Below are 488,058 nucleotides of genomic sequence, written 5' to 3'. Positions count from 1 at the left end.
TCTCCAGGCAAGAACACTGGAGTGGGTTGCCGTTTCCTTCTCCAATGCATGAAAGTGAAAAGTGAAAGTGAAGTCGCTCAGTTGTGTCTGACTCCTAGCGACCCCATGGACTGCAGCCTACCAGGCTCCTCTGTCCATGGGATTCTGCAGGCAAGAGTACTGGACTGGGGTACCATTGCCTTCTCCGAAGAATCTGCCTACAATGCAGGAAATGCAGGTTTGATCCCTGGGTGGGGAAGATCCCGTGAAGGAGGGAATGGCAACCCACTTCAGGATTCTTGCCTGGAGAATCACATGGACAGAGGGGCCTGGCAGCCTTCAGTCCATAGGGTTGCAAAGAGTCAGACATTACTGAAGTGACTGAGCGTGCATGCATACAGAGGTTGTGATGATATTGTTAAAGGGCAGTTTTGAAGGAGGAAGGGGACTTGAGTGATCCTAGAGGAGAGAACTTTGGGTTGTCTGAGTATAGAGCAAGGTTATTGCCTACTAGGACAGACATGGCAGGGATTCTGGGTTAGAGGTGAGGGAGAAGTTATTTGTGAGGCTGTCATCGAATTCCTATCCAGTTCCTCAAACTCTTCCCCCTCCCTTTTTCTACTTCAGTGGAGTAGAAGGATAAGCCCAGCTCCTTCAGTATAGGATTGAAACGTCATGCTGGCCCTATCGTCTCTGTCCATCATCCCTGCACAAGGCATCATGGTGCGCTGTCCTCCTCACTTTGGCAGCTGGCCCTTTGCTGAAATCATAGTTGGTTCAATTTAACAGCTAGGAAGCTGGGAATGCTTTCTATGAAAGCATCTTAGCTCAGACTGAAATACCATGAGAGAGTGTATAGTAGGGATGGTTAAAGCCATTTTGGTGGCTCAGCAGGCACTGTGGGTAGTCAACTGTCTAGCTGACTACAGAGTGAAATTTAGGAGTGTTTTTTCCTGACCACTCAATGGACAGATAAGAAAATGGAGACCCATGGAAAGAAAATGCTTTGCTCAATGTTATGTGTCTATTGGTGGCAGCACTGAAGTAGAAAATGATCTGGTCAGAGCCTTTTGTTCACATTTGAGTCTGGTTAAGACAAAGGCTGGGGAATGTAAGTGCGGCTGTGTCCACATGAGAAGCAGGAGCCGGAAAGCCTGAATTTTATCTTGTGGCCATGTGTTGTGATGTATTGCAGGTTGGGTTACTGAGAAACAGGTGCTGATAGGAGTTATTAGGGTTCAATGCTTATGAAAGGAAGGAGGATGAAGCAGAACTGGCCAAAGGAAAACAATTAAGTTGTGATGCAGGCTTGACAAATCCTTGGCCAACCTGTAGGGTATTGCTGAGAAAGCATTTTCTTCTCAAGTGTTCCCCATCAGGGCAGAGCTGCCCCATACTTTATATCTAACCTCACTCAATCTCCTGAAGGGTCCTGCCTCAGAAAGGGAATCATCTTGGGCAATGAGCTTCCTTGCAGCTGGAGGTCACAGCAGGAGGCTGATGACTGCCCTTCTTGTAACAAGTAACAAGCTGGGCAACAAGTTCTTTGAAGGGAGATCTAGGTGGTGGCTCTCCATGGCTACCACAGTGTGAATGTGTATTTGCCTTGGTGGTCATGGGCCTTTTGTCATTGAATTTGCTTGGTTCTTCTTTCTTAAAATGGAGATAGGTATGCCTATTTCACAGAGCTATTTCGAGAATTAAATGAGAAAATGTATGTGAGCTTTTGAACAGTAAAAGCCATTATAGCTATTATTTTCCTCATTCTACTAGTAATTTTGAAAGCTTCCAATAGTGACAGCTTACTTGTTTTCTCAGCCTGGAGGACAAAGCTGAGATAATCACATTCACTAGTTCTTGGCATGTTCTCACCATATGCGACAACCCTCTCTGTTTTCACCATTTGTACGTCACCACTATCATTACCCTTCCCCTCACTCTCGTGTTTGATATGATTCTTTACATAAACACATGTCTTTGTGAAGTACATAGTATTGTTTTATAGTGTGCTATTTTTTAACAACTTCATTGAGATATGCATGTGTGTGCTCAGTCATGTCCAACTTTTTGTAGCACCATGGATTGTAGCCCACCAGGCTCATCTGTCCATAGAATTTTCCAGGCAAGAATATTGGAGTGGGTTGCCATTTCCTTCTCCAGGGGATCTTCCCAACCCACGTCTCCTGCATTGGCAGGAGGATTTTTTTACCACTGCGCCACCTGGGAAGCCCCTTGTTGAAGTATAGTTTACATAAAAATATACCTGTTAAAAAATACACCCACAATAAACTTACAGTTCAGTAACTTTACATTTATAGAGTTGTCCAATCACCACTATCCAGTTTTAGAACATTTCTATCTTCTCCTTAAATTCCTTTGTTTCTGTTTGCAGTCAATCCCTGTTCCTAGGCCTAGCCCCAGGCAACCATTGATCTGCTTTCTATCTCTCGAGATTTTCCTTTTTTGGAAGTTTCATGTGAAATCACATAATACATGATCTTTTGAGTTTGGCTTCTTTTATTTAGCATAAAGTTTTTGAGGCTTATCTATGTTGTAGCATGTGTCAGTAGTTTGTTCCTTTTTATTGCTGAATAATATTCCATTGTATCGATATATCACATTTTGTTCATTCCTTTACTAGTTGATGGACATTTGGATTATTTCCATATTTGGTATTTATTATCAATGATTTTGCTTCCAGATTCACATATAAATCTTTGTGTATACATATATTTTCACTTCCCTTTAGTGGATAGGTACCTGGGAGTGGAATTTCTGGGCCGTGTGTAAAGTTTGTGTTTAATTTTTAAAGAAATGGTCAAAGTGTTTCCTAAAGAGGCTATGCCATTTTACATTTCCAGTAATAATGTATTGGGGTTCTAGTTTCTCTACATCCTTACTAAAATTTGGTATGGTCAGTCTTTTTGACTATGGATATGTAGGGGCTACTCAGGTGGCTTAGTGGTAAAGAATTCTCCTGCCAGTGCAAGAGACACAGGTTTGATCCCTGTGTTGGAAAGATCCCCTGGAGAAGGAAATGGTAACCTAAATTGGTGTTCTTACCTGGAAAATTCTATGAACTGAGGAGCCTGGTGGGCTGCAGTCCGTGGGCTTGCAAAAGAGTCAGACACGACTGAGCATGCATGGCATATGTAGTAATATCTCATTGTGAATTTCATTTGCATTTTCTTAATCACTAGTAATGATATTGAGTATCTTTTCATGTGCTTACTGGTCATTTGTGTGTGAAATGTTTACTAGTGAAACGTTTATTCAGATCTTTTGCCTATTTTTTAATGTTATTTTTTATTTTTCAAATTAAAATTTTAATACAATTTTAAAAAGCTACTTTCCATTTAGTTATTATTACAAAGTATTGGCTGTATTACCTGTGTTGTATGATGTGCTTGAGCTTACCTCACAGTCAATAGTTGGTACCTCTCACTCCCCTGCTCTTGTCTTGCCCTGCCCCCTGCATCCTCACTGGATACCAGTAGTTTGTTCTCCGTCTGTGAGTCTGATTTATTTTGTTATTATGTGTTAGTGGTAGGGACAGTGTGCACTGGTAGGGCTAGTGGTAGGGCTTCCCAGGTGGTGCTAGTGGTAAGGTGGTATACTGCCTGCCAATGCAGGAGGTCTAAGAATCGTGAGTTCTATCCCTGGGTCAGGAAGATCCCTTAGAGAGGGCATGGCAGCTCACTCCAGTGTTCTTGCTTAGAGAATCCCATGGACAGAGGAGCCTGGAGGGCTACAGTCCATGGGGTCCAAAGGAGTTGGACTCAACTGAAGTGACTTAGCATACAGTATGCAGCCATTAGCCTGAGACCATTAGGGCCTAACCATTAGCACTTGTGGGTTATAAGTACCACTCCACCAGTAGTCTGCTGTCAGTCATTCTCGGGGCAGAGAGTGAGGTAAGAAGCTAATCTTCTCCCCAGGGCCCTCCAGGCCCTCTGACCTTGGGCTGGTGAATGAGCTGGGGGTGGGGGTGGGACAGGCTGAGGGCTGTGTCCTGCAAAGCTCCAGAGCCCTCACCATGGCTGCCCACTGTCCAGACCCGGGCCTTAAGCAGCAGCAGTCCTTTTCCCTTTCCCTACCTCTGTGACCTATTGTGGCAGCAGTATCCATGGGTTGAGTCCGGGAAACTTGGCACCCATTTGGGTGGCCTGAGGAATCTGAGGGCCAGCTGAGTCCTGGGTTCCTGGTTCCCTCAGTGATGACAGCTGGGCAGGGTCTAGGAACCTCACCCTGAGGGCACTGCCAGCTGGGATCTGCCTCTTTAGCTGGGCCTGGGCATTGGCAAGAGGATCCAGACTGGGTACTGGAAGAAGGCTCTAGGGCAGGGTAACCAGTCCTTACAGGGATCTCCCCCTCTTTTTATCCAGGGCCTGAACCTCTGAGGGCAAAAATTGAGCCTTGGAACTTGTCTTTCCTTGTCAGAACAGAGAATACATTTCTTTCAGTGGAGGTTTACAGGAATGTCATGACCTGACCTCACTTTAGGAACAAAGAATCTGACACCAAGAAGTTTGCAACAGCTAATCATGCCCCTTCCTCACCTTTCCTATAAAAGGCTATGCTGAAATTCTTCAGCTAGTTTGAGGTTTTTAAGGCATGAGTAACCATCTCCTTGCATGGTGCTTCACTAAACCTTCTCTGCTCCAGACTCTGATTGTTTGTATTATTTGGTCTCGCTTTGTGTTGGGCGCATGGATTTGTATTCATTCGGTAACATTTATATTCACTAGTCTGTTGTATTTTCTAGATTTCACATATAAATGGTATCATACATTATCTGTTTGACTTATTTTGCTTAGCATAATGCCCTCCAGATTCCTACAGATGGCAAAATTTTGTTCTTTTCATGGCTGAGTAGTATTCCATCATATAGACATACCACATCTTCTTTATTTATCTGCTGAGGAACACTTAAGTTGCTTTCATGTCTTGGTGATTGTAAATAATGCTGCTATTAACATTGAGGTGCATGCATCTTTTCAAATTGTTTTTGTTTTCTTCAGATATATCCCTAGGAATCGAATTGGCATTCTATTTTTAGTTATATTTGTAGTGTTTTTGAGAAAACTCTGTACTGTTTTCTATAGTGACTTCACTAGTTTACATTCCCATCAACTGTGTAGCCTGTGTACACAGGCTGCTTTGTTTTTGTTGTTGTTTTGAATTGCTCAGTTTTAATTGAATGAATTTAGAATTGGGAGAATTTTTCTAAGAAAGATATGAAACTTATGCCTAAAATTCAAGGCTTGTTAGAGTCTTAGTGTTATGGTTTTTCTTTTCTCATTCTCAATTGGTCTCTCTCTCTGGATTTTTTTACTTAATCATAAAGTACTAATGCATAAAGTTTTGAGCCAGGAGAAGGTAAAAACACTGAAATTCTTGCAGTTTCTTGAAATGCTATGGGTTACCAGAGTTGAGAGTGCTGCTGCTGCTAAGTCACTTGAGTCGTGTCCAACTCGATGCGACACCATAGACGGCAGCCCAACAGGCTCCCCCGTCCCTGGGATTCTCCAGGCAAGAGTTCAGAGTAGTTTTTTTCTAATGAAATAAAGTGAGACTTTGTCTTTTGGCTTATTAGGAGAATGTGCATTATGTTACCATAGTGTATTAAAACTACTTATTTTTATATATATTGGACATGGAACAACAGACTGCTTCCAAATAGGAAAAGGAGTCAAGGCTGTATATTGTCACCGTTTATTTAACTTATATGCAGAGTACATCATGAGAAACGCTGGACTGGAAGAAACACAAGCTGGAATCAAGATTGCTGGGAGAAATATCAATGACCTCAGATATGCAGATGACACCACCCTTAAGGCAGAAAGTGAAGAGGAACTAAAAAGCCTCTTGATGAAGGTGAAAGTGGAGAGAGAAAAAGTTGGCTTAAAGCTCAACATTCAGAAAACGAAGATCATGGCATCCGGTCCCATCACTTCATGGGAAATAGATGGGGAAACAGTGGAAACAATGTCAGACTATTTTTCTGGGCTCCAAAATCAGTGCAGATGGTGACTGCAGCCATGAAATTAAAAGACACTTACTCCTTGGAAGGAAAGTTATGACCAACCTAGATAGCATATTGAAAAGCAGAGACATTACTTTGCCAACAAAGGTTCATCTAGTCAAGGCTATGGTTTTTCCTGTGGTCATGTATGGATGTGAGAGTTGGACTCTGAAGAAGGCTGAGTGCCAAAGAATTGATGCTTTTGAAGTGTGGTGTTGGAGAAGACTCTTGAGAGTCCCTTGGACTGCAAGGAGATCCAACCAGTCCATTCTGAAGGAGATCAGCTCTGGGATTTCTTTGGAAGGAATGATGCTAAAGCTGAAACTCCAGTACTTTGGCCACCTCATGTGAAGAGTTGACTCATTGGAAAAGACTCTGATGCTGGGAGGGATTGGGAGCAGGAGGAGAAGGGGACGACAGAGGATGAGATGGCTGGATGGCATCACGGACTCGATGAACGTGAGTCTCAGTGAACTCTGGGAGTTGGTGATGGACAGGGAGGCCTGGCGTGCTGCGATTTATGGGGTCGCAAAGAGTCGGACACGACTGAGCGACTGATCTGATCTGATCTGATCCAAATGAATATTACCCTTCTAAGTAGTCACCTAGGGATTGCATATACTTACTTTTCTTGATGCTATTGTTTAAAAATGGGTTTTATAAATTTTTTTCTTAGATTTATCTTCTGGAATACTTTGAATCAAGCTAAAGTTTGTTTCACATATTGTTTTTTTTCTTTTTAAAAAATATTTTTATTGGAGTATAGTTGATGTACAATGTTGTGTTTCAGGTGTACAGCAAAATGATTCAGTTATACATATATATTGTTTTTCAGATTCTTTTCCCATGTACATTATTAGAGAATATTGAGTAGAGTTCCCTGTACTATACACTAGGACTTTGTAGAGTATCAATTTTATATATAATAAAAAAATTATATATAAAATATAAAATGTATATATTTAAAATTAAAATGTATATATTTAATTTATGTTATATATATAAAATATAAATGTTTAATATAATACATATATAATTATATATATATAGTATATATATATGTTAATCTAGAATTCCTAATTTATCCCTTCTCCTACCATTCCCCTTTGGTAAATAGAAGTTTTCTATGACTGTGAGTCTGTGTTGTGTAATTAAGTTATTTCATATCATTTTTTTTGATTCTATATATAAGTGATATTATATGATATTTGTCTTTGTCTGATTTATATCACTTAGTATGATAATCTCTAGGTCCATCCATGTTGCTGCAAATGGTATTTCATTCTTTTTAATGGCTGAGCAATATTCCATTGTATATATGTACCACATATTTATCCATTCATGTGCTGATGTACATTTAGGTTGCTTCCATGTCTTTTCTACTGTAAATAGTGCTGCAATGAATACTGGGGTGCATATATTTTTCTTTGTCGTTTTCTTCAAATATATGCCCCCAAGTGGTATTGGTGGATTGTACGGTACGGTAGCTCTATTTTTAGTTTTGTAAGGAACCTGAACTGTTCTCCATAGTGGTTGTACCAGTTTACATTTCTCCCAACAGTGTGAGAGAGTTCCCTTTTCTCCACACCCTGTCCAGCTTTTAATGCTTATAGACTTTTTGATGGTGACCATTCTAACTGCTGTGAGGTGATACTGCATTGTAGTTTTGATTTGCATTTCTCTAATTATTAGTTGCTCAGTCATGTCTAACTCTTTGTGACCCCATGCACTGTAGACCACCAGACTTCTCTGTCCATGGGATTCTCCAGGCAAGAAACTGGAGTGGGTTGCCATTTCCTTCTCCAGGGAATTTTCCTGACCCAGGGATCAAACCCAGGTCTCCTGCATTGCAGAGAGATTCTTTACCATCTGACGTTGAGCATCTTTTCATATATTTTTGGCCATCTGTATGTCTTCTTTGGACAAATAGCTATTTAGATCTTCTACTCATTTTTCAGTTGGGTTGTTTGGTATTTTTTTTTTTTTTATATATTGAGCTGCATGAACTATTTGTAGATTTTGGAGATTAATTGCTTGACAGTCACTTTGTTTGCAAATATTATCTCCCATTCTGTGAGTTGCCTTTTTGTTTTATGATTTCCTTTGGCGTGCCAAAGCTCTGAAGGTTAATTAGGTCCCATTTGTTTATCTTTGTTTTTATTTTCATTACTCTAGCAGGTGGGTCCCAAAAGATATTATTGCAATTTATCACTGATTTATGCAGAGTGTCCTGCCTATGTTTTCCTCAAAGAGATTTATAGTATCCAGCCTTCCATTTAGTTCTTTGCTTCCTTTTTGAGTTTATTTTGGGGTATGGTATTACAGGGAGAAGGCAATGGCAACCCACTCCAGTACTCTTGCTTGGAAAATCCCATGGACGGAGGAGCCTGGTGGGCTGCAGTCCATGGGGTCTCGAAGAGTCGGACACGACTGAACGACTTCACTTTCATTTCTCACTTTCATGCATTGGAGAAGGAAATGTCAGCCCACTCCAGTGTTCTTGCCTGAAGAATCCCAGGGACGGGGAGCCTGGTGGGCTGCCGTCTATGGGTTTGCACAGAGTCGGACACGACTGAAGTGACTTAGCAGCAGCAGCAGATTGCTTTGCCTGTTTGGGCTCTTTTGTGTTTGCATATACATTTTAAGATTTTTTTCTTCTAGATCTGCAAAAAATGCCATCAGTAATTTGATAGAGATTGCACTGAATCTGTAGATTGCCTTGAATCTGTAGATTGCCTTGGGTGGTGTAGTCATTCGGACAATATGGATTCTTCCAGTCCAGGAACAAGATATATCTTTCCATGTGTTCATCTCATCTTTAGTTTCTTTCATCACTGTCTATAGTTTTATGAGTATAGATCTTTTGCCTCTGCAGGTAGGTTTATTCCTAGTTATTTTATTCTTTTTGATATGATAGTAAAAGGAATTTTTCCCCTTCCTTGTTATAGAAATGTAACAGAATTCTGTGTATTTTGTAACCTGCAAATTTACTGAATTCATTGAGCTCTAGTAGTTTTCTGGTAGAATCTTTAGGATTTTTATATAAAGTATCATGTTATCTGGAAACACTAACAGCTTTGTTTCTCCTTTTCCAGTTTGGATTCATTTAATTTAATTTCCTTCTGATTGCTCTGGCTAGGATTTCCAAAACTGTGTTGAATAAAATTGGCAAGAACCAACATCCTTGTCTTACTTCTGATCTTAGAGGAAATATTTTCAGCTTTTCACCATTCAGTTCAGTCACTCAGTCATGTCCGACTCTTTGCAACCCCATGGACTGTAGCATACCAGGCCTCCCTGTCCATCACCAACTCCCAGAACTTGCTCAAACTCATGTCCATCGAGTCGGTGATGCCATCTCACCCTCTGTCGACCCGTTTTCCTCCCACCTTCAATCTTTCCCAGCATTAGGGTCTTTTCCAGTGAGTCAGTTCTTCACATCAGGTGGCCAAAGTATTGGAGTTTCAGCTTCAGCATCCGTCCTTCCAATGAATATTCAGGTCTGATTTATTTTAGAATGGACTGGTTGGATCTCCTTGCAGTCCAAGGGACTCTCAAGAGTCTTCTCCAACACCACAGTTCAAAAGCATCAATTCTTTGGTGCTCAGCTTCCTTTATAGTCCAATTCTCACATCCATACATGACTACTGGAAAAACCATAGCTTTGACTATGTGGACCTTTGTTGGCAAAGTAATGTTTCTGCTTTTTAATATGCTGTCTAGGTTGGTCATAGCTTTTCTTGCAAGGAGCAAGCATCTTTTAATTTCATGGGAGTAGTCACCATCTGCAGTGATTTTGGAGCCCAAGAAAATTAAGTCTGTCACTGTTTTGATAGTTTCCCCATCTATTTGCCATGAAGTGATGGGACCAGATGCCATCATCTTAGTTTTTTGAATGTTGAATTTTAAGCCAGCCTTTTCACTCTCCTCTTTCACTTTCATTAAGAGGCTCTTTAGTTCCTCTTCATTTTTTGCCATAAGGGAGGCATCATCTGAGTGTCTGAGGTTATTGATATTTCTCCTGGCAGTCTTGATTCCAGCTTGTGCTTTATCCAGACTGGCATTTCACATAACATACTCTGCATATAAGTTAAATGAGCAGGGTGATGATATACAGCCTTGACGTACTCCTTTCCCAATTTGGAACCAGTCTGTTGTTCCATATCTAGTTCTAACTGTTGCTTCTTGACCCATACAGATTTTTCAGGAGACAGGTAAGATGGTCTGGTATTCCCATCTCTTGAAGAATTTTCCACAGTTTGTTGTGATCTCTACAGTCAAAAGCTTTTGCATAATCAATAAAGCAAAAGTAGATGTTTTTCTGGAATTCTCTTGCTTTTTGTATGATCCAACGGATGTTGACAATTTGATCTAGTTCCTTTGCTGTTTTTAAATCCAGCTTGAACATCTGGAAGTTCATGGTTCACGTACTGTTGAGCCTGGCTTGAGAATTTTCACCATTTGTATGATAGCTGAGTATGATGTTAGCTGTAGGACATATATGGCCTTTTTCATGTTGAGGTAGGTTCATTCCCTGTATGCCTGCTTTATTGAGTTTTTATCATGAATGGGTGTTGAATTTTGTCAAAAGGTTTTTCTCCATTTATTGAGATGATCATATGGTGTTTATTCCTTGGTTTGTTGATGTGGTGTGTCATACTGATTGATTTGAGGATATTGAAAAATCCTTGAATCCTTAGGATAAATCCCACTTGATAATGGTGTATGATCATTTTAATGTATTTTTGATTCAGTTTTCTAGTATTTTGTTGAGGATTTTTGCATCTGTTCATCAGTGATATTAGCCTATAATTTTGTGTGTGTGTGTGTGCAGGCGGGGTAGGGAGGACTGTCTTTGATGTTGGTATCAGAATGATAGTGGCCTCGTAGAATGAGTTTGGGAGTTCTTCCTCTGCAATTTTTGGGAATATTTTCAGAAGGATAGGTGTTCATTCTTCTCTAAATGTTTGATAGAATTCATCTGTGAAGCCATCTGGTCCTGGACTTCTGTTGTAAGTTTTCAAATCACAGTTTCAATTTCAGTATGTGATTAGTCTGTTCATATTTTCTAGTTTCTTCCTGGTTTAGTCTTGGAAGATTGTACCTTTCTAAGAATTTGTCCATTACTTCTAGGTTGTCCCATTTTATTAGCATATAGTTCCTTGTAGTAGTTTCTCATGATCCTTTGTATTTCTGTGATGCCTGTAGTAACTTCTCTTTTATTCACTTCTAATTTTATTGACACCTCTCCCTTTTTTTCCTGATGAGTCTGGCCAAAAGTTTAGCAATTTTATCTTTTCAAAGAACCAGCTTTTAGTTTCATTGATCTTTTCTATTGTTATCTTTGTCTTTATTTCATTTATTTCTGCTCTGATATTTATGACTTCTTTCCTTGTATACTAACTTTGGATTTTGTTTGGTCTTCTTTCTCTGGTTGCTTTAGGTCTGAGGTTAGGTTGTTTATTTGAAATTTTTCTTATTTCATGAAGTAAGATTTTGTTGTTATAAACGTCCTTCTTAGAACTGCTTTTATTGTATCCCATAGATTTTGGATCATTTTTCATTTTCATTTGTCTCTAGGTACTTTTTGATTTCCTCTTTGATTTCTTCAGTGTTCCATTGATTTAGCATATTGTTTAGCCTCCACACATTTGTGTTTCTTATGTTTTTTCTGCCTTGTAGTTGATTTCTAATCTCGTAAAAGATGCTTGATATGATTTCAATTTTCTCAAATTCACGAAAGCTTACTTTCTGGCTCAGCATGTGATCTATCCTGGAGAATGTTCCATCTGCACTTGAAAAGAATGTGTACTCTACTGCTTTTGCATGGAATGCTCTATAAATATCAATTAATTCCATCTTATCTAATGTGTTATTTAAGGTCTTTGTTTCCCTATTGATTTTCTGTCTGGATCATCTGTCCATTGATATAAATGGAATGTTGACATCCCCCCACTATTAATGTGTTACTGATAATTTCTCCTTTTATGGCTGTTAGCATTTGCCTTATATGTTGGGTGCATATATATTTACCATTACTATATTTTATTCCTGAATTGGTCCGTTGATCATTATGTAGTGTCCATCTTTGTCTCTTGTAACAGTCTTTAAAGTCAATTTTGTCTGATGTATGTGTTGTTATCCCAGCTTTCTTTTAATTTTCATTTGCATAGAATACCTTTATCCACCACTTCACTTTGAATCTGTGTGTGTCCCTATATCTGAAGTGGATCTCTTGTAGAAAGAATATATATGGATCTTGTTTTTGTGTTCATTTAGCCACTATTTGTCTTTTGGTTGGAGCATTTAATCCATTTACATTGAAGGTGATTACTGGTATGTATGTTCTTATTGCCATTTTGTTAACTGTTTTGAATTTGTTTTTGTAGGCCCTTTTCCTTCCCTTCCTCTTTTGTTCTGTTGTGCTTTGACACACTTCAGTGTTGTGTTTGGATTCCTATTTATTTTTTGTCTGTATCTCTATTGTAGATTTTTGGTTTGTGGTTATCATGAAGTTTTGATCTAGCAGTCCATGTTTATAAAGATTGTCTTCAACTTGTTGGTCTCTTAGTTTCAGATGTATTCCCAGTGTCCTGCATTTGTACCCTCCTCTTTGGAGAAGGCAATGGCACCCCACTCCAGTACTGTTGCCTGGCAAATCCCATGGACGGAAGAGCCTGGTAGGCTGCAGTCCATGGGGTCGCTAGGAGTTGGACACGACTGAGCGACTTCACTTTCACTGTTCACTTTCATACACTGGAGAAGGAAATGGCAACCCACTCCAGTGTTCCTGCCTGGAGAATTCCAGGGATGGTGGAGCCTGGTGGGCTTCCGTCTATGGGGTCGCACAGAGTCGGACATGACTGAAGTGACTTAGCAGCAGCTTCTCATGATTGCTGGTTTTGATATATTTGCATGAGGATGATTTCCTGCCTTTACTGTGTGTACTTAGTCACTCAGTCATGTTTGACTTTTTGTGACTCCATGGATTTTAGCCCACCAGGCTTCTCTGTCCATAGGATTTCTCGGGCAAGAATACTGGAGTGGGTTGCTATTTCCTACTCCAGGGGATCTTCCCGACTCAGGGATCAAACACAGGTCTTCTGCCATTCTCCTGCATTACAGGGGGATTCTTTACCCACTGACCCATCAGGAAAGCCCATACCTTTACTATATGTTTGCCTTTATTAATGAACTTTCCCATTTGTAATTTTCTTGCTCCTAGTTGTAGGCTTTTCTTTTTTTTTCCACCTAGAGAAGTTCCTTTAGCATTTGTTGTAAAACTGGCTGGTGGTGATGAATTGTCTTAGCTTTTGCTTGCCTGTAAAGCTTTTGATTTCTCTGTTGAATCTGAATGAGAGCCTTTCTGGGTACAGTATTCTTCGTTGTAGGTTTTTCTCTTATCACTTTAAATATATTGTGCCACTCCCTTCTGGCCTGCAGAGTTTCTGCTGAAAAATTAATAACGCTATAGGTAATTTCTTGTATGTTATTTGTTGCTTTTAATATTGCCTCTGTTTTTAGTTGTTATCAATTTGATTAACGTGTGTCTCAGCATCTTCCTCCTTGGGTTTACCCTATATGGCACTTGCTGTGATTCCTGGACTTGGGTGACTATTTCCTTGTCTATCTTAGGTAAGTTTTCAGCTATTCTCTCTTCAAATATTTTCTCAGGCTCTTTCTTTCTTCTCTTTCTGGGACCTCCTAGAGTGCAAATGTTGGTGTATTTAATGTTGTCTTAGAGGGCTCTTAAAATTGTCCTCATTTCTTGTCATTATTTTTTCTTTATTCTGTTCTATAGCAGTGATTTTCACTATTCTCTCTTCCAGGTTACTTACCAGTTTTTCTGCATCAGTTATTCTGCTACTGATTCCTTCTAGTGTATATTTTATTTCAGTTATAGTCCAACTCTGTTTATTCTTTAAATCTTCTAGCTCCTTGGTAAACATTTCTTATATCTTCTCAGTCTTTACCTCCATTATTTTTCAGAGATTTGGATCATCTTTACTATCATTACTCTGAATTCTGTATTCAATAGGTTGCCTGTCTCTACTTCACTTAATTATTTTTTTCTTGGGCTTTATCTTGTCACTTCTTCTGGAACATATTCCTGTGTCATCTCATTTTGTCTTTCTTTTCAGTCTCTGTTCTGCAGGTTGCAGGATTGTAGTTCATCTTGCTTCTGGTGTCTGCCCCCTCATGGGTGAGGCTGGTCTAGAGGCTTGTAAAGGTTTCTGGTTGGGAGGGAATGGTACCTGCCCACTGATGGATGGAGCTGGGTCTTGTTCTTCTTGTGGGCAGGGCCATGTCAAGGGGTGTTTGGAGGTGTCTCTAGGCTGAGGAAGACGTTAAGCATTCTGTCTGCTGATGAGTAGAAATGCATTCCCACCTTGTTGGTTGGTTGGCCTGAGGTGTCCCTAGGTATGGCCAAGTCTTTTCTTTTTTTCTAATTGGAGTATAGTTGCTTTATAATGTTGTGTTAGTTTCTGCTGTACAACAAAGTGAATCAGTTATATATATATATATACATATATCCCATCATTTTTGGATTTCCTTCTCATTTAGGTCGCCACAGAGCACTGAGTAGAGTTCCCTGTGCTATATAATAGGTTCTTACTAGGTATCTGAGAAGGCAATGGCAACCCACTCCAGTACTCTTGCCTGGAAAATCCCATGGACGGAGGAGCCTGGTAGGCTGCAGTCCATGGGGTCGCTAAGAGTTGGACACGACTGAAGTGACTTAACAGCAGTAGCAGCAGCATTAGGTATCTATTTTATATTTAGTACTCTTTATGTCAGTCACAATCTCCTAATTCATCCCACACCCCCTTTCCTCCTTGGTATATATATCTTTGTTCTCTGCATCTGTGTATCTATTTCTGTTCTGCACATAATTTCATCTGTATCATTTTTTCTAAATGCCACATATAAGTGACATTATATAATACTTGTTTTTCTGTTTCTGACTTACTTCACTCTATATGACAGCCTCTAGGTCCATCCACAACTCTGTGAAGGGCACACTTTTGTTCCTTTTCAATGGCTGACTAATAGTCCATTGTAGAGATGTACCATATCTTCTTTCATCTATTCTTCTGTTGATGGATATCTAGGTTGTTTCCATGTTTTGGCTGTTGCAAATAGTGCTGCAGTGAACATTGGGATGCATGTATCTTTTGGAATTATGACTTTCTCTGGGTATATACTCAGGAGTGAGATAACTGGATCATGCTGCTACTGCTGCTAAGTCACTTCAGTCGTGTCCAACTCTGTGTGTCCCCATATATGGCAGGCCACCAGGCTCCCCTGTCCTTGGGATTCTCCAGGCAAGAACACTGGAGTGGGTTGCCATTTCCTTCTGCAATGCATGAAAGTGAAAAGTGAAAGTGAAGTCGCTCAGTTGTGTCCAACTCTTAGCAACCCCATGGACTGCAGCCCACCATGCTCCTCCATCCATGGGATTTGCCAGGCAAGAGTACTGGAGTGGGTTGCCATTGCCTTCTCCCAACTGGGTCAAATAATAGTTCTATTTTGAGTTTTTTAGAGAACCTCCATACTGTTCTCCATAGTGGCTATATCAATTTACTCCTACCAACAGTTTAAAAGAATTTCCTTTTCTCTACACCCTCTCTAGCATTTATTGCTGTAGATTTAAAAAATTTTAATTGGAGGATAATTGCTTTATAATGTTGTATTGGTTTCTGCCATACAACAATGTGAATCAGCCATAAGTATACATGTCTCCCTCCCTCTTGAACATCCTTTACACCCCCACCACATCCTACCCCTCTCGGTTGTCACAGAGCACCAGGTTGAGCTTACTGCATTATACAGCCACTTCCAACTAGCTATCTTTTTTACATATAGTAATGTATATGTTTCAGTGATACTCTTAATTCATCCCACCCTCTCCTTCCCCCATTGTGTCCACAAGTCTGTTCTCTATGTCTGAGTCTCTATTCTTACCCTACACATAGGTTCATCAGTACCATTTTCTAGATTCTCTATATATATACACACACATACATATTTGTTTTTCTCTTTCTGACTTACTTCACTCTGTATAACAAGCTCTAGGTTCATCCACCTCAGTTAGAACTGACTCAAATTTGTTTCTTTTTCCGGCTAAGTAATACTCCATTGTATATATGTATAATACCACAACTTCTTTATCCATTCATCTTTTGATGGATATCTAGATTGCTTCCATGTCCTGGCTGCTTAAATAGAGCTGCAGTGAACATTGGGGAACATGTGTCTTTTTGAATTATGTTTTTTTATGGTTATGTTCCAAGTAGTGGGGTTGCTGGGTCATATGGTAGTTTTATTCCTGTTTTGTTTTTTTTTTTAAGGAATCTCCATACTGTTCTCCATAGTGACTGTATCAATGTACATTCCCACCAGAAGTTCTAAAGGATTCCTTTTTTCCACATCATCTCCAGAGTTTATTGTTCATAGAGTTTTAAAATTTAAGTTTTTTAATTGGAGGATAATTGCTTTACAGTATTGTGTTGGTTTCTGCCTTTATTATTGTTCAGTTGCTCAGTTGCCACATCTGACTCTTTGTGACACCATGGGTGGTAGTACGCCAGACTTCTCTGTCCTTCACTGTCTGCCAGAGTTCACTCAAATTCAAGCCCATTGGGTCAATGATGCCATCCAATCATCTCATCTTCTGTCACCCCTTTCGCCTGCTACACTCAATTGTTCCCAGCATCAGGGTCTTTTCCAATGATTGGACTCCACATCAGGTGGCCAAAGTATTGGAACTTCAGCATCAGTCCTTCCAATGAATATTCAGGGTTGATTTCCTGAAGTGTTATGAACCTCTGTCCTGTACAATGAATTATACAGAGTTGATCTCCTGTATGTTACGAACCTCTGTTCTCAGGCATTCTGTCTACCAGATCTAATACCTTTAATCTGTCCCTTCCACTGTATAATTATAAGGGATTTGATTTAGGTCATAGCTGAGTGGCCTAGTAGTTTTCCCTACTTTCTTCAATTTAAGTCTGCATTTTGCAATAAGAAGCTCATAATCTGAGCCATAGTCACCTCCAAATCTTTTTTTTGCTGACTGTATAGAACTTCTCAATCTTTGGCTACAAAGAATATGACAAATCTGATTTTGGTATTGACCATTTGGTGATGTCCATATGTAGAGTTTTCCACAGTTTATTGTGATCCACACAGTCAAAGGCTTTGGCATAGTCAATAAAGCAGAAATAGATGTTTTTCTGGAACTCTCTTGCTTTTTGTATGATCCAGTGGATGTTGGCAATTTGCTCTCTGGTTCCTCTGCCTTTTCTAAAACCAGCTTGAACATCAGGAAGTTCACGGTTCACATATTGCTGAAGCCTGGCTTGGAGAATTTTGAGCATTACTTTACTAGCATGTGAGATGAGTGCAATTGTGCAGTGGTTTGAGCATTCTTTGGCATTGCCTTTCTTTGGGATTGGAATGAAAACTGACCTTTTCCAGTCCTGTGGCCACTGCTGAGTTTTCCAAATTTGCTGGTACATTGAGTGCAGCACTTTCACAGCATCATCTTTCAGGATTTGGAATAGCTCAACTGGAATTCCATCACCTCCACTAGCTTTGTTCGTAGTGATGCTTTCTAAGGCCCGCTTGACTTCACATTCCAGGATGTCTGGCTCTAGGTCAGTGATCACACCATCGTGATTATCTGGGTCGTGAAGATCTTTTTTGTACAGTTCTTCTGTGTATTCTTGCCATCTCTTCTAAATATCTTCTGCTTCTGTTAGGTCCATACCATTTCTGTCCTTTATCGAGCTCATCTTTGCATGAAATGTTCCTTTGGTATCTCTGATTTTCTTGAAGAGATCCCTAGTCTTTCCCATTCTGTTGTTTTCCTCTATTTCTTTGCATTGATCGCTGAGGAAGGCTTTCTTATCTCTTCTTGCTATTCTTTGGAACTCTGCATTCAGATGTTTATATCTTTCTTTTTCTCCTTTGCTTTTCACTTCTCTTCTTTTCACAGCTATTTGTAAGGCCTCCCCAGACAGCCATTTTGCTTTTTTGCATTTCTTTTCTATTGGAATGGTCTTGGAAAATTCTTCAGGAGATGGGAATACCAGACCACCTGATCTGCCTCTTGAGAAATTTGTATGCAGGTCAGGAAGCAACAGTTAGAACTGGACATGGAACAACAGACTGGTTCCAAATAGGAAAAGGAGTACGTCAAGGCTGTATATTGTCATCCTGCTTATTTAACTTATATGCAGAGTCCATCATGAGAAACGCTGGACTGGAAGAAACACAAGCTGGAATCAAGATTGCTGGGAGAAATATCAATAACCTCAGATATGCAGATGACACCACCCTTATGGCAGAAATGAAGAGGAACTCAAAAGCCTCTTGATGAAAGTGAAAGTGGAGAGTGAAAAAGTTGGCTTAAAGCTCGACATTCAGAAAACAAAGATCGTGGTATCCGGTCCCACTACTTCATGGGAAATAAATGGGGAAACAGTGGAAACAGTGTCAGACTTTATTTTTCTGGGCTCCAAAATCAGTGCAGATGGTGACTGCAGCCATGAAATTAAAAGACGCTTACTCCTTGGAAGGAAAGTTATGACCAACCTAGATAGCATATTCAAAAGCAGAGACATTACTTTGCCAACAAAGGTCCGTCTAGTCAAGGCTATGGTTTTTCCTGTGGTCATGTATGGATGTGAGAGTTGGACTGTGAAGAAGACTGAGTGCCGAAGAATTGATGCTTTTGAACTGTAATGTTGGAGAAGACTCTTGAGAGTCCCTTGGACTGCTAGGAGATCCAACCAGTCCATTCTGCAGGAGATCAGCCCTGGGATTTCTTTGGAAGGAATGATGCTAAAGCTGAAACTCCAGTACTCTGGCCACCTCATGCGAAGAGTTGACTCATTGGAAAAGACTCTGATGCTGGGAGGGATTGGGGGCAGGAGGAGAAGGGGACGACAGAGGATGAGATGGCTGGATGGCATCACTGACTCGATGGACGTGAGTCTCAGTGAACTCTGGGAGTTGGTGATGGACAGGGAGGCCTGGCATGCTGCGATTCATGGGGTCGCAAAGAGTCGGACACGACTGAGCGACTGATCTGATCTGATCTGACATGTAGAGTTGTCTCTTGTGCTGTTAGAAAAAGGTGTTTGCTATGATCAGTGCATTCTCTTGACAAAACTCTGTTAGCCTTTGCCCTGCTGCATTTGTACTATAAAGCCAAACTTACCTGTTACTCCAGATATCTCTTGACTTTTGCATTCCAGTCCCCTGGAAAAAGATGTCTTTTTGTGTGTGTGTTAGTTCTAAAAGGTCTTATAGGTCTTCAGAGAACCAGTCAAATTCAGCTTCTTCATCATAAGTGGTTGGGACATAGACTTCCTGTTGAATGGCTTGCCTTGGAAATGAATTGAGATGATTCTGTTTTTAAGATTGCACCCAAGTACTGCATTTTGGACTCTTGTTGACTATGAGGGCTACTCCATTTCTTCTAAAGGATTCTTGCCCACAGTAGTAGATATAATGGTCATCTGAATGAAAATTCACCCATTCCTGTCCATTTTAGTTTACTGATTTCTAAAATGTCGATGTTCACTTTGCCATTTCTGGTTTTGTTGTTCAGGTTCTCAGTTGTGTCTGACTCTTTGCAACCCCATGGGACTGCAGCATGCCAGGCTTCCCTTTCCTTCACTGTCTCTTGGGGCTTGCTCAGACTCATGTCCATCAAGTTGGTGATGCCATCCAAATGTCTTGTCCTCTTCTCCTGCCTTCAGTCTTTCCAAACATCAAGAGCCCCCGTGAGTCGGCTCTTCACATCAGGTGGCCAAAGTATTGAAGCTTCAGTTTCAGTGTCAGTCCTTCTAATGAACATTCAGGGCTGATTTCCTTTAGGATTGACTAGTTTGATCTCCTTGCTGTCCAAGGGACTCTCAAGAATCTTCTCCAAAAAAAAAAAAAAGAATAATAAAAAAAAGAATAATAAAAAAAAAGAATAGAAAAAAAAAAAAAAAAAGAATCTTCTCCAACACATTTCTCCAACACCACAGTTCAGAAGCATCAATTCTTTGGTGCTCAGGCCTCTTTATGGTCCAACTCTCACATCCATACCTGACTACTGAAAAAACCATAGCTTTGACTATATGAACCTTTGGTGGCAAAGTAATGTTTCTGCTTTTTAATATTCTGTCTGGGTTTGTCATAGCTTTTCTTCCAAGGAGGAAGTGTCTTTTAATTTCATGGCTGCAGCCACCATCTTCAGTGATTTTGGAGCCCAAGAAAATAAAGTCTGTCACTGTTTCCATTGTTTCCCAATCTATTTGCCATGAAGTGATGGGACCGGGTGCCATGATCTTAGTTTTTTGAATGTTGAATTTTAAGTCAGTTTTTTCACTCTCCTGTTTTACTTTCATCAAGAGGGTCTTTTGTTCCTCTTCATTTTCTGCCATTTGAGTGGTATCATCTGCATTTCTGAGGTTCTTGATATTTCTCATGGAATCTTAACTCCAGCTTGTGCTTCATCCAGCCTGGCATTTCTCATGATGTACTCTACATATAAGTTAAATAAGCAGTGTGACAATATACAGCCTTCATGTACTCCTTTCCCAATTTTGAACCAGTCTGATGTTTTATGTCCACTTCTAACTGTTGCTTCTTGACCACATACAGGTTTCTCAGGAGGCAGGTAAGTTGGTTAGGTATTCTCATCTCTTTAAGAATTTTCTACAGTTTGTTGTGATCCACACAGTCAAAGGGTTTAGCATAGTCAATAAACAGAAGTAGGTTACCTTCATTCATGAACCTAACTTTCCAGGTTCCTATGCAGTACTGTTCTTTATAGCATCAGACTTTACTTTTATCACCACAGACCCACAGCTGGGTGTCATTTCCACTATGGCTCAGCCTCTTTATTCCTTCTGTATCTATTTCTCTACTCTTCTCCAGTAGCGTATTGGACACCTATCAACCTGGAGAGGATCATCTTTCAGTGTTATACCTTTTTGCCTTTTCATATGTTTATGGGATTCTCAAGGCAAGAATTCTGAAGTAGTTTGCCATGCCCTTTTCCAGTGGAAATCATTTTGTCGGAAATCTACCCAACACCCATCTGTCTTGGGAAGCATGTCAGGGCATGGCTCATAGTTTCATTGAGTTACACAAGACTGTCATCCATGTGATCATTTTGGTTAGTTCTCTATTATTGTGATTTTCATTCTGTCTGCCCTCTGATGGATGAGGAAAAGAGGCTTGTGCAAGCTTCCTGATGGGAGAACTGCCTGTGTGTTTCTGCCATATATCAACATAAATCAGTCATGAATATATGTATCTCCCCTTCCTCTTGGGCCTCCCTCCCACATCCCACCCCATCCCACCCTTCTAGGTTGTCCTAGAGCACTGGATTTGAGCTCCCTGTGTCATACAACAAATTTCCACTGGATATATAATTTTACATATGGTAATATATATATTCTCATGCTATTCTCTGAATTATTCCCACCATTCCCTTCCCCCACTATGTCCATAAGTCTGTTCTCTAAGTCTGTGCCTCCATTGCTTCCCTGCAGATAGATTCATCAGCACCTTCTTTCTAGATTACTTATAGACTACTTACAGGCTTCTATAAAGTTACTGCTTTTTCTGTGGATCTTTGTACACAGAAGACCCTGTGTGTGCTCTCTGTGGTATTTGTTTTTCTCTTTCTGAGTTATTTCACTTTGTATAATAGGCTCTGTGTTCATCCGCCTTGTTAGAACTGAGTCAAATGTGTTCCTTTTTATGGATGAGTAATATTCATTGTTCCAAATCAGGAAGGGAGTATGTCAAGGCTGTATATTGTCACCTGCTTATTTAAATTATATGCCGAGTACATCATGTGAAACACTGGGCTGGAAGAAGCACAAGCTAGAATCAAGATTGCTGGGAGAAATATCAATAACCTCAAATATGCAGATTACACCACCCTTATGGCAGAAAGTGAAGAAGAACTACAAAGCCTCTTGATGAAAGTGAAAGAGGAGAGTGAAAAAGTTGGCTTAAAGCTCAGTGTTCAGAAAACTAAGATCATGGCATCAGGTCCCATCACTTCATGGCAAATAGATGGGGAAACAGTAGAAACAGTGGCTGACATTATTTTGGGGGGCTCCAAAATCACTGCAGATGATGATTGCACCCATGAAATTAAAAGACGCTTACTCCTTGGAAGGAAAGTTATGACCAACCTAGACAGAATATTAAAAAGCAGAGGCATTACTTTGTCAACAAAGGTCTGTCTAGTCAAGGCTATGGTTTTTCCAGTGGTCATGTATGGATGTGAGAGTTGGACTCCAAAGAAAGCTGAGCACCGAAAAATTGATGCTTTTGAACTGTGGTGTTGGAGAAGACTCTTGAGAGTCCCTTGGACTGCAAGGACATCCAACCAGTCCATCTTAAAGGAGATCAGTCCTGAGTGTTCATTGGAAGGACTGATGTTGAAGCTAAAACTGATGCAAAGAGCTGAATCATTTGAAAAGACCCTGATGCTGGAAAAGATTGAGGACAGGAGGAGAAGGGGTCGACAGAGGATGAGATGGTTGGATGGCATCACCAACTCAATGGACATAGGTTTGGGTGGATTCTGGGAGTTGATGATGGACAGGGAGGCCTGGCGTGCTGCGGTTCATGGGGTCACAAAAAGTCAAACACAACTGAGCGACTGAACTGACTGATCTTATTGTTTTAGCATCATTTGTTAAAATTATTATTCTTCCCTTTTGAATTGCCTTGACATTTTATAAAGAACCAAGTGACCACAAATGTAAGAATTTATTACTGGACTTTCTATCCCCTTTCATTGATCTGTAAGTCTGTCTTTGCACCAATACCATACTCTCTTGATTTGTTATTGTTCAGTTGCTCAGTCATGTCCAACTCTCTGTGACCCTATGGACTGCAGCGTGCCAGACTTCCCTGTCCTTCACCATCTCCCAGAGCTTGCTCAAACTCAGGTCCATTGAGTCAGTGATGCCATCCAACCATCTCATCCTCTGTTTTCCCTTTCTCTCCCTGCCTTCTATCTTTCCCAGCATCAGGGAAACTCACTCATCTTTTCCAGTGAGTCAGCTCTTCATATCACGTGGCCAAAGTATTGAAGCTTCCATTTCAGCATCAGTCCTTCCAGTGAATATCCAGAGTTGATTTCCTTTAGGATTGACTGGTTTGATCTCACTGCAGTCCAAGGGGCTCTCAAGAGTCTTCCCCAACACCACAATTCAAAAGCATCAATGCATTGGCACTCAGCCTTCTTTATAGTCCAACTCTCACAACGGTACGTGACTACTGGAAAAACCACAGCTTTGACTATACAGACCTTTGTCAGCAAAGTAATGTCTCTGCTTTTTAATACACTGTCTAGGTTTTTCTCTTGATTACCATAACTTTAAGTTTTAAAATCAAATAGTTAAGTCCTTCTAATTTTTTAAATAATAAACTGTGGAAAATTCTGAAAGAGATGGGAATACCAGACCACCTGACCTGCCTCTTGAGAAACCTATATGCAGGTCAGGAAGCAACAGTTAGAACTGGACATGGAACAACAGACTGGTCCCAAATAGGAAAAGGAGTACATCAAGGCTGTATATTGTCACCCTGCTTATTTAACTTATATGCAGAGTACATCATGAGAAACACTGAGCTGGAAGAAGCACAAGCTGGAATCAAGATTTCTGAGCGACTGAACTGAACTGAATTTTGTAAAAATATCTTGGCTATTCTAGGTCTTTTGCATATTCATATAAATTTTAGGATCAGTTTATCAGTTTCTACAAAAGAGCTTGCTGGTATTTTGCAAAGATTGTGTAGAACTGATAAATCATTTGGGAGAGAACCGGCACCTTTATGGTAATGTTTTTATTGTGGTTGTTTAGTCTCCAAGTTGTGTCTGGCTCTTTTGCAACCCCGTGTACTGTAGCCTGCCAGGCTCTTCTGGTGTGTTTTATTACAGTCCATGAAAATGGAATGTTACTCATTTATTTAGATTATCTTTTAGTTTCATTTAACAATGCTTTGTAGTTTTTAGTGTAAAATTTTTTGCATGTCTTTTGTTAAATGTATTCCTAAGTGTTCTTTTTAATGTGATTTTGAAAGGGATTAGTTTAAGTTTTGGATATATCATTGCTAACATATAGATATACAATTGATTTTTTATGTTGATTTCATATTCTCAAACCTTTCTAAATTTATTTATTACACATGTTATATATAATGTATATCTGATTGAATTTGCTGTATTCTGTTTCTATGTTTCCATATATGTTAATGAGGGATATTTGTCTATAGCTCTTTTTTCTTGAAGTGTGATCAAGTTTTGTCTTCAGGGTTTTCTTCTTATCTCTTAAATTTTATGTTTCCCATCTTTTCATTCCTTCTAGATACATTTCTGGCAGAGATCCCCAACTAATTTCTACCTTACTAATTTGTTATTTTATGGTATCTAATCTTCAGTAATCTATCTGCTCAGTTTGTTTCAATGACTGTATTTTTCATAACCAGTGAAATAACTGGAAGCCAGAAGCTTATTAGTGCTTCATATTGCTAATATTCTCCCTTATCTTTTTGGGAGAATATTATCTTTTTGGTGGCATTTCTTTTACTCATTTAAGATTTCTCACTAGTTTTGGCCTAGTAATTCTGCTCCTCTAGGACAAATTGTCCAGTTTCTTTTTTTAAATTTTCTTTTGTGAATTTATACTCCTCAACTGTAATATTTTCCCTATGATCTCATATTCTCTTGGGAGTATCAGCAGCTTCAGCTGTAATTCATACTTGAAAGGGAGGATCAAAAACCTGAGACTTGGTCTGTGATTCCTCTGATGAGATTTTCTTTCTTTCTTTGTTTTTTTGAGATGGTACAGGAAAGAGGAACCTCAGGGTGAAAAGCCATTTGTGTTACAATCTGGACTCTGCTAGTTCCATTCTACCTTTCCTTGAAGAGAACATGCCCCTAGGTTTCCCCCCAGTATCCCTGCATTTGCTATCCCTTCTCCATTAGCTGCTGTATTGTGTGGCATCATTTAGACCCCAGGGTGGAGGGAAGTAGAGGAGAGAACTATTCCACGCCTACCTGTATGTGTAATTATCAGCTTCCCTATGTAACTCTGCCTGCTTGGATAGGTGCTGGACTGGACCTTCTGTTTCCATGCCCACTTTGAGTTGGGGTGTGCTGTGATACTCCAGGGTGATATGATTAGAAAAGGGCATAATCAGAGAGCCCATCTCTCCATTATACTCCTTACCTAAACCAGTGTCCAGCTGTGATGCCAGGCTTTCCTTTTTCCACTACAATGATATCCAACTCCCTTTCATCTCCCAGGGGTTTCTTTTTTTTTTTGACTTTCACTTTATTTTATTTTTTCTTTTTTTAATTTTATTTTATTTTTAAACTTTACAATATTGTATTAGTTTTGCCAAACATCAAAATGAATCTGCCACAGGTATACCCGTGCTCCCCATCCTGAACCCTCCTCCCTCCTCCCTCCCCATACCCTCCCTCTGGGTCGTCCCAGTGCACCAGCCCCAAGCATCCAGTATCGTGCATCGAACCTGGACTGGCGACTCGTTTCATACATGATATTATACATGTTTCAATGCCATTCTCCCAAATCTCCCCACCCTCTTCTTCTCCCTCTCCCACAGAGTCCCAGGGGTTTCTTAGAGTTTCTGAGTTATTCTCCAAAATCCATCATCACCCCCTCACTTACATGACATCTCAAGGATTAGATTTGGGTCCCCCAGGAAGGCAGTAGTGTTGTTAATTTCATTTCTTTTCAGGAACTGAATTCTACAGATTGAACTTTTAGGAGGTAGTCATGAATTTCTGAAATTACTTTAAAGGTAAGTCAAAGATCCTTCCTACTGGGCTTCCTGTGACATTGCTCCAATTTTCCAAGGATGCAAAACATTTCATTGTATTCCCAAAGGTTCCTTGATATTCCCAACTTTGAGGCACTGCAGAAATTCCCGTATGTTTGTTCATGGACTGTTGCATCACTGTCACTTTGTGTACTTGATCAAAAATAGATTTCTGGGCCTCTTCCTAGAGATAGTTAATCAAAATGGAGAGATCTATTAGGAAATCTTTTTAACAGGTGTCTTTGTGCATACTTCTGATGTATAATCAGATTTGGAAAAACCACTTGGGGAAGGCATTACAGCTGCCACTGTCCAGTATGGTACCACTGGCCACAGTGGCTATTGACCATTTGAAATGTACTGATCTAAGTTGAGATGTAGTATAAGTGTGAAATATTTACATTGGATTATATGTAGTATAAATGTGAAATACATTGGATTACAAAGATTTAGTATAAAATTTAATAACTTTCATATTGAGTACATGTTGAAATAGTATTTTAGATACAGTGGGCTATGTATAATACATTATTAAAATTATTTTCACTTGTTTCATTTTACTTTTTAAAATGTAGGTACTTGAAAATTTTAGATTATGTATGTGGCTCACATTAAATTTTCATTGGACAATGCTGGACCAATGGACCAAGCAGATACTATTAAAATTTAAATTCTAATTAGATGGGCCTAGTATTCTTGCCTAGAGAATCGCGTGGACAGAGGAGCCTGGTGGGCTGCTGTCCATGGGGTCGCACAGAGTTGGACGTGACTGAAGCGACTTAGCATGCATGCATGCATTGGAGAAGGAACTGGCAACCCACTCCAGTATTCTTGCCTGGAGAATCCCAGGGATGGAGGAGCCTGGTGGGCTGCCATCTATGGGGTCACACAGAGTTGGACATGACGGAAGCAACTTAGCAGCAGCAGCAGCAACATAATGTGAATGATCAAGAATTAGCTAAGTGTTAGTTCACTTATTAATTTGTTAATTCAGTCAATAAATATTTGTTTCTTCTGTGTACTTTCCAGACTGCTGCCTGAGCATCTGTGCAAAACACAAGTCTGATAATGTCAGGCAAGGCCTTAAAACTCTTGAATGCCTAATGTTGCTCTAATTACAAAAGAGCTAAATCCTCATTATGGGCTTGCAAAGACCCCCTTATATTCTGGCCCATAGCTTCTCCTCAGCCTCATCTCTAATTACTCATCCTCTAGATGGCCAGTAAGCACTACTTTCCTAGGGGAGCCTTCCTTAGCTATTCCTCCTCCTTTTGCTCCAGCCTCAGTAGAATTTCTATGTGTTTCTTTCAAATTGTAATAACATATTCATGAATATTATCATTTTATTAACACTAGTTTCTCTCCAGATAGTGAGCTCATTAAGCACAGGGACCTTGCCGTTTTGCTCATTTTAAATTGCCAACTTGGGTCACCGTGTCTAGTTTGCAACACACAAGAAGACTTGAAGGACTTGAGCATCTGTTTGCATCACGCACCACGCTGTTCTGTGTGATTATCAACATTAAAATCTGTCTTCAGGGGAGTCACAGTTAAGTGAAGGAAGACAAACATGTGAAAAGCAGTAACAATAAAGTGAAGCAAGTGTAGAGGATAAAATGTGATATAAAGAGGAGGCAGCGTGCATTTCTTTGTAGGGAAAGTTGGGAGAGCTTTCCTAAGGAGCTGACTTGAAGAATGAGCAGTACTGGTCAGGAGGTCAAGGTGGGAAAGCTTTATAGACAGAGGAATGAAAAAGTGTACCATGTTTAGGGAACAGCAGATAAGTTAGGTGTGAACTGCTGCTGCTGCTGCTAAGTCACTTCAGTCATGTCCGACTCTGTGCAACCCCAGAGACGGCAGCCCACCAGGCTCCCCGTCCCTAGGATTCTCCAGGCAAGAACACTGGAGTGGGTTGCCAGACTACTGGAGTATAATGACTCTGATTAGAAAGGAAGGAGAGAAGATTGACAAGTGATGAGAGGCCAGGTCTTCAAGGCCTAATAGGCCTTGGAGAGAAGCTTGCATGTCTTCATTTCCTGTGCAGTCAGAAGCCAGATTGATTTCCTGAGCCTGTGTTCTTAGGTTGGGACACAGAAGCAAGTGGTCAGGGAAGGAACCACTGGTTGGTTCTGGGTTTGATTATTCTTCAGCAGGGGAACATGACGTTCTGTGATTTGGATGGGCTTGTTATTAAAATACAAGTAACAGTTCCCAAAGAATTGGCTGGATCTGTTATTGGCAAAAGCATGATAAGGATCTAATAAATAAATAATGATTCAGGAGGGTTTAGTCATAATTGATGAGCCTTTAGAAGGATCCAGTAATCGGGTCATTGCTATTAGAGGACTCTGGGACCTAATACACAAGGCATTGAGTTTGCTGCAAAGAAGTATGTGGAATAGGTTCCTAAAACAATTTTAAAGTTTTCTGAAAAAAAAATCTAAAATTTTTATTTTTATCTTTTTAATACCTAAAGCCTAAAAACAGCAATTTTTACTAGCCAGAATAATTCTTAGTTTTGAAACCAAACTAAACAAATTCTGTTTGTTTTAATTTCTCACTTCCAACTGTTAAACCAAAAACTTGTTTGGGTTTACTAATTACATTTTGTACAAAGTTTTAAAATTTTTAATTGTAGGAAAACTTGGAAGTTTTTCTGTGGTATTTTGAATTATATAGGAAATAGTAAGGGACAATTAAATATTAACTGAATATTTTGTATAGCATCTCAGCATTTGTATTGGTTGTTAAAGAGCTTAATCTCTTTTATAAATCCAAAACATGTCACTGAGAAAAACTAAATATAAAATCCATAAAGTTTTCCTTTTTAAATGAATTACTCTTTTTAATGAAAATATTAGTATTAATATTTTGAAATAGGTGTCATTAACACCAATTACATGGCAGCAAATGGAAACAGAAAAAATAGGGCTATTATCTGGGTTTTTTAACTAATGCAAGCTATTTATAGAATAATAATGGAACATACATGGATGAAATAAGTTATCCTGGTTACAGAGGAGGGGCAGTGAAATCACAGAGAGCTAGGTAATTATATCTCTGCAAGTTTTCTGCCATTTGACCTTGGGCAAAATCTCAGTTCTTCATATGTCAATTTATTTTAGGATTAAATGCATGAAAGCTTTTAGTACAGTTCCTCACAGGACGAAAATACCTAACATAATATAAATAAATCATTAATGATTGTTATTGTTTTTTTTTAATTTTTGGTTCCCTTTATTTTGTTTTAATTGTACTGAAGAAGGCAATGGCACCCCACTCCAGTACTCTTGCCTGGAAAATCCCATGGACGGAGGAGCCTGGTGGGCTGCAGTCCATGGGGTCGTTAAGAGTCAGACACGACTGAGCGACTTCACTTTCACTTTTCACTTTCATGCATTGGAGAAGGAAATGGCAACCCACTCCAGTGTTCTTGCCTGGAGAATCCCAGGGACAGGGGAGCCTGGTGGGCTTCCGTCTATGGGGTCGCACAGAGTTGGACACGACTGAAGCGACTTAGCAGCAGCAGCAGCAGCATAGTTGGTTTACAATGTAGTGTTAATTTCTGCTGTACAGCAAGTGACTCAGTTATACATACGTAATTTTTTTGTATATGTAAAAGAATATATTTATATACTCCTTCATATTCTTATTCATTGTGGTTTATCACAGGATATATAATATAGCTCCCGATATTATAGAGTAGTAGGACCTTGTTGTCTATCCATTCTATGTATAATAGTTTGTATCTGCTAATCCCAAACTCCCAATCCTTCTCTTCCCTACTCCTCTCACCCTTGGAGCCACAAATCTGTTCTCTGTATCTGTGGGTCTGTTTTTGTTTCATAGATACGCTGTGTTGTATTTTAGATTCCACACGTAAGTGATATTATATGGTATTTATCTTTCTCTTTGACGTATTTCAGTTTGTATGATAATATAAACTGGTTGCACCCGTGTTGCTGCAAATGGCATTATTTTGTTCTTTTTTATAGCTAATATTCCATTGTATAAATGTACCATATCTTCTTTATCCATGCATCTGTCGATGGACATGTAAGTTGTTTCCATGTCTTGACTATTGTGTATAGTGCTGCTATGAACACAGGAATGCATGTATCTTTTTGAATTATGGTTTTGTCTGGTTATATGCTGAGGAGTGGGCTTGCCAGATTATATGGCAACTCTATTTTTAGTTTTTTTGAGAAACCACCGTACAGTTTTCCATCATGGTTATACCAATTGACGTTCCTATCAACAGTGTAAGAAGTGTAAGAGGGTTCCCTTTTTTTAAACATCTTCTCCAGCATTTGTTACTTGTAGACTTTTTAAAAATTAATTTATCTGTTTTAATTGGAGGCTAATTACTTTACAGTGTTGTGGTGGTTTTTGCCATACATCAACATGAATCAGCCATGGATGTACATGTGTCCCCCCATCCTGAATACCCCTCCTGCCTCCCTCCCCACCCCATCCCTCTCAGTTGTCCCAGAGCACTGGCTTTGAGTGCCCTGCTTCATGCATCGAACTTGCACTAGTCATCTATTTTACATATGCTGCTGCTGCTGCTGCTAAGTCACTTCAGTCGTGTCCAACTCTGTGCAACCCCATAGATGGCAGCCCACCAGGTTCCTCTGTCCCTGGGATTCTCCAGGCAAAAATACTGGAGTGGGTTGCCATTTCCTTCTCCAATGCATGCATGCATACTAAGTCACTTCAGTCATGTCGGTCTCTGTGCAGCTGCATAGATGGCAGCCCACCAGGCTCCTCTGACCACAGGATTCTCTAGGCAAGAACACTGGAATGGGTTGCCATTTCCTTCTCCATTTACATATGCACTGGTCATCTATTTTATGTACATATTTCAATGCTGTGCTCTCAAATCATCCCACCCTTGCCTTCTCCCACATAGTCCAAAAGTCTGTTCTTTACATCTGTGTCTCTTTTGCTGTCTTGCATATAGGGTCGTCAGTACTGTCTTTCTAAATTCCATATATATGCATTAGTATACTATATTGGTATTTCTCTTTCTGACTTACTTCACTCTATAATAGGCTCCAGTTTCATCCATCTCATTAGAATTGACTCAAATGTGTTCTTTTTTATAGCTAAGTAATATTCTGTTGTGTATATGCACCACAACTTCCTTATCTATTCATCTGCCGTTGGACATCTAGCTTGCTTCCATGTTGTAGCTATTGTAAACAGTGCTGCGATGAACATTGGGGTCCACGTGTCTCTTTCAGTTCTCGTTTCCTCAGTGTGTATGCCCAGCAGTGGGATTGCTGGGTCATATGGCAGTTCTAGTTTCAGTTTTTTTAGGAATCTCCACACTGTTCTCCATAGTGGCTGTACATTCCCACCAACAGTGTAAGGGGGTTCCCTTTTCTCCACACCCTCTCCAGCATTTATTGTTTGTAGACTTTTTGATGGCAGTCATTCTGACTGGTGTGAGATGGTACCTTGTGGTTTTGATTTGCATTTCTCTGATAATGAATGATGTTGAGCATCTTTTCGTGTGTTTGTTAGTCATCTATATGTCTTCTTTGGAAAAATGTCTGTTTAGTTCTTTGGCCCACTTTTTTATTGGGTCGTTTATTTTTCTGGTATTGAGCTGCATGAGCTGCTTGTATATTTGAGGTTAATTCTTTGTCACTTGTTTCATTTGCTATTATTTCTTCCCATTCTGAAGGCCGCCTTTTCACCTTGCTCTGTTGTGCAAAAGCTTTTACGTTTAATTATGTCCCAATTGTTTATTTATTTTTTTTATTTCCATTACTCTGGGAGGTGGGTCATAGAGGATCTTGCTGTGATTTATGTCAAGAGTGTTCTGCCTAGGTTTTCCTCTAAGAGTTTTATAGTATCTGGTCTTAAATTTAAGTCTTTAATCCATTTTGAGTTTATTTTTGTGTGTGGTGTTAGAAAGTGTTAGAGTTTCATTCCTTTACAACTTGTAGACTTTTTAATGATGGCCATTCTGACTGGTGTGAGGTGATAGCTTGTTGCAGTTTCATTTCTCTAGTAATTAGTGATGATGAATATCTTTTCATGTGCTTACAGGCCATCTGTATGTCTCCTTTGAAGAAATGTCTATTTAGGTCTTTTGCCCATTTTATGACTGGGGTGTTTGTTTTTGTTATCGAATTATGAAAGTTGTCTGTATATTTTAGAAATTAAGGGCATTGTTGATAGCATCATTTGCAATATTTTCTCCCAATATGTAAGTTGGCTTTTTGTTTTATGTCTTCCTTTGCTGTGCCAAAGCTGATAATTTTGATTATTTCCCATTTGTTTATTTTTGCTTTATTTCTGTTGCCTTGAGAGACTGACTTAAGAAAATACTGGTATGATTTATGTCAGAGAAAGTTTGCCTGTGTTCTCATCTAGGATTTAATGGTGTCTTATATTTAAATCTTCAAGTGATTTTGAGTTTATTTTTGTGCAGTGTCAGGTTGTGTTCTGAGTTCATTGATTGACATGCAGCTTTCTAACTTCCAGCACCACTAGATGAAGAGACTGTCTCCTCGCCATTAATTGTTCATAGGTGTTGGGTTTATTTCTGGGCTCTCTGTTCTGTTGATCCGTATGTTTTGTTGTTGTTCAGTCATTAAGTTGTGTCCAACTCTTTGAGACCCCCGAATTGCGAATATCTGTTGGATCATAGAAAAAGCAAGAGAATTCCAGAAACACATCTGCTTCATTGATCATGCTAAAGCCTTTGACTGTGTGGATCACAACAAACTGTGGAAAATTCTTAAAGAAATTGAAATACCAGACCACTTTACCTGCCTCCTGAGAAATCTATATGTAGGTCAAGAAACAACAGTTAGGATGGAACATGGAACAGTGGACTGGTTCCAAATTGGGAAAGGAATACGTCAAGGCTGTGTATTGTCACCCTGCTTATTTAACATATATGCAGGGTACATCATGCGAAATGCTGGACTGGATGAAGCACAAGCTGGAATCAAGATCAGGGAAAAATATCAATAACTTCAGACATGCAGATGATACCACCATTATTGCAGAAAGTGAAGAAGAACTAAAGAGCCTTGATGAAAGTGAAAGAGGAGAGTGAAAAAGGTGGCTTAAATCTCAACATTGAAAAAACTAAGATCATGGCATCCGGTCCTATCACTTCATGGCAAGTGGATGGGGAAACAGTGGAAACTGTGATAGACTTTGTTTTCTTTCTTTGTTTTAAAATAACCCTGGTATTTTCAAGTGCAATGTGACATTTACAAGGAGAGATCTTTGACTTAGCCATTGAAAGCCTCATTAAGGTTAGAATACTGAGAAAACATAGAGGTTGATTGCAGAGAAGCATTTAAATGAGAAGTTAATATATAAAAAAACTTAAAAAACCCCATGTGTTTGAAATTAAATGTTGACTTTTAAATGATACATGTATCTAAGAAGCCATAGCAAGGAAATTTAGAAAAAAATATATATATTTTAATTTTTTTTAGTTACTTTTTTTTAAAATTTTATTTTATTTTTAAACTTTACAATATTGTATTGGTTCTGCCATATATCGAAATGAATCCACCACAGGCATACATATGTTCCCCATCCTGAACCCTCCTCCCTCCTCCCTCCCCACACCCTCCCTCTGGGTCGTCCCAGTGCACCAGCCCCAAGCATCCAGTATTGTGCATCAAATCTGGACTGGCGACTCGTTTCATATATGATATTATACATATTTCAATGCCATTCTCCCAAATCATCCCACCCTCTCCCTCTCCAACAGAGTCCAAAAGACTGTTCTATACATCAGTGTCTCTTTTGCTGTCTCGTATACAGGGTTGTTGTTACCATCTTTCTAAATTCCATATATATGTGTTAGTATATTGTATTGGTGTTTTTCTTTCTGGCTTACTTCTCCAAAGAAGACATACAGATGGCTAGAAAATATCTTTAACCAAATAAAAATGAACAGAATGAATGAGAATTTGTTGCATGCATCTGAAGATGCTCAGAATGCAATTTTATACAATGTGGAATCTTGAAAAAGGTATGAAAACAAATAATGGACACTAACATAAAATTTTGTGTAATTTGAACAAAGTCTGTGTTTATTAATAATACTATATTACATGTTTTAATAATACTATAATACTTTAATATATATAATACTATAATACTTTAATAATACTATATCACATATTTTCTATTTTAAAAATTTTTTACTACCTATTATTTCTTTATACTCTGAAAATTGGATTAGAAATTTCAAGCCTCTTCAAAAAAATTTTTTAATCACTTAAGTAATAAACTTTCTAGACTTTTACAAATAATACTAGATACTGAAATACATGGAACTATATCAAACTTCTGAGTGAATATAAATTTAAATTAGCATTCTATTCATACTAAGTCAAACAGTGGAAGAAAAATGTCATACATTTTTTAGCTATTCAAAAATTCATACGTTTTATAAAAATATGTACATTATACATACTATTTATATTTATATATGTGTACAGAAGCTTTTCTCTTACACTTGATAAAGCCTTGAGAAGCAGCAAGAACAAAAAGAGGGAGAAATTGGAATACAGAAACTAAATGAAATGGGAGCATTGAAAATGAAATAGATAAAGTGAAACAAGCTAGATAAAGGTCAAAGATCATCATGTACTCCAGTTTCACTCTTTGTGACCCCATGGACTATAGCCCACTGGGCTTCTCTGTCCACGAGATTCTGCAGGGAAGACTACGGGAGTTGTTAACTGTTCCCTTCTCCAGGTGATCTTTCTGACCCAGGGGTCAAACTCAGGTGTCCTGCATTGAAGGAAGGTTCTTTACCACCTGAGCCACCAGGGAAGCAATTCCAAAAATATTCTGATATGCATCTGGATTTTAAAAAGTGATTGCATGTTTTTCTATTGAATGGTACTTTCAGTGATATGGAATTCCATTATTTTCTGTTGACCAATCATGATACAATGATATTAAGTGAATAATAATCACAATAGGAAAAGATGTTTATCAGTTTTCACAATCAACAGCTAGACAAAATATAAAAGATAATTACAATTGAAAGCCATAATGGAAACATGATTAACCTAACAATATAAAATAATTACATAGGTTAAATAAAATGTGGTAAGTGGAAGTGCATACATGCACATGTTTTTATCCATCTAGCCAGTCTGTGTCTTTTGATTGGTGTAGTTAAACCATTTACTTTATTTTCTGTAGGACTTTTCCTTCTCTTGTGTTTCCTGCCTAGAAAAGTTCCTTTAGCATTTGTTGTGCAGCTGGATTGCTGATACCAAATTCTCTTTAACTTTTGCTTGTCTGGAAAGCTTTTGATTTCTCTGTCAAGTCTGAACAAGAGTCTTTCTGAGTAGAGTATTCTTGGTGGTAGGATCTTCCCGTTCATCACTTTAAATATATAGTGCCATTCCCTTCTGACTTGTAGAGTTTCTGTTGAGAAATCGGCTGATAACCTTATGGGAGTTCTCTTGTATGTTATTTGTCATTTTCCCCTTGTTGCTTTTAATAATTTATCTTTGTCTTTAATTTTCATCAGCTTGACGACAATGTGTGTCAGTGTATCGGTGCTTGGGTTTATCCTGCCTGGGACTCTGCACTTCTGGACTTGGTTGGCTATATCCTTTCCCATGTTAGGAAGCTTTTCATCTATTATCTCTCCAAATATTTTCTCAGGTCCTTTCTCTCTCTCTTCTCCTTCTGGAGTCCCTATAATGTGAATTTTGGTGCATTTAATGTTGTCCTAGAGGTCTCTTAGGCTGTCCTCATTGATTTTCAGTCTTTTTTCTATTCTATTCTGTGACAGTGAGGTCCACTATTCTGTCTTCCAGGTAACTTGTCTGTTCTTCTACCTCAGTTATTCTGCTGTTGATTCCTTCTAGTATTTTGTTCGTCTGTTTGTTCTTTAGTTCTTGTAGGTCTTTGATAAACATTTATTGCATCTTCTCCATTCTTTCTCCAAGATCCTGGATCATCTTCACTATCATTATTTTGAATTCTTTTTCTGGAAGATTGCGTATCTCCACTTCATTTTGTTGTTTTTCTGGGATTTTTGTTTTTTTTCTTCATCTGGGACACAACCCTCTGCATTTTCATTTTGATTAACTGTCTTTGATGAGATTTTCATTATAGCCCTCTACAGGATTGTGGTTCTTCTTGCTTTTTCTGTCTGCCCTCTGGTGAATGAGGCTATGGAGCTTGTGTAAGCTTCCTGATAGAAGGGACTGGTGGTGGGAAAACCTGGGTCTTGCTGTGCTCAATAAAATTCGAATCCAGTTATCTGCTGATTGCTTGTGGTTGCGTTCCTTCCCTGTTAGTTGTTTGGCCTGAGGTGACCCAGCCCTGGGGGTCTATGGGCTCAATGGTAGAGTTAATGGTGACCTCCAAGAGGACTTATGTCAAAGGGGACCTTCCAGGATTGCTTCTGCCAGGACCTCATCCCTGTGGTAAGCCACTGCTGACACATGCCTCCACAGGAGACCCTCCAACACTAGCAGGTAGGTCTGGTTCAGTCTCCTGCAGGTTCACTGCTCTTTTCCTCTGGGTCATGGTACACACAAGGTTATGTGTTTTCTAAGAGTAGAGTCTCTGTTTCCCCTAGTCCTGTGGAAGTCCTATAATCCAATCCTGCTGGTCTTCAAAGTCAGATTCCCTGGGATTCCCAGTTCCTTTGCCAGATCCCATGCTGGGAAGTGTGACCTAGGGCTCAGAACCTTCACAACAGTGGGAGAACTTCTTTGGTATTATTGTTTCCCAGTTTGTGGATCACCCAGCTGGTGAGTGTTGGATTTGATATTATGGTTTGCACCTCTCCAACCATCTCACTGTGTCGGCTCATTTGTCTTTGGATTTGGGGTATCTTTTTTTGGTGGGTTCCAGCATCCTCCTGGTGATGGTCATTCACCAGCTAATTGTGATTCTTGTGCTCTCGCAAGAGTAGATAAGCACACGTCCTTCTACTCCACCATCTTATACCAATCTCAACCTCTGCTTCCTTATTTTATTTCTCTTACTGTGTAAGTTTAGGCAAACCATTATCTACTGTATTCTTGGAAGCCTGTGTATATGTGGGAACTGGTATAAGTTTAATATTTTTGGCACAAGGGCTGCTTTTAGTATGGATACTTGCTGCCTCTTCACTGTGGTGACCATTATCCCCTTGAAAAGGGGTGTGCAGGTGCCAGGGCCTCGTGTCAATGGGGGCTACTCCATTTCTTCTAAGGGATTCTTTCCCACAGTAGTAGGTATAATGGTCATCTGAGTTAAATTCACCCATTCTAATCCATTTTAGTTCACTGATTCCTAAAATGTCGATGTTCACTCTTGCCATCTCCTGTTTGACCACTTCCAATTTACCTTGATTCACAGACCTAACACCCAGGTTCCTATGTAATATTGCTCTTTACAGTATCAGATTTTTCTTGTATCACCAGTCACATCCACAACTGGGTGTTGTTTTTGCTTTGGCTCCGTCATCAATCTTTCTGGAGTTATTTCTCCACTCTTCTCCAGTAGCGTATTGGGCAACTACCAACATGGGGAGTTCATCTTTCAGTGTCCTATCTTTTTGCCTTTTCATACTGTTCATGGGATTCTCAAGGCAAGAATACTGAAGTGGTTTTCCATTCCCTTTTCCAGTGAACCACATTTTGTCAGAACTCTCTCCCATGACCTGTTTTGGGTGGCCCTACAAGGCATGGCTCATAGTTTCATTGAGTTAGACAAGGCTGTGGTCCATGTGATTAGATTGGTTAGTTTTCTGTGATTGTGGTTTTCAGTCTGTCTGCCCTCTGATGGATGGGGATAAGAGGCTTAGGGAAGCTCCTGAAGGGAGAAACTGACTGAGGGGGAAACTGGGTCTTGTTCTGATGGTGGGGCCATGCTCAGTAAATCTTTAATTTTCTATTGACGGGCGGAGCTGTGTTCCCTCCCCGCTATTTACCTGGGGCCAAACTATGGTGGAGGTAATGAAGATAATGGTGACCTCCTTCAGAGGATCCCATGCATGTACTTGTACCCTCAGTACCCCCAACCCATCAGCAGGCCACCACTGACCCACGCCTCCACTGGAGACTCCTACTAGACATTCCTGGGCAAGTTGGGTCAGTCTCTTGTGGGGTCACTGATCTTTTGTCCTGGGTCGTGCTATACACAAGGTTCTGTTTGTGCCCTCCAAGAGTCTATTTCCCAGTCCTGTGTAAGATCTGGCAGCTGTATGCTGGGGTTAATGGTGACATCCTTTGTTACTTGGGAGGTTTCTAAGAACAGTTTCAATTTCAGAACTTGTGATCGGTCTGTTCAAATTTTCTATTTCTTCATGGTTCCTTTCTAAGAATTTTGTCCATTTCCTCCACGTTTACACTTTATTGGCATACAATTGTTCATAGTAGTCTCTTAACAATCCTTGGTATGCCTGTGGAGTCAATGGTAGCTTCTCCATTTTCATTTCTAATCTTATTCATTTGAGTCCTCCCCCTCTTTTTCTATTTTGTTTATCTTTTCAAAGAGCTGGCTTTTAGTTTCATTGATCTTTGCAATTGTTTTCTTTGTCTCTGTTTTATTTCTGCTCTGATCTTTATGATTTATTTCCTTCTACTAACTTTAGGTTTTCTTTGTCCTTCTTTATTTAGTTGTTTTAGGTGTAAGGTTAGGTTATTTATTGGAGATTTTTCTTGTTTCTTGAGGTAAGGTTGTAAAAGTATTTCTTGAGGTATTGCTGTAAACTCCCATCTTAAAACTGCTTTTGCTGCATCCCACTGTGCTTTGATTTTCATTTGTCTTCAGGTATTTTTAAGTTTCCCCTTTGATTTCTTCAGGGATCCATTAGTTGTTAGGTAGCATATTCTTTAGCTGCCATGTGTTTGTGTTTTTTAGAGTTTTTTTCTTGTCATTTATTTTTTATTTCAGTGTTGTGGTCAGAAAAGATGCTTGCTAAGTTTTCAGTTTTCCTAGATTTACCAAGGCTCACCTTGTGGTGCAGCATGTGGTCAATCCTGGAGAATGTTCCATGTGCACTTGATTAAGAATGTGTAGTCTGCTGCTTTTGGATGGAATGCTCTATAAATATTAAGTCCAACTTGTCTAAAGTGTCATTTAAGGCCTGTGTTTTCTTATTAATTTCTGTCCAAATCATCTGTCCACTGAGGAAAGGCGGGTATTGCTGCTGCTGCTGCTAAGTCGCTTCAGTTGTGTCCGACTCTGTGCGACCCTATAGACACCAGCCCACCAGGCTCCCCTGTCACTGGGATTCTCCAGGCAAGAACACTGGAGTGGGTTGCCATTTCCTTCTCCAATGCAGGAAAGTGAAAAGTGAAAGTGAAGTCGCTCTGTCGTGCCCGACTGTTAGCGACCCCATGGACTGCAGCCTACCAGGCTCTTCCGTCAATGGGATTTTCCAGGCAAGAGTACTGGAGTGGGGTGCCATTGCCTTCTCCGAAGAGCGGTATTAAAAGTCCCCCACTACTTTAATACCGTTACTGTCATTTTCTCCCTTTATGGTTGTTAGTATTTACCTGACATATTGAGGGGCTCCTGTGTTGGATGCATATATAATTGTTATATCTTCTTTTTGGATTGAACCTTTGATCATTAGGAAGTGGCCTTGTCTCTTAAAGCAGTCTTTGTTTCAACATTTTTGTCTGATGTGAGTATTGTTATTCCAGCTTTCTTATGATTTCCATTTGCATGGAATACCTTCTCCCATCCCCTTACTTTCAGTCTGTAAGTGTCCCTAGGTTTGAAGTGAGTCTCTTGTAGACAACATATGTACAGGTCTTATTTTTGTATCCACCCAGCCAGTCTGTGTCTTTTGGTTGCTGCATTTAATCCATTTACAGTTAGGGTAATTTGTGACCCCATGGATTGTAGCCTACCAGGCTGCTCTGTCCATGGGATTTCCCAAGCAAGAATACTGGAGTGGGTTGCTATTTCCTTTTCCAGTGATCTTCCAGACCCAGTGATCAAAACCATGTCTCCTGCATTGGCAGGTGGGTTCTTTACTGGTGAGTCACTAGGAAAGCCCTATGTATATTAAATATATATATTTATATCTTTCTAGTCATCTATCTGGAGAAGGAAATGGCAACCCACTCCAGTGTTCTTGCCCGGAGAATCCCAGGGACGGGGGAGCCTGGTGGGCTGCCATCCATGGGGTCGCACAGAGTCGGACACGACTGAAGCCACTTAGGAGGAGTAGTCATCTATTATCAATTTATCTGTTGCCTTTCATCTGTCTATCTCTCCTATTATCTGTTTCTCTGGAAAACCCTAATACTGATTTTTACTTTTATAATCCCCATTTTATAGTGAAGAAACTGGGACAATGAAGAATAAATAATATACCCAAAGTCACATCCTCAGAGTATTCTTAACTACCAGACTATACCACCTATAATTGATTAAAATTTGCTTTAATATTTCAGGAACAAAACATGAACACAAAGTAAGCTATTTCTATTTTATATATATTTCAGAAATGGAATCTAGGAAAATCATTTATGCCTCTGATACAAAGTTTTTTTGTGTGTAGGGGGAAACAGAAGGTATAGGACATAAACTGAAACCAGAGTATAAACTGTGGGTTTATATTTAGAATCAGTCTTGAAAGCGAAACTGAAAGTGAAGTCGCTCAGTCCTGACTCTTTGCAACCCTATGGATTGTCCTCCCTCCATAAGATTTTCCAGGCAAGGATACTGGAGTGGGTTGCCATTTCCTTCTCCAGGGAAACATCCCAACCCAGGGACTGAACATAGGTCTCCTGCATTACAGGCAGACTCTTTACCGTCTGAGCCACCTGAGAAGCAGTCTTGGCTCCTTTTAAAAACATTTCTATTTCTCAAGCAGGAAATCTGACATCTTTGCCATAACCCTATTTTGAAAAATTGTGGTAAAATATACAACATAAAATGATTAAAATGACCAATTTTAAGTGTATAATTCAGTTGCATTAAGTATATTCATATTGTTGTACAGCTGTCATTACCACCCATCTCCAGAAATTTGTCATTATTTCAAACAGAAACTCTATTCTTTAAAAAATAATTTATTTTTACCCAATTTAGCCTCTGATAAACCTCTGTTATATTTTCTGTTTAGGCATTTGTCTATTCTTGGTAATTCATATGAATGGAATCATACAATATTTACCCTTCTTTGTCTGCCTTTTTTCATGTAGCATGTTTTCAAGGTACGTCAATGTTTGAGCATACGTCAGAATTTCATTTTCAAGGCTTAATAATAGGCCAATGTATGTACATACCGGAGAAGGCGATGGCACCCCGCTCCAGTACTCTTGCCTGGAAAATCCCATGGATGGAGGAGCCTGGTGAGCTGCATTCCATGGGGTCGAGAAGAGTCGGACACGACTGAGCAATTTACCTTTCATTTTTCACTTTCAGGCATCGGAGAAGGAAATGGCAACCCACTCCAGTGTTCTTGCCTGGAGAATCCCAGGGACAGGGGAGCCTGATGGGCTGCCGTCTATGGGGTCACACAGAGTCAGACACGACTGAAGTGACTTAGCAGCAGCATGTACATACCACATTTTGTTCATCAGTTCCTCTCTTGACACACTGGGGTTATTTCCATCTTTTGGCTCTTCTATATGATATTTCTATGAACACTGGTGTAAAAATATGTTTCCTTCTTTCAGTTCTCTTGGGTATATATGTGAAGTAGAATTACTGTATCATATATGGTAGTTCTACATGTAACTTTTGAGGAACTGCCAAGTTATTTTCCACAGCAGTTGTACCATTTTGCATTCCCATCAGTAATTTATAAGGGTTACAGTTTCTTCATATCTTCACCAACACTTGTTATTTTCCTATTTTGGAGGGACAGAAATAACCATCTTAATTTGTACAAAATAGTATTTAACTATGGTTTTGATTTGCACCTAATGACTAGTGATGTTGAGTATCTTTTCATTTGTTGGCCATTTGTGTATCTTCAGAGAAATGTCTGTTAAGTCTTTTGCTCATTTTTACTTTGGGTTTCTTGAGGGTTTTTTGTTGTTTTTGGTTTCGGGTTTTAAGGGTTCTTCATATACTTTGGATAGTAATCCTTTATCGAACATATAATGCCCAGTTATTTTCTCCCATTCAGTGGGATGTCTTTTTACTATTTTGATAGTGTCCCTTGCACAGAAATTTTAAGTTTTGCTATAGTCCAGTTTATTGTTAAAGCAACTGTGCTTTTGGTGCCCTATCCAGGAAATAATTGCGAAATCTAATGTCATGAAGCCTTTCACCTAAGTTTTAAGAGTTTTGTAGTTTTAGCTCTTACATTTAGGACTTTGATACATTTTATGTTATTTTTAAAATTTCTGATATTATCCCAAATGTTGTTTACAGTAATAGTTTTCATCATTTTGAGTCAATTTTTGTATATCATGTAAGATAAAGGTCCAACTTCATTCTTTTGCATATGGATATCCAGTTTTCCCAAAACTATTTGTCGAAAAAACTGTCCTTCTTCCATTGAATGGTCTTGGCACCCTTGTTAGAAATCAGTTGACCATATGTGAGAGACTTTCTATGCCATGACCTTATTTTAAGTAGGAAATAGGCCCTATAATCCTTTTATAGGTATGTAATAGATACTTTCTAGTAGTGCAATGTACCCAGTACAGAAGGTCTAAGAGAAAGAGGCTGTCCTACATAATGAAAGGGTATGGTTAAAAAAAAGCACCAAAAAAGATATTAAAGCACATTTTTATTAAAGATAGGTAAGTGTGGTTTGATGGTATGTTTATAATGGATGTACATGCTTTTCAATATACCAAAAGGTATAATATTTTTAATGTTTAACATTTCTCTGACAAGGAAAGTCTGAACTTAGCCTATTTTAAATGGCAAAAGACTGTATTTGTTTTCTTGAATGTTGCTTTAACGACTGGTAAATTGAATTCTTTTAGGTCCCAACACATTATATTTAAGAATGGTGAAAGAAAATCAATGAATTATTAAAAAACATGTAATTTCTATGAAACAGAAACAAAGTTTTTATAATTTAAAACAGCAGCAATTTCAAAAGATTTGCTGAATTACAACTTTACAAAATATATATACACAAAATATCATTCCAGATGATCATGGATTTTTTAAAATAGTATATCACAACCCCTAAACTCTAACCCAAACCTACTACTGGATGTAGCTGGCCTATAATATTTTTTACAGCAATTTAAAACAAACAATAAAACCCCCTCCCAATTCTCTTGTGCTTAAGCACAGGTTACAATGTGCTGGCTTTGATTTTATACCCACAAAGAGAATTTTAAAATAACTTCACATAAATAATGTTTTACTTGTTATTAAGTATATGACCAAACAAATTAAAATAAGTACTAACAACCAAAACATATATTGATGTAACCAGTACATACACTCTTAAAGAATGACAAAGACGAATAAAGAAATAAAATAGTTTATGAAAGCCACAAGCACCTTGTTTTAGAAAGAGCACCAAGCAACACAAAAAGGCAACACGTAAGAGGTAGTGTACCACCGGCTAAGATGTATATGCCCACTGGGGACCTGAATACAGCTTAGTATTTGGGAAAAGAAGACGTATTAGACTGTGGCTTGCAGTTTTTAGACAGAAGCATTGCACATTTGGGAGCATTAGCCAGTATTGCTCCATAGTGCTTTGCATCTCCAGCTGTCTAATGGGTACTTTGCTCTCAGACAGTCAAAAAATATAGAATACCCTGAAGAATTCCATGTTTATAAATGTTCAGTTCTAGGGAATTCTCTAAGAAAGCTCAGATCAATATAATTTTTTAAAGAATTAAATACTTTATCAGTTATAGTCCTTTAAAAAATGCCTTGTCTCCTTCTTAGGAGGAAGTCTTTTCTTCCTGAGATTCTTTAAAATTTAGCCAATGCTTTATTCCATGTATTTCATGATATCCAATAGTACCTTTCTGTCTATATTTTCCCCTCTGCAACAATTACCTGGCCAACAGCATGCATTCTGAACTAATTCAGAGACCTTAGAGAAAGCATACGGAACTGCTTTCAATGTAGTACTTCCGTTCGGTTTTGAGATGAGGAAGTTTTTGTACTTCTATTACTGGAAGTTGACTAGGGTCCTGGGTGTGAAAAAGGAATTTTGCCTTATGCCAGCTGCCATCTTGAATCTGAAAAATAAGAACAAAATGCTTCGATCTGTAATTTTTCCGTTAGCAGTAGACAATGTCTTTTCATAGATAGTGTAGATTTAAGGATTAGAAATAATGAATAGAAAGTGCCTAGAATAATGCCAGGCACAGAGTAAGTGCTCAATGAATGGGTAACAGTTACTATGAATAACTGAAAATATATGCTTATTCCATTTTCTAGATGGCATTGTATATTCTGATTTTTCTTGAGGCTTCCTGTTTCTGTTGTCTGTGGATCATTGGACCAGATATGCCTGCGTCTAATGTGAGTAATAACCATTTTGTTTTCCTTTATTTGGGACTGATGCTTCAGGATGGAAACTTGTCTTGGATGAGAGGGAATGAGCCTGCTTACTGTCTCTGTACTCTAGGCAGGAAATATGCAGAATCCCTTCAGTACAAGTAAATTATAATTATGTTGAATTATCTGTTAGGTTTCTTTTTTTCTATTCTGTGGTTACTGTTTATATAGTTTCATTCCTCCTTTCCTTTCTTTCTAGGCCTTTCTGTTTCCTTTTATTACTGTATGCTCTTTTTTTGGAGGGTAAATTCTATTATAAAATAAAAACTATGCTCTGATTAAGTTTCAGGAAGACAAAATAGAGAAACAGTTAACTAGCTTTGTGAAGATTTTTATACAGAGGTTTATTCATTTACTCATTCACAGAATTATCATGGTATAAATTTTAGAATTTGAAGGAACTTTGGAGATTATTGAAGCTATCAATTCCATTTTAAGTTAAGGCAATAGAAGCTCTCAGAAAATAAATGGCCAAAGTCATAACCTTGGGGTAATAACTAGGCTGGAATTCTCTGTAACTTCATTAAGTCTCAAACAATATTTGTTGAAGACTAGGTATTTTTGGCACAGTTGAATAAAATGTAATCCTCCAGTTTCTTACAGTTCTTGAGAAATACGAAGATGAGTAAATTCTGGCTTCTGAGTTCTTGCAGCTTATAAATTTAGTCAGGGAGAGGCGAAACAAACAGCTGTAATATAAGGCCATGTATGACATGCATCATAACGAATATAAAGAGTGAATGCTGAGTTCCTCATTTCCAACTAGAAGAGTCAGGGTAAAGCCTTGTATATTCAGAATTGAAGATAGGCCTTGAAGTATGCCTACAATTTCCACTTGGTTAGAGGAGTAGAGAACAGCATTTCAGAGAAGGGGAATGACATGAATAGAAAAAAGCAAAACAGTTGCAAAGGTAGAAGGTGGTTGTGAAAATAAGCCTAGCATGGGGTTTAAGTGCACAGATTTTGATAGACACCCAGGTATAGGTATTCCCACATAGAAAATGTGAATTAGTGAGGATTAAGTGAGCTTTCAGTTAAAAGTCCCTGGTAATATAGTGTGGCATTGCCTTTGGAACTGTACACACTTAGGGTTGATTTCTTGCTCTGCTGTACCTTGAACAAGTTACTTAACCTCTGTGCCTTCAGTTTTTCTTACCTATAAAATGATACTAATAGTAACTTCTTTATAGAGCTGTTATAATTAAATAATGTATGTAATACATAGTAACTGTCATCTAATAAGTCCCCAATAATTAGAAGTAGGAATTGTTGTTGATATTATTATAAATAGATCAGTTTGACCAGAGTTCAGGGTACACAGTCAGTGAAAGCCCAAGCTTGAAAAATAGATTGGAGCCTGACTATTCTAACTGCTGCTGCTGCTGCTAAGTCGCTTCAGTCATGTCTGACTCTGTGCGACCCATAGACGGCAGCCCACCAGGCTCCCCCGTCCCTGGGATTCTCCAGGCAAGAACACTGGAGTGGGTTGCCATTTCCTTCTCCAATGCATGAAAGTGAAAAGTGAAAGTGAAGTCGCTCAGTCGTGTCCGACCCTCAGCGACCCCATGGACTACAGCCCACCAGGCTCCTCCGTCCATGGGACTTTCCAGGCAAGAGTACTGGAGTGGGGTGCCATTGCCTTCTCCTTCTAACTGCTGGTAAGTTTTGATTGTGTCTCAGAAATAGTAATGAGTCACCAAAAGTTTCTGGACAAAATTGTGAAAGTTAATTTTGTTGGTAATGCTGATTTCTTCACCTACAGAGAGTGAGCCATATATTTCTGACTATTTGTTTTATGATTTTTCAAATATGCAAGTGTAGTTTATCTGAAAGTGAAATGTGAAAAAGTAAAGCACTCTAGTTGTAAAAAACTAAAACACTCTAAATATAAGACATTTTAAATCATGGGCTTCAAAAAAAAAAAAAAATCATGGGCTTCATGATACACAAGAGCAGGAGACTAAGCTCCTTAAAGAAGTTAATGATATGTAAGTGGATAACTATAATAGGGGTCAGCAAACTCCAGGTTTTGTGGGTCATATATACTTGACTCTGCCATATACACTTGACTCTTGACTCATATACTGGACTCAGTGTGATAACAGCCCTAGATAATAAAGAGATGAATGAGTGTGGCTGTGTTTCAGTAACATATATTTAGTAAAGTGAATGCTGGGCTAGATTTATTCTGTGGATTGTAGTTTGCCAACACCTGCTCTACAATACAATGTTTTAATATTATAAACTCTTCATTAGTATTTAATTTTAATAGGAAAAATGGGCTATGATTCAGATATTGATTTGTAGAGTCAAACTGCCATTTTGCCCATTATTTGGCATCAGGTATGGGGACTGACAAAATATGAAATAAACCTGACTGGCCTCTATAACCTGTTTTTCATCAAGTAATGAGATGCAGAATCACAGTGGTAAAAATATACAAAAGAAAACATTTGTCTATAGGCCCTTATGCTCCGTCTGCTATCATCTATAATTATTTCATATGGGGAATAAAAATTAATACATTAATGACACCTGTTTTGCATATAAAACTTCATTGATGATCAATGGGTGTGACAAAAATTGATATAAATGAATAATTGATTATGAAAAATGTATGGTTATTACACATTAGGCACATTAAAACTTATTCTTCTGTAGCTGCAATTTACAATGTCTTACTCTCATATTAATTATACAGTTTTACTCATGTTAATTATATATAGTCTTATCAATTTTAAGTTAGTTATATTGAATAATTCTAAACATGCCATTCCCTTACCTTGCAGTCATTTGAAAGCACTTTAGGTTCAAGTAGAGTGTTTTCTTCAAAAATCTGACCATTCCATCCCTTGAAACCAAGAGTCAATCCTGAGCCACTTGTCTGAGGACTTGTCCACACTGGAGTGTTTAGACAATGAATGGTGATGATATGGGTGGCTTCTGAGCTCAGTAAATGAAGGAAGTTCATCTGGACTTTCCCGATTCCAAACTCCAACTAATGTCATTGAAACAATATGCAAGTTATAAGATATGGCAACTGAAAAATTTATAGTTTGGAGAAACTTGAAGAAAGCCCTCAAAAGGCAGTCTTGAGAAAGCTACTTTTTAGGACATTTAAGTGCCAGTCAGTGGTGTACTGGTAAATGCTTAACCACTGGCCCTTGCAGGGGTGGGGCAGGAGGGCACCCCCGATTTATAGCAATTTCTGAATTTCCATAGTTGTAAATACTTCTACCATGGCTGGTTTTAGGCTATCAAGGTGGTGTCACTTAATATGAAATTCACAAGAGATCTTAACAATAAATAGGCTCTCCTGAGCAGTATGAGCTGGCTTTAGCATATCACTAGGCAACTGCTGCTGCTGCTAAGTCTCTTCAGTCGTGTCCAACTCTGTGTGACCCCACAGACAGCAGCCCATCAGGCTCCTCTGTCCCTGGGATTCTCCAGGCAAGAACACTGGAGTGGGTTACCATTTCCTTCTCCAATGCATGAAAGTGAAAAGTGAAAGTGAAGTCGCTCAGTCATGTCCGACTCTTAGCGACCCCATGGACTGCAGCCTACCAGGCTCCTCCACCCATGGGATTTTCCAGGCAAGAGTACTGGAGTGGGGTGCCATTGCCTTCTCCCACTAGGCAACTAAATATGACTAAAAAAAAAATAGTTTGCATAATGTCATTTAAGGTGCATTAATAATTTGTTGTGGATTATTGCTTAAAATTTCTTTCATAAAAATCTGAAATTCTGTCTGTGCTTTCATTTGAAGATTTATTTTTTTAGTTTCCAATGATAAATTAAAAGTTGTGATAATTAATTGGTTGAATTATTTTAATTATGGAGCCTTTAAAGACAAAGAATCTTAATCTTTGTGTTAGCCAACCCCTGCAATGGCACCCCACTCCAGTACTCTTGCCTGGAAAATCCCATGGATGGAGGAGCCTGGTGGGCTGCAGTCCATGGGGTTGCTAAGAGTTGGACACTACTGGGTGACTTCACTTTCACTTTTCACTTTCATGCCTTGGAGAAGGAAATGGCAACCCACTCCAATGTCCTTGCCTGGAGAATCCCAGGGACAGGGGAGCCTGGTGGGCTGCTGTCTATGGGGTCGCACAGAGTCAGACACAACTGAAGTGACTTAGTAGCAGCAGTGCAGTTTTGGTCATACAGTTAGTTGTTGATAGCTGTTTATTGCATGAATGAATGCATGAACAAATACTAACTAATAAAGTGAACAATGTAGGGTAGTACTGGAGCAAGAAGTGTCTAGATTTGGACAAGGAAGCAGATTTTTCTGTAGCTTTAGATATCATCATCATTTTAGCATTATTTAAACAGAGGTATGGTCATAACAAATGAATAGAAGTGGTTCCTACTGAGGAGTTTATACTAATCTCCAGTCACCAAATCAGAATATCAGTTATAAGGTAATAGAACAGCAGCAAAAAACTGTAGGGAATGAGAAGAAAGGCAAAGGTTGGGGGGTGAGGCATAAGGATGAAAACATGGAAGGATCATCATGAGGAGCATTAGAGCGGAAGCAGTTCACATTCTTTGATTTTGCAAATAAGAACTACAAACCTGTGAAATACGGAGCCTTTCTAAGCCCAGTTTCCTTATTGGCAAGTTTGGGTGTAACCCCAATACAGGATTGTTACAAGGGTGTGAGTTGTCAAGTGTCATTTAGTGAGCACAGTGCCTGGCAAGGAGTGGGCTTTCTGGTGGTTCACAGTATCATTTCCCAGGTTTTCAGAGGAACAGAAATTAGAATCCAGGTCCCTGATTCCAAGTCTACTATTCTTTCCATTACCCGTGCAGTCTTTCTCAGGTTCAATTTATGGATGGGAGAAATGGGGGAAGTGATTCAGCCAAGGAAAGAACTGGAATATGGCTCCTTCACTGATTCTTCTTTGAAACCCAGGGGCATGAGGGTGAATATGTGGGTTGTTTGGAAGCAAGGCGATCTTACTGCTCCTCATTAGCATTACACAGACTCCACAGGAATAGAAGAGTCCTCCCCTGTTCTGCTTTGGGCAACAGTGGTGAATGCCTAATGAGATGAGTGGATGAAACACCCCGGTTAATGAGGGGGAGCATTTCAGGAGAAGACGACAGTCTAGTTCTAAGCAGTTGGAGAGACTGACACACTGTACTTTTTAGCTTCTGCCTTCTTATGGTGGAAAAAACACACAGTAGGTCCATGTATCAGTTCTTTGTCAACGAAAAATTAGTTCTTGGGAAAACCAGAAAAAGAAAAAAATGCAGTTTTGTTTTTTTTGATATATGTTATGGGTAGAACTAAGCTTTAGGATTGAGAAATGCTTGTTACAATACCCAGTGTTATACCAAACTAACTTTTGTTCATTCTAAACATTTAGTTTATATAATTATACGTATAAGATGTTTTAAATACTACCCAGTGGATATTTCAGGGAGGTTATTTTTGTTCCCAATCACCAAAAATAGCAAGTTTTGTGGCAGAATTCTTCTTTTAATGATGATGATGTCATTTTCAGTAAAAACTTTAGGTAACTGATTACTGAATACAAGCACTGCAGCTGTTTGGGAATTTTCTAATGAATGCATGAGCATAAAAACATATGTTTTACATTTTTAAAAGGGATTTAAAAAGCATAGTCAGTAGAGTAAGCCAAACTAAGCCAGTCATAAAAATACGTAATCAAAATGTCAAGAATTAACAGGATTAGTTTTAAAAACCAAAAAGTTTCTTTCTCATATATGGTAGAGAATATCTTGCTTCTACTCATAAAATCATAATTATTTAAAGTGGAAGATTTTTTAAAAAATCACTATTTACTGATAGTGGGCAAGTACCAGTATATATGCCAAATTCAGAATTTACCTTTGTCACAGAGATAGGAGATAAACATGTCTGACCACCAGCACTGAAATTGCAGAAAACCTCAATGGCATCTGAAGGGCATCCAAGATTTGGATCAATCCAGTATTTTCCTGTTTATTGTGAAACAAAAACATTTAAATGACATGCTAAAATATTTCTGAACAGTCCTTAAAAAGTATCATACTTAAAAAACTTAGAAGTTTATGAAGATCATACATTTAAATCAATACATTTAGTGAAAAAGTAAAAGCTGCAAGCATTATGTTAAACTGATAGTGAAAATACTATATTTTTCACATACCTATCAATTTAAGGCCATTTCATAATTTTAATAAAAAATAATTGAATGGCTATATCTGTTACTTCATGCTATAGATAAGATGAACTCAGCAACTTAAGTGAATTGTCTACAAAGTTAATAGAGAAGCTGAAATTAATGTAGGATAGGTGTGTATTTTTGTTCTATGTCCTTACAGAGCTTAAAAATGAATATATATATTTTAAAAATAGAAACCTCTTTAGTCTCCCTGAGGAAAAATATATCTTTGTTTAATTGATAATTAAAAAGAATAACCATTTTTGTTTCCAGAAGAAAAGTGTACAATTAAATGGTTATTTTTGTGCTTTCTTTTCAGATTTGTGAGTGGAAAAGACTGAAGTCTCTATAGCTAGTGTAAGCCTGCCAACCTTTGCATCCATTGAGTGGCCAGGAGAATCAAATGGGGCATAAAGTTGGACTTTAGGACATATTCAAACTGAAAAGTACTGGGGTAGCATCTTAATTCTGGAATAACAGGCTCAGAATATTCAAACAGCACCTTATTCTAAATGCAAAGAGTAGGAATTTTTGAATGAGATGGCCCTGCCTTCTTGCATTAAAAAGGCAAGACAAAACACATAGTGTTTGTTAAAGGCCATTTTCTATAATAGGTAGAAAACCCTTGTTTGTTTCATTTTTTTTCCCATAGCAAAGATTTCCTCTTGCTCATTCTGGGCTTGCCCTGGTCTGTCATTGTAGATTTACACACATCCTCGACCATTCCCCCTCTACTATTCTTCTAATCCTACAAAATGAAAACTTGAATTGTTGCTTCCAAGAGTAGGGGACTATCTCTATTGCAGTGGTTTTCAGACTGGTGACGCTGTTAAAAGAGCTGGGCCCCACCCCTAGAGTTACTAAATCATTACATTTGGGATGGGGCTTGAGAATCTGCATCTAATTCTGGTTCATGGATGATATTTGGAGAATCACTGATCTATATTGAAATATGGAAGAAAAGGGTGAAAAAGTCCTAATATCACCTCTGTATCCCATTTCCCACCCCGCCCCGATTTCCTCAGAATGTTGGACATTTTGTAGTTTGTAGAAATTACAGCTGGCTTTTTAAAAACCAGGATCTGATGCAGGCTTACAGTCTTAACTAGTGAGGCAGACATATATCTTGACTCATCATCTCCTCTCATTCAAGAAATAGTTTCCTCTACTATGTGGGCGAACATATAAGCTTTATAAAAGGTTTTCCATCAAGCAAGAGCTCATTCTTATATGGGTTGGAGTGCTTTGAACTCAGGCATTGTTGTTTACCGGTGAATTGGTAGGGGGCTTCATTTTTTTTTTTTTGGATATAAGCATTAGACCATAATACATCTTTTGTAGGCCTAAATGCTTGAACTCAAAATTGGCTGTCTCCCGAGAACACTGCTTCCATGCGAGCCCTTTCTGCCACAGCCTCTATAGCATTGTGCCTGAGTCAGGAAGGGGCCTTTCTTGCTCCTTGTTGCCACTTACAGACCATTATCCCTGCTTTCAGTCTGAGAACACTCCGTGGTAAAATTGTTGTCATCTCACTCTATCGCCTGTCACCTGTTCCTGTTGCCATCATCAGCTTTATTTCTTTGATTTTAGCTTTTGGCTAGCTCTTTATGACCTAATTCGTGGTGATTTTACATCCATGTGGTTGATATCTGTAATATTCTGACCTCTACTCAGTTCCTCCAACTCTTTCCCACCAATATTTTTGTGCCCTTCTCCTGTTCTGTTTCCTTTCATCATTAACTCCCAAGGCCATGCCCTAGTCTTTTTTTAGGTTTATTACCTACAGCTAGATCTCCTCCATGATTTCACCTCTCTTCTCATTTTGGCTCATTCCCTCTAGTGTCCTGACTCCAGTAATTCTTTGATCCCATCATTTTTACTCCCAGAGAATAGCCCTTTGAAAGCCTGAATCCCCACTATCTGTGGGCTTCGGATTCCAGCCTTTGATCTCCTATTTGCACTACTCCATTGCTGGATGCACCCAGGGCAAAAGCAGCTGTAAGTGTGTGCCCATTTGTGCTGTGTTCTTCAAAATCCTTACTACTTTGTCAGTATTTTATGTTTTTTAACTTTTTAAAAATTTAGTTAGGCAAATTGAATTACCTGCTTCATAACTGAGAGTGGAAACTCTCCAGCTCCACCATTTTCTCTTAAAACCTGATACAGTTTTAACTGCTACCATTCCTCTAAACTGCTCTTGCAAAGAGCATCAAAGAACTTCCCATTACTAAATCTAGTAGCCTTTTTCAGTCCTCACCTAACTTGACATTGGCCAAGTAGATCCCTGCCTCTTCAGGCAAACATTTTCTTCACATTCATCTACTTTTTCTCCTATCTCAGTGATACCTTCTTCTTAGCTTTCTTTGCTAGTTCCTCCTCAACTCCCTGATCTCTAAACATGGAAGAGTTCTAAGGCACAGCTTTTAGAACTTTTAAAAAATCTACTCTTTAGGTAGTCCTAGAGAGTTTCAGGGCACCAGATGCTATTTATATGCAAATTACTTTATATATTTTATCCATAACCAGGGCCTCTCTCCTAACCTCTCTCCTGAATAGCCAACTATTTACTTGACATACTTCCTTGAATGTCTAACAGACATCTCAAACACATCCAAAACTGAACTCATCTTAATTCCAAACTTGCCTCTCTATCTGTATAGACAGCAATTCCACTCTTCTAGTCCTTTAGTCAAAACTCTTAGCGTCATTCTTTACCATTCTGTTTCTCTCAAAATCTATATCTGAATTATCAACAAAAAAACCTGTTGGCTCTACCTTAAAGCTTATCCAAAGATTTAACCATTTCTTACCACTTTCCCACCACTAACTCTAGTCCAAAACATCATCATCCCTTATTGGATTAATTTTGTAGCTTTCTCAATGGCTCCTTCTACCCTGCCCTCATTATATTTGCAATACATCACCAAGAGTAACATTTTCAAAATTTAAGTCAAGTCTTGTCATTCCTTTGCTCTAACTCTTCTAAATCTTTCCATTCTATTCAGAGTAAGAGCAGGAGTCTTTTGATTAGCCTATAATATCCTATATAATCTGGTTTCTTGACATCTTTCTGACTTCATTTCCTACCATTCTTCTCCTTATGAACCTCTTCCAGTCACCTGAACCTTCTTGCTAATAGGACATGCTAAACACAGGTTCAGGGTCTTTGCATTTGTTCTTTCTTCCTGGAAAGCTCTTTCCCCCAGATTTCCGGTGGCTTCTTCCCTTACCTCCTCCTGATATTGCTCAAAGATCACTTTCTCAGGGATGATTTATCTACCTACTCTATTTAAAACTTCACCCTCAACCCTACTTTCTATCATATCCCCCCTTCCCTGTTGTTTTGTGTTTTTCTACTGCACTTACAATCTCCTAGTGATGAAAGTATTTTTGGGCATAAATACTTTCCTGATACCTTGCAAGCCACACAACTTAGCTATTTCTCCTATGAGGAAGGCAGACCTTGAATTAGATTTTAGTAATTGGTATGCCCTATAATGTCTTTGTTCCTTTCAGTTCTATAGAATTACATTTTTATACCCTCAAATATAGGAAAGAGTCAAATTTGATTATGATGGGCAGCTATAACTAGAAATATTATTTGTTTTTGTGATAATCTAAGGCAGGAAACATCTATAGAGGTTAGCATTTTATTAATATAAATAAAACAAATATGTTTGCTATACTTCTAGAATGGAAGATGCTTTTGGAAAAATATGTATTTATACATGTATATTTGTATGTAAACACATGTGTATAAAAAATAAAATATGCACTACTGTCCATCCTACAGAATTAAGTAACTTATTTTCAAATCAGCATATATATCATTGTATGTTAGGACTAGAGTTTTTACCGAAAATAACTACTCATATTGATTGTATAGCTGACTATATAGACCCCATCAAAATTAAAATTAAATGACATATTGTAGCAGACAGGGTTTCTCTGTTGATCATCAGATAGTAATGGCTCCTCCATTTGCTTTAAACCTTTTGCTTGATGACTCTATTTTTGCAACTCTGGCTAATGGATTTTGAGGTATCAATGTGAGGACGAGACGATTCCAAGCATGACAAGCCTCCATCTTTACAGTCAGATTCCAAAATGAGGCATTTAAATCCCATTTTATGTAAAAATTAATTTTAGGGAGTGTAGTAGAGGGGGGAACTATGATCTCTTTCTTCATGTTGCCAACTCTGGTGGTCCTGACAGATAATATTGTCTGTTAGTTCAAAAGTTAACCTTTCCTATTTTTTATTTTTAACATGTATTCCAAGCACAGAGTATACGCGAGTGACATAGATGGGGTAAGAAAATCTGGGGATATGTCAGATTTTGTAGTAGAAGATCTTTATAAAGCAAACCCTTAAAAAAAGGATACTTTGATATCAGAAATCACATTTACCTTAAGAAGTACGTATTTGGTTCTTGATGACCTTAAAATGCCTCTGCCAGGGTTTTATCAAAAATCATAAGATTTGGCATAAACACGCTCGAAATCTCAAACACACTGAAATGATGAAATGAAATATCACAGTTTAACGAAACCAATAACTTACCGTCTGATACTTTGTGTTCACAGTTAAGCAAATCTTTGCAGATTTGTGCTGGATTATCTCGTGTGCCAAGAGGATGCTTGATGGTGTGTAGTAAATTGCCAAGATAGTTCAAGGTTTTGAAGATCTGTGCACTGTGGTCAATTAAAGTCACTTCAGTATTCTGGTAGCTCTGCCAAGTCATCATGAAAATCATATTAGCAAAGAAGCATAGAGTAGTCATTACCAGTAGGTAACCCAAGTGATCAACAAAGATCAAGACAGAAGAAAAGTGTACTCCTATTGTGTGCAGTGAGTTGAGAGTAGGATATAAAGAACAGTTTATATTTAACTATAAGCATATTTGTGTTTTGTTAATCTTGATCCCAACAAGAGGTTAAATTCACACTCAAAAGTCTACTTTTCAAGCTGACATAAAACTTAACAATTACTATCCCTATAGCATAATTTAAAAAAAAAAAACCTATATACAAGGAATAAATAGAGCTTAAAAAAATGAATAGTGATGATAGATAGACGCCGTTTTAAGAAATGACTAACTTCATTTAACTATTTTCTTCCGTAATACCAAATTCTTATTTTGAAAATCCTTTGACAATATTTTTGTTTTAAATGTTTTCCTTAAAAATCTTATGGATGTATTTCTATTTATTAAAATTGTTTTCTTTGTCCTTAAAAATGGTTTCATTACTTTTAATCTCTTGTAAATACAGGCCTTGAGATAAAGTCACATTTTGGCCTTTGAAAAAATATTTCTGTTTACTTTGTAGATTGAGTGTGCCAATGTAAATAAAGGCAGATATATTACCTCCATCTGTAGGGCAGTATGTGATTCAATCAAGGCTTGAATAGCAGCATTGATATCCATTTGTTTCTGTGTAAAACAAAACCATTTGAGATTAGCAATAAGATCAACACTGAGTGCTCTAAAGGCTATAAATTCTGAAAGCACTGCTGTTAAAGCATACTAGACTTATTATCTGAAAGGGGTTTGTAACTCTTATGGTTAGACTGATCTCACAAATATTGCCTAGCTATCTGAAAGGACAATATGCTGCCTTCATCCAAATTTCAAGTCTCCTAATTAAAACAGGACCAAAGTCCAGAGTTCGCAAATGAAAAACTACTTGTCTCTACTGCCTGAAAACACACACAAAAGTTAATTACATGGAAGAAGAATGAAATATGATCCCCTCCGTTAATAAATTGTAAAGTGAAGAATAAATAACTGTAGTAATTTTTAACAGTTACATTCTTGGAAGAAAAATAGAATAAAATATTACTATCCTGAGGTAGTCACCACATTAGTTTAATCTGATACTTCTGCGGTCTTAAAAACAATTTCTGAAGTTGGAAAATGTGTCATTAGTCCCAAAAGAAATAATACAACATGAATATAATCTCCTCCAGAATTTATTAAAAGATATTTTTAGAGAAAGACCCAGAATAACCATTAGTAAAAAGTCTTTTTGTATTTTAATTTTTAAAAAGCTTGGAAACTAAGAAGCATAAGTTGGGAGAAAATTCTATGAAATGGCATATGTGTGAGCAAATCAAGCATCTGATTTCTTTCAGAATGATTGTACTGCTGAGCTATCTTTTTACTTGCAAGTCCATATAATAGAAACTCTTTTCAACATCTCCCATAACTCATGGTTGATAATTTGGAAACTATTTAAAATGATGGGACAATCAACAAAATATACTCATCCTTGCCTCAACATGTGGTTTTCATGTTGGAAAATATTTGACTCATTCTGCATATGTATGCTGCCAAACACATCTTGAGGATAAAATGGTAAGCAAATAATACAAAACAAAACAACCTTGCCCTTGTAGAGCTAAAGTTTAGAAGTCAATAAAGGCACCAATCACATAATCTAAAAAATAACACATTTACAAATTGGGATATGTGCTATTAAAGAAAAGTGCATGGACCTATAAGAGAAATAATGGAGTCTTATTTAATCAAATTTGGAGGGTATAAGAGACTTGGAAGGAATAGATCTGCATAGGCTTCCTGGAGGTAGTGATATTTGAACTGAGATCTGAAGAATAAATATGAATTGTTAGGAGATTGGGTGGGAGAGTTTTCTAGGCAGAGGTGCCAGCACAAAGGCCTGGAGATAGAGAAGCATGGCCTACTCAAGAAGAAAGGCTTTAGCATTAAAAATTCTGTGCAAGTTAATTCTGACCATGTTTGTGAGAATTGGCAGATTTTGGACATGGGTCACAACAAAATATTGGCACTAAATATGGGCAATTGAATTAAGTAGGAAACAACAGCCACCTTTATTTGTCATTAGAGCTTTGATCATAGAAAAACTAGCAATAAGCAGTTCTCAGGGTCTTCTGACTCAGGACCCTGTTGTACTTTTAAATAAATAAATATAAAGGGCTTTAAAGAACTTTTATTTATGTGAATTATAACTTTTATATTATAACTTATAATATTATATAACTTATAATTATAACTTATAATATTTACCATAGTATGAATTAAAATATAAAATTTAAAACTGTGTTAATTACCTTTAAATAAAGCTACTACATGTTAATATAAATATTTTTAATGAAAAATTAACTTTTGAAAACTAAAAAATTTGTAAGAAGAGTGGCACTGTTTTATAACTTATGTATTCTCTTTAATGTCTGAATTAACAGGAAATAGCTAGATTCTCACATTTGCTTCTATTTTCAATCTATTAAAATGTTATTTTAGCTGAACTATATGAAGAACTATATGAACTATATGAAGAAAATCTGGCCTTAAAGAAGATATGCAGTTGGCAAGAAAATATTTTAGTAGCCTTTTCAAATAATTGTGGATATTCTTCTTTGATATTATACCACAACTTGACAAGTGGGAGTTAATTAAGTGTGAAATGTGTGAAATGTGAAGTCTGAAAACTTACCTATAAATTTTATACTGTATTAAAATCTATTAATCTATCAAACTTAAAAGATGGATTTAAAAAAAAATCACTTACCTACTTTGTTAAAAATCATGATTTTTAAAAAAATTCATGATTCAATTATTTGGAAAATGGTTAATGAAATAATGCAGTCCTTCCAAATACAAGTTTCATTATGTTGCATCAAAAGATTACATTCATTAACATCATCACCAATCCCATCAGAAAAACACAACTATTGGGAAGTTGTCAAACTTGTAATAGATACAAGCTTTCACTTGTTACTGTTGCTTGAAAGCTTGAAATTTACTATTGGTATCAAGTTGTCAGTTGTTCTCCTTAAAATGACAGGCTCACTTAATTCATTTTCAAGAAAATATCTGCCAAATACTCATGTTTAAACAACTGTCATTCTGACAAGTAAAAATGGTGTTCCATGAAAAAAGCAGCTACTTCAGCTTGCAACTGAATTCCACAAGCACTTTTGAGTCAACCACTGTACTTCAATGCAACAGAACTGATCTATATGCTCTTCCATTTCATCACACAGAATATTTTAAAAATGTGTGCTAAAGATCAGAGACTTAGGAGACAGGAAAAATGGTGGAATAATGACCTCCCAGAATTCTCTCTTCTATAAAAGTAATGAGAAAACTGGAAAAAAGAATGTCAGAATGAAGTATTTCAGAATTACAGAAATTAACAAAATGCTTGCTGTAAATCTGGGGAGCATTCACTTCAGAAAAATAGCTGAATTTTAGGAAGGGCAGTGAGCTCTGTAAAGCTTTAATTTGCCCTATTCCCATGCCTCTCTTTCCAGCTCTGTGGTAGCTTTAAAAACCAACAGCCTGCAATTGCAGTGAAAACAAGAAGCCTGGAAACCACAGGAGGGAGCAGAATGGGGCTGAGAGTTGCTTCAAAGCCTCCTTTCCAGTGAAATGTTGTTATTTGACCTGTCTGGTGGGTTCCCTTAAAGATACCACTTGCAAGGCTGTCTTTATTTTACCTGACTCAGAGCTCACTCAGTGCAGAAAGTCTCTCCTGAGGAACATTTTAAAAAATTTAGATGGAATAGTTTAACTTTGTGGCTGCTAGAAACATTAGAAAACAGTTGGGGCAAACAGGCAAAAATCAGGGAGTAAGATGTCCTTAGAAATTCTGAAATGCTCTGGTGTGACATATTCCTGGAAATGCATAGGGCTGGGCACATGATCAGAAAAACACAAGAAGGTCTTAAGCTGTCTCCTCTGGCTCATCTTCAGGCTCTGTGAAAATATGCAGTTAAGACTTGGGTACAGTTGTCAGTTGCCTGGCTGAGAACTGAAGGGATGCTCCAACATGCTCACAGAGACCCTTGGCCCAAACTGGGAAACATTAGTTCTGGCATTTAAGGAAACCTCTCTTCAACCCTTAGTTGACCACTAAACTAACTGAGTAGAGACTTTAGTGTTCCCATATGTCAAAGAACACAGACTTTATTAGGAAAAGTCACTAAATAACAAAAACAACAAATAACAACACTAAACACTAAGGTTGGGGTGAATAATTTGACTTTCAGAGATGCCACTCTATATTATTTAAAATGTTCAGTTTTCAAAAAAAATTGACAAGCCATGCTAAGTAACATTAAAGTGTGACTCCTATACATGGGAAAAAATCAAGCAATCAATGGAAATTGTCCCTGTGGAAGCGCACATGTTGAATGTAGTAGACAAAACTTTGATTAGCTATTTTAGATATATTCAAAGAACTAAGGGAAATCATGTCTACAGAACTAAAGCATGAAAAAGTGTCTTACCAAATAAAAAATGTAAAGAGAAATTATAGAAAAGAACCAAGTATAAATTTTGCAGTTGAAAATTAAAATTCAGTACCTGAAATCAAAATTTACTTGAGAGGCTCAACTGTAGATTTCAGTACACAACAAAGAATCAGTGAGCTTGAAAACAGTTTATTGAGATTATCCAGTCAGAGGAGTAAAAAGAAGAATTAACTCAGAAAATGAATAGACTCATAGACCTACAGACACCATAAAACATACCAATGTATGCATGATAGGAGTCTCAGAAAAAAGGGGGCAGAAAGAATATTTCCAGAAATAATCGCTGAAAATGTCCCAAATTTGATGAAAAATATTAATCTCTGCATCAAAGAAGCTCAATGAATTCCCTTAGATATCTCATAATCAAACTGTTGAAAGTTAAAAATAGGGAATCTTAAATGCAGTGAGAAGAGACTCATCATATCCAAGGGATGGGATTTTTCATCAAAAACCATAAAGGTGAGAAAGCAGTAGGATGACATTTTTGGAGTGCTGAAAGAAAAGACTGTTAACCAAGAATTCTATATCCAGTAAAACTATCCTTCATGAAGAAGGAAAAATTAAGACATGCCCATATAAACAAAAGCTGAGGTAACTTATCACTAGCAAACCCTTCCTAGAAAAACAATAAAGGGAGTTCTTTGGACAGAAATAAAGGATACAAGACAGAAGTTTGAATCCACATGAAGAAATAAATATCACTGGTAAAGATAACTGTACTAGTAACTATGAAAGAGAGTATATATCCCAAACAATTTTGAAGAAGGACAACAAAGTTGGAGGTTTCATACTTCAATTTCAAAACTTACTACAAATTTAACAATAATCAAAGCAGTGTGGTACTGGCATACACATAGACACATAGACCAATGAAATAGAGTGCAGGAATAAACCCTTACACATATGGTTAAATAGTTTTTGAGAAAGGTGTCAAGGCCATTCCCTATAAAGAACAGTCTGTCAACAAATCGTACTGGGAAAATTTGATATCCACATGAAACCCAATGAGGTTAGACTCTTACTTATAAACAAAAATTAACTCAAAATGAGTCAGATAATTAAAGGTAAGAGCTAAAACTCTGAAACTCTTAGAAAAAAATATATGGGAAATGCTTCATGATATTGGATTTGGCACTGATTTCTTGGAGATAAAATCAAAGCTAAGGTAACAACACAGTATATAGCACACACAGTATTTTTTCATTCAATACTCTTACTAATTCCTCAAAGTTACATATTTTTATCCACATTTTTCTCAGAGCAAAAATCTCTCATGAGTCCTAATTCATTTTGGCTGTATAGGAACACATATATTTTCCAAGTGAGAGAGGGAAATGGTGACCCCAAATCTGGCACTTTAATGTAAACATTTTCACAAAACACATTTAATTTACCAATGATGTATGATCTTTCTACAACTTGTTCTTTATTAGGAAGGTGCCTATGATATATCAAAGTCATTATAAAGTGAGAAGGCAACTGATCAGGGTTTTTCTAACCCATGCATTGTGATGATTGAGGAGTCAAGGAAGAACAGAGAAGTGGAGAGTAAAGATTTTTTTTAAAAAGTCATGCCAGGGAAGGTTTCAATCCCCATCAGACAGAAAGGGGGAATAATTTAAAAAAAAAATCTTAGAGAAATAGATCTCTTGTTTCCAAGGAGACAATCTTCCTCTGGCACTTTGCTTGAAAGTTTTTCCTTGACCTGATGAAAAGCTGAAGGGAATGAAGAGTTCCTGACCCACCAGGAGTGGATTGCAATGATCCACCAGCCTGAAATTTCAAAGATCCAAAGCAGAGAAGCATGTAAGCAAGACTTGGAAGGCATGGGACTGGCCATTTGTCTGAACTGTGTAGCCATTAGTGAATCTTGGTTAGGCAGGAAATCAGACCAAAGACTGCTGCATTTGACCAGAATTCTGTAGAAATGGGGCATGGGTGAGGTTAAAGATAGGAGACCTCTTGTAAGAAGTGGGAAAACAAGATATTACCAAGTAGGACAGTGGATACAACACATAACAGAAATCAATCTGAAACACTGAGGCCAGGAGATGATAGCTGATAATGAAGCAATAGAAGTGTTGCCTCAAAGATAGGAGTAGTGAGTTTGGGGTTATAATAAATCACGAGCAAATACTGATACACGAGAAGTCCAAGGGCTTCCACAGCCACCAACCGCTGAGAAGGATTCATGTAAAGCTTAAAAACATGGAGAACTCTGGTTGGCAAAAAAGCACATTTGAAGAAGGAGACCTAGGATTCTGAAACAGGAAAAAATAGAGGGAGTTCTTATTTTGTGAGTACTAATTATGTCAGACATTCTGCTGAGCACTTTACTTATTTAAAACGCAAATCCATCCAAAAAAGTAGGAGAGACCATCCTATTTTATAGACAAAAAGTCTGAAGCCCATATTTAAAGTTCTATTAGAGTTGTGAAGACCCTATATCAGATTAACAAAAAGAACAGAGGTAGGCAAAAGGGATACCTTTAACAGAGAGTTAATAGAAGAAGCTTAAAAAAATTATACTAAGGTAAAATGAACAAAATCAAGAAGACTTACTCTTGGGCCTGGTGCTCCAGGTGGACCCTATAATACAAAAAAAAAAAAAATTAAGTACTTAGTAGATATCTCAAACCAAGCAGGCACATAAGCACCAATGGTAAACAGATATAAATGTAAATAAACTCACTGGAGGCCCTGGTTGACCTCTTGGTCCTTGTGGACCCTAGGAGAAATGGAGACAAAGCACAGTATGTATACATTATAATTTTGATTTGGTATAAACAAAACTACTAAGATTCAGCTGCTATCATTGCCTTTTTGTACAAGGCAAGTGATAAGATTCAAAGTTATTTTCGTATTTTGAGGCTGTCTTGGGATTTCTTTGGAAGCAATGATGCTAAAGCTGAAACTCCAGTACTTTGGCCACCTCATGCGAAGAGTTGACTCATTGGAAAAGACTCTGATGATGGGAGGGATTGGGGGCAGGAGAAGGGGAACGACAGAGGATGAAATGGCTGGATGGCATCACTGACTCGATGGACATGAGTTTGGGTGAACTCCGGGAGTTGGTGATGGACAGGGAGGCCTGGCGTGCTGTGATTCATGGGGTCACAAAGAGTCAGACACGACTGAGCAACTTAACTGAACTGAACTGATGTTCTTGAATTCAGCTATCACCCACATTCATGAACAAGCTGTATATATAATCTCATGTTTTGTTGATATTACTAGAAACCAAATTTATTAATTTTAAACTGAAAAATGTAAAATTTAAAAATGTTAATTATAAGTATGTTTTCCCTGTTATTCCTATCTACCATTCACCTAATTGTAAAAGAAAGGAAACTTCAAGTCGTTTAGTCATGTCTGACTCTTTGCAACCCCATGGACTGTAGCCCACCAGGCTCATCTGTCAATGGAATTCTCCAGACAAGAATCCTGGAGTGCGTAGTCATTCCCTTCTCCAGGGGATCTTCCCAACCCAGGAATTGAACCTGGGTCTCCTGCATTGTAGGCAGATTCTTTACTGTCTGAGTCACGAGGGAAGTCCAGTATCCTTAGACATCTTTTCCTTCAACATCTAACTATAATTTGGTTACCCACTACTCTTGATTTGACCTCCAAATCTTTCCCAAATACTACTACTCCATCCTTATAGTAAATGTCTTAGTTTAGTGTTGATCACACTATGGACTATGTTTGTGTCCCCTCCTACATTCATATACTGAAGCCCTAGTCTCCAATGTGATGATATTTAAAGATAGGGGTCTTTTGGAGCTAGTTAAATCATGTGGAGCCTCTATGAATTGCAGTGCCCTTATAAAGAGAGAAAATGGAGAGATGATCTTTCTCTACCTGTGAGGTTGTAGTAAGAAGGCAACTATCTGCAAACCAGGTGGAGAACCCTCACTAGACATTGAATCTGTTAGCACCTTGATCTTGGATTCCCAGTCTCCAGAACAATAAAAAATAATGTTTGTTGTTTAAGCCATCTAGCACTCTTGCCTGGAAAATCCCATGGATGGAGGAGCCTGGTAGGCTGCAGTCCATGGGGTCGCTAAGAGTCGGACATGACTGAGCGACTTCACTTTCACTTTTCACTTTCATGCACTGGAGAAGGAAATGGCAACACACTCCAGTATTTTTGCCTGGAGAATCCCAGGGACGGGGAGCCTGGTGGGCTGCTGTCTATGGGGTTGCACAGAGTCGGACACAACTGAAGTGATTCAGCAGCAGCAGCCCATGGCAATTAGTTATAGAAGCCCTAGCTAAGATCATGTGACTAGTTTGACTTCTTGACTTTTGCCTTTCTACTATGCTAACTACATTCTACTTATAAAATAGAAATCTAAATATATCATCGTTTAATTAAAATCATCCCATTTTTTTTGCTGCTTAGTGAATGAGTATAAATTTCTTATCAGTTAAATACAAAAGTATATGTTCTTAGTCAGTGTGCACCCCTGCCTTTTCAAGAACTTATTTTTTCTGGAGCTTATTTCCACTTACTCTTCTCAACACATCGTACACTCCATCTATAACCAACTACTTGTGGATCTCTGAATCATCCAAGTTCTATCACACATGCATTCTTTTGCATGTACTATTTCAGGAATGCTCCTCCTTCCCTTTTCTATTTAATCCCCATTCCTCTTCCAATACTTGTTTAAAACTCTCTACCCACCTTGACACCTTCCTCCTCTTCAACTAACCACTTATGCATTCCTGTGGATCTTTAGAAGTGTCTTCAGTTCAGTTCAGTTGCTGAGTCATATTCAACTCTTTGCAACCCCGTGAACCGCAGCACACTATGCCTCCCTGTCTATCACCAACTCCTGGAGTTTACCCAAACTCATGTCCATTGAGTCGGTAATGCCATCCAACCATCTTATCCTCTGTTGTCCCCTTCTCCTCCTTCCCTCAATCTTTCCCAACATCAGGGTCTTTTCAAATGAGTCAGTTCTTCGCATTAGGTGGCCAAAAAGATTGGATTTTCAGCTTCAACATCAGTTCTTCCAACGGACACCCAGGACTGATTTCCTGTAGGATAGACTCGTTGGATTTCCTTGCAGTTCAAGGGATTCTCAAGAGTCTTCTCCAACACCACAGTTCAAAAGCATCAATTCTGTGCTCAGTTTTCTTCACAGTCCAACTCTCACATCCATACATGACTACTGGAAAAACCATAGCCTTGACTAGATGAACCTTTGTTGACAAAGTAATGTCTCTGCTTTTTAATATGCTGTCTAGGTTGGTCAGAACTTTCCTTCCAAGGAGTAAGTGTCTTTTAATTTCATGGCGGCAATCACCATCTGCAGTGATTTTAAAAGTGTCTTAGCCACCCTTTAATTTTCTAGAACAGGAACAGTGCCTGATACACAGTAGGTGTTCAAAGATTGTTAACAAATGAATGATGTTAAAATTAACTAGTATTAGTTTAGAAATTAAAAATAGCTAAACATTTAACTATTCTATTTTCTAAACTAATATAGTTTGGTATATAGTAAAATATGAAAAGTTATGCCGACATTTTTTAAAATGAACAATAGTAATCACTGTTAAGAATGCTCAAAATTTAACTTACTCAATGGTCAACTGAATGTTAAAACTACATTGATTCAAATTCAGATTATGGTTAAAAGGTGACAAAGCAAAATTTATCCTCAGCTGAGTTTTGGATAATCTTGATGCTATGCTTGGTTAAGTATGTTTTATGCCAAAGCTGTTGATTCTAAATATACTGTGACAAGAAGAACAAATAACACATAGTAACTTATAAAGGATAGAGTACTCCAACACCACATCTATTGGACATTCCTTAGTTTGCATGGTTTATGATTATAATGTAAAGCAGAAAATGCATAAAACTTTTGCCCCAGAAGCTGCATGATAAGTTAGAGAAATTTCATGTTGGACATAGCCTTTTAAATATACAAAGGCTCAGAGTGAAACTGGCTGTGTAAGTTTCTCCATTTTGGATCAACATTGTAGAAATAAACTTTTTACCCTCCTTAGCGTATTTTTGGGAAAATTGCACTGAAGGTTTAGTACAAAATATCTATCTTATCTTTGAAAAAGCTTTTTGTCATAGAAAGAAGAAACTATTTTTACTGAGCTTGTTATCCAGAACGAGTCAGATCACCACAAATATGACAAAATGAAATAAATTCAAACTAAACAAGACAGGGCAGGACAACCCCAGTGAAATAAGTGCATAGAATAAGGCCAAGTAAAACAAATTATTATTCCAACAATAAAATATTTATTAGTTTTTTTCATTCTTTTACCAAACCCACTACTAAGGAAAAGTGACTCACTTTTTCTAGATATTATATAAACAAGCATGTAAAGAGGGTTATCATACAGTTTATAATAAAACTACAATTGTCTATGTTAATTTCCTATGGACAGAGGAGCCTAGTGGGCTACTGTCTGTGGAGTTGCAAAAGAGTTGGACAGGACTTAGCGACTAAACAACAACAACTATTAGACAGCAATGTAATTAAGATGGAATGAGTGAATAATAATACACAGCAGAAAAACTGCATATCAGGAATCCATTCATATGGAATCTGTATGTGGGTGGCCAGGCTACTCTTAATGTAGGTGGGAAGTGTGTACATACCATTTTCCTTACGCAAGCTGCCCCTGACCCTTATTTTCTGAGAGGTACTATGATTAATAGAAAAGCATGGGATTTGGGAGAACTGAGCTCTGGTCTTATCTCCGTACCTAATTAACTGTATGCTCTTGAGGGAGTGGTTGTACATTTGGATCTAGAATATCTCAACTGTAACATAACAGGTTTGGTAAAGATAATTTCCAAGATTCACTTTAGAATTGTGATTTTTCAAGCCTTTTATCAATTTTATTCTTAATGTTTTGTATCTGGAGAAAGAAGGTCACATATGTATACAAGTTGGGAACTTTAATTTTGACATCTGTATGAATGTAAGGAGAGTGTGTACTTGAATTAAAAGAGTTTGATAATTTTTCATTTGATTAAATTATACATTCCATGAATTTTAATAAGAATCATATACATATATGCTTCAAATATCAGGCAGGTTTGGCCTTGGAGTACAAAATGAAGCAGGACAAAGGCTAACAGAGTTTTGCCAAGAGAACGCACTGGTCATGGCAAACATCTTCTTCCAACAACACAAGAGAAGATTATACACATGGACATCAAAAGATGGTCAATACAGAAATCAGACTGTATTATGTTCTTTGCAGCCGAAGATGGAGAAATCTATATAGTCAACCAAAACAAGACCAGGAGCTGACTGTGGCTCAGACCATGAACTCCTTATTGCCAAATTCAGACTTAAATTGAAAAAAGTAGGGAAAACCACTAGAACATTCAGGTATGACCTAAATCAAATCCCTTATGACTATACAGTGGAAGTAACAGATTCAAGGGATTAGATCTGATACAGAGTGCCTGAAGAACTATGGATGGAGGTTTGTAACACTGTACAGTAAGCAGTGATCGCAGCCATCCCCAAGAAGAAGTAATGCAAAAGGGAAAACGGTTATCTGAGGAGGCCTTACAAATAGCTGAGAAGAGAAGCAAAAGGCAAAGAAAAAAAATGAAAGATATAGTGATTGGAATGCAGAATTGCAAAGAACAGGAGAGATAAGAAAACTTTCCTTAGTGATCAATGCAAAGAAATAGAGGAAAACAATAGGACAGAAAAGACTAGGGATCTCTTCAAGAAAATTAGAGATACCAAGGAAATACTTCATGCAAAGACGGGCACAATAAAGGACAGAAATGGTATGGACTTAACATAAGCAGAAGATATTAAGAAGAGGTGGCAAGAATACACAGAGAATATACAAAAGAGATCCTAATGACCCAGGTAACTACGATGGTGTGGTCACTCACCTAGAGCCAGACATCCTGAAGTGTGAAGTCAAGTGGGCCTTAGGAAGCATCATTGCAGAAAAAAGCTAGTGGAGGTGATGGAATTCCAGCTGAGCTACTTCAAATCCTAAAATATGATGCTGTAAAAGTGCTGTACTCAATATGCCAGCAAATATGGGAAACTCAGCAGTGGCCACCAGACTGGAAAAAGTCAGTTTTCATACCAATCCCAAAGAAAGACAACACCAAAGAATGCTCAAACTACTGCACAGTTGCACTCATCTCCCACTCTAGCAAAGTAATGCTCAAAATCCTCCAAGTTAGGCTTCAACAGTATGTGAACCCTGAACTGAGAACTTGCAGATGTTCAAGCTGGATTTAGGAAAGGCAGAGGAACCAGAGATCAAATTGCCAATATCTGTTGGATCACAGAAAAAGCAAGACAATTCCAGAAAAACATCTCACTTCTGCTTCATTGACTATGCTAAAGTCTTTGACTGTGTGGATCACAACAAACTGGAAGAGATGAGAATACCAGACCACTTTATCTGCCTCCTGAGAAGCCTGTATGCAGGTCAAAAAGCAACAGTTAAAAACAGACATGGAACAATGGACTGGTTCCAAATTGGGAAAGGAATATGTCAAGGCTGTATATTGTCACCCTGCTTATTTAACTTATATGCAGAGTACATCATGCGAAATGCTGGGCTGGATGAAGCACAAGCTAAAATCAAGAGTGCCGGGAGAAACAGCAAGAACATCAGATATGCAGGTAACTCCACTCTTACAGCAGAAAGTGATGAGAAATTAAAGAGCCTCTTGATGAAGGTGAAAGAGGAGAGTGAAAAAGCTGGCTTAAAACTCAACATTCAAAAAACGAAGATCATGGCATCTGGTCCCATTACTTCATGGCAAATAGATGGGGAAACAATGGAAATAGTGACAGACTTTATTTTTTGGGGCTCCAAAATCACTACAGATGTTGACTGCAGCCATAAAATTAAAAGATGCTTGCTCCTTGGAAGAAAAGGTATGAAAAACCTAGACAACATATTAAAAATCAGACATTACTTTGCCAAAAAAGGTCTGTACAGTCAAAGCTATGATTTTTCCAGTTGTCACGTATGGATGTGAGATTGGACCATAAAGAAGGCTGAGTGCTGAAGAACTGATGCTTTTGAACTGTGGTGTTGGAGAAGATTCTTGAGAGTCCATGGACTGCAAGGAGATCAAACCAGCCAGTCCTGAAGGAAATCAATGCTGAATATTCATTGGAAGGACTGAACTGAAGCTTCAATACTTTGGCCACTTAATGTGAAGAGCCGACTTATTAGAAAAGACCCTGAGGCTGGAAAAGATTGAAGGCAGGAGGAGAACAGGGCAACAGATGAAGAGATAGTTGGATGGCATCACTGACTCAACGGACATAAGTTTGAGCAAGCCCTGGGATCTGGTGATGGATGGGAAAGCATGGCATACTGCAGTCCACGGGGTCAAAAAGAGTTGGATACCACTGTGCAACTGAAGTTCAACAATGCTCAAATTCTTAATTTTTTAATATTTAGGACATATTTCCCCCTAACTTATTTTTTTCCTAATAATGCTTAAAACATCCTCTTGTCTTTCAAACTGGGGGTAAGATAATTCTGCTAATCAAGAATTGTGAAACATTTAGATGTAATATTTGAAAAAGTGTTAATGAAACTCTCCAACATTTTACTAATTTTCATTAAACAATACAATATGAAAATGAAGCAGCTAATCTAAAAATTCATGCTGGATGCTTTTCATTTTTTTCTACTTCTGTGGCTTTAAGTCAAATGTTTCAGATTGTGATATTTCATCAAAATTGTTTTCAGATGACTGACACTAGTATATTATTTCTAGTATGAGTTAAACTTTTAAAATAATTTATCCCAATATTTTCAGCAATCCTCTTTGCATTACTTACTTATCAAATATTACTCAATCATGTTCTAAATGTGCTTGAGGCTCTCATGAAAACCAAGAGATTTTTGTAAGCTTTCAAGATTAATTTGCTATTAACATGATAGTTCTGAAGTAGAGGGAGAGGAGGGAATTGTAGTGCTACCCACTAGGGAGTTTTCTCAGGATGTCATCAAACTCTGACTCAGTTTAGCATGTATTTATGAATCCAGGGACTTATTTTTAAAACAGTCCACAGGGAAACAGACATGGGACAAATATAGAATAGAAAAGTAAGTCTTTCATGTAAAGTGAAGTCGCTCAGTTGTGTCCGACTCTTTACGACCCCATGGACTGTAGCCTACCAGGCTCCTCCATCCATGGGATTCTCCAGGAAGAATACTGGAGTGGGCTGCCATTTCCTTCTCCAGGGGATCTTCCCGACCCAGGGATTGAACCTGGGTCTCCCACATCGCAAGCAGACGCTTTAACCTCTGAGCCACCAGGGAAGCCCCTAAATACAGTATTTCTGTATTCATGTAAAGGAATACAGAAATACTGATTTGGGATCATTACTATAGTTATAAATGTTAAACTGTAGAAGATATAAAGCTTCCTAACCAGGAAATCCAAAATTCACACTAACAGGCATACTTTTCATATGTTGTGTAATGAGCTCCCCACCTCTCTTTTAAGGCACTGAATCATGGTTTGGTCTTGGTACAAGACTTGGTAAGAACAGCATAGCTTTATAAATTCTTATACAAGCTTAACTAAAAATAAGATTTATAAAACCAATAGACTGTTGTGATTCTGATCTTTGTACAAAACGTGTCATATTTGTCCCAATAAAATAGGTCTTGGTTAATGAAATTCATTCCCCAAATGCTCCATGTACTAGTATTATTTCAGGCTGACCCCCTTGATGGTATTACATTCTGAAACACAGTAGCTCATTAGGAATCTTTAGAAAGTCAATTATTTAAACCATTCCCTTTAAGAAAACAAACCTATAGCATATACTGAAAAAGTCCTAAGGAGAGTATAAGAAATGTAACTAAGCCTTTCCATAGGATGAAAGCAGAAAAGGGTTTAATTAAAGGTTTTATATATTAAGTTAATTGCAGATGGTCTCTAGGAATTAAAAGATTACTTCTATAAAGCTCCTTAAACCATAATGGAATCAAAGGAAAAGGGGTGATGAAAAGATACTTAATACCAGTTTATTCAACAATGAAAACAGAATAAACTAATTCTAATGTGCCAATTAACCCTATTTTTCAGCAGCTGATTTTACTACCTACACTGTGTCACTGTGTCCCCCACTTTGGGACTGAGTTTATACTGTTTCTGAAGAGAACTATGGTAACCACAGGCTTGCCAGGTGGTGCTAGTGGTAAAGAATCTGCCTGCCAATGCAGGAGATGTGGTTCAATTCCTGGGTTGGGAAGATCCCCTGGAAGAGGAAATGGCAACCCACTCCAGTATTCTTGCCTGGAGAATCCCACGGACAGAGGAGCCTGCCGGGCTACGGTCCATAGGATCGAAAAGAGTTGGACATGACTGAAGCGACTTAGCACAGACACACGCATGGTAACCCACAGAGCAAAAGATATAAGAAGTATGTTAATTCAGGAAATGTTACTTTAACCAGCTAGACCTGGAAGTACTTATTAACTTTTTAATTTTAGGGAATAGCATTTGTTTATTTATCAGTTCATTTCTCAAATGCTATCTACTATGTGGTAGGTTTTATTCTGGACACTGATAACCAGTGTATCAAAGTTCTCTGCTCTCAAGAAGTTTATATTCTAGCAGAGGAGATAGAAAATGAATACTTTCAAATAGCACTAACTGCTATCAATAAAACAAAACAGGAAAATTGGGAAAGAGAATGACCAGGAGTAACAAGACCACACAGCCATGGAAGGCTTCCCTAAGATGATATTTGAGCACAGACCTGAATAGTGAGATAAGAACCAGTCATTTAAAGAGCAGGTCAAAGAATTCTCTAGATAAAAAGCAAGCATGTTCCAAAGAACAGAGATTAGGTCAGTGGAATTGGTAAGGAGAAAGTGGTGCATCTTGAGCTGGGAGAGGCAAGTAGGGTCTAGTCCATGCAGGGCACTGTAAGCCACAGTAAGGAATTTAGATTTATTCTAGTACAAGGAAGAGTAACAAGGAGGTTTTAAAGAGGGGACTGATATAGTCTGATTTATGCTTTAATGATATCACTCTAACTGCTATGTAGAGAATGTATTATAGTGAAGAAAAGTGGAGGGAGTGGACTCCCAGGAGTCCAGGGGAGACACTATGGAGATGTGGACAAGGGTGCCAGTGATGAAAATAAACTCAAAATGGATCAAAGATCTAAACGTAAGACCAAAAACTATACAACTCCTAGAGGAGAACATAGTCAGAACCCTCTCTGACATAAATCACAGCAGGATCCTCTATGACCCACCTCCCAGAATATTGGAAATAAAAGCAAAAATAAACAAATGGGACCTAATTAAAATTAAAAGCTTATGCACAACAAAGGAAACTATAAGCAAGGTGAAAAGACAGCCTTCAGAATGGGAGAAAATAATAGCAAATGAAGCAACTGACAAAGAATTAATCTAAAAAATATACAAGCAACTCCTGCAGCTCAATTCCAGAAAAATAAACGACCCATTCTTAATCAAAAAATGGGCCAAAGAATTAAATAGACATTTCTCCAAAGAAGACATACAGATGGCTAACACACACATGAAAAGATGCTCAACATCACTCATTATCAGAGAAATGCAAATCAAAATCACAATGAGGTACCATTTCACGCCAGTCAGAATGGCTGAGATCCAAAAGTCTACAAGCAATAAATGCTGGAGAGGATGTGGAGAAAAGGGAACCCTCTTACACTGTTGGTGGGAATGCAAACTAGTACAGCCACTATGGAGAACAGTGTGGAGATTCCTTAAAAAACTGGAATTAGAACTGCCTTATGACCCAGCAATCCCACTGCTGGGCATACACACCAAGGAAACCAGAATTGAAAGAGACATGTGTACCCCAGTGTTCATCGCAGCACTGTTTACAATAGCCAGGACATGGAAGCAACCTAGATGTCCATCAGCAGATGAATGGATAAGAAAGCTGTGGTACATATACACAATGGAGTATTACTCAGCCATTAAAAAGAATACATTTGAATCAGTTTTAATGAGGTGGATGAAACTGGAGCCTATTATACAGAGTGAAGTAAGCCAGAAAGAAAAACACCAGTAAGTATACTAACGTATACATATGGAATTTAGAAATATTGTAATGATAACTCTGTATGCGAGACTCTGTGGGAGAGGGAGAGGGTAGGATGATTTTGGAGAATGGCGTTGAAACATGTACAATATCATATATGAAATGAAACAAAAAAAAAAAGGGTGCCAATGATGAAGAATGAAGTGAAAGGATTCTGAATAGAACTCTGATCTGACTGGAACTAACATGTGCTGTATGAGGGGCTTATTAATTTTCTTTTTGTTAGAATTGTAGACTGAGAGCTGGGAGTTTAAAGGTATGTATTCTAATTCCCTACCCAGTACAGGAATACCAGTGCAGGAAACTCTGAGAGTCATTAGACTGCTTGTGACATACTCACTATTTCACAAAACTATCTTGTTTTAAAGCAGCTCAATATTATACTGAGCTGAAATTCACTCCAGCATTCCATTCATTTAGTCAATCTATATCTATCTTGTGATAATTACGTGCTGGGTATTATGACACACTAGGAATTAGATGGTATCAAATACACTTCATGCCCTCAGGGAACTCACTGTCTCTGAGAGAGCTAAACACAGACATTGAAAATTCAATAAATAAATAATTTAAATTTTATCCTCTAGGGTTACTCATTATACATATTCTTTCTTCCTTTCAAATATTTAAAATTCAAATATTGTATCTCCCCTCATCATTCTAGGGAGGGGAAATGTAATAAGCAGAAAATGAAATAGATATTCCTGGTGGCTCAGATGGTAAAGCGTCTGCCTGCAATACAGGAGACCCAGGTTCTATCCCTGGGTTGGGAAGATCTCCTGGAGAAGGAAATGGCAACCCACTCCAGTATTCCTGCCTGGAGAATCCCAGGGACGGAGGAGCCTGGTAGGCTACAGTCCGTGGGATCGCAAAGAGTCGGACACGACTGAGCAACTTCACTTCACTTCACTTCATGTTAGGTTTTAAGGCAACAGGTTAAGGAAAGATAAGGAATCTTAGGCAGGTACAGGCATTGCTGTTTTACATAGGGTTGGTCTGGAAGAGTCTCTCTGATAAGAGAACATTTAAGTAAGGACTGACGAACAGTTGCCAGGCATTGCACTAGGTCCTGGGGACTAGCTTTATGTCCATGGATGGCAACTGGGTGAGGCTAAAATCAGCAAATCTACCTTCAGCAAATTAAATTGCAACCTGAAAATGAGTAGGAACTACAGGGATAAAGAATTGGGCAAGACAAAGCAGGTGCAAAACTCAGGAAGTGAAGAGAGAGCACAAAGAACAAGGAGAGGGAATGACTGGGCTCCTAGTTACATCGCTGATCTGAGAAAATCCTTCTCTGAATGTGCTTTAATTTTGTCCATGTTCCCCTTTGGGAATGACTGGTATCATTATCTGCTTTATTCTAGATGCCATATCTCTATTAGTGCAATCAGCGATTTCAGGCATAGTCCACTGAATTTGGACTATATATATAGGGTAATCCATCAGAGCCACTGAATTTTTTTGCACACGAAATGCCTATGACAATGACTGTCATAGGTACTCGAGGCATCCTACTCTTGACAGAGCTTATGCTCTAACCACAGTGATAGGAGAGAATAGATCAGGGAGGCAGTTGGAGACAGGTATGGAAAATGGTCTCTCTGTCAAGCCTCCTTGCTTTTTCTTTCTCCTTTCCACTGCTCCTGGGGTATATAGCTTCACTGTGTACGAACACCCTTGCTTCCTGCTACAGTAAGTCTGCTGAGAAAATATAAGGGACAAATTAAATACATCTATTTTAATGCTCTTTGAGAATTCTTCAGCTATCTAAAAATCACATAAATTCCATTTTCCAGCAAACTAATATAACTACCGTTTATTAGTCTGAGCCCCAAGCATACCCCTATCTCAGCTGTCACTACATAATCTCATTACCTTATAAGCAAGGCTTTACTGCTATCTTCCAGTTTATTCCTATGTGCCTTCTGTACTTGGTTTCAATACCCCTTACTTCACTCCATGCCTGTCCTCTGTTTATGCTGCTGCTTTAATAAGTTCTGCTGTAAAAGTGGCCCCTTTACAAAGTATCTTCTTTAACTTGGAAGAACTGACATCCTAGAAAGTAGGAAACAGTGCCAGTATAAGTTACTTAGTGTGAAAATGCTGTGTACCTTTTGCTCTCACCATTGTTTCCAGGTGGCTGAAATATATTGGGTTGAACAAAAAGTTCGTTTGGGTTTTCCTGTCAGTTATGGAATTTCAGTACAATACAACTGATAAGCTGCTTCTGCTTTGCAGCCCTCTAGGGTTCTGACTGAATCTAGCGGCATATATCTAAAATCACTCAACAGTCCTCCTGTTCTGGCACCAATGTAGAAAGCTTACACCTCCTCTCCTGATGTGTGACAAGGCATATATTCCATTTCACACAGTGATTTGGAAAGAATGTGACTGGCAGGTTCTTAAACATTGAAAGTGAAAGTGAAGTTGCTCAGTCGTGTCCGACTCTTTGTGACCCCATGGACTGTGGCCTATCAGGCTCCTCTGTCCATGGGATGTTCCAGGCAAGAGTGCTGGAGTGGATTGCCATTTCCTTCTCCAGGGGATCTTCCCGGCCCAGGAATCGAACCTGGGTCTCCTGCATTGTAGGCAGACGCTTTACCGTCTGAGGCACCAGGTGGGGGTATCTTAAACATTAGGGCTTACCAAGTGTCACTGCAATACACGATATAGGTTAGCTCTACTTCCTGAAAATTATAATTTTATTTTCACTCCACAAGTATCAGAGACATAATAATGAAAAAGTCAAAAGAAGTCCTTGGTTTCATGGAGCTTAAAACTTGGTGACAAGTCATACTATAACCACAAATTTAGATAAACTTACAGTTTCGCCTCTAAAGCCTTTTTCACCTCTGGGTCCCTGAAAGACAAAAGAAAATGTAAGTTTATTTTTTATCAAATGTACTTGAGGCTGTATACAGAAACATGATAATTAATAGGCTTTTTTCCCCCCCTATCTAGCAAGACTTGTTTAGCTAAATTTACACAAATTCTAGTTTTCTTTTATGTTAAGCGAAGCAAAACAAAAACAAATACACTGTATTGATTCCATCATATCTGTTTTGCTATTCCTAGTTTTACCTTAAAGTGAGATAATGTCATGCTACTTACTCATTCAATTAAGTCAAAGCAGCTGATCTGATAATCAAATGCAAAATAATTTAGAAAGGAAATTAACAGATTAAATTCTTCTAATATCTGTTTCCCTCAGCCTTTTAAAACCTTGCTTCCAGAGTGGTTTCCTTCTTCGCTTTTATCCTCTTTTTTTAAAATCCTCCTTCTGAGCTACATCCTACAAATTTTGAAATGTTGTATATACTTTCATTCAGTTCAAAATATTTTCTAACTTTCTTTGAGACGCTCGGATCCATGAATTGTTTATAAGTGTGAGGCTTAATTTTCAAGTGTTTGGCGCTTTTCCTGTTATCTTTCTAGTTTACTAATTCTTAATTTAATTCCATTATGGCCAGAGAACATACCTTATATGGCTTCTATTAAGTGTAATAAAATTTGTTTTATGATCTAAAATATGGTTTATTTCAGTAAATGTTCTATGTGCACATGAGTGCTGTTGCTGGAACTACTGTTATTTCTGTTATTATTTTCATGTTCATCCTTGTGGAAATTGTGTATTTTTTTAATTAAAAAATGAAATAATACTATTCATCTTTTCTGTAACATGAATATGCACCCTCAAAATATTAATGCTTTTCTGTATCAACCCACAATTCCCACATAACTATAATGTTTGCTGCTGCTACTGCTAAGTCGCTTCAGTCGTGTCCGACTCTGTGAGACCCCACAGACGGCAGCCCACCAGGCTCCCCCGTCCCTGGGATTCTCCAGGCAAGAACACTGGAGTGGGTTGCCATTTCCTTCTCCAGTGCATGAAAGTGAAAAGTGAAAGTGAAGTCGCTCAGTCGTGTCCGACCCTCAGCGACCCCATGGACTACAGCCCTCCAGGCTCCTCCATCCATGGGATTTTCCAGGCAGGAGTACTGGAGTGGGGTGCCATTGCCTTCTCTGGAACTATAATGTTTACCAGTATTTAAAAACATATAATAATATTTTAAATAAATTGCCTATTATATATTTCTTTTTCTAATTTTTGTCATGATAGACAACACTGTGATGAATATCCTGGTACTCTTAAAATTTTTTTTTTTTTAATGAAAATTATCCTCCAGAAAGTTTGTTTGAAATTGCCTTATACTTGCAATATACAGGAGTATATGTACTTTTTTTTTTTCCTGACACATGTTCTAATGTACTATCACTTTTTGTTAATCCTGCAGGCTAAAAATACCATCTCATTATCTAATCAAAATTTATATTACTGATTTTGTGTTTCCTATCTTGTATTTAATTCATTTTAAACTAGGTATTAAATTTTAAAAGGGGCTTCCCTGGTGGCTCAGTGGTAAAGAATCTGCTTGCCAAGCAGGTGAACCAGGTTCAGTCCTTGGGTCAAGAAGATCCTCTGGAGAAGGAAATGGCAACAAAACCACTCCAGTATTCTTGCCTGGAGAATTCCATGGACAGAGGAGTCTGGTGGGCTACAGTTCACAGGGTCACAAAGAGTTGGACATGACTTAGCGACTAAACAAGAGCAACTTTAAAAAGCTGATTTTTAAGGTAGCTTTACAGATGTTCTTTTTACACTCTCTCCCACCTCTAATCCAGCATTGACATGGTATATATCTATGTATTTTTTCTAATCAAATATTGACAAATATGTTTATATGTGGATGGGGTGATTGGTCATATTTTATAATGCTGATATCATATACTCTTTTATGCATGATACATTTCATGTTAAATAATACATCATGAAACAACAGTCAGCCAAACTAGATATAAATTCTTTCTAATAGTTTCATAATATTCCACAAAGTGGCCAGATCACAGTTTACTCAACCATTCTTCTACAGATGAGCATTCATGTTATTTCATACTTTTTCCCCCCCAATACAAATGGTGCTGTGAAAAAAAAAAATCTTTGTTAAATTTCGTTAGTGTATTGAGTACTTTTATTTCTATGGGACAAATTCCTCAAAGTGGAACTTCTTGGTCATAGCATATATGTACATTTATTTTAACAAATATCTTTTAATAAAGGCTGTAATTCACATTTCTAACAAAAATATTACTCTTCCTGCAACCTTTTCTGAGAGGTAGATGCAATATCTCATTATTACTTCAATTTATGTTTCTCTGACTAAAAGTTAGGAGAGTACCTTTTCGGATAGTTACTGACCTTTTGATTTGTTCATGTCTCTGTTTTCTTTTTCATACCAATTTACAAAGCTCATATATTAACCTATTATACGTTGTTTGCTTTGCAATTATTTTTTCCCAATTGTAGTAGTTTTATTTATGGAATCTTTTCCCATACAAAATTCAAGTATGTTTTCTGTTCTTTCATAGTTTTCAGATGAAGTGGCAGAGGTTGAGAAGGTTAGATAGCACCACTGACTCAGTGGATATGAGTTTGAGCAAACTCCAGGAGATAGTGAAGGACAGGGAAGCCTTTTGTGCTGCAGTTCATGGGGTCACAAGAGTGGGACACAACTTAGTCACTGAACAACAAATAAAGGTCTCCCCAAACCTTAAGCTATACTTTAGCTTCCTACTTTTTCTAAGATTTTTAATTGTTTCTTTTCTTTCTTTCCTTTTTTTAAAAAGTTCATCAGAGATTTTTTAAAAATTGGGTGAAATAGGGTTCCAATTTCTTACAGCGGTAGGAAGACTGAAAGGAATTTTGTCCTCCTTCCCTACCACTCCAGTACTTTGCCTGGAAAATCCCAGGGATGGAGGAGCCTGGTAGGCTGCAGTCCATGGGGTCGCTAAGAGTTGGACACGACTGAGCGACTTCACTTCACTTCACTTCCCCTATCACTGGGGTAGGAATGGGTGTGTGGCTGATCAAAAGACATGAAAAAAAAAAAAAAAGGGAGACTTCTAGAAAAGTTTTATTTTTCCCAAGACAGGGATATAGGTCACTTTTTCACTTTGGATAATTATATCTAGATGTGATAACTGAGATATTGTAGTCATTTGCCCTAAACCTAATTATGAAGATAACATTTAGGATGGCAGAATAGAGATATGGAAATAGTCTCGGATAACAAGATTAAGTCACCAAATACTGAAGCCCTCCTAACTCTGAGAGTCCCATGGTAAGATGTAAGTTTCCTTATTGTTAAAGGCAGTTTGATTCAGGGTTCCTATTACTTGCAGCCCAAATCATACTGATATACCATTTTCCTTATAATTAAATTCCCATGTAGTCTGAGATCTAATTCTGGGCTCTAAACTGCTACAATGATCTATTGTTTGTACTACCACATAGTTTCACTTACAAAGACTTTGAAATAATGTTTTCTTATTTGGAAGAGCAAGCCCTCCATCCCCCACCACTATTTTTTTCCACAATGCATTTTGACCATTCTCAAATGCTTATTCTTTCATAATGAACTCTCCTTATAAGTTTCTTTTGAGAATAGAAAAAAATAGAAGATGGAAAAAATTTGATGTGCATGCTGAACATTGTAAGGGCCTTTAAGAACTATCTATAAACAAAAACAGTAAGATATTTTAATTGAGCCACTTCTTTATCATATTTTCCTTGACCAATTAATACTTCACATTTTTGATGGAAGAGAACAATCATTCCATAATCAGAACAGTATGTGTTCCTTAGCTTGCAGAAGAACCACCCACTGAAATATGAGAATTCTCCCACTTACAACCTCCCACTTAGACTATATAGCTCTGAGTGGTAAATGCTGCGAATCTAGAGTTACATATTTCATTTTTTTAAAAATCAAAAAGCCAATAACTTTGGTGATGAATTTTTCTCTAAATTTATCAATGAGAATACTAACAATATTTGAAGGATACTGTTTTATATTTTTAAACTCTGGTCTCTATATATATCACACTTTCAAATGATTCAAAATATTGATTCCTTGCAGAGAATGAATATTTCCTTTCCAAGTCTCAATTTTCCTCTTGTATATTTACACTATTTAGTATTATAAACCCCTCCCATGACTATCTCACCATTCACTGTCTTATTTTCCTATTTTATTTCATAGCAAGATTCCCTAAGGCACTGGCATATATTAACTGTCTCAATTTCCTCTCCAGACGTTGCTTGAATGGAGTAGAAAGAGCACTGCTCTTGAAGTAGGAAATATTATCTATGTTATTCACTACCTGTGTCATCTGAAATAACTAAGTGAACTTTCATAAACTTCATCTGTTTACTCCTGTCTTGAATGCAAATAACCATACATGCTCCAAAGTCTGCTTAAGAATTTGAGAAAAGTTATTATTACATATTTTTATTTACTTCCTTCCTCAGTGCAAGCTGTACTCCATCTTCTACTGCAATTTATCTTCTTAAAGATCACTGTTAGCTACTCCTTTCTGGAAACTGACCTTAGTCTTGTGCTTTTCTGGGTTTTCTGTTATTTCCACCCTATTTCTTTCTAAGACTGAGTACTTTTAAAGACTCAAATCTTGGCTGTCTGTCTATCTTTTCTTATGCTCTCTCTTTCAGAAAATAGATTCTTTTGCTTTCCTGATTATGATGCTCAACCCCTCCTCCCCTACCCAGTTCTATTTTCCTTTCTCAATTTGTTTTAAGTACCTATCACGCTCTATGTATCTTCTTCATTACATTTGATCTCTAAATTCTCACGAATAACTTTCTAGATGAAAATGTACATTTTTGCCCTTGCTTCTCAAATACCCAGAGTGATTCCTTGTGGATTACTCTAGAATAGGATTAAATTAAAGAAAAAAAAAAAAAGAAAATGGAAAAAAAAAAAAGATCTGTATTGCAACGAACTTACAGTTCTACCTGTTGGACCTATTATACCTTCTCTGCCAAAGGGGCCAGTGTTTCCCTGTTGAGGTTAAAAAAAAAAAAAAAAGAAAACAAGTCAGTTTCATTGCCCGTATTTCAGAAAAGTTCTAGAAAATGTCTTGCACGATAGCAAAATAGTCCATGTCCACATAATTCCAGTTTTTATTACAAAATCTTATGGTGTTAGCAGAAATCACAGTAATTTTGATCTGACTAAATTCTGTATATAATTATAATTTTCCATGAGGAGAATTAACCTATAATTTCTAACAAACTGGTAAATCAGTATTACAATTTTTATTTGGTTATAGTTTCAATGATGCCATTTTATATGTATGTCATTGCATAACAAATGCAATTACTTTAAAAAAGGAGTACAGAGGGTCATGTATATAATTTTAAATAAATTTATTTACAGATGTTGAAGGAGCAATTGTTTGAGTGGCATGCAGCCTGGAATTGACAGAAATTATGGGAAAGGACCATAGGGCATCCTTATGCCCAACTAAACTTCTGATTCCTTGGTCAGAAATAAGACTGCCTAATTCACAGGGCCATTGTAAGAATTAAACGTGAAAAGCAAGTTATTCAGTCAATCAGATGTGGATTCAAATAATGACTCCTTTACATACTAGCTATATATGGCTTTCAGTGAATTATCTTGTGGAGATTTAGTTTCCTTATTAGAAAAGTAGAGATAATAGCTTCTCTCATGGGATTTTTATAAGGAATAAATGATATAAGGACATAAACGAACATCAGTATTTTGTACATAATAGTTTTTTGCTAAATATTAATCTAGCAAAGCTTTTCACTTGTCTCTATAATGACTTAATAAAGGAATATTTACAATTATAATTTATTTGTGAGCTAGTTACCAAAACTTTATTATTTTAAAGCTGACAAAATTTCTGGAGCTGCAAAGCAGTATAGGCTTAGATCCTGGCTTATAGAGACACAGTGCTTAGGACAGAGGCTAGGCAAGCAGCCAGCTTCTCTTTGACAATATCAATAAAATATTTAATTACCTGAGAACTTATTTGCACCTGGAGAAATGTTGAGAGGGGTCTGTAAATAAACATTTCCCATGACAACACTGCTCTTTGTATTATGGAAAACAATTTATTGGAACAATTAGGGAAGGGGTGTAGGGTTTCTAAAAATTGACTTTTCATTTAATATTTGCATAAGACTGGTTTTCAGTTGTTAAATTCTTCAAGATTCAGTCCTCCTATGTCTGAACTGCTCACCTTCCTCTCTCTCAACTCTGTCCATCCCTGCTTTAGGAGCTGCTATTAGTCATAGAGGGGCTTCCCTGGTGGCTCAGACGGTAAAGAAGCTACCTGCATTAGTCATAGAGGAGCTACTACTACATTCAAACCAATGCTTCATTTTTTTAAAATCTTTTTTTCTCTATAGTTTTATAGATCATCTCATCAATTAGGAGAGTGTGGTTAATAAAAACAAAACTAAGAAAGCAATCAAACAAAACAATAACCAATAACTGCTGGTGACTTATCTATGCTCTTAATATTTATGTTCTTTACAGTTTACAATTTCAGGCACTAAACAGCTAATTGGAGTTCTTCTGAGCCCTGATCTTTCTAACTCTTTAATTAATTTCTCATCACTCTCTAGGGATACCCACCCCTGAGCAGAGCGATTGGGAAACATTTTTCAAAGTGTTGTCTGAGGAATTCAGGTCATAGACAAGTTCTCTTCCAGGTGGTACACGAGGGTGGTCTCTAGTTCCTGGTCATATTAATGTTTATAACATGAAACCACTTTATGTTTTTGTTTCTGGTGTAAGTTAATAAATACATTATCCAGTAGTCATATTAATTCCTTTTTTTTTAAGTAAGAACCAAGAAGCATGGGTGGCCTGCAGGGTCTTTTGCTCAGACTAATATATGAACTAACAGAGGTTGAGAACCTCTCTGCATGTGCTCTAATGAATTTCTATTTTAAAAGTAATTTTATTAAGTTATTAATTTGAAGTATATTATTTGTAGACTTTGTAACCCTAATTCCTGCAATGAACAAAGAAACACAATATATGGGAAGGCAGAATGACTTTATATTTACCCTCTGTCCAACAGGGCCTTTAGGACCTGATATTCCAACAATGCCAGCATCTCCCTGGGGACCCTAGAAGCATGATTTAAAAAAAGCCAAAATATGAACATTTTACATTTGAAATAACCTTGTACCAATCTATTAAGAACTAGCCCTTAAAAAATGGAACATGATAGCTAATGATGTACAAGCTGAAGTATTTTGGAGGAATTGTCCTGAGGTCTACAACTGACTTTGAAATACATCAAAAGTGGACTGAGATAGAGGGAAATAGGAACAGATGATTGGATGGGTACATAATAAAGTGAGTAAAATGTTATTGTAGAATCTAAGTAATAGGTATATGCATGTTAACTCATTCTCTCAACTTTATGGTATGTTGAAATTTTATTTTGAAATGTTTGGAAATTTTATTTTGAAATGTTTGGAAAAACAGATGAGAAGATGCAGAAGCAAATTATTCAATAAAACTGCTAGGAAAATATATAGTTACATAAGTTTTAAAATTAACATTCAGAACTCAATTATATAATTCTACACCAACTGAAATTTTGCCGATTAAAAAAAACAGAAGCTCAAGTCAGAGATTAAATATTGGTGTTTCAACACCTTTTTTTTTTTTTTCTAGACAACTAGTTGCTGCTGCTGCTAAGTTGCTTCAGTAGTGTCCGACTCTGTGCGACCCCAGAGACGGCAGCCCACCAGGCTCCCCCATCCCTGGGATTCTCAGAGACCAGTAGAAAATATGTAAACATACTTTGGGACCTGGGAATCCTTGGAAACCCATCAAACCTTGAATACCATGTTCTCCCTGTAATGTGAATAGAAATGATTATCATTATTGTACGATGGTGGCCTGGTATGTAGAATAATAAGTGCTCATTGAATTTCTGAGTTGGCACCTACAGGTTGCCCTTTGATGCCAGACTCTCCACATGGGCCTTGATCACCCTGTGCTCCTTGGTGACCTCTTTTACCTGGAATTCCAGGTTGACCAGGTAGCCCTTGCTCACCCTATGGATAAAAAAAAAAGAAAGGTAATCTTGACTTTAGAACCTTTGAACATATTATTTTAAAATGAAACCTAAATTCTGGCCCATCCTCAAACATAGTACAAGGCACTGGGGAAGTCAAAATCTGCATGATCATTCTGCCCACCAATATTCTCCACATACATAATATTTGATTACAATGAACAAGAAATGTGGCAGTAGGGAAAGGGAATTCCAGAGATTGTGGTCATGACTATGGAAAAAGGAGGGGAGAGAGGGGCCTGCAAGTGTGGGAGGAGGATAGTGGGGCTACAGAGAGGGTGTGGTATGTGTGGGGGTGTTTGTATGTGATGGAGCTTGTGTTTTATTTGAATGGAAATTATTTTGCTGTGTTTTCTTTACCATACAGAGATGATTCAGCTGATACCACAAACAGAGCAGAATCTCTTAAAATGTGAACCCTGATTTTTGCCATGATTATTTTTTTCAATTCCATCATTAAGAAATTTCCATTATCTGTTTCCCAAGATTCCTTTTTTTTTTTTTTAAATCTTTATTTTATAGAAATATAGTCGGTTTACAATATTACATTAGTTTCAGATGTACTACATAGTGATTCAATATTTTTCTAGGTTATACTCTATTCAAAGCTATTATAAAATGTTGGCTACATTCCGTGTGCTGTACATTACATTCTTGTATCTTCTTTGTTTTATATTTAGTAGTCTGTACCTCTTAATCCTCTATGCCTATCTTGCTCCCCTGCCCCCAGCCCTCCCCCTACTGGTAACTAGTTTGTTCTCTATATCTTTAAGTCTGTTTCTATTTCATTATTTTCAGTTTTTAGATTCTACATATAAATGGTAACATATAGTTTTTGTCTTTCTCTGTCTGACTTATTGCAGTAAGCTTAATATCCTCTAGGTCCATCCGTGTTGCAAATGGCAAGATTTCACTTTTTTGGCTAAGTAATATTCTGTGTGTGTGTGTGTTGTGTATACCACATCTCCTTTATTCACCTGTTGGCTAGAAGGTTGCTTCCATATCTTGGCTATTGTAAATAATGTCACTATGGGAGTTCCCTGGTAGTCTAGTGGTTAGGATTTGGCATTGTCACTGCAAAGGCCTGGTTGGGAAACTGATATCTGACAAGCCACACAGTGCAGCCAAAAAAAAAAAAATTTTTTTATCTTTTTGAATTAGTGTTTTCATTTTCTTTGGATATATACCCAGGAGTGGAATTGCTGGATCATATAGTAGTTCTAGTTTTAGACACTGAAATTTTTAAAGCCCTGTATATAATTTAGCAGGAACACCATCACAGGCAATCAGTTTTTGTTCTGTTGCTAAAGCTATTGGATATATGCTAAAGTGATTCTGTTTTTTTTTTGGTCTGAGTGACAAGAAAATAATGTTTAATGTTTAATCAATATGCAAATCAAACAGTCTCCACTGGCATTATTAATCTAGAAAGAAATAATTGCATAGTTACTAGTAAGAGGAAGAACATTTAGTCTATACTTTCAAATGGGACAATCATTCTAAAGAGCTGTTCACTGGCAAAATTTCTCCCCAAGTTAGTATAGATTATATGCTATGTCATAAAAGATAACAATCATGAAGTATTTTTTTTCAGTATTTGCTTTTAGAGAAAAATCCTAAAACTTGTAGAGACTTCTGATGTCAGAAAATTATGAAATGTAAGAGTGTATTTAGCAATCAGGGTGACTTAGCTCATGGTAATTGGCATATGTATAATTATAATTTGCATTCCAGTTATTTAAACTGAGATATCCTTGATCAGGTTGAACATACTGTGAATAGAAGATCTCTTTTTCCAAGAAATAAGGTGCAGACAGTCTTTGGAGAATGGCCTCACTGAACTGGTAAATTAGCTTTCTCTGGATTTTGATGATTTCCCCAGTTCTTCCATAATTCCTCAGTGCTCTGGCCATTTTCTGATAAGTCATGGTCTTCCGGTTGCCTTTTTCTTTTCCCCAGAGTTGGGCAAGTTTTTCTTTGTTTTTTGATACAAACTGAAAGATGCCTTCGGTTTGATCTATCCACTGAATACAAGATGCCATCTCTGGATTACATAGGGATTCATGAAGGTATTCAAACAGTCGGAGCTTCTTCCTGCCTTTTCCTCCCTTTTGCTGGAGAAGAGCAGGTTGTACCAGCTGGTTTTCAGGGATGTTCTGCAGAGATTGATGAATATTTCCTTCAAAATAGAGGTCCGTAGCACTGTTTATTACTGTTTTCCAATTATAGATGGGTTCCTCTGCAGGCTGCACACCATAGCTGTTGGAATTTCCTCTGATATGAGAACGGTGGTTGATAAAAGCCAGGTAATTTTTGTAATCTGAGGAGTACTGAAAGTCTCCAGTTGAATGCTGCCTCAGTACTTCAAAAGCATCTTCAAACGCTTGACCCAGCTTGTCTTGTTCAGCACAAGCCATGCTTCATTAAAAAACTGACAATTCTGTCCATCAGAGGCCAATCCAATATTTACAAGTGCTCCAGGTGGAAACAACTTTCCCCTCTGAAGCACAGATCTGCAACACTCTCCCCAAGATTCCTTTGATACAAAGCCTCTTTATCCCATAAAAGTTCCTTTTAAAGATATAATTATTTTGTTTTTAAAAGTCAAGTATTTTAAAATATATTTTTATTTTGTTTTTGAAATAAGAGTTGCAATAGCTTTTACAATTTCTAAAAATAAGCTTAGAAATCATGTTCAATTTTTAGATAAGGTAATGAAAAATGGTGCTTGGTAAACTCTGACTAAAGCTTTCAGATTAGCAAATTATCCTTCACTGTCTTGAGATAAAGATATAGCTTTGGGACTTGACAAATTGGATCCTTTTTTTCCCCTCCCCCAGATTCACACAAAAGAGGCAGGGATCTTATTTCTTTTCCCAATTTTAGCATTTGCTCAGCTATATTTTTTTAGTGGAAAGGGATATTCATGGTAAAAACATTAACAGGCTCAAACTGTAAACAATAAGTTGCTGAGTCATCATTTTCAGAATATCTCAAAATTCTTTAGAAGCTAAGTCTTGAAAATCAAATTAAGAGATAATAATGATGAGGGTGCCAATGTCTTAATCCTGGTCTTTTATGAAACTGCATTAGATATTGGTCTAATCTTTTGGTTGTCTGGGTCAAATCTACAGTACATTGAGATATTTCTAAGAGAGGTTTTATATAGAAAGCCTATTAACATGTGACAACACTCCTTGCAATGAAGATTAATGCAAGACAATTACTATCACTTTAAGAAATAATCTGTGTGCTTATCATATTTGTTAATTAGTTGGTTAGGTTCAGACTTAGTGGAACAGGAAGTATACCTGAGAAAGTATGTAACTGGAAGTAAATAAAAATTTTCTGTTTTGGAGGAGAAGGTAGATGACAGAAAAGGAAGGAGAGACAAAATGAGTAAAAGAACATTTTTATAACACATCACTAGTCCTGGGTTAATAAATTGTTCCAGCAAATTACATGCAGTGTGGCTATCATGGGACATGGCTATGTCAAGGCCATGCACTCTCCTTTTTTCCCTCATGTGTTTTTTATTATTGGCCAAATTTAATTACAAGCTATCAATCTTACCATCCTGTGATCTAGTCAATAAACTCAGGGCCAGGAAAGATGGTCAATACTGCTCATCCATCTGAAGAAACATGCAAGTACCTTTGGGCCTTGAACTCCTGGGCTTCCTGGTGGGCCTGACGAACCCTTTGCTCCTTGAGGACCTAGAGATCCAGTCAGTCCTATTCTTCCTGGGCTGCCTCTGATGCCCTAAAAAACAGATAAGAAATGAGGACTGGAGTAGTTCTTAGGATATCCATCCAGAGACTCAATAAGTAAGGGAAGGGTTGATGTGCTGAAAGGCTGCTATTGATACACTGCCCGGGTTTGGGAGTTACCCTGGGCTTCTTTCGCAAATAAACGAAATGCTTACATGATGTTTTGGCTTACCTGAAATCTCTAATTATAGTTAATGTAATGGTCTTGGGTTTTTAAAATAAAAATACCTAGGCAGTACAAAGTCCACCAGTATCTCCTGACTAAAGAGCCTAGATATTAAGCATGTTTGTTGTATTCTAACTTTTTGTATTATACTCTGGTGTGCATGACAAATCTAATAACTGATTAATGTATCCTTAAGAAGGATTTTCTTCTTATTGTGGTCATTATTTCTCAATACATAAAAATACCAAATCACTACATTGTACACTTGAAACTTATATAACATTATATTAACATTTCATTAAAAAATAATATTCTTTTCAATCACATTATTCCAGAAAATTTGCTTCAAATAGCTTAATTAGAAATAAAGTTAAGTAAGTAAACAATATTTCCTCAAAGCCAAATCCTAAAACAAGGATTTTTGTAGAGCTTGTGAGTGAAGGATAGTTATTACATTTTCATATGTTTAAAAAATCAAAAGAAGAATAATATTTCAAGACACAGAAATTATATGAAATTATAGTTTCCGTATCTATAAACAAAGCTCATTCATTTGTATATTGTCTGTGACTGTTTTGTGCTAAATGGTAGAGTTCAGTAGTTGTAGCAGAGGCTCAAAGGCACGTATTGCTTCCCACCTCTGACTGTTGTGCTGAAAATTCCTGTGACGCAATTATAAATGGACAAGTGCTTCAAGCAGAACATATATTGACTTGCTGTGAGATTTTATTATCACTGCATATCCATTGTATCAAAACAAAAAAAGAAGAAAAAAGTCGACTTTGAATGTTGTATTTTTAAGGTACAGTGGAATGTGGATTATTTTGTGGTCAAGCTAGATGTCAAAGTTTTGTGTTTATTATGTGATGACACGACAGCTGTGCTTAAAAAAATACTATATACATCAACACTATTATACCAAGCACTTGACACAATATTCCCACTTCACAGAAATGTAACAGAAAAATTAGGAAAACTAAAATGGAGTATCTCATCACAATAAAAAATTCTTCACAAAAATTTGAAATGGAGTTGCAACTAAAGCGAAGTTTATAAGTGGTTCATTTGTTAGTCCAACAATGAAAGTCGCTTATTGATAGACAATTAAATCATGCAGCAAAAATAAACTTGTTTGTTAGCCTTTTGGCAAGAACAGTTGCTTGAAATGTCAAGGACATTGGAGTACTATCAATAGTCAATTAAAAAACCAAGGCAAATATTTCCAAGTGGTTTTACTTGCCTCTTGATCAATCAATAGATGTTAGTAATACTACTATTTATTTGAGGAATCAATGCTGAGTTTGAAGTGCCTCCAAAGTTAACCCCTATGAATAGTTGGTGGAGTAATTATAGGTAAGAGTAACTTCAAGTAAGTTAAAAAACTAAATCAGTACAGACTGATGTGGAATCTGCTAAAATGTGATAAAATTGATAGCAACAGATCAGAAAAAGATGAACTAGACAAATTAACAAAACTTGTGAAAAAGTTAAGATATTTAGAGCTATGATTATTCATTGTATTTTATTCACCAGGTACTCTGAGGAAAATACTTGAATCTACAATACGTTATTGAGCCAGTACTATCAAGAGTGAACTCCATTGACTCTTGTAAATTTAACTTTCAATGGTTCTGTGAATTTTTTTGTCAAAATAGAAACTGAATTTCCTGACTCTAACATGCAGCAGTTTGATGGCTTTGCAGGAATAAAGCTTCACTGGGCTTTTTGAGGTTAAGACTCAAGGTTTTCTTTGTATAAGAACTGCCGTCAACCTCTATTACTAATGTGGTTTTAGAAATTAAATTTTGCTGCAGATTTATTTAATGTTTATCTGTGAATTCAACCCCAAACTGCAAGGCAAAATAATGCTTACATGTGAAACATAGTGTGATAAAATCATTTTGATGACAACTAATATTTGAATCACAAGTAGTTCAAACAGCTTTATACACTTCCTCTGAAAAATTGAAATAAGTGAGATCTCCATTTCCACAAAAAGTTTTGGTGGGTAGATATTCTGAGCGCAAACACTTTGAGTAGGATTTTTCAGATCTAGATGCAAGAAATTTCTCTATTTCAAAATGAATTTAACTATCTGAGGAGTTTCAACTGAAACTTCAACTGGAAATAACTAATGTACAACATAATGACATGCTTAAAAGGCAACTATCAAGAGAAGAACCTAGCAGAATTTTACAAATTCTTTCCAAGCAATGAATATGCTAGATTAAAATCATATGCTCATGAACTGCAATATTTGGCAGTACATGTCTATGTGAAAAGAATGTTCAAAGATGAAATATGTAAGACATGCAAAATATCATTATGTCAGCATTAACAAATGAAATATTAATGACAAGAAACTGTAATAAGCTAAAGGTTATCTCCCATGCAAAAGAATTCCGTTTTTCTCATTAGTAGACTTGTATCACAAAAATTATACTAAATCAATACTTAAAATCCATAAAAATTTATTTTCTTTCTTGTTACATAAGTTCTTAAGCAATACTCCTGATTTTGCTTTTTGCCTTGCAAACTCAAAAACAGTTATTAATATTTACAGAAAAATTTTTCTGACCCCTATTTTAGGAGATTATTGTTACTTTCTGAGTTGATTCCTGGGATACTAAATTGGGTTGCACAATAGTTGTTCTATGCATTGAACAACATTTGCTGAATATCATCTATGTATAAGGAAAGTACCATGGGGAAGCCCTGTGAAAAACATAAACAAGATGTGGTTTTTATTTTTAAGAAGCCTAAAATTAAGTGAGAAAGACTGTAATATATAAATAGTTCTAATAAAGGCATAAATTAAAAAAAAAACATGAGATAAGAGATATAAAGTAAATACTAGAGAGGTTCTGAAGAGGGGAAGTTACCTCTGGCACTAATCAGAAAAGGAATTACTGAGAAGGTAGCCTTAACTGGAATATAAGGTAAAGATATTTCCCTAAAAGTTATAAAAGTGGTAGGAGAGATGACTGGCTCAAGATAGGCTAGAGTCATTTCTGTGGGGAGCCTGGCTGGCAGAATAGGATTTAAAAAGTAAAGCCAATTTTGAGTTTAATGCTAAAGCATTTTTCCTTAAAAAAAAAAAAAAAAAAATCTCCAAATCATCATGTATCTTTCTATCCTCTTACTAATGGCAAAAAATAGTTCCAATATACTTAAAAATTTACCTTTTCAAAGTAGATTTTCCTCATGATCATAAAACACTAAAGTAAGAATAAAATTGTATTTTACATCACTAGGTGCCATGTACTACGCTTGGTGCTTAAGGATATAGACTCTCATTCCTTAGCTTGACCTTTACATCTTTCTTTGTCCCAATCTACATCAAACATTTTCTTTCTCACCACTTATCTATATTGGTGGCTCAATATTTGTGAGGAACCTTTATGAGGGTAAAATCTTGATAGAGAGAAGGGGAATGAGGGTGGGAAGTAGGGAGGGAGAGAGATCCACATTGTGGATTTAGGATTCATGTGGTGGGGTTCTTCAAGTTTGCTTGCACCTTATCCTAAGCTAGTCAATGAGCCTAAGCTCTTTCCCTTTGTTTTTTTGTTGTTGTTGTTGTTGTTTTTTTGGCCTTTTGGCTGAGGCATGTGCAATCTTGGTTCTGGATCAGGGATCTAACCCATGTCTCCTGCACTGGGAATTGGAAGCACAGAATCTTAACCACCGTTACCTCCATGGAAATCCCTCCTTTTTCTTCTTACAATGTATTTTACATTGATTTAATTTGGTCTGTGAGCCTTTTGGGTCCATACCTCTGGGGTAGATTATCTGGTAGTGTACTTTCCATACGAATGATGAGAACCGTGGAGATAGGAGATAATGTCATTTAAGAGCTCATCATTACAAATGAACCCAAATCTATTCATAGTCATTTGAAATTCTAGGATACAGAATTTCAGAAATGTTTAGGAAAGACCTAAGTCTTATACCAATGGCCAGGATTCTGATGAGAATATGACTACAGGAAAATCCAGTTTTAAAAACAAAGTTTGGGTAAACAATGCTTCTCCCAATAACAAGAGGTTAAAAAACAGGAAGAAACCAATGGCCTGAAGAGAAAGCTGATTTTACAAAGTCATAAACAAAAGACAAATGAAGAAAACAACTACAGCAGACCAACAAAGTAGCTTCAGAATTAAACTAGCTGAAAAGTTGTAAACTATGGATCAGTATAATTTTTTTTTTTTTCTAAATGGTGGGTTGTCTTTCAAGACTGTGTGTATCCTATGTCTGGATGTATTAGGGAAGTAATGGATTCCAGATGGAGAGAACACAGAACATGTGAGAGACCACTCTAGATGATTTTAGGACACCACAACATTCTACAGTTCTAAAATAGTACCACTTCACCTCACTTTATTTGTAATTTAGGTATTGAAAAAAAAAATCTTTATGCTCAAACAGAAAAAAAAATGTATCTTTTGGATGACACATGAACAATGGACAGTCAGAGACTTGCCAAACACTCCTGACGTCAATAAGTATTTTTAGCGAGAATAATAAAGGCCATATGCCTAGTCCGCAGGGTTAACTGTACGCTAGGAACTTAATTTTACTTGCAGTACTATCAGATATTTCACACAGCACAAAAAATGTGTTCCAAATCATTTACTGTTCACATTGGTTTCTTAGAGAAAAATCTGAGGAAAGTAGCAGAGTGTTCTGTACAGAGTTCCAAGCAATGTTTCATACAAGTAGAGAACAAACATTTCTTATTATGAATACACAGATGGATGAGTGATTTTGTGTTCAAGAGAAACAGACGCTAATCCCTAGGAATTCTTTCCAGTGTCTTCTAAATGATTTGTCTAAAACCAATTAGCAAAGGATAAGTCACTCTGAGCAAATTTTAAAAAGCAAATAAAATCAAAATTACCATTAATTTGTTCAGAGATGCTGAGACCAATCAACAGTTTACCCAAGTCTTAGAAATGTTAATAAAATGGTAAAAGTACATGATGTCTCATGGCCAGAAACCTCCATTACCCTCAGATAGAAGCTAGCCTCCCTGCTGAGAAGGGTTTTGACTCTGTAGGAAAGTGTCAGTTTTGACAGGACTGAAGCTGATGGCCCCTTAAGACTTGCATCTCCAAGGAAGCAAGTACTTGGATCAATAATGACCATATCAACCACCTCCACAAGAGTTACTTCTGTGGAGAGTCGTCTACGTATTGGTAATGGCAATATGGTTGTGTTGTTTTATCTAATCTGATGTCAGTTATGAAAAGAAAATGAAGTTGCTTTTCACTTTGACTTCTCCGCAGGGAAAGGAAGGAGTAGCTTAAGTATAAATATGCCGTCATCCTGGAACTAAATGTAAAGATCTGGTAACAAAAATGGGGCTATTGTACATATCAGAGGATAGGCACAGAGAAATATTTTGGAACAATGATGACTACTTTGGATTTAATAGTGAAATATACCACTGCTGTTTGAATGCCCTTTGGTTTAGCTGTCTTATTCTCATTAGAATGGAAACAAACATATTAAGAAAAAGAATGTGTTAAGTAAACTTTGGGCTTCCCTTGTGGCTCAGCTGCCTGCAGAGTGTGGGAGACGTGGGTTTGATCCTAGGGTTGGGAAGATGCCCTGGAGAAGGGAAAGGCTACCCACTCCAGCATTCTGGCCTAGAGAATTCCATGAACTGTATAGTCCATGGGGTTGCAAAGAGTCAGACATGACTGAATGACTTTCATATAAAACCCCACATTTTAAAGAGGATTAGCAAATGAATACTATGTTTAAAAGTTTGAGTAAGATGAGAAATTTTTGATGTTAATTTCATTGATTTTTCAATAGTAGATTGATAAATTTTAAACTACACAGAACTTCAAATTGGTTTTGATGTTTTTATCTAAAGTAAAATTACTAGGAGAAGAGTTTTATCTTTTCCCTACTGCCAAGAACACTCCTTTGTGCTCAATCATATGTTTATATAGTTACTTGTTGTATGAGAAAACAGTAATTAAAACTAATGTAATTTCTATAGTACAAAAAAATAAATATGATGACCTAATTTTTTTTTTTTTTGGTATAATATTAGGCAACATAAATGGGTTTTCCAAAGTGGCTCAGTGGTAAAGAATCCACCTGTAATGCAGGAGCCACAGGAGATGCTGATTCAATCCCTGGGTTAGGAAGATCCCCTGGAGGAGGACATGGCAACCCACTCCAATATTTTTGCCTGAAGAATCCTATGGACTGAGAGGAGCCTGGCAGGCTACAGTCCATGGGGCTGCAAAGTTGGACACAACTGAGTGACTGAGCACAATAGTATATACATATATATATATTGTGTGTGTGTGTGTGTGTATATATATATATATAATATACACTATATATACACACACACATATATATATACACAATAGTATATACATATATATATGTGTATACACACACACACACACATGCATACAACATAACGTACCATATTTTTAAAGTCAGCAAACCAATGGGTTACAAAAATAATACTTTGTTTCCTTTAATCCAAGCAACTGAAAACACTTCTGTTTAAGTAGGAATTTCTCATTTTATTTGGCTTACTAAATATATCCCTCTTCGGAAAAAACTGGCTGTTTAAAAATACGTGGGATAGCAATTATTAGGTGATTATGTGCAGGGCTATATTACACATAAATATTGCAGCATTTATAACATTTTCTTGCAGGGGCAATCATAAATAATGTGGCCAAATGTTATAAATAAGATTTATGAACGAGCTATATACTAAAATTAGGAGGTAACTTTAGTTTTGAATTGCTAAACCTGTTAAAATCTATGGAATTCAGAGTGGGACTGAACTGAGGCATGTCTTAAGGTAGTGGAGACAAGTCTGCCTGACTAGGTCTGTTCTCAAGAGCATATACAACTGACTCTTGTTCAGTTTTAATAGATACAGGCATTTCAACATTGTATTACCTCACAGAAATGAATTACTCATTCATAGAACAATTGATGGTTTATCATTCTTGCAAAACAGTGTTTCAAATGCCACTATAATATTGGACAACATTACTGTATGCTATGAAATCTCCTTTACCCAGGCCTCAGCCTATAATCACGAGACTAATGGGGGGGGGCATGAAGGAGGATATTTCACCTATGTCTTTCACTTTTAGCATGACTAGGCAGTCATACCACTATGAAGAAATGAAAATCCATCGTTTATTTAAAAAATAATAAGTCTATATCCATACTACCTTACTTGATCCTCAGGTAATCCTGTTAACATGCCAAACTTTATCCTGACTAGAGGTCTTTTCATTTGGGTCTTTCATATGGCAAGTTCTTCCCTCATTCTTTAAATATTTGGTTTACTCTTCCCTTCAGTCCTTAGCTCAAGTGTAAGCCTTCTCAGTGAGTCCTCTATAGTCTACAATCTTTCTTAAAATCTATTTACCATTATGCTTTCTTTCTTGCATAACTCTTCCAACCATTTAGAATTACTTGATTTGTTTATAGACTACTACTCAATCATTAAGTTGTTTCATATTAAATTGTGACTTTTTTTTTTTAAGGTAAAAAATGGTTAAATGTCAGCAGTTTCTTGCTGTTCCACATATGTTCCAAGAGGGCAGTTCTTTGCCCATCGTGTTCACTGAGATCTTTCCTAACTCCAGGCTCATACTGTAACTGAGCAGGACCCTATGGGGTCTTCCCTAGGACAGTCCTATCCCCCCATATCCTCTGCTTTAGCTCCCCTCTGAAGTATCTACACTATAATATCTAATGAACATTTCTTGAGTTGTTTCACACACAGTTGAAGAAGTGAAAGTCACTCACTCATGTCCGACTCTTTGCAATCCCAAGGTCTGTATCCCACCAGGCTCCTCTGTCCATGGAATTCTCCAGGCAAGAATACTGGAGTGGGTTGCCATTCCATTCTTCAGAGGATCTTCTTGACCATGGATTGAACCCAGGTCTCCCAAATTGCAGGCGGATTCTTTACTGTCTGAACCACTAAAACCCTCACCAAATGGAAGAAATTAACTACCTGATAGCTATGGGTATGTGGCCCCCAGTCCCACTGGCAGCTAAGGATTGACAATGTTAACCCTTCTGACCACCCTGTAACCTCACAATGAATTGTTTATGAGTCAAACACACATCCTGTGATAGCCCTCCTTAACTGTGCCTTTCAAAATGCTTTGCTGAAACTCATCTGAGAGTTTGGGGCATTTTGAGCACTAGCTGTCTAGGACTCCTTGTATGGTGACTTACAGTAAACACTGCACTTTCCTTCACCGCAGCTTGGTGTCAGTGAATTGGCTTTACTGTGTAGGCGAGTGGACCCAAGTTTGGTTCAATAACACTCTTAAGTACTAAACAAATATTTGGTTACTGAATGTCAGCCTAGCCACGAAAATTATTATGGAAAAACAATAACGCAATAAGTGCATGCAGCCTACCAAGCACGTCACATACAACATCTCATTTGATCCTCATAAAGACCATATGAATTAGATATTACTGTATCCATTTTATAGATGATTCTTGAGTAGCAAGCACATCTTAATTTTAAATTCCGTCTCTAAAGTCATAATTATTATGCAAAGAACATTTGTTCTTCAAATATTTATTGAGTTTCTTCTAAATGGACCTGACACTATGCTAAATACTAGCGATACAAAAACAAAACAGAACACCAGTTCTATAGCAGTTTACAAATGCCTGAGGGAGAAAGACATTAAGATCATTAATTAGTGCGCAAATGATCCATGCTCTGATGGAATCAGTGTACAGAGTGTACAGAAGTTCAGAGCAGGCATGCTTAGCTTTGACTGAATAGTCCAAGGAAGGGTGCCTGAAAGAAATAACTGTTCAATTAAGTTCAATTCTGAAAGATTAAGAAGTTTTTCTTCCTAAGGTTAAAGATGGAAGAGTCTTCAAAGCAGAGGGAATATATTACATGTACAAAGGCATGAAAGTGGGGGAAATATACAGAATTTGGAGGAATGTCTAACAAATTAAGCATGATTGAAAAAGCATAGCACAATGGTTAAGAATACAGGCTCTGAATCTAGACTGTGTGATTTTGAATCCTGGCTCTATTATTTATTGTGTGTGTGATCTTGAGCAATTTACTTAGTCTGAGTCTCAGCTTCCTTTTTTGTAAACTGAAGATAATAGCTATACTTACTTCATGGAGTTTTGGTGAGAATAAACTTCACATATACTCAGCACCTTGCACATAGCATTTAATAATTGTTAGACTAAAAAAGAAAGGTAGAATACAAGACTGAGGCCAGATCATAAAGAAACAATATTCCACAAAGAGTACAGACTTTACTGGATTTGGAGTCATTGAAGAGTCAACTAAGAAAGTTACATTCTCTAGCAAATCTTTCATTTTGTTGCTAATAAGCAGCCCAATAGGCTGAGTTCTATCTGTTTTGGAAGAGTTCCTAATGAGCAGTAAATGGGCCAAAACAAGCAGAAGGGTGGAGAAGAGGGATAAAGTAGCAATCAGGCTAAAGCCTAACTGGATACTCAACCCCTTAATAATCAAGAGGTGACAGGATTTGATGAATGCAGATCTGGCCCCTGCTGGTATGTTTCTTCCTCCAAAATACTAAGAAAAAAGAAATATATCTTCTTAGAAACAGAAGTTTCTTTGGGGTGACCAGCTCATAAACTAGGGAATACACCACCCAGAGGGGTGCCAGGACTGCTGGTGTTCCTAACAGAGGCTTCCATGGTGGTCCTGCTACGCTATGCTTGGATTATGAGTGGCTGATGAAGTGTGTTTTTCCTTCTTAGACTTAGACTAGGTGGACCCAGTCCACAGGTGGAAAAATGCAAGACTTTCAACGTTCTTCAAAGACAATCATCTCATTTTCGACAACACTTAAGCCTGTGTTTACCTGAGGAAGTTCAAAGTCAAGACTGAAAGGCTTGGATTTGTCCCAAGTTGTTAGTTTGTTTCTTCCCCTCTTTTTCAATAGCCAGTGTTATTAGTTGCAGCAATGAAAAATAAAGACGGGTAAGCCTTCATTTTGATGACAAATAGATTTATGGTCTTTTCAGGGAAAAGGTTGTTTTCCTTTTTCATAAATGACTCAGGTATTATGCTAATACAGAAGTCCAGCTCAATGAAAACAGCATGGTAGACTCATTTACTGCAGATGTGCTAAGTTGACTACCCTCAAAACACTCATTTATACAGAAGAAAATTCGCACAGTCAACTGTGAGCTTCCCCAATACCATCCTTCAGTTGCAGTCACATGACCTTGAAGAAACATTGAAACTGCAGTGTGAGTATGCCAAAAATTCTTTAACTCCTTTGGCCACATCAAAAAGAGAAAGAACATTGTTTAGGAAAATCAGGCACTTGCATAATCCTAGAAATCCCAGGATAAATATTTTTCTCAGTGGAAAAATCCAGCAGTCTTTAACGGCGAGCCAAAAAACACCATGGTGCCATGATTTGAAAAAAAGAAAATAAAAAAAGGAGAAACACACACACACAAAAGACCAACAGAATGATGTCCTTATTCTTTGTTGAAAATATTCCAGGTAACTTGCTAGTATTTAGAAATTATACTGCTTTCTCTTAAGTAGTTTTTCTATCGCCATAGTAGCTTTTAGAAATAATTCCCTTAGAAATCACATTTCCTAATGACTAGTTTAGCCACTGTACTTAGTTTCACAGAACAGACTAGTCCCTTATTAAGCATTATAATTCTAGTTTCATTATGAATATTCTATGGGGAGCAGAGACATTTGTAAAAAATATTTCTATATCCATAAATAGCAATAGCATGTGTAAACCTTGGGGTTAAAAGGGGACTCCTTAAGGGAAAGTTATTTTGCTTTTATTTCAAAGGTTACAAAATGCTTCAATACTTTTAACCTCCTGATATTCTAAGTATGCATGTAATTTTTTCCCTAACATTTTTTGAAAACACTAAAAAGTAGGAGACAATGAGTTATGATCTGATACCTAATTGCTTACTAATAGAAATACCAGATGCCGCTCAATTTCATGGCCCTGGGAGGTATATTGTACAATATTCAATATTATTGTAATTCATTTCATCTTTTCATCACAAAATTCAATGAGTTTTTTATACTCAAATATAAAGGGATATGTGGCTCAATCTATTTTTTAAATGATCCTCAATTAGAAGTAGGATAACCTTCTAAGTGGAGCTAGAATATGCACGTTTTGTTGTCTGACTAATCTCTTGATTTCAAGTATTCAGCATCTCCATCTATACTAAGTTCATCTAGCATTTAAATATGGTTAAGGTTCTCTAAGAATAACTTTTGACCTTAGACTCAGTTTCTTCTCTAGTTATTTTCCTACCTTCCCCTTTAGAGCTGAATTTCTTCATTTAACTGTCTGTATATTTTGATTTCCTCACTACTCAGGCGTTTACTCTCACTCTCAAGCACTCGAGTCCTGTTTCTGCCTCCACTAATCAAATAACTATTTACTTGCTCAAGTTACCAATAATTTCCATGTACTAATAGGCAACAATTATAATGATATCTTATTAGATTTCTATATTAGTCAGGGGGAAGTCCTTATTTGCAAACATCAGAAAACAATTAAGCAAAAAGTTTACTGTAAAGACATCGAGTAGCTCATATAATCACAGATAAATCTAGAAAACCAGGTTTGGAAAATGGATAAAATTAAAAGACTAGGCAGCCAGAATTTGGGCACTATAGTGAGCACCACCCTAGCTCTTGAATGTTGACGCCAGTCATCCCTGGAGGCTGAGTGCCATTGAAAGTTATTGCTGCTGCCACCAGAAGAGAGTCCTGTTATCCCTGGTTCTGTGTATTATTAGCTTCTCAATTGAAAGTGTTGATTGCTTAGGCCTGGGTCATGGGCCAGCATCCCTGTTTCAAAGAGGGACTACAAGGTGAAGGTCTGAAATTTTTAACTTCTGTAGTAAAAGGTGGCTTCCCGTTAAGACTCAAAAAGAGAGAAAACACAAAAATTTCTGAACATTAAAATGGGATTGAGACACTGAGTAGCCAAAAAACCAGACCAAAAACAGAATAAAACATGTCCAACACAGTCTCTCATTATTATTAGATGCAGCTGATGAATCTGTCCCTTGAAATATTTTTAAGTTTGCAAGATAAGGCATTCTTTTTCTATTATGACCACTCTATCTCAGACTTCTTTGTAGTCCCCTCTTTTTCTTTACATGACTTACAAATGATAGGATTCATCACCACTTGGTTCTAGACCTTCTTTCTACTGTTAACCTAATATTTGTGCTTTTTCTTCATTTGCTCCCCATATCCACCCACTGCCTATCCTCCATGTTGTTAATTTTCCTAGGAGTCTCACCTTTATGGACTGCTTCCTCTGATTCTCTTGTGCTCTGACTTCCAGTTGTGGTTGGCCAATGGGATGAACCAGTAGGACACCAAAAGTTACCAGAAGAGAGAGGTAATATATGTTTTTCTTCCATCTCCTCCCAACTTGGGCATTCTGTAAGTGACTGGGTTACTTTCAACTATAGCTCCTGTAAGAGTCTCCTTTTCTAATAGCTCTGGGTCTCAACTTGACTCTCAACCTGACATTCTTTCTTTCCTTTAACCTTTCAGCTCTCAGGGTGGTTAATTGCTTCCTACTGTTGATAGGCTCTGAGTTTACCCAACATCATTTAGTGACTGACTTAACCCTGACCACCCTTCTATAATTAGTCTCTTCAAAATTCCAGCTGAGTATTCCATCTACTTCAAAACAGGACTCTGATTAGTACATTTTACTAGGTTGATACTTTAAATTTATATTTGACTTCCTCTCTGAGCCCTAGCCCCAAATATCTAATTGCTCACTTACCACCTCTGCTCTAATGTCAGAACCTCTCCCACAAAATTTGGGCCTCCTTCAGCATTTGCTTTTTTAGTGATGGGCACTACAATGCATTGAATTAGAAACTTGAACAAGTTGGAAATTATAAGTTATCCTTGACATCTCCCTTCCTCCTGCACCTTCCATATTCAAGCATTGAAGTCACATTAAAGCTATTTCTTAAATACTGCCTAAATCCATCCATTTCTTTCCATTTCCACTTCATCAGTCTACTACAAACCATGCATATATATAGCCTGGAATATTGCAGTAAATAGTCTTCTTTTTAGTCTTCTGCATCTACTCCTGCCCCTTCCCATCCATTTTCCACACTGGAGCCAGAATAATATTCCTCCTGTATTTAATACTCAATGGGATCCTACTGTCTAGATAATGCTCAGTATCCCTGATAATTCTTTCATTATCCACCATGATGCTGCTCTTGCTTACCTCAACAGCACCAAACTGTATCGTTCTACACTTTGCTCACTAAACTTTAGCCACAACTGACCTTCTTCCTCTCCTTCTTCAATCATACTGTTCTTCCTAGCATCGTATATGCTATTGTTTCTGCCTAGAATATTTCTTTTTTGCTTTCTCCACTCACCATTATGATTCCTAATTTACTCCTGGTTGTAGTTCAATGTCATCTCTCTCTCTCTCTTCCTATATCTTCATATAAAACCACTTTCCTGAGGTATAGTTGACATAAACTTCAAAATCTAGAACCTGATAAATTGACATAAAGAATACATCTGTGAAAAAGTGCATTAAAATGAAGGTAACATATCTACCACTCCCAAAATGTTCCCCTCTCCCTCTCTAAGTTGTCCTCACACACACTTTCCTCTCCAGGAAAACAATGACTTACTTTCTGTCTCTACAGATTAGTTTCCAGTGTCTAGATTTTATATAGGTGGCAGTCTACAGTATGTCCTTTTTGCTGTACCTTTTTCCCCACTCAGAATAATTATTTTGAGATATATTCATATTGTAGTATGTATCAATTGCTCATTCTTTTTATTCTTTTTATGTATATTTCATTATACATATGTACCACAATTTGTTTAGTCATTTACCTTTTGATGGACACATGGATTGTTTCCAATTTGGGGCTATTACAAAGAAAACTGCAACAAATATTCATATGCAAGTTTTTGTGTGGACATACGCTTTTATTTCTCTAGGCCAGTTCAGAGTGGCTGGTTCATAAGCCAGGTGTACCTTTAAAGTTTTAAGGTAAGGCCAGTGTATTGGATAATTGACATCTTAATAGTACTGAATCCTTTGATTCGTGAACATAGTGCATACATCATTTATTTGAGTCTTCTTTAATTTCTGTCAGCAATGTCATATGGTTTTCAGTATCAAGTTGCATATTTTAGGGGGGTCAGATTATCTGATTTTAACACGACAGTAAATATTGCTTTTTAAATGTCAATTTCCGATTGCTCAGGAATGCAGTACATAGAAATACATTTCATTTTCGCATATTGATATTGCACCCTGCAGCCTTGCTAAATTAATACTTGTTTTTTTTTGTAGATTCTGAAGGATTTTCTATATAGATGATCATGTTATCTGTGAATAAAGACAGTTTTATTTCTTTCAGTCCAATCTGGTGGCTTTTCCTTTTTCTTTTACTGACTAGAACCACATTCAGTGCTGAATGTCTCATGTAAATGTATGAGAATAATAAACATATCTGTTGGCATATGAGGCCTCAGGTTTGTCTCACAAACACCTACACAAAAAATACTTCTTGGAGGAAGTATTCAAATAATAATAGAAACAAATTCAGAAGATTCTACAAGAAATGCTGAAAAGTAATAGTGACTAAATAGTTGCGTTTACTACTCTGTTAAAAAAGAAACTAAGGGTAAAGAGAAGTAAATGAGGATTAAGTCAAAATTCAACCTTATATTAAAAAATGATGAAGGGTTAAGGATGGTATATGGAAACAAAAGGGCATGAGAGCAAATAAAAGTATTTGTTTTGTTAGAGGGAAGATACAATTAGTGACATATTAAACAAATAACTAGAGTTAAATAAATACACATTTGGTTCTTAAATTCAGGGCAACTGCTAACAGAACACCAGCTGAAAGAGAATAGGTAACTTTTAAACCAGCAGAAGAGAATTCAATTGATACAATGAAAATTAGAAAAGAAGAAAAAGAGAAACACACATCCCAAAAGATAGTACAGGACAAAGAAACTAAAGAATAAAGATGGCAAAATATTCTTAATAGAGGAATTTTAGACGAAGTCTCTCTAAGACTAATAGTAGGATGTAATAGGATTTCTGCTATTATTAGCAGTGGTGAACGTGAACATGAAGTCGCTCAGTTGCGTCCAACTCTTTACGACCCATGGACTGTAGCCTACCAGGCTCCTCTGTCCATGGGATTTTCCATACAATAGTACTGGAATGGATTGCCATTTCCTTCTCCAAGGGATCTTCCCTACCCGGGGATTGAACCTGGGTCTCCCGCATCATAGACAGACACTTTACCGTGTCTGTCTATGGACTTCCCTGGTGGCTCAGACAGTAGCAGTGGTAGGATGTCTACTATTGCTGCTACATTTTCAAATAGTAGTGGGAGTCCCTATCAGCCTGTGTTGAAAGAAGAAAAAAAATTGAGTTTAAGAGTTAAAGTTGCCAATGTTTGAAAATATTACCACCTAAAACCCCAATAGGATCACAATAGTAAATTATTAGAAATAAAAAATCCAATTGTATAGAATATAACATAAATCAGTAAAGGAAAGATACATCCATCTGAATGCAGAGTTTCCAGGGTAGCAAGGAGAGATAAGAAAGCCTTCCTAAGTGATCAATGCAAAGAAATAGAGGAAAACAAAAGAATTGGAAAGACTAGAGATCTCTTCAAGAAAATCAGAGATACCAAGGGAACATTTCATGCAAAGATGGGCACAATAAACGACAGAAATAGTATGGACCTAATAGAAGCAGTAAAAATTAAAAAGAGGTGGCAAGAATACATAGAAGAACTATATAAAAAAGATCTTAATGACCCAGATAACCATGATGGTATAATCACTTACTCTCCTAGAGCCAGACATCCTGGAGTGGGAAGTCAAGAGGGCCTTAGGAAGCATCACTACAAACAAAGCTCGTGGAGGTGATGGAATTCCAGCTGAGCTATTTCAAATCCTAAAATGATGATGCTGTGAAAGTGCTGTACTCGATATGCCACCAAATTTGGAAAACTCAGCAGTGGCCACAGGACTGGAAAAGGTCAGTTTTCATTCCAATCCCAAAGAAAGGCAATGCCAAAGAATGCTCAAACTACCGCACAGTTGCACTAATCTCACACTTTAGCAAGGTAATGCTCAAAATTCTCCAAGTTAGGCTTCAACAATATGTGAACTGAAACTTGAAGATGTTCAAGCTGGATTTAGAAAAGGCAGAAGAATCAGAGATCAAATTGCCAATATCTGTTGGATCATAGAAAAAGCAAGAGAGTTCCAGAAAAACATCTGCTTCATTGGCTATGCCAAAGGCTATAACTGTGTGTATCACAACAAACTGGAAAATTATGAAAGAGATGAGAATACCAGACCACCTTACTGGCCTCCTGAGAAACCTGTATTCAGGTCAAGAAGCAACAGTTAAAACCGGACATGGAACAAAAGACAAGTTCCAAATTGGGAAAGGAGTATATTGGGATACAAGGTATACAAGGCTGTATATTGTCATCTTGCTTATTTAACTTTTATGCAGAGTACATCATGCAAAATGCCAGGCTGGATGAAGCACAAGCTGGAATCAAGATTGCCAGGAGAAATATCAATAACCTCAGATATGCAGATGACATCACCCTTATGGCAGAAAGTGAAGAGGAAGTAAAGAGTCTGTTGATGAAAGTGAAAGAGGAGAGTGAAAAAGCTGACTTAAAACTCAAGATTCAAAAAATGAAGATCATGGCATCCAGTCCCATCACTTCATGGCAGATAGATGGGGAAACAATGGAAACAGTGACAGACTTTATTTTCTTGGGCTTCGAAATCACTACAGATGGTGAGTGCAGCCATGAAATTAAAAGACACTTGCTCCTTGGAAGAAAAGCTATGACAAACCTAGATAGCATATTAAAAAGCAGAAACATTACTTTACTGACAAAGGTCCGTCTAGTTAAAGTGATAGTTTTTCCAGTAGTCATGTATGGATGTGAGAGTTGGACTACAAAGAAAGCTGAGTGCAGAAGAATTGATGCTTTTAAACTGTGGTATTGGATAAGATTCTTGAGAGTCCCTTGGACTGTAGGGAGATCCAATTAGTCCATACTAAAGGAAATTAGTCCTGATTATTTGTTGGATGGGCTGATAAAGCTGAAACTCCAAAACTTTGGCCACCTGATGCGAAGAACTGACTCATTTGAAAAGACCCTGATGCTGGGAAAGATTGAGGGCAGGAGGGGAAGGATGAGATGGTTGGATGGCATCACCGACTCAATGGATGAGTTTGAGTAAGCTCTGGAAGTTGGTGATGGACAGGGAAGCCTGGTATGCTGCAGTCCATGGGGTTGCAAAGAGTCGGACATGACTGAGCGACTGAACTGAACTGAACTTAGAGCTAAATCAGAGTACTGGGTAGAGAAAGAGTAGAACTCTAGGACAAGGGATGGGGATATCTGACCAGACATGGGCAAGGCCAACAGACATGGGCAAGACCAAGAACTGTGAACCTTAAATCTCTCTTAGTCTTCCTTGCCTGTGGAGATAGCCACCCTGCTCAAGCATCTGGAAGCACCATTAACAGCCTGAAGGACTGGCAATTTGAAGCCTTGACTCAACTGTGGCCTACGGTCAATGAGGTTGAAGTGCTATAACTTCCCTAGCATACTGCATAGGAAGGGTCCAAAGGCTCAGGAAGATAGAAATGTGGAGGTAGATTTATCATGTGCGATCTGATCAATCACCCTCTAATGATGGCCCCTGAAAGGGATCAAAGGACACTCTTTACCAAGGTGTTAAGAAATCTTAGTATTAGGTTCCCTTATTTAAATAGGGGCCTTCCCTGGTTGCTCAGAGGGTAAAGCGTCTGACTGCAATGTGGGAGACCTCAGTTCAATCCCTGGGTTGGGAAGATCCTGTGGAGAAGGAAATGGCAACACACTCCAGTATTTTTGCCTGGAGAATCCCATGGACAGAGGAGCCTGGTACGCTACAGTCCACGGGGTTGCAAAGAGTCAGACACGACTGAGTGACTTCACTTCACTTCACTTCACTGGACTCTTGAGTGGTAGAGTCTAGGTGACAGGGCTTTACTATCAGAGAAAAGGTAGAAGCAGTTATTACAATAAGCCACAGGATAGAGCAGAACCAAATGTTCTGACCACAGAGATCTGTAGTAATTGTTAGTTGATCAAAGAGCCAAGAAATTAAACATACATTATGCCAATATACTGACATATAGGTAGGTCTGCATAATCCTAATTTAAGTCACTATACTTGGGATTCAGGACCTCTCACTAAGTTCCCAGTCTCCAGCCAGTTCCTAGCCCAGAACCTTTTGACTGAAGGGGAGGCAGGTTCTCTTTGAGGAAGAACCTGCAATGTGGTCATAGGTGTACACAGTGACTCTTGCCCTAAGTCATCTTCAGAGGGACTTGTGTTCATTTACCAGGTGACTGAACACTGGGAAAAGGGAAAGTCTCAACCTTTCTGGGGCTGTTAGATATTGGATTTGAACTGATAATAAACCCTGGAAATTCAAAATATCGTCATGGCACTCTGGTCAGACTGGAAAGTTTATGAAGGCTAAGTGATAAATAGTGATAAATGCAGTTTTGGCCTGATATCTTTTCCAAGTAGTTTCAGCAGGGTTATGAACCCAGTTGTCATTTTTGTATTTTTTTTCCTCCAATCTCAGAGAACAGTGAAAATTCCTAACTCATAAAGTAAAGGCTACTGTAGTAGAAAGGGAAGAGACACATGGAAGCCCTTGCTTCCCACCCCTTCCTATCTCTTGCTGCCCCTTTCCCCACAGTAGTATACCTAAGGTAACAGCACATCCGTGCAGAAAACTGTGCACATTAACCACCATGTCCCTGTGGAAAATTGTAAATCCTATTGCCAAAAGATGCAGGAGCAGTGATTCTACCACATTTCGCATCTGTTTTACTCGACTGTTTGATGCAAACACCAGATAACTCCAACACTTAAACTTACAAAATTAATTGTGTGTTGATGTCAGTCACCGCTGCAGTTTCTGAATGGTGTCTTTACTAAACAGGATAGCCATTAGCAACAGGAGTTACTGGCCCAGTGAAATATTTCTTACCAATGTTTCTATCTGTAAAGATAATCAGAAGCAGTTTGCTTGCTTTCACAAGGCAGAGAGAGCTGTATCCCTTCAATGCCTTATCTCAGTGTTATGTCAGCTCAGTTTCCTCTAATAAAACAGACCAGTGGGTATCTTAACAGTCTTGATAGCTCACAAAATATCATGCAGGTCCATTAAACTGAGGACACTGTGCAACTTGGACTGAATAAGTGCCCTAAAGATACGCTGGAAAAGTGAAAGTTGCTCAGGCATGTCTGACTCTTTGCAACCCCATGGACTATACAGTCCATGGAATTCTCTAGGCCAGAATACTGGAGTGGGCAGGCTTTACCTTCTCCAGGGGATCTTTCCAACCCAGGGATCAAACCCAGGTCTCCTGTGTTGCAGGCGGATTCTTTACCAGCTGAGCCACAAGGGAAGCCCAGAGATATGTCAGAGGATAGAATTAAAAAGTTCATGACACTTGGTAGATGGAAGAAGTTCCTAGGTTTGGGGGTATATCAGGATACCCTCTCTAAGAGACAAGTACTTTGCATTGCTCAAAACAATAAAAGAGGCATAATGCTTGGTGAACCTCTCCAGACTTTGGAGTCAATCTTTACCACCTTTGGGTATGCTGCTAAAACCCATTTACTCACTTTATTGTGGCAAAATATATATAGCATATATTTACCATTTTAACCAGTTTTAGATATGTAGTTCAGAGGCATTTAGTACATTCACAGTGGTGTGTAACCATCACCATTATCCATCTGCAGAACCTTTTCTGTTCCCAAAATGAAACTCTGTACCCATTAAACAGTAACTTCTCCATTTCCTTCTCCTCCCAGTCCTTCTATTCTACTTTCTATGAATTTGACCACTTTATGTACCTTATATAAATGGAATCGTATAATATGTTTACGTTTGTGTCTGGCTTAGGATAATGTCTTCAAGGTTTATCCATGTTGTAGCATGTGTCAGAATTTCCTTCCTTTTTAAGACAATAATATTCCACTGTATTAATATGTATATAACACGTTTATCTGTTTCACTGTTGACTCTCATATGGGGTTGTTTCCATCAATTGATGACTGTGAGTAGTGCTATTATGAACATTGGGAAAATTTCTGTTCAAGTTTCTGCTTTCAGTTCTTTGGGGTATACACCCAGGAGAGGAACTGTTGGATCATATGGTAATCCAATGTTTAATTTTTCAGGACCTGCCATACTGTTTTCCACAGTGGCTACATCATTTTACATTCCGATTAGCAGTGCACAAGGGTTCCAATTTCTTTACAAACTTACCAACAACTTTTTTTTATTTTTTTAAAATTTTATTTAATTTTTAAACTTTACAATATTGTATTCGTTTTGCCAAATATCGAAATGAATCCGCCACAGGTATACATGTGTTCCCCATCCTGAACCCTCCTCCCTCCTCCCTCCCCATACCATCCCTCTGGGTCGTCCCAGTGCACCAGCCCCAAGCATCCAGTATCGTGCATTGAACCTGGACTGGCGACTCGTTTCATACATGATATTATACATGTTTCAATGCCATTCTCCCAAATCTTCTCACCCTCTCCCTCTCCCACAGAGTCCATAAGACTGTTCTATACATCAGTGTCTCTTTTGCTGCCTCGTACACAGGGTTATTGTTACCATCTTTCTAAATTCCATATATATGCATTAGTATACTGTACTGGTGTTTTTCTTTATGGCTTACTTCACTCTGTATAATAGGCTCCAGTTTCATCCACCTTATTAGAACTGATTCAAATGTATTCTTTTTAATGGCTGAGTAATACTCCGTTGTGTATATGTACCACAGCTTTCTTATCCATTCATCTGCTGATGGACATCTAGGTTGCTTCCATGTCCTGCCTATTATAAACAGTGCTGCGATGAACATTGGGGTACACGTGTCTCTTTCCCTTCTGGTTTCCTCAGTGTGTATGCCCAGCAGTGGGATTGCTGGATCATAAGGCAGTTCTATTTCCAGTTTCTTAAGGAATCTCCACACTGTTCTCCATAGTGGCTGTACTAGTTTCTTTCTTTTTTTGGGGGGGGGTGGTAGGGAATAGCTATCTTAGTGGTAGTAATTTGTTGTTGTTCTTGTTGTTTAGTTGCTAAGTCATGTCTGAGTCTTTGAGATTCCATGGACTATAGCCCACCAAGCTCCTCTGTCCATGGGATTTCCCAAGCAGGAATCCTGGAGTGGGTTGCCATTTCCTCCTCCAGGGGATCTTCTCAACCCAGAGGTCAAACTCACATTTCCTGTACTAGCAGGTGGTTTCTTTACTGCTGAGCCACCAGGGAAGCCCAAAGTGGTGTCTAATAGTGGTTTTGATTTTCGTTTTCCCTAATGATTAGTGATGCTGAGCACCTTTCCTTGTGATTACAGGTCATTTGTGTATCTTATTTGAAGAAATATCCTTCGAATCCTTTGCCAACTTGCTAGTTTTTGTGGGCCCCGAGGAAAGACTCTGCAGCAGATTCAAGATGCCATGTAAGATACCTTGCTATCTGAATGGATGACTGAGCAGATCCAATAATATGAGAAGGGTCTTTAGCTGATAGAGATGCTATATGCACCCTTTGGTAATCCCAATAAGAGAATCAGAGCTTATATCCATAAGGCTTTGTAGGTAAGTCATGCCTTCTTTGCCAAATGTAATCTCCCATTTGGAAAGCAGTTCTGGACTTTGTCTGGTTGAAACTGAATTATCAAATAACTATGTGTCCTGAACTGCTCATTATGATAAGAGTGATAGCTGATCCACTGAATCATAAAACTAGCTGTGTACAGCAGCATTCACATCTAAATAGAAATAGTATTGGGCCCTGCTGCTGCTGCTAAGTCACTTCAGTTGTGTCCGACTCTGTGCAACCCCATAGACAGCAGCCCATCAGGCTCCACCGTCCCTGGGATTCTCCAGGCAAGAACATTGGAGTGGGTTGCCATTTCCTTCTCCAATGCATGAAAGTGGAAAGTAAAAATTGAAAGTGAAGTCGCTTAGTCGTGTCCGACTCTTCACGACCCCATAGACTGCAGCCCACCAGGCTCCTCCGTCCATGGGATTTTCCAGGCAAGAGTACTGGAGTGGGGTGCCATTGCCTTCTCCGGTATTGGGCCCTAGTAGTCCAAAAATCACAAATGAAATATGCGATCATGCAATTGAGATGTCCATGATGCTTGTTCTACTGCTCCTTCAGCCTTCCTAGAGAATTCTCTTAACCATTTAGTAAGGGAGAAGAAAGCTCCAGCTTGTTTTAGAGCTAAATGTGCACTGAATTTCACCATCATTTACAAGGGATTGCTGCTGCATTGAACTGTGAAAGACATCACTGAAAGAAACTCTTCCCAGCGGGCAGAGCTTGGGCAAACCCATATATATGGGCAATCCATATAGCCATGCTTGGTGTTTGTAAGTAAAGAAGCCCTGCCAATATGCTCTGGAGTTCTGAGTTTTGCAATAGCCCTGAGTGTGGCCTCAGCATCTGGCTTTAAGTCCCCTTCATTTTGGTCTATCCTATATTGAGCTAGTGATTTGGTTTCATGCCTTAGCCTTCACCCACACTGTCAATAAAAGCAGTGTGCCAGATTCTAGAATATAACTTAGAATTAAAATGAAATCACTATCTTATTTGCATCGATTGTTTTCTATATTAGCTTCTCTCAGTCATTATATTACTGTCCTTGAAGTATTATCCTATTGAAGAAGAATGTAATTAGAAAATGTCTGTTTTTGTTCTAGAAACTAGCAGCAGATAATAGTCACGTGCCATATTGCTGTTTTTATGCAAGAGAAAATGGTTCATATTTTTCTAAGTCCAAATCAGTGTATTCATTCCATTTCCCAATTTTCAATCCTTTCCAGGGGGACCTGCAGGTGTCACATATTACCAGAAAGAAGTTTTCACAATGAAGTGACCTGATATAAAAAGTAATGCATGACTTTGACCTGTCACTAGTGTCTGATAGATATCTTATATGCTGAATATCTGAAATTCCTATTGAACACATATACATAGGATACTGATCTGTATTATCCATATCTGGAATAAGTATCTGGGTTAGTGGTATTTTAGTCAGAAAACAAATGAGTTCCTCTTCCTGTAATTAAATCAGTCTATTTGCTATTATTAGTACTTACAACTCAGTTATTAGCCTTATAGATTACTGGGCACATCCACATACATACCACCTCCATGATTAAACTTGTGTTCACAGCAAAATATATGACATATTTTGAAATGTGGTTTTCCTTGTTTCAACCCTCAAAATCTTATTCAAAGCAATAAAATAAGATTCATTATAACCTTTTTAAGTAAAACTTAAACAGAGACTCAGACCAACTCTTAAGCTTTTGATATTGTATTTTTTAAAATCCACAACCTCATTTTAAGACTATTACATGGTGAGCCTAGAATGTAGCATCTAAATGAAGGCCCAGGGCATGAGCTCTCTTTAAGACTAAGATCTCAAATCAAAGTCCTCTTTTAACCAGACTGATATTAATAGTAGAAGTTTATGAAGTACATATTTTAATTAAAAACATCAGCTTGACTTTCAAAGTTTTCTAGGCCTTAACCTGATGGTCTGATGTTCAGATATACTGTCTCCAAAACAAATAGAAACCAAGCTAAGCCTCCTTAAAAATATTCACCTTTCCAGATAGAATCTGGTTAGATATTTATTTCTTAAATAATTAGATTTGCTGGTCATAATTCAATAGATTTTTTTTAAACAAATGAGATAATTAATTACAGTGAAAGAAGAATATTAATTTGGGTTTGATTTTGGTACAGTCCCACGGTTCATATGAATAAACAACTAGGACTGATTTATTTAAGAAAAGAAAAACAGATTAATATATAACCATATCCAAATAGTAGAAAAGTAAAAGGATAAATTTTACTGGATTTACTGGATTACTGAAATGTGATTAATTATTCTCATATTTCAAGTGGAAACACAACATGGGATAACAATAAATATCCAGATTATAATGACCTTAGGAAGGAAAAAGGGAAAGTAGATAAATGAAGACAAAAGTATCATTTTAAGTTTCTGATCAAATAAATAAGATAGAAATTTGCATAAAAATAAGAATCTATGTCATTGCTCATTGCATCACCAATGGATGAACACAGAAAATATTGACATAATTCTTATAAAATAGTGTGGCTATAAAAGTAAAGGGAAAATGATTTTGGCAGAGCTTACCTTGAGTTATTGCTAAGCCTGAAATGTTCCAAAGGTGGCTTAAGACATTTGATGAACTCAAAACAGTCAGCTTGTGTAACCTTTAAAATATTACTTCTTTATGGTTCCTAGTTACCAGTTTTTATATGTACTAAGAATGATATAAATTATTAATAATATGGGTTATTATATATAAAATATCCAACAGAATGTACTCACTGACATTCCCTGAAAATCATAAACACAATTCCAAAATAATTATTATAGTAATGATTGGCTTAATCTGAGCGAATGTCAAAGCTAAGAAAGATAGCCAAAATATCTATGATCTTGTAAAGAGACACTTATGCATAAGAAATAAAGTGCAAAGAACATTCAATCTACTCACAGGAAGTCCGTGTTTTCCTGGTAGCCCAATTTTTCCAGGGTTTCCTGAAATGCCTTCTGCTCCATGGTATCCTTGCATGCCTTTTGGCCCAGGTAGTCCTGGAAGTCCCTTGATAATTAAAAATTACTTGGATTATAGAGAGATGCTGTACAGATATTTAAATGACAAATACTTTTATACTTATTAAGATAGGGGGTTACATTTTTAATACTCTGTCCCAGGATAAATTTTTCTATTTCCTGGATTCCTTAATAATTTACTATTTGGATACAACAGATCAGTCAACTGTCCCCTAAACAAAATGCCAAGCTAATCAGTAATTCACTTGGTAATCTTTTCTGCTCTAATGTACTTTCCTAGTATTTCTCATTGTGCCAGCCCATGGTTTATCCAGCTGTGGAGAAAAGATCAGCCATGTGCACTTGTCAGCATAGAATACAGGCTGACATTCATCATCTCGAAAACTTCATACTGTATTATTTCCCCAAGAAATAAATTAAGGCTCTTTAATTGCTGCTTTGAATTAGATAAATATACAACTGAATAAAGGTCTGAACATTTTTGTTTCTATTCTTGAGGAACAAGATTTAATCTACAGGGATCTCTGATCTCAACGTGCTTATAATTTATATTCACTTCTTTACTTTTCTTGAACCAACACAGGCCACTCAAATCAGGCCCTTGGCTAGGGGAGACCAGCAGGAAGCCTTTGCTAATAAGCTAGTCAACACATACTTGCCTGGCCAAAGAGGAAATGAATGGCTAAGGTAAAATTAAACTTTGTTTTATGATGAAAGGATTTGAAGTGTTTTTTTTTTTTCCCTAAGACTTTCTGTTCTATTTCCCAGGAAAATGAGAGGTCAAGTTCTCTCACTAAAATCCAGGTTACATCCTTTTAATCATGCTTGGAAATTTCTGACCTTTGTCACCATTCATTTAGTCAAGACTCCAAGTTCCCTGTTTTTCAGTGGCTTATCATCAGACAGTAGTAGCATGGATTCACAGACAGGTCTCCATACACTGGAAAATAACATCCTTCAACTGCAGTGACTTCTATTTCAACACCAAGCTTGGTTTTGAGCTAATGGTCATATTTTGTTCCCTCTGTGTTCCAGCACGGGTTTAAACATTTTTTAAAGACAATGTGATTTATCCAACACTTGTCATAATTGGCTCCAAACTATTCTGCTTGCTAAAGTTGCCAATTCTATTTAGAAAAATAATAAAGATGAAGACAGCCTGTTACTTACAGGAATCCCAGGTTTCCCGGAAGGACCAGGAGCTCCTTTTTTCCCTTTAGGACCCTAAAAATGTGAAGCACTGCTGTCAATTGATTGCAATAAACAGAAGGCATAGAAAAGAACTCTAAGACCTGGATGCTACAAGCAAGTCCTTACACTCACTAGTTGGTTATCCTTGGGATTACCATTTAACTTTCCTGGGAATCATTTTTTTCATGTGTAAATGAGAGAATTTGACCAGATAATCGATGAATTTCCACCTGGCCTCCAAAAAGAGCTATCCTTGGTGGCTCAGGATGGTGAAGAATCTGCCTGCAATGCAGGAGGACCTGGGTTCGATCCCTGGGTCAGGAAGATCCCCTGGAGAAAGAAATGGCACCTCACTCCAGTATTCTTGCCTGGAAAATTCCATGGACGGAGGAGCCTGGTGGTCTACAGTCCATGGTGTCGCAGAGTCAGACAGGACTAAGCAATTAACTGTCAAAGATTTATAAAACGTGAAAGTGAAGTTGCTCAGTCATGTTTGACTCTTTGCGACTCCATGGACTGTAGCCCACCAAGCTCCTCCGTCCATGGAATTTTCCAGGCAAGAATACTGGAGTGGGTTGCCATTTCCTTCTCCAGGGAATTTTTCTGACCCAGGGATTGAATCCGGGTCTCCCGCACTGCAGGCAGACGCTTTACCGCCTGAGCCATGGGGAAACCCCCATAGTTCTAAAAAGAAACTGATTATTTAAACAAAAGTCCCCACTTGCAGGCAAGGCCTTTGTCTCCCTATTGAAATTGGTTAAGTACCTATTTAATTAATTCAGTGAACATTCATTGGGGCTTCCCCAGTGGCTTAGCAGTAAAGGATCCACTGCAACACAGGGGATGCGGGCTCTATCCCTGGGCTGGGAAGATCCTCTGGAGAAGGAAATGCAACCCACTCCAGTATTCTTGCCTGGAGAATCCCATGGACAGAGGAGTCTGGTGGACTACAGTGGATGGTGTTACAAAATAGTCAGACACGACTTTGCTATTTAGTGACAAAATAACAGCAATAAACATTCATTGACTATGAGGTATCAGGGACTCTGTTATGTGTTGGAGATGCAAAATTAAAGCTCCTGTTTCCAAGGCACGTAAAGTAGTGAGGGATACGAAACACTAACTTAAAATGTGCTCTCTGGAAGTATAGAGAAGAACATACTTGTGAAACAAAGAAAAGATATTTATTTCTCACAGAGCTGCTTGTTTTTCAATGTGTGAGATGTTTTAAATTATAATTGATTCAGCTGTAATGGTCTGCCAGGATAGTTAGAAATTTGCCCTTGCAAACCATGCCATTATTCTCATGCTATCCTAAAATTATCTTAAGAAGAAAAATGTGGAAAAGAGTGACCTAGTTCACAAATTAAAAAAAAGAAGCATATTGCCATTACCAGACACATTTTTCAGAAGTCAGAAGTTCTCAGAATCAAGATAATTTCACCAAAATGGGATGTTAAGTTATGAAAATCTGAAGGTAGTTGTGCTAAAAAGTCAATTTGACAATAATAACAAGATAAAAAATTTCAAAAGATGTTACATACTCTGAAAATGAGCTTAAATGTTTTAAGAAGAGATAGTGTATGTAGTAACAGAGAAAAAGGGCATTTTCTGTAAGAAATAAAAATCCCATTTTGTTAGAATTTGATGAAAGGGAACTATATTAATGAAGGGGGTTATACCTCCAGGTTCAAAAGCTATTTTACTTGCTTCAAAAAGTCATTACTGTAAATTCCTCCTAAAGGTAAGAAAATGGGATAGTTGGTGAACTGGGTTTACTTGAAGTAAATACAATTTCTGGAACATATGACCCCTATAATAACATGTGTCTTATAGATCGCAATGAAGAAATGAAATAGGCAAGTAAGTACTATTTTAAATATTGAAAACAATTTTGTTTTTGGTTGTTTTGAATAGCACAAAATAGTATATGAATTGTGATAATATTCAAATATGTTAACCGGTGTGCTTTTTTCCTCACAGTATTTCTTTTTGTAAAGTGAAAGATCTGTTCTAGACTTTTGATTTTGATTTTGATTTATTTATTTTTTTTAATGTAAAAAAACATTTTTTTATTTTTTTATTTTTTAATTTTGTGTTCCCCATCCTGAACCCTCCTCCCTCCTCCCTCCCCATACCATCCCTCTGGGTCGTCCCAGTGCACCAGCCCCAAGCATCCAGCATCGTGCATTGAACCTGGACTGGCATCTCGTTTCATACATGACATTTCACATGTTTCAATGCCATTCTCCCAAATCTTCCCACCCTCTCCCTCTCCCACAGAGTCCAACTTTTTTTAGCTTATGAATTTCAAAATAGTCCCCTGAAACTCATGGTGGGGTAATAGTTTGAAAAGAATGTATTTCCTTAACACAAAAATGCAACCCACTCCAGTATGTGGTGCAACCCACACAAAAACCTGATTTTTGAATATTAAAAGTCTCAAAAATCAAGGTAATAAAGGATTCAAGTCATAAAATTTATGACACAAAGAACATATTTAGAAGAATTATAATAATGTAAGAGAAAGTTTTTCCTATCTAAGGGGATATAAAAAAATCTTCACTTTGGAGAAAGGTAAAAAGAGAATCAAGACTGTGAAGACACTGACGGGTATCTCTGAGAAGAGACCCTGATACTGCCCTCAAGTCCCACGGTGGGTGGAAACAATAGTAATGCAGACAGATGTGGGGACTTGGGTACAGTGACGATGGCTAGGGAGACTAAAGCCTCATGAGATGTCCACTAAACTGCACTGAGTTTCAGCAACAAGAGTAGAAATTTCTGCATGAGATGTCAGGCCAGGGGTCTTGAGAAAGTCTAAATCCCTCAAGTACAGAGCATGGTGTGGGGAACAGCAGAATGTTATTTCCATGTGGCCAAGAACACATGGCCCTTAGGGCCCTATCTGAGGAGATCTTTGAGTTGAGAAAACAGCTGTACAAATCAATAGGAATCAAAGAACTTCTGCTAGGAGGGCCAATGTAGACACCAAAATAGTGGAACGATGGCCGATGGGGCTCCAAAGGGATGATGCACATTTCAGTGGATGCTAGCATGAACAGATGATGGCTGAGACTCAATCTCACCGCCTATTCCTCTTCCCACCATTGCCACCCCGAGTGTAACTGTATATTTGAAAAGCAAATTAATGGGAAAAACTCTCTAAATCAAATACAAGACATCTGAGTGGACAGAGTTAAAGGCAATCAATTGACTAAATTTCCATCAATTAGGTTTCTACCACAGGCCAGGAAGGGCACTCAGAACAGAAATTAAGTTCCGTTAAAAAGAACATAAAGTTATACTTTTAGTGTACCTGAGTTTATGGCTTAAGGTTCAGATATGCTATACATATATATAAGTGCTTTATTCCAAACATTCAAATAACAAAATAAAAACAAAGACATTCATGTACCATCACAAATCAATTATGTTTTGGGGTAACTATTATGTTGGGAATTATTTCAGAACAGGTAAAAACTGTACTCTAAAACCTACATTTATCATTGTGAAAATTAGAATTAGAATATTAGTTATTAATACTTGGATAGGTATGAGGAAGTAGCTCCCAACAGAATAACACTAAAGGAAAATTACGGCTGTGCAGATTATTTTTAAAGAATACTTTTGCTACTTTTAATGGTAAAATTGCGGCAGAAACCTACCTACTGAACATAAAGTTATAAAAAATAACAAAATAGTCTCTGCTGTTTTTAGAGGCTCAATTCATGGACAATTTCCTTATGACAATTATTGTCATCATAACTAAAATGAAGTAGGCCAGTTAGAGAAACCACAGACTTCCAATGGAGGTTTAAAATACATAAAGGTCAACAAAGTATAAAAGACTGGTATTTTTTTGAATTTGTGCATTAAAAAAAAGCCTTGAATTTTGAATTGCTAGGTATTCTTATAACTAAATTAAGAGCCAAATATTACTAAATATTAATCCTACACAGAGGTGGTCTGTTCAGTAGGAAATTAAAGACTGGGCCAAAGACAAAGAAAAAACAGAAGGTGTTAGCAGGTGATTGATTGAGTTGGTGTCATAAAAAGGGAGGGAAATGTCACTCTTCTACCAATGCCCAAAATTCAAATGTAATAAAGCTAGAAGCATTCTACACTCTTTTCAAAAAACTTACTCATATTATTTTATTTAAATTTAAGTATCTCATAAATCAAACAGACTTTCCTGTTCCCATAATAGGAAAGGTGAATGAATTCATATATAGTCTTTAGAGTATATGCAGAATTGTGCTCTTTTGTCTGCTTAGCTTTGAAAAACAGAATGACCCTCTTGAAATCAGATCCATTTAAAACAGCTTTCAATTCATTGGAATTGTACCACTTTACAGACTATAAAAGTAAGTAATCTAATTCTTTAGACAACAGAAAATTTTAAATGTGCCCTTACTATCCAAACACTCATTTGTTTTTTATTTAAATGAAGCTGAAGAATAGTCATCTCAATACTTTGCTAGTTCTAACTTTGTTAAAGAGGGTAGCTTTAAAATACAAACACAGACTTAGAAAGGTAAGTAAGACTCATACTCTTTTTAACCAAGAAATTTCAACTCACTAAAATCTGGAATTTTGTTTTGGGAAGAAAATAAAATTTTGGCTTGAGTCTCTGTATTTGAAAGCCATTATGGGACAGTTCACTACATTTGCATTATGAAAGTCTCTAAAAAATGTAGTGGTTTGCAATTGGTTTTGACTTGACTTGCTCCAATTTTTTTTTAATAGTTGTCCACAGTTTCATATCTGAGAGACTAATAAATGAATCAGTTGGTTAAGTAAAATTAATATTTAATTTAATCTATAAAAGAAGGCTTCTGTGTAATAATGGGAGTCAAGAAATAAAGTTTCTAATGTTGGTTTTGTTGTAACCAGTTTTGTGATCTTAGTAACTCATAATCTCTTTGGGACCTGAACTACTTCATTTGAAAGATGAGAGGGCTGTCCAAATGATTTTAAAGGGCCTTTTCCAAATCTAAAAAACACATTTAAAGCTTTACAGAAATAAGATGACGGCTATTCCACAGGATCCATCTGGCTATTCAAACTGACCCTTAAAAAACGGTCCTGGTAACAACCGTTCCTATCTGAAATTGTATAAGGGTTTTTAGTGGAACCTCGGACTGTGTGCCAGCATCGCCCATAGTGGGAAAAGAACTAGTTCTCATGGATTATACAGAATTTAAACCACAGCTCCTCAGTACTTTCCAGTTCTAATACCTGGGAAGAGCTGACTATATAGGCTGGAGGTGCAGTGACCTAGTAGGAATATTTTATTTTCATTGGTATAATTTTAACAGATATGAAAAAACAGCAAAAAAAAATTCTTTTTTCTGAGATATGTCAAAAAGCAAAAACAAAACACCAAGAAAATGAAAGCACTATGAAGGATTAGAAATTTTAGGATCAAACCTTGGGAGAGCATTTTCATCCTTAGCCTCATGAGCAAGTCACATGAAAGCATTAGTAGTGTTCTAGGTTCACAGATTTTTCCACTGCTTTTTTCAATTTGGGTATTACAAATTCTAAGTGAATGAGACAGCTGTATTCTTCTCATTTTTTTTTTAATAAGGCTGAATGAAAAATTGGGTAGCAATGAACTGATGCTACAAATTACAAATCCAGTTGTTATGTAAGGCTGTGTGTGTGTGCTCAGTTGCTCAGTCGTGTCCAACTCTTACGACTCCATGAACTGGAACCTGCCAGGCTGCTCTGTCCATGGGATTTTCTAGGCAAGAATATTGGAGTGGGTTGCCATTTCCTTCTCCATATGTACGGTTGAAGCAACATCTATTCTGATACAGGGAAGGAGATGGCTAAATTCAGTAATAATATATTTTTAGTTTGTTGATAACAAATAACTGACTTTTGCTATGGGAAAAAAAAGAATCTTTTAAGCCAATTTTGACTCTGTGTCATATAGTCCAACGATTTATACCCCTACTTTACTACAGCAACTATATAAGCATGACTGCTAAATTTTCTCTTGGTGATACTGGTTTTAAGGCTAGTTGTTATTTCTACCTGAAACCCCAAAGAAGGACAATTAGTTTGGGATAAGTCTAGGCAATTTTCTAAAAGCCAGAGTAGTCTGCTGGTAAAGGGAAATTTGGAGGGCAGTCAAAACACATAAATTAATCAATAATGATGCTTTAGCACAATTATTGACAAACACATTGTTTAGAGGCCCATGGTGATTCTTATTCTGAAAGGGTAAGTGATCATTTAAGTTATAATGAACAGCAACGCCCTGTGTCCTTGCTTTCTCAAACCAGCAATACATTTCAAATTGTCTTAAAAGATTTCAACTTACTTCAGATCCTCTCTCTCCTTTTAGTCCTTGTTCACCCTGGTCACCTGGCTCACCCTTTAACAGGAATCAAAACAGAAATCACAGATAAAGCAGAGACCAAATAAGATATGTTAACATTAATGTTTTTAAATGCCAGAGTTATAAAGAATGTTTTCAAAACATACTGGGGGCCCTTGCTGTCCAGTGGCACCTCTTGGTCCTGGTATACCTACATGGCCCTATGAAGAGAAAAGGATATATTATTAGAATACATTAAGACATACAACTTAGAGGATAGAGTAGTATCACTTAAAGTGGAAGTGAAGTCGCTCAGTCGTGTCTGACCCTTCGCGACCCCATGGACTGTAAACCCACTACACTGCTCTGTCCATGGGATTTTCCAGGCAAGAATACTGGAGTGGGTTGCCATTTCCTTTGCCAAGTATCACTAAAAGTGGTAGCAGAATGTTGCAAATTTCAATTTAAATATTATAATGATTCTCTCTTAGAAAACATAACAGCCACTTGCATATAATGATGACTGAGAAAAAGTATAGAGGTTTTCCCCATATGGGTTAATACAGGTCTGCCAAAAGATGTCTATGCCCTAATCCTCAAAACCTGTGAATGTGATCTTATTTGGAGAAAAGTGTTTTTGCAGATATCATCAAGTTAAGTATTTTAGAAGGAGATTATCCTGGACTCTTTGTGACCCTCTGGATTGTAGTCCTCCAGGCTCTTCTGTCCATGGGATTATCCAAGCAAGAATCCTGGAGTGGGTTGCCATTTCCTCCTCTAGGAGATCTTCCCAACCCAGGGATCGAACCCGTGTCTCTCATGTCTCCTGCATTAGCAGGTGGGTTCTTTACCATAGCACCACCTGGGAAGTTCTCTGGATTATCCATGTGGGCCCCAAATCCACTGACAGGTGTCCTTGTAAGACACACAGAGAAAGAGAAGGATACAAAGGAGGTCATGTGAAGATGAGCAGAGGATGGAGTAATGCAGCCACAAGGGATGTTGTTAGCTACCAGAAGCTGGAAGAAGCAAGAAAGTTTCTTTCTTAGAGCCAGCGATGGGAGCACTGCCCTGTTCATATCTTGCTTTTGGATTTTTGGCTTCCAGGATTATGAGAGAATAAATTTCTGTTGTTTTAAGCCATCTGGTTTGTGATAATTTATTATGGCAGGCTCAGGAAACTAACATAGTAAATAACTAGTAAATAAAGAGTTTGAAAGCAAATGTCTTTTTTCAATCTTTTTCCCAGTGTTCTATGGTCTCCACTTTTACAAATTAAGGTCACAGCCATTTAGATAGTAGATTTACTGAGTTAAAGACTGGTAGTCATTACTGCATATGCCAAGACATCAAGTGACTCTGACTCTAGCAATCTGTCATCAGCCCAGTTCTCCTAGAAAGGAATGCTGACCTGCCACATTTTTCAAGTGTGCAAACAGAAACTAACAACAACCTAGGGGCATGTCAGGTAACAGTTATGCAGAAAGAATTCCACATGTAATCTCTTTTATCCCCTTCCCCACTGTCCACTTCAGATTCCTGTCTTCCTGTATATTACAGAAAGGATGCCATAGGAAGGACAGTTATCAGGCTCATCTCCTTTCTGGGCTAGGAGAAGAAGGGATTACTTAAAGCTAATGATTTATTCTCCTGCAAGATCATTTGAAGTCTTTTTTTTGTTTGCATTCTGCAGCATAAATGTTTATGGTTTTAAGATTCAACTTCCTGATAAAGTAAACAAATCCTGTTTAAGGGAGAGAACAGTTGCAAGAGATAAAGGGTAATTTGGAAAGCTTTCTATAACTAGCACACAGTCATAACTAAAGAGAAAAGGATGACTACCCACAAACAACATGACTCTTACCAACAAAACATGACTAGGATCAGCAAGTAACAGAATCAGGTCAACCATGAGGGAGCTTCATTCAAGTAAATACAACTATTGTAGGTCACTTATAAAGCCAGCTCAGGAGAGAAGCAGTTGGTGAAAAGTTGGGGTTACAAAGTGAACTAAGTGAGAGTAACCATACTGAGTCAACTACAAAGCTCCAAACCATCATGGTCTATTATGGTTTTGTCAGCATTCTAGCTGCAGTTTTACAGAGACCTTTTAGAATGATCATAGAAAAGCCAACTTCCTCTTAGAGGTTTGTGATGTTTGGATGCAAACCTTAGGAAAAACTAACTTGTTTACTAGGAGCTCTGCTATAGTTCCTTTGGCTCTTTCCATCCCAATAAAAACTGACAAATTATTTTCTACAGAGTAAGAATTAAATATGCTGCAGTAAATATTATTATGAAGTTATGTGGGCAAGATTACGGGAAGTGACTGATTTTTTTTCTGGTGATGTTAGTAGTGGGAGGGGTTGGATGATCAAAGGGAGTCTGGAGAGGATTTTATATGGAAAGTGATGATTATATATGATGATGATTATAAAATCATAAGTGATGATTTTATATGGGAAGCTGAAGTTTAAAGGATGAGTTTTCCAGGTGGTAAAGAAAAAGGAAGGCATTCTGCAGAGGCATAGCATGTGAGAATGGATGGAGATTCATCTAACACAACATGTTAAGTGGAGACTGGATTTAAAAGGGCTGTGACTGTTGATAGTGAGTCTAGTTAGTGAGCTATTAAAAGAATTCAGGCAAAAAAGGATGAGACCCTAAAGTAGGGTGAAGTGGATAGATTCAAGAGATACATAAAAGGTCAAAAGAAGTGGCCAATTGAAGTTGGGAGATGAGAGGACAGAGAAAGGGGAGAATGAGGAGGGAGAGGTGAGAGACAAGAGAAAGCAAGACAGACAGAGGGCGAAAAGAGACAGAGAGAGAGAAAGAGGGAAGATTAGTTTACTAGACACCTGGATGTCTGCTGGTACTATTCACTGAATTAAAGACGTAAAACGAGGAGGATCAGATTTGGACTGGGACATGCTGAGTCTGAGGTACCTGTGATGATGTCTAGTAGCTATTTGGATGTGTATATCTAATGCTAAGGACTGAAGGCCAAGTGAGGATAGGATTAGTAGTTATTTTATTTTATGCAAAAAATTCTATGGCCTTTGACAAACCAAAGTAAAAAGGAGTTTAAGGTAGAACATAATTTATTCAACTTATTTCTAGGGCTTTGTCTCATATAAGTTTAGGTTGACTTAATCTTAGGTATTTATATGTTTCTGCTCACACTTTTAAAAAGTGAATATTAACAGTATAGTGTTCTTATTCATACCATGTCCTCTGGCTCTCTGTCAAACCTCAAATGAATTTATCTTGACATACATGATGTGTAGTTTTCTGGATGGCAAATATTTTACTACATCTGCTTTTATATTGATTAAATATTCTTGTTTTTTATATGTGATGTCTAGGGAGTCAAAGACGTGCTCGCTTCGGCAGCACATATACTAAAATAGGGAGTCAAAGACTGTGTGTCGAGTGCTCCGTGTTACATTCAGGGCTCCTTCCTGGTCCATGGAAGACATTAAAATAAATGCTGAATGAGAAGAGATTTAATTATATGTAACACATAAAACACATCACATATAGCGATGACTAGTATATATTTACTGCTGATAATGAACAAGATACTTGACTTTTGTGATTCTCAGTTTCTTCAAGAGGAAAAAAAGAACAAAGGATGGTGATAAGGGTTTCAAAATGTCTTTCAGTTGTTCATAGCCAGATGAAAGCAAAATATTCACTATCCATTCTATATTTTTTCTCCAACAGGAAAATCATGAGTTTATCAGAACTTTAAGAATATTTGTGAATATAAAAGTATTTTTAAAAGCTTGGTGATTATTCAACCATAAAAAGGAATGAAGTACTGACATATTTTACAATATGGATGAATCTTAAAAATACTGTGTAAAGTGAAAGGAGCCAGACACAAAAGGCTATATATTGTATGATCCCAATTATATGAAAGATACAAAATAGATAATTTGGTAGAGATAGAAAGCAGAGTATTGGTTTCCAGAGGTTGGGAGAAGTAGAATGACTGTTTAACAAGCACAGGGCTTCTTTTTTGGGGTGATGAAAATGTTCTAAAACTAGGCAGTGTGTGATGATTGTACAATATTGCCAATATATTAAATGTCTCTAAATTGTACCATTTTAAAATGGCTGAAATGGTAAATTTTATGCTATGTGCATTTGAGCACAATTTAAAAAAGCTTATAATAATTCTGACCATCTGTTTACTAGAGTGACATGGTCATGTCTACAATGCCCATATAGAAAAGCAATCATTTAAAAGCATCACGTAAGGGTATAACATAATAATCTAACTCTGAATAAAGCATGGTTCCACTGTTTGAATCAAACGTGTATTTGGAAAAAATGTGGCAGGGTACATGTGTGGGTATTTCATGACTTTGAGACGTCTAAGCAATGAAGTTATTGTGACTGTCTGGCACTAAATGGCTTTTTCAAATAGATCCATCAACAAATGATAAAATGACTCTTAAAACCTAAGAAACAAGATGGAATAAGACAAAGCAGAAAATGTATATCACATTACATATTCAGGTGGTAAAATATCCATGACTGAAGACTTCATCAGCACTATATGGACTAAAGGAGAATCAGATTCTACAGCCATCCTAGTGAAAAACTTTCCTCTGATGAAGGATTTCTGAAGAATGTAGGGACTATCCAGAAAAGCAGGGGCAGGATTTTTCTTCTCCCAGCCAGGTGAAGAAGAGATTCTTTCCCTTCTAACAGAATAATTAGCTGTTCGTTTGCCATGCTGATATAGTTACTAGTTATAGCTCAGTTTGGTTCAGTTAAGTTCAGTCGCTCAGTCATGTCCGACTCTTTGCAACTCCATGACTTGCAGCATGCCAGGCCTCCCTGTCTATCACCATCTCCCGGAGTTCACTCAAACTCACGTCCATCGAGTCAGTGATGCCATCCAGCCATCTCATCCTCTGTCGTCCCCTTCTCCTCCTGCCCCCAATCCCTCCCAGCATCAGAGTCTTTTCCAATGAGTCAGCTCTTCGCACGAGGTGGCCAAAGTACTGGAGTTTCAGCTTTAGCATCATTCCTTCCAAAGAACACCCAGGGCTGATCTCCTTTAGAATGGACTAGTTGGATCTCTTTGTAGTCCAAGGGACTCTCAAGAGTCTTCTCCAACACCACAGTTCAAAAGCATCAATTCTTCGGTGTTCAGCTTTCTTCACAGTCCAACTCTCACATCCATACATGACCACTGAAAAAACCATAGCCTTGACTAAACGGACCTTTGTTGGCAAAGTTATGTCTCTGCTTTTGAATATGCTATCTAGGTTGGTCATAACTTTCCTTCCAAGGAGTAAGCGTCTTTTAATTTCATGGCTGCAATCACCATCTGCAGTGATTTTGGAGCCCCCCAAAAATAAAGTCTGACACTGTTTCCACTGTTTCCCCATCTATTTCCCATGAAGTGATGGGACCAGATGCCATGGTAGAAGTCAAAAGAAGACATTATAAGAAGCTTCTCAAATTATGCTGAAAGCCGTGAGTTGGCAAAGAAAAGTTAATTTCAAGTAAAGGAGAAGGGGGCGACAGAGGATGAGATGGTTGGATGGCATGGTTAACTCAATGGACATGAGTTTGAGCAAACTCTGGGAGATAGTGAAGGACAGGGAAGCCTGGTGTGCTGCAGTCCATGGGGGTCTCAGACAGTTGGACACGATTTATGACTGAACAACAACATATTATATACTATTATGTACAGGGCTTAAAACAGACATTGTACAAGAAAGAAAGAAGTCATATTCAAATTGAGGAGTTAAGATATCTACACATTAAAAACAATTAGCAAAATGATAGTAGCAGAAGATTGTAAAATATTTGTATTGAATGACTTCTATAACCAATAAATAGTATAGGACTAGATTAGAGGGAAAGCTTGCTGCTGGACAGTAGAAAAGGGGGTATGAATTAGATTATAAAGGGTAAACAGGATTTACGTAAGTAAAGATTATATAATTTTGTGAGCAAGCAGATAATGTTGTGAGCAAAGAAAAAAGATAGGAGGTATAGGGAGAGTTAACAAATGACCATTTTATTTAGTATATGACATTATAAACAGAAATGGAAGAGATATGGGGCAGAAATACAGAACATCCTCAACACAAATATGCTAATAAATAATGACACTGAATAAATTCTCTCCATAGTCTAATATAATTTGAGCAATACAGCTTGTCTCTAAAAATCCTTTTAAGAATAGAAGAGGATAAGAATTGACATAAGAATATAATGGTGTTTATCCATTTGACAAGTCTTTAATGAATTTATACTATATTGTAGGAAATTTGTGTTCTAGAAGTTGGGGATATAATGATGAAAAACATGACAGTCTTATTCTCATGGATATTATATTTTCTCAGGGGATGTAGACAATAAATAAAAAAATGAGTGTATAAAAAGGTGGTAAGATAATTTGGATAACATTAAATGTCATAAAATAGAGTAATAAGATATAAAGTGGTGGATAGAAAGGGCAGTTAGAGAAGCCCTCTCAAGAGTAACATTTCAGTTGAGATCTGAATGATGAGACAAAGCAGCAATGGAAGGAGATGAAGATAATTTTAGAAAGAAGGAATAGAAAATACAAAGAGCTTCTTCTAGGATCAAAAACATAAGATATTCCTAATTATCTCAATGATGCTTATTTTCATTTGCAACTGAGAAGAACCACAGAGAAACCTATTCAAATTTAGAAGAAAGGTGTGAAAGTTATAGGAATTACCTTATATCCCTCTGCTCCAGGCTCTCCTCTCTCTCCTTGTTCTCCCATTGGGCCCTAAAGAGACCACAGGCAGAAACAATCAGTGCATCTAAGTATTTGAGAACACAGGTGAAATAGTTAATACGGAATATTTTTTCTGTAAAAATATGAAATCAAATGTACAATAATTTGTTTAGTTCCACTCTCAGACAGTAAAGAATCTGCCTGCAATGTGGGAGACCCAAGTTCAATCTCTGGGTTGGGAAGATCTCCTGGAGAAGGGAATGGCTTCCCACTTCAGTATTCTTGCCTGGAGAATTCCATGGACAGAGGAGCCTGGAGGGCTACAGTCCATGGGATCACAAAGAGTCAGACATGACTGAGCGACTAACACCTTTCACTTTCACCTTCAGATAATTTCAAAGGATTGAATTTCAACAACACTAAGAACACCATAAACATTGATTATTTAAAGACAATCTTATAATTATTCTGCTAGAAAAAATACTGACAAAATGAAGTCCAAGTAAACAATGTGAATTTTCAGGTGAGTAAAGTATGTTATAAAAGATATCAAAATAACTTGCATTTGTACTGAATGTTAAAATGATTGAAAACAATTTAAGCAGGACCACTCAGCCATTAAGTAAGTGATTAATGGACTTAATCAATTGCATTAATTAGAAAGTATTATATTTAATACTTTTTAAAAGTATCTAAGAGCTAATTCTACATTATCATTCTTTATTAGAAATTATATTGTCTATTCTTTAATCTGCAAAATCTTAAATATTAAGATATAAATTGACCTAAAGAAATTACACTTACTCATTTTAATTCTTGAGGCAGAAACGAATAAACTTGTGAAAGTCACTCAGTTGTGTCTGACTGTTTGTGACCCCATGGACTATACAGTCCATGGAATTCTCCAGGCCAGAATACTGGAGTGGGTAGCTGGACCCTTCTCCAGGGGATCATCCCAACCCAGGGATTGAACCCAGCTCTCCCACATTGCAGGCAGATTCTTTACCAGCTAAGCCACAAGGGAAGCCCAATAATACTGGAGTCAGTAGCCTACCCCTTCTCCAGTGGATCTTCCTGACTCAGGAATAGAACCGGGGTCTCCTGCATTGCAGGTGGATTCTTTACCAACTGAGCTATCAGGGAATCCCTACTTTTAATTTTTTCTAAACATTTCTAATATAAAATCCTTTGATATGATAAGCAGTTCAAACTACTTATTCTAAAATGCACTTGAAAAACCAGTTATCACATATTAGGACCAACTATCCCAAAAGAAGCTCAAAAGAAATTATCATCAGAACCATAAAATTTATTATGGATAAATAGCTTACTTCTATGTGAATAAAGGTGTTAGACATAATGCAAAGACAAAAATCTCTGACTTTGATTTAATTATTTAGAATATTCTTGGTCTAATGTTCACACCTGTCTCGTCTATTAATAAAATGACCATTATTATGCTAGCTGTGTAATACATTTATTATTTTTCAGTGACATTCTTTGAACATGGAATACGTGAATGTGGGGAAAAGGAGCACTACTCTATTCTTCTTGCGCATATTTTTCTTTGTACTTTTAAATTTCTGTACTGTTTCCATATTTTTGTCTTTCAGAGGTTTAGAGACATTTAGAATGCATTTGATACAGAATTTTTAAAGATATCATTCTGTCTGTTAATGATTTACTTCTTAAATTTATATAAGGTATGGGGTAACTTGGATTCCTTTTTTTCACCTGAGGTATAGTTTATGCACAATATTATGTAAGTTTTTCGGTGCACAACATAGTGATTCACAATTTTTAAAGGTTGTACTTTATTTACAGTTAAAACACTGACTATATTCCCTGTGTTGTACAATATATCTTTGTAGCTTATTTAATACACAGTAGTTTGTATCTTTTATCAACCAGGAGATCTTTGCAGAAACTAATACCTGTGAATACTGAAACATATCAGGTCAATAATGTTCAGGTAACAAAAGATGATTAAAGGTTTACTGAGCATGGCCCTACCAATCAAACAAGACCCAGTTTCCCCCTCAGTCAGTCTCTTCCATCAGGAGCCTCCATAAGCCTCTTATCCTTCTCCATCAGAGGGCAGACAGATTGAAAACTACAATCACAGAAAACTAACCAATCTGATCACACATACCACAGCCTTGTCTAACTCGATGAAACCATGAGCCAGGTCATGTAGGGCCACCCAAGACAGATGGGTGATGGTGGAGAGTTCTGACAAAATGTGGCCCACTGGAAAAGGGAATGGCAAACCACTTCAGTATTCCTGCCTTGAGCACCCCATGAACAGTATGAAAAGGCAAAAAGATAGGACACTGAAAGATGAACTCCCCAGGTCGGTAGGGGCCCAATATGCTACAGGACATCAGTGGAGAAAAAATTCCAGAAAGAATGAGGAGACAGAGCCAAAGCAAAAACAACACCCAGTTGTGGATGATGGAAGTAAAGTCTGATGCTGTAAAGAGCAATATTGCATAGGAACCGGGAATGTTAGGTCCATGAATCAAGGCAAGTTGGAAGTGGTCAAACAGGAGATGGCAAAAGTGAACATCGACATTTTAGAAATCAGCAAACTAAAATGGACTGGATGGGTGACTTTAACTCAGATGATCATTATATATACTATTGTGGGCAAGAATCCCTTAGAAGAAATGGAGTAGCCATCATAGTCAACAAAAGAATCCAAAATGCAGTACTTGGATGCAGTCTCAAAAATGACAGAATGGTCTCTGTTCGTTTCTAAGGCAAACCATTCAATATCACGGTAATCCAAGTCTATGCCCCGAAGAGTAATGCTGAAGAAGCTGAATATGAATGGTTCTATGAAGACCTACAAGACTTTCTAGAATTAACACCCCCAAAGATGTCCTTTTCATTATAGGGCACTGGAATGGGCAAAAGTAAGGCAAAAAATGTAAGGGCAAAAGTTAGAAGTCAAGAAATACCTGGAGTAACAGGCAAATTGGCCTTGGAGTACAGAGTGAAGCAGGGCAAAGGCTAATAGCGTTTTGCCAAAAGAACGCACTGGTCATAGCAAACACCTTCTTCCAACAATACAAGAGAAGATGCTACACATGGACATCACCAGATGGTCAATACTGAAGTCAGATTGATTATATTCTTTGCAGCCAAAGATGGAGAAGCTCTACACAGTCAGCAAAAACAAGACTGGGAGCTGACTGTGGCTCAGATCATGAACTCCTTATTGCCAAATTCAGACTTAAATTGAAGAAAGTAGGGAAAACCACTAGACCATTCAGGTATGACCTAAATCAAATCCCTTATGATTATACAGTGGGAATGATGAATAGATTCAAGGGATTAGATCTGATAGACAGAGTACCTGAAGAACTATGGAAGGAGGTTCATGACATTGTACAGGAGGCAGTGATCAACACCATCCCCTAGAAAAAGAAATATAAAAAGGCAAAAAGGTTGTCTGAGGAGGCCTTACAAATACCTGCAAAAAGAAGAGAAGCAAAAGGCAAAGGAGAAAAGGAAAGATATACCCATTTGAATGCAGAGTTCCAAAGAATAGCAAGGAGAAATAAGAAAGCCTTCCTCAGTGATCAGCACAATGAAAGAGAGAAAACAATAGGATGAAAGACTAGAGATCTCTTCCAGAAAATTAGAGATACCAAGAAAACTTTTCATGCAAAGATGGGCACAATAAAGGACAGAAATGTTATGGACCTAACAGAAGCAGAAGATATTAAGAAGAGGTGGCAAGAATACACAGAAGAACTATACAAAAAAATTTTCACAGCCCAGATAATCACAATTGTTTGATCACTCACCTAGAGCCAGACATCCTGGAATGTGAAGTCAAATGGGCCTTAGGAAGCATCACTACAAATAAAGCTAGTGGAGGTGATGCATATTCAGTTGAGCTATTTCAAATCCTAAAAGACGATGCTGTAAAAGTGCTATACTCAGTATGCCAGCAAATTTGGAAAACTCAGCAGTGGCCACAGGACTGGAAAAGGTCAGTTTTCATTCTAATCCCAAAGAAAGGCAATGCCAAAGAATGTTCAAACTACTGCCCAACTGCACTCATCTCACACGCTAGCAAAGCAATGCTCAAATTCTCCAAGCTAGGCTTCAACAGTAGATGAACTGTGAACTTCCAGATGTTCAAGCTGGATTTAGAAAAGGCAGAGGAACTGGAGATCAAATTGCCAACGTCCACTGGATCATGGAAAAAGCAAGTGAGTTCCAGAAAAACATCTATTTCTGCTTTATTGTCTATGCCAAAGCCTTTGACTATGTGGATCACAACAAACTGGAAAATTCTGAAAGAGATGGGAATACCAGACCACTTGACCTGCCTCATGAGAAATCTGTATGCAGGTCAAGAAGCAACAGTTAGAACTGGACATGGAACAGACTGGTTCCAAATCCAGAAAGGAGTATGTCAAGGCTGTATATTGTCACCCTGCTTATTTAATTTATATGCAGAGTACATCAATGAGAAATGCCAGACTGAATGAAGTGCAAGCTGGAATCAAGACTGACAGGAGGAATATCAATAACCACAGATTCGCAGATGACACCACCCTTATGGCAGAAAGCAAAGAAGAACTAAAGAGCCTCTTGATGAAAGTGAAAGTGGAGATTGAAAAAGTTGGCTTAAAGCTCAACATTCAGAAAACAGATCATGGCAGCTGATCCCATCACTTCATGGCAAACAGATGGGGAAACAGTGGAAACAGTGACAGACTTTATTTTGGGGGGCTCTAAAATCACTGCAGATGACTACTGCAGCCATGAAATTAAAAGACACTTACTCCTTGGAAGGAAAGTTATGACCAACCTAGACACATATTAAAAAGCAGAGATATTACTTTGCCAACAAAGGTCCGTCTAGTCAAGGCTATGGTTTTTCCAGTGGTCATGTATGGATGTGAGAGTTGAACTGTGAAGAAAGCTGAGCACCGAAGAATTGATCCTTTTGAACTGTGGTGTTGGAGAAGACTCTTGAGAGTCCCTTGGACTTCCAAGAGATCCAACTAGTCCGTCCTAAAGGAAATTAGTCCTGAATATTCATTGGAAGGACTGATGTTGAAGCTGAAACTCCAATACTTTGGCCACCTGATCTGAACAACTGACTCATTAGAAAAGACTCTGATGCTGGGAAAGATTGAGGGCAGGAAGAGAAGGGGATCACAGAGGATGAGATGGTTAGATGGCATCACTGACTCAATGGACATGAGTTTGAGTAAACTGCGGGAGTTGGTGATGGACAGGGAGGCCTGATGTGTTGCAGTCCATGGGATTGCAAAGAATCGGACAGGACTGAGCAACTGAACTGAACTGACCTGAACGAAAGATGTATTAGTATGTCGGAGAAGGCAGTGGCAACCCACTCCAGTACTCTTGCCTGGAAAATCCCATGGACGGAGGAGCCTGGTGGGCTTCAGTCCATGGGGTCGCTAAGAGTTGGACACGACTGAGCGACTTCACTTTCACTTTTCACTTTCATGCATTGGAGAAGGAAATGGCAACCCACTCCAGTATTCTTGCCTGGAGAATTCCAGGGACCGGGGAGCCTTGTGGGCTGCCGTCTATGGGGTCGCACAGAGTCGGACATGACTGAAGCGACTTAGCAGCAGCAGTAGCAGCAGCCATCAGTAAATTGTTAATCCTTTAACCTTATCTTGCCTCTCCCTCATTCTCCTCTGCACTATTAACCACTAGTTTGTTCTCTGTATCTGTGAGTCTGCTTCTCTTTTGTTATATTTACTACTGCTTCATTTTTTAGATTCCATATATATGTGATAGCACATAGTATTTTTATTTCTCTGTCATTTATTTCACTTCGCAAAATTATCTCTAAATCTACCCACATTGTGGTAAATGAGTAGTATTGTATATATTTTTTGGTATATGTGTGTATATATATATATATATATGCATATATATATGACTACATCTTCTTCCTTCATTCATCTGTGGATGGACATTTAAGCTTATTTCATATCTTGGTGATTGTAAACATTGCTACTATGGAATTGGGGTGCATATATCTTTCCTGATTACTGTTTTTGTCTTTTGAATATGTACCCAGGAATGGAATTGATGGGTAAATATGGCAGTTCTATTTTTCATTGTTTGAAAAACCTCATAGTGTCTTGCATATAGAAGCACCAATTTATATTTCCACCAACAGTGCACAGGGTTCCCTTTTCTCCATCACCTCGTCAACATTTGTAATTTGTGGTCTTTTTGATGACAACCATCTAGGTGTGAGGTGATTATCTCATTGTGGTTTTAATTTGCATTTCTCTGTTGATTAACAATGTCAAGTATCTTCATGTGCCTGGCTGGCCATCTGTATGTTTTCTTTGGAAAAATGTCTATACAGTTCTTCTGCCCATTTTTTAAATTGGACTTTTTTTTGCTATTGAAATGTTTATGAAATGTATGAAATGTTTATATATTTTGGATATTAGCCCCTTTAGTGGTCATATCATTTGCAAGAATTTTCTTCCATTCAGTAGGTGTCTTTTCATTTTTTGTTGATTTCTGATAAAGAATTTTATATATTCTTATAGATGAGTTTGCCTCTGTGTGAGATTGGTTTGATCTACTCAGAAAAACTCTAGAATTTTTCCTATTTCTAAAACACAGTATACTGTTCAATCATTTCCAGAGTCAGGTCAAAATATTGGGAGCGACTATATATTCTGATTCTTCTGTTTTAGGATTTTTTTATCTTATATGATATGTGAAATATGGAAAATTTAACCAATTATATTTATTTCTGTGAACCAGGTATTTTTTCACTATTCATTTAATTTACATATATCCTGCATACTGTTTTAATTAAGTATGAACATAGAGACAGTTATTCAGATAATCAAAGATAGAAGAGCTACTTTTAAAAAATCATGGTTACAGCTAGTCTTTAAAGTGCTTAATTAGAAGGTTACAGATTAGTAATCTTTAAAAAATATTGGCTCTAATAAGTAGTTAGATGAATTTTCAAATCATTTGGTAACCGTGTATAAACTACTATAAACAAGGATACAGATCAGATTTTTAAACATACTTTAGAAATAAATCTGAATTTGATGTATAAATATCTGCCCTAAATGCCTAGAGTACATAATATTTTGATTATCTTTGTAAAAAGTTGTTATCATGAATTTAATGCTGGAAGTTAGATTTGAAAGTTCCTATGTTAAACTTCTATATAATGCTAAGGATCTTGACCTTTATATAAACAGTTTTTCTGTTTAGATTATGTGACTGCAAGTACTGCTGTCATATAAAACCATGTTATAAAACTAAAAACAAAAAAAAAGTTCTTAAAAAGATGTAATTGGTATTATGAATCTATTGTACTAACTGCATTTTATCTTAAAACATCAAAATAATTTTAGAAAAAAACTTACTGGTTCACCCCGAGGCCCAGGTGGTCCTAGGATTGTATTATCTTCTCCTGGATAACCCTACAATGAAGATGATTTATAAATAAAGTTAAATTAATGAAATAAATTAAAAAATTTAAGCCTATTATTTCTAATAGGTTATAAAATATGCAATCTGGTTTTATCTTTTTTAAATGAAAAAGTCTTATCTACAAAACAGCATATGATACTTTATACACAATTGTAATTCATATATGGTTCTCTTTGGAAGTGTCAATCTCCTTTAGTTACATAAAAAGCAGCTTACTAATTTTCTCAGTGTCAGTTTTCCAACAATACTACAAATCAAGAGGAGTACTATTGTAGTTATTCTTAATTCATAAAAATTTTACCATAAACGTACTATAGTTAGTCATTTAATCTAGAGTCTCACAATCTCTTTCAATAAGCAAATTAACATTAGTTTTCACCTCAATCTGAAACTATCAAAGACTTCTTAATTATTTTAAATATTTCTCCCTTTATATTTATTTTTCTTCTAGAATCTACAATACTTCCCAAGTTGAAAAGTACTTATTTTATTCTTTGAAAATGTTTCCAGCATACTTTCAGAAAGAACACATGAATTCTGTGTTTACTTTTAGGATTAAAAAGTCAATATAAGCATACACACCTTTTCTCCTTTAGGTCCTGGCAACCCAGAAAGTCCCGGTTGACCTTCATGGCCCTAAGAGAAGGACAAGTAAGTAGACAATCTCCATATCATTAGTATGTGCTCTACATAATACTATCATGGCTATGCCATTAGGTATTACACTAATTCTGAAAGAAAATATGATTCACTGTATAGTAGCCTGATGTCTAAATATGCTAGAAAGCATTATCAGGAGATTTCACCTGAATTTGTATATTTGGGATGACATCTTTATGTAATGTTTTTATGCAAATAAACAGTTCTTATTTCCAATTATAAATGCTTACCCTATATCCTAGAATTCCAGGTTCTCCAGCAGGTCCCATCAATCCTAAATGTCCCTAAAAAACAAAGCAAACATTAGAAAGAAAACAGACAATTGTTTAAATTGTTAAACCTGCATTTTTTGTTATTTAAAACTTAGATTTTTAAAGATACAAAATTCTACCTAGTCTGAAACAGGAAAACAAAAAGTAATTCTCCAACTTGCATCTTATTTTACTTTTGAACCATGTTAGTCCCACAAAAATATGTTTCTTTGGTTTATTTCTGGTATGAACATCTTTAATCATATTAAAAGAAATACTTTCAGTTGCCAGAATGCTGTAAATTTCCAGCAAATTCTTGGAAATGTAGTTTGCGTTTGTCAAAGTTTGTGGTATTTGCACATCATTAAATATTAGGGAGTGAATTCTGATAGTTTTTAATATTGTCATGATAGTATCGAGAACTCTGTACTCATTCATAGCCTCAGGTGCTTTGATGAACATGATTTCAACTCTGGTCAAAGCTGTTAAAAGAGAATTGGTTGACAGCTTATGTATAATATTCACCTCTATTATTTACACTTATTATCAATTTATACGGATGAGGAAATCATAAGTTAAAGGCAAATCAATAAATATTCCTAAACTACTGAAAAGATAACAGACAACTGAAAAAAAGCAAAAATAACACTCTTAAAAATGTCCCTTTTATATTATTAAAAAGTTTTCACACTAACTCTTCTATTTGAGTCTCAAAATAAATAGGAGATAAGGAAATTAAGGCACAGCCAAATGCCACACCAGCCAGAAGTTCTAACTAATGAAATAAGTAAGGATAATAAACAATAAATATGAGGAGGTGATACAATTATTTACCTAAGGAATCCTTAGAATTATTAAAATTCACTGAAATAAAGATAAAGTTTTTAAAAAAGATTTCTTACATAGACTAGTAAGAAGATGAACTAGAAAAAGGACCACCCTAAAAACAACAAAATCTGTAAGAAACTAACAATACACCTAATAAGAAAGATGTAAGCACAGAGATAAAGGAAATAACAAAGCTTTAAGGATATAGAAGATATAAGTAAATAAAAAGACATATGTTAATCATTCATAGAATGAATGTGGTAATTCTATTTCTATGAATGATTCAATATTAAAGGAACTTGCAGAATTGTATTTTAAAGTTCAAACAAAAAACAGACGAAATCATAGTAAGAGCTGAGCTTTTCAGAAAAATAAATTATGAAGTATTTGCCCTTCTAGATCTCAAAAGATACTGTAATGTTGTAACAATTTAAATGGTGTGGTACCTAGTAATAAACTAAAAAATTGAGAAAAGAAAATATAGAAAATGAAAACAGACCATTATTTGAGAGTAGCTTACAGTAAGGGTAGCATTTCAGAAAACTGGGAAATAGATTTATTAAATAGTATTGAGACAACTGGCTAAGAACATGGAAAAAAGAAATTAGTCCTTTACAACTTATAGCAAAATAAACTCCATATGCTTTAACAGGGCTAAGGGTAACAATATTAGGAAAAGGATATGGAAGTATATTTTTATATACTTTATGTAACAAAACCTAGACTTTTAACAGAAAGACTGACAAATTTGATTGTAATAATTAAAACCTCTGTCCAGTGAAAGATAGTGTAAACAAGATAAATGATAGAAAGGGAAATATATTTGTAATATATTTGCAACATATTTAACAAAAATATATTATCTAAACTATATAAGGTGTTTTTGCAATTAAGAAAAAGAAAATAGTCTAATAGAAAAATATGTAAAGTACATATGAACAGGCAACTTTCAGAGGAAAAAGTACAATTTATTTAGTTGCAAGCAAGAAAATGTAAGAAAGAAAATGAGACATACTTTTTCATTTATCAGATTTGCAAACATCAAAAGAACTAATATTAAGTATTCCCATAAAAGACTCAAATGTAAGACTTGAAACCATAAATTTCTAGAAGAAAACACAGACTGTATGCTTTTTGATATTGGTCTTGGAAATATTTTTTTTTTATATCTCTCCTCAGGTAAAATAAACAAAAGGAAAAATAAGTAGACAATATCAAACAAAATAGCTTTTACACAGTCAAAGAAACAATCAATAAAGCCAAAAGGTCACCTACTGAATCAGAGAAGATATTTGCAAACAATGAATCTGATAAGGGGTTAATATCTAAATACAAAAATAATTCATACAACTCAACATCAAAAAGACAAACAACCCAATTTAAAAATGGGCAGAGGATCTAAACAGACATTTTCCCAAGATAGCCAACAGGCACATGGAAAGATGCTCAACATCACTAATGATCAGGGAAATGCAAATCAAAACCACAATTAGATATCACCTCATACCTATTAGAATGGCTGTTACAAAAAAGACAACAAATATCAAGTGTTGGGAAGGATGTGGAGAAAAGGGAAGCCTTGTTCACTGTTGGTAGGAATATAAATTAGTGCAGCCATTATGGAAAACAGTATGCAGGCTCCTCAAAAAATTAAAATTAAAAACAGAACTACCGTATGATCCAGCAATTCTACTCTTGGGTATCACATTATATACCATATTTGAATTCATAGGGCATAGAAGAAAAATATTAGCAATTTAAATAAAAGGAGGTACATACTACCTGACTTAGTAATATGACAGTAAGGAATGGAACACTTAAAATGAGGCTGAGGAGTCTTACAATTGACAGTAAGTGATTGAGGAGATAACAGATAGAGTAATCGCATTTAGAACATCAGAGAGCTTCAACTAAAGGAGTTCCCCATCAGAGACTGCTTTTTGATACTCCAGTCTAAACAATATATCCCTTCATGTGATTTTCCTCTAAAATGCGGCTAAGGAAAACCTTCTTCAGACAACAGATTATTCAATACTCTCCAAAGACTTGGTGAAAAGCCACTTGTGACATTTAAACGGTGACTAGGAAATACATATGGATTTGATATATAAGTTTATGAAATACTCAAAAGACTAAATTGGATAATCTCTTAAATATTTTGCATCCCTTTCTTCTGTGATTTTTTGAACAAGTTCAAATATGTTAGCAACATAATTTTGATATTACAGTTTCAAAAGTATCATGCGATCTTTGCTTCCAATATCATGCAAAATTCATATGAAAGATTAAAAATCGGTAGCTGTTTTGGAGACTTACCACAGATGGTTATAAAGAAATAATCTCTAGATAAGCATGAGAGTCTAAGCATATAAAGAAAACCCATTTTTGAGTAATCTAATTTTCAAAGCAATTTGTCAACCATGACAGCATAATTTTATACAGATATTAAATCCTGATTTTAAGTACAACTTTATAAACTTTCCTACTTAGGTTGGGAGTTATAATCTGATTTTTAAAAATCTTATTTCATATTTTATTTCCATTTTGAGATTTTTTTTCCCCTTTCCTTTTTCATGTCCAGAAACCACTAAGCCATTTAAGTACTGTGGAATGCTTACAATTCTCCATATCCCATGGAGGTAGATTATTTTCAATGGAACTTTTGCTTTCTCTGTAAAATTAATCAAGAGATGAAGCTTTTAGACATGGATACATTTCTTTCCATCCGCAGTGAACTCAGTTTTGGAGACAAATCAAATACTGACCACAGCACCTCTAGTTCCTCTGGCACCCTTAAGACCACTTTCCCCAAATTGTCCGGGAGCACCTCTGCTTCCAATTTCTCCTGCGGGCCCCATTTGTCCTTTATCACCCTGTGGATGCCATTAGTAAGAGAGAAAAGTAAGAAAAAACCCTTATACTTAATCAACTACATCATATACCTGAATGGCTCCAGAGGAGATGCTGTAGGCAAAATTCTATAAATAGTCACTTTGTTTTAACTTACTAGTACTACAGACCACGACTGACAATAACAACATACCATACCACCTGGGTTACCTTAAAAATGTAATCAAAAGTAATTTTGGAAAAAAGAATACAAAATTTTTTGTGCAAATAAGCAGGGAAGTCTGGTGCTCATGCTGAATTACAAATAACCAAGTGTTTTATTCATGAAACTTGTTATGTATTTATGTACAAATGCATGCACGCATATGTTTACTCATGTCCTGAGAAAACACAGGCCCTATGACAAGCCTGTTTCTACCGAGAATTTCAGTGCCCCAAAGATACATTTAATGTATAAAGGCTCTAGTGGGCAGTGCTGTATACTCAACATCATCACTTGGTTGGAGTTTGTCTTTAAAAATCTGTAACATTTTTACATGATTTTATATCCATCTGAAAACCAATTCTTCTGTTTTCCAACAGGCTAACTGATCATTCTCTAATATCAAAGTACAGCTGCTTTTAAATAGTAAATGTTATAATTTATTCTCCACATATGGTAACTCAGTTCTATTATTGATAATCAAGTAGACACAAAGAAAAACTAAACTATGATCATAGTCAGGAAATTTTTGGTAATTCATAATAATTCACAGGTTGCTGTAAGGATCTGCACTGCCCTACTGGTAAAACCATTTAGAAAGTACATTATGTATGATGAAAAGAAACTTCAATATTGGGCATTATTTCATGACTGAGAATGGTAACTAAAATATACCTCATTCACTTTTATCTTTTATTATTTCTTATACTGCCCTCAAGTTATGAGAAAGATGGATTAGGTGCATATTCACAGAAATGATATAATTCAATTTTGGGAACTAGAATATGGTATGATTTGTACTTAATTATAGTAAATATATTCAGAGTTATTATATTATAATGGGAAAATAATTTTTGTTTCACCAATACTTGAACAAATTATTGACTCATCCAAGTATCAATTATTTATTATAAAGTACTAAATTTTACAAACATCACATTTTCTTAGTAAAAGGAAGCAAATAACACATACTGTTTTGTGTCTCTTAGTTAATATATAGGGAAGATAAAATCAATACTAACCTTTTCAATTTAGAAAAATATATTCAAACAAGCCAGAAACAATTCTAATAATACTTCTCTCCCCTAAATATCTTACTAAAGTTGTTATTAAATGGCACAAATGGTATAGCATTTTTTCTTTTCTCTCTTTTCATGCCCACGGTCTACTAAATAATTTCTGATAAGATGAGAAGAAAAGGCAAAGATCTTTTTAGAAATGACAAAGTCAAAAATTTGACTTCAGATAATTAAGGTAAAAAGTACTCCTATGTGGAATTAAATATTAATTTATACAATTGTGCCTTTTTAGCCATAGCTCTTTAATGCTTTATTTCTAGTACAAATAAAAACATCACAGTATGCTATGGAGCTATGTGTACATCAGAATAAAGAAAACCAACATAAAAAGATGTTAAAAAAAAAAATTACCTTCTTTCCTGGACGACCTCTTTGTCCTGGAATTCCTGTAATTCCTTCAGGTCCCTGAATAAAAAAGGAAATAAATTATTAGAGACACAACCAGATAGAATGCTTAAATACTTATATCACATAATCACTGACTTGAACACTAAGTAAAAATGTGGGCTACTTCTCAACATTACTATGCTTGTATAACTATTTAAAAAGAGGTCATGATGAGTTAGAGGCCCAGCCGTTACTAGTGAGTAAAGTTCACATATACAAACTAGTCAAGATAGACAAAATGAAACCATTCTTAATCACAGAGGGAAAATAACTTGGTTTTAGCACAGCCATTGAGAAAGTAATTAAAGTCAACCTAAATGTATCCATGTCAGCAGTTCTCTGAGCTACTTTGGGTTCAACATCTTGTTGAATGCACAGGATTATAAAATATATCTAATACATTGTCAGGGAGAATCTCAAAATCTCACTGAAGGGTACGATTAAGCAAATACTCTTTTATCTGTGGGGGGAAAAAACACGGAGAAAGGGGAAACACATTTAGAGAAAGGAGGTAGCCATATTAAACTGTTTAAAACAATATTTTTATTTCAATCTGTATTTTATTTATACAAAAGTAGACTAAAAGTTTTCAATAAACACTTTTTTTAAAGTAAGAAGTGGTTAAAATATTTTAATGTCATATGAATTTGCAGGTCAACAATGGTTAGGCTTAAATGAGATCCACAGTAAGCCAGGCTACAGATTCAAAAATAGCTAATAATTAATCACAGCATTCCTTGCATTAGTTGGAAATGAAAATGGAAATTTCAAATTTGTGTCCCAAAACTTGGCAAAAGGCAAAAATGATGTAGACAAGAAATAAATTGTGGTTTACCACTGTGCTAACGGAGGCTCTTGATAAATATTTGTTAAACGAATAAACAGATACCTAAGGAAATGACTCATGCCCTGTGCTCCTGAGCAAATGTTCTTCTAGCCTCAGAAAACCCGCTGAATTTAGAGACCAAAGCGGTTAAGTTCTATTGCTGTGGTTCCAGCTGCATCCAGAGGTTGAAATGATCGTTGCACTAACGTGAGACTTGTTTGTGGTTAACGTGGCCTTTTTAAGAGAGGGTGATTAACATTTACAGAGGTTAACGACGTGAGCATTTAAGCCACACTGCTCTAGTTTCATATTTTGGCTCTGTCACCTAACAGCTGTATGACTATAGGTGGATTATTTCACCTCTAAAGGCCTCAGTTTCCTGTTATATAGCAGGGGTGTTATTAATACTTCTTCAAAGAGTTACTAAGACTGAATGAGAAAGGACTAGACTTATACTTGAAGAGCTCAAGAAATGTCAGTTCTCATTAATTTCTGTTGCCTTTTCAAAGGGTATTATGTAATAATTAAATATGTATAAAAGATGATTAATAAAAGGTATAATAAACACCCAAGTGTCTACCACCCACTTTAAGAAATAGAAGCTATTCACACACACATTCAAAAATACACACAAGACTGAAGTCCCATATATGCACTTATATTTGCAAACATACCACCTTCTCTCCTCACTCAGGTGCAACCATTGTCCTCAATTTATCATTCCCATGCATTTATTTACACTTTTACTCCATTTGTATATATTCCCAAGCATTATATGCTTATTTTGCGTCTTTTGAAACTTTCAATAAGCAGTATCATATTTTACACATTCTTTTGAAATTTTTTTAGAACAAGATTTTGTTTTTGAAATTATTTAGTGTCTCTACTTACATTTTGTAGTGGTGGTGGTTGTGGTTTAGTCACTAAGTTGTGTCCGACTCTTGTGACCCCATGGACTATAGCCTGCCAGGCTCCTCTGTCCATAGGATTTCCTAGACAAGAATGCTGGAGTGGGGTGCCATTTCCTTCTCCAGGGGATCTTCCCGACCCAGGGATCAAACCTGGGTTTCCCACATTCCCACATTCCTACTGAGCTACAACATTAAATAGTAGGATTCCATTTTGTAATCAAACCACAATTTATTTAGCCATTTCCCTAGTGATGAACTTCTGGTAGTTTTCTTTGTTTTTTTTTTTTTTATGCTACAAACAGTCCTTCAGTAAACACTCTTGCACCTACCTCTATATACCTACGTCAAGAGTTTTTTGGGTGAGGGTGTATACTCTGGAATTGGATTGCTGGCTTGCAGGATACATGTACCTTTCAGTACATAAGATTTTGCCAACTTATTCTCCAGAGTTTTAGCCTATTTACATTCCCAAAAGCAACCTTTAAGAGTTCCAATTACTCCAAATCTTACATGTTTGATACTATCAGACTTAAAATTTGTCCATCTCAAGGGAGCAAAATGATATATTATTATGGATTTCAATTCACATATTCCTGATTATAAAGGAAGAATGAATATCTCTTTATACAGTAATTCAGCATCTATATGGGAATCACTAGTTCCCATCTTTTGTCCAGTATTCTAGATCCAAGGCCTCCTCATCCTTGCCACCACTGCAAACACAGAGTCAGTATTAGGAAGTAAGAAAAGAGGGAGGTGGAAGACTGATACATTTGAGAGACTAAGCATCATAAGAGTCTGAGCTTTACCCAAAGAGACTACTAAATTATAGGAATAGATTGAGCTTTTAACTGAATTGGATATAAAAGTTTCCTTTCTTTCTCTTTCAATTCCCCAACCACTCCCCACTAATCTAAGTTAGGGCTTGTGAGGAAAACCAGATTAGCCAGAAATAAATGTTATATTTGCACATGTCAAAGTACCAATCTGTAACCCTATTACACACGTAATTGTAATGAGCAACAACTCAGTTGCTCACCTAAAACTCAGATTTATTCTTTATTATGCTTTCCTTCTTTCTCAACAGCCAAACCATGAGCAAATCCAGTCAACTATATCTCCAAGATGTCTTGAATCTGGCTAGTATTTTCTATCTCTATTGCTCCCCTGCATTCCAAGTCACTCTATCATTTTTTCGCCTACATGACTGCCACAGCCTTCTAAGTGATTTGACCCACGTTTACCCTTAGGTTCCATTTCTTCAGAGTGACCCAAATGATCATGAACAATTTTAATCAAACATCTCTCCTTATGTAAAACCTTCCAAATGGCTTCCCATTGCAATCAGAATAATCTTCAAACCTCTTATCATGGTCTATAGTCCCCTATGTGATCTGCCACCTCCTATTTCTCTGACATCCTGTTTTCCAGTTATTTACTACTTGGACCCTTCCTTTTTTAAAATAGGGCATTTAATAAATACCCTTTCTACCTTGGGACATTTGCATTAGATGTTTCCTCTGCCTAGAATACTCCTTTTCAGATAGTCACATGATTGGCTTCTTTTTATCTTTAGGCATATAGCTCAATGTAACTTCAGGTGGTCCTTCTGTGGCCATCCCAATTAAAGTAGCCCCTTTATCAGGGCATTCAAAATCCCATAACCATGTTTTATTTTCCTCATAGGGCTTATAACTATCAGAAATTATTATTCTTGTTCACACTGTCCTTCTACACTGCATGTTCCATGACAGCAGAGATCTTGTCTGTTTTGTTCATTGTTGTAACAGTGTCCAGAACTGTGTCTCATATATAATTGATGCTTAATAAACATTTAATAAATGAATGATAGAATGGATGCCCAAAGAAGAAAATATTTAGCCTTAATCAGCTGGTCTACTAGATATCTATTTGTAAATAGATAACACCTTTAAAAAAATTTACTATCTGCTGGAATTAAAACCAAAGTTCATGAATAAAAGGCAAAGGATAGTGACATTTTTATACATTTTAGCTTCTAGGAAATAGAACAAATGGACCTGTTAGAAATCTTCTGCACAATAAACTGTAAAACATATTTGAAGAGCTCATTATGTGTGAGAAAAGACATTGCCTGTGTTCTACATTGTATTTTCTTCTGTCATTATAATCAGAAAGATCTCTCCTGGTTCTTTCATTCACTTTTTTCCTATTTAGAGATAGCTTGTTTTTCTTTTTTGGGGTGTGGCTGGTTTATTTTTGTGTTTCTTCTGAAATGCATCAGTGATAATTTTCTCCAAATGTTGGCTTTTAAAAGTTTACATGACCCACTGCAACCTATTTCTGTATTTAGAGACTTGCATGGCAGAGTAGAAAAAGGCAATCATTTCTCAATGTGCATGTTTTAATAGATTTCTTCAATGATTACACAAATAAGAATCCCTTTAAACACATGTCATGTTGACAGAGAATAGTTGCCTCGATGTTCAGCCTACTTACACCACAGAGGACAGATTTGGGATTCCCTACTGATCTAACTTTGTGAGAGTAGCTGTAGTCTCAGAAGTAACACATCACATCCATTTTTAAAAATGATGTTTTTTTGAGATATAATTCACATACCATATTATGAATCTATTTAAAGGAGTAACCCCCAATCATTCTGGCACCAGGGACTGGTTTAATGGAGGACAGTTTCTCCATGGATGGGGGAGATAAGTATGGTTTCAGGATGATTCAAGTGCATTACATTTATTATGTCATCTCTGATCTGACAGGAGGCAGAGCTTGCATGGTAATGAGAATGGTTGTAAATATAGACAAAGTTCTGCTTGCTCACCTGCTGTGTGGCCTGGTTCATAATAGGTCCTGGACCAGTAGGGGTCCATAGCCTGGGGGATGGGAACCCCTGATTTGGAGTGTATGATTCAATGGTTTTTATAGTGTTGTGCAACCATCACCATAATTTTAGAATCAATTTCCATCACCCCGTAAAGAATCCTGTACCCAATGGCAGTCACTTCCAGTTTCCTCCCAAGTCCCAGCCTTAGGCAACCCTAATTCGCTGACTCTAGAGATTTGCCTATTTGGGATATTTCCTGTATTATGTGGTCTCTTATGACTGACTGCTAGGCATAATGCTTTCAAAGTTCATCAAGGTTGTAGCATGAATCAATATTTTTTTTTGCATGGATCAGTATATTTTTTATTGCCAAATAATATTCCATTGTATGAACATACTACATTAATTAATAAGCATTTATTAATTGATGACCATTTTGTGTTATTTCTTTTTGCCTATCATAAATAATGCTGCTATGAGCATTGATGTAAAAATTTTTGTTTGAATCCTGTTTTCAATTCTTTTGGGTATATGCCAAGAACTGATGGGTCATATGGTAACTCTGTTTTTAACATTTTGAGAAACTGCCAAATTGATTTACAAAGTAGCTGCACCATTTTACATCCAACCAATGATGTATAAGAGTTCCAATTTCTTTACATTCTCATCAACACTTATTATTTTCTGTTTTTTTTTTTTCCCTCTAGTGGATGTAAAGTGGTATTTTATTGTGGCTTTATTGCATTTTCCTAATAGTTAATGATGTTGAGTATCTTTCATGTGCTTATTTGCCAACTATATATATCTTCTTTGGAGAAATATCTGTTTAAAGACTTTTCACTTTTCAATTGAATTATCTTTTTATTATTGAGTTGTAAGAGTTCTTCATGTATTTTTGGATACTAGTCCCTTATCACATATAATTTGCAAATATTTTATCCCATTCTATGGTGTCTTTTCACTTTCTTGATGGTGTTCTTTGAAGTTCTAAAACTTTTCACTTTAATGCAGTCCAATATATCTGTTTTTCTTTGTTATTTGTAATTTTGGTGTTATCTAAGAAGGCTTTGCATAACCCAAGGTCAAGAAGATTTCCTTCTATGTTGTCCTCCAAGACATTTATAGTTTTAGCTCTTAAATTTAGATCTATGACACAGATTGAGTTAATTTTGTGTGTAGCATAAGGAAAGATCCAAATTAATTCTTTAGTGTGTGGGTATCCAGTAGTTTTAGCAACATTTGTTGAAAAAATCATTCTTTCCCTCATTAAATTTTCTCAGTACATCACATGCTTTTGTAATTCAAATTTATCTTGTTTATTTTTTTCCCTGGAAATTAATTTATCCCTTGAGATAACCAATAACACTAGACATTGTTAAACAAAGTTTGGAAATTACAAAGAATGTTCCCATTAGAGACTATATTTTTCTTCTGCTTGAAACCTTTCAGTGGCTTCTTACTATACTTTAAATAAGGCCAAATTTTTTACTATGGTTTAAAAGGTCCTTCATGATTTGCTACCTACCTATTTCCTCAAGCTCATCTCAAACAACTTTCACTATTCACTCTGCTGTAACAAACTCCTTTTAGTTTTCCAAAAATACCTAGATCATTCTTACTTCCCCATCTTGGTCCTTGCTATTCCATTGCTATTTGACCTACCTTGAAGGATTTCCCAAAGTTCTTTCATTCACTGGCTCCTCTTCACTCTCGAGGTCTCAGCTCAATCCTCCCCTATCTAGAGAAGCCTTTCCTCACTGCCTTAGTGTAAATAGCTTCTCTTCTCGTAACTAGTTGGCTTTCCCCTTCCCTTAACCAGCTGTCCTTTATCATCATCCTGTTTATCTTCATCACTACATTAACCACCACCTGCAGTGATCTTGCCTACTCAGTCTTCATGATACTGTCAAATCTGACATCAGCAACCTTTCTCATCTTGTTCTCCTTGGTATTCCCAAAGCTTAGCAGAGAGTTCTTGGCTCATCCAAGGAACTCATAAACTTCACTGAATTAGTGAATGGAAAAATTTTAGAGTCACAGTTTGTAAAGCTAACAAAAATTTAGAAACTACATAAAAATTCAGAAAATTAAAAAAATTTTTTTAATTTCTAAAAATTTAGAAAATTTCTACAGAGTCACAGTTTGTAAAGCTAACATAAATTTAGAAACATCCAAGCTAATTTTTTTTAAGGCTATGTAACCTTTTCTTCTCAAAAAAAGCCTGTATAGAAGCTAATATGTTAACCAGACATGGAAGAATCTTCTCTGATTCAAGCAGATAAAGAATAAACAAAGTCCTTCCAGTTCAGCATCCTCCTTGACACAATCATCATAGGGGTTCTGCAGAGCGCCAACCCCTTTATTAAGTGTAATGTGTAAACTAAGAAACCAAAGAATGGCTCCCTCAACAATGTACAGCACTTTAGTAATAGACTATGGGTTTGAACAATTCTTGCAGAGTAGACAGTGCATGGTTCTTTCTACTGTGTGTTGCCTTACAACACAACAGTTCAGAACAGGCAAGTCTAAAACCAGAATTATATGAATCACTCAGAAGATAAGGATTTAGATAACCTTTTACTCCTTAATGCCACTGACTTCAGATTTCTAAAGTGATTACTTTTCAGGGTTTCCAAGGAAACTGTCTTAGAAATAAGACTCATGTATACCTCATTCTTTTCTATTTCTAACTAAATATTTCTAACTCTTCCTCTCATCTTTTTGACTTCACTTTTAAGACTCTACTGAAAAAGCTTCTTTGAAAAGTATGCATTATTTAATTTCAGATTCTCTTAAGATATTCACTCCTACCTAATATTATACCACCCTACACAGATGGGAAAATTAAACTTCAATAAATCCAATCAAGTTTTCTTGTAAAGGAATAAAACAAGACAATTTCATTTATACCTACTTAGCTTTAGAGTACATAGCTTCACATCTGTTTAGATCTTAAATACCAGGGTGATACACTTTTTAAGAAATGAATGATGGCAGATGTTTTTTTCACAGAAGCTTTCAAGCTCTTTTTCTCATGCAGAGTTATGCATTTAGACAACTGAATTGTCTGTTTTAGAGCAGATTTCAAGCATGAAATACAATATGTTCTCCTTTGTTCAAAGAGTTTACATCTTGGATTTGGGAATTTGTTACTGATGTTTCCCTTGCCTTATTTTTCTATCCAGATTTCATTTACCAATCTTTTAGAAAGTAAAAAGAACATCTCTTTACTTGGAAAAAAATTAATATTTTTCACTCTCTTATTTTTTAAAAGAATTTTTAAGGTAGCATCTTTGTGACATTGCCTAAGGAAGAATTATTTTGAAGTGCAAAAATAAATCGAACATCAGGCTGCCTGATTAAGCAATAGCTCCTTGGGTCATAAAATTCTTTTGAAAAAATATGCCATGGTATTTTTATTGAGCTTATGAGCTAAAAGGCATTTAAAATTCCAAGAAGAACAACAAAAAGAATAAAAAAGAAATGCACATGTGTTGTTACTAAAAAAGGCACCAAAGATGTGTACAAGGCAGGATTATTCCTGGGAAAAGTTATGAAGCAGATGAAGTCTGTGTTTATCATTTTTTCATGTCTTGTTTTGAGCCCCTTTTTCATCTCTGTTCTGCCCATCACCATTTGTCATGCTGCATCATCCCTCTGGGATTCCTGGCTGTGTTGTCCTACGGCATGAGTAGACCTTTTTGTTAGTTCTGTATCCTGCTGCCCTCCCCACCACCACTCCAAATAACTTTAGTATTTTCTTAGGGAACTAGGCCAGTTGTCTGAAAAAAAAAATCTATGCTAAAATATTAATAATTATTAATGACCTTCTTATGTAAAAACAAATTTGAGAAAACTTCTCAGGAAGATAACCACATTAACTCAGTACTTGTTATTTGGCTTCTCTGTGGGTCCAGTCCTGATGAATCCTCTAAAAAAATTGAAACTATCAAGAATCCTAGAAACCCAGGTCTCAAGAAGTGTGGCTTGGAACCTGAGGGTGAGGCTGAAGCAGGTTCTTGAATCACAGAGACAGAATAGCCACATTAGAAGCTGAAGGAAAGGTTTCATTTGGGTTGCATTGTCTTTTCCCCAGGCCAACACAGCACTGCAGAGTGAACCCATTTGATCTATAGCTTCTCCTGTGGAGAAAAACAGAACCCAAAGTGGATATTCAGCCCATCTACTGTTGCAAGATGTTTCCAGAGTTGCCCAGTGAGGTCTGCATGAGGATCATTTGGGGAACTTGAGGGCCTGACAACTGGGGAAAAGATGAGATGGGCAAAGGGGCAAGACTTATAGTAACCAGCACTAAAGTATTACTGGACTTCATCTCTGCTTGTAGCAGCACCTGAACAGAGATCCCAGCCAGTGGTCTGCCTATCTGCAGAACTTAGCTGGTGGCACTGTCTGATCAGGGAGCTTGGCTGCAGTTCTGCATGATTTGGAAAGTGAAGTGAAAATCGTTCAGTCGTGTCCGACTCTTTGTGACCCCATGGACTGCAGCAAGCCAGGCCTCCCTGTCCGTCACCAACTCTGGGAGTTTACCCAAACTCATGTCCATTGAGTTGGTGATACCATCCAACCATCTCATCCTCTATCGTCCCCTTCTCTTCCTGCCCTCAAGCTTTCCCAGCATCAGGGTCTTTTCTAATGAGTCAGCTCTTTGCATCAGGTGGCCAAAGTATTGGAGTTTCAGCTTCAACATCAGTCCTTCCAGTGAAAGCTCAGGACTGATTTCCTTTAGGATGGACTGGTTGGATCTCCTTGCAGTCCAAGGACTCTCCAAGAGTCTTCTCCAACACCACAGTCCAAAAGCATCAATTCTTCTGTGCTGAGCTTTCTTTATAGTCCAACTCTCACATCCATACATGACTACTGGAAAAACCACAGCCTTGACTAGACGGACCTTTGCTGGCAAAGTAATGGACTGTATAGTCCATGGAATTCTCCAGGCCAGAATAATGGAGTGGTGTGGGTCCCCAGTCAAATGTTCATACCTGCTCTTGAGCCTATGGCCCTGCCTGGGCAGGTGAGTAATTCTACAACACTGCTCAATAGCTAAGCATGGGCTCCCATCCTGCTTGACCAGAAAGCCTCATCTGAGAACTTAGGCAGCTGTAGAGTCCATACTACAGCCTTGCTCAGGTAGGGAGCCAAGCCAGCAGAGCAGGGAATCTGAGCAGTGACCCTGGGAAGGCTTGGAGTCCAGTCTAAGTTAAATACTTCCCAGCTGTGGGGTCCAGCTAACAGCCCTATTCAGCAACAGTTTCACCTACAGCCTGTCCAACTATAAAAACAGCCTGTAACCTCACCCAGGCAATGTAACTCCATCCTACCTTGGAGTATTATCTGTGAGATGCAGCTGGATGCTCCACTTAATCAGAGAGCCTGGCAAGTGACCTCATCCAACAGAGAAGCATAGCCAGTGCCCTAACTGATTACAAAGCAACTCTGTTCAAACCTGAGGCACAGCCTGTAGCTCCATTCAACTGTGGAGCCATGTTTGCAGCTCTACCTGAATATGGGGTCCTACCAGGGCCACATCTGCCTAGAGAGTGTAACATGAGGCCTTGCCTAATTGCAGAATCCAACAAGTGCTACTGTCCTTCCAGGGAACATAGCCTGAGAGCATACCCTACCAGAGGTAACTTCAGAAGCCAGCTAATGGCCCCATCTGACATGGAACCGAGCCAGCATACCTACCCAACCAGGGTGCCTATTTAGTGGCCCCACTGCTATGTGGAGACTAGCCAGGTGGCCAACCCAACTGCAGAGACCAGCCAGTGGCAACTCTCCTGTTGCCTCACAATATGGGTAGGGACCCCACTAAACTGGAGATCTCAGTAGCAAGCTGTGCCTGCCCACAAACACTATAAGCAGACCCATCCAGTTTCCTCAAGCAAAGAGACTGGTGAAGGTCCTTCTCTGCCAAAACAAACCTATAAAATCTGGAAGAGGAGATCACTTACTCAAATGTGCAAACAACAATGCAAGGATATTATGATCATAAAAAAAACAGGTAAATATAACAAAATCAAAAGAAACTTAAAATACTGCAATAATTGAAATGGAAGTCTGTGAACTGTCTAACAAAGAATTGAGAATAGTGTGTTAGTTGTGCCTGACTCTTTGTGACTCCATGGACTGTAACCCTCCAGGCTCCTCTGTCCATGGAATTCTCCAGGGAAGAATTGTTGTTATTCAGCTGCTAAGTTGTGTTCAACTCTTTGCAACCCCATGGACTGCAACACACCAGGCAAGAAAATTCCTCTTAGAAAAGTGCAGTGAACTTCAAGAATACATAGACAGATAACTAAATGAAATTAGGAAAACAATGTATGAGAAGTTCAACAAAGAAATAGAAATCATGAGAATAAACAAAACAAAAATCCTAGAGATAAATACCATGATTGAATTGAAGAATTCAACAGTTTCAACAGCAGACCTGACCAAGCAGAAGAATCAATGAACTCAAAGATAAGTGATTTTAATTATCCCAAAGAGCAAAAATAAAAAAGATTAGGATACTTATGGGAAAGCATCAAGTAGGACAATATTGTGCAAATACCAGGAGAATAAAAAAAGAAATGAGCAGAAAGAATATTTAAAGATATAATGGCTGACAACATCCCAAACTTGGGGAGAGAAATAGTTGTCCAGATTTTTGAGGCTCAAAGGATCCCAAATAGGTTGAATCCAAAAAGGGCTACTTTGAGACACATTATAGTCAACACTCAGTACCTGCAGGTTTCACAACTGCAGAGTCAAACAATGAAAATATTAATAATATCAATATTTTATTAATATTATCAAAATATTAAATACAAATATTTTTAAAACATTCCAGAAAGTTGCAAAACTTGAATTTGCCATGCAATGACAATGGTTTACATAGCATCTATACTATATTTATAACATATTTACATAGTATTTATTTTACTAGTATATAAGTAATCTAGAGGTGATTTAAAGTATACAGGAGAATGTAGGTAGGTTATATGCAACTACTATGCCATTTTATGTAAGGGACTCAAGCATCTGAAGAGTTTGGTATCTGTGGCAGTCCTGGCACCAATCTCCCATGGAAACTGAGGGATGACTGTAATTATACCATCAAAGCAAAGAGAGAATTTTAAAAGTAGCAAGAGAAATGTGACTCATCACATATAACAGCTCAAATAAAACTATAAGTAGGTTTCTCAGTACATATTTTACAGACCTGGAGAAAATGAGATAACATCTTTATAATATGGGAAGAAAAACAAAGCCCTCTTAATGAAGAACACTATACCCAGAACTCGGAGAAGGCAGTGGCACCCCACTCCAGTACTCTTGCCTGGAAAATCCCATGGACGGAGGAGCCTGGTAGACTGCAGTCCATGGGGTCGCTAAGAGTCGGACGTGACTGAGTGACTTCACTTTCACTTTTCACTTTCATGCACTGGAGAAGGAAATGGCAACCCACTCCAGTGTTCTTGCCTGGAGAATCCCAGGGACAGGGGAGCCTAGTGGGCTGCCGTCTCTGGGGTCACACAGAGTCGGACACGACTAAAGTGACGCAGCAGCAGCATACCCAGAACTGTTCTTCAGGAATAAAGGAGTGATAAAGAGTTGCCCAAACAACCCAAAGCTGAAGAGTTCATCACCACTAAACCTGCCTTACAGAAAAATGCTAAAGGGCATTCTGGAAGCTGAAATAAAACAATGTACCATTGTAATCATTTAGTAATATTTATGTATATATATCAAATCAACATGTCATGTACTATAAACTTATATATGTCAATTATATCTCAAAGTGAGAGAAAAAATTAAGAAGTTCAATAGCCTGTGTGACATATGGGAAAAGGATCTTTTTTCCTTGGATGTTAGGAAGGCTGATAATCAGTGCCTGGTTTGTCCCTCACTCAAGCCATAATTCTACACTTTCAAACACCAAATGGACAGGGGGTCAAGAATGTGTGTATATGATTCACACGTGTGTGTGTGTGTGTGTGTGTGTGTGTGTAGAAGGCTGAGTTCACTGAGTATTGAACCCCGCGGTACTCACCGGAGGGCCCATCAGACCTGGTCCACCCAAAGGCCCTGTGGTCCCTGGTAAGCCTGTCTCTCCTTTTTCTCCATCCTCTCCAGGAAGTCCCCTTCCTCCTGGGTTCCCCTATAACCCAGAAAAAAATTTTAAGAAAAATTATAGCATGCAATAAGGAGATTTTTGCTGGCACATAGAAAATTAAGTATAATATTTTAAAGATTTCTCAAAAACATCTACCTTAATCATAATGTTAAAAGCATAATTTACCTTCAATCCATCTTTACCCTGTAGACCTTCTTCTCCAGGAGCTCCTGGTTCACCCTATTTGGCAGCAGAAAATAATATCTATTATGTTGTTAAATCATTTATCCTAATTTTTATCTTTTGCTCCTCGTATCCATAGAAGTAGCAGTTTTATGTACGTTTATTCCTACTTCTACTTTATTTATAAGGACTACCTAACAATATAATAAACATGATTTAATTTGCCCAGAATAACTCTGAAGATGATATAAAGAGTTATAGCACTGTAAATTCAAATAAGAGGGTCCTGGAATATTAACAACTTTAAGATAATTAAGGGTAATATATATTCATGTGGTAGCTTTGGAAACAGACACCTACATCTACATTTCTTAAAGACTGTAAATCCTGAATCTCATAAAATTATAGTAGCTTGCTTTTCTGAATTTACATGGATTAATACAACTTAATTCAGTTAAAATCAGTGTACCAGATTTTTAGGTCTGTGTTTTCTCTCTTACACAGGAGAAGCAACATTCAGAGCAAGCCCTGGTACATTTGGAAGCTGTCTTCCCGGCTTAGAACTTGCAGAAGTAAATGTAGAGCTACACTTTATGAAGTGATTAAAGAAGTACTAGTTCTCCTGTGACCTGAACCATTTAAAAATAAATTAGTCAGTGTCTTCACAGCTGCCCATTGCTCCCACTGCTGATACTTTCATTACCCTCACCTCATACTGTCTGTGCCCCTGAAAAAAAGAGGAAAAATGAACAAGAAAGGAACTGGATGCAAAAAACATCTCCCAACTTTACTTCTCAGTAAAAAAGAAAAAAAAGAAAGTCTCTTAAAATTATCTTGGTCCCTGTTATCTTGGGAAAAAACTTACCACAGCTTAAATGAACCACTGTCTGTATTAGAATGTAAGCTATCTCATTATAATTATCTAATTATTTCTTTGAAATGTATTAACTTTGCATGCCTTTAGTTTTTTGTTTTTCTAAACACAAATTATGTTTCAATGCCTTATCTGTTCTTGCTAGGTCAAGAAACAGCATGAGAGCTGATCATTAGTATTTGTGAATTTCTTCTTCATGCTAACATCAGTGACATGCACAGTGACCCCACGCATTTGGCAAGGACTCTGCTGAGTACACCTGATTCTGCGAAAAGAATGTGTGAGGTTAGGGCTCTCAATGCTATTAAATAATAATGTGAAGAGTTCAGCATGCAGCTTTTCAAATTATGAAATAAAGACAAACATTTTCTATAATACAAGAGAAGTTTTCTATACAATCGTTTAAGTCTTTACACTGAGTTTTCAATTGCTAAGATAGGTGGGCCAGTGCATCAAAATGGTTTCTAGTAGGCACTTACCCGTAACCCTGGCTCCCCAGCAGCTCCAACACTGCCCACAGGTCCAACATCTCCCTGAAGAAACAAAGGAGAAGATTAAACTCTTTTCTACTAAAACTGCATGTCTGCATGTCTAATAATTATGCAGGGCATATTATGAAGATAGGGGTTCCAAAACAGTGTTTGTTCCTTTTCTTCAGATTATTTATAATAATTTTGCTTTTTCATTTGTGCTTGTGCGTGCTCAGTCACTTCGGTCATGTCTGACTCTCCGTGACCCCATGGACTGCAGCCCGCCAGGCTCCTGTGTCCATGGGATTCTCCAGGCAAGGATACTGGAGTGGGTTGCCATTTCCTTCTCCATTTCATTTGTATTCCTTCCCATATATACGTGTGTGTGTGTGTGTGTGTGTGTGTGTGTGTGTGTGTATATATATATATATATGTAAATACTCTTGCCTGGAAAATCCCATGGACAGAGCAGCCTGGTAGGCTGCAGTCCATGGGGTCATGAAGAGTCGGACACAACTGAAGCGACTTAGCAGCAGCAGCAGCAGCAGCATACATATATATAGATAAGTAAATAATATTTTTGACTCATTTGAGAACACTTTCTATTTTTATCTACTATTCTTTACCTGCTTCCAAGATGGTGGGTGTTCACCACAATATGGCAAACATAGTGGTCAGTGGTGAAAGGTTTGAGACCCTCTCCTTGACTATTAAGGGCTGTTACCTTTGTGCCTGGCTCGCCTTGCAGACCAGATTCCCCTTCAGTACCTGGTGGTCCCTAGAAGAGAATGATTTGGCACATTGTACACATTCCTTCACCAATATTACTACCTCATCTAGTCCCCAGTTTCACCCAATCTGTCAGCACCCCTTGGCTTTTTTATTCTTAGGCTAAATCCAATGGTTGATCTTCTGATCTCAGTGGTACCTCCTTTCTTATGCCAATCTTGGAGTAGCATTTTGAATTGCCTTCTCTATTTCCATTCCTAGTTGAGTATCAGTGGAAAAATTATACTCTGTGCAAAGTGGCATCATTACATATTGAGAGGTATAGTGACTAAGAGACTGGGCTCCCTAAGTGTGAATGTGGGCTCTGCCACTACTACTACTTACTGCTCTTGAACAAGTTGCTTAACCATTTCATGTCTCAATTTCCTCATTTGCAGAATGAGAATAACCGCATTACCTCACTGAGTATTGTGAGAATTTACTAATATGATAAAATACATAGATACTGCTAGGCAAATAGAAATTTCTCTGAAATTGCTACCTATTATTAACCACATCATTATTAATCTGATGCAAATTCAAAGTCTCCCACTTCAGCTTGACTTTTAGTAAGGTATACTTGCTTTTACATGTCTTTAACCATTTTCCTCAAACACTATTCTTTTTTTTGCCCACACCATGGCATGTGCCATCTTTGTTTCTGACCACAGATCAAATCCATACCCCCTGCATTGGAAGTATGAAGTCTTAACCACTGGACTGCCAGGAAAATTCCCTCAATCACTATTCTGGCATATTTTCCTCAATGGATCTACTCAATCCCTACTTTGTATCACAACAGAATCGTCTCCTACTCTGTTAAAAACAACAACAAGACTTCAAGTTATGAGCTATGACTTCTCTCTGCTTTCTTTAGGTTCAGAGGATGTACGTTATCAGCACTGGCTTTTGAATGAGGTTTGGATTCAAAACCAATGTCTGCTTCTTGCTAACCATTTACCTTGGGCAAAGTAGCAGATTATGATGAACATTCTTCTTACTTGTCTCAGGAAAGAATATTGCCATCCATTCTGTTGCACCTAGAAATCTGGAAATAATTTTTGACTTTCTTTTCCCTTTGCTTTTCATAGCCCACAAATATGCAGTTTCTCCAGAATTTATACAACAAACATTTCTCAAATTCATTTCCTTCTCACATAGTTCAGGCCTCTATCATTTCTTACCTAGTTCAATGCAACAGCCTTTTAGAAGGTATACATGTCTGCATTCTTGACTTCTTAAATATATCCTCCTCGAGGCTGCTAAAATGATCTTACAAAGACACACAAGACTTTATCACTGCCCAGTGCCCTTACAGTGACTCACTATAGCCCATAATGTATGAACGTTTAGGGACCTCCCTGGTGGTCCAGTGGCTAGGACTCTGCACTCTCAATGAAGGTGCTTAGGTTCAATCTCTGGTCAGAAAACTAGATCCCTCATGCTGCAACTAAGAGCCTGCGTGCCAGAACTAAAGATCCCACATGCTGCAACGAAGATCTGGCACAGCCAAATAAATATTTAGGAAAAAAAAAAGATAAATATTCAAGCTTCTTCATGGGTATGTAAGACTTTTTTATTTGACCCAATCATTTCTCTATAATTTCATCTATCCTTACTCCTTATTTTGACTTTAAGAATCTATACTGCCTCATGTTTGCATGTTCCTCCTCATACTATGCTATGTACCCTTATTCTCTCTTTTCATATGGTTAACTCATACTCGGGCTTCTCTGGTGGCTCAGTAGTAAAGAATCCGCCTGCCAAAACTGGAGATGGGGGTTCAGGAATTGAAGAAGATCCCCTGGAGAAGGACATGGTAACCCACTTCAGTATTCTTGCCTGGAAATTCTCAGGGACAGAAGAGCCTGGCAGGCTACAGTCAGTGGGGTTGCAAAAGAGTCAAACATGACTTAGTAACGAAACAACAAACTCATACTCATTCCTTAAAACTCAGTACCCTGCCTTTATCTGAACACAAACAAGTCTTTTTCCCCTTATCCAGTTATGGCTATGTACCCACTACTGTACTCTTATAAAGTCCTGTGAATGTCTCCATCACTGGGTCTAACAGATTGAAGTATAATCATCTTTTACATGATTATCTTCTGGAATAGATTATAAACTGCTGATGGAGTCAGGGATCATATCGCAGCCACACTTGGATTTTCAGTGAATTCACAGTGCATGGCAAAAAGGCATTGCATAATCACGGGATTAGAGGAGGAGAACAGTTTTATTGGAATGTGGCTGAACAGGTCTGCAGAGGTTAGACAATGCAGAACACTGTTTCACATGTTAAGTAATTGGCATTTTATTAAAGACTGAGAGCTGATAAAAAATTTCAAGGACAAGGAAGATATGACAAAGATACACTGGCAACAAACAGCTAAGGAATAATAGCAGCTGAAGGAGATATGGAATAAGGAGCACTGGCAATAGGAACACAAAGAAAACGAAAGAGTTGAGACACTGGTGGGAGCTTATTAAAGGGAAAGCACAGCAGATTGGACAGGATGAAGGAGGAAGAGGAGTCTGGGAAAGCTCTCAGTTTGAGGTTACTGGACATAAGTGGCATCTTTCAGTGAGATAAGAATAAAAAGAATAACAGTGTGAAAGTGATGGGTTTGCTTTAGATATTTTGAATTTGAGAACTTTGTAGGCTATCTAGGTGCATATATAGAAGACAACAGGAAATCAATAATTAAAGCCAAAGGGAGAGGCCTCAGTTAGAGCTATTAGATAGCTTTTCTAATGCCTTTTCCTTCTCCAGGGATCTTCTTCAATTCCTGAACCCCCATCTCCTGTTTTGGCAGGCAGATTCTTTACTACTGAGCCACCAGAGAAGCCTGAGGAGTATGAGTTAACCATATGAAAAGAGAGAATAAGGGAACACAGCATAGTATGAGGAGGAACATGCAAACATGAGGCAGTAGAGATTCTTAAAGTCAAAATAAGGAGTAAGGATAGATGAAATTATAGAGAAATGATTGGGTCAAATAAAAAAGTCTTACATACTCATGAAGAAGCTTGAACATTTATCTTTTTTTCCCCTAAATATTTATTTGGCTGTGCCAGATCTTCGTTGCAGCATGTGGGATCTTTAGTTCTGGCACGCAGGCTCTTAGTTGCAGCATGAGGGATCTAGTTTTCTGACCAGAGATTGAACCTAAGCACCCTGCATTGAGAGTGCAGAGAACGTTCATCATAATCATAATCATCATCATGGGGTTGATGGGGCTGATTATGATCTGCACATCATAATCAAAATCATCATAATGTTCATCATAATCTGCTTCTTTGCCCAAGGTAAATGGTTAACAAGTAGCAGACATTGGTTTTGAATCCAAACCTGATTCAAAAGCCAGTGCTGATAATCTATACTATGCTACGTCCTCTGAAACTAAAGAAAGCAGAGGAAAGTCATAGCTCATAACTTGAAGTGTTGTTGTTGTTAACAGAGTAGGAGACGATTCTGTTGTGATACAAAGTAGGGATTGAGTAGATCCATTGAGGAAAATATGCCAGAATAGTGATTGAGGGAATTTTCCTGGCAGTCCAGTGGTTAAGACTTCATACTTCCAATGCAGGGGGTATGGATTTGATCCCTGGTCAGAAACGAGGATGGCACATGCCATGGTGTGGCTAAAAGGAGCCATAAGGAGCTTATTATTCTAAAATATATCTTGAATGAGTCACTTTTCAATATTCTGCTATAATGGAGTGAAGGGCTATCAACGTTAACTCTAAATCAGTAAAGAGAAAGTTATATTTACTTTTTGTTCTGTTATTTAAATGAACTGTTAAGAGAAAGTTACATGTATAAAATTAGGCTCATACAACAGTTATCCCTGCTTTTAATAAAACTTGAGATTTTATTTTCTGAATATTAAAGTACTATAAAATTATTCTTCAAAATATATATCTAAGATATCAACTTTACCCTTGAAAAGTCTTACAAAAAATACTGAGTACTGGTGAACCAACAAGAAACAACCCCAAGAAAAATTACCTCAGCACCCATTTCTCCAGGAGGTCCAGCATCACCTTGTGGTCCTCGTGGTCCCTATATTAAAACAAAATTTAAGATGTGAGAAACAAAGTTCACTCTATATTTCAATTAATACATGCATATAATTATAATATATCATATCTAACAACACATAATACATTTATCAATGTATTACTTTACTCTGTATAGTGAAGTGAATTCGTTCAATCGTGTCCGACTCTTTGCGACCCCATGGACTGTAGCCTACTACGCTCCTCCGTCCATGGGATTTTCCAGGCAAGAGTACTGGAGTGGGTTGCCATTGCCTTCTCCAGAGGATCATACTAAGCTTTTGGTCTTTCTGAAAAATAGTACAAAGAAGGTGATTTTTAGATTCAGAAAATTATAAGATGGTTAAAATTCTATGAGCTTATATTCCATCACAATTTTGTACACACTTCACTTTAAAAAAATGTATTAATAGGAAAAAAGTCATGACATGGTTATCTTAAAATGTTTTTCTAAGTTGTTGTATTAATGTTCATTTAAAGTATTCAAAAAGTATGGAAACTACAAAAAGAAACAGATTAAGTAAATCATCTGTAATTCTGTCTACAGAGATGACCCAGGGATCAAACCCAGGTCTCCCGTACTGTAGATAGATGCTTTACTGTCTGAGCCACCAGGGAAGTCCCTTACTCTGTATAAACAAAATTAAATCTTTAGTTGATTCATCTTTTTTTGTTAATAATATTAAGCTTTGTTTGGATTCAAAGGAAAAGGAAAGAAAGGATGTGCCTTTCTTTTTCTCATTCCCTAAATCACTCATTCATTCAATAAACATTTAATATAGTGCCCAGGGCTTTCAGAATTGTCTTATTTAATGAGTATAACAATCATGTGCATGTGTGTCATTAGTGGTGTCAACTCTTTGCGACCCATGATCCATAGCCCACCAGGCTCCTCTGCCCATGGGATTTTCCAGACAAGAATACTGAGTGGGTTGCCATTTCTTCCTCCAGGGGATCTTCCCGACTCAGGGATTGAACCCGTGTCTCTTGCATTGAGCAGGTGGATTCTTTACCAACTGCACCACCTGGGAACCTCCCATGACAATCATAGATCTACTTAATATTCCTGAAAAATATATGGCAAACAAAGTAGCATTTTTTAAGAAGCAAATATATGGTCTCCAATGAAATGAAAATATGCTTGAGTTTGCTAGATGATATATTTTATCACAGTAGTGAGTCCAGTTGAACAATTCTTCTATTTCATATGAATGACTGTAACAATGTTTACATGGGATAATCACTAGGGCGCAATAAAATGCATGTGGGACATTTATGGAGATCTTTTCCCCTGTAATACTTAATAGTATAAGTAAATAAACACTAAATAATTAGTGTGTGAAGCCATTTAACTATCCAAAATTACTTTAGATAGATTAACACTTGTTCAGTAAGTATTATTCACTCAGTTGTGTCTGACTCTTTGCAGCCCCATGGACTGTAGCCGGCCAGGCTCCTCTGTCCATGGGATTACCCAGGGAAGAATAGAGGAGAGGGGTGCAATTTCCTTCTCCAGAACACTTATTTGACAACTGCAATTTAATGCTATGTTTCCAGCCACCCAAAGAAGGTGTTTGCAGTTTTTGCTCTTTCTGAAAGATAGTACAAAGAAGGTGATTTTTAGATTCAGAAAACTATAAGATAGCTAAAATTCTATGAGCTTATATTCCATCACAATTTTGTACACACTTCACTTTAAAAAAATGTATTAATAGGAAAAAAGTTGCAACATGGTTGGTTATCTTAAAATGTTTTTCTAAGTTGTTGTATTAATCTTCATTTAAAATATTCAAAAAGTATGGAAACTATAAAAAGAAACAGATTAAGTAAATCATCTGTAATTCTGTCTACAGAGATGACACTGTAAATATACTTGCATATTTCCTTCTAGTTCTTTTGTGGGAGCATATTTATAAATAACTATCTGTTTAATATTTAAGAGTCTATTATAAATGCAAATATTTCATATTATAAATATTTCACAACAAAAGTGTTCAATAGCTATATAATATTATATTCCATTTAACATTCTGCAGTACTATGATTTAATAATTTTCTTAATGCTAGACATTTATATTGTTTTTAATTCTTCTTTACAATAAAAGTTTGCTTTATAGGCTTTATTATATACAAGTTAGACTGTAAGTGAATGTTAAGTCTGTTACATCAGAAAATATTGCCAAATAGTTGAGATAAATATTTGAATTAGAATGAAAAGGTTGGTATGTAGGTATCACAAATTTTCTTACTCAACAGCACAGCCATTAAAGGTTTTAAGAAGTCACTAATATTTTTCAATTATGGTTTATTACATGTTATGCATAGTATTTCAAAATTTATGGATTCTCCTCAGAATGTTGTTTTACCCTAGTAGAAACACACTGAGAGAAACATGATAGCATTATTTGCTCATAACCTCAAGTCAACTTTCAGAAAGGCTGCAAAAATTAACGTTCCACAATGTATAAAATTAGAATCTATTTCATTAAATTCATACCAGCATAGAATATTATTTTATCAATAAGTTACTTTTTAAGTTTTTCATTATTGACGGAGCACCTAGTATCTTAAAATTTTATATGTTTGACTACCAGTGAGGTTGAATATTCTGTCATTTGTTTATCAGATTTTTGTAATATTCTACATGTTGCCTGATCATGCTCTTTGCCCATGTATTTTGGGAGTCATTTAAAAAATTTTGTAGAGTTCTTTATATGTTGTGGACATTAACTCTTTCCTGTCCTGTTTTACTGATAACATTTGCCCAGTTTGTGACTTGTCATTTTATTTTAAAAATATAAGGTTAGATGAATGGATAAGAAAGCTGTGGTACATATACACAATGGAGTATTACTCAGCCATTAAAAAGAATACATTTGAATCAGTTCTAATGAGGTGGATGAAACTGGAACCTATTATACAGAGTCAAGTAAGCCAGAAAGAAAAACACTAATACAGTATACTAACGCATATATATGGAATTTAGAAAGATGGTAACAATAACCCTGTGTACGAGACAGCAAAAGAGACACTGATGTATAGATCAGTCTTGTGGTCTCTGTGGGAGAGGGAGAGGGTGGGGAGATTTGGGAGAATAGCATTGAAACATGTATAATATCATGTATGAAATGAGTCGCCAGTCCAGGTTCGATGCACGATACTGGATGCTTGGGGCAGGTGCACTGGGACGACCCAGAGGGAGGGTATGGGGAGGGAGGAGGGAGGAGGGTTCAGGATGGGGAACACAGGTATACCTGTGGCAGATTCATTTTGATATTTGGCAAAACTAATACAATATTGTAAAGTTTAAAAATAAAATAAAATTAAAAAAAAAACCTAAAAAAAAAATATATATATATATATAATGTTAAAGACAACTTCGCCCCCTAAATATGTTCACTATGGAACACTTGAAAATACATAAAAGTAAAAATTACCCCAAACCACCATTTAACCCTTTTAACATTTAGTGTATCTCCTAAACTCTGGTTTTTTATAATTGTATTTATTTATTTTTGGTTGCACTGGGCCTTTGCTGCCACATGTGGGCTTCCTCTAGTTGCAGCGAGGGAGGGCTACTCTGCATTGTGGTATGTTGGCTTCTCCTTGTGGTAACTTCTCTTGTTACGAAGCACGGGCTCTAGGACAAGAGTTTCAGCAGTTGTGGTTCAGTTTCAATGAGAGATAACCTACTGATACTTCAAGCCACAACCTTAGAAACCATACTTCAGATATTTCACATACTTTACATCTTTCTCCTGTTGATTTTATCTCATTTGGAATATTTTATACCTACTTTTTTCTCTGCTAATCAAAAAAGTTCTACTGTATCTTATCTGGACTGTTGTAACAGAAAGGCTTTCTTGGTCCATTCCTATTTGGTTTGGGTGAGCTTTATGAAACAATAAGACAATCATAAAATTAGCCCTATCCCTTCAATGATATCCCTTTGTTTTTAGGCTAAAAATACATATCTTGGGAATGGGGCTTATAGAGTTGCATGTGTTTTGTCCCCTGCCTCCCTTTCCATCCTCATCTTGTACTTACTTCCCACTCGATTCCCTGTGTCACAGTCACACTGGCCTTCTTTTAGGTCTTCAGATTAATATATAAGGCTTTCTCCCAGGTCATGACTTCTCTCTGGAATGACTTTTCCCCATATTTGCTTAAGTAACCCACTCTTCATCCTTCAGTTCACAGCACAAATTCTCCTCTTCCGGAAGTTTCCCTAACCCTAGATTAAGATGGTTTATTTTGTTATACATTCCCTTAGATTCTACTAGGTAGCTCAAATATGTGAAACAAAGCCCATCACACCCATTACAAATTGCTTTATGTTTTATTTACCAGAGCCACTGACCCTAGGACCTGAATGTCAATTTTTAAGCTTTTTCAGCCATTTAGTCATTTACAGTTACAACAGCAAATCTTTTTTTGTATAAAACTTGGTATTATCTCTGTTGTTGCCATAGCTCCGTTGATAATGCTTATCGTGACTTAAATGCATTCTTTATTAAGATTAGTTTTAATGTTGTTTCACTTCAGCTAATATTACAAGCTAAATGATTACATCATTGGGTATATGGTTATACCACTTTTGGTTAGTGCTATTTAATAAATATTCACTAGATAGATAAATCTGCCAGATATTGTACTAGGAAAGAGGATGGCAAAGATGAAAAAAAATGGTCTCTGACTTCAAGGAGCTATAGTCTCTTTAGAAGAAAGAGATATTTAGATATTTGCATGATTTTTGATCAAATAAATATTAGAATTGGGAAGGCAGGTTAAGAGATACAAACCAGAGAAAACTGAGAAGAATTTAGTTTGATAAAATCAATATCACATTTAAGATTCTATATTCGGAAAAATTACACACATAGCCAAATCTTTACTTATTGTTTGAAGAGCTTATCCCACAGGTTAAATATATAAAGCAGGAAATGAACACAGATGGGTAAGAATAGTTCTTTGACTATTAGAATTTTCCCCTTCATACTAGCTAAATGAACTGTGCAAAAACCACTTATAAACTTTTGTGTCGTGTGATGGATAAGATCAACCACACAGTAGTTTCAAAAACTATTTGTATTGTAAATCTTAGGAGCATGTTACTGCACATTACAGCTGATACCATTAGCCAGAAGAATGACTTCATAGGCAATAAAGAATATATTGTGAGAAAGAAGGTGTGGCAAGGTATTTCATTTTCACAGTTCATTTTCCATGGAGAATCTATAACTGAGTCATATGTATGAAAATGTGATGTAAGTTTTTGAATTATTGACCTACTAGTATTTCTGTCAAGTTTCCACATTTTGGCCCATTACGTGTAGAGTCTGGCTTCTCTATATGGTCTTTTATTATAGAGTTGCCCTCATAAATGTGATTTTGTGTATGTGTATGTGTTGGGGGAGTATAATAATTATTATATAAACAGAAAGCTGTTAAGAAAAAAATTCTGAGTCAATAAAACAGAATTATATTTGTTTAAAATAGAAATACATGAAGCTTTAATGGTTTCATATAAACAGAACCAAATTTGACTTTATGAAACCAGGAAGGCACTATAAATTATCTTCACAGCAAAATATTCATTCTTATAATTAACTGCTCATGATAAATGTTGATTTCAAAAACATACCAGCCACAGAACAACAGAGCAATAATAAGAGACAGGTAAAATACATTATGAGAAAAACACAATTAGAAACACATAAAAGTATACTTACTGGTTCTCCTGTAAGTCCCCTGTCTCCAGTACTCCCTGGGGGTCCTTGTAAACCCTGAATAAACAAAGGTAAAGCTTAGAGAAAAAATGATGTTTGAAAATGTTTTAGTTTTCATACCTCAGCTTTCTCTTACGATCCTCCCATCTGATTTTTCTATCTTTATCTATTCTTTATTTTTTATTTTGTGGTAAAATACGCATCACATATAATCCACATTTTAGTAATTTTAAAGTGTGCAGTATGTGTAAATTTAGAGTGCTGTGGCAGTAAGTATATCCACATTGTTGTATTCACCATCATTACCACCATCCACTTTCAGAATTGTTTATCTTCCCAAACTGAAACTCTGTACCCATTAAATAGCTCCCTATCCCCCACCCGCCTCCCCTGGCAACCACAATTCTACTTTCTGTCTCTATGAATTTGACTTAAAATAGTCAAAGTAGGTGGAGAAGGCAATGGCAACCGACTCCAGTACCCTTGCCTGGAAACTCCCATGGGCGGAGGAGCCTGGTGGGCTGCCGTCTATGGGGTCGCACAGAGTCAGACACGACTGAAGCGACTTAGCAGCAGCAGCAGCAGCAGTCAAAGTAGGTAATTAAAGGGTCTTATATACATGGAATCATACAATATTTCCTCTTTTGTGTCTGGCTTATTTCATGTAGCATAAAGATCCATCCATTTGTAGTATGTGTCAAGACTTCCTTCCTTTTTAAGGTTGAATATATTCGGCTGTATGTATATACCACATTTGTTTATCCACTAATCATCAATAAACAATTCAGGTTTTCTACACTTTGGTTTTTATGTCTAACATTCCTATAAACATTAATATACGAGTATTTGTTTGTATCCATACTTTACATTCTTTGGGGTACCTAGAAGTGAGTTATATGGGTTGATGGATAATACATAATTCTATGTTCAACAATTTGAGGAGCTGGGCAAACTGCTTTCCACAGCAGCCCCACCATTTCACATTCCCACCAGCATGGCACAAGGATTCCTATTTCTCCACATCCTTGTCAGCACTGATTATTTTTTCTTCATATATAGGTGTAGGGGCGTGTGCGCGTGTGTGTGTGTGTGTGTGTGTGTGTGTGTGTGTGTGTGTATGTGAGATAATAGTTACCCTCAGTGGGAAGTGGTATCTCAGTGTGGTCTTGATTTGCATTTCCCTAAAGATGAGTCATACTGAGAATCTTTTTATGTATTTATTGGCCATTTATAGATCTCCTTTAGAGGAATGGTTACGCAAGTCCTTTGGCTCATTTTGCCATTGTTGTTTATTATTCTGTCAATGAGTCATAGGAGTTCTTTATAACTGTGTGTATGCTCAGTCACTCAGTCACTCATATCCAACTCTTTGTGATCATGGACTGTAGACTGCCAGGCTCCTCTGTCTATGGGATTTTCCAGGCAAGAAATAAAGGAGTGTGACTTATGCTCTTATAGCCTGGGAAGGCACAAGGGTCTCAGAACCTAATGACCAGAAAAGATCAAATCGGACCTCTCCAGTGTTCTTTATTTTATCCCATTTTTACACCATGCTATCCATGGTAACATAAAATAGAATCTTAGACATGGAGGTATATTCTAAAATGATATGTAAAGTGAAAATTTCTCTGTCATATCCTACTCTTTGCGACCCCATGAACTGTAGCCTGTCAGGCTCCTCTGTCCATGGAATTCTCCAGGCAAGAACACTGGAGTGGGTAGCTGTTTCCTTCTCCAGGGCATCCTCCCAACCCATGAATCTAACCCAGGTCTCCTATATTGCAGGATTCTTTATTGTCTGAGACACCAGGGCTATAAAACTGTAAATCTAATTCCAGGTCCTCTTTGATCCTTCCATTCAAAGTATAACTGAGCATGTACTGTGTACCAGATACTGATGATTACTAATGATATATAAAATACTGCCCTTATCTATTTGCAATTTGCCACTCCTACTCTTCTAAATTATTGCCTTTGGGAAGTTTGGCAATTATATAGCAGATCACAATTATCCTTTTATCTTAAATTTAAAATCTAAAAATTGATATTAAATTGGAAGATATTAAAAATTTCCAGGAACAAAGAATCTAAGTTATAATCATCAATGCTATGTTTAGTTACATATGATTGTCTGATTAGAGAAAGTAGTTGTTGTTGTTTGGCTGCTCAGTTGCGTATGACTCTCTTGTGACCCCGTGGACTGTAGGGGCTTCTCCGTCCATGGGATTTTCCAGGCAAGACTACTGGAGAGAGTTGCCATTTCCTTCTCCAGGAGATCTTCCCAACCCAGGAATTGAACCCGTGTCCTGCATCGCAGGTGGATTCTTTACTGCTGAGCCACTGGTGAAGCGATTAGAGAAAGGCAGATTTGTAAAATCTTGTGGACTCTCATCTGACTAAGACCATATTTCAGTCATGAAAATCACATGTTACCCATATACTCCTAAATTAAGACCAGATCAGTATAAGGGATCCCTCTATGCCTGATATACCATTTGAAACATAAAGCACTTAGAACCTTAAATAATACTCGCCCAATTTGCTTTGTAAAGTGTGTCTGCACACAATATTAAGCTTGATATGTACTTTTAATACTGTTAATGCTGCATAAATGCTGTTTGGCAAAGCTATGAAATGATCTAAATGGACCCTAGTTATTTTTATCAGAGATGAAAAAGGAAAGAACAAGCTGGCACAAAGTAAAAATTCCTTTTAAGGCTTTTCAGATTCCCTTTAAGGCTATAAGGCTACTGAAATACCTTATCTGTAGTACAACTCCTTGCTCCATGATGCATATCAGCAATGATGCCAGTGGTGCCAGGAAGATAATGACTATAGTGGTTGCTATTTATTGAGGGCCTGTGCTAGGAACATAATGAGCATGATTTTTTTTATAACTATAAATGTATCTCATTTTACTGATAGAAAAACTGAAGTTCAGAAGGGTCAAATAATTTGTACTAAGTCAAAACAGCTATAAGTGGAAGAACCAGAATCTGATTTTGAATATGTCTGATTCCAATGTCAAGGTCTTTCACTATACTAAACTGCTTTTTACTTATTTCCATGAGAAATGAAACATTCAGTGCCCTTCTATTTTAAATAATCACGTGTAGGTTTGTATTGGTACATCAGACTCTAAGTTGACCAGACAAGGTTAAAAGCACTTAACAGAGATTTCAGCAGCCATCTACTCACAAAAGAGAGAAAACTTGGAGTTTGATCACCAAGTTAAATGCCTGCCAAATTAAAAAACAAACAATACTTTTCAAAGAAATATAACAGACTTTAGAGTTTCCACAATGAATAAGTCAAAATATTCAAGATATAGTTTAAAATTACTTGACAGGGAAAATTTCCCATATTTATAAGAAAAGGCAATTAATGGAAACCAGATTCAAGATAATACAGATTTTAGTAGGATCACACAACATTTTTAAAGTAGTTAATACTGCAGCCATGAAATTAAAAGATGCTTACTCCTTGGAAGGAAAGTTATGACCAACCTAGATAGCATATTCAAAGGCAGAGACATTACTTTGCCAACAAAGGTCCGTCTAGTCAAGGCTATGGTTTTTCCTGTGGTCATGTATGGATGTGAGAGTTGGACTGTGAAGAAAGCTGAGTGCCGAAGAATTGATGCTTTTGAACTGTGGTGTTGGAGAAGACTCTTGAGAGTCCCTTGGACTGCAAGGAGATCCAACCAGTCCATTCTGAAGGAGATCAGCCCTGGGATTTCTTTGAAAGGACTGATGCTAAAGCTGAAACTCCAGTACTTTGGCCACCTCATGCAAAGAGTTGACTCATTGGAAAAGACTCTGATGCTGGGAGGGATTGGAGGCAGGAGGAGAAGGGGACGACAGAGGATGAGATGGCTGGATGGCATCACTGACTCGACAGACGTGAGTCTGAGTGAACTCCGGGAGTTGGTGATGGACAGGGAGGCCTGGCGTGCTGCGATTCATGGGGTCGCAAAAAGTTGGACATGACTGAGCAACTGAACTGAACTGAACTGAATATAAAAATGCTCACTCATGTAAATAAAAATGTACTTATGATAAACAGGAAATCTCAGAATAAAAAGAGTGTCTATAAAAAGAAATAATAACAATTATAGAACTGAAAATTAAATATCCAAATAAAAGTTTAAAATAAAATATCAAGAATAAAATTAAAAGGGCTTCCTTAACAAGTTAGGGAAGATAGATCTAGGCTATCCAGTTTAAAAAAAAAAACAAAACAGGAAGAAGAAAGACTGAATTAGGAATGATAGGGCCCCAGGGATCTAAGGTAATCAGAATGAATAACATATATTTAACTAGAATACAAGAAGGAAAGAAGAGAGAAAATGGGGTAGAAAAAATTTTTGAAAAAAAAAAGTTTTAATTTCCAAATTTCGTGAAAGCTAATTTACACATGAAAAAAAATCAGCAAACCTCAAGCTGGATAAATGTGAAGAAAACTCATCTAGGCACATCACAATCAAACTGCTGCTGCTGCTAAATCACTTTAGTCATGTCTGACTCTGTGCGACCCCATAGACGGCAGCCCACAAGGCTTCCCCATCCCTGGGATTCTCCAGGCAAGAATACTGGAGTGGGTTGCCATTTCCTTCTCCAATGCACGAAAGTGGAAAGTGAAAGTGAAGTCGCTTAGTCCTGTCCGACTCTTCACGACCCCATGAACTGCAGCCTACCAGGCTCCTCCGCCCATGGGATTTTCCAGGCAAGAGTACGAGAGTGGGTTGCCATTGCCTTCTCCCACAATCAAACTACTGAAAACCAAAGATAAAGAGAGAATCTTGAAAACAGTCAGAGAAAAATGATACATTATATGCAGGGGAATAATGATAAAGGTAAGTGTAGACCACTCTTCAGAAATAATGCAGGCCAAAAATAAATGGCATGTCATTTTTACAGCACTGAATGGAATCATTACTGAATGGAAGCAAAAAAAAAAAAAACAAAACTTTGTTGACCCAGAATTCTGTAATCAGTGAAAATATCCTTCAAGAATAAAGGTGAAATAAAGAAAAACTAAGAGAATTCATCACTAAAAGAGCTTGAAATCTAAAGGAAGTTCTACAGGCTTCAGGGAAATATACCTCTTAGAAATGTGCATATATAGAAAGAATTAAGAGCACCAGAAAGAGTAAATGCATGGATACATTTAAAAATCACTACTTTCCTTCTAAATATCTCTAAAACATGTATTTAATTTATAGTAAAACAAAAAGTATTCTATTTATATTAGAGTAGAATTTTAACTTTGAAATATGGGGTTTTATAACATATATAGAAATGTAATACATAAAACAAGTGTAGCATGTAAGACAGGATGCTGGTAAACAAATTTATATGGCCACAGATTTCTTACTATTATGTTAAGTATTACTACATTAACTCTAAGTAGACATTAGAACCTTAGGCTGTGACCCCTAAATCAGTTTTTGGGAAACTACAGTCAGACTGCCAAATCTGGACCATCACCTGATTTTGTAAATAATTTTTTTGAACAATCATGCTCATTCTTTGGGAGAAGGCAATGGTACCCCACTCTAGTACTCTTGCCTGGAAAATCCCATGGATGGAGGTGCCTGGTAGGCTGCAGTATATGGGGTCGCTAAGAGTCCGACACGACTGAGTGACTTCCCTTTCACTTTTCACTTTCATGCATTGGAGAAGGAAATGGCAACCCACTCCAGTATTCTTGCCTGGAGAATCCCAGGGACAGGGGGAGCCTGGTGGGCTGCCATCTATGGGGTCGCACAGAGTCGGACACGACTGAAGTGACTTAGCATTAGCAGCAGCAGCTCATTCTTTATATACTGTCTATGGTTGCTTTCACACTATGACACTAGAGCTGAGTAGTTGCACCAGAGACTACATGGCCACAAAGCCTAAAATATCCTGTGGCTCTTTTCAGAGATAGTTCGCTGACTTCTGACCTAGAATAGCCACTTAAAAGTAATAATGAAAAGAAGTATAGTTAAAAAGTCAATAACTGAATTAAAATGGAGTTCTCAAAGTTATTCACTGCCCAAAGAAGGCACTCCGGGAGATGGTGAAAGACAGGGAAGCCTGGTGTGCTACAGTCCATGGGGTCACAAAGAAGTGGACGCTCCTGAGCTACTGAACAACAATGAAGAAGGCACTGAACACCACCACCATGACAAAGGAAAAACTGTCATAAAATGGGAGGCCTAAATGCAGCTATGTCAATAACTGCATTAGGTGGAAATGGAGCCAATACTAATTAAAAGGCAGAGGTTGTCAGGATGAATTTAAAGGCAAGATGTAACTTTAAGACACTCACTTTAAACATCAAGGCACAGATAGCTTGAAAATAAATGAATAAAAAACATATGCCATGCAAACAGCTAGAGAGACTCATATCAAATAAAGTAGATTTCAAAATAAAAAGTATTACCAGAAAGAGGAATGTTTTATGATAATAAAAGCGTCCGTTGATTGGGAAGACATAATAACCATATGTAAATACTCTAAAAATAGTTTCAAAATGTATAAAGCAAAATCTGAAAGAATTAGAGTCATAGACAAATACAAAAATCGAAGGTAGAGGATTTAATACCCCTATCTCATTAACTGAAAGAGTATCTGTATAAAAATCAATGATGAATGAACTGTTTATAGTTTCTTTTATGAGATTTAGAAAACTAATAAGTTATGTGGACTTTATCACCTTAATAACACAATGCATCATGTCCTTTCTTCTTGATTCTCTGAGTCAGATATACCCACAGATAGAAGAAAAGTATAGGAAATAACATTGGCCCATAGACAAATATGGATAAGATCAGTTTTCATCCAATTCCAAAGAAGAGCAATATCAAAGAATGCTCAAACTACTGCACAATTACACTCATTTCGCAAGCAAGCAAGTTAATGCTCAAAATTCTCCAAGCTAGGTTTCAACAGTATGTGAACTGAGAACTTGCAAACGTACAAGTTGGATTTAGAAAAGACAGAGGAACCAGAGATCAAATTGCCAACATCTATTAGATCACAGAAAATACAAGGGAATTCCAAAAAAACATCTACTTCTGCTTCATTGACTATGCTAAGGCCTTTGACTCACAACAAACTGTGGAAAACTCTTAAAGAGATGGGAACACCAGCCGCTTAACCTGTCTCCTGAGAAATGTGTAGGCAGGTCAAGAAGCAACAGTTAGAACCAGACATGGAATAATGGATTGGTTCCCAATTAGGAAAGAAGTACATCAAGGCTATATATTGTCACCCTACTTATTTAACTTGTATGCAGAGTACATCATGCAAAATGCTGAGCCGGATGAAGCACAAGGTGGAATCAAGATTCCCAGGAGAAATATCAATAACCTCAGATATGCAGATGATACTACCCCAATGGAAGAAAGTGAAGAGGAAATAAAAAGCCTCTTGATGATGGAGAAAGAGGAGAGTTAAAAAGCTGGCTTCAAACTCAACATTCAAAAAAACTAAGATCATGGTATCTGGTCCCATCATTTCATGGCAAATAGATAGGGAAAAAATTAAAACAATAGCAGATTTTATTTCCTTGAGCTCTAAAATCACTGCAGGTGGTGACTGTAGCCCTGAAAGTAAAAGACGCTTCCTCCTTTGAAGAAAAGCTATGACAAACCTGGACAGTGCATTTAAAAGCAGAGACATCACTTTGCCAACAAAGGTCTGTATAGTCAAAGCTATGGCTTTTCCAGTAGTGATGCACAGATGTGAGAGTTGGACCACAGAGAAAGTTGAATGCTGAAGAATTGATGCTTTTGAATTGTGGTTCTGGAGAAGACTCTTGAGAGTCCCTTGGACTGCAAGGCAATCAAACCAGTCAATTCTAAATGAAATCAATCCTGAATATTCATTAGAAGGACTGATACTAAAGCTGAAGCTCCAATACTTTGACCACCTAATGCGAAGAGCTGACTCATTAGAAAAGATCCTGATGCTGGGAAAGATGGAAGGCAAATGGAGAAGATGGCAGTAGAGAATGAGATGGTTAGATAGCATCATTGACTCAGTGGACATGAGCTTGAGCACTGAGAGTGAAGGACAAGGAAATCTGTGTGCTACAGTCCATGGGGTTGCAAAGAGTCGGACATGACTGAGCAACTGAACAACAACATAACAAGTATACTTCTGTTTATTTGGACGAGCCGAGAACTATATGTGCTAGGAATTTTCATTTAATACCTAGTTTTAGCATTATGACCATTTCAGTCAGTTCAGTTCAGTTCAGTTGCTCAGTGGTGTCTGACTTTTTGCGACCCCATGGACTGCAGCACACCAGGCTTCCCTGTCCATCACCAACTCCTGGAGCTTACTCAAACTCATGTCCATTAAGTCGGTGATGCCATCCAACCATCTCATCCTCTGTTGTCCCCTTCTCCTCCCACCTTCAATCATTCCCAGCATCAGGGTCTTTTCAAATGAGTTAGTTCCTTGCATCAGGTGGCCAAAGTATTGGAGTTTCAGCTTCAGCATCAGTCCTTCCAATGAATATTCAGGACTGGTTTCCTTTAGGATGGACTGGTTGGATCTCCTTGCTGCAAGGGACTCTCAAGAGTTTTCTCCAACACCACAGTTCAAAAGCATCAGTTCCATGACAATTTAGAGATGTCTATTTTACACATGAAGAAAATATGATCTGAAAAGCTATCCAACCTAGCCAAGACTATACATTATTAGCAGCATGCACTAAAACAAAGGTCAATCTGACCTCCAGTGTATCTTTCTATTATAAGCACTGTCTGATTGTTGACAGTGAAAAAATGAGACACTGAGATTACTGTGCAGGATCAAATGTATCTGGGGGGCATCTAGATTTGTTGGATTGATTGATCCTAGTTTTCTTCAGATCTCAAGTCTCTTTCAGTTCAATCAAGACCAAGGGGATGATGTATGTATAAATCTAAGTAAACCTCAACAGTTAGTATTAACTCATTTTGTACTGTCATCTGCTAACGTAACTTTACTCTTGCAATAGTCTATGAGACTTGTTTGCTGTCAGCTAGTTAAGTTCTAGTAAGAACCATTTGTTTTCCTCAACCAAAAACTGCTGGTTTTTTGGTTGAGGAAACCAGATACCTAATATTATATTTATCCAGGCATATGTGATAAGCTGAACATGAAGGTAAAATCTAAGGAATGTCAACAATGTACAATATGTGTAAGTAATTTAATTTCTCCTGGTTTCATTTTTCTAAAATAAGAAGAACAGACTTGAAAAATTCCCAATGTTTCCGTTCATCACAAATATTAATTTTGTGTACAGTGCAGCAACATGGAAGAATCTCCAGAAACACTGTTTATATAAATAAATGTAAAATAAATGTAAACACTGTTTACATTTATACACTGATATAAAAGAAACTCAGATGATGAATATTAATACTCAGAAATAGTCTTTCAGAGTGACTTCAATTAATAATATAGTCTCACAAACAAGTTCTTTCCCTGGATACAACCGTTTTTCTCTTAAGTCTCTGCTACTGTAGGTTTGACCGTTGTCAAATGTAATGCTATTATGGAAAACAACAGGCAGGGGGCAGCAGATTTCATAGACGAGCAAGTGAATCCAGTGACATTAGTAATAACTACTACAGCAACTAAAGCAATTTTATCCTATCCTTTTCTGACTATTCAGTTGCCGTATATTTAAACTGTATAACTTTAAATTATACATATATGTATATAACAGATCAAAATGACATTAAAAACTATGCTTAAAATGAAATAAAAAACCCATACGTTTAAGCTCGTGTATTCAAAATTATACATGTATATATGAGTAACATACATGTGTATGTGAATATATTTCTCTTTTTAAAAACATATATTCTCCCCTTCAATTAATATTCATAACCACAGGACTTATGTCCCAGTGAAAAAAATTGTATAATTCTGAGACTTTTGATGGTAGGAAAATATTTAGCATTATATGATATTAAAAACTCTTAGAGTAGGGCCATAGGAAATATAAAGACACACACAGCTCCACACGCCAAGGGTCCAAACAACACAAGTTCAGTTAAAATGAAACCAGGTATGAGGCCTTAAAGAAGTTTCTTACATTAGCTTCATAATGTTCCATTATATTTATATGATATCACACTATTTTATCTTGAAATGGGTTTTACAGAAAAACTATCATAATCAGATGAAGTTAAAGTGTCAGTTACCACTATCAATTTATAGATAGGTACAGAAAAGGCCCAGAATGAGTAAGCAATTTGCCCCAATGAAAGAATGACCTAAGGACTAAAGGAGGAAAATAACTTACATTCTCTTAGTCTAACATACTGATTACTAAACAAGAGTCGTATCAGAGGATAAAATGGATAAAATATATTTATGGTTTGATTATTTTTAATTACTTACTGGTTTTCCTTGAATTCCTCTCTCTCCAGGGTTTCCAGTCTTACCCTACACGAGAAAGAAAATGCCTGGGTCAAGCAGCTCCCTCCTCAAATATGAATCACAGACCAAGAAAAATGGAAGATTTTATATGTTTATCATTAACATGAAATATTTTACTACTCACAATAAGACCATGAGGCCCTCTTTTTCCTTGATCTCCTGTTTCACCCTAACAAGAATCAATAACAGGTGAGTTAATAAGAATGGGGATTATGGTCTTACACACATACACTCACATACCAAAAAAGTAAGACATTAAATGCATATTTCAAAAACACAAAAACACATTTCTGTGAGTACAGTGAAAACTTTATGTACATTTCATAATTAGACTTAAAAATTAGAATCATACTTTTATAAGAAAATACATCAGTGTTTAGACAGGTAGGAAATACAGGCTCAAAAATATTTAACTGCATATGAAATGAGAAAATAAATGATTACCTTGGTACCTTGTATACCCTGTTCTCCTAAGGGACCATCTGGTCCTCTTGGTCCCTAGAGATGAAAAAAATAGCCTGTTGTTAATTTTACATGTTTCTTTTGTACTGTTATGAGTGAGTGAGTGACTGAAGTCGCTCAGTCGTGTCTGACTCTTTGAGACCCTGTGGACTGTAGCCCACAGGCTCCTCCGTCCATGGGATTCTCCAGGCAGGAATACTGGAGTAGGTTGCCATTTCTTTCTCCAGGGGATCCTCCTGACCCAGGGATCGAACCCAGGTCTCCCGCACTGCAGGCAGACACTTTAACCTTTGTACTGTTATGCATCTATACAAATGGAGACATTGCCCTCAATAGTTGACAAACTCCTTTTCCTTGTTTCTGGGCCCGGAACACAGTAAAGAATACAGCTGGGTATATGGATGAACTCATTTGCATAGGAGAATCAGGCCATTGTTTTCAAGATTTAATGCAAATTGTAAATCAGATAACCAGAAAAACAGCTGATTGAGTTGTTGAGGCAGGCGGCTGTAATATAGATTTGTTATTTAAGTATTTTGTTTACCTTATCATTTACTCAACAGAAATCCAGAATTTATCCTAAAAACAACTGTAAAGTAACTTTAAAGTAGCTAGTTTGTCCAAACAGTCTTCTTGTTTTATATTTTTGGAATGGCACTCTTCTCACTACTTTATTAGGAAATGAATGCTGACTGCATGTTCTCTACCATGCACCTGCTTGACCTGAAAGATGGCTATGGGCACAGAAAAGGAACAGAAAATGCTGCTGAGAATGTTCATGTATGTTTAAAATTTCTGAGCTGTGTTGCTATCAATACTAAATGAGTAATTAGCTGTGAATATTAGTTGCAAAAGTCATCCTCTAATGAAAGATGGTATACATTCCTTGACAAAATTATAACTGTCCTTGGAAGATCTTAAAATCCTTTTAAAGAGAATTAATCAAATTCTACAACCATTAACTGAACACTAACTGTGAAAAATGCGTTGCATTAAATGTTATGGGGATCCATATTATGATATAAGGTAAATTACAAATGCAATTATAATATAGGCAGAGATAAGGTGTGTTAAGGGGTAAAGCGATTCAAAGGAGGGAGAGAGCTTTCACAGGTTGTAAAAGGAATGGAGGTATTATTTTGACAATCAGAGATCATGCTCTGGAAGAAATTCTAAACAGAGGGATAGTATGAGAAAAGGATACAGAGGCAGAAAAGAAGATATGCAAGAATGAAAAATGTAGTTCGTTTAACCTGAGTTATTGATTACACTGAACATTTTTTTAGTATTTCTATATTAATAAATAATTGTAGAAAGACTGGGATTTTAAAGGTAAAGGAGTGGAGTTTATAGTTGAATCAATAAACAATGAGGAGGCATTGAAGATTTCTATGCAAAACAGTGATACAAATTTCCTAATATAACATGATGATTTGAAGGAGCCCCATAGGCTTCAGCACCTTCTACTGTATCCCATCTGAGGTCAATTTAGTTTAACTTTATACTATACTATTTATAAAGCTGCTTACTGTAATAGGATGCTCTTCCTGGGTGCTCTTGGGGTAACTGCATACCCTGATCCTGTTGGGAACATTCATAGGATTGCAGAGAAGACTCACACTCCATGAGGCTGTATAGCTCCACTGGGCATACTAAAGCCAAAGCACTACAATTTCTCAGTCTGTATTTAAGGTACTCCATGACATGTCCCCTGGAAAAGGCGATGGCACCCCACTCCAGTACTCTTGCCTGGAAAATCCCATGGACAGAGGAGCCTGGTAGGCTGCAGTCCATGGGGTCGCTGAGAGTCGGACACGACTGAGCAACTTCACTTTCATGCATCGGAGAAGGAAATGGCAACCCACTACAGTGTTCTTGCCTGGAGAATCCCAGGGACAGGGGAGCCTGGTGGGCTGCCATCTATGGGGTCGCACAGAGTCGGACACGACTGAAGCGACTTAGCAGTAGCAGCATGACATGTCCCCAGCTTACTTTTGACCCTATTTTCCCATAAAAGACTGCAAAACTAAGTTAAACTCTGAATGTATAGGACCCTGAATGTCAGATTGAAGAATATGGACTTAATAGATATGTGACTTTCAAAGTGCTATTCACTTAACAAACATTTATTGAGGACCAGTTGGGAGAAGAGACAAATCCCTGAATTTATAAACAAGCAAATATATATATAAAATTACAATATAAAATGACCATCAGTAGTCAGGTATAATGAAGAAAAATAAAGGTTAAGAGACTAGAAATAATCTAAGGTGGGGAGGGGGGCTACTTTAGAGGGGTGTTTGAGAAAGCTCTCAAGTGACATGTGGCTAGACCTGAAGGCGATGAGACTGAGGGTATGCAAATAACTTGGGAAAGATCATTCTGGTAGGAGCAATAGCAACTGCAAAGGTCCTGAGGTGAGGCTTCCTTGGAATGTTTGACAGCTAAGTAACTGAAGATGGAAGAAAAACCAAACATAAAGGATAACTGGTTTCAAGTGCAATCTCACAGGACCTTGTTCTAATAATTACCTTTACCTTAAAAATTCAGTAGCCTATATTGATTCTTTCCCTAGCACCTTCTATGCCTTTTTCCCTTTTTCTTCTCTTTAGGAAAACACTTTCCAAAATTTTTTGGAGTAATAATAGAACATTGCTGAGAAAGTATGAAAAGAAATGAGTAGTAGCATTCTAAAATACCCCAGGAAACAAGTATGATCTAGAAGTGTGTCCACTGGCAACCAGGCATCTAACTCTTTTGTAACATGAAATTTCTGACTTTCTTGGATATTTTGTTAATATTAACCAGTAGAATTATGACAGCATTAATATAAAATCAAATTGGAGACGTAAGTTTGCTTGTAGCAGAAAGGGGGGAGTGGGGAGAAGATAAAAATTCTGACTCCATGTTAAGACTGGCAGAACTCTTGAAAAAAGTCTGGTCCTCCCAATGCTTCAGTTAAGGGTTAGTTAATTAACTAAAGCTTAGCTTTATCAACATTTATATCTTCTTTGATATTAGTTGTAGAAGTTATCCCTGCTGCTGCTGCTGCTGCTAAGTCGCTTCAGTCGTGTTCGACTCTGCGCGACCCCATAGATGGCAGCCCACCAGGCTCCATCGTCCCTGGGATTCTCCATGCAAGAACACTTTCCTTCTCCAATGCATGAAAGTGAAAAGTGAAAGTGAAGTCACTCAGTCGTGTCCGACTCTTCGAGACCCCATGGACTGCAGTCTACCAGGCTTCTCCACCCGTAGGATTCTCCAGGCAAGAGTACTAGAGTGGGGTGCCATTGCCTTCTCCGAGAAGTTATCCCTGGGTTACTGTATATGCCTTCTCTGACTCCTGAGACAACAAGCTTCAGGTCAAGTTCTAAGAAGACTAGACAAGCAGTATTATAATAGGTACCTAATTGGGTATAAAGTTATTCTTTCTAGTACTTGCCTTAAAATATCTGATTAGCTATAATATAAAGCTCTTGAAGAATGGATCCTGGCTAAGTAAAAAAAAAAAAAAATCTAATCTTTTTTTTGTCCTCTTTTGGAAAAGTTAAAAGTCAGCTACAGCTTTGTTGTTGTTCAGTCTCTAGATTGTGACCGGCTCTTTGCGACCTCATGGACTGCACACCAGGCTTCCCTGTCTCCCAGAGTTTGCTCCAATTCATGTCCATAGAGTCAGTGATTCCATCCAACTATCTCATCCTCTGTTGCCCCCGTCTCCTCCTGCCTTCAACCTTTCTCAGCATCAGGGTCTTTTCCAATGAATCAGCTCTTTGAATCAGGTGGCCAAAGTATTGCAACTTCAGCATCAGTCCTTCCAATGAATATTCAGAGTTTATCTCCTTTAGAATGGACAGGTTGATCTTGTTGTCCAAAGGACTCTGAAGAGTCTTCTCCAGAACCACAATTCAAAAGCATCAGTTCTTGGGCACTCAGCCCTCCTTATGGTCCAACTCTTACATCCGTACGTGACTACTGGAAAAACCATAGCTTTGATTGTATGGACCTTTGTTGGCAAAGTGATGTCTCTGCTTTTTAATATGCTATCTGTTTGTCATAGCTTTTCTTCCAAGGAGCAAGTATCTTTTAATTTCACGGTTGCAGTCCATCCACAGTGATGTCGGAGCCCAAGAAAGGAAAATAAGTCACAACAGGCTACAGGTAACTCTCCCATCTAACAATGTCAAACTACATGAACGTTTTCAGTCAACCCCGTTACCTTTTTCATAAGGGGCAGGATTATACAATCTTCACAAAACAAGTTAGAAAAGTTTTCATGATACTAAGTTGTTTAGATTGTTTGCTGAGATGGCAGGTATTGTTGCTTGCCTGAGCTTTTGCTATTCTGTCAATACTGTATGATACTTTAAAAGCCACTGTAAGTCATTAAACCATGAAATCATGTGGCTTATATCTAAGAAATAGTTAACCTTGAATTCCCCAAGACAGTAGGAGAGTTTGACAGATTGTATTAAATCAGTAAATGTTAGACAGATGAATGGCAGATGGATGGATAGCAGAGAATCAGATGGAAAAGCAGAATCCTTGGGTTGTAGTCCTACCATTCATGATGTTCACATATTCACATAAGATAAAAGTACAAATCACAGGCAGAACAGTACGGGCATATAAGCACTAGTTTCACAATGAGAGTTTTTTGTATCGTCTCCATGAAAATGTGCCTAGCTTCCCCTCCAATGTGTGGTGACACAGTTGTGTGTCACAAAGTGTCACAGGTGTGCTGGAAATATTGACTTCTTCCGTCTTTGGGGTAGCAAGGAAAGGCTGGGGCACAGGCATCTCCATCCAAATAACTTTTGCATTTATCCCTGTAGGCTGGACAGAAATTCTCAAATTTTTGTGAGTGAAAAACATTTGAAATGATATGCATTATGATCACATCTATAGTGGAGAATAGATGAGAAAATAGGTTGATGGGAGAAGAAGATACTAGGTGAGAACTAGAATGGAACTTCATAATACTATATTTTTCCCTTAACATTCTGGTCATCAGTTCTTTTTGTATTCCCAATGTTGACTGATTATATGAAATATTCTCCTGTAAAGGGAGCACTTTTGTATTAAATGAAGCCCTTATTTCTAAACTAAAACTTTGCTTAAGAAATACTGAGTGCACTTTAAATAATTATGAGGAGTCATCTGGAAACATGTCAGTAAAATGTATCTGGAGGATGAGAGAGACCTTTGAGGAGGTGAGAGATGAAGACAAAGTGTCAAATCAGAAAAGAATAATAATTTGCCCAGGGATCACAGGGAAGTTAAAAACTACAGATAAATAAACTTTCCATATGACATGAGATAGCACAAGTGATTCAGAAACATATCCTGCTTAAGTATATGGCTTATGTATGCCTGGATAACCAATAATATCTCAATTATTTAGCTAACCAAATAAAGGTTTTTTTTTTTTTTTTCATCTGTCACAAAGTTGAACTTCACCACTATGAGTAATACGGTGTTAAATAAACACATTTGACCTGACCAAGTGCTGAATGCTGGCAGAGTGCAGACCACTAAAACACAGAGTACAGATCATCTTCCATGATTTTTTATTATTCTAAATATCATTTGGGCTAAAATAGATGTGGCCATCAGCGTTATTTATAGACCGTAAATCCATAACCCAGAAAGGAAAATAGTTTTTCAGAATAGAAGTGATGATACAGAAAAATTTGCTCTTTTTCTTTAATCTTCACCTAAAACACAGCACATGAAATTGAAGTCATTACTTCTTTGGGTTTATTTTATTTTTGGGCCACATTGTGCAGCTTGCAGGGTCTTAGCTCCCTGATCAGGGATTGAAACCAAGCCACAACAGTGAATGTGCCGAATCCATATCTTTGTATTGCCAATGAGTTCCTAAAGTTGTTATTTTAAACTAAGCACCTTTCTTACACTTGCCAACTGGAAAATGGGAGGGTGTTTTGTTTTTTTTTTTTTTTAATCTTTGTTATTTGGAGGCCATTATTTTAGCATTTTAAAATATTTTCTTCTCTAGCTGTAAAAGTCAAGGTAAAGCCAAGGAAGAAAACAGAGTTCTTAGAGCCTACATATTCAAATTAATCAAGGAAAAATACTCTAATATTCAATGCGGTATTGAAAAACCATAGGCTTTGGAGTTAGACACTCCAAGGTTTGAATCCTGGTTGTGCCCTAGACCTATGTCAACAGTTCATATACTTAAACTCTCTGAGCCCCATTTACCTCAACTATAATATCTGAGATAAATGCCTCCCCCTTTTAGAGTGGTTGTGAGTATTAGTATATGTAAAGGTGCTTGGCACATGACAGGCATGTAATAAATGGTGGTTCCTATTTCTTTAAAGAAAAAAACAGGATCTAAATGTTTAAAAGACTTAAAGAATGAAAGCTTTTTAACTTAATTCTTAAGCATAATTATTAGACAATGATTATATTACCTCTTATTTACAGTGAATAAACTCTTAGTCATCCTTTGTGTCCTCATTCTATTTCCTATCACTCTTTATCATGCTGTTACTATCTCTTGCTATATAAGTCTCTTTGTGAGTACAAAAATAATTTATTTAAACATCTTCACATTCACAATTCCCCCAGTGGATGAAACTGGAAGTTGGGAGTAAGAGAGAATTCTTCAGTCAATAAAATTTCTAAAACACAAAATGGAAAAGTATGGTTTTATAAGTACAAATGATTATAAATTACACTGCAATTAATGTTTCCATCTAATATAAGCTATTTTTGCTGAACACATCACTATTTACAACGTCATTTTTTTTTTTTTTTAGGTTAATGTACTTTCTTGATTTGATAACTTACTCTTCGTCCTTTAGGACCTGGAATCCCAGGTGGTCCTCTTGCCCCCACATGACCCTACATGTTGAAAATTTAAAAATCAGTTACAGAATTCATAGGAATATTACAAGAATAGTAGTTATAATCTTTCTTATGACATGCAATTCTCACTGGGAATTCTTAAAAAACAAATATCATATTGGCCTTTCCCAATGCTCTGCTTTTGACATATCCTACTATTTGGAGAAATTTAATTTCTAAGTGTTGATACCCTGAAAAGAATGAGAAGCACTTAATATTCACTGACCGCCTGGTTTTTATGATAAACACATATGGCGTGGTAGTGGAGGGAGATATGCACATGACCAATGTGACAAGTCTAACCTGCCTGGTCCATCAGAGAAGCAATGGCTACTTTTGTAAGATTTCTTTCTCATTCCTCTAGATGTTTATGATACTCCTATCACATAAAAATGGATTTTTTCTGTTACCATGAAAAATGCCACAAAATTTTCCAAATTAATATGCTACAAAAATAGTCTTCAGTGAAGATTTCATTATTATTCAGTCAATTACAATGAGCTCATTTTATACCTAATAGTCTCCAATGAAGACTTGCTTAGAAAACAAAGTTTATTTATCTGTATAACATAGGTAGATGAAAATGAAAACAGTGAACTTTCACAGGAACTAAAATCTATTTTTTATCTCACACGACTAAAAAAAATAGCAACCGTACCCTAGATCAGTCTTCCTCGTTTGGAAGTCAATACATGTCTATCAGTATGCTGGAAAATTGGGCTTATCTTCAAAACAGAAGCTTCACAAAACAGCATAAACCCCTTCTAATAATAGTTCTACTTAGGGGATCACAAGGCTCATATTTTTCACATTTAAGTTCACAATAACTTTCAGTCTTTAATCAGCAAACTTTCTCTTTGAGACAAGACTTCATTATTTTCCTGTAAACACAAATGGAATTTTTCAAAACTCAATTTTTGAATAATAAATTTTTCTATGGATTTTTTCAGTTGGAGAATATTAGCACATTTCTAAGAACAGTGCATTTGGTCCCATCACTTCATGGGAAATAGATGGGGAAACAGTGGAAACAGTGTCAGACTTTATTTTGGGGGGCTCAAAAATCACTGCAGACGGTGACTGCAGCCATGAAATTAAAAGACGCTTACTCCTTGGAAGAAAAGTTATGACCAACCTAGATAGCATATTCAAAAGCAGAGACATTACTTTGCCAACAAAGGTCCGTCTAGTTAAGGCTATGGTTTTTCCAGTGGTCATGTACAGATGTGAGAGTTGGACTGTGAAGAAAGCTGTGCGCCAAAGATTTGATCCTTTTGAAGTATGGTGTTGGAGAAGACTCTTGAGAGTCCCTTGGACTGCAAGGAGATCCAACCAGTCCATTCTGAAGGAGATCAGCCCTGGGATTTCCTTGGAAGGAATGATGCTGAAGCTGAAACTCTAGTACTTTGGCCACCTCATGTGAAGAGTTGACTCATTGGAAAAGACTCTGACGCTGGGAGGGATTGGGGGCAGGAGGAGAAGGGGATGACGGGATGAGATGGCTGGATGGCATCACCGACTCGATGGACGTGAGTCTGAGTGAACTCCGGGAGATGGTGATGGACAGGGAGGCCTGGCGTGCTGCGATTCATGGGGTCACAAAGAGTCGGACACGACTGAGCGACTGAACTGAACTGAAGAACAGTATGTTGGAACTTGTGCTTGTGATTTTTCCAATTGGTCTTACTTCAACGCTTAATTATTGACTATTTTCTTATACATGGTTATTGGTTGCAGAGCTGTACTATTAGAAAGCGAAAGTGAAGTCTCTCAGTCACATCCGACTCTGCGACCCCATGGACTGTGGCCTACCAGGCTCCTCCATCCATGGGATTCTCCAGGCAAGAGTACTGGAGTGGATACTATTAGAAGTGAGCAGTAAATAACAGAAGAAGTAGAAGCAAGGAAGTGAAAGACACCATGTTATATTCTACAGTGTTTTTCAGTGATTGGGAAGAGAAGTCTTTTCTGTACTTACAGGTAATCCCAGGGCACCCATGGGTCCTGGAACTCCAGGAGGACCTGGATATCCCTATAATTTAAGCAAAAATATAAGAGACATGAATTCTCCGTCATATCTAATTGTTTTCACTGAAGACAAACCAATAAATGATAAATAGTAATTACAAATGATAATTTGATAAACTCTCCATCTTCTATCCAAGACATGAGGCCACAGAAAATGTCCCAGAGATAGACAACAGAGACAAAAATGTTTACAGAGATGCTGTGTATACTTTTATTGGAAACTCTTTGCCCAGAATCACATATTATAACCTATTGAGAGGAGAATATTCATCTCATCTTTCTCTAGGTTATGTTATGCTGTGAATAAATGTTCATTATGTTAAATATATACAGATTGTGAAATCATATCCTTTTCAATGTCAGGGAATTCAAAAATTAAGAAATGTGATTGTGAACAAATACTCTAGCCTATCAAATTTTACAAGGACTACACCCTTAGTGGTATTAACCATATTCAGATGCTTCAAAAATATCTTAGGAGACAATCATTTCTCAAATTAATTAGCCTTTAAAGGTATATTTAACAGCAATTAGAGATAGGTAAAAGCAACCTTACAGTGTTTTACTCCTAATACAGAAGTCAAAAGTGAAGAAAAACTTATGTAAAATGAATTTGCAGATAATATTAGGTACACTAGATCCATTACAATGCATTTTCTGAAAGTAAGATTCTTTAGTTGAAAATAATTCTTAATTCTATTTTCTATCACATTTAGAAACTTCAATAAATGAAAAACTGCAATCCAGATATAAAATTTATCAGCTATTACTATCTTAAAGATATAAGACCATAAGATGAATTCCAGACTCTGATCTTTCATACATAAAAGAATTACACTGTGACCACAAACTTATGGAATGGTGGCAATGATGTTATGTGTCATATAAACTATAAGTTGTCAAATCAAAGTAGACTCCTAATTGAATTTTCTTCTTCATCCACATATGCTAATTTAGGATGGTTAATTCTTCTCTTAAAACTATAGGCTCCTTTGACTAAGTCATCTGATTTGCATGCTTTTGAGTGCAAATCAGCATTCCGGATGGCAAACAGTTTAGAAGAAAACTTCTAATGGAAACTTACTACAAAATAGCATTTTTCACTTACTTGAATTTCATTCAAGGCAGTTCTACCTCTGGAATGCCATAACTTTACTATGTTCTTTGGACACATATCTTTCAGATTACTGAGTTCTTACCATTGCACCCTTTTCCCCCTGGGGACCTACTGGACCTGGACTTCCACGCTCTCCCTTTTGAAAAAAAGAAAAACATTGAAGCATGTTGCTTAGTCGTGAAAAGGTAGAATAGACTACATATTATTTACTGACTCATTCGTTTGGTTTACAGTTTTTAAATGTCTAGGCATATGGTATGTGGGCTTCTAATTATACTCTGACCCCAGGGCCTCCATTTATAGTCTCATTCTAGATTCTACAGATGTCAGGACAGACCTGCACACACAAACCATGAGACATATACACTTATCTCATTTATATAAGATGTGAATAAATAACAAATACATATTAGCAAGCCAAAAATCAAATTAGTTATAACAATGTTCTCCAGGACACAGCAGAGAAACTTGGAAGGCAAAGTGGTTTAATAGCAAACTATTAATACAATGCATTTATAATACATAGTCTATTCTACTTTTTCAAATACACTTGTACAATGACAAAACAAATAATCTATAAAACTATTTTATATTATTGAGTTGGCAAAATATTTAAGAAAAAACTGAACTTAATTATTATTGTGCCTATTCTGATGATGGACTGTCAATGTTTGACCATGTAATATAGTGTATAAAAATCTCTTAATCTATATATTTATTTCAAAAAATATTTTATTTCCTCATTTATTCTTTTGTTTCAGCAATATTACTTATCATACTGCTATAATCAATAATATTACATAATATTTTCTCTTGGCAGTAATGAACTAAAGTATGAAACAATGAAATATCATTAATTCAAAGTTTATAAAATGTGAAATACTTTCATTAAAGTATAAATGAAACATGCAATGCACAGAAAATTAAAAACTACTTTCAAATCATTAAAAAAATTAGTCAAGAATGAGCTAAGCCTGGACCATAAACTCATTCTAATTTTCAGTAAGTTTTAAATTTACAAATTTTGCAGTTTTACCCTAAAGTTGCTAGAATTTTACTATTATTAAAATTCTCTTAAGATACTTTTCAAGGGATAAAATACTGAAGTTTATTTAAATGAAAAAATATAAATTATGAATAATTAAGATTTAAAATTGAACAAACATCATATGCTAAAGTTTTGCAAGTAGAAATTCTCATAATTTTAGACATATAAAATATGAAGATAGTAAAAGTATGAAAACAAACTGTAAAAATTAACTTGTGTATAACCATTGAACAAAATTTTATTTCTGTAAACTTTTAACACAACCATAATTATGATAATCAAATATACCACAATAGATTAAACGTCTCAGCTGATTCACATCAAAATTCCAAAGATTTTCAGCATGTTAGAGTAGAAGACAACTTAACACAGAAGTAACTACATCACAATGGAAAAGTTTATACTTTTAGATAGTTTTATAACTATCTAAATTTTTCTGAACTGAGGTCATTTTATATTTTTATATTGTTAATAAAAATCAGTAAATATTTTAAAATCATTTTTAATGTACTGAGCATTGGGGAGATATAACAGAAATTTGACTTAGACTCTGCTGCTGCTAAGTCGCTTCAGTTGTGTCCGACTCTGTGGGACCCCATAGATGGCAGCCCACCAGGCTCCCCCATCCCTGGGATCCTCCAGGCAAGAACACTGGAGTGGGTTGCCATTTCCTTCTCCAATGCATGAAAGTGAAAAGTGAAAATAAATTTGCTTAGTCGTGTCTGACTCCTAGCAACCCCATGGACTGCAGCCTAACAGGCTCCTCTGTCCATGAGATTTTCCAGGCAAGAGTATTGGAGTGGGGTGCCATTGCCTTCTCCGGACTTAGACTCTACCCCCAAGTAATTAGAAACATGTCATTAAGAAAGATGAATTAATTAGAGGAAATATTTTAATTGTGTGGTACTTATTCTACATCCAGGAAAGGAAGAAATCAAGAAGGAATAGAATAATCTGGGAAGACTTTATGGAGGAGACAGAACTTCACTGAGTACTATAGTTTGGCTTTGAATAAATACAGAGAAAGGAAGAGGATACTCTAAACCAAGAAAACAGTAAGAATAATAATAGGAACAGGTATAAAATATGAGACAGGGGAGCAAAAATGGTTTATACTGTGAATATCAGAAAATTCATTACATGAACTGATTAAGCCAAAATTATGTAGTATCTTGACAGCAAAGTAGAGCTATTAATAGGCTTAAGCATGATGGCTCTGACAGTAAAGAATCTGCCTTTAATATTGGAGCCCCGGGTTCAATCCCTGGGTTGGGACGATCCTATGGAGGAGGGCATGACAACCCATTCCAGTATTCTTGCCTGGAGAATCCCCATGGACAGAGGAGCTTGGTAGGCTACAGTTCATGGGGTTGCAGAGAGTCAGAGACATGACTGAAGTGACTCAGCGCGTACACATAGGGAGTTAATGAAGATTTCTCAAAATGCTTTATTCTGACACATCAAAATAAGTGTTCCACTAGTAATATGTAGGCTGGATTAGAAGATGGAAAGGGAAAGTGAAAAGAAAGGAAGTGAAGTCGTTAAGTCGTGTCTGACTCTTTGTAACCCCATGGACTGTAGCTTACCAGGCTCCTCCGTCCATGGGATTTTCCAGGCAAGAGTACAGGAGTGGGTTGCCATTTCCTTCTCCAGGGGATTTTCCAATCCAGGGATGAAACCCAGGTCTCCAGCATTGCAGGCAGATGCTTTACCATCTGAGTCACCAGGCCAGAGTGTAAATTTAAGATAAACTAATAAGATTGTCTGAGGGGGTAGCCTAGATTGATTATTAGAAAGGATAAACTGTAAAGAAAAAACTCTAAGACCTGCTAAAAAGATTAGGCATAGAGAATGAGTTGATTAGATAAGCAAGGGACATGAATTTGATTAGATAACTCAAGGGACATGAATTTGAGCAAACTTAAGGAGATAGTGGAGGACAGAGGAGCCTGGCATGCTGAGGTCCACGGGGTGGCAGAGTCAGACATGATTTAGTGACTGAACAACAACAATGGAAGAAAAGGGAAATGCAAAGATGGGTTCACTCTATCTGGAACACTGGGAGAAGAGAGATAGGTGTAACGCAGACCAATAGAAATGAGAAAATTGGGATGAGAACAGTTTAGATGTGGGTGGTGGGGGGAGGATGAATTTTAAATATATTGTTTAACTTAAATTAACAATTTCAGATGGAAATAACTGGAACATGATCTAATTTACTTCTAATCCTGGCTCTACTTACTTATTCACAAAGAGTAGCCTTGCATTAGATTACCATGCTTCCACTTTACGTTCAGCAAGTCAGGTTTCAGTCAAAGGTCCAAAATTTTCTAGTTCATAATGAGTCAATTAAAAACAATTCAAGAAAATGTCCTTGTTGGTTTCAAATAAAGAAATACTTCTAATTTTTTTCAAAAAAGACTTTCTTAAACTTGAAACTAAATATGGAAAATCACTCCCAAGGTAATGATTTCTAGGAAATTTTTAAGCAAATTACAATTTCCATCACAATAGCCAAAAAGATCCATGAATAACTTCATATTGGATTCCAAAAAAACATAAAGAGATTGTGACTGAAACTTGGATCAGGCAAAGTGATAACTTATTCTTCACTTTCAAAACTGTTTCCTTTAGGGACTTGTTCTCATAAAGTAGATTTAAATATTTTCTAGTCATATACCTAGACCATCTATTTCATCTTTTCTCTTCCAAGCACATAATTATAACCAAAAGAGTGCTCTGCTCTTTAAAATTTAGAAACATGTATACTATCAGCTATATTTCAATATATTTAAGAGAATCAGTATAGGTAATGCATTTTAAGTTATAAGTGATTTCTAATTCATAAAATATATGAATATCCCTCCTTTGAGTTTATCTTAGAATCCTTACTATTGAATAAAACAATGAAAGAAATTACCTTTTCACCAATGCTTCCAGTCACCCCAACTTCTCCAGGTAAACCAACAGGTCCCTTTTAAGAAAGAGTATAATAGAAAATACATATATATTGTATTGCCATTATAGCATCCTGGTTTTAAATTTCCTGTAAACACTATGTTTCTTTCTAACTCATTCTAAATTCTAAATTTGTCTTAGAGTAAAATTCCTCCTAGTATAGGTGTCTTGACTAAGATTTCACATTAGAATTAATTATTCAGTCAATCACCAAATATATATGAATGTCTAATTTGTGACAGGCCCTGTGCTGGAAGGCATGGAGCTTCAATTGTCCTTGTGGAACTAACAGTTCAATGGATATAATAAAAACTCCTGAAGTTTTTACAGATTCTTGATGTGGATACACTAGCTTAAGAAATCATTTCTGTGACTTCCTTCTTTGAAAGCTCCTCAGTACATGAGGGAATAGCTTATTAATTCACTCAAAAAATATCGGGTGCCTACTTTATGCCTTGCCCTATGCTAGTTGCTGAGATTTCATTAGTAAGCAAAGGAGACCTAGGACTTGCCCTGATGAGGCAAAAAGTCCTGTAGAAATAAGAAAAACTAAATTAAAAAGTGAATAATTATAAATTATGATAAGAGGTTCACAAAGGAAACAACTGTGATGCTGAGGTGGAGAATAAAAGACATATTTTTACCAAAGATGGTCAGGGTAAATCTGAGATCTAATATTTAAGCTGAAAGTTCAAGAATAAGAAGAGGCTAGCCAGCCAAGGGAAGAAAGGAGGAAGAGCTTTCTAGGCAGAGGAAATAGCTTGAGTAAAGAATGAATTTGGCAGAGGTGAAAGAAGGCAATCAGTAACACAGTTTCAGAGTGAACAAGGCTCATGGTGCATCTATCTTTATGGATTCTGTCTCTCTGGATTCTGCTTCAAGCAGTGTAGAAAGCAAAAACGGTAACATAGAACAAGTTTCACAAGGGTATAATTCTTCTCCTGACTGTTTTCAATTATGAAGTTACTTTCTTTTATTTAAAAATGTATGAAATGGGTTTCCCTGATGGGTCAGTGGTAAAGAATCTTCCTGCCAATGCAGGAGACACAGGCTCAATCCCTGGCCTGAGAAGAGCTCTCATGCCATGGAGCAACTAAGCCTGTGCACCACAGCTACAGAGCCCGCACCCTAGAGCCCAGGAGCCACAACTACTGAAGCCTGCATGCCCTAGAATGCTCAGCAAGAGAAGGGACCACAGTGAGAAGCCCTTGCACCACGACTAAAGAGTAGCACTTGCTAGTCACAACTAGAGAAAAGTCCCTGCACAGCAACAAAGACCCAGAATAGCCAATAAATAAATAAAGTTATTTTTTAAAAATGCATGAAAATTGTCTTTTCCAATAGCTACCAAAGATACTTCAACAGACTATCATATAATAATACATATAAGCATTAGAAGATACCTGAATCATGAAAAATGGTTTGCTGTGTTGAAGCTAACTGAAGTTAATATATAGGGGCATGATTTTATACACACACACACACACACACACACACACACACACACACATATATAAAGAAAGCTGAGCACAGAAGAACTGATGCTTTTGAACTGTGGTTTTGGAGAAGACTCTTGAGAGTCCCTTGGACTACAAGGAGATGCAACCAGACAATCCTAAAGGAGATCAGTCCTGGGTGTTCATTGGAAGGACTGATATTGAAGCTGAAACTCCAATACTTTGGCCACCTGATGCAAAGAGCTGATTCATTTGAAAAGACCCTGATGCTGGGAAAGATTGAGGGCAGGAGGAGAAGAGGACGACAGAGGATGAGATGGTTGGATGGCATCATTGACTCAATGGACGAGTTTGGGTAAACTCTGGGAGCTGGTGATGGACAGGGAGGCCTGGAGTGCTCCGGTTCATGGGATCACAAAGAGTTGGACATGACTGAGTGACTGAACTGATATATGTATCCTCACCCACATCTATCTATCTGTTGATTATGTATACACTAACATATGTTAAACACTTGCTATATGTCTGATTTAATCTTCACAACAACCATATTTGGTAGTATTATCATCAGATCAGATCAGATCAGTCGCTCAGTCGTGTCCAACTCTTTGCGACCCCAGGAATCGCAGCACGCCAGGCCTCCCTGTCCATCACCAACTCCCGGAGTTCATCCAGACTCACGTCCATCGAGTCAGGGATGCCATCCTGCCATCTCACCTTCTGTCGTCCCCTTCTCCTCCTGCTCCCAATCCCTCCCAGCATCAGAGTCTTTTCCAATGAGTCAACTCTTCGCATGAGGTGGCCAAAGTACTGGAGTTTCAGCTTTAGCATCATTCTTTCCAAAGAAATCCCAGGGCTGATCTCCTGCAGAATGGACTGATTGGATCTCCTTGCAGTCCAAGGGACTCGCAAGAGTCTTCTCCAACACCACAGTTCAAAAGAATCAATTCTTCAGTGCTCAGCCTTCTTCACAGTCCAACTCTCACATCCATACATGACCACAGGAAAAACCATAGCCTTGACTAGATGAACCTTTGTTGGCAAAGTAATGTTTCTGCTTTTGAATATGCTATCTAGGTTGGTCATAACTTTCCTTCCAAGGAGTAAGCGTCTTTTAATTTCATGGCTGCAGTCACCATCTGCACTGATTTTGGAGCCCCGCAAAATAAAGTCTGACACTGTTTCCACTGTTTCCCCATCTATTTCCATGAAGTGGTGGGACCGGATGCCATGATCTTCGTTTTCTGAATGTTGAGCTTTAAGCCAACTTTTTCACTCTCCACTTTCACTTTCATCAAGAGGCTTTTGAGTTTCTCTTCACTTTCTGCCATAAGGGTGGTGTCATCTGCATATCTGAGGTTATTGATATTTCTCCCAGCAATCTTGATTCCCCCTTAACAAATAAGGTAGATGAGTTAAGAAGCTTTCTAAAGTATATGAGCTTAAATAGTATATATGAGTTTAAGTGGCTACTGAACACTTGAAATACAGTCTACACTGACATGTGCTATAAATGCAAAAGACACTCAAGATTTCAAAGACCTACTACAAAAAGTTGTAGCTGAAGCTCCAATACTTTGGCCACCTGATGCGAAGAGCTGACTCATTTGAAAAGACTCTGATGCTGGGAAAGATTGAGGGAGGAGGAGAAGGGGATAACAGAGGATGAGATGGTTGGATGGCATCACTGACTCAATGGACATGGGTTTGGGTGGACTCCGGCAGTTGGTGATGGACAGGGAGGCCTGGCGTGCTGCGGTTCATGGGGTCGCAGAGTTGGACACGACTGAGTGACTGTAATGAACTGAACTGAACTACAAAAAGAATGCAAAATATCTAATTAATGACTATTTACACTGATTACATATTAAAATGATAATGGTTTGGATATGTTAGTTGAAGTAAATATTACTAAAATCAATTTCACTAATTTTTTTACATTTTTAAATGTGGCTATTGGAAAATTTTAAATTACATTTGTGACTTACATCATATTTATATTGGATAATACTAATTCATATTTTTAAACAACATGCTAATAAAATAAGTAGTTATATCCAGATGAAAGGGACCTAATAATTTATTTCTATGGTTCTTTAAATTTAAGGGAGTGAAGGCTTTCATTCTGAAACAATCAATGATCTACGGTCAGTTAATCAAATCTGAGCAGAAACAATGAAGTTGAACTCTTTTGTGAGACAATAACCAAAATAGCAGAACCTAAGAACTGCCTTATAGCTCAAATGGTAAAAAATCTGCCTGCAATGCAGGAGACCTGGGGTCGATCCCTGGGTCAGGAAGATCCTGTGGAGAAGGGAATAGCAATCCTCTCTAGTATTCTTGCTTGGAGAATCCCACAGACAGAGAAGCCTGGATGGCTACAGTTTGTGGGGTCTGAAAGAGTCAGACACGACTGAGTGACTAACACTTTTTCTAAACACAGACTAGTTAATTCAAGGGGGAAAAAAAAAAAAAAACTCCTTTTCCTAACAAGTCAAATTTAGATGAATGAATGAAGTAGGGGCCATTTAGCTTATCCCAATATTGACCATGCATACCAGAGTAATATTACCTACAAAAATATTTTGCTTAGCCCACAGTTCACACATACTAATCTTAAAAAGCTGAATAAGGTGCTAAGATTTATCAGTCTGGAGGTTTTACATTTAAAGTTTTTATATATAAAGATTTATAAGATGCCTGGCTTCAGATGACTAGCATAGTGTATGCTAGGCTAGTGTATTCTCAAAGACAAATATTGGATAAGCATTCTTCAGTTCACCATAGTCCCTGTCAATCGCTCATCTCATACCTAACCATTTCACTATTTATACTACCTGCCTGATCCCAATAGGGTATTTGAGTTTGTCACTCCTGATGTCAGTATTAGAAGGTGCAGTCCATCAAAAGGGCATAATTGGAAGAGATAAGTTCTTATTGGAAAGACAAATAACTCCTAGGATTATATCCATTTCCACAGGGAATCTTTAATGAAACTTAGCTAGGGAACAGATGTACAATGGTTTCCTTAGACTATTTCAGGACCCCAAAAGCCTAATACAAACATATTAAACCTGATAACACTCAAGTTTTGGCTTATAAAGTGGGGACAGAACTATATGTAACCAGTTTATATCACTGATACATTACTCTGGAGAGCAATTGTATGTAGAGTATGTTATAAGAGAGTATATAGTAAAACAGAAGATGCATCTAATCCATAGCTTAGCACTTTCATTTCTAACTGGACACCTGGGTTTCTACTCACACATACATGCTCTAGGAGATACAAAGAAAATGTCCATGGTGGCATTATTTAAGTAGAAAAGTAGAATCATCTGAATTATTGGCTTGTAAACAGATAAACTGAAATGTATTCATACAGTGGAAAAACTCGACAGCAATTAAAATTAATGGACAAGATAGATCTATATATATCAATATAAATAAACATTTTAAGACAATAATGTTGAGTGAGAAAAAAGCATACAATCTTTTCAAAAGGATTTTGTTGTTGTTTTGTCGTTTAGTTGTTAAGTCATGTCTGACTCTTTGGCCATCTGATAGACTGTAGCCTGCCAACATTCTCTATGGGATTTCCCAGGCAAAAATACTGATGTGGGTTGCCATTGCCTTTTCCAGGGGATCTTCCCGACTCAGAGATCAAACCTGTGTCTCCTGCACTGGCAGGCAGAGTCTTTACCACTGAGCCACCAAGGAAGCCGGAAAAGGATACATCTTTATGAAAACATTTTATGCAAAAATTTTAAATAAATATAATAATACAATAATTTGTTCTGACATAAAATACATGGAAATTACATACACAACTTCAGAGTAATGGTTTGTGTCTATATATAGACTGGTAGCTCATTGTTACTTTAATTTGCTTGCTCGTAACAAGCAAGCTTTTGTTGTTGTAAGCCACTGATATTCTGAGATTGTTTCTTTCTGCAGCAAAACTTAGCCTAATGTGACTGATGCAATGCATGTTTCAAAACTGATGAACTCTGGCATTTATTTATTTGAAAAACAGGTGATATTCCTTTACTTTCTTCTAACCCGTATACTAAAGGCCTTAGGTGGTGGTGGAACTGTGAGAAAAAAGGAAGTTGGGATTCTAAGTCACTTTGTACAGGAGAGCTACTTGATAATACCTGCATTGGACTATTAACATGAGCAAAAACAACTTATCAAGTTAAGCCTACAAAAATACTAGGTTTATTTGTTATAGCTGTTAATATTCCCCTAAAAATATAGTGAATTAACATGTGTTGACATAAAATTGTAAAACTTTGTAACTCAGTTCAGTTGGCTTATTCAAAAGGTACTCTCACAGAAATGATTCTATAATTAAAGGTGGCATAGAATGCACTGAACCAATCTCTGGTTTTGATTGCAATCAATTTATTCAGTAAGTACAAAATGATCTGAAGAAAATAAAATCGCATGCATATTTATTTACTCATGTAATAAGCTATATGCTAAGAGTGGTAAAGGATATAAAGGTGAGTAAAATTTAATAAGAATGAATAATCGAGTGAATTGGATAAAGAAAAGCATATTTTCTGTAAGTTAAGGAAGAAAAATAAAATCTATATAATGCAAAGACAGGGGATATTGTATTTGGTTGAGAACATAAGGAAAAGCTTTACAGAGAACACACTATTTGAGGTATGGCTAACTGTTGACAAGATAAATGGTGAAAGTATATTCAAGGCAGAGGGAATGATTTGAACAGAAAGTAGGAGGTAGCAAATGATGAAACATTTGTCAAAGATAAAGTAAATCCAGATTGTCTGGAGCACAGGATATGTGTAGGAAAGAGACTTGAACAGATATATGGTGATGTCCTATTGAGGGCTTTGACTGCCAAGTGAGACATTTGTATTTGTGGTGCTTGCAGAAGAATTTGTGTTTGTAGAAGAATCATTGTTGGTTTGAGTAAAGGAGGAATATAATCATATCTGTCCTGAAAGGACAGTAATTTTACAACATTATGTTCAATGTGTAGTCATGGGAAAAAAAAAAAAAAACAGAAAATGGTGTGAAGAGTTAGAAGTTATTGTAATAGTACAGGTTAACTGTAATAACTTATGACAATGGTATCATGACTTGGAACAGCAGCTCAGGGGAGAAGCCAGTGTCAGAGGAAATACAAATTAAGTCATGGGACAATTATGGCTCTTAGAGAGTTTATTCTGAAATATTAATTTGTGAGTCCATAGAAAAATCAATCCTGAAATCATAAGAATGATGCAGTACATACAGTAATAGAACAAAAATAGGAGAGAATTTTAATGAAGATTCTTTGGAAGCAAGAGATAGAGGGAAAAAAAGGGAAGAGTCAGAGAGAAGGGGAACCAGGAATGTGCAAAAAAACATTCAAGAAGGGAAAATTTTCAGATAGAAATTGTTATTATGCGGGAAGGGTTGAAAAGAATGAATATTGAGACAGTCATAGGGGTTGGCAATTAGAAGGCTGGTGGTGATCTTTAAGAACAATTTAAGTATCTTGTGTGTTTGAATATAATTTTGCCAAAGCGAAAGTGGGAGAAAGTTGGGTGGTTTATTATTTTAAGAAGTGTGACAACAAAAAGGAGGAGGCACAATAACTGCATGAGGACACAGTTTAAAAATATTTTATTTAGAATCTAAATTTTATTCTATCTGCCAAATAAAAGAAACTCGTCTACAATAGAAAAATACTCTTCTGAATAGAAGGAAATTATATTCAAAACCTATTTTTTGCTCTATTTCACAGGATGAGTTTTTTTAAAAAACTAGGCTAATATTATGGCTTATTCCAACACATTTGTATCAGAGAGAAGATATTAGCAGGTTTTATAGGCTCTCAAGTTCTGTGAGTTATCTCTAGATAAGGTCCCAGAAGTTATCTCTATATAGCTTCCTTACCCTGTGAATGCTTTGTGAGTTACAGAACTCAAAGCAGAGACATGTGTTAAGTAAAGGTTCCCTATAACCTCTTTCAGAGAAGGCAATGGCACCCCACTCCAGTACACTTGCCTGGAAAATCTCATGGATGGAGGAGCCTGGTGGGCTGCAGTCCATGGGGTCGCTAGGAGTCGGACACAACTGAGCGACTTCACTTTCTCTTTTCACTTTCATGCATTGGAGAAGGAAATGGCAACCCACTCCACTGTTCTTGCCTGGAGAATCCCAGAGACAGGGGAGCCTGATGTGCTGCCGTCTCTGGGGTCGCACAGAGTCGGACACGACTGAAGTGACTTAGCATAGCATAACCTCTTTATTGCAGAAAGCACTGTTTAAAAGGACAGATTCAGCTGCCATGACTTGCTCTAATTTTAACCCATGAAACCTTAAGCACCACATACGCCAATGAGACAGAAAATTACACATTCAATTTTAAAGTGCTCAAATGCAAATTACGAGTATGTGAAAATGCACACAATTTATCCATATTTTTAATCTGTGGACCCTCAGAGTAAAAATATGGTTTCCTTTTCTGTTCCTTTCAATTCATTCTTCTTCATTTCAAAACAAATGTTGAAATCGTTCATACAATTGTACTAGCCATGTCTTGCTGCAGAACAAATTACCCCAAAGTCAGTGGCTTTAAAACAACAGACACTTATTATCTCACAGTTTCCATCATTCAAGAATTCAGAGTAGCTTAGCTTGGGTGATTCTGGCTCAGAGTTTTTCATGTGGTTGCGGTTAAGATTTGACATAGGCTGTAGTCATCTGAAGACGTGACTGAGAATAGGGAATTCATTTCCAAGAAGGTTATTAGCTGGAGGCCTCAATTTCTTGCTATGTAGGCCTCTGTACAGTTTGATTACATAGCAGCCAGAGTGAATAATTCAAAAGAGAGACTAATCCAAGAGAAAGAATAATCCAAGAGAGAGAGTGAGCGAGGAAGACGCTGCAATGTCTTTTATGACCTAGTTACACACTACTGCTTCTGCTGTAGCCTATTCGTTAGAAGTGAGTCACTAAGTCCACTACACACTCAGAGAGTGAAATAAGATTGTCTTCTGGAAAAGAGGAACATCAAAGAATTTGTAGACATATTTTAAAACTGTCACAATAACTCAATTTTATTCTTGACTTGATTTGATGTTTTATTAAGATGTGATTCCTTCTAATAGTTCCCTCCAGTTTTGCACATCTATTAAGTTAGACACTTCAGTAGAAATATTCTAAGTAGTTTTGGAATGATGTACATTTTCCCAAAGATTAAATGCATAAACTTTCTTATTTCATTAGTTATGATTATGTATCGTGTATAAGACATTATACTAGTCAATTAATAACTAAAATATAAAGTTGCCATAAGATAAATCACTATAGAGCATCAGATAAAGTAGGAGTCAGCAATCCATGACCCTGAGAGCTGGCTGCCTGTTTTTGTAAATAAAGTTTTGTTGGAACACAGCCATGACCATTTATTTACCTATTGTCTATGACTGCTTTCATCCTATGAAGGCAGACCTGAATGGTTGGGATAGAGATTGTAAAGCCCACAAAACTAAACCATTTCTGTTGGGTATTTAAGGGAAATGAAAAGTAGTTGTTGAAGCCATAGCCTCAACTTAAAAGAATTATCAGCAATTTACACCTTTTTGATAAAGAATTTTCATTAAAAATGTTTCAAAACACCTATATCATCTCTAACACACATTAAAAAACAAACAAACAAACAAAGCTTACAGCCAGAACATGAAATGCTATGTGTCAAGAGCTAGATAACTCTATAATAATTGAAAACATTTCACTTTTTGCAAAATGGGATATGTAATAATCTATTTAAAGATTTTGTTAGCTCTAGTGGAAACTCAGAAGACCAAAAGGCCTTATTTATAATAAATAACTTGCTACAATTGAAAAGAAATACTATTTTTTCCCCAAAAGTTAGTAAAACTCTAAAATACTCAAGTTGAATTTTTTTAAAAGTAACCACATCCTACTGAAAATAAAATTAGGATATTTCCTAGTTAAAGCCAAAATGTTAAAAAAATTTATATGAAGTTCTTAGATTTGACAATTATCTTAAAAAAAAAAATCATTGTGCCTTAACTGTGGAACTGTTCTGTATTGTTTCAAAATTTCTTTTTTTTTTTAAATTAATTTTATTTTATTTTTAAACCTTACATAATTGTATTAGTTTTGCCAAATATCAAAATGAATCCACCACAGGTATACATGTGTTCCCCATCCTGAACCCTCCTCCCTCCTCTATTCAATGTAAAAAACAATCATACTTACAAGGATAAAGAATTTCGGACCCCCAAACTCTTCAAATTCACTTGAAAATACAATATACAAGGCTAATTCCCTACAATTTAGTGTTCTGTTTTATCTTAGAAACACATTAACTTCAGTGTTTACACTAATACTATTGTGTGTATTCTTTGTTTAAGAGAATTTTAGTAGTCATCTTAACACAATAAAAGTAGTAATTGGTAGTGCCATATGTAATTGCTGATATTTGACTATTACTACATTTTAACCTTAAAAATGGTATGTTTTCATGGTTCAATCTAGTACAAACTTGGAAGACAGGAGAAACAGAAGATCCATTAGACATGAGGAAATCACTTCAAACACTACATGGAAAAATGTGTTTTTATTACAAGCGAGTATTTCTCTATTTCAACTTCTCATACTTTCGTCCAAGGAGAGAACAATACAGACTCTTGTCAGTTGAGACAGAAAAAGGGAAGCTGTAGAAAAGTGGAAAGAAAGGGTATATAACATGTTTTTGGACAAGAAAGAGGACTTCCTTTTTAGATATAAGAAATATGAGGCATATATGAAACACTTTGGTAGGAATATTTAATATACAATTGTAGAAGAGGGTCTAGAGCTATAAGATATTTGTGAATCATCAGAAAATAGTAAAGACCTAGAGAGTAAATGAGTCACCAAAGAAAGTAAATACACTGAGAAAAATAAAAGGCTAAGACCAGTAGCATTTAGAGAGGAACTTGAAAAAAAGGAAACTTACAGAAATGTCCTATACATAAAACAGAAGTGTATTGACACAGCTATATTTAAAATGAGTAACCAACAAAGACCTCTTGTATAGCACATGGAACCCTGCTCATTGTTACGTGGCAGTCTGGATGAGAGGAGGATTTGGGGGAGAATGGATACATGTATATGTATGGATGAGTCCCTTTGCTGTTCACCTGAAACTATCACAACATTGTTAATTGGCTATACTCCAATTCAAAATAAAAAGTTCAAAAAAAATTTTTTTTAAAAGAAAGTATACTGTCAAAAGGAGGATATTGTCTATTTATTTATCATCCATAATATTTCTTCAGACCTTCTCATTTGGGGGTAATTTTATGACTTGACAAGAATGAACAAATACTTTCTATTTATTTGTACATACATCACTATTTCCAAATAGGTAATCTCTGGGCCACTTTACTCCTATTTTCAAACAAAATCTGTAAGCTAAGGATATACTTCTTGTGACTTGGAATAAACTACTTAAGCTTACTGTGCCTTATCTTTCATGATTTAGGAAGATGTGGCTTTAAGTTTATCAGTTTGTATGTTCTATAAAGCCAAGATGATGTCCTGTCTGATACTGAATCCCTTATGTATAACATACTGCCTGGAATACATAAGATAATATATCTGGAATGGAAGAGTGAATAAATTAGATAGAGCAGTGGCAGTAGAAACAGAGATGAGCTGCACACACAGTCTTTTAAGATCTTGATCTGTGGGTTTACTTTCAGGCCCAGCATGGGCTTTCACAGGATAAGCAGCTTTACTGAGTACGGGGGAGCCAGGTGCTCCAGGAATATCAGAAAGGGCCATAAGACAAGGATAAGACAGAAGAGTAGGACTTGAGCTCAGTTTCTTTCACAAAAATGTCAAAATCACAAATAACTGTTAAATAACCATCAAGAAAAAAGACTGGAACCAATCAAAAAAAGATACTTCACATCCAAAGACAAAATAGAAACCACAACAAAATAGTAGGAAGGGGTGCATTTGTGATAAAATCAAATACCATACACCCTGGGTAGGTGACCCACAACCTGGAAAATAATCTATCATACAGCTTCTCCCACAGGACTCAGAGATCTAGGCCCCACATCAGGCTCTCCAGTCTGGGGGGTTGCCATAGGGAAGAGGAGTTCCTAGGGCATCTGGTTTTAAAGGCTGGTGGGGCTTTAGTGCAGGACTAGGGGAAACAGAAACTCCACTCCTGGAGGGTGCACACAAGATTTCATGGGCACTGGGACCCAAAGCAAAGCAGTGACTCCACAGAACCCTGGGCCACCCCTACCTATGGGACCTGTGAAGTCTCCTAGGGAGGCAGGGGGTGGCTATGGCTCACTGTAGGGACAAGGACACTGATGGTGGAGAGTTCAGGAAATACTCATTAGTATGAGCTCTCCTGGGATAAACATTTTGGCAGAGACTGGCCCCACTCAACAGCCTGCAGGCTCCAGTGCTGGGATATCTTAGTACGAACAACAAAAAGGATAGGAACACAGGCCCACCCATGAGCAGACAGGCTGCTTAAAGTATTCTTGATCCCACAGCCACCTATAAACACACCCCTTGACACAGCCCTGCCCACCAGAGGGATAGGATCCAGCTCTAATACAGCTCTACCACCAGTGAGTAGGTACCCATCTCTCCCACCAGGCAGCCTACACAAGCCCCAAGACCAACCTCACCCATCAGGGGACAGACAACAGAAACAAGAGGAACTACAATCCTGCAGCCTGCAGAATGGAGACCACAAACAGAGAAAGTTAAACAAAATGAGATGGCAGAGAAATACATTCCACCTAAAGGAACAGGATAAAAAACCAGAACAACAACTAAGGGAAGTAGAGATAGGCAATGTATCTGAAAAAGAATTCAGTGTAATGATAGTAAAGATGACACAAGATCTCAAAAAAAAAGAATGATGGTACAGACTGAGAAGATACAAGAAATGTTTGCCAAAGAGATAGACGACTTAAAAAATGAAAAAACAGAGCTGAACAATATAATAACCGAAATGAAAAATACACTAGGAGGAATCAATAGCAGAATAACTGAGGCAGAAGAAGTGAACTGGAAGACAGAATAATGGAAATCACTGCCAAGAAACAAAATAAAGAAAAAATAATGAAAAGGAACAAGGACAGTCTAAGGGACTTCTGGGACAATATTAAATGCATCAACAGTCACATTACAGGGTTCCCAGAATGAAAAGTGAAAAAGGGTCTGAGAAAATATTTGAGGAGATAATAGCTGAAAACTACTCAGCTTATTTAACTTATATACTCTGTGAAATACTGGGCTGAATGACTCACAAGCTGGATCAAGATTACTGGGAGAAATGTCAACAACCACAAAAATGCAGATGATACCACTCTAATGGCAGAAAGCAAAGAGGAACTAAAAAACCTTTTGATGAGGGTTAAAGAGAAGAGTGAAAAAGCTGGCTTAAAACTTCACATTAAAAAAACGAAGATCAAGGCATTTGGTGCCATCACTTCATGGCAACAGATAGGGAAAAAGTGGAAACAGTGACATATTTTTATCTTATTGGGCTCCAAAAATGACTGTGGATGGTAACTGCAGCATGAAAGTAAAAGACACTAGCTCCTTGGATGGAGAAGGCAATGGCAACCCACTCTAGTACTCTTGCCTGGAAAATCCTATGGATGGAGGAGCCTGGCAGGCTGCAGTTCCTGGGGTCGCTAAGAGTCAGACACGACTAAGCAACTTCACTTTCACTTTTCACTTTCATGCATTGGAGAAGGAAATGGTGATCCACTCCAGTGTTCTTGCCTGGAGAACCCCAGGGACAGCGGAGCCTGGTGGGCTGCCATCTATGGGGTCACACAGAGTCGGACATGACTGAAGAGACTTAGCAGCAGCAGCAGCAGCTCCTTGGAAGAAAAGCTATGACAAACCAAACAGAGCATTAAAAAGCAGAGACATCACTTTGCTGACAAAGGTCCATAACGTCAAAGCTATGGTTTTTCCAGTAGTCGTGTACAGATGTGACCGTTGGATCATAAAGAAGGCTGAGCACCAAGGAATTGATGCCTTTGAATTGTGATGCTGGAGAAGACTCTTGAGACTCCTTTGGACAGCAAGGATCTCAAACCAGTCAATCCTAAAGGAAATCAACCCTGAATATTCATGGAAGGACTAATGCTGAAGCTGAAGTTCCAATACTTTGGCCACCTGATGCAAAGAGCTGGCTTATTGGAAAAGCCTGTGATGCTGAGAAAGATTGAGGGCAGGAGGAGGTGGTGAGAGAGGATGAGATGGCTGGATGGTGTCACCAACTCAATAACATAGCTTGAGCAAACTCTGGGAGCTAATGAAGGACAGGGGAGCCTGGCATGCTGCAGTTCATGGCATTGTGAAGAGTTGGACACAACTTTGTGAGTAAACAACAATGGGAATGGAAATAGCCACCCAAGTCCAAGAAGCACAGAGAGTCTCATACATGATAAACCCAAGAAGGAATATGCTGAGGCACATTTTAATCAAATTGGCAAAAATTAAAGACAAAGAAAAAATATTAAAAGTAACAAGGGAAAAGCAAAAAATAACATACAATGTAATCCCTATAAGGTTATCAGCTGATTTTTCAGTAGAAATTCTGTAGGCCAGAATGGAGTGATCATATGTTTAAAGGAAGGAAAAATCTACAACCAAGAAATATCCTACCCAGCAAGGCTCTCATTCATATTTGACAGAGAAATCAAAGGTTAACAGACAAGCAAAAATTAAGAGAATTCAGCACCACAAAACCAGTTGTACAGCAAATGCTAAGGAAAATTTCTAGGTAGACAAAAAAGCCCACAACTAGAAACAAGAAAATTATGAATGGAAAAGCTCACCAGGAAAGGCAAACACAAAGTAAAGGTGGGAAATCATCCACACACAATATGATATTAAACCCAGCAATCATGAGAAGAGGAGAGAACAAGTGCAGAATACTGGAAATGCATTTGAAATTAAGAGGCCAGAAACTTAAAACAATCTTTATATATTTATATATAGATGGCTATATTAAAACCTCAAGGTAATAGCAAACCAAAAATCTACAATATATAAAAACACTAAACAGAAAAAGCAATTCAAGTACGACACTGTAGATAGTCATCAGATCACAAGAGAAGAGAATAAAAGAGGAAGGGAAGCAAAAGGACCTACAAAAACAAATCCAAAACAATTAAAATGGCAACAAGAACATATATGTTGGTAATTACCTTCAATGTAAATGGATTAAATGCTCCAACCAAAAGACACAGACTAACTGAATGAATACAAAAACAAGACCCATATACATATTATCTGAAAGAGACCCATTTCAGATGTAGGGACACATACAAACTCTAAGTGTGGGGGTGGGAATAGGTGTTCCATGCAAATGGCAATCGAAAGAAAGCTGGAGCAGCAATACTCGTATCTGACAAAATAGACTTAAGACTATTACAAAGACAGAGAAGGACACTATATAATGATCAAAGGATCAATCCAAAAAGATATAACAATTTTGTAAATGTATAAGCACTCAACATAGGAGCACCTCAAAATATAAGGCAAATGATAACAGCCACAAAAGGAGAAATTAACAGTAACATAATAATAGTGGACTTTCATTCCCCACTTATATCAATGGATAGGTCATTTAGATAGAAATTCAATAAGGAAACATAGGTCTTAAATAACGTATTAGATCAGATTAACTTAATTGATATTTACAGACTATTTCATCCAAAAGCAGCAGATTACATGTTCTTCTCAAGTTCACATGGAACATTCTCCAAGATAGATCCCATGCTAGGCCACAAAATAAGCCTTGGTAAATTTAAGAAAACTGAAATCATATCAAGCATCTTTTGCAACCATGATGCTATGAGATTAGAAAACAACCACAAGAAAAAAAAAAAAATGTGGAGGCTAAGCAATATGTTACAAAACAAAGAGGAAAAAAACACATAGAGACAAACGAAAATGAAATCAGGATGATCCAAAACCTAAGAGATGCAGCAAAAGCAGTTCTGCTGCTGCTGCTGCTGCTAAGTCGCGTCAGTTGTGTCCAACTCTGTGCGACCCCATAGATGGCAGCCCACCAGGCTCCCCCGTCCCTAGGATTCTCCAGGCAAGAACACTGGAGTGGGTTGTCATTTCCTTCTCCAATGCCTGAAAGTGAAAAGTGAAAGTGAAGTCGCTCAGTCGTGTCCGACTCTTAGCGACCCCATGCACTGCAGCCCTTCAGGCTCCTCCTTGCATGGGATTTCCCAGGCAAGAGTACTGGAGTGGGGTGCATACAAGCTTGTCTCAGTAAGCAACAAAAAAAAAAAAAAAAGGAAAAAAAAAACCTCAAACCACCTAACTTTACAGCTAAAGCAACTAGATAAAGAAGAAAAAGTAAAATCCAAAGTTAGTAGAATAAAAGAAATAAAGATCAGAACAGAAATAAATGAAACAGAGACAAAAGAAACAGTAGATATGAAACTAAAAGCTATTTCTTGGAAAAGATGAACAAAGATTGTTAAATCTTTAGCCAGACTCATCAAGAAAAAGAGAGAGAGGACCCAAATCAATAAAATTAAAAATGAAAAAGGAGAAGTTACAACAAACACCACAGAAAATACAAAGAATCATGACTACTACAAGCAGCTTTATGACTGTGTGACAATAAAATGGATGACCTAGAAGAAATGGGCAGATTCTTAGGTACGATCTTCCAACGCTGCGTCAGAAAGAAATAGAACATATGAAGAGACCAATCACAAGTAGTGAAATTGAAACTGAAATTTACAAACTTCCAATAAACAAGTCCAGAAAAGGTGGTTCACAGGCGAATTCTATCAAACATGTAGAGAAGAGTTAACACCTATCCTTCTGATACTATTCCAAAAATTGCAGAGGAAGGAACACTCCAAACTCATACCATGAGGTCACCATCACCCTAAATCCAAAATCAGACAAAGATACCACACACACACAAAAATTACAGGCCAATATCAATCATGAACATAGACACAAAAATCCTCAACAAAAACACTAACAACTGAATCCAACAATACATTAAAAGGATGAGACATAATGATTAAGTGGGATTTATCCCAAGGATGCCAGGATTTTTCAATATCTACAAATCAATCAGTGTGATACACATTAACAATTTGAAGAATAAAAACTATGTAATCATCTCAATAGATGCAGAAAAAGCTTTTGACAAAATTCAACAATTTATGATAAAAATCCTCCAGAAAGTAGGCCTTAACATGATAAAAGCCATACATGACAAACCCACAGCTATCATCACACTCCATGGTGAAAAGCTGAAGTATTTCTTTTAAGATCAGGAACAAGACAGGGATGTTCACTCTCATCATTTTAGTCAACATAACTTTAGAAGTCCTATCCAGGGCAATCAGAAGAAAAAGAAATAAAAGAAATCCAAATTGGAAAAGAGAGGTAAAACTTTCACTGTTTGCAGATGACATGATTCCTTACATAGAAAATCCTAAAGATGCTACTAGAAAAGTACTAAAGTTCATCAATGAAAGTCTGCATTCATTCACACTTTAAAAAGTATCATAAAATAAATTTATGACATAAAGAAGTATCATAAAATAAATTCATTTAGTCAACATTATTTGAGAATATAATACATGCCAGACATTGATGAATAATGTGGAATATTTTACATAGTCAGTTAAGTGTGGACTATAGGATAAGCACTTCATTGTTTAAGAGGTTCCTGATTGGACAACAATTTATTTTGGTATCACAGTTCCTCTACTTCAGACTCTTGACATTTGGATATACAAGTTTCCTAAAAGATAGAACTGGTCTGTTTAGTATCTAAATAGGGAATTCAGTCTCTGAAATTTCCCTGACAACTATTTGATTTGTATTCCCTTGGATCATACATACAGTCATGAAAAAAAGTTCAGAATGAAGTTTTGCCTAGAGAAGGTCTGGCAATGATTAAAAGAATATGCCTGGAATGTCTACTTAACAGATGCTTTTACTCATGCTTATGTTATAGGAATCTTGAGACTAGAAAGGCAACTGGTTCTGTCCTTCCTGCACTAAATCGCCTGGCAATGTCGTTCACGTATTCCGCTCTTTTGAATGAGTCTCTTGGCAATAAATCAAAGGCGATAAAGTGAATATCAGCACAGATTATTAGTTTTTCTTAAAAAATGTAAGTTGGATAAGAAATAAGAGGAATTATCCTACTGTGATACTTGTGTGGCACAACACTTGAATTGCTAGCTCTTCCTAAAACTCTAATAACTAGAGTTTTAGAGTGAAATTCACTAGGATCATTCACAGAAAAGAATGTGTTTATAATCATAGCACCTTTTTTTTTTTCCCCACACACAAAGCATTAAATCAGTTCTGTATTTTGTTTTTGTTTTTTTTTTTCCATGCAGACTCCATAAAGTGAAAGAAAGTAAAGTCAGTGAAAGAAAGTGAAATCGCTCAGTTGTGTCCGACTCTTTGAGACACCATGAACTATAGCCCACCAGGCTCCTCCATCCATGGGATTCTCCAGGCAAGAATACTGGAGTGGGTTGCTATTTCCTTCTCCAGGGGATTTTCCGGACCTAGGGATCAAACCCAAGTCTCCCGTATTGCAGGCAGATGCTTTAACCTCTGAGCCACCAGGGCAGACCCCATAGGGATTGAGTTTCTGTAGACTCTATCTGAAGATAAAACTAGAGCCAGAAAATCTATTGTCTTATGCCCCCCATCAATGTCTACATCTAAAAATGAGAAAAATAACGTGATGATATTAATATTTCCATGTACAAATCTATAAAGACTTGAGTTCCAGATTAGATCGTCAATTCTGAAGCAAGTCATGTCACCAGATTGTGTCTCATTCTTCCAATTCTAAAAAACAAACAGGATAAACTAGATAATGTCTTGTACACTTTCCAGTTCTAAAATTCTGTAACTTAAATATAAAGAGGAGAAGGAAGCAGGAGGGAGGGGATATATGTATACCTATGGTTGATTCATGTTGATGTATGGCAGAAACCAACACACTATTGTAAAACAATTTTCCTCCAACTAAAATTTAAAAAAAGAAGAGAAAAAACTCTAGGTATTTTAAATCTTTTGAACAGGTGAGAAAGATGTAATAAAAAAAAAAACTAGAGTATTTTTATTTCATAGTGAGAAGGGTATGTCTAGCATTCTGGAGCTTCAGTATAACCAGAGAAACTATTTACTGACAACAGCTCTAGAAAGTAAACATGGTGACTTCTCATAGATCTCACTTTATTTTAAAAAATAGAACTTGCTTGTTATCCTTCTGTTTATACAACAATAACAACAACTAATACAACCATTGCCATTTATTAAACACCTCCTGTGAGCATAGTTCATCTTAGGCAGTTAGTTTCCAACCCTGACAATAAACATAAAAAGATATCTCACTTAAGTTTTACAAATGCGAAAGAAGGGATCCAAGATCGGGTTTAAAGGAAGTGATACTTGGGCTGACTTGTGGAAGAAGAATAGGTAGTATTTATAATCCAGAAAAGATAGGAAGGACATTATAGGAAGTAACAAGAGCCAGATGAGCTGTTACATACTCTGCTTTACCTCCTTCTAGCCGTTCTGAACCGCTTATGATACAGTTCTAAAAACACTCCCAATCTTCATGCCTCCATATATTTTGTGTTCATGCTGTTCCCAATGACATGTCCTTCCATATTCTGACTATCTTACAAGAATATGTCATATTTTCTGAATTAGCTTAAGCACATTAAAGTCCTTTTAGGAAACAGTAGCAAAAAGTAATTACCTTTTCTTACTTTATCTCAGTTCATCATATATAACATATACTTATTGAAAATATATACTATAAAAGGCATTTACTTATTGCTGTGTGAGACAGTTTTCTGTTGAGATAGTTCAAATAAAAAAATAAATATGGTATGAAGCAATAAATTAAGAACCACAATTCTGAAGATAAAGGCTTAACAGAGGAAGCAATTGAATTTAACTGGATAGGGAGAGCAGGAAAGACTTCAAGCTTGAGCAGATGATTTAAGATGGGTCTCGGAAGTTGATGTTAGGCCGACAATAGGAGTAGGAAAGTGATGGTCTTCAGAGGTGATAGAAACAATGCCGTAAATAAGAGGGTTACATTTAAGGTTTGTTGAATGCCCTGGTTTGGCCTAGTAAGTTGGGAAGTGTGAGAAAAAATGATAAAGTTAAGTGAGGTATACACTGTGGGAGGTTTTTAAAGTCAGGGTGAGAAATTCTTACAGCCTACATTCTTAGGCCTTTTATAGACTGATTCCTGCCCACCCTGCTCCCCATTATAATCTGCTCTGTTCTGTCCCCCTGGTATTTCTGGAGAAGCTTGCATTATCTAGGTCTTTCCTGATTTTAGTGACTATACCAGAAAAATATAGATTTTGTCACACAGTTTTTCCAAAACCATTAATTAGAACCCTCCCCCCGAAACTGAGCTCTATATCTTAGCATGTATCTTGGTATCTGAAACTGAAGAAATGAAAGGTTATAGTCTTACACAAAGTTTTCTATAAAACACAAAGCTGGCTGTATTTATGGTTGGAATAAAATCCAGATTTCACTTATTTTTCCTATAGTAAAAAAAAAAGAAAAAAAGAGCATTAAAGGTTCCATACATATTTATGAGCAAAAATGCTGTGATACTGTCCATTAGGCTGCCATGTTGAATTGATGGAAAAAAGAAAGATGTTTCAAAAACAGAATATAGAGTGAAAATGAAAAATCTCATTCTAATGGGGATTACAGGTTTAATGACATTCCCTTGGAATTTTTTCCAAAGTAATGAAAGAAAAACTCATGAAAACTTAATATGTGGAAATCCTTTGACCCTTAAAACAGGACTTCAAAAAACAATGGATAATTTCAGAAAAATGTTTCTAGTGAACATGTGCATATAAAGAATAGATTTCATTGTTCTTAGAAAATATTTCCTTTTAAGATTCTTTAAGCATCTGTTAAGGAAAACAAACTATAAATCTCAGTAGGTTACTTTGGATGTACATGTGCTCTGTATAAATGCAAATTAATTCACTATGTTCACACATAATATACAAAATCAGTGCCTGAGAGCAATCTGAATATGTTTTCTAATTTGAAAACACATATGTGTTTAGTGATTTTTGTTTGTTTGTTTAAGAATAAATGATTAATAAAGCAGAATTGCATATGGCAGATTGATATAATCAAACTGATATATTCCAAATAAAATTCTAGAAAAGGAAAGGGCAATTAAAACTTGTCAGCCAAATCCTGACTACTGTCTGTTTTTGCATATAAAGTTTTATTCGGAACAAAGCCAGACTCATTCATTTACTTGTGGTCTATAACAGCAAATTTGGAAAACTCAGCAGTGGCCACAAAACTAGAAAAGGTCAGTTTTCATTCCAATCCCAAAGAACGCTCAAACTACTGCACAACTGCACTCATCTCACATGCTAGTAATGTAATGCTTAAAATTCTCCAAGCCAGGCTTCAGCAATATGTGAACCATGAACTTCCAGATGTTCAAGCTGGTTTTAGAAAAGGCAGAGGAACCAGAGATCAAATTGCCAACATCAGCTAGATCATCGAAAAAGCAAGAGAGTTCCAGAAAAACATCTATTTCTGCTTTATTGACTATGCCAAAGCCTTTGACTGTGTGGATCACGATAAACTGGAAAATTCTGAAAGAGCTGGGAATACCAAACCACCTGACCTGCCTCTTGAGAAACCTGTATGCGGGTCAGGAAGCAACAGTTAGAACTGGACATGGAACAACAGACTGGTTCCAAATAGGAAAAGGAGTACATTAAGGCTGTATATTGTCACCCCGCTTATTTAACTTATATGCAGAGTACATCATGAGAAATGCTGGACTGGAAGAAGCACAAGCTGGAATCAAGTTTGCCAGGAGAAATATCAATAACCTCTGATATGCAGATGACACCACCCTTATGGCACAAAGTGAAGAGGAACTAAAGAGCCTCTTACTGGAAGTGAAAGTGGAGAGTGAAAAACTTGGCTTAAAGCTCAACATGCAGAAAACGAAGATCATGGCATCTGGTCCCATCACTTCATGGCAAATAGATGGGGAAACAGTGGAAACAGTGGCTGACTATATTTTTCTAGGCTCCAAAATCACTGTAGATGGTGGGTGATTGCAGCCATGAAATTAAAAGACACATACTCCCTGGAAGGAAAGTTATGACCAACCTAGACAGCATATTCAAAAACAGAGACATTACTTTGTCAACAAAGGTCCGTCTAGTCAAGGCTATGGTTTTTCCAGTAGTCATGTATGGATGTGAGAGTTGGACTATAAAGAGGGCTGAGCGCCGAAGAATTGATGCTTTTTAACTGTGGGGTTGGAGAAGACTCTTGGGAGTCCCTTGGAATGCAAGGAGATCCAACCAGTCAATCCTAAAGGAGATCAGTCCTGGGTGTTCATTGGAAGGACTGATGCTGAAGCTGAAACTTCAATACTTTGACCACCTGATGCGAAGAGCTGACTTACTTGAAAAGACCCTGATGCTGGGAAAGGTTGAGGGCAGGAGGAGAAGGGAACGACAGAGGATGTGATGGTTGGATGGCATCACCAACTCAATGGACATGGATTTGGGTGAACTCCGGGAGTTGGTGATAGACAGGGAGGCCTGGCGTGCTATGTTCATGGGGTCCCAATGAGTCAGACATGACTGAGTGACTGAACTGAATTGAACTGATGACTGCTTTTGCACTCCAAAAGCAGACTTGAAACATGGTGACAGAAACTGTATGATCCCAAGCCTAACATAGATAATATTTGGTCTGGTCTTTTATAGAAAAGTTTCTGATTCTTGTTCTAGGATAAATTTTAACCTTAAATTTGAAAATGTAGTTATACCGATTATGTAGACCTTACTTTTTTTAAAATCAGAACCACAAAGACTTTTTACTAGACTTATTCTCAGATTATAATTCTGCATCTACCTTCTCTAGGAGTGGCAGTACCTTAAGTCTGGTCTCTATCACTACTTCCATTAGTCCATCCTATTTTTTGAAATAAGATTGGGGTATTATCCATCTTATAAATCCTGAGCATAAAAATATCACTAGATATCTTTGCTATTTTTATGCATTAATGTCTAAATAAAAAGTAGATAGTGCACTACTAAGAAAACAGTGTAGTTTCTACGTAAACACAGATCCAAGGGAAGTCCCTCTTCCAACCAAAGTACCACCTCCAGATGCCTTCTATATAAAAATTTAGAGTTGCCATTTCTTCAAAACCGGTGATTACCACTTTATTACGGTATCCCTATCTAAAAGAATAGGAACATAATTTTAGTCAAACAAAGCCATATTTTCTCTATCAACGTATATATCTTTATGATAGTTGTCATACAAGTTTTACTTCCCTGTCTTAGAGTATCTTACATAACAGAACTAGCATTTGGGTGCAACTGTGTGTAGAATTCTTTACTCACTTTCTAGAATTTAAATCACTTAAATATCAAGTCTTATTTAGTTGTATATCTAGCACACAGGAAGTGTTCAATAAGTATTTTTTAATGATAGAATAAGTGAAAGTTTACTAGTGTCTTTCATTTTTGGGGGGCTGTAAGAAATCACAATATCCTTCTTAAACACAGTACATGATGAACATGTGAGTTACACATATTTGTAGACAACTAATTTCCTTCAAATCATAGGATATTAGTTTTTAAACCTATTAGAATTCTGAATCTTCCTGTCCCAGATTCAAATACAAAATTATATTTTAAGCGTTTTAAACAAAAATTCCTTAGGAATAAATCCTTGAAAGCCAAAGGAAACCAAAAAATGCTTTTTTTTTTTTTTTAATCAATTCCAAAATAAGTAAAGTTATCAAGTTTATATTTTCTTAGAAGGCTATTAGGCTTAGTGCCCCAGGCAATATACACACTGAACGTTTACATCTGAAAATGAGTGACACTTTTGTTTGTATTTGAAGGCACAAAGTCCCATTTAAATTTCTCTCTTATATGAGTCCTAATTTGGGCAATCTGAGAAACTTTATTAGACTAAGAAGAGTACTCTTGTTTATTACTTTTAATAGAATATGCATGATAAATACTTTGTTCCCTATATTACTCCATATATGTTGGATCTTATTCCTTTTCTCAGAAGATTTTACTTTTTAATAGTCACTTAATGTATATTTAATAAGGATAAAAGAAAAATATACATAATATAAAATTAAGTACACAAACCCTTATATTCTTGGCTTTCACTAACTTCTGTGTTTTTAGCTTGTAACACAGATCATGTGTATCATTCATTTCACCATAGATAGAAACTTTGGCATTTAAGCTTTTATGTTATAATCATGTGAATTTTTAAAATATTTTTGTTGGTTTATCCTTAATAACCACTTACATGTGATTTAATCTTGGTGTACCCCTTATGACATTTGGTTTTGTGATATGAATGATCTTCTATAGTCTTCATTTTTCCCATACATTTTAACTTTCATAGCTGTAGAAAAAAGTTCTACATCTAATATAGTATTTGATATTTTCCTAGTATTTGCTTTGTACAATGAGATGTCATAAAAGTCAAGAAAATAACATACTTTATAGTCACAAAAACTCAAAATCCTTCTACCTTTGTAAGCACCTCAACTGTTCCCTGGTGGCTCACACGGTAAAGTGTCTGCCTACAATGCGGGAGAACCAGGTTCAATCCCTGGGTCGGGAAGATCTCCTGGAGAAGGCAATGGCAACCCACTCCAGTACTCTTGCCTGGAAAATCCCATGGGCGGAGGAGCCTGGTAGGCTCCAGTCCATGGGGTCGCACAGAGTCGGACACGACTGAAGCCACTTAGTGGCAACTGTTCCCTGGTGGCTCACATGGTAAAGCGTCTGCCTACAATGCGGGAGACCCAGGTTCAATCCCTGGGTCAGGAAGATCTCCTGGAGAAGGAAACTGCAACCCACCCCAGTATTCTTGCCTGGAAAATCCCATGGACAGAGGAGCCTGGTAAGCTACAGTCCATGGGGTGGCAAAGAGTCAGACACGACTGAGTGACTTCACTTTCACTTTCACTTTCAACTGTTCCTAGAAATTTATTGACTCCAGTTTTTTAAATTTCTGATGTTTGAGATTTAAAAGCTACTGACATCTAATTTCTAAAGTAATAGTTCAACTTGGAATTACCTGCACCTGGTTTTTAGAGAATGTCAGGGTTAGTAGAAGTGTTTATTTTCATTCACTTCCCTTTAATTGATCTGAAATTATAACTTTCTGTATCTTCTCTGTTCATATCCACTAATATATCCACACTCTTTCATGTTTCTTCTTTTTTAATTTCACTGACTTATACTTTTTTCTACTTTTCTACACTTTCACGAAGCACAAATTGGAATCAAGATTGCCAGGAGAAATATCAACAACCTCAGATATGCAGATGACACCACCCTTATGGCAGAAAGTGAAGAGGAACTAAAAAGCCTCTTGATGAAAGGAAAGAGGAGAGTGATAAAGTTGGCTTAAAGCTCAACATCCAGAAAAAGAAGATCATGGCATCTGGTCCTATCACTTCATGGGAAATAGATGGGGAAACTGTGGAAACAGTGTCAGATTATATTTTTGGGGGGCTCCAAAAACACTGTGGATGGTGATTGCAGCCATGAAAGTTATGACCAACCTAGATAGCATATTAAAAAGCAGAGACATTACTTTGCCAACAAAGGTCCATCTAGTCAAGGCTATGGTTTTTCCAATGGTCATGTGTGGATGTGAAAGTTGGACTGTGAAGAAAGCTGAACGCCGAAGAATTGATGCTTTTGAACTGTGGTGTTGGAGAAGACTCTTGAGAGTCCCTTGGACTGCAAGGAGATCTAACCAGTCCATTTTAAAGGAGATCAGTCCTGGATGTTCTTTGGAAGGACTGATGCTAAAGCTGAAACTCCAGTACTTTGGCCACCTCATGTGAAGAGTTGACTCCTTGGAAAAGACTGATGCTGGGAGGGATTTTGGGCAGGAGAAGGGGATGACAGAGGATGAAATGGCTGGATGGCATCACCGACTCAATGGATATGAGTCTGAGTGAATGCCGGGAGTTGGTGATGGACAGGGAGGCCTGGCGTGCTGTGATTCATGGGATCACAAAGAGTCGGACACAACTGAGCGACTGAACTGAACTGAACGCTTTCACAGACTTAATGGTATAGTGAAATTAATTCACTTAATAAGTAAGTGATGCTATTAAAACATTTCAAAGATGATAAATGTCATAAAAATTTTAACGTATCCATGTCTTTGAGACACTAGTCAAGTCACAATGTGGTTCTTGGTACCCCATACTTTTCAGCTTCAAACTGTAATAACAGGATGTATTCATTAGAAAGACAATTAGAATCTTCACCTTGGGGAAGCAGGATGATGTGGAGAAGTTAGTCATCACTTCTCTGCAATCTCAGGTCTGCTACTTTGCTATCTGACCTTGGACAAGTTTAACTTCTTTGAAATAAAAGTTTTATTTTGTACAAAAAAGGAATAATTATTTCCCAGGGTCTTGTAAGGATTAAAAGGTATAATGTATGGCAAATCATAAATTTTGAATAAATTGTAGCTATTTTTATCATATTCAGGTAATCATCCTTCTTGTGATGGGATGTGTCATAGATAGATATTTCATATAATTTTCCATTCTCTGAGAAAAATTACCATGCCCTGTGATGCAGGAGATATACACAGGTTTGCAGTTGTGCTACAGGTATGTGCAGCTTGAAAGCAGAAGGGAGTAGATGACATTTTTTAAGATAAACACATTGAGTTTACAGAGGCCCTGCTGCTGCTGCTGCTAAGTCGCTTCAGTCGTGTCTGACTCTGTGCGACCCCGTGGACGGCAGCCCACCAGGCTCCTCCGTCCATGGGATTTTCCAGGCAAGAGTACTGGAGTGGGGTGCCATTGCCTTCTCCAACAGAGGCCCTACAGAAGGGCAATTATTAAATAATAGAATTTTACTTTGTTCTTTCTTGACTAAATGGTGCCATCAGCTCTGGCACTTTTCCTCAGGGAAATATGAGTCACTTTTTATGATTTATGTTCAGTCCATAGCGTTGCGAAGGCATGACTGAGCACACACCGTGTCCATATAAAGCTACCATTTTCTTCTTAATGAAAGAAAGAATGGAACTCATCAAGTAAAATCAACTTGTATTAAGTCTGATAATAATTTTATAGTAATGCTACCAGAAAGCAGAAAACCTAACCACTATATCAAATGAGATTTTGTGTTGAGGACTTCTAAAATATTTTCTTCCAGATCCTTCAAATCTTTAATAATTCCATTGTAAATACATTAAATTACATGTCAGTACTTCTCCGAAATCCGTAGTATTTGATAATACTTTATTTGCCAGCTTGGCCTATGAGATTACATAGTAAAATTTTATTTTGTCCTTTTCTCAGCTTTTCTAAGCACTGATTCACAAGGGATGCACTTCGAGGTTCCATTTGAAAACAGGACAAACTGATGATTGCTTGACACAGAGGAAAGAACTTTAGAACTGGAATTAGAAAATTCACATTTGCTTACATATCAGATAACTTCAAAAAGTTTCAGTTTCCTCGCTTAAAGAATGGCAACAAGATTTATCTTACAAGGATTGTTTTAAGATTAAATGAGATAATAGGCCTTCAAAAAATAGATTTTTCATTTCTTCCTCTGACTCCACCTCTACTTGGACTTGAATGAATTAGTTATAATCTACCTTAGAATCAGCCATCAGAAGTTCTATGATTCTAAAGGTTTTAGAATGAGAACCTGATTTTGAGGATTATCCATGGCCTTTTCTCTTCCTTTCTGTTCATCATTCATTTACTATTAAACACTACCACACTAGAGGACAGGCAGAAAAACATAGAGGACACAGTAGATTGCTTATGAAATATTACTGAAATCAATAAAAAGAGTAAATGAGGTGAAATAAAATCATTGGATTTTAAGACATATAAAGAGTGTCTGTGGTCAGCCTATAGGACAACCATGAGAAGCTCTTCAAGTGGGCAGAAAAATGGCATGTAAATTTAATGTAATCAAGGTCACTTTATGAAAAAAATTCCAAATTCTATCTTTAAAATAACAAACTAGAAAAAGATCTTGAGAGTGACTGCTGATCATTTTCCAAAGACAAACTAGTTTCCTGTTTTTGAAAAATGCCCACATAGTATCATCAACAATAAAGAAAAAATAAGAAGCTATCCCACTCGTAAAGAAGGTTGTAGAGCCACTGACTAAAATATTTAGTTTAGTTCTATTTGTTTCAACTCCAGAAAGACATAATGAAACTGGAGGACAGCCAGAGAAAAGAAGCCAAATTGGCAGGTAAGGGAAGAATAGAAAACATTACAATTCTTAGAAAAGAGTCAGATTCTTAGGACTGGAATTATCTTTAGACATCATATATACTAATTCCTTATGCTTCCAGAATATTCCTGATGAATCATAGCTGAGTTATCAAAAGTCTATCACATGCTGGAGACTAACCAGAATCATTCCTTTTTACTGCAGCCTTTGTCCAAATATCACCTTAAACACATCTCAAACACATCCACTTATCTCCACTGCCATCATCTGGCCCATCATTGTTCTTTTTCAGCTAATCTAATGCAACAGCTTTCTAAATGGTTACCCTCTTACACTTCTGCTCCTCACAACCAAGCTCCAACTTCCCAATCCATAGCTACAGAGGGATCTTAAAACAAATTAAATCAAGTCATTGGCTTACTTAGAATACTTCAATGATTTTCCATCTACTTTAGGATCAATTCCAAAATAATAAACACAGCCCTGAGTGCTTGGCTCCTGCCTCCCTCACTGCTACAGCTAATATTGCTTTTTCCTTGGCTCACCAAGTCTATCCACACTGGCTTTCTTCAGTTCCTTAAAAGTTAAATGCTTTCCCACATAGAACCATAAATATAAGAATAACCACCACCACAACCATTACAGCTAACATTTTATCATGTTTTCATTATGTGACCAGCTCTGTGCTAAATGCTTTAAGTGCATTATATGTGTGCGAAATATGTTATATTGCACATTCCAGGAACAGTTTTTCTCCCCACTCTTCCACAGCCAACTCATACCATTCTTTATGGTCACAGATTATATGGCATTTCCTCAAAACAGTCTTCTCTCATCCCCAGATCTAAATTTGGCAACTGTCACATACCTTAAAATGTTCCTCTATAGAATGTATCACAGTTATGATTATATAATTTTATGATATTATTTTTAATGTCTGTCTAACCTCTAATAGACTATAAATTTCATGAAGGCAGGGATCAAATGTTCAATAAATATTCCTGAATATAAATATCTGCTGAATCATTCAAATCTAAGAATGAGATGTTGAATCCCTCTATGGAAGAATCTGAGTGTTAGAAATCCTATTAAAATATTCTGGTCTACAAAGAAAGTTTGTTCCTTTATAATGCCTATGTCTTATAATGTCTGTTCCCTTATAAAGACTATATACTATTTTAATTCTGTTCTCTTGACCAATACTGAAAAAGTATATTGTCTTCCCTTCTGTAGCTCTTCAAATACTTTCAGCCTGGAGAGTTAAAGACAGAACTAGCAATTAAGGTGAGATAATTCCAGATTTATTCATAATAAAAAGTTAGAATGCAGGGGACAAGGGGGTATCTTTTGAAATTAGAGACTTATTTAGGGCATATCTAAAGACATTAATTCTTTGCCTATAGTAAATAAATGTAAGACATACACAGACATGTAATATAGATGCGACTACTCTGGCACTCTCTATCACAAACTGGGTTCTCATTTATATAAATCTAGCAAGAAACAAAACTGGAAGAGATCCGGTTAAATGACCATTCAGAAGGTTTGGGAAAAGTAATTAGCTATGCAATTACAATTAACCTTGCTGCTGCTGCTGCTAAGTCGCTTCAGTTGTGTCCGACTCTGTGCAACCCCATAGATGGTAGCCCACCAGATTCCCCTGTCCGTGGGATTCTACAGGCAAGAACACTGGAGTGGGTTGCCATTTCCTTTTCCAATGCATGAAAGTGAAAAGCGAAAGTAAAGTCGCTCAGTCGTGTCAGACTCTTAGCGACCCCATGGACTGCAGCCTGCCAGGCTCTTCCATCCATGGGATTTTCCAGGCAAGAGTACTGGAGTGGGGTGCCACTGCCTTCTCCTTAGATATCCTCAAATTACTAGACTGACATTGTGAAGTATAACTGTAGTTTCCCATATCTCTTGAGAATTTTACTGAACTTTGGATTAGATGAACTATATTTCTAAGATTTTGAAGTTAATACAAAAAAATTAAAGTTGGGAATTACCAAGAACCATAATTAATTCTTTAGGCATTTTAAATATCAGCTCAGTTCAGTTCAGTCGCTCAGTCATGTCCTACTCTGCAACCCCATGAATTGCAGCACACCAGGCCTCCCTGTCCATCACCAACTCCCGGAGTTCACTCAAACTTATGTCCATCAAGTCGGTGATGCCATCCAGCCATCTCATCCTCTGTCAACCCCTTCTCCTCCTGCCCCCAACCCCTCCCAGCATCAGAGTCTTTTCCAATGAGTCAACTCTTTGCATGAGGTGGCCAAAGTACTGGAGTTTCAGCTTTAGCATCAGTCCTTCCAATGAACACCCAGGACTGATTTCCTTTAGAAGGGACTGGTTGGATCTCCTTGCAGTCCAAGGGACTCTCAAGAGTCTTCTCCAACACCATAGTTCAAAAGCATCAATTCTTCCGTGCTCAGCCTTCTTCACAGTCCAACTCTCACATCCATACATGACCACTGGAAAAACCATAGCCGTGACTAGACGGGCCTTTGCTGGCAAAGTAATATCTCGGCTTTTTAATATGCTGTCTAGGTTGGTCATAACTTTCCTTCCAAGGAGTATGTGTCTTTTAATTTCATGGCTGCAATCACCATCTGCAGTGATTTTGGAGCCCCCCAAAATAAAGTCTGATACTGTTTCCACTGTTTCCCCATCTATTTCCCATGAAGTGATGGGACCAGATGCCATGATCTTTGTTTTCTGAATGTTGAGCTTTAAGCCAATTTTTTCACTCCCCTCTTTCACTTTCATCAAGAGGCTTTTTAGCTCCTCTTCACTTTCTGCCATAAGGGTGGGGTCATCTGCATATCTGAGGTTATTGAAATTTCTCCTATATATGTTAATTCAATATAGCCACAAAAGGTTTTCAAAAGACTTTATCTCCCATCCTTAATGAGAAAATGGAATCTCAAAGTTGGAATAATGAAAAGAAGGAATCTCAAAGTTGGAAAGGTCTTTTTGTTTCATAACTTATTTGATGCCTAAATTGCCCTATAAAATCTAGGCCAAGTGGCTTTCAGCTAACATTAAAATATCCCTAGCTTTGTTAACTAACTTGATGGGAGTGGGAGGATCTTTTTGCATCATATATGCATATTAAATCATTATATACACTTTAAATATCTTAAATTTCATTAGTCAGTTAAACCTCAATAAAGCTGGGGAAAAAATCCCCAGCAAGGTATAAAGCTTTGAATTTTGAGCTATGGGTTTAAATCTTAGTTCAGCTACTGATAAGCTACACAACTTTGAACAGATTACTTACTGTGCTTCAGTTTATTCATTTAAAAAACCAGAATAACAATATGTGCCTTTAAAAATTGTTTGAGAATTAAATGAATGCCAGAATATAAAATATCACGTAGCATTATCCCTGGCACATAGTGAATAATCCACAATTGTTAATTTCCCTCCAATAACAGAAATCTACCACCTGCCAAGATAGTCCATTTCCTCTTTGGACAGCACTGGTGATAGGTTTCTATACTATGTGGAACCAGCCCAACATTTTAAACTAAATAAAACTTAGAAGTCTGATACATGTTATCTGAAGAAAATATGTTTTTCATTGGTATTTTAAGTTTGGCTATAAGTTCTAGTTTATATATTTTTTATGCAATTTGTCACTCAGAAATGCAGAATTTCATTTCTTTAAATTGAATTTTTTAAAATCTGAATGACAGGGAAATACAAATCACATCCATATTTGATGAGGAGCCTTAAATAATTGAATTGACATAAATACTCCATTGAAATTTCCCTTTTTGGTTAAAAAAAGGAACTAAATATTCACCTTCTAGCAGCTCAAGATTAAGTGGTATAACAATGATCTTTTAAAACTAAGTGATCATCTCATTTTTAATAATAATTCATGATAAAAATTAAGAGTATCAAAATGTATTGTTGTTTTACTATCAGGCTAGAAAATATATTTAATTATTTAAGCTTACAAAACAATTTTTTAGAAAAATTTATCTTTAAGTTGTAAGATAGGTTACAGAACATTGTATTTGCTCATCTAACCTACTAAATAAATATTGATATTAAACAATATCACTTTCTTTGTGACAACCCAGCACACACTGTACATAAATTCACTTGCTTCTTATTAATTTAACTTAACATTTTATATGTTATGTAGGTTCATTTCTTAGGGAATATTAGTTGGCTTTTCCCATAGCAAAAAAAAAAAAAAAATTACCCCTAATGTATCTGATTCAAAAACAGCATGATTTGCCTACTTCTATAATAATGTTAATTTAAACAAGTTAAACTTTTTGAGAAAAGAAATTATTGAATTATCTCATGGTTAATGCCAACCTTCCAAATATAAAGAAAACATTTTCCACCTATTATAATATTTAATGGCTTGAAAATTTGTAGCTTTTTAATCATGAAAAATGTTACAGTCAAATGTAGCTTGAAATGACCAGAACTAAAGGTAAAGACCCAATATTAGAAACAAAAAGGTTCCTGAGATCACAAATGTAATTTATATTGGATGAAAATAGTATCTGTGTTTTCTCTCATTTCTTTTTTGTACAGTAGGTTTTCTTTGCCACATAACAATTGACTTTATATTTATAGTGGATAAGTATTTTGCATTCTGAAGTTTATAAACATAGATCATGGCTAACATGATTCCTACAAATACTCATGAGAGGATTTAAAATGTGAAAATAAGAGCATAAAATAAGCTTACTGTTTCACCAATCTTCCCAATGTTTCCTTGATCTCCTACTTCTCCCTGTTAATAAAGAATATAAAGTTGAAAAAAACATTAATTTTCAAATAAGAATACTTTCAACATTGCTCCTGTTTTCATTTTATTGTAATTATCTAGTTATAATCTATAAAATTAACAAAGGAACTTTCAGTTTATCAAAACGCTGGTACAGTATTTGTATGGGATATAGTCTTTGCTCTCTTTTCATTCAAATACTAGTAACCTGTTTTCTTTAATTACATTCTTCTATATCTGAATTTTAATCCCTTTTAAAACACTTTTACAAATAAAATTAAAAAAATAAAATATCTACTGAGGTATACTCTATAAAAGGTAGAGTGGTAGGTGCTGTAGAAGATAGTAAGAAGAGTGAAAATCAAGCCCTTGCCCACAGGGACCCTCTTTGCTTCAGTAGATATAGTATCTCATGACATTCAGCAGAACAAGCAAACAGAACACATCCCGCAGGAAGTAGCAAAGGAGTCCATAGGAGCAGGCACCCTGTGGGTGGGTGCAGCTAGAGCTGGCTTCACTGCAGAAGTAACACATGTTCATAACTTTAACTACAATTCTGCCATCCATAAAGCTCTGAAAATCCAAAGTTTTTCACAACACACTTGGTGGCAAACTTGACCTAACCTGTGTTTATTTGGTAGCAATGCTTTTTGCCTGACCCAAGTTAGAGAAAGTTAGTTTGATTAATTTGAACATCCTTACATTTCACCACAGAAATACCAATGTGTCTAATTATGGTTTTGCTGTCCCATAGCCTGCTGGCAGTGTTAAGTAAGATACAGTACATATACCATACTACCTTATCAGAAAAACAAATGACCCAATCAAAAAATGGGCAGAAGACCTAAACAGACATTTCTCCAAAGAAGACATACAGGTGGCCAATAAACCTGTGAAAAAAATCTTTCATTATTAAAGAAATGCAAATCAAAATCATCTCACACTGATCAGAACAGCCAACATCAAAAAATCTACAAAAATCTACATCATCAAAAAATCTACAAATGGACAATGGAGAAAAGAGAACCCTCTTACACTGTTGATGGAAATGTAAACTGATATAGCCACTATGGAGAAGAGTATGGAGATTCCTTAAAATACTAGCAATAAAATTACCATATGACCCAGCAGTCTCACAACTGAGAATATGCCTTGAGAAAATTGTATTTCAAAAAGACACACACACCCCAATATTCATTGCAGCACTATTTACAATAGCTAGGACATGGAAGCAACCCAGATGTTCAACCATTGACAGATGAATGGATAAACAAGTTGTGGTATTACACATATATACAATTGAATATAACTCAGTCATACAAAGGAACAAATTTGAGTCAGTTCCAGTGAGGCAGGTGAACCTAGAACTTGTAATAGAGTGAAATAAGTCAGAAAGAGAAAAATAGTGTATATTAACACATATATATTTAATGTAGAAAAATGGTACTGATGAACCTATCTACAGGGCAAGAGTAGAGAAGCAGACATAGAGAACAGACCTGTAGACACAGTGGGGGAAGGAGAGGGTGGGAGGAATTGAGAGAGTAGCATTGAAATATATACCTTACTATATGTCAAACAGATAGCTAGCTGAAGCTGCTCGATAACACAGGTAGCTCAACTCAGTGTTCTGTGATAACCTAGAGAGGTGGGAGGGGTGGGGTTGGGAGGGAGGTTTATGTTTATGTATGTATATATGTATGTATGTATGTATAAGTGACGTATGCATATTTATGGCTGATTCATGTTGTTGTATGGCAGAAATCAACACAAAATTGTAAGCAATTACCCTCCAATTAAAAATAAATTTATAAAAATCCAAACGTCAGTCACTTCAAATAATAAGTTATGAAACTGTATTTCATAACTGTATTTCAAACTATATGAGTTGGGCCCTGGATGACTTTTACACTGGTCATGAGAAAGGATTACTTTCAGTGGTGAGGAATGGTATGAGGAAAGCCTGAACAAAAGCACAGACTAGTGAAAAGTAGTTTAGGGTGCCATGTATAATTAATCTGACAAGAACTCACATTTTATTTATACCAGAGATAGGAGATTAAACTATTACCCGCTATCTGAAAAGTAATAATTATTATGCAGTGTGGGACAGTTAAACTCACCAAACAATATTGTAGTTACTCATGATATGTAGCTACTCAGCACTTGAAATTAACTGGTCTAAACTGAAGTGTGATGTAAATATAATATACACACTGTATTTCAAATACTTTGTAAAAAAATCTCATTAATAACTTTAATACTGATAACATGTTGAAATGATAATATTTTTATATCTTGGGTTACACAAAATATATTACTAAAATTAATCTCTCCTATTTCTTTTCACCTTTTTATTGTGGCTCCACATCTGTAATTCATATTTTATACTCTATTGGATGGTGCTGATTTTCAGCACTGAAACCTAATACTCATATAGGTAATCAGTTTGAAATAAGCTTTCAAAGACTACAAAAACTTGCTTTTCTATTTCTATATACATTTAGATAAATAGTAAATAAAGCATTGTATAAATAAATAAAGCATTGAATAAAGCATTATAGTAGTATGTTGAAAATCCTAGTTTTTAAGAGTTCATTAGACAGCTTTTATAGAAAATTTGTGGCAGGAATTTATATTTATATACACAATGTATATGTGTGTATGTATATGTGTGTGCATTTGAGTCAGTTCTAATGAGGTGGATGAACCTAGAGCCTATTATACAGAGTGAAGTTAAGTCAGAAAGAGAAAGATAAATACATACTAACGCTTATATATGGAATCTAGAAAGATGTTACAGAATTTATTTGCAGGGCAGAAAGTGGAGAGTGAAAAAGTTGGCTTAAAGCTCAACATTCAGAAAACAAAGATCATGGCATCTGGTCCCATCACTTCATGGGAAATAGATGGGGAAACCGTGGAAACAGTGTCAGACTTTATTTTTTTGGGCTTCAAAATCATTGCAGATGGTGATTGCAGCCATGAAATTAAAAGACACATACTCCTTGGAAGGAAAGTTATGACCAACCTAAATAGCATATTCAAAAGCAGAGACATTACTTTGCCAACAAAGGTCTGTCTAGTCAAGGCTATGGTTTTTCCAGTGGTCATGTAGGGATGTGAGAGTTGGACTGTGAAGAAGGCTGAGTGCCGAAGAATTGATGCTTTTGAACTGTGGTGTTGGAGAAGACTCTTGAGAGTCCCTTGGACTGCAAGGAGATCCAACCAGTCCATTCTGCAGGAGATCAGCCCTGGGATTTCTTTGAAAGGACTGATGCTAAAGCTGAAACTCCAGTACTTTGGCCAGCTCATGCGAAGAGTTGAGTCATTGGAAAAGACTCTGATGCTGGGAGGGATTGGGGGCAGGAGGAGAAGGGGGCGACAGAGGATGAGATGGTTGGATGGCATCACTGACTCGATGGACGTGAGTCTGGGTGAACTCTGGGAGTTGGTGATGGAAAGGGAGGCCTGGTTTGCTGCGATTCATGGGGTCACAAAGAGTCGGACACGACTGAGCAACTGAACTGAACTGAACTGAACTGAACTGAATGGAGAAACAGACAAAGAGAACAGACTTATGAACACAAGGAGTGGGGAGGAGAAGGTGAGATGTATGGAGAGAGTAACATGGAAACTTACATTACCATATGTAAAATAGATAGCCAATGGGAATTTGCTGCATGTCTCAGAAAACTCAAGCAGCAGCTCCATATCAACCTAGAAGGCAAGGAGGGGGAGGGAAATGGGAAGGAGGTTCAAGAGGGAGGGGACATATGTATACCTATGGCTGATTCATGTTGAGGTTTGACAGAAAACAACAAAATTCTGTAAAGCAATTATCCTTCAATTAAAAAATAAATTAATTAAAAATAAATGATCCCAATAGAAAAAAAAATAGTTCATTAGACAGTTTTATAAAAAATTTGTGGCAGGAATTGATTTTATGTTTATATATACAATATATGGAGAAGGCAATGGCACCCCACTCTAGTACTCTTGCCAGGAAAATCCCATGGATGGAGGAGCCTGGTAGGCTGCAGTCCATGGGGTCGCTAAGAGTCCGACACGACTGAGTGACTTCACTTTCACTTTTCACTTTCATGCACTGGAGAAGGAAATGGCAACCCACTCCAGTGTTCTTGCCTGGAGAATCCCAGGGACAGGGGAGCCTGGTGGGCTGCCGTCTATTGGGTCACACAGAGTCGGACACGACTGAAGTGACTTAGCATAGCATAGCATAGCATATACAATATATATGTATGTATGTACATGTGTATGCACATATAGACGGAGAAGGCAATGGCACCCCACTCCAGTACTTTTGCCTGGAGAATCCCATGGATGGAGGAGCCTGGTAGGCTGCAGTCCGTGGGGTTGCTAGGAGTCGGACACGACTGAGCGACTTCGCTTTCACTTTTCACTTTCATGCATTGGAGAAGGAGATGGCAACCCACTCCAGTGTTCTTGCCTGGAGAATCCCAGGGATGGGGGAGCCTGGTGGCTGCCGTCTATGGGGTCGCACAGAGTCGGACATGACTGAAGTGACTTAGCATAGCATAGCATAGCATGCATATATAGATATAATTTTTTAAAAAACTTCTCCTACTTAATGGTCCTCTCAAATTCCAATTAGGGAGATGAACCCTTTGTGATACATAATCTTAAGGGAGGTCTATGTTAATAGGCAGAAAGCAAAAGTTGCTTGCAGATTACCTACATTCCTGCTTGAGTTTTCAGACAGCCTGAATGTAGGAGGTGAGTTGTCTTTGAGGATGCAAAGAGAGAGAGGAATAATTCCTCCAGGTCTATGGAGAGAACAGAGATCCTAGGGTTCTGTGAAAGGTGGTGGCTCTTAACAATCTCCAAAGTGCTCCCCCAGAGTTCCAGGTTCCCCCAAGGGAATGCCAGGTCTAGGAAATAGCTATATGATATTCCAAAGAAGAAATTTCAGGGACAAGTATGAAGATTGAACAGTAAAGAACTTCCTTCACTTCCTAGGTAACACGGATGCCACCCAGATGCTGATGTAACTCTAGGGAGGAGGCAGGATGTCAGTAATGACTGAGATTAGTTTCCTGCCAGTTTGACTGGATGGTAGCTCATGGTGAATTTTCTAGTTGCTTGGTAGTACAGGGATTAATTACAGTAAAAGAGAATTAAGACTTCTATTTATAAATACCATGCATCTATTTTCTGGGAGTTTTTCTATGTAACTTGAGAGTCAGGTACAGATACTCCCAGACATGCTGACACATTATAAAATATTTTAGCTCATATTTATTATTGGCCTTAATAATAATATTACTATTAAAAACAAAGAGTGTTTGTTTGTCCCTTAATCTCCAGTATAATAAAAATGAGTTTAATATAAATAATATATTTAATATAAATAATGAGCTCTGAACTCCAGATTTAAGAAATTAAGCAGTAAATCTGTGATACAATTCAATTTTTCATTAAATTTTAAATTTGTACTGATCACCAGTTCTCATAAGTTAGCTTCTTTCAGATCTTACTTAATGCTATACATAAAAAACCACTGCATTACTTTATATTTGTTGGTGTTACTAAAAATCACATAAAACTTCAACACAAAGCAAAAAAGTTGGTCAGTGGTACATTTTTTAAATGTCATAAAATCTTAAAAATACCGAATGATGATCCAGAGTATGTACTTAGACTCACTGTATATTTTCAGTTAGAGGACCCAGACTTAGTGACGATACACAGACACATTTTTTAAATGTAGATTTAAACATTATAGATTTTTAACTTGTAGATTTCTACCAGTGGAACAGACAGCCCCAAAAGTCATAGTTTACTATCCTATGTGCGTGCATGCTAAGTCGCTTCAGTCATGTCCAACTCTTTGTGACCCTGTGGACTGTAGCCTGCCAGAATCCTCTGTCCATGGGATTCTTCAGGCAAGAATACTTGAGTGGGTTGCCATGCTCTCCTCCAGGGGATCTTCCCTACCCAGGGACAGAATCTGCATCTCCTGCTCCTCCTGCCTTGCAGATGGATTCTTTACCACTGGGCCACTGAGGAAGCCCGTTATTGTCCTATATATAACCACAAATCTTAATATTTCTTTATTAAAATGCATATCTAATTACAGACATAGTCATAGATATTTACAGACATATATCTAGATACAGATAAAGATATAAAGACATACAGTATTTCAAATACTATTTGAACCAGCTTTAACATACAACTGGTTCCCTCAATTAAGGGAATTGAATAAAATCTTTGATATGTGTTCATTTTATATTGTTCTGAAAGTCATAAATTTATCTTTTCATAAATTATACTATGTAACTGGTAAGAAAATCAGTTGCTTTACCTTCAAGCCTTCTGGTCCTGGTTCACCGGCATACCCCTTTGGACCTGGTTTTCCCTTAGAAGGGAACAGGAAAAAAAAAAGATATGTTTAATCCTTCTTCTTTCAGAAAGTTTGCTAATTTATGAAATTCAGACTATCCTATGAGATGAAACACTTCAAAATTAGTTGATAAATGCATTTTATCAAACTTAGCCATTCTTTCTACCTTGTCTGTCTACTTGCCATGCACAGTTCTAGGAACTGAGGATTGAGGAACGCAGTAAATATACTTGCCTTTAGGGCTTCCCTGATAGCTCAATTGGTAAAGAATCTGCCTGCAATGCAGGAGACCCCAGTTTGATTCCTGGGTCAGGAAGATCCACTGGAGAAGGGATAGGCTACCCACTCCAGTATTCCTGGGCTTCCTTGGGGGCTCAGCTGGTAAAGAATCTGCCCACAATATGGGAGACCTGATTCAATCCCATTGGGAATATCAATTCCTGATTGGGAAGATCACTGGAGAAGGGAAAGGCTACCCACTCCAGTATTCTGGCCTGGAGAATTCCATGGACTGTATAGTCCATGGAGTCACAAAGAGTGGGACAAGACTGAGTGGCTTTCACTTTCACTCACTTTTATAGAGCTTACATTCTATGGAGGATGACATAATTTAAAAAAAATAAGTAAAGTACATGGTATACTAGGTAGTGGCAAATTTGAAGAACATCAAATTAAGCAGGACAGGAGATATAAACTGTTGTCGAGTTTCTTTAAAATTTTGGTAAGACTAACAAAAAAGACCTCAATGAGAAGGTGGCAATAGAGTAAAGACTTTTTAAAAGGGAAAGTTATATGGATACTTGGGGGAAGAACATTCTAAGCAGAGGCAAAGAGCAGTGTAAAGGCCCTGAGGCAAGAATGTAGCTGGAGCGCACGAGAGAGGAGATCAGTAAGAAGATGAGGGATGAAAAGGGAATGGGGAGAGGAAGCCAGGTCAGAGGGCCTGGTAGATTATAGTAAGGGCTTTGGTTTTAACTAAGCAAGACAGGAAGCCTTAGCAAGCTTGAGAAGTGCCAGGATCTGTGTCTTCACAGGACCACTCTGATGTCAGAGCAGAAGCAGGGAGTCCAAAGAGGCGTCATCTGCAATAATCCATGTGAGATATGACAGTGGCATGAGCAGGACGGTAATGGAGGAGGTGGGCTTCCCTCGCGGCTGGCTCAGTGGTAAAGAATCCACCTCCCAACGCAGGAGATGCAGGTTTGATCCCTGAGTTGGGAATATTCCCTGGAGAAGACAATAGCAACCCACTCCAGTATTCCTACATAGGAAATTCCTTGAACAGAGGAGACTGGTGGGCTACATTCCATTGGGTTGCAAAAGAGTCTACATGACTTAGTGCCTAAAATAACATCAGAGGAGGCTGTGGAAAGTGGTAAGATTCTGTATATAGTTTGAAAGTAGAGTTTCCAGGAATTGTGGACAGGTCATGTGCAGAATGTGAGAGAAAGAGTCAAGAATGAATTCAAGAAAGAGTTCATTCATTTTTAATCTGCGTAAAGGACAAATGAAATGAGGTAGACTGTGGGAGAACTAGTTTGAAGGGTAAATTGAAGGCTCAATTTTGGACATTTCCGTTTGATAGTTTTCTTAGACCTCTAAGGGGAGGGATCTTGTGGTAGTTAATACAAGCACAGAGTTAAGGGGTAGAAGGTTCTGATCTAAACATACAATTTTGGAAATCATTAGCATTTGATGGCATTTAAATCCATAAGAATGGACCAGTTCATCCAGGCAGTAAGTGTAGAAAGAAAAGAGAAGTCTACAAGTCAATCCGTAGGGCACCCTAAAATTTAGAAGAGATGCGTGGTCATGAGGGAGATAAGGACTATGGAATATCACTAGAATCAATGAACTGAAATTTCTATTGGGACTGTTGGATTGGGTTACAAGAGAGAATGCAACAAAAGAAAGGAGGTGATGGTTGGGGAATGAAAAGTTTAAAATTAAAAATTAAGAGGTTTCTGTAACTGGTAATGATAAGGTCAAGGCTTTGTCCATAGCAGTAAGTAGCTGAAGAGAGTAGAGGATAAGATCCTTGGAGGAGAGAAAGTCAATATCCTGGAGTAATCTATAGGAAGTGGTTTCTAATATCAAATAACTGATGTCTGATTACACAAGATTTGATTAAGGAGATCATTATATCTCAACCAATGATGAACATCATACATTATGATGTTCTCAAGAAAAAAATGAGAGGTATTTCCTGTGAGACTAATAATGACTCTTAAAATATATGTGTTGTACACACTTTATTTTATGATACTGTACACTTTCATCATGTATCCCCAAATTCTTAAAAAATTCATTTTTAGAACATGAAAACAAGTAATTCATATATTACCACACAATATTATCTGAAAAAATAATTGGCCAGAAAATATCTTATTTGCCTTCCATAAATTTACTAACAAACTCAGAAAACAGAAATTTCCAAAGTATTACTAAATAGTTAATGTATTTAGGTTCGTATGACATTTTGAGAAACTTGATAAATAACTTGTACAAATTACTAAGACCATAAGACTGGATGAATTGAAGGAATAAGTAAATATATAGTAGGTGTAATATCATTTAAAATATCCCTGGAAATTTTTAGTTGTAGGGCTTCCCTGGTAGCTCAGTTGGCAAAGAATACTGCAATGTAGGAGACTGGGGCTCAATCCCTGGGTTAGGAAGATCCCTGGAGAAGAAAACAGCAACCCACTCCAATATTCTTGCCAGGGAAATCCCATGGACAGAGGAGCCTGATGGGCTCTAGTCCATGGTGTCACAAATATGTAGTTGCTGCTACTGCTAAGTCACTTCAGTCGTGTCCGACTCTGTGCGACCCCACAGACAAATATGTAGTAAGAATAATATAATTTAAAATATCCTTGGAAAATTTTAGTTACAATACTATTTTATTTGAGGGGGTTGTATGGCTATAGACCATGGAGACCACTTCAATAAACCACTATAGTTTGTTTTAATCTTTGCCCTTTGCTATAAACTTAAACTTTGGTGTTATTTAAAAACACAAAACCATTGTTTTAAGAGAAGCATTCTTCGAAAACTATTTATGTGGTACCTACTCTTGGCCCCAGTTCTCCAAAGGATCCAGTTGGTCCTTCTTCTCCCTTAAACAAAGATCAGAACATTTCATACCTCATGAGATGAGTATTTAAAAATATAAACCCTTATTCCATTTATTCTGAAGTCTGAAGCTCTTTCTGAAATGTAATAAAAATAATACTGTGATTTTCTTATATTTCATAACTATGTCACCCCATAACATTTAATTTTTTTGTCTGACAACCCCATATCACATTAAGAAGGATATGTACTTTTGGATTATTTTTAAATTGGTAGATGATATAAGATAAACATAGAAAATTGAGAGTAGATAAGAGTGAAAGTGATTAGGGCATTAGAAAAATCAGCATTAGGAATCACTGAGATTGTGAAATGAGGACAGACTTGACTTTCTTGGACTCTATATCTCTGACATAAATAGATGGATTTCAGTACAAATTGTTTTTATTAAAAAATTATTGGTACAGAATGTTTGCTCTTGGCACATTCTGATTCTTAATTATTCAACAAACGTTTTTGAGTCGCAGTTCTTTCTTACGCCTTAGAGATAAAGATATATCAGATCCTACACAAATGGAGCTCAATGTTTAGAGTTTCCTTTTATCTAATTTGCAGATCAAACATTTTTGAGATCAAATCAGCTATAATGTCATAAAATATAAAATTTTGTGCATTCTTCTAAGGATTAAATATTGTATGGGTAGACAAAACAGAGAAACATACAAAAATAATTTTTATACTTTATATTCTAAGAAAATTAAAATAATAAATGTATTGATTCTATTTAACATATTTGCTAAACATACTGATTTTTTTACCTTTAAATAAACAGTTCATATTTACCACATCTGAACACTTACAGACCTCTTAAATCATATATCTTATTTATTTAAAAACATTTTAGTCAGTCCATAATTCAATTAAAAATAATTTATGGGTTAGAAATATAAAATAGACACAAATGGTAAATGTAAATTCTAGTACATATGAGGGAGATTATGGGCTCAGATTCTTCAGCCATTTTGTAGAGACCACTTCATAAATCACTTAGTGAATTCAGAACATTAAAATGATTCCAAATTCCATCCCATAACTGCCAATACAAAATGGTAACTTGAAATCCTCAATGGTAAAAAACTGTCCACCTAATGCAGTTTTCTTTGAGCCAAAACTAAAGTCCCATAAAAAATAAAAAAGAAAAATCTGAATTTAAAGAATTTCTGACTGGATATTTATTTTCTCCATACCTGAGTTCCTTTGAGACCAGGAGGTCCAGAAGGCCCTCTGTTTCCAATGAATCCCTGTAAAAGCAATACAAGGACACAAAGTAACATTTTTAGCTCTGTTAATACTTTTTCATTAGGCATTAGTCTCAGACGTGCAATAATATTTGATACCATTCATTTCTCATTGGGAAAGTATCAAAACGATTTAGAGGCTAGATAAGCAAAAAAACTGCATGTCATCCAGAAACTTGGAAAACATATGATAAACTTATTTTTAAACAATATGTTAATATTCATATAATCTGCTCAGTATGTCACTCTTCAACTGGACCATTTTTCATAAAATGTGCTAGAATTAAAGCAATAGGCCCAATTGTTAATCTGATACTAGTACAGTAAATACTGATGGATAATAGAGTGTCCACAAAGTCTGAAAACAGATGGAGAAGATATATAGTGTTTTAACATCTGTTTAGAGACTAGCAAAGTCTGGAGCACATTATTCATATGAAATGTTCTTCAACTTACTTCCTTTCTTGATACAAGCTAGTAAAAAAGAGAGGACAATTTGCAGAAGAATTAACTATCTGAATACAGTCATGAATTTTAAGATTAAAATACATCTTTTGTTCATCTAAATGCATGCTGTTAAAAGTCAAATGCTCTTTGAATAACAATTCATCCAGTAACTGAAACATAAATCTTCCTATTTCAGCAAATATTATATATCACTTATTTAACATGGCAACATTTTTCTTGTTTTGTTCTGTTCCTCTAACTAGGCAATGAGCCAGATCTTTAAGTAACTCTTTTTTAAAAGCTACATTTTGTATTATTGCCTTTAGTAAGCTTATAACCATTAAAGGTTTAATTTAATTTTTAGCTGTAACAAATAACTATGCCAAATAGTAGATCTACCTACATGACTCATTTTTGGTTTGGAATGGAGCAGAGTGATGAGATGAGAATCTCATCATGATTGACTGCATGAGAATCTTCCTTCATGATATATCTTGGTTTATAATTGCTATGTTATAAACACAATCAAAAAATGAAAAACTGTTCAAGCTTAAAAGTCTGTAATACATTACCACAGACTCATTTTGTACATAAGCACTATCTAAGAAACTGCATGAGTTTAGGCAATAACCTAGCTGTTTTGCTCAGCTTTCTTATTTTTAATAGGAAGAGATGGATTATTGAAATGAATGTATACTGCTCTATATATTCATATTTTTTTTTCAGGCAAAATTTTGCTTAATGAAGCAGTCTTTCCTCACGTAGTTTGAGGGGAGGTGTCTGTACCCTTGACTAAATGTAAGGATGGATATATGACAAGGACCTAAATCAGCATAATCCACATGCCTAGAAACAGTGGTTGGTTCAGTAATGAGCCAGAAACCCAAGTTAGTCCAACTAAAGAAATTTTTGGCTTACAGTGGAACAACTGGGAAGACAAAATAGCATTAAGGATGATGTAAACCTAAACAGAAGGAAACCAAGAAGGGGAGAGAATCTGAGAATGAAACCAATGAATAAATGAAGTGATTGGGTTCTAAGGATATCTTTGGGGGTCTGGGTATAGTTGTGTTTGAATTCCTATACTTCTCATATACAATCATATTTTAGTTGAGTTTTCATTATTTACAATCAAAGAATCCTGACTGATACTGTGATTTCTAACTCTTAATATCTAAAATGGTCTTCTAGAACTCTAAGGTTTTAATGTGCAGACTAAAGGTCAGAATGTTGTGATATTTAAATTCCACCACAGGATAGCTAATGTTTAGTTATTTATTCATATGTTCATTTTTTCAACAGACATTTTATTAATTTTCTATTATGTGTAAGGTCCAAAAAAAAGCACAATAGTAGTCCTGATTTATACAAATATGAATAATATAGAGTCTTTATTCTCAATGAATTAATAATTTACTATGGGAGAAGGCAATTTAAAATAAAAACTAGAGTAAGAGTTGTAATGGAATAGAAGTATTAGCAAAGTGGAAAAGGGGACTTATATGAAGGAGCAAAAACTTTTCTGGGAGGATCATAAATTTTTTAGGATGTGCAAATAATTTTGTATTATGCAAAAACTTTTCTGGGAGGATCATAAATTTTTTAGGATGTGCAAATAACTTTGTATTGAATTACGATAGCTTAATAAAAACATGTATCTAAAAATAAGTTCACACCAAAAACTTACCAACAATGTGGGGTCTCAAAAGGCACTGATGACGATACATTTTACATTGGAGGATATATTCAAAAAACAGCTCCAAACCCAGAAGAGGGGCTAAGTGATCCAAGAGAACTCGATTTTGCTATTCTCTCACTGTAGCTATTTAGCCTGTGAAAGTGGCACCCCCTGATTAAAACCTCCCAAAAAACCCTTTCAGGGAGGCAAATAAGCCCAGGTTCCTTTTTCCTTCCCCTTCCAAGATTAATTTATAATCTTAAAGGAATAAAAGTTGAATTAAAGGGGAACAACTAGTTACAGGCTGTTTATAAGAAACACCTCTAAAACATAAAAATAAGGAAAATTAAATTTAAAAAATAGGAGGATATATGCAAAGCAATTTACCAGCCATAAAATAGCTGAAGTAGGTGGCTCAGATGGTAAAGAATCTGTCTGCAATGCAAGAGACAGGGGTTCATCCCTGGGTTGGGAAGATCCCCTGGAAAAGGAAATGGTAACCCATAGTAGTATTCTTGCTGAAGAATTCCTTGGACAGAGGTGCCTGGTGGGCTATAGTCCATGGGGTCACAAAGAGTCAGACATAGCTGAATGACTAACACTTTGAACTCTAGAGCTAACAGATTTTAGGGTAAAACAGATTATTAGCATTAAGAGGGTCATTCAATAATGATCAAAGGCTATGTTCATTAGGAAGGGAAAAACCAGAAGATATTTATGCATTGAGGAACACAACTTCTAAATATATACGTTAAAACTGAGAAAGACGTTAGGGAAATTTTAACAGGTCTCTTCCAGAAATTAGTAGGTCAAGCTGATAAAAATCAGTAGAAACAGAAAAGACTTAAATTGAAAAATTAATAAACACGATCTAATGTTGTTGTTCAGTCACTCAGTCATGTTGGACTCTTTGTGACCCCATGGGTGGCAGCAGGCCAGGCTTCCCTGTCCTTCACGATCTAATGGCCATACATAGAAAATGGGAACCCCAAATTCGAGTTTACAAGTGTTTATAAACATACATGAAAGATTTATGAAACCTAAAAGATATCTGCCAGAAAACATATCAATAGTTCTATCAATTAAAAAAGTATAGTATATCTATTTAGTGAGTTACTATATAGTGAAAATGAACATGCTATAAATAATATTAATCAACTTAGAATAAGCTGAAAAGATAAGACTGAAAGAAGAAAGTAACTGAAGTATGTATGTAGTATGATTTCATTTATATTAATTTCTAAAACAAGCAAAATAAATATTATGAGTCTAAACATAGATGGTGACAGGGAGGAACAAAGCCTCACCCATCAGTAGACAATTGGATTAAAGATTTACAGAGCATGCCCTGCCCACCAGAGGAAGACCCAGTTTTCCTCACAGCCAGTCTCTCCAATCAGAAAGCTTGCATAAGCCTCTTATTCTCATTCATCAGAGGGCAGACAGAAGAAGCAAAAACTATAATCCCACAGTCTCCAGAACAGAAAGCTAACCAATAACCATGTGATAATCACATGGATCACAGCCTTGAATAACTCAATGAAGGTATGAGGCATGCCGTGCAGAGCCACCCAAGACAGATGGGTCATGGTGAAGAGTTCTGACAAAATGTGGTGTACTGGAGGAAAGAATGGCAAACTACTTCAGCATTTTTGCCTGGAGAAACCCACAAACAGAATGAAAAGGAAAAGAGATATAACACTGGAAGATGAGACCCCGCCCTCCCCAGGTGGATAGGTGTCCAATATGCTACTAGGGAAGACAGGAGAAATAGTTCCAGAAAGAATGAAGAGGCTGAGCCAAAGTGTAAATAACACTAAGATGTGGATGTGTCTGGTAGTGAAAGTAAAGTCCCATTCTGTAAAGAACAGTATCTCATAGGAACCTGGAGTGTTAGATCTATGAATCAAGGTAAATTGGATAAGGTCAAACAGGAGATGGCAAGAGTGAACAACATCTTAAGAATCTGTCAACTAAAATGGACAGGAATGGGCAAATTTAATTCAGATGACCATTATATCTACTATGGTGGGCAAGAATCCTTTAGAAGAAATGGAATAGCCCTCATGGTCAACAAAAGAAAGTTCATAATGCAGGACTTGGGTGCAACCTCAAAAAGAACAGAATGATCTCGTTTCACTTCCAAGACAAATCATGTGACATCATAGTATTCCAAGACTATACCCTAACCACTAATGCTGAAGAAGCTGAATGGTTCTATGAAGACCTACCAGATCTTCTAGAACTAACACCAAAAAAAGATGTCCTTTTCATTATAGGGGACTGGAATGCAAAGGTAGGAAGTCAAGAGATACCAGGAGTGACAAGCAAGTTTGGCCTTGGAGTGCACAATGAAGCAGGGCAAAGGCTAACAGAGTTTTGCCAAGAGAACACGCTGGTCATAGCAAACTCTCTCTTCCAATAATAAAAGGCAACTCCACATATGGACATCACCAGATGGTCAATACCAAAATCAGATCGACTATATTCTTGGCATCCGAAGATGGAGAAGCTCTATTCATTCACCAAAAGCAAGACCTGGAGCTGACTGTGACTGTGGCTCAGATCATCAGCTCCTCATTGCAAAATTAAAGCTTAAATTGAAGAAAGAAGGGAAAACCACTAGGCAATTCAGGTATTGCTGTTATTGTTGCTCAGTCACCAAGTCATGTGCAACTCTCTGCAACCACATGGACAGCAGCACACCAGGCCTCCCCATCCCCTTAACATCTCCCAGAGGTTTTCCAAGTTCCTGTCCACTGAATCAGTCATATCATCCACCCATCTCATCCTCTGTAGCCCTCTTCTGCTTCTGCCTTCAATATTCCCCAGCAACAGGGGCTTTTCCAATAAGTCAGCTCTTTCCATCAGATGGCCAAAGTATTAGAGCTTCAGCTTCAGCATCAGTCCTTCCAAAGAGTATTCAGGGTTGATTTCCTTTAGAATTGTCTGGTTTGATCTCCTTGCTGTCCAAGGGACTCTTAAGAGTCTTTTCTAGCACCACAGTACAAAAGCATCAATTCTTTGGTGCTCTGTCTTCTTTATGGTCCAACTCTCATATCCATACATGACTACATGACTACATTCAGGTATGACCTAAATCAAATCCCTTATATAATGGAGGTGACAAATAGATTCAAGGGATTAGATCTGGTAGATGGAGTGCCTTGAAGAACTATGGAGAGAGATTTGTAACATTTGGGTACACAGATAGTGGTGACCAAAACCATCCTCAAGAAAAAGGAATGGAAGGATGCAAAGTGGATATCTGAGGAGGCCTTACAGACAGGTGAGAAAAGAAGAGAAGCAAAACGCAAAGGAGAAAGGAAGAATATATCCAACTGAATGCAGAGTTCCAGAGAACAGCAAGAAGAGATAAAAAAAATCTTAAGTGAACAATGCAAAGAAATAGAGGAAAACATTACAATGGGAAAGACTAGCAATCTCTTCATGCAAACTGCATATTTTCATGCAAAGATAAAGGACAATAAAGGACAGAATCAACAAGGCCCAACAGAAGCAGAAGAGATTAAGAAGAAGTGGCAAGAATACACAGAGAACTACATGAAAAAGGTGTTAATGACCCAGATAATCATGATGGTGTGCCTAGAACCAGACATCCTGGAGTATGCACTCAAGTGGGCCTTAGGAAGCATTACTATGAACAAAGCTAGTGGAGGTGATGGAATTCCCTGAGCTATTTCAAATGCTAAAAGACGATGCTGTGAAAGTGCTGCACTCAATATGCCAACAAATTTGGAAAGGGCAGCAGTATCCATAGGACTGGAAAAGGTCAGTTTTCATTCCAACCCCAAAGAAAGTCAACGCCAAAGAATGTTCAAACTACCACACAATTGCACTCATCTCACATGATAGCAAAGTAATGCTCAAAATTCTCCAAGCCAGGCTTCAATAGTATGTGAACTAAGAACTTTCAGATGTACCAACTGAATTTTAAAAAAGCAGAGGAATCAAGATCAAATTGCCGACATAAGTTGGATCATAGAAAAAGCAAGGGAATTCCAAAAAATTATCTACTTCTGCATCACTGACTACGTGACAAATAAAAAGGATCACAAGAGACTAATACCAGTAACAAACTGGATAACCTAGAAGAAACAGGTAAAATTCCTAGAAATACACAACCTACCAAAACTGAATCATGAAGAAAGAAAACCCTAACATAACTATAACTAGCAAGGAGACTGAATCATTAATCAAAACCTCCCAGGAAATAAAAAACCTAGGATGGTTTCCCTGGAGAAGTCTACCAAACATTTAAAAAAGAATTAATGTAAATCCTTCTGAAACTCTTCCAGAAAAGTTGAAGAGGGAATATTTTCAAAGTCATTTTATGAGGCCAGCTTTACCCTGATACCAAACCAAATAAAGATACTACTAGAACATAAAACTAGTGGCCAATATCTTGAATGAAAATAGATGTGAAAGTCCTTGAAAAAACTAGCAATTGTGGAGTAGTCCAAGATGGCACCACCTTCCCTGGACATACCAAATCAACTACATATAGAACAATTACCACTGAAAAAGAACTAGCTACATAGCTCCCCCACAACAAAGGATACAAAAAGCCTCACTGAGATAAGTAGGAGAGGTAGACATGTGGTTTCATCAAAAAATTCACCTCCAATAAACAACCTCCTTAAGGGAGGGATCTCATGGGTTTGGAGCTACTCCCTGAGATACAAGGGGTTTATGCCAAACCTCAATAGCTGCACTAAAAAAATAAGGGTCCCCAAAATCTGGCTTTCAAAACTCAATGGGGCTTAATCCAAGGGAACTGGGGGCTATGGAATCTTATATACTCCTTTTGAAGGACTCATGCATGGTCTCACACTTTCTGGGACTCACTGCAAAAGCAGTAGTTAGAGAAGTGCCTGGACCATGTGTGAAGGAGACTGATTTACTAATCTTAAAGTGACTGCTAGTGAGGCAGGTATGAGTTGGGACTTTGGGACTGAGGTGCTGATGAGCACCATTTTTGAAATTTCCCTACACCTTTATAACACAAGTGGGTACACATAGACACAGCCTCCCTAAAGCACAGTATTGTTATTTTTTTTTAAAGCACATTAAAAGTATCATACACAAAGATCAGATGGGATATAAGGATGATTCAACATTTCTGCATGAAATCAATCAAGGTGATAAACCACATTAACAAAATGAAACATAAAACTCACATGATCATCTCAATAGATGTAAAAAAGCATTTGACAAAATTAAAATCCACTTATGATTAAAAAAAAAGAAACAATAAGTGAGTATAGAGAGAATGTGCCTCAACATAAAAGTCCATATATGACAAATATACAGCTACCGTCATAAGCAACAGTGAAAAGCTGAAAGATGTTTTTTCTAAGATTAGAAACAGTTAAAGATGCCCACTTCTGCCACTTCTAACCAACATAGAATTGAAAGTCTGAGCCACAGCAATTAGCCAAAAAACAGAAATAAATAAAAGGCATCCAAATTAGAAATGAAAAAGTAAAACTGTCACTATTTGCAGATAATAGGGCTGCTCTGGTGGCTCAGATGGTAAAGAATCTGCCTGCAATGCAGGAAACCTGGGTTTGATCCCTGGGTTGGGAAGATCCCCTGGAGGAGGGCATGGTAACATTCCAGTATTCCTGTCTGGAGAATTTCCATGGACAGAGGAGCCTGTTGGGCTACAGTCCATGGGGTTGCAAAGAGTCAGACACGACTGAGTGACTAAGCACAGCATGATTATCATATACATAAATTCAAAAAGACTCCACCAAAAAAGTTAGAATTAATAGATGAATTCAGTAGAGTTGCAGGATGCAAAATCAATACACAGATATCTGCTGCAATTCTATACATTACAAACCAAAAAACAGTGAAATGAACAAAACAATCCCATTTATAATTGCACCCAAAAAGAATAAAACACATAGGAATAAATTTAATTAGGAAGGTCAAAGACCTACCCACTGAAAATACACTGATGAAAGAAATTTAAAAGGACACAAATAAATGGAAAGAGAGTCCACTACAAAACATTACTGACAGAAATTTAAAAACACACAAACAATGAAAGGACTTTCCATACTCATGAATTGGAAGGCTTAACATTTTTTAAATGTCCATACCATCCAACCAACAGATTCAAAGCAATCCTTAGCAAGATTCCAGTGGAATTTTATGTAGGTAGAAAAAAAATTCTATAATTCATATGGAACTAAAAAGGACTGTGAATATCTACAACAACTTTGAGGAACAGCAACAAAGCTGAAGGTCTCACACTTCTTGATTTTAAAACATATTACCAAGCTAAAATAATCAAAACAGTTTAATATGAGCAAAAAACAGAGATATAGATCAATGGCAAGTATTCTTGTCTGGAGAACCACATGAACAGTATCTTTCACCCAGAAATAATGAAGAGACAGAGCCGAAGTAAAAACAATGCCCAGTTGTGGATGTGACTGGTGATGGAAGTAAAATCCGATGCTGTAAGAACAATAGTACATAGAAACCTGGAATGTTAGGTCCATGAATCACAGTAAACTGGAAGTGGACAAATAGGAGATGGCAAGAGTGAAAATCGATATTTTAGGAAGCAGGGAACTAAAATGGACTGGAATGGGTGAATTTAATTCAGATGACCATTATATCTACTAATTGGGCACAAATCCCTTAGAAGAAATGGAGTAGCCATCATGGTCAACAAAAGAAAGTTCATAATGCAGGACTTGGGTACAATCTCAAAAACAACAGAATGACCTTGGTTCACTTCCAAGGCAAATCATTCAACATCACAGTAATCTAAGACTATGCCCCAACCACCAATGCTGAAGAAGCTGAAGTTGAATGGTTCTATGAAGACCTACAAGACTCTAGAACTAACACCCAAAAAAGATGTCCTTTTCATTATAGGGGACTGGAATGCAAAAGTAAGAAGTCAAGAGATACCTGAAGTAACAAGCAAGTTTGGCTTTGGAGTACAAAATGAAGCAGGGCAACGTATATGCAGAGTACATTATGCAAAATGCCAAGCTGGATGAAGCACAAGCTGGAATCAAGATTGCCGGGAGAAATATCAACCTCAGATATGCAGATGACACCATGCTTATGGAAGAAAGTGAAGAAGAACTAAAGAGCCTCTTGATGAAAGTGAAAGAGGAGAGTTAAAAAGTTGTCTTAAGACAACATTCAAAAAATGAATATCATGGCATCCAGTCCCATCATTTCAAGGCAGGTAAATGGGGAAACAATGGAAACAGTGACAGACTCTTTTTTTTCAGACTTTATTTTTTGGGGCTCCAAAATCACTGCAGATGGTGACTCCAGTCATGAAATTAAAACACACTTGTTCCTTGGAAGAACATCTATGATAAACCTAGTGAAAGTGAAGTTGCTCAGTCGTGTCCCAACTCTTTGCGACCCCATGGACTGTAGCCCACCAGGCTCCTCAGTCCATGGAAATTTTCCAGGCAAGAGTGCTGGAGTGGGTTGCCATTTCCTTCTCCAGGGGATCTTCCTGACCCAGGGATGGAACCCGGGTCTCCCATATTGCAGGCAGATGCTTTACTGTCTGAGCCACCAGGGAAGCCCATGATAAACCTAGACAGCATTTAAAAAGCAGAGACATTACTTTGCCGACTAAGGTCTGTCTAGTCAAAGTTAAGGTTTTTTCAGTAGTAATGTATGGATGTGAGAGTTGGACCATAAAGAAAGCTGAGCACCGAAGAATTGATATTTCTGAACTGTGGTTTTGGAGAAGACTCTTGAGAGTCCCTTGGACTGCAAGGGGATAAAACCAGTGAATCCTAAAGGAAATTAGTTTTGAATATTCATTGGAAGGACTGATGCTGTAGTTCAAATTCCAATACTTTGGCCACCAGATGTGAAGAACTGACTCATCGGAAAAGACCCTGAATCTGGGAAAGATTAAAGGCAGGAGAAGAGAATGATAAAGGATGAGATGGTTGGATGGCATCACCGACTCGACAGACATGAGTTTGAGCAAGCCCCAGAAATTGGTGATGGACAGGGATGCCTGGTGTGCTGCAGTCCAAGTGATGCCCATAAGTGGAACAATGTTAATGTTCATTGATGTATGAGTGGATAGATAGAATGTGGATTTTTAAACAATTGTACAAGGGACTATTTTCATGCAGCTTTCAAAAAGAGTGAAATTCTGACATAGGCCGTAATATGGACGAACCCTGAAGACATTATGCTAAGTGAAATGTGCCAGTCCCAGAAAGACGAATATTGCATAATTCTAATTATACGAAGTATCTAAAGTAGATTCTTTATCGTCTGAGCCATCAGGGAAGCCCAGTCAGACTAATAGAAGCAGAAAGAATGATGGTTGTAGGCCTTGTGGGAGGTGGAAATTGGAGTTGCTGTTAAATGGGTACAAAGTTTCAGTTATGCAAGGTGAAAACATTCTAGAGATTTTTGGTGCAAAAAATATGCATACAGTTAATACTGTACTATATACTTAAAAATCCCTGTCCATCACCAACTCCTGGTGCTTGCTCAAACTCATGTCCATCGAGTCGGTGATGCCATCCAACTATCTCATCCTCTGTCGTGCCCTTCTCCTCCCGCCTTCAATCTTTCCCAGAATCAGGGTTTTTTCCAATGAGTCAGCTCTTTTCACCAGGTGGCCAAAGTACTGGAGCTTCAGCTTCAGCATCAGTCCTTCCAATAAATATTCAGGACTGATTTCCTTTAGGATGGACTGGTTGGATCTCCTTGCTGTCCAAGGCACTCTCAAGAGTCTTCTCCAATACCACAGTTCAAAAGCATCAGTTCTTTGCTTCTCAGCTTTCTTTTTGGTCCAACTCTCACATCTATACATGATCACTGGAAAAACCATAGCTTTGACTGTATGACCTTTGTCACAATGTAATGTCTCTGCTTTTTAATATGGTGTCTAGATTTGTCACAGATTTTATTTTTAGTTTTCATCTTATTTTCAAGTAATTGCTTAACAAAGTCCATTGCCCATTGTACAAACTCAGTAAATACTTCTCAGCTGACTAAATGCTGCCTGGAAAATCAAATGGTTAAAATAGGAAGTCTATGTACAAAATCTTGACTTTGGAATGTGCCTATTCAGGGTGGGGTTGCTGTGATCTCAGAGAACTATTTAGGAATGCAAGTTAGCTCACCTATATACAGGTAAGCATATAACATACTTTAATAATTCAGTGTAAAAAATTATTTCCATATATTCTGTAACATAACCTCACAAATAGGACTTTTCTAAAAACAGGGATATTATACAACAGACAGGAACAGCTTGTTGTTAGCACTCTTAATTCCATAGCCAAAGCAACAACACAAACCATTATGGCAACAAATAAGTCATTCCTCTGTTTACTGAAGAACAGAGAATATTTACTGGGTACTCACTTTCTGCAGTAAGCAGCAAGGGATGTGGTTTCGCTAATGTTATGGAATGCATGAAAGCAGTTGCCAAATTGGGAAGCTCTCAAGAAGGCTTGCTGAAGTATGTTTTGTAACTATACACACACACACACATACACACAAAATCCCACAATGGATGGAACCATAATTAACACAAGTTTCCAATGTTAGTTTGAGGTTTTTATTCAACTGGCAGAAAATGAGGAGAAAATAAAAGGCTTCTTTTAGAGCTGTGCCAAATTGCTCTGGAAGGAACACATTTTGTTTGCAAATAGGATAACCATGTATTTCAAAGAGAGTGCACATAGTTTTCTTGATGACTAATTTACATAGCCTAAACAGAACTTTAATAATTTACACTGTCCTCACTTTCCAAATAAGATATATACATGAAAATAAAAAGTTTTAAGATGTTTCCATGTCATAATGTATACAACCTAAGAAACACATCATGTAGGGTCAATATGTATGGCTCTATTTTTCCAATTTTAGAATTTCTAGAACAATTTCAAGGCAAATAGGAAAGATGGAAAAAGAAGACAAAAACAGACCCTTCCCAACCTAGAAAACATAAAATCATACTCCTCTTCTTTTAAAATTTTCTGGTTCTCTTGATTAAATCATCTAAGATATTAAAATTCAGTGATGTGTAGAAAAACAGTTAGTCTCATAATGTTGGTGCAAATGAGGCCATAACTCATATTATTGAAAAAATTTAGATAAAGTTATGCAAAAAGTAATTACTACTCACTGGAAATTCAACCATTTATATTCATTAAAATATGTGGCCTTCAGGTCTCTGTCACACTTTTAAATATTGTAATTTTAAAACTGAAGAAAGTAACGGGAAGGAAGTTTTAAAGATTAGTATTATGATAGTATTCAGGAGGTCAACTGGCTTTCTTCAGTTCTGACATTTTTCTTAATGAAAATTTATGAGAAACACAATTTACAAACTGAAGAGGATTTACAAAGTTATCCTATGTTCTTCACCTAGTATGATATGCATAATTTAAAAGCTTAAATTAAGGAGTTGAGGGCAAGATGGAGTGGGAATTAAGAGGTACAAACCACTATGTATAAAATAAAAAGTGCTACATTAAAAGGATCATACACCATGATCAACTTAGATTTATCCCAGGGGTGCAAGGATCTTTCAATATGTGCAAATCAATCAGTATGATACACCACATCAACAAATTGCAACACCATATGACCATCTCAATAGATGCAGAAAAAGCCTTTGACAAAATTCAACATCCATTTATGCTTTAAAAAAACCTCTCTAGAAAGTGGGCATAAAGAGACCATCCCTCAACATAATAAAGGCCACATATGACAAAACTGCAGATAAATCACAATCAGCTGTGAAAAGCTGAAAGCATTTCCTCTAAAATCAGGAACAAGACAAGGATTTCCACTCTTACCACTTTTAACCAACTTAGTTTTGGAAGTACTAGCTATTGCCATTAGAGAAGGAAAAAATGAAGGGAATCTAAATTAGAAAAGAAAAAGTAAAATGGTCACTGTTTGTGGATGACACAATACTACACAGAGAATCCTAAAGATACTACCAGAAAACTACTAGAGCTCATCAATGAATTTGGCAAAGTTGCAGTATACAAAATTAATACACAGAATCTTGTGTACTTCTATACCTTAACAATGGAGAATCAGAAATAAAAATTAATAAAACAATCCCACCTACCACTGCAACAGAAAGGATAAAATACCTAGGAATAAACCCATGTAAGGAGGCAAAAGACCTGTACTCCAAAAACTGTAAGATGCTGTTGAAAGTGAAGATGACACAAACGGATGGAAAAATATAAATGTTTTTGTATTTGAAGAATCAACATTGTCAAAATGACTATACTGTCAAGGCAGTCTACAGATTCAGTGCAATCCCTATCAAATTACCAATGGCATTTTCCACAGAACTAGAACTAAAATCTTAAAATCTGTAGGGAGACACAGAACACCCTGAATAGTCAAAGCAGTCTTGAGAAAGAAAAACAGGGCTGGAAGAATCACATTCCCTGACTTCAGACTATAGTCACAAGAACAGAAACATCCATTGACAGAACAGGGTAGAAAGTCCAGGAATAAACCCACACACCAACGGAGAAAAGACAGTATCTTCAATAAGTGGTGTTGGAAAAATAGGACAGCTATGTGTAAAAAAATGAAATTAGAACATTCTTTGCCACCATGCAAAAAAATAAACTCAAAATGGATTAAAGACCTAAATGTAAGATTGGATACTATAAAACTCCTAGAACATAGGAAGAATATTCTTTGACATAAATTTCAGTAGCATATGTTTTTATTTGTCTCCTAGAGTAATGTAAATAAAAATAAAAATAAACAAGTGAGACCTAATTAAATTCAAAACTTTTACACAAGCAAAGGAAACCATAAACAAAACCAAAAGACAACCCACAGAATATGAGAAAATATTTGCAAACAAAGAGACCAACAAGTGATTAACCTCCAAAATTTACAAACAACACACGCAGCTCAATAAAAAAAAAAAAAAAAAATGAAATCAAAAGATGGACAGAAGATCTAAACAGACATTTAACCAAATGAGACATACAGATGGCCAAGACACATGAAAATATGCTCAATATTGTTAATTATTAGAGAAATGCAAATCAAAACTACAATGAGACAACACCTCCCACCAGTCAGAAGGACCATCAACAAAAAGCCTGCAAACAATGCTGGAGAAGGTGTGTAGAAACGGGAATCCTTCTACACAGTTTGGTAATGTAAATTGTTCCAGCCACTGTGGAGAACAGTATGACAGTTCCTGAAGAAATGTTTGGCAAAACCAATACAATATTGTAAAGTTAAAAAAAAAAAAAACCAAAAAGAAAAAATAGAGCTACTACATGATCCAGCAATCCCACTCCTGGGCACATATCTGGAGAAAATCATAATTCAAAAAGACATATGTGCCCCAATGTTCACTGCAGCATACAATAGCCAGGACATGTTTTCTGGTGGGAGGGGACATGGGTATACCTATGGCTGATTCATGTTGATGTTTGGTAGAAATCAACACAATACTGTAAAGCAATTACCCTTCAATTAAAAATAAATAAATTAAAAAAAAATAGCAAGGACATGGAAGAAACCTAAATGTCTATGGAGTGAAAGTCACTCAGTCATGTCCAACTCTGTGATCCCATGGACTATACCGTCTATGGAATTCTCCAGGTCAGAATACTGGAGTAGATAGCCTTTCCCTTCTCCAGGGGAATCTTCCCAACCCAGTGATTGAACCCAGGTCTCCTGCATTGAGGGCAGATTCTTTACCAGCTGAGCCACAAGGGAAGCCCAAGAATACTGGAGTGAATGGCCTACCCCTTCTCCAGTGGATCTTCCCGACCCAGGAATTGAACCAGGGTCTCCTGCATTGCACATGGATTCTTTACCAACTGAGCTATCAGGGAAGTCCAGATAATATAGGAAAGGTGGTATGTATATACAGTGGAATATGACTCAGCCACTGAAAAGAATGAGATAACACAATTTGCAGCAACATGGATAGATGTGAAGACTATCATACTAAATGAGGTAAGTCATAGAAAGACAAATATCATATGATATCAGTTATATGTGGAATCTAATAAAATGATACAAATGCACTTATTTACAAAACAGAAACAGACTCACAAACTTAGAGAATGAACTTATGGTTACCGGTGGGGAAAGGTGTGGTGGAAGCATAGATTGTGAGTTTGGGACAGACAAGTATGCACTGCTATATTTAAAATATAAGAGCCTCTTGCTGAAAATGAAAGAGGAGAGTGAAAAAGCTGACTTAAAACTCAACATTCAAAAAACTAAGATCATGGCATTTGGTCCCATCACTTTATGGCAATAGATGGGGAAACAACGGAAACAGTGACAGACTATTTTCTCGGGCTCCAAAATCACTGCAGATGATGACTGCAGCCATGAAATTAAAAGACATTTGCTCTAGAAGAAAAGCTATGACCAACCTTGACAGCATATTAAAAATTAGAGACATTACTTTGCTGAAAAAGGTCTGTCTAGTCAAAGCTATGGTTTTCCCAGAAGCCACATATGGATGTGAAAGCTGGACCATAAAGAAAGCTGATCACCGAAGAATTGATGCTTTTGAACTGTGGTGTTGGAGAAGACTCTTGAGAGTCCCTTGGACTGCAAGGAGATCAAACCAGTCAATCCTAAAGGAGATCAGACCTGAATATTCATTGGAAGGACTGATGCTGAAGCTCCAATACTTTGGCCACCTGATGCGAAGATCTGATTCATTGGAAAAGACCCTGAGTCTGGGAAAGATTGAAGACAGGAGGAAAAGGGGACAACAGAGGATGAGCTGGTTGGATGGCATCACCAACTCGATGGACATGAGTTTGAGTAAGTTGGGAAGCCTGATGTGCTGCAGTCCATAGGGTCGCAAAGATTCGGACACAACTGAGTGACTGAACTGAACTACACTAGTCCTGGTGAAGAATAAATAGGACCTAAACTAAAACATTAGCAGTGGAAATGGTTTCAAGGGCAAAGTGGGGAAATTTGAGTCACAGTAGAGATCAGGATAAAGGTGATAATTGATGGCATGAAGTCATTCAGGAGCCAGGAGAGGGTTTGATACAAAACGTGTATGAAACTTGCATACTGAGGAAGGGGAGGAATACCTCTTCTACGGAGACAGAAAGGGAGGAGGAAATACGGTTGCGTATATATGGGGGGAGTTGACAGGTGGCCAGTAGTGTTGCCAGATAGCACACAGTATGTCCAGTTAATTTGAACTTCACATAAACAGTGAATAACTTTTCATTACAATATGTTTCAAATACTGCACCTTCATCTTCTCACAAGTTTCCTTTTCCTGAGTGCCATACATCGCTTATATATAATGCCATGCATGCATACTTGTCTGCAAATTCCTATTCATTCATCATGTCAGCTCAAGTGCTACCTTCTCTACCAAGTGCAATCTGAGTCTCCTAACCCTGTACTCACACAGTATCACATATTATATGCTATTTACATGGTTATTATAAAAGATTTCCTACATATACTCCTCTAGATTGTAAGTTTCTTGAAAACAGGGAGCAGGACTTTTCACTTTTGTAGCCCTTGTCTAGCACAATGGATGTCATATAAGAGGCAGTCAGTAAATATTTATTGATTGAATGAATGTTCTATTACACTTCAGATCTTTATAACTTCTTTTCCAGCTTTTTCTAGCTCATCTCTTTGCTTTCATTTTCCCTCCTGTTAAACCATTCTCCATGGAGACATAAGAGGTATCTTTATAAAACATAAATCACCTACAATGCTTTGCTCCTTAAAAATTGCTGATTACTTCATGATACCCATGGAAGAAGGAGAGACTCTTCAACATGGTCTTAAATCTTTCCAACAATTTAATCCTCAACTAAGTGGTTAAGAGCTCTGACTTTGAAATCATGTCTGGATTAGAATCCTGTCTTAGTCACTTGAAAAGTTATGTGACTGTGAGGGAATAAGTTAACTATCTATAAAATGGGGGTAATATCTACCTCATAAAACGGTTGTGAGGATTAAAGGAGGTGTCTCCAAAACATTTACTATAGAACTTTAGGACTTGCCACTATAGTACACTAACAAATATAGCTATATTAATATCCTTTCCAGCTTCATTCCCTAACACTTCCTCTCTACTCACGCTAATAACCTTCTGCAGCAGCTATACTTCGTAACATGCCAGTTCTCCAAACTTCTGGCTGTTTCATCATTCTGTGTATTTATTCACAATGCTTTATTTGTTTACAATGCTCATTCTATGTCAGCCTGCTTGGGAAGTCTGGTATTTAAAGTTTTGCTATGGATAATATTTAGTATATATACACAGTAACAGTAAAGGAAGTTAGAAATGACCAGGTTTTTCTGGTAGTTTGTGCTATGTATAAATTCTAGAACTCCATGGGCTTTCTTTATTTTAATCAGTGGATATTTTACGGGCCCTAAATACTTTATTGGTTTTAGTGGTCAGAATACTCTTACCTATTTTGTGTATGCCATAGATTTTTGGCTTTTTAAATTTTTTCACCTCTTAAAAGAAATCCATTTTCAGTTACTTATGTGCTTTGCAAATACTGTCATCCTAATCTAAGCCTAGACCAAACCAGGAAAATCATTTCCAATAACCTAAACCCAAGAGACTGTATAAACATACTTCTACTCTAGGAGTATGTCTTTTGACACCAAAAAAACAACTAGACACGCAAACTACTTCCTGATTATTTTGAAACAAGATCGAAAAGGTTTTTTAAAATGCACTTGAGACAGCTCAAAAATATTCAGAAATGTTCTGATATTTCTAAAGTATTTTTTTACCCATTCATGGAGATTTGAGAGTAGAAAACTATAGATACCATGCTCTTCTTTTTTTTCCTTTCTTTTCTGTTTTTTTCTTTACCTTTGATCCTTCAGGGCCATTTTGTCCAGGGATCCCAATATCTCCAGGAAAACCCTAGGGAACACAAATAATATAGGGAGTTTATTCCATAGCAAATTACTTTAAATTTATTAAGCATACAAAAATTCCCTTTGCCTTCCTTTGATGTCCAGTTAAAATGATTTATTCTCCTCAAAATTAATTAATTTAATATCTTTCAATATTAAAGATTGTTATGCAGTTGTCAGACAATGGAATGCAAAACTTACAAAGTATACTAAAATAAAGCTTACTTCATCAATTATTCACAAACAATCCTCAGACCCAAAGAAAATTCTCTAATCTAGTCTAAGAAATTTTTAAAATCATATTCAGAATCATTCAAAACTTGAAAAAAAAGACAAAAATATATGTAACAGGTCTTTTAAGTGTCATATGGGACACAGAGTCACCCAACAATTAGGAGAATGTACTTTGTTAGACTCACTGTTTACTAACTACACATTAATTCTTCTGTTGGGTAAAAAAGAAAAAAAACCCCACAGGTTACAGCTTAATATACAGGATACTAATTAGTTTTACATCAAACTCAACTATCTTATTCTAACATTCCCATATTCAATTGTCTATAAATAGATCAAATGTTCTTTGAATTTATTTTGACATTTTACTGGTTCTATCATTAGTTAATGAATTGAATAAAATCTTTGACCTATGTTTATTTAATATGTGCCTGAAAATCAAAATATTACCTTTTTGGAAATTATACTTTAGCAGTCTAAAACAGTTGTTTCAAGAAATAAAAATGGACCAGTGTTAAATAAGTCTGTGCTGAGAAAAAGCCAAGGATGTTGCTCTAAAATGTTAGAGCAATATTCTTTCTCAAATAATACATTAGAATGAAATTCATCAGGATCAGTTTCAATACTGATATAAGTTAATAATTATACTTTCCTTATATTTTGTCACAGATAGTTATTTTAGTGTTTTTTTCTGACATGGAAAAAGGAATAAAAAGCAAGACAAGTAGAAAAATCATATCTTTAAAAGTTAAGAAGGCTGCAATTAAGTATGAATATCAGCTAGAAAAGACAGTTCAGTGGAGGGGTAAATATTATGATAATTAATGCCAACTAATAAGATAGACTAGCAAGATTGATTCTGGAAAACTCATCTTAGGGGAAAAAAATTGAAATTAAGTGATACCAATTCATCCAGTATGGATTAGGAAAGAAATGTCTTGTTTCCAATTTAAACTTGAGTTCTGTGGAGAAAATATTACTTGTGGATGTTTCTGGCAAGAGAAAAGTCAGTGGTAACAGAAAGACTGGACACAAGGTCAGATTTCTGGAAGCTTTGGAACAGAATACATTCAATTCAGACATGCTGATTGCTTTTCTAAGGGAAATCAGGGTTACCTATACCTTCTCTCCCTGGAGGAGGAAATGGCAACCCACTCCAGTATTCTTGCCTGGGAAATCTCTTGGACAGAGGAGTCTGGCAGGTTACAGTCCATGGGATCGCAAAGAGTTGGACACAACTGAGCATGCACACGTGCACATGCACACACACACACCTTCTCTGCCTTGAGTAATTTTTCTTTATCTTTCTTCATCTGCAACACTTACATTTTAAATAAGAGATTAAATAATATATTACTTGCCAATCTTTCTTTGACCTCCAATACCCTGAGTTAGGTCCCATCTAAGACTCTCACACCATCCTAGGGTCCTACAAGGTTACTTAACGTAGTGTTTGGCTGGTTTGCTATTCCTCATCAGATTATAACACAGGTATGTATAATAAATTATGTATGTTACATATATAATAAATTCCTTGAGGGCAACTTTATCTCTCCTAACCACCATATTCCCAGAAATTAGTAAAACACTTGGCACATAATAAATGTTAAAAATATTTTATTTATTTATTTTTGTTGAACAATGATGTGTTTGTTTCTTTTGTCAGAAAAAGAAATGACAACATGGCTAGTGGCTACTTTTGGCCCCTTGGTACCAGTTTACAACCACTGGTTCACAGCATCCTCATGGATAAATTCATAATTCCCATCCATCCAAAAGATGAGCCTAGAACACCTTATACTTGAAAGAAAACTGTAAAAAGTATAAAATTTGTCATGTTAAAAGAACTGTGGGAGTCTGAAAAGGATCTCACCAGCCAGATGTGAGATAATATGAACTTCAATAAGGATAAAAACTGCAATGGATTGAAACATGTCAAATGTTTAAATTCAAAAGTTCAAAATGATACAATAACAAAAAATTATTCACATTTAGAAGCTGAAAGAGGGCCAACTCATTTCCAAAACTGGTAAACAAAGGTGAAGAATCAAGCATTTATTCTACCTTTTCTATACATACTATAACTAACCAAAGAGCAGTTTAGGGGTTGTATTCCAGCCAATAAACCAAAAAAAAAAAAAAGAGAGAGAGAGAGAACAAGAATATCACCATTTTGCAATACACTGCATGATCTAATGTATTAATGTATAGGGAATTGAAGCATCAAAACTGTTACTGACATCACAGAATGATACTAGACATTTTGTGCTTCCTGATGAAAGAACACAGTATCACCCACAGTCTTGCCAAAAACAAACAAGCAAAACTGACTTTGGTCAGGCCTCTATATGTGACTACTAATTTGCAGGAAATACAGAGGAGGGAGAAAACATGCTTATCTACATCATGAGACTATAATCAGCAAAACCCAGGCTGTTGGAAACTCTACAGGTTAATGACTGGGGATCTTCAACAATTATAAAGTGCGGAAAAAACTATGGAAAAAAGAACTTTTAGACTGAAAAACACAAGACTTAAAAAAAAAACAAGACTAAACAATAGTTTTAAAAGATGAGCACTTGAGTGATAAACTATAAAAGATAAAAGAGGAACTGCTTACTTTCAGAAAGAGAAAAGAGGCTTGTGGCTGGGTTGGTATCCATAAAAGTTTCTGGGGATAACTGGCAGTTCCATTCCTGACCTGTGTGGTAGTTGTAAGAGCATTTGTCTTATAACTGCAAGTGATGTGCATTTGTTTTATATTTTTCAGTGGCTGAAATTTATGTTCAATAGAACAGTTAAAAAAAAAAAAGAATTGTGACTTCTGGGTTAACATGGACTATGGAGTATATGCATGAACATTGGCTTCTTCTTAAACATGAAAATTATAGTAAAGAAATGTGAAAAAGACAAAAAGTGCCAAAGATGAGGGAATAAGAGACAAAAGATGTCAAAAAATCTAATCCTATATTATAGCCATGTAAGTTGACTATTTTAAAATTAAAACTTTATTTAAAAGTTCAGAAGCACATCAATTTAGTTATTAGAAAGGCGGAGGAAAAAACGCTTTTCAAATAGTATACCTTAGAAACTTGAAACTTGGCCAGAAAATATTTTTATTATATAAAAAATTCCATACCTGAATGTTTGGTATGGATTGGGTTACCATCAGGTAAAGATCTTACCTTTTAAATAATAATAAATTTAAAATATAAAAATCAGAGTTAACTTTGGTCAACTGTATTTTAATGATAATATATATCCATAAAAGAAATTCTTTAACTTTCAAATTTACTGTTGAAATTGTAAATCAAATGACAGGACATGGCTACCATTGCCAAGTAGCAAAATTTCAGAGAGCTTAGAAATTGAAAGATATAAAAATACACTGTTCAGCATTTATAACTTTCATTTAAAAAACTACACTGGCATGAAACTATATAGAAAGAAAATTTAAAAATATAATAAAATGCTCTAATTCTGCTTTTTTCATTTAAAATATTTTGGTAAACATTGAAAAGTCAAAATGGTTTCTTCCACAATGCACTTCACTATCTCTGTGGTCACATCACAACTGAAAACATAACACCTTACTGAGGAAAAGGACTAGGAGCCTGACTTCTGGAGATTTCTTTAAAAAAAAAACTGTGATGTAACTGATATATAACATATTACTTTCAGGGTAAAACACCTGTATATACAGAGAAATGATTACAATAAGTCTAGCTAACATCCATCACCATCGTTATAATTGTGTATGTGATTAACTTTTGATATGTACTCTTTTAGCATATATCATATATTTGTGCTATATATATATAGCACAAATATGTAATACAATATATAATACAGTATTATATTTTCAAATATAATACAGTATATATATAATATATATATTTCAAATATATAATATTTGAAATTTCAAATATATAATACAGTATTATTAACTATCTCACCATGTTATACATTACATTCCTATGACTGACTTACTGGTTTATTTTAGCCTTTGTTGTCTGTGCTTCTGGTGTCAAAGAAAGAAAGAAAGAGAAAGTCATCACCAAGACTAATATCAAGGAGCTTCTGCCAATGTTGTCTTCTATGAGTTTTATGGTTTCAGGTAGTCCAATCAAGCTTTATATCCAATTTGAGTTAATTTTTGTGTATAATGTAAGATAGAGGTAAAGTTTCTTTTTTTTTTTTGCATGTGCTGTTCAATTTTCCCCAAACCATTACTAAATGGACTATCCTTTCCCTCACTGTGTACTCTTGGCTCCTTTGTCATAGATTAACCGACCATATGTGGATGGGTTTATTTCTGATCTTTCTTTTTTTCCTTTCTATTTTGTTCCACTAATCTATGTGTCTGTTTTTATACCAATATCATACTGTTTTAATTACTAAACCTTTGTAATGTAGTTTAAAACTAGGAAGTGTAATGCCTCCAACTTCATTCTTCTTTCTCAAGGTTGCTTTGGCTATGTGGGGTCATTTATGATTCCATGCTGGAGAAGGAAATGGCAACGCACTCCAGTATTCTTGCCTGGAAAATCCCATGGATGGAGAAGCCTGGTAGGCTACAGTCCGTAGGGTCACAAAGAGTCAGATTGTTTGTTCCATTTTTGTGAAAGATGCCATTGGAGTTTTGATAAGGATTGCACTGAATCTGTAGATTGCTTTGACAAGTATGGACATTTTAACAATATTAATAATTCTTCCAGCCAATGAACATGGAATATCTTCTCATTTATTTGTGTCTCCTTCAATTTCTTTCATCAATGTCTTACAATTTTCAGTATACATGTCTTTTAGCTCCATGGTTAAATTTATTCCTAGGTTTTTGTTTTGTTTTGTTTTGTTCTGAGGCAAATGGGATGGTTTTAAGTTCTCATTCTGATATTAGTGTAATGAAACAACTGATTTTTTGTATCTTGATTTTGTATTTTGCATCTGCTGCCTTTTTAATAGAAATAGTTTAATCACCATTTTCTTATCAAGAAGCAGAAAACTCAAGAAGCTTTAAAAATAAAAAGTAAAAATGTGTCTTCTATTTTTGGACTTCTAATATTTGTTTACTGTACCAAGAAGAGTGATTCAGCATTCTCTCCAGTAAAAACAACATTTTATTATTCTCTGATCACTAAAAGCTGGAGCCTAATTCACATCCATTTTTAAAGCAAAACATGGAAATTAAAGCACTAACAGATTCCATTAGTTTCCTAAGTCATAAAAGTAAAACATTGTCTTTCCTACTCTGGCAAAGTGTCCTAATAGGATAAATATAATGTTCTATGGTATCCATTGAGCACATTAGTATCTCTTTAATAAGGGTAGTAAGTCTATTTTATTTTGAAATATATAGTTCTTCTAGGTAAAAAAAAATAGTTTAAAATGGTAAATGGACAAATAATCCACAATAATTAATTCAATGGATAAACTAATTATCGTGTATCGGTAAAATGAAACAACCTGGATGTGGCAACCTGGATTAATCTCAAATACATTATGCTAAGTAAAAGAAGTCAGACCAAACAAGAGTACATACCGCATGAGTTCATTTACATACAACTTTGGAAAAATGCAAATTCATCTAAAATGCAAAAAGCAGATCAGTGGTAGCCAGTGAAGAGCTGGGCAGGAAAACAAAATGAGGGATCACAAAACGTGAGTACGTGTTGAGTTTGACAAATACCTTTTCTATCTTGATCTTGGTGATGGTTTCACAGGTGACACATACATGAAAAATTATGAAATTACACAATTTAAAATATACACCGTGGCTCAGATGGTAGATCTGCCTGCAATGCAGGAGACCTGGGTTCCATTCCTGGGTTGAGAAAACTTTCTGGTGAAGGGAATGGCTATCCATCTTTCATTTATATTTTACAATAGTTAGGCACATGGAGATATTCTGGAGCACTTCTTACCAGGTTAGTCAATAAGCAGCAATAAATGATGGCTACCTCCTTGATAAGGCCAATTGACAGGGACTGAGTAGGGAAAAAGTACAGAAGCAGCCTTATGTCAGAGGATGTAAACCAGGGAAAAATGGAGGATTCTGGAAGTAAGATTTATTTTTAGGGGAAACATCAAAAATTCAAATACTAAGAGAAATAATGGAGTTTCCAGTGGGTAGCCATTCCCTTCTCCAAGGGATATTCCCAATCTAAGGGTTGAACTCAGGTCCCCCACATTGTAGGCTGATTTGTTACCATCTGAGCCATGGTGTATATTTTACATTGTGTAATTTCATAATTTTTCACATATGCATAACCTGTGAAACCATCACCAAGATGAAGATAGAAAAGGTTATTTGTATAACTCAGTACTGTGTGGATCAAAACAAACTGTGGAAAATTCTTTAAAAAATTGGGAATACCAGACCACCTGATCTGCCTCCTAAGAAACCTGTGTGTGGATCAAGAAGCAACAGTTAGAACTGGACATGGAACAACAGACTGGTTCAAAATTGGAAAATAAGTACATTGAGGCTGTATATATGCAGAGTACATCATGCAAAATGCCAGGCTGGATGAAGCCCAAGCTGGAATCAAGATTGCCAGGAGAAATATCAATAACCTCAGATATGCAGATGACACCACCCTTATGGCAGAAAGTGAAGAGGAACTAAAGAGCCTCTTGATGAAAGTGAAAGAGGAGAGTAAAAGAGCTGGCTGAAAACTCAACATCTGAAAAACTAAGATCATGACATCTGATCCCATCACTTCACGGCAAATAGATGGGGAAACAATGGAAACAGTGAGAGAATTTATTTTCTTGGGCTCCAAAGTCACTGCAAACAGTGACTGCAGCCATGAAATTAAAAGACACTTGATCTTTGGAAGAAAAGCTATGAGAAACAGACAATGTAATAAAAAGCAGAGATATTGCTTTGCTGACAAAGGTCCGTCTAGTCAAAGCTATGGTTTTTCCAGTAGTCATGTATGGATGTGAGAGTTGGACCATAAACAAGGATGAGCACCAAAGAATTGATGCTTTTGAACTGTGGTGTTGGAGAAAACTCTTGAGAGTCCCTTGGACTGCAAGGAAATCAAACCAGTTAATCGCAAGGAAATACCTTAATATTCATTAAAAGGACTGATGCTGAAGCTGAAGCCCCAATACTCTGGCCACCGGATGGGAAGAAGTGACTCATTAGAAAATACCCTAATGCTGGGAAAGATTGAAGGCAGAAGGAAACGGGAACAACAGAGGATGAGATAGCTGGATGGCATCATCAACGCAATGGACAGAAGTTTAAGCAAACTCTAGGAGACAGTGAAGGACAGAGAAGTTTGGCATGCTGCAGTTCATGGGGTCACAAAGAGTCAGATATGACTGAAGGACTGAACAACAATAACCCACTCCAGTATTCTTGCCTGGAGAATTCCATGCACAGAGGAGTCTGGTGGGTTACAGTCCATGGGGTTGCCAAGAGTCAGACGTCAACTGAGGGACTCTCACTTTCACTTTTCATATTATAAATATATACCTCAATTATACCTATATAAAGCTATACAAATAAAAGCTAATTGGTATTGTGTGTTTTAGAAAATCATTTGCTCTTTGGTAAACAACAGTTTGTTATGATTTGAAAGAAAGAAAATAGAGTTTATTCATTGAACTTGGCCCCAGAAAAAATTTGTGAAATTCAGAATTTGAATAGTTTTGGAAGTAATAGCATATTCAATTATAATAGATTATATGGGCCAAAGAACTAAATAGACATTTCTCCAAAGAAGACATACAGATGGCTAACAAACACATGAAAAGATGCTCAACGTCACTCATTATCAGAGAAATGCAAATCAAAACCACTATGAGGTACCATTTCACACCAGTCAGAATGGCTGCGATCCAAAAGTCTACAAATAATAAATGCTGGAGAGGGTGTGGAGAAAAGGGAACCCTCTTACACTGTTGGTGGGAATGCAAACTAGTACAGCCACTATGGAGAACAGTGTGGAGATTCCTTAAAAAACTGGAAATAGAACTGCCTTATGATCCAGCAATCCCACTGCTGGGCATACACACTGAGGAAACCAGAAGGGAAAGAGACACGTGTACCCCAATGTTCATGGCAGCACTGTAATAGCCAGGACATGGAAGCAACCTAGATGCCCATCAGCAGATGAATGGATAAGAAAGCAGTGGTACATATACACAATGGAGTATTACTCAGCCATTAAAAAGAATACATTTGAATCAGTTCTAATGAGGTGGATGAAACTGGAGCCTATTATACAGAGTGAAGTAAGCCAGAAGGAAAAACGTCAATACAGTATACTAACGCATGTATATGGAATTTAGAAAGATGGTAACAATAACCCGGTGTACGAGACAGCAAAAGAGACACTGATGTATAGAACAGTCTTATGGACTCTGTGGGAGAGGGAGAGGGTGGGAAGATTTGGGAGAATGACATTGAAACATGTAAAATATCGTGTAAGAAACAAGTTGCCAGTCCAGGTTCGATGCACGATACTGGATGCTTGGGGCTAGTGTACTGGGACGACCCAGAGGGATGGTATGGGGAGGGAGGAGGGAGGAGGGTTCAGGATGGGGAACGCATGTATACCTGTGGCGGATTCATTTTGATATTTGGCAAAACTAATACAATTATGTAAAGTTTAAAAATAAAATAAAATTTAAAAAAAATAAATAAAAAATAAAAATAAAGCATATATTTGGGGAAATTTCCACTTTTATGTTATTTTATCATATAGCTTTATTTTTTATTTATTTTTTAAATGTGAATTTGAGGCTCATTTATTCACTTCTCTTTAACATGTTGCCTAAGCATTTCCAGGGATACAAATAATTTTTTTATAATGTGACTTTAGATACTCTGTTATTATAGATGAGTGATATTTATGTCATCTGTCAAGTTTTTTCATTGATTTCTATATACATTGTGCATTACATACATAAGAATACAATATGATTTGGCTTAAATTTATTTTCTGGGTAGTTTATAAGTCTAAACAAAGTAGAGACGTTGCTTTGAAAAATAGTCATGTTGAGAAAAGATAAAATAAAAAAATCACTTAAGATAGGGTAACATACAAACTATGAATTCCTAGAGGGCAAAGTTATGCAAACCCTCATCTGGTGCTGTGCACACAGTACATTAAATAAATATATGATGGCTGGAATTGATGAACACATTAAAAACAAATTCTATTTGAATAATTATATTTTCAATTATGCAGTTTCCAAAGTTACCCTTTGTCTGAAAAAATCACCAATTAGTATATATTCTATAAATAGGATTAAAACTTTACATATGCAAACAAGAAACGAATGCACTCAGAGGGAAAGAGATTCTGAAAGGGAGTAATCTGGTTTGAGACATGGATCCAAAAAACAATCATAAGATTTTGTTCTTTAGCATTTGTGGAAGTACATGCCATGTCAAGTAATATACTGAGTCCAAGTACGAAAGTAATAAAAGAAGATTAAAATGATCCTTTCTGAGTGAGGATAATCCATCCAAAAGTTAATGCCAAAAAATATATTTGAAAGGACAAAAGTAAAAAAATCGGTTTCTCAGTAAATTATAGAAACTAAACTGTAACACAGTGTGTAACTGCAAATTAAGAAACTTCTCTGTCTTCTGAGAAAACCACAAACAGAAAGCATGAGCTTCTGGAAAAAGAAATGCAGAATAAAGAATTCATCTAAGTATCTGGCTCGCTTTCATTTTCTTGCTGTTTTAGATCTAAAAATCCATCAAAACCAGATTTTTTTCATTATGATACTGTTGAAAATCTTTGCAAATGATTATTGCTATTTATATTTTTCCTTTTTGCAACTCTGTATGTTTAAGCAGTAAAAATAGCACAGCTGAACTCTAAATTCCATTTATATTTAACATTCTAAAAACTCAGCAGAGAAAATCCACAAAGATGATAAAATGCCTTACAAGATAGCATACACTCTCTCCTGAATAAAACTTTGCTTAAATAGTGTTCACAGTGTGTTTGAAGACACACACAAAAAAACCCCTTCAAAGTCAGCTGCAAGTCTTTTATTCTACAGAAAGCTATAGAAAACTATCACTAAACTTATAATTTTAAATAAATTATTTTGATCATTATTTGATACTTAAGTTTGGGTAACCTATAGTGACAAAGAGCAGTTCTGTAGTAGACTCGGGAAAGGAGGAACATGAAGATCAAAAGGAAAGATTACAAAGGTGAACAAAGAAACTTTGGGGTTTGATGGGTAAGTTCACTATTTTGATTTTGGTGACTGTTTTACAAGATAAACATATGTCAAGAATGATCAAATTATACAATGTAACTATATGCAGTTTTGCTGTATATAAATTATACTTCAATAAAACTGCAAAACAAAAGCAATGTTTTGTATAACCACCTGTGTTTTTGGTAAACAATAGCTGTCAACCATTCAAAGAACCTCAGAAAATTTGTACTCAGATAAAAATCAGCGAAACTCAGACTTCAAAATGTTTTGGAGATAATAACATGACTGTGACTTGATACTTACCTTTAGATAAATACCACTGTGGGTACTCACTGTCTATGTATTTAACTCATTTAGAATTCTTATGAGCACCTTAGAGAGTATCTAGTCATTCCTTCCACATGTAGTTACTATGTGTCAAGCATTGTTCTTGGTACTGAGCATATGCTAGAGAAGGAAGATATTCCCTGGTTTCATAGAATGTATATTTTGGAGACTCTTTACTTAGATTCTCATTTTGTTGTAAGTTTGTGGCAGGGAGTGAGAATCTTGGTGATTTAAAAACTTGATTTCTATTGTTACTGGGAACTGGCATATATCAATTGCCCATGTTTGTTCTAAATACACAGCTATGGGCCAGTGGCTTCTCAGGTGGCTCAATGGTAAAGAATTCGCCTGCCAATGTAGGAGACGTGGGTTTGATCCCTGGGTGGGGAAGATCCCCTGGAGAAGGAAATGGCAACCCACTACAATATTCTTGCCTGGAGAATCCCATGAACAGAGGAGTTTGGTGGGCTACAGTCCACAGGGTCGCAAAGAATCAGACATGACTGAGCGCGTGCACGCACACACACACACACACACACACACACACCCATGGGCCTGGGGAAGTCTGTGTTTTTTCTCATTCTCTCATTTTCCAAATGGAATGAATATTATGGCCATCTTGCTTTCTCTAATATCATATACTGACTAGTTAAGATGTAGACTTAACATCTGTGCCTCACTGAGAATCCACCTTACCCAAAGAACCTGGCCTTGGAGCTCAAAGCAACAACTGATCAATAGGTTGGGTTATCTTTCTTTGGAGAAAGAGGAATGTATTTTCAGTTATGTGGATGGCTGCAGCATATCACCAAAGGCATTTGAAAAACTATGTAAGTGGGAAGAAGGGTATATAGGGCACCAAAGGCATAAAATGTAGAGGACATTTCTTTTTATCTGCTCACCATCTCTTTGGGAAATGACCCTCTTCCCCAATCTGTAGTGTGTGTGCTTCTGGTCCCCATAGCAGTATTTAGGGGTAGGTAAATGATCCAAATCCTGCCAATTACAGTATTCCTGTTCCAGTGGATGTTGTGATTGATTTAAAGACGACCTAATCCCAGTCAGATTGGCTGCAGTCCATCTTAGAATTTCTGCTAGAGCTAAACAGAAAGAGGAGTGCTTTCCTTTTGCTAAAATTGATCACTCTGAGAGCAGCATAACCCCAGAGTTGCCAAAATCCAGTTTCCACAGTGTGTTGTGAATGAAGCCAATAGAGGTAAGTTAAGACTAGGAGATGAGGGTAATTTGATTATATTCATCTAGTTCCTGTACCTAGTGAAACCTCTTGGCACATGCACTGCTGGACTTCCTGACTACATTAGCCAGTCCTGAAAATTGGCTGAAAATGGTTTGAGTTAGGTTTCTGTCATTTTTAACGGGAATAGATCTGACTAAAACACTGAACTATCTGCAGTTCTTTAAATACACATAGCTTCATCATATACCTGTTCTGGAATATCCTTGCCCTATGTTTGCATTTGGTCTCTGCTATTTCTTCATCAACCAACCTTCTTGGAAGTCTGTCTTACCTCCCTGCCCCAGGTTCCTTCATCACACAATTTGTTACCAACTCAATTATATCATGATCTGTGAAGCTTATCATAGTTCCTCTTAGTTAAAATCACCAACTTGTTCCTTTATATTCCTACAGAACTATTAACATGGCTTTTTAGTACTTAATGCACTATATTATAATTTGTATGTGTTTCTTTATTCCAATATGTGAGCTGAGGGAGGGAAATGAATGTCTCTTACTCATCTTTATACCTCCAACATTTAACTTAATATGTTGCTGGAGACAATGCTCCATAGTCTTAAATTTTGCACCTTACACAAATGAGGTACATAGCTTTCCTCTTACCAGTCTCTCTTCAGGGAATTTTGCATAGTAAAGAGATAATGTCTTCCCCTACAGCAAAAGGCAATAATACTTATTGTCCAGATAATAATGTCTTTCTCTGGAACCCATTATTTTTTATAGCTGCCCATTATAAAAGATCTAGCTTACCTCAGCTCAAAGTTCCTCTTACATAATACAACCCACTGCATATGCAAATATCATCCAGCCCTCTTTACATCACCCTCTGAGAAATGAAGATCACTGAGTCAGTGAAAAAAATGTTGATACTCCAGCAACTACTACTGCTGAGAGTAATAAACGATCCTTTGTCTCTGTCCCAGGAGCCTGTGCGTTCTCTCAGAATCTATGAAATGGTTAAGCTAACTTGTTGCCTTGCCAATAGGATAAAATATCAGATCCTTCACAGTCCTTGATGGTTCTAGGGATGGGAAGTAATACTGGTGGAGAGACAGCTTTCTGGAAGAGAACATATGAGGGCTTCACCAGATGATAACAGGATAGGATATGGGAAGAGTTCATGGGAACTGGCAGTGAACATGACCAAACTGTACAGTCAACCAGGCAATAAGCTGTCCCCAACTATACTACCTGCTAAGAGGAGGAACTGGGAAAGATGGCTATAGACCAAGTACTGGGGGTAGGAAGTACCTTCGGAGACAGTTGACCTAGTTGTTGTTAACTCTTATTTTGGATGGAAAGATAATCCTCATCAATCTGTTGAGCAGCCTCAGGTCTAACTCACTGAAACAATAGTACTAAGTACTATTATTAACAGTAACTGATAAGATTTATCCTAGGCTGGCAGAAATTTCTATTCCCTTTCAGACAGCATGGACTACCATCTAAACTGAGTATGAAAAGATAGAAATGTATGAATACTAATGGGATTGAAAAAGCAAGAGAATCCCAGAAAAACATCTACTTCTGCTTTATAGACTATGCCAAAGCCTTTGACTGTGTGGATTACAACAAACTGTGGAAAATTCTTCAAGAGATGGGAATACCAGACCAGCTTACCTGCCTCCTGAGAAATCTGTATGAAGGTTAAGAAGCAATAGTTAGAACTGGACATGGAACAACAGACTGGTTCCAAATCGGGAAAGGAGTACATCAAGGCAGGTATATTGTTACCCTGCTTATTTAACATATATGCAGAGTACATCATGCAAAATGCCAGGCTGGATGAAGTCCAAGCTGGAATCAAGATTGCCGAGAAAAATATCAATAACCTCAGATATGCAGATGACACCACCCTTATGGCAGAAAGTGAAGAAAAACTAAAGAGCCTCTTGATGAAAGTGAAAGAGGAGAGTGAAAAAATTGGCTTAAAACTCAACATTCAGAAAACTAAGATCAATGTATCTGGTCCCATCACTTTATGGGAAATAGATGGGGAAACAATGGAAACAGTGAGAGACTTTAATTTTGGGGGCTCCAAAATCACTGCAGATGGTGATTGCAGCCATGAAAGTAAAAGACACTTGCTCCTTGGAAGGAAAGCTATGACCAACCTAGACAGCATATTAAAAAGTAGAGACATTACTTTACCAACAAAGGTCCATCTAGTCAAAGCTATGGTTTTTCCAATAGTCATGTATGGATGTGAGAGTTGCACTATATAGAAAGCTGAGCACTGAAGAATTGATGCTTTTAAACTGTGGTGTTGGAGAAGACTCTTGAGAGTCCCTTGGACTGCAAGGAGGTCAGACAAGTTAATCCTAAAGGAAATCAGTCCTGAATATTCATTGGAAGGACTGATGCTGAAGCTGAAACTCCAACACTTTGGCCACCTGATGTGAAGAACCGACTCATTGGAAAAGACCCTGAAGCTGGGAAAGATTGGAGGGAGGAGAAGGAAACAACAGAGGATGAGATGGTTAGAAGGTACCACCAACACGATGGACATGAGTTTGAGTAAGCTCCAGGAGTTGGTGATGGACAGGAAGGCCTGGTATGCTGTAGTCCATGGGGTCACTAAGAGTCAGACATGACTGAGCGACTGAACTGACTGATAGGCAGAAAGCAGGCAAATCAATACAACTGGTTTACCTGGGAGATGAGGGGGAAGATTCCATATATTTTTCCACAATACCACTGACATTAGGATTGGCTGGCTACTGAATACTGTTTCTGACACAGCTTGGAATCAAAGGCCTTATTCAACTGGCACCAATCTACTTTTTACAACTTTATCTGTCACTCTACCAACACAGGGGATCTGTATCAACTAGCCAGTTTTAGACACTGTCTGTAAATCCACCATGAATATTGTTCAGTACCTAGATGTCCATCTCTGCTCGTGTGATTTACCCTGTCTGTACTGCCCTCCTGCTTTCCTGCCCTTATTCATCAACAATCTAATTCAAGATCCATCGTTTCCATGAACTCTTCCCTAATTATCCTATCTCATGTTAATCTCTTTCTACTAATACTGAACTATAATAACTATTCTAATTCTCACATGATGTCATTATCATTATATAAAAGTATATGTACATATCTTGTCTTTCTCAAGCAGGCTGTAAATTTCCCCAAATTATGGATAATACATACATTTTCGAATATATCCTACTGTGTTCACTAGGCACAGCCATGTCCACTGTAGGAACTCAAGAAATAATTTTTTTTATTGACTGATTTAATCACATTTTCTTTCAGCACTACCTTCTGAGTAACAACTAGGAACACCAAATTAACCCAACAAAACCCAGGTGGTAAAAGATGCCAAAGATCTAATTGGTTTAAATGAAGGGAATTCATAAGCACTAAGTTCTATTCAACTCATGTAGCTGACCACAGGCGGCCTTATTCTGGTTAAGTTCACTAAAGTGCTAAAACAGACATTTAGAAGCACGGCTTGACTTTATATGAGCAGAGTCTCCAAATGAACGTCAGTTTTGGTTTCTAATGAAGACCACCCTGGTAGAAAAAGAGGACCCACTTCATGTCCACTTCTGCTATCTCCGTGATTAGTGGTCACTTGTGCAATAAACAACTGGCTTCATTTACCAAGAACATCATCCAAAATTCAACTACTTGGAAATCGCTGTAGCCCAGGGAGGTTAACAGCTGAATAAACAAACATTCTAACTATCCTGCTACCAAATTTGAAGGTGGTTCACTGCCAGAACTGGGAGGAAGCATAAGGTCAGCGCTCAAAACTGATATTATTATGGTTAAAGAAAAAGAAAAGAGTCTGGCACAGTATTTTCCATATGTTTTTATAAAAGACAAAGAACTATTATGGAAAAAATTTAAACTATGCTTTTTTTTAAATTAAATGTATTTATTTTGATTGGAGGTTAATTACTTTACAATATTGTATTGGTTTTGCCATACATCAACATGAATCTGCCATTGGTATACACGTGTTCCCCATCCTGAACCCCCCTCCCACCTCCCTCCCCTTACCATCCCTCTGGGTCATCCCAGTGCACCAGCCCCAAGCATCCTGTATCCTGCATCGAACCTGGACTGGCGATTCGTTTCTTATATTATACATGTTTCAGTGCCACTCTCCCAAATCATCCCACCCTCTCCCTCTCCCACAGAGTCCAAAAGGCTGTTCTATACATCTGTGTCTCTTTTGCAGTCTTGCATACAAGTACATGTTTTGAGACACCTCTAATATTTATAAGTCTACAAAAAGCTGAATGCACAGGTATATTTACTTCTTTGTTACAGAAATTTAATAATTCACCTGGAATAAGCAAAATGCTAAGAAGCAAGAAAAAAACTTAAGTAGTCTGAAGTGACATTTGTTCAGATGATCTTTAATGATGAACAGTTTTTTCAATGCCAATGTCAAATTCTACAACTCAAAATTCATTGCATTAGTTTCAGCTTTCTGTTTAGTGTTGACATGTAAATATCCTTGAGAGGGAATTATATTGCCCTTAGCTGTTAATCAGTTAATGATGGGAGTGAGATATATTTCTCAGGTCTTTCTCTAAAAATAGGCTTTGACAAGAAGGGTAAATTGTGGAAGGAAAAAGATACACTGGTTGTTTGAAACAGATAAGAACTCATGCCCAAGAGGGAAACAATATACACAGGAGAGACCAGAGGCCTCAGGAAAGAAATTCTTTGGCTATTTCATAATTTTCTTTGAGAACTACACTGATCCTAGACTATTAAAGAATGACCTGATTTTCTATTTTTATCAAAGCTAATTAATCTTGATGTTTGGGAAAAAGAGACAGTGGGGGCTTTACACATTTTGAATTTAGTATTTAGTTCAGTTCAGCCGCTCAGTTGTGTCCCCATGAACTGCAGCATGTCAGACTTCCCTGTCCATCAACTCCTGGAGCTTGCTCAAACTCATGTCAAAGCTCTTTTAAGTTAAGACTTAATCTAATTCACCATTTTTTGGTTTGTTTTAGTGATTAACATAAAATAGGTATCTCTAGGACTTCCCTGGTGGTACAGTGGATTAAGAATCCACCTTGCAATGCAGGGGACATGGGTTTGATCCTTGGTCCAGGAAGATTCCACATGCAATGGAGCAGCTAAGCCTGAGTGCCACAGCTACTGAGCCAGTGAGCTGCAACTACCAAAGCCCTTGTGCCCAGAGCCTGTGCTCCTCAACAAAAGAAGCCATCAATGTGAGAAGCCCACGCACTACATACAGAGTAGCCCCTGCTCTCTGCAACTAGAGAAAGCAAAGAAGATTCAGTGCAACCAAATAAATAACATAAAATAAAAATAGGTATCTCTAAAGGATCTGTTGAAAATTAGTAACTTAGATTTGGATTTTCTCTTAAAGAGGAGCCAAAAAGGCAAGGGTACTCCTATAGTTAGGTGGACCTTTGGTTCTAAGGATCAGCCAGTCACTAACATCTACATGGGCTTCACTGATGGCTCAGTGGTAAACAATCTACCTCCCAGTGCAGGAGATGTGGGTTCGCTCTTTGGGTCAGGAAGATCCCCTGGAGAAAAATATGGCAATGCACTCCAGTATTCTTGCCTGGGAAATACCATGGACAGAGGAGCTTGGACTGCTGTAGTACATGCGGTCAAGAGTCAGATGTGATTTAGCAACTAAACAACAATACACATCCACATAAGTGCCAATAAAATTGTATGTGGAGAGACTGTCAGAGATTAGTACCATCATTCAAGATCTAAAATATGTAGGGTTTGTGCTCTCTATTAGAGCACTGTTTAATTTGTCAGACTGGCCCCTACAGAAATCAGTTTTATTCTGCAGAGTGACTGTAGACCACCACAGCCCCAGTTGCAGCTGCTGTGTCAGATGTATTGAATAATATTATCACCCAAGCAGATGATTGAGACCCCCTTCACATGGTGTGTAATCACTGATTTGGCAAATGCACCCTTTTCATTTATGGTTTTTAAGAGATTGAAAGGTAGTTTACATTCATGTGGGCCTCTTTCAGTCTAGAAGTATCAGCAGTTCATCTTTACAGAGACAGGTATTTTAGTTAAGTGTGCCTCTCCTCCCTTTATAGGTTTAACTAGCACCACTATCTAGGGGATTACAGAATACCGGATCCACAGGCATGGATACCCACAGAGCACAGCATCTCTACATTGAAGGAGATATAAAAGTGACCCCCATGATACGATCCATTTGTCTTAATCCACCTTGTACCATTTAGAGGTAGCCAGTCTCATGGAACATTGGAACTGCCTTCTAAAGTTATAACTGAAGAACCAGCTCAGAGGATGTTTTGTCTCTAATAGGAAGGATACACAAGTTTGGGAACCAAGAAGTAGAAGTGAGTGTGGTCCTATCTGCCATCACTTCTAGTAAAACAGGATAATTTCTGCTTTCTGTCCCCACAATCTTGGACTTCACAGGGATGGAGATCCTGATACCCAAAGGGGCTCTCCCTTGACAGGAGACATAGCAAAGCTCTTAATAAACTAAAAATTATGGCTGCTACCACAGCACTTTAGATTTTTTATGATAAGATATAAGAAAACAAAAAGAGAGGTCACCAACTTGGCATAGTTAATTGACTGAAAAACAGGAGGAAAAGGAGAAAAGACAGCTTCATACCAAAGAGGCAGGAAGGAATTTATGTGGAATACACGTGATGCAATGGAACTCCAAACAAAAGTTCATGCCCTAGGTTTTGGTTAACCACTAGACAAGTCACCAAGGCCTACTGAGAAGAAGGCGAGTGTGAAAGGGATTTGAAATGGATAGTGAAGGAGAAGAAATAAGTACCAGTTGTGGCCCCAATTGAAACTGGATCGACAACAGCCATAGTACATCCCATTAAAACAAACAGACCTATTAGACCAAAAATAAGTGGTGATACAGCACATGAAAAGAGGCTCAACATAACAAAAACAAACAGCCCAATAAAAAAAGGACAGAAGATCTAAATAGACATTTTTTCAAAGAAGACATACAGATGGCCAAAAAGCACAAGAAAAGATGTTCAACATAATTAATTATTAGAGAAATGCAAACCAAAAGTACAGCGAAGTATTACTTCACACTGATCAGAATGGTCATCATCAAAAAATCTACAAACAATAAATGTTGGAGAGGGTGTAGAGGAGAGAGAACTCTTCTACATTGTTGGTGGCAATATAAATTGGTACAACCACTATGAAAAACAGTATGGAAGCTCCTTACAAAATTAAAAATAAAGCTGCAATATGATCTAACAATCCTACTCATGGGTATATATTCAGAGAAAACCATAATTCAAAAAGGTAAATGCACTCCAAAGTTCACTGCAGTACTGTTTACAACAGCCAAGACATGGAAGCAACTGACACATCCATCAACAAATGAAAGATATATGTATATACAATGGAATATTACTCAGCCATAAAAAAAATGAAATAATGCCATTTGAAGCAAAATGAATATAGTTTCTTATGCTAAGTGAAGTTAGAAAAAGACAAACATGATGTCATTTATATGTGGAATATAAAAAAATGATACCAATGAACTTATTTTACAAAAAAGAAATAGACTTACAGACATAGAAAATAAATTTATGGCTACAAAAGGGGAGAGTGGAGAGGAGCAGGGAGATAAATTAGTAATGAACATATACATACTTATGGCAGAAAATGAAGAGGAACTAAAAAGCCTCTTGATGAAAGTGAAAGAGGAGAGTGAAAAAGTTGGCTTAAAGCTCAACATTCAGAAAACTAAGATCATGGCATCTGGTCCCATCACTTCATGGCAAATAGATGGGGAAACAGTGGAAACTGTCAGACTTTATTTTTTTGGCTCCAAAATCACTGCAGATGGTGACTGCAGCCATGAAATTAAAAGACGCTTACTCCTTGGAAGGAAAGTTATGACCAACCTAGACAGCATGTTCAAAAGCAGAGACATTACTTTGCCAACAAAGGTCCGTCTAGTCAAGGCTATGGTTTTTCCAGTACTCATGTATGAATGTAAGAGTTGTACTGTGAAGAAAGCTGAGCACCGAAGAATTGATGCTTTTGAACTGTGGTGTTGGAGAAGACTCTTGAGAGTCCCTTCGACTGCAAGGAGATCCAACCAGTCCATTCTGAAGGAGATCAGCCCTGGGATTTCTTTGGAAGGAATGATGCTAAAGCTGAAACTCCAGTACTTTGGCCACCTCATACGAAGAGTTGGCTCATTGGAAAAGACTCTGATGCTGGGAGGGATTGGGGGCAGGAGGAGAAGGGGACGACAGAGGATGAGATGGCTGGATGGCATCACTGACTCGATGGACGTGAGTTTGAGTGAACTCCGGGAGTTGGTGATGGACAGGCCAATCATAGGCCTGGCATACTGTGATTCATGGGGTCGCAAAGAGTTGGACACGACTGAGCGACTGAACTGAACTGAACTGAACTACTATATATAAAATAGGTAAACAAGGACCTACTGTGTAGCACAGGGAATTCTACTCAATATTCTGTAATGACCTAGATGGGAAAAGAATCTAAAGAAGAGTGGATAAATGTATATGCAAAACCAATTCACTTTGTTTTACACTTAAAATTTACACAACATTGTAAATCAACTAAACTCCAATAACAATTTTTTTTAAAATTTAAAAGAACTACATGAGGTGATAGATGTATTAATTATCTTGATCATGATAATAATTCCACAATGTATATCAAGTCATCACATTGTATACTTTTATAAATATAATTATATTTTTTGATTATCCCCTGTTATTTTTCAATGAAGTTACAAAATATCATAGAACTTCTTATCATTAAAACAACATGACAACTGTGTAGGAACAGACAACCATTCAAGTGGAACAGAAAACAAAGTTCAGACATAAACCCCAAAACAATTAAAATTTAGTATATGATAAGGGTGACATCTTAAAATCACTGCTGCGAAGACAAATTGCTTAACAAATAGTTCTGGGACAACTGAGAAGCCATTTAGTAAAAGATAAACTTAAGCATATATATCGCAATATTCACACACACACACACACACAAAACCAAGTAATTTGCTCAAGGTACTCAGGCTACCTCCTCAATTCTCATTCAGAAGACATCAATCCCAAGCATCATATTTTTCAACGATTAATTTAAGCCTTTTGCCATTCAATAATTAACAAAAGCTATCTCAGAAGTATATACCTAGGACCATCATTTTGGTCCCTTATTTAATAACTTTTCCTGGATTGTACTTTGACATTGTTATCAATCTATGCTCAAATATGGAAATCACACAATACCATGAATTGCTGCCCTTCTTTTGTACAAGCAATACATTTTTAACCAAGGGAGAAGAGAAGCCTAAAACTGACTGTTTCATTGTTTTGCCCCAGTACAAAGTTCAGACTCAAGTTTGCAATTAATTTCTAATAAATTGTACTGAAAGTTGTAGCTATGCTGTGTGTTTTTCAATCTCAGCTGAGTTTTTAATTCAAGTCAGAAACTATGTTACTAGCCCCCAGTCCCTTCCCTGGTTACTCTTCACAAAACTGTTTGAGTATCTTCCTCTTGCACACACAAATTACCCCCACTCTTGGGATTTACTCTCCTACTTACAGAGAACACAGACTCCAATCCTATTGACCTCTTTCAACATCTTTCTTCTTTTGAAACAAACCCCTACACTTGTGCTCTGCATAACTTCTTTATTCTCAATCTTCCTTGCTTTTTAAAAATGCACTGAAGTCTTTGAATTTCCCTCTAGGGTTTGGGTGTTGCTTTAGGCACAATATTGAACTTTATAGTGATTTGTTACTCAATTCTAAATATTTTCTAATTTACATTGTGATTTTTTTTTTATTCTCATGATGTTTTTAAGTTACTGAAGTTTATATACTGCTCTTAATATTGTCAATTTAAAACTTAATTATACTGTAAACAGAGAATGACATTCACCTTCTGGAGGTGAGTGTCTAGGAATAGTATTTTTGAATCTTGTTTCACAAGTCCTAAATAATTCCATCTATTACAATTGCTTCATTTAATACTTCTATGTGGAGTACTATACCAACATGTTTCTCTAGTTCATTCTGAGTTTCAAGTCTACAATTTTCTATACATTTATGAGACTGCTGCTAAGTTGCTTCAGTCATGTCTGACTCTGTGCGACCCCATAGACTGCAGCCCACCAGGCTCTGCCGTTTCTGGGATTCTCCAGGCAAGAACACTGGAGTGGGTTGCCATTTCCTTCTCCAATGCATGAAAGGGAAAAGTGAAAGTGAAGTCGCTCAGTCGTGTCCGACTCTTAGCGACCCCATGGACTGCAGCCCACCAGGCTCCTCCGTCCATGGGGTTTTCCAAGCAAGAGTACTGGAGTGGGGTGCCATTGCCTTCTCCAATTTATGAGACTAATTTCCTGTATATCCCATAGGCACTTTAGCCCTAACAAAATTAAAACCAAAGCATTATCTCCACCCACCCTAAATATCTTCCTCCTTTTTTATTCTGTTTTTAGAATGAAGATCTGCATTCTCCCCAACTGTTCAAGCCAAAATTATTACATGCGTCTTTTATTCCTTTCTCATATGAGGTGAATGAACTGGACTGTGATTCAAATGCTGTGAATCATATTTCCTAATTATCTCTTGGAGCAGTCCTTTCCTCTCTATTTTTACAGGCCCTCATCATTAGCCCCTTGGCCTTGCATTATCCTCCCAAATAGCCACAGTCTTGCCACCTCTCCTTTTTCTCCTCATTGTCATCTCTCCCTGTCTCTTTCTTTTCTTTGTTCCATCTATCACTTATACATTGAAATACATTTCTGATAATTGTATTCCTTTGGTTAAAAATTTTTGATCAAAAACAGGATAAATTCTAAATATAGTACAACATATATGATCGTTTATCTGAGAAAATTCATCTACTATGCAACGAGAAACTTTTCAGGCTTGATATATGATTAAACATGCTGTTTTAAATTCTTAGACATACAATTCTATTAAGAGCCTAATGTCAAGAAGGATTTAAATAGAAGTGCTGCCTTATATTGGAGAAGGCAATGGCACCCCACTCCAGTACTCTTGCCTGGAAAATCCCATGGGCGGAGGAGCCTGGTAGGCTGCAGCCCATGGGGTCGTGAGGAGTCGGACACGACTGAGTGACTTCATTTTCACTTTTCACTTTCATGCATTGGAGAAGGAAATGGCAACATGTTCTTGCCTGGAGAATCCCAGGGACGGGGGAGCTTGGTGGGCTGCTGTCTATGGGGTTGCACAGAGTCGGACACAACTGAAGTGATTCAGCAGCAGCAGCCCATGGCAATTAGTTATAGAAGCCCTAGCTTCTTCTTCATAAACTATTTAAAATAGGTAAGCAGTGGCCACAGGACTGGAAAAGGTCAGTTATCATTCCAATTCCCAAAAAGGACAATTCCAAAGAATGTTCAGACTACCAGATCATTGCGCTCTCTTCACAAGCTAGCAAGGTTATGCTCAAAATCCTTCAAGCTAGGCTTTAGCAGTACCTGAACCAATAACTTCCAGATAAACAAGCTGGGCTTCAAAGAGGCAGAGGAACCAAAGATCAAATTGTCAACATTCACTGGATTATGGAGAAAGCAAAGGAGTTCCAGAAAAATAACCTACTTCTGCTTTATCAACGAGGCTAACACTTTTGACAGTGTGGATCACAACAAACTGTGGAAAATTCATAAACAGATGGGAATACCAGATGACCTCCTGAGAAATCTGTATGTGGATCAAGAAGCAATAGTCAGAAACAGTCAAGGAACAACTGACTAGTTCCAAACTGGAAAAGGAATATGACAAGGCAGTATACTGTCACCCTACTTATTTAACTTACATGCAGAATACATCATGCGAAATGTGGCTGGATGAAACACAAGTTGGAATCAAGATTGCCAGCCAGGAAAAATATCAACTTCAGATAAGCAGATGTACCACTCCAATGGCAGAAAGTGAAGAGGAACTAAAGAGTCTCTTGATGAGGGTGAAAGAGGAGAGTGAAAATGGAGAGGAGAGTAAAAGAGGAGAGTGGCCTAGAATTCAACATTCAAAAAACTAAGATCATGGCATTCAGTCCCATCACTTCATGGCAAATAGAAAGGGAAAGAGAGAAGCAGTGACAGGTTTTATTTTCTTGAGCTCCAAAATAACTGCAGATGGTGGTGTAGCCATGAAGTTAAAAGAAAGGAAAGCTATGACTAACCTTTCCTACTTGGAAGGAAAGCAGCTTTGACAAACCTGCTGCTGCTGCTGCTGCTAAGTCGCTTCAGTCGTGTCCGACTCTGTGCGACCCCATAGACTGCAGCCCACCAGGCTCCCCCGTCCCTGGGATTCTCCAGGCAAGAACACTGGAGTGGGTTGCCATTTCCTTCTCCAATGCATGAAAGTGAAAAGTGAAAGTGAAGTCACTCAGTCGTGTCTGACTCTTTGCAACCCCATGGACTGCAGCCCACCAGGCTCCTCCTCCATGGGATTTTCCAGGCAAGAGTACTAGAATGGGGTGCCAATGCCTTCTCCGTTGACAAACCTAGATAGCGTATTAAAAAGCACCTGACAAAGGTCCGTATAGTCAGAGCTATGGCTTTTGCAGTAGTCATGTATGGATGTAAGAGTTGTTCCATAAAGAAGTCTGAGCACCAAAGAATTGATGCCTTCTAGCTGTGGTGCTGGAAAAGACTCTTGAAAGTCCCCTGGACTGCAAGGAGATCAAACCAATCAATCCTAAAGGAAATCAACCCTGAGTATTCATTGGAAGGACTGATGCTAGAGGTGAAGCTCTAATACTTTGGCCGCCCGATGCAAAGAGCCGATTCATTAGAAAAGACCCTGATGCTGGGAAAGATTGAGGGCAGGAGGAGAAGTGGGTGGCAAAGGACAAGATGGTTAAATAGTATCATTGACTCAATGGACATGAATTTGAGCAAACTCTGGGAGATAGTGAAGGATGGAGGAGCCCGGCGTGCTGAAGTCTATAGGGTCACAAAGAATCAGGTATGACTTAGCAACTGAAAAACAACAACAAAAGGAGGAAGAATTGGTATTTGCTGGGACTCAGTACCTTCCAGGACTCAGACAGTTAGGCAATGTTCTGAATGGTGACTGAAAATCATAAAATTTCAAAAGCAACAGAGAAAAAATTTCTGGAAAATTAAGTGATGAGTGAAAACATGGCCCATGCGTACTTTAACCTGGCTTTATAAAGAAAAGTGTGGTTTTTAAACCACACTGATAGCAAGGAGATGACACACTCCTTCTAGGATACATACCATATGTAACTAAAATTACAATACAGTAATCCATGTTTGTAAAAATAACCTTTAAAGATAATAAAAGATCAGTTAGACTCTATATCCTCAGTATGATGAAGACAGGTAAATACGATTCATTCCAGGAATGTTTTCATGACAAATGATTAAAAGAATGCAGGCTCATAAAAAAATATAAACATATTAGTCAGTTAATTACTACTTTAATTGTCTGTTAATAATACATTTTATTACTATAAACAATTTCATTCCCCCAGCATTATGACATCAATACATTGCTCTATTTTACCTCCTATTACCTATTATCAAAACTAGATGCAATTATGTTGTTTTGATTTTTGAACCATTAACCTCTAATATGTTTTTAAATTAGACAGTCAATAAGAATAGACAATTGCTAAAAGAAATTAGCCAATTCTGAAAGACAGTGGTGGAGTAAGAAACAGACTTTAGAGTTTACCAAGAGAAGGAGAAAGCATCAAGATAGTACTATTCCTAGAAACTCCACCTACTGCTTTGACACTATGGGGACTTTATTGATCTAACTTTTTTTATTGTGAAGCCAAATCCACTTTCTCAGAGTCACTGCTGCATCTATGACTCTGAATTAGACGTGAATGTGTATTTACATGTTTTGTTGTTGTTTAGTTGCTCAGTCGTTCCAACTCTTTGTTCCCCCATGGACTACAGGGTTATATATTTATGTATGCCTATATTTTGGTTTATATTTTTGAACTAGGGTGAGCTTCAGAAACTAATCTCCATGTAGTATATATTTGACTCATCAAATGATTTTTTTAAAAACTTGAATGTTTCATTTCATATGTGTATGTCCTATGCAGTCTTGCAGAAAAGAAAAAGCCCCTCTATATCAAGGATTAAGCCAAAGTAAGAATTTCAAAGAATATACTATACAAGCAAATCTTATGCATGTACTACAGACTCACTCATGTTTATTCTAGAATATGAGATGCAAATGATATGCGCACATTAAAAACTTGGAAGCAGTCTGCATTAAAAATTCAATGGCATTTATGTTCTGAAATTTGACTGCAAGCCCCACCTACGTGTTACTAGTAGTTGTTGTGCAGAACAAATAAAGCAACTGTGATCTAACCAGGACTATGTGGCTATACCTTTTCTATTTTCTGGAGATCACTGTTGCATACCTCCCGACATAACAGAAAACATTTAGTCCAAACTGTTTACAAAGATATAAACTTTAAAGAGAATCTTGCTTAAGCCTATTATATAAAAGGTTTAACTAATCAAGTTTAATTGCTATGATATTTATTTAAATTAATTACATTCCCACCAACATTTTACCTCTGGTCCTGGAGGGCCAGATGGCCCTTGGGGTCCTGGGTCACCTGTTTGGCCCTACAATGTGGAGGTTGGGGGAGAGAAATCAAAGTATAAATATTAATTTAATAAATATGATTGAAAAAGGAAACATATAGTATGCAAAAAATATATTATGTCACACAAAGTTGTAATGACTTTCTGGCAAACAGCAGTCAATATATTATTTCAAAGTTGTAATGACTATTCAGAAAGACTTAAAATCATCATCACTGCATGAAACTTATTATATAAGATGTGTATAGATCTATACATATTTATCCCTAAATATTAGAGATACAAATTAATGGAAATCAAATGAAGGAAAAAAAATTGTGGTGTGGATGTGTGTTATCCAAAGATAAGAGAATAAGGTTTGACTTAACAAAGTAGGAAACTCTAGATAGGAACTGCTTTCATAAACAACTAGAATTCTAGGATTGCCTCTGAAAAATTCTCTCTCCTTTGGTAACTATAAGTGGCCTGATTTAGTAATTAAGAATTACCTGGATTTAAAAGCCTGTTGCTTAATCTCTCTCAGCCTATTTTCTCACCAATAAAACAGGAATAATAATGTTACTAACATTCTTACAGTCATTATGAGAAATAAATGAGACAAATGTAAAGTGTTAAGCACAGTGCTTAGAACATAGAAAGTACTCATTAAATGTTAATCAATTTTATAACTATTAATCCTTCCATTCACATCCTCTCTCATCTCCTGGATGTTACCTAGAATTCCTAGATTGCTTTGATCTTTTGATTAAACTTCTGAAGATTTGATTTCTATATCTCTGCAGCCATTTCTGACATTCAGATTAACAATGTGAAATCAAGACTGCAGAAGAAGGGTAAAAGCCTGATCCTGGAGAGGGTTGGTGATCCTCAAGTTGAAACTACAGAACACGGAAGGCCACTAGTCTGATATCCTTGTTTTCCTTAAAACAGCTGAATGCATTATTTTTGTCATATTAAATTTCTATGTGAGCTTCAAATCTGACACCAGGTCACAGAATACATAAAATTTCTTGAATTTATTATACATAAACTCTTCTGTATAACAGGGGTTTATCCAGTTTCCAAGAAGTGAAGCATAGTTTTCCATGTGTACTAAATTCATCCTCATACGGTGCTACAGTCTCTGGACTTAAGCAGTACACAGTACACCTACAATTAAACCTAGAGAAAAGTAGTAAAATATTATGCAGAAGTTCGCTTAAGTTCCCCTAAATAAACAAAATCATACCCGATAGTGAGTCTATCAAAGGAGTCAAATTTTTGAAATGAAAAGTATCTCAAACAGATAGACACAGCGTTTTCACTGAGACCCTCTAGTGGCAAAATCTAAACAAGACGCTACATTTACAAGCTTGAGGAAAAAATGGAATACAGCAGGCCTTTGCTACCAGAAAAGTCGATCCACAACCTGATCTTTATTTGTGGAATAATTTTATTTATCCTTCAGAAAAATTTTCATTTTGAAAAACTTCAACTGCAAGTTTCCTTGAATGTCAATTTACCTTTATAAAAACGTAAAGAACTGAATAATGATTAAGTAAACTTCTACAAACGGTAGCAACTTCCAGCTAAAAAATGAAGAGGACATAATTGACTTTGTTTTTTCTCTTTAAAAAAACAGTATTTCTTAACTTCAGATAGGTAATTTTCTCTAGTTTTTAAATACTTGCAGAGTAAAAGTTTCCATATTTCAGAATGTTAAAAATCTTCTAGATCAGAACATTCTTTTATCTTGAAAACATTCTTTCATGTTGCAACTTAGATCCATTTGCAAACTATCAGTGACACGAATGTTGTAGATCACAGAAAACCAAAAGTAGGAGACATAAAAGAATAAAGACATTCATATGACTTTGGCCTTCATTGCATGATAGGGAGCAAATGGTTTAGAAAGACACTAACTTGTACAATTTATTTTTAATATAGTTGCTGATTTTTGTAAGAAATTTTTCATTAAACAAGTGTCTCTTTCCATAACTAGGAAAGGTTTCTAAGTCAAACATCTACAATTTTTTAAATAACAGTAAGATACCAACAAGTGATAAAGTGAGAGTCTAAAGTCAAGGTGGTCTCATAAATAATAATTCCTAAGTCTCTTATCCTATCTTTAGTCCAAAGTACATATTTTTCAAGATTTGATAAAACAAACAAAAAATAGTCAGCTGTCTCTGACCAAAGTAATCCCTGCTGATATTAACATTTTTTATTAGAATAGTACGGAAATGTACAATATGAACAAGTAACAGTCTCACTCTCATCATTTCGTGCTCCCTGATTCACTGCCTAAAAGTACCACATAAGAGTGTCTAGTGACTCCAGGAGGAAAAAAATTAAAGGTTTTAAGACAACATGTCAAAGGTGAAACAGGAAGTCTTTGCTTTAGTTTGGACTAGAGAAACACTGAGAAGCATTATTACTAAGAAAGGAAAATATTAAAAAGTCACAGAGCTGCAAGGAACCTTACATATGATATAGTCTGACACTCATTTTAAACATGAGAAACTAGATACCATGGTGGTTAAATATCCAGTGTCATAGCAGGTCAGTGTCAAGGCTGGAACCAAAATCTACATCTCTGTTATTTAGACCAGTTATTCAGCCTTCCCTAATTTCAATAAATATGTAATTATTATAAATTAAATCAAAGAGTAAAGAAGACATTAAAAAGGTTTACCTGATATAAGCATGATATGACTAGTTTTCTCTAGTAATTAATTATAAAGCATGAGACTAATACCACTTATTACTTAGTACTGGCCTTAGAAAATATGTCATACCATTTCATTATTATCAAAAGAAGTATTTTGCTAACACTGCAGATACTTAAAGCTCCTTTTAAGTGGTTTCAAATCATCCTTGAAAAATAGAAGCTTTTTGTTAGCTTGACCCATTCTCCTGCCCCTTATGAGATTCACATCCATGGCACAAGTCTGGGTACACTGTCAACTGAGCGGAAAGTAGTAAAGGCAGAGCTCACCATCAACGTATCATTAGATAAACAGATGCCAGCAATTGTTCTTTGGATTACATGATTCCTGGGAAATGTATATAAAATGCTGTCACTGTTAGAAATCATAAGGAATGGTGATGTAAAGCTACGTAACTTAATGTTGTTTGCTGCTGCTGCTAAGTCGCTTCAGTCATGTCCGACTCTGTGTGACCCCATAGACGGCAGCCCACCAGGCTCCCCGTCCCTGGGATTCTCCAGGCAAGAACACTGGAGTGGGTTGCCATTTCCTTCTCTAATGCATGAAAGTGAAAAGTGAAAGTGAAGTTGCTCAGTCGTATCCAATTCTTAGCGACCCCATGGACTGCAGCCTACCAGGCTCCTCCATCCATGGGGTTTTCCAGGCAAGAGTACTGGAGTGGGGTGCCATTGCCTTCTCCGTTAATGCTGCTTACTTTGATGCAAAAATAAACAATCTAAAGATGAGAGGGTGGAGTTAGGGAAACATGGTGAAATTGCTCAGGAAAACAACACTCTTTTATAGTGTTAGATTAATAAATTATAATTTTATATCTAATTTTTGGATCTGGAGAATTCATTCCATGGACTCTATCGTCTATGGGGTCGCAAAGAGTCGGACACGACTGAGCGACTTTCACTTCATTTTGGATCTACAATCACAGTCAAAGAGTTGTATAAAACCCTAAAACAATCTTAAAACCCTGAAGCATAAAACACTATGGCACAGTGGCTAAGTGCGTGGACTCTGACATCCGTGGTCACCAGGTTTTCTTGGGTGACTACCAACTAACTCTGGGACCTTGGGCAAGTTATTTAACTCTCCGTGTCTCACTTTTCCTCATAAGTAAAATAGGAATAGTAATAGCACCAACTTTATATGACTGTTTTAAGGATTAAATTAGAAGTATAGGTCTTAGAATACTGCCTGGCATTTTGTAAACAGTGAATTTTAGGTATAATCATTACTATGATTTTTAATACGTAGATATATACCATTAACTCAAGTTTTAACCACTCTATTTAAATGTTTTTAACTATTCAGTAACTTTAGTTTTATAGTTTACCTGGCTTCAAGTTAACTACAATACACAGTATCCTTTTATTTCAGTTAATTGATGCTCGAAGATTTAAAAAAGACAAGGAACTAGAATATTTGGGCCCATAAGACAGTATGACATGCTGTATTTTCTTCAGAATGTTTCCTTAATGAAACAAATATTTGGATAAATTACAGTGTTATTTAAGGTTGCTTTATATTTTCTGGCTTAAAATCTACTTCTTAGTTTAAATTCTATCTATAATAGATTAACAAAAATCTTTAAGGCTCATGGAAATTTGGCTTTTGACTGGGATGAAGGAGGTGAGGAGGGTGAGGTGCCATAATCTATGGATTGTAAGCTGAAAACTTCAAGGATTAGCTGTATGCTAAAACTGGAGAGAAAATGCCATACTGGTACACTTAAATCCTACTTCTTACATTCCACGAACACCAACAGGTATCAAGGGTCATGCCATAGTGTGCATTCCATGAATCAGAAAGAACAAGCAGAAGTTCAAACCTACTGAAGGTCCTGGCTTTCCTCTCATCCCTGGTGGTCCAGGAAAACCCACAGCACCCTAAAAGAACAGTAAAGAGAGAAGTTATTACACCACAGAAGGCAGATATGCCTCTACTTACGAACTATTAAAAGAAGTCATGGAATTATTAAAAAAAAAATTGAGAAAATGTTTCAAACAAGACATGCAGAATCATATTGATACTATATCCTAAAAAAATACATGATTTGAAATAATGAGTACTCCTTTCTTTTTAAAGAATGCATGCATTTTCACTGTGTTTGTTTTTTTTTTTAATTTATATAAAACTAATGGTACCTTGTCTCCAGTATATCCTGTTTCTCCTTGCTCTCCTGCAATGCCTTGTTCACCCTGGGGAGCACAATTTCATACAAAGACATTTAAGCAATGCAAATGTGGCAATAAGAAGGCAAATACAAGTTATACAAGAAAAATTTCTCTATTTTTTCCTACTTTTGAGAAAACATATAATTGATATTACAGATTGGATCCCATATTTTAATAAAAATATTTTATAAGTGGTGTTGACTCAAAAGAAAAGTAAATGTGATAAAAAAAAATGATCTCTATGACAATGTAAATATTTAAATCACCTTATCACCTTTGATTCCAGGTAGGCCCTTATTGCCCGAAAGACCCTAAAAAAGAAAGTGATACTTTGTGACATTATAGAGAAATCAAAGTGAAATATCCATTATGTAAACAGAAGCATACCATTGGGCCAGGGATTCCAGAAGGTCCAATTGGTCCCACAGGGCCAACACTGCCCTGGAAAGCAATAAGAAAGAAAGGTATCCTTGAGCACCACTAGGATTAAAAAGAGAACATGGTAAACTTAATGAAATAATTCATCTTACTAAGTTCCCACACATGCTTGTTCTCTAACAATTACTTTTCCTCTTTACATTTATAAATCATACCATTCATTCAAATTTTAGTGAGGTCTATTCTGCTTCCTTAAGCCTACTCATACTGATCTTATCTACTAGGATCCTTCTCTTCCTTGAATTCTAATAGTTACTATCCGCAGGATTCATTTTGAAATATTTCTCCAAAGAGATATCTTGACGATAGGGGAAATATTTTAGTGCCATGTTCCCAGGAAGTGTTCAAAAAATACTTCATTTGATTTTCTTAGATTTTTCTTTCACCTATTTATTCAGCAAATATTTACTGGGCAGTTACTATTTCCAATGACTTCATGATCTACAATTTGCAGATAATAAAATTTACCGTAGGTTCAGGGAACTGAGTAGTAAATAAAAGGCTCTACTCTTCTGGGTTTCTCTCATTCATTCATCATTTAACATTTATCGAGCAGAATATGTATCAAGCATTGTAGTAGTGTTGTATGGTAGTGTTGAGGAAACAAACATGAAAAAGACACAGTCACCAATGTCAAGCTTTTCAATTTAACTTCTCCAATGCAAGATTACTCAAAAATATTACCTACCACTATAATCTCTTGCAAGCAAGAAACCCAGAAAAACTTCAACACGTCATCTTAAAACTCAAAGGACAATAGCAACTATAAAAGTTTCTGAAAGTAAAATTTGAAAAAATAGTGGCAATCTCTTGATTGTTTGGAGATCGCTTAATTTTTGTGTCAACGATGCCTTCTTTCTTTTCTCTTGCTTCCTCTTTCTTTCTGTTGCTACTTCTTATCCTTCTTTCTCTTGCTACCTCTGTGTGCCTGGCTAACACATCATCCTTCATCTTCAAAGAGTTGCTTTCAACCTTCCTTTTATGCTTCCCAAATGTTTAGGAACTTTTAAAGGTGTATTTGTGACAATGCTGAAAATGTTGTTCAGTTTAGTTATAATCCATATTTCTTAGGACAGTATTCCAGACCCTTACTACTAGTTTTCCATCAGTACTTTCCATCCCATCTTCTTCCAGTTGTTTCTACTTGCCTTTTCCTTCTCCCTCCTCTAAATCCAACATTCTAGACACAATAAATTGTTTTCTAGTCTGAACATACTCTCCCTTCTCACATGCTTCAAGCCTTTGAAAACCACTAACGGAATATGCTTCTGCTACAGTACTAAATATACTGCACTGTTTTGTTTTCTTTTTTTTTTTTTTTTGGTTGGTTTCCTTTTTTGTTTGTTTTCCCCCTGTCTTCCTAGTCTGTGCATTCTGTGAGTGTAGAAGCATGTTTTATTCTTTTTTTATATCTCAAGCCCAACATAATAATTGGCACATAATAGTTTTGAAATGAAGTGTGGAATGAATACTGGAAGAAGAAATCAACTTTAAATTTAAAACAGTGATTTCTAGAGTGCTGACATAACAGTATATTTCTAAGAGTCCACATTTATATACTACAAATTTCAGAATGGAAAATATGACATCTTTACTTTGGGGTGAGTCCTATAGTCTGTGAAGCATAAGATAAATTATTCCCAACATGCTTAATCCTGAAAAATATGAGACTGTGAGAGGCAGAATAATATTTTTCAACTTGAGAAATGGGAACACAGCATCAATACATCACTGACAAATTCCATTGATGGGAAATAATTATTCTTATAATTACAGTGGCTAGTTTATTCAAAGTTCATAGCTTTAAAACTTCTGATAGTCATTCAAAATACAATAAATGTCTCTGGAAATTACAGAGCACTAATTCATGTAAGAAATGGAAAGGAATATCAAAAACAAACATTTCTTTATTGTCCTGTTGTTTTTCTGTAGACAATATCCTTAATTCTTATTGCAGGAAATATAGTACTGTGCATAGTCTGGCATCTTCAGATGAATATGCCTTGTATGCACACTATTCTATTTTACTTTTTAGTATCTCTGAAAGAAAAATCACAAAATAGTAAATTTCAGGAGGTATCAAAAAACATATTTATTATAAAGGACCGAGTAAAATAAAGAATTTGAAAGTAAAATGATATGGGTGTAGAAACTTCCAAGAAACATCAAATATGTTGTGATATGTCACAGGCTGTATGGAAAATCCTACTCCTAAAAAACTACATATTCTGAAATTGCTTCATGATAGATTAGTAACAGTTTTCAGTTCCATAAAGATAACCTGAAGGTCCTTCAACACTCCCTACCTATCACACTTCATTCCCATAAGAAGATTAAGCAGACAGAAGAAATAATTAATTTCATGCATGGGGGCTTAGCAGAGGGTGTCTGGGATATAGCAATAGAAGCAAAAAGCCTCCCACAGAATGACAAATACTAGAGAACTACTGAGTCAAAGTCAGTCAAAGAAATAGAGAGACCCAAGGGTAGGTTCTTACCAGAGTAGCAGCCACTAGCCAATCATAGTTCTTGAGTGAACATATCGCCAAAAAGATTGTGAATGCCATTACCGGGCTTTTTGACCATACCCAGCCACACTACCAGGCAATAATCACTGTTACTAATTGAGAAGGCGAATGACAGTAACAATTAATTACATGGAAAAAATAATCTAGAGAAAGCAGTATCACCTCTTGTCAGGAGCTATACCTGCCCTGCTGGAAGGGAATACATGAAAAGCAACAGTTCAGGGCAAACGGATAAACTGTTTACTATGGGACACCGAAGTTCACGTAATCTTTCCTGAAAAAGTGAAAGTGAAAGTGAAGTCGCTCAGTCATGTCCGACTCTGCGAGCCCGTGGACTGTAGCCTACCAGGCCCCTCCATCCATGGGATTCTTCAGGCAAGAGTACTAGAATGGGTTGGCATTTCCTTCTCCAGGGGATCTTCCCAACCGAGGGATCGAACCCAAGTCTCCCGCATTGGAGGCAGATGCTTTAACCTCTAGGCCACCAGGGAAGCCCTCACCTCCTTCCATTCCTCTCCCATCACCCCATACTTCCCAGGCTGCAAGCCCACTCTTTCGATTTTCATTTCCAAAACATTCCATTTCCCCCCATGTCTGTGCATCTGAACACAGCCTTCTTCTGCCCAAGAGGCCCTTTCCCAACTCATCCCACTCACACACAGTCAACAAACAGCTTAAAAGACATCTCCTTTGTGAAGCCACTCTGATTTTCTAGGATAAATTGCTCCATTTTCAGTGGCTTGACTTGAAGCCATATTAGATTATAATATTGCCAGGAAGCAGGAATCTTAATTTGTTTATATATACTTTTTAGGTCTGGCATCTAGTTCAGTATTCGTGAACTAGATAATAATAATGGTGCTCCCACTATTTTGATTAAAATTGTAATAATTGCACAATAAATGTACAAGAGAGGAAGTAATAACACCTGTTCTATCTACTTTAAAAATTAGATCCATGTGAAAGAAAGTACTTTGAAAAGTATAAAATACCATCTCTATTACTGTAGAAGAGTGAGGACTATGAAAATGACTGTTAGTTTCATAAGCCATTTTCATTTCTATAGAATCTCTTCCCACCTACCAAAGGGTGAAAGGAGGAAGAAAAAGGACAGAAAACCCAGGTATTTTTATTGAGCATTATTATGTGTCAGGCACTGTGCTAAATCCTGGAACTGAAAGATAAGTAACAGTTAACTATTGGGCAGAAAAGTAGAGCTTAAGTGTTTCAGGCAGACAAGTGCAAAGGCCATCTGGTAAGGACACTGCATCTGAAGAATGAACAGCTTGGCTTATGCACAGAGTATATTCTCAAGATGCAGAGAGGAACCAAAAGCCTAGACATCTTAGGCCATCTTAAGAATATTGATCTGGGTCTTAAACATAATAATGGAAACTTTGGAGCTAACCAACTTTAATGCTAATAGGTCAGATGAAGAAAAGTGTGTCTCTGGAGTCCAGCTCCCTTGCCTGCTTCCTGTCTCTCCCCACTGGTAGGGCCAGTGACTACCACTTATGGGTATAGCCCTAGTCTAAGTTCTGAGAAAAGAAATTGGTCATTTGGGCTCTATCATCACAAAGGCCTTCTCATGACATCTAAAGAAATCTCTTAAGAGATACAATACATATTTTAAGGTTGTAGAAGTTTTAAGGAAATGGTATAACACAAGGGGGAAAATTCTGAACTCTGGATCTACATCTGCTGCTGCTAAGTCACTTCAGTCGTGTCCGACTCTGTACGACCCCATAGATGGTGGCCCACCAGGCTCCCCTGTCCCTGGGATTCTCCAGGCAAGAACACTGGAGTGGGTTGCCATTTCCTTCTCCAATGCATGAAAGGGAAGAGTGAAAGTGAAGTCGAAACCCCATGGTCTGCAGCCTACTAGGCTCCTCCGTCCATGGGATTTTCGAGGCAAGAGTACTGGAGTGGGGTGCCATTGCCTTCTCCAGGATCTATATCACCTGCCTTCAAATCCGAGTTCAACACTTTTAAGTTAAATGGTCTTAGGCTGTTCAGAGAATTAAATTACCTAATCTTTGTGTCTGGCGCATAGAAAATACTAAATGAAAGTGAGCTGTTATTGCTAATTGTATTATAATTACTAATAATCGTATACAAGAGGAAAGTCTAAAGGTCTTAGATTAACTGTAGTTTTTTAATTACAGTTTTTTTAACTCTCAATTCTATGTTCCTGCCATCCCATATGGGAAAGTTAAAACCTGTTATGCTGATTTTTACCACAGTTTCAATGGGTAAACTTCTGAAAGATATTCCTTTGGCCAGGCCACCGCCTTCTGCCATGGGTTAAGTTAAGACGGGGGAAAAACTTTTAACTTGTAGTCCGAAGACCTGTGTTCAAGTTCAAGCTAAAAATATGGTAGCCATAATTTATGGCCTAAAACTCTGGAGTCTTAATTACCTACTCTACATACTAGAGCAAGCTCTAAATTGATTTTTTTAAATTTTATTTTATTTTTAAACTTTACATAATTGTATTAGTTTTGCCAAATATCAAAATGAATCCGCCACAGGTATACATGTGTTCCCCATCCTGAACCCTCGGGAAATTCTACCTCTGCCATGGTCATGCCCTACTTTTATGTGAATAGAAATAGGCTTACCTTTAAGATTCTATTTTCATTAGGCTCCTTACATTTCATAAAAGTATGTCATTCTTGCTTTTAGTTCAATGTTGAAACATATGGCTCTAAATTTACATACCATATCTGTAACTTATATCCCTGTCATGAACCAGAAGTCTGGATAAGAGAAATTTATATTTATGAAGACATATCAGGAAGATACATACGACAGTTTGATTAGTCAAATGAATAATCAAAAATGTATCAGAAAGACACGTATCTGGACTAGATTGTTTTAGCCTTCAAAGAACTGCTTTTACTAAACTGTACTTTGATGACATCAGAAGCTTTAGTGAAATTTAAGAGTTGAATTTACTGTATAAAAATTAATTAAGTGAACAAATAATAGTTACTATTTTAAGTACAATAAATAAATGAGGTATGAAAATGTTCAATGGTACTGGCAAAGTCTGGCTCCTACCTTTTGTTCAGGATGATTTTCCCAATCACTTATTTAATTTTATTGCATAAAGCCTATAGCTACCATGTGCTTTTGTTTAGCCCTATCTGTCTCTCCAGACCAGATGGTATGAAAGACTACCTCAAAGAAAAGAAGTGGCTGTTCTAGGTCTCATACTTCTGGAGAAACTGAATCTTGATTAAGTATCCTTCAATGAAACAGATAAATACATTTACACATTAACCTGTGAAAATTTGTTATTTCAGCTTTGTTATTATATCATAAAGTATAATTCATTTTTCGATTCATACTACTGATTAAATTTGCCTATCTGGCAGGAAAACACATGTGAGCAAGGTTGATATTCAACAATGACACTAAAAATTTTCTTTATACTAAAGTTTGTAAAACACATTGAAAAAATATAAATACACACAAAAGAATTTTATAAGAAGGATGATATTTGATACTTACTCTAAGCCCAGGAAATCCCGGAGGACCAGTGCTACCTATAAGTCCCTATGTAACAGAAATGTGCAAAATTGGTTAAATTTGATTCCAAACTAAGTGAATTTTCTAAAGATGAAGACAAAAATTTCTAGGAAAAAAATATACCTTCTTCTAGCTAACTTCTGCAACTTTCCTACTCTTTTGCATCCTAAGAAGTACAATTCTTTGGTGGCAGCTAACATTCTATAAATGTAGCCCTGGTTCCATGCTTTGGGATGCCAGGACTACCACCTAGCCTGGGATAATAGATTTCTCTGTCTGTTCTGTGAGTAAGTCTCATAATAACCAGCATTATGGACATAATATTAGCCTACTGTTGTTGCTTAGCCTATTGTTGTTGTTTAATCTCTTAAGTTGGCTTACGTCTGGCTCCTTCTGTGATCCCATGGACTGTAGTCCACCAGGCTCCTCTGTCCATGGAATTTCCCAGGCAAGAATACTGGACTGAGTTGCCACTTCTATTCCAGGGGATCTTCCCAACTCAGTGATCAAACCCAAGTCTCCTTCACTGCAGTTTAATTCTTTACCACTGAACTACCACAGAAGCCCTAATTAGCCTATATGTAGTGAGAAAAGACAGGATGGTCGACTTGTTGAGTGAGAAGAACATTTTCAGATAACTTAACACACTGTCAGCTCTTTTGAAGTACTTTGTTTAAATTTTCTAAATTTTTCATTTATAAAACAGAAATAATATTTGTTTTTATTTTGTAAAGAACACAATGAAAACTGTTGTATTAAAGGTTCTGAAAATTTTCATAAAGCACTATACAAATGTAAGAAATTACCAACTTGGTTAAATTATTTGTACGAGGTTTTAAACTATCATTTTTCCAGTTGATTCCTGATGAGCCTTTGTGACAGTCTTTTGACCTCATCATTACCGTCCTTGTGATAATTCCTAATCTATACCACGTCAGGGTTATATCATTTACATGGCACAAAGTATAAGAATAAACCTTCCCTTTTTTCCTGCATTTAAACTGTTTTGAAACAGAGATGTAGTACAAAATTTAAAGAATTATAAACCAATATATTGAAAATATCCAGTTTATTCTAAAGATGATTCAAAATGCTCATTAAAAGTATAATTAAGTATAAAAAGCAGATTTCAAAGGGTAAAATGTTAAATATTGTAGGAGTCCAACTCTAACAAACTTCAAGTATACTTGACAAGATGATTTCATACCAAGTGTGTAAAGACATAAATGGTATTAAAAAATGTAAATAATGCTTAACGTTATTATGCCTGAAATAAGAAGCTGCTCGGAATCATGGGCAAGAAAAAGATGACAAACATTTTACTTAAGACATGATCTGATTTTTTAACAATTTGCTTCGAAATCAGTTCTACTCTTATTCTATCTTCCAAGCCTTATAACAAAACTTTTGTTAAATTCCATGCATAAGCTAATATAGTTTATACCTTAGAAAATGAAATAAAAGGAAACTATTTTCAAACACTATTTTATTTACAGATGTCTAAATATAGAAATTATTCCTAATTCAGGCAAAACAGCATTCCATCATTTTTTATAATATGTTAAATTAATTTTAGAATTTTAACTCCCTGATCTGAACACATATCTAAATGATCCCCTCAAAGACTTCTCTATAAATTACTCAAAAGTAAGATAGATCAATGATAGGTTTGAGTCCCAAAGAGCAATCACTAAATGCACAATTTTTAAATGAGGCTTGTTCGTACCTTGATATATATATGAAAGGCTTCTTTCCCATGTCTGCCCACCCCCCCCCACCGAATATACAAGTCAATATTGTGATTGTATACTTCTAATATTTTACTTAGTAATGTATAACATAGTTAAGATACTGAATTGTAAAGATCATCTCAAGGCAGAATTTATAACACTTTGTTTTACTTCTCTTGTTGTAAAATCACAAAATAGAATGTGCTCAGTGGTATCACAACTGTCTGGTCAAGAGTGCTTGTCAGGAATGTGGTAATGAGCATGACAAGTATGGATGCTATGGAATCCAAATGACGCTGGAATGCAAGGGTGGACCTTCAGTCTTTACTCACAGGACTGCCATCAGGACCTGCAGGGCCTCTGTCTCCAAAGTCACCTGGAAAACCCTAACCCAAGGAAAGAGAAAGAAATGCTGTTAAAACCAAAATAAGGAATTCATCTTTGCTTTGTTTTCAGGTAAGGAACTTAGTAATAGGAAGCATTCATTTCCTAACCTATAAATTGTAGTGCAACAAAAATGTGTATTTGTTTTGCATAAAATGTCACTGATTTTTAAGTACATTATTTCTATATTTTATAAAGATTACTTTACATGCCACAAAATATATACAGAAAGATAAGCTGGAGGAAATAGAAATGTGTTCATCATTATATAAAGAATCACTGAATTAGAGGAAATACAATCAAGATTTCCAATTGACCAATCCATTAGTTACATCCACTATTTCATGTTGTTCGTTTATACCCACCACAGAAAATGAAATAGGTAATAATACTGAGCATAACGGAGAAGGCAATGGCACCCACTCCAGTACTCTTGCCTGGAAAATCCCATGGACGGAGGAGCCTGGTAGGCTGCAGTCCATAGCATCGCTAAGAGTCATACACAACGGCGAGACTTCACTTTCACTTTTCACTTTCATGCATTGGGGAAGGAAATGGCAACCCAGTCCAGTGTTCTTGCCTGGAGAATCCCAGGGACGGGGGAGCCTAGCAGGTTGCCGTCTATGGGATCGCACACAGTCGGACACAACTGAAGCGACTTAGCAGCAGCAGCAGCAACTGAGCATAAGCTTAGTACACTAATCTTGTGCAAAAGGCTTTACGCATATTGTTACATATACACTACTTCATTTCATCTTCACAGCAGGTCAAATCAGTGAGTATAATATCCTCACTTTGCAGCTGAGGAAACTAGTGTAGAAGAGTTAAGTCACCTGCACTTTCAAGTGATAGGTGGGACCAAGATTTGAATGGATGCAGTCTGACTGCAGAGTCAGCTCTTATTACTGTCTATATGAATACTGTAACTCCTCACTTCAACATATGATACATGTAAGAACATCATTTAAGAAAAAGAAAAATGCCTATAAATATTGCAAATACAAAATGGGATGTCACTGAAATATAGGCTTCTTAAATACCTACTGAGAATTCCTTATGCTAAGTCACTTCAGACATGTCTGACTCTGTTCGAACCCATACACGGCAGCCCACCAGGCTCCCCCATCCCTGGGATTCTCCAGGCAAGAATACTGGAGTGGGTTGCCATTTCCTTCTCCAATGCATGAAAGTGAAAAGTGAAAGTGAAGTCGCTCTGTCGTGCCCGACTCTTAGCGACCCCATGGACTGCAGCCCACCAGGCTCCTCCATCCATGGGATTTTTCCAGGCAAGAGTACTGGAGTGGGGTGCCATTGCCTTCTCCGCTGAGAATTCCTTAGAGTAAAACTATTAAGGGCAGGAAATTAACATACTTTCTAATTATAACTTCTATTGCAAAATAACTCAATTACTTAGTTACTCTTACTTTACATATTAAAGTTTTCACCAGTGATTTATCACTGAGTTTATAAACTTTAAACCTCACTTTTAAAAAGACTACTATATGGAACTTCTCCAGTGGCACAGATTTACAAGCTGGATTTAGAAAAGGCAGATGAACCAGAGATCAAATTGACAACATCCGGTGGATCACAGAAAAAGCAAGAAAATTCCAGAAAAACATCTACTTCTGCTTTATGGATTATGCCAAAGCCTTTGACTGGGTTGATCACAATAAACTGTGGAAAATTCTCAAAGAGATGGGAATACCAGACCACCTTATTAGCCTTCTGAGAAATCTGTATGCAGGTCAGGAAGCAACAGTTAGAACCAGACATGGAACAATGGACTAGTTCCAAACTGGGAAAGGAGTTCGTCAAGGCTGTATATTGTCATCCTGCTTATTTATATGCAGAGTACGTCATGCAAAATGCCAGGCTGGATGAAGCACAAGCTGCAATCAAGATTACCAGGAGAAATATCAAAAACCTCAGATATTCAGATGACACCACCCTTATGGCAGAAAGCGAAGAAGAACTAAAGAGCCTCTTGAAGAAGGTAAAAGAGGAGAGTGAAAAAGTGGGCTTAAAATTCAACATTCAAAAAACAAAAATCATGGCATCTGGTCCCATTATTTCATGGCAAATAGATGGGGAAACCATGGAAACAATGAGAGACTTTATTCTTTTGGGCTCCAAAATCACTGCAGATCGTTACTGCAGTCATGAAATTAAAAAGATGCTTGCTCCTTGGAAGAAAAGCTATGACCCACCTAGGTAGCATATTAAAAAGCAGAGACTTTATTTTCCCAACAAAGGTTTGTTCAGTCAAAGCTATGATTTTTCCAGTAGTCATGTGTGGATATGAGAGTTGGACTATAAAGAAGGCTGAATACTGAAGAATTGATGCTTTTGAACTGTGGTTTTGGAGAAGACTCTTGAGAGTCCCTTGGACTGCAAGAGGATCAAACCAGTCAATCCTAAAGGAAATCAGTCCTGAATATTCATTGGAAGGACTGATGCTTATGCTGAAACTGCAATACTTTGGCCACCTAATGTGAAGAACTGACTCATTTGAAAAGACCCTGATGCTAGGAAAGATTGAAGGTGGGAGGAGAAGGAGACGACAGAAGATGAGATGGTTGGATGGCATCACTGACTCAATGGACATGAGTTTGAGTAAACTGCAGGAGCTGGTGACAGACAGGGAGTCCTGGCATGCTGCAGTCCATGGGGTCACAAAGTTGGGACACAACTGAGTGACTGAACGACAAGAACAACAACAACGACAAGGACACTGCAGTGGTGCAGTGGATAAGAACCTGCCTACCAATGCAGAGGACACATGTTCAATCCCTGGTCTGGGAAGATTCCACATGCCTCAGAGCAACTAAGCCCTGGCGCCACAACTACTGACCCCGAGTGCTGTAACTACTGCAGCCCATGCGCATGGAACCTGTGCTCTGTAATGAGAGAAGCCAGCACAATGAGAAGCCTGCACACTGCATCAAAGTGTAGCCCCCGCTCGCCGAAACTAGAAAAAGCCCTCTCATAGCAGCAAAGACCTAGTGCAACCAAAAATAAATTATTTTTTTAAAAAGACTACAAAATGCTTTGTAAGACTTATTTCCAACAGTTTGATAGCATTCATTTATAAAAACTTGTAAGACTAACAAAAATAAAAGCACATTATTAGATTTTTATAATCTTTTACTTAGGCAAGCCAGGATTAAATATTATGTTTAACAAACTGCCAGAAATCACTGCTTCATTAATACAAACATGAATGAACTAAATTACAAAGATGTTTTAAGAATGGGAAAAAAAAGGTATGATGTTCTAAGACATAGTTAATTCCTACTAGAAGCAGTTTCTCTTATTTTGTAATTAGAGGATAATGCAAAAATCATCTGTGTAGTGAAACATATTGCAGCTATACCCCCTTTAAAATCAGTTGAAGTTCAGGCAGGGATTTGCTTTCATTGTCCTTGGATGTCAAATGCTGTTGCCAACAAGCTTAAAAATCTACAGTACATCATTCCATTCAGTATGAATTATTATGGGCATTTGAAAGTTTTTATGATATACAGGTAATGGAAAGAGTACAGTTAAAAAACCGTAATAAATCTGAAGTATGAGACGATTGATATTTTTAGACAGAGCCTAAGTAAGTTTTCCAGAAACCTCAGTGAAATAATAAACAATAGGGGACACACTGCATGACTCCACTGATGTGAAATGTCCACAACAAGTAAATCTACAGAGATAAAGTAGATTAGTGATTGCCTACAGCTTGCGATGTGGTGAAGAACTGGGGGGTGACATCGTATAGTTTCTGAGATAATGAAAATGTTCTACAATTAGACAGTGTGATGGCTGCACAAGTCTGTGAGTATACTAATAACCACAGAATTGTACACTTTCAAGGGGCAAATGTATGTAAATTATATGTTAATAATTTTTTTAAAAGTGCAATTGGTCTAAACAAGAACCTAATTGCTAAAATCATTTTTGCGGAATCATTCAGGAATCCTAGAAAATGTGATCTTTGAAACCCCTTGGCCCCCTACTCTCATCCAGTGGGAGATGCTGCTCTCCAGTCCAGCCTCCCACGCAACTAATGATTTCTCCCTGGGGAGAAGGGATAGCCCTGTGACTAGTTCTCCACTTATCACAAAGCCTGTATTCCCTACGAACAGCATAAAAACAACAAAATAAGTACTTACTAATTCCAATTTCCTATTCTTCTGGTAGTTCAACAATATATATAATAAATATTAGCTGCCCAATGTCACTTTGCCCCTGAAACAATTTAGTTGGACTGAAACTGTATCTACTTTTAAAAATTTTATGTATTATTTCTCTTCTCACTTTGCTACCCATTAAGCATTCCACTTCATTTTTAATTTGTCTGTTCTAGACAGAGATAATTTATTGTTTTTATCCATCTTATATATTGACCACTGTGTTACCAATATTTGAAATAATTCCTATTACATCTAGACATTTTGTTTTATGAAATGTAGTACAGTTAATGTCACAGAAAAGCACCATGTGGCTATATTGGTCATATATTTTCTTTTGAAGAAAATCATGAAAAAAAAAAAGAAAGAAAATCATGCCGGTGTTTTATAATGTTGCGTATGCCCCTCTTGTTCACACTTGATTCATTTGTCATTTCAATTCTGCCAACTACACGTGTTTTTTTTTTTTTTCTTTTCGAATGCAGGAGGAGCTCTGAGTTCCTTTAATAAAATGAATCTAAGTGTTTGCAGCTATATTATCTCCATTGTAAAAAAAAAAAAAAAGGATCTGAAATATTGATTGTGGAATATAGAACAACAGTGACAAAACACTTTGCCTTTGAACTTAGAATACAAAGGAGTTTCTAGGTGCATATACACAATGGAGTATTACTCAGCCATTAAAAAGAGTACATTTGAATCAGTTCTAATGAGGTGGATGAAACTGGAGCCTATTATACAGAGTGAAGTAAGCCAGAAAGAAAAACACCAATACAGTATACTGACGCATATATATGGAATTTAGAAAGATGGTAACAATAACCCTGTGTACGAGACAGCAAAAGAGACACTGATGTGTAGATCAGTCTTATGGACTCTGTGGGAGAGGGAGAGGGTGGGGAGAATTGGGAGAATGGCACTGAAACATGTATAATATCATGTATGAAATGAGTCGCCAGTCCAGGTTCAATGCACGGTACTGGATGCTTGGGGCTGGTGCACTGGGACGACCCAGAGGGAGGGTATGGGGAGGGAGGAGGGAGGAGGGTTCAGGATGGGGAACACAGGTATACCTGTGGCGGATTCATTTCAATATTTGGCAAAACTAATACAATATTGTAAAGTTTAAAAATAAAATTAAATTAAAGAAAAAAAAGCAAAAAAAATACATTTCAAAATGAAATAATAAATTTTCCCTCATATTTACTTAGTGGAAAATTATAACCACTAATTTAATCAAATTGAGTTTTCCTACCAAAGGGTGTAATGGCCAATTTGCAGGTTATCATCCATAGGAAAGCTTGAGTTTTTGCTCAACTTGCCAATTTCACAAATGGCAAGTTGGCATAATGGCATTTTAGCATAAATGGCAATTTCTTGTCGTCTTCTAAATGGGCATACCAGAGTGGCACTGTTGCTTCTGTGAACATAATTCTCTTTCTTACATTTTTATTGTTTTGATCAGTTTACAAAATTTTAGTTTGTAAAGATTTATTTTGTAAGGAACTTCACTTGATCTCTTCAAGTTGTGAATAATTTTCTTGCTCATTTCCACTGCTTGATCACTGCAGTGAACAGCCTTTAAGGTGATGCCTCATGATTCCTACCTCCCGGTGTCCACATCTTTGTCCAAACCCTTCCTTTGAGTGCGGTGGGGCTATGATTTGCTTCTTCTAACAACTAGAATACAGTAAAATGATGTGATGTCACTGATGTGATTATGCTATACCACACACAAGTCCACTTTAGCAGTCTGGAGCTAGAATCTTCCCATGTGAGCTTGATAAACAAGCAGCTGTGTTGGAGATGCCTACGCGGCAAGGAACTGTGAATGACCTCAAGGAACTGTGGACAATTTATAGGACCTGAAGGTGGGCTACACCACTCCCCCCAAATAAAAAAAAAAGCAAAAAGCCAGAATCCTCAGTTCCACAACCTCAAGGAAAAAAATTCTTCTCAGAACCTGAATGAGCTTGGAAGTGAACTCTTCTCAGCCAAGACTCCAGGTTATAATGCAGCAGCTGACACCGAGGCTTCACGACCCTCAGCAGAAGACCTAGTTAAGTAGTATCTGGATGGTTGACCCATGAAAACTGTGAGATAATAAATCAGTATTATTTTAAGCTGCTACATTTGTGGTATTTATTATGTAGGAACAGATAGGAAACTTATACACAATTGGTAATTAAATCTACATTTTAGTGTACACAGTCCTATTGCAAATTTTACTATGTGGTAATGCTCAATGTAAGACTATTTGCACTATTTTTAGATTTTAAAATTTTAAGTAAAATTTGTTAAGTAAACAAAGATAAAATTTTTATCTTTGAAAAATTTCTGATTTTTATTTTATATTGCAAATTATAAATAATGAATAATAATACTGGTTCAATAAATTTAAAAATTTATATTGTCTTTAAAATTTTAATGTAATCTAATATCTGTATTTTGAAATTTTCACTATTCTAACATTTCCTATGCATCTAGTTGCCAATGTAAACAATTTTTATCCTGCTTCATGAACTTTGTGTCTATACCTATGAAATACAAATTTAAGAGTAATATGAATTGTTTAATACTACAAAATGTTTCTCAGTCTCTGGGTGCAACTACTACAAATACTGTATTCATTCTACTACCTCGGAAACCAAAAATCAGAGCACAAAGAGAAGCAGGAAAATAGAAGGTTTGCATTACCAAAACAGTACTTCATTACACAAGATCCTATTGCATTCATGCTGAAAGGAGAATTAGATACATTAATTCATCTTTCCTCGACCTCAGTGCTTCTACTGGCTGCTCAATCCTTATCATAAACTCAAGCAGTTTCCGTGTTTCATTTTGGTAGTGGTACCATCTACAAAACTTTATGGTATTCAGATGTGAGGTTATAGGCAAGATACGTGGAGAAGAATTTCTCTGAGGCTTGAATATTATTAAAATACCTTGGTAGCCAGCCTCAGAGATGGATCCTCAGGGTTTTCACTGGTATTAATGCCCTTGCATATCCCCTCCCGTTTTGAATTCTGACTGGTCTATGTGACTAACGGAATATAGAATTGACAGTATGTGACTTCCAAAGATATGTCACAAAAGGCACTAACCATTCATTTTGTTCTCATTAACCACTTGCTCTGGTGGAAGCTCACAGCCATGCTGTAAAGACACAGGACTTACACTGCTGGAGCAGTGGATACGAATCTGCCAGCCAATGCAGAGGACATGGGTTTGGTCCCTGGTCTAGGAATATTCCACATGCCATGGGACAAAAAAGCCTATGCAGCACAACTACTGAGCCCACGCTCTAGAGCCCAGGAGCCACAACCACTGAGCCCTCATGCCACAACTACCGAAGCCTGCACGCTCTAGAGCTCATGAGCTGCCACTACGAAGCCCGTGTGTCACAACTACTGAAGCTCACGCACCTAGAGCCTGGGTTCCACAGAGAAGCCACCACAATGAGAGGCTCACACACTGCAGTGAAAGAGTAACTCCCACTTATCACAGCTAGACAAAGTCCATGTGCAACAAGGAAGACTCAGCACAGCCAAAAATTAAAAAAAAAAAAAAGAAAAATTTACTGGAAAAAAAAAAAAAAGGACGCTCAGGTTGCCATGTGGAGAGCTCCCCATGGGGAGGAAATGAGACTTCCCACCAGCCAGTAAGTGAGCCACCTTAATAAGATCCTTCAGTCCCACTCAAGCCTTCAGATGACTGGACTATCGGGTAGGGATTTTCATTGAAATATATTTTACAATGATTTCAACAAACAACTTTGTATCCATGCTCAGGGTACAAGTCAGTTCAGTGGAGCCAGATCTATATGGTCAAATCTTGACTCCCCTATAGCTGTGGGTGACCTTGAATAAGTGACCTAACCTCCCTATGCTTAATTCCCTTAAAAAACAGTGACTAGAGGGGCTCCTTGCTGTTCAGTGCTCAGTCATGTCCAACTCTTTGCGACCTTGTGGACTGCAGAACGCCAGGCCTCCCTAGCCTTTACTATCTCCCAGAGTTTGCTCAAACTCATGTCCATGGAATCAGTGATGTCGTCCAACCATCTCATCTTCTGTAGCCCCTTCTCCTCCTGCCCTCAATATTCACCAGCATCAGGCTCCTTTCCAATGAGTCAGCTCTTCACATCAGGTGGCCCAAAGTATTGGAGCTTCAGCAGAATTAGTTCTTTTTTTGGAATTCCTTTGCCTTTTCTATGATCTAACAAATGTTGGTAATTTGACCTCTGGTTCCTCTGCCTTTTCTAAATCCAGCTTATACATCTGGAATTTCTCAGTTTATGTCCTGCTAAAGCCCAGCTTGAAGGATTTTGAGCATTACCTAGCTAGCAAATGTTGATTATAACCTCATATAAAACCCTAAGCTAAACCCACCCAAATAAGCCACTCTCAAGTTCCTGACCCACAGAAACTATAAGAAATAACACATATGTATTGTTTTTTACACCTCTAACATGGAATAAAGAATAGGTACCTAATACATAACAACATGAATGGATGTCTAAGATTACAGGTCATACAATGCCAATGCTAAAGGCTGGATCCTGAATGATGGGGAACTCATGTGTATGTGTATGTGTGTGTGTATGTGTGTGTGTGTGTGTGTGTGTGTGTTTAATACATTTATTTTATTTGTTTTTGAAGTGCAGGGTCCTCTAAAATGCAGAACCCAGATCAAGCTTCTCTCTTGCTTGGGTCTGATGTTACTGCTATCAAATATGGTAGTTATCAAACATTAAGAACAAAAGAAGTATTCTAGACTTGGTATGCCTGAATACATATGTGGTATTAATACCACAGACTACACATAGATACTATACTTAGTAGTAAGCTAAGTATCATGAAACAGTGGAAAACTTACTGCTTTTGGAATCTAGTAAGAGAATTATTTTCCTAGTTCTACAAAGACATTAAAAAATACTGAATATAAAACAACTAGAGAAAGATTAGAATTAAACCATAAAAATATTGATGACTATATTTATGGAATAAAAAAACAAAAGCATTGCAAACTTCTTATATTAAAGACTACAATGAACTGTGAACACATTTTACTCTTTCTAAAGAACAAATGTTTAGAAAAAAGTTCAACTTAAAGTAGAGATAAATAAAAGTTATCGTAAAAGATACATACACTAAACAGGTATTACTGATAAACAGGCACTACCAATAAAAACAGAAATTTAACTTTTTCCAAGATGAAGAAATAAAAAGAGAAGACTACACTAAATTGTCTAGGATTAAATATACTAAAATAAGACCTACAGGTCAAGTTTATACGTTCTACACATGAATACATATTACCAGAAAATCCTGATAGTTTAAAGTCCTTTAAAGACAAACACTATTACTGTAAGGAAAGTTAGAGCATAAAATACTTGGTGATAATTCAGTCTTTGCCTCTTTCTTTTCCTCATAGGTAAGACAATTTGATCCACATTTCAATGGTAAACCATTCCCTAACAGTTGAGACTAATTGTAAACTTAGGTAAGAATTTAAGGGGTTTCAGCCAAATTCTTGGAGATTTAGCATCCAATCAGGTTTTATTATTAACCTAGCTATGATCTGGGCCTCAGTTCTCAGACTGAAGTTCCTGTATTGTTGTTAAAGACTGGTTACCACTTGTACTCTAGTTCTAGGAACAAGAATCTGCCTTATTTTTATGTTCAAGAACCATTTTTGATGCATAACATTACCCCTCAATCATAAAGGCCAACCTTATTCTTAAATTTTCCCACAAGGAGAACACAGACCATGAACCCAAGCCAAATCTCACTTCCATATTTGCACTCACATTTTCACATTCCTCATTTTGATAACCTACAAGACTCTTGAGTTCTCCCTGAAGTTATTCACCCTGAAAATAAATGCCTGCCTGAATTCCCACTTGTTGGTGTCATACTCCCATGAAATCATGCTCTGCCTGGATTTCCTCAAATTTACCAGTTGTGTTCACTGGGCATCTCTCTTCTTGGTCAGTAACTGACTTGACCTTGAAGGTAGGTTTAATTCAAACTCCTGAGCTCTTCTTGTCAAGCTTATCACCACTAAGTCATGCCCAACTCTTTGCAAACCCATGGACTGTATAGCCTGCCAGGCTCCTCTGTCCCTGGGATTCTCAGGCAAGAATACTGGAGTGGGTAGCCATTCCCTTCTCCAGGGGATCTTCCCAACCCAGGGATTGAATTTGTGTTTCTGGCATCTCGTGCATTGGCAGGCAGATTCTTTGAATACTAAGCCACATAGGAAGCCCTCTTGTCAAGCTATAGTTAGCCAAACCTACTTACTACAGCCTATCCCAGTAAAGCAGAATCCAGAAAATACATTTTTCCTGAAAGAGGTAGAATCACTGAAAAATTAGTGACAATTTTTTGTAGTGCTCTAGCAGTACTAGTTCTCTTTCTATAAATTAACTCAACTTTTCCTGGGACAAAGAAACACTGTCTCCAAATTCTCCATAAAATGTATGTGTTTGAAACATGGCTTTGCAGTACATATTTAAGATTGTTTGGGGCTAAAGAAAGAACTAATAACAGATGTCTAACAGAGGATTTTATATTCTGAAATTCTAACACTGGAGTTAGAAGCCAAAATACAGTTTACCTAAAATAGATTCTTCTAGCAGAAAGATGTCTGAGAAGAGAAGAGGAGACACTATTTTCTATACTTAGAAAAGTAAACATCTCTGAAGTCCCAGTGCCTAAGGGTGTTATTTTGCTCACTATTCTAGGTTGTGATACTTTGATGGTCATAGGAAGAAAACTGAATACTCTTTTGCTTTTAATCAAACCTCAATTATAATATGATTTGATTATTTGTAACCTATTATTATCAGATCTGAAAAAGTCCTCAGGAAAAAACCTCTATATTTTGACAACGATTTTCTAGGTATTGTTGAGAGCCAATCCAATCTCCAATATGTTATCTTCAATCCTGGAAAAGTCAGTTTGGGCATAGATATTTTAGGTCATGGAGCTATATAAATTTGCTTCAACTTACTGTAAGAGACTATTGATTAAGACACTGTAAGACACTACTGTGAGCCCTGCAAAATGGTTTTTTTTTTTTTTTTTTTTTTAACGGAGCTGTAGAATTTCCTAACTGTGGCACTACAGAAAGAAGTTTGGAAACTTTTCATTAAAAAGAGAGCTACTTGGAATTAGTAACATATATAAAATCCAGTCCCATCATTTTGTGGCAAATAGAAGGGGAAAAAGTAGAAGCAGTGACAGGTCTTATTTTCTTGCACTCCAAAATCACTGTGGACAGTTACTGAACCTATGAAATTAAAAGACATGTGCTCCTTGGGAGAAAAGCTATGACAAAGCTAGACAATACATTAAACAGCAGAGACATCACTTTGCCAACAAAGGTCCATATAGTCAAAACTATATGGTTTTTTTAGTAGTCATGTATGGATGTGAGAGTTAGACCATAAAGAAAGCAGAGTGCTGAAAAATTGATGCTTTTGAATTGTAGTGTTGGATAAAGACTCTTGAGAGTCCCTTGGACTATAAGATCCAACCAGTCAATCCTAAAGAAAATCAGTTCTGAATATTCATTGGAAGGACTGATGCTGAAGCTCTAATACTTTGGCCACTTAATGCCAAAAGCTGACTCACTGGAAAAGACCCTAATGCTGATAAAGATTGAAGGCAAAAGGAGAAGGGGGCAGCAGAAGATGAGATGGTTAGATAGCATCACCAACTCAGTGGACATGAATTTGAGCAAACTTCAGGAGACAAGGGCAGGAGAGCCTGGCTTGCTGCAGTCCATGGGGTCACAAACAGTTGGACACAACTTAGTGACTGAACAAGAACAATAAAATAAGAAGTTTAACACATATACATAAATCCTCTTTCCCTGTATTGCTCATTTTTTTAAACAGCATTCTTCTTTTCTATTATGTCAGCGGGTGGTGTTATGCTTTTAAATAATTTGGTTCGTATCATATGCTCCAAGAAGCTTCTCAAATAAAAAAAGTAAGACATGTAAAACAGAACTGTAGTTCTATCACGTTTAAGAGTCCCAGCTAATAAAGATTGTCTACCATCTTGTTTTTAAGATCTCAAATATTAACTGACAATAAGGATTTTGATCCAATTGTGACACTGTAGAGAGTGCAGCAGGGAAGAAAAGGAAGACATTAAGAATTATATTATCTCAATATCCAAAAGCATGAGTACACAAATGTTGACTAATACGTAAGTGATTATATGAGGTCTTTAAGAATAATTCTGATTAGTAAGTACCTAATACTAAGGTCTTAAAATCAAAAGTAGTTTGGAAAAAACCACTTCTCAAATGTCAACAATCTAAGCCTAAGGAACCAATGAATTTTTTAATAAAACAATTTTAACACAGCCTGATCCTAAAATACACCAAATTCCTTAAAAAAACAGTTTTTTACTTTTCCAGGTTGAAAAACCAAAAACATTGTGTTACAAATATCAACCCTATCTGCAAACTGAATAAATACAATGTTTTATTTTGGGTGAAGTAAGTTTTCTGGGGAAATTTTAAATGAAATAACTTTAAACAGAAACATTGATTTAAAAATACCAATATGAGGCTAAATAATAAATAATTCAAACAACGAAAATAACATGTTATTTTAAAATGTATCCATTTCAGTAGCATCATATAATATTTATACTATCTAGGAGAAAGTATCTCTTACTTGTAAGCCTATAATTTCATTAAAATAATACAGACATCACTAAGGAAGTTGATTCACAACAACTTAATACCATGCTTAGTGTTTACTCAGGGAAATAAGTGATTCTTTGGCAACCAGTATGGGCACATGATTTACAACAATTATCTTCCCAAACTTAAGCTTAGCAATATTCTGACAATTTTGGACTGAACTTTTACTACTTCTCCATAAATTTCTGTGGTGTACACATATATGCCATGTTAATACATACACATTTTTATACTTTTTAAAATTACTTATATAAACATAGAGCTTTAGTATTCAGGATAAAAACCAATATAGTAATCCAAAGATCATATTTATAGTGACTTGGACTTGGGATTTGGAAGTTTTCTATGCCTACTATCTTTACTATTTTGACTATCAGAGTGTTTCATATTTTATAATACAGAAAGTTATATAATTTATTTTGACCAGTTTCTGGTAATTTTGAGACTCTAAAACTATAACTGTAATATGTTACATAAAATTTAAGGAATTATCTAAAAACAGTTACTACTATTCTACAAAATTATATGCTATAATAATTACTTGACACTGAACCATGTCCAACAGGCACATGAAAAGATGTTCAAAATGGCTAATTAACAGAGCAATGCAAATCAAAACTGCAGTGAGGTATCACCTAACACCAGTCAGAATGGCCATCATTAAAAAGTCCATAAACAATAAATGCTGGAGAGAGTGTGGAGAAAAGAAAACCTTCTGACACTGTTGTAAACTAGTGCAATCACTATGCAGAACAGCATGGAAGTTCCTTTAAAAAACAAAAATACAGTTACCATATGATCCAGCAACCCCTCTCCAGGACATATATACAAAAAAGATGAAAACTCTAATTCAAAAAGATACACGCACTCCAATGTTCATAGCAGCACTATTTATAATAGCCAAGACATAAAGTAACCTAAATGTCCACTGACAAGGTGAATGGATAAAGAAGATGTGATATGTATGTATGTATGAATGTGTTTGCATGTATATATATATATATATACACACACATATATATATACACACACACACAAACACATATATGAATATAATGGAATACTACCCAATCATAAAAATTAAGTAACGCCATTTGAAGAAACATGGATGGACCTAGAGATTACCATATTAAGTAAAGTCAGACAGAAAAGACAAATATCATATGATATCATGTATATGTGGAATCTAAAAGAATGATACAAATGAACTTATTTACAAAACAAGTATAGACTTAAAGACACAGAAAACAAACTAATTACTGAAGGAGGAAGGGATAGAGGGAAGGAAGGATAAATGAGTAGTTTGGGATTAATAGACACACTGATTATTCAAATGATTCCATTCACTCAGTTGTGTCCAACTCTTGGTGACCCCATGGACTGTAGCCTACCAGGCTCCTCAGTTCATGGGATTTTCCAGGCAAGAGTACTGGAGTGGGTTGCCATTTCCTTCTCCAGAAGGGATCTTCCCAACCCAGGGATCGAATCCAGGTCTCCCTCATTGTAGGCAGACGCTTTACCGTCTGAGCTACCAGAGAAGCAGTGTATAGCATAGGGAACTATAGTGAATATCTTATAATAACCTATAATGGAAAAGAATCTGAAAAAGAATATAGATATATATGTATAACTGAATCATTTTGCTATATACCTGAAACTAACACTGTAAATCTACTATACTTCAATTTAAAAATTGAATCATATTCTATCATATTCTATGTGCAAAGACTGAGTAATTGTATCTACATAAAACTTGAGGAAACAAGCTCATCTACAATGTAAGACTAATTAAATTAATTAGAAGGGAGTGGTGAGTACAGTAAGGTACATCTTATTCATACTTAAGTAAATGAAAAAACATGGGATCAACATAGCTGTACCTTAATGAAGCATCAATCCACCCTTCTGAGTAGCTATGAAACCAGCAGAAAGTTGGAAGTAACAGTCTTTGACATATGCATAGCCAAAAATGTCTTAAGTATAGATTCTTTTTACATTTCAGCATTTCCAGGTTTTTGTATTTTGTTTCACATGTACGCTTTCTGCCAGCTTTTTATGATGGCCTGGATCATTTAATTCTGCTTCTGTATTTGAATATCTACCTCACATATAACAAATAGCATACATAATTTAATAAATTACCAAGAGATAATGGCCATATTTGTATTAAAATGGCTAATAGTTTCCACATCAAAGAGATTAGAAATGGTATCAAAAGATATTTTCCATTTACTGTTATTAAAATTGTCATAAGTAACCATTCTTCTCATGGAATTTTAATCATCTAAATTGAAATATGTGTCCCATGATACATAATACCCCCTGCTAATATATATGCCCTTACTTAATGTCAAAGCTATTTGAAGATGATTTTACTTAAAGTAAACAGAGCATGGTGGAGCATTATGCATAGGATAATATTCTGCAACAGTCGCTGAGGTCAATCTTGGCATAATTTTACTTGTGGTTGTAACTGTATCTTAGTTTTAAGTACAGTGATTTCCTCATAAACATGGTCAAATCACTTTTTTGGTTAAAAAGAAAAAGCACACATGACACAGTAAAACACTAGACAGATTTTCTATAATAAATACCATTTAGGAAAAATGGGATACATATGTTTTTTGAATACAGTTTTTCCAAAGATCTAAATCTCTTATAAAGGCATATATTTTTAAAGCAACAAAACTTCAAAAAAATTTGTAATGTAAAGAACAGCACAATTTTAAAAAAAGAGCCCAGTGATCACTCCACTCACTATTTTTCCACATTTTTCTTGAACTCCTCTTTTGAACTCAATAGCATATTGGATAATTTTATAATTCCCTATGGAGTAAGAAACCAGAAGTTATCTAAAAACTTCCATGGACAATTTTACAGTTCATGCTTCCCTGGTGGCTCAGAGGTTAAAGCGTCTGCCTCCAATGTGGGAGGCCTGGGTTCGATCCCTGGGTCGGGAAGATCCCCTGGAGAAGGAAATGGTAACCCACTCCAGTACTCTTGCCTGGAGAATCCCATGGACAGAGAAGCCTGGTAGGCTACAGTCCACGGGGTCGCAAAGAGTCGGACAGGACTGAGCGACTTCACTTTCACTTTCACCTTCATGGAGTAGGAAAGTAAATAATATTCATACATTGTCAAGATAAAGTTAATATATATATATAAGACCAGCTAAATTAATAAAGATGGTAGCCACTTAAGTGATATAACATTGAGCCTCTGAGAAAATATTTTCTCAGCAATATCTAAAATTCCACCATTAAAGATTACTTATTTTGCCTTAAACTATATTTAAAATATAATTATTAATAGGTAAGGTAACTGTTTAAGCACTGCAGTCGTGTCCAACTCTGTGCGACCCCACAGATGGCAGCCCACCAGGCTCCCCTGTCCCTGGGATTCTCCAGGCAAGAACACTGGGTGGGTTGCCATTTCCTTCTCCAATGCATGAAAGTGAAAAGTGAAAGTGAAGTCGCTCAGTCGTGTCCGACTCTTAGCGACCCCATGGACTGCAGCCCACCAAGCTCCTCTGTCCATGGGATTTTCCAAGCAAGAGTACTGGAGTGGGGCGCCATTGCCTTCTCCAACTGGAAGTAATATAGTAGCATAAATAAATTAATTAGTTCTTTTACTGACAGCATACTTTGCTAGGGAATGGATGGGAAAAAAATAAGACATAAAATGGAGAAGACAAGAATAAAGAAGATAAACTTCACCTAATACAAATTTTGAGGCAGCACATATCTTCATATTTAGATTAGAATTTTGACATATGAGAGGTATTTCTGTTGGAGTATGTGTATGAGGGATAAACTGTAAAGAAATAATATGCTTGCAGATAAAAAACGGTGATGATGGTAATGGTGATGGTACAGCTTCTGCTGTTGTAATTGTTATAAGATTAGCTTTAATGTTGAATGTAATTGCAAGAAAACAAAATGTTGCTTACTTTTTATTTCTTAGTTTCATAAGTGTATCTTAATATATTAAACTCATTAAAGTGAAACTTAATCATATTTTGTCCCTAGATGGACAGTAGAAATATGTAAGTAGTAAGAAAAAGGCTGTTGGATTTATATTCAAAGGAGCTGGGTTCAATTCTTTATTTTACTACTTATAACTACGTGATCCTGAGCAAGACTTTTAATATCACTGGCCTTGTTCTCCTCACCCATATAATGGTGACGCTGACCTATTCTAATCTATAAGAAATAATGCAAAGCTCAAAGAATAAAATACTTTAAAAGGATATGAATATTCTGGTAAGATTGCAATCCTTTAGCATTACAAGTAAGATTTTAATTACTAGGTTGGCCAAAAGGTTTGTTTGATTTTTTCCATAACAGCATGGAGAAAAACCTGAATGAACTTTTGGGCCAACACAATATCTACATCAAAATTTTAGAAAAGGTGTTATGAAAGACAATTTTCTTCCTCATAGAGTAGACAGCACAGTGTAGCACACAATGTCTTATCCTAATAAATATCTGAGTTGTAATAAAAACAGCCCAAGTGAAAAGCGCGTGACTAATTAGCTATTTGGACTTCCCTCGTGGCTCAGATGGTAAAGAATGTGTCTGCAATGTAGGAGACCCGGGTTCAGTATCTGGGTTGGGAAGATTCCATGGAGAAGGGAATGGCAACCCACTCCAGTAGCCTTGCCTGAAGAATCCCATGTACAGAGGAGTGTGGCAGGATCCATGTGGTCGCAAGGAATCGGACACAGCTGAGTCACTAACACTGTGTACAAATTAGCTATACCAACACAGCCAGGATAACCCAAGAACACTTTTCTGAACCACAACTTTCTCACTTGTTAAATATAGGGGTATTAGATAATGTCACAATTTTTAACCATCTCTCAAATTATATTATCAGGCAAAATTCACTTGATTTTTTTAAAAATTTAAATACATAAGAATGTAGTTTCTGAGCTAGCATCTCAAATGGGCATTTTAAAAAGCCCTAAAGAAGTAGGGTGAGTAATGCTGTTATTAATGTGTTAAACTGTCCATGTATTTACTGTAACATTTTAATTTTAGGACCTTCTCATAAGGCTTCCCTCATAGCTCAGTTGGTAAAGAATCCACCTGCAATGCAGGAGTCTGCCTGCAATGCAGGAGACTCGGGTTCAACTCCTGAGCCCAGAAGATTCCCTGGAGAAGGAAATGGCAACCCACTCCAGTATTCTTGCCTGGAAAACCACATAGACAGAGGAGTTTGTTAGGCCCATGGGGTCTCAAGAGAAGGACACAACTTAGTGACTAAACCCCCACCGTAAGGATAAAGGTCTCTTCCACTGGTATATTAAATGGGTTGCTGCTGCTAAGTCGCTTCAGTCATGTCCAACTCTGTGTGACCCCATAGATGGCAGCCCACCAGGCTCCCCCGTCCCTGGGATTCTCCAGGCAAGAACACTGGAGTGGGTTGCCATTTCCTTCTCCAATGCATGAAGGTTAAAAGTGAAAGTGAAGTCGCTCAGTCGTGTCTGACTCTTAGTGACCCCGTGGACTGCAGCCCACCAGGCTCCTACACCCATGGGATTTTCCAGGCAAGAGTACTGGAATGGGGTGCCACTGCCTTCTCTGATTAAATGGGTTAGAAGTGTTAAATTCCAAGTTACTTTTTAATCTAAATACTTCTTCATATTCTCAGGTATTATTAGGTAGGCTGTTAAAGTGGCAAAATTTAAACTCTGTTGAATGAGATGGGTTGTGGATGACAAGAACAACAACTAGCTTAACAGGTGAGAAACATACATACAATTAGATTATATTCCTCTAAACCAAACCTCATAAAACAAGAATCTAATTACCTGTCTTCCCTTAAGACCCCTCTTTCCACGGATCCCAGGAACACCCTAGAATGTACAAAAGTCAAAAGTAAATACTTATTCCCTTTTTTGATTGGGTTGTTTCTTTTTACATTGAGTTGCATAAACCATTTTTATATTTTAGATATTATTAACTTCTTGTCAGTCATATCATTTGAAAATATTATCTCCCATTCATTAGGTTGTCTTTTCTATTTGTTGATGGTTTCCTATGCTATACAAAAGCTTGTACATTTAATTAAGCCCCATTCATTTATTTTTGCTTTAATTTCTTTTGCCTTAGGAGACAGATCCCCCAAAATACTCCTATGATTTATGAAAAACAGTGTTCTACTTATGTACCCATCTAAGAGTTTTACAGTTTCAGGTTTTACATTTAGGTCTTTAATCCATTTTGAGTTTATTTTTGTGAATGGTGTAAGGAAATGTTCTAATTTCATTTTTTTACATGTAGCTGCCCAGTTTTCCCAGCATCCAAAGACATACAGTTAGCTAAGAAGCACATGAAGAGATGCTATATACTGCTAATTATTAGAGAAACGCAAATCAAAACTACATGAGATATCACCTCATACCTGTCAGAATGGCCACCAAAGTTGGTATAAAAAGAACACAAACAACAAACGTTGGTGAGGACATGGAAGAAAGGGAACCCTTCTACACTGTTGGTGGGAATATAAATTGATACAGCCACTATGAAAAATAGTAATGGGGTTTCTCAAAAAACTAAAAACAGAACTACATATGATTCAGCAGTTTGGGAAATAGTAATTTGAAAATACACCTTCATACCAGCACTATTTACAATAGCCAAGACATGGAAGCAACCCTAGGGTCCATCAACAGATGAATGGATAAATATATCTGTGTGTATGTATGTATAAATACACATATATTATGTGTGTGTATATGTGTATGTGTGTGTGTAATTTTACAGAGCCATAAAAAATTAAATTCTGACATCTGCAGCAGTGGATGATTTAGAGAATATTATGATTAGTAAAATAAGTCAGAGAAAGATGAATACAGTGTAATATTCCACTTATATGTGGAATCTAAAAAATAAAACACACAAATATATATAGCCAAACAGAAATAGACTCACAGATACAGAAAACAAACTAGTGGTTATTCATGGAGAGAGGGAAGCGGGGAGGGGCAAGGTAGGAGTATGGGATAGAGAGATAAAAATTAGTATGTATAAAATACCTAAGCAATAGGGAATATACTCTATGGCACAGGGAAGTATAGCTATTATTTTGTAATAACTGTTAATGGAGCATCCAGTTCAGTTCAGTTCAGTTGCTCAGTCCTGTCCGACTCTTTGTGACCCCATGAATCGCAGCACACCAGGACTCCCTGTCCATCACCAACTCCCAGAGTTCACTGAGACTCACGTCCATCGAGTCAGTGATGCCATCCAGCCATCTCATCCTCTGTCATCCCCTTCACCTCCTGCCCCAAATCCCTCCCAGCATCAGAGTCTTTTCCAATGAGTCAACTCTTCACATGAGGTGGCCAAAGTACTGGAGCTTCAGCTTTAGCATAATTCCTTCCAAAGAAATCCCAGGGCTGATCTCCTTCAGAATGGACTGGTTGGATCTCCTTGCAGTCCAAGGGACTCTCAAGAGTCTTCTCCAACACCACACTTCAAAAGCATCAATTCTTCGGCGCTCAGCCTTCTTCACAGTCGAACTCTCATATCCATACACGACCACTGGAAAAACCATAGCCTTGACTAGATGAACCTTTGTTGGCAAAGTAATGTCTCTGCTTTTGAATATGCTATCTAGGTTGGTCATAACTTTCCTCCCAAGGAGTAAGTGTCTTTTAATTTCATGGCTGCAGTCACCATCTGCAGTGATTTTGGAGCCCCCAAAAATAAAGTCTGACACTGTTTCCCCATCTATTTCCCATGAAGTGGTGGGACCAGATGCCATGATCTTCGTTTTCTGAATGTTCAGTTTTAAGCCAACTTTTTCACTCTCCTCTTTCACCTTCATCAAGAGGCTTTTTAGTTCCTCTTCACTTTCTGCCATAAGGTTGGTGTCGTCTGCATAATTCATCGAAATATTGAACCAAGATGCTGTGTACCTAAAATATTGTAAATAAGCTATACTTCAAAAAAGTAAATATTTATCAAATCAATGAGTTATTTTTTTCAAACATTAATTTATGGAGTATGACAAAGAGAAAAATACATTATATTTTAAACTGCAGTGATATTTATAATAGTGTCAATATACTAATTTAAGTATATTGAAGCCCCTTTTCTTCTTCGTAACAAAATCTTGATTTTATTCAGAAATCCATCCCATTTGTATTTCCAAATGAGATCCTGCCATTCCTCTGGTGATAATTATTTGTCCAGAGGTAGTATGCAACCAATGACCTGCCTCTTGAGAAACCTATATGCAGGCCAGGAAGCAACAGTTAGAACTGGACATGGAACAACAGACTGGTTCCAAATAGGAAAAGGAGTACGTCAAGGCTGTATATTGTCACCCTGCTAATTTAACTTCTATGCAGAGTACATCATGAGAAATGCTGGGCTGGAAGAAACACAAGCTGGAATCAAGATTGCCAGGAGAAATATGAATAACCTCAGATATGCAGATGACACCACCTTTATGGCAGAAAGTGAAGAGGAACTCAAAAGCCTCTTGATGACAGTGAAAGTGGAGAGTGAAAAAGTTGGCCTAAAGCTCAACATTCAGAAAACGAAGATCATGGCATCCGGTCCTATCACTTCATGGGAAATAGATGGGGAAACAGTGGAAACAGTGTCAGACTTTATTTTTCTGGGCTCCAAAATCACTGCAGATGGTGACTGCAGCCATGAAATTAAAAGACGCTTACTCCTTGGAAGGAGAGTTATGACCAACCTAGATAGCATATTCATAAGCAGAGACATTACTTTGCCAACAAAGGTCCGTCTAGTCAAGGCTATGGTTTTTCCTGTGGTCATGTATGCACGTGAGAGTTGGACTGTGAAGAAGGCTGAGCACTGAAGAATTGATGCTTTTAAACTGTGGTGTTGGAGAAGACTCTTGAGAGTCCCTTGGACTGCAAGGAGATCCAACCAGTCCCTTCTGAAGGAGATCAGCCGTGGGATTTCTTTGGAAGGAATGATGCTGAGGCTGAAACTCCAGTACTTTGGCCACCTCATGTGAAGAGTTGACTCATTGGAAAAGACTCTGATGCTGGGAGGGATTTGGGGCAGGAGGAGAAGGGGACGACAGAGGATGAGATGGTTGGATGGCATCACCGACTCGATGGACGTGAGTTTGAGTGAACTCACCAACTCTGGGAGTTGGTGATGGACAGGGAGGCCTGGCGTGCTGCAATTCATGGGGTCACAAAGAGTCAGACACAACTGAGCGACTGAACTGAACTGAGTATGCAACCAAAGTTGGTACAATCAAACAGAAGTCTTATTTTCTATACCCAGCAGACAATTACCACCTGTCTCCCTGTTTCTCTGGCTGAACATAAACAAATGCATATTTAGCCCTTGCATTGGGAATCTTGCAATCATATGAGAAATAAGTCTTATGATAAAGCCAACATTGGTTAAGACCAAGTGGAGAAAATGATGATCTCACTGTGCTCACAGGATCACACTGTGCCTAGATTCCACCTAACCTGTGTGTTTCTGGTCATAAGAAGTAGTGGCAGGACATAGTACTCAAGTACTCAGGTTCTACAGCCAGAATATCTATGCTTAAATCCTCGTTCTATTATCTGTGTGTAGTCTTAGGTAAATCTCTCTGTGTGCATCACTTTCCTCATCCACAGTGAGAATTACAGCTACAAGGGGCTTCCCTTGTAGCTCAGTTGGTAAAGAATCTGCCTGCAGTGCAGGAGACCCGGCTTCGATCCCTAGGTTGGGAAGATCCCCTGGAGAAGGAAATGGCAACCCACTCCAGTATCCTTTGCCTGGAAAATCTCATGGACACAGGAGCCTGGTGGGCTGCAGTCCATTGGGTCTCAAAGAGTCAGGCACGACTTAGCAACTAACACTTAACACTTATATTGAGAATTATAGTACTATCTCACTGGATATTGCAAGATTAAATGAATTAATATGAAGTATTTACATAGTGACTTGCATATATATAACCATTACAATAAATCATTTGCTGTTATCATTGTTTATTTATTTATTTTTAGTTATTTTTTTTTAACTTTACAATATTGTATTGGTTTTTCCATATATCAACATGAATCCACCACAGGTATACACGTGTTCCCCATCCTGAACCCTCCTCCCTCCTCCCTCCCTATACCATCCCTCTGGTGTTTATTTAAAATCTCCTCATTTTGAAGCCAGTTTGAAATTTTTTGTCACTTGTAATCTAAAGCATACTTATTGATATAATCCCTTGAGGCATAATCACTTTTATAAGTCCTTGAGACTAAGAAATCTGTCAGAACTATGTAGCTTGGGATTTTTGTATATGCAGATAAGTTAACAGATATCAATGGTTGAAGTAATCCATTTACTTCAACTCAACAGTGGTTGACAAAAATATTCATGTAATATCTCTACCGAAAAAAGAGTTCAAAGGTGAGCAATAGGACATTGTGCCTATTGATGGTCAGTGTCACTGGGATCCTTAAATCCAAGATGATGACATCTTGCAAGAACGTATAACTTTGGTTTATTTATTACATTAAGTTCACGCCAACAGGTCTGGAAAGGACCATAAGCAGCAGTTATTAACAATGTAAACTGTATACAGTAAGTCCCCTTCATATGAACCTTCAAGTTGCAAACTTTCAAAGATGTGAATGTGCATCTGGTTCCAGCAAGGAACCAAAGCCTACGCCATCAACATCAGTCATGAGAGAAACTACAGCTTGCCCTCCATCTCCTATTGCTGATGATCCTTCTGCTCTACCATCTCCCCGCTCTTCTCCCTCCTCCAGTCAGTAATTCTTCTTGCCTGTTCACTCTATGCCAGTCCTTGTACACCAGCTGTTGTTCTGGATGACTATATTTTTTAAGGTACAGTACTGTAAGATTAAAACTTTTATTTTGTGTTTGTTTTAATGTATTATTTGTGTGAAAAGTATTATAAACCTATTACAGTACAGTACTATACAGCTGATTGTGTTAGTTGGGTACCTAGGCTAACTCTGTTGGATTTACAAACAAACTGTATTTACAGAACAGCACGCTTTTCTAGGTAGGGTACTAACTGTGTATTCCTTTGGGTCAAAAAAGAAGCAGTTCAATTCTTTGCATGGTACAATGAAAACATCATCTAATTTTTCTTAAAGTTGGTTTGTTTCATTCTGTAAGATTACCTGTCTGACATCTGGGTTTATCAGCACTGTTATACTTTACCTTAGTATACCACATTAGAAATAATATTTGAAGGAAACAGACTTACTCTTTCTCCTTCAGGTCCCAGTTGTCCTACTTCTCCAGGAGAGCCAATGAAACCCTTAAAGAAATCAAACAATCTTTGCATTATCTCATTTAAATAGTCACTATTAAGTATATAATTCTAAATAGAGATACTTAAAATTTATTCATAGTAATATGAATGATAAGGCTTAACAGCATAATAACCTTGTTGCTTTTTTTCCCTAAAAGTTACAGATCCATCTTTTCATTTAAAAAAAGTTGGAAATATAATTTAGACAAATATAATTTAGGCTCATAAAAATCAACAAGCCCAAGTTCTTTTCTACACTGAATATTACAAAGGGCAGAAAATACAGATACAATTAACTAAAATGTAAGGCAGAAAGGAGGTATCCAAGAATAAGAGAGATATGGAGGAGGGAGAGATTTATTCCAATGTGGCAAGAGGTAAAGACAATTGAAGAAGATTTCAAAGAAGACTGGCACTTGAGATAGGCCTACAGAGTAGGTAAAATATTGATAAGCAGATAATGGAGTAAGAACACTTCAGGCAGAACCACGGTAAGCAGAAACAAGACAGAGAGAACTACAGGAGTGCTTGTAAATGGTTAACTGAGTAACAGCAATGGTTAACTGAGTAAGGTGCTCGGGAGAAAAGCAGACCCACACTGCCTTCATGGAGGTTCCCACTGGTCTGAGAAACAAGGGGTGCATCTGAGTACCAATGCAAGCTACTTTTACCGCCACACGTTAGTTACATCTCACCTGTGGCAAATAATAACCTGTTTCATCAATTTAATGAATAAAGTGTATGGTAGTTTAGAGAATAGACTAAGGAAAGCCTTAAATTTCAGGCTAAGAATTTTAGACTTTACATTTTAGATAGCTGGAAATTACTGGGCTTTGAGGGAGTATGGTAATGACCCGATGTTAAGCTGTTTCTCTAAAATATTAAGCTGTTGACAAAATACAGAATATACCCCAGACAGGAAATACTGAATGTAGGAAATCTTGCTGCAATGGTCCATATTTGAAAGAATATGAATCTGGGTCACTGATGCACAAAACATCATTTTAGTGCCCTCTGTGTGCCAGGAATTGCGATTATAAAAATGAATATGAAAATCAGTGTCCTCAAGAAGCTGATAGTTTATTAGGAAGAAGTCATACAAATAACTGTCATATCATAATTGTTACATGATTATGTGACAGGTGATAAGATAAACACAATACACAACAGAAACTTTGACTGGCAGAATGACCAATACTGCCTAGAGGGAAGGGTTAGGAAAGCTTTACAGAGGAGGCAACTTTTGAGCTGAGTCTTGAAGGAAAGGAAAGGCATTCCATGCAGGGTGGAAAATAGCTGGGTATTACCATGGTAGGATGAACACTTTTCTCTGACAAGGAAAAACACCTTTATGAACAAGCAATAAATAAAGGAAAAGATAATGGGTTTCCTTCTACTTCACTTTAATGATAATATATCTATAATTTGTTTGCTTAAAAGTCAAGCATCTGGAGGATGGAGAAACTTTAAAAATGAAGCATCCAAAAGTTTTTCTAATTACCAAAACATTTAGGATTATGATGGCAAGCGACATGTATTTCAGAATCATCAGCTACAGATGGCCTCAAGTTAAAAAAAAAGTTAACTTTTGCTTTAACATACACAACTGAAATTTTGTTTATAAATAAAAAGAACAAACACCCTAACTGATGTACATTTATCTAAAAACTCTGCTGAAAACTCAGGAGCTGAAAAGTCAGATCTCTACTCAACACAGTCTACACAGAATCAGCATAACATTTTAGAAATAAAGATTTTAAAGGGAACAATGCTATGCATAATTATGTAGGTGTTTCAGAAAAGGTTCTTGATAATTATTATGATAATTGTAACAGAAATAAAATGCCAGCAGCATCCAACAAAGACATCATATGGCCTTGTCATCATTCTAAAAACACTACCACTAAACTGGAGTTTAGGGTGTAAACAAATAAGGACATAAAAAAAAATAATACTAATACAGATGGCTTTTCTTCTTGGATTGAAGTTTGTATATTCAAATAGAGGCAATTCTATATTCAGTTCAGTTCAGTTGCTCAGTTGTGTCTGACTCTTTGCGACCCCATGAATCACAGCAGGCCAGGGCTCCCTGTCCATCACCAACTCCCGGAGTTCACTGAGACTCACATGCATCGAGTCAGTGATGCCATCCAGCCATCTCATCCTCTGGCATCCCCTTCTCCTCCTGCCCCCAATCTCTCCCAGCATCAGACTCTTTTCCAATGAGTCAGCTCTTCGCATGAGGTGGCCAAAGTACTGGAGTTTCAGCTTCAGCATCATTCCCTCCAGAGAAATCCCAGGGCTGATATCCTTTATAATGGACTGGTTGGATCTCCTTGCAGTCCAAGGGACTCTCAAGAGTCTTCTCCAACACCACACTTCAAAAGCATCAATTCTTCGGCACTCAGCCTTCTTCACAGTCCAACTCTCACATCCATACATAACCACTGGAAAAACCATAGCCTTGACTAGATGAACCTTTGTTGGCAAAGTAATGTCTCTGCTTTTCAATATGCTATCTAGGTTGGTCATAACTTTCCTTCCAAGGGGTAAGCGTCTTTTAATTTCATGGCTGCAGTCACCATCTGCACTGATTTTGGAGCCCAGAAAAACAAACTCTGCCCCTGTTTCCACTGTTTCCCCATCTATTTCCCATGAAGTGATGGGACCGGATGCCATGATATTCATTTTCTGAATGTTGAGCTTTAAGCCAACTTTTTCACTCTCCACTTTCACTTTCATCAAGAGGCTTTTGAGTTCCTCTTCACTTTCTGCCATAACGGTGGTGTCATCTGCATATCTGAGGTAATTGATATTTCTCCTGGCAATCTTGATTCTAGCTTTTGTTTCTTCCAGTCCAGTATTTCTCATGATGTACTCTGCATATAAGTTAAATAAGCAGGGTGACAATATACAACCTTGACGTACTCCTTTTCCTATTTGGAACCAGTCTGTTGTTCCATGTCTAGTTCTAACTGTTGCTTCCTGACCTGCATACAGGTTTCTCAAGAGGCAGGTCAGGTAATCTGGTATTCCCATCTCTTTCAGAATTTCCCACAGTTTATTGTGATCCACACAGTCAAAGGCTTTGGCATAGTCAAGAAAGCAGAAATAGATGTTTTTCTGGAACTCTCTTGCTTTTTCCATGATCCAGCGGATGTTGGCAATTTGATCTCTGGTTCCTCTGCCTTTTCTAAAACCGGCTTGAACATCTGGAAGTTCACGGTTCACGTATTGCTGAAGCCTGGCTTGGAGAATTTTGAGCATTACTTTACCAGCATGTCAGATGAGTGCAATTGTGGGGTAGTTTCAGCATTCTTTGGCATCGCCTTTCTTTGGGATTGGAATGAAAACTGACCTTTTCCAGTCCTGTGGCCACTGCTGAGTTTTCCACATTTGCTGGCATATTGAGTGCAGCACTTTCATAGCATCATCTTTCAGGATTTGAAAGAGCTCTACTGGAATTCCATCACCTCCACTAGCTTTGTCTGTAGTGATGCTTTCTAAGGCCCACTTGACTTCACATTCCAGGATGTCTGGCTCTAGGTCAGTGATCACACCATCGTGATGATCTGGGTCATGAAGATCTTTTTTGAATAGTTCTTCTGTGTATTCTTGCCACCTCTTCTTAATATCTTCTGACTCTGTTAGGTCCATACCATTTCTGTCCTTTATCGAGCCTATCTTTGCATGAAATGTTCCCTTGGTATCTCTAATTTTCTTGAAGAGATCTCTAGTCTTTCCCATTCTGTTGTTTTCCTCTATGTCTTTGCATTGATTGCTGAGGAAGGCTTTCTTACCTCTTCTTGCTATTCTTTGGAACTCTGCATTCAGATGCTTATATCTTTCCTTTTCTCCTTTGCTTTTCACTTCTCTTCTTTTCACAGCTATTTGTAAGGCCTCCCCAAACAGCCATTTTGCTTTTTTGCATTTCTTTCCCATGGGGATGGTCTTGATCCCTGTCTCCTGTACAATGTTACGAACCTCATTTCATAATTCATCAGGCACTCTACCTATCAGATCTAGGCCCTTAAATCTATTTCTCACTTCCACTGTATAATCATAAGGGATTTGATTCTATATTCTATATTGCATAAGACAGAGGCAATTCTGTCACCATCAGGGCAAATAAAAACATCAGGAGAGGCCTACATACATCTACTTTTTGAGATACCTGGCCAGTTATTACACAAAGAGATACCAAGGAGGGCTGAAAAATGATTTCAAACATTTACATTTTAAAAATAATTATTTTAACACCAAAAAATGCAACCAAACAACAGGGACATTCAAAAGATAATTTATCACACAATTTATAAAAATATTAATTTACAATATATAGCATCTGGTATTATCCAGTAATAGGACACACATTAAATAAAAAATATAATCCTGTCAGTGTAAATTTGTTTTGAACAAATTTTGTTTTTTGAACATTTGTAGTTATTAATAATATCAAAGTTTACATTTGGACTCTGTGAATATGAAACCTAGAGAAATGGTTCTGCTGACTCTTCCCTCACTTGCAAAGGAAAATGAAAGGATTAAATCAATTAAATTAGTCAGAGAAGGATTAGTTTTTTTTTTTAATGCTTTCATGAAGTTGCCATCAAAATATAAAAAAACTTAAAAAGGGTTTACTCCCTAGAGAGTACTTTTCAACACAAATGGAGAAGAAAGGAACAAAAGGATAATATGGTACAAAAATGACACAAAGGAGAACTTAGAAAAGTTACAGGAATACAGAAGCAAGATGAGAAAATGTAGTAAAAGAAAACTGCACAGCGCCAAACAGGTCTACAACTTTAGCTCACACACACAAGTAACTCCCAAATTCCAGAATAATGATAAAACCTGCAGAGAAAGCACATGCCATGTGGTAGGCACTGTGCTTTAAGAATATTTAGCTCAGGTAGTTCTCAGAAGCACCTAAAGGTAAATTTCATTTTCACCTTTTAGTAAGTTAAGAAAAATGAGACACAGAAGAGATTAACGGCATCAAAAGTCACAAAGCTAGTAAACGAGGAGTTCGTGGGGGGGGGGGGGGGGAAGCAGTCTCGTCTAACTCCAAAGCCCGTGTTCTTATCCAGTAATCTCTCCTTGTTTTCCAGATCCAAGTAAGTATGTGCATTCAGTGTGGCTTTAATAAAGTATACATCACTTTTCCCCATCATATTTTCACTTAGTGCAAGGGTAGAGACAGCACAGGATAGTGGAAGAGTACAGAGCTAAAGGTGAGAAGATGTTGGTTTGAGTTCTGCTAGGACTAGATCAAAGCATGTCAGTTCCACAGCTTATCATCTGTTTTATCACCTGTAAAATGGAGACAATATATGTGTTCTCCTACTTCACAGGATTGATAGCAAAATTAAAGAAGAAAATACACATGAAATATTTGAAAATGTTTAAGAATTTTTTAAAAATGAAGGCATCATTATAGCACATACATTAAAACACATGTTTTCTGGCTACATGGAGCTACTGAAGGGCACATGCTTGCTAGTCAGGGCCTGACAAAACGTGCTCCACTGGAGAAGTGAATGGCAAAGCAGTTCAGTAGTCTTGCCTTAAAAACCCCATGAACACAATGAAAAGGCAAAAATATATGACACTAGAAGATGAGCCCCCCAGGTTGGTAGGTGTCCAACAGGCAACTGGGGAAGAGCAGAGAAATAGCTCCATGAAGAATGAAGAGGCTGGGCAAAAGCAGAAATGTTGCTCAGCTGTGGGTATGTCTGGTGGTTAAAGTAAAGTCCAATGCTGTAAAGAAAAATATTGCATAGGAACCTGGAATGTTAGGCCCATAAATCAAGGTAAATTGGATGTGGTCAAGTAAGAGATGGCAAGAGTGAACATTGACATTCTAGGAATCACTGAACATAAATGGATGAGAATGGGTGAATTAAATTCAAACGATGGTAATATCTTCTACCGTGGGTAAGAATACCTTAGAAGAAATGGAGAAGCCCTCATTGTCAAAAAGAGAGTCTGAAATGCAATACTTCAGTGCAGTCTCAAAAATGACAGAATGATCTCTGTTCATATCCAAGACAAACCATTCAACATCACAGTAATCCAAGTCTATGCCCCAACCACTAAAGCCAAAGAAGTTGAAGTGGAACAGTTCTGTGAATACCTACAAGACCTTCTAGAACTACCAACAAAAAACGATATCCTTTTCATCACAGGGGACTGGAATGTGAACGTAGGAAGCCAAGAGACACATGGAGTAACAGGCAAGCTTGGCCTTAGAGTACAAAATGAAGCAGGGCAAAAGCTAACAGAGTTTTGCCAGGAGAACACACTGGTCATAGCAAACACTCTCTTCCAACAATACAAGAGACAACTCTATACATAGATGTCATCGGACGATGAATACCGAAATCAAATTGATTATATTCTTTGCAGCTGAATATGGAGAAACTAGACACAGTAAGCAAAAACAAAACCTGGGAATGACTGTGGCTCAGATCATGAGCCCTTATTGCAAATACACACTTAAATTGAAGAAAGTTGGGAAAACCACTAGACCATTCAGGTATGACCTAAATCAAACCCTTTATGAATATACAGTGGAGGTGACAAACAGATTCAAGGGATCAGATCTAGTAGATGGAGTGCCAGAAGAACTATGGATAGAGGTTTGCAACATTGTTCAGGAGGTGATCAAAACCAACCCCAAGAAAAAGAAATGAAAAAAAAGGCAAAATGGTTGTCTGAGGAGGCATTACAAATAGCTGAGAAAAGAAGAGAAGAGAAAGGCAAAGGAGAAAGGGAAAGATATAGCCAACTGAATGTAGAGTTGTAGAGAACAGTGAGAAAAGATAAGAAAGGCCTAAGTGAACAATGCAAAGAAATAGAGGAAAACAATGATAGAAAACTGTAGATACCAAGGGAATACTTATGCAAAGATGGGCACAATAAAGGACAGAAACAGCAAGGACCAAACAGAGATTAAGTAGAAGTGGCAGGAATACACAGAAGAACTATATAAAAAAAGATCTTAATGACCCAGATGGAGAAGGAAATGGCAACCCACTCCAGTATTCTTGCCTGGAGAATCCTGTGGACAGAGGAGCCTGGTGGGCTGCTGTCCATAGGGTCGCATAGAGTCGGACATGACTAAAGCAACTTAGCATGCATGCATGCATTGGAGAAGGAAATGGCAACCTACTCCCATGTTCTTACTTGGATAATCCCAGGGATAGAGGTGCCTGGTGGGCTGCCATCTATGGGGTCGCACAGAGTTGGACACAACTGAAGTGACCTAGCAGCAGCAACAGCAATGACCCAGAAAATGGTGTGGTCACTCACCTAGAGCCAGGTAGCCTGGAATGTGAAATTAAATGGCCCTAGGAAACATCACGACAAATAAAGCTAGTGGAGGTGATGGAATTCCAAATGAACTATTTCAAATTCTAAAAGATGATGCTGTTAAAGTGTTTCACTCAATATGCCAACAGAATTGGAAAACTCAGCAGTGGCCACAGGACTGGAAAAGGTCAGTTTTCATTCCAATTTCAAAGGAAGGCAATGTCAAAAAATGTTCAAACTACTGTACAATTGCACTCATTTCACATGCTAGCAAAGTAATGCTCAAAATCCTTCAGCTAGGCTTATGCAGTATGTGAACCATGAACTTGCAGATGTTCAAGGTGTATTTAAGAAAGGCAGAAGAACCAGAGATCAAATTGCCAACATCAGCTGGATCATAGAAAAAGCAAGTGAATTCCAGAAAAACATCTACTTCTGCTTCATAGACTATACTAAAGCCTCTGACTGAGTGGATCACAACAAACTATGGAAAATTCTTAAAGACACAGGAACACCAGACCACCTTGTCTCCCTCCTGAGAAGCTGTATGCAGGACAAGATGCAACAGTTAGAACCGGATATGCAACAATGGACTGGTTCAAAATAGGGAAAGGAGTACATCGAGGCTGTATGTTGTCACCTTGCTTATTTACTTCTAAGAAGAGTACATCATGTGAAATGTCAGGCTGGATGAATCACAAGCTGGAAACAAGATTACTGGGAGAAATATCAACAACCTCAGACATGCAGATGACACTAATTTCATGGCAGAGAACAAAGAGAAACTATCTTGATGAAGGGGAAAGAGGAGAGTAAAAAGCTGGCTTAAAACATAGTAGTCAAAAAACGAAGATCATGGCATCATTGTCCCATCACTTCATAGTAAATAGATGGAGAAGAAGGGGAAACAGTGACAAATTTTCTTTTCTTGGGTTCCAAAATCACTGTAAACGGTGACTGCAGCCACGAAATTAAAAGACACTTGCTCCTTTGAAGAAAACCTATGATGAACCTAGACAGTGTATTAAAAAGCAGAGACATCACTCTGCTGACAAAGGTCCATCTAGTCAAAGCTATGGTATTTCCAGTAGTCATGTACAGATGTAAGAGTTGGACCATAAAGAAGGCAGAGCAACAAAGAATTGCTGCTTTCAAACTGTGGTGCTGGAGAAGACTCTTGAGAATCCCTTGAGAGCAAGGAGATCAAACCAGTCAATCATAAAAGAAGTCAATCAATTCATTGGAAGGATTGAGGCTGAAGTTGAAGCTCCAAAAATTTGGCCACTTGATGCGGAGAGTCGACTCCTTGGAAAAGACCTTGATGCTAAGAAAGATTGAGGGCAAGAGGAGACAGGGGCAACAGAGGATGAGATAGTTGGATGGCATCACTGACTCAATGGACATGAGTTTGAGCAAATTCCAGGAGACAGTGAAGAACAGGGGAGCCTAGGGTGCTGCAGTTCATGGGCTTGCAAAGAGTTGGACATGACTTATTGACTAAATAACAATAATATACATACCGTTTAAATATTTTTTGTTTTCCTTATTTCTAAAAGTTATTTTAGGTAATATAAGGAAGATATAGATTCTGAAAAATAACTGGCTATTAAATAGAGAATTTAAAAAGAAAAATTTTAGTTTTATAAATTTTTCCTAGAATCAGCTTTGATTTTAATTTGTGGAACACTACATAACACTTCATAGTAATTTTTTTTTTTTTACTCCCTTTATGCTTAAAAGTGGTTAACAATTCCTTTAATGGTTAGAAGTGCAAAACTATATTCTTGAACATGTAAGTTTCTTTCTTGCAGCTATTTCTTTAGTCCAGATAGTTTCTGTATTATTACTTCAGCCTTGAATAGGAATTTTTTTGTCTCTTCACATTTCTTTCATCATGACTTTTTTTTTAAATTTTATTTTATTTTTAAACTTTACATAATTGTATTAGTTTTGCCAAATATCAAAATGAATCCATCACAGGTATACATGTGCTCCCCATCCTGAACCCTCCTCCCTCCCCATACCATCCCTCTGGGTCGTCCCAGTGCACTAGCCCCAAGCATCCAGTATCGTGCATTGAACCTGGACTGGCATCTCGTTTCATACATGATATTCTACATGTTTCAATGCCATTCTCCCAAATCTTCCCACCCTCTCCCTCTCCCACAGATTCCATAAGTCTGTTCCATACATCAGCGTCACTTTTGCTGTCTCGTACACAGGGTTATTGTTACCATCTTTCTAAATTCCATATATATGCGTTAGTATACTGTATTTATGTTTTTCCTTCTGGCTTACTTCACTCTGTATAATAGGCTCCAGTTTCATCCACCTCATTAGAACTGATTCAAATGTATTCTTTTTAATGGCTGAGTAATACTCCATTGTGTATATGTACCACAGCTTTCTTATCCATTCATCTGCTGATGGACATCTAGGTTGCTTCCATGTCCTGGCTATTATAAACAGTGCTGCGATGAACATTGGGGTACACGTGTCTCTTTCCCTTCTGGTTTCCTCAGTGTGTATGCCCAGCAGTGGGATTGCTGGATCATAAGGCAGTTCTATTTCCAGTTTTTTAAGGAATCTCCACACTGTTGTCCATAGTGGCTGTACTAGTTTGCATTCCCACCAACAGTGTAAGAGGGTTCCCTTTTCTCCACACCCTCTCCAACATTTATTATTTGTAGACTTTTGGATCGCAGCCATTCTGACTGGTGTGAAATGGTACCTCATGGTGGTCTTGATTTGCATTTCTCTGATAATGAGTGATGTTGAGCATCTTTTCATGTGTTTGTTAGCCATCTGTATGTCTTCTTTGGAGAAATGTCTATTTAGTTCTTTGGCCCATTTTTTGATTGGGTCATTTATTTTTCTGGAGTTGAGCTGTAGGAGTTGCTTGTATATTTTTGAGATTAGTTGTTTGTCAGTTGCTTCATTTGCTATTATTTTCTCCCATTCTGAAGGCTGTCTTTTCACCTTGCTGATAGTTTCCTTTGATGTGCAGAAGCTAATAGAAGGAACATACCTCAACATAATAAAAGCTATATATGACAAACCCACAGCAAACATTATCCTCAATGGTGAAAAATTGAAAGCATTTCCTCTAAAGTCAGGAACAAGACAAGGGTGCCCACTTTCACCATTACTATTCAACATAGTTTTGGAAGTTTTGGCCACAGCAATCAGAGCAGAAAAAGAAATAAAAGGAATCCAAATTGGAAAAGAAGAAGTAAAACTCTCACTATTTGCAGATGACATGATCCTCTACACAGAAAACCCTAAAGACTCCACCAGAAAATTACTAGAACTAATCAATGACTATAGTAAAGTTGCAGGATATAAAATCAACACACAGAAATCCCTTGCATTTCTATACACTAATAATGAGAAAACTGAAAGAGAAATTAAGGAAACAATTCCATTCACCATTGCAACGGAAAGAATAAAATACTTAGGAATATATCTACCTAAAGAAACTAAAGACCTATATGTAGAAAACTATAAAACACTGGTGAAAGAAATCAAAGAGGACACTAATAGATGGAGAAATATACCATGTTCATGGATTGGAAGAATCAATATAGTGAAAATGAGTATACTACCCAAAGCAATCTATAGATTCAATGCAATCCCTATCAAGCTACCAACAGTATTCTTCACAGAGCTAGAACAAATAATTTCACAATTTGTATGGAAATACAAAAAACCTCGAATAGCCAAAGCGATCTTGAGAAAGAAGAATGGAACTGGAGGCATCAACCTACCTGACTTCAGGCTCTACTACAAAGCCACAGTTATCAAGACAGTATGGTACTGGCACAAAGACAGAAATATAGATCAATGGAACAAAATAGAAAGCCCAGAGATAAATCCACGCACATATGGACACCTTATCTTTGACAAAGGAGGCAAGAATATACAATGGATTAAAGACAATCTCTTTAACAAGTGGTGCTGGGAAAACTGGTCAACCACTTGTAAAAGAATGAAACTAGAACACTTTCTAACACCATACACAAAAATAAACTCAAAATGGATTAAAGATTTAAACATAAGACCAGAAACTATAAAACTCCTAGAGGAGAACATAGGAAAAACACTCTCTGACATACATCACAGCAGGATCCTCTATGACCCACCTCCCAGAATATCGGAAATAAAAGCAAAAATAAACAAATGGGACCTAATTAATCATCATGACTTCTTAAGTCTACATAGAGTCACATATTAAAAAATACTACAAATGCTTATAGAGTGTATTTCTAACATACCAGAAATGGTATAACACACCATTTTGCAAGGGGCTAGAAAAATAATATAAATAATGTATATGTAGGAGCTATCAAAGAATAAGGCAAGAACTACCACTGTAAGACTGCTCTCTGTGGCCTTAACAATAAAGATGTATATTAAATAAGTATACTTCTTTCCAGGCTAAACCCACATTACATTCAAAGTAATGGAAGTGTGGAAGTGTGAAAATAAGTATTTTGTATATGTGATTCTACTTACATTTAAGCATACTTAACAAAACAAAGAAAATGCTTACTCACTCGTACACCTTTAGGTCCTGGATTACCATCTGGTCCAGCTAAACCCTAGTGCAAACAAAAGACATCACCATCATACTCTAGTACTTTTTAAAGAGTTGTTGATAATTAATAAAAAGGGGCAAATAAAAGGTATCATTTTTACAAGTATAAACTTCAGAACTGTATACTTAGTTCTGAAGACCATATACATTTTAGGGATTTTAGAATTTCAGAACCAAAAAAGCCATTGTACATAATCTATACACAAATATATTTTAGATTTCTAAATAAAGTAGATTAACACAACTGTCAGACACAATTATTTAAGTTATTTCTCATTGGAAAATCCTGTTCTTTTATAACACTTCTAATTTACTTATCTGAAATATATTCCTACTTTAGAAAATAAGTACATTTTTTAACTTCAGATCAATTTCCATATGTTTAAGTATTTATATGTTTTTCAGATAAACACAGAACATTACTTGGTGGTAAGATTCATGTAATACCCTCCACATACTTTAAAGGCTTCAAAATGGAATTTTATTAACACTAGATTATCTTTTGGCATTTTCAATTCCTTAATTCTAGAGAATAAAAAAGATATTTTATATAAATACCGTTTTCTAGTATGCTAAATGAACAACTAATTTCAAAAGTAATTAATGAAAGCCTAAGAAAGAAAATTTTTTCTCTTATTAGCCTATGTGAAATAGCTAGAGAAAGTTAGAAATTAGAGGGAAATAAATATGAAATGATTAAAATGAATTTTCAAAACAGTATACAAAGACTTGAATCCAATTTAGATAAAAAGTATTCAGACAGTGGTATATGTAGCACTGGCAACTATGTCCCAAGTGTTTATAATTATATTATTAAAAAATGTTGCATATCAAAGAGAGTCTTAAATCATTACTTCATTTTAGTCAGTGGTAATATTGTAAAATCAGTAGCAACACTGTTTAACATTTTATTAGCCTACTGGGCCATTTTAATTTAAAAAGTTCCACTGAATATCATATCAAACTTGTTTAAAAATCCCACTCTCATTTTAAGTAAAATTTGTCTGCAATAACATTTTTGAAGAATTTTTACAATTTTGATATCAGAATTTGGGGGAATTATTTTGCTATGAGTAATTCATTATTTAATAAAACAAGCCAATTATCATTTGAACATTAACTCTTGAAATTGGAACATACAATGCATTAACCAAGAGAGACATAAAAAGAAAAGTTTAAATATAGTTACCTCACCTGCCTGCCAGGGTAACCACGTGAACCAATATTACCAGTGAATCCTGGAGTTCCCTAAAATGAAAAATAAAATAATAAAAAATACAGCAAAATCCAAAGAAGCCCAAGAAAGCAAACTTGGTATATTCATAATACCCAAGTTTGGAAAGAATATTTTTTCCATATAAAAATATGAAGAGTCCTGCATGTTGCTTATCTGACTGAAGTCATCTATTTAAAATGAAAATGGCCTCTTTCCTGGCTGGAACCATGGAGGGTGCAGAAGAGAAGGAAATAAAGGTTCCTGCTATGCCAGAAATCCTTAAGAAAAAGGAAAAGAATTTCACAGAGCTTAAGATCAAGTGCTGAGAAATAATTTGCCTAAAAGATGCTTCGAAAGGCAAAGTTTATCTATGAAAAAGCTAAGTCCTATCACAAGGAAGGCAAGCAGATATACAGAACTGAAATTCAAATGGTTAGGATGGCAAGAAAAGCCAGAAACTTCTGTGTGCCCACAGAACCCAAATTGGCATTTGTCATCAGGAACAGAGGTATCAAAGATTTGAAAGGCATTGCAACTTTGCCTCTCTCAGACGTTCAGTGGCACCTCCTGAAGCTCAACAAGGTTTCAGTTAACATGCTGAGAAGGGTGGAACCATACATTGCATGTGGTTTAGTCATTGTGTCCAACTCTTGCAACCCCACGGACTCTAGCCTGCCAGGCTCCTCTGTCCATGGGATTCTCAAGGCAAGAATACATTGCATGGGGGTACCCAAACCTGAAGTCAGTAAATTAATTGATCAAAATCAACAAGCAGTGAATTGTTCTGACAGATAATTTGATCGCTGGTCTCTTGGCAAATATGGCATCATCTGCATGAAGGTCATCTGATTCATGAGATCTCCATACTGTTGGAAAACATTTCAAAGAAGCAAACAACTTCCTGCTGCTGCTGCTGCTGCTGCTGCTAAGTCACTTCAGTCATGTCCGACTCTGTGCGACCCCAGAGATGGCAGCCCACCAGGCTCCCCCATCCCTGGGATTCTCCAGGCAAGAACACTGAAGTGGGTTGCCATTTCCTTCTCCAATGCATGAAAGTGAAAAGTGAAACAACTTCCTATGGGCCTTCAAACTGTCTTCTCCGTGAGGTGAGATGAAGAAAAAGGCCATGCACTTTGTAGAAGCTGGAGATGCTGGCAACGGGGAAGACCATATCAACAGGCTTAATAGAAGGATGAACTAAGGTATCTACCATGATTATTTTTGTAATCTCGTCAGTTAGGAAACTTTGATTGCTTTCAAATTGAAAAAAAAAATGAAAATGAGATAAATTGCTAAATAAAAATGAATACAGCTATAAATTAGGGACCTAAATGAGATACTGATTATTAAATGTAGGATAAATGCAGATAAGCATAGGATAAAAAATTTCAGTGATACATGAATTTTAAAAAACATTTACATTAGAGAAAGAGTTGATACATTGTATAATAAACAGTATCTTTACAGATTGAACTCCTTGTCTCAGCCATCCTGCAACTTGCCTTAACTATCAGAGCACAAGCTTCAGAAGGTAGGTAAATGGATATTAAGTGTTAATTACCTGTATTATGACAAGGGTATATCTAAAAATTCACATAGCAACTTTGAATGTGAAACTCACTTTGAATTGAAAACCTTCTGTGCCTGATTTAAAACCCAGTTTACTCAAGGAAATGGCAATCCACTCCAGTGCTCTTGCCTAGAAAATTCCATGGATGGAGGAGCCTGGTGGTCTACAGTCCATGGGGTTGCAAAGAATCGGACACAACTGAGCAACTTCACTTTTTTTTTTCTTACTCAAGGAAGGCTGATATATGGAGAGTCAAACACATAAGAAAAGAAACTTGCTGCAGAACCCTGTGGAAAAGTGTGAAGAAATACCTCCATATGTTGTTACTTTCTTCCACTGATACATGATTCACTCATTAATTTAGGTTATTCATTTAGGTCTAATACATAACTTGTGAACTAAGGAAATGCCAAAAAAGTATGTTAAGAAAGGCAATGCCAAAGTATGTTCAAACTACCACACAATTGCACTCATCTCACACGCTAGCAAAGTAATGCTCAAAATTCTCCAAGCCAGGCTTCAACAGTATGTGAACTGTGAACTTCCAGATGTTCAAGCTGGATTTAGAAAAGGCAGAGAACCAGAGATCAAATTGCCAACATCCACTGGATCATTGAAAAGGCAAGAGAGTTCCAGAAAAACATCTACTTTTGCTTTATTGACTATGCTAAAGCCTTTGACTATGTGGATCACAACAAAGTGTGGAAAATTCTTAGAGATGAGAACACCAGACCACCTGATCTGCCTCCTGCGAAATCTGTAAGCAGCTCAAGAAGCAACAGTTAGAACCAGATGTGGAACAACAGACTGGTTCCAAATTGGAAAAGGAGTAAGTAAAGGCTGTATATAGTCACGCTGTTTATTTAACTTATATGCAGAGTACATCATACAAAATGCCAGGCTAGATGAAGCACAAGCTGGAATCAAGACTGCCGGGAAAAACATCAATGACCTCAGACAGGCAGATGACACCACCATTGTGGGAGAAAGCAAAGAAGAACTGAAGAGCCTCTTGATGAAAGTAAAGGAAGAGAGTGAAAATGTTGGCTTAAAACTCAACATTCAGAAAACTAAGATCATAGCCTTTGGTTCCATCACTTCATAGCAAATAGATGGGAAAACAATGGGAACAGTGACAGCCTTTATTTTTTTGGGCTCCAAAATCAGCGCAGATGGTGACTGCAGTCATGAAATTAAAAGACACTTGCTCCTTGGAAGAAAAGCTACGACCAACCTAAACAGCATACTAAAAAGCAGAGACTTTGCCAGCAAAGGTATGTCTAATCAAAGCTATGGTTCTTCCAGTAGTCATGTGTGGATGTGAGAGTTGGACTATAAGGAAAGCTGAGCACCAAAGAATTGAAGCTTTTGAACTGTGGTGTTGGAGAAGACTCTTGAGAGTCCTGTGAGATACAACCAGTTAATCCTAAAGGAAATTAGTCCTGAATATTCATTGGAAGGACTGATGCTGAAGCTGAATCCCCACTACTTTGGCCACTTGATGTGAAGAACTGACTCATCTGAAAAGACCCTGATGCTGGGAAAGATTGAAGGCAGGAGGAGAAGGGGACAACAGAGGATGAGCTGGTTGGATGGCATCACTGATTCGATGGACATGAATTTGAGCAAGCACCATGAGTTGGTGATGGACAGGGAAGCCTGGTGTTCTGCAGTCCATGGAGTCACAAAGAGTCAGACATGACTGAGCGACTGAACTGATGATAACAGTGATAATTTTCATAGATTGTTTATTCTGTTAAAATTCTTTTCCTGTTGTTTATTTGTATTAGATAATAATACTAATACAAAGGACACTAATCCTTTGCCCCTCTGCTCTGAAGTATAAGAAGATTGCACTGATTTCTCTAGTTTAACCATAGAAACACTATAAAATTCCTGAAATTTGAAAAAAAATCTAGAGAAAAAACAGTTCAAGAAAGAGGCAAATAAAGGATCACAGTTCAAAGTTTTCACCCTCTCATACTATTAGACTAGTATTCTCCTAATATGTCCTTCTCTCCACTTTTCTCAGAATACATTTCTCAGTTTTGTTTTCTCCCTTTTCTCTCCCCCTTCCTTTCCTTGCTTCAACAATTAATATTTACTTAACATTTTTTTGTGTGTGTTGGGCTTCCCTCACAGCTCAGTTCATAAAGAATCTGCCTGCAATGCAGAAGACCCAGGTTTGATTCCAAGGTCAGGAAGATCCAATGGAGAAGGAATAGGCTATCCACTCTAGTATTCTTGGATTTCCCTTGTGGCTCAGGTGGTAAAAAATCCACTGGCAATGTGGGAGACCTGGGTTCGATCTGGTAAAGAATCCGATTGCAATGCAGGAGACCTGGCTTTGATCCCTGGGTGGGGAAGATCCCCTGGAGAAGGGAAAGGCTACTCACTCCTTCTAACCTGGAGAATTCCATGGACTGTATAGTCCATGGGGTCACAAAGAGTCATACATGACTGACTTTCACTTCACTTCAACATGTTTTTATGTGCTAATCACATCACCATGCAATGTGATTTACAGCTACTTTATATCTATGATATAAAGTATGATAGATACTATGTTCTTCATTCTACATTTGAAGTAAGAAAGATACAGAGACGTTGTGAAACGTGCCTGAGATGGAATTAAGTAGCAGAGCCTGAATGTAAACCCAGATGATCTGACAAAAGTTGTCATGTGTGTATATGCACACACACACATACACACACACACATATATGACAATGAACAATTTAATAGAATGTGAATAAAGAGTGATCTTCTGAGAATTACAGAAAATTCTCATCTACATGTAGAGATTATATCCTATGAATTTCAGAAACTATATTTATGTACTAGAAATTACCTTATTAACATTATACATAGTATATATTTGATCCCTATAATGTTTATTGAGCACTGATATGCCAAGCAGAATTTCAAGTATTTTATACATATTATCTTATTTAATCTACCCAAACCCTATAAGGTAGATATTATCCCTATTTTACAGATGCAAAAAATAAGACACAAAGTGTTTGCCACTGGTGGAAAGCCCCTCAGCTATTTAGAAAGCCAGAATTTAAATCAGTAAGTCTAACTCCAGAGACCACCATTCAAGGCTTCCTCCCTAGTGGAAATTTGAAGTGCAAATAACTTATAGTAGTACTCAAAGGAAAGCCCTCTAATTATGAGATTTGCTTCAGTCTATTTACAAATGCTTCCTCTATTCCCCATCCAACTCTAAAACACGTAGGCCTATATCCAGACATCCACAAAAACCTTATATTTGGGTATGCCAATAAAAAGAGTGAAATAAACATAAAATGCTGTTTTTATTCTGTAGGTTCTGGTTAATGGCAACCACTATCCCTTTCATGAGTTTCCTAGCCAAATTAGGTTCAGTCAGTTCAGTTCAGTTCAGCCGCTCAGTCGTGTCTGACTCTTTGTGACCCCATGAATCGCAGCACGCCAGGCCTCCCTGTCCATCACCAACTCCCAGAGTTCATTCAAACTCACGTCCATCGAGTCGGTGATGCCATCTAGCCATCTCATCCTGTCGTCCCCTTCTCCTCCTGCCCCAAATCCCTCCCAGCATCAGAGTCTTTTCCAGTGAGTCAACTCTTCTCATGACGTGGCCAAAGTACTGGAGCTTCAGCTTTAGCATCATTCCTTCCAAAGAAATCCCAGGGCTGATCTCCTTAAGAATGGACTGGTTAGACCTCCTTTCAGTCCAAGGGACTCTCAAGAGTCTTCTCCAACACCACAGTTCAAAAGCATCAATTCTTCAGCATTCAGCTTTCTTCACAGTCCAACTCTCATATCCATACATGACCCCAGGAAAAACCATAGCCTTGACTAGACGGACCTTTGTTGGCAAAGTAATGTCTCTGCTTTTCAATATGCTATGTAGGTTGGTCATAACTTTTCCTCCAAGGAGTAAGAGTCTTAATTTCATAGCTGCAATCACCATCTGCAGTCATTTTGGAGCCCCCAAAAATAAAGTCTGACACTGTTTCCATTGTTTCCCCATCTATTTCCCATGAAGTGATGGGACCAGATGCTATGATCTTCGTTTTCTGCATGTTGAGCTTTAAGCCAACTTTTTCACTCTCCACTTTCACTTTCATCAAGAGGCTTTTGAGTTCCTCTTCACTTTCTGCCATAAGGGTGGTGTCATCTGCATATCTGAGGTTATTGAGATTTCTCCTGGCAATCTTGATTCCAGCTTGTGCTTCTTCCAGCCCAGCATTTCTCATGATGTACTCTGCATAGAAGTTATATAAGCAGGGTGACAATATACAGCCTTGACGAACTCCTTTTCCTATTTGGAACCAGTCTGTTGTTCCATGTCCAGTTCTAACTGTTGCTTCCTGACCTGCATATAGGTTTTTCAAGAGGCAGATCAGGTGGTCTGGTATTGCCATCTCTTGAAGAATTTTCCACAGTTTATTGTGATCCACACAGTCAAAGGCATTGGCATAGTCAATAAAGCAGAAATAGATGTTTTTCTGGAACTCTCTTGCTTTTTTGATGATCCAGCGGATGTTGGCAATTTGATCTCTGGTTCCTCTGCCTTTTCTAAAACCAGCTTGAACATCTGGAAGTTCACGGTTCAATTAGGTTAATCAATCTCAATTAAAAAGCAATCTGTTTTAAGACGTAAATGAAATCTGATTTTGAACAGATTTTCATAGAGGGTGTTAAGACAACATGTAGCGATATAACACATTCCAGCTGCACAGAGAAATACACAAAAGGACTCTATTCAATGACTAAATCCTGCTCTTCTGGAACAGCAGTAAACAAAGTAAATAAGTAAGCTTTCAGCAGTCATATGTGGCATAAACATACCCTAAGCCAACCATACCCTAAAATCACTTGGACAACAACAGAGCTCAAAAGACTCAAAAGAAATACTGTAACTTAATTCACTCTGCATTTAAAAAATGGCTCACTTTAATCTGTAGATTGTCTGGAGTAATTTAGACACAGGGTTATATCACTACTCCTGGAAAAATCAGGAATAGTTAAACCTGTTCCAATCCCACTTCTCACCTGAGGAATTAAAGCCAACGCTCTGAGTCAGACTTCATTGAGAGTCCAAGCACTGCTAGCATGGGTCCTCCCTATGTCTTCATTTATTCATTAGTAAAATACAATAGTAATATCACAGGATTATAATGTAGAGGTCACAGGATTATAATGTAGAGAAAACAGGACAATGTTGGAAAATATATTTAAAAGCAGGGGTAACTATAATAATTCTTAGTGTTGTGGAGCATCAAATGAGTTAACATATGGAAACATTCAATGCACAGTTATACTACTTGAAGTTCCAGTTAACAGTAGTACAGTTTGGCAACTAACAGACTCAGTAAATGACAGCTCTTAATACTAGAGCTTACACAGATGATATAATTACTTTCCTAAATGTTTCTGGCCAGTTAATAAATATTTACAAACTATCCAGAAGGGAATGTCTCCTAGCAAATTAGTCATGCTCCTCTTAATGTCCACAGTGTCTCCAACAGTTAAAATGCAAAATGATTTTAGTTGTTCCTCATGGTTATCACCAATTTTGTCTTTTTTTCTTCTGGAATTATATAAAATAGAACTGATTTCTATAATACGTGTTCCAATCTTTAAAACTGATTTTGGACTCTTCTCACAAGCATACCACCCTCAGAACAAGGACATGTATACTAATGGAACTAGATAACAGAGCAGTTATGAGAAAACTGATCAGTACTGACAAACGGTCAGCTTTTTCACTAACTTGTGATCTGTCAGGTTTTCTTCATTGGAATCCACACATTTCTGCCAAAGCAGTATTCTAGGAATTTTTTTTCCTTCCCTAGGATCTAATCTCTCTTTCCCTCTTGCCCTTCTGTTTTTTTTTTTTTTTCTATATATGCTCAAATGCTTTTCAGCACTCATTTGATCTCGTACTTGAGATTGTTAAGTACTGAAGAAACTGAGATTGTACTTGCTACCAATACATATATCGCTTTTCTTGCCATGTCCAGTAATTAGCAATCTTGAAAAACTGTGCCTCAGGGACTTAATAGAGCTTGCTGCTGCTGCTGCTAAGTCGCTTCAGTCGTGTCCACTCTGTGCAACCCCATAGACGGCAGCCCACCAGGCTCCCCCATCCCTGGGATTCTCCAGGCAAGAACACTGGAGTGGGTTGCCATTTCCTTCTCCAATGAATGAAAGTGAAAAGGGAACATGAAGTCACTCAGTCATGTCCGACTCTTCACGACCCCATGGACTGCAGCCCACCAGGCTCCTCTGTCCATGGGATTTTCCAGGCAAGAGTACTGGAGTGGGGTGCCATTGCCTTCTCCAATAGAGCTTACTGTTCCTCTAACATGAATGAATGAAAGAAAACATTGGCTTTATTTATTTATTTGTCTTTCCCTCATGGATAATCCATCAGTTTACTTTCTGGAGCTCCTCTTAGGGCTTCCTGAGGCTCTTTGCTAAATCTCCAGTAATGATTTGTCACCTTGCTGCTGCTGCTGCTGCTAAGTCGCTTCAGTGGTGTCCAACTTTGTGCGACCCCATAGATGGCAGCCCACCAGGCTCCCCCGTCCCTGGGATTCTCCAGGCAAGAACACTGGAGTGGGTTGCCATTTCCGTCTCCAATGCATGAAGGTGAAAAGAGAAAAGTGAAGTCACTCAGTCATGCCCGACTCTTATCGACCCCATGGACTGCAGCCTACCAGGCTCCTCCGCCCATGGGATTTTCCAGGAAAGAGTACTGGAGTGGGGTGCCATTGCCTTTTCCGATTTGTCACTTTAGTTAGTATCTAATCTCTCACCCTTTTCACTGATATATGCATTCTGGCCTAGTACACATTGTACTGAAAACAAGAGATTTGACTTTATTTTTTCCTGTGACATAATGATATATTATTTTCTGGTGGAAGAAAGAAGAAATAACATGATCAAAAACTAAACAGTTTCCAAACTATTTTGACTTTTACATATGTGCGTATATATAGAATGAACAAAAAATAGCATACTGACATTCTAATTTGGATTGTTATCAAACTTATTTGCATTCCTTCGCACAATGGTAGGGAACTAACAGCTGTGTATAGACTTTGGAGAACAGGCAAGCCCCCGAGAAATACAAGAAAATCAGAGTGTGTGTGTGTGCACGTGTGCATATGCATGGATAATCTGGGGACAGGGCTCACAGCATTTATAAGATTCTCACAAGAGTTTATGAATAACAAAAGTTTAAAACAGCTGTTTCGGAGCACGTTAGGCAGATAGTTGAAAGTAAGTCTAAGATAAGAAAAAACCAACAAAATTTAGTAGATAATAAATTAGAAGTTTTTCCTGTACTAAAGAGAGTCAAAGAATTAAGAAAAATTGACAGGAAAAAGACATTAAGAAAATTGAAAGCATTAAGAAAAAAATAAGCATTAAAAAAAGCATTTCCTTAAAAGCATTAAGAAAAACTGCAGGAGTTAAGTGTGGAAAAATAATCTCTCAGTGGAGTTTCCCACTGTGTATTTTTTTCACTGGAGAAGATGAAGTCTGACAAAGGAAGAATACTTACTTGTTCCCCTTGGAGTCCTGGGAGTCCTGGATGCCCCTTGAGACCCTGCAATGGTAAAGGTGAAGACATGCTATGAAAAGTAAACCCATGTGAGTCCAATAACTAACCACAGTTGTCATTCACCCCAACTTCCAGTTTTCTCATTAATGAAAATGTAATTATTACTAATCTATGTCTTATTAAATGTTATCCTTTTAATTTAATAAAGTTTAATTTTATTAAATAATAAATTATTATTAATAATTCTTAATCAATTTTGAGTGCTATTTGAAAGATTTGTTGTTGGCAACTAAAATGGTTACATAGTATTGAATAAAAAAACAGCATCATTTATAAAAGGCTGGTATTTAGCAATAGGTCTGCTCAATTCTGTTGCAGCTTTTTAAAAGTTGGTTTTAGTTCATTAATGCTGAAATGAAAGGCCTTCAGATATATTCTGTTTGTAATTATTGAAAAACTGGACTATATTAACGCAGTTTCTCTAAAACATTGTCATAACATTCTGTGAATGAGTGAATAAAAGAGACTGCTCAAGTCCACCCAAAGGGGGTTTATAAGACTTTGGCCACCTCACGCGAAGAGTTGACTCATTGGAAAAGACTCTGATGCTGAAAGGGATTGGGGGCAGGAGGAAAAGGGGACAACAGAGGATGAGATGGCTGGATGGCATCACCAACTCAATGAACGTGAGTTTGAGTGAACTCTGGGAGTTAGTGATGGACAGGGAGACCTGGCGTGCTGTGACTCATGGGGTCACAAAGAGTCGGACACGACTGAGCAACTGAACTGAACTGAACTGAAGAAATTAATAACCAATGTTATATGTCAATTATATCTCAATTTTTTAAAAAAAGACATTAGTAACAAAAAAGATTTTCCAAATAAGAACCAAAGTCAAATCTTAATCTCTATCATCAACATTCAAAGATATAAAAGAGATAACAACCTTTATGCTCTAGAAAGATATTCTATGAGCAAAAGGAAGGAAGCTAAAAAAAAAAGGAAGACAGGAACAAAGAATCAGCATATTTATACAGTTCTAATTAACAATCAGTAAGTCAACCTGCTGTTTACTCGATTTGCTGTATATAAAAGAACAACAGAAAGTTCCTTTTTAAAAGAATCTCAGAATTTTAAGCAAACTTCAAAAATCTGAAATAAATCATAGTTTACAAATGTCAGAAACTTCAAATTAACGTAGAGCAAACTGAAGATACATTTTTGGGGTTTCAGGATATAGAGTAACAGAGGGAAGAGAGTCATTCAGGATTAATCACTGAGGATTTATGAACATGAATTCATGAATTAGAGAAGGAAATTATACCCTGGTTAGACAATGGGAAAATTAGAAGAGGTGCCTATTTGAAAACTAAGGAAATGATTTAAGCAGTTTCTGAGATGATAAACTTAAAACATAAGTAAATGTTTAAGTAGAGAGACTCTTAGGAACCATAGAGAAGATCAGAAAATGTAAGAAAGCAAGTTGGAGGCAAAAATTTTTGTGTTATCCGTAAATGTAAGCATATAAGTAACAAGGGAATAACAGAAGGAAAAAACCAGAGTGCAGAGGAAATGGCCTGTCTTCTGGGAGCTCCGTTCTTTCCTGATTAGACTATTAAAAATAAGAGAAGTAGCCATGACAAAGAATACGGGAAAAAAGTGGAGGGGAAGGAAGGAAGGCACAAAGAAACTTCACTGAATTAAAAAAACTAATAAAAACAAAGAAGTGGCTAATTCTATAGCAGTCCTATGAAGCAAGTATCTTCCGCATTTATGCCACGCCAAGTCGCTTCAGTTGTATCCGCCTCTGCGACCCCATGAACTGTAAACTGCCAGACTCCTCTGTCCATGGGATTCTCCAGGCAAGAATACTGGAGTGGATTGCCATTTCCTTCTCCAATTTTACAGATGAGAAAATTCTCTGAGAAATTAAATGATATGATCAAAGTCATGTAGGCAGTAAGGTAGAATCATGTTGGTTTGACAGATTCATCATGAGCTTAGTAACCTGCCCTTCTATTTACTTTATATGCCTATATTTGTCTCAAACTCAAATGTAGGACAGTCTCATCCTCATCAAATGTTAAATTGTAGATAACCAAGATAAATCAAAAAAAGGAATTATTAAAGCTACACATTTACCAATGGCCTCTAATACACCCACAGTTTCACTCTGAGTTTATACTTTTTTTTTTAAGATAGCTAAATACCAGCCTAATTACAAAACAGGGGACACTGTTCTCAGCTGTCCAAATGTTAAAGAGTCTACAGATAAAAAATATCCACAAACCTAGCCTTTTCACTTTTTTAATACTGGGAAATAAGAAATGTCCTCAGCACTAAAATAGTGGCTGCATCTCCCTCGGAAGGGGCAGCAGATCTAGAAGGATGTAGTTCCTAGGAGAGGGTCAGGAAGATGACAAATGGGGAGCCGGAGTGAGAAGCATATAGAGAGAGAGACTCTCTGTCAGGGGCCTAGTTCCTTTTCTTAAAGTCTACAAATAATAAATGCTGGAGAGGGTGTGGAGAAAAGGGAACCCTTTTACACTGTTGGTGGGAATGCAAACTAGTACAGCCACTATGGAGAACAGTGTGGAGATTCCTTAAAAAACTGGAAATAGAACTGCCTTATGATCCAGCAACCCCACTGCTGGGCATACACACTGAGGAAACCAGAAGGGAAAGAGACACGTGTACCCCAATGTTCATGGCAGCACTGTTTATAATAGCCAAGACATGGAAGCAACCTAGATGTCCATCAGCAGATGAATGGATAAGAAAGCTGTGGTACATATACACAATGGAGTATTACTCAGCCATTAAAAAGAATACATTTGAATCAGTTCTAATGAGGTGGATGAAACTGGAGCCTATTATACAGAGTGAAGTAAGCCAGAAGGAAAAACATAAATACAGTATACTAACGCATATATATGGAATTTAGAAAGATGGTAACAATAACCCGGTGTACGAGACAGCAAAAGAGACACTGATGTATAGAACAGTCTTATGGACTCTGTGGGAGAGGGAGAGGGTGGGAAGATTTGGGAGAATGGCAATGAAACATGTAAAATATCATGTAGGAAACGAGTTGCCAGTCCAGGTTCGATGCATGATGCTGGATGCTTGGGGCTGGTGCACTGGGACGGCCCAGAGGGATGGTATGGGGAGGGAGGAGGGAGGAGGTTTCGGGATGGGGAGCACATGTATACCTGTGGCGGATTCATTTTGATATTTGGCAAAACTAATACAATTATGTAAAGTTTAAAAATAAAATAAAATTAGAGAAAAAAAAAAGAGAGAAAAAAAATAAAAAAAATAAAAACAAACAAACAAAAAACCTGTATTAAATATTTACTTCCTTGTTTTGATTTCTGTGTACTGCTGAGTCTAATTATATGCTTCCCTTTCTCTGGCCACTATCTGTTTCTCTGACCGAAGATTCTTCCCTCCTCAGCCCTGGTGAAACAAAACACACTGGTGCTACAACTGTGTTAGCGTACTTTCCCTGAAGCAGTTTATAACAGTGAACTAGACACACTGACCCTAATATCCTCCAAATGTACAATTCCCTCCTAAGAGATTCTTCTTCATCAACAGCCCTTAATAAGAGGGCAACACCAAACAGTCATGATCTTTTCTTCATGAGCTCACTCCTACTCCACCTCAGCCACAGGAGACGGCACTCAGTCTAAGGGGAGCCAATATGAAGTCTGGCCAGTAGCCTATAAAGACACTTGGAATAGAGACTTTCTCATAAACAGGGTCAAGCTGGGCCAATTAAAATCTTCTTAAAAGTAAGTTCAACAGGAAGGAAGGAGGGAATAGAAGGAAGGAAAGACTAATTTAGGTACTTAGCTAAAGCTAGAAAGACTGACAAAGGAAAGATAAGAGAAAGAGAAGAAAGCCAAAGTACAACTTAAAAAATTATTGTGAAAAGAAATTATATTGAGAAAGAAAGTTGTCAGAGGGAAAACTAGGTAACACAAAAAGGCAGATGCAGAGAGGAGAGGAGCAGCAGTACAGAAAAGTATAGTAAAAGAGCTACAAACTAATGCTGCTAAGATACTCAGAGCTGCCTTGAATCAGTACCTGTCTCCATGAGACCAAGTCATATTACAATACATATTTTTAGATTCCATGGGTCTCCAGTTTCCCTTAATGCTGTAGAGAGGATTGAAATAATTCTTTCTTCCTTGAGATAGCCTATGTCTCCATTCTTTGCAATCAAAAGAGTCTAAGTAAAGCACAAAATGTTTTTGGTTTGGTTTGCTAACTGCTAAGTCACTTCAGTCGTGTCCGACTCTGTGCGACCCCACAGATGGCAGCCCACCAGGCTCCCCCGTCCCTGGGATTCTCCAGGCAAGAACACTGGAGTGGGTTGCCATTTCCTTCTCCAATGCATGAAAGTGAAAAGTGAAAGTGAAGTCGCTCAGTCGTGTCCAACTGTAGCGACCCCATGGACTGCAGCCTACCAGGCTCCTCTGTCCATGGGATTTTCTAGGCAAAAGTACTGGAGTGGGGTGCCATTGCCTTCTGCTTTAACCTGTTAGGATTCTGCAATTACTAGAATCTGTTAAGAAATTCACTTTTTCCTTTTCACCCTGCATTGAATGAAAAACAAAGGCATTTATAAGAGGCAATTCAGGCTTTGAGGTGTAGGAAGAATTTAAGTAACACTGATGCATGTATCAGAGAAAAATCAGATTCAGGTTCCCATGGGCATATGACCTGAAACAAAGATGAGTGGAAGGGAAAGAGAATGGATCATGTAGGAGACTATTATGACAGTCTAGGTGAGACATGATTATAAATTAGATTTGAGGGTGGAGTTAGAGATGGTATATGAGCCCCTTAAAGAGTTTAAACCTAAGTTCTTGAACTATTTTAATATGGTATGCTCAATGTCTAGAACATAGTACAGTTCAGTTCAGTTGCTCAGTCATGTCCGACTCTTTGCGACCCCATGAATCGCAGCACACCAGGCCTCCCTGTCCATCACCAACTCCCGGAGTTCACTCAAACTCACATCCATCAAGTCGGTGATGCCATCCAGCCATCTCATCCTCTGGCATCCCCTTTTCCTCCTGCCCCCAATCCCTCCCAGCATCAGAGTCTTTTCCAATGAGTCAACTCTTCGCATGAGGTGGCCAAAGTACTGGAATTTCAGCTTCAGCATCATTCCTTCCAAAGAACACCTAGGGCTGATCTCCTCTAGAATGGACTGGCTGGATCTCCTTGCAGTCCAAGGGACTCTCCAAGAGTCTTCTCCAACACCACAGTTCAAAAGCATCAATTCTTTGGTGCTCAGCTTTCTTCACAGTCCAACTCTCGAATCCATACATGACCACTGGAAAAACCATAGCCTTGACTAGACGGACCTTTGTTGGCAAAGTAATGTCTCTGCTTTTCAATATGCTATCTAGGTTGGTCATAACTTTTCTTCCAAGGAGTAAGCGTCTTGTAATTTCATGGCTGCAGTCATCATCTGCAGTGATTTTGGAGCCCAAAAAGATAAAGTCTGACACTGTTTCCCCATCTATTTCCCATGAAGTGATGGGACCAGATGCCATGATCTTCATTTTCAGAACATAGTAAGTGCTTGTCAATTAATTGATAGAAAGACCTGGATGAATAAATGAATTGATGTAAAGATGAAGAGGAATTTAAGTTATTTGGGGGAAAATAGATTCTAAGTATTATTTAATATGATATTTCAATTCTCTTAATATTGAAATGAAAGATTCTAAGTGGAAGAAAATATCTTTTTGCTATTTTTCAATGTAATATTATTCTACTGTAATATAGTGGAGTTAGCACCATTATTGTATAAAAGTCTCCCTATTCCTTAATTTGTGACTATAGGCCTCATTTGTTTTCTAAATACTAATCTGTAACATTTTTTTAAAAAATGAAGTAAACAATGTTCCTGGGAAAAAATACCTAAATTCAAGTTTTGACATAGCTCCAATCTAAGAACCTGACAGTTTATTTTTTTTTAATTTGTTTATATCATAGTATTTTGAAAATATTATTTGAGTCACTGTTCTTCCTACACCCACAAAGGAAGAACAAAAAAGGTCCAGCAACTAACAACATATGACTTTTCTCTGATGAATATACTGAAACTGAAATGAATGCATTTCTTAAGTACCAATAGAAAAATTTACAAATTGTTTTAGAACATTTTAAAAACTCAATGTAAAGAGTTATAGGGTTGTCTTGATTTTTGTTGTGAGGAAAGTTGCCTTGCTAAAAACTCCAATAATAAGTGGGGCTTAGAATCTAATTTTAATATAGAGATTTTAATACTTCTTTTAACATTAATTTGAATCCTAACAAATAGGTTATCAATATATGACCACATAGGACAAAAAAGAAAGATACAACTGAATCAAAATTAGAAATATTAAGGGATGGAAAGGAAACAAACTTCAAGTATATACCTGAACTTCCCCAAGTAACTAAATTTTGGATAAATAAATAAAATATTTATCCATAAGGAAAACAGTGGAACCATTTACATACAGAACCATCCTCGCTTTGCATGGTACTAGAGATCTATAAAACTGAGCATATAGGCTGAAACCATGCAAGAAATATTAATAATGGGAAAAAGTCTGTGATCTTTAAAAATTTTTGTCAAATGTTAAAAAGTCTGTCAGTTACACTTGCATAGGGAAATGAAAAAAATGTTCAACTAAGATTTAGTACCATGTAATTTAAAACATTAGAAACAGTGAAAATTAAAGTTCCATTTCTTAGCAAAAATTTATGAAGAGTAGTTTGAATAGTGTGCTTTTCTTGTATAAAGAACCATACTGAGCAAACATATATCCTATGGTTTGGCAAAAGCATATTCAAAATCAGAGACATTACTTTGCCAACAAAGGTCCGTCTAGTCAAAGCTATGGTTTTTCCTGTGGTCATGTATGGATGTGAGAGTTGGACTGTGAAGAAGACTGAGTGCCGAAGAATTGATGCTTTTGAACTGTGGTGTTGGAGAAGACTCTTGAGAGTCCCTTGGACTGCAAGGAGATCCAACCAGTCAATTCTGAAGGAGATCAGCCCTGGGATTTCTTTGGAAGGAATGATGCTAAAGCTGAAACTCCAGTACTTTGGCCACCTCATGCGAAGAGTTGACTCATTGGAAAAGACTCTGATGCTGGGAGGGATTGGGGGCAAGAGGAGAAGGGGATGCCAGAGGATGAGATGGCTGGATGGCATCACTGACTCGATGGACGTGAGTCTGAGTGAACTCCGGGAATTTGTGATGGACAGGGAGGCCTGGCGAGCTGCGATTCATGGGGTCGCAAAGAGTCAGACAGGACTGAGCTACTGATCTGATCTGATGATGGTTTGGCAAACTGTCACACTTCTTTCTAAGTATAGGTCAACTTCCAACATTTCATCCTTTGCACTTTCAGTGTCATGAAATAGGTCCAAGAGTTCTTCTAATATGAAGATTTTTTTTTTTTTTTTTTTGCTGTTGTAACCTCCTCTGGGACATCTCTATCCTATTCATCACAACACTTTCCTCTTATGTCAAAAGTTCACCTTTACTAAGTACTTCTCTTTGCATATCTAGTTAACTCAAGTGGCAGCAGTGTTCCAGGATCAGCTATTTCTTCTATAATTCCATCTATATTCAATTCTAATTTCAATATCTGTTATCACTATTTCTTTATTTCACTGTTCTGTCATCTTGTTTACCAGGTTGTTTTTTTTTTTTGATTATCCATCTGTGTAAAATGTCACATGAGTTCATCACAGAGAGAAGGAAGCAACATAGTGACACATTCTGCTGTCTATGTAGTAACTAACAGATGTGCACAGTACAATCACCAACAGATTCTGAGTGAAGTGATGTGACTGGTCACTGATCTTGATGCACATCTACTATTTATGCAGAGACTTGTAAGCTGAAGAGCCAGTAGCAAAGTTTATACTTTATGCAGCTAATCACAGTTAATATATTGTGGTAAGTGAAATTTGAACCATGTTGTTGGGAGACTGGTGTTAATTAAACCATGGTAAGTGAAAGCTGTGTATACTGAAACCACGCAAAGTGAGGAATGCTTATATATACGTATCGAGAAAGAGTCTCAATGATATTATCTCCATGTTTATATATGACTGGTTTTTTTTAAAGTTTTTTTCCCCCACTAAATATAAGGACTTATATTCACTAAAATAAAGATTTTTCCTACGTATGAGAAAGTACCCCCTGTGGTATAAGACAACTTCTGCATTATCAACTCTGCTTTCCTATCTTGAGCCTCCTTACCTAAACTTTAAGATTTAGAAAAGTAGGAGCATTCCTCTCTAGAATCCACAAAAACACCAAAGAAATTCTGGTGACTCAATGATTTGTCTCTGGCATTCCTCTTCTTAAAGCCCTTCAGTAGCTCTCTACCATATCATAAATGCTCTACCATGGTATCCAAGCTCCTTCATGATTTGACCCCTGAATGCACCTTATTTCCAGACACACCCTGACTAACACTTTATAATCTCCAAACAAGGACCTGCTTCTTGCCTCCAAGCCTTGGTTTATGCCATCACCTGTGTGTAGACAGCATACATGTCTACTAACTACGGTATCATCATGATAACTTTCTGTTCATCCTTAAGAAGCAGCTCAGATGTTGCCTCTGAGCAACATCAAAGTGTTCTCTAAACACTTTCCCCACCTACAATCTTAAGAAGTTTAGGTAACCTTCAATCACTGCTACAAAAACTTTTTCACATCTTCATCACTGCACTTGTTATAGACTAATATACTTTTGTGATTTACTTTAGTATCTACTTACTTTTTTAGACAGTAAACTACTTGAACACAGGAACTATATCTTGTTTACCTAATACTGGTTTCCTGAATGAACTGTAGGATAAAATGATGTGATTAAAACAACTGCAGAATTCTAGTGACAAACTTTATCTCAAAACCACCCTTTTGTCTGAAGCAACTTCCTTGTATCTTTTGCTTCTGTCTAGTCTCTGCAAGCTGAGGCAAAGGTGGGCTCTCCTTATAAATGATCACGTGAAAGGCAACATCACTGAGATATTAGTAGCAGGTTAATTAGTTTTACTCACTCTACCTAAATGGGATGGAGGGTGTTTGGAGGACTGAGGGGAAAATAAGACAGGTAAGAAGGGTTACTGATTTGAGAAGCAAATGGCAACCCACGCCAGTACTCTTGCCGGGGAAATCCCATGGATGGAGGAGCCTGGTAGGCTGCAGTCCATGGGGTCACTAAGAGTCCGACATGACTGAGCAACTTCACTTTCGCTTCTCACTTTCATGCATTGGAGAAGGAAATGGCAATCCACTCCAGTGTTCTTGCCTGGAGAATCCCAGGGACGGGGGAGCCTGGTGGGCTGCCGTCTATGGGGTCACACAGAGTTGGACACGACTGAAGCGACTTAGCAGCAGCAGCAGCTTCAGGAAAAAGACAACCACAAGGACTAGGTGAAAGGGAACAGTCAATTAAACTTATAAACAGCATCAGCAAATGAATGGATAAAGAAGATGAGGCACATACATACAATGGAGTACTACTCGGCCATAAAAAGAATGAAATTGCGCTATTTGCAGAGATGTGGGCAGACCCAGAGACTATCACACAGGAAAATCAGAAAAACAAATATTGTATATTAACACATATATATGGAATCTAGAAAAATGGTACAGATGAACGTATTTTCAAAGCAGTAATAGAGAAACAATTGTAGAGAACAAACATGTAGACACTAAATGGGGAAAGGGAGGGGTGAATTGGGAGACTGGGACTGACGTATACACACTACTATGTACAAAACAGAAAACAAATGAGAACCTACAGAACAGCACAGGGAACTCAGTGCTCTGTTGAGGGGATATGTAAACACACACACACACATATATGGCTGATTCACTTTGCTGTACAGCAGCAAACAATGCAACATTGTAAAGCAACTACGCTCCAATAAAAATAAACTTACAAGCAGCATTCATTCACTCACTAATAGCATGGCTGCTAAGTGGCATTCACTGGGCTGAAATACCACACTGAACAAAACACCGTCCTTGCACTTAGGGATCCCTAAATCACACATATATTTCCTTTTATTTCCTAATGCACTGTATCTGAAAGCCAATATTAAATTTTCATTTTCTACAATATAATGGCATTCCTCTACAGACTAGGTCCAAGTATCTAATAATTTGTCACACACTACAGGACTCATGTCAGCAATGCCAAGAGGAATACAAAGGTTTATATCCATGTTTGGCCAACATAATCAGGGAAACCTATGGCAAAAATGAGAAATAGTGATAAACTGCTGCTGCTGTTAAGTCATTTCAGTCGTGTCTGACTCTGTGTGACTCCATAGACGTCAGCCCACGAGGTTCCCCCATCCCTGGGATTCTCCAGGCAAGAACACTGGACTGGGTTGCCATTTCCTTCTCCAATGCATGAAAGTGAAAAGTGAGACTGAAGTCGCTCAGTCGTGTCCGACTCTTAGCGACCCCATGGACTGCAGCCCACCAGGCTCCTTCGTCCATGGGATTTTCCAGGCAAGAGTACTGGAGTGGGTTGCCACTGCCTTCTCCAAGTGATAAACTAGCCATAGCTGATTGAAAAAGAAGCCTTAAGCAAGAAATCAGAACAAAATTAAAAAAAAAAAATCAACAACCACGAAAATATATTAGGTTGGTGCAAAAGTAATTGCAGTTTTGCATTGTTGAAGTTTGCAGTTTGATATGATTGGAATACATTCTTATATGTGGTTATGTTATATGTCATTTTAATGCGTATTTCTTGCTTTTTTTTTGCTAATGACTTACTACTTGCTTTTTTAAATATTTATTTTAGACTTGGAAAATAATGTTAGACAAAAAGCAAATTCAAGTGATTTTCTTACTTGAATTCAAAATGGGTCCTAAAGTAGCAGAGACAACTCACAACATCAGCAATGCATTTGACCCAGGAACTGCTAACTTCCAGTACAGTGCAGTGGCTCAAGGAGTTTTGCAAAGGAGAGGAGAGCCTTGAAGATGAGGCGAGTGGTGGTCAGCATCGTGAATTGACAATGACCAACTGAGAGGATCATCAAAGCTGATCCTCTTACAACTACACGAGACGTTGCCAGACCTCAACGATGACCATTCTACCAACTTTTGGCATTTGAAGCCAATTGGAAAGGTGAAAAAGCTAGCTAAGTGGGTGCCTCATGAGCTGACAGCAAGTCAAAAAAGTCATCATTTTGAAGTAACATCTTCTATGCAACAACAAACCATTTTTCTTGATCAGATTGTGAAATGCAATGAAAAGTGGCTCTTATATGACAACCAGCTCAGTGGCTGGACTGAGAAGAAGTTCGGAAGCAGTTCCCAAAGCTAAACTTGCCTCCCAAAAAAGGTCCTAGTTACTTGTGGTCTGCTGCCGGTCTGATCCACTACAGCTTTCTGAATCCCAGTGAAGCCATGATATCTGAGAAGTAGGCTCAGCAAATTGATAAAATGCACCAAAAATTGCAACTCCTGCAGCCAGCACTGGTCAAGAGAAAGGGCCCAATTCTCCTCCAGGAAACACCCCACTGCATGTTGCACAGTCAACGCTTCAAAGTTGAACAAATTGGGCTATAAAGTTTTGCCTCATCCACCTGACTTCTTGCCAACTGACTACCACTTCTTCAAGAATCTCAACTACTTTTTGCAGGAAAAAGGCTTCTATAGAAAGCAGGAAGCAGCAAATGCTTTCCAAGAATTTGTCAAATTTTGAAGCACAGATTTTTACACTACAGGAATAAAAAAACTTATTTCTCTTTGGCAAAAATGTGTTGATTGTAATGGTTCTTATTTTGATTAATAAAGATGTGTTAGAGCCTAGTTATAATGATATAAAATTCACGATCTGAAACTGCAATTACCTTTTCACCAACGTAATACTATTTGAGGTAAGGCAATAATGTTCCTGAAGTTTTGAGAATAAGCAAAAAATTATATAGAAAAATGATACCAGGTAACTGGGGAGATTGAGACAAATCATAGGAAGAAGACTGTGCAAACCTCTCTAATCTACCTATCTCCCTTCCTTCTTCGAACATACTTCGCTCACGCCCACAATAGACTCCTGCCCACCTCTGTCCCAAATTCCTCACAATACTGACCTACAATGCTGCAGTGGTAAAGAATCCGCCTGCAATGTAGGAGATTCAGGTTCAGTCCCTGGGTCAGGAAGATCCCCTGGAGATGGATATGGCAACCCACTCCAGTATTCTTGCCTGGAGAATGCAGAGGAGCCTGACAGGCTACAGTCCACGGGATTGCAAATAGTCAAACGTGACTTAGTGACTAAACATCAGCAACAACCTCCATTAATTAGTACTCAGTTTTTACTGCACCCCCCTTCAAGTCTAGCTGTCGTCCTTCTCAACTAGTTCTCATGGAGAAAAAGAGTAGGACAAACTAACTCTTGAAACGCTGGTATACGAATGACGACAGTTGTTTTTTGAAGACAGAGTTTTTTTTCTTTAAACTTTCTGGAAACGGAAATACTTATAGCCAAATGAATTTATCACAAATGTTAGAATGTCAATCACAAGAGGGAAATAACTTTGGGCAAAGGAACATTTCTGAAGTCCCACAAATTACACCACTTGGTAGGCAAGGGCTTGCCTGTGGGGGAGCTCAGTATGTGTCGCCTTGTTCTCAGCTTCCCCTACCATTAGTGGGAAGACACAGCGCAGAGGAGATGGTCAAAGTGGTGACAGCACAGCCCCTAAGCAGCAGCTTTTATATTAGACTCTCGGTGCTAAGCTTGAACTGGGAACCAACACAAAGTGAAAATGTGACTCTGCAGATTTTTACAGGAATATTGGGCAGATGAGAAGATGATCTATAAGCTATGGAACATAAGAATTCTCCTTATTTCTCTCTCCAGGCATGGATTTTCTTTTTATTGTTGTTCTCATCAAAATTCAGTATTGTTGTACCTCCTTAGTACTGTCCTTGTTTTGAATAATTATGAAAAGCTGTATAGGTTTTGAGTGATTGATAAATCATAATGCAGTCCACTTGATGTTTGCAGCTCTTTCAGCCTTTCCAACTTGGAAAGGGAAAGATGTAATGGAAAGATCTTTTGTAATTTAACTAATTCCTAAGAATGCACATTGATTTATAATTATTACTACAAACATAGTAGTAGAATGTTTGGACATTCAGAAAAATACTGCCATACATTATTCATAACAATCTGTTTTAAAACGTGTGCCTCATATTTCACAATTGTTCTGAGTTATACCTTCATGTTAAGAAGTGCTTAACTGCTCCCATCTGACTTATCCTCCTGATTCTAGAAAAATGACTTCAATTGAAATCACTGTTAATGTTCTTACAATTTTAAATAGCAGACTTCCAATATTAATGTGGCAACTGATCAGCTATATTAAAATCCAATTTAAAAATTCACCTGGAGTCTAAGCTCAGATTTATGACTCTTGTCTTTCATCCAACCCAGCATGCACTCTCGATGTAACTTATCTGCTTTTTGGCACAAGCCTAGACACTTAGCGGGAAGTGAAAACATACTTCAGTTCCTAGGAAAATAAAAGTTATATTAAGGTGGCTAAATTGAGGCAACATAACCAGTCCATCTGGGGGAACATACTGCTTGTTAAACATGATGTAACACTGGTTCATAAAAGGTCAACGGGTGAGAGATAAAAGCAGAAAAGGCAGAAACCAACCCAAAAAATCTACAGTAGAGTGAAGAAAAATTGCTGCTGATTTACTTACTTTGTTATTTCTGTCTCAATATTATTTCTAGTTTTCAGAACATCTTACGTTAATCTTCTATCTCAAATTTTCATGAGCTGTCTATATTTCTACACACAATTTTCTTGCAGGTACTTCAAAGATTACTTGAAGGATTGAAATATTTTCAGATACTTCCAGAGAAAGGAATAATTAACTCATTATTATTTGTTACCCCAAACTATATTTGTTCCCTTGGCTTTCAGGAATAACAAAATTTTACTTTGCTTGAGAAAAAAGTAATGAAACACACATATAACAAATATTGGTATAATGAATAATATTAATGGGGAAACAGTATTTGAAGTTATTAAGAGAACAGTCATGACTTGGACTTGAGTCCTGTCAATTAATAGTCATATGGCCTTGAATAAATGACTTAACCATTTTATAATTCAATTAACTTATTTATGAATACTGAACATAGTATCTGTCTCAATGTGTGTTGTTTTTAAGATAAAAAGATTCAGCAGATAAGTCTACATTGCACATAATAAAGGAGCTATTAATATTTATAATAATAATTATAATTCAAAAATAGTTTGCTAAAATATGTAATAAACTTCATACTAATCAAAACCCAAGTACTTTATTCACCTTTCATAATAAGCATAGACTGTTAAAAGCACAATGAATTCAGTATTAGTAAGTTTTATCTCTCAATCCTGCTATCATTCTGAGTCACCCTGAGCAATTAATTCTCTTAACCGCTCTAGGTTTATGTTAAATTTAACACAGAATGAATAACTTAAGTTCCTGTCTTGACCTTAAGAATTATTGTGGCATTTTAGCAATAGAACAGAAAGGATGAAAGAATAGGAGTTCTGGGTTATAACAAATATGAACTGTTATTCTAGGTTCTCCTAGCATGGATCCTATTTGCAGGAAGTAATTCTGAGAATGACTTAGGTGGTTAAAAAAATGAACTCATATTAGTAAATCCCATAAAGCAGCTCATAACCTACCTAAACATTCTACTGAATACTCAGTCTGGTCCTTTCCCACTTCATACAAACCATAAGAACAGTCTACCAAGCTCACTGCGAGTATATTTCTACCACACATTCATATTAAAGTAAGACATGCACACAGAAAGTGTGATGGAAACTTGTTCCAAGCCTGCTATGTGGAGAATTAGTTTAGGTTTAGATTGAGTCCTTATGTCCCTTTCCTGGCATACTTGTTTTTTTATTAATCTGTATACAGTTTCCATTATTAGACATACTCTGAAAAGAGGGGATACATTCTCAGAAAAACAAAAAAAATCATCTCAAGTATTTCGACACTGTTTAGAACTACTGTCAAAACATAATGAACTATGGATGCTTCATTTACCACAAAGTAACTTGGTTTCTAAATATTTTCAACTAAACCTTCTCTAGAGAAAATTTAGTTTGTTGCTAACTGGTAACATAGAGAGATAACTTCTACAGTGTCTATTTCTATTAATTAACATTACAAGCCAGATTTTTAAAGTTTGAACAAACTGTATAAGAGAAAAGAAGTCTGTGAAAGATATGTAATCCATGATCCAATTTGTTTAACTTCACACTATCTCACTTTACTAGACTTATACAGACCAAAAGTTACATATTCTTAATATTTTAAAATACTGATGAGCCAAGACTCATAATATGTGCATAAGTCTTTGGAAGATAGTATCTTCTGCTTTAAGTAAGTAAAACTTCACAGTTAAAAGTGATAATCTGCTCTAATAGTTAAAATCAGTCTTTTAAAAGTTTCTCTATATAGTATTTCTTTATACTCTCCTCTACACAGTAACTACTTACCCTTAATCAATAGTTTTTCACTTTCTGGAATGCTAATTTCATGAACCACAGGCATTATTAACCTTGGAAAATAACAATTAGTTTATTTTGTCTCATACACAATGTCATTCATCAAGATGCAATAACTGTATATTTAACAGCAAGTAAAATTAGTATGGTAATTTCCATAAGATTTTCTTTGATGCTATGCATCAGTACAGTTTCCTTAGGGGTCTACTTAGCAGTCAGAGGCATACTAAGTAGCATTACTCAAACAGACTCACAACTGTATAATAAGATCAATTTTAGTAGAAATGATCACTCTGCAGTTTCATGGAAGCAACCAATAACCTCAAATGACTTGTGAGATTCCAAGAACTATCTAGGAAGAAGACTAGTCTAAAAGCCATAAGAAAAATGGTGTGGTATGATCATGGGAGGAAAGATACTCCAAGAGATCAAAACGCTTTTAATCAATTTACAATTAGGAGGGTTTAGGAGGGAAGCAAACGGGGTCAGGATGCATTCCAAATCCAGAAAAACCGCTTATGGTTAAGATAAATTAACAGCTTGCTGTTTTTCTGACACTGTATTATCCCATTTTATGTTCCCAACAACTCCCCATGAAGTAGGTAGTATTATCTTCACATTTTATGGATAAGGCAACTAAGGCCTAGAAAGGGTAAGTAACCTGCCCAAGGTTGATGAAACCTAGAAAACAGAAGAGGGAATCTGAACAAATTAACCAGAGCTAGAATACCATCTTCAATCCAAAGGAAAAGGATATGATACACTAAGACACACCAACACAGTTCACTATTAAATACATTTAGAGATCTACATGATGATAGGTGTCTAAATATATAAATAAATATTAAAGGTATTTAGACATTTACAGATGATACCAATCTAACGGGAGAAAGCAAAGAGGAAATAAAGAGCCTCTTGATGAGGGTGAAGGAGAAGAGTTAAAAAGCCAGTTTAAAACTCAGTATTAAAAAACTAAGATCATGGCATCCAGTCCCATCACTTCATGGCAAAAAGAAGGGGAAAAGGTGGAAGCAGCAACAGATTTCCTCTTCTTGGGCTCTAAAATCACTGCAGATGGTGACTGCAGCCATGAAGTTAGAAGATGATTACTTCTTGGCAGGAAAGTTATGACAAACCTAGATAGTGTGTTAAAAAGCAAAGACATCACTTTACCATATAGTCAAGGCTATGGTCTTCCCAGTAGTCATGTATGGGAGAGTTGGACTATAAGAAAAGGCTGAGCAGCGAAGAATTGATGCTTTTGAACTGGTGCTGGAGAAGACTTGAGAGTCCCTTGGAAAGCAAGGAGATCAAACCAATCAATCTTAAAGGAAATCAACCCTGAATACTCTTTGGAAGGACTGATGCTGAAGCTGAAGCTCTAATACATCGGCCACCTGCTGCAAACAGCTGACTCATTGGAAAAACCCTGATGCTGGGCAAGACTGAAGGCAGAAGAAGTAGACAACAGAGGATGAGATGGTTGGATGGCATCACCTACTCAGTGGACATGAACTTGAGAAAACTCTGGGAGATGGTGAGGGACAGGGAAACCTGATGTGCTATAGTCCATGGGGTCACAAAAAGTTGGACACAACTTGGCGACTGAACAACAGACATTTACATCAACTCAAATACTGCTCTCCAATATTTTGGGGCCTTTACTACCTTAGACAGAAATTTTGTATCTTCTTTATCCCCTGCAGAAAACCAAGAACTCAGTGTTTGGGAAAAAAGACAAGCTGACTATACAGAGGAGAATTTATACTTGTGTTAATTCATGAAACTGCATACCACATTTTATAAAAATAATTATAGCAGCAGTGTTACTATTTCTTTTTACTTCAGAAAAAGCCTACTCATATGCACATGACTACTTTTTTTACTTCCTATTCCCAGCTCTCACTTCTACTCTACTTAAGCTTCAGGCCTCACGTTTGTATACACCATGGCAGAGGTTATTAGTTCCTAATAAAATGAGAAACTCTTTAATAAAAAGTCAAATATCTTACCTATGTCCAAGGGTACCTCACTTTGAACACATAAAAGTCACAAAGTGACTTTAATGTTTCAGAAGTAGATTACTGCCCTAATATAATTGTAAAAACAGAGAAAATCTTCAATATTCTATCAGTGACTTTCTTCTGCATATGAATTTTGTCCCTTTTATTATCTGAAGGGTTTTCTTATATTTTCTTAAGACTGTCATTGGTGGGCACCACTTTCCTGGATTAAGACAGCATCCTAATTCCTATTGCTGAGAAAAGGAATTAAAAACATTGACTTTGGGCTCAACATCAGAATGAGACCTTAGGGGTTGGAGAACTCCCAGATCCACATGGTACCCACACATGTCAAAATAAAACTACATCTTACCTTAACACCTTGCATACCAGGGGGCCCCATTAATCCAGAAAGACCTTGATCACCCTAAGAACAAAACACAAATGAAGCTTTAATATTATGAAAAAACTGAAAATTATGATTCCCATGCTGTAGGAGTTCATCTTGGCTGTCAAGATCTTACTTACTGATCTCCTCAATCTGGCTCAAGTTCCACGTGCTTTCTGAGAACTTCCTTGAGGCTCCCAACCCTTATATCTTTCAGTACTGATTACCTGGACAGTACTTCACCCTGTCCGTGGCCCTGCTGCTTTTTCTCTGATGTTCTTTTCTTTAGAAATGCCCTTACTTCCCAAATTTCCACCTTTTCCAAGGCTTACCATGTTTTAGAAATGTAAAGAAATCTATTTAAAAATTCTACCAGCACTTTATAACACAGGTGCAGAGGGCTCAGGTCTGCCTTTTTAGATGAGGACTCACAGGTTGGTGGGACTCCCACGTGGAACATCAGTGAACAGCTGGGGGATGGGGAGCAGGACTAGGTTCTTTCCCTGGTCCAGGACTAGGACTCTGGAGCAGGGAAAGGGGCACTTCCCTTTCCAGGGCTGCCCTGGTGCCTTCCACTGTAGTAATCAGAGTAACTGCAGTGAAAATTTTGGGGAGGACTGTGCTGGTCCACAGACTCAACAAATTAGAGCCTTCTGTCCCCATCCCTTCCCCCAGATTTGATGAGGGCTTGCAGAGCAGGGTAGGAGAAGGAGAAATTACACCAGTGAGGGGCAAGGAGTGTCTGTGGTGGGTGGAAGCGACAATAAGAGACACAGAGGAGGATGTGTAAATGACAAGGACAAAACATATCAAAAAGGAATGGGGGTAAAACCTTAAACCAGTTTACTTAAGGTACACTTTTTCTTTACCGCTGTTCCTTTCCCTCTTCCTGCTGTAACAAATTTATTGTGCATGGCAAAAAAAGTATGTTGTTTGAAAGAAAAGGAATACTTGGTTAATAATCCTAAATAAACTCCATAATGACTATTCATGTACTATTCATAGTACATAAATGTTTCATTGCATTATCTACTTTAATGTCAAGTTAAATAAACAGAAAAGAATGTTTCTGATTATTAACTATCAAGTGCTTTTCCATTTGTTCTAATATTTTATGTTCTTGTTCAATGTTTTATTAATATGGCATCCATCTGTTATGGCGTGATGGGTTTATACATATATTTTTTATACTTATTACTCTGATAGAAGGAAAAGAAAGCTACATTAGGAAACAGAAGACTGGAGGCTCATCCCCTACTAGCTCTAATCAAGGGTAGATCAGTTGATTTCCCTTCAAAATTCCTACATCTGAAAGCTGAGAATAAGAATAATATCACATTTGTCTTATGGGAAAGGAAAAGTTGCCACTATTTAAACTATCTTTGTTTGCCACTAAGGTCCCACAAGGAATTAAATATGTATGTGTGTTCTATGGGAGAAGGCAATGGCACCCCACTCCAGTACTCCTGCCTGGAAAATCCCATGGACGGAGAAGCCTTGAAGGCTGCAGTCCATGGGGTCACTGAGGGTCGGACATGACTGAGCGACTTCACTTTCACTTTTCACTTTCATGCTTTGGAGAAGGAAATGGCAACCCACTCCAGTGATCTTGCCTGGAGAATCTCAGGGACGGGGGAGCCTGGTGGGGTCACATAGAATCGGCCACGACTGACACGACTTAGCAGCAGCAGCAGCAGCAGTGTGTCCTATTAGAGGTGTTACTTACTGGATATTACATGCTGAAGGACTAGACTCTGCATTGCTTATATTGTTTCATCACTGACTATTTATTATAAAAGTAGCTAAATGTTTAAAGATAAAATTCAATTGGGTCCCAATCCCACTATACTCACACTGATTTATTGTTCATATTTTATTTGAATTTATATTGTATATGTATAAATATCCTGCTTCTTCAGTATAACTGAACCTAATTTTATGTAAATATGATTTCTAAGAAAATTTTTAAAATTTTACCATTTTAGAAATGTCTTCATTTTGAAAATTGTATTTCACTTAAAGCTTAATGAAAACATGTTATGAAGTCTTAAATCTTATGACTTTTTCCTATATGTACAGGTTGTACATGAGTAACTCAAAAACTTTAAAAAACAAGACTGACATACTCCCTAGTCTCAACTCACAGACTGAATCATCCTATATTTTGTACAGAAACTGTACACACACTGAACCACCCTATACTTTGTACAGAGAGGCCACAAGCAAATATTAAAAATAAGCATTTGATAAAATCTGAATGCTTAATTTGGGGAGATTATTTAAATCACTCACCAAAAGAGAGTGGATGTCTAATTTCTCAATTTGATTTCTTAAAATCTATCTATATTTCTATATTTCTCAGTATCTATATTTCTCAGATTGAAGAATTTTCTTCCTCATAATTAAGGGATGAACGAAAATATTGTTTCTAATAATAAACTTCCATTCTTTTTCTAACTTATTTAGTCAGTGAACTCAGTTCCATCACAGCAATGAAATTCTTACAATTCTAGATTAAATTTGATAATTTGTTGGTATAATATCCATTAATGTGAGGTAATTTTTCTTAAATTTACAAGAGTTTTTGTAAACCAATTAAAAGATCAGATTACAACCCAAGAACCACAAAAATTATTCAGGGATTTTAAAAGTTTGTGACTGTATACCACATAAACAAAAACATTATTGTATCACATTCATCAAGTGCATGACTAAATAAAGCTTCCCAGATATATGCCTAAATACTCAACTTGTATTCATTCTCACTGGAAAACAGTATCTTCCTCCTAAAAAAGATTTTTGTTGCTATCGTTACTTTGAAATATTAGTTTCTTTTTACCTAAAGGCATATGTGTGTGTATTTGAGAGCATTATAAAACGAAAAGCATACTGTATTGAAAGTTAGAAAATTAAGGTATATCATTAATTCTTCCACTTGCTAACTACTTAAATTCCATAAATCCTCTTTTCTCAACTGGAAAAAAAAATAATGATGACAGCCTCCGTCACTGTTACTGTGAGACTTAAACAAGATAAAGTACATAGAACCATTCTAAAAAAGGTGTAAAATGGCATTAGAATTTATAATGGGATCCATACTAATAGCTACATTCTTGAGGTTAGGACCAAAAACATCTTGTTCTAATTTTTTGCCCCATCTGTTCCTAGTTGGCAGGAAGCACAAGAGCATGCAAGAATGGACATTCAGTAAGATTAATTATATGATTTTAACTGATATGTTAGGCTGATGACACCATTTACTTGATTCTTCAAATATTTCTTCATTAAAATCCAATAGTTATTACATACTTTGAAATCAAGTAAAATCTATATTTTTAAAAAAGTAAAAGTTATTTTTAAATGCTTGAACTATATCAACAAGATTTTATTTCATGGACAAGTAATTACCTTTTCTCCAGAAAGAGCTTGATCTGGGGAAAAACCTGGATCTCCTTTAGGTCCCTAAATAAAACAGTTATAAAACACTTGATGAAACATAAATTACATATATCATACTTCGTCAGTTGCATGTAATGTCATGCACTATATACAGTTTATATGGTATTGAATAAAATTACACATTTTAAATTAAGATGAATATAGATTACTTATCTTTTTAATGTATATTTCATTTATCCTTAATTTTAAATGTTGAGAAGATTCCTAGAAATTTCCCAGACATAGCTGATTTTTCTAATCAATAAAGTTATACTAAAATTGAAACATTTCTTTTGAGAACTACATATTGTGACATCAGTTCAGTTCAGTCACTCAGTCATGTCTGACTCTTTGTGACCCCATGGACTGCAGCACGCCAGCCCTCCCTGTCCATCACCAACTCCCGGAGCTTGCTCAAACTCATGTCCATCGAATCAGTGATGCCATCCAACCATCTCATCTTCTGTCATCCCATTCTCTTGCCATCAATCTTTCCCAGCATCAGGGTCTCTTCAAATGAGTCAGCTTTTTGCATCAGGTGGCCAAAGTATTGAAGCTTCAGCATTAGTCCTTCCAATGAATATTCAGGACTGATTTCCTTTAGGATTGACTGGTTCAATCTTCTTGCAGTCCAAGGGACTCTCAAGAGTCTTCTCCAACACCACAGTTCAAAAGCATCAACTCTTCAGCACTCAGCTTTCTTTATGGTCTTTGTGACATATTGAGTTATAATTTTTAGAATGGGGAAATGTTATTTTTAGTGGGAAAAAAACTGCTTATACTAATTTTCCAAATTTTAAGACATTATTCTAAGTTTAAATATTTTCCAAAATCTTGCAATGTACCGTGCATTGTGTGCATGCTCAGTTGTGTCCTATTCTTTGCAACCCCATGGACTGTAGCCTGTCACACTCCTCTGACCATAGAATTTTAGAGGCAAGAATACTGGAGCGGGTTGCATTTTTTCCTCCAGGGGATCTTTCCCTGTGGCTCCTGCATTGGCAGGTAGATTCTTTACCACTGAACCACCTGGGAAGCCCAAAGTACATGCATTACTTTTACAATAAAAAATAACCCCCCCCCCCAAAAAAAAAAAACCCTCTAACTGGCAAAATTCTTTTTCTTGTTATAAAATAGATATTTTTCATACTCTGGAAATCTTTTATACTTTAAGAGAAATATGACTTCATATTTCAATCTAAAACTTTGGGTACAACAGTAAAATCAACTTTTTTTTATTATTCATCATTGCTTAGTTGCTCAGTCCTATTTGACTATTGTTATGCTATGCTAAGTCACTTCAGTCGTGTCCAACTCTGTGTGACCCCAGAGATGGCAGCACACCAGGCTCCCCCACCCCTGGGATTCTCCAGGCAAGAACACTGGAGTGGGTTGCCATTTCCTTCTCCAATGCATGAAAGTGAAAAGAGAAAGTGAAGTCGCTCAGTCGTGTCCAACTCCTAGAGACCCCATGGACTGCAGCCCACTGGCTCCTCCATCCATGAGATTTTCCAGGCAAGTGTACTGGAGTGGGGTGCCATTGCCTTCTCCGATTTGACTATTACACACTAGGAAAAATATTTCCTTTTCTATTTCACTCTTCATAAAATAAAGAATTGAGATTATCATTCAGATTCTGACTTCACTACTATTCTCAGCTAATAATAGATAATTTTCCATTCCTAAAATTTATTTCCACCCTATGGGAAACAGGGAAACTGTTATGTCTTCCTTCACATATTCAGGAATAATTTTTTTTTCTTTCACTCCACAGATATTTACTGAACAACTTCCTGAACACTTAGTAATGAACAAAACAGGTAAATTATCTGTTCTCTTTAGGCTGACATTACACTGTGATTAAAAAAAAAAAAGAATAAACAACTATCTATAAAAGAAACATTTAAAATACAGTTTCTTGTATAGATAAGCGTCAGAGAGAAAGCAGGAGCTGGAGAAGGGAACTGTGACCAGCAGGGGCTTTGAGGGCTCCCTTCTTGTGTACAGTGGGCAGAACCATCCCTAAGAAGGGTATCTGACCAGAGAACTGAAAGACGTAAGGGAGGGAGTTGTAAATTTATCTGGAGGAAGATCACAAAGAGCATCCCCAGCAGAGGAAAAGAGTACGTGCAAAGGGCCTGAGATTTACCTGAAAAACAGCAGGCTACCCAATGTAACAGGAGCAAAGGGGAGAGAGAGAGGTGTGTACTTCAGAGAGACAAATTGGGCTGGAACACAAAGGGAATTATTAGGCCTTATTTGTGGCTTGGCTTTTACTCCGATCTATCTTCTGATATACCATTGGCTATAGTGTTGAAGAGACATTATGGGAGTTGCAAATTCAAAACACATATTGAAGGCAGAGCTGACAGAATTTTTTTTCCCAGGATGGGAAGTGAAAGAGACAGATTGGCATCTAGTCCATAAACAATGGGGAAATGATAATGAAAAAGATCAGGGAGAAGAGAAGGACTAGATATCAGCTCAGCTGTAGTTCTCTCTTGGACATGTTAAAAGCAAGGTGTCTCTTGGATTTTCAAGTGGAGATACTGTGTATACTGTTGGATGCTGAGTCTGGAAATCAAAAGTCACCAGAATATAAATTGTATATGAAACCATAATGAAAGAGGAGAGTGAAAAAGTTAGCTTAAAACTCAACATTCAAAAAGTGAAGATCACACCATCCGGTCCCATCACTTCATGGCAAATAGATGGGGAAAAAATGGCAACAGTGACAGACTATTTTCTTGGGCTCCAAAATCACTGTAGAGGGTGACTGCAGCCATGAAATTAAAGGACACTTTCTCCTTGGAAGAAAAGCTATGGCAAACCTAGACAGCATATTCAAAAGCAGAGTCATTATGTTGCTGACAAAGGTCTGTTTAGTCAAAGCTATGGTTTATTCAGTAGTCATGTACGGATGTGAGAGTTCGATCATAAAGAAGGCTGAGCACTGAAGAACTGATGCTTTCAAAGTGCAGTGCTAGAGAAGACTCTCGAGAGTTCCTTACAGCAAAGTGATCAATCCAGTCAATCCTAAAGTAAATCAACCCTAAATATTCACTAGAAGAACTGATGCCAAAGCTGAAGCTCCAATACTTGGGCCTCTGATGCAAAGAGCTGACTGACTGGAAAAGACTCTGATGCTGGGAAAGATTTAAGGTAGGAGAAGGGGGTGACAGAGGATGAGATGGTTGGATGGCATCATCTACTCAATTGAACATGAGTTTAAGCACACTCCAGGAGATAGTGAAGGACAGGGAAGCCTGGTGTGCTGCAGTCCATGGGGTTGCAAAGAGTCAGACACGACTGAATGACTGAACAACAATTGAAACTAGATGTAAATACAGAGAAAAGCAGAAGGAGGATGGCTCACTAAATATGTTCCAATATTTAAAAACTGTAGGAGGAAAGACAGAAAGGGAGAATGAAGTGACACAGCAGGTCAGTCGGAAAGGCAAACAAAGTGACAGCGGGGCCTCCAAGTGTAGAGAAGACATTTTCAGAATGAAGCCATGGCCAACTGTGTCCACGGCTCCTGAAAAACAAGTCTGGGTGAGATGCTGTTGAGAAAGACAGAGGTGGTTGGTGACCTTGACAGGTACCATATCAGTGGAGTGGTCAAGAATATGTGAAAGTCATGGGTGGTAAGACAGGAGCTTTGACTAATAAGACAAGTAGAGAAAAAAGGGGAGTACACCTTATTTTGTGAGAAAGATGTGAGTTCAAAGAGAAGCCTTAGGCTTTCAAAAAATTTTAACATGGAAACTAGTATATCAAGCTATTTTGTTGACAGCAACGATCTAGGAAAGAGGGAAAAATTGAGCATAAGTTGGGAGAAATGCGTACTTCTCTTGAGTATGTCTCAAGGATCCAGGGTCCAAGCAGAGACATTTCAGTAGGGACAATTAATCTGGTTCAAACAACAATTCCAAAGGTAGAATATATGGGTACAGATGTCAGGTCGCTAGCCTTGGTAATGGGAAAAAACATAAGAGCTAATTCTCATCTGACTGCTTCTAATTTCTCAGTGAAATAAAATGTGAGGCCTACAGCTTAAAGTTTGGAGAAGGCAATGGCACCCCACTCCAGTACTCTTGCCTGGAGAATCCCATGGACAGAGGAGCCTGGTAGGCTGCAGTCCATGGGGTCGCTAGGAGTCGGACACGACTGATCGACTTCACTTTCACTTTTCACTTTCATGCATTGGAGAAGGAAATGGCAACCCACTCCAGTGTTCTTGCCTGGAGAACCCCAAGGATGGGGGAGGCTGGTGGGCTGCCATCTATGGGGTCGCACGGAGTCAGACACAACTGAAGTGACTTAGCAGCAGCAGTAACAGCTTAAAGTTAGAGGTGGGGAGTGGATATGGGAGGAATGCTTTCCAACAGCACTCTAATGAAAGGAAGACAAAAAGTCCTTCATGTTCTCCAGTAAGTCTTTTCATTTTACAGATTAGAAACAAGTCTTCATTGGCAGAAGTGCCAAAAAAAAAACCGTAAAATATTTTAATTTAAGCATCAAAAAAAAAAAAATGTTTAAGGAAAAAGTTGTTTTCCAGTCTGACCTATTCCCTTTCATAGCTAATCACTACTTCCACCACTAGTACAATTTTAGATCATTGGTTACAAAATTATAGGACCTCACAAATGGATTTAGGATTATCTTAGTGTTTAAGAACTGAACTCTTCATCTAAAAAAAAGAAACTTAGAACTCATGAAATTTTAGAGCTTATCTAGCAAATCCCTTTATAGATAAAGCAATAAGGTGCAAAAATATTAATTAAGACTGTCTATAAAAGTATCAATAAATTGGGTCAATTTTGTTTCTCATTATCACAATATCTGTTAAAGTAAAATTGTATTTTTTTACACATTTTAATTTTCTATTATAAAGCCTAACTAATTGATTTGAAGTAATATTTAAAAAAAATTTAAAAAGAACTTAAATGACAGCCCTTGAGAAATTTGAATAAAACTTTTTATGGCCAATGTTTTTACTTTTAATTCTTACACTAAAAACTCTTATTTTTAGGTCCAATCTGAATTTTCTGAAAGTGAAAGTCACTCAGTTGTGTCTGATTCTTTGTGACCCCATGGACTATACAGTCCAAGGAATTCTCCAGGCCAGAATACTGGAGTGGGTAGCCTTTCCCTTCTCCAGGGGATCTTCCCTACCCAGGGATTGAACCCAGGTCTCCCTCATTGCAGGCAGATTATTTACCAGCTGAGCCACCAGGAAAGCCCAAGAATACTGGAGTGGGTGGCCTATTCCTTCTCTAGCGGATGTTCTCAACCCAGGAATCAAACCAGGATCTCCTGCATTGCAGGTGGATTCTTTACCAACTGAGCTATCGGGTAAGCCCTGAGTTTTCTATTATATATCAACTTCCTTAATATAATTATCTTTCAACTTTCTTGACATCATCTTCTAATCTGACATTTCATCTTCCACTTAAAAAAAATCACTGAAAAGTGGAAGAAAGTAATCAATTAAGCAATAAAAACCAGATGTAAAGACAAACTGTTTTCTTATTCGTAAGCTTTATACCTCTTGGCAACATATTTAAAGAGATATGTCAAGTCTCTTTTACTGACACACAAAGACACTTGAGTGTACTGATAAAGTCATAATCTAGAACCAGAAATTTAAGTCAGCATGAGGAAAATGTTTTTAACCTGGCCAGTTGTGCACTGATCCTAGCATAAAATGCATAAGAAAGAGATTATTGAACATGCCAATTTTGTCTGAAACGTCAAGGAAGTAGGACATACTTTTCTGCATTTAAGGGAAACACTCCAAAATTTCTTACTTATATTTCCTCTCATTTTGTATTTATTCTATGATTCCTGAAACACTTCTAGCCACACTTGATTGGCTTTTTACAAACTCCTTGGAATTAAAAATAATGTTTATAAATTAAATAATCAAACTAAGATATTAAACCCACAAAGATGTTAGAATAGTATTTAATAGTATTAAAAATAACAGTAGTAAATACAATCATATAGAAACATTTACAATTTTTGTAACACAAGGTAAACACAAATATCGTAAAAATGTTTACAATTATGGCCATCTTGAAAAGCAGAGAACATTTGGATGAATTACTGATGAAGCAGAAATACTGAAAATAATTTGGAATGTAAAATTTCAGAGTATGAATAAGCTAAATTGGGAGAGTATCACAAAGGAAACATTAAATGACATGATCCTGAGGTAGCACCACTTGAATATTCTTGGCTTTAGTGTGAGCAATAACTACACAAGCTCTATAATCTCAATTTTAAGCCTTATGCTCTCTAACCAACACCTTATCTTTATAGCTCACTCTAAGCCCTTATAACTTTAGCAATTATTTGACTCACTGGAATTACTAATATGGGATCCCACTACATTTTCACTCTCATCCCCTATGTGGCCTCACTTTCCATCTCTGGAAAGCCTAAATTCCAGTGTCTTATATTCTAATTAATTCCTTGCATACATAAGTAACACCACTGCCTGTTTCTTTCTCTGTCATAGTTTACCTGGAAAATCTTAAATATAAACTCCACTTACTCTGACCCTACCCAGAGTGGGTAATGTAAGAGAAAACAATCATGATGACAAACCTCACATTAAATTCATGACTTATACTGATTTTGTCTTATTTTGTCTTTTGATGTGTTCAATAGTTGCTTAGTCAATTCACTTTCCCATTTTTCATAGATGATTATTTCCTAACTTCTCTCTCTTCACTCTCAGCTGATTATCTTGCTTTCAGCTTTGATAAGTTCTTGTAACCAAATCCACTATATCTCTCCTTAATCTGTTCCAAAATACTCTGCCATCACAACCAAACTCCCCAGGACATCATTGGTGAACTGTCTTCCCTACATTATTTTAATTTTTACATCTAAGATAATTGCTGTTGCCAAGTAGACACAATGTAATTTCTCCGATCTTAAAAAACAACTTTCCTTGAGCCCACATCTCCCTTCTCTGCTCCATTATACTGTTTCCTTTTAGAGAAAACTCCTAGAAAGTTGTCTGTGTGAACTAGACGACTTCCTCTCCTGCCATTCCTTCTTAGATCTACTCTACTCAGGCTTTCATCCCTATTACTATCCTACCTTATTGATCATTCTTTCTCAGTTCCCTCTATTAGTTCCTCTTCATCTTCCTAATTGAATTCTGAAGTAACCCAAGACTCAGTCCTGGGACATTTCTCTTCAATGTCTACATTCATCCCCAAGTGATCTCATCAGTTCAATAGCTTTAAATTCCATATATACAATGATAACTCTGAAATGTATCCTTTTAGCTACAATATCTTCCCTGAGTTCCAAATCCATTTACTCTTATTATATATCTCCACTTGGATGTTAGTCATCTCAAATTGAGTATGATCAAAAAGCAATTCTTGGGAATTGACAGTGTCAGGGTTGCATGTCTGCAATTAATCCTCCTGCAGATTATAACTATGAACTCAAAACAACATACATAAAACAACTACTTGAAAACACAGGAGAACAATTAAAAAAAAAAAAAAGGCTGGAGGGTATTCAATTTTTGAAAGAAGAATCCACACTTGGTGTAATACACATTTACACAGCCTTTCTCCTAAGGACATTTCCAAGTCTGCATGGAGTAGCTGGAATTCAAGCAGAAAAACAAACTTTTTGGCTAATGGTATCAGAAGACAGAGTGTAGGAGTACCAGAATGATTGTAAATTAAGGGAGAAAATCCTAGAAAGAAAGTCAGCTTCCCCAAAAACTTAAATATAGACTTTCTTCAATTCTTGGCTGATCCTGACATGCATTTTCATGAGATAGATTCCAAAAAGCTTGGCAGAAGGCAACAGCTAAAGGGCTAAGAGAATTAACAAATTTGAGCTGCTGCTCATTATAGAGGAAAGTTTGGGGTTTGATCCACATCATTTTAGAGGAACATGGTAAATATTTGAATAAACACCTTTCCCCTAAAACTGAGGAAGAGTTATACTTTAGAAGCAAATACTATATTCTTGGACTAATGGACTTGCACTAAAACTGCAAGCAAACACTGAAATATGCCCTTTAAGTGTTTCTAAACCCGTAAAAGTTTAAGGTGATAAGCCAGTTATTTCAGTACCTACAGAACAAAAATCAAGTCTCCAAAGGACAAAAAGGGTTTCCCTGATGTCTAAGCAGGTCAAGAATCCTCCTGCAATGCAGGAGACACAAAAGACGTGGGTTTGATCCCTGGTTTGGGAAGATTCCCCCATAGGAAGAAATAGCAATTCACTTCACTATTCTTGCCTAGGATATTCCAAGGACAGAGGAGCCTGGTGGGCTACAGTCCAAAGGGTTGCAAAGAGTTGGACATGACTAAGCAGACACAAAGACAAAAAGAGGTCAAGTCCTCAAGAGGACTGATGTTAGAATTAGCAGTTGAGGATTTTATTAATTACTGACTGAGCAACTGAACTGAACTGAACTAAATAAATATGTTCAAGGACTTAAAGGAAAGGATGATCATAATGAGTGAACAATTATCAACAGACAGATGAAAACTATATAAAAAAGCAACTAAAAACCTAGAACAGATGATAAAATATCTGAAATAAAAATTTACTGGATGGTATTAACACCATGTTAGAGAAGGCAGAAGTAAAGTTTAGTGAACTTAAAGGTAGATCCATAGAAGTTATCTGAAGAAGAGGAAAAAAATACATGGCAAAAATGAACAGAGATCTAGTGACCTATGGGACAATACTGAGTAGTCTAACATACATGTAAATGGAGTCCCAGAAGGAAAGGAGAGAAATAATGGGACAGAAAGATTATTTGAAAAAGTAATGGCCAAAATTGCCCCAAATTTATTTAACAATTTTTTAATAGGTTAAAAGGCATTCAGTGAAGCCCAAATAAGAAACATCTAAAGGATTCAAACCCTTCATATATCATAGTAAAGCTACTAAAATCCAGATTAAGATAAAAGCCTTAAGATATTCTGTGAAAAATTACACATCATATTGAAAGAAATAATAATGTTGGCTAAATTCTCATCAGAAACAGTAAAGGCCAAACGATGAGAACAGCAGACATGCTTAAAGTACTTGAAGAAAAACATTCTCAACCAAGATTTCTTTACTCAATAAATTTTTAACCATCCTTCAAAAAAATGTAGACAAATTTCAGGTAAACAAAAACCAAGAGAAATCATCGCCAGTAGAACTGTACTCCAAGAATATTGAAGGAATTTCTTCTAGCGAATGAGAAGTGACACCAGATAGAAACTCAGATCTATAAGAAGGAATAAAGAGCTCTGGAAATGAAAATAAATCCCTTGCTTGTTTCTTCTAATTTCCTTAAAAGACTGATTACTTAATACAGAAATTATTGCATTGTACTATTGGGTTTATAATGATATAGATGTAAAATAAATAACAACACAAAATATGGGAGAATAATAGGTAAATAATTGTATGAGTCATATTCTACATGAAATATTACCATATTAATTCCAAGTAAACAACAATAAGTTAATAATGCATATTGTAATCCCTAAAGCAATGACTAAAGATCAGAGATACAGCTGAAATGCCAAGAGAGAAATTAAATAGAATAATAAAAAATATTTGATTATCCAAAAAGAAGGTAGAAAAAAAGGAATAAAGGAGCCAAACATATGGGAGAAATAGAAAAGAAATGACAATGCAGAAGAGTAAGACCCAATCATACAAAAATTATACAAGTATAAATGAACTTAATGCTCTAATGAAAAATCAGAGATCATCAGCCTGGATAAACTTGAAGATCCCACTACACAATATCTATAAGAGATGCAATTTAAATATAGAAAAGGAAAGGAAAGGAAATTTATATAGTATACAGACAAAAAGCACTAAAAAGTTGGTGTGCCTATATTACTAACACATTAGACTTCAAAAAGATGAGAATTAGGGGAGGAGCTAAGATGGTGGAGGATTAGGAAGGGGAGAACACTTTCTCCCCCACAAATTCATCAAAGAACATTTAAACGCCGAGTAAATTCCACAAAACAACTTCTGAATGCCGGCAGAGGATATCAGGCACCCAGAAAAGCAACCCAAGTCTTCGAAAGGAGGTAGGAAAAAATATAAAAGACAAAAAAAGAGACAAAAGAGGGAGGGATGGAGTTCCAACCCAGGAAGGGAGTCTTAAAAAGAGAGAAGTTTCCAAACATCAGGAAACCTTCTCACTGCCGAATCTGTGCCGAGCTTTGGAAGCACAGAGGGCAACATAACAGGGAGTAAAAATAAATAAACAATTAAAACCCGCAGATTGGGAGCCCTACGGTAACTCCCCCAGCGGAGAAGCAGCGCAGACGCCTGCACACGCCACTAGCAAGCGGGGGCTGGGCAGGGAGGCGCGGCGCGGGCTGCGTCGCTTAGAGTAAGGATCTGGCCTGAATAACCTGAGCGCTATCTGAGCGAGATAATTTGGGCTAGCAAACCAGACTGTGGGATATCTACCACGCGAAAAGCCAGCCCTAACCTAAGACACTGCCAGGACCGTGCAGGGAACAAAGGACTGAACAGAGATAGCTGGCGGCAGACCATCCCCCGCCAGTGACAGGCAGCCAGAACCGGAAGGGGGCAATCGCAACCCCAGAGAGATGTTATCTATAAAACTGTAAGCAGGCTTCTTTGCTAACTAAAACTTCTTGGGGGTCTGGACGGTCAACAACTGCCTGAGAAGGTGCGCTGGTTGTACACCTAGATAACCGAGCGGTGGGGAGGCGATAAGTCACAGCAATTGCGCTCGCCAGACACCTCATCACCTGAGCTGCTCGGACCTGGGAAGGGCACAAAACGCAGGCCCAACAGAGTCTGTGCCTCTGAGGACTACCCGAGTGCCTGAACCTGAGCGGCTTGGACCTGGGAGGTGCAGGCAGCCCAGGGCCGGCCACGGATGGTTCCCAGCGGAGCAACCTAGAGCCTGAGCAGTGTGGGCAGGGAGGCTACACGCACCATGACTGGGGGCAGACCCAATGTGGCTGAGGCACTGCAAGCACACGCCAGTGTTATTTGTTTGCAGCATCCCTCCCTCCCTCCCCACAGTGTGATGGAACAAGTGAGCCTGAAAAAAAAAAAAGGGTCCTCCACCGTCCACTTCATGTCAGGGCGGAAACCAGACACTGAAGAGACCAGCAAACAGAAGAAGCTATAACAGCTATAGGCAATAGATTAAAACCCTGTGTTTACTACCGACTACATAGGAAGGGGCCTATAGATCTTGAGAAATATAAGTCGGACCAAGGAACTAGCCAAAAATGAACTGAACCCACAATACTCACAACAAAACCAGGGAAAGTCCTAGATATATTTTTACGATCATTCTTTTTTTTTTTATTAAAAAAAAATTAAGTCCTCTATTATTCCTTTAATTTTCACTTTTATGACCTATTACTTTGCAAAAAAAAAAAGACCCTATTTTTTTTTAAAGCAAACTTCATATATATTTTTTTATAATTTTTTTGACCTTGGTATTTTTTTTTCTTTCTTTTCTTTAACATTGTATTTTTGAAATTCCAAACTCTACTCTATATTTTTAATTTTAGCTTTTTGGTATTTGTTATCAATTTTGTACCTATAGTTTTTTTTTATAATTTCTGTGACTTTTTTTTTCCTTTTCTCTGTTTCTTTCTCTTCTTCTTTTATATAACATTGTATATCTGAAATTCCAAACTCTACTCTAGATTTTTAATTTATGCTTTTTGGTATTTGATATCAATTTTGTACCTGTATTTTCTTTATAATTTTTGCCACTTTGCTTGTTTTTGTTTTTCTCTCTTTCTTTTTCTTCTTCTTTTTTTTAACATTGTATTTTTGAAATTCCAAACTCTACTCTAGATTTTTAACTTTTGCTTTTTGGTATTAGTTAGCAATTTTGTAACTATATTTTCTTTATAATTTTTGCGACCTTGTTTTTGTTTGATCATTTTTTTCTCTTTCTTTTCCTTCTTCTTTTCTTTAACATCGTATTTTTGAAATTCCAAACTCTACTCTAGATTTTTAATTTTTGCTTTTATATATTTGTTACCAATTTTGTACCTTTACGAACCCAAACTTCAGTACCCATTTTTCACTAGGGAGCGAGATTACTGGCTTGACTGCTCTCTCTCCCTTTGGACTCTCCTTTTTCTCCACCAGGTCGCCTGTGTCTCCTTCTTAACCCCTCTCTACTCTACCCAACTCTGTGAATTTCTGTGTGTTCCAGATGGTGGAGAACACTTAGGGAACTGATTACTGGCTGGATCTGTCTCCCTCCTTTTCATTCCCCCCTTTTATCCTCCTGGCCACCTCTGTCTCCTTCCTCCTTCTTCTCTTCTCTGTATAACTCCGTGAACATCTCTGAGCGGTCCAGTTGTGGAGTGCACATAAGGAAGTGATTACTGGCTAGCCCACTCTCTCCTCTATTGATTCCACCTCATCTCATTCGGGTCATCTCTAACTCCCTCCTCCCTCTTCTCTTCTCCATGTAATGCTGTAAACCTTTCTGGGTGACCCTCATGGTAGAGAAACTTTTCATCTTTAACGTAGATGTTTTATCAATGGTGCTGTATAGAAGGAGAAGTTTTGAAACTACTGTAAAAATAAGACCAATAACTGGAAGCAGGACGCTTAAGTCCAAACCCTGACTCCAGGGAACTCCTGACTCCAAGGAGCATTAATTGACAGGAGCTCATCAAATGCCTCCATACTTACACTGAAACCAAGCACCACACAAGAGCCAACAAGTTCCAGAGCAAGACATACCTAGCAAATTCTCCAGCAACACAGGAACACAGCCCTGAGCTCCAATATACAGGCTGCCCAAAGTCACCCCAAAACCATAGACATCTCATAACTCATTACTGGACACTTCACTGCACTCCAGAGAGAAGAAATACAGCTCCACCCACCAGAACACCAACACAAGCTTCCCTAACCTAGAAACCTTGACAAGCCACCTCTACAAACTCACACACAGTGAGGAAACGCCACAACAAAGAGAACTCCACAAACTGCCAGAATACAGAAAGGACACCCCAAACTCAGCAATTTAAACAAGATGAAGAGACAAAGGAATACCCAGCAGATAAAGGAACAGGATAAATGTCCACCAAACCAAAGAGGAAGAGACAGGGAATCTACCTGATAAAGAATTCTGAACAATGATAGTGAAATTGATCCAAAATCTTGAAATCAAAATGGAATCACAGATAAATAGCCTGGAGACAAGGATTGAGAAGATGCAAGAAAGGTTTAACAACGACCTAGAAGAAATAAAAAAGAATCAATATATAATGAATAATGCAATAAATGAAATTAAAAACACTCTGGAGGCAACAAATAGTAGAATAACAGAGGCAGAAGACAGGATTAGTGAATTAGAAGATAGAATGGTAGAAATAAATGAATCAGAGAGGATAAAAGAAAAACAAATTAAAAGAAATGAGGACAATCTCAGAGACCTCCAGGACAATATTAAACGCTACAACATTCAAATCATAGGGGTCCCAGAAGAAGAAGATAAAAAGAAAGACCATGAGAAAATACTTGAGGAGATAATAGTTGAAAACTTCCGTAAAATGGGGAAGGAAATAATCACCCAAGTCCAAGCAACCCAGAGAGTCCCAAACAGGATAAACCCAAGGCGAAACACCCCAAGACACATATTAATCAAATTAACAAAGATCAAACACAAAGAACAAATATTAAAAGCAGCAAGGGAAAAACAACAAATAACACATAAGGGAATTCCCATAAGGATAACAGCTGACCTTTCAATAGAAACTCTCCAAGCCAGGAGGGAATGGCAAGACATACTTAAAATGATGAAAGAAAATAACCTACAGCCCAGATTATTGTACCCAGCAAGGATCTCATTCAAATATAAAGGAGAAATCAAAAGCTTTTCAGACAAGCAAAAGCTGAGAGAATTCAGCACCACCAAACCAGCTCTCCAACAAATACTAAAGGATATTCTCTAGAAGGGAAACACAAAAACGGTGTATAAATTCGAACCAAAAACAATAAAGTAAATGGCACTGGAATCATACTTACCAGTAATTACCTTAAACTTAAATGGGTTGAATGCCCCAACCAAAAGACAAAGACTGGCTGAGTGGATACAAAAACAAGACCCCTACATATGTTATCTACAAGAGACCCACCTCAAAACAGGGGACACATACTGACTGAAAGTGAAGGACTGGAAAAAGTTTTCCATGCAAATAGGGACCAAAAGAAAGCAGGAGTAGCAATACTCATATCAGATAAAATAGACTTTAAAACAAAGGCTGTGAAAAGAGACAAAGATGGTCACTACATAATGATCAAAGGATCAATCCAAGAAGAAGATATAACAATTATAAATATATATGCACCCAACACGGGAGTACCGCAATATGTAAGACAAATGCTAACAAGTATGAAAGGAGAAATTAACAATAACACAATAATAGTGGGAGACTTTAATACCCCACTCACACCTATGGATAGATCAACTAAACAGAAAATTAACAAGGAAACACAAACTTTAAATGATACAATAGACCAGTTAGACCTAATTGATATCTATAGGACATTTCATCCCAAAACAATGAATTTCACCTTTTTCTCAAGTGCACATAGAACCTTCTCCAGGATAGATCACATCCTGGGCCATAAATCTAGCCTTGGTAAATTCAAAAAAATTGAAATCATTCCAAGCATCTTTTCTGACCACAATGCAGTAAGATTAGATCTCAATTGCAGGAAAAAAAACTATTAAAAATTCCAACATATGGAGGCTGAACCACACGCTGCTGAATAACCAATAAATCACAGAAGTAATCAAAAAAGAAATCAAAATTTGCATAGAAATGAATGAAAATGAAAACACAACAACCCAAAACCTGTGGGACACTGTAAAATCAGTCCTAAGGGGAAAGTTCATAGCAATACAGGCACACCTCAAGAAACAAGAAAAAAGTCAAATAAATAACCTAACTCTACACCTAAAGCAACTAGAAAAGGAAGAAATGAAGAACCCCAGGGTTAGTAGAAAGAAAGAAATCTTAAAAATTAGAGCAGAAATAAATGCAAAAGAAACAAAAGAGACCATAGCAAAAATCAACAAAGCCAAAAGCTGGTTCTTTGAAAGGATAAATAAAATTGAAAAACCATTAGCCAGACTCATCAAGAAACAAAGGGAGAAAAATCAAATCAATAAAGTTAGAAATGCAAATGGAGAGGTCACAACAGACAACACGGAAATACAAAGCATCATAAGAAACTACTATCAACAATTATATGCCAATAAAATGGACAACGTGGAAGAAATGGACAAATTCTTAGAAAAGTACAACTTTCCAAAACTGGACCAGGAAGAAATAGAAAATATTAACAGACCCATCACAAGCACGGAAATTGAAACTGTAATCAAAAATCTTCCAGCAAACAAAAGCCCAGGTCCAGACGGCTTCACAGCTGAATTCTACCAAACATTTAGAGAAGAGCTAACACCTATCCTGCTCAAACTCTTCGAGAACATTGCAGAGGAAGGTAAACTTCCAAACTCATTCTAGGAGGCCACCATCACCCTAATACCAAAACCTGACAAAGATCCCACAAAAAAAGAAAACTACAGGCCAATATCACTGATGAACATAGATGCAAAAATCCTTAACAAAATTCTAGCAATCAGAATCCAACAACACATTAAAAAGATCATACACCATGACCAAGTGGGCTTTATCCCAGGGATGCAAGGATTCTTCAATATCTGCAAATCAATCAATGTAATATACCACATCAACAAATTGAAAAATTAAAACCATATGATTATCTCAATAGATGCAGAGAAAGCCTTTGACAAAATTCAGCATCCATTTATGATAAAAACTCTCCAGAAAGCAGGAATAGAAGGAACATACCTCAACATAATAAAAGCTATATATGACAAACCCACAGCAAACATTATCCTCAATGGTGAAAAATTGAAAGCATTTCCTCTAAAGTCAGGAACAAGACAAGGGTGCCCACTTTCACCATTACTATTCAACATAGTTTTGGAAGTTTTGGCCACAGCAATCAGAGCAGAAAAAGAAATAAAAGGAATCCAAATTGGAAAAGAAGAAGTAAAACTCTCACTATTTGCAGATGATATGATCCTCTACACAGAAAACCCTAAAGACTCCACCAGAAAATTACTAGAAATAATCAATGACTACAGTAAAGTTGCAGGATATAAAATCAACACACAGAAATCCCTTGCATTCCTATACACTAATAATGAGAAAACTGAAAGAGAAATTTAAGAAACAATTCCATTCACCATTGCAATGGAAAGAATAAAATACTTAGGAATATATCTTCCTAAAGAAACTAAAGACCTATATATGGAAAACTATAAAACACTGGTGAAAGAAATCAAAGAGGACACTAATAGATGGAGAAATATACCATGTTCATGGATTGGAAGAATCAATATAGTGAAAATGAGTATACTACCCAAAGCAATTTATAGATTCAATGCAATCCCTATCAAGCTACCTACGGTATTCTTCACAGAGCTAGAATAAATAATTTCACAATTTGTATGGAAATACAAAAAACCTCGAATAGCCAAAGCTATCTTGAGAAAGAAGAGTGGAACTGGAGGAATCAACCTACCTGACTTCAGGCTCTACTACAAAGCCACAGTTATCAAGACAGTATGGTACTGGCACAAAGACAGAAATATAGACCAATGGAACAAAATAGAAAGCCCAGAGATAAATCCACGCACATATGGACACCTTATCTTTGACAAAGGAGGCAAGAATATACAATGGATTAAAGACAATCTCTTTAACAAGTGGTGCTGGGAAATCTGGCCCACCACTTGTAAAAGAATGAAACTAGAACACTTCCTAACACCATACACAAAAATAAACTCAAAATGGATTAAAGATCTAAATGTAAGACCAGAAACTACAAAACTCCTAGAGGAGAACATAGGCAAAACACTCTCTAACATACATCACAGCAGGATCCTCTATGACCCACCTCCCAGATTATTGGAAATAAAAGCAAAAATAAACAAATGGGACCTAATTAAACTTAAAAGCTTCTGCACAACAAAGGAAACTATTAGCAAGGTGAAAAGACAGTCTTCAGAATGGGAGAAAATAATAGCAAATGAAGCAACAGACAAACAACTAATCTCAAAAATATACAAGCAACTTCTACAGCTCAATTCCAGAAAAAGAAATGACCCAATCAAAAAATGGGCCAAAGAACTAAACAGACATTTCTCCAAAGAAGACATACAGATGGCTAACAAACACATGAAAAGATGCTCAACATCACTCATTATCAGAGAAATGCAAATCAAAACCACTATGAGGTACCATTTCACGCCAGTCAGAATGGCTGCGATCCAAAAGTCAACAAGCAATAAATGCTGGAGAGGGTGTGGAGAAAAGGGAACCCTCTTACACTGTTGGTGGGAATGCAAACTAGTACAGCCACTATGGAGAAGTGTGGAGATTCCTTAAAAAACTGGAAATAGAACTGCCTTATGATCCAGCAATCCCACTGCTGGGCATACACGCTGAGGAAACCAGAAGGGAAAGAGACACGTGTACCCCAATGTTCATCGCAGCACTGTTTGTAATAGCCAGGACATGGAAGCAACCTAGATGTCCATCAGCAGACGAATGGATAAGAAAGCTGTGGTACATATACACAATGGAGTATTACTCAGCCATTAAAAAGAATACATTTGTATCAGTTCGAATGAGGTAGATGAAACTGGAGCCTATTATACAGAGTGAAGTAAGCCAGAAAGAAAAACACCAGTACAGTATACTAACGCATATATATTGAATTTAGAAAGATTGTAACAATAACCCTATGTACGAGACAGCAAAAGAGACAGTGATGTATAGAACAGTCTTATGGACTCTGTGGGAGAGGGAGAGGGTGAGAAGATTTGGGAGAATGGCATTGAAGCATGTATAATATCATGTATGAAACGAGTCACCAGTCCAGGTTCGATGCACGATACTGGATGCTTGGGGCTAGTGCACTGGGACGACCCAGAGGGATGGTATGGGGAGGGAGGAGGGAGGAGAGTTCAGGATGGGGAACACATGTATACCTGTGGCGGATTCATTTCGATATTTGGCAAAACTAATACAATATTGTAAAGTTCAAAAATAAAATAAAATTAAAAAAAAAAGATGAGAATTACTAAACGTATTTGATAATGATAAAAATATCTGATAATCAGGAAAACAATCAACCTTATATGTGCACGCATCACACACAGCTGCAAAATACATGGAGCAAACACTAACTAAACACTTTCTAAACATAAATACAACTAGTAAGGATAGAGAAAATTTGACTCCAACTAGACCAAAAAAATCTATTAAGGACAGAGAAAATTTGACTACCACAAACCACACTAATCGAATTGACATTTACGGCATACTTATGGCAAATCAGAGAAGGCGATGGCACCCCACTCCAGTACTCTTGCCTGGAAAATCCCATGGACGGAGGAGCCTGGTAGGCTATAGTCCATGGGGTTGCTAAGAGTCAGACACCACTGAGCGACTTCACTTTCACTTTTCACTTTCATGCATTGGAGAAGGAAATGGCAACCCACTCCAGTGTTCTTGCTTGGAGAATCCCAGGGATGGGGGAGCCTGGTGGGCTGCCGTCTATGGGGTCGCACAGAGTTGGACACGACTGAAGCAACTTAGCAGCAGCAGCATGGTAAATAGATGGGGAAATAATGAAAACAGTGAGAGCCTTTTTTTGGCTCCAAAATCACTGCAGATGGTGACTGCAGCTATGAAATTAAAAGACGTTTGCTCCTTGGAAGAAAAGCTATGACCAACCTACACAGCATATTAAAAAGCAGAGATGACTTTGCTATGGTTTTTCCAGTAGTCATGTGTGGATGTGAGAGTTGGACCATAAAAAAAGCTGAGTGTCAAAGAATTGATGCTTTTGAATTGTGGTGCGGGAAAAGACTCTTGAGAGTCCCTTGGACTTCAAGTAGATCTAACCAATCCATCCTAAAGGAAATCAGTCCTGAATATTCATTGGAAGGACTGATGCTGAAGCCAAAACTCCAATACCTTGGCCACCTGATGAGAACTGACTCATTTGAAAAGACCCTGATGCTGGAAAAGATTGAAGGCAAGAGAAAGGGATGACAGAGGATGAGATGGTTGGATGGCATCACCAACTCAATAGACATGAATTTGAGTTGGCTCCGGGAGTTGGTGATGGACAGGGAAGCCTGTCATGCTGCAATCAGTGGGGTCACAAAGAGTCGGACAGGACTGAGTGACTGAACTGAACTGATACCTAATAAATACAAGATACACAATCTTCTGAAGTTCATGTGAAATATTAATCAAGATAGATCACCTGTTGGGCCACAAAATGCCTCGACAAATTTTAAAAGATTAAACTCTTCCATTTTGTACTGACCACAATGGAACTAAATTAGAAATCAGTAACAATAAGGTCACTAGAAAAACTTCCAATTGATGAAATTAAACAAAACAGTGTACTTCGGAATAACCCATGAGTGAAGATGAAAGCATTTATTTCAACTTAATGGAAACACAACACATCAAAATGTGCACATGTGTACTAATGAAGAGGAAAAGTTAAAATTTTACATAACCTCTTGCTCCTTCCACCTCTGTAACTCAGCTTGCTCCTTGCAGTCTGGATCACATAGGTCACATAGTCTCAGAAAGAGGGGACTTACAGTTCTAGAAACTGCAGCTTATCTCACTCACCCTTGTCCTGTTCTTTGCAATTGCCCAGCCTCTGCAAACCTGCTTAATCACGCCTGTTCATGTAAAGGTCAGGCATCCCCCTTCCCGTCTTGACTGCTGTTCCTGCACAAGTGAAACCCCTTAGTTTAAACCAGCCTATTGCCCACTATGGTCTGTCTATAAAAACTCTGTAATCCCTTTATTCGAGGCTCAGAGCTCGGAGTATTACTTCCTCTGGGCCCGCCAGCATAATAAACCCCAGTTCTCCTACTCTCCAAGTGTGGTGCTTGGTTTCTCAGGTATGGGGTTCTGCAACACTGAGTCACTTCAGTTGTGTCTAACTCTTTGCGACCGCATGGTCTGTATCAGGCTTCTCTGTCCATGGGATTCCTCTAAAACTGGAGTGGGTTGCCATTTTCTTCTCCAGGGAATCAGTCCTTGGAGAGAGATTCATAGCTCTAAATTAGAATAGAGCTAAAAATCAATTAAACACTAAATGGTTCATAGAAAAAATTAACAAATCCAAAGGTTGATTCTTTGAAAACATTAATGAAGATGAACCCTTGATTTCATCCCAGGCAAAAACAAAACCAATGAAAACCCAAAATCATGTTCCTCCTCAATCCAGTAGATGGCAGCTCCCACAATACCAGCTGTTCAACTACTTAGGCCTTAGATTGCCTTTGACTCCTCTCTCACACCATATAAGTGACTCAGCAGCAATTATGTTGACTGTACCTCAAAATATGTATAGATTTTGACCACTTCACACTGTCACTGTTGTTAACACTCTAGTCCCTCATCCATGGCATGAGCTTGGGTAGACCAATGAAGAAGTCTCTAAATTGGTGTTCCTATTTCTACCCTTGCCTTACCCCAAGCTATTCTCTGTGATAGCCAGAACCATCCTCCTATAACATGAATTGCATGATGCCATCTTTCTACTTTGTGGTTCTTGTTCAGTCGCTCAGTCATGTCCAAATCATTGCCACCCCATTGACTGCAGCACGCCAGGCTTCTCTGTACTTAGAACTCTCCAACAAATATACAACAGTAAAATTCAAACCAAAATTCTTACCTGTAAGGTCTGAACTAATCTGCCTCCTACTGTCTCTCTGATCTATCTCCTAACACTTATCTCATTCAGGTATTCCTCAAAGCCTGCCAAGCATCCTCCTGCCTCAAAGGCTTTGGACTTCCTGAGTTGTTTCTATTTTCTAACCTTTTCTTCATCAGGATGGCAAAAATGGTGATTTTCAATTCTAGTATTCTTTCTTAATTTGCTAGATTTTTCTGTAAAAAGAAAATTCCCTTCATCAACCATTTGGTTGTACTAATACTGTGCAGGGCCCTGTTGGGCTCCTGGGGACAAGGACTTTCTGTGCCCCCCATTTCGTTGATTATATGAAACAGCCTTCCTTCAGCCTCCATGATGTTCCCTGAGTTCCAAAGGGTAGATTCAAACAATTGTAAATTAGGGGAAGTGAGGTGATGTGAGATCAGGGAGAAAACAGAGTCAAGAGGAGCCTTGGGGCAAGGTCTTGTTTCTCCCATCAAAGGATACACACAACAGTATCTTTGAGCTATTTTGCAGATACTGAAACTCTTTCCAGATGAGAGAAGTTAATGATTAATGATGGTATGCTACCCACAAGTATATAGACCTCACACCAGTTGGACCTGAAGGTTGACAATGTAGACTCCTAACTTACTTCATCATTAACCCTTCAGAAGAATGTCCACAAGCTACTCATGTCATCCTCTTTGAATAATTACTATAAAACTTGTCTCTATATTCCCCAAGTTGGGACACGTGGTTTTAAGAGTATGAGCCCACTGTGTCCCATTTTTCCTGGAAAGAAATACAGCTATCCTTTTCCACGTCACTCAAAACTCTGTCTCCGAGATTAAATTTGGCACCGGTATACAGAGAAGCTGAGTTTTCAGCATCAGAACTAATCTTTAATTCTAAGAAAGGCAAGGCAATTTCATAACAAAAATTTTATTATTTCTCTTTATTTTTCTTCTGTTTACCATTTTTTAAAATAATGACTGTGGTATAATAAAAGTATTAGTTCAGTTGAGTCACTCAGTGGTGTACGACTGTTTATGACGCCATGAACTGCAGCATATCAGGCCTCCCTGTCCATCACCAACTCTCGCAGTTTACTCAAACTCATGCCCATTGAGTCAATGGTGCCATCTAACCATCTCATCCTCGGTGGTCCCCTTCTACTCCCACCTTCAATCTTTCCCAGCATCAGGGTTATTTCAAATGAGTCAGCTCTTCGTATCAGGTGGCCAAAGTATTGGAGTTTCAGCTTCAACAACAGTCCTTACATGAATACTCAGGAGTGATTTCCTATAGGATGGACTGGTTGGATTTCCTTGCATTCAAGGGACTCTCAAGAGTCTTTTCCAATACCATAGTTCAAAAGCATTAATTCTTTAGCACTCAGCTTTATTTATAGTCCAAATCTCACATGCATACATGATCACTGGAAAAACCATAGCCTTGACTAGACAGATCTTTGTTGGCAAAGTAATGTCTCTACTTTTTAATATGCTGTCCAGGTTGGTCAAAACTTTCATTCAGAGGAGGAAGTGTCTTTTAATTTCATGGCTGCAATCACCATCTGCAATGATTTTGGAGCCCAGAAAAATAAAGTATGCCCCTGTTACCACTGTTTCTTCATCTATTTGCCATGAAGTGATTGGACCGGATGCCATGATCTTAGTTTTCTGAAAGTATTGCTTTAAGCCAACTTTTTCACTCTCCTCTTTCACTTTCATCAAGAAGCTCTTTAGTTCTTCACTTTCTGCCATAAAGGTGGTGTCATCTGCATATCTGAAGTTACTGATATTTCTCCCGGCAATTTTGATTCCACCTTGTGCTTCATCCAGCCCAGCATTTCTCATGATGTACTCTGAGTATAAGTTAAATAAGCAGGGTCACAATATACAGCCTTGACGTATCCTTTTCCTGTTTTGAACCAGTCTGTTGTTCCATGTCCAGTTCTAACTGTTGCTTCCTGATCTGCATATAGGTTTCTCAAGAGGCAGGTCAGGTGGTCTGGTATTCCCATCTCTTTCAGAATTTTCCAGTTTATTGTGATACACACAGTCAAAGGCTTTGGCATAGTCAATAAAGCAGAAATAGATGTTTTTCTGGAACTCTCTTGCTTTTTCCATGATCCAGCGGATGCTGGCAATTTATCTCTGGTTCCTCTGCCTTTTCTAAAACCAACTTGAACATCTGGAAGTTCATGGTTCATGTATTGCTCAAGCCTGGCTTGGAGAATTTTGAGCATTACTTTATTAGCGTGTGAGATGAGTGCAATTGTGTGGTAGTTTAAGCATTCTTTGGCACTGCCTTTCTTTGGGATTGGAATGAAAACTGACCTTTTCCAGTCCTATGGCCACTGCTGAGTTTTCCAAATTTGCTGGCATATTGAGTGCAGCACTTTCACAGCATCATCTTTCAGGATTTGAAATAGCTCCACTGGAATTCCATCACCTCCACTAGCTTTGTTCATAGTGATGCTTTCTAAGGCCCACTTGACTTCACATTCCAGGATGTCTGGCTCTAGGTGAGTGATCACACCATGATTATCTGGGTCATGAAGATCTCTTTTGTACAGTTCTTCTGTGTATTCTTGCCACCTCTTCTTAGTATCTTCTGCTTCTGTTAGGTCCATACCATTTCTGTCCTTTATCGAGCCCATCTTTGCATGAAATGTTCCCTTGGTATCTCTAATTTTCTTGAAGAGATCTCCAGTCTTTCCCATTCTGTTGTTTTCCTCTATTTCTTTGCATTGATCTCTGAGGAAGGCTTTCTTATCTCTCCTTGCTATTCTTTGGAACTCTGCATTCAGATGCTTATATCTTTCCTTTTCGCCTTTGCTTTTTGCTTCTCTTTTTTTCACAGCTATTTGTAAGGCCTCCTCAGACAGCCATTTTACTTTTTTGCATTTCTTTTCCATGGGGATGGTCTTGATCCCTGTCTCCTGTACAATGTCATGAACCTCCGTCCATAGTTCATCAGGCACTCTATCAGGTCTAGCCCCTTAAATCTATTTCTCATCGCTACTGTATAATCATAAGGGATTTGATTTAGGTCATTCCTGAATGGTCTAGTGGTTTTCCCTACTTTCTTCAATTTAAGTCTGAATTTGGCAATAAGGAGTTCATGAGCCACAGTCAGCTCCTGGTCTTGTTTTTGCTGACTGTATAGAACTTCTCCATCTTTGGCTGCAAAGAATATAATCCATCTGATTTCGGTGTTGACCATCTGGTGATGTCCATGTAGAGAGTCTTCTCCTGTGTTGTTGCAAGAGGGTGTTTGCTATGACCAGTGCGTTCTCTTGCCAAAACTCTGTTAGCCTTGGCCCTGCTTCATTTTATATTCCAAGGCCAAATTTGCCTGTTACTCCAGGTGTTTCTTGACTTCCTACTTTTGCATTCCAGTCCCCCATAATGAAAAGGACATCTTTTGGGGGTGTTAGTTCTAGAAGGTCTTGCAGGTCTTCATAGAACCGTTAAACTTCAGCTTCTTTGGCATTACTGGTTGGGGCATAGACTTGAATTACTGTGATATTGAATGGTTTGCCTTGGAAACGAACAGAGATCATTCTGTCATTTTTGAGATTGCATCCAAGTACTGCATTTTGGACTCTTGTTTTGACTATGATGGCTACTCCATTTCTTCTAAGGGATTGTTGCCCACAGTAGTAGATATAATGGTCATCTGAGTTAAATTCACCCATTCCAGTCCATTTTAGTTCACTGATTCCTAGAATGTTAATGTTTACTCTTGCCATCTCCTGTTTGACCACTTCCAATTTGCCTTGATTTACGGACCTAACATTCCAGGTTCCTATGCAATATTGCTCTTTACAGCATCAGACCTTGCTTCCATCACCAGTCACATGCACAAATGGGTGCTGTTTTTTGCTTTGGCTCCATCTCTTCGTTCTTTCTGGAGTTATTTCTCCATTGATCTCCAGTAGCATATTGGGCACTACCGACATGGGGAGTTCATCTTTCAGTGTTCTATCTTTTTGCCTTTCATACTGTTCATGGGGCCATCAAGGCAAGAATAATAAAGTGGTTTGCCATTCCCTTCTCCAGCGGACCACATTCTGAAAGTATACATTTTGTCTTTGGCCCTGGTTCCTGGCACAAAGATCCTAAAACCCTTGGAATTTCCTGAGTCCTAGGAGTGCTTTTTGTTATTCATAACAAGCCCTTTTTGATCTGAGCTTATGCTAATGAGGTGACTGGAGAGAGGGAGCCAGATAGCTTCAGGATGGGAACTAGTCACCAGAAAGGCAAACAAGTGATTACAAGGTAGTAAAACTTAGCCCCATCTCTTCCCCCACCTCCAGGGACAGGAGGGGGTGGTAGAGATTTAGTATAAAAACTCTTAAAGACATTCCAAGAGCTTCCAGCAGGTGAACACACTGGAAGCACGATGTACCTGGGAAGGGCATGGAAGCTCTAGGCTTCTCTCTCCATATTTTGCCCTATGCATCTCTACCTTTCAGCTATTTGAGTTCTATTTTTTTAATAATAAATTGGTAAGCCTTATTAAAATGTTTTTCTGAGTTCTGTGAGCTATTCCAGCAAAATATCAAACCCAGGACAGGAAGAGATTGTGAGAAGCCCTGAACAATCATAGTCAGCCAAGCACAAGTGTTCTGCTAGCATCTCAAATGTGGGGAGTCATGTGGGATTGAGCCCTTAAATCTGTGGAGTCTGACACTAGCTTGGGGTAGTTAGTGTCAGATTTGAATTGAATTGTTGAATATACAATCTCATAGATGCAATTCCCTGGCATCCTCTAAAGGTGACCAATGAGGGTTTCTCTGTTCTTAGCTACAAAGTAAACTCATGGATTTAGAGATATTTGATGTGACTTAATCCACTACAGTTAATATTCTTAATGATATTCAAATTATACCAATCTTTGACTAGTAGAAGCTTTTCAGATTGGCTTCTGAATCCTTTTGATGTGACCCTAATAGTCTTTGATGGCTAGAAAGAAAAAAATTTAATGTATCTGTCATATTTGTCTGGTCCTTTACATAAAGGTCCTTATGTTGTACAGAACAAAAGGAGCACCTCAGTCTTCAGCATTTTATCATACTTTACATTGCCAGAATGTTGGATTGAAAAATTTTCATAGCAATCTGACTCTGTAAAAAAGTTCTTAGAATGGGTCAGCATCTATATTTAACATATTTATTTAATTCACAAGCAAGGAAAACGGGAGCATGACAGAAACATGGGAACAGAGGGCCAAAACCAGAAATAAAGTATAGCACAGATACACTCTTTGGAATTCAATATTTAATATTATTAATTAATAACATTTCATTTAATATTATTGAGTTGGCCAAAAACTTCTTGCAGATTTTTCCATAAGATCTTAAAAGAAAATCCCAAATGAACATTTTGGCCAAGCCAATACTAACAGAACACTGTTAATAGCAGCTTACTAAGATTAGATATTTTCATTGAATGGGATTAAATTTGAAGGAGCTATTGAACTTGACTAAAGTAATATATGCTACTAATTAACATTCATGGAAAGTTTTTAAGTAGCCTTTAAGAAGCACTTTTGAGAAAGAAATTATCTGGACAAAAATAGATGGCCTGGACTAGAACTGTAAGTAGATCTAGATTCTTCATTCGGACTCATGTCTGAAGATTTACTGCATAATTGATCATGTATTAATTAATAGTAATAAGAATTTCCAGCACCCTGCAAATAAAGTTTATATTAAATAAGCAAATATGATGAAATGTGGACTTAGATGGTTTGGTGACAAGAAAAAAGTCATTCTCTCTAGCAAACAGAGAAGCAGAATTCACTTGATATTTTTTTAGAAAGACTTTTTTCTTAGAAAGACAATATTTCTACCAGAAGTCTACTGATTTCAGCTAAAGAACTCAATAGTTTACCTCTATTTTAAATTAGTCTTCATACTGCTGAAAAATGTTGTATACCCACAAAATTTTTGTGTGGCATTTTGTTCTTCTACTATTTAGCAATTTAACAACACAGTTCTAAGAGATGAGAGTTCAGTTTCATGGTGTTTCATAAGATATAAACACTCTTTATGGTGTTTATATCTTATTAGCATCCAAAGGATTAGCTGGAACCCTGGAATGGACATATTTTGTTACTATTACTAAATGAATTCAGAAAGTCTTTAATTACACTAGGTTACCCCACCCTCATCTTTCCTTCTTAAGGTGCTGTTCCATACATTCAAGGTTCATAATGAACCACTCACTATGCTAGTAGAGACAAATAGGTGTAAGGTAAAGAGTAAAACAGATCTAATTCTGATGCCAGTTAAACTGTGTTACCTTGGTTAAGTACTTACTTCTCTGAATATGTTTTCTTCTATGGAAAGCAGAAGGTAATAAAGCCTGCTCTGAATAGTACTCTTAATTGAAGTGGAATTGAATGAGATGGCATACATAAAATACTGTCAACTGATACTAGATGCTCAGTAAGTGCTAGTTCTTATTCCTTTTGATGCCAGTGCCTTATTACTAACATTGTCTGCTTATTACTTCAGTTTAACATTTATAGAATGCCCAACACATTCTAGGCACTGGGCTAGATACAAAGGCAAAGAGGGATAAGATCTGGCCCCTGCATTCAAATAACTCAGAATCTATTAAGGAAGACAAACATGTGAAAACTTATTTTGCTTGAACAGAGTTGAGAACCACCAAAGATAAGTTTACATTCTTTGTCCTTTATGGTAAATACTAACTTAATTGTAATAGGATAACAGAAAATAAAATGCTAGATTTTGCATCAATCTAGAGTATGTTTGCAAAATAAGCCTTATTCTTATAAACTTTAAAATAGCCTTATAAATAGAACTTATTTCTATACTATCTTAAGGTATATTCATTCTTAAGAGACACAAGACTTTTTGTTTTATGTAACAAATAATAAATGTGATATTTTCAGTAAAAGTTGCATCTCTGGACAAACAAATGAAAAGACCAAAAAAAAAAAAAAAAACCAACACCCAACTGCCACTTCTGAAGAGCTGCGAGCCAAAACAGGGGGTCAGAGCAAAAGCAATGCACTGCATATACCTCTATATGCAACCTGCAATGCAGGACACCCCAGTTCAATTTGTGGGTCAGGAAGATCCCCTGGAAAAGGGATAGGCTACCTACTCCAGTATTCTTGGGCTTCCCTGGTGGCTCAGCTGGTAAAGAATCTGCCTGCAATGTGGTAGACCTGGGTTCAATCCCTGGGTTGGGAAGATCCTCTGGAGAAGGGAACAGCTACACCCACTCCAGTATTCTGGCCTGGAGAATTCCATGGACTATACAGTCCATGAAGACTGTATAGCCCATGACTGAGGGACTTTCACTTTCACTTTTTCACTATACACAACACCACCAAAGGGGTGAGAAAACTCTAAGCCAACCCTCTGGTCCAACCCCTGAACACACTCATTTCCTCACTCCACATAAGGAATCTGAAATTTCTATTGACTGGTTAAGGCCAAGAACCCTGGTTGGTATCAGTTCTAACAATTTTTATAAAATATATTAATCCAAATATGATTGTATAAACATTTCATAATGCACTGCATTTTCCATTGCAGTTAAATCTTTCTAAACTTGTAATTATCTTAATTTGGTCTTTTCAAAGGTTCAGGTAACCCCTTTTGAAATGTGCAATTTCTTATGCAAGTGACAAGATTTTTTATACACTTTTCTTAGAGAACAATAATTCTATGTTATTCTTGCTGAATAATAACTGAAAAGAGAAAAATTCTGAAAATGTCTTAATACTGTAAAACCCATTAACCTAAAAGGGATCTTTGTTCCTGAAGGAAAATAAATCCTGTGATTACATGTCAAAATTTATCCTTGAGAGCATGAAATCTGCATATTTATTGCATTGTCCTGAATAAACACTATAAGAGGATTACAAAGTATAAAACTTGAATGTTCTATTAATCCTGATTACTTTAAAGTGTGTATTACTTTAAAATGTTAAATTCCTAGGAAAATTGGTTTCATAAACCACACACTACTAGCCTTGCTAAGCTGCTGCTGCTGCTAAGTCACTTCAGTCATGTCCGACTCTGTGCAACCCCATAGACAGCAGACCAACAGGTTCCCCTGTCCCTGGATTCTCCAGGCAAGAACACTGGAGTGGGTTGCCATTTCCTTCTCCAATGCATGAAAGTGAGAAGTGAAAGTGAAGTCGTTCAGTTGTGGCCGACTCTTTGTGACCCCATGGACTGTAGCCTACCAGGTTCCACCATCCATGGGATTTTCCAGGCAAGCATACTGGAGTGGGTTGCCATTTCCTTCTCCAAGAGATCTTCCCAACCCAGGGATTGAACCCGAGTCTCCTGCATTGTAGGCAGACGTTTTACCATCTGAGCAACCAGGGAAGTCCTATCTAATGTCCCCATAAATATGTGCAGTTAAAACAAATCATGGTCAGTTTTGGCTATTTTGAAGATGGTTATAAATTTATTAAATTTAAATATAAACTAAGACTAATATTCAGGTTTATATGATTAAGTTCCCAAGAGGTTCAGTTAATTGCTTGTAAATTTTAAGTAGAGCTTACAAAATCCCTAATATAGGGGTTCATAAAATATGTTATTGGTAAATAGTTACAGTCAAAATTATATTTATACTACTAAGTATGATATTAAAGAGAAATCTTGAGATTAAGACTTCATCTCTCCTAGAGCATTTTACTGAAGGCACACATTCATATTAGTCAACACTGCAAAATACCCTGTTTTTAATCTTTGGACAAAGATAATTTTTTGACACAGACATCATTTTCTCAAGTATTTTCTCCTAAGTACACACATTTTAAGAAGTCAATGAAATCAAAGGCTTTCCACTATTTCCATCTTCATCTCCCCTCACCCTATTCTCCATCTTTTTTGTTTCTTCAAGTATATGTTTGTTATTGGCTAGGCAGGAAAAGAGAAGGATGACACAAGCCATGTGGAAACCCCACCTCTATTCTGTCTTCCGTCAAGTTGTGGAGATGAGGCTGTTAGTAGGTTGGCAAGTCCCCTAGAACTTGAGCTCTGTGGAGAACCATGAGCTGGATCTTTACAACTACACTAGCCTTCCACTAGTCTAAATATCCTTGAAGTCCCCAGACAAAACTTGGAGGGCTAGAGAATCACAGATTTTAAAACAAAATTCTAATTTCTTGAGAAGACATTTGTCTTTTTTCTGGTACACATCCAGTAGTTAAAAGCCTTTTTTCTGAGACATTTTATTAAACTCAAAAAGTTGTTGAGAGTGATGAGAAACTGAGGGAGTCATTATTACTTATTATTAATAATGGTATTATTTATGATGTGTTAGCTCTGTTAAGGGCTTTGCTCACAATTTATTTAGCCTTCACTCCAGCCCTATGAGGACATACCATGGTTTTCTCTGTTTTGGAGAAGAAAATTAAGCTTAAAGGGGCAAAGCAATTTGTTTCTAGTCATACAAATCAAGGGGCTTTCCTAGTGACTCAGACGGTAGAGAATTCGCCTACAATGTGGGAGACCTGGATCAATCCCTGGGTTGGGAAGATCCCCTGGAGAAAGAAACAGCAACCCACTATAGCATTCTTGCCTGGAGAATCATGGACAGAGGAGCCTGACGGGCTACAGTCCACGAGGTCACAAAGAGTCAGACACGACTAAACACAGTATATACAAATCAAGAGGGCTAAAACTTGAATCCAAATCAGTTAGACTCCAAAACCTGTGTCCTTAAGCTCTACCCTATCTTAATCTACATCTGTATGGTAACAGCTATTTGGTCACTTTTGAGTGAAATAATTAATAAGCAGAGTGGTTACTGATGACCCTGAAATATTCATGATTTTACTGGCAACCAAAACCCTAGTGCTTACATTCACGTGTACATGTGTGTGTATAGATATGTATATTTACTTATATTTCCAATTCCATACCCGCTATGAAGGTAACCAGCCTGGTATATATACTTCCATCTGTTTTACAGACATGACTGAAGTGACTTAGCAGCAGCAGCAGCAGCAGCAGCATACTACTATCTGTCACACTACTAGCACACAACTATGTATGCTCATATTTTTACAGGTTTTCAGGTTAGTTGTTTTCATAAAAATATGAGTATATCCTATAAGCATTATCCTCATAGATCTTTTTCAAGTGAAAATATTAGAGAAGTATGAAACAGGGAAATAAATGATGTTTTATTTCCTCAGCATTTATTTATACATTAAAATAGTCTTGATTTAAGGTAAATTACTCAAATCATAATTTGTACACTACAGAGGTTTCCATATATTGCCATCATATTTTGACACAAAGACTAGAATATCAAAGCAGGGCCATGCTTGCCTTTACCACTAGCTATTTATAAATCCAAGTGTGGTGGGCTCTCAAGGAACCTGGCCATCTGCCACCCTATGACAATCTTGCCAAAGACTCATGCTCTAGAGATGACAGAGATCCCTAATATTCCAAGGTTGACTTTAAAAGTTAAAGACCTTCTTTAGTAATGTGCTGAAAATCACGTGATATTCAAAGCACTCACCTTTGGACCTGGTAATCCAGGTAACCCAGGATTTCCATGTGGCCCTGGTATGCCCTACAAATAGAAAAAAAATTCAGATCATTCTTAGATCTAGATACAAGTAAGTGTTTATTATAACATTCAAATAAATATTACATGATTCATTAAAATGGATATGTTATTTTACAAAGTTCATTATCTCTTCTGAGGTCTTGGATATTTCAGTCTTAGAAAAGACACCGATTACAGAGCAGAACTGCGGTTTCTGTTTTTTGCTTCAAAACACTGCTTTGAGGTATTTATGTCCCTTATTTACCACCTCTTATCTCCAGCCACATTGCTCAGCGCTACTTCTAAAAGTTGTGCAAGGTAAGAAGCCCAAAAATAACAAAGTGCAATTGTTTTACTCTCCTCTCAACATCCGGTAACCCCTTCTGCACTTGGGTTTTGTTTATGCTATGATGCATGCCTTAAGACTTACCTCATTTAACCATGCCTCTCCTACACCTGCTCAAATCATGTTCAAGTGTCAACTGAGATACCACCTTTAAAACCTGGCTAGCATGAGGTGATTTCTCTTTCCTACTCAATCCCACAGAAACTGTTGCATATAAAATTAATTTGCAATTAATTATATGTTGCCTTGGGACAATTCTATTAATATTTTATTGCTATTTTAACTTCTTCATGACATGTGCTGTTTAGTTCTAGGATTATAAATTCTTTGAAAAGCAGCTGTTTTTAATATCACCACTCCCAGTGAATATCTGTCAATTTAGGGAATTCCCTGGTGATCCAGTGGTTAGAATCTGGTGCTTTCAGTGCCTGTGGTCCAGTTTTAATCCCTGGTCGGGGAACTGAGATCCCACAAGCCGTGCAGTGTGGGGAATTTAAGAAAAAAGTGGTATTTGTCCATTTGAATTCAATAACTGCTTCTATTTACTAAATACCTACTATATGTAAGTAACTGTTACTGCTTTATTTATTTTTTATTATTATTATTATTACTAATCCATATAACGATCCTGCAGGGTGGTTATTTATTCCCCTTTACAAATGGATAAACTTAGGTTCATACAACCAGCAAATAGAAGAACAAAGATTCATCTCCAGAAAGGCTTTCAGGTCTCCAGGGCTTCTATACTCTTTTGGGCTTGGTACCCACCTCTGTACCCTTTGGCTATGTAGTGGTTTAGTTGCTAAGTCATGTCCAACTTTTGTGACCCCATGGACTGTAGCCCACTAGGCTCCTCTGTCCATAGGATTTCCCAGGCAAGAATACTGGAGTGGGTTTTCATTTCCTTCTCCAGGGGATCTTCCTGACCCAGGGATCGAACCCAGTCTCCTGCACTGCATGCAGATTCTTTACCAACTGAACTATGAGGGAAGACTTTTCCTTCAGTTATACCTCTATCTTAAAACAGAAATACTTAATATTTATCTATTTTTTTCACTTCTAAATTAACAGAGCATTGTGTTTCAGAAGGGGGAGGAATGATAGCAATACAAACATGGAAAGTATATCTAGCAAGATGAAAACTAAGGCAAAAAATTAGATTTCATGACCTCTTATTTGTGTAGTCTTCAAAAATAAAATTTTCAATAAAGTAGGTGGGAAAATTTATGAGGATTAACAAATGATTTGTTGATGTGGGACCAATGGGTATAAAGTATTATTCCACAGAGCTCATTAGTGCAAGAGTGAGCAAGGACAATAACTTTAGGAAAAATTAGCATCAGTAAAAGTCTGGGACTTAAAAAAAAAAAAAAAAAGATAATTTGCTGTTTGTTGCCAAATAAGATAAAATCTAGGGATAGAAAAGGTTAAGTTGTGGAAGAACAGCCTTAGCAGTGGAGAGGGAATATAATTAATGCAAAGGGGAACTCAGTGCCTCAGAAAGCAAAATCCAGGGTCTCCTGACAAAAAGTGGGGAGGACAGAAATGGTTTGTTGGCTGTAGGAGAGTGGACAAGTTTACAAAACACTCTTGAGAGGAATGTGGTAGGTCATCAAGTATAGAGAAAGAAAAGAAATGTTAAACAGCTAGAGCAGAGTAAGCATTCATCTTGAGCCTCACATCAACAAGAGCTTGATGTGAATATGGACCATTTAAATTAGCATTTTAGGGTGAGTTTTACATTAATTTGTTTATATGATAAGCAAAAATTAGGAAAGAAAGTGGATTATATATGGTATTTACATTTGTCTTTATAACATACAATCATAATTCCTTTTCTAGCTCTTCAAAGAATTTCTGCTAGTAAAAGTTCATTTTTTTTTTTTTTGAGGTTTGAAAGAAATGAATTCTAACACAGCAATAAATCTTTTGTTGGACCTGTTTAATGTGAAAAACTACTGCTACCCTTGAGGAAGCTTTTTTCCTCAGGACAATTATTTTTTTAGTTTATAATTCCAATATTTTCCACTATGTAATCCAGGAATGCACTATTTTAAGGCTGCCCACTCTTCTTCATTTCCCAAAGTAAATGATCCCCACCTTGGACTATCAAGTACAGATGAGATCACTTTATAACTAAGAATAATGCTACAAGTAGCACCAAAACAATCACTAATCTACAAATTTGATTATCTTTTTGGGCATGTTCACAGAGAGTGCTTTGGCTGGGTGTTTACACTCAAATAAATAAGTGGCACATGTTCCAAGCTTCTCTTGAATTGGCAAAGGCCAGGCTAAGTTTGACAATCCAGGCGGATTTCCAGAGGAAGTACAGACTGTACAACAGTAGGAAAAGCATACTGGAAAGCTACCAACTGTAACAGCAAGGGAGAAATGGAACCCATCCACTTACCCGTGGGCCTCTCTTTCCTGATGGACCTGGGATGCCTGCTGGGCCAGGGGGACCCTTGGAAAACAAATGCTGAGACATTAGACAAGAGAACAGACGCATCCTTTCTCACAAGTCTTGGGAAGATTTCACTCCAGGGCTCTTTTTTGGTCCCCAGTTACTAGCTGACGATGGTTTTAAAATAACATGAAACCCCTCACCTTAATCAGCAGGAGTGAGAGTTGAAACTCAAATGTCCTCTTTAATCTGGTCAGATATGGCAGCAGGAAGTCTATGACTTATGGTTATGGCCACTGTATCTGGTTTTTACAGGGACCATAACTAGTAGTTTTGTGGGTAGTTTTTTACCTAAATTTACTTTTACTACTGAAAGAGGAATTCAATTTAGGGTTTGGAGATCAACAACTACAGGTTTTTTGGGGTTTTTTCCAAACACATTTCAAATGAAGACTTGCCTTGAAAAAATAAAGCACTGACCATTTTATGTTTTTTTAGAAGACTTATACCAAAGATCTGTGTAATGTGTTAACTGTTACAATGAGATCCTTCTAGTATGTGAGTTGCTCAGTGTGTCCAACTCTTTCCGAACCCATGGACTACACACAGTCCATGGAATTCTCCAGGTCAGCATACTAGAGTGGTAGCCATTCCCTTCTCCAGGGATCTTCCCAACCCAGGGATTGAACCTAGGTCTCCTGCATTATAGACAGATTCTTTACCAGTTGAGCTAGTATATTCAGTAATATATCTGCCCTACACAAAATGTAGCATACCAAGAGGTCAATAGAGTTAAATGGTTTTGTAAAAACAAAATCAATTTTAAGTAAAAACAGTAAAAAAGTAAAAACAGATCAATTTTAAGGTATTCTGAGTTCTTTAAATGTCACTTTTGAAATATATCAAATAAGAAATAGGAAACTGCTACTTTGCTTCCACATATTAATGCCTTATATTATCTTTTTTTAAAACTTATTTTAACAATCAACTGGTGGAGGAATAAACATTCATTTGGGATATGATTAATACATATTCATTCATTCATCTGCCTATTCATTTCATTGTTACTGAGCGCCCTGCTGCCATGGTATTATTCTTGATGTCTCAGAGCATACATATACCTATATTTTACATTTATATACAATGTTTTACAAACATTCATTCATTACTGCAGTAAAAATACTATGAACTTTGATATTAAACATGTCAAGGTTAAGATATTAGCCCTACCATTAACATATAGCATGACCTACTGATCTTCATTGTCATGTAACATTTTTCTCTTTGAAACGTTCTCCTTTATTGATGCTTGTTTTCAGTTTTTTTCAGTCACTTTTCAGTTTTCTAATGTTCTTTGTATATTTCAAACTGTCCATTTTCCTTTTTATTTTGCCTTTTTATACCCCTTGACAAAAACCTTTCATGTATTCCTTAAAATTAAAAAAGTAATATTTCTCTTTCAACCACATAAAAGTAATATTTCTATTCTCCATCCTGAACTATTCAAATATTTTGAGAGTTACTACTATATCACTGGCTTCCATCAAAACTTGACTTTCACTTATTTAAAAAAAAAATAAAACTCTTTTTAAAACTAGTTCTGGTTCTACTTTTGTCCTCAGAACTTAACAGCTGATGATTTTAAGTCCTCTAAAATAAACTCTAAAGATAAAAAATTAAATGCAAAATTAAAATATCTAGTTTGGTTTACTGCCCTATCACGCTACTTTGTGACAAAAGAAACACTACTACATTCACACTGAAAAAGAAATTATTACAGTTCATATTAGATAGTGGAGGTGGGGGAAAAAGCATATTTATGCTGTGATTAAAATATTTGAATTAATTAGCAATAAGTATTAACTTGTCTTCACAATTTTTCATTTCCATATCTTTGAGAATAAGTTATTAACAGGTATTTCCTAGAAACCAGAGAAGGAAAGCAATTTTATATGATATGACTTTTTATGAATTATTTTCTATAAGTGAAGTACTAGAAAAGTCACTTTAACTTTCAGATTATCAGTTATTAAGAGAAAGTATAATTTAGTTAAAGAGCAATGCTATGGCAATCATCCAAAGTGAAAGTGAAGTCGCTCAGTTGTGTCCGATTCTTTGCGACCTCATAGACTGTAGCCTACCAGGCTCCTCCATCCATGGGATTTTCCAGGCAAGAGTACTGGAGTGGGTTGCCATTTCCTTCTCCAAGGATCTTCCTGACCCAGGGATTGAAGCCGGGTCTCCAGCATTATAGGCAGACGCTTGACCGTCTGAGCCACCAGGGAAGCCTGGCAATCATCCAATCTACAGTCAAATCATGCTTCAATCATTTACTTGCTGAATGACCTTAGACAAGTCAGCTACTCTTGCTAAGACTTAGTTTTCTCATCTTTATAACACTGATGATGTTACAGTGGATATTAAAGTTATTGTATATAAAATACTTGTAACTATGTCTGATATAGAGTAATTAACCATAAACTATAGAGCAATTTTTTAAAGGTATGCATGGAGCACAAGTAGTACTCAGTGTTAGTTACAATATTATTATTACTAAGGTAATATACTGAAGCAAATGTATCCAATACTTGTAAGAGAGTAGTGTCTGGTGGATCTTGGAAGTCTTGCATCTAAATTTCTTTTTATAGTTCACTCACTCATTGATTCATTCACTTAATCAATAAACATTAGTAAGCAACAAAGCCTCCTGGAGCTGACAATGAGATAAAAAGACACCTACTAACAAATAAACACATAATATGCATTTTATTTAGTGATATGAGGAAAAGAACAAGCAACCAAGAGAGATCAACACAGTGCACATAATTTATATTGTGCTATGAGAGAATGCGTCTCTGAGGAAGCTCTAAGTTAGACCTAAAAAATGAAGAGGAATGAGGAAAGAGGAGAAAACAAAATTTGAAAATAGGAATAAAATGAATGACAGCATGAGTAAAATAAAACAAAAATACAATCTTATTAAGGAACTAAAAGAAAGCCAACAGTGGAAGTAAACAAAAGTGGAACAAAATGACGTTGCCGAGGAAAACAGGGGCCAGATGACATTTGACTGCATGGGTCATGATAAAGACGTTTTAATTTATTCTAACTGCTACACTCTCCTGTCACTGAAGAGTTTTAAGCAGATAAATGACATGATGTAATTTACATTCTAAAATGGGTCACTAGTGAATTTCTATAAAAGATAGCAGAATGAGAACATTTTTAAAGCTACCCTCCTTCCCTCAAAAACCCTCTGAAAACAACAAAAAATACCAAAAGAAAAAAACTTCTCTGATGAAACAAGAAAACGACCACAACCACAAACCATAAAATATGAAAATTATCTTTCAAATAGTAAGACATTTTGGAATAAGGAAAGATGCTGAAAGATGACTGAAAACAAAAAACCCTCCTCAGACCTCAAACCTGGGACAGGCTACAGATAACTAACAGTATATCAGTCCAGAAAGTTCATTCCAACGATCCTTTAATGACAATAGCTAAGTTCAAGGGAATGGTAAAGCCACAGAGAATATACTTCATGACCCTGCAAAGATCCAGTTCAAACAACCCAAGAGTAAGGAAGGCAGAGCTGAAAAGGAAGAACCCATCATTTTTATGATCTGCAACAAATCTCCTAACCTCAGGAAATTTCTGGTGGAGGGAGGAGGTAAAAGACAAGAGCATGAATCATTGTATCACTTCTTAGACTGATACAGAGGGCTTCATGTACATGAAAATGAGAGGAGATACATTTCTAGGTAGAGGACACAATACATATCGAAAGATGGCATTGAAGGCAGCAACTTGAATTTGATGCTGTGTACTACTCCACCTAATTCCCTTTTGCCTCTCCCTATACCATGCTAGGAGAAGGCAATGGCACCCCACTCCAGTACTGTTGCCCGGAAAATCCCATGGATGGAGGAGCCTGGTAGGCTGCAGTCCATGGGGTTGCTAAGAGTCAGACACGACTGAGCGACTTCACTTTCACTTTCCACTTTCATGCATTGGAGAAGGAAATGGCAACCCACTCCAGTGTTCTTGCCTGGAGAATCCCATGGACGGAGAAGCCTGGTAGGCTGCAGTCCATGGGGTCGCACAGAGTCGGACACGACTGAAGCGACTTGGCAGCAGCCCCGTACCATGCTAAAGCACATAGTGGCCCAAATAGTGGCGTTTTTATTTTAAAAATGAGCGATAACCAGAAAGAAACCAGCAAGAGACCTATACATTTTGAGGGGAGGGGGGAAGTGTGAGGACAGAAACATAAATTAAAAGTAAATGAAAATTTTTTTTACCAGAAAAGGATTGCTCCATGCAGAGAAAGAAGTTCATATAGTTCATTATAAATCTAAAGAATTTCAAGATGCTGTTTCTCTACAAAAAGCTCAAAGAAGAGTCATAAAAGACAAAAATAACAACCAAGGTAATGAAATGTGAGCCAAAAGAGCTTAAAGATTGAAAGAGCAAAAAAAGAAAGAATTATAGACTAAATCCACATCAGAAGCAATAATAGCTGACCACAATTGAAAAAAATCAGTTAAGGAATATGGATGTAGTTTAACTGAATTTACATAAAATGGAAAAAAAGCAAACACATGGACATCATTGTAGAGAAGATAATAAATACTATCATCACAAAGGACTTTTAACATGTGTGTACTGGTGTGCCTGAAGAATATAGAAAAATGGATAAGAAAAATGCCTGAAAAATTAAGGAGAGATGTTTCTTTAGAAAGTAAAACAAAACAAAAAACTTCAGATCAAAAGAGTACCAGAAAAAACTGACACAGAACCTAATAGCTTTATTGAAATGAACTTCAAAGATATCAAAAGAACATCAAGGGTATGTAGATGAAAAACAGGCACCAACAAGTAGGAAAGATCAGGCTGTCCTCAGGCTTAATCCACTTCAAGAAGCAGTGCAAAATCTCTATAAAGTTCATCATTTCATCACCATTTACTCTCTCATACACTTTCTGAAATTTACCTTTAGACTTCTACACTATGCTGAAATCATTATCAAAGTTCAATAACAACTTTCCCACCAAAAGATCCAAAGGATTTCCTCTACTTTTTCTCAGTCTTTAGCTTTCAGCACCGCTGATCAATTTCTTCTCAAAACTCTCATTTTTGGCTTTTATGATACTATATTATGGGCTTCCCTGGTGGCTCAGACAGTAAAGAATCTGCCTGCAATGCAGGAGACCTGGGTTTGATCCCAACCCTGGGTCGGGAAGATCCCCTGGACAAAAGAATGGCTCCTCACGCCAGTATTCTTGCCCGGATAATTCCATGGACAGAGAAGCCTGGCAGGCTACCACGGGGTTACAAAGAGTCAGACACGACAGAGTGACTAACACTAACTATATTGTTCTGTCCCATCTGTCTATCCTGTCACATTTCTTTTTTTTTTTTTTCCTTCTATAACCACAAAGCAAACATTCCTTACAATTTGGCTCTTAACTCTATGCCAAGTCCTTTCCTTGCAAATTTCTTGACTCTATAATACTGATGGGGAAACTCCCATAATCTATACCCCCCTACTTTGACTTCTCTTTTCACTTCACCTTCTTCAAATCTTTCAACAGCTTACTGATTTGCCAACAGCACCTTAAATGTTTTAACTCGGTTTCTTCTCCTAAAATCAACTTCCTGTCTTAATTACTGGTTTTTATATTGGTATCACCAGTCTCTCAACCCACAGGCTTAAAACCTTAGAGCCACCTTGATCCTCTTTCTTTTCATTTGGTCCCTAAGTCCAGTTAATTTCCTAGTTCTACCAAACCTTCCTTCAAGATCTCCCTTGAATGCTACTTTTCCTTTGCATTTTCCCTGCTGTTATCCTAGATAATGTCCTAGTTTTGTAAGATCCAGATAACAGGAATTTCCTGTCTCTTCTGGGCACTGCCACAGACTGACTTCCCTAATCATATCTTTACTTAGAAACCTACAAAATTCCCCACTGAGAACATGATAAAGTCAGAACTATTATTTGAAAATTGAGACCTCTACAACCTGTATAAGGTCTGCCCTGGCCTTACATTTATCTATCATTATTCAGCTTCATATTGTGAAAGAGTTTGACCTTTAGAGGCAGAAAACCTACCTCTAGGGTCAAAATCCTGGGTCTATCATTTATTGACATGTGATTATGAGCAAGCAAACAAATTACTCTGGGCTTCAGTTTCTTCACCTGAAAAATGAGGGTAATAATACCAAACTTACCAAGTTTTTCTAAGATAACAAACATAAAGGGCATAGCAGAGTTCCTGCCACAGGTAAAAAATCTCAATAAATTATAGCTATTTTGCTGTTTTTCCTACATAAAAGATACAACAGTTTCTTTCACCTATCAAAATCATATCCATTATTTGAGGTCTAGGTTCTAAGTTTGCCTACAAGAACCTATCCTGAACAGCTCAGCCTTAAGTGATCTTTCAAAGAGTTCTCCTCAAAAATTTTTTTCTTACCTTTGAAAATGTATACTCCACATGTTTAGTTTGCATCTCTCAGGGTCATGTATCTTACTTGACCATGAGACAAGGTTACAGATGTACTTCTGTATCACTATTACCACAACATAAGCTCCTTCTGAGCAGTGATTCTGTTTTACACAATTTTTCTGCTTTGCCCATAGGAGAGACTAAGGAAGTATCCGTGGACTATTATTGCTTCACCTACCAACCATTGCCAAAATAACTGTTTCTGGATTTAGAGCAGAGATTAATACTCATCTCTGACATTTTTTGAAAAAACTAAACAGCTTCCTTTACTGTTTAATATGACCTGCCTAGTGGCTCAATTTTACTACTAGCTGAAAAGTTATTTCTCTATAATATATTCTTCTGATTTTATTAAATCCTTTAAACATTCACTCTAAGCATTGCTCAATACCTATCAAGTTACTTTGAGTAATAAAAGTAAACACAAGCTAAGCAAGTGGCATCATCTCTTGTTCTATGGTTTCTGGAACTAAACAAATGTCTCAAATTTTACTTCCATCAAATCAAGAAATATCTTAAGATATATTTTATTCTGCTTGAAATGAAAAAAAAAGATTTCTAAAGATATATAAGTTGATTTATTTAAAGGTATTCAAAATATGAATGGTAAAAACGTGTCTCTAATGTAATTTTAAATAGCTTTAAATGAGTCTTAAATGATTAAAAGATCATCCATCAGTAATTGCACCTACGTGACAAAAGAATTTCAGAGCTAAAATAATCAATCTATTATCTCATAGCTTTGTTAATGAATTATTAAGGAAGTGACTTGGCTTTTTTCCTACTGAATGGACTGATGGACTGCTGAGTGGCTATTTTTGCATGAGGTAGATGGAACTTCTATTAACTTATAAATGTAAATTGGCCATATCATGGAAGATATAATGAAATACGTTACTCTTTATAATCCTAAGTGAAATATTTTAATTTCTATAATATAAGGGTTTGCTTTTCCCCAATGACTCACTATAAAATTATTTCTATCTAAAAGGTAATATTATTTTAATTCATGATATTACTTTGCTGAAAATACACTTAATAATGTATTCAAAATATTTTTATTTAGTCTACTATAACTTTAATATTCTCTCTTAACATGACTATGCATTAAGTCTACAGGTTTTTAATAAAATAGAATGCTGATCTGTATTTAGCAACTCAATTCCTGATTGAATTTCAATTCAACAAGAAAAACATGGCTTACTCACCACTTTACCAGAACTAAGTAACCTTCTGAGCCAGCCAATAGTTTTTAAAAAGTACAACATTTGAGCCAGAGTAGCATTCTGGTTGGATATATTATGGCAACCATGAATGCATTCACAGTAAGCCAGGCTACATACCTAAGACAGATCTGTTCTATATTGTTCAGCCCAGAGAATTCTTTCTGAAATGGATGGTAAATTAGTGCATTAAGACATATTTTAAAAATAATAACTTACAGGAGGTCCAGTGTCCCCTTTTGGCCCTCTTAGATTCTCCATTTCGAGCACTGTATTAAGATCCTCATAATAATAATAATAATCATAAAGCTCAGTTTCATAGCTATTTTCGATGGGATAAGTAGCATCAGGATCAAATTCACCTTCCTTCCTTAGATCAAGGTGATTATCCACAGATGGCTCATCTGTCACTCTGTATAAGGTTGTGTTTAAAATCTGCTGCAGTTCTATAAGTTCATTAGTGTGCAGATTTGCTGTGATAGCCTTCTTGAGATTCTTAATTGTATCTTGTTTTATATGTGGAAGACTAGATGATATCTTCTTAAGTGGTGACAGACCAGTTATTTTATCATTATGTTGTGTGATATTGTCCGACACATTTAGAAGAGAAATAAATTTATCCTTGTTTTTTTTCCTTGGCTCATTGAGGCTACGATGGGACATTGGCAGGCTTAAATTTGCCTGAATAAGTTGCTCAGTGATCAATTCTTTGGTCTGAATCACATGGTTCACAAGATCCATAGCAGAGACATTCTGTGAATGAAGAGAAGTTAACTGAGATCTTGATATCTGGTGTTCTTGTTGTTTATTCACTGCCACAGAATCATTATTTGTGAAATCTAGAACACTTTTGTTTTCAGTAACTGTGTCCTGTGACAGTACTTTTTCACCCAATCTTTTGGGCAGGAGAGAGTTTTCTGGTATCTTAGTTGATACAATAGTTGTATGAGGAAGGCTTGTCTCAGGGCGACACTGCTGTTTCACATATCTGCAATAGCTTGCAGATGCTTCTGCAGAAGGAATAATATCCAACTGACATACTACTCCTTCAAAATGGACAGAATTATTATTCATACTTCCCAAGGTAAACACACTGTTAGAATCAAAGGTCTGAACTTCCGAAAGAGTCTCTCTGCTAAAATATTTCTTTCCACATTCAACAAACATTGAGACATCTTGATTGGTAACAGCAATGGCAAATGAGTGCCATCGCTCATCGTGAACGCTGTAGTTGAAAAAGACAGACTGCTTTCCTCCAAGGTATACCACTAATTTTTTAGGTAATAACTGTACTCCTAATTGCAGTCTATTTTTACTTCTAATGCTGAAGAGAAATGCATTGTTTACTCTATATGACTGCAACCCAATTAATATTGTAAATGGCTGTTCTAAGTTGACTGGTAAAATTTTCACAAGAGGTGATTCAATATAGGAATTGTTTGTTAAAATGACACCCGATTCTGTTACATGGACCCCCTGAGGTAGTGGTGTAGATGATGGTGGTACAGCGGTCACTGATGAAGAGTGTCTTACATCTTTGCCTCCAAGGCCTAGTTGATGAAGAATGTCTATGCCTGGAAATTAAAAAGAGAGAGAAAGAGAGAAAGAATCTTACTCTTAGGCATTCATGTGTTCATATAAATGTTTGAGTATAAGAAAATCTTCCTTGTAGGTATCAAAAGTAATCTCTAAAATAAACATGCTCTATCAATAACTGATGTCTAGGTAATGAGAGGTATGGAAAGGGAGAGTAAAATGTTATTCTTTATCATCTGAAACACACACCCCCCAATATCCCTATGCCCAAAATTTAATAAATGTTCTTTCATTCTCCAGTTAGGAAACTTATTTGTTACTCCAATGAATGTACATGTTCAAAGATTCCCAGATGGTCATTTACTTCTTTAATTTAGAATTTAAAATTTTATGCCTTCTTTGATCAAGAGAAACTGGAGACATATTTACAAAGAGAAACTTTAACTTTGGAAACCGTTTTATAAATTAAGTTCACACACCTATTTAAACTATAATTTTTCAGGATGTTTTCTCTTTAGCCTTCCAGTAATTTGCAAGTTACATAAGAGCGCTCCCTATGCCTAATTCCTTAAGTGTGTGCTACACATAAAGTACCCAGTACCCTGAAAACTTCTGGACAAGACAACTGAAATTCCTAAAATTGCTCGGCCCTGTATATTTTTCTCTCCCTTACATATTTCTCTCTCTTCTATTTTGTCTTGGTCCTCCACAGTAATTCTTAATCCAAATAATTTATAAGTTCAGTTCAGCTGAGTTGCTCAGTCATGTCCGACTCCTTGCAACCCCATGAATCGCAGCATGCCAGGCCTCTCTGTAATTTATAGACTTTCTTAATAATTTTTATTAAAATATAGGTTTTACATATATTTTATAATTATTATTTTTCTAGTTTTCATTGTAATATTATTGATAGTATATTGCCTATCTCCCTTACCCAATTATAAACTCTTGGAAGACGGATTCTATGTCTGCTTAGAATATCTATTATACCTATTATATTAGCTATTGTATCTCTTTTCAAACTTTTCTATAATTTCTGAATGAATGAATTTGCCCCATCCAAATCTGATCAGGTGCAACATGTACCCCTAGAGTCCAACAAAATTATATACCTATACCATTTGTAAAAAATAATAAATTTTCTCAAAGATACAGAACAGCTTAAATAGTCATGTGATCTTTGTTATCTTTGGGTGATAAATTTCCCAGTTGTATCACTGTACATTAAAGAACTATTTATTTATAACTATAAGTGAGGAAAAATAAAGATTTTTGAAGATTAGCCAGCAAGATTACACATCATCTTAGTTTTCCTTTCATAAAAGATTAGTAGATATTTGATAACTCATGTTTAGTACAAACTGCAAATATAGTAGCAGATGTCCACCAAAATATTCCTAACAGCAGTTATAAATTATATGCATCTCCAGGAATTTGGGGAAATACTTTAAAGAGGCCCCATAAAAACATGTAAAAAAAAATGCTGATGTCTTGTTTTAAAATAATTCATAAAAGATTTTAATTTTATTCCATAATATGACTATTTACTTTAATATAAGACATGAATTGCCAGCTAGATCATTCCCAATCTTCAACAAAAATTTACACTTCTGAAACATAACATAAGGGCTTATCTGTGACTTTGGGTATTCTCAATGCTAACTGCCTCTAAGGGTATTCTCAATTCAAGAAATAAACTATGGAAGAAACACTGCTAATATGAAAATCACAATGCTTGAAGTATATACAATAATAAAGTGTGTGAAAGTTATCATTCTATAATGCCAGATCAGCTACTTTTACACAAACGAAAAGTCAGAATTAAGTGGTATGATATTCTAGGGCTGCTACTTGCCCAGAGAAAACCAATCTTTGTATTTAACTCCTGCTATCTACTACCTCAAATTTCTGATTCTATTAGAATGAAATACTAGAGAAAGTATTATTTTAAAACTTCAGTATACATCTTTTCAATATTTATATTCATATACACATAATATAAATACTTCCTTCAATTCTAATATACATATACATGAATATTTCCTTCAATTCTGAGTTTTTATGACAAATAGCTAGGCTTTGTAAAAATCAAATGTTTTTAAGCATTTACTACTCAAAACAATTTAATTTTTGAACCATCCTTGCATTCCTAAAATAAAACCTACTTGATCATTGTATTTTATTCTTTTAAGACACACTGCATTAATTAAGACTGGTCTGTGGTTTTTCCATTATTATACTATCTTTATACGACTATAATGTTGGACTTTATTTTTTTATGGTCTAGAACAGTTTAAATTCCTTTAAATTTTTTTCTTAAAAGTTAAATAACACTCAGTTGTAAATCAAGGTTATCATGTTGGCCTTTTCATTGATAGCTCTTCATTCACCCTAATTTCTTTTATGTCAGTTAATTTATGCAAAATTTCAACTATCTCTTGAATCAATTTTTAAAATTTATATTTTTAGGAAATAACTTCCTTTTAGGCTCCAAATGTATTACTCAGAAAACATAATATTCCCTTGAAATTATTTTTGTTTCCCTATCTCAGATTCTCTCTTAAAATTTCCAATTTTGAATATTTTGGTCTATTTGTTCTTAAGGGTAACTATTGCTTATTTCAAAAGTAGAGCCTTGTATTTGTTTATCATTTCTATTATTTTCTGTCTGCTTTCTGTATCATTTTCTGCATCTACCTTTATTATTTTTTATTTTCTTTTGATTCGATTCTTTTTCTAGTTTCTAGAGATGAGCACTTATTCATAGTAGTTAAGCAGTACATTTTCTAAATACTGTTTTAGCTGTATCCCATAGATTGTTGATGTATTATTTTTATTTTGGATGATTTTTCATTTTTGCAGTTTTCTAGAAAGTATGCAATTTTTACTTGTATTTTTCCCATTGACCCAAATGATTTAAGAAGAAATGCAAAATTTTCCAGTTAGGTTTTATTTTCTGATTTCTTAGTAAAACCTAAGAGCACTGTGACTAGAAAATGGTGTCTAAGTTGCACTTTTTGTTTTTGAAATTTAGCCTAACAAATGGTTAATTTTCTGGTGGTTGATCAGTTACTTACAACGGTTTTCAGGGTACAGAATTTAAAACCAGTTGGCTGAACCTCATTGTTTATTTTATATCCTTTATACCCTCATTTTTATACAATTAATCTATCATGGAGTAAAAGATTAACAAAGTCTCATCACTATTTATCTTTTTGGCTTTTTATCTCATGTGGCCTTAACTTTATGAATATTAATGTTATGGTTGTTATGCAGAGGTAGTCATAATATTCATATATTTACGGAGTATTGTACCTTTTCAAACGATAAGGAGTATGTCTATGTCTATTTTGTTTATGATCTCTACCTTATCTGGTATGAAGCCCCTTTGCCCTCACATTTTGTTTGCTTTATCTGATAACCTTTGCATATACTTTTATTTTTACCTACTTTGAAGTACTGTCTTAAGTGGAAGGAGTTTGATTTGTTTGTGTCTGAAAATTTTTTCTTTGAATATAAAATTAAATCTATTTACATTCATTAACTTCACTTTCACTTTTCACTTTCCTGCATTGGAGAAGGAAATGGCAACCCACTCCAGCGTTCTTGCCTGGAGAATCCCAGGAACAGGGGAGCCTGGTGGGCTGCCGTCTGTGGGGTCGCACAGAGTTGGACACGACTGAAGCGACTTAGCAGCAGCAGCAGCAGCAGCACATTTGTTGATGTGATAGTTTGCTTAATCTGTCATATTTTGCTTTCCCATTTTAATTTTTAAAGTCACTATGTGTTCCCTTTGCTATTTCATATTCTTTTGAGATAAGAAAGGTTTCTCTCTTTATTCTAAAGTTTACTTTTAAAGTTAAAAGTGTATACAGTGTCCCTAGTCCACTTTAGACATAGCTATTAATTTTACTGAACAATGTTTTCTTTTCTTTTTTCTCCTTTTTGGCCCCTTTTCCTTTACCACCTAATATTAGTCAATAGGATTATCTTTCCTAGTATTTATCTTTTCATTAAGTACTATCCTTACAGTGTTTTCTATTTAATCTATCTGCTTCAGATAATATTTAATTCTCAGCTTCTGATGAACCAATCAGCAAACTCAATCTACTTCCTGGGTTTTTTTCCTCTTTTTCTTCCCCCCTTTTTGGTGGTTGTACCAGTTCTATATTGCCAGTTCATATGCTATTCATATTGTTTCATTCCCATATTTTCTTCTGTTAAATAGAACCAGTCTTTTGTAGTCATTTCTCTTTGCTGAAGTTTATGCTCTATTAGTTTCCTTAAGAAGGGTTCATGAGAACCTTTCCTGACTTTTTAAATGGTTGGTAATGTTGGACCTTAAGCCTCACTGAACGTAACATTCTTTGTTGGTATTTTCTTTCTTTGAATATCTTACAATCATGTTTCCACCGGCCTTAGGTGTTGATGTTAGGGTCAAAAAATCTGAAGCCAGCTAACATTTTTCTCCTTCTAAGTGATTCATTTTTTTTTTTAAACTAGCATACTCCAAAGATGTGTTATGTTCTTTATCTTCAAAGTACAGTGACTTTTTATTAGGATATGGCTTCATATTGATCATTCTGGATAACTTTGTCTGGCACATAGTATGCCCATTTGTTGTAGAGATTCTTTTCCCTGTTTTCTTTTTTCTTTTTTTTGTTAACTGCTAAGTTCTCGTGAAGCTTAAACTCTCTTGAGTGTTTGTTGTATTTTATAGTTTCGATTTTCTCCTTCAAAAATTCCTATTATAAACATGCTGAATCTCCATTGCTGTCCTCTATGTCATTTCTCTGTAAATGTTATCTTCAGTTCCATTTGTTTGATTTTCTCATATCTTGTCCTTCCTATAATGTCTAATCTCTTTGTGTTCCAATTTCATTTTGATTTGTAAAAGGGTTTTTTCCCTTACTACTTCCTTTGAGTTCTACAAGCTTACAGTTCATATCCTTTTAATATCTTAGTCTCTTCCTTTTCCTGAGCTCTTCTATTTCTGCTTTATGATCTTCCTCACATAGAAGGGATTGTTTTTCTGTGTGCATGTTCTCATTTTTGCTGTTTTCCCCTACATTTTAGCTTGTTGTGTTTTTCTATTTTAGTTTCTTATGGTTTCACCTCCAAGCAATTTTTAGAAGGATGCTGGGAGAAAATGGAGAGACATTCCTGCCAAATCTCAAAAGCAGAGGTTTTGTTTCAGCATTACTGGAGTTTCCTTCTCAAATGGCTCCTTGATACAGCCCCACTTTCTCTGAACCAAAGCTAGTCCAGGAGGACTACACCCAGCTCTGTGCACAACTCCTCTCTCCTTCCCTGTAATCATTCCCACTGGCATACACTTCAGAATGAATCCTTCACGTTAGGAAGTAGATTTTTTACATTTTTTTGAGATCTGTCCCCACTGAGCCATTAGCTATTACCTGTGCTCTTTCTTGTACTTCCCTCTGGGCAGCTTTGGTTCTCCCCAAATGGGGCTTCCTTGGCGACTCAGAAGGTAAAGAATCTGCCTGCAATGCAGGAGACCCAGGTTTGATGCCTGGGTTAGGAAGATTCCCTGGAGAGAAGAATGGCTACTCACCCCAGTATTCCTGCCTGGAGAACTCCATGGACAGAGGAGCGTGGCGGGCTACAGTCCATGGGGTTGCAAAGAGTTGGACATGAATGAGCAACTAACACTTTCACTTTTCAAAGGTTAAGTACTTCAGGGTGTGCTCCTCACTTTCTGGAAGTTGGCTTTTGCTGTTACTTTCTGAAATCTTTCTACTGACTTCCCTCCACAGAGCATCTGCTTTTCTCAGCAGAACTGGGGAGTTTAAAGATTACATCAGTACCCAGTTTTACTGGAAATGAAGTCTTTGGGTTCCTTTACTATTTCATTAACCTTATTTCATTTGTATGTTATCCAGAAACAGAAAAAAGAAAGTATCTTATAGCTTTAAGTTTATATTAAAGTCAATACTCATCTCATAGATGAAGAATATGAGGTCCAGAGAGATTAAGTAACTTGGTCAAAAACACACAGTTGATAAAAGGTAGAAATGAATTTGAGCACAATCAGACTGACTTCGAAGTCTACCATCTTCCGCGTCTGCCTTCCGCGGTGCCTTCTAGCCACCGGGTCCTCCACACCACCTCGTTGCCCTTGGAAAGCTGCACTAAGCATGGCAGGATTATTTCCCCAACAGAAAACTGAGTGGAGAACAGTCTCTAGGTAGCGACCAGAGTTGGTACCTGATGTGAACTCTAATTATTATTCTAGTTTTAACCATTCTCATCTCACCGTGAATGTTTAGCTAATGTTTTGAGTAGATGACTAAAGAGAGCATATAGAAATATCTCAGAGATATTGCAGGCTCTGTTACAAACTACCACAATAAAGTCAATATTGGAATAAAGTGAGTTACACAAATTGCTTAGTTTCCCAGTGTATAATAATTTATGGTTATACTATACTGTAGTCTATTTAGTATGCAACAGCATTATGTCTAAAAAATAATGTACATACTTTAATTAAATACTACTTTATTGCTAAAAGTGCTAACCACCATCTGAGCCTTCAGCAAGTTGGAATCTTTTTGCAACAGTACCAGAAACACTGATCACAGATCATAATAATAAATATAAAAATGAAAAAGTTTGAAATATGCAAGAATTACCCAGAAGTGACACAGAGGTATAAAGCGAACAAATGCTGCTGGAAAAACAGCACTGGACAGACATGATCAAAATAAGGCTGCCACAAATGTCCACCTTGTAAAATACACAATATCGAGAAATGTGATAAAGCCAAGTGTAATAAAATGAGGCATGCTTGCAGAGAATTGTTAAGGATAAAAAGTCACAGACAAGAGGGGTGGAGAGAACAGGAAGAAAAAGAAAAAGATTTCTATCACAGGACAGACTTTTTATACTAATTTAAGCCTTAATTTAATTTACATTAAATTAAGCCTTACATTAATATCTCGCCCTAGATACCACCAAATTGCAATTTTAAATTTAGATAATTGGTACTGGTGAATAGAGCAAGAAAAATCTCAGTTGTCTATAAGTTACTAATTTCATGAGTTAACTCTAACCAGGCAATCAATGGAGTTTGTGTCACTTAGGAAACTAGTTACCATTTAAAGAATACTTATTATCAATCAGGCACTTCATTAGATGGTGTAAATTTTTTAAAGACTAAAAATGGCAGCATTAATTAAATTGTTTCTATGTACCAAGAACCATGTTAAGAATTTTACTATATTAAGCCAGGTAATTCGTGTAACATAATGAAGTATGTGCTACTGTTAATCCATCTGAGAGCTATAAAAACAAGTCACAGAGAATTTAAATAATTTTCCCAAGGTCATCCAACTAGGAAGTTCAGAGGCAGAATTTGAATGCAGGCAGTCCTCTGGAGCCAATCTTTTAGCATGACAACTTTCAGGAATGCGTAGGTGGTGGCCCAGTGGCAGAACTGATTGTATCTCCACCGATTTGCTTAAATAGAAAATACATTATGGTGTTGCCAAGACAACGCTTTGCTCTTTTTACTGTAAACATCAAACATAATGACTTCATCTAAACCATGGTTTCAGTAACCACATATGCTGACTCACAAAATTCTCTTCTGAGGTTTGAATAACTAATTACCCATTCAATTTATCCACTAGAGACTAGCTATCCCACTAGCACTTCTAACTCAATGCATTTCCCCCCACATCTGTTCTTCTTACATTAGCGTCTTTCTCAGTGAAGATCCCCACTACCGTACCACATCAGCAGTCTGAGTAATGTTTTTATAGTGCAAATTATATCATGGTATTCTCCTGAGCAAAATTCTTCAATGGCTTCCCACCACACTAAAAATGCAATCCAAACTTTGACACGATGCATGAAACCTATGTCAACAGCTCACTTCCTGCCTATCTCATCTGTCCTTTCATTGCATCCCACCTCTGCTCCAGCATGCCAGTCTATTCTTATGGCTTAAAACCACTAAATTCATTTTTAACTTACGATATTTGCATTCATTTTTCTCTTTGCCTAGAATGCTCTAAACCCTTAATTCATTCTGATGTACACTCAAATACGACCTGTTCAGAGAGGCTTTCCCTAGCCACATTACATAAACTATAAAATAGTCATCCTCCTTGCCCCAGTCACTAACTCTACTGTCTCATTGAGCTTTATTATTTCTTTGTAATACTGCAAATTTAGGAGAAAATACATATGTATATAAACTTGCCTATTACTTGGCTCTCTGGTTGAAATGTAAATACGTAAGAGAAGAACTTCATATTGTTTTATCATAATATTCCAACATTTAGGACACTGACTAAAACAAAGTAGGTCCACAGTATTGCTTGAATGAATTAATCAACCCAATCATCTGTCCCAGAAACCTGGTAATTATCTTTTACTTCTCTTCCCACCCATTTTGTATTCAGTTACCATGTCCAACACAACCCTTAGCTGAGTTCTCTTTACTTAGCCAGATTTTAATATTAGCCTCCTAACAGATTTCTAGGTCTTCCCTCATAGCTCAGTTGGTAAAGAATCCAACTGCAATGCAGCAGACCCCAGTTCAATTTCTGGGTTGGAATGATCCCCTGGAAAAGGAATAGGCTACCTACTCCAGTATTCCTAGACTTCTCTTGTGGCTCAGCTGGTCTTGTATGATATTCCTTGTCCCATCCCTCATCCACACTGCTACCACAGAAAGCTTGGTAAAGTACAGAACAAAACAAAGATTAGTTCATGACACTCCTTCCTATAATACATCAGCAGTCCTTGTAGCTTTTAGTACAAAACTCATTAATCTTAGTTCAGCCCTCAGGCCCTTAATGATGTAACCTCCTGCCTACATTTCTAATCTCACATCTCATACCTTCCTAGCAAGCTTTATCATTTGGCAATATTCTATGCATATTACTACATATTATTGCTGGGGAGGTTGGTACTACCATGATTCTACTAGGAATGGATAACTGGACACACCACATATGGGACTTTCCTAGATTCTTCTACCTGAGTATCTTTTCTAGATTGCTTTAATCTGTATCCTTTTGCTGACATCTACTATACCTGAGAGTATAACAGATTTCCTGAGTTCTGTGAATCCTTCTAGAGCATTGCTGAGCCTGAAAGCTGTCTTTGGGATCCTCAAATTTGTAGTTGGTGTCAAAGGAAGTGTGGTCTTTGCAACTGCCCCCTAATTTGTACTAATTTGTGCATTTTTTTCTCAATGATTTATCTTCTCATTCTATATTTTCTACCCTTGACATTTAACTTTCCTTTAATTTTTTGCTATATCAAAGCTTACAAAAACTCATTCTTTCAGAGTCTTGAAGAGAATGTCCCTTCATGCCAAATTTACTCATCTGACAAGACAGTTCAGGTGATACCTCCTCTTTAGGCATTAGTGCAATTTTTGGTTTGTTGTTTTGTTACAAACTAATGACAATAGAAGATATTAAGAAGAGGTGGCAAGAATACACAGAAAACTGTACAAAAAAGATCTTCATGACCAAGATAATCATGATGGTATGATCACTCACCTTGAGCCAGACATCCTGGAATGTGAAGTCAAGTGGGCCTTAGAAAGCATCACTACGTACAAAGCTAGTGGAGGTGATGGAATTCCAGTCGAGCTATTTCAAATCCTGAAAGATGATGCTATGAAAGTGCTGCACTCAATATGCCAGCAAATTTGGAAAACTCAGAGTGGCCGCAGGACTGGAAAAGGTCAGTTTTCATTCCAATCCCAAAGAAAGGCAATGCCAAAGAATGCTCAAACTACTGTACAATTACACTCATCTCACACGCTAGTAAAGTAATGCTCAAAATTCTCCAAGCCAGGCTTCAGCAATACATGAACCGTGAACTTCCAGATGTTCAAGCTGGTTTTAGAAAAGGCAGAGGAACCAGAGATCAAATTGCCAACATCCGCTGGATCATCGAAAAAGCAAGAGAGTTCCAGAAAAACATCTATTTCTGCTTTATTGACTATGCCAAAGCCTTTGACTGTGTGGACCACATTAAACTGTGGAAAATTCTGAAAAAGATGGGAATACCAGACCACCTGACCTGCCTCTTAAGAAACCGATATGCAGGTCAATAAGCAATAGTTAGAACTGGACATGAACAAAAGACTGGTTCCAAATAGGAAAAGGAGTATGTCAAGGCTGTATATTGTCACCCTGCTTATTTAACTTATATGCAGAGTACATCATGAGAAATGCTGGGCTGGAAGAAGCACAGGCTTTAGTCAAGATTGCCGGGAGAAATATCAATAACCTCAGATATGCAGATGACACCACCCTTATGGCAAGAGGAGAGTGACAGAGTGAAAGTTAAGGAGAAGAGGAAAGAGGAGAATGAAAAAGTTGGCTTAAAGCTCAACATTCAGAAAATGAAGATCATGGCATCTGGTCCCATCACTTCATGGGAAATAGATGGGGAAACAGTGGAAACAGTGTCAGACTTTATTTTGGGGGACTCCAAAATCACTGCAGATGGTGATTGCACCCATGAAATTAAAAGACGCTTACTCCTTGGAACAAAAGTTATGACCAACCAGATAGCATATTCAAAAGCAGACACATTACTTTGCCAACAAAGGTTCATCTAGTCAAGGCTATGGTTTTTCCAGTGGTCATGTATGGATGCGAGAGTTGGACTGTGAAGAAGGCTGAGTGCCAAAGAATTTATGCTTTTGAACTGTGGTGTTGGAGAAGACTCTTGAGAGTCCCTTGGACTGCAAGGAGATCCAACCAGTCCATTCTAAACGAGATCAGCCCTGGGATTTCTTTGGAAGGAATGATGCTAAAGCTGAAGCTCCAGTACTTTGGCCACCTCATGCGAAGAGTTGACTCATTGGAAAAGACTCTGATGCTGGGAGGGATTGGGGGCAGGAGGAGAAGGGGACGACAGAGGATGAGATGGCTGGATGGCATCACCGACTCAATGGACGTGAGTCTGAGTGAACTCCGGGAGTTGGTAATGGACAGGGAGGCCTGGCGTGCTGCAATTCATGGGGTCGCAAAGAGTTTTACACAACTGAGCGACTGAACTGAACTGAATGACAAATAGGGGGCTTCATAAGCAGTGCTAGTGGCAAAGAACCCACTTGCCAACACAGGAGACACAAGAGATGTGGTTTGATCTCTAGGTCAGGAAGATCCTCTGTAGTAGGAAATGGCAACCAACTGCAGTGTTCTTGCCTGGAAAACTCCATGGACAGAGGAGCCTGGAGGATTATAGTCCATGGGGTCACAAAGAGTGAGAAACAACTCATATGTGTATGTATGAGCATAGATTTGCATAATGACAAATACATCCTTTCTCATGGTGGAGAATTCTGACAAAATATAGTCCAATGGAGAAGGAATGGCAAACCACTTTAGTATTCTTGCCTTGAGAACCCCATGAACAGTATGAAAAGGCAAAAAGATAGGACACTGAAAGATGAACTCCCCAGGTAGGTAGGGGCCCAATATGCTACTGGGGATCAGTGGAGAAATAACTCCAGAAAGAATGAAGAGATGGAGCCACACCAAAAACAACACCCAGTTGTGGATGTTACTGGTGATGGAAGTAAAGTCAGATGCTGTAAAGAGCAATATTGCATAGGAACCTGGAATGTCAGGTCCATGAATCAAGGCAAATTGGAAGTGGTCCAACAGGAGACGACAAGAGTGAACATCTACATTTCAGGAATCAGTGAACTAAAATGGACTGGAATGGGTGAATTTAACTCAGATAACTATTATATCTACCACTGTGAGCAAGAATCAAGAATCCCTTAGAAAAAATGGAGTAGCCATCATAGTCAACAAAAGAGTCTGAAATGCAATCAGTTCAGTACAGTTGCTCAGTCGTGTCCAACTCCTTGTGACCCCATGAACCACAGCACGCCAGGCCTCCCTGTCCATCACCAACTCCCTGAGCCAACCAAACCCATGTCCATAATTGGGTGATGCCATCCAACCATCTCATCCTCTGTCGTCCCCTTCTTCTCCTGCCTTCAATCTTTCCCGGCATCAGGGTCTTTTCAAATGAGTCAGCTCTTTGCATCAGGTGGCTAAAGTATTGGAGTTTCAGCTCCAGCATCAGTCCTTCCAATGAATACACAGGACTGATTTCCTTTAGGATGGACTGATTGGATCTCCTTGCAGGCCAAGAACTCTCAAAAGTCTTCTCCAACACCACAGTTCAAAAGCATCAATTCTTCTGTGCTCAGCTTTCTTTATAGTCTAACTCTGACATCCATATATGACCACTGGAAAAACCATAGTCTTGATTAGATGGACCTTTGTTGACAAAGTAATGTCTCTGCTTTTTAATACACTGTCTATGTTGGTCAGGAAAAGGCAATGGCACCCCACTCCAGTACTCTTGCCTGGAAAATCCCATGGACAGAAGACCTGGTAGGCTGCAGTCCATGGGGTCATGAAGAGTCAGACACGACTGAGCAACTTCACTTTCACTTTTCACTTTCATGCATTGGAGAAGGAAATGGAAACTCACCCCAGTGTTCTTGCTTGGAGAATCCCAGGGACAGCAGAGCCTGGTGGGCTTCTGTCTATGGGGTCGCACAGAGTCGGACATGACTGAAGCGACTTAGGAGCAGTAGCAGCAGTAGGTTGGTCTAACTTTACTTCCAAGGAGTAAGAGTCTTTTAATTTCATGGCTTCAATCACCATCTGCAGTGATTTTGGAGCCCAAAAAATAAAGTCTGACACTATTTTCACATCTATTTCCCATGAAGTGATGGGACTAGATGCCATGATCTTCGTTTTCTAAATGTTTAACTTTAAGCCAAATTTTTCACTCTCCTTTTTCATTTTCATCAAAGGCTCTTTAGTTCTTCTTCACTTTCTGCCATAAGTGTGGTATCATCAGCGTATCTGAGGTTATTGATATTTCTCCCAGCAATCTTGACTCCAGCCTGTGCTTCTTCCAGCCCAGCATTTCTCATGATGTACTCTGCATATAAGTTAAATAAGCAGGGTGACAATATACAGCCTTGATATACTCCTTTTCCTATTTGGAACCAGTCTGTTGTTCTATGTTCATTTATTGCCAAATTCAGACTGAAATTGAAGAAAGAGGAGAAAACCACTAGACCATTCAGGTATGACCTAAATCAAATCCCTTATGACTATACAGTGGAAGTGAAAAATATATTTAAGGGACTTGATCTGATAGAGTGCCTGATGAACTATGGACAGAGGTTCGTGACACTGTATAGGAGACAGGAATCAAGACCATCCCTAAGAAAAAGAAATGCAAAAAGCAAAATTGCTATCTGAGGAGCCCTTACAAATAGCTGTGAAAAGAAGGGAAGTGAAAAGCAAAGAAGAAAAGGAAAGATATACCCATTTGAATGCAGAGTTCCACAGAATAGCAAGGAGAAATAAGAAAGAAAAATAAGCGATCAGTGCAAAGAAATAGAGGAAAACAATAGAATGGGAAAGATTAGAGATCTTTTCAAGAAAATTAGAGATACCAAGGGAACATTCATGCAAAGATGGGCACAATGCTGCTGCTGCTGCTGCTGCTAAGTCGCTTCAGTCGTGTCCAACTCTGTGCAACCCCATAGACGGCAGCCCACCAGGTCCTGCCGTCCCTGGGATTCTCCAGGCAAGAACACTGGAGTGGGTTGCCATTACCTCCTCCGATGCATGAAAGTGAAAAGTGAAAGTGAAGTCACTCAGTCGTGTCCGACTCTTAGCGACCCCATGGACTGCAGCCTACCAGGCTCCTCCATCCATGGGATTTTCCAGGCAAGAGTACTGGAGTGGGGTGCCATTGCCTTCTCCTGATGGGCGCAATAAAGGACAGAAATGGTATGGGCCTAACAGAAGCAGGAGATATTAAGAAGAGGTGGCAAGAATACACAGAAGAACTATACAAAAAAGATCTTCATGACCCAGAAACCATGATGGTGTGATCACCAACCCAGAGCCAGTCATCCTGGAATGTGAAGTCAAGTGGGCCTTAGGAAGCATCATTACAAACAAAGTTAGTGGAGGTGATGGAATTCCTGTTGAGCTATTTCAAATCCTGAAAGATGATGCTGTGAATGTGATGCACGCAATATGCCAGCAAATTTGGAAAACATAACAGTGGCCACTGGACTAGAAAAGGTCAGTTTTCATTACAATTCCAGAGAAAGGCAACGCCTAAGAATGCTGAAACTATCGCACAGTTGCACTCATCTCAGCGCTAGTAAAGTAATGCTTAAAATTCTCCATGCCAGGCTTTAGCAATAAATGAACCGTGAACTTCCAGATGTCAAAGCTGGATTTAGAAAAGGCAGAGGAACCAGAGATAAAATTGCCAACATCTACTGGATCATCAAAAAAGCAAGAGAGTTCCAGAAAAACATTTACTTCTGCTTTACTGACTATGCCAAAGCCTTTGACTGTTTGGATCACACCAAACTGTGGAAAATTATGAAAAAGATGAGAATACCAGACCACCTGACCTGCCTCCTGAGAAATCTGTATGCAGGTCAAGAAGCAACAGGTAGAACGAGATGTGGAACAATGAGCTGGTTCCAAATTGGGAAGGGAGTATATCAAGGCTGTATATTGTCACCCTGCTTATTTATACGCAGAGTACATCATGCAAAATACTGGGCTAGATGAAGCACAAGCTGCAATCAAGATTGCCAGGAGAAATATAAAAAACCTCAGATATGCAGATGACCCCACCTTTATGGCAGAAAGCGAAGAAGAACTAAAGAGCCTCTTGAAGAAGGTCAAAGAGGAGAGTGAAAAATTGGCTTAAAACTCAACATTCAGAAAACGAAGATCATGGCATCTAGTCCCATCACTTCATGGCAACAGATGGGGAAGCAATGGAAACAGGACAGGCTTTATTTGGGGGGCTCCAAAATCACTGCAGATCGTGACTTCAGCCATGAAATTGAAAGATGCTTGCTCCTTGAAAGAAACGTTATGACCAACCTAGACAGCATATTAAAAAGCAGAGACATTACTTTGCCCACAAAGGTCTGTCTAGTCAAAGCTATCACTTTTCCAGGAGTCATGTATGGATGTGAGAGTTGGACTATAAAAAAGCTGAGCACTGAAGAATTGATGCTTTTGAACTGTGGTGTTGGAGAAGACTCTTGAGAGTCCCTTGGACTGCAAGGAGATCAAACCAGTCCATCCTAAAGGAAATCAGTCCTGAATATTTATTGGAAGGACTGATGCTGACTCTGAAACTCCAATACTTTGCCCTCCTGATGTGAAGAACTGACTCATGAAAAAGACCCTGATGCTGAGAAAGATTGAAGGTGGGAGGAGAAGGGAACGACAGAGGATGAGATGGTTAGATGGCATCACCAACTTGATGGACATGAGTTTGAGTAAGCTCAGGGAGTTGGTGATGGACATGGAAGCCTGGTGTGCTGCAGTCCATGGGGTCGCACAGAGTTGGACACAACTGAGCAACTGAACTGAATTGAATAAAAATCAGTCTTCTAAGTATGCAAGGCTAATGCCAGATATAAACACAGACATTTCAACCTTACTTGCCTTTCATTTGAAACCTGTATAATAAGCAGTATTGATATTATCACTAGTTAGGAGAAAAGAATTATGGGCAGAGGGAAGATGAGGGAGAGATGAAGAGAGAGATAGACAGGAAGTGGTGGGAGGGAGAAAAAAAGGAGAAATGGCATCCCTGTAGATGCTAAAACTATGACTCATACCCAAGCACGTAACTCACCCCAGTGGCTATATAATTGGCACTATGGTGTATAAAATAATGTCTAAACCAACAGACAAGGAGAGTCAATGTCTATACTTGTTTCCTCAAATCCTGTGCTGTGCTAAGTCACTTCGGTCGCCTCTAACTTTTTGTGACCTTATGGATCATAGCCCATCAGGCTCCTCTGTCCATAGGATTCTCCATGCAAGAAAACTGGAGTGGGTTGCCATGCCCTCCTCCAGGGGATCTTCCCAACCCAGGGATTGAAGCCACAGCTTACATCTCAAGTATACAAGAGCCAAAGATCCATTTTACCTGTCAACATTCAACAATATTCTATCATGAACTGGAGGAACAAGGAGAGTATCATGTTTATCTTCCAAAATGTAAAAATTCTTACACCTCTTAGAAGTTGGTAATTCAAAAGATTTAAATGAAAGTTATCAACTTTCAGGTAATAAGTTATGAGTAATTTCATTTAACGGAGTGTAATAAATTACAGTATTTGCTCATTATTAAATAACTTAATTAATATAAAATAGCACTTGTGTTAGTTGCTCAGTTGTGTCTGACTCTTCATGACCCCATGGACTACAGTCCATCAGGCTCCTCTGTCCATGGAATTTTCTAGGCAAGAATGTTGGAGCAGATTTGCCATTTCCTTTTCCAGGGGACCTTTCTAACCCAGTGATCCAACCCCTGCCTCCCACATAACAGGCAGATTCTTTACTGACTGGGTCACCAGGAAAGCACTTAATTTTGACAAGTTCTCACTGTTTAAAATTTTCATATATCTTGGTCAATTAAGTCCCCAAAGCTATATTTTTTTAGTCTGTAGGAATGAAAAAATAAAATGATGGTCTAAAATAAAATCAGAGTTGTAAATCAGAAAGATCATACAGGCCTTAATATACTTTTCCTTGGCAAATTACCCAAATTGACTAGATTAACTAGATAAGTGCCCACTACCCACTTTCTACTGTTCTGTATAATTTCAGCCAAATCATCTTGCCAGAATTAAGACTCAAAGATAGTGCAACTACAAATTGACACTTTCCATGGGCACTTGCCATCTACCTCTACAAGGATTTAACCATGTTCTGCTATAGTTGCTGATCTTCAACACCCTCTGAAAGGAATTCAGGATGGAGAGCAAAAATGAGCCATTTTGTGCTCTGAGAGAAACTGGCAGAACAGGTCATCAGATAGCTAGATATTTTCAGAAGCTGATTTTATGAGCCACATTCTTGTATCTCCTCATGTCTAAAAGAGCAGTAAAGTCTTTCATGGTAACAACTGTTTGTGATTAGCAGAAGCCTTCTGCAAAAAAAATATATGCTTGACTGCATGTATTTCCCCTTCATTAAAATTATGTATATATCATGTATGGATGTGAGAGTTAGACTATAAAGAAAGCTGAGTGACAAAGAATTGATGCTTTTGAACTGTGGTGTTGGAGACGACTCTTGAGAGTCCCTTGGACTGCAAAGAGATCCAACCAGTCCATCCAATAGGAGATCAGTCCTGGGTGTTCATTGGAAGGTCTGATGTTGAAGCTGAAACTCCAAGAGTTTGGCCACCTCATGCGAAGAGCTGACTCATTTGAAAAGACCCTGATGCTGGGAAAGATTGAGGGCAGGAGGAGAAGGGGGCAACAGAGGATGAAATGGTTGGATGGCATCACTGACTCAATGGACATGAGTTTGGGTAGGCTCCAGGAGTTGGTGTTGGACAGGGAGGCCTGGCATGCTGCAGCTCATGGGGTTGCAAAGAGTGGGACATGACTGAGCGACTGAACTGAACTGACATTCCTCCCGTCTCTTTTGCAGCAGTTCCTCAGAGCTGTCTAAATGCTGTCTCTCCCAGACTACAGTCCTCATTTTGCCCCATATAAAACTTAACTTTCACAATAGGCTTCCTGGATTCCAGCTCACTGAGTTAAGGAGCTAAAGTAGTTGTTTAAAACCAACTATTTTAATATTTTCATACTATTGGTATATGGAAAAAGGAAGTTGTTCAGAGTATTTTTTTCCTACTGAATTTATCATATACTCATATGAGTCGGACATGACTGAAGCGACTTAGCAGCAGCAGCAGCATGCACTAAGCACTTTACATGTGTTATCTCATTTTATCCACACAATGACCTTCTTCTTACATAGTAAGCATTATTACCATCTTCATTTTGAAGTCCTGAAATCGAGGCTCAAAGTATGTAAGAAGCTTGCTCCAGGTCATATAAGTGATAGGCACTAGAACCTGGGCACAAACCCAGGCTGCTGATTCCAGAATGCCTGCACCACAATCACTGGGTATGTTCGAAAGGAAATGGACTTTAAAAAGTATTCTTAATACAAATACACCTATTTTGGGTAAAGAAATAAAAGCAACTTATTTATAAAATCAGGCTTCCCTGGTGGACTAGTGGTACAGAGTCTGCCTTCAATGCGGGAGACCTGGGTTCAATCCCTGGGTCAGGAAGATCCCCTGGAGAAGGAAATGGCAGCCCAGCACACTCCAGTATTCTTGCCTGGAGAATTCCATGGACAGAGGAGCCTGGTGGGTTACAGTCCTTGGGGTTGCAAAGAGTCAGACGTGATTTCATGACTAAACAGCAACAACAGCAATTTATAAAATGAGCAATGAAGCTTTAACCTATGTGAAACATTTTTGGTGAAGTGTGGGGGTTTTCACAGAAAATGCTTGGAGTTACTGCAACCTGAATGAGCTGCTTCCTACACACACATTTTGGGTTAATACTTCCACAGAAAATATCTTTTGGAGACAAATATTTTACACAGATTTCTACACATGTGGTTTGCACACCAAGCAATCAGGAACTGGAGAATGCCGTGTATACTGACAATTAGTTTACATGTCATATGGTGTAAGGTAGTATGTAGAGGTGTTACAACTATGCTTATCTCCCTGGCCACCAACCCACCAACAGCATAAGCGAAGTAGACTGTATTATGTAAGAAAAGGGACCATTATCTGCCAGATTCTCAGGAGACTCAACCTTAAATAATCTTCTTTTGAAGTATAATAGAATCACTTTTTCATTTGGTTATACCAAAACTGTGGTTATAAAGCAAATGATTTATGTTGATTAATATAATACCTTAATGGGCTTAGCTGTGCTAAAATTTAAATGGATAACAAAATATGGAAAATAACAGATGCTTATCTCTGCTCAGTCTTAAAATTTCACTAAATGAGAATAAGAAAATGTGGTTTAAAACCATATAGGCAAAGTGAAAGGGTAGAAGAGACAACAGCAGATAAGAGACATCAACAAATTTTTGAAAAATGAAAAACAGAGGAAGGAATTAGCAGAGCTGAGAAAACTGAACACTAAGGGCTTGCAGAAGCAAGAAATAATAATAGGCAGGCCAGTTCACAAGGCAAAGTCCTGACAAAGCTCAAGAACCAAATGCACCAAATCACTGAATTCAGGAGAGAAGCATAAGGCATCATATATGGGAGAGGGAGGGCTTGAGAGTCTGTATAAGAAGCTTTGAGAGTAAAATTGAAGATTAAAGCTTACTTATGTACTGGAGAAACACTGAATAAATCCTAGCGGAAGATGGAAGAGAAGTGCCATAATGGGAACAAGTGAATTCAGTAAAAATCTACATACTAAATGGTGAGACCACACCTTTTTCCCCTCATAAGAACCTCTTTATATCTTTTATCTCCAATAACAGTGGCAACCAGGATTATATTCTACAAGTAAGAAATTGGAGGATTCTTCTGTGAACAAACTGGATAGATAGCCTTAGACATTTGCAGTCCAACAACAAGATGGCCAGCAAAGCTCCTAATTTTTCATGCTCTAGATAAAATACGCCAGTTAAAAAGCCCACCCATGAAAATGAGTTTCCAAGCATATTTTTATTGCCTTGCTTTTAAATTAAAACACAAGTACTAGAGACTTAAGAACTTTTCCAACATAAAAGACAGATTAAAGAAAACCAAAACTTGTGGGAAACAAAGATAATACAGGGAGCAGAACAAAACTTCAAAAAAATTATTTTTATCTTTGGAGAGCTGAGTAGATATTGCATCAAAGAAATAAGAGCAAATTTAAGGCACAATCAGAGTGAGAAATCTCTTAAAAATTTAAATACAGCATTAGTAAAAAAAAATTTAAATATTTGAGAATAGTGACTAATGAAAATCTGATATAAAATGGAAAGAAAACAAAAATGGAAAATCAGAGCTAAATAAATAAAAATAAGGCATTCAATCCAGGAGATCAATATCTGACCAACAGAACTTGCAGAAAGAAGAAATAAATATGTCAGAGAGACAAAACTAAGATAGGAAAATTCCCAGAAAATGAAAGATGTTTCTATTACATTGAAAAGGCCTAATGACTACCCATCAGAATATATTGAAAAAAGACCTGTACCAAAACACATTATTGCAAAATTGCAAAATATTGGGGATAAACATGATCCTAAGGTTTAAAGTGGAAAATTAAAAGGTAACGCATAAAGAATCAAGAATTAGTAAAACATCAGATTTCTTAACTGCAAGCCAGAAGACAATAGATGCAAAAAATAGTTTAAAATTCTGACCGACAACTATTTATGGCCTAAAATTCTATACCTACCCAAACTCCCCTCAAGAAAATGAGTGAAATACAAAAAAAAAAAAAATCTCAGAAATGCAATGTTACAAGGAGTATACCATCTAAGTACACATTCTCAGGATGCTACCAGATGATATGCTCCACTCAAATTAGGTAATGGACAGTGAAAAAGGAAAATGAGTTCCAAAACACTGGATCTAACACAGATGAGAGACATCAATTCTACAAACAATTAGACAGCTCTCAATCCATTCCAACAGAATCTTAGTTTCCAGAAGAAATAACTCCAAGGGTGGGGAAAAAAAATTAAATGATTAGAGTATTTGGTGCATTTAAAAAAAAAATTTCAAAGAAGTTTTAAAATTCTTTTGGGATATCTGAGAATTAGTGACAGTGCCATAGAACACAGAGCAAACAAAAAAAAAAGAGGAAAGGAGAAAATCGAGAGGATAGAAGAAGAGGGGGCATCAGTTCAGTTCAGTCTCTCAGTCATGTCCAACTCTTTGCAACCCCATGGACTGCAGCACGCCAGGTTTCCCTGTCCATCACTAACTCCCAGAGTTTACTCAAACTCATGCCATTGAGTCAGTGATGCCATCCAACCATCTCATCCCCTGTCATCCCCTTCTCTTCCTGCCTTCAATCTTTTCCAGCATCAGGGTCTTTTCAAATGAGTCACCTCTTCAGGTGGCCAAAGTATTGGGAGTTTCAGAGTCAGCATCAGTCCTTCCAATGAATATTCGGGACTGATTTCCTTTATGATGGACTGGTTTGATCTCCTTGCAGTCCAAGGGACTCTCAAGAGTCTTCTCTAACACCACAGTTCAAAAGCATCAATTCTTCAGTGCTCAGCTTTCTTTATAGTCCAACTCTCACATCCATACATGACTATTGGAAAAACTATAGCTTTGACTAGACAGAGCTTTGTTGGCAAAGTAATGTCTCTATTTTTTAATATGCTGTCTAGGTTGGTCATAACTTTTCTTCCAAGGAGCAAGCATCTTTTAATTTCATGGCTTCAGTCACCATCTGCAGTGATTTTGGAGCCCCCCAAAATAAAGTCAGCCACTGTTTCCCCATCTATTTGCCATGAAGTGATGGGACTAGATGCCATGATCTTCGTTTTCTGAATGTTGAGCTTTAAGCCAACTTTTCCACTCTCCTCTTTCACTTGCATCAAGAGGCTCTTTAGTTCTTCTTTGCTTTTTGCCATAAGTTTGGTATCATCTGCATATCTGAGGTTATTGATATTTCTCCCAGCAATGTTGATTCTACCCTGTGCTTCATCCAGTCCAGCATTTCTCATGATGTACTCTACATATAAGTTAAATAAGCAGGGTGACAATATACAGCCTTGACATACTCCCGGGACAACTTACCTTGTGCCAATGTTCTCAAAATGCATGTTGTAGGTGAGGGGCCTGGTACCAGTCTCTGAGTTTTGAGACATTCCCTTTCTCTAATTAGCAGCCTGCTAGTAGCTATATAGCGGAACGTGGCCCTGGAATGACTTTGAGGAGATACCCCATGTCCAAGGTCAGAGAAGCCCCAGCAAGACAGTAGGTGCTGGAGCGGCATCTGCATGGCACTGGAACAGCTCTGAGGAGATAACCCACATCCAAGGGCAAAGGAGAAGCCCCAGCAAGGTGGCAGGAGGGGTGAAATTGCATTTAGAGTCAAACCCCATACCCGCCAGAGACACTCTGAGGGCTCAAACAAACTTTGTGCACACCAAGACCCAGAGACCCCACAGAGACTGAGACAGAACTATGTTTGAGTGTCTCCTACAGAGGCACGGTGTGGACTGCTACAGGGGCAGGGGCTCTGGGTGCAGTAGACGTGGGTATGGCATAAGCCCTCTTGGAAGAAGGTCGCCATTAACCCCACCATGGGGCCACCAGAACTTACATAGGACTGGGGAAACAGATTCTTGGAGGGCACAAACAAAACCTTGTGTGCACCAGGTCCTAGGAGAAAGGAGCAATGACCCCAGAAGAGACTGACTCAGACTTGCCTGTGAGTGTCCGGGAGGCTCCAGCAGAGGCGTGGGTCAGTGGTGGCCTACTGCAGGGTTGGGGGCACTGAGTGCAGCAGTGCCTACATGGGATCTTTTGAAGGAGGTTGCCATTATCTTCCTTACCTCAACATAGTATGGCCTCAGGTCAGATAACAGGGAGGGAACACAGTCCTGACCATCAATAGGAAATTGGATTAAAGAGTTACTGAGCAGGGCCCCACCCATAAGAACAAGACCCAGTTTCCCCCTCAGTCAGTCTCTCCCATCAGGAAGCTTCCATAAGCCTATTATCCCTCTCCATCAGAGGGGAGACAGAATGAAAACCACAATCACAGAAAACTAACCAATCTGATCACATGGGCCACAGCCTTGTCTAACTCAATGGGGGGGGGGGGGGGCATGGGATAGTGTAAAAATGTTAAATACTCATCATCAAAAAAGGAAGTCAATATAATATGCTGCTAAGTCGCTTCAGTCGTGTCCGACTCTGTGCGACCACATAGATGGCAGCCCACCAGGCTCCCGTCCCTGGGATTCTCCAGGCAAGAACACTGGAGTGGGTTCCCATATCCTTCTCCAATGCATGAAAGTGAAAAGTGAAAGTGAAGTCGCTCAGTCGTGTCCGACTCTTAGCAACCCCATGGACTGCACCCCACCAGGCTCCTCCGTCCATGAGATTTTCCAGGCAAGAGTACTGGAGTGGGGTGCCATTGCCTTCTCCCAATATAATATACAAGCATATTATTAAGAACAATGGATAGTAAAGCCAAAAGAAAGTGCTAAGAGAGTTTGAGTAAAGGATTGCAGGATTAGATAAGGTCAGGGAATATTATTTTCTGTTACATGTTTTGCAACTCAACTTGATTTTTAAACTGTATACTTGTACTAATACTTTGATACTTTAAGCTTTGGAAACTATTTTAAGCACGGATAAAGATATCTGTTTCTGAAAACTCTAATTTGGGATCATTTCTCTCAAGCAGACATATTCAGCAGTATTAAGGTTACAAATTATATTTGTAATCATTAGCAAATCACAATTTCTCTGAAAATATTTGTCTAGCCTCCTGATTAGACATTGTAACATGCTATTTCAACAACAATCATCTTAGGAAAACAGTACTTCTAAGTTTCTGATAACATACTGCAATTTTCATTTCATTTTTGTGCTCAAAAGCATACAATTTTATAAAATTAAAGAAGTTTTTAAAATATTTTTCTTATGTGAAATCTTAAAAGGTGTTCACCCTGAAATAAAACAGTACATTTTGCATTCTATAAATGAAACCTTAAGGTTAAAAGAAAGATATTTCTTTCATATACTCCCTTCACTGGTTCTGAATTTTTAAAAATTTATTCATAAATATTCAATTTTCCTTCTTTGTTTAGGTTTTCAATATTTTGATAATGACACATTTTATACATTATTAAACTTATAACATTAACAGATGGCAATTGTAAAGCAACAGGATTTATAATGGAAAGAGGTGTTTTGGGGTTTTTTTTTTTGTTTGGTTTTGGTTTTTATTTGGAGCAGGGGGCAGGAATGGTGCAGATGTGACAGACCCAAATTCAAGTCTTAGCTATATAAGCCTGGGCCAGCACCTTCCTTGAGCCTCAGTTTCTTCATCTATAATAATCACCCTACTGGTTCATTATGAGGATTAGAATAGCATATATAAAATTCCAGCAAAGGACAACACATGAAATAGATATTAATAATGACAATTCTCCTTTTCTTATCTTCTCTGTTGTCCAAGAGGCTTAATTTTAAAGAACCTGTAGACTCTGCAGTCTAAGTACCTGAGTTCAAATCTTGGTTCTCCCATTTATTATTAGCCTGCAACCCTTAGGGTAGTTATTTATTCTTCTTAACCTTGGACTCAGCAACTCATGGGCATAATTATTAAAACTCCTCAATGAAGTGGTGACGAAGAAAACATATCCTGCTAGCACAGTGACTGGTACTTAACAAGTTCTCAGAAACTAATAGAATAAAAACAAGAAATTGAAAGATAGTTTCTCTCAGCAGTTCAGTTCAGTTGCTCAGTTGTGTCAGAATCTTTGCGACTCCATGGACTGCAGCACGCCAGGCTTCCCTGTCCATCACCAACTCCCAGAGCTTGTTCAAACTCATGTCCATCGAGTTGGTTATGCCATCCAACCACCTCATCCTCCGTTGTCCCCTTCTCCTCCTGCCTTCAAACTTTCCCTTTTAGTTTAGCAAACTAAAGTAACAAATGACTTGGTCAAGAATAGCACTTCATGAAGTTACATGCGACCTGATTTAATGATCTTCCCATAAAAGACAATTAGAAAATGCCTTCTGTGATACATTTTAATTCATATTTGTGTTACTTGACAGAATACTTACCTTTGTCCACCTATCAGTTTGGTCAAACGGAGTACCACCCCTCTGTGCTCTCTTTCTACCTACAGCTATTTTACTTTCTAATATTATTCAATAAATTGACCAAATTGACAAGTGACTCTTTGCTCATTGAAAAGTTGGTTCTATCAAGTGAGCACTTTTTTTACCCTTTGACAAAGGCACTTGTATTTTTTTTTCACTTTTTGGAGCCAAAAGCATTATTTTCTTCACATTTCAATCACTGGCAATCAGGATATTATGTGGTAAACAGAAAATATTATTTAAATGCTGTTTAATAAATGAATAAATTAGGGTATACATGATATCAGAAACTCTATCACCATACTACCAGAGCAACTAGCTACCAAACAAAAACAAAACCTTGAACTATTTTCCAAACCTCTCCATTTGAATTAAATGAAATCCCAAGCCCACTACTATGCAAAATTTTGTTTCTTAATGATGTAAATCTAGATGGAACATTTAGCGTATGCTTGCGTTGTTTCAAGAAGTGCAAAGGTAATTCAGTTACAGTTAGCCACCCCCAATAACTCCCACTTAAAATGAAGTCACAAACAAAGTCTTTCTACTATACAAAACTTCCCTTTTACAGAGAGTTTTCTTAAAAATGTAAGTAATTTCACAGACAGAAGATATGAGTAATTTCTTAAAGGTCATATTTCCCCCCAAATTGGTTTTTTCACCCTTACATTCTCATTGTACTCTGTAGAATTTTTTATTCCTTAACACTGAATTTAAGGTTATAATGACTTTAAAGTGATATACTTTTGCTTTCGGGAATCCAATTTTTCACATAAGAATAAGTAACAAGGTAACATTCTTACCTTGATCTTGTGCATGAACAGTACCCCCTGACACACATAGTACAATAAAATGAAGAAGCAGTTTCCTAAAAATAAAGAAAAAATTGGGAAAAACTTAGTTGGACATTTATGATCTGTAAGTTATAAAACCCAAAATAAACTCTAGTGAAGGATTAAGAATGAAGCTATTTTTAATTCACACAGTATTTTAATCCTAATGCTGATTAAAAGCAAGAGCCCCGAATTCAAGTTTTGGTTCTGTCACTATGTGTCTTGGGCACCCTATTTAATAATCACTCTGTGCCCTAGTGTTTCCATTCATTAAATCCATCTCATAAGGCTTTTTGAAGATTAACTAAAAAGCTTCAAGTACCCAAAACAGTCCCTGGCACAGAGGAAAAACTCAGTAAATGTGAACTAATACAAGTGAAATTATTATAAGTGGTATATATTATGCCAAATCGCCACACATGCAATTTTACACAAAGTAAAATTATTGGCAGATTGGCACAAAATACAACTTACAGTCACTTAACTACAGTTATTATAAATTTATGGGATCAGTTATTTGTTTAAACGTTTTTACATAAGATCTATTTGAAGATTATATTCAAATCACTTGTACTAGATTCATGACTGATTCTAAAAATATAACAACCTGCAGATATCAACAATGACCACTGTGATTAGTGTAATTGTAAACACCATACTCAAACCAACTACAAATCAAAATGTTCATTCATGTTGATTAGTGACATAGAAAACACTTTACAATTTTTTAGCTTAATCAAACTTTTCATAGATTTTGTTGATTAGTCTTCATAATTGGCTTTATCTACCTCCCAGCTGAAAATCAGAGATAATTTCAAAAAGTAATGAGCATGCTGAAAATATTTTATGATCTAGTTTTTCTTGCTAATATAGACTCTGATTCTGTTCAGTCTAACTCAGAGACTCCCCAAATGATATTTCTGAAAATACAGGTCTGCAAAGAGTGACGACAAAGCCCTTTGAAAATCATTTTTAGGTTCCTGCTGTGCTAGCAGTAATCAGTACATTTTCTATTTATCACCAAAGCTATGTTTTTACCTTTGTCAACAAGAATAAGGAACATGTTAATGTGAAAAAGTGAGCCAATATAAAATTATACTATTTATTTATAAGTTGGACACAACTGAGCGACTTCACTTCACTTCAGTATATAAAATGTATACTGTAAAATTATACTATTTGAACAGAACAGTTTTTAATAAGACTTTGATAAAATATTTATTAACTATACAAATCAATTTTAAATCATAGAAATTTCAACTGATATGTGCAAATAGTTGAACCACGATGAAATAGAATAAAAAATTTTGTTTCCTAGTTACACTAGCCGTGTTTCAAGTAAGCAAAACAGCCCCCTGAGAATAGGAGCCAACGTGCTGGATTGCACTGCTATGGTTTTCCACCATTGCAGAAATTTATACTGGACAGTACTGGTCTTAAATTTCTATTAGATAACACTTCAATAAAAAATTATTAAATTTTTATAATACTTAAAAAATTCATGTAGCTATTACTTTAAAATCTTTTAAATAAAGCCTAACTTAATATCTTCAGATTCATTTGGTATCCAGATATGTGGATTGCATCTTTTCTTTTGAATTGTTACACAGTAAGTCCCCTACATATGCACTTCCAAGTTTCAAACTTTCAAAGATGTAAACGTGCTTGCCAGCCCCATATGCCAGTTCTTGCACTACTATACTTTTTTCTCAAATGTTAGTATGCCAACATTTTTGGTTTTTTGTGAAAAATCCAGATTCTGGGCCTTCCCAGAGACTTCATAAATTTGAAGTGGATCCTCAGCATGTACACATTTTTAACCAAGTGATCTAATACTGATTGTGTATGTACCAAACTCTGAGAAAAAACAATTTAGAATATTTACTGTTAATAGTTACATTGTACTTAAAATAATCTAATATTAATACTTTGCTTAAATCACATACCTAATTTTATAATATGACACAAGATTTGACCTTAAAAAAAAAAATTCTTTTCTGCTACTCTAGATCATGGTTTTCAAACAGGAGCATGTAACAGAATCACCTAGAGGGCTTGTTAAAGATTCTGGGCTCCACCCTGAGAGTTTCTGACTCAGTAGGTCGGGGTGGAGCTCAAGAATTTGCAGTTATGACAAGTTCCCAGGCAATGCTGATGCTGCAGATCTGGGGCATCATACCCTGAGGACCACAGTTCTGGAACAGGTGATGCTCAAGAGATGGTATGAGGCCTACTTGTTTTTCAGCTTCTTACCATAGCTGATTAGTGGACTCACCTGGTGACTTCTAAAAACTACTAATACTTGGGTTCTGCCCTCCCCAACCCCACCCTCAGAGATTCTGACTTTAATTTGTTTTACAGGGATTTTTAAACACTTCCCAGGTGATTCTAGTGAGGAAAGTTGGGGACAGCAGTGTGAAATGAAAATGATTTCCTTGGGTCCTCCAGGATGAATCCTAATGTCATCTAGAATTTGAGTAAAAGAAGGCACTTTTCCTTTCAAATTTGTATTTTCAACTGGCAGCATGTGCATCGGTAAGACTAGAAAATAGCTCAGGATTCCAATCACTGAAGGAGAGTATATCAGAATTATGCTGTTTTAATCGAAAATGGAACATGAAAGGAAGCACTTCTCACCTGCCCAAAGTAATCCAGTTCACTGAGAGTTTAGAAACAACTGAAAAGGCACTTTTCCATTCCAATACAGCTAAAGTACAACTAGCACTATTCACCAGGCAATTCAGTCAACTCGTGGACTTCCCCAATGACCTCAGGGGATAAAAATGGAAGACAAGAGTTCTTTCTAGACATGTTAACAAGTCTATTCCTGGTGTGAGGCAGGAAAACCTGAACACATCAAATATCATCCCTTAGCCAGGTGATTTTAGGAGATTATGACAAGTCAGTTGAGCCACACCTTATATAAGTGTACCTACTTACTAACTTGATGACTAACAGAGAGGTAGAGATCAATGATATAGAACAGATTTTCTTTATCTTTTTCTAATTCTGCCCCAAACTTACAGCCAACTGCTGGGCAGCATCCCAGAGGCCTGCAAGCCTTATAGGTGCCCAGCCACTAAACTGAGAGCCCAGAAACAGAGAAAGAGACATCAACGGCTTATTGAAAAGGGGTCTTAAGAACCTGAAGGAAAAAAAAAAAAAAGTCCTGGAGCAATACCTCCACCGTGCCCAGCAGACTCCAAGCAGGACACGGCCATAACCTTCCAGAGGAAGAGAAGGCTACCATTTATAGGGCAGAACTGCCATCATGTTGGCTCATCAGTTACCAGGGAAACCAGGGGCAGGGACAAACAGGTAGGCAGTTACTAATTAAGTCCTACAATTAGGAAGACTAGATAATCATGTGAGTGAAGCAGGAGCTGGTGGAGCAGAAGACATACAGGGAGCAAGAGGATCGCCATCTTGAATGGCCTAACCATACAACTAAGGAAGAACAGGAAAAATTTAAGTTCCTCACCAGGTGTTCAAAGTCCTTATCATTCAGCTCCAACCTCCTTTTCTTTTTCTTTTTTTAAAAGCAATAAATAGGGACCAATTACATCTGACATCCCAAAGCTCCAGCCACACCATGTTTTTCTCTATTCTATGGACAAACTTTGTTAAGTACCTGAAAAGATCTCAGTCTCCATCTATCAGAATCTTAAGTATCATCAAAGCCTAATATGAACACCTGCTCCATGAATTTTTCCCATCATCCCTAGAGAGGACTGCACCTTTTCCTCCCCTTTGTACTCTTGATGCTTTAATTATAACTTTATTATAGCCCATATGTGCTGTATCTTTTACGATTAATTAGTAATAAATATCTGAGCAAGTAACAGGTCTTCACCTTTTGTCACTTTCTTACATAAAATTGACACAATCGATATGTTAAAACAGGAACAGAATAAACAGCAAGATCTCTCAATGACTGAGGAATTTAGTTCTTCCCTATAAACCTAATTCTTTTAACACTTAGGAAAAGTTAAGTAAAATAGGGGCACTTTTAGTTGGATGTCCAAAGAGAGAAAGAAGAATTAAAAAAAAAAAAAATCTTCTGTGGTAGGGTAAATGGAAGGCTTCTTCTTTTTCATTTTAACTGTTCTTCTCATCTTTGAAGTGGGAAGACAGAGAAGAGATCAAACCTAATTGATATAATCAGCTTGATAAAGAGCCCAACTCTATCAATGAGTAAAATGATGTTTAACGAATCCAAGCTTTCTGGGAAATGCATGAATTCAAGCTTTCTGGGAAACGTCTAGTTAAGTTGCACTTGTTTATTTCTTTGCTTTTGCACTGTCCACCAATGATTTTACACTTATAATACATTTACTTAATAAAGAAAAAATATCACACTTCCACATTAGCAAATGATAAGAGTTCTCAAGGGTAGCAGTGTTTCGTGCTTCTGCTGTTGCGCTGTGCTTATTGTACTAGACATGCTGGAGTCCTTAAGTAAGTTAAAACTAAAACTGTATTAAGTTGTTGCAGAGAAAATAACATGGTTAATAAGAAAATAACAATAGACTAGGAGTCAAAAGATTAGTCCTAGATCTATTTCAAACTCATTGTGTGAGCTTGGGTAGGTTATTTCAAGGTTTTGAGTCTTAGCTGACTCATCTATCATGTGATAACAATATAAATTTTATATTTTAAATTCCAAATATAAAAGCCTAAAATTTGTGTGTATGGTAGACTCCTATTAATATTCTGGCATAGAAGACAAAGATCAAGTTACGCTCTTAGCAAAATGTTCTATAAATCATCATATACAAAGGGCATGTTGTTTAACCACAACTGGGAAAAGGTCCTCTTACCGTTCTGGCCAATTCTTTTTTTAATTAAGTAACCTAAAATAGTCTACTAAGTTTGCTAATTTGTTCATATATTTAGTTAACCCTAACAAAGTTTCCCCGGAGAAGGCAATGGCACCCCACTCCAGTACTCTTGCCTGGAGAATCCCATGGGCGGAGGAGCCTGGTAGGCTGCAGTCCATGGAGTCGCTAAGGGTCGGACACGACTGAGCGACTTCACTTTCACTTTTCACTTTCATGCTTTGGAGAAGGAAATGGCAACCCACTCCAGTGTTCTTGCCTGGAGAATCCCAGGGACAGGGGAGCCTGGTGGGCTGCCATCTATGGGGTCGCACAGAGTCGGACACAACTGAAGCGACTTAGCAGCAGCAGCAACAAAATCTCCCTTTTTTTTTTTTTTTTTTTGTTAGGGTTAAGCAAATAACTCCTGGAGGAGGAAATAACAACCCACTTCAGTAATCTTTCGTGGACTATCCCATGGACAGAGTCTGGTGGGCTAGTCTATGGGGTTGCAAAAGAGTTGGTGGGCTAGTCCATGGGGTTGCAAAAGAGTCAGAGATGACTGAGCAACTCAACAAGAACAGAAAGTCTAGTTAGTATATTAAACATGAATATTTTTCAAATATTCAAATCATGCCTGTTTTTATTCACTTTTTTGTATGTCTGGACCAAGTGTCATTAATGTAAAGTAACAGAAGTACATATACATTTAATAAAATCAGACTAATCTGAAAAAAAATTAACAATATAGTAGGAGACATTCAATAAATGTTCAGAAAATATAATCCATAATATTAATATTGGAGGATATCTAACAAAATGTGAAATACTCTGTGTGTCTGGTCTGCTAGCCACATTTTCAGTTTGACATAAGTCACAGTCAAAACATAACCAGACACGTGAAGGGTGAAGTCCTAGAGGAGATCAAGCAGGAAATAGATATCCAAAGACCAAACTCAGAATATTTAAGGAATTAATATCCACCCCCAGGCATCTTCCCTAAATAATTCTTAGAGCTATTCAACTTTCTCTTTATCTGAAGGGTCTAAGTTACTTTAGGGGAATTTCAGGCATCCTTTTGTTTAGGATACTCACAAGACCCCCAGGTTTTATGATATATGTCTTCAAGCTACTGATGCTCATTCCTACACAGGTTCAATTTGTGATAAGGAACTTTTGTAAAAAGTGAATTGGAGATTTTCATTTAAACCAGTTGGAAAAAGTAAACTAATCTGAAAAACACACACTTGTAATATACATCAAGAATTTCAACAATTTCCATCACAGTACATTTACAAGCCAAAAAATTCTCTAAGTCATGACAGCTTTACAGATTTTGCTCTTTACTAGCTGCTAAGATCCAGAAATAGTAAAATTTCTATCCTTTGTTCCCAAAGTAACGGAAAAACAGTTCTTATCCCAGCAGTGGTGATAAAGTTGGATGATTCAGGGAATAAAATATTGTCAGTAACTTACACAAAATGAATTCAACTCAATAAGTACTTGTATACCTAACCTAGTGTGAAACATACTAGAACTTTTGGTTAAATTCCAAACATACTGGCAACTTCTGAAATAGAAAGGAGATAAATGCTTAAGGACTTCAAGTGATCAAAATACCTGGAGTCCAGTCAGTAGCAGGGAAGAAATAAACATATATATAGTCTCTCCTTGAAATACCACAGAGATTGTTAAACTGATTACTCCCTGTAAAAGTTTCTGGCACATTCTACTGTTGCACAATTGCACTCATCACACACACTAGCAAAGTAATGCTCAAAATTCTCCAAGTTAGGCTTCAACAGTACATGAACCGAGAACTTCCAGATGTTTAAGCTGGATTTAGAAAAGGAAGAGGAACCAGAAATTAAATTGGAGATCAAATTGCCAGCATCCACTGGATCATTGAAAAAGCAAGAGAATTCCAGAAAAACATCTACTTCTCCTTTATTGACTATGAAAGCCTTTGACTCTGTGGATGACAACAAACTTTGGAAAATTCTTCAAGAGATGGGAATACCAGACCATCTGACCTGCCACCTGAGACATCTGCATGCAGGTCAAGAAGCAACAGTTAGAACTGGACATGGAACAATGGACTGGTTCCAAATTGGGAAAGGAGTACATCAAGGCTGTATACTGTCACCCTGCTTATTTAACTTATATGCAGAGTGAAAAGTGAAAGTCACTCAGTCATGTCTGACTCTTTGCAGACTATACAGTCCATGGAATTCTCCAGGCCAGAATACTGGAGTGGGTAGCCTTTTGCTTCTCCAGGGGATCTTCCCAACACAGGGATCAAATCCAGGTCTCCCTCATTGCAGGCAAATTCTTTACCAGCTGAGCCACAGAGTACATCATGTGAAATGCTGGGCTCCAAGAAGCGCAAGCTGGAAACAAGATTGCCAGGAGAAATAATAACCTCAACAATGCATATGATACCACCCTTATGGCAGAAAGCAAAGAGGGGCTAAAGAGCCTCTTGATGAAAGTGAAAGAGAAGATTGAAAAAGCTGGCTTAAAACTCAACATCCAAAAAACTAAGATCATAGCATCCAATCCCATCACTTCATGCAAACAGATGGGGAAACAATGGAAACCATGACAGACATTTTTTCTTGGGCTCCAAAATCATTGCAGATGGTGACTGCAGCCATGAAATTAAAAGATGCTTGCTCCTTGGAAGAAAAGCTATGACAAACATATACAGCATATTAAAAAGCAGAGACATTACTTTGCCAACAAATGTCCATGTAGTCAGAGCTATGATTTTTCCAGTAGTCATGAACAGATGTGACAGTTGGACCTTAAAGAAAGCTAAGCACCGAAGAATTGATGCTTTTGAACTGTGGTGTTGGAGAAGACTCTTGAGAGTCCCTTGGACTGCAAGGAGATCAAATCAGTCCATCCTAAGGGAAATCAGTCCTGAATATTCATTTGAAAGACTGATGCTGAAGCTGAAGCTCCAATACTTTGGCCACCTGATGCAAAGTACTGACTTACTGGTAAAGACCCCAGTGCTGGGCAAAACTGAAGGCAGGTGGTGAAGGGGATGACAGAGGATGAGATGGTTGAATGGCATCACTGACTTGATGGACACGAGTTTCAGCAAGCTCTGGGAGTTGGTGATTGACAGGGAAACCTGGCATGCTGCAGTCCATGGGGTTGCAAAGAGTTGGACGGGACTGAGTGACTGAATTGAACTGACACTACTGTTAAGTAAAAGATTTTTAAATGAATGAATGCATCAAATCTTCAGTCAATGAGATTATCAAGCTGTCTGGACTTTTAACCGATATATAACTCCTCTGACATTTTCCACCTGCACAGTGAACACAAGATCAACAAGTCAGGTCATCTAACCTACATTTATTTAGCTAAGGAAGTAAAGAGTTTTCATGATCTAGTCTCTGTTTCTCTCTCCAGATCCTGCTCCAACCACTCTGCCCCTAGAATGTGTGTTCCAACCAACTTCATTTCTTCTGGGCCCTCAAATGCACCATGCTGTCTCACCTCTGAGCCTTTTACTGTTCTGTCTGTAAAGTTCCATGCCTTTTCCACTTATGTCTCAGTCTAGATTTCATTTCCTCTGGTTAGCCTTTCCTTCCAGTACTATGCCTCCCTATCTTCCCCAACTAACAAGACAGTTAGATGTCCTTCTGTATATATCCTTATGTCATATTTTTGCTGGTTTCATTGTTTATACTTGCTTGTTTCATTTTTCATTTACTATATTAACTGGGCACAATAGAAGGCAGAAATTGTGCTTCAGTCTTATTCAATCATTGTATCCCTTATGCCTAGAATCATGCTAGACACATAGTGAACTCAGTGAACATTTGCTGAATAAATCAGTAAATGAATGATAAGTGAATGAATGACGGAACGTTAGCCTTTTATGAGAATGAAAATGAAATCATCTTCACTTCTCACTCAGAATTACAAATTCTAAAATAAGTCAGAATTGCAAAGCATGGCAAGAAAACTAGTACGGCTATTCTAGTTCCTATAATACGATTTATCATTCTCCTGTAGCTTCAGTTTATCAAGCACAATGTATAAATAACACTCAAAATTACTTTCTATAAATTACAATTCCTCTTCCTAAGACATCCATTTGTTTTAAACATTTATTTGAACACAAAGATAATGAGGCAACTTTAAAAATAGAATTTCATGCAAGCTAGGAAATAGACCTTTATATCCCAAACTTTGTTTACACTTTTGTTTACAGAAATCAATGTACCTATCATTCTTAGTTTTAATTTTTTTTCATTAATTCTACAAATTCACATTAAGAATGTGAATGTGAATCAAAATAAAAGCAGCTCTCTGAAATAAAATGTCTGTAAGGATCTAGTTTTAAAACTGTAAATATTTCTGGGTGACTAATCAGAATTGTGATTTTTTAAAAAACCACCCCTGCTCTTACAAAACATCACCACAAAAGGATGGCGGAAAATTAAAACCTCAGGGGTTACATTAGGCACTCTAAGGTTTAATTCAGTGGCCTGACATTATCATCAGCTAATCAGCTGCTTGTCCCTAAGTCCCTATTCCTATGAGGTTGGTAGCATTTATTTCAAACGGAAGAACTCTGAATTCTTTACGGAAACTGGATTTTTTTCAAGAAACAATTTTCTTAGCTCAATTGGTAACTACGTTTCCCCACTCTACATGTGTGTGGCTGAAGCTGTGAGAGGTTGCAATCTGATGTAATCTTGAATTACCCTCAATTTTCTGCAGTTCACCCTCACTGGGAACTATCATGGAACAAACTTGATATCACAGGAGTCTGCAAGGCCCCTTGCTGGAGGCTGCTTGGAGAACAGGAGAGAGGAGGACCTTCACACAGGATCCTCTACCCATCTGATGCCTCTCCAGGAAGATTCTTTTCCCCAATTACTCATAGTCTAACTTTTCCTCAGAAGTTCCTTGGTGTAATTCATTCTGTTTGGTTTCTCTGCGTCCCTCCCCCCAATCATCTGGACCCAATTTACAAACCCCAAACTGCACAAGAATGTATGCAGGACCTTTTCTGGGAGCGTCTGGAAGGGAAGTGTAAACCAGACAAGACAGGGGCTAAGAGCTGAAGATCTCCTTTAATCTGCGAGGTTGGTCACAACTGCCAAGGGGAATGTTAGTCAGCAACGTGGGCTTCGTGTAGGGGCCAAGGGAAAGCCCTGGGGGTGGGAGCTGGCAGGGAGGGCAAGAAGGGCACATGGATGGAGGGGAACAGGGAGGGCAAGGAGGGCAATGGATGGAGGGGGACGCTGGAGCTGCGGAACAGGAAGTGGAGGACCTCATCCAATCTCTCAGGGTGGCTCTGGAGCCTCAGAGACCCAAGTCTGATTCTACCATTCCACTCACCCTAGTCCAGCGGCCCTCAGGATCCCCTGCACTCCCTACCCTGCTTTCCAAGGCAGGTCCATGCAAGGTGCTTTCACCGAGAGAAGTGGTGAGAAACCTGTCTGGAAAACTGATGAGACCTGCGCGTGAGCAGCTCTGGGTCCAGGAGCCCGCCGGGACTAACCTCTTCTCCGACCCTGGAGAAGAAGTGTCAGGAATCCCGCCCTCCCCCTTGCCCCAGGGGGGCCGGGCACACCCCTGCATGGACGCACGTGGTGGCTGAGGTTTTGAGCTTTCCCGCTCACTGATTCATTCTGCAGCGGGCGCGTGGGTATGTGCGTCCTTGTCAGTGGGGAAGCCGGCTGCCCGCCCAGGCTTCCAGAGGTCGAAGGAGAGAGTGCGCGAGCCCTAGCCAGGCTCGGCTGCCAGCGGCTGGGAAGCACATGTTCATACAAACACTGCCACAAGGCGGTCTTTCTCTGCACTCCGCCTCCGCCTGCCCTTAGCTGGCACCCTCGGTCCTGCCCCCCCTGCCCTCCTCCTTCCTACTCTCCCGCTTCGCAGCCTAGTAGCAGAGAACGACCACAGCCGCCTTCGTCCCTCCTGGCCCTGAGGCCAAAACCAAACTTCTATAACCCACTGACATCTTCCAGGAAGGGCCAGGACAGCCAGCCAAGGCCACGCGCCCCCTACCCTTCATCCACGCTCTTCTCCCACTGAGGCAGTGGGAGCCGGTACAATGCCCAAAAAGCAGATGAAGTGCCAGGGAGGGCCGGTGAGATCACTCCCTGGGAGCAGCAGCCCCGTGGGCCCCCCGCCCTCCGCACCGGGGTCCAGCCCCTTCCCCAGTGACACTCCAGTGAGCAGGGGGCAGCCTGGGCCCCAGATGGGCAGCACGTTTGTTGGCCTCCTAATGACTAGAGACCAACTGCCTCTGTGTCTCATGATTCCAGGAGCTCCCTGATGTCCGAGGTTCTGTGGGCACCCTCTCCCCCATTCGGCAACTCTGCCGCATGGTTCAGGCTCCACACACAGAGCCCAGGGGGACCGCGAGCACCCCAGCAGTTCCCAGGCTGGATGCCCAAGGAGCACCGAGGGGAAACAAAACCTCAGCCAGGGCCCTGAGCGAGGAGAACGGAAGGAGGATGCGAGGGCAACGGGAGCTGGAGCCCGGGTGGGCGTCAGAGTCCACTCCGGGGCTGCAAGAGCCGCTACCACCGGCCTCGGGAAGTGAGCCAGCGAGCTGTTCCTCCCGAGCCGCAGGATCTCTTTAGCATAAACTGTCTGAGAGACCCGCTGGCAGGAGGCTTCCTTTCTAGCAGGGTATTTTACAAATTGAGGAGACAAGGGGAGGATGCTGCGGCTGTTCGCCGGCTCCCAACTTCAAAAAAAAAAAAAAGTGCCAAGTAGCTAGGGCGCAAATCTCCAACTGGCTCAGCGGATCCAGGGGGTGGGGAGAGCTGCCGGTCTAACCCCTGCCCCGCGGGTGGGCTACTTACGATTTTGCCGTGTGGGAGACCTGTCCACGCCTTGTCCTGTGGGCTCCTAAATGCATTTGTATGCATTTGTCCTTACAGCGGGGCGCTAACGGAAAACAGAAGCCAACTCCGAACTGCTAAGTGTGCAGGTACTGTCCATGAAAAATGGAAAAAAAAAAAAAGCACATGAAAACGATGCTCTAAAACCTCAACAATAACCAAAAAGGGGAGGGACAAATGGAAGAAGAGCAGAGAAATAGCACCGGGCGGGTAGACTGCTAGGCTGCCCAGGGCCCCAGCTCGGGGTAGCGGACAGGCCCGGGGTGGGTGGCGGGGAGCGCTCCCCTGGGAGGGCGGGCAAGGAGGTACACCTCACTGGCGGGCTGCGGGACGCCGGCAGCAGCGGGAGCTCGGCTGCGAGCGCAGCCCTCGAGTTCACTTGCGGTTCAAAGGCGACTCCGTGACTCCAGTGGAGTCCTCCGCTTTGGGCCTGGGAGGAGAAAGGAGTGGGGGGAGGGCAGGAGATGAAGTGGGGGAGGAAGTCCTTGGAAACAACCCGCGCTGGAACATTTGTCAGACAAGTACACACACCCACTTCGGAAATCTCGTCCGTGCGAGCTGGCCGGTGGCAACTGCAGGCGCTCGGCGTGGACCGCCGCCGGCTGCTTCCTCTGGAAGAAGAGGAGCCCAGCAAATCCGGCCGGTGTTAAATTTCACCGCTCCCTGACTTGCAATGACATCATCAAACACAGTGCACACCTCCCCCTCCACCCCGCAACCTTCCCCCTACCACGCGCCTAGCTGGGGCGCCCCAGTCCGCAAGCCCCCGGGCCCTGGGGCGAGCTCGCAGCCACCCGGCACCGCCCAGACACTCCCGCTTTCCACGCATTCCCGGGGCTTGTAGGTGACTAGTATCCTTCCTCCCAAGCATCCGTGTGCCGTTTCCTTTTTCAGCAGTCCCCAATTTGATATTTTCTCCCGTTTGATGTTTTCTCTCTTGCTGTCTCCCATCCCCCTTTCTCTGTCCTCTTCATACACACGTTCTAAAATCACGTGTAACTCAGCAGAGTCCTTCACTCTCCTCCAATTCTCTTGCCTTTTTTTGTTTTTGCAGCTATGCCTGTGGCCTAAATCATATTATAAACTAACCGCAAATGTTCTCATTAATTCCTTTTCTCACCTTCACTCTTTCAATCGGTCCGCCGTATTACTTTCTACTGATTTTTCTTTCCTGTAATCCACTTTTCTGCCTTCTGCCCTTCTCTCCTATACAATCATGGACTAATGGTCTGCAGTTATACATGTAAAGCACAAGAACACACCACTGCCTTACCAATTTGAATACCTTCTCCAAGGTTTGTGACAAGTTTCTTTTTTGACCTAAGTCCCATTCTCTCAACACCTTTTTTCATACTGAGAAATCTACTTCCAAGATTTGCTCCACCACCCAAAAAAAAAAATTAAGTTCTGATTTATCTTCCTCATTAATAAGACTGGAAATTCCAGGAGGCCAAGGATCTATTATCTCACTCATGATTGTATTTTCAGCATCCCAAATACTATTTGGTATGTCTGTTTAATGAATGACTGCTGTATACAGTGAATATGATATCTTGGAGAAATGATGTTGTCTATTCTGTACACCATCCTAATGAAGCTAATGACCCTTCCACAAAGGCATCTCACATTACACACACATTACAAAGGCTTGGTGCTGCTGCTGCTAAGTCACTTCAGTCGTATCTGACTCTGTGTGACCCCACAGATGGCAGCCCACCAGGCTCCCCGGTCCCTGGGATTCTCCAGGCAAGAACACTGGAGTGGGTTGCATTTCCTTCTCCAATGCATGAAAGTGAAAAGTGAAAGTGAAGTTGCTCAGTTGTGTCCGACTCTTAGAGACCTCATGGACTGCAGCCTACCAGGCTCCTCCGTCCTTGGGATTTTTCAGACAAGAGTACTGGAGTGGGGTGCCATTGCCTTCTCCATACAAAGGCTTAGGTGACCATATTAATGATGGAAACGATTGATGTGGCCTTTGGAAATTGGGAGAGTTTTTCCTTTAAGAACATAGAGTTTAATCCATCCTCCTCAACTTTTTCAACTTTTTATTTTTAAATTTTAGATTTACATAAAAGTTGGTTAAAAAGTAAAGAGAATTCCTATATAAACTTTATCTGACTTCCTCTAATGTTAATATCTTACATAACAGTGTAAATTATCAAAACCAGGAAATTAACACCAATATAATACAACTAATCTATAGATCTCACTCAAATTTTGTCAATTTTCCCAAATGTTCTTTGTTTTGTCCAAGACCTAACCCAGGATAGTTTAGTTAGTTAATTAAGTAATTAATCAAATCATACAGTGGAAGTGACAAATAGATTCAAGGGATTAGATCTGATAGACATAGTGCCTGAAGAGCTATGGACTGAGGTTGTAACTTTGCACAGGAGATGGTGATAAAACCATACCCAAAAAAAGAAATGTAAAAAGGCAAAATGGTTGCCTGAGGAGGCATTACAAATAGCTGAGAAAAGAAGAGAAGCAAAGGCAAAGGAGAAAAGGAAACATACGCCCATCTGACTGCAGAGTTTCAAAGAGTAACAAGGAGAGATAAAGCCTTCCTCAGTGAACAATGCAAAGAAATAGAGGAAAACACCAGACTAGAGATCTCTTCAAGAAAATTAGAGATACCAAGAGAACATTTCTTGAAAAGATGAGCACAATAAAGGACAGAAATGGTGTGGACATAACAGAAGCAGAAGATATTAAGAAGTGGCAAGAATACACAGAAGAAATATACAAAAAAGATCTTCATGACTCAGATAACCACCATGGTGTCATCACTTACCTGGAGCCAGACATCTTGGAGTGTGAAGCCAAGTGGGCCTTAGGAAGCATCACTATGAACAAAGCCAGTGGAGGTGATGGAATTCCAGCTAAGCTATTTCGAAGCCTAAGGGATGATGTGTAAAAGTGCTCCACTCAAAATGCCCACAAATTTGGAAAACTCAGCAGTGGTCACAGGACTGGGAAACCTCAGTTTTCATTCCAATCCCAAAGAAGGGCAATGCCAAAGAATGTTCAAACTACCCCACAATTGTACTCATTTCACATATATCACACCCTAACAAAGTAATGCTCAACATTCTCCAAGCTAGACTTCAACAGTACATGAACTGAGAACTCCCAGATGTTCAAGCTGCATTTAGAAAAGGCAGAGGAACCAGAGATCAAATTGTCAGCATCCCTTAGATCATAGAAAAAGCAAAAGAGATTTCCAGAAAAACATCTGCTTCATTGACTACACTAAAACCCTTGACTGTGTGGACCACAAAAGACTATGGAAAATTCTTCAAGAGATGGGAATACCAGACCACCTTACCTGCCTCCTGAGAAACCTGTTTGCAGGTCAAGAAGTAACAGATAGAACCAGACATGGAACGATGGACTGGTTCCAAATTGAGAAAGGTGTATGTCAAGGCTGTATATTGTCACCCAACTTATTTAATTTATATGCAGAATATATCATGTGAAATGCCAGGCTGGATGAAGCACAAGCTGGCATCAAGATTGCTGGGAGAAATATCAATAATCTCAGACATGCAGATGACACCAGTCTTGTGACAGAAAGTGAAGAGGAACTAAACAGCCTCTTGATGAAAGTGAAAGAGGAGAGTGAACACCAATCAGAATGGCTGCGATCCAAAAGTCTACAAATAATAAATGCTGGAGAGGGTGTGGAGAAAAGGGAACCCTCTTACACTGTTGGTGGGAATGCAAACTAGTACAGCCACTATGGAGAACAGTGTGGAGATTCCTTAAAAAACTGGAAATAGAACTGCCTTATGATCCAGCAATCCCACTGCTGGGCATACACGCTGAGGAAACCAGAAGGGAAAGAGACACGTGTACCCCAATGTTCATCGCAGCACTGTTTGTAATAGGCAGGACATGGAAGCAACCTAGATATCCATCAGCAGATGAATGGATAAGAAAGCTGTGGTACATATACACAATGGAGTATTACTCGGCCATTAAAAAGAATACATTTGAATCAGTTCTAATGAGGTGGATGAAACTGGAGCCTATTATACAGAGTGAAGTAAGCCAGAAGGAAAAACACCAATACAGTATACTAACACATATATATGGAATTTAGAAAGAGGGTAACAATAACCCTGTGTACGAGACAGCAAAAGAGACACTGATGTATAGATCAGTCTTATGGACTCTGTGGGAGAGGGAGAGGGTGGGAAGATTTGGGAGAATGGCATTGAAACATGTAAAATATCATGTATGAAACGAGATGCCAGTCCAGGTTCGATGCATGATACTGGATGCTTGGGGCTAGTGCACTGGGACGACCCAGAGGGATGGTATGGGGAGGGAGGAGGGAGGAGGGTTCAGGATGGGGAACACATGTATACCTGTGGTGGATTCATTTTGATATTTGGCAAAACTAATACAATTATGTAAAGTTTAAAAATAAAATAAAATTAAAAAAAAAAAGAGGAGAGTGAAAAAGCTGGCTTAAAACTCAACATTCAAAAAACTAAGAATATGGCATCTGGTCCCATTACTTCATGGCATGTAGATGGGGAAACAATAGAAACAGCGACAGACTTTTTTGTGTAATTTTCTTGGGCTCTGCAAAATCACTGCAGATGGTGACTGCAAGCCATGAAATTAAAAGATGTTTGCTCCTTGGAAGAAAAGCTGTGACAAACCTAGACAGCATATTAAAAAGCAGATACAATACTTTGTTCACAAAGGTCTGTCTAGTCAAAGCTGTGGTTTTTCCAGTAGTCATGTATGGATGTGAGTTGGACCATAAAGAAAGCCAAGTGCCAAAGAATTGATGCTTTTGAACTGTGGTGTTGGAGAAGACTCTTGAGAGTCCCTTGGACTGCAAGGAGATGCAACCAGTCAATCCTAAAGAAAACCAGTCCTGTATATTCATTGGAAGGACAGATGGCTGAAGCTGAGGCTCCAATATTTTGGCCACATGATGAGAAGTACTGACTCATTGGAAAACACCCCGATGCTGGGCAAAACTGAAGCCAGGATGAGAAGGGGAATGACAGAGGACAAGATGGTTAAATGGCATCACTGACTCAATGGACATGAGTTTAAGCAAGCCTTGGGAAATGAAGGACGGGGAAGTCTGGCATGCTGCATCCATGGGGTCTCAAAGAGTTGGACATGACTGAGCGACTAAACAACAGCAGCAATAGTTAATCAACTAAGATATTAAATAAACTGCCATATCTCCGTAGTCTCCTGCCATCTGTGGCATTCCCTGTCTTCTTTCATCTTTCATGATTTTGATACCTTCAAAGAGCACTGGCCAGTGATTTTGTAAAAGTTCCCCAAATTTGGCTTTGGGTTATGTATTCTCATGATTCAAAGTTTGTATATTCAGCTAAAATACCACTGTGATGATATTGTGCCTTTCTCAGGGCATCATACTGAGCATACATAACACTGATATATTTTATTACTATTTATATTAACTTTGATCACCTAGTTCATGTGTCATATGCCAAATAGCCATTGTAACTAGCCCCCTTCCTCACTTTTGTAACAAATAGCCACAGCCTTCTGGAAACCTCCTAGAAATCCAGTGCCAAGGGAAGATATACATTCTTAACCTTAATAATTTCTACAGTATTCTATTCCTATAGTATTTCTATTTTTGACTACTGGTCAAAAATTTGTGTCTCCATTTCCCCTTCAATTATTTAAGGATTAAAAATATATTTTTGTTCGCAATGTTGAGTCAATATTTGAATGCTGTATTAAATGGAATTATCATTAAAATGTATCTAAGTTTTTTGAGGGAGAAGGCAATGGCACCCCACTCCAGTACTCTTGCCTGGAAAATCCCGTGGACGGAGGAGCCTGGTAGGCTGCAGTCCATGGGGTCGCTAAGAGTCGGACACGACTGAGCGACTTCACTTTCACTTTTCACTTTCATGCATTGGAAGAGGAAATGGCAACCCGCTCCAGTGTTCTTGCCTGGAGAATCCCAGGGACGGGGGAGCCTGGTGGGCTGCCGTCTATGGGGTCGCACAGAGTTAGTTAGAGTTAGTAGAGCTCTTTTCTTGCAGAAACATCCAAAGAGTATGCATACCTTCAAATAGAATATATTTGATTGTGGGAGAGGAAGCACTTGCCCAGTAAAAAATAAACAATGTAAGACTGCAATGACATAGACTTTTTACAATGCTGGAGTTTAGCATATTTTTAATTAATCAATATAGCTTAACCAAGACCATGGCATTTAGCTGGGCCTTGAAAAGTCAAGAGGATTTATATAGGTGGAGAAGAGAAAGATAGTATGCTTAGAAATAGAGAGCTGGAGACTAACAGTAATTGGACAAGAGGAAGATATGTGAACTATATTTAGGGGAAAGGAGTAGATTCATCAGCTTGGATTAGAGATTTGTGCATTTGTATCGAGGTTGAGGGCAACTATGAAAGTCCCTGAATGCCAGGATAAGTTCACTTAGTCATTCAGTAAGCACTTAGTCACCTACTATGTACCAGGAGCTCTTCTAGACACTAAATTACATCAGCAAAAAAAATGCTTGAAAATTCTTCCCCTCATGGAGATTATGTTTTATTATTTAAATTTAATCTATGGGTAATAGAAAACAAATTAAATAATTTTAAACATAAATGATTATGTTTTAAATTCCCATTTTAAGAAGACTGATCAACATCAGATGCTAAGATTGGAAAGAGAGGAAGTTTGGAGGATAAATTTGGTTTAAGTGTTGAAATAAGCATATCATGAACTATGGTGGGAACAACAGAAAAGCTAAATAAGAGAATCATTATTCAAAGAAATCAAGAAGATCTAAAAACCTCTTAGATTGGGAAGGGAGGAGATATAGATGAAATTTCAAGTCTGAAAGATTAAGAAATCATGCCACTGTCCAATGGCAAAAAGAAGACAACTAACTCCATCTGTGACACACTATACTGAGATCTTGGTAGGACCCTGTTTTGGAACTATCCAGAGATCTGTTGGAGTTAGAATTAGGTCTGTTGAAGCTAGAGCTGAAGAAAAAAGTCAGAGCTAGAGTTTTAGATTTCTTCATCATCTGCCTAAAATGGTATTTGAGGCCTTGACAGTAGAGTCTGTTTTTAAGGATGTGAACATTTTAATGGAGAACAGAGAGTCAAGGACATAAACTGTAGAAAGTGGGAGGAAACAATGTGGAACTAAAGCAGCAAGAACAAAATACATATAGCATCATTAAATAAGAGTGCAGGAACTCGGGGCTTCCTTGGTGGCTCAGCTGGTAAAGAATATGCCTGAAATGTGGGAGACCTGGGTTCAATCCCTGGTTTGGGAGGATCCCCTGGAGAAGGGAAAGGCTACCCACTCCAGTATTCTGGCCTGGAGAACTCCATGGACTGTTATAGTCCATGGGATCCCAAAGAGTCAGACTGACTGAGCAATTTATACTCACTCACAGGAACTCAAAAAGTAATTATGTAGCAAATCCTTCACAATGCTTACTGTGCATGCTGCTGCTGCTAAGTCGCATCAGTCATGTCCGACTCTGTGCAACCCCATAGATAGCAGCCCACCAGGCTCCCCTGTCCCTGGGATTCTCCAGGCAAGAACACTGGAGTGGGTTGCCATTTCCTTCTCCAGTGCATGAAAATGAAAAGCGAAAGTGAAGTCACTCAGTCATGTCGGACCCTTATCGACCCCATGGGCTGCAGCCTACCAGGCTCCTCCGTCCGTGAGATTTTCCAAGCAAGAGTCCTAGAGTGGAGTGCCATTGCCTTCTCCGTTATTATGCATGAGAATCAGTCTAATTATTTTAGATATATTAACTCATTTTATTCTCTATCAGTCCTATTAAGTAGGTACTACTTATTATCCTTTTTATACAGAGGAGAAAATTAATGCAGAAAAAGGGTTAGTTAAATTGCCTGGTCAGAAAACTGCTAATCAAGATGTAACCATGCCAACTCTGGATAAAGTTGATGTTCTCAATAATTCCTTTTCCTTTCATTTTTTCTTCTTCCCTCCCTCCTTCTCAGGAGAAAACCATTTCAAGACAAGCGGCTACTGAAACAGAATATAAGCTTCTACTACAGATTTTCATAAGAATGTAAAATTCAGTATATGATGAAATTCAGTATATGATTCAGTATATTTCAAAACTCCATAAATAAGATCTGCTTTACAAATAGTGCTAAAACTACTAGTCTTAAGGACAGAATAAATTTATCTCCACCTCATGGGGTCACTGCGGGTCAGACACGACTGAGCGACTTCACTTTCACTTTTCACTTTCATGCATTGGAGAAGGAAATGGCAACCCACTCCAGTGTTATTGCCTGGTAGGCTGCCGTCTATGGGGTCACACAGAGTCAGACACGACTGAAGTGACTTAGCAGCAGCATGAGGTACAACCAAAGTAAATTCCAATACATAACATTAATGGTTTTATACAAATATTTAACAGTGAAGATTTACAAGTAATTATATGTAAAAATCTATCTTGTTTAGAGGTGAGTAAAATTAACTTATTAATTTATTTATCAAGTATTTATTGGGCAGCAAGAGGTTTCAGACACTGTTCATGCCTGCTCTCTAGGACTTGAAGTATTTCAGAAAAACAGAAAAAAGTATGATGTAAAATTTGCAAATGGTAAAGTCAAAAAGAAATACAAATTCTCATGAGGTCCCATCCCATCCCCCAGAGTCATCCTAGTGCACCAGCCCTGAGCATCCTGTCTCATGCATCAAACCTGGACCAGTGATCTGCTTCACATATGATAATATACATGTTTCAACACTACCCTCTCAAATCATCTCACGCTTGCCTTCTCCCACAGAGTCCAAAAGACTGTTCTTTACATCTGTGTCTCTTTTGCTATCTCGCATATAGGGTCATCATTACCATCTTTCTAAATTCCATATATATCCATTAGTACTGTATTGGTATTTTTCTTTCTGACTTACTTCACTCTGTATAATAGGCTCCAGTTTCACCCACCTCATTAGAACTGATTCAAATGCATTCTTTTTAATGGCTGAGTATTACTCCATTGTGTATATGTACCACAGCTTTCTTATCCATTCGTCTGCCGATGGACATCTAGGTTGCTTCCATGTCCTGGCTATTATAAATAGTGCTGTGATGAACATTGGGGTACACATATCTTTCAGTTCTGGTTTCCTTGGTGTGTATGCCCAGCAGTGGGATTGCTGGGTCATAAGGCAGTTCTATTTCCAGTTTTTTAAGGAATCTCCACACTGTTCTCCATAGTGGCTGTACTAGTTTGCATTCCCACCAACAGTGTAAGAGGGTTCCTTTTCCTCCACACCCTCTCCAGCATTATTGTTTGTAGACTTTTTGATAGCAGCCATTCTGACTGGTGTGAAATGGTACCTCACTGTGGTTTTGATTTGCATTTCTCTGATAATGAGTGATGTTGAGCATCTTTTCATGTGTTTGTTAGCCATCTGTATGTCTTCTTTGGAGAAATGTCTGTTTAGTTCTTTGGCCCATTTTCTGATTGGGTCATTTATTTTTCTGGAACTGAGCTGCAGGAGCTGTTTGTATATTTTTGAGATTAATTCTTTGTCAGTTACTTCATTTGCTATTATTTTCTCCCATTCTGAAGGCTGTCTTTTCACCTTGCTTATAGTTTCCTTCGTTGTGCAAAAGCTTAAGTTTAATTAGGTCCCATTTGTTCATTTTTTGCTTTTATTTCCATTACTCTGGGAGGTGGGTCATAGAGAATCCTGCTGTGATTTATGTCAGAGAGTGTTTTGCCTATGTTTTCCTCTAGGAGTTTTATAGTTTCTGGTCTTGCATTTAGTTCTTTAATCCATTTTGAGTTTATTTTTGTGTATGGTGTTAGAAAGTGTTCCAGTTTCTGTCTTTTACAAGTGGTTGACTGGTTTTCCCAGCACCACTTGTTAAAGAGATTGTCTTTTCTCCATTGTATATTCTTGCCTCCTTTGTCAAAGATAAGATGTCCATAGGTGCGTGGACTTACCTCTAGGCTTTCTATTTGATTCCATTGATCTGTCTTTGTGCCAGTACCATACTGTCTTGATGGTATTCTTTAATCTACAGACCAGTCAAGTTTCACCAGTTTTCTCCCTACTGCTGCTGCTGCTAAGTTGCTTCAGTCGTGTCCGACTCTGTGCGACCCCATAGACAGCAGCCCACAAGGCTCCCCATCCCTGGGATTCTCCAGGCAAGAACGCTGGAGTGGGTTGCCGTTTCCTTCTCCAATGCATGAAGTGAAAAGTCAAAGTGAAGTCGCTCAGTCGTGTCTGACTCTTAGTGACCTCATGGACTGCAGCCTACCAGGCTCCTACATCCATGGGATTTTCCAGGCAAGAGTACTGGAGTGGGGTGCCATTGCCTTCTCCAGTTTTCTCCCTACATGATAGTAAACCTTTATTTTTCCTGCTTCAAGATCACGTTTCATTTAATTGCATTTAGTCTCCCTTACCATAGAATAGCGCCTTAGTTAGGGTGACCTGTTCATCTCTATTTACTCTGGTTTCCATTTCCTGCTTTTAGCCCTGAAATTGTCATGTCCTGAAAGTACCCCTCAGACCCAGGGAATCTGGCATGGCTGGTAAATTCATGACCTTGATACTTTTAAAAAGGTTAGGTTGCTCTTTAAATACAATATCGAGACCTTTGCTACATGAATAATTCTTATAAATTAACAAGAAAAGAGATGATATAGAAATGTAGAAAAATGGGCAAAAGGAATATGCTAAAGTTGGACCCAAGACACATTAAAATATTTAATGAACTCAATTCAAGTATGTTATAGTAATTAAGACTCCACTGGGGGGGAAAAAAAGCAAATGACAAAGATTTTTAGAAAAAGGATAACATCCAATGTTGATGAAGGTAGAGTGAAACTGGTACTTTTATACCAGCTGCTGCTACTTCAGTCGTGTCCGACTCTGTGCAACCCCATAGACAGCAGCCCACCAGGCTCCCCCGTCCCTGGGATTCTCCAGGCAAGAACACTGGAGTGAGTTGCCTTTCCTTCTCCAATGCATGAAAGTGAAAAGTGAAAGGGAAGTCACTCAGTAGCGTCTGACTCTTTGCAACGCCATGGACTGCAGCCTACCACGCTCCTCCTTCCATGGGATTTTCCAGGCAAGAGTACCAGCTAGAAGATTGTAAATTAGGTAAAACTAGAGGAAATTTTCCAATAAGGATTAAGAATCTTTAAAAACTATATTTTTTGATCAGTGATTTTATTCTAGAAAAATATTCCAAAATAATTATCACATTTGCCCACAAAAACAGAAATGAAGTCGCTCAGTCGAGTCCGACTCTTTGCAACCCCGTGGACTGTAGCCCGCCAGGCTCCTCTGTCCATGGGATTCTCCAGGCAAGAATACTGGAGTGGGTTACCATTTCCTTCTCCAGGGGATCTTCTCAATCCAGGGATCGAACCCGGGTCTCCCACATTGGAGGCAGATGCTTAAACCTCTGAGCCACCAGGGAAGCCTACAAAAATTGATGCATAAGAATTATCATCACAGTATTATCCTATTTCTCAATAAATTAGGGTACATTCATATACTTTAATATTATACAATAATGAAAAAATAATGTTTTGAAAGGTATTTTCTAACAAAAAATTCTTAAAATATTTTAAGACAGGATGCAAAAATATATACAATACAAAATATATGGGTGTGCATAGTATGTATTGTATATCTTAGAATAAAGACTGAAGGGAAGTATACCAAAGTATTAATAGTAGTATAAATAATATCTGGATGGTAAAATCAGTAATGATGAATTAAACTTTGTCCTTCTTTTGTTTTTCTATTTTTCTTTGTTTACAATAAGCATGTATTATTTACATAAATCAGGAAAAAAGTAATAAAAGTTTCAAGATTGAGGGAGATAGTTGGACTGGAAATGGCTTAAAATAATTAATATTGGAGAATATGCTAGGGAAGAAGCTAAAAGATGAAAGAAATGGATTAAAATGAGTTTGTGTGGCTAGAGAAAGGCAGATCCTTAAACTGAGCTGGACTCTAGGACAACCAAACAGGTAGTTAGATACATACTTGCATAGTCATGTCAGGAGAAAACTCTTACACTTTAAGTGTAATGCTGCAAGTCAGTCTTCAAAAACCTCTTGGGGATTTTCCCTCAATAACATGTAAAAGCAAGTTGGAGCCCTCTACTGGAATGGTCTTCTAGCAAGGGTAGAATTTATATTTGAAATTATAAAATAAGTGTATATGCTTCTAACCAGAAATAAACAGTGTTTTTAATACTCAGTTCTTTGGAGACCAAGTTTCTATTTACTGGATATTACTTTTCTCAAAATCATGTGGCTATAAAGGGAAACATTATTTTACTGATGAAAAGGATAGGCTGAATGGAAGTGGACTACAGAGAATCCACAATTAGGTGAAATAGTTGCACAGCAACTGGCAAATGTTTGCATGAGTATCAGTGGAATCTGATTTAAAAGTAACTTAAGAGTGAAGAAGCTGAGGAAAGAACAGAGTAGAGGAAATATCCAGATCTTTGAATTTTAGATGTAAGGCAAGACATGATATATACTTTTCCTTTAGAACTAGTTGAATAATAGCTATCATTTGAAAGTATAAAAGAGCCAAATAGAATGCCTTGCTTCGCTTGTGTTTCATTATTTATTTGGTTGTCTTATAATAAGGTTTATTTTCCCCATCAGAGTCAGCACTGCAATTTTCTAACAATTCATATCATATATTTAGTTATCTTACATGAATATTCATACAAAATGCTACTTTAACAGAGAACCTAATTTATAGAAACCAGTGATACAATATCATCATCAAAAGTGATTGTGAATAGCTATCTGTCTGCAGTGGCACATTAGAACTCCAACTCACACTTAGGATTCTCTTTCAGTACCTTTAGTTTAAATTCCTCTTACCTTACTAAGGTAAGGTAACCCGTGTCTGAGGTCAGGGGTGGCGGCCGAGAGGAGCTACCCAACATCCGAGGAGTGGTGGCTGTACCGGCACAGGAGGGCTGAGAGGAGCTACTCCATGTTCAAGGTCAGAAGGGGCGGCCGTGAGGAGATACCCTCATCCAAGGTAAGGAGCAGTGGCTGCGCTTTGCTGCATTAGCCATGAAGAGATACCCCACGTCCAAGGTAAGAGAAACCCAAGTAAGACGGTAGGTGTTGCGAGAGGGCATCAGAGGGCAGACACACTGAAACCATAATCACAGAAAACTAGTCAATCTAATCACACGGACCACAGCCTTGTCTAACGCAATGAAACTAAGCCACGCAGTGTGGGGCCACACAAGACAGGCGGGTCATGGTGGAGAGGTCTGACAGAATGTAGTCCACTGGAGAAGGGATTGGCAAACCACTTCAGTATTCTTGCCTTGAGAACACCATGAACAGTATGAAAAGGCAAAATGATAGGATACTGAAAGAGGAACTCCCCAGGTCGGTAGAGCCCAATATGCTACTGGAGATCAGTGGAGATATAACTCCAGAAAGAATGAAGGGATGGATTGAAAGCAAAAACAATACCAGTTGTGGATGTGACTAGTGATAGAAGCAAGGTCTGATGATGTAAAGAGCAATATTGCATAAGAACCTGGAATGTCAGGTCCATGAATCAAGGCAAATTGGAAGTGGTCAAACAGGAGATGGCAAGAGTGAACGTCGACGTTAAATGTTGACATTGAACTGCGACATTCTAGGAATCAGCAAAGTAAAATGGACTGGAATGGGTGAATTTAACTCAGATGACCATTATATTTACTACTGTGGGCAGGAATCCCTTAGAAGACATGGAGTAGCCATCATGGTCAACAAAAGAGTCTGAAATGCGGTACTTGGATGTAATCTCAAAAACAATAGAATGATCTCTGTTCGTTTCCAAGGAAAACCATTCGATATCACAGTAACCCAAGTCTATGCCCCAACCAGAAACGCTGAAGAAGCTGAAGTTGAACAGTTCTATGAAGACCTACAAGACCTTTTAGAACTAACACCCAAAAAAGATGTCCTTTTCATTAGAGGGGACTGGAATGCAAAAGTAGGAAGTCAAGAAACACCTGGAATAACAGGCAAATTTGGCCTTGGAATACGGAATGAAGCAGGGCAAAGACTAATAGACTTTTACCAAGAGAATGCACTGGTCACAGCAAACACCCTCTTCCAACAACACAAGAGGAGACTCTACACAAGGACGTCACCAGATGCTCAACACTGAAATCAGATTGATTCTATTCTTTGCAGCCAAAGATGGAGAAACTCTATACGGTCAGCAAAAACAAGACGAGGAGCTGACTATGGCTCAGATCATGAAATCCTTATTGCCAAATTCAGACTTAACTGAAGAAAGTAGGGAAACCCACTAGACCATTCAGGTATGACCTAAATCAAATCCCTTATGATTATACAGTGGAAGTGAGAAATAGATTTAAGGGACTAGATCTGATAGATAGAGCCTGATGAATATGCACTGAGGTTTGTGACATTGTACAGGAGACAGGGATCAAGACCATCCCCATGGGAAAGAAATGCAAAAAAGCAAAATGGCTGTCTGGGGAGGCCTTACAAATAGCTGTGAAAAGAGAAGCAAAAAGCAAAGGAGAAAAGGAAAGATATAAGCATCTGAATGCAGAGTTCCAAAGAATAGCAAGAAGAGTTTATAAGAAAGCCTTCCTCAGCGATCAATGCAAAGAAATAGAGGAAAATAACAGAATGGGAAAGACTAGAGATCTCTTCAAGAAAATTAGAGATACCAAGGGAACATTTCATGCAAAGATGGGCTCGATAAAGGACAGAAATGGTATGGACCTAACAGAAGCATAAGATATTAAGAAGAGGTGGCAAGAATACACAGAAGAACTGCACAAGAAAGATCTTCATGACCAAGATAATCACGATGGTGTGATCACTCACCTAGAGCCAGATATCCTGGAATGTGAAGTGAAGTGGGCCTTAGAAAGCATCACTACAAACAAAGCTAGTGGAGGTGATGGAATTCCAGTTGAGCTCTTTCAAATCCTGAAAGATGATGCTCTGAAAGTGCTGCACTCAATATGCCAGCAAATTTGGAAAACTCAGCAGTGGCCACAGGACTGGAAAAGTTCAGTTTTCATTCCAATCCCAAAGAAAGGCAATGCCAAAGAATGCTTAAACTACCACACAATTGCACTCATCTCACACGCTAGTAAAGTAATGCTCAAAATTCTCGAAGCCAGGCTTCAGCAATATGTGAATCGTGAACTTCCAGATGTTCAAGCTGGTTTTAGAAAAGGCAGAGGAACCAGAGATCAAATTGCCAACATCCGCTGGATCATGGAAAAAGCAAGAGAGTTTCAGAAAAGCATCTATTTCTGCTTTATTTACTATGCCAAAGCCTTTGACTGTGTGGATCACAATAAACTGTGGAAAATTCTGAAAGAGCTGGGAATACCAGACCACCTGACTTGCCTCTTGAGAAAACTATATGCAGGTCAGGAAGCAACAGTTAGAACTGGACATGGAACAAAACTGTTTCCAAATAGGTAAAGGAGTACATCAAGGTTGTATATTGTCACCCTGCTTATTTAACTTATATGCAGAGTACATCATGCGAAATATTGGGCTGGAAGAAGCACAAGCTGGAATCAAGATTGCCGGGAGAAATATCAGTAACCTCAGATATGCAAATGACACCACCCTTATGGCAGAAAGTGAAGAGGAACTAAAAAACCTCTTGATGAAAGTGAAAGAGGAGAGTGAAAAAGTTGGCTTAAAGCTCAACATTAAGAAAACGAAGATCATGGCATCCGGTCCCACCACTTCATGGGAAATAGATGGGGAAACAGTGGAAACAGTGTCAGACTTTATTTTTTTGGATTCCAAAATCACTGCAGATGGTGAGTGCTGCCATGAAATTAAAAAACGCTTACTCCTTGTAAGGAAAGTTATGACCAACCTAGATAGCATATTCAAAAGCAGAGACATTACTTTGCCAACAAAGGTCCGCCTAATCAAGGCTATGGTTTTTCCAGTGGTCGTGTATGAATGTGAACGTTGGAATGTGAAGAAAGCTGAGCGCCAAATAAGTGATGCTTTTGAACTGTGGTGTTGGAGAAGACTCTTGAGAGTCCCTTGGACTGCAAGGAGATCCAACCAGTCCGTTCTGAAGGAGATGAGCCCTGGGATTTCTTTGGAAGGAATGATGCTAAAGCTGAAACACCAGTACTTTGGCCACCTCATGGGAAGAGCTGACTCATTTGGAAAAGACTCTGATGCTGGGAGGGATTGGAGGCAGAAGGAGAAGGGGACGACAGAGGATGAGATGGCTGGATGGCATCACTTACTCGATGGACGAGAGTTTGAGTGAACTCCGGGACTTAGTGATGGACAGGGAGGCCTGGCGTGCTGCGATTCATGGGGTCGCAAAGAAGATCCCCTGGAGAAGGAAATGACAATCTATCCCAGTATTCTTGCCTGAACAATCCATGGATAATGGAGCCTGGCAGGCTATGATCCATGGTGTTGCAAAAGAGTTGGACACGACTTAGCAACAAAACAGCAACAACAACAACAAATGCATATAGCTTCTGTTACATGATTGAAGTCTTGGCATACTTTAGAAAGGGGATATCTATTTCTGCCAAAGTAAAAATTTAATATAAGCCACATCGAAGTCTAAAGAGATCCATGAAATGAAAAAGCAAAATGAATATTTAGCATGTGCATGGAATTCAAGCAGTCATATTCAAAATTATTGTTATGATGCCAAAATTGTTTGGATTCTGCACGGAGGCTGACTGAGGGACATGTATAGTGATTATTTTCACATATTTTGATTGTTTTTTTTTAATTTAATTTTATTTAACTTTACAATATTGTATTGGTTTTGCCATATATCAAAATGAATCTGCCACAGGTATACATGTGTTCCCCATCCTGAACCCTCCTCCCTCCTCCCTCCCCATACCATCCCTCTGGGTCATCCCAGTGCACCAGCCCCAAGCATCCAGTATCGTGCATCAAACCTGGACTGGTGACTCGTTTCATATATGATATTATACATATTTCAATGTCATTCTCCCAAATCTTCCCACCCTCTCCCTCTCCCACAGAGTCCAAAAGACTGTTCTATACATCAGTGTCTCTTTTGCTGTCTCGTATACAGGGTTATTGTTACCCTCTTTCTAAATTCCATATATATGCGTTAGTATACTGTATTGGTGTTTTTCTTTCTGACTTACTTCACTCTGTATAATAGGCTCCAGTTTCATCCACCTCATTAGAACTGATTCAAATGTATTCTTCTTAATGGCTTAGTAATACTCCATTGTGTATATGTACCACAGCTTTCTTATCCATTCATCTGCTGACGGATATCTAGGTTGCTTCCATGTCCTGGCTATTATAAACAGTGCTGCAATGAACATTGGGGTACACATGTCTCTTTCCCTTCTGGTTTCCTTGGTGTGTATGCCCAGCAGTGGGATTGCTGGGTCATAAGGCAGTTCTATTTCCAGTTTTTTAAGGAATCTCCACACTGTTCTCCATAATGGCTGTACTAGTTTGCATTCCCACCAACAGTGTAAGAGGGTTCCTTTCCTCTGCAGCCTCTCCAGCATTTATTTTTTGTAGACTTTTTAATAGCAGCCATTCTGACTGGCATGAGATGGCACCCCATTGTGGTTTTGATTTGCAGTTCACTGATAAAGAGTGATGTTGAGCATCTTTTCATGTGTTTGTTAGCCATCTGTATGTCTTCTTTGGAGAAATGTCTATTTAGTTCTTTGGCCCATTTTTTGATTGGGTCATTTATTTTTCTGGAATTGAGCTGTAGAAGTTGCTTGTATATTTTTGAGATTAGTTGTTTGTCTGTTGCTTCATTTGCTATTATTTTCTCCCATTCTGAAGGCTGCCTTTTCACCTTGCTTAGAGTTTCCTTTGTTGTGCAGAAGCTTTTAAGTTTAATTAGGTCCCATTTGTTTATTTTTGCTTTTATTTCCAACATTCTGGGAGGTGGGTCATAGAGGATCCTGCTGTGATATATGTCAGAGAGTGTTTTGCCTATGTTCTCCTCTAGGAGTTTTATAGTTTCTGGCCTTACATTGAGATCTTTAATCCATTTTGAGTTTATTTTTGTGTATGGTGTTAGGAAGTGTTCTAGTTTCATTCTTTTACAAGTGGTTGACCAGTTTTCCCAGCACCACTTGTTAAAGAGATTGTCTTTAATCCATTGTATATTCTTGCCTCCTTTGTCAAAGATAAGGTGTCCATAGGTGTGTGGATTTATCTCTGGGCTTTCTATTTTGTTCCATTGATCTATATTTCTGTCTTTGTGCCAGTACCATACATACTGTCTTGATGACTGTGGCTTTGTAGTAGAGCCTGAAGTCAGGCAGGTTGATTCCTCCAGTTCCATTCTTCTTTCTCAAGATTGCTTTGGCTATTCGAGGTTTTTTGTATTTCCATTAAATTGTGAAATTATTTGTTCTAGCTCTGTGAAGAATACCGTTTGTAGCTTGATAGGGATTGCATTGAATCTATAAATTGCTTTGGGTAGTATATTCGTTTTCACTATATTGATTCTTCCAATCCATGAACATGGTATATTTCTCCATTAGTGTCCTCTTTGATTTCTTTCACCAGTGTTTTATAGTTTTCCATATATAGGTCTTTAGTTTCTTTAGGTAGATATATTCCTAAGTATTTTATTCTTTCCGTTGCAATGGTGAATGGAATTGTTTCCTTAATTTCTCTTTCTGTTTTCTCATTATTAGTGCATAGGAATGCAAGGGATTTCTGTGTGTTGATTTTATATCCTGCAACTTTACTATATTCATTGATTAGTTCTAGTAATTTTCTGGTGGAGTCTTTAGGGTTTTCTATGTAGAGGATCATATCATCTGCAAATAGTGAGAGTTTTACTTCTTCTTTTCCAATTTGGATTCCTTTTATTTCTTTTTCTGCTCTGATTGCTGTGGCCAAAACTTCCAAAACTATGTTGAATAGTAATGGTGAAAGTGGGCACCCTTGTCTTGTTCCTGACTTTAGAGGAAATGCTTTCAATTTTTCACCATTGAGGATAATGTTTGCTGTGGGTTTGTCATATATAGCTTTTATTACGTTGAGGTATGTTCCTTCTATTCCTGCTTTCTGGAGAGTTTTTTATCATAAATGGATGCTGAATATTGTCAAAGGCTTTCTCTGCATCTATTGAGATAATCATATGGTTTTAATTTTTCAATTTGTTAATGTGGTGTATTACATTGATTGATTTGCAGATATTGAAGAATCCTTGCATCCCTGGGATAAAGCCCACTTGGTCATGGTGTATGATCTTTTTAATGTGTTGTTGGATTCTGATTGCTAGAATTTTGTTAAGGATTTTTGCATCTATGTTCATCAGTGATATTGGCCTGTAGTTTTCTTTTTTTGTGGCATCTTTGTCAGGTTTTGGTATTAGGGTGATGGTGGCCTCATAGAATGCGTTTGGAAGTTTACCTTCCTCTGCAATTTTCTGGAAGAGTTTGAGCAGGATAGGTGTTAGCTCTTCTCTACATGTTTGGTAGAATTCAGTTGTGAAGCCGTCTGGACCTGGGCTTTTGTTTGCTGGAAGATTTCTGATTACAGTTTCAATTTCTGTGCTTGTGATGGGTCTGTTAATATTTTCTATTTCTTCCTGGTCCAGTTTTGGAAAGTTATACTTTTCTAAGAATTTGTCCATTTCTTCCACATTGTCCATTTTATTGCCATATAATTGCTGATAGTAGTCTCTTATGATCCTTTGTATTTCTGTGTTGTCTGTTGTGATCTCTCCGTTTTTATTTCTAATTTTATTGATTTGATTTTTCTCCCTTTGTTTCTTGATGAGTCTGGCTAATGGTTTGTCAATTTTATTTATCCTTTCAAAGAACCAGCTTTTGGCTTTGTTGATTTTTGCTATGGTCTCTTTTGTTTCTTTTGCATTTATTTCTGCCCTAATTTTTAAGATTTCTTTCCTTCTACTAACCCTGGGGTTCTTCATTTCTTCCTTTTCTAGTTGCTTTAGGTGTAGAGTTAGATTATTTATTTGACTTTTTTTCTTGCTTGTTGAGGTATGCCTGTATTGCTATGAACTTTCCCCTTAGAACTGCTTTTACAGTGTCCCACAGGTTTTGGGTTGTTGTGTTTTCATTTTCGTTCATTTCTATGAAAATTTTTCTTTCTTTTTTGATTTCTTCTGTGATTTGTTGGTTATTCCGCAGCGTGTTGTTCAGCCTCCATATGTTGGAATTTTTAATAGTTTTTCTCCTGTAATTGAGATCTATTCTTACTGCATTGTGGTCAGAAAAGATGCTTGGAATGATTTCAATTTTTCTGAATTTACCAAGGCTAGATTTATGGCCCAGGATGTGATCTATCCTGGAGAAGGTTCCGTGTGTGCTTGAGAAAAAGGTGAAATACATTGTTTTGGGATGAAATGTCCTATAGATATCAATTAGGTCTAACTGGTCTATTGTATCATTTAAAGTTTGTGTTTCCTTGTTAATTTTCTGTTTAGTTGATCTATCCATAGGTGTGAGTGGGGTATTAAAGTCTCCCACTATTATTGTGTTATTGTTAATTTCTCCTTTCATACTTGTTAGCATTTGTCTTACATATTGCGGTGCTCCCGTGTTGGGTGCATATATATGTATAATTGTTATATCTTCTTCTTGGATTGATCCTTTGATCATTATGTAGTGACCATCTTTGTCTCTTTTCACAGCCTTTGTTTTAAAGTCTATTTTATCTGATATGAGTATTGCTACTCCTGCTTTCTTTTGGTCCCTATTTGCATGGAAAATCTTTTTCCAGCCCTTCACTTTCAGTCAGTATGTGTCCCCTGTTTTGAGGTGGGTCTCTTGTAGACAACATATGTAGAGGTCTTGTTTTTGTATCCATTCAGCCAGTCTTTGTCTTTTGGTTGGGGCATTCAACCCATTTACGTTTAAGGTAATTATTGATAACTATGATCCCGTTGCCATTTACTTTATTGTTTGGGGTTCAAATTTATACACTCTTTTTGTCTTTCCTGTCTTTCCTGTCTAGAGAATATCCTTTAGTATTTGTTGGAGAGCTGGTTTGGTGGTGCTGAATTCTCTCAGCTTTTGCTTGTCTGTAAAGCTTTTGATTTCTCCTTCATATTTGAATGAGATCCTTGCTGGGTACAATAATCTGGGCTGTAGGTTATTTTCTTTCATCACTTTAAGTATGTCTTGCCATTCCCTCCTGGCTTGGAGAGTTTCTATTGAAAGATCAGCTGTTATCCTTATGGGAATTCCCTTGTGTGTTATTTGTTGTTTTTCCCTTGCTGCTTTTAATATTTGTTCTTTGTGTTTGATCTTTGTTAATTTGATTAATATATGTCTTGGGGTGTTTCGCCCTGTTTGGGACTCTCTGGGTTTCTTGGACTTGAGTGATTATTTCCTTCCCCATTTTAGGGAAGTTTTCAACTATTATCTCCTCAAGTATTTTCTCATGGTCTTTCTTTTTGTCTTATTTTTCTGGGACCCCTATGATTCGAATGTTGTAGTGTTTCATATTGTCCTGGAGGTCTCTGAGATTGTCCTCATTTCTTTTAATTCGTTTTTCTTTTTTCCTCTCTGATTCATTTATTTCTACCATTCTATCTTCTAATTCACTAATCCTATCTTCTGCCTCTGTTATTCTACTATTTCTTGCCTCCAGAGTGTTTTTGATCTCATTTATTGCATTATTCATTATATATTGACTCTTTTTTATTTCTTCTAAGTCCTTGTTTAACCTTTCTTGCATCTTCTCAATCCTTGTCTCCAGGCTATTTATCTGTGATTCCATTTTGATTTCAAGATTTTGGATCAATTTCACTATCATTATTCGGAATTCTTTATCAGGTAGATTCCCTATCTCTTCCTCTTTTGTTTGGTTTGGTGGGCATTTATCCTGTTCCTTTACCTGCTGGGTATTCCTCTGTCTCTTCATCTTGTTTAAATTGCTGAGTTTGGGGTGTCCTTTCTGTATTCTGGCAGTTTGTGGAGTTCTCTTTATTGTGGCATTTCTTCACTGTGTGTGGGTTTGTACAGGTGGCTTGTCAAGGTTTCTTGGTTAGGGAAGCTTGTGTCGGTGTTCCGATGGGTGGAGCTGTATTTCTTCTCTCTGGAGTGCAATGAAGTGTCCAGTAATGAGTTATGAGATGTCTCTGGTTTTGGGGTGACTTTGGGCAGCCTGTATATTGGAGCTCAGGGCTGTGTTCCTGTGTTGCTGGAGAATTTGCTTGGTATGTCTTGCCCTGGAACTTGTTGGCCCTTGTGTGGTGCTTGGTTTCAGTGTAGGTATGTAGGCATTTGATGAGCTCCTGTCAATTAATGTTCCCTGGAGTCAGGGTTTGGACTTAAGCATCCTGCTTCCAGTTATCGGTCTTATTTTTACAGTAGTCTCAAAATTTCTCCTTCTATACAGCACCATTGATAAAACATCTACGTTAAAGATGAAAAGTTTCTCCACCATGAGGGTCACCCAGAGAAGTTTACAGCGTTACATGGAGAAAAGAAGAGGGAGGAGGGAGTTAGAGGTGACCCGAATGAGATGAGGTTGAATCAACAGAGGAGAGAGCCAGCTAACCAGTAATCACTTCCTTATGTGCACTCCACAACTGGACTGCTCAGAGATGTTCACAGAGTTATACAGAGAAGAGAAGAGGGAGGAAGGAGACAGAGGTGGCCAGGAGGATAAAAGGAGGGAATGAAAAGGAGAGAGACAGATACAGCCAGTAATCAGTTCCCTAAGTGTTCTCCACCGTCTGGAACACACAGAAATTCACAGAGTTGGGTACAGTAGAGAAGGGTTAGGGAGGAGACACAGGCGACCTGGTGGAAAAAAAGGAGAGTCCAAAGGAGGAGAGAGCAGTCAAGCCAGTAATCTCGCTCCCTAGTAAAAAATGGGTACTGAAGATTGGGTTCTTAAAGGTACAAAATTGGTAACAAACACCTAAAAGCAAAAATTAAAAATCTAGAGTAGAGTTTGGAATTTCAAAAATACAATGTTAAAGAAAAGAAGAAGGAAAAGAAACAGAGAAAAAGAAAAAGAAAAAAAAAAAGTCACAAAAATTATAAAGAAAATGTAGGTACAAAGTTGATAACAAATATCAAAAAGCAAAAGTTTAAAAATCTAGAGTTTGGAATTTCAAAAATGCAATGTTAAAAGAAGAAGAAAAAGAAAGAGAAGAAAACAAAAACAAAAACAAACGAAGTCTCAAAAATTATAAAGAAGATATAGGTACAAAATTGATAACAAATATCAAAAAGCTAAAATTAAAAATCTAGAGCAGACTTTGTAATTTCAAAAATACAGTGTTAAAGAAAAGAAAGAAAGAAAGAAAACAACCAGGTCACCAAAGTTATATAAAATATATATATGAAGTTTGCTTTTTAAAAAAAAAAAAAAGTATCTTTTTTTGTTTGCAAAGTAATAGTAGGTTATAAAAGTGAAAATTAAAGGAGTAATAGAGGACTTAAATTTTTTTTAAAAAATTAAAAAAAAGAAAGAAAGAAAGACTGATCGTAAAAATAGTAAAAATATATATAGGACTTTCTCTGATGTTGTGGGTATTGTGGGTTCAGTTCATTTTCGGCTAGTTCCTTGTTCCGTCCTATATTTCTCAAGATCTATAGGCCCCTTCCTATGTAGTCGGTACTAACCACCAGGTTTTAATCTATTGCCTGTCGCTTCCAAGGCGGTTCCCTCTGTTATAGCTTCTTCTGTTTGCTGGTCTCTTCAGTGTCTGATTTCCGCCCTGATACAAAGGGGGCGGTGGTGAACACCTTTTTTTTTTTTTTTTTAAGGCTCACTTGTTCAGTCGTGCTGTGGTGAGGGAGGGATGCTGCAAATAAATAAGACTGGCGTGTGCTCTCAGTGCCTCAGCCATACTGGGCCTATCCCTGCTCATGGTGCGTATAGTCTCCCTGCCCACACTGCTCAGGCTCTAGATTGCTCTGCCAGGAACCATCCGCGGCCAGCCCTGGGCTGCTTGCACCTCCCAGGTCTAAGCCACTCAGGTTCAGGCACTTGGGTAGTCCTCAGAGGCACAGACTCGGTTGGGCCTGTGTTTTGTGCCCTTCCCAGGTCTGAGCAGCTCAGACAAGAAAGACAAGACATATACTTGTCTTTCAATGATGAGGTGTTTGGCGAGCGCAATTGCTGCGACTTATCGCCTCCCCACCGCTCGGTTATCTGGGTGTACAACCAGCGCACCTTCTCAGGCGGATGTTGACTGTCCAGAACCCCAAGAAGTTTTAGTTAGCAAAGAAGCCTGCTTACAGTTTTGTAGATAATGTCTCTCTGGGGCTGCGATTGCCCCCTTCCGGCTCTGGCTGCCTGTTACCAGAGGGGGACGGGTCTGCAGCCGGCTATCTCTGTACAGTCCTTTGTTCCGTGTGCAGGCCTGGCGGTGTCTTAGGTTAGGGCTGGCTTTTCGCGTGGTAGATATCCCACAGTCTGGTTTGCTAGCCCAAATTATTTTGCTCAGGTAGCGCTCCGGGTATTCAGGCCAGATCCTTACTCTAAGCGATGCAGCCCACGCCGCGCCTCCCTGCCCAGCTCCCGCTTGCTAATGGCAGATGCAGGCGTCTGCGCTGCTTCTCCGATGGGGGAGTTACCGTAGGGCTCGTAATCTGTGGGTTTTAATTGTTTGTTTATTTTTCATCCCTGTTATGTTGCCTTCTGTGCTTCCAAGGCTCAGCATTTACTCGGCAGTGAGAATGTTTCCTGGTGTTTGGAAACTTCTCTCTTTTTAAGACTCCCTTCCCAGGACGGAGCTCCGTCCCTCCCTCTTTGTCTCTTTTTTTGTCTTTTATATTTTTTCCTACCTCCTTTCGAAGACAATGGGTTGCTTTTCTGGGAGCCTGATGTCCTCTGCCGGCATTCAGAAGTTGTTTTTTGGAATTTACTCGGCGTTTAAATGGTCTTTTGATGAATTTGTGGGGGAGAAAGTGTTCTCCCCGTCCTATTCCTCTGCCATCTTAGCTCCTCCTCTTCACATATTCTGATTGTTGAAGAGACCTTGAGGAGCAAAGTGAGACTGGAATAGGAAGGCAAGAAAGGAACTAATATTACCAAGAACTTCCATGTAATGGGCACAGTGCTAGGTACTTTAACATATCTAATGTTATAACTATCTCAATCACCCAATGAGGAGACATTATTATATTAATTTTCTGTGTAAGAAAACTGAGGCCTCAAGAGTCTAATTGACTTTTTCAAGGTTATATAGCTAATAAATGGTAGAACTGGAACCCTTTTCAGATCCATCAAATTCTGAAATCTGCCCTCTTTGGAATCCAATGATTCCAAATTTTAGGATGTATATAAATCACATGAGTTCCTTTTATAATTACAGATTTCTGAACTTTAGAGACTCTGAGTATGTTTGAGGTGGGACTCAGGAATATGAATTTTTAACAAGTTTACAAATAATTGTGATGTAGATAAGTTTATTATCATATGTTACCATGTCCAACCATTCTTGACTTAGTTACTGAACATAGTACTTATTGAATGCCTGTAAAATCTTTCCATGAGTAACTGCTCTTATTCATATGTACCTGGACAGAATAATTATGACTTAACTAAAATTCCATGTTTAGATATTTATTTAATGAATGAATGAATGAATAATGGAAGAGTGGCTGGCATGCCTACTATGTTCTAGGCAATATTCTAAGACCAAGTGTCAAGAGGGTTTCCCTGGTGGCTCAGATGTTAAAGTATCTGCCTGCAATGCAGGAGATCTGTGTTCAATCACTGGGTCAAGAAGATCCCCTGGAGAAGGGAATGGCAACCCACTTCAGTATTCTTGCCTGGAGAATTCCATGGATAGAGGAGCCCAATGGACTATAGTCCATGGGGTCAGAAAAGAGTTGAACATGACTGAGCAACAAACACTTTCAAGGGTCATGAAGATATATGACACAATTACTACTCTTAAGGAGCTTATAACCTGCTCAGGATAGAATCTAGTAAGAAAAACCAACTGACAGTTGATAGAAAAATAAAGAAAGAAAGAAAAATCAACTGGTGATACAGGGTAGCTGAGGCACGAAGGAGATAAAACACAATTCTATTGAGAATGAATGGGGACATGTAAAGCTCAAATCTTTAAAAATGAGTATTTGCCAAATAGACAAGAAAGTTCAAGCCAGTCTGGATGGAAGTGGCAACGCAGGCAATAGTGCTGAGATACAAAAGGCTCTGGCGCATGACCAGTGGAATGGCTACAATATAGAGATGAGGCTGGAAAGATCACAGAGCATCTTTCAGGAATTTGGATTTAGCCTAATTTTCTTCTCTATCCATTAGTCCAGAAGTGTCTTTTATATTACTGCAAATGGCCATCATTCCTTTGAAACTGAGAAAATATTTGAGAGATAAACTTTGATCACTTTAAAAGATGGGTTCTAGAATCTGATTTCCTTTTGTGTTTAGAACATGATGCACCTTAGTTAAGGACACAGAATCTGTTGAGGTAATAGGGATGTTCACTCTGGCTGCAATAACCAGGTAGGAGCCCTAGGTTAATAGCTGGAATGATTCTTTAACTGCAGACTTTGAGAAGGCAACAAAAAGATGCATAAAAATAACTTAATAAGCACTTTGGGATGATGACTATATACACTTGTCACATAGCTAACTAAGGCATGTTTATATACAATAGATTAAAAATGATAAAATCCTCAATCCCTCCTCATTAGGGAAACTGATGAAAACAGGTTGGATGGTGAGAAAATTTTTCGGTTCTGATCCAGTATAGATTTCCTGTCTCTTATCATTCAGACTTTGTTGATTTTTGCTGCCACTGTTTCCTTCCCCAGCCTATTTATGCTAGGATTTTTCTTCCTTTGTTCTTGTTCTATTCTCAGTCTCATGAATTTACTCAAATGTGCATTTGATACAGTTGGTAGAATGATCTTCCTTTCTTGGTCTGCTGGACCAGAAGCTAGTAAGCTCTACATAATAGGTTCTTTCAAGTGGATGCCCAGGTTCTTGAAGGTGCTTTGAGCCTTGTGGTGCTGGAAGAGTGTTTTATTCTGACTCTTTGTGGGGAGTATAATATATTTATTGGGACTAGACCCAAAATCAGACAGAAACACATGCACTCTAGACACATTTGTATAATACTAAGAGTCCACCATTCTAATTCCATACAATCCCACTCGCTTTGAGCAGAACCTCAAGGTTAATCTGATTGGATCATTTCACATCTTCCGTAGTCTAGCTTCCTGTTAAAATAAATAAATAAAAAAAAAACCAACCTGGAAGTACCAAGACCTAAGATGAGCCCACTGTCTATTATGAATTATCTTTGCTATCCCAGGTACCTGTTTCTCACTCCTCCAATGTAATGGCTCATCATTATTCTAGTTATTGAGCATAGATTTTATACTGGTCCTTTGAGAAAGTGAACTCAATGGAAGCTACCTCTTGAAAGATAACTCACTTCTTTCCGGCAGGGAACCTTAAACAGTTTTAAGGTTATAGCTAAGAGACTAGGATAATCTGAGTCCAAACACCGGACAAGATAAAAGGGACGCATGTACAATTGACTGTCCCACTAAGTACTCCGATATTTTATTTTGGTCTGCCCTTCAGACAAGTATGTATGTGTGTGTGTACACAGTTTTAAATTTTTTAAAAATATGGCCACAGGGATATTTGTTACAATAGCAACTTGCTTTATGCAATCAAGTGTTGCAGTGGCACCATTGGTGCCATTGAAGTTCACAATCTGCCAGTATTTCCATTTTTTAAAGCCTTTCTGAATGAATTCCAAAAGATACAGTGTTAGTGAAGTTAAATTAAAATGGAAACTTTGGAGTTTGCCTTCAAAACTTTAGGGATTTCTCCCCCAACCCTTCCTTCTTTCTATTAAAAACTAATTGCTGCAAACAATGTGCTCCTGATACCAAACTTGGTAGCATGCTGAAGACAGAAGCGAGACTGAATGGGGGAGAATTCCATAAACCATAAACAGATATATTTTCTAACCATCTTAGTCTATCTCCACATAAATTTCTTTACAGAACTATTGTTATGGAGCCATTTTATGGGAGTAACAGATATTTCAGGAGGGAAAGGAAAATTTCTACTCAGATTTACTTCTCCTGACTTTCCTCTGGCAATTTCCTTCATTTTTCATAGGACAAAATTGTAGTTTTAAAGGTGCTGGAAAAATAACTTAATGTTATATCGTTTAAAAAGAGTGTGATACTGCTCTATATGTACATAAATAAAATACTTCTTATAATAGTTTTAAGGTATGTTAACAGATAACTGAGGTGCTTAGAATCATATTAGCACACTAAATGGCATCTCTTAATGCTAAAAAATTTTATCAAGAAATATATCCTTGAAAGTGAGCACACCGTGTGCATGGGCTGTGCTTGTTGCTCAGTTGTGTCTGACCCTCTGTGCAACCCCATGGACTGCAGCCTGCCAGGCTCCTCTGTCCTTGGGGATTCTCCAGGCAAGAATACTAGAGTGGGTTGCCATGCCCTCCTTCCGGGAATCTTCCCAACCCAGGGATCAAACCCAGGTCTCCTGCACTGCAAGTGATTCTTTATCAACTGAGCTACCAGGGAAGCCTCACTATGTGCTTATGTAAGTTTTTTTTTTTTTAAACCCAACAGTACCATATAAGAAATATGACATTATTAGTACCTTTAAGCTTTTGCGTATCCCACTTCCCTCCATCAACATTCCCTCTACCCTAGGTACATTGTTGATGTTTAAAAACAATTTTAGGATTTAGGCTTAAAGAATCTGTTGGCAAGTACATAAACAATTACCATTTACTCAAAGGCTTATGGTAAGGAGTTTTGCGAAAGACTTTCTTTCCCCACTAAAAATAAATGCATTGTTTTTTAGCTTCAAACACTTCTGCACTCTGTCCATGGCTCCTTCTCTGAGGCTCATCTAGGTCTTTGCTTGGAAATGGCTCTCTCATTTCTGATCTCTCTGTGCCAGCCCTATCTGTCTGTCACAGTTGTTTCCAGGCAGACCTGAAAATAAGAGGAGGATGTGATTAACAGCAGGACTCAATATAACTGCCGTTGATTCCACTGGCTCTCATCCAATAGGAAAACTGAAACCAAATGATTATATTTGACCCTTTCGTGCTCTGAAATAAGATTTCTAATATAGCCACACTTTTATTTATTCAAAGATTGCAAAGGTTTCAAGTTGGCAAGAATTCCAAGATGAAATTTTCTAAATTTACCCTTTGAATTGCACTTTATTAAATTATTTTTTCTGACATAAAATTCTTAGGTTTTAACAGTTACTGTGATATGTCCCCTATTTTGTTCAAGAAAACATGAAAGCTTATACTAATCATATGAACTAATCACATAGAGTTATTTCCCTTCTATTTTATTTTGTGTCATGTTTGCACACAGATTATTAAATCTAAATTCTTTTGCTGTACACCTGTTGTGTGTGTGTGTGTGTATGAGTGGATGGGGGGCGGTCAGACTCAAGAATCAATTTCTCTTTTCATTGCTGCTCTTCATTTAAGTCTGTCTATTCAGCTCATTGGAAAAGACCCTGATGCTGGGAGGGATTGGGGGCAGAAGGAGAAGGGGACGACAGAGGATGAGATGGCTGGATGGCATCACTGACTCGATGGACATGAGTCTGAGTGAACTCCAGGAGTTGGTGATGGACAGGGAGGCCTGGCGTGCTGCGATTCATGGGGTCGCAAAGAGTCAGACACGACTGAGTGACTGAACTGAACTGATTCAGCTATTTCCACATTTTAAATATTAGGAAGTACATTGACTGGAAGGCATTAGTTGGATCACATATAAAGCATTTCTCTTCTCAGAGGAAATTTCAGTCATATTTAAAAACTCTTTAAGAGTTCTAACAGCTCTTTAAATTAATGGAATAGTTTGTGTTGATACTGAATAAAACTAAATGAAATGTAAAAACGGTTTGATGTTTAAACTGTCTCAAAATTAGAGATTTGGAATAGCATCTGCCCACTCTTATCATTTATCACTTCTTCTCAGAGATTATTTAGTTTTTTAAAATTTCCCCACCCTCATTACCACTATTTCCAATGTGTAAAACAAAATTTTTGTAGCCTAGGGCCAGGATAGTATATTTTAGAATATATAATCAAGAGGAAAGTATTTAGAATTTCATTAGTGCCAGCACAAAAGTATGGAGCATTACTTTGGTTAAAGAAATACTACGTGCAGACAGAAAATATTTAGGAAATACAAGAAACGGAAAAAATTAGAGTGTGTCTTCAAGGATAACCAGCTAATTCTAGGAAAGATGGATGTTCTTCCTAAAAATCTTTGGTTTGAATAAAATGCAAAACAGTGTTGGATGTCAGTAGGTGAATTTCCCCCCATCAGCATTTTATAAATGAAGGCATATAAAAGCAAGGATTTTTAAGCTCATGGACACGATTGTATAAAACATTGTTTCCATTATGTGAAAGTTGAATAACACTTGAATAACATGAATGAATATCTTCTTTGTGTGGAAAGCTTCTTTTAAATATGTTGTGATATTAAGCACATTTATGGAAATAATGGGTGATGGTTTTAGTATTATACAGACATCACCTTGGTTATATGATACTTATGAAAGATTCTGCTAACTCTGTTACTTTTGGCTTGTGAAATCACATGTTTTTTTGTTTTTTTTTTAGGAAATCCACAGGAATTTGTAAAATCTCCCTTCTTCTCTGAAAGAAAGAATCGATGCTCTTTTCACGTACATATATTTGTATAGGTAGGTCTATAGCTTATAGCTGAAAAGGTACATGTGCTTGCCACAGGCAGAGTGACTTAGCCCAGTATGGAATCAAATCCTAGCTTTGCCACTTAGAAGCCATGGGATCTCAGATACATTATTTAATCTCTCTCAGCTTCAGTTTTCCTATTTGCAAAATAAGGGTAATACTACTATTCATGCTCATGTGGGCACTATGAAGATTAAATGAAATAATCTATGAAAGGTACCAAATAGTCTTTGGCACATATCATGTGCTCAACAAATGTTACTGCCTCCCATCCATCCTGTGAGGTCTGCAGTCCAGGTACTGTTTATTCCAATTTAATACATTATGAAACAGACTTGAAGATAAAGCTATAGTTACAGGGCCAATGACTGGCAGAGTCACATTAGGACTGCAGGTCTTTCTGATGATGATAATAATAATAATAGTAGTAACATTATTATTATTAGATAATGACTCTCATGCTTATTGGTTGTTTGATATTTTACTCTAAGACTTAAACATACTTCACAAATGGTGTCCATTATTATAAAACTGAATTCATTCATTGTACCACAGTAAAGAAACAGGGCAGAAGTTTCTTGAACATACTGAGTGACTACAGATTTAAATTCCAGCAATTAATTTTATACATTAAATATTAACCCCTTTTCTTCCTCACATTTGAAATATGCTTCTTATCCACAACCTTATGAAGCTTACACTGAAGGCAGGCAATAAACTGTCCTCTCCCAGAGAGAAAAATCTCTCTTCTCTAGCAAGCCCTGTTCTTGGGGACAAAATGAAACAAATGCTGCAATTACTTAAGCTATCAGTTTAAACTGAGATGCACCTGCCATCAAACCTCCCCAAATGGTAATGATTCCTGTTTTAATGTTGATGTGCTGTGCTAAGTCACTTCAGTCGTGTCTGACTCTTTGCAACCCTATAGACTATAGTACTCCAGGCTGCTCTGTCCATAGCAATTTTCCAGGCAAGAATACTGGAATGGGTTGCCATTTCCTCCTCCAGGGGAATCTTCCCAACTAAGGGAACAAACCCCTGGTCTGTTATATCTCCTGCAATGGCAGGCAGGTTCTTCACCATTAGGGTCACCTGGGAAGCCTTAATATTGATGGTTTGCCACTAATCAGATTTGTATTTTATTTCCCTAATGATTAGTGATTTTCTTCATCTTTTCCTTGTTTGTTCTTTGTATATTTTCTCTGGAAAGTATTTTTTCAGGTCTGCCTTTTTTTTTTTTTTTTTAATTGGACTGGTTTTTTGAGTTGTAGGAGTTCTTTATATAGTATACATAGCCATCCCAATGGGTATGTCTATATGATTGTAAATGCCATCAAATGCATTTAGGATTATCCTCTCATAAGATAAAATCATTTAGGAATTCTGAGCAGATGCTGTCAAGAAATTTAAAGCTTAGGTGGTTCACTATGAAAAAGTTAAGGAGAAAGATTGAAGGGGTGAATCCTGAAGCAAAGAGACAATATAATTATCAGTCAAGAAATAATGAAGACCTTTGGTGGTAGAGTTGGGGAAACAGAGAAATACATGAGATTTTAATATGGAAAAATCAAAAGGGCTATATGATTGATGGACTGTGACTGGGAGAAATCCAAGACAACTTCTTGGCTTCTCAGGAATACTGAGTGGATGGTAGTAGCATCATTCACCAAATTCAAAAGTCTAAGGAAGAGCAAAATAAGTTTGGGTTAAAATGAACATGAGGTAAGTGTGAGTTAGCCAGGTAGATATGACCTAGAGCTCAGCATAAAAGGCTGGGCTTGAGACATACCTATCACTATGTAGGTGAGCCTTGAAACCACAGATTGTCCAAGGACAGTGTGTGATATAAGAAAAGTATATTGATTTCTGAGAAACACCAAAATTTATGAGCTTGGTGAAGGAAGAGGAGCCCACAAAGAAGAGCAAGAAAGAATAGTCATGAAGGTAAGATCTCTAAGGAAATAATTTCAGCTTAAGAATGTTCTAAAAATGAGTTGTCCAGAAAAATGGGGGAAAATTCTTCTTTTGAAAATGAGTTCCCAGCCCTTGTGGCTGTTGTCAGAAGCTGGACAACAGCTTGTTTAGCTTTCATAGGAGGGATTCAATCCCTGGTGAGGATTTGGTTTCCATACCAAACATATACTTTTTAATGACTAGAAAATTCAACTGTTTCATCAGAAAACAACGTGAATTAACAAAACTCTGTATTATTTAATCCTTGAGCTCTCCAGGACTGATTGAATTCACTAAGGAGAAACACATGAGCCTTTTTTAGTTTTCCAAGTCAAGGGGTAGGCATATCCCACTCAGAAATTGCTGCAAATATTTTGGGAATATAAGCCAAAATAATAAATGTGATTCTTTTACAAATAATGCTGCTGAAAGACTCAGACATACTGGCCAAAACACTTTGGTTCCAGTAAGAGGAGTAAGAAGGCTTGCCAGCACTTTGGAAGAGAACTCTGTTTATATCAAAGAAAGGGGCTCTGTGTGTGATAGTTTTATTTACAGTTATTAAACGTGAATATGGGAACATATTATAAAGGAAATATGAATAAGAATATAAACCATAATTACTGTTGTTCTTTGTCCCAAATCATAAGGTTTACAGAATCTCTGGAAAATGAAAGCAATAGAGGAAAACCTCTCCAAAGAGCCACTTGATAAATACTCCCTCTTCTGTCTGGAGGAAAGAGTGACCTTCTTCTGTAAGTCCTTTACTCAGTTCTGTAACTCATAATAGGGTCTACCTGCCTCAACAGGCTGACTGACAGCACAGCTACAGTCTGTCAGACAAGATTTGCTCCTGGGACCCGCCATACCTGGATACAGTTCAGATCATCCGTTAAGGCAATCCCATTGTCAGTTTCTGAGGAATGGTAAATGGCTTTCCAAACAACTGCAGAGTCTGGAAATCATCTCTATAGTCTACTCATAGGCAGAGCTGTTTGGAATGAAGGTAATAAATCCTTGTTGTCTTAAAGTGTAAATTAATCATTTTTGACACCGCTATACCCATGCCTAAGAAAGTGAGATTTCTATAAAAACTGCATCATTTTAACATCCTTTTGGGGTCAGTGAGGATTTGAACCCTGTGTTCCCTGGTGTCTCCGATGGTAAAGAATCTGCCTGCAATGCACAGCCCCGGGTTTGATCCCCAGGTTGGGAAGATCCCCTGGAGCAGGGAATGGCAATCCACTCCGGTATTCTTGCCTGGAGAATTCCATGGAGAAAGGAGTCATGGAATTCCCTATGCCAAGCTACAGTCCATGGGGTCACAAAGAATTGGACATGACTGAGCAAACAACACTTTCACACTTTCTTTCATTTATTAGCTGTGTAACCTTGGCTACCTTTGCCTCAGTCAAATGAGGCTGTTAAAGAATTAAATAAGTTATAATACACAAAGAGCTTATAACAGTATGGGTACATAGCACTTAGCAAATGTATGCAGGATATGCAAGGTTTCTCTACCTACCAGTTTAAAGAGTTTCTCAAACCAACTAATGTTCTTCCTGAGCAGGCAATGAAAGATGACCGAGCGTGCTTAGAAAATTAACCTTTGGTTAAAAGTCTAAATAGGTTGCTTCATTTGCTGAACTATTGGAGTGAACTACCTTCTCATATGTGTCCTCCAGGGTTTGGGGTCTCTAGTCTTTTCCTGACGATGAACTATTTATGATATAGTTCAGTTCAGTCGTTCAGTTGTATCCTACTCTTTGCGACTCCATGGACTGCAGCACTCCAGGCTTCCATGTCCATCACCAATTCCTGGAGCTTACTCAAATTCAAGTCCATCGAGTCAGTGATGTCATCCAACAATCTTATCCTCTGCTGTCACCTTCTCCTCCAGCTGTCAATCTTTCCCAGCATCAGGGTCTTTTCAAATGAGCCAGTTCTTCACATCAGGTGGCCACAGTATTGGAGTTTCAGCTTCAGCATGTCTTTCCAATCAGGACTGATTTCCTTTAGGACTGACTGGTTGGATCTCCTTGCAGTCCAAGGGACTTTCAAGAGTAGAGAGAATCTCCAATACCACAGTTCAAAAGCATCAATTCTTTGGCACTCAGCTTTCTTTGTAGTCCAACTCAGACATCCATACATGATAACTGGAAGAACCATAGCTATGACTAGATGGACCTTTGTTGGCAAAGTAATGTCTCTGATTTTCAATATGCTGTCTAGGTTGGTTATAACTTTTTTTCCAAGGAGCAAACATCTTTTAATTTCATGGCTGCAGTCACCATCTGCAGTGATTTTGGAGGCAAAGAAAATAAAGTATCTCACTATTTCCATTGTTTCCCCATCTATTTGCCATGAAGTGATGGGACAAGACGCCATGATTTTAGTTTTCTGAATGTTGAGTTTTAAGCCAACTTTTCCACTCTCCTCTTTCACTTGCATCAAGAGGCCCTTTAGTTCTTCGCTTTTTGCCATAAGGGTGGGGTCATCTGCATATCTGAGGTTATTGATATTTCTCCCAGCATTCTTGATTCCAGTTTGTGCTTCATCCAGCCCAGTATTTTGCATGATGTACTCTGCATATAAGTTAAATAAGCACGGTGACAATATACAACCTTGATGTGTTCCTTTCCTGATTTGAAACCAGTCTCTTGTTCCATGTCCAGTTCTAACTATTGCTTCCTGACCTGCATACAGATTTCTCAGGAGGCAGGTCAGGTGGTCTGGTATTCCCATCTCCTTCAGAATTTTTCATAGTTTGTTGTAATCCACACAGTCAAAGGCTTTGGCATAGTCAATAAAGTAGAAGTAGATGTTTTTTCTGGAACTCTTTTGCTTATTTGATGATCCAGTGGATGTTGGCAATTTGATCTCTGGTTCCTCTGCCTTCTCTAAATCCAGCTTGAACATCTGGAAGTTCACGGTTCATGTACTGTTGAAGCCTGGCTTGGAGAATTTTGAGCATTACTTTACTAGTGTGTGAGACGAGTGCAATTGTGTGGTAGTTTGAGCATTCTTTGGCATTGCCTTTCTTTGGGATTAGAATGAAAACTGACCTTTTCCGGTCCTGTGGCCACTGCTGAGTTTTCCAAATTTGCTGGCATATTGAGTGCAGCACTTTCACAGTATCATCTTTTAGGATTTCAAATAGCTCAATTGGAATTCCATCACTACCACTTTGTTCATAGTGATGCTTCCTAAGGCCCACTTGATTTCACATTCCAGGATGTATGGCTCTAGGTAAGTAATCACACCATCATGATTATCTGCGCCATGAAGATCTTTTTTGTATAATTCTGTGTATTCTTGTCACCTTTTCTTTATATCTTCTGCTTCTATTAATTCTGCACCATTTCTGTCTTTTATTGTGCCCATTTTTGCATGAAATGCTGCTTTGGTACTTCTAATTTTCTTGAAGAGATCTCTAGTCTTTGCCATTCTATTGTTTCCCTCTATTTCTTTGCATTGATAACTTAGGAAGGCTTTCTTCTCTCTCCTTGCTATTCTTTAGAACTCTGCATTCAAATGGGTATATCTTACCTTTTCTCCTTTGCCTTTCACATCTTTTCTTTTCTCAGCTATTTGTAAGGACTCCTTGGACAACCATTTTGCCTTTTTGCATTTCTTTTGCTTGGGGATGGTCTTGATCACTGCCTCCTGTACAGTGCCATGAATCTCTGTCCATATTTTTTCAGGCACTCTTTCTATCGGATCTAATCCCTTGAATCTCTTCATCACTTCCACTGTATAATTGGAAGGCAACCCTTTCAATATAACAGTAATCCAAGTCCATGCCCCGATCAGTAATGCTGAAGAACCTGAAGTTGAGCAGTTCAATGAAGACCTAAAAGACCTTCTAGAACTAACACCCAAAAAAGATGTCCTTTTCATTATAGGGGACTGGAATGCAAAAGTAGGAAGTCAAGAAACACCTGGAGTAACAGGCAAATTTGGCCTTGGAGTACAGAATGAAGCAGAGCAAAGGTTAATAGAGTTCTGCCAAGAGAACGCATTGGTCATAGCAAACACCCTCTTCCAAAAACACAAGAGAAGACTACACATAGACATCACCAGATGGTCAGTACTGAAATCAGATTGATTATATTCTTTGCAGCCAAAGATGGTGAAGCTCTATATAAGTCAGCAAAAACAAGACCGGGAGCTGACTGTGGCTCAGATCATTAATTCCTTATTGCCAAATTCAGACTTAAAGAAAGTAGGGAAAACCTCTAGACCATTCAGATATGATATAGTGACATCCACAAATCTTCAGCAAGTTCATCTGTCTGGAGTCCTTAGAGTTCCAGGTGATGAGAGGTTTGCAGCCAGGAGAAAACCAATTTCTAAGAGCTGGTATCATCTAGCTTACTAACAGTATTTGAACTAGAGCATTTTTCTATTTTAAGCTATTACCATGATCATCAAATCGTACATTTTTTGAGCTGGAAGGGGTCAGCTCAAAAAATATATATAAAGAAACTGAGACACAGCGATGTTAGGTCATTTGCTCAATATCTTTGAACAAACAGATGTAGAGGACTAACAAAATCCATCTCTCCTAATTCAGTTCCCTCACTCATACATTTGTATACATACTTCTTAGATCCTTATGATGTGCTAGACATTGAGAGGAAGGAAGTGAATAAAACATCTCCACTCTCAAGAATCTTACAGCCTAGAGCAGGATTCTACCCTGTAAATGAACCACTACCCTACAGAGTGGTAAATACGAAGTGCTGTCATGTTGGGCGGGAAGATGTAGAGGCACTGTAGATGTTGTAGTCTATTGATAACATTTCATCATCTCTGAGTAGGACATGCTGTATGTCAACACTGTCCTAGGTTCCAGGGATACAAATTTGAAAAATCACCATCACTGCCCTCCAAAGATCATAAAGTTTACCACAAAGAATCACCTTCCATGCTACATGAGTGCTGCAGGCAGCACAGACTAAGGGACTTTAGAAGACAGAGCTCACCAAGGGATGGGACCACTGGGGGAGATGAATGTGACATTGAAAAAAGTAACAGCGAGAACTGGGCATTCTGTGCTCAGAATTTAATGGATGCTTGCAGAAATGTAAATTTCCTATAACAAATTCAATTCCTTCCTCAAATGGGATACCTGTCCTCATGACAGTTTTCTTAAGAAATTACAAGGGAGAGCTTCAGTGTACTGAAAGCATGTATTGAATGGATGTACTGAAAGTGTCCTTTCTTCTGCCACATCTTATTTTCTCTGTGCTTCCCAGCTTATCTTCTGTCTAGGATTCCTTTTATATTCAAATGTATTTTAAAGATTATTCACCTATTCCTTTCTCAATACCCACCCTAGCTGTCCCTCAACAAGTCCTTTTCCTAATCCAGTCTCTAAAGGACTATTTCAAAATAGACCTGTATTTTTTCGTATTAAACTTTAACATTTTCCAAACATAACTCAATGTGTGACTTTTAAGTAAAAACATTTTCCAAACAGAATTGTCATAATGTCATGATTAAATAGTTTCCAGCCATACATATGTGAATGCATGTATGTGAATTTTAGAATAAGTATGCAAGTCTACTAAGTAAGTGAATAAAAAGAAAATATCAATATCAGTATGCCTAGACATTATTATCTAAATGGGTAAACTGGGATATTTTCCAAATCAAATATGAAATCATCAACCCAATATGATTAGGAGAAGAATGATGTAATAAAATCAACTTTTAAATAGCCACAGCATGTTGTATTTCACAGGAATCCTCAAATGTTTGCTTAAGAATGGCCAAAGCAATTGAAATAAAACATAAAGTGTCAAAACAACTATTTGAAATCATATTTCTAAAAATTTATAAATTTCTCCAATTTCTACATTACTTAGGGAAAAAGTTACTTTCCCAGGAAGGAAACTTCACTTTAAAAAACCACTGCAGTATTCCCTTTGCTAAGAAATAAGCCAAATGGTTCCAGTGCATGGAAATTTACTTGAGAAAAATTCAGAAATACAGGGAAACTTTAGTAACTCTTCGGTACTAACCACTTCTGTGTGATTCCTAGAAGTTTTCTTCCTGATGAAAGATGAGCAAATAGTAATCAATATCTACTAAAGAGCTAAATAAACAAATACTTGTGCAAGTGGTCAATGAACACCAGGAAAACACACATCAGTACAACATTCTAGAAAGAAACTGGACTATGATCAAGCTACCTGGATTTGCCACTTACTAAGTTGAGCGCCGAAGAATTGATGCTTTTGAATTCTGGTGTTGGAGAAGACTCGTGAGAGTCCCTTGGACTGCAAGGAGATCCAACCAGTCCATTCTACAGGAGATCAGCCCTGGGTGTTCTTTGGAAGGAATGATGCTGAAGCTGAAACTCCAGTACTTTGGCCACCTCATGCGAAGAGTTGACTCATTGGAAAAGTCTCCGATGCTGGGAGGGATTGGAGGCAAGAGGAGAAGGGGACGACAGAGGATGAGATGGCTGGATGGAATCACTGACTCGATGGATGTGAGTCTGAGTGAACTCCGGGAGTTGGTGATGGACAGAGAGGCCTGACGTGCTGTGATTCATGGGGTTGCAAAGAGTCAGACATGACTGAGTGACTGAACTGAACTGAAGCAGAGGAGAATGGATTCCATAGACATGTTTTTTAAATGTTTCACTCTAAATATACCATCTGATGTTTCTGACAAATGTATATTCCTGTAAAACCATTACCCCAGAGATATGGAATGTTTCTATCACCCTAGAAAATTCTGTCCTGCTCCACCACAGTCAGTTTCCTTCCCTTCCCTGCCCCAGGCAGCCACTGATTTTATTTCTATAGTTTTACCTTTTCCAGAACTTCATATAAATGGAACCATATACTATATATTCTCTTGTCTGTCTTCTGCTCAGTTGGTTTGCTGATCCATCCACATTGTTCTACTTTAGTTTTTCTTTTTTGTTACAGAACATATTTTTTTTTAAGTGCTATCATGTGCCTTGAAGGTTGTAACAGAAGGCGAAATAATTCATAATTCTTTTAGCTAGGTTGGTGACCACTAGATAGTAGGCTGCTTTAAAGTCTGTGTTTTATTTACTTGTTTGTATATTGACCGACTGACTGACTTCAGTTTCAGGTACTTAACCATGGAAAGTGTGCTCAACACACCTCTGCTATTGAACGAACACCAGGAAAACACACCTGTTCCAGCTACTTTGGCACAGGAGACTGCAGAAAGGTACCCTGATGGCACCCCATCAACTCAGTCCAAGCTGCCCTTGCATGCTCACCTGCCTCAGTGGAAGGAAACAGGTACTCTTCACCAAAGAAACAGATGTCAGCCAACGTTGAAACTTGAATCCTGGCCTCATTAGTTACTACTTACTGTGTGACTATGGACAAACTACTCAATGTCACTGGGCCTCAGTTTTCTCATTTATAAAGTATGAGTCATAACTGTACTGACTTCATAGGATTATCGCAAGAATTAATAATAACATTACCTATGTGCTGGGCACATAAGATTTTAATCTATAGATATTATTAAACTATTATTATTGTTATTGAACAATTTTAAGAAAACAAATTAATAAGAATGATGATGTTTTAAAATGCCAAACAGTAGCTTCATGTATGCCAACCAGATGCAGTATGTACACCTAAGTCAGTTATTAGCTGAAAATCTGACTACTGACCAAGTTTTTCTTTTAGAAAATAAAAATTAGTTCCTGTATAAGCAATGACTTTGAAGTACTTGGAGGTATTCTCATGACTGAAGCAGTGTATATTTATTTACTTGATAACTATGGTTGTCTGAATTGTGCCTCCTCAAGAGGCTAGGTGAATTCCTAAATCCCAGTACCTGTGAATGTGACTTTGTTTGGAAATGCGGTCTTTGCAAATATAATCAAGTTACAATGAAGCATATTAGGGTGAGCCCTAAATAGAATGGCTGGTGTCTGTACATAAAAAAGGAGAGGGATAGTCAGATACAGAGACACAGATGCAAAGCAGGGCATGTGATAGTGGAGGCAGAGACTAGAGTGCTGCAGCTGAAAGTAAGGAACAGCAAAACCCCTAGAAGCTAGGAAGAGGCAAAGATTCTTCCCTAGTATTTCACATGGAGAATTATGGGCCTGCCTACATCTTGATTTTGGACTTGAAGACTTCAGAACTGTAAGGGAATACATTTCTGTCATTTTTATTTTTATTTTTAATATAAATTTATTTATTTTAATTGGAGGTTAATTACTTTACAATATTGTATTGGTTTTGCCATACATCAACATGAATCTGCCATGGGTTTACACGTGTTCCCATCCTGAACCCCCTCCCACCTCCCTCCCTGTACCATCTCTCTGGGTTGTCCCAGTGCACCACCCCCAAGCATCCAGTATCATGCATCGAACCTGGACTGGCAATTCGTTTCATATATGATATTATACATGTTTCAATGCCATTCTCCCAAATCATCCCACCCTCTCCCTTTCCCACAGAGTCCAAAAGACTGTTTTATACATCTGTGTCTCTTTTGCTGTCTCGCTTACAGGGTTATCGTTACCATCTTTCTAAATTCCATATATATGCGTTAGTATACTGTATTAGGGGCTCAGATGGTAAAGCGTCTGTCTACAATGCGGGAGACCCGGGTTCAATCCCTGGGTCGAGAAGATCTCCTGGAGAAGGAAATGGCAACCCTCTCCAGTATTCCTGCCTGGAAAATCCCATGAATGGAAGGGCCTGGTTGGCTACAGTCCATGGGGTCGCAAAGAGTCAGACACGACTAAGCGACTTCACTAATGCTCACTAACTACTGTATTGGTGTTTTTCTTTCTTGCTTACTTTACTCTGTATAATAGGCTCCAGTTTCATCCACCTCATTAGAACTGATTTCAAATGTATTCTTTTTAATGGCTGAGTAATACTCCATTGTGTATATGTACCATAGCTTTCTTATCCATTCATCTGCTGACGGATATCTAGGTTGCTTCCATGTCCTGGCTTTTATAAACAATGCTGCGATGAACATTGGGGTACACATGCCTCTTTCAATTCTGGTGTCCTCAGTGTGTATGCCCAGCAGTGGGATTGCTGGGTCATAAGGCAGTTCTATTTCCAGTTTTTTAAGGAATCTCCACACTGTTCTCCATAATGGCTGTACTAGTTTGCATTCCCACCAACAGTGTAAGAGGGTTCCTTTCCTCTGCAGCCTCTCCAGCATTTATTTTTTGTAGACTTTTTAATAGCAGCCATTCTGACTGGCATGAGATGGCACCCCATTGTGGTTTTGATTTGCAGTTCACTGATAAAGAGTGATGTTGAGCATCTTTTCATGTGTTTGTTAGCCATCTGTATGTCTTCTTTGGAGAAATGTCTGTTTAGTTCTTTGGTCCATTTTTTTATTGGGTCATTTATTTTTCTGGAATTGAGCTGTAGAAGTTGCTTGTGTATTTCTGAGATTAGTTGTTTGTCAGTTGCTTCATATGCTATTATTTTCTCCCATTCTGAAGGCTGTCTTTTCACCTTGCTTAGAGTTTCCTTTGTTGTGCAGAAGCTTTAAGTTTAATTAGGTCCCATTTGTTTATTTTTGCTTTTATTTCCAATATTCTGGGAGGTGGGTCATAGAGGATCCTGCAGTGATTTATGTCAGAGAGGGTTTTGCCTATGTTCTTCTCTAGGAGTTGTATAGTTTCTGGTCTTACATTTAGATCTTTAATTCATCTTGAGTTTATTTTTGTGTATGGTGTTAGAAAGTGTTCTAGTTTCATTCTTTTACAAGTGGTTGACCAGTTTTCCCAGCACCACTTGTTAAAGAGATTGTCTTTAATCCATTGTGTATTCTTGCCTCCTTTGTCAAAGATAAGGTGTCCATAGGTGTGTGGATTTATCTCTGGGCTTTCTATTTTGTTTTTTTGATCTATATTTCTGTCTTTGTGCCAGTACCATACTGTCTTGATAATTGTGGCTTTGTAGTAGAGCCTGAAGTCAGGTATTGATTCCTCCAGTTCCATTCTTCTTTCTCAAGATTGCTTTGGCTATTCGAGGTTTTTTGTATTTCCATACAAATTGTGAAATTATTTGTTCTAGCTCTGTGAAGAATACTGTTGGTAGCTTGATAGGGATTGCATTGAATCTATAGATTGCTTTGGGTAGTATACTCATTTTCACTATATTGATTCTTCTGACCCATGAACATGGTATATTTCTCCATCTATTAGTGTCCTCTTTGATTTCTTTCACCAGTGTTTTATAGTTTTCTATATATGGGTCTTTAGTTTCTTTAGGTAGATATATTTCTAAGTATTTTGGGATTGGAATGAAAATTGTGCGGTAGTTTGAGCATTCTTTGGTATTGCCTTTCTTTAGGATTGGAATGAAAACTGACCTTTTCCAGTCCTGTGGCCACTGCTGAGTTTTCCAAATTTGCTGGCATATTGAGTGCAGCACTTTCACAGCATCATCTTTCAGATTTTGAAAGAGCTCAACTGGAATTCCATCACCTCCGCTAGCTTTGTTCGTAGTGATGCTTTCTAAGGCCCACTTGACTTCACATTCCAGGATGTCTGGCTCTGTGTCAGTGATCACACCATAGTGATTATCTGGGTCATGAAGACATTTTTTGTACAGTTCTTCTGTGTATTCTTGCCATCTCTTCTTAATATCTTCTGCTTCTGTTAGGTCCCTACCATTTCTGTCCTTTATTGAGCCCATCTTTGCATGAAATGTTCCCTTGGTATCTCTAATTTTCTTGAAGAGATCTCTAGTCTTTCCCATTCTGTTGTTTTCCTCTATGTCTTTGCATTGATTGCTGAGGAAGGCTTTCTTATCTCTTCTTGCTATTCTTTGGAACTCTGCATTCAGATGCTTATATCTTTCCTTTTCTCCTTTGCTTTTAGCTTCTCTTCTTTTCACAGCTATTTGTAAGGCCTCCCCAGACAGCCATTTTGCTTTTTTGCATTCCTTTTCCATGGGGATGGTCTTGATCCCTGTCTCCTGTACAATGTCACGAATCTCATTCCATAGTTCATCAGGCACTCTATCTATCAGATCTAGGCCCTTAAATCTATTTCTCACTTCCAGTGTATAATCCTAAGGGATTTGATTTAGGTCATACCTGAATGGTCTAGTGGTTTTGAAGGCTGAGTGCCGAAGAATTGATGCTTTTGAACTGTGGTGTTGGAGAAGACTTTTGAGAGTCCCTTGGACTGCAAGGATATCCAACCAGTCCATTCTGAAGGAGATCAGCCCTGGGATTTCTTTGGAGGGAATGATGCTGAAGCTGAAACTCCAATACTTTGGCCACCTCATGCGAAGAGTTGAGTCATTGGAAAAGACTCTGATGCTGGGAGGGATTGGGGGCAGGAGGAGAAGGGGACAACAGAGGATGAGATGGCTGGATGGCATCACTGACTCGATGGACGTGAGTCTAGGTGAACTCCGGGAGTTGGTGATGGACAGGGAGGCCTGGCGTCTGCAATTCATGGGGTTGCAAAGAGTCGGACACGACTGAGCAACTGAACTGAACTCATTCCTAAATATTTTATCTTTTCTTTGCAATGGTGAACGGAATTGTTTCCTTAATTTTTCTATTTTCTCATTATTAGTGTATAGGAATGCAAGGGATTTCTGTGTGTTGATTTTATATCCTGCAACTTTACTATGTTCATTGATTAGCTCTAGTAATTTTCTGGTGGAGTCATTTTTAAATTAAAATATAGTTAATTTACAATTTTGTATTAGTTTCAAGTATACAGCAAAGTGACTCAATTATAAAATTCTTTTTAAGATTCTTTTCCATTATAAGTCATTACAGGATATTGAGTACAATTCCCTATGCTATAAAGTGAAAGAAAGAAAGTGAAGTCACTCAGTCCTGTCCAATTCTTTGCAACCCCATGGACTGTAGCTGACCAGGCTCCTCTGCCCATGGGATTTTCCAGGCAAGAGTACTGGAGTGGGGTGCCATTTCCTTCTCCAGGGGATCTTCCCAACCCAGGGATCCAACCCAGGTCTCCCCTATTGCAGGCAGACGCTTTACCCTCTAAGCCACCAGGGAAGCCCTGCTATCCGGTAAGTCCTTGCTATTTACCTATTTTACATAGCAGCAACAGTGTATATATGTTAATCCCAAACTCCTAATTTATCTCACCCTTCCTCCCTGCTATCCCCTTTGGTAACCATAAGTTTGTTTTCTAAGTTTGTGAGTCTATTTCTCTTTTGTTCATTTTGAATCATTTTTTTAGATTTCACATAAAAGTGATATCATACAAGGTTTGTCTTTCTCTGTCTGACTTCACTTAGTAGGATAACCTATAGGTCCATCCACGTTGCTCCAAATGGTACTACTTCATTCTTTTTTATGGCTGAATAATATTCTACTGCATGCAGGTACTACATCTTCTTTATCCATCCACCTGTCAATGGATGTTTAGGTTGCTTCCATGTCTTGGCTGTTGTAAATATTGCTTCTAAGAACATTGGACTGCATGTACCTTTTTGAATTAGAATTTTCTCTGGATACATGCCCAGGGGTGGGATTGCTGGATCATATGGTAATTCTATTTTTAGTTTTTTGAGGAACCTCCATATTGTTTTTCATAATGGCTGTACCAATTTACATTCCCACCAACAATGTAGGAGGCTTCCCCTTCTCCACATCCTCTCCAGCATTTATTGTTTGTAGACTTTTTGTCAATGGCCATTCTGACTGATGTGAGATGATAACCTCATTGCAACTTTGATTTGCATTCTGTAATAATTAGCGATGTTGATGATCTTTTCATGTGCCTGTTGGCCATCTGCATGTTCCCTTTGAAGAAATGTCTATTTATGTCTTCTGCCCATTTTTTGATTGGGTTGTTTGTTTTTTAGATATTAAGATTTCTGAGCTATTTGTGTGTTTTGGAAATTAATTCCTTGTTGGTAGCATCACTTGCAAATATATTCTCCCAGACTGTGGGTAGTCTTTTCATTTTGTTTATGACATTTCTGTCATTTTAAGCTACAGAATTTTCCATACTTTATTATGGCCACCTTGGGAAACTAACACATTAACTTACAGAAAGGGAGGAGGGCATTTTCTTCATTTTTCAATGTGAAACATTGTTTCATTGTGAAACAAAGCTTTAAAAATACCCTTAGTTGGATTTTGTTCAAAATATATGGTTTGTAGGCAGAAACTTCACACTTCATTTTCCTTTTAAAATATTTTGGAGGGGAATGATATTATAACCTATGGAAAGACAACTACAGGAAGAGGTGTTTTAAACATGGGGATATGTTCAAGTAACATTACTGATCTTTAAGGAGTGTAAGTTACATTCTAATATGGTGGAAGTTCTTTATAATGTTTTTCCAGGAGACAAGGTTTTTGAGCTCTATGTGCAGGAAACCATTACATAGGGGAAAATATTGCTTTATGGGTCTCTGGCTTCGACTTTTAAGTGTTATGTATGAAAAAACACTAAAACTGGGAGAAGGGAAATATGTCATAACAAAGTGATTTGAATTAAGGTATAAAATGCCAAATTCTGAGGAGTGTTAATAAGCATCCTTCAAATTTATTCCTATTCAATTGCTTTTGTTCGCATTTTCAGAGTTGGTTTTACTTGCATAAATTTTTTTTTATATCTCCTTTGAAAATAAAAATCAAAATTTCAACACAAAGCCTTTCAAAAACTCACAATACTTTCTAAGATATCACAGTACTAGTTAGGATAGATGACACATGACCACCTCCCTACATTATGAACACACAACTGAGGTCATTTAGTAGAGTGAATGAAAGTCGCTCAGTCATGTCCGACTCTTTATGACCCCATGGACTGTAGCCTGCCAGATTCCTCTGTCCATTGGATTTCCTAGGTGAGAGTACTGGAGTGGGTTGCCATTCCCTTCCCCAGGGGATCTTTCTGACACAATGATTGAACCCAAGTCTTCTGCATTGCAGGCTGATTCTTTACTGTCTGAGCACAAGGGAAGCCCTAAGGAGTATCCAAAATATGGGCAGCAGACAACATGAGAAAGAAGAAAGAGCTCTGACGTTACATAAAGTGCAGATAGTTAAGGGACATTAGCCAATTCAGTTACATTTATTTTACCTTTTAGTTTATTTACCTCTATAATAGGATAATTCTTACCTCCACCAGTTCTTAAAAGGATTATTTGAGCTAAAATATACACAGTGGATAGAATAATTCTAGCATTCATAGAAGTTCAATTGTATCTTAAAAACACATTTGAAATCACCTCTCTGTCTCTACACTCGGGAACTGAGGAGAGGCTAGATAAAACTCTATAACTATGCTCATAGATCCAAGTTATGGTGCAATGGCTAGGAAATTCTAGGATCTGCCTTAGCAGCACAGAACTTGTTAGATTTTCCTTGGAAGAAGCAGAGGCTATCATTCCAGGCAGAGCCTAGAATTGCCTGTTTAAGAGTAATCACATTTGGCCTAGTATTTAAAGGAGATTTCTGCTTGCTTTAAGTTTCAGCATGGTTCAAGGAAAAAATACTGAACTGGGGACAATGAGTAATAGGCTAGGATAAATCTTTCTAATCCATTTGCTTCATAATTTCTGCAACTGTAAATTCAGCAGGTGGGAACGGATTGATCTTCAAAATTATTTTGGAGCTATGTTAGCAATGGTATGTTTTGGAGTTGGGCAGCCATTGGTTTGAATCTCAGCTCTACTATTTAATTTCTTTTCAATCTTTGCCAAGTCATTTAACCTCCTGGAGCCCTAGTGGCACCAACTGTAAAATAAGGAGTAATACCTAATTGAAAGGATCGTTGTAAGGACTCAATGAGAATAAAATACTGGAAGCAACTGGCACAAAGCATGCACTCAACAAACATTAGTTCCCTTTCACTATTACAGTGGTGCTCAAACTGTAGCATGAATCAGAATCACCTG

General features: G+C 37.4%; 2 protein-coding genes and 2 long non-coding RNA genes across 6 annotated transcripts; 1 reads left to right on the top strand and 3 right to left on the bottom strand.

Moving 5' to 3' along the window:
- Window positions 1–42,578: 42,578 nt before the first annotated feature.
- On the bottom strand, window positions 42,579–441,530 carry COL24A1 (collagen type XXIV alpha 1 chain). Of its 3 annotated transcripts, none has more exons than XM_061411389.1 (61): window positions 440,751–441,530; window positions 440,401–440,531; window positions 428,706–428,770; window positions 401,854–403,208; window positions 393,906–393,959; window positions 391,117–391,170; window positions 359,717–359,770; window positions 356,294–356,347; window positions 338,318–338,362; window positions 329,165–329,218; window positions 327,930–327,974; window positions 316,012–316,065; window positions 310,595–310,639; window positions 291,823–291,876; window positions 289,743–289,787; window positions 283,648–283,701; window positions 283,527–283,571; window positions 283,231–283,284; window positions 282,919–282,972; window positions 278,355–278,408; window positions 251,693–251,746; window positions 233,628–233,681; window positions 232,380–232,424; window positions 229,267–229,320; window positions 222,879–222,923; window positions 190,301–190,354; window positions 186,415–186,468; window positions 185,166–185,219; window positions 183,131–183,184; window positions 176,297–176,350; window positions 175,977–176,021; window positions 175,814–175,858; window positions 165,426–165,479; window positions 159,644–159,697; window positions 155,588–155,641; window positions 154,873–154,926; window positions 153,523–153,576; window positions 153,274–153,381; window positions 140,627–140,680; window positions 138,910–139,017; window positions 135,296–135,349; window positions 134,988–135,041; window positions 134,339–134,395; window positions 126,921–126,974; window positions 120,352–120,405; window positions 120,188–120,241; window positions 113,833–113,886; window positions 112,583–112,690; window positions 87,565–87,672; window positions 83,783–83,890; window positions 83,634–83,687; window positions 82,886–82,948; window positions 80,787–80,840; window positions 75,749–75,784; window positions 62,512–62,547; window positions 62,382–62,408; window positions 55,891–55,956; window positions 55,086–55,254; window positions 50,208–50,317; window positions 47,130–47,345; window positions 42,579–44,025 (listed from the first exon to the last, which is right to left on the bottom strand). In XM_061411389.1, exons 2-61 carry the CDS (start codon window positions 440,454–440,456, stop codon window positions 43,879–43,881), a joined length of 5,130 nt encoding a protein of 1,709 aa, XP_061267373.1. In that variant the 5' UTR covers window positions 440,457–440,531; window positions 440,751–441,530; the 3' UTR covers window positions 42,579–43,878. The 3 variants fall into 3 exon arrangements, with proteins under 3 accessions (XP_061267373.1, XP_061267374.1, XP_061267375.1); XM_061411390.1 differs by having other exon boundaries at window positions 440,971–441,530; XM_061411391.1 differs by having other exon boundaries at window positions 440,975–441,530.
- On the bottom strand, window positions 85,327–86,483 carry LOC133244355 (transcription factor Spi-C-like). The gene has a single exon (XM_061411392.1). The coding sequence runs from the start codon at window positions 86,325–86,327 to the stop codon at window positions 85,581–85,583; it is 747 nt and encodes a 248-aa protein (XP_061267376.1). The 5' UTR covers window positions 86,328–86,483; the 3' UTR covers window positions 85,327–85,580.
- On the top strand, window positions 150,911–154,186 carry LOC133244356 (uncharacterized). The gene is made up of 2 exons (XR_009735373.1): window positions 150,911–151,242; window positions 154,024–154,186. It is a non-coding gene; the product is annotated as an uncharacterized LOC133244356 (long non-coding RNA).
- LOC133244357 (uncharacterized) lies at window positions 297,415–299,147 on the bottom strand. The gene is made up of 3 exons (XR_009735374.1): window positions 299,001–299,147; window positions 298,019–298,148; window positions 297,415–297,735 (listed from the first exon to the last, which is right to left on the bottom strand). It is a non-coding gene; the product is annotated as an uncharacterized LOC133244357 (long non-coding RNA).
- Window positions 441,531–488,058: the final 46,528 nt, after the last annotated feature.

This window comes from Bos javanicus, chromosome 3 (assembly GCF_032452875.1).
Source record: "Bos javanicus breed banteng chromosome 3, ARS-OSU_banteng_1.0, whole genome shotgun sequence".
NCBI lineage: Eukaryota > Metazoa > Chordata > Mammalia > Artiodactyla > Bovidae > Bos > Bos javanicus.
This window is presented reverse-complemented; position numbering and strand designations above follow the sequence as displayed.

Excerpts from the sequence above, each read along its gene's own strand:
- LOC133244355 (XM_061411392.1), bottom strand. The coding sequence starts at position 86,327 with ATGGCTTGTGCTGAACAAGACAAGCTGGGTCAAGCGTTTGAAGATGCT.
- COL24A1 (XM_061411389.1), bottom strand. The coding sequence starts at position 440,456 with ATGCATTTAGGAGCCCACAGGACAAGGCGTGGACAGGTCTCCCACACG. Across the intron at positions 359,771-391,116 it reads CTGGATTACCAGGTCCAAAG|GGACCTAAAGGAGATCCAGG; the intron begins GTGAGTGCTTTG and ends TGTTTTATTTAG. Across the intron at positions 154,927-155,587 it reads AAGGCGAGCCAGGCACAAAG|GGAGATGTTGGACCTGTGGG; the intron begins GTAACAGCCCTT and ends TTGTTTCTTCAG.